This window comes from Ischnura elegans, chromosome 5, assembly GCF_921293095.1.
Source record: "Ischnura elegans chromosome 5, ioIscEleg1.1, whole genome shotgun sequence".
Taxonomy (NCBI): domain Eukaryota; kingdom Metazoa; phylum Arthropoda; class Insecta; order Odonata; family Coenagrionidae; genus Ischnura; species Ischnura elegans.
The window spans coordinates 43,435,201-43,964,479 of NC_060250.1; the positions used below are offsets into that span (position 1 = coordinate 43,435,201).

At 37.6% G+C, this 529,279-nt stretch overlaps 14 protein-coding genes across 28 annotated transcripts; 8 read left to right on the forward strand and 6 right to left on the reverse strand.

Moving 5' to 3' along the window:
- Positions 1-111,878: 111,878 nt before the first annotated feature.
- LOC124158767 (corepressor interacting with RBPJ 1) lies at positions 111,879-116,230 on the forward strand. The gene is made up of 7 exons (XM_046534071.1): positions 111,879-112,105; positions 112,188-112,282; positions 112,364-112,513; positions 112,727-112,827; positions 113,165-113,373; positions 114,111-114,208; positions 115,445-116,230. The coding sequence occupies exons 1-7, from the start codon at positions 112,034-112,036 to the stop codon at positions 116,046-116,048; spliced, it is 1,329 nt and encodes a 442-aa protein (XP_046390027.1). The 5' UTR covers positions 111,879-112,033; the 3' UTR covers positions 116,049-116,230.
- On the reverse strand, positions 116,220-140,974 carry LOC124158766 (splicing factor 3B subunit 1). Of its 3 annotated transcripts, XM_046534068.1 has the most exons (13): positions 140,884-140,974; positions 140,492-140,673; positions 140,153-140,239; positions 136,790-136,916; positions 134,285-134,364; positions 132,798-132,977; positions 132,159-132,375; positions 128,698-129,003; positions 125,491-127,466; positions 124,242-124,417; positions 123,043-123,315; positions 118,961-119,177; positions 116,220-116,559 (listed from the first exon to the last, which is right to left on the reverse strand). In XM_046534068.1, the coding sequence occupies exons 1-13, from the start codon at positions 140,909-140,911 to the stop codon at positions 116,401-116,403; spliced, it is 4,008 nt and encodes a 1,335-aa protein (XP_046390024.1). In that variant the 5' UTR covers positions 140,912-140,974; the 3' UTR covers positions 116,220-116,400. The 3 variants fall into 3 exon arrangements, with proteins under 3 accessions (XP_046390024.1, XP_046390026.1, XP_046390025.1); XM_046534070.1 differs by lacking the exons at positions 136,790-136,916; positions 140,153-140,239; positions 140,492-140,673; positions 140,884-140,974 and adding exons at positions 134,831-134,898; positions 135,331-136,783; XM_046534069.1 differs by lacking the exons at positions 136,790-136,916; positions 140,153-140,239; positions 140,492-140,673; positions 140,884-140,974 and adding an exon at positions 134,831-136,783.
- Positions 140,975-141,068: 94 nt separating this feature from the next.
- Positions 141,069-151,403, forward strand: LOC124158769 (tRNA wybutosine-synthesizing protein 4-like). The gene is made up of 8 exons (XM_046534072.1): positions 141,069-141,221; positions 141,309-141,512; positions 141,626-141,794; positions 141,866-142,028; positions 142,299-142,488; positions 145,232-145,939; positions 148,540-148,938; positions 150,755-151,403. The coding sequence occupies exons 1-8, from the start codon at positions 141,201-141,203 to the stop codon at positions 150,929-150,931; spliced, it is 2,031 nt and encodes a 676-aa protein (XP_046390028.1). The 5' UTR covers positions 141,069-141,200; the 3' UTR covers positions 150,932-151,403.
- A 4,297-nt stretch (positions 151,404-155,700) lies between these two features.
- LOC124158770 (4-trimethylaminobutyraldehyde dehydrogenase-like) lies at positions 155,701-176,483 on the reverse strand. Of its 2 annotated transcripts, XM_046534073.1 has the most exons (9): positions 176,026-176,483; positions 175,722-175,905; positions 168,684-168,796; positions 166,499-166,630; positions 166,041-166,140; positions 160,665-160,792; positions 160,287-160,475; positions 157,892-158,118; positions 155,701-156,280 (listed from the first exon to the last, which is right to left on the reverse strand). In XM_046534073.1, the coding sequence occupies exons 1-9, from the start codon at positions 176,251-176,253 to the stop codon at positions 156,061-156,063; spliced, it is 1,521 nt and encodes a 506-aa protein (XP_046390029.1). In that variant the 5' UTR covers positions 176,254-176,483; the 3' UTR covers positions 155,701-156,060. The 2 variants fall into 2 exon arrangements, with proteins under 2 accessions (XP_046390029.1, XP_046390030.1); XM_046534074.1 differs by lacking the exon at positions 157,892-158,118.
- A 104-nt stretch (positions 176,484-176,587) lies between these two features.
- LOC124158772 (ADP-ribosylation factor 1) lies at positions 176,588-179,181 on the reverse strand. The gene is made up of 5 exons (XM_046534077.1): positions 179,057-179,181; positions 178,416-178,580; positions 178,144-178,253; positions 177,935-178,060; positions 176,588-177,755 (listed from the first exon to the last, which is right to left on the reverse strand). Exons 2-5 carry the CDS (start codon positions 178,561-178,563, stop codon positions 177,591-177,593), a joined length of 549 nt encoding a protein of 182 aa, XP_046390033.1. The 5' UTR covers positions 178,564-178,580; positions 179,057-179,181; the 3' UTR covers positions 176,588-177,590.
- Positions 179,182-179,707: 526 nt separating this feature from the next.
- LOC124158771 (DNA damage-binding protein 2-like) lies at positions 179,708-213,060 on the forward strand. Its single transcript, XM_046534076.1, has 8 exons — positions 179,708-180,250; positions 180,336-180,762; positions 180,864-181,009; positions 181,132-181,293; positions 186,442-186,567; positions 201,090-201,222; positions 205,537-205,747; positions 212,374-213,060. Exons 1-8 carry the CDS (start codon positions 180,216-180,218, stop codon positions 212,517-212,519), a joined length of 1,386 nt encoding a protein of 461 aa, XP_046390032.1. The 5' UTR covers positions 179,708-180,215; the 3' UTR covers positions 212,520-213,060.
- Positions 213,061-217,322: 4,262 nt separating this feature from the next.
- Positions 217,323-220,801, forward strand: LOC124158774 (mRNA-decapping enzyme 1A). Its single transcript, XM_046534084.1, has one exon. It carries the CDS (start codon positions 217,542-217,544, stop codon positions 218,928-218,930), a length of 1,389 nt encoding a protein of 462 aa, XP_046390040.1. The 5' UTR covers positions 217,323-217,541; the 3' UTR covers positions 218,931-220,801.
- Positions 220,802-224,917: 4,116 nt separating this feature from the next.
- LOC124158773 (kinase D-interacting substrate of 220 kDa B) lies at positions 224,918-348,387 on the forward strand. Of its 6 annotated transcripts, XM_046534083.1 has the most exons (32): positions 224,918-225,123; positions 225,296-225,367; positions 232,692-232,772; positions 304,904-305,035; positions 305,829-305,927; positions 307,713-307,811; positions 308,744-308,941; positions 309,878-309,976; positions 310,974-311,165; positions 311,268-311,372; positions 311,574-311,672; positions 312,043-312,186; positions 312,849-312,981; positions 313,288-313,452; positions 313,969-314,176; positions 315,113-315,250; positions 315,700-315,848; positions 323,176-323,317; positions 324,011-324,260; positions 324,825-324,938; positions 325,949-326,095; positions 326,515-326,775; positions 326,947-327,113; positions 328,575-328,696; positions 329,127-329,289; positions 330,580-330,758; positions 331,010-331,167; positions 333,221-333,400; positions 334,225-334,398; positions 336,600-337,361; positions 338,217-338,370; positions 345,399-348,387. In XM_046534083.1, exons 4-32 carry the CDS (start codon positions 304,925-304,927, stop codon positions 346,694-346,696), a joined length of 6,210 nt encoding a protein of 2,069 aa, XP_046390039.1. In that variant the 5' UTR covers positions 224,918-225,123; positions 225,296-225,367; positions 232,692-232,772; positions 304,904-304,924; the 3' UTR covers positions 346,697-348,387. The 6 variants fall into 6 exon arrangements, with proteins under 6 accessions (XP_046390039.1, XP_046390037.1, XP_046390035.1 ...); XM_046534081.1 differs by lacking the exons at positions 224,918-225,123; positions 225,296-225,367; positions 232,692-232,772 and adding exons at positions 257,402-257,823; positions 257,944-257,988; XM_046534078.1 differs by lacking the exons at positions 224,918-225,123; positions 225,296-225,367; positions 232,692-232,772 and adding exons at positions 298,931-301,454; positions 303,505-303,582.
- Positions 348,388-350,818: 2,431 nt separating this feature from the next.
- Positions 350,819-367,061, forward strand: LOC124158776 (ATP-binding cassette sub-family F member 3). The gene is made up of 13 exons (XM_046534085.1): positions 350,819-350,974; positions 351,171-351,279; positions 351,368-351,542; positions 351,614-351,834; positions 352,096-352,200; positions 352,425-352,583; positions 353,272-353,472; positions 354,969-355,151; positions 356,936-357,109; positions 358,988-359,162; positions 359,259-359,439; positions 360,246-360,466; positions 366,694-367,061. Exons 1-13 carry the CDS (start codon positions 350,902-350,904, stop codon positions 366,847-366,849), a joined length of 2,133 nt encoding a protein of 710 aa, XP_046390041.1. The 5' UTR covers positions 350,819-350,901; the 3' UTR covers positions 366,850-367,061.
- Positions 367,062-370,913: 3,852 nt separating this feature from the next.
- Positions 370,914-484,247, forward strand: LOC124158777 (E3 ubiquitin-protein ligase Ubr3). Of its 4 annotated transcripts, XM_046534089.1 has the most exons (32): positions 370,914-371,527; positions 371,690-371,903; positions 372,273-372,401; positions 380,344-380,476; positions 380,775-380,904; positions 381,477-381,610; positions 385,115-385,343; positions 386,669-386,848; positions 387,093-387,319; positions 392,127-392,282; positions 441,471-441,652; positions 447,358-447,491; positions 448,143-448,285; positions 450,323-450,489; positions 451,803-452,055; positions 452,169-452,325; positions 453,053-453,247; positions 455,957-456,064; positions 456,224-456,447; positions 461,836-462,265; positions 466,550-466,692; positions 467,686-467,835; positions 469,826-469,971; positions 470,359-470,521; positions 471,153-471,435; positions 473,452-473,844; positions 474,780-475,059; positions 476,139-476,412; positions 477,119-477,427; positions 478,360-478,491; positions 479,102-479,241; positions 482,591-484,247. In XM_046534089.1, exons 1-32 carry the CDS (start codon positions 371,308-371,310, stop codon positions 482,706-482,708), a joined length of 6,276 nt encoding a protein of 2,091 aa, XP_046390045.1. In that variant the 5' UTR covers positions 370,914-371,307; the 3' UTR covers positions 482,709-484,247. The 4 variants fall into 4 exon arrangements, with proteins under 4 accessions (XP_046390045.1, XP_046390042.1, XP_046390043.1 ...); XM_046534086.1 differs by having other exon boundaries at positions 455,957-456,447; XM_046534087.1 differs by having other exon boundaries at positions 455,957-456,447; positions 466,553-466,692.
- Positions 394,424-406,942, reverse strand: LOC124158778. Its single transcript, XM_046534091.1, has 4 exons — positions 406,106-406,942; positions 399,001-399,142; positions 396,510-396,718; positions 394,424-395,960 (listed from the first exon to the last, which is right to left on the reverse strand). The coding sequence occupies exons 1-4, from the start codon at positions 406,925-406,927 to the stop codon at positions 394,890-394,892; spliced, it is 2,244 nt and encodes a 747-aa protein (XP_046390047.1). The 5' UTR covers positions 406,928-406,942; the 3' UTR covers positions 394,424-394,889.
- LOC124158779 lies at positions 410,148-439,540 on the reverse strand. Of its 3 annotated transcripts, none has more exons than XM_046534093.1 (4): positions 438,834-439,540; positions 412,493-412,634; positions 412,105-412,313; positions 410,148-411,591 (listed from the first exon to the last, which is right to left on the reverse strand). In XM_046534093.1, the coding sequence occupies exons 1-4, from the start codon at positions 439,443-439,445 to the stop codon at positions 410,530-410,532; spliced, it is 2,025 nt and encodes a 674-aa protein (XP_046390049.1). In that variant the 5' UTR covers positions 439,446-439,540; the 3' UTR covers positions 410,148-410,529. The 3 variants fall into 3 exon arrangements, with proteins under 3 accessions (XP_046390049.1, XP_046390048.1, XP_046390050.1); XM_046534092.1 differs by lacking the exon at positions 438,834-439,540 and adding an exon at positions 431,778-432,548; XM_046534094.1 differs by lacking the exon at positions 438,834-439,540 and adding an exon at positions 421,938-422,699.
- Positions 484,248-488,026: 3,779 nt separating the features above from the next.
- On the reverse strand, positions 488,027-489,959 carry LOC124158781 (small ubiquitin-related modifier-like). The gene is made up of 5 exons (XM_046534098.1): positions 489,825-489,959; positions 489,640-489,708; positions 489,381-489,458; positions 489,058-489,129; positions 488,027-488,982 (listed from the first exon to the last, which is right to left on the reverse strand). The coding sequence occupies exons 1-5, from the start codon at positions 489,846-489,848 to the stop codon at positions 488,920-488,922; spliced, it is 306 nt and encodes a 101-aa protein (XP_046390054.1). The 5' UTR covers positions 489,849-489,959; the 3' UTR covers positions 488,027-488,919.
- Positions 489,960-490,929: 970 nt separating this feature from the next.
- Positions 490,930-505,830, forward strand: LOC124158780 (forkhead box protein J3-like). 2 transcript variants are annotated; one of them, XM_046534095.1, is made up of 6 exons: positions 490,930-491,211; positions 491,511-491,727; positions 491,974-492,097; positions 492,188-492,343; positions 497,141-497,336; positions 500,960-505,830. In XM_046534095.1, the coding sequence occupies exons 2-6, from the start codon at positions 491,570-491,572 to the stop codon at positions 501,994-501,996; spliced, it is 1,671 nt and encodes a 556-aa protein (XP_046390051.1). In that variant the 5' UTR covers positions 490,930-491,211; positions 491,511-491,569; the 3' UTR covers positions 501,997-505,830. The 2 variants fall into 2 exon arrangements, with proteins under 2 accessions (XP_046390051.1, XP_046390052.1); XM_046534096.1 differs by having other exon boundaries at positions 490,930-491,087.
- Positions 505,831-529,279: the final 23,449 nt, after the last annotated feature.

The window sequence follows — 529,279 nt, forward strand, 5'->3', positions numbered from 1 at the left end:
TAAACGGTAGATGCGTTGCTATAGCAACTTTATCATCACATAATCGAAAGTTTTTCATGAGAAGTTTGCCCTGGACTTAGGTGACGCACGTATTATGCGTCTAAGTACACATCAGTAAACCAAAAAGTGGAAAAATGTGTCATTGATTGACCCCACAGATGAAAATATAAACAGTGCGTCGCCTGTGGCCCGAGGTAAATGCTGGGATAAACTCCCCAATTGTAAAATACATGAAGAGCAATGTGAATTCCATCTGATTTGTGCATTATCGAAGGATTAAAAATATGAATATAAGAGAAAATAAGAAAATCGAAAAGATTAATATACTTATGAAATATCGTAAACTTTCCTGGCGAAAGCTTTAGATGAAATCTTTTAGGGTTTGGCACTGACAGTCAGTCTCAGCCCTGGTGACGATGAGGGAGTTTCTCATGGAAATGATTGCCCTAAACATCCTTACCCGGTGCGAAACCCTACAAGATTTCATCAGAGATAGACTTGATGGAATAGATTCCCTATGATTCGCATGAAATTGACACTCTGAAAATGAATATGAGCAATTGTTATAATCACCAAAACTAATGCAATTGTCAGTAAAAGAAAAATGTAACTCGTTTAAGTATTCACCAATGTATGCCGGAGGTTCAAGTAGGTAAGAATTCTACTTTCTTCAAACTAAATTTACCGACGATAATAATCCTCTCTAAGGGTATTTAATATGGCAAATAAATAAATAGAAATTGTGAGTTCAAAGAAATTCATGTATAAAATATTCGTTAAGGGCGTGAAAATTGAAAATAATGAAATCGGCTTGAAAGTATTATAGTATAAGATAAAATTTATGATCATAAAACTGAAAAGTGTGGATAAAACAAATTGGCTATCCGGCACAACAAGAGCAGATAAATGTCACAGGAAAATCTAGACAGAAAATAAAACAATCTGCTATGTTCTGCGGAAGTAAGGCCAGCATTATACAACATGGCGAACTAACAAGTCTTCCCACTTTCCACCTTCAGACGAGGGAATGATAACTTTCGTAACTATGGTCTCCTTGAGTCAACAAATACGGCTGGTGAACCAGGTATCCTGCACTGAACATGAACATCATCGCGAAAACCTACGTTATAATTTCATAGCCTGCTAAATTTTTAAACAAACACGTCAAATGAAGTCAGCTGCCTAAGAAAAATAGTATATAAAATCCTTTGGAGGAATAAGTCTGATAAGGGAAAGGATGGAAAGAAAAGAAATAAATGAAAAAATAATAAATAAGGATGAGGAAACAAAGAAAAAGACTAACCAGCAGCATAAAAATCTCCGTCAAATTAGCCACTGGGTTGTTAACCTTGATTTTGCTATGGAAATCACTTGCAGGACCGCGGAAAAGAGATGCTAACTTGCATCTTAACTTAACTTACATAAACAGTCTTAAACCAAATTTTCTACTGTCAAAAACATTCAAGAGCGTGACGAACGATAATGACGTTTCCATTGCAAAAAAAGGCGAACCAGTCATCACCGAGCATTCAATGTCGCCATGGAGGCCAGATCTAATTCAGAAATTCAGGCTACATAAAAAATGTATGTACACGATTTTCTCCGATCCATTACGCAAGAAATGTTTCTAATATAATTTTTTCTTGATAGATAAAGAAAGGATTCTTAAAATATCCTGAAAGATTCCCCACGCCTATATGACTTCAATTTTGTAACGCAAAAATTGCACGAAAGGAATGAAAAAATGATTTTTTTCACGTAATCTGAGCCTCATTCCAACGGTTGAATAAAAAGAACTCAAACACAGAACTAATTTCAGACTCAGCTGAACTTTTACCGGGTTTCCGAGTGCATTTTTGTGCTGCTTTCAAAGTCATCTTTCTCAATTCTCCTCCATGACCCAATGTCAAGTGTTCTTTTAACAAACTCCGTTTGAAATTCCAGAAAAAAGAGGATCTAATTTTTTAGAAAGAAGGAAAGAAGCTGTGTACCATGCTGAGCAAGTTTGAGATATTTTAGAACTCACAGTGTAGCTGGTCTTATTTGTGCCAAATGTAAATTTTTAGAAAATGTATAGTTTGCATTGGATTTACACAATGGAGAATTTGAAATCGACCCCAATTAGGTGAATATAATTATAGGATATCTATCCGCTATCAATAATTATTGTCAACTGAATGATCGTTACAAGAGAGCATCGTGTACCTATTTTCCTTTCATATTCCATCGATACGGAACGAGAAAAATGATAAACAAAACCTAGAATACAACCGGAAAACAGCAGGGAAATCCAACCAGAAATTTGGGACTCTAAAAGAAAGAAATATCCAAACTCTGGATAGCGACTTTAGCAGTTATTTATCGAATCGTCAATTGAATCAATAATGAGACACAGTGTCAGTATTCAGATCCGCTCAGCCACACGTGCAATCTCAATTAGATACCTATCCCAATGCAACAAATACACGTTTATCCACAAATAATTGAGCAAAGCAAACATTTTCCCCATTTGAGAATTGAAAAGCATTGTCTACCCAGCATGTTTATATCAAATCATATTCAAATTGTTATAAGAAGTATGGTTAAACATTGACAATGTTTTCCTTGCAAGGAAAAATCATTCGAGTGCTTATTTCAAGTAGATAGATATACGTAGTTATAATAATAATAATAGAGAAAAAATATCACCAGCACAACAAACATGAAACTTGCATAAACTATGTGAAATAGGTAGTAACGTGGCAGTCACGAAAGTTATTTAGAGAGTAACGAAGTCTCTAAAATGCTATATTCCCATAACTTGAATCGATACCACAGTTTGATGAAGAAACTTACACTTAAAGTTAACCGATATTATCTTTCCCTATGCTTATGCATATTACAGCGTTAGTCCAGCGTTCAACATCATTGTAACCCCGTATGCAGTACCGAGCATAAAACTTGTCATGAACTCTTTTCATTAGTTAGCAAGTCATTTACTCTAGAAAAGAAAGTGAGCTAAAGATTGATAAAAATTTATATCAAATCAAGATGAATACTAGATGATAACAGTCATACATGAGAGGTCAAGAAAAAATGCAGCAAGACTAAGAATCAAAAATTTTATCACGTTTAAACCATATGGGGAAAAACCTCAGGCGGCCAACACTTCACGCAGAATACTACGGGGAAAATGTTTAAAAATCCGTTGAATGCTTGCAAAAAAGAAGAATGAAATATTCCCTTTGAGTTTGAATAGCAATTTTTCATTAAAAAGAAAGAAGCATGCAACTCGGTTGCAAAAATTCGATCAATAAACAAGGTTACCCGAATCATGAGGGCACGTTTGGTGGTGAAGGTCAGGCCAATTTAGGAAAGAAAATAAACGTGAAGAAAAAAATAGAACTCTTCAAAACAGGGTGATCGTAGTTGAGCGTTTGATTCGGCCAGACGAAATTTTCGCACCTGATCCTTGAATTGATATTCGCCAGGCACGCAAACATGGATCGGAATTCCAATAAATACCTCCATCACTTCTACGCAAAGAATCAGGTTTCACGAGATGAGATGGGATTTCCGTAACCATGCAGCAAAATCTAATGCTCACGCCTAGCCGTTCGAATTGCTACGCCAGTGAATAAGAGAAAGCCAACATGCACCCTCAAATATAATTCGTGTTTAATTCCATTTTGATGGAGCATGTCCCATACAGAGCTTTCCGATCTTGAGCCGTAAATTCGTGAATTTTGCCTTTAAATAATACAAAGATAACCCTTCTGTCGCGTCATGTAATTACAGAACGGCATAATCCGGCAGTGAGTTGACGGCCGGGAATCATCAAAAATACTTGGCAAATGATAGATCATCATATAACATAGGATTTTTCCAGGAAAAGCATTGTACTGTAGTAATAACAAAAATTGAATACCATGACAAAAACCAAGCACGATTTGAAAACTCAAAAACGCTACTTTTCACAGGTGATGCATAAGAATTTATATAAAGATTCCAATAAGCAGATAAATCTGTAAGGTATTTTCATTTTTTCATGCGAATAATTGTAGGAATTAATACGAATTTGCACGCCTTTTAACATTAAAAAAAGTTCTTATCAGTACACCAGATATTTATGCAATTGACAAATAAAGAAAGATAGATACGCTAAATTAAAACATTCGTCATCACGAACCTCAGGAGCAACAAAAAAAACTCAAACCAAACTAAGTTGGAAAAATAAATCCTGTAATTATTAATACCGCTCATGTTAATGGCATGCGAACATATAATAACGCTAATGGACTTCGCCACAAGTGTGTTCGTACAAGTCGACACTCGTCTAAATCCTTTACCAATTAATTGGAAATTCACGACTGTCGTCATCCGCGCCCCAAAGCCCGGGCGAAAACATAGGCTGGAGATTAAATCATTCGAATTTCGGTCAAAGCTGTCGCACCCGGAGAAAGGATATCTCCCCCTCCCCCATCCTTTTAGACCCTGAAATCACCGTGGCTTCATATGCGACCTCCAAACTTTGTTAACCTCAATAAGGAGGGGGTTAAGGGGGGAGGGTCAGATCCGGGGCCGCCCGCAGAGAACGCGCCCGCCTACTGAAACAAAGCGGGCGAACGGGTATGACTCGGAGAAGTGAGCAGAGGACGAGAAATGGATAAATGTGGAAAATGAGAGGGAGTCAAAGAACACAGCGTGACAGTATAGAGTCACACACAGAGGCAGGAAAGTTACGATGGAGTTGATTTCAAAGATAAAATATTGAGCATTGCAACGATATTTTCTCGCTCCAATTAAAGTTCTTACCGCACGAGGCGGAGAATCTATAGCGGGTACACGCACTGATAAATAAACGACGGAAAAAATGAAACCTTTGTCATTAAAGATCGTTAATTTCGCGAATATACGACTCGAAGTATCCCAATTTTTTTCCAAAGCTTAACGACGACAATCTATCTTACTTTTCGCGTAACGAGAAAAATTGTGAGTGTTGTGTTTTTCTTTTTAAGATAAAATGCTTTACGTTCAGTGAGACAGCGTAGAAGGTGACTTCCCGGTGGAAACTAAACGAGTGTCCAGAATTATTTTAATATCTTGCATTTAACTTGATATTTACAGTGGTTTATATGAGTTCAAAACAATTCAAAATCTTGTACAAATTACGAAGCAGCGGTATCATTAAAACGGCATAATTAAAATGACTGTTAATGTACCATTAAAAATTTCGACCAAAATTTGCAGTAAGACGCACGAATCAGTCAACTTCACATGAACTCAAATAATGCCATTGTCTTGAATGGAATTTCCCCAGAGTGTGGAGCGATTTTGTATGCTAAATAAAACTTTTCACTTACTTTACCATTGCTGCAAAAAGGCGTTACAAGGAAGAAGTTACAGGAATCTGAGAATACTATAAGAGGTTTTATACTTATATATAGGGTAGTATCTTGTAACACGGAACACTTTTTCAACTTTTTTATATGAAGCAAAATGTATTTACTGATGTTTCAGTCTAAAAGTAGCAATTCAATCCATCAGAATTACTTCACATGATTTTTTAAGTTTTATACTAGTACCTTTACTATTGATGTATCTAATTAAAACTTTTTGCAATTGTACCTAGGAACATCATGTTCATGTACCTCGGAGCATTGCCTATTGTACCAAGGAACACATGTTATGTTGGTGGAAACAGAAACGAATCACGTAAAAATGGAAATCAATTTGTAATATGTTTATTATATTTGAAATTAAATTAAAATTTTACACAAAGAAAATTAATGTAGCTAAGGCAAAAAAACCCAATTTTAAAATATAACTCCTATCAAGTAAAAATAGACTTGGGTTAAACCCTCCCAGATGAAAAATTTTAAGAGCATTCTATTTATTCCATTTGTGTGATGACTGCAAAACAAAAAAGCGAATGATAGAATATTAAACCACAAACTACGGCTGCCTACAAAAATCACGAACATAAGTTTTACAGGATTTTCTGTCTGATCAAGCGCAAAGTTCACTAATCCAGCGACGGTACGCAATACACCTGATCCACGTTTCTCCCATTTTGTCATTGATTTAGGGCTCATTGCAACAGACGCATTGTTCACCTGAACTGTCATTATCATCGGTAAAGATCAATGGAACAATTTCACCCTCAGAATATCGGAGACAGCCAGAACAGACTTTTTCCGTCTAAGAGGCCGACATATGATGACATAAAGTCGTCGTCTGTGAATACACAACGATCCAGAGGGAAAATTCAAGGAGTCTTAAACAAACTGTTAATGTACTTGACTGCATATTTAACAACACATAAAAATATGTTCCTAGGAACAATATGTGCTTGTGTTCCTTGGTACAATAGTGGCCATTTTAAATGCCAGCTGATTTTTGAGGTTAATATAACATCTAAAATACCGAGTAAGTAGCTAATACTATTCACCATTATATGTCAATTTCACATGCGCCACGTCAATCACTACTGTAGTGATCGATTTTTGGCAAAAGACATATTTTCGATATGCAACTAAAAATATTTACTTTTCATTGTAAAAATCTTCAAACTAACGTCTTCTTTTTAAACATAATCCAAATGAACTCAACTAACCCATGCTACACTCTAGTGCTTCTTTCACGTAATAGCCTACTTTAAAGCCCATAGGTCGTAGCACTTACCGATTGTTTCAAGTGTTCATAGGTACACTATGCCCCAGGTGCACCACCCCCTGAAAATTATTTTTGCCCTATGTAGGTATAAGATGTGACTCATTTTCAGAAACAGCATCTTTTTTATCGCAGTAATGGCTACTGTTGCTGTGTTTCTGTACCAACTGAGGTTATGTAATTTAAAAAAAACACTTAAAAAATATTTACGGTACTAAAAATTATAATAATATTTTACCCAATTAATTATCCTAACTAGCATGTAGAACTTTTGAATGACTAACTCATTACTCAGTCTGATATGTGACCTAATTATTCGTGCGTTGCCTATTATATACCATCTAAGCTTATATTAATGTCCGTTGGCTAAAAAACTACACTGCCCTTCCTATCCCTGGAATCATTGAAATAATATATATTTAAAAGAAATATCTTGACTTAGGGGTTCAAAAATGACATTGATTCAATTTCATGGGAGATCTGCCCTTCTCGATAACACATTTCTGCGGGCATAAACTGAGACGAAGAGAAAAATATTATTCACACAGCATCCACATCACTAATTAAATTTGATTTCAAGATCAATTTGTCACGTAAAGAGAATAAAAGGGATGATTTTTCGGCGGACATCAAATACTGAGAGACAAAAAATACTTGTGCGGATGAATAATATCATTTTTAAGAACGTAAATAAGTCTTGAGATCTTGAGAACTGGAGAAAACTCGAACTCACTAGTAAAGGGATCTGGTTTGAACGAGTGTTTGTATGCTCTGGAGCGATTCTTTGGAAGGAAATACGAAAGGGAGAAGGACAAAAAAGGAGAAGGAGGGTGAGGGAGGGAGGGGTACGTGGAGGGTGGGGAAGAGAGAGACCATTAAAAGCATCGCCGCTTGGAACTCCCTTTTACCTCGTGGGGGTCCTTTTGTATAAAAAAAGGAGCGATTTATGCGCCGAGTTTCCGATCGGATGGTGCGAAATATACGCGTTTAATGACTACGCAAAACTTTAAACCACTACGACCACCTTTATGCGCAGCCGCCCCGCCGCGAGATTTATCGCGAAAGTTGAAGGCGGCGCCGCGCGGCGCACCGGCAACGGAGTCGGTTCGGGGTGTGGATCGTCGCTCGGATAAATGACCTTCCGCCGAGCAGAGGAGAGAGAGGGAGAGGAAACGGGTGGAACATAAGGGGGGGGGCGAACGATATTCGGATGGCACGGGAAACCATGCGGCATCCGAAATGAGAGCTCAAGCAGAAAAAATAACAAAGGAAGACGGCGACAAAAAAAAATACAACTAAAGAGGAAATCCTATGGGGAGAGAGGTGACAGGCTCCATCCGCTTCAATTACGCATTTCATCAAATTTTCCCGACATAAAATGTGTCCATCTACACGGAAAAGTTTCAAAGGGACGCTTAACTCATTCATCACAATTATATTCGACCTCTGCATGCTCTGTGATAAAATCTATTTAAAAAATGCATCAATGCCGATCAGTAATCGCAATTTTTGCAACAATGACACTCGCAGAGCATATCAAATACGTCGAGAAGACCTTATAACAAACAGAGCGATTCACTGTCTACATTTGTAGTTGCGAGTTGAAAGAAGCCGAGAACTAAGAATCGTGAAGAGATCTAATATGGCGTAGCTTATTTACTATAATTAGCGTAGTTGTAATGTTGACTCTTGCAATGAAAGGAACGCCTATAACTATATGCACCGAAATCACTTCTGCTCAACATCTACCAACAAAAATAAGCTGCATTTATTTTGCATATAAACCGTTAAAACCTGCAGGACCACTATTTTTTCCATTAGTAACGACGGGTCTTGATAGTAATGGTGGATCATGTTAGTATTTCAAAAACTTTGGCAACATGTCAAATATTTTTTTGAAAATGTTACCTATCCAAAAAAACTACTTAATATCCAATTACAACTATTTTCAACTCGTCTATCCACAAAACATGTATATAACACTGACAGCTATGTATACTGTGACCCACGACATAAGGATCGCCAAATAAAAAACTTAATGATGATCGCATACTACAAAGTATATTAAGAACAAAAAAACTTAATTTTCCAATATTTTTCATAGCCAATAAATTTGAAGAAGTAGGTAGCACACAAGGTAAAGAGTTTTATTCTGATACACTGCCCAAAGATAGAGATCGAAAAACAAAATCATTGCCTTCGACACCAGGAGCTATGATAAAAATGTATTTGCCAATGTTCTCCTATGAATTTCATTTGAGTGAAGATTTGCTTGAAGAGTTGTTCAATAAAATTACGCGTATTACCCGCTCAATCCCCGTTATAGAAGTAGATAAGGTAATGTAAATAGAGTGTCAAAATGTTTATCTGTCATTATAATAGAACTTTCTTCAGTAATCCACGAGTCTATCACGAGAATTAAACGCGAGTCTAAAAGAAAAGTTCATTTTTACAGTAAAAAGTATTATACCTTCAGTATTTTCCTTACGATGTTCGCAAAATGAAAATGGACCTGGTCAGCTTAAGAAATAATCCGAAATAGAACAAAGAACAACTTCCAAGTCAAGCCAAAAATTAAAATTATTCGCCACTAATTCATTTTAGACAAAAATATTATTTTTCTATTTTCATAAGCATTTAGAAATTAAGAAAAAAATGAATTTCCAAAGTACCTACTTGGCATTGCATTAAATTGCCTTGCATTAAATTCGTTCTCCCAAGTATCTAGAGCAAATTATTTCGAGAGAAAAATGGGAGAGAAAATAGACATTCGACCACAACCTACTGTAGCCATTTTTTACACCCGCATACCTCGACACGCTGTTCACCCTAGGCAAAAGAGACGAGTGGCGCCGACAGCCACCAATATTACCTCCAACGCATTTTTTCTTTTGCTTGTCGGTTTTAGATCAATATGCACTTGACGTGGCGGCCCTGATCCGCGAAGGGTTCTCTCGAAACTAGTTAAAAATTTTCCCCACGTGAAAGTCAAACACAGCGAACAGTTGACTGCTGAAAACAAAAGTGGCGTGATATGGAATCGTGCATGGCTAATTAATTTGCATTAGTTCTCAGAGTATATTGAGGAGGATAAATAACTCAGGCACTATATAATTTTCTTCCACATTAACATATAAAAAGACTGTTTCATTGCAACCGTGAATAATATGGGAATTTATAGAATTATTGTGGTAAATTTAGTCATAATGAAGAGCACCTTGCAATTAACAGCTCAAATAATTTTTTTTAATTGTTTACATTGCATTATTAAGTAATTAAATCGGACTTGGTCCAATTATTATTATTATTTTAATGAGAAGGTACAACGAAATCGAGGTAGACAATAAATTACTTCGTGGAAAAAACTGCTAAGTGCTCTCTACACCATTAGGAAAAAAACAACGCTATATGTCAATAGCGTCCAATTAAAAATTTACGGTGATAAAATAAGATCGAATTAAATGCTATCTTCAGATTGAAATTCTCACAATTGCCATATTTCTCCTTCTTTGTGTGATCCTGATGAATAATAAATTTCAAGTATGGTAACGTGAGTTAAAATAAAATACACGAGATTTATTTGAGAGCTGCGAATAAAATATGGTCTACAATCGTATTGTATTCAATATACGTCCTACCTCATTCGACTCTCAGAGATAGATACAATAAATCTGCGCATGATGCATAAAGCATTCTGTAAAAATAGGTTAACGATTAATTACACATTTTGAAATTGATATGAATGACACATGGAATTACAGAAAATTTACCACGAAGTATTGCTTTACCAAATTCTCGGGAATTTATACAGGAAAGCACCTAATAAATATTGAATGAATGAATGCTTTATTGATGCTCTGGGAAACCCATAAGAGCAAAAAACCTAAATACAATTAAACATTCTGCTCAAGAATACATTAAATATGAAATAGCACAACATAAACAAAATTAATCAACTCAAAGATTTGTACAACTCAGAACAATACATTTACGGTTTTAAATATTCATACAGTTAACTCTTGAAAGATTCTGGGGTGGAGGAGCGTTTTATTAAGGGGGTAATGAATTCCAAAACTTAGAGGCAGTGATCTGGAAGGAATTTAGGTATAGGTTGGTACGGGCTCGGGGTACATGGAGAAGGTTAAGGTCTGACCGGGTTCTTCGGAGGGAAACACTAGTCCTGTAAGTGAATAAGTTATACAGGTATTCAGGCGTTTGAGTACGAAATAGGGAGAACAGAAGAGACCCCAGGAAGTACTTCCTTCGGGAGCCAATAGGCAGCCATTTCAAGGCAACAAAGTGCTCAGAAACATGATCGTCTCTGCGAAGGTCAAATATAAATCTAATGCAGCTGTTAATTAGTCGCTGGACACGTATTTCAAGAACATTTGTTAAATCACAATAAATATTGAGTCTACTAAGCTGAATTCTAAACCAATTTACTGAAGTTTTGTCAAAAAGATAAGCAAGACTTATGAGACATGAGGATCACTTCCAGAAATATCGCATTAGAGGTAATTTTAGAGGCATCTCATTTGGTGGCTTGGAATACCCTGATTCAGTTTACGTGCGTGAATGACAGCACGAGATTACGCCTAAAGCCGCCTTTAGTAAAGCATTCCAGGTGTCACATTGGCTGCTATATCTCATTGGTTCAATTAACTCTCTAAATATCTCCTGCAAATAACTAATTTCCCAGTAATGGGAATTCAACACGGACTTTCAGGGGCAAATGTTGCATTTCCTATCCGAAATCACATCATGTTACATGCTATACAATCTGGTATTAATGTATATCTCCCTCTGCAAGAGTGACAAATAGGATACACTTTGAAGACATAACAAAACTAATTTTAAGGTGCACGGCTCAAAATCACAGCTCTAAAGAAGCAAACACATTTATTGCGCTAAATTTGCGTTCCTTCATAAAAAATGAAGCATGCATATCAGGACCATGGCAAATAGCCTGACAAAAATAATAACTGTAAACAAGTGGGTATTTAAAAATAATACATTGTCGTCTTTGATTGAACAAAGTAAATCTATTACACAGAGCACATTCATTTCAGTACGTCAACATGGACTTGAAAATAAAATCAACGACTTGCATAGAAATGAAATGGTGCACACTCTAGTTCTACTACTGATATGCCCAGATGCAAACGAAGAATGCAAAGCTGCCGTAGCAATTTCACAAGTCCATATGCCATGATGATAATTCAAGTGCCAATACCCGCAACATAAGACTCAAAAAAGTGATACTTAAGTCGCCGAAAAATAAATTTTCCGTTCCCAATATGTGGGCACATCAGAGTATTCATCGAATCATAATTGAGATACATAAAATTGATTTCAGCCACAACGATCTACAAATCATTCAATCTAAATCCATAGCCTTATTATGTGCAGCCTTAAACAACAGCCAAGATTACTATCTGAATCCCAAGTAATGTACACACTGTCTCGCCAAAAAGACTTCTTGTGTTTCCTGAAATCACAACTATAAGTTTAGAATGCCGAGTAGAAGTATTATTTTACGCTAAATTCCTTCCTCGCGCGACCAACTGCAACCCCTTAACAGTCTAAGGCACACGAACTGTGTTTTGACTTGTGAGCGAAAAAATAATTACGGTTTCGACCACAGTAAAAGTTCGCCTTTTTTTTCCCTCTAGCAGAAAGAAAAAAAACTACTGCTAAGCCCTTATCTTCCCTCTCTGAAGTCGCAAACACTCATCATTAAGAGCACGCAATCAGGTAAAGCTTTCCCACCATCACCGCGAAGGGCAGTCGGGAGAGAGGAAAGGAAAGTTAAAGCGATTTAAGCGGGAAAGCGAGAGAATCGCCGAGGCAGCGGTCATCAACAGACCAGACCGTCGCGGACGACTCCCATTTATGAAAAGACGGACGAAGAGAGGAGGCACTTTGAATGGATGGGTCCACAAAGAGGAGTGAAAAGGGGAACAAAAAAAATCACAAAACGCTCTCAAGGAGAAAGCGGTCGAAACAAAGGGATCCGGTCGAGAAGATGAGGAGCATAAGGAGAGGGTGAGAAGTACGCGCAGAGGGGAGGTGTAAGAAGAACGGAAAAACTAAATCGCAGAGAAAAACAGTCGACTGGAGATGTGAAAAGCTTGAAAGCCGAATCACACGTTATCATGGCTTACAGGGCACAAAAATTGTCGAAGCAGAATACATTTATAAGTTAAACACATGAAAAAGTCTTCTGTTAATTAGGAACTTTGGTAAAGATATGGAACTAACGAAATAATGGAAACAAAATCGCAGAGAAACAGAGTTGACTGAAGATCAAAAAAGCTCAAAAGCCGAAACACACGTTCTCATGGCATACGGGGCAGAGTAATGGTCAATACAGAATAAATATACGGCGTCAATACTTCATTGTCCGATATAATATTTCTTGGAGTTTACGTCAATTTTAAAACAAGTTTCAGCCAAAGTTTCGATTTATTTTTAAATCATCATCAGGGCTATGTAAGAAAAAAGTATGAACAATATAAAATACAAAGATTAAAACGATATACAATATTTATACATAAAAAAGGTACAATCGGGTTTTTTATACAATAATATAATTTACAGAACAGAATGGAATGCACAAATAATTTTGACATACCTCTAGAGGTATGTTATAACTCCAATAAATATTATATCGTATATTAAACAAGGTCAAGAAAAGAAAAAAATATATTATAATAATTACTTCATTATCATTTAGTTAATATTTCTAACTTCATTATTTTAAAGTTTATCGAGTTTATAATTTTATAAATAGTCATTTTACAATGTTTATATGCAAAGTATATTGTTCATATAAATAAACATTCATTCCGGCTTGAAGACACGGTTCACATCGCTGTCACATTTTTACTTCAAGTTGGGTGTTCTTATTCCGGGATTATAAATATAATTAAGTTCTAAGAACTCTTAAGTGCATCATTGATTATATGATAGCTCCTGATGTTGATTTGAAACTTAAATAAAAGCTAAACTGTGGAAAACATGGGCAGGAATAATGAATTATTTGGTAAAGCGAGTTTTCATTTCATGTGAAAAATATTAGTATCAATGACGGAAATATTCGAGAAACGTCCAAAAAATCATGATGAAATTATGGCGCTCATCAAAAAAGATGCCAGGAAATAACTTTACTATAACGAGATACACGTCCTAATTAGTCTCTGGTTTGAGACCCTTGAGTAACAGATTTTTTGACTTGTAGTGTAGCCTACTAACCTATGTAAAACTTACTGCATGTTTCTGAATTCCTATTCTATATTCTATTTCTAACAGCATATAGTAGTATAGTTTGTTATTATACGGGACGTTTCTTGGACGGTGTGGTGTGCTTGTGGGAGTCCAAATGCATGCTGCATGCTGGTGATTGATCACCCCCTGCCAAACACCCTAGAGGTGGCTCGCAGGGTATTTTGTAGATGTAGATGTATTCATTGGCCCCATGGCAGAAAAGCTGACTTAATCAGTCCGTCTAGATTTTAATCTCGGCCATGATACTTATAATAGCCAAAAACTAAAAAAATAAAAATACTTTGAGGCCACCAGGCCCAATTACGGAAACTCTAGCGTCATTTTCATTAACCAAAGAGATATTATCAATAAGACGATTCCGCGATAAGTTTTGTGGCTATTCCCGGCACATTCTTATATTACCACAGGGAGATTTAAATTCGTCAGGGAGAAATAAGCCAAGCCCTAATAGTAAGATAATATCGTAATAACAAGACCACAATCTGAGACGAGAAGATAGATTAGTATATTTGGTAAGGAATATTGAGGGCAAGTCCTTTACAGAGATGGTTAGGAGATAAGTAACTACAGAGGTATTACGAAATGCCTTACGTTAATACGGTATTAGGTATATTAATAGTATTTAGTTTATACGAAACTTTATTATGCAATGCTATTTGAGCATTTTGACAAAAAATTCTCAAATTGAGAAATGGCCTAACGTGAAAAAATGTTAGCGGAAATAATGAAAACAGTTACTATTTTTACCAAATAAAATGAAACGAGTTCATTTCTGAGACATCATCGTCAAAAATCGATTATATCCCCAGTACTTATTTGTAACTACACTTTAGTAACCAATTTAAATCAGTTTCCTCTAAAAATCAAAGACAAAATTTCTTAATCTTTTCCCGTAGAGGAGCCTATGAGGAAACACGGTTGTCAAGAGCTTCGAGAATATGGGTGGTTAATTGTATCGTCCCCTTTAAAAACACGTTTAATGAAAATGAGTATCACTTTGCGCTAGTCCTGGAAAAAGTATCGAATGAAAACAGGAAAGAAAAATTAAGTTTCAAAAGAATCTTCAGAGAATTAAAATGGTCTAAAATTCAGGACGAGATGAAGAAAGAAGGTTCTTCACTCAAGGAAACTATAGGTAGTGAAGGCTTAAAATCTGAATGAGTAAAAGCCAATTACTAGCCTAAATATGCTGTAAACCGCGAGCTGTACGCACTCAGAAGACCATTCAGTACATAATAATAGCAACTGAAAAGACTCAGTTATCAGGAGAATGAAATTTACATAAAACTCTAAAACTTTATAAAAATCCATTCGCTCCGAAAGAAATGAGCCTATAAGTAAATACGGCTTCACTCATTTTAGTCTCGTGTCATTAGTTACCTGTTTATTTTACCATTTTATTTTTTAAAGTAAACATTGATTACACCCACGATTCTTGCGTTGACCAAAAAGACCTGGTGACGCTAATACGGGTGCAACCCAGTGCAACAAGGCCTGTAGTGATAAAAAATCGTATTACTTTTTCTAAAAGGAAGAAATCCGCCTTAAATAATGAAAATAATATCTCTATTGATCACAAGTGCCCGCAATTACGATTTTTTCATTATAATTGGACATCAAATTTGAAATCACCCATTCCCAGGTGGGAGACGAACCAGTGAGAATCAGCTCGACAGGCGAGAACTAAACCTCGCCGCTAGCGAGGCTTACTATTTACTTACTTCTTCACAATGAATCACCCAACCTGCTTTTGAACCTGGATGTCCCAATTTAAGAAAGGTATGATACTAGTAGCATCGGGTTCGAATCTCGGTTAACTCGGTTAAACTGATTTTCCACGCAACGAATGTCTTCCTTCAGGGCCGTTTTACATTGGGGTACGTACTTGGGCAATCTGACGTGTGCACGAAAGCGCAGTCAACATTGCGTCGTGTAAAGCGGTGAATTGCCCGAAAACTTGCGAGAATATGTGGACGTGAGATGGCAAATTTTCTAATTTCGTTCATACATTCGCGCAATTCCACCCCATTTTAGAAATTATTTGTAGTTATAACCTGCGACATTCCGTGCCCCGTTTAAAACGGTCTTAAGACCTTTTTTCTTAGCGCTTGCACGCGTTGCTGCGAACAAAATCTTCGGTTCATCATTTGCTTACTTATTGCCTTTTGTTTTCATTTATATCACATTAAGTATTCAAAACAGTGCACCGAAGAAAGTTTCTTAAACACTCAATTTTAGGAAAAAGGCAATTTCGATAGGTTTTCTTAACATTTTTCTGTTTCAAAAGGAATTGGATAGAATGACCACCCAGCAGAAATAGAGATCAAAGGTACCAAACATAGGCGAGTGGTTCTATGAATGAATATGTCTGAGAATACGAAAATAAAATCAGACCACCATTCGTTCGGAGGCAATGCCTAAGTATCCATAGTGGAAGAAGTATATCTAAGCAATATCTTCCCCCCAAGCCGCCTCAATAGGCGTGTATCGGGGTATGTTGGGACATCAGCCGTTACCAAATAAAAAATATATGCTTTAACGAAGTTCTGCCGAACATTTATTAAGTTCTTTTTGGTTCGTGGGAAAAACGAATTCTCATACAATTCCTATCGGAAAATACTAGCGATTTATTGTTTCTGTTGGACCTAAAATATGGTACAGTTCTAATATGGTGTCACACTGAAAGATATCTGTTCTTAATTGCCTAAGACGTTAAAGCCTAGCGCGTGGTCTTCAAGTCTATCGTGGCTTCCAGCCAAATTCATTCAACATCTGTGTAACACTTTCTATACGCCCGAAGTAGTTTTTGACGAATTTCACAGCTTTCTTTTTGTATTGTTGTTAAGTTCGCGGATGAAGTCTTTCTGCACCGGATTCCATATGCTCGCTGCATATTCAAGGTGTGGCCTGATGAGTGCAAAATAGCATCTCTCTTTTACTTATTCATCCGAAAATCTTCCCTCAATACGCTTTGCGAATCCTAAATTCTTCAGGGCTATACCAAAAATAGCCCATATATGTGTTCCTCACAATAAGCTCGAAGTGACCGTAACTCCCAGGTACTATTTCTTTTTATCTGTCGCCTTTATGTTGACACCATCCACATACATATGGGGATAACCGGACGACCTATGCAAGAAGTATACCGCCCTGCATTCCTCGTCAGCAAATAAAAGCATTTTACTGATAATTTTGGAGCTAACTCCGTCAAAAATGACCTTTTGCTTACGATCACTCAGAAAGTCGCGTATTCAGATTACTACTATTTCATTTAATCCTCATGACCTCACGGGTATTCCCTCCAGAACCGGAGAATTATAACTTTTTATCGATTGTAGAAGTTTAGATATCCCATCGCGTTGAACAGTGACTTCTTTCATCAGTTCCTAAGTGAATGGAAAATCTAAATTCGTCGCAGCTGTGTCTGCAGTGTGCAATATTTAGAAGTCTATAAATGTATGAACGCGTAAATGAACACGAAAATGCACCGTGTAACCACCCAACTTATGCAAATACATGTACAAAAAATAGATCCTGTTCTAATTTGGTTTATGCATTCGTACATGTCCCGTTCTGGTGAACAAAAATCGTTCGTGCAAACAGACATTAACTAGTACGTGTAATTGTACCGTGTAAACAGGTCTTAATATATTTTTTCCTCTCGTTGGCTTGTTGACCACTTGGGCAAGAGAGTGATTTGAAAGAACGTAGAGTAAGATCTCGCTGATTTCACTTTTAAAGGATAGGTATAGAGGACAGGGGAACCACCAACAAAAAAGGAGTCCTTTGGCGTCGGAAGGAAAAAGGCTCCGGATAGAAAAAGCAGCGTTCGGACAGCGGAAAAGGGTAGATGGAAATCTTGGTAAGCCAGCGAACCGACTAGCAGCCCTGAAAACACGCTTTCGCTCGGTCCATGCCCAAAGTAGAAAGAAAACGGAGAAAAGTTGAGGGTGGCGGGGGAAAATTCGGATGGAAAGGAAAACCAGGATTATCCTGGGCAAACTCCCGCCTTTTTCGCCAAAGAGGTGATAGGGGTGTGACTTACATCAAAGTTTCACTCGTTTCCAATGACTACATAGAGAAGTAAACGCTGCAGCGCAACAAAGACACGAGACCTCCATACACAATGGAACTAAGAGTTTTTTTAATAAAAATAATAAATAGAATCATATGAGATTGATTGATTCTTTTTGAAGGTACGGTTTATACTCTGATATAATTCACTTTCCTTTCTTCAAAATAAACATTTAAGTGGAAACGGAAATAGGAAATATGCTGAAAACTTTATAAATACTGGACATTTTTACGACGCTAATAATATTTTATTTACATTAGAGTCCAAATTTAATGAACGACTTTTTAAGTACTCATCCCTTGATGGCAATTAAATCATTATCTCTCAAAAGTCATTCTGTCAAGAAGCTCCTGAAGAGTTAGCTTCATTGGATCACTAACTGATGTTAAATACAACTGGCTTTGCTTGCCAAACAGAAAAACAAGTTTAAGAGTCCTGTCATCCTTAGATACAATAATTTACCTAGCCCAAAATTTGGCCGAGGATGGAACAATAATAAAAACTTAAAGAGCAAAATCAAGTAATAATGAGCGAATAAAATCAAATACATTCAAATTTGAGAGAGAATGTTTTTCAAAATAAGAAAGCACATATCACGGTATAAACAGCTGTGCCACGAAGATGAGGATGAAATTCGATGGAACTGCTTCCAGAAAAGTTAGCATACATAATAGAAATATTTTCCCAAAACAATGGAATTTTTCCACCATCTACAGCATGCAATATTCCACTCAAATACGCTCAACCGCGTAACACCTGATTACATAAGCTGTCATCATAAAGGAAAGGATATACAACTGGCTTTAACCACCAAATACAAGAACATGTTTCAACAGTAATCCTATCCTACGGTACAAAAGTGTAATGATTCATATTGGTAGCAATACAGTTCTTCAAAGACTTATTTCTTAGAAATAAAATTACGCACGGATAAAAATCATATTGGGACCGGATGCACTTTAAAAGGAAACCCTGGAGTATTAGTAGTGCCCATCACGTTCTATAAGGAAGTGGAATTTAACTTTCTGTTTTTCTTGTAAGTGCAACCCCGTAGAGTCGAAATACTTTCGATTCGACCTATGAAGGATGTCATTAGAGCCACCTGAGACATATTGTCAGGGAGTTTGAAATATTGGTTTAAAAACGCGTGAATACTTTGGAAGATGGAACTGAAGAGCCTCGATTTAAGGTTCAAATCACATAAAGAGGATAGTGGTTTTGAAACGCCTAAAGTAGTTTAGGGCTCCCTTGATTTTGTAAACGCGTTGGGAAAGATAGCTGAAGCTCATTGTGGATCAGATCAAAATACTTTTGAAAAATCAATACAGAAGGAGAAAAACCAAGTATTAATGTGTGAATAAAAAAGAATAAATATTCTAAAAGAAAGCGCATTTAGTTCTGCGGTATTGACTGATACGGTTAAAGACTAGAAAGAGGAGAGTGATAAGAATCCTAACCACGGAAAGCCAGGAAGGCGGCAGGCAGACAGCGACGAATCACGGTTCGCTCGTGCGCTTCCGAGGAGGGAACTAATAGGGAATAGTAGAGTAGGAAGGAAGGAGGGTTGACAGAGGGAAAGGAAAAAGGTAAGGTTGCCGAGGGGACGGGAGAGATCGTTAAGGGCGGGAAGAAGGAAGGGGTTGGTGCTTCGAGGGAAGAGTAGACGGAACACCTGCTGCCTCTCCCACACCAGCAGAGCACGAAACCAAGAGGGCGCAACACGGGCGGCTGCAAAGGGGGCGTTTTCCTATGAAGTGGAAGACCCTTTGAGCACGACAGACTAGAAGCACCCTCGCCACCAGAAGGGGGGAAGAGTTGTCGTCTCCAAAAGGGACTCCCACGAGCGTGACGCCGGGCACGAAGAAACACTTAAGGGCGAAGATTTCACGAAAACTGAAATCATGGATTAATCCAGTCGAAAATTTTAGCGCACGGTATGTAGTACAAGCAATGGTTAAAAAATTCCTTCGTGTTCACTGCTTTGACCAAGGACGCGCGAAATTAAAAATAAAAACAGCTAATGTTCATGACTTTAATAAACACGATTCTCTGATGCCGATAAACACTTAAGAATCGCTTAAGGGTAAACAATAAGAAAAGCTTAAGGGGAAGATTTTGTGAAAACTGAAATCATGGATCAATCCAGTCGAAAATTTTAGCGTACGGTATGTAGTACAAGCAATGGTTAAAAAATTCCTTCGTGTTCACTTCTTTGACCACAGACGCGCAAAATTAAAAATAAAAACAGCTAATTTCCACGACTTTAATAAACACGACTCTTTGATACCGATAAACACTTAAGAATCACTTAAGGGTAAATAATAAGAAACACTTACGGGGAAGATTTCGTGAAAACTGATATCATGGATCAATCCACTCGAGAATTTTAAATCAATGTATGCAGTGCAAGCAAGGTATGCTGTGCAAGGAAGGGGTTCATAAATTCTTCAAATCCACGAAACACAATGTTAACAGAGACCATAGCTATCCAATCAGCAACGTATGGAAGATAGTACCGACCAATCGGCACTCAGCAGAAGGACGGCCAGTGCAATATAAGGCAGCGAAAATTCAAGATTTCTCACTCAATTCGACCTGAAGAAGAAAGCAGGATGTTTTTTTGGAACTGCTGTCCATCACAAAACGACAAGCGCGGCTGGAGAGCCCGGTATTTGGCATTCATCGAAAATTCTCAATGATCATTTCTCTGACTACGTACGCGAAATTAAATTTTCAATAGATTATATTCATTACTCTGATGAACACGACTGACTGATGAAATCATGGATCAATACACTAGAGAATTTCAGCGCAATGTATGTAGTACAAGCAAAGGTACAAAAATATATTATGTTCACTTCTCTGACCACGCATGCAAAATTAATAATTTCGATAGCTAATACTCATGACTTTGATGAAAACGACTTTCTATTTGATACCGACAACGATAAGACGTGCTGAATCTCTTTAACTTTCCTTAAATGTAGCTCTGTGCTTTTATGGCACTGAGTAGACACCTTACTGAAAATTGAACATGCATACTTGTACCTACTCTTTTTGTAATTTTTCCCCAAAGGGCCTGTACCCTGATCGATTCATAAATTACTTACTGTCAATATTTTCTGTTTCACAACATATCAGCCTAATTTTATCATTTCATTCTCATCCCTGCTAGTAATCTACCTGGAATTAATATTCACCAAATAATAAAAGCGAGCGTGCTGCGCCCACTCCCAGCGGGCTTCCCCCGCTCTTTTCAATGCAGGTCCACAGAGGGATAGGCGCGTTTTTTAATTCTAAAATGTAGAAAAAAATGCAGGGTCTTATGTACAAATTTAATTGGAATGTTCATGTACAAATTGAGGTCAGAGGAACTCTTTAAACACAGCATTGGAAGTAATTACACTATCCTCTGCTAAACGCACATGATGACTCATACTTACGTATCAACAGGAGACTTGAATGTCGAATCAGCCGCATTTTGATAAAAGTTATTTAAAGAATGCGAGATATTGTTGCAAATGAACAAATGTATCAGTTTGTGCGCCATTAACGTCAGGAATATTTACCTGTTTTTGTTTTTTTGTTTTTTTTTGTTATTTAAAAACCAATTTGGGAAACAATAGCAATATTTAGGAAGTAAGATATGCCGTCGCATGTTCTCTGATAAATTCTGTGCATTTTGGTTCCTCATTTGTAGAGTTTGGTTGCGTATAAGTTGAGAAAACATATCTATGCAGTAGAAATAATATAGAAGATTGGCAACTAATTAAGCATTCCTTTTGCAATTTCAATGCTACTTTCTACATTTTAAAAACCTAATTTTGAAGTTAGTGTTTTTCGAATTGGAGAAATCAGGTACACATTAATGTTGTATCAAATCCAGTGTCGTTATTCACTTAGCTGTCTGTGTTATCGAAAGATAATAATCTGCTTATATCCAATCTATAATAATATACCGATTATTACAATAAAAGTTGTTTCTGTAAGAAATGTAAAGGTTTTTTGTGAATAATGGCGTGCTTTTATATTTACAAACCATTTCAGCGAGTCTGTTTGGCATCTTATGAGTTGCTCGCGGTTCTCACTCCGCACGAGTTATTTAGTTTCGGCAGTTGTCGCAGGCGCGACATAATTCAACATTGAATAGACGACGCACAGCAAAATACACCGCAAGAATAGTCCCCCGAAATTACGTGCGCGCTCACACACGCATGAAAAGGGAGCCAACCTTGCGCCCCCTCGCAAAATCTACGACCGCTGCATCCTCCGACAACCCCTTCCATCCCCGACTGATGAGATGGGGTCGAAACCTTAAGGATAAAAGAACAGCGAGGAGAGGGTGTGTCGGGAAAGAAAATGGTACGAGGGATTCTATGGATCCTCTTCAAAACAAAGCTCTCTCTCTCCCTCTCCCTTTCTTTCTCCCATGGAAAAATAACGATTCCCACCCGAACTCATTCCTTTATAAGGTGGGCGGGTCTCCCCCTCCCTATAACGCTGATGGGTAAACAAGTCCCTTCATCCCAAGCGTATGAAGCCGTGGCTTGAGTTTCCTAACTCTCACAGACGTTGCGGAACCTTAAGGAATAGATACCACGAAATCCTGTACCCGAAATTTCAAGAAACTAAGTATTTCATTTTTACTCAAATGGGCCATCAGTATCGAATAGAAATCCAAAAAAAATAAGGTTGAATGAAATCCGCAAAACGAGGACATGACAGTAGAAACGCGTGGAGAAAAAAATTTTTACATATCATAAAGGGATAATTACAAGGAGCACCTTCACCAAAATAGTGCCAATAAGTCAAATAGATGGTGTAAGTCACAGAAATAATTAACCTAATAATGAACAATATCGCACACTTCAGGTAAAGCCACGGTAATAAATGCACATTTCACACATTTATAGTCTCTGGGCTTTAATTTTTTAATCATAATGTAAAAGATTATATTTTCTAATCAAAATAAAAGCGTGAGTACATGTTACACAAGTTTTGACAAGTCCCTTATTCACTGACTAAAAGCAAGTCAAGATAATTTCGTGAATTTTGGACTCTAAATAAAATTTTATAATAATGTGCATACTTTCTACGGCAAAAGATTATACCCGCATCCCATGACATTTCATCGGCTACATTACAAAAATTAACTCCTGATAATATTCTATGCCAATCTAAGGTGATTAAAGGAGTACTTTTTTCGATTTCCCTGCATATATCACGCGGTAATTCGGGAACGGGTGGACTCCTTAAAAATTATTCCGTAGCGGGTTCTTGAGTTTTCCCGACGTGAGACAGTTGAAGAACGCAAGCGAGAGAAAGCGACGCCCAAGAAGAAGGAAGACCAAGCAGAGAGCGGGGAAGAAAAAGAGAAGGAAGAAAACACATTAGCTGGAAAACGGATGGAGGTGGTCGTCGTGCGGAACGGCAAGGAGGAAGACAGACGCGATGATGAGATCGCCATTCCGGCAAGCCATTGCTCCCGCGCGCAGTATCTCATTTGGAGGGGAAAAAAATGAATGAGACAAGGCGCAAAAGGAGCACTCCTTCCCGCTCCCATGATCATCACGGAGCCGCGATACAACCCAGGGGGAGCGGCCTATTAACCGTATATATCCTCTCGTCTTCGGCGAAGCGAAACGGTTCTGAGACGAGGTGCGTATAACAGTGCGGCGTGCGACTGCAGATGAAGAGACTGTCACGGGTACCTATCTTTATAGAAAAAACAATGAATAGAAGACTTATTACAGTATTTTCGCTTGCTTCAAGGAAAAAATAATGAATAGCAAATGTATTGTAGGATAGTTGTAAACTTGTGAGTCCTAAATTCAGATTGCCTAACTTTTCACGTTCGAAAATCTTTATTTCCACCTCTTTCCACCTTCCTTTCGATCATTAAAAAACATTTTTTAAGGTTTACAGCACATAAAATTAATAATAATTAATTTCTTCAGAAAATATATTCAATTCTTTCCGAATTGTGTATCACTTTTATTACACACACGTATTCCTAAGAAAACGATATTGATATATCGAGTGGAACTACTTTGTTGGGTTCCTCAGATATTTCTTTACTTCACAACCTAGGTTTTGACTGCAAGAGTCATTATCATGGTGACAATAAGTCACTGCGAGCCACCTAATGATCAAATGTAGTCCTTTCACCCTGATTTTGTATTTAAGGCGGCTCGCGAGAAATCATTTTCACCATGATCATGACTCTTGAAGTCAAAACCTAGGTTAGTAATTAAGAAATATCGATGGAAAATAGCATGGTGTTTTATTCTATACATCACGATGTGGTTCCACCAATTTAACCCGGATAATGTGATAATAGGTGATTTAAACGGTTCATATCAGATTGTTGAATTTCTAAAGGTGATTTTACCAATTTTTTCTGTGGCAAAGACGTAAGCCCTCAGATAGCCGACAGCGTGGCGTTATTTTTTTATTTGCACATCATAAAATAAATTTATTTACCCTGACGGCATGGATTTTTACCGGATTACCTCGACCCATTTCAAACCCTCTACATTTTCCCTGATTCACCTGATCTGTAACAATCCCGTTAGACACACTTGTGTGCATACGGAAGCATTTTTCTACCTTTAAGATCCATTTTGATAACCTCATTTACATGCAAGCGCGCGCATGAAGGCTCCCCAATAGCATAAATCCGAAAATACACATCAATGACACTTGGCACGTACAATTCATCTACAAAAATACGAAAAAAAATAAAAACATAAATAATTTTTTTGTAGATACCATGCGCTGGCCACAGATAATTTCGTCATCCGTCGCCGCAATTTAAATTTTCCGCGACAATTACTTAGCTATCCTTGATTTTCCCGACGGATTTTTAAATATCTAAATTCCCTGACTCATAGCATCCTTGGGCGTATCTATATCATGGTCTTAATCGCGAATGAAGGCATAACTCGCGAATAGCGCAACTATGCTGAAAAAAGCTAATTCGCGAAAATAAAAAGATTTTCCTGGCATACAATTTGTAATAAATGCACTTAGGCTCATTTCAGCAAATGCTAAGCAGCACACTTTGTGGCACTTTGATAATGACTCTTGCAGTCTAAATCTATGTCGGTAATAAAGATTCATCTGTGGAACATAACAAAGTAATTTAATTCTATATATTTAAATTGTTTCTACGCTTTTACGTTGTACGAATCATATTAATGAGTTTATATTGTAAACGCATTTCAATAGAAATTTTCAACAATTGATAAAAAAAATATTTTTGCATCATGCGTGGCAACAATACTGAAAACCATTGATACCAGAAAATATATTTAGCAACGGTAGACGAATACCGTTTTGAATTCAACAGACACGCACAAGCTAGGATTTTGATATCTTCATAGCGACCTCAGTCTCAGCTCTTAGGGATCAAACCGCAATTTCATAAAGCGCTTGCATTCCAAATCCATACACCTAACTCGCCTGTAAACCAGCCGTCAACCACAGTTATTAATAAACCAAGGCTTCTCCGCCTATATCCTTTGAGCAGCAAACGGGATTCATATGGGGATTTGGATACCAGCACGCCGACCCGGAGATATCTCATAGGGAAAGGGGACTAAATTTACCGTCCTAATTGCAAAGGTGAAAGGAGCGAGAGAAGAATCAGTCCGGAATGGAACGGCTTCAGCGGCTGAAGGACGGAAGATGAAAACCTTTAACGGAATGGTTCAGGGAGAGAGGGAAGCTTAAAACTGCTTGGCGGTCGGGAAACGCCAAGGGTTCGCTAATGACATTCACTTTCACAGGCGGTCAATGGGCAATTCATTCCCACGATACCGACAAAGAAGGGCACGCTACACACTCCTTAGCACGAACGGGCGAGATCCCCAGATTTTTTTGCGTTCACATTTAATAAAAGTTTGTAACGAAAAAAAATGTTCTTGTTTTCACGAAAGTAAATGGTGCTTACTCTCAGTTTCTCACGGCGGATTTTACGTCATCTCCGGTGAAATTTAAGTTTCCACCTCTCCGTCATTAGATCATTTATTTGATATTTCGATTTAATTGCTTTCTTCTCTTCATTTTATGATCATAAATGTAGTCTCAATAATAAATAAATACTTCCAAAAGCCATGAAATCCTCAAAAATGTGGACGAGACAGCTTCATCGGCCACACCATAAGACATGATGGTCCGAGTAACGGAAACGTCCAACTGCAAGTGGACGGCAAGAACGGAAAAGTAAGGCCCAAAGATGAAATGAATGGAGTGAGAACGGGCAGTGGACAAGCTTTGCAAGCTATCTGGAGATAAAAAAGTACCTCACGATAAAATTTCATGTTTAAAGAGAATTCAAGCTTTGCAAACTATCTGAAAATAAAAAAGTACCTCACGATATAATTTCAGGTTTAAAGAGAATTCAAGCTTTCAAAAAATTTATTTTTTCCTTAATCTACGAACCGAGATACCGATTAGACACAGTTGGAGATAAGCTTAGGCGTTAACTAGTTCTAGCGGTGCTACTAAGTTGACTAGTCTCTCAACTTACTCATGACTTGGCTACGTCATTGTGTATGAATCAAATACCGACCTCAGAAGCTGAGATTAAGTGAAGGCTATCGGAAGACTTGTCACATTACGCGCTCTATGTCTATTTATAAGTAATTTGAACAGTTTTTCGATGTTTAATGACGAAGTATAAACACATTACCTTGAATTCAAATTCCTCCAAACCAGGAAAAAAAATTACGGACATTTGGCCTTTCGATCTCTTCTCTGCACAAACATTTATTTACTGGTTAGGAATTCAAAGAAGTATTAGGTACTTCTCACCCTCATACCGGAGTTAAATCCGTGCTACGCTGTACATGCGGCAATCTCTAACCTGACATGTAAATGGCGATAAAAAATATTCTTGAAATAGAATAGAACCATGCACCTAATGTTTCCCATGTCTCAACACAGAGGACTACACAAAACAACAACCAGAAGCATTGACCTCTGCATTAATTGCCGGGAGAATCACCAATTCTGGACAGTTTTTACGGTGGCCCGGAGAGTCAAGTAATCGTTTCTTCAAATTTCATAAGTTATTCATTTCGATTTTCCAAATCAGAAGAAAAGAATATTTTCTACAAATCGTCTTTTTTTTGAATGATTAAACCCAGAAAATTATTTCAACGGGAACAATAATTAATAGTGTATTAATTATACTCAAGCCAATACATTCATAGCATGACCTCGGACCCTGTTCTTTATCAAAGTATGGTTGTCGATTAGGCTTCATTCATACAAAAAGAAACAAATGAAAACTAAGGTCTCACCATCATTATCGAAGATTTGTCCACTAAAATGTGGCAGTTCTTTTAAAACTAAACAGCAATTGTATACGATAGCAGTATATGTATATACTTATTTCGAAACACCCCTTTGTCATGGACCTAAAGTATTGCTTACTGAGGGTTTTTTGTGGTTCTTCATGCATTCTGAAAAAAACGATGATATCAACGGGCGTAATGAGTTATTGGATAAGAAACGTCGTAGTTTTATCAATTGAAAATATATGGATTTTGAAAAATATAAAGCCTTTCGATAGCACCATTATCATAGCCGTATTTCCTTCATGTATATAAGCGGGAAACTTTCCCGTGAGGTTAGCGTTAGAGTTAGATAAAATAAGATAACCAATATTTTGAAAAATATATGTGTGCAGCAGCTCCCAAATATCAGGGGTAACTGCGCTTCCTTTCATCAGCACTAGAGTGACAATTGATTCGTTGATTTTAATGGAGAGCACAAGTATTATTATACAGGGAATGATTATCCGCAAATCACCCGCTAAGAGTGAAGTATGGTATAATTTACAGTGGTGAACGCCTTGCCCAACTTATGCAACTTAGACTAGTCTGCATGCTGAGTGCAAGTTGATATAATGTGCTAGTTTAAATTCCCAAGCAAACTTTTAAAATACACAAAGCGTGTTTCAGCCGCTGAAAGCTTTTAAAACTTCTGGACGGGTACTTGGAAAGGTGTTTTGTGGCCGTTGATAAACTTCGCGACCACTATTCCGTGAACAAGGAAAAGGCGACCAAGAGACTTACGGGATAAGAAGTCACCTCAAGTGTCAACGACCCCTACGGAGGGTGGAAAAAAACGGATGCAGGATTGGGGAAACCCATGTCCTCTGAGTGAGAAATCACTCCTTAAGACTGAGGAGCCTCCTAGAGTCCAACGACACGGAATGTGGAATCTACGACGAACTAGATACGTGAAGATACCCTTTCTAATAGTAGTCAGGGATTTCACTGAAATAAAACCCCAACAACAGCAGAGTGATACATCCTTCTATAATACTAACCTATGCGATATTGAACTGATGTTAACTTGAACTATAATGCTTTTTTAACCAAAATTAATTCTAATACTAGTGTATGAATTCTATATAAGAAGAATGTTCATTTTATTCATGTAAGTTGGAAATATTTCTTGAGATGTATGCGAAGATAAAATAAGAGAACCAATATTACAACCAATGCTACTAAGCTCCCAAAAGTCAAGGGGCATCATTGCTTTATTTCTTCAGGTATTATTTGAAAGGTCATATCAAACTTATGCAACTTAAACTTATATATTGCAGAACTAAATTGCTAACAATGAAATATCCCTTAATCTAACCTGTATTAAACTCATTCGCCTACTAAAATGAAGAAATACCGTTAAATGAACGTGATTGATAAAAAGTGGAAAACAATGATTTGATGACGTATCATTAAAATTTAAACATACTGCATTTGCATGAGGTCCAAATGCAGCAATGTAGTTCAACCAAATGAATCTTATATTTAGCTGGGTATCATTTTAGAAAATTATATGCATGTGAGTCTGATATCACTTTTAATCACGAGGAATTGGGGTTGGTGAGATAGGTCGAGTGTTGTTCGGGCTTGGACTATTATTCCACAGGAGGATATTTTTCAGAGAGTTCCCGATCCCTGCTTTAGAGCTTTATTATTTAAAGTACAGTTCTCCGTCCGTAATACTGGTAATTATACTGCCACTAAAACTTGTAGCAATTAAGTGTATGTTTTCGGCACAGTTCTGTGGCACTAAAGTTAACTTAACATGTTAGACTAACTAATTTCCATAACCTAATTTACGTGAAGACGACGTAAATTAGTGGAACTATTTGCTATATACATACGTTACTAAGGGATGGAAACCCGTATTGAATAAATCCGATTGGCTAATACTAAGGGCCAATCAGAGGGAACCTAACATCCCGGCACGCTATATAAGGCGAACACCTTCCGAGAAATGACACTCAGCCCTGAAGATGGAGTACGACTCGTACCCCGAAACGTCGGCACCCATGGAGGAGATTACCCGGTGGAGAACTCGAATAGCCTTCACTACCAGCATACGCCGGGAAAGCATCCGATCTTTTTCCTCAAAGCGGCTACTAAGCAGAGTTACATGAATTATTTAAGGAACACGGAAGAATATTAAAACTTTCAATCATCACAATGGGGGTCATAATAAAATTGCCTTAATGTCTCCCCCACGCGGCATGGTGGGCCGTCTCACATCTGGATAACCAAACGTGACCCTGACAGGCAAAAACTTAAAGCAACAGATTAGGGCCGATATCTCTAAGAGTGCATAAAATCACCATCAAGCGTTGACATTATGCTATGCCCTTGGTGCTACAATCCCTCTCCACTCTTCTTCAACACTCAGAAACTTCCTCCAACCTTTCGGTCATCAATCACACTCCATACTCTGTTTCCTCTTTCCCGTTTTTCTGCCTCCACTCCCTCAAGCGCAAGCCAGAACAAGCACTCATTCCCCTCATCTCAACTTTTTTTATTCCTCAAATCTCTAAGTTTTTTCACATCTACTTCGTCACCTTCAACTATTTCAAAAGTTTGCTTATCCTGTTATCATAAATTCTTTTCGCTCATAACAATATATGATCGATAATTGTTCCTTTTTAACCATACATTAGAACTACAGTTACATTCTTCGTACTCTTCTTTTACTTTCCTCGTCCATTCCCATATTTTGTAAAAAAAGAACGGCGTTTATAACTTTTAAAAGGTATATACACAACAACTTGCTCTGAAACACATATATATAACTCGCTGCGCGCATGTTTCCGCATTCTTGTGACCAGCAGATTAGTTACTTTTTCTCAGACTAAAAAATCTTTTATCCTTATTCTTTTACGTACTTACATAGAACCGAGTATGAACAACTTTAATACCTATGGGCAAAAAGAACTGGTTAAGCCGTCTCCCATCTCATTTACTACAGTTACACAGAAAAAGTCCAGTTTAAAAAATTAATACAGAAGAGTTGATATTATATACTCAACACATTTTTAATCTTTCTTTACACAGGTCTTACACATCTCATACACATGATGTCCCCTTGTTACTGCTTAAATAAAATTATGAGGAAAACATTTTTTGAAAAAATGAAACACTGTCACCTAACACAGTACAAAGGACAGTGGATACTTTGCATGAGAGAAAGAAAGTAAAAATTAGCAAAGCCCACAAACTTTACACAATGTTTTCAAGAGATCTCTGAAATACTTCAAAAGGTGCTGGAGGATACATTTTTAAGTGATTTTTATCCATGGGGTCGCAACTCCTTAGTTACTGAGCTATGGCAACGCAAACATTTTTTTATGTACTCTGCAGTTACCATGTAAACCGTTTTTCTCAGGTATCTAGCCTTGTCGACATTTTAGTAAATACTCTATTATATTAATGAGACAATCTTAAAGTTTGGACGAGATTGCGCAATTTTATTGTTGACATTCGCTCAAAGTTCTCGTTCAATTAAGCTCAAAGATTAATTGTTGTAGACAATTATAACCGCACATTTTCTTTAAACCTTAATTATTTAAATTTCTTAAAAATCCAGAGTATTTAATAAAATGCCTAAAAGGTTGGATACCAAGAAAACACCGTTTTCATGCTAACTGCAAAAAGTCTTTTCAAAAACCTTTTCCGTTACCATAGCTGAGTAACAAATGAGTCGCGGCCCCATGTTTACAGACAAAAAATGCTTTAACTTTTCTCCCCTACCACCTTCCGAAGTATAGCAGATTCCTCCTCCACCCTGTATCTGAGTATTTTCCGTGAATAGGAAAAATAAGTAGCAGGCCATTATTCTCTACCAGTTTTTCCTCCCCTTCCTTCACTCCCAAGCATCAAAAGTCCACACTAGGTGCAGGAAACCCCATCAAGGCGAAGCAATTAACGGCTCGGGTCCTCGTAACCCCAGTCAAGATCCACTCCGGAGCTACGCATGGAGGGGTATAGGGTGACGGAGGGAACTTCAAGGGTGGAAAGGATGACATTACGAATGCTAACGGAAGGAGGGAGGGGGCGAAGGGGAAGGGAGGGAGGCGCCAGAAGATATGGGCGAAAAAAATTGGGCGCCAGTGGAGAGTAAATATTATGGGAGGGACGGGCGAGTGAAGGAGAGGAATGCCGTAGTCTGATGGACAAAATTTACATCTACACACTGCAACGCAAGCCGCCTCAATAGACGTGTGGTAGGGGGGGTCAGAACACCAACCACTTATCCGTAAAAAAAATTAAGTTGTGCATTTAGAGTGTTTTCTAATAATCATCAACACTGGTCAAATATCCTAAAGCCTGAATCACACGATCATTTTTTTCGTCGCGAAAATCGGTCGCTCTAGTGATCATTTTTCTGAACCATACCGTCCCTCCCGCCGTCGGCTTTCGCATCACTTTCAATATCACAGCTCGTTGTCATAGGACCCGCATAACGAAAATATACCTCATAGTAAGGATGGGGGAGAGTGCGCTTTGGCTACTGCGCATGTAGTCAAGATCCCGCATATACAGCATATACATCCCACACTTCCCACAATTCTTCCCACAAGGGATTCCCGCACTACTTCCCACGATCACGTGGTAACCATGTTGACTACAAGAATCTGCTACTGCGCAGCCTGAAAGCGCCCTCTACCCCAATCCTTACTCTGAGAAATATACAGCGTGTTTGTTTATCTATGTCGTTCCCACGATTGTCAAACGTTGCGCTGCAATCGCTCCATGCGGGAATGCGTTCCGATTGGCTGATATGGGGTTTAAGGGACGGTTTTAGCTGCAGAAAAAGCGACCGGATGAGTGATAAAAAACAGCGATGGGAATCCTCATCGCGATCGCGAAAAACAATTGCCGGCGACGATCATTTGTGAGTGATCACTCTGGTGATCGCGATAGCGATCACTTTTCGCGACGAAAAAAATGATCGTGTGATTCAGGCTTAAGATTGGATGGAAGCAGATCTTCACTAAATTCTCCCATCAGCAGATCTTTCCACGACAGCGCATTTTTTCTTTTTCACATCCTTCTTTGCCTGTTTTAATTATTTTATTCGAGGCCTTTCATTTCCGTCCTTGCCTTGTACTTGTCCTTCGACTATTTTCTTCATCATTCTTCTGTAGCACCACATTCCTGAGGCCTCTACCCTTGATTTCTCCGCGACTTTCATTTTCCATACCTCACTTCTCAAAAAGGTACTCTCCATATGTAATATTGGCGTCACTTGATTATTGGGAAAGTCGGTGGTTTTAATATGGTTATATTATTGTTATCGCTTATCATTGATGACGTGGTAAGCGAATTCCTGTAGTTGTCCATTCAGCAAGGCATCTCTTAAATTTTCTTGTCCCTACCGCACCTGAAAATATGTAGCGGTCCTATCATTAGGCCCTATGTCACTCTAAACTATGGTCTTTCAAACAATCAAAGCCCAAAATCTTGTCCACAATGAGTTGACTTGACTTAACTTGGCGTAAATCATGTAGCTAAAAACTCAAAAAGAGCATTCAACTATTGGTGAACATAAACTTAAGATAACGTAACTCAACGATGCTTAAGCAGAAGTAATTTCGTATTGGTCTCTAAATTAACCAAGAGCAGGGAAGATAGTTTTGCCGAAAGACAAAAAAATACGGAAGTCTTCTAAAATAAACTTCTCGATGAAATTGTTCTGTAACTAAACGAACATAGATAATAATAGTTTTGCCTCCCAATAATTTAGTGGCGCCAATTTAAGTTATCGTGGACGAGGGATAAACTAAGCTTCCAACTTCAACCGTGTACATCCCATATGAGGAGGGAACTTAAAGGACGGAAAGGGAAAAAGGATGACATTACGAATGCTAAAGGAAGCAGAGAGAGAGGAAGAACGCCAGAAAAGATATGGACGAAAAAAATTTGGGCGCCACCGGAGAATAAATATTGCATTTGAGGAGGGCCGGGAGAAGAAGCCAGCAGTCCGGCGGCAGGAATGGGGGGGGAAAGATAAAATACATGACGTCGCACGATGGGGCCGGACCTTAAGGCGACCGGGTATTTTTCTGGTGCCGGCGATAGGCAGAGGAATAGCCGAGGGAGTCACACGACGGCTGGGGACGAGAGAAAATTCAAACTCAAGGGGGGTATTTTAAATAATAAAAGCGATGGGACGAGGAGAGAGAGAAGGGGACAGTCCACCACCCCTCGTGAATGGCTATTCTTAGCATGCTTCCACTCCATCGCTCCCAACTCTCCCTCTCAAAGCCTAACCCTCACTAAAAGAACATTCACGAGACCGTGAAATATTTTATTCATTCAAGTCCTAAAGGTGAACGTAGCACCTGGTGCCAAAAACCCAGAGATTCTTGACCGTACGGATTATATCACGGTCCTGACCGCATACCACCTCTGTCATCATGATACATTCTCGTCCAACGTTTTCCTTGATCTTTAATAAGTCTCATCTTTTCCCTCTTCAACAGGGTTTTATTACCAGATATTATTACCTCCAAAGGATTTTTTCTCATTCTTTGCGACAGCGCGCACACTTGGTAACCTTGAACCAGAAGCACTTTCTTTGAATTGCGTATTATTCCAGTTCGTCTCAGTTAATTTCTTTCGAAAATCGCATCTAGGAAGAATCAAAGTCAGCAATATCCCTCGACTATTTCGCTTTCCTTAAATGCAGACTTTGAGTAAATCACAATTCAACAAATATATTCTGAATCCTTACTTATCAATAAAAGCATGCACTAAGCAATCACAGTGGAAAATTTACTACAAAATCAATCCGTCTCCGAATCACCGTGAATGAATGGTATTTCATTAAGTTATCGTAAATACGAAGGTGAAAATTCCTCAGCAATAAGGTAATTTGATGAGTAGTTTTAACACAACGGGTTTGGACAACGGGTTTGTCCGAGGAGAGGCGCGGATGGCCCAGATATCCTTTCGCATTACATGGCCGTTAGCCAACACAACAAGGCCAAGTTAGAAAATTGTTTTTAAAAATTTGCATCAAATTAATCATTTTTCTCATATCAGAAACAAGTAAGAACCAGGAAAATAAGCTATATAAAATGCTACTCCTTAAAAATCATTACACCCCTAACTACTCCGTAGCCGTCTTTGCACGTGCGCTATGTTGGTTGCATCCAATGATAGGTATTGGCCGCGTGTCTTGTGCGTGTGTTCAAAAGGCACTGAGAAATGACCAGAAGAAAGTATGTGCACAGAAGGTATTCTACGTCAACAAAACCGATTTTCCAGTTGTAAAATTACAGTTTTTATCTATAGCTGGTGAAAATCCTATTTCAGATTAAATCCAAAATTCTGCTGCGTCAAATTGAAATAATTTCCAAGATATGAATGCCCACAATAGAAATATTTGACTGAGTTACCATTTCGTTACTTTTTGCAAATACTGCATTTTGACGTTTACAGTAATAACCCTCCACCTGCATTAGACTCGGCACTCAGATATAATTTTTACAACTGGCCAATAAGATAATGATATGTGGCTATTTAACAATCAATCATATATCACCGAAAAGGTTATAGTCAATTCATCATTAAAGGCGGTTTAAATTTGTCTCATATTTAAAGTAGTGATACGCCCTCAACTACTCAGGTGAACATGAAAACTGGCATACCCTGAAAAAGAAACTTTGCTTTGCACATAACCCACTTCGACGTTATTAGCGCTAATCATATTTTCAACTCTCAATATCCTAATTAAAACGAATTTTCTTTTCATATCGTGAGTTTCCATAAGTGATAAGTTGTAGAAGATAATGAAATTTCTGCTGCCGATAGACAAACAACAATTCTGCAATTGCAACTAGCAATATTTCCATGGCTATATAACTACTGAATTTGTTCATCTTATTCCTTCATACGTTCATCTTACGAATTTTGGTCCGGACATTTACGAAAACACGACACACTAGATCCTGAATCACCAGGGTAACATAAACCACACGAATTGATGGTAAATAATGATAATGATGAACTGAGCTTTAGGATCCATTGGAAATAGAAGCACAATGAATGTCTCTTGATTAAAGCTTTCGCGGCTTATGGAAATTAAAAAGAGACATACGGGTATATGCCGCGTGATGTATCGGAAATTGCTCCGACATTTCGTGACCGACAGCTGGTCACTTTTTCAATGGAACGATGCTGAGATTTGGTTTTTGCTGCCTTTTTATTTCAGGTGGGCGGAGGGGGTGAGGACTGGAGGGGGAAGATGAAGAAATGTTGTGGATGACTGGCTTCCATGCATTGCTAATTCTCAATCCGGTATCTCTGTTATAATTACTTTTGTTTTTCTTTATCTCTCTGGCTTTCTGATGAGTCGGGTATTGAAATGTTTCACCTTCACGATGATTCTAGATCGATTTCGAAAAATTTAGAATCAACATGAAGGTAAAACAATTCAAAACCCGACTCATCCGGGAAGCCTTAGAGATAAAGAAAAACAAAAATTATTATTCACGTCCAGAGAAAACTAAAGATTGTGATTTTTATCGTTTCTCACAGGCTATTAGGATAAAGTACAGCATAGCGGTGAAGGAAAGCGATGAGACATAATTCTGTTAATTATTTATGCTAAAATAAGGGCTAAAGCATACACTGGTTTCCTGTAATATGGTAGCTCCTCAAAAAGAGATTGGATGCTTTCCAGATGAGAATGAACCTTCCTTTTGCAGGATTCCAACTGCAAGCAAAATCAGAAACGTTATTTTCAATGAACGGTTTTATCTGGAAAGAAGATAAACGGATATTTTTATAACTTTTTTCCAGGAAATTTTTCATGGATTGGTGACTTGATTTTTCATATCTGACGACGCTTGTTCCAAAACTCATGTCGTCATGAACACAGATACACTAAGAGGGCATCATTGATTACTTATAAAGGCACTTAGAAAGATCTCATTATTTCAACGTTTCCATTCTCACACCCAACGGTGTATCATCTATGATAAGATGGCTGATGAAGGGATAGACTACTCATGACGATCCACTTACTCCAGCAAATGCGATAATTTGTTCGGGCAGAGATATTTGAAAAAGAATTTTCTCTTCACTATTAACAGCCATATTCACGAAAATTCAAGATGGATCGAACTTTCTTCTTTAAACCTCGTTTTTATCCGATTAAAGAGAAATCTTAGCCTTAAAGGAGGAATGCTTTGCGCTTCTAAGATGAAAGAAGTCATTATCTGAACAAAGATCTGCTTGCAAACGCTTAGTGATTCGTCAAATATTTATATTTCACATATCTTTACCCCTCATTTATTCAAATAATGACACATAATTCAAACGATACTAAGGTTTGGACACCCACGAATACAAAATACGGAGATGAATCACCAATAAGACATAATAAGCAGTTCCCTATAGGCCTCAGAAAAAGCCTGACAAGAGATGTTATTCCCATCTTTCTTCTTTTTCAACTCTCTCCCTCCTGCACCACTCTCCCGAGGAGTCTCGTTGCTTGTACTACCTACAGCACCCAAAGGCTTTAATTAGCAGAATCATAAATACTTATTTTTAAAGTATATTACGAATAAATACTACATATTACTGTCCATGTCTTAATGCGATACATGCATATTATTTATTAAACCAGTTTTCACTCGAAAAATCAACCCCTCAAGACATCCTTACCGTTCATTCTTGATAAAAAATTATTGCGTGCCTATAATCCTCACTGAAGTGTTACGGAAAATATAATAACTGGTGGAAAATGATTTCTTCCCCCGGATATATCATGAGAGCAATAAGATACCTACACAGTGACACACCAGGATATTAATTTACTGAGGGAGGGGCATCATCGGTTCATTGTGGGCCTCATTGTTACCATGTAACAGTGATTAGCAAAATACATACATATTTTGGTTAATTAATCTCAGTGCATTGAGATATACCCCTCCCCCTCATTGGTGGGCCACCGCTTTCACAAATTAATGACAAATATTGCCCCAAGAATCGTAGTCGTTAACATTCCCCACACGCTCAAGGAATAATGACAACAATCTACCACGTATAACCTCTAAAGAGAAAGCGGGGACTGCTCACCCGCATTGTCAAGTACTGTTGACTCCGCCCACCTCTTCGGTGTCCGTCAGATGTCACGTGACTCCAAAGCCGGCCACGCCAAACTTTTAATGGGAGATGCCATCTTCGCGCATAGCCACATGCAGCCACATCGCTATCACAGAGGCAGTTTCCACCTCACTCCACCGCTCTTGGAACGCTAATGCAGAATTGAGTAGCACCTCATGAACATATTTAGGCGAACAAACTTTCTCCACGAGCAAAGTCTTTAAGTACGATCGCTCAAATATTCAACTTTCGTCGCCACACTCAAGTAAGTACCGACCCCTCCTTCCCAAAACATCATCTCCCTTGAAACTTTGATGACGCCACAAGAGAAGGGGCGGCCTCCGCCATATTTTCCCACCTTATGACGGCCGTTGAGGTCGAGTGTACCTGACCCCCATAGCACAATCGACTTGTAAGGCCATATAGTTCCCCGTGAACTGGCAGGAGATTATGAACCTTCAGGTGACTTAATCACTGAAAGGAAAAACGCAAGAGCAAACCCTCAAAAGTGGTGCAGATTCGTGCCCCCCTCCAGGTTGGTCAAAGAAAATGCTGGGAATGTGTTTTTGACCATTAGTATGGTTAATATCTCATATTTAGGGCTTCTTTATTTTCTCGCATGCGAATTCTCGCCTTCTCTTCATTGCTTGCAGTTTAAAAATTAATTTCGGGTTTGCCTTCACTGACTCCTTTTTCAAGGGGCAGACAAAGAATGACTGCTCTTCATTTACCACACCGACTCCGATCCCTAAAATCACCAGCCAATGACAATGCCTTCTCTGATTTTGGACGGTGCAGTCGGTCTCCGATGTAGTAGGCCTTCATCAGATGGAAAAAAAGAGTGTTGACTGCAACTGTCTGAGTTTCAAACGCAGCCTGCACTGAACTTTTCGCTTGGCTCCGAACCGCAGTTGCTGCTGGCACCTTTCCAGGAGCAATTACCATTTCTAACGCCAGTTGACTGAAAACCATGATTTATCTTCAACGCGAGATGGTAAAATTGGTTGGTGAAGGTATAATTTACTCCTTATACCCTTGTCCAACGTTAAGGGGTCGAATTAGCAAATACCTTCATGACTGTTCCTTATGAAAATAAAACTTCTGGAAAAAGAATTAAAACTGGTTTTACGATTAATCCAGAAAATTTGCAAGAACACCATTTCAGGAGAATTCCCGAAATCTATAGAAGGTATTGACAGGAATTTTTCAAATCCAAAGTCAAGAGTTCAACGAAATAATGACATGGTGTTATAGTATTAACACATAAGAAAAATAGAAAATATAAGGAATTTGTCAATATACGCTTCAAAATGATTTCGATTATGACGTGAGAAGAGCTAAATATCCGTTGACTTGATTTCAAAAATTGTATTGCTATAAATAAAATTGTGAAAATACACTAGGAAACGGGCGGAAATAAAAAATACACCAAAGATGAAGCGATGATAACATTGAAATGTACTTTGGTGCCATCTTTCGGCTATGCAGGATTTTAAATGAAAAAAAAATAACTCAAAGAGAGAGACAAAACCAAATTCCTTAGAAAAAAAGGCGATGAAATATGAGCTGCTCGTTCTATTCCCTACATTACATTAACATGCACTTCTGTGTCATTTATCAGCCGCGACGGATTTTAAATGAAATAAGTAATTAAAAATATGAGACAAAACCAAACTTCTTACATAAAAAGCCAATGAATCATGATCTGCTGTTCCTCATCCCTGCGTTTTAACCCATTATAACCCAATGTTGCTTCTAAGTTACATCAAAAATGCATACATTTTACGCTGGTTTCAGGAAAGATTTAAACTGCTTGTTATTTTGTTTTATAAAGTTTAATGGCGCATTATGTAGCTGCCACAATAATTATGATTGAGTAGAAAAATTTTTACACTTTTGAAATGAGAAGTCTTGGTATTTAATTTCTCCCAGTAGTAGCTCTGGTTTAAAAACCCAAACATCAATCAATATTCCAATAACATCCAGACAACATTGCCGACGATAACATATGATATTTCTGCAATATCCATATCAATCCAATTAACATTGCATGGATAACTGTTAAATATCTAAAGATACCGCCAAACAACGTTGCAGAGATGTCCAACCGTGGACATGGAGGTCCATATTACATCTATTTAGATATCTTCACAACATGTAATGAGTAGATACTTGGTGAAGTTCTTATGGTTTTTGGTAATCCCCAGGCATGCAAACAAAATATTTGAGCTCTTCACTTCCATACAGAACTTATGCTACCTATGGATACTGTTTAGGATAACAATTTTTTAATATCACGGATATAATAACTTGGACGTTTATGTAATGTTATTTTCACAACTCGCTATGGATGTTATTGGATTTAGTTCTTCTCTTGCACCATAAGTAAACACAGGATTAGACACAGTATGAACGTAAACAATGATGTAATTAATCTTTAATAATACACGTCGTTATTGTCTTTTTGACTGCTGGTTTTTATCCGGTAACTCATCAACAACTGTTAACCCTTGACAAGCCTTTTGCTTTTTTCTTTTAATTTAAATCATCAATCGATTAATTCATTAACTTCCACAGATATTACAAAAATGATACATATATAACGTCAAAATATCCATCGCGTGATAACAACACGATTTGGATTCATCAACGTTATTAGGATATCCGATGGATATCGTCTGCTGGTGGTAAGTGTTAAAAGCTAGATTTTCGTTAACTGACGCGTCGATAAAACGGGAGGTGTCGAGACGGTTATGGTTCCTGACTGATTCCGAGCTCCTCGAGGGAAATCTTCGGAAGGCCGCGCGGATAATGAATGGGCACGCGAGGCATAAAAATGTGCTCCTCGAATTTGTATCGACCCATAGGACATTACGAAAAGGCGCGCGTGTTGCGTCCCCCGGTGCGATAAGACGTAAACTAGACACCTCCCGAGCCGCTGTAATTACGATCGAGGACCTACGAACCCAACCTCCTCCTACTTCGGCTCTGCCTCCTCCCGGAGGAATGCGTGCCGTAGAATGCAAATACCTTCGCGCGCCTCTCGGCAGCTGCGAAGCAATTTCCACTCGGGCTTGCCCCCAAAAAACCAATTCGCACGGCTTCTCTGCGGAATTAATATTCATCCGCAACGCAAACAAATCCCTACTCCACCCCCACCCCCCCATACACACACACCCGTCCTGTGTTCCCTTCCGCAGAAGTAATTTTCAACGATAAGATGGAGAGTGTAAAATAAATTGTCCATGTTCACCTGAGGACTCTGCAAAGCAATGCAGCTTGGAATGAAAAGAAAACCATCCGAAGAGAAAAATTTATGGGATCGGTAACCTAGCTTGACGAATGCGGAAGCCTACTGAGATGGTTAGCAAATATCCAAGGGGCAATACAAAGATTTGGTTATTAAAATCTCAGATCGACGGATAAAAAATTCAAAATATTCAATGCAGGATTGGATGTCCCAAGTAAAAGCGAGCATCTCAAGTGAACGACTTCACTCCAAAATCAACCTTTGGACGTACGTTGCCTCAAACCATATTTAGTTTGTTATCTCAGCATTTTGTAAGTACTTAATTATTGTACGTACATTTCGTGATGAATGACTTATCCCTAGTAAAACTGAAATATATACTATTTGCCGGGGAAATCCGCCAAACTGGCCTTAATTCAGCAATTGTGCGGTATTATCGAGGACTGGATTAGGAAGTATGTGGACAAAAACGTTCAAAAAGTTTTATAATTTACAATCGAAAGCCCCTGATTTCACTAATATGTTTCCCATACGAGAAAATAATTCAGACCTGTTCAAATGATAAATCAGAGGATGTCTTTCTTTCTAGCCAACGTTCCTCAACGAAAATTTCCTCGACTATTCTTAATCAGTAAAATCAAGACACAGCTCATTACATAGCAACGACATTTATGCTGAGTAAACTCTTCTCGGGATTCCCACCGGGTTAAATTATTCATAGTAGCCAACGTTTCGAGCTCCGACTCGGGGCTCATCCTCAGGACTGCTGAATGTCTTTTTATTTGCTTGTGGTTGCTAAATCTCATTGTTACTAAAAATTTAGTTTATTAAACTATAAAAAATTACTATAATTTATGCTGATTGCTACACTGTGAACAGATCTGTAACTTTTTTCCAATTCAAAAAATTTTTGGGCAGAGCAATTCACTACCTGCTTACCTAATGCAAAATCTTATTCAATAATGTGTCTTGTATCCCGACTCACTATTCATCATATTTGTATGAGTCATTATGAAAGCACTGCTTTGGTACTAGAAGCAATCATAATCAAAAGGTTCTGCGACGACTAAAGTTTTAACGGACCATATAATAAAATCAAAGGCAAACCTATCCATAGGCCTGATAGGGCGAAAAGCCTCACTCACTCCTAAAGTACACGGCCATCGATTCGGATTGCCGAAGGGGAACAATTTTAGGAGTCAGATCAAGAGTTAAGCTCCACAATGACAAAGGGGAGTCAAAGCCTTTTCGAAAGCAGAAACACCGCACGTAGCTTACTTCAACCTCAATTGCGTTATTATCCCGAATCTTGACGAGGACAAAAAGTCAAATGCCGAGATGCCTCAGGACTATATGCTTTGCGGAATTAAGCTCTAGCTGATACTGTAGTAAAATGCATTAGGACCCCTATCTAAAACTTAATTGTACCCGAGGGTAAACCGAACGAAATGAATGTTAGAGGAACACGTCCAGGCGATATCAAACAAGATAATCGTGGCGAGTTGATATTACAAGCAATCCCGGCGCCATGAATAAAAGTTGCACCTCACTCATCCGTACAGAACCATTCAAATACATTCACGCCTGAGGCGAAATCCGAACTTTCTGCCTTCGAGTTCGCACTTGAATGCATTTTCCTCGGCATGGGATATCCATGACGTGGAAATCCCGATGTAGAGGACGTGCTAGTTTGAAAACTTAAATTATAGTCGAGCAACTTTCTGGCATTAAAGATACGTTCGCAGGAATCTCTCCCTCAATAGCAGCAGATATAGCACTTCCTCAACAGAACTTCGATTAGAGAACCGTCACCTCATTTCAGTCAGACCCAAGAGTTTCTTTGAAAAGGGGAAAAACAAAATCCATGCGGAATCAAAGTTTTACTGGATAACTCACTTCATAATATCACAAAAATAAATGACACACCCAGGGGATATTTTCTACACTGTAGCTATATTATAAAATTATATTTTACTGACATATCTGCGCACTAAGCTAAATTATGGACGATTATAAGACCTAAGCAACTGATAGGGTTTCTGGGATAGTTAAAATTTACTTATATCACTACCCTTTTTACATAAAGCGACCCGAATTTCATTGAGTTATCATCATCTTTAGGCGTAAATTATCATGTATTTCTCCTAAAATTGTAGCCTTGTTACCAAACGGAGGGAGAGATGAATGTTGAAACGGACGCTAGAATAGGGTAAAAGGATGGGTAAAGATATTCGCTTATCAGAGTGTTGTGCTGGTTTTCAATAATTTTTTAAAATTTCCGACTGCTCTCTAATATCTGATTCGCGGCGGTCGTTGTATAATTTTAAAATAATGATTTTAAAATCACTTCTATGGCATTTACATATTAAGTGTTAAGCAAATTGCTTTTATCATCTTTGTTATTTCTGTAAGCACTTAAATGTTCTTCCTTCCTGACATCGAAGTTACTTCCTGCCTGCCCCACGTAGACGCCATTGCAATCGCCGCATTTCAACGATTACACTCCGCATCTGTATAATTGATCTATTGGATCCTTAAATTATAAAAGCAGTCTTCTCGGAGTGACATTAGGTTTAAAAGCCATGCGGAATTAGTCTGTAGGTAAATTATGAGCTATTTTCAGAGAAACTCCATCGAGGTAGGTTACTGTGCACCACTGTTTCTATTTATTCTCGTCTGCCGGAAACATTTGGTTGATAGCCAATCTTCCCTGTGTTTTAAATATCAATTTGTCTATTAGATTTTGGGAATAACCGTTGGCTGAAGCAATTTGTTTGATAGTGATGATTTCTTTCCTAAAGTCTTCTTATGATAGTGGTACGTTTAAAATGCGATGAATCATGGAATGAAAAGCCATAAGATTGAGTGAGTAATGGTGTCTTGAACTTGCTGGGATGACAACTAGGCAACCTGCTATGAAACTGAATTAACACGGATACATTTACGTTGATATAAATATTTTGCAGCATTATATTTGTGACCGCGAAAACAGCGTTTATTGTTCTCCACGACGAAAATATCTCTTCCCGAATTAAAAATGAAAATTCAGAGAATTAATGGTTGAATTTCCTCCATTAAACGGCAGTTTCAGTTTCTTCACTGCATCCCGTTTCTTCTCTAGTAGGGCCCAAAACTAAATATCAAAAAAAAAAATAATCGCGTAATTCAGGGGATATATTTGAAGTGAACGATAAAGAAATGTTTCTCTGCATAAAATTTGAGAGTTCATTTCATAACAATGGCATAAATATATTAAAATAATAAATTATGACGCTCAACAGTCTTGGGAAGAGAAATATTAGTTGCAAATGAGCATTCAGTCAATGCTTTATGGTCCAAGTCATAGATGATTACTCGGACAATTGCAATGCATTTATAGTTACGGTTTGGATTATGATCTCAGGGTGATTTACGTGAAGCACTCTATCGCGTAAAAATAATACCCTACTACTACAAAATATTAAACAAATGGCAGAATTGTAATAAAAACAAAATATAAATAACGAGTTGGGATCTGTCATTGTTATTTTTTAGCCATAAATACAATCTCCATGCCAGATTTCCCTCAATTCTTTCCCAGGATTCTCGTACAGCCACTGTCCCCGCCTACAAATTCATTTTTTTTTAATATTATTACATAGCTACCTTTCCTATGGAACCGCAGCAAAATTCGTGAAAAACATTATTTCTATTCATAATACCATAGAATACACTCATAATTCCAATATTATTATGATTTCTTACGTAAGCCCTTTTTTACATGCGTATTAGAGCGTCTTTTTTAATTAAGTAATGGATGTTTATTTCACGGATAACAAACACAAATATATAGGTATGAGATTTACGATTAAAAAAATGGCACTTCACCATAAAATCTTTAATAGTAGTCCCAAATTAACACGGTCAATGAAGGCAAGATAATAAAATTATAATACGGCCCCATAGGAGTTCTCAAATAGCTACAAAAATGTTTGATTAATTATGCCGCATTTATTGATCAATCTACATCTTATTTACTCCATTTCGCTTAAAAATATGCCATCTAATTAAGTCTCAATGTTAACAAATATTAAAGACCCTATGGAAGAAAGTATTCACTTTGAAACCTGGTACCATTAAAAATTCCTTAAGTGTAGATACCGTCAATCTGTCATAACGATAACATGACTTTAAATCAGATAGTTTTTCATCAAGTCACAACTAAAGAAGAGAAACTTCAGATGGTTTCCCGCAAAAAGAAAGGGGCCTGGTGGACGAATAAACATGGCAAAAAAACTCAAAATTAATGATTATAATAAATCCCCTTTAAGAAAATTGTAGACTCGATTTGACTGATAAGGAGTTAATGAGATTCGAAATCCATTTGCCAAACACAATCATCCGAAGGCTGCTCACAATTTACTTGATTTACACGAAATGGAAATACAGAATTGGATTATACGGCTGAGTACAATACGATAACTTAGCTTATATCCTTCCAAACTAGATCGTATTTAAGTCGAATCTCGGCAATACGTATTCCCATCTCGCCAAATCCAAACTTGAACCAATTATTTTGAAAACAATCACCTCGAGAGAGAGAGAGAGAAACGATTTCAAATCAAGCTATATTTTTGAACTTAAGACAGTTAATTATGGCACTAGACAAATTCCTCTCGGGGAAGCAGGAGACGTCCAAGTGTGCAATAATAAATCCACTCAAAGCACCCAAAATTTGTGTACTTGTTTGGTATGCATAAATTTTCCTGTCTTTAATATCCATATTTATTCTTGCTCTACTTAAGGAGTAGCCAATTCTAGTTTGTGCTAGGAAACTGAATTAACACGGATGCATTTACGTTGATATAAACATTTTGCAGCATTATACCTGTGACCGCGAAAGCAGCGTTTATTGTTCTCCTCGGCGAAAATATTTCTTCTCAAATCAAAAATGAAAAATCAGAAAATTAATGTATGATCTTAGGTTTTCCCGGCGTATCAGTTGCAGAAAAGTTTCTCGGGTTTTCCACCGGTTGATGTCGTCCATGTCTCCCGACGTTTCGATCCGCGACTTCCTGATCATCCTCAGGGGATCTTCCGGAAGATCCCCTGAGGATGATCAGCAAGTCGCGGATCGAAACGTCGGGAGACATGGACGACATCAACCGGTGGAAAACCCGAGAAACTTTTCTGCAACAGAAAATTAATGGTTGAAATTCCTCAATTAAGCGGCAGTTTCAATTTCTTCATTGCAGAGTCCTCTGGATGGCAGTTCTCTACACTACTCCCTCATAGGGTCTTTGTAGTGTATTATCAACAATCCAGAGGACTCTGCTTCACTGCATCCCGTTTCTTCTCCAGCAGGGCCCAGAACTACATATCAACGTAATTTCCTTCGTTTACTTACATTCTTCTCCCTAATAAATTCACCTTCCTGTATTCCCACGCCTAAAATGGATATTTAATCAAAACGCCAATTTTTTTTAATCAGACATCATTTTCGTGTATTTTCTATGATGTTTAAATATAATTACTAATAATACTAATAAGAAAAATATCCCATTGATTTCGCCTGATCAAAACACGTACTTGATGAAAACATTTTCATTTACATCAAATTCATTATTCTCAGCATAATATATTACAGAGGAAATTAGATTCCTTTCCGCTGAAAATCTGTCATTTCTACACAAAAAGACATGCAACTAGTATGATGACATTTTCTCCCTTTTTGTTTAAATTTAAATTACACTCGATACCGGATTATAGAGCAGTAAATCACATAGTGTTGATGGTCCAGACCAGAACTTTATTTCTTGACCTTCAGAGGGACATAACAGAAAAGTGGGTCACGATAACGCTTATTTAGGAAATTTTTTAAGCATACCCCAACTCATGTGGAAACCATAGAAAGACGAATGCCGCCATTTCAAGAGCTGAAGTGGATGAATAATGCACCAAGATACACTATGGCCCTTTTCTGAGGACTATTCACGAATGTGAAATTAAAGTGGAGTTCACAAGCGATTGGAACCTCTTTACAGCAGCTGCTACACCAGGATCATACAGTTACGTTTACTTTTGCCAATATCCGTAGAATTTTTCCTCATTTTTATAATTCTGACGGTGTATTCCTCTCTTCCCTAGATCAATGCTCACAATTAGTTGAATATATTAACGTCATTGGAAAATTGAAAATAGAAAATGAAAATTGCATTAGTGAACCTTTTCTAAAGGACAACAATGGCCTATTATTTCCCGCGACTTCCACGGTTTTTCTGATTACACGGAGAAAGAGCGATTTGAATTAATTCTATTTGGTTAGAAAAGGAGAGAAAAATGTAATTTCGCTGAAGAGAATCATTGTGTGAAAATAAGCTACGACCTTCATTACTTGATAAGCCTTGCATTTACTAAGGAGGCTCAATATCCATTTATTCACATAGTTTCCGTTTAGACTAATACCACGAGAATATTTTCACCATAATTACCCAAGGTAGCATTTTTCAAACGTTCTAGATTGAGAAAATTCCGTATTTCCCGCATGCCACCTGTGCAATAATTAACAGCGATTTTTTTGTAATATTGAAGCAGGGAGAGTGCTCTTTGAGATTTAATGAGTCTTAAATTCACATTACTAATTTTATACGTCACAAATAAACACATTGTGTGCTCACGTGGAAATATATGTAGAACAAATACAAGTATTTACCTCAATCCTACCTGTTTACATCTAACAAGAGGTCAGTGAGACTAGAAAAAATTTCTAACTCCTTTTCTAAATGAAGAAAAAACTTCATAGGCATGCGACTTTGAATACCAAAATACATAAAAGACGTGAGACAGAACTATAATGGTTTTTGACTGTTAGGCCGCGAGAAAACACAGGAGTCAGAAGAACCTGCAATTCCCGCGGGAAAACATGGTAACGTATCACCATCTTCAACCAACAAATATATATTTCCCACTAGAAAAACCCCAAACTGGAAACCAGCAGTCAATGAGCACAATCAATTTCATTCTCAATCTCTAAAAAAAATTATGACCTGAGCGACAAAAACGTTTGAGTGGAATGGATCACGGGGGAAATAACAAACACGATTCGTGAGAGGAAAGGGGAAAATATCACGCGCAGAGGGGCTTCCATAGTTTTCGGTTTCCCACGAGTAGAAGATAGGGAAAGGCGAAAGGGTAAAGAACGATTGGGGAAGGGGGAGGTCACCGAGTGGATTAGGGGAAAGGGGGATCGATTCCCTGTGCCCCGAAATATCGCCCCCTCCCCTGTTCCCACCCTCCGTTCCCTCGCCATGACGACCAATCCTATCTCTTACATGCTCACTAGGAAGGTACTCCCTTTCCCACCACCAATATAAACGTCGGCCCAGAAGTGGTTCTAAATAGCCCGAGTCAAACGACGCGTTACCATGACAAAATTATATCACGTCGACCGCTTTTTGCCGGCGCGGGGTGATGATCGACAGGTTAACTATTGAGCTCATGTAACCTTACTTTCAGCGAAATTTAATATAATAATATTTATCACTTTCTAACGCTCAGAAACAAATGAGATAGGTAGAATAGAATAGAATTAGGTAGGGAAAATAACAGGTATTTAAAATCGAATCTTCTCCTATGAACAGTCAATAGAGAAATTTTAGACTAATTTATTGAAAAATAAACATTTGCTGAAAAGTAATTCGAAAGGAAAAATTTTCTCGTTGCGAGACCGCATGTTGTCTACCGATATGGTACAGAAGTAAATGTAAAACATACTCAAGTACACACACTAATGAATGAATACTAGGCGAACCTTGCCTCATAATGTGGAAACTTGAATGCCTCCACGAGCGCTATTATCTCATGAAATGAATGGTGCAGGCTAATACTTCGTAGAAATCCATTGTAGGATATGAAGTAAAATTACTTTCGCTTCTCCACATAAATATTCATTTAAAAAGGTATCAACATATTTCACTGCACAGCAACATCATCAAGACTAACCCCAAAGCTCAAACAGTTTCGTTCTGAAAAAACCAAACATGCCGACTCCTTTTTAAATAAATATTTATGTGGAAGCTTTCAAAGTATGTTACTCCATATCCCATTATTACTCGATTAAGCCTGAATCACACGATCATTTTTTTTCGTCGCGAAAGTGATCACTATCGCGAGCACTGCGCAAAATGATCGTCGGCGGCAATTGTTTTTCGCGATGGCGATCGCGATGTGGATTCCCATCGCTATTTTTCATCACTCGTCCGGTCGCTTTTTCCGTCGCTAAAACCGTCACTAAAACCCCCATATTAGCCAATCAGATAGCATGACCGTATGGTGTGATTGCAGCGCCACGTTTGACAAATGTGGGAACGGCATAAATAAACAAACACGCTATATAATTTCGTGATGAGGGTCCTATGACAACGAGCTGTGATATTGGAAATGATGCGAAAAGCGAGGGCGAGAGTGACCGTGTGATTCAGAAAAATGATCACAAGAGCGATTGCTTTTCGCGACGGGAAAAGTGATCTCGATAGTGATTACTTTCGCGACGAAAAAAAATGATCGTGTGATTCAGGCTTTACTTCCAAGAATAAAATACTGAGAGAAGTTGAATACCGTTGCTTGCACATCCATACGTCTCAATATAGTGGGTACTCAGGAGAATATATGGTTGCTAAAGATCTTATCTAGGATTTCGATTACCTATTTTGGTAATCAGTTAATTATATGTTACGTCGGTCATCATTACGGGCACTGTATTACCTTAATTTTTAAAAATATTTGGCTCCTCCAACCCGGTAGTCGGATTTTATTATAACCGGCTTCATGTATCTACAAAATGATTTTCGTGTGTATCTTCCACACTAAACCTTGACAGAAATTAGAGGTTAGAAATAATTTTACGCCCCATTTACTCACCCTATGTTTCAACCCGAAGGTTGATTTCTGACGTAGATTTCATTTCAAAAAGTTTACATCATTTTTATTCCCTTCCCTTGGGGTTTGTCTATCTGTTATATCACAATATTGCAATCGATTTTCCAACCACTTTCCGAATATTAAAGAGTGCAATAATCTTCAGCATGGCTCATAATTAGATGACAATGCAACATTCTTACTTTTTCACCACGATTGAAACAGAATCTCAAATGATATTCATAAGCAAAAATCAAACATGGATATTATTTCCAAATATGGCCACCAAAATCCGATCGAGGCGCTCTAATCATTACAGGTGCAGCAGCTACATTTCAAAACGTAAGGGACCGAGATGCTACTAAATTAAATAGAATTTATTGTAAGACGTAAGTCAACTCAAGAAAGTACTCACAGTATCCGAGCCTGTGAAGATGATTCGAGGTTGAAACCACCCTTTGGCGTCCACTGAGTTCCCAACGAAACTTCAGTTACTACATTTAAGCTTAGTCCCTTCTTTTTCTCCCCGAATGGCCAAACATATTGGCCCATTCCAGTGCGGTAGACCAGGAACGACCCGCCCCATTATTTAGACGGGAACATAGTCGAATGGGGCTGGAAAAGGGGAGGAGGTCTCAACGAGGGCCTATCAAATATGCCGGCAGAAGTAAACTGTCTACATAAAACGCCTTTGACGGCCCCATTTCAACGAGGGAAGCACAGGAGATGAGCTGGTAATTATTAGTGCCAGAGCTCGAGCGCATTTGCATGCGAGATTTTACAGGCGCATTATCGTGGCTTCATCGGATGGGGATAAACTTTTACTCCTTGATGAGGGCATTAATAAAATTATGCATGGCTATAAAGATTTTTCAACAACTTGCATGACTCCAGCTTGAGTAGAGCTTTGAAATTTAAATTACAGAAAAAAAAATTCAGATTAGGAAAACCTCACAGCCGACATATATATCCCGTGCCCCTCACACCTATTTTTCCGATTAATTGAAATAATAAGAAATAAATGTGGCCACAATGACGTCATGTAGTAATGAGGCGCGATTCCTTTTTGAAAAAATTGGAATTATCACTAGATATCTACAATAAATAAGACAAATTATGGAGAAAAGATAAAATCGAGGAATTTCCGTTTTCCAACAATACTAATTTCCAATTCCAATGAGTACTTTCTTGAATTGACTTACCTCTTACACTAAATTCTATTTAATTTTATAGCATTTTGGTCCCCTACGTTTTGAATTTTACAACATTTTTCCTAACGCTATTCAGATTTTGACTGTTAGCTCTTCGGTCATAATTTTGCAATCGATTTTTCGACCACTTTCCGATTAGCCAGAACGATAAATTTTCAGCATAGCTCAGAACTGGATTACAATACATTTTTTCTTAAACTTTTACCATGACCGAAACAACATCTCGAGTAACATTCAGAAATTATAATTAAAAATGGAGATTAGTTCCAGATATGGCCACCAAAATCAAATCGAGGCGCTGCAATCATTACTGGGGTTATGACTACTTTTATATACACTGGTACCAGCCAAGTAATTACATTGGGTGACTCCTGAATCGGGATCGAGGTTTTCAAATTCATGATATTTCCATCGTGTATTTGTTATTTATCTTTAACTTGAGGATTGCTTTTTATAATTCACCAATTACTTTATTTTTCAGTGCAATTTATGAATCCTTTTATGAATTGCCCAGAAAATTCTATTACGCTGCGTGGAATGTTTTGTCTTCGCACATATCTTCCTCCCTCCTACGATCTATACGGACCTCACTCCCCAAATGAGTAGCTTAACTTAGACAATTAGTGAGAAAAGAAAACTTCGCGTGCTTATGTCCTTGGGTGCCGGAATGCAAGTAAGTTTCAATGGTATTATACAGTTTTCACAACAATTATTGCGCAATCTTCAGCCTTGAGAACGCCTAGCTATATAAGTTTTATTTCGAAGGAACGGTCTTCTTCCGTCTGTTTCTTTTTCACTGGTCTTTTTTATTAAATACCAAGGAAATATTTCAAATAATTTTATTTTGTATTTTCCATTTTCTATCCTTTACGGAGAAAAATCCATCCAACATCCAATCTGTTTCCTTCACCGTCGAACAAAAGTTTTTTAGAAGACATTTTCCTTTGGCCCATTCTTTTGCTACTCACGGCTTCTTTCAGTTCCGAAGTCCTATAAATTGGGTGAAGCTCTTTTATGGTATTCAGGTACTATAAATGTGATGCATTAAATAAAATATCGGCTTTCAAACGTGCTTCTTGCAAAATTATTACTCAAAAGAAGGCCTTTTCATGCCCATGACCTACTCACATTGTATAATAAGAAACTACGTAAAACTAGGTCATAAGAAAAATATTGTAAATATCATAAGATAAATATATAAATAAAGTTATTCTTCTAAAAGTAACAAATAAATTCACACATTTCTCTGATAGATATAGAATTATAACGCTAGGAATCGGGCCTGTTTTTAGATAAACGACATTGTTATCTAGTATTTTCTGTAGAAACTAAAAATATGAAATAATTTTTGTTTAATTTTATATTAATGAAATCAACCTAAAAATCATAGTATAAATATAACTTGGTGACAAAAATATTTTTAAGCATAAAACAAAACTTTTTTCAGCAAAGGACTCGACTTTAGAAGCAAACAAAGCTATTTTAACAAACCGTCAAACATCATTCATTTAATTTTCTCAATACCTTCTATTCCTTTGTTAAAACTTGGCCATAAACAAGCTATTGTGCGAGGTACTGCACGTATATCTATACAGACCCGTGCTTCACGTTTTTGATGTAACCTTTCACATAATCCCAATCCTGCGTTTTCATTTCTACTCCAATTACATCTAATTCTAAAAAACTATTTGCGTGGACTAACGCCAAATAATGTTTCGTGTGCATTGAGCAATAATTGGAATGCATTCATCAACTATGCACGTGAGAAGGTGTAAAAACCTAATTACAGAAGGTTTATTGCAATGGCCCATTAGCATCAAATTAGCCAAGGATTATAAATGAAATCATTTCCTTAATATATTTATGGAAACATAGCATACATCAAAAGCCATATTTACCATTAATGTAATATTTACGGGCAACCTACTTAAGTGATTAAATGTAGAAAATAACAGCACGCTTCCCTAATTATAGCATGATGATTGGGTCTTCTGGCCGCTAGTCAATTAAAAGATATATTTTAATTATCTGTGGAAAGTTCGACCACGTACTGACTTCAAAATGCATCACAACCTCAATTTCCTTTACAGACCACTATTGCGTCCGTAGAGCAATACTTACCGCCTATCACATCGAGAAGAGCGAGCTAGTGTAAGACTTTTTTACCCACTCTCATATCTTTCCTACCTTAATACTGGATAAGCATTTCCTTAAATTTAAAAAAAAATTGACCATGCACTCTATTACGTGAGGCACCAATTTGTGCTGGAGACTCTTGAAGTGCCTACTGCTGACGACAAGTTTTTACTTCATTCATTATCCTGTTGTCATACCGCATTATAATAGGTACTGGTTTATTTTATTTTCTAATTTTAGCTATGCGGAGAAATATAGCAACTATATGCTTCCTATATTTCTCCAATTGCTATATGCCTTCGATGTGGCATATTTTAGACATGAAAAACAGTCAAAAATGTCAAACATTTCTCTTATAAGTTCAATTTTAAGGTCAGAGATATCTTTATATTATAATTGGAGCCTATTGATGAAAGGTGAGCTAACTCTTAGAGGAATCAACCTATTAAAAATTACATCTCTAAACACGATTTAAAGAGCCAACGGGGGTGGTAGGTAAATAGGAGTTAAATGATGATTTAGTTTGCAGTTTTCACATTGTATCATAAATAAAACATAAATATTCTGTAATTTTGGTTTAAATAATTTAAAATCCTAGCGCCACAAGAACGGGACTAATATACTCGTTTTGTTTTCTTTTAATCATGGAATAAAATGAAAAAATATAATATTTTGTGTGCAACTATATGTCATGCTTATACTGCGAAAATTCGGTGTTTGGAAAAACGGTGAAAAAGCAATTCCATCGCATTGAGGGAATTTAAAGCACCTTATGGCCGCGACCGCCGTGAAACAGATAAATCAAGCAGTTAAGATATCGTGATATATATGAAGGTTAACATAAATCAATGATGCATTGAAATCCGACTGAAATACGTCAGAGGAAAATGCTACGCTGGGGTACAGAGGACACTTGAAGCAGGGGTTCACTTCAGGAAATCATATCGAGCTTGGCATTTTCAAATGGAAATTCTCGAGTATGTCGCAGAAGTTTGAGGATCCACATTCAGCTATGACAAAACCATTTTATGTAATTATGAGACGCATTATTTCTTTCCAACCCAAATGGCTATTGCCATCCAATGCAAAGATTGAAAATGCTTTAACAACGGATGCCCTATGGCATTTAAAAAGGTTAAAACAACGTTACAGTAGAATATTATTATTTCCTTTTCCTTTTTTCTTATTGCCTCTCTTTTTTCGCCAAAGGCCAAGCCCTCCGAATACATACGACGGAAACACGAAATCGTTGGATCAAAGTAAATATTCTGGTCCCAAAGGCAAAGAAAAGTAATAGATCGCAAGCAAAGTTCAGCATCGTCGCAGCCACTCATCTAAAATATTGTGAAAAGAAATTCCATGAAGAAGGTCACGGGTGCTAAAGCTGGCTTCTAATCCTCTTCGAATCTTAATCTTATTCTATTGCTTCAGTAATATAAGTCGGCCAACTTTTTTGCAGAATACTGCCGAGTCTATTACTTTTCCTGGCTCATTGAAGATTTTCACCATTTTACTATGAATGAAATGCAAATATTTCCGTAGCTAATTCATTTAGTGTCCACATACCTGTTGACCATTTATCCGCCACTAAATATTAATACTTTCGTGCATTTTCTTACAGATTCTTACACTGCCACTTCCTGAACTTCAGGGAGTAGCAATAAATAGTGAAAAGCATACTCGAATTATCAAAGACTATTCCCATTCTATATCGTTGCAAATCAAGTAACACGGCATTACTGAAATAAGGGATTGGTTAAAATTAATAACACGAGTTTCCTCAAAATAAAAATGTCTGGGCAAACACTGATACCTCCAACACCATATACAGGCCTTAACTTACAGCATTTGTCTCCACGTCAGCGGTTAGGCTGTCCCAAAAAAAAAACATTTTTTTTAATTTCAAAATCGTCAATCGGATTTCGATGACCCTCGGGTATACAAGGATAGGCAAAAAAAGGATTTTCGAAAAATTATAAATAATTAGTTAGCGAGAGGCGCCTGAATACCAACACCATACTTCCACATTTTTATTTCGATGATTATTTACATGAGAATTTAACATGCCATCAAATGTTATACAAATAGGAATAATGATAAATAATAACACATGAGTATCCCTTATACATTAAATTCTTGTTTCCAAAAAAAATAAAATTCCTATGCAATTAATTACCTCAGATTACATTGCCTTAAATATCGTGGTATAAAATTATGACGTCGAACTGAGTACGTTATTTAATTCAGTGCAGATATTAGCTGTTTCGTGCTCGAGCAGTCAAAGCATGTATAAATCCCATCGCATTTACCGCGTTCAGGTACAACACAACGCGGCAAAATTTATGACCAATACGAGGTTCTATACCATGACCCTTGTACTGATTTAACAGTCTCGCTCAGGCAGTGAAGGTGAACGGTCGTGTTGTTCGCGGTCGCTCGGTTTTCGCTTGAGACCTATTCTCGCTCGCCTCGTAATGCCCAATTGCGTAATATGTGGCCTTCCTACAAAACGCGGCTCTAGCCTCTCCTGCAGTGCATGCAAGAGTTTGCAACATCCGTCCTGCAATTCTCTAACTGAGGAGGACTTCAGGACAGTCCCAGATCTGCAAAAGCCGTGGACGTGCAGCAAATGTCTTGGGAAACATCGCCTAGACCGCAGAGAGGAAACCCCCGTGAGAGGCATCCGTGCTGCGTCTCCTACTCTTCCGGGCGAGGAGGAAACCACAAAGGAGCTGTTGCAGACCCTTCTGCTGCGCGTCAACTCCATCCACGACGAGCAGATTGCATTTAAGGATACCATCTCTACATGGCAGGTATCTGTGAGTGAGCACGCGAAGTCTATTGAGCTTATTAACGATAACCTCTCAAAATTAAGTAATAAGCTGGATGAGCTCTTGAGTGAAAATAAAGTTCTCACTAGCAAACTGTCCGATTGTGAAGTTCGCTTAAACCAAATTGAGCAGGAGCAATTGCGGAATGTGGTAGAGATAAGAGGTATTCCTACGTCTGACGTTGAAGTTGTTGATTCCCTCGTTATTGCAACGGGATTATCTTTGGGGTTAAAAGTTGACATCAATGATATTGACTATGCATTCCGCGTTGGTAGTCGCTCAGTGGATCACTCAAGCCGTGCAATTTTAGTACGCTTCATGAGGTCCCGTGTTGCAGAGGAATTTGTCCAGCTACGTAAAAGGAAAAGAAATTTATACTTGAAGGACTTAGATGTGCCCCATTTGAAGCCCTATTCACTAAATCCCCTCATCTACGTAAATGAATCATTGACTTCACTTAACAGAAAATTACACAGCATAGCCCGCAGCCTAAGAAAGGAGGGTAAAATCAAGTTTGTCTGGATAAGAAATGGAAAAGTGTATGTAAGAAAAAGTGAAGGTGCCGATCGAGTCCGGGTGAACACCGAAGAAGACCTACAGAGGGTCAAATAGGATACATGTGCACGTTTAAACTCTGAAATCAACACATTACCTTTAAGCACCAAAGCTACTGTTGTACGCGAGCCACAAAACTTAGTGTATGTCATGTTAATGCTCAATCTTTATTTGCGCACATTGATGAATTTAGACATTATTTTTATGCAAAAAGTTATCATTTAATTGGAATATCCGAAACCTGGCTGAAAGAACACAAACAATAATATGGTGAACTTCCAAAATTATCAGTTAATTCGGAATGATCGACTTGATAGAGTTGGTGGTGGTGTGGCTGCGTATATCCATGATCGCTTTAATTGTAAAGTCCTTGAAAAGTCCGATGGTACTCCTCGAAAACCTGAATTTATGTTTATTGATGTCTCTAATGCTAATGGCAAGTTATTGTTTGTAGTCTTGTATATACCACCAAATAGTTGCTATGTATGTGATGATTTTGAAACCTTAATATGTAAGTACATACCTATGTATAAAAATGTCATTATTTGTGGGGATTTCAACATTGATGTGCTTAAAGATACACGTAAGAGTGCTTATCTTAAGAATTTATTGTTTAGTTATAATCTTCATCTGCCTTCTTTTCAAGCCACACATATTCTGGAATCAAGTCAGACTTTGCTTGACCTAATCATTGTTGACGATGCCAGAAAAGTGGATGACTTTGGTCAAGAATCTGTGAACTTTCTATCAGAGCATGACTTAGTGTATGTGAACTATATTTTCAACCCGACACCATATAAACCTCCCGAAATCTGTTTCCGAGATTTGGCTAAACTTGATTACGTTATGTTTGAAATGGACTGGAACGGTCTATCATGGGAGGATTTCTTTTTAACGCGTGATGTCAATGAAAAAGTGGCAATATTCAATTCCCACCTTACTTGTCTTTTAGATAGACACGCTCCCATACAAAAAATAAAATTGAGACGTAACCCATGTCCCTGGCTCTCTCAAGAAATACAAAACGCCATGAGTCACAGAGATTCTTTACGTAGGCACTTTCGAAGAACTCGGTCTGCTCAAAAATACAATGAATATAAAGTCTCCCGAAATAAAGTGAAGCAAATGCAGCATAATGCAAAAGTTAACTACTTCTTTTCTTGCTTATCAGATAAACATGACGCTCGTTCTCTGTGGCAAGAAATTAAAAGATTGGGTCTCGGAAATTCCAGAAATGAACCCACCAATATTAATTTCCCCCTCAATGAGCTTAATACCTATTTTCTAAATAGTTCCACATCGTCTGATTGTATAGACGAGGAAGAGCGTCTCGATGTCAATACTTGCATTGAGCGTGAATTCAGCGATGAAAATCTTTATTTCCCTCATTTTACTCCCGATCTACTATTAAAATACATTTCAATGGTAAATTCAAACTCTTCGGGGGTAGATGAAATCAGTATTAAGGTAATTAAAAAGATTCTTCATCTAGCTCTTCCAATTTTGCTTTCAATTTATAATTGCTCGTTAGATTACTCTAACTTCCCCTTCTTGTGGAAATCTGCTCTTATTCAACCAATTAAAAAGAAGCCAAATCCTGTAGAAATGTCTGACTACCGCCCTATTGCAATACTGTGTGCCTTATCAAAACCTCTTGAAAGATTCGTGTTTAATTGTGTTACTGAACATCTGTCTAAAAATAATTTTTTAAATAATTTTCAATCTGGGTTTCGCAAAGGTTATAGTACTCAAACAGCATTGATTAAAATAACAGATGACATTAGACTTTCAATGGATAAGCAGAAAATAACAATATTGGTACTCTTCGACTTTAGTAAAGCTTTTGATTGTGTTAACCATAGTATACTTTTAAAAAGATTATCTAATTTGAAAATATCTACTTCTGTTTTACAATGGTTCCGTTCTTACTTGAGTCAACGTTTCCAGGCGGTGAATGATCGGAAAAACAATGTACATTCTGAATTACTCCCTGTCGAACATGGGGTCCCCCAAGGGTCAATACTGGGGCCATTGCTCTTTGTCATTTACATTCAGGACCTCCCAAATAAGATACGTCATTGTAAGTACCATTTATACGCTGATGACTTGCAGATCTATATTGACTGCGATCGCAATGCAATCTCTAGCGCCATTGCTCAAGTTAACGAAGATATCTCAATTATATGTGAATGGGCGTCTAAAAATTGTCTGAAACTAAACTCACAGAAAACAAAGAGCATTATAATAGCAAGTGCCAAGGTCTTGTCTTCCATAAACATCGGCTCACTGCCTAAAATTCAAGTTAATGACGTAGAAATAGATTATTCTGTAAAGGTTAAAAATTTAGGCGTTATTCTAAATAAAACACTAACTTGGGACGAACACATAGCATGCATCTCTAATAAGGTAATTAAATCTTTGCACCAGTTAAAATGCTTCCGTAACCTAATGCCAATACCATTGAGACTCAAACTAGCGAATGCTTTGTTGATTCCTCATATTGATTACTGTTCTTTGGTGATGTCGAACATTAACAAATGTCAGATATCTAAATTACAGAAAATACAAAATTGTATCTTGCGTTATGTGTGTAACATTGGATATTATGAGCATGTCACTCCATATTATAAGGAATTAAAAATTTTAAAAATTGAAAAAAGAAGAAAATTTCAAATGGGTCTCTTTATGTATAAACTTTTAAAAACTGAAACTCCTTGTTACATTTTCCAGCCTTACATAGATAACTTAATGAAAAAAACAAGATTTACAAGAAATAAAAATAAATTAATTGTACCTATTCATAAAACAACCATGTACCAAAATTCATTTTATATTAATTCATGCCATGTATGGAATTCGATTCCCCAAGAATTAAAAAATATCTCAGGATTCAATAATTTCAAAAAGTCTTTGTTTTCTTTTTATTTTTATGATAACTGAATTTAAATAAGCGTCTGCAACTTGCAATTTTTGGTTTGTATGTTTTTTGTATGGTTTTTGATTTTGTTTCATGTTATTGGAAATCTGTATAAAGGTGGTTGTTTGAGTTGGTTGGTTTAGTGTTTGATGATTTCTTCTTTTTTTTTAATGTTAACCTTCTCAGTCTGAGTGTTTATTATTATGTATTTATTTAGGCTCCAAAGGAAAGGATTCCTAGAGCCAATAAAGTTTATTTATTTATTTATTTAAAAATTTCAAATGAGGAGGAACAATTAAGCAAATGGGAAATAGATAAAAATAAAGTTGATGAATATTAAAAGAATTGGGAAGTAACTACTAGTTTTGAACATTAGCAGTGAAATGCACCCCTTGATATCCATGCTAATTTAAAAATATCAAATGAGGAGGAACAATTAAGCAAATGGGGAATAGATAAAAATAAATTTGATGAATATTAAACGAATTGGGAAGTAACTACTAGTTTTGAACATTAGCAATGAAATGCACCCCTTGACCTCCTTAAGAGAGTAAATGGAATAAAAACTTTTAACTAAATAATAACATTAACTAAAAAGGTTAGCAGTCCTTCTGAGGCAATGAAGAAGAGTAAACTGAGGTATCCTGAATGTAATCAGACTGGACGTACCTTAATTATCCGAGATGAAATGGCTTTCTAATATTTTATTTAACGTTAATTCAATCGAACGTCAGGCTAATCAACTGGATCATCGTGAACAAGAAACTTTGCAACCGAATTAGAGCTTAATGAAGAACGGTTGTGTATTTTCCACCCACGCTTTCTGCTTGGAAATGTATTTCTAGTGCACCGCCAGAATTGGTTTCTCTCGGCACAAACCATGGGGAAAGTTACACGTTTCTCTTAGTAAGACTTGTGATCAACGGATGTAGGGCAAGTGTCGGTAGCTTGTACATGCGGCCTTTTTATGTATATTGGTTTCGATTAGTTTCTCACATTGCGCGGGCACACCGTTTACATATAAATCGATAAGTCTTCGGAGATAGTGGCATATTATGCACGTCGCATAGAGCTAACACGAGGCAGATTTCACCAATGTTACAACCTTCGGTGGGGGAAGTTAACTCCTTACAAGCCTACGCCAGCGCAACCAAGCTAAAAATCGGATCCTTTGAATAAGAAGAAAGATATTTGATATAATTCCTTATGCTACGAAGCCAAGAATATGACCTTCATGAAAACCTCCAGTGGTAGTTCAAGAAAGTAATGAAGGTCAAGGGGTTATCACTGAGCTCATACACGACAACTTCCTACCACCAGTACCTTGTCAACCAGCCCGTAACGGTTTTCTAGTCATATCTTGCGTTGAAAAATACACAAATATTGTTGCTACAAAGCTACGAACATAGTTACATATCCCGGAATCTTACTGCGGTCAAATAACGAAAGTATTTTTAAAATAAAAAGCCATATAAAAACGAGGAAGATCCAAGCGAGGGGTCTGGGTGCTCAAAAGCCCTGCAGCAACCTGACTGCTATACGTCTAGCCCGATAAGGCCCATCGTATCTCCCATGAGGCAATATAATTCAACCCGCAGATTTATCCTAGGGATTAATGCGGATCCATTCATCGTCCCACGCCCTCACGTGATAAAAAAGGAAAGAACAGAGTGTGTTGTTGAGTGTGCATCCACTTGACGATACAAATACATACTTTTTGAATATTTGTCAAAAAAATTTGTTTTCCAAGATTGATGTCAGAAATTGTAATGATTTTACACAGTAGGTGAGCAATTTGTTACGTCCTTTTTTAAACGTATGCTTTTTTTTAATCTAAGAGGCAGCGGTATTTTTATGAGACAAACGTAACTTAAATTAAAGTGTTCATTTCCAAATACCCAAATAGTGGTATTTGTAAGGCATGTGCCGATGTTTTATTTATACCTTGATCCTAATCATTTTACGGATTTAAAAAACCTTTATCCTTGTGAAAATGGGATTCATATTTTAGTTGCATTATTTAATTAAACATTTCCCCTAGCTTAAACCAGCATCAAGGTAAGGGCTTATGTGAAAATTTCATGTGATATTTCCAGAAAATGTGGAAAGGAAATCCCAATACATTTATTCACCAGCCGATAAAATATGGTACAGTTGTTACATCAAGTGATTCAACCTAGAGAGTTTAAATAGGTGAGGGTAGAACTCTCCTCGGGTTTAGCGTGTGATATTCACTTATTAAACGGAAGGGAGCCCGATTCTTTCCCTAAGCCACCATCCAATTCGAGGTTTTTTTTGGGTATCCGCAAGCTTCACCGAAGATTTGAAACCAGCACCTAATTAACAGCCAAGTGCTCTCACACCTAGATTACCATGCTGCTCCCCTTGTATAACTTTCTAAAAAAACGAGGATAATTCCAGTGCGCCAAGGTTATGACCGACATGAAAACCGACAACGGCAGTTAATGGAAAATTACTCAGTGCCCGGAGTAATTACTTAGCTCATATATAATTCTTAATTTATCACCAGTACCCAGTCTGTAATTCCATGGAATTCATCATGTCTTGGCTTGAAAATGACACACTGCTGTCACTGCAAGGCGTCGAACGCGGTTGGAGAACCCGTAATCATACGATGATCAAATAGCGAATTTTTTTTCAAAGATAGGCAAAAAATAACACCATTTCAAACGAGGACGATCCTAGTTAGTAGATTTATGGGAATTGAGTTTATGTTGTGGCTAATATGTTGGCTTTTAACACCGTAGACTTTGTAGCCCTAAATGCTGTAAACGCTTAGTTTTCCCGATGCCTAAACGAGTGCTATGTGGAGGCGCCTCGGCTGCATTACTCCGTCCGTCGGATGGGACGACAAGAGAACGCTGCACTTCGTCCATTGGTTTCACTTTGTCACTTTACATAACGTACAACTCGCTGAAAACTCATATTATCTAACTGAAATTTTCAGGGTCCATTGAGTTAACTTCACGTTGACCGCCATGATGTTTTTAATAGATATGTCCTTTGGTGTTTTTCATTCCGTTAACTATTCTCGACTCATAACACATTAAATGTGTTTTTTTACTTTACTTTAAAATAAATATTTATATTCTGACGCCACAAAGGTCATGGCCCATACGTTAGCAAGAGATTCCGGACACTCGTTGCGTCAGACTTTGAAACCGTCGCGTCGCTCGGAGGCCGGTCACTATGACCGGCGTGGCGTGACGGGAGCCACTCGACTCCGGTCATTATGACCGGCATGGCGGTCAACGCGTTGAGTAAAATCAAATGCTAATATTTAATATTTTAGAAAATACCGAGGTAAATATTTCAAATTTTAGGCGGAGGAAATTTTCAAATACTCTCCAACTTTTTAAACCCTCGAATTTTCAAAATGATAGCGTAAGTGTTAACCTGGCACTAAGACGCGTAAGAAGAGCGATTGAGGGGGAATTATGCGTACCCTTAAGATACAGTCATATTTGTGCCTTGTTTCTCTTCACCCTTCTTTCCTTCATAGCACAGATGATCGAGCCTGTCGGCCACCTCCACCATGCATCAACTTTTTTTATCTCTCGCTTTCTCGTATGGCCACCCAAAACCAAGTCGATTTTTGCCCTCTCCAACAAGTTGTCTCCAGGCTCCACTATCCTCCGCCATCTCAACCTCTCCCCCAAGTCTTCTCATGTCTTCAACCACTTGGTCATTTCATCTTAGTCTTTGTCTTCCTCGTGGGCGCCATCCTCCTGAGAGATCTCTCCACACTCTTCTTATCACTGCATCCTCCTCCCATCTTCTTACATGACCAGGTCACTAAATTCTCCTAAGGCCTATCACGTCCACAAAATCTGGTCTTCTGTATAGGTTCCTTAGCTCTTTGTATTTCAGTATTCTCCGTACCCCTTCTACAACTGTTGGCCCATGTCTCCTTCTCAATATTTTATTCCCGAATGCTATTAACTTCTTCTAGGTCTGTTTTGTTAGGTTCCTTAACTCCACCCCATATAGGAGAACTGGTTGCATTATGACTTCGTATATTTTATTTTTTTTATTTCTTGATAGGATTTTACTCTTCAATAATTTTTATATGCTCCGATAACATTTATTGGCTTCATTTAACCTCGCCTGTATCTCTTCCTCTATTTTATTTTAGCTGTCTATGGTAACTCACAAGTACTTAGATTCTTCAGTCATTGCAAAGCTGTTTTTTAATATTCTTAATTTATAATCTTTTAATAATCTCACGATTTAACCTGACCCGTTTTGATCCTGGGATCCAAGGAAGCGAAGCCTGTGAATAGCTTTTTCAGGGACCAGCAGAATTTTACACACACCTATATCCTGAGAGTTGAGAAACCCATTCAGGCGGGACTCGAACTCGCAACCCAAGGATTAGCAGTAAAGGACTTTACCCCACCGCCAAAGGGACCTCTGCCAGCCTCGTTTCTCAAACGTCAGGCTTGCAACCCGGTCGCTATGTACTTCAAGCCCTAAAAGGGCCCTCTCCGGATCTCTGTTTAGATAATGCAATTCAACTCGCAGACTCATCTCCGGGATTACCGCGGATCCATTCATCCCATCGTCCGACGCCCTCAAGTGATCGAGGATGATAAAAAAAAAGGTAAGGAGAGGACGGGTTAAGAGAAAGATAGAAAGAAAGAGAAAGGTTGAATGAGAGACGGAGCGGACGGAAAACAAAATTCCGCCCACGTATTCTGCCAAATAAACATATATCTTGGGGAAACAGTCCGAGATAAGTGAAGAGGTAGACGGCCTCTCTTCTCTTTAGGGGGTAGGGAGGGAAAAAAAAGACCCCCCCTCTGCTTTTCCTCTTCTAAAAGTAAAGAGAGCAGATGTTTTTAGCGAAAAAATATATAAATATTCCTCATTTCTCCCTTCCCCGAGTTTTATCTTCTTTGAAACTTTCTTTTTTTTCTCTCTCTCTCCTCGAAATTGACCCGGAGGGCACCAATAACCATTTGTTGAACTCTACTCACTCGCTCCATGGCGACCTTTCGCTCGGGAGAGGATCTTCGGTCTTTGTTGCCGGGAGCACATCCGATGGAAAATGCCACGTTACAAGACGTTGTTTCCGTGGGGCTCCCGTCGCCGAAGAGGCATGAACTGCGTGGAGAGTGTTCCAAACGATAGGATAGGTCGAGGAAAATGTGCGCATCACCTGCATGTAGGCAGAGATCTGAGAGCTCACCTTACTTCCACTTTCCTGAATAATAGGTTCACCTTTGATCGAATGCATGAGAAATGCGGAAGGACAGACGTTGAGATTTGAGTATACTCTTAAGGCGTACACTGGAATTTAATACTTAACCTAAAATTTAACCTTACTCTAGCTAATACTGAAAAGAGAATAAACAATTTACAGACGCTTACATTCAGGGTAAATGTAGAAAAGAGCACTCAAGGTGGATAACCAAACAAGTGTCCTAAACCACTCGTAGTAGCTAAGACATGAGCCCAACTTCGGTATTGTAATGGGAAATAGAAAAAAAAATAGTAATCAAAATGGTTTGAGATGGTTTTTGTTAGAATCCTTACGTTGTTCTACTTCTTCGAGACGAATTGAAATTTATATTCCCAAGCGAAATAAACAACAGACAAACGCAATTGTCGGAATCAGCAAATCAGAACCACAAGGCGCATCACAGCCGATGTTCTAGCAATTGTATGACATGCCAAAAAAGATTTAGAGTCCTACTACACATTCTACATACAAGCAGATGAAAACTCTTGAAAATGTTGTTGTAGGGATGAACTTGATGGGTATAGAACAAGTGTACCCTCAAACTGTTTATTTCTACTTTCGACAACTAATTAGGTCTATCCCGCTTTCCCAAACCCGAATCCCTACGGTGTGCTCGGAATGATGCAGTTAATGGATGCTGACATCCACCTGCACTCACAGTTTCAGTCCTCGCCTATTGTTCAGTGCCATAATCAAGAGGTTTTGGTATTTAATCCTCCCATCCAAAGTTAAACTGGGTTTCCTTCATCGCCTAATTAAATTGAGGTTCTATCTAGGAAAAAACTGTGGTTGCAAGGCATCATAGTTACACATGATACAAAAAATAATTATTGTTAATTTAATTTTGTTAACTGTCGATTTGGACTGCTTGTGGTATCATATGCTCAGCATTCCATACCACTTTGTCAGGTATAGTTGTCAAATTTCCCCAGTAAATAATTATGCCTCGGTTTCTTAACTGGCTAAAGTACTCGACCAGAAATATTTGAATCCGTATTCGAATCCCGGTCAAGGCTAATGATTTTTTATCTGTGGATTTTTCGCACAATTTTTATATTGCGGGTGACTCCGTAAAGATATCACCGTGGCTAGTCCCGGTATACTTAAATGTACTATAACCGATCCAATCGGTCTACAAAAAAGAAAAGGATCGAACAACATTGGATAGTAATCTGTAGCAAGCATGTGAAAATTAACCTTAGGGCGAAGAGAGAAGGGCAAAAAACGGAAAATCGAGATTAAAGCTGAAGGATGCCGGGAAAATTCGAATCTTTTCTGCTAGATGGTCCGATTATTACATTTCAAAATTAATCAAAAAAATTCCAAAACCCTGAGGGAGTAGCCCTTTTCGACTATGAAAAGCATACAGGCTAATGTGTGTTTTAATACACAATATCATCCTAAAGTCCTGATAACAGAGTGTTATCAGGTCCCACCCAAGTATTTTCAAGAACACAAACGCCTTCAATAAAGATTTTTGTAAACAATCCTAATGGTGCGTAAATAGAAACGGAGGATCATAACACAGTTGAATTTTCAATTGCGTATGTCTGCGATGCCATGCATACTTGCTTTTACCAATTAAATGAATCTCTTGGCGAGCTTCAAAAAGTTAAGCAAGCGATTGGAATTAAAGTTTAGTGCCCACTACTTAAACATTGCATAACATATCAACCATTTTATAGCTATTCCAATTATAAGTGACAGTCATCGTATAAACATCACATTAAACTCATTATCGTTCAGTAAAACTCATGGAACGATTACGAAGAGTTTTTTCATAAAAATAATATTTTTTCAATCACGCATAAATTGTGCTAAAATGCTACAGCCTTCTTATTTATCTATTAATTCCTCAAACGACTTAAACTTTTTAGAAACAGCAGACACGATTTACTTTACCATCCAACCCAAAATACATCAAAAGCAACATTTCGTTACTTCTAACGGGCTTTTTCATTAAATACAAATTTTCCCTGGTAGGGAAACCTTATTGTTAAGAGATAAGTTACATTTCAATGACTCCGAGTCATTTTCCGAGGAAAAATAACGTCAATTTACCAAGTCGTAAAGAAATTCTTTCCCACGCGAACTACGGGAGGCCAGGCGTATGAATTAGAGAGCTAGTGCGGAAAATGGTACGTCTGCTTGACGGGAGGATTCATCAAACGCAGTGAGGCTCGCTCTCACGAAAGAATTCGCGACAGAAAAGGGAGTTGAGAGTGGAGACAGCGGAGGGTAAAGAGAGCGGGCCAATGAGAGAGCGGATTACGAAAAAACCAAAATAGGTACTTCCGGGACAAAATATCACAGTGAACAACTAATCCATCGCCATTGCTGAGATGATGATTTGGCCTGCACGCCTTTTTTTCACATTGGACAAAAATAATTATTATTAAACGATTAAGATTAGTCGATTTTTTTATATGACCTCATTTAGCATAAACAAAACGTCGCATTGTGGGCTAGAATCGAAAAAAGCTGGCCAAAACCTCAAAATCGATTTCTTTTTAGCTAGGAAGTTGAAACTTCGCATAAATATTTTCAAATAAATTGTACATAACTTCCCAGATTATTTATTTCCTGTGCTTTCACGTTAACAATATATGTGAGATCAAAGTTGAACAAATTTAGCGAAAAACGACCACCCTCTATTTTTTCTGAAAATTGCCGACTTTATCCTCGTGCAGTGGTTTCATGAATAGTTTTATCGATAAAACTGTTATACCATCTTAATTGGCAAATCTTTTTCTTCAGTGTGAAGGATTTTTAAAGATTTTGTTTCATCAATAACCATAGATTTATAACAAAATGGCGGAGCCAGTTTTCAGCCCATTTTTTTACATAAACGTAGAGAAAAAGTTGATATTATCATCGACTTTCACTATGTAACTTATATCATGTCGTTCTATGAAGCTTCTACATTGTGCATCTAAAGTGAAACCTTGCACCAACTTGCAACCCCGAATTTTAAATCGTTTTTTCGAGCGTGCGGTCGACTCCGGTTCTGGCCGGCGGCGGCGGAGAGTACGGCGACGCGGCAAGCGTGTGGATGCAATATGGTCTCATTCACTTTTATAAGTGGATAATAGATATATTAGTGATAGAAAATAATAACCAGAAAGTAAAATTAATAAATATTGCTACGAATGACTCTTATTATGCAATCGCTGGGCACTGCAAGAGGTGCACTGAAAGGTTTCTTTCTTTGAGTGCATTCCATATACTACTACGAAGAATGGACTTAATCGTGTGCTTAAAGTAGGGAAACGAAAACAGGCTCCGCCATTTTGTTATAAATCTATGGTTATTGATGAAACAAAATCTTTAAAAACCCTTCACATTGAAGAAAAAGATTTGCCAATTAAGATGGTATAACAGTTTTGTCGATAAAACTATTCATGAAACCACTGCACGAGGATAAAGTCGGCAATTTTCAGAAAAAATCGAGGGTGGTCGTTTTTCGCTAAATTTGTTCAACTTTGATCTCACATATATTGTTAACGTGAAAACTCAGGAAATAAATAATCTGGGAAGTTATGCACAATTTATTTGAAAATATTTATGCGAAGTTTCAACTTCCTAGCTCAAAAAAATCGATTTTGAGGTTTTGGCCAGCTTTTTTCGATTCTAGCCCACTGTGCGTCGGCAAGCATTTTTGCATTTCATTTCCCTGAAATATACTCCAAGACTATATCAATTATTAAACGCTTATGATTATTTCAAGTCTTTGAGCATACTTTCATTTCGCATTCGGTTGTCCATTTTAGGGAAGACATTCGATTCCGAGATGAGGAAACGTCCGGCTCATCTCTTTTTTCGCAGAAATAAAAAATTATGATAATCTTTTTCGGCAGATTAAAGAAGTTCCTATCGTATTACAGCATACTGTATCTATTTTCAGCTCTAAATATAATTGATAAACTCATAGAAATTCATTAAATATTTAAATGCGGCAATGTTCAACTCTGCCATGTATTTTCATATTTTTTTAGTTTGCGCCAAAAAAATGCTTATATTAAAACTACGATTGCCGTGAAGCATTTAACGGAGCGTAGTAATTAAAAGAAAGTGTTTTTTTTATTTCTGCACTTGGTTCCCGAAATTAATAAAAGCAAACCTAAAATTCTTTCTGGGAATTTAATACCGAACAATGTAAATGGGCCACCGGTACAAAAATCACACAGCTTCATTTGAATACTGTCCCAATATATAATATTCTTCGAATACGGCTTCTTTTGTACCAGTTAAATGGACGAGTATAAAAAGGATTGAAAAAATAAAAGTTGCGAGAATGAATAGCAGGGGAGCATTTGAATGAATTCCATATAAATTTGACAGCTAATTCCAACCAAAAATTGAAGTTACAGAGAAGTAAAAACAAAGAACGATTCCAATTGAAAGATACAAACTGTCCTGAAGACAATTAGGAAAATAAAGTTCCCTTATTTTTCATATTTTTTTATTTTTTCAATTAGTGGACCCTTTAATTTTCCATACTAAATCATCAGCAGTGTCGATAATTAGCCTTCAGTCATTATAACCCTTTCATACCAGGAATACTGGTTTTCTAGTTAAAAGACAAAAAATGGAGGCATGAATGTCTGTCACAGGTGCTTGAATAGAATGAATGATTTATACCTCCGAGAAGAATGACGAATCAGGGGAAGCACAGAATGAAACAAGTAACTTTGCAAGCAGTCACCCGTACGGGTTCAATGTAAAAAATACCAAAGGATGAAATTCGCCATGAAAAAGTATTTGACTTACAATTAGCAGGGATTCGAACACGGATCTCCTGATTGCCGATCAGGCGCGTTAGCCAGTAACGGCTAAGTTAAATATTTTTTCAATACGAACTTCATCCCTTGGTGGATTTAATCAGGGTAAGTCTAATTCCAAGTTATATCTAAAAATAAAATAAGAAAATTAAGATTTTTAACTAACATGTAATATGCAACTTAAGCGTTTTGTCATGTTTCGCCGAACATAAAAATAAACGAAATCCAATGATTAATATCTTCCTCGAATTTTCTTAGATAAAAATGGAGTGGGACATGAGAAAAATTAACGAATTCCAAGAAGCACAAGTGCTCTTTAACATTCATCGAAGTTGTTTATGTCAGCCAAAAATGTTTTATCGAGGTAATATCAACCATTATGAATAGTACCTTGGAAAACGCCAGTATGTCAACGTACATTTTCGTTCGCTGAGCCAAAATAGCATAACCGAAAAATCTTCGATGAAATACAATTCTGCTGACGGTATATGGCAATTCTTTGAGAGTCTAAAATATAGTGCACACAGTCTTCGGTCTTCTAGTTTCTATGGTTACGTATGTTCTATCCTGGAAATTTCTTCGTTGAAGGCTCAGAGTAAGGTTGAAGGAATCAATTGTACGGCATTGAAATATCGACTTGGATGCATAAAGAAAGCCAGAAAGTACAAGAAACCGCAAAGTAGGTTATGGTATAGATGAAAGCATAGAGTTCGTGGAAACATCTTTTACTGAACAATGCGTTGCGATAGGCTAGGGCTAATTATTTCGGGAGAAAATACACCAATGCTGTCCTCTTATTTCATCCTCAGCTATCCTTCTTATTTCCCTGAATCGTAGTTCAAAGTCTTACCAAAATAAATTTTCGATGCAAGACATAATTTCCTTTGATTTTATTACATTAGAGAGCACAATGCTAAGTTTTTTCTGAATATAACATGCAAAAAGCAAGGCTTAATTGGTGAAAATTTTCATGTTCCCCTTAGCATCTGCTTTTTGCCCTGTCAATAAACGACGATAAAAATGTATACCAAGTGCCAAGTAGAGAAAAAAGTAAGAATTAAGAGTAACAAGAAAAGATAGCAAAATGAAAAAAATCATTTTAGAATTCTACCGAATTCATTCGCTGACTTTGGTGATAATCAAGCTTTGGTAATAACCACATAAATTTTAGTTGGCACTTAATTTTAGTCATAAAAGAAAAAATTATATGCCACAAGCGCGATATGATAATTTGTTGCATTTTTCGCAAAACTAACAACAAAATGTATGAAAATAAGAGTAAATAAAACTTAATCCAAACATTTGCTGCAAGGAAAAGGGTATAGGAATCATCAATGCTGATTCAACTGAATCATAACGGTCCTTTGTGGACTGAAAAGGAATCAACACCTTACATTCCTTTCCTCAACTGTTCCAAAGTTACACTATTATCTGGGTGTTACGAGATTGTAGCACCTTAAAACAGAGTAATTGAGTTGCAAGCTCTCAACAGGTCAAAAAGAATTAATGCTCGCATTAGAGGGTTTGACTTCCCGTTATCAATGAGCATTTTATTTCTAAGGATGTAAAATGTAAAAATTATTCGCGAAATAACTTTCAAATGTTGACATTAATGATTAGCTGATAGGGGATCTGAGCGGAGAGCTGCGTCAAATCAATCCACCAATAGATGACTGTTAAAGATAGTGGAGCCAATAGATATTGGGCTAATAATTACTCTATTAAGAGACCTGCGGCTGAACAATGCTTGCAATTCACGACATTCCAGCATGAGTAAATAAATATGTACGAGAAAGACCTCGATCTATATGTACAGAATCTAAAGTGAAATATATTCAACTGGTGAAATAACAAAGAATTGCGGGAGTTGCATCATAATAGCGATTCTCAAGAGAAAAAGAGCGAATAACTGAGAACATTTTAGGCCTGGCAACACAGGCGTTTGAGATACTGACAAGGATTATCTACGGAAGAATAGAACAAATATCAGCAGAGTACCTGGATGAGTGCCAATGTGGATTCAGAAAAAGCATAGGCACATTAGAAGCAATACGGGCTCTTATGCTTCTCATACTGAAGAGAGTGAAAAAGAACAAACTCACGTTCGTTGCGTTCGTGGGCTTAGAGAAGGCATTTTGCAACGTGGATAGGAACTCAATGCTTAGAATTCTGAAAGTAATAGGAGTGCTGACAATGACAGGAAAATCATCCACAGTTTATACAAAAACCCAGGAGCAGCGATAAAATCAGAAGCAAGAATTAGGATGCGTGTGAGACAAGGTTGTGCTTTTTCACTAGTAAATTTCAACGTTTACATTATGAAAGTCATTAATTAAATCAAAGGAAATGCACCAGGAGTGGCTATCCATGGATAAAAAATTAGCACGTTACGATTTTCCGACGACATAGCCGTCATAGCAGTATCAGAGAAATAGCTGAAGGATCTGGTAAATATGAGTACGATAATGGGTAGGAATATATAAGCTGAAAAAATGCTCAAAGAAAACTAAGATATTATTATACAGTAGAAAAGAAGAAGTCAAGACTAACATCACCATTGTGAAACATAAATCGGTAGAGTTTTATGAATTCTGTTATTTGGGAAGCAGAATAGCAATCGATGAAAGAAGAAAGAAAGAATACATCAATTATAAATCTCCTTACGGTAATCTTATGATTGCTTTCGCTTACCAATGAAGACGACGGAGTTGTAATAAATCCCTTGGATGCCCCGGATTTGCCGGATAATCTTTCACCGGGCAAAATTGTTCCCCTTTACGGCTTCAAGTACCCTTCCTTGCGTCCACCCTCATGATGATATAATCGCCTCCTCTCACTTCCAGGGTGCAATAAGTCTGTCCAGTGCACCAATCCGTCCCAGTCGTTGAAAACGAGAAAACGATCATTTATTTCCTCTGTTAAAAAGTAACGCAGTCAACTATCACCCACCCGCCTATCATGTAATATAGTTGTCCACTTGTTTCATTTTATTGTCGACTGCGATGATTTGCAAAATAAAGAGACCCGAATTTTTTTTCGTTTTTTTCTACCCCTTGTCTATTTCTCGAGCTACTCAAAACAAAAATTTACAGCCTATACCCTTTTGCAGATAAGTTGACCACGCACAGTTTTCGAAAATTCCAAGTTGTAAAAACTCGTAAATTTTCTTTTGAATATAATGGAATTCTAACATCTGGGTTCGAAAGGATATTAGTCTACCTTCCGAATTCCCAAAGCAACATCCTTTAAATTCGTTTTTAAAGCACGTCATTCCTACCTCCATAGTAGAATGAAAATGTAATCTTTTCGCGGCTATAAGAGAAATTGATTGTAGAACAGACACATTCAGAATGTCATTTTTTCCACGATCAATAAGAGATTATAACGGCAGCGATAGAACTCATAAATAGATTGCATGACTTGTGGTGTAGCCAACTAACCTCTGTAAAACTTGATGCATGTTTCTTAATTTTATTGTTATTTCTAACAGCATATAGTAGTATAATTTGTTAGTATGCGTGACGTTTTTTGTACTGTGTGGTGTGCATGTTGGAGGCCAATTGCATGCTGCATGCTGGTGATTGATCACCCCCTGCCAAACACCCTAGAGGTGGCTCGCAGGGTATTATGTAGATGTAGATATCTTGCATAGGCTATTTCTTCGCGGTGGTACGCACATGTATGGCAAATTTCGGATTGTTATTCCTAACAAGCGTACTCCTCTTTCATACTATGCTGGATAAATTTGGTGGTATTGTCTCATGTACGAAAACTTCAGGATTTTCGTAACGATTTTAGAGTATATAGCAGCGCCACATTAAAAAGTCTTGACATTTCATGCAAATTGGTTAGGAGCAAGCAGCAGCCCAAAAGCCGAACTCCGACCTTAAAAAATATCAGCTGCCACCACCTGCCGCGGCGACCGCAGCGCGCTAGCAAAAATAGCCCACGACGCGACGCCACGAACACAATTGGGCAGTCAACCGGCTGACGGCGGAGGCAGGGCAGTTCACCAAGTGATGGCGGCAAGGATTACAATGTTTAGCAGCAAGTATTTTAGTTGCTGCATATTCAGTATTATCAATTAGCGACGTAAGCGTATTCGATCAGTGATTTACGATCCGGGGGTCCATGTCTAAATAATATGCATCCCGGGACTTCTTCCCAAAACTTTCGTGCCAAAAACTCTAAATGCGTTCTCCTACGTTAAAAAATACGGCTTCGTGAGTTTTTTTTCCGGTTTCACGGCATTTTCGACCACTGTGCGACGCCGCAGGCCCCTGCCCTTGTCCCTTTTCTCGTACTCCACGGTCTTGGGCATAGGACGATGCGTTGCTATTTACACTCTAGTGAGCGACTTCTTACATCAGTGAAAGGTTCTCTCTGAACGAATAAATTACCTATAGCCCTAATTACGACATCAATTGATGAATGATGGTCGTAAACTCCTGCATTTCCTTATTTTACACATACGTGCGAAGGGAATGGAAAATATTTTAATTATCGCAACTTATTTTTCCTTTCCACATACTGTATTCTTTTAATAAATCGCATTTTTGGGACTACGTTAACGACGCTATTTGAATATTGAACCAAAACCCAATTCTCATTGCCATCAGTGTTTGTTGAAGCTTATAAAATGATTGACTAGAACTTAAAAGCCGCAGGGAAAATTTTACATCAGTTGGACTTATCACTATGGAAGTCGAGAGAATTTCAAGGGTTTATATATAAAAATAATACATATCAGAAATCATAACGCATTATTCTGGAGACAAATTTATAAAAGAGAAAAATTTTATTTACGATACTGATAATAATATACGACGGTTCCAGTAGCTAGTTGGTTTTGTAAATCAGACCTCTGCGGTGATTACTTTACAATATGATTATCACTTATTTTCTTCATTTTTGAAAATATTTGTGGAAATTTTAATATACCAATAATTACAAATGTACAAAATAAATAATACAAGATAAGAAAAATCCATCAATTACTCTTCGTGATGTGCTTTTCATACATTGTGTGATTTCACTCATTATGGTCATTACGAGGAAGATTTTTATATACCTAGCTGTTTTTTAACTGTTTCCTTCTTAACTTCGTAATATTTTTCCACCGATTACTTTCAATTATTCATGCTAAATATATCTTATCTGGTCCATTATCCTTATTGGAAGCTGTATACCGACGTCCTCGCAGAAAACAAGGAAAATTTTCTCTCGTTTCTTTCTATAATTCCATATTAATTATCTATTTCGTTATTTCGCCCCCATGCACTAAAGTAGCAAATAAGTTATAAAATTATGCACGCGTAAAAGACTGAGGAAACAAAATTGAAGAAGGAAAAAGAAAAGCTTCCCCAGCATTTATGATCGTAGACGGAATGGGATAGGAATAAATTAAATGCTAAAGGTCATGAAACATGTCAATCAGAGTCAAAATTATATTTTTCTCGTGTAGGCGTCCGGAAAACTTTTCATTACTAGCATTCTCTGCTAAGGTCCTTTCATGCTGTTCCGAGCAGAATCTACCCCTCAAGATTTTTCACCAACATTTAATGAATTTCAGATATTCCTTGGCGTTTTGCTATGCGTGTATTTCATTGAAGTAGGAGTGGTAATAATGACGAAAATAAGCATCCGACATGACATCTCCGACATTATGAAACTATTCCTGCATTTTTCTCGATAAGCGGGCCAGCCTGAATCTTCAAGGGTTACATCTTTTCATTTTAAATTGTTATGACACTATTTAAGAAGTTTGTCCCCTTTATCTACGATAATTAAGAAATGCTTTTTCGTGGTATTTCAATAATTACTTAAAATCTAATGTATAAACCAGAGTTAATGTTCAAAAATGTGTGTCCCAAATGAAGAAACACATGTACTGAAGTGGAAACTTGGCAAAAACAGAACCATATCGCTGTTATATTATTCAGTATAGCGAGCATAGGTCCATTTATGAAGCTAATATTCTTGGCCAACGATTCGGACTTAGATAAATGCCATCCTCAGGGCTACATTAAGAATAGTAACGTCATTAAAGGCCTAATACGCGCTATCCGGAATAATACCGGGTGATTCGAAATGAATAGCGGAGTTTTAACGCTTTATAATTTTTATTACGCTTCAATTACAGATTCAAATGATACATCAAATGAAAGAGCAACTGAAACCGTTTTTTTTTTTTTTTTGTGGCAATGATGCACATGTGCACCTAATGTTTACGCCGCCATCCGTTAGAAAGCGCTAGTAGCAAATATGGCGACTAGTAAACGGAAAGCTTATTGTGTTTTACAGTTTGCAAAGACGGAATCTGTAGTTAATGTGTAACGTGCGTTCCGTAATAAGTTCGGTCTTGATCCTCCTGGTGATAATAGCATCCGGGCCTCCACTACCAGATGTCCTTTCCGTATTAATAAACAGGATTGAATCAGCTGTTGCAGCAATTACTCGATAGACAGTAATCAACGTTTGGGCAGAACTCGATTATCGTCTAATTGTTTGCCGTGTGAAGAATGGTGCGCTCATTGAACACTTTTAGGCTTTAATGTAAAAATATTTGAGTTTGTCTCTCATTTGATGAATGATTTATAGCTGTGAGTTAAGTGTAATAAGTATAATAAAGCGTCAAAACCATCCTATCCATCTTGAACTACTAGTTATATTAAATAAGAGGAAAAAAACAGGGCACCAAATAGGTATTCTTTGAAATGAGTCACAAATATTTAGAAGCGCAAGGCCGATACATTTTTGAAGGCCTCCTCAATGACCGAAATGACTACCAGTTTCTTATTATCACTCCGATTGGGCCACCGAGCAGGATCGATAAATCTTTCATACTCGCCGGAAATCATTCAAAGCCATTTCCACTTCAAAGTATATGTACTTTCTAATTTTGTAATACTAAAACTACCACTATTACTAATACTACTAAGACTTAGTGACGAATATTTCACGAAATTCCAAATGGTGGTGCTTGATAATTTCATTTTAGGTACTGAAAACATGCGATTAAGGGCAACAACGCTAATGTAAATACAAACATCTAAATATTTTTCGTCCTCTCCATATCCTTTCGTAAGAATACGCCAAAAAGCCAAGACCTAAATATGTTGTCAGCAGAGAGCATAACCGTTAGGATTAAGACAAGAGCAATTATACCGCTCAAATTTTCAAGTTCAAAAAACCGTTAATTCCTGTAACAGCTTGTTCAATGCTAATGCATACGACTCCTGCTGCGGAGAGCTATTCAAAAGCGGAAGGGCATTAATCCCTTAGTATCACGACGGCATTCATAAGGAAATGAAAGAGAAGCGCATGGCTACTTAAAATTTTGTGTTGCCTCAATTTCCATAAACAGGAACCTATTTTAGCCATTGAAGTTTAACCACCGGTATTAAAGTAGCCTTAAGGAGGGAATCGTGCCATGTAATTACAAAAAAAAACAAGAAACGTGTCGGAGCTAACACCCTTTCGATTTTCTCGAATTCTCACATCCAAGTGACCAAAAAAACTGTCACTTCGAGCAACAAATGCGAAAAATTCCACGAGGAAATCATACGTTAAATACGAACATTTTCATCAAGCCTCCACCCTTTAATTCCTTATCACGTCATAGAAGGAATATAATTCACAACGTAAAAGGAAGACTTATTACACTAAACTTCCTCACGCGATGTAGTTTTATTCTGCGAGGCTCCAATTTCTTTAATCGCACTTAGGAAAATGACAAATAATTTTTCCATTAATATAGTTTTACATAGGTTTTTACATAGGTAATTCCACCTCAATTCAACGAACGATTGGCCCTTAGGGTCTCAGATTTTGATGAAAATTTCCGTATGGGTGTGCACTGTGCATTCACGTATAATTAAAAACCAGGAGACCGTTTTATGAAAAAATGTGATTTTTGTTCGTTTTAATATATTCACATCATCGCCAAAATAAATATTTTGATAATTCCTTTCATTTCTCCATCAAATTACCATAGAGCCATGTCTTATAGCTTATCCTAAATCTAACGCTTTTCTTAAAGCTTTAATTATGAAAAAATACTAATACACTCCGGTTTATTTTTAAATTTAAATGTTTCAAAAAATCTTGCTTAAATTTTCTCAAATTACCCATTTCAGAATCAGTCGAAACCTTCACTTTAAAATCTAAATATATCTGTCTAACTACTCCAAAAAATAAATGATGTGGCTACTAATTATTAGATAATTTATATTTAAGCATATACCTACCTAAATTTTGTCTCGCGCAGCGTTCCGGCGCCCCCATTAGACATATTTACGCAAGACTTATTTTACAAGTCTTTGCGTGTGATAATTTATCCAAACCCTAGTAACATGATCCTTAGCTACAATGACAAACAGTCAACGCCAATGTTTTTACCAAAATGTTTTTTGCGAAATTTATGAGAAAGCCAAACTAAATATTTGGATTAGACTACTAGCTATAAATTTATTTTGAAGTTTACTCATTTTATAATGTTTTCATAAAATGTAAATTATGATGATGCAAATAAAATGTTTCCCAGCCTTCGTCGCCTTTCAGCAACTTCTTATGGCATTTAATATATCTAAAGATACCCGAGCCACTAACGGGAAATCAACATACTGCCCACATAGTCTATCAACGCAAACATAATCAACATAATCCATCAACGAAAAAAATACTACCCCCACGTGAGTCTTTCAGAGGGTCCTTTAATCGGTACTAATCCGACATGAGCAAATGAGACAAAAACTTAATCAGAGTATGATTCTGAGACCAGATGACAAAATTATATTTTTTTCAAATTTTAAAAATAAGAATTCTTGATGATTTCCCATTTTCATAACCAATATTTGAAGCAGATAGCTATCGAATAATTCAGTGTCTGTAAGTAGAACCGTTTAAGGCGGTTATAAAATATATCACATTGCAGGTGCAGAGGTCACAGTGGAACATGAATAAATTTTACTAAATTCACCCCCAGATATAACCCAAAACAAGATCACAAAAATTGATATTTTATAATGTTAGTAATAAGTGGATACTAACATCTCTGTATTCTACAATTATCTGCCCATCCTTACATATGAGGTGGCTATGAGGGAATTACGTAGATGTCAACAGGTCTAAATCGATAATTAACTATCTCTTTGTCCTTGTATGTCCGAAGTTAACTGCAGCACGTGAAGAAATAGAATTATTTAGGAGCCAGATTTGTTTAATAATCAAGACCGCGCAAGACATTATCTCCGAATTTTGACAATAGAAGAATATACATCGATATCCTGCATACCAATTAACTTTGAAGAGGTTTGGAAGTAACCTTTTACATGTAGGTAGAACTGCAGCGAGTAAGCACTATTAATTAAATCTCCTAGTACAGTATGTTACACCAGGTCACCGCAGCAGAGTAATCGGCCATGGAGATTATCCCAAGTGGAATCTCAACTGCCAGGAACAAAGTCTGCAGGGCCTAGAATAACGTCCTTCGGAGGTATTACACGACTCCATCCACTCTTTTCAGCGACGACGGATCAAAATGCGAGTATAAGGCCGCAGATGAGTGCATCGGGCGATCCCCGAATGGGTGCCGGCGGTCCAACCGGCTGGCCCAGCGAACGTGATGGGTGCGGTTTGTGTAATCTGCGCGAATGGCATCGTATGCATGAATGCATGTCGTGCGGTGAACTGCACGCGAAAACATGTGTGTGTGTGTACCCGACGAGAGAAAACGACCTTTTACGGCAGGGAGCGCCAGAGGAAGATCGGGATTACAAAATCGAAAGTCACGAACTACTGGCGACAAGAGAGGTAACAGCTCGTTTTTCTTTCAGGACGATAATCGCTGCCGTTATAGCACCTTGAAATACCTGCACCAAACTTGTAGTGAAGCCGCCCGCGTCCATTTTTCAGAAGATAAACACAGACTTATAAAATTTTTGAAATGTGTTGTAGTTCAAATTTCATAAATTCCACAATGCTTTCGAAGAAAGTATTTTATTAATACGACAAATAATTTAAAACTAACAGATAAATTTCAATATTAATGCTTACTTAGATGCACGAAACTGACGCATTATAAGGCAAGTTTGAAAACGCATGCATTTTTTGGGAAAAAATTGAAGTAGTAAAGATTTGTAACACTACTTTTAACAATATCTAATCCACAAAATACACCAAGGAGAAAAATACCCATGTCCGCCAGAAACGATGAATTAGGAGATATATTTTGCCCGACAGATAAGTATGGGAATTCGTTTTCTCCCGAACAATAAAGGGCTTAAATAAATGGTAGGTTAAGGAATTTCCCTCTTTTTTGCCAACGGCGGGTATCCAAACATCCCCCGCCACATGCCAATTGAGGCGGCTTTCGGGGTAGTATGTATATGTAGGAATTAGTTATTTACCGTCTCATTCAAAAATAAAAAGTAGTTATGAAATAATAAGAAACTCACGATCTCACCAGTAAAACTAATAAGTTTCCCTGCAGCAATAAATGTTCATTTGGCGACATTCCAACCTTTCAAAGAAGCAAAAACAACTCAATCTGTCCCGTCAGTGACAGTTTATCCACGTTAGACACAACTCATCCCTTGCCAAGCTCCCGAGTGGCGGAAGGCAGGGCACCATTTTGGTGTAGAGCTGAAAAGAGAGTACATCATAGCACTAGGGGTTCACCTTCGTGCCTCTTGAAAGGGCATGTATAATAGGGGAAACAGACAGTGGTTTGGTTACACGGCGGCATATTCGGCCGCATGCAAATTGAGGTTATGCTCCAACGAGACACTAACGAGTACTCATGAAAAAGAAATTGAACTTTCAAACAAAATATTTATGTAAGTATTCAATCAACGCTGGCTTAAAAGACATAAAGTAAAAAATAAACGTAATTTTGACGTCGATATTTCGTACTACTTAAGGAATTCGACGGTAGTGAATAATTAATGGCAACCATTAATACTACTGAAACTTATCGTAGATGATTTCCAGACCTATAGCAATATTTTAACATGCTCGAAGATACTCAATGATAGGAAGTCAATGGAACAGTTTTTCAAGGATGAATTTTGGCGGAAAATTTTCGTATTGTTAATTATCAGAAAAATGTCGTTGACCGGATCTTTTGATATAGCCGATATCAATACAAATAAGTTTTCAGGCTTGCAATTCAGCACAATTTACCATTCGCCATGCTTGTTGGGATATCAACCAGCGCATGATTATTACTATTGTCATTACCTCGATATCCAAGGGCAAACTGATGGTAGATAAAGACAAGATAAAATTTTGGGTTGTAACGAGCAAAGTAACTTTAAAATGCGCACTCAATAACTTTAAAAGCTCCTTTGCAAAACCAATAATAAATAACTAATGAATCTTTGGGACTACGGTATTCCGCAAAAGCCTAAGCACAGAACCCCTAAAAGTAGTGGCTTATATATGGGGTAGATAGAAAGATAGATGCCCCTCAAATCCTCTGACAAATTAAAAATTATTAAAAACTATTGTATAGTTTTGACATATAATAATTTCATCTGCTTGAAGTTAAAATTTAAGTGCCAAAATTATGTAAAATGTACTTCCAGGTGTCGTTTTTCAAATATTTTTCCGGAACCCCCGTTGCCTGGGGTGGTGCCCCTTAATTCACCCCCCCCCCCCCCCAAGCATATGCCTAGTTACGCCACTGCCCAAAAGTGCCCTAATCCCTTTCCATATTCTCTCTCCCAATTTACCGATGCAATGCCATGACACTAAATACTTGTGAAAAAGATGGAAATATAGAATATAAAACCAAGAAAAAAAAACAGCAACTTCCAGGCGGCTGGGAACCCTGGGAACTGTGGCAAATATAAATAAGCGAAAATCTGCTAGGTCTTGGCTGTACGGAGCACATTACACGATCGTCAGCATATATATAATCGCAGACCGGCACTCATGAGATCACCGCTACCAGTCGTTACTTCACTCCTACCACTCACTCCCGTTTAGCACCCAACGATAGATAACTATAATATCAAATCCTGACTCCCATACACCGCTCCCGGGAGCACGGCACTGGATCGCGATAACGTCAGAAATGCCCTCCGACGGGATTTTCGAGAACCTCCAACGCGGTCCCCGAGACGGGTGAAATATTACGTCATCGATTCGGGGGCGGGAGCGAGCGATTCCAAAGCCGCGCTCTGCGACCGCAGGAAAGACGTGGAATGCTCTCCGCCGCCATGATTTTCACGGGAGTCGCGAAAATGTGAACGACGTTTTCGGGGGGGAGGGTTAGAGAGTGATACAATGCAGAAAAAAAAGCAAATGGATGTATAACTCTTCCTTCGTCGGTTCATCGGATTCACCAGCTCGACGGCAACAGATGGCGTCCGTCCCACCCTGGGCGGGAACCGGCCGTTTCAGCCGAGGACCCTTTTTTTCTCGTATGCGAAAGATTGACGCGACTTCGGTCCGTACATGTGTGTTGAACGAAGAGGCCCAAAAATGACCAGCGAACGATTTAAAGGTTATTTATAATGTGAGCAGCGATACATGATGCTCAAGGAAAATTTATTATATTTTTGTGCAAAGCACCCAAAATTAATATTATATGGAAAAATGCCATAGTACAAATGGTATACCTTATACATGGTACATATTTATACAACAGAACATATCGATTATTTGGGACGACTATTTCTTGGGACAAATCTACAAAAAAACGAATCCAAGTGAGGAATTAGTTTCTCTCCAAGTACTTGGGAAAAAAGCCTTTGAAACAGGCCACGCAATAGTTGACGAATACTTAAATGAATATCTACATTTTTTAACTAGAAACCGATATCGTGTGTGCTCCGTTTGGTCAAAAAGCCGTTGAAACGGGCCACGCAAACTTAATTTGCCGAGTACTTCCCCGATGAAATGCATTTTTTACACTACAAACCGATTTCGTTCGCTCCACTAAACTAATTTCAAGCACGTACTCTGCCATCGTCTCTTTAACCGCTGCTTAAGTTAACGAGGCTTCCAAAGTTTAAGTTTACAGTTAAGTAAACGAGGAATCACATTGAGAATGGAGATAGGAAATATGTGGACACTGAAAGAAATATCTCTCATTAAAAAACTTATTCCACAAATTTAATTAAGAGTAGCTCGATAATTTTGTGTTATCACGAAGGGTTTTGGAATGAACTGACCAATGGAATACCACAATTTTATGGCCAAGACAACAATTTTTTAAATTTTGATTAGAGTTCAAATAATAGATATCAGTAAAATTATGCATTTTAAAACATAAAGAGCCTTCTTTAGTCGAATTCCAATCCAAGTATACATTGTACTGACTTAAGCACATTTTCGAGGCGTACCAGCAAACTGGAATATACCCCATTCCGCCGAAGGGCTCATGCAAGGATGCGACCGTCTACTGCATATAAACCAAAACAAATCCCTTATTGCTGCGATTTGCTAAAGGATAAGCAAATATTTTAATGTATTAAACTGGTGATTTGTGTAAAGTCCACCGTCTTATAGTATTTGAGTGTTGCTAAGATAATCATTGCGTCAATGCGTTGCGTTGGAGGATTAAAGTTGGTAGCGAGATTGAGAATGAAATGTGTCGACAAGGAGTTTCAGTTTTGATGTAATAGTCATGTATTGTTAAAGCATTAAAAACAGAAATAATAATACAAAAGAGGCAATCCCCACTTTCATTTTAAACACAATTTTAAATTATCACTTAGGCGTGATCATGAACAAATTTATAAAATTCAACCAAAATATCATATATCTTGGCAAACATTTTGGAAGCTCAAGCACTCACCAAGTAAACATTCGACTCCAAAATAAGGTGATAAGTTTCCTACGTGAAGCTTTTAAACATAAGTGCATTATGTTTCAAAACCATTTTCAACCTAAAAGTGTGGCTAAGTTGGATAAAATTATGATTTAAAAATAAATAATATGCTAAATAGTAAGGCCGGTACTGCTCCGCTCGTAGGCACTCCGAGCTCCGAAGTACGCCCTCAGCCGTACTACATCTTGTTTTGGTCATCAAGTTTTTCCCAAATCTAAAAGACGTGACGTCACATGCGGGAAAACCAGGGAAATCTGAGTGAGCAACGTACAACCCAAATCAGATCGGAACTCGGACTTTGCTAAATTCAAATGTCCACATAAGCACGTGCCATTCAAACGGGATGCTTCGGATAATTGGGGCTGTCGCTTGAATTGGGTCACATGCTACTGTTTCCAATTCACCCCAAATCAATCGGAATGTATTGTATTTCCCCGTCATCAATTCTTTAATATCCTTCCACACAATGTCAGAAGGGGTTTTCACAGTTGATCGGGAACATATGGTTTTTCCACATTTTATTAAAATAAATATAACTGAACTAAATTTTGTCTTTTTATAAATTATTTGTAAAAATTTAGCGTTCCTGCCATGAGGAATTTATTACTAAATTACTGTCAAAGAGATTTAAATAGGAGCTGGATAAATGATTTGGGAGATAATATCTGAAAGCGGAGAGAAGGAAAAATCCTGGGTGGAGAGAAAACACAAATACGGAAGGCGAACGAAACAGCGTGCACTGCGGGAGTGAAAGGATCGTTCATATGACACTCACAAAGCCTCGGGCGACCGTTGCCAAGCCCATCGTTGGCGAATTCCTTCGAATATAAAAAAGTACAATCATAGATGCATCACGATATATAAAATATTTTATTTCCCTTAAAGCCTGCAAAATACTGAGAGACCGTGACGGAGATTTCTGAGGACATAAAACAGTCATATTTTTATGCATGCAATACTTTGCGTCTTCAGCCTTTCCAGATCTATTCGGCATTGATAGCAATTTCACGACACGATTGCGGACACTAGATAAAAATACGGCATTGCCAACTCAAATAAAAACTAATGTAAGCTATTTCTATGTAACATAATGATAATGGAATAAAATCACAACCGAAAACACTAAAACTGAATATTTTTATGTCAATTAAACTTTTAACTTTTTATAATGGAAATACTTGGTTCATGATTTTGAACTCGACTATATGCCTATTATGGATAGCGAGCTTGTAAATCCTCTAGAATAATTCATCTGCAGTTTCGTCAGTTTTATTCATTATTAATAGACATGTTCAACGATCCCCTCATTACATAGCTGAGGAGCTGTGAACTAGTGCTTCGATGCTTCCTTCACTCTTTATTGCACGGGATATCCATCCCACATGACGGCAATGGTATGACCATGCTGTATATGCTAACACAATTCTATATCCCAGTATACAGTCATTAATTAAAACCTTAATATCAGATAAAATTCCAATTATTCTCACATAAATAAGATCAGTTCAAATCATAAATTTTCATTTTGTTCTCCCCTCTTGAAGGTAAAAAATTGATAAGATGCCCATTAGAACCTGAAAGACAATGTCAACTCCTTGACTGACAATTTGAGCGTTTTCCCCCGATATATTCGGACATTGACGCTTTATCCCCGAAAACATGTCGCGGACAATAATTTTCAAAGATCCTTAGATTGCCACGCGAATCCCGTGTTCCCGAACTCCGAGCTCCAACCCCTCGGTGCGGTGCAATGGGAAAGATGAGGGAACGATTACGCCCCGAGACTGATGTGAGAGAATGACGGTTATGAGATACGACGAGTAAAGTAAGGGCCCGTAAGAGGTTGACGCTTTTAGGACCCGTTGTCAAGTGGACCACAAAAAACGAAGCACTATCTTGGCGTGGAACTCGAATGCTTTCCGAGACACCCACGCGACGCTGGAATGGTATTCCGGGCCGCTCGAGAGATCAAATCACTGCGTGGACATGAAATATTCCAGAAGAATGACCGTTCGTTTTGAAGAAACCACCTATATTATCATGCCTAAACTTTCATATGTGCATTAAATGGATAAGGCAGCGCCGAGACATTCGAATTGGGCAGTCTCTTAACCCTTTCTAACCCAGAGCTTATTCTGTAAGAAATCAATTTTCAAGATTTTTCATTTTGAAAACTTGAAAATTTTACACTCAATTATAATTATCGTGACAGCTAAATATTTCGCCATTAAAATTTACACAATAAAATAATGGGCAGTATAGATATTTCCTAAATAGAGCTGAAAGTTTGAACATTTTTGATGATGCTTAGAAGCAACATTGGGTTATAAAGGGTTGATGTTCAAGGGGTTCATATTATCAGGGGCGCACCTAGGAATTAATGCTGAGGTGGTTTAGGTGCAACTAATACCGGTGTGTGCGGGGGTATGGAATACCCACCAGGATAAGCGGTAGGTGAGAGATTAATAAATTTCGGAATTTTAGATAAATAAATAAATAAACTTATTGTCTCTAGGAATCCTTTCCTAGAATAAAGACACTTAGACATTTAGACGACACGTCCATCGAAACGTCGGCCGAGATGGAGAGCCTCACCCGGTGGGAAACCCGAAACAACTTCAGCATCATCATACGCCGGGAAAGCCTCAGATCTAATAAAAAAAACATTTTTAACAGTGCCCTGATTGAAGATTTTAGGGGCTAGGAAGTAGTGCTTCGTTTTCTTCACCCATTGTCGAAATGGATATTCCTTCCCTCATGAAGTCAGATGCCGGGTTAACCATTAGGGGACGTTCAAGTATAACCTAAGCAATCCTGAGGGAGTGGAAGTTACGACTTTGCTTATTTTTGGGGTTTGGCTAAAGTTTACATTGGCTTAGGTGAGGAGAGGGGACAAAAATGGCAAAAAAAAAGCGCTTGTGCAATACTTGAACGCTCCCTTACTCCATGGAAGGAGAGATGACCGTACCCCAGTGAGGCAACATCACACCATTACCAAACAAAAATAAAAATTTTACTTTCTGGGCCTGATAGTTCATCAAGAAATTTTGCGCCGAGAGCAAGGCGTGTAAAATGCAGCCAATTCTAAAAATTTAATATTACGGCGGGTGGACTGCAAAGGTCCTACTTCATCTACGCAAGTCATTCGAGTTCACCCACACAAGTGGTTGTTCCGTTGCGCAGTGGTTCAAATACTGGAATAAAAGTCTTAGTTACTTACTTGCTTAAAAATGTAAAATTTCATCCTCGGAATAACTAGGAAAACCTCTACCAGCATCTCAATAAAAATTAAAATATCTCGATCCATCTGCACCATTGGAGTAACTAGGAATATGCTTTGGGGGAATGAGGATGTTGGCTGGCGCTACCCCTCAGGAAACGAGGAGTTTAGGAATTTTTTTTTATAACATACCTGAAAATGCATTTTACATCGTTTTGGCACTTAAATTAAACTTTAAGCAGATGCTGTTATTATAAATCAAATCCAAACAAGATTTTTAAATAATATTTTTATTTCTTTAAGGCTTTGGGGAGGGATACATCCCCTAATCCCCCCCAATAGTTCCGCCACGGAGCTGCACTATGTATACTTTTAACGTCTTAACAATAATGCACTTAATGAAACACTGACTTGCAATTTTCCACAAAAATAAAATTTAATTCGACTCGAGTTTCGATGTTACTATAATATTTTTCATGATGAATTTTCATTATGAATCAATTCCACTCCATCTCGCTTGATTCTTCGAATTTTATAATAATGCACTTATCACATCGACGAGCAGCAAAAATTTTCATACAAAACGTGAAGATAAATTCCTTTTGGTTTTGTACGTATCGTGGAACGTAGTAGGCTCGTGACAATAGGTTGGCGCAAACTGATTGAAGTTTCCGGATTCTAATTCGGTTAAAGCCATTGAATGAAGAAAACCATTCAGCGCGAGCGTGAGTCGGCCCAGGGCAAATACCCTTTGAATGAAAGATATCCACATTGCCAGTGGCTTAGTCTGGGATCATTCACTCACCCCTTCTAGGTTGAAGGGGTGAGTGAATGACATTTGTCATCACATAATGCAAGACGTTTCATTCATATAAATGGATGTCTCATGATTAGAAATGGGTTTTCAATGACTCATATTCCTGTTATTCATGCGTAGCAATTTGATCTCATGTATTTTCGTCAAATAGAAGCCAATGACCAAAAACGAGTGAATGAAGATAGCGACCACCCGATGAGACCACTCGGGCTATCAAAAATGTCGGGGCAGAGAGTGAGAGAGAGGAATGGTGCGTGGCCAGCAGAGGACGGGAGGTCAGGGGCCTGGGGTCATCCACTCCCTAATCGTAGTGACGCGGGCCAAGGGGTCCATTAAATTAGCAACCCATAGCATGGTCAGGTTAATGAACTTACGCAGGTTTCTCTCTGAAAAGAGCAAAAGGAGGGATCGCCATTCTGCTGATTCTTCCCCCCCTTTTTAGGCTTCAAACGCTTGCCCTCAGTATGAAAAGATAACACAAAGGGTTCGTCCAAGAATCACGTAAGGACTCTTCAAGTAGGGTTGGGGTATCGAGAATGCTTACCTACTTTTGGGGTTCGGCTATTGCTAATTTCCACTGATGTTGGAGGGAGGGGTCAAAAATGACCAAAAATGTACTTAAGCATTAATTGAACATTCCCTACATCATAATTTCCAAAGATGTACTGTTAAAAGTATCAAGAGAATATTTGAATCATCAAATGTAGTGATTCATGCCGAGAGAAAATACGTGCGGTACTAAAAAGAAGGCATAGTTGACCCATGACTTGGAAGTACTAAGGGTAGCGATTCAAAACTTGGACTTTTTTAAGAAATGATAGGCCATTTTTCCGGAATTCGTGAACTGGTTTTGCTCGAGGAGATAAATGAAAGTGAGTAGCTATTCAAATCAATAATTATTCGAAGAATTTAGACGAATGTACACTCACATCTAAAGCAACATAATTAAATGAACGCAAATAAAACTGCCGATGAATGAGTCGTATAATAGCAGGCATGAAAAGATAAGAATAGTCTCCTTATAAAGATAGAAGATACTTAAACTATACTGCGATGAAAATCTCAGTAGAAACTGCAGAAAGAAATAATGAACAAAGATAAATAACAGAAGAGAATAGAGGACGCTATAAACGAGAAAAACATGGCACTTCATAACGAACACTGATGAAGAGGAAAAGGGGCTATCACAAGAACACGTGGATTAGTGAGGCGCTATTACCCAACTTTCTAACTGACGATGATGGTATATAATAATGATGAAGCTACTACGTAAACGTTACATTATAGCGGGAAAAAATGAAATAGCATAAATGTCAATGACGAAAATGATAGGACGAAAAATAGGAACACGAACTTTGGGTAAAACAACGAGAGGAAGACGCTATTATTTATCATAACCGCAAATAATGAAGAGAAAGAGACGCTATTCAATGAAATATGAGGTAAATAGCCTGAGTTCTTTTAAAAAGACAAAATTTACTCCACAATCTCAACACCCACATAACAGGCAAATCCATGCTTCATAGAAGTTAGCAGTCACCTTATATTAATTTACGAGTATTTTTACGCCAAGTTGTCACAGGCGATGAAAAATAGGTATCCCACAATACATCTGAATCAAAACAGGCGAAAATCTATAGAATGGCGGCATTCGACAATGCCCAAGTGAGTGAAGTTGAAACAGACAATCTTGAGAATCATGTTTACCGTGTTTTGGGACAGGAGTGGGGTGTTGCTTGCGTAACTTCTCAAGGGCGTACCCAGGATGAAAACTAGAGGGGGCAAGCCGTAGTCATTCAAGTTGTAACACAGAAAAGGTTAATGAAACCAAAATTGCAAGAAAATAATGACTGCGCTTAATTAGTTTTTAAAATTATTATCTGCTCAAACATAAAATATTTATATTTAAATTACATGTTTTATAATTATATCACTTTTCTTGCATTAGAAGAAAATTTGTGCAAAACTTTCGTTTTTAACTAAATTTACGTTTGCTTCTAGGAGGGGGGACTGCCCCCTCTTGCCACCCCTCTCCCCCCCGCTGGGTACGCCCATGTAACCTCTATCGCCTTGTGGTGACACAATAAATGCTGTGAGATATTGTGAGAACTTAAATTGCGCGCTACAATTCAGAACAAAAGAAGAGGAATACTGAGTAAAGGGACCGTATTGCTGCATGACAATCCCCTTCCACATACAGCCAATGGAACCCAATATATCATTGCATCATTTGGTTTGGAGCAATTGGATCATCTTCCACACACCTCTAGACCACACCTCCCGAAAAAACTGCCCTTAGTATAATAATAATAATAATAACACCTCCCGACCTAGGGCCAAGCGACTACTTCGTATTTTTTCATCTGAAGAAACACCTAGGAGGTTAGCACCATGACGATGAAAGCGCAAAAAACAGTTTTGCGCTGGCTGTCTACTCATACAGAAATTTTCTATGGATACACAAACATTGGTTCACAAAAGACTGTGGTTCAGTATGAAAAGTTCCTTAGTATTAACGGAAAAATATGTGGAAGAGTAGTTTTAAATATGGACTTTAATGTATAAATAAAATTGTTACAAGAAGTTAACTAGTTTTTTTACATTTCAAAACGGTACTTACTTAAACACTCCTTGTAAGAGATCTTAATATAGATGGGAAATTAAATTTAAAACATAGAACAAGGCGACAAATATAAATGTACATCGTCTCCGGTTTGGGTGATACTACGTAATATCACCCTTTTTATGCGTTATTATGAATGCAAATCGATTCACGGTAGAGAAAAATCCGCAGAACACTTTGACGGGCAATGTGCCCCGCATGAAGGCATCGGGGGTTTTACGAAGCCATTTATAAAACCCAAGCTGATTAGTCAGGGTTATTAGCAGGGTTATTATCAAGAGACCAGAGAAATTCTAAATGATAACAGCATACATGATTCAAATTACAGCTCCCAATTAACGGAGGTGTTATCCTTCTGACTCCATACTTGATATCCCCACGCAAGCACACACGCATATGTACGCAAACAAACACGGTATATCCGTGAATCCTTTTCCCTGTCTCGCTCCCCGTGAACCATTCAAGCGGTCTTCAAGAGCACTGTGCGTTATTTATAATCATCATCGCCTCCCCAACCCTACCTTTCAGCATCCTCACAAAACATGCGTGTGTCCCTTTTCCACGTCGTCCCATTCAATCTAACAGTTTGCTGCTCTCCCTTCAGCGAGAAGCCCATTCGGAGAGAGGAGGTCTGCCCACCGCGCGTATTCCGCATTGAGCGAGGGACCGTTCCCCCATTGAGTTGACCCGTGAAGAGCGGAGATATGGACCCATTCACTCGGCGAGCATTATATCATCACCCCACGCACGCACCTGTAATGCGAGAAGAGCAATTACCGCATGATGTTTGAGAATATTATGTGGGCTTATTGCGAACGGGCAGGTTCCACGAAAACTCAGAGCCAAATTCCAAACTAGAGAGGGGGAGGGATTATAAAACTCAAGTTTTAATTATGATGACCATGAGATTAATTTACTTAATTAAGGAGAGCCGTGGAAATACAGCGGGACGAGCGAGTGTTTCTTGCCCTTTAAAGGACGCATCATTTCCCCTCACTTGAGTGGTCAGATTTACTGATAATAAATGATTAAAACTTAGGCTACAATGTTGAAATTTTCTGAGCAGAGAGTGTATTCCCCAGTCAAAAGTTTCCAGCGAATAAGAAAATTTTGCTCCACTACCATCCCAGAAGATAAATTTTCTTAACCTCCCCGGCCCTGGCGTATTTTATACAATACATTGAACATTGAATTTCTTTCACCGCTTGGCTAAGTGAAATGCCTTAATAGCAATTAGTTCAGTGAGTCCTGACAGATGACAGTAATCTAGCGATTTGATCGATGGATTTTTCTTCCTCATAGACTAATCCTCCAAAATCGCTAGAATAGAAATGGCTTTGCCTGGTTTCACTATTTAGTTGGGCCCTCTTCGCTTCTATAGCGTTGAGATGTTTTCCCGGTCCCATCCCTTCCGAACCTATCTCACCCCAGAGGCGTCGACGGGCTCCTATCGCGGCGGCGCCTCTTTCCTTTTTCCTTCCTCTCCTCCCCCTCCCCGGGTGATCGGGCGTATAAGCCACGGGCTTGGTTCCCGGCCCCGGTGTGTTGTATCCCTGAAGGACTCCCCTTGAGCCCTTAATGCATTTGACAGATAACAGTATCATAAAGAAGCGTGATTCACAGAAATCGCTAATGCTGTTTGTGAACATGTAATTAATCCGAAATTTGTAGATATGTCCTGAAACTGATGAGGATAATTGAGACACGGGTACATTTCCATAGGGTCTACTCCAAGTACCATGAAAAATTGAAGATGATAGCGTAAGTTCTAAATAATTTTTTTCTTGGGACGTCAAACCGGTCGATGGCAAGCGCTGCATCCTAAAAGCTACCAAAACCCTAGGATTACATACACATTCTTCACGATGTATTGATAATCATCTTTATTGAGTTTAGCAAGGAGAGCAGCGATGGAAAAGTCTATTTCGATTAAAATCGAAAATCGAGGTTTAACCGTCAAGGATCAAGGAAATGGAGATCGAGTCGTGATCTTCGACTGTTGATCCAAACTCAATTTTTCAACTTCGTTCTTGACCATTTCGTTTAACCACAGCAGCGTCATTACCGGCCTATGACAACGTCATCCCTCCCATGTGAAAGACTTTTCTCTAAGGCCGGTAAAATTAGAAAGGCACGCCCTCAATCGTCAAGAAAGTATCTCATTCTGTTGATATTTCATTAACAGTTTATGGATACCGAATGGTTCCAACCGGGTGTTCCAAAAATTCAGTGCGTGTGCATTTGAAAATTTTTGCTACTAATAATCAAATAATGTAGTCTACGTAATTTTTTTCCTGCTACTCAATTGTATATTTCGAGTGTTTTTATTATGAATAACAAACTTGTTTTTGTAGAAGTTTGTCGATTAATTTATCTTTTCGTTCAAATTTTGATTGTCGTTGTAAATTCGAGCTTTTCTTTTCGATTAAGAATCGATAACTCGAAAAATCTATTTCGACCGGCATTTTTCCATCACTAGAGGTGAGTACTTCCACCCTACATGCATAGGTCCACACATTTAAATGTAAGATGTTACAACAATGACACGTACAGACACCAAAAACTGTACATGTGTGGCAGGGGTTCTCAACAAGCACGAAATCAATACCCTGCAGCGGAAACTATACCCGAGGCCAGGAAAATTATGAACTAAGGGTATGCAAATGAAACTGCGAACACATCGACCTGTTAGTGAAACTGGGTATTCATTTCGCGAATATTAAGTACCAAAGCAATTACTTACAGAAATACCTCGCTGAAGAACAGTGTTTTTAACACAGTGAATTTCTGCTTTTACATTCTACGCAGAAAAAATTACTTTTAAAACTTCTCCAAATATGAAATTATGGCTTTTATTGCGTGCTTTTATATATAGACTAATTCATAATGAAAGCATTTCTACCAAAATGTTATGGCAATTCTTGTAACTAGATTTATAATAATCATCATAATTTTAACAATATAGCCATAATTTTGAAAATCAGAAATACTGTTGCATTTAATCACGTGGTATGCGGAGGTAAAACAATATTTCCTCCAGAAAGGGCTCGAAAGGGCGTTACAAGACTTCTTTCTCGCGAACATAAGGTGACCACGGTATCAGATATTTGAGTGACAGCCAAAAAGATCTGTTCAGCGCCAGAGGATATTTTGCCATCAAGATATGGATAAAAGTTGATTAAAACACATAACAAAAAAGCATTCAATATCACATGGAATGTTGGAGCACAAAATAGCAAATTTATCGCCATAAAATAAAAATGGAAACTGATAGAGATAAGGTATGATTTGACGTAATTTGCTGATTATTTGAAATGAAACCCGAGTTCGTGCTTCGATCAAAGGAAAAAATTCTTAAACAAAAACGAGTTGCACATAATTAAGAACGACGGTGAGGAGAGAAGATAACAAAACCCTAAGCTAGTGTGATAAAAAATCAATATATATTTCTCCAGGGCGAACAAAATTATCAGGAGGTAAAGATAAATGGCAAAAAGGATAGCAATTCAGCCATACAAGTACTGTCCACGCTCGAAGAGAATAAGCGTGAGAATATTCGTGAACGATTTAAAACTCAAAACTTAAACACAATAAATGTTGGGTCTGTGAAAATACAAATGCGATACTTTCTAGTTGTTTCCATTCCTTTCCTCGCGAAATCATTTACGAACGAAGGCGTGCATTTGTATGAATCGCCCGATAAATAACGATTTCGCATCAAACTAAAGCGTTCGCATTAATATTGAATACACATATTAACAGCATAAGTATGTACCTTAAACATATCGCTAACGCAACCGAATATTATCGGAAGCAATTTCAATCCTCTACAAAAAGCCATGTAATGTTATCTTTCACTTAAGATTGAACAATATTGTTTACGCATAAAAATAAGGTGACCAGGAAGTTATAAATGAGGTATCTATACAAACGCATGTGAAACAAAGTTCTATATGTTAAAAGTAATAACAATTCTTATGCCATGGCTATGCTACGCTATTTCAGCTTTAAAAAATGCCATGACATTATTTCAGCGAAATTCTGAAATATACTGCCTAAAAAGTCCCGAAATACCTTTGAAATAATCCCTACAAAAACATTAAATCAATTTATAAAACATGAGTAGCCAATGAAGAAATTTTTAAAAAATCTCGAAAACTAGCATTAAACCTTCATTTAAGGCACAATATTTATGTATGTTCCCAACCAACAATAACTTATGAGGGTATTTTGCCCCCAAAATGTTTTAAAACAGCGTCACTATGGCTACAAGAGACACCAATGGGTCCTCGAGTCTTCGGAAACCATAAATTCCCGATGAATACCCATATTGATGATCCGTAATAGATTCCGTCCCTTTTACAAATTTCACGAGGCATCCTCCGCGTTTAAACAGCTCCACTAATGAATCACGCTATCAGTTTCCGAATAACTCCCGTCGCGATTAATCGCTGCTTTCACTAGTTATCTCCTACGTGTTTACTGCGGTATTCAGCACAGCTTTTGTCGAATTTTGAGATAATAAGGCCATTGATGCGAAAATACGTGAGCGCTGCCATAGCTCCACAAGTTTTCTACATCGGATGATCAGGCGAACAGCATAGCTGATTTAAATGCCCCGAGAGAACATATTTTGAGGAATAATGACGAATTCTCAGACGAGACGCACTTGATGGATGAAATGAACACAGGGGCAATGAAAAATGAGTGTTTATGTCCGTGGCAAATAAGGAATATTCAACAGGAGCGATGAATTTCAAATAATGAATTATGAACGGGAAAGTCGTAATTTATCTGAGAATGCTAGCGTGAATAATTTCTCCGTGGATGTTTGATACCTTTTAAGTCAATAAACACTTCATTGGTTTAGCTTACATTATCCCTGTAACAGTCGACAAAGCGCTAAAAATTATGTAAAATCCATCCGCTATACCCAAATAAAAGTTTGAATTACTCCACATAATGTTTGTGAAATAAAGGTTATTGACACTGTTTTTTAAAATGTGTCATTATTTAGACCAATTAACAAAAAGTTATAAGAGTAAGACCATCGAATCAAACCACCGAGCGTACTCTAATGGGAATGGCATCTTTTTTCCCTTTCACTGTGACAAATATTCTGCTTGGTATGCTCAAAGGTATACCCATATTTTCCAGATATTTTGACTATTTAAGGAGAATCAATCCTTTATACTCTCTCAAATCGGATCTTAATATTTTCACTGTTTCTAAATTTGGACCTGAGTTTTAGAAAATCCTAAATTCTATAATCAATTCTAGCCAGCAATATTTCTGGCCAACAAGGAAATGGCTGAGCACATAACGAGGTTAATAATTTAAAAAGCCGTTTGAGTATTTACGTGAACATAAATTTACGAAACACCTGGAATGTAATAGGCCTTCAGACTTCGATGATGCATGAAAACAAAATATTTAGAGCAAGATCACATCGTCTTAACTTGCATCATCATAAGAGTGATATAATAATAGTAAAGTAATAGTTATCATTTTCTGTAATGTATTAAGTGATCATATTATGTCTTAAATATGCAAAACTCAAAAATTCGACACGATTAGGGGACTGATGAATGAAATACCATAATTTTCCTTGGCTACGACCAATGCTTTACTACAAGTTAAAATCTACGACAGAAGACACTGAACAGTTCGTTAAATACCAAAGCATTCATGGCCGAAAAGAATATTCTCAAGCATTTTATAACCACCATACACATGTTATAAAATATACAATCAATGGAAAGAATCTCAGCCACGAGGAAAAGAACGAGCTGGGAAGAAAAGTTTTTTTTTCGAGTCGTGATCGTGTAATGAAATGAAATGATGCAGAAAAAGATGGGAGCTCGGAAATGAGACGAGCAGGATACGGTCGAAAAGAGACAAGAGAAAAATACTGGGAAAGAGAGATAAAGCAAATCCCTAGCTTGAGTCGTGGGCGTGGATACAAAATGGATTGAAATGTTATCTCCTTGAATACACAAGTAGGTATGTCAGCGGGGGACGAGGAAAGAGTGGTAGATTTTGGATAGGTTTAGAGTCTTTATAACTGATTCGCTAATGATAGCAATTTCTTGGGAATCCAATTTATGCTGTCAAGCGATAAAATTTTGGGTTAACCCGCGTCTTGTGGCTCAAAATTCGTCAACGTTTCTTCTCCTATACTGGGGACCTCTTCAGGACTAAAGTGCTTGGGAAAGGTTGTACCTACATCTGTTTATACATCTTCACGGTGAGGGAAGGGGAGGAGGAGAAGGGAGTTGCATTGGAACATTCTGGTATTATCTTCCTTTATTCCTAGATATTACTAGGAGCCGTGCATAGCTAATATCAATTGATAGCATATGGACCTCTAAAGTTTGAATAACTTCCATCCAATTCATACAGAAAAGGGGAAAATAGAGAAATAATCGATGCAAATCCAGTATGCAGTAATTTGGGTAGTAAACTTGTATTCAATCTATATCATCACCGGACCTAATGGTCAACTTGTAACTTTAATAAGAAAAATGATAATAACAACTTCCGACGGTAATTTATATGAACAAACTAGATTCCTTACGGGAAGTATTTCCATAGATGATGTTTTAATAGCAGAATACCTCCACCCAATGAGACTTCTTAGCGGCAATGGCCCAGGATTCAGAGATGATGTAAGCAACTCCCAGGAACTAAAAAAAAAACTTTTCATTCAAAAGGAATGAGAAGGGATCACATAAACATTTGATAAAAATAACAAAGAGATTAAAATAATACTTTGAAGACAACTGGTACCAAACACTTAAATCAGTAAAATTATCAGACACTCCTACGCATAACCAACATATTACTTAATCTACGAAATTAACAAAAGAGAGATATTTAGTCGAATAGATACATGTGGGAATTCGTTTTTCCCCGAACCATAAAAGACTTAGATAAATGCAAATGGCAATGTCGCATTTCCTTTTTATGTGTAAACGGCTGGTACCCTAACACCCCCTGCCACACGCCTTTGAGGTAGCCTGCGGGGTGGTGTGTAGATGTCGATGACATCTGGAGAGAATGAAGGGAATACATCACTATCTAATTTAATCCCTTTTTTATTCCTTTCGCATGAGAAGTTGTCCTATTACCTGAAAGCATTTGAAAAATGAAAGCATCTCTGAAAACTACATCGTTTCAGTCTTTGAAAACAGAGAACTTGAAGCATGTTATCTGCTGACGATAATGATTAATTATGATTGAGATAATGAACAGTATTTGGTGGTGAAAATTTCAGCAAATACGAGTACCAATGAAACTTCAAATAAAGGCAATATTTATGACAATGTGAAAAAAACCTCCCTGATAGAAAAAGAAAGTCAACAAGGCCGATATTTTTCCTTTTAAGTCTAACACAAGGCACCAAGAAGATAAAATTACACCTTTCATTAACTTCAAACATTTTTCATTATTTGAGGGAGGAGAAAAAGAGCTTTGGTGGATAAGGAGGATGAAAATCAAAGGAAATACACGCAAAAGCCTTGAATATTTTTTTAAAGCCCGAAGAAAAGGAAGGGATTTTCCAAAGGCCACAGGACAATCGATAAAAAAATCCTCTAGCAGATATAAATATAATTGATAAATCAAGGACCATGTTCGCAAAAGCCGATGAGCCGGAAAAACTGAGCTGCAAAATTATGTCAAGAGGAAGAAATTTTCTGTGGGACGTAAAAGGGAGCCGTTCGGCAGGAGGAAGATTAAAATTAAAATTCTTTTGGGCTCGTAACCATCAGAGGGAGCTGCCTTGAAATTAATGTATTAGCCAGTCATAAGACAGCGATAAGCATTAATTGTAATTATAAGGCTCTTCAAAGTTAGAAACTTAAAAAAAGAAGCTTACCTACAAGAAATCTCCAATTTGAAGAAAAGCGATCGAGCTTACAAATATCTTATGTGATATTTGTCAAAGAGGTATTTCTCCGAGCGCCGCCATTATATTAAACTAAAATAATACTCTCAAGCCTCGGTAATTGAGTGGAAACTATGTTTCACTTTTTAATTCATGTTGGAAACACGAGAATCGTTCTCTTACCTTGACATTCCGCATGCAATGGGAATGTAGCACAGTGATGGATTTAGGCTACATGATATGTGCCAAAATTTGAAGGGGGAAAATCGTGTGCTTTCACTTGTGTAATTTTTTACACTCGCGGGTAGTTCAGTAAAGGTTATCCATTGGATATTCCGGAGTTATTTCGCAAAAAATGCATGTCATATTGAAAAATATTAAACTTGCGTTTTTCACTAAGCAGGAAAGAGGTTTTCAAGACAAAGAATACTTAATACTTCATTTATATACCTTTAAAAAAATTACATGAATTTAATGTCACATTTCCAATAATTTGTCTGTTACACATTTTTATAACGCATATCTACGAAAGAAGCCGAGGAACTGGTGTAATAAATATTATGATACACATTAAATATCAAATAATCAAGATCCTAAAATGCTCGTCATTATGGCTCTATTGTCAGAGCGAAAGAAGAATACTAGGTATAATTTTTCAGCGTCACCATAGATTAGTTGTTTCTGGATCTAAGTTTAGTGGTATTTAAAAAGCATGTATATTTTTATTAAACATAATGATATATACTGGAAGAGATGCAAATATTTACATTTTACAATTTAGGTTATAGTATTTGATATGCCATGCGATTTTTATAGGCATATTTAAGTGAAATATTAAAATAATATTTATCTGCTCCATTTGATTCACTTTGGATTCATGCATTTGAAAAAAGGCTAATCTAAACAAATATGAAACTGTAAAACTTCAATTCAACGTGAAAAAAAATTCGGTGATAATCAACACTAACTTTTGTCTCGGTATGCCTAGATAACATATTAATTAGTATAAAGTGGTTAAAATCTTAAGCTCCAGAAGTTAAAAAAGCACATAAAATATCATGATCGCGTGCATAAAAACCTAGATATTCGGAGACATGAGGTGAGGAGAAGCAGGAGAGTAATATTTAATAACTCTCCGCTGTTAAAATAACAAAGGGAGAAATGAGAATAAGGTAAATTCGAACATACCTTATCCAATTTATTTCAAGCCAGAAAAAGAAACCACTGCAACGTTATCGAGCTTTTTTCGAATGTAAACGCACGTGAATATCTTACCGGGGAAGATAATTTGCTCCTTGGAAAAGCATTACAAGGAGTAAGACGCATCAGTTTTCATCCACGACCGAGACTATTCTCAAAAAAATCATGAAAACCTCAAAACGCAAGCTCCGGTAGTCTAGAGCCTCAGGGTTAAAATTCTGGCAAGGCTAATTTTAACAAAGATGAAACAGAAACGCTTCAATGTGATTAAAATCCGCATATTTAAGCGTGATAGAGATGAATTCTTCCATATTTAAATAAATACTTAGTATTTTCCACGATTATCATTTTCTTTAAGGAAACTTCAACATAACGTGATAACTTTTAGTAACAACCAAAGTCATTTTTTGTCTCGGTATGCCTGAATAAAATATTAATCGCAATAATAACATTAATACCAATCAGTAATAAAAATAAATATTATAACAATAGCTGATCCCAACGTTGTCCATACGTACTGTAATTGAGTTTGCTTTTGCGTGAAAAAAGAAGAACGAAAAAAATTAATGCGTCCTCATGGAGACGAGGGCACACCACCAACCCCTTCTTCCATTTGCGTCACACAATTTCCATTCTTGCTCATCCCATTGTTTTTTTCCTCCACCCCATTCTCTCTACGGGGGATATTTAAATGAGCGCCTCGGGTGTTACGAGGCCGACAAGGGCGTACGACGGGTAAGTACCCACATCAGCTTCCTTCGAAGGGTCTGGGAGGAGTTTATAAAGGAGGTGAGGAAGGAGAAAAAAAGGGAAAAATCGTGGATAAAGAGGAGATAGGTCCTTTCTATCTGCGGCGGTCTGATGGTAAGGGATTTAGCACTGGCGACGATGGGAGAAAATGAGAACGAACGCATATTGCACATGGCCCGGTTCAGTGAGAGGAAGGGACGACAACGAAGTGAGGGAGGGACTAGATGGGGAATGGGGTGGTAATCCCTTAGAGCCTATAGGGCCGCGAGATGATAATAGGAATCGGAGAGGAGGCGGTGAACTAGTACCGAGCACCGCAGAGAACTGGTAAGGATATCTTCCAGAAATTATAAGCCGCAGCATTTTTTTCTTTACCCAAGCGTGACTCAGTACCCAATCCATCCATGCTGGAATTGAGGCTTAAGGGTATGCAAAATTGATATCAATCGAACCAGCGACTGACAGTACCCATTACGCGCAATTATAAGCACAAAAAAGTACATCGCTCTTTCAATTCAGTCCTATTTCTTGATGGCCTTCAACGGAAAAAATCATTTTCGGAATAATTTAAACGCTTACAAAACTTCAGAGGAGAAATTCAAGCAACGAAAACGAGGAAATAAGTTAGTTCTAACGGAACCTGGCAGCACACAATGAGTGAGTTTCAAAGGCAAATTGCGGTAGCCGGTAGCCATTAGCCAAAAATGAGATTCACAGAATTTTTAGCACGCCATTTTTTTCAGTACCCAATCTCGACTCGGTAACCAATCCATCCATGCTGGAATTGAAACTTAACACTAGAATGCCCGGCTGGGTCAATTTGACCCAAGAGAGAATATTTACGTTGATTATTTTGAAACGAAGAAAAGTTTTATACTCATATTATATGACTTTTAATTATTTATTTTGGTTCTCCTCTGCGCAAAATTTAGGCCCGATATTAATATTTTTTTCTATTTTTTCTCATCACTTATACCTGCCATGCCCGGATGGCTCATTTTGACCCAGACTATCATATCCATTTGAAGCCTTTCTACTTTTCCTTTGTATTCAATCTACCGGTGTGTTTTATACTGCTTTTTGTCAAAATGCTACTGTATTTTTTTAAATCTGATACCATTGCAATTCATTATGCCTCCCAAACCCATCAGAAGAAAAGTGATAGGTATTCACAAATGTGTGGAGGCTAGTTTCTCATAACACCATAGAAATTGTTAAACAACTACAATTTTAATATTTTTCGTCTAATTAAATTTTCTACTGCCCTCCAAAATGCCTTATAAACATTATTAATAAATAAACTGGGAAGGAATTAAGTATTTTGAGTAAAATATGCAAAAAGGGTCATATTGGGTCAAATTGACCCACTCGGTCATAATAGGATGTAAGGATTGGCCGGGCCGAGTATTCAAAATTGAGAGCATCAGAACCAGAAGATGAAAGTACCCATTACGCGTGATCATATGCTTGAAAAAGACATCGCTCTTTCAAGGGAATCCCATTTCATAATGACCTTCAACGGAAAAAAACGCAAAGAATAATTTTGACGCTTGAAAAACTTCAGGGAAGAGGAAGTCAAGCCGTGAAAACGAGGAAACATGTTAGTTCTGACGGAATTAGCCAGTACACAGAAGGTGAGACCCATAGTCAACCTGCAGTAACCATTAGCTAAAAATTAAAGATGCAAAATTTTTAGCACTGAAGAAACTTCCCATGAAAACATGCTGCGTCTATGTTAACTTGAAATCGTTAAATGATTTCATATGCCAAATAAAAATACTGATTCAAATTTACGATGTTTAACGTAAAGGATCACGTAAATTAACCACCATTAACTAAATGTTAATTATTAAAATTTTATCAACATTTACTAAATGGTTTTTAATTAGTATTACAAAAATCCCAGCATCTTTCAAACTGTTTTTTTTTTTTATTTTAAAATACAAATCGTTTTAGAAAAAAAATTATGGCAAAAGCTTTCAGGTCATCTATAAAAAAAACAATAATTGAAAAAAATTAAGGGTTATTAATTCTTTACCGTAAATTTTAAGCACAAAATACGGTAAAAAATTAGCAGTATCAGACGAGAAATAATTTTTTTTTGTAGGAATATTACGAAGTAAAGAACGATAAGCGGCGAAGAAAAAATAGAGTAAAAATTGTGCCCAAGAATGGTACTACATTCATGCACTAACACTTCACCTAAATCGCACGAACTATCGCCTGAATACAGCATATGATAGGGATAGCGGTGATTATTTTAAGCAGCAAGCTTTTCTAAACTAAAAAGACATGATTATCGCGGTCTAATAACAAAAATTGACCGATTTACTTAGTTTTTAGATATATAATCCGTAAATGCGCGGCTTTATAGCAAGAGAGAGTGGAGTATGGAGTAATTTCACTCCGACAAATCATTAAAATACTCTCAACGATCATAAGTGTTTGGCGACGTATGTTTTAGCCACACGAGCTAAATGGTTTTAAAGTTAAATGCAAGACTCGAAGCCATGGGGTGTAAGTGACAGTGATGAGTTATGCAAAAATAAATCGGCCCAGATAAATAGGAAACCACCGCTTCAAAAATGGGTGATGAAGTCATGTTATGAAGCAGGTTGGTTTCCGTCAATTGGTAGAGTAGGTTCTGGCGATCAATGCCATGATCCCACTCGGGAAATGAAAAAGCATAACCACCATCAAGTTTCCTTTTATTAGTAGGGCACTCCGGGATGCACCCGTTTCCGAGCCGGCAGCACTGAAGATAAGGGCTCTCATAACCTGCGGAATCCAGATGCACTTGTGGGAGGAAAAAACTCGTTTCTGCTACGAGCCAGCATTCATCACATTCGAATTAAAATTACAGCCTATCCATGCAACCAGCCAGGCCATTGCAAGAACCGTGGCTATAATTGCTGGAGATGATTGAGACACGGCCGAGAAGAGTGGTAGAGGAAAAATGAAGTTTCACGTAGGGAAAATAAGGGAAAAAACCTATCTTGACTTTCTCCTCTTGTTCTGACCGCAATTTTACCTACTTGTGTACCAAGCTCAAGTGCCTCCAATATCAGCCTCAATGGTTTCTTGAATTGCCCGCGCTGGAGATGAGGATATAGATAATATTCTAGATGTGAAAAGACGACATTCGTGTTCATGCCATGCTCCATAAAGAACAAGTGGTCAATTATATGTACATTGTCTCCTATCGCAATATAGGTTATCGCAACCTTATAAATGATTATGTAATTCAGATCATTCCATCATTACTATCAGAACCCTCCCTTTAAAAAAATACCAACTCAATGAGTATAAAATTGGCTATTTTTCAACAAATCATAGGATACTTTCTTAATGTTTAATGAAAATATGTCTGCCAAAGCCTAGCTTTAAAAAAAAGTGTTCCCCCTTTAAGTGTCACTGAATATAGATAACGCATTTAGGATAGGTATAATAATTCGTTTTCCCTCAAACGAAAAGGAGTTTGATAAATGCTAGGCCAAACAAGACAGTGAAATCTTACAGGATGCCTGCCATAATTTTTTTTATTCTCTTAAAAATTAACAGCTGATGTCCTAACACCTCCAGCCACGAGCCTATTGAGGTAGTATGTAGATGTTAATATATGAATTTAAACCGAAGAATAGTATTTTTTCATTTGACAAATAGTCCACCAAAGCACCAGACACACATGAATCTGAACAATTCACAGATTTTCAGACACCTCCACTGTTAAATAACGGGTCAATCACGAGTGATCTGCAGTCTTAATAGCAAGAAATTCTTTCGCTAAGACAAGAAATCGAGTTCAAAGAGGAAAGCCATATCCAATGTGAAAAATAAAGTAACGAGGCACGTTAGGGAGTTTTAAAGAAACCAGGCGGTTATGCATTCCATTACTTTAAAATCAAAGCTTGAATGGACCGGAAAAAAAACTGAAGGAAGAGGCGGCAAATTTATCATCTCCATGACTGAGACGACGGAAAAAATCCTGAGCATAAAAATGGTATTTCAGAAACACGAATTCAAGGTTTTCCGTGGATCTTCAAACAGTTCCGATCACCAACCTTGCCCTGTCTAAACCTTTAATGAAAGTAATCCGTTATAATCATGCAACTGAAGATTATAGAATATTTTCATTTTTAATCAGTATTTCCAATATATTTAAAATAAATAAGAATATAAATGGGATATAAAAGCCTAATAATATTAATGTAATCGTTTGCCCATATCTATACTTTCGATTAAAATGGATATCAATAGCAAAAAACCCATATCGCAAATTCCGTCTCCTTCATTTCGACTTGAGATGACCCTTCAGTCCCACATGACTAGTCATATTCGCCCCAGTACCTGTGCTGAGGTAAAATTTATGTATGGTATGGTATTTGGAGGAAGATACCGTAGGCTGAGGTCATTTGCGCCGTTAGGGAAGGGTGGAGTGAACCCAGCGCCGGAATCAGCCTGCTCGCGAGGGGACCACGGCTTTACGACCCATCCAACGGACGGAGTGGTGCACTTGAAGCGCCCTCAACAAGGCAGTCAAGCAGGGATCGGGCAGCCTCTCGAACAGACTGGGTGAAATTGAACTCGAGCAGACTGGTTGGGATGCCAGCACTCTATCTATCACACCAACCCGCTTCCAAGAAAACAATTATGTCCCTAAACATCATATATCTACCCTGAAAATTTCAGGATGATAGCTTTAATTTTAAACAAGTGATGCGTCATGAATTCGAGACTAAATACGACCGGTATAGAGGACACGTATCGTATATATCGTATATGTAGTCAGTGGCGTAGCCAGGAAATTTTTCCGGGAGGTGGGGTTCAAAATCAGGGGGGAAATGTTTTGAAAAACAGGGTACAAAGTAGAGGGTTTTAAACTAATTTTAACGCTTTTCATAATCGAAAAAAACTCGACTTTTCAAATAAATCTTCTGCAAATTTATTATATCTTAATATTTGGTTTTCTTTTGTGATGCAAAGTCAGTGAGCTTTTATATTTCGGGTGGTGGGTCCGAAGCCACCGGATCCTCCCCTCGCAACGCCACTGCGACGAGTCCTATTAAACACAGACAATCCGCCATGCCCTTTAACGTGATTTTTTTATATTAACGTGGCTGTTGCGTATCCCGGGATGAATTTCGCTCGAACCTATCCAAACCAATCATCACGATGAACCACAAAAAGGGTGAACGCATGAAATGGATACATATAACTCACACCTAAATATGACTAAAGCGCGTGGAAGTTGGTAGTTTCGAATGAAAGCCTAACAAAATGATGCATTGTTTATTTTTATCTCACGGGGCATTCATCGTTCTTAAAGGGCATAAAAAATGGCTAACGGAGAAGACGCGGGATAGCCCTGGGCACAGGGCGGAGGACACACGAGTGATGGGAGAGAGGCCATAGGACGATAGGGGAGGACAGGACCCGATAGCCCACGCTCCAACCATTAGTTATTGCGCGTCCACCCTAAATCTCCAAAAATGTCCTTGGAAGGAAATTATTACGGGTGAGGCAGCACGGGAATACGATATCCGCCAGGTCTTCCGCACACTTTAAAGTTTTACCCCTCGATGTAACACCAAGTCATAACACATAATCATCGTTATGTAATGTTAAGGCCTGTTTACACGGTACATTACCTCGTACGAGTCAATGTCAAAATGCACGAACGCGTGAATGAATGTAAAAATTCATCTTGTAAAGGCCGTTTTACACGGGGAACGTACTTGCACAATCTGACGTGTGTACTTAGGCGCAGTCAAAATTGCGTCGTGTAAAGCGGTGAATTGCTAGAACACATGCGAGAATGCGTGGACGTAAGACCACGCCATTTTAGAAATTAATGTAGCTCTACCCTACGCAATTCCATGCCCCGTGTAAAACGGCCTTAACAACCCAAGTTGTGCGAATGCATGTCACATAAAATAGAGCTTGTTCTAATTTCTTTCATGCATTCGTACATGTTCCGTTCCGGTCCGCCAAAATCGTTCACGCAAACACGCATTAACTCGTTCGTGTGAAATTTATCGAGTAAACAGGCCTTTAGAATCAAAAATAAACTTTGATATATTTCGCAGATTATTCATTTAAAAAAATTGCTGTTACCCCTTGACAATGATCTAAAAAGGTCGGCACCGGTATAGTTAGATAAAATACTATGTGTAATATGACAAGGATTATTTTTAATCCCATCATGTCACCATCCCACGAAGTGAAATCGCGAACCGTTGATTTGATACATCGTGACGTAGCTGTACTAATATCCATGATAGATCAAGCTTGAAACGATTTTATAAGCTGTACTAATAGTTTTACATGTGAAAAGAAATCCTGCCACATTACGAACTTCCTTTTCTAATAATAATAATAATTTTTATTCACTTTAGGCAAGAACATTTGCATAGTTTCGTCAAATTGAATCAAATTAAATTTACAGAATTACAGCATATCAAAAAGAAGAAAAGAAAAAAAAATTTTGTTTACAATAAAGGGCCTCTGCCCTTATCATACAATACAATCATATCACATTATATATACATAAAATAGTACAGTTGTATTATACAGACCTTGCCTTACAGAGGACCCTCCTTGCAAAGCAAAAAAAACTCTTCCGATGCATAAATTGGTTTTTGGAGCATAAAATTCCTCAGTTCAGCTTTGAATTTATTCAGAGAGTCTATACCCTTAATACTGTGAGGGAGTACGTTATGCAGCTCCATTTTCCATTTTTCTCCATTTTCATAGCTTCCAAGGAATGATTTCTACTGCAAACAAACAAAACAAATCGACTCAAACTATTCTTCAGCTTTCGGAACTCAATTCCCACTTAAAGCAGAGGAATGTATTTGACCGTTACTTCGCTAACATGAGGCTAAATTCAGTAGCTCGACGCTATTCCCTTTACCTTGACAACAAACAATCTAGAGTAACCCAAAATAATTCATCAGGATGTCTTCATCGGCTGATGATTCCCACATTAACTTCTAAAATGATATTACATTCGAAATAAGCACGAAGAAAACCAAGATCTTAGTATGCAGCAGAAGAGAAGAAGTCAAGACCAACGTTAAAATAGGGAGGCAAAAACTGATAGAGGTGGATGAATTCTGTTATTTGGGAAGCAAGATAACTAGTGACGGGAGAAGCAAGAAAGAAATTATCGGCAGAATAGCCCAGGCGAAGAGAGTATTCCACCAAAAGAGAGACCTGCTTACAGCGGGAAACTTAAATATGGAAGTAAAGAAACAATTTATAAGAACCTACATCTGGAGTATGGTCCTATACGGAAGTGAGGCATGGACAATGACCGCAGCGGAGAAAGCAAGGATAGAGGCCTTTGAAATGTGGTGCTACAGAAGAATGATGAAAATCAAATGGATCGATCGAGTTAGTAACGAGGAAGTCCTAAGAAGGGTAGGAGAGAAGAGAAGCCTCATGAAAACCTTAATAAGAAGACGGAACAACCTTATAGGCCACATCTTGAGACATGATGGCCTGATGAAGACAATCGTCGAAGGACAAGTGGAAGGCAAGAATGGAAAAGGAAGACCTCGAACAAAATATATGGAACAAGTAAAGAGAGATGTGAAAGAGAAGAAATACGTAGGTGTGAAAAGATTAGCTGATAGGAGAACTGAGTGGAGAGCTGCGTCAAACCATTCCTAGGATTGTTGACCAGTGATGATGATGATGATGATACGAAATAAAATGAACTATTGTCAATTAATTTGAAATTAAACAACTGCTATAGTACTTATAACTCCACCATAGTTTGGCCCTCTGATAGCACTCGCAACACACAATTTCTTACGCCTTTTCCTCAATCAAAGCTACTATGTTGATTAGAAGCAATTGAATGAATTTAATAGACACGGTCTTTGTATTCATTACCTACATTAATTGCGTAAATCGACATGCGTACTTTTGCCATTTCCGACGCGCGTAAATTACGATAGCGTGTTATTTCGCAAGATAACCGTCATAGAGATCCAGATACAGAGGCAGGGACGGATTAGGCTAGTTTCTTGGGGTTTTTTTTATTACTTATCGCGGCTCCTTGATGGTCTGCAATACCTTGCAGCGAAAATGGGTCTAAAGTACAAGCGGCATTTGGATATTCATAAATTATTTCTAAACATCGTTTGTTGAGCTGGTGAAATAAAAACTTACATCGGTGAGCCACCTTAAAAGCTGTAATCTTATTATTTTTCCATAAATTACTACGAGCGGCTGCCCCCACCCCTTAATCCAATCCCTTATTATAACAATGGATGGGGTCGTTTTTAAAACTTTTCACTACGTAAAGCCCTTGCATTGGAATGAATAGAAATAAACTAAAATCATTGCCATTGGTTGAAATAAAATTACTGTTTTTCGGGTTAACGATACCAAAATATATGATTCGCATGGATTTCGAATACTCTGAACTCAGGGTACTATCACAATCATTTCATCGAATATTCTGCTCATCCAGATATCTAACAAAATCAGAGTTTCAAACACATAATATCTTCCTGGAATTTCTCAGAGCGGCTTAGAGGCCAAATGAAATTTCAAAACAATTTTAAAAATTTCACGAGCTTTCCATAGATATTTCGCATAAAACGAAGCACTTATATCATACACGATTTCCGAATAGTATGCAAGAATACCCTGGTTTTAATAGACGTCTTGCGCTCGAATGAAGTATCACCGATTTCTTTCAGCTAAACAAAACCGCTCTCTCAACAAGTAATAGCAATACTACCTCACATGTTTCACTACTATTTCGTATGCCCTCAGTTATCAGCTATATTTTTTAATCGGTATCCCTATAACAAAAGGTGAAACGTGAGAATATGCCCAGGGATTGCGATGGCGTTTAAAAGGTAGAAAAATAATCGATTGAAAAACAAACATAATTTATTAACAAAAAAGAACGGTCGATAATGATGAATGCCTCCCAATTGTGACCGGCTTAAGGGAGACAACAAGACTCGAGAGATAAGGGTAGATAGGGAGTTTGGGATAGTTAATGCCAGCGTTGGTAAAAGTATTGAGAAGAAGTAACTGGACTCAATTACAGTTACTTCGTAAAAAAAAGTAATCAACTACGAGTACAAATTACTGATTTTAGAAATAAATCAGTAAAATTACCGTTACAATTACTTCTTGCAAGATTGTCCACTCTAGAGACCACCTAGTAACTGTCGAAAAGTGCAGTAAAATGTGGAATAATTGAGTCACAAAAATAGCTAAAGGTGCATTTTCACTTGAGATAAACGTAATTACAAGTGGTGTAACAACGCAAGGGGTGTCATATATTGTGCCCATCATAAGTAGGCTACAACATACGGGTGGCTGAACCAAAACAAGCGAATTATGATATTCAGGGATTTGAAGTTATCTGTAGGCCTAGCCGCAGTGGCGCCGACTCCATGGGGCTTTAGGGGGTCCGAACCCCCCCCCCCCCCCCCCCCCCCCAAATTTCGTTACAGATGTGAGGAAAAATGTGTCAGGCTTGTCGATTTTCCCCGCAGTGTCCACATATCGAGATTCTAGTAATCAGGGCTCTAATGTTGATCATATGGCTCTTCAAAATTCTTAAAAAACTTAAAACTCACTACTTATAATATTTCCCGGGGCAAGATCCCCGGTTTGGGCCCCCTCAATATTTTTGTAAGTCGGCACCCCTAGGCCTAGGTAAATCAGTGAAATCACCAAAGTAATCGTGGATTACGAACAAGTAACGATGACCAATGAAAGGAAGGATTTCTTTTGTCACCCTACGTAGTAAATTTCAAATAAAAATTACATTACGTAAAAAGTAATCGTCACTAGTAAAAATTATTGCAAAATTGATCGTTGCAAGTGATACGATTATTTTTATTCGATTAATTACCAACAATGGTTATTACCTTGGCTGCAGAGGTAGCGGTGGTCTTCAACAAGGTGCCGTACGTGGGTCCGTCCCTCGGGAGCAGTTCTTCTAGCATCGAACACCCGACCAGAGCCTTACCAAAACGAAAATGCCCGGAGCTCGCGGGACAACACCGCTTTTTATATATTGGCCCCATTTCCCCTCAGATATCACAGGCCCCCATTAACCGGTGTACTGTGGCAGAGGATTAAACCACCCGTCAAGCTGCTCTAAGGACACCCACAGAGTGAGGGAGGGCTCAAAGGTACGACTGATTACAGACAGCCAGCAACGTGGATGATGTCTGTTGAACGGGGACCGCCTTAGCGCACCCCATTTCATTGTGGCACCAGGTGCATATCCAACCCGGGGCTCGGGGGTCACCCCTTCTCCTTTAACTCTCCTCCCTACGGTCATACTCATACTTCTGGGATCCCCAAATTCCCCCATCCACGAAATTTTTATTTGGATCCTATAATCGGGAAGGAATTTAGGAACTAGTTGACACAGGCTTGGGGTATGAGGAGAAAGTTTTGGTCTGCCTGGGTTCTTATGACGGAAACAGTAGTTCTGAAGGTAAACAGGTAAGGAATGGTATTGGGAGGAGGCGACCGAAATGGTCATTCGCGCCACGTAGGATAGGCAGAGATGAAAAGGTAGAGAAAACCCCAAGGGCGGCTGGCATTAGCCTGCTCTAACCGAAAGGCGACTAGGGGACCTCGGCTCAACGTCCTATCCGACGGACGGAGTGTTGCGCTTGAATTGTCCTCCACACAACACTCAGGCAGGAATCGGATGACCTCTGAAAATCCTCCGCCACCGCCGGGATGGGAACCCGGGCCCACGGAGTATGATGCCAACACACCAACCCGATTCCCCTCCTTCGCAACAGCTCTCGCACCCACTCAATAAAAACTAGATCCATTTTTAATTGTAAGTTCCGAGCGCCAGGGTCGAACCACCCCTTCGCCCTGCCTTGTTATACCTAACACTGACAATGGGTGGTTCGATAGTTTTCCGCTTTTGCGATTCCCTTGCATTGGAATCTTCATTAATAAATTCGAATTGTCGTCATACGAAGGAATAACTAACAAAATCCAGTTTTTAAGTAATTGTAGCACCTAAAATTATAATTTTCGTGGATTTCAAATATATTAAAAATATTATCCCAAGCATTTCATCTAAAATTCTGTTAAGAATAATTCTTTTGCAAAATTAAAACATTAAAATTACTTCGAATTCGAACCCTCCCAAAATTTCAGTGCAGCATAAGCGCGTGAAACAAATCTACCCAGCTACGAAGCCACATCTGTGCAACACGTAAACGGCCAGTCCAAATATGAATCTAAAGAAAGAAAAAAACCTCGCCACGGTGTCCGAAGGCCCAACCTGTGTGTGGACGTGGGTTGCCTAAATGCATTCCATTCCCTGAGGATTTTGCGCCTAGTTTAACTCCAGTCTCGCTAGCCCGATCGTCCCTGCGTCCCTCCTCGTCGGCTCTTGGTGGCGTACGGATGAAGGCTGCAGGTTACCTCGAATGTCAACCTTCCAAAGACCACATCGGTAAAGTGGGGCTCGTGGATGTCTACATATTATTGAAAATGATAGTACGTGCGATAGCGCATTTCAAGTTGCATCTTGTAAAGCGGTGATGTGCATACAAGGATGCATAAACCTGTACTAGCAAAATAATCTCTGTTCTAATTACGCCTTTGCATATGGGCAATTGCACTCCAGACTGACTAAAATAAATAGTTCTTAATTGTGCGATTAAATTCCCCGTGTAAAAACAGCCTTTACAGTAGTAATTACATACTTACCTAGATACAACGCCGGATATTAACTATAGAAAAAAATTTCCAAAATTTGCATGAATCAGCTTCGGATGAAATTGACTTACGACTCTGCTGAAATTGAAACACTCATATTTTTGTATTATTCCGACGAAAATTTTCTGCGATGAGCGAAGACGCTGAAAACTATGGAATTATTTTTTATTACCACCGTATTCATGATTAATCACATAGATATATATCCATATTTCATTCATATAAATTATAAATACTACAACAACGTTTACTAATACGATTCGTGAGACTCGCCACGCTCGATTCCCCAGGCTTGTGATCTTGGCATTACATTGCATAAACTTAACAATCACTAATATGTTGTAAGGAGTGTAACAAAGGAGAGTAATTTTAAATTCTTCCGCTCAAACTTGCCTGAGTTTTTCCTGAAAGCCATGCACAATTTTTTTCTTACGGGTTAACAAATTTTGAATTGCCATGTTGCGATAGATACTTGCAACTATCGATAGTTGCAGCGGTTGCAGCTATCGATTGAAAGTCGACTTGAGCGGCTGCGATTGACAAGAATGACGATACTGGATACATGGACATTGGAGAGATTTCTGCTTACCGTGCGGGATAGTTTGACATTTCAAGAGTAATTTGTTTTTGATTGGCTCCTTTGTGGAATATCTGTCAACATGGGAAAAGGTTTCAATAATTATATGTGTAAAAAGTTTTTTCATCCGGCATCAAGAGATAACTTGAAGCGAGTAAGTAATTTTTCAATGCCAACTCTTTTAGTCATTGATATTGTTGTTGATTTCATTTATGTATTTCTATCTTGTTGCGAAGGTATGGATGGCGGAACAGAAAGCTGATGCTTACAAGAAAAAGCAAGAAGAGTTGAGGGTGCAGTATGAAAAGGAACAAGATCTCTACAATAACAAGTATGTAAACAATTCTTGGTTGACACTCAGTTTTCCTCATCTGTATTTGATATATGCTCTTAACCCAAACTATACTTCTAGGGCGTTGCTGAGCAAGGAGAGCAAGGATAAATTAAGCGTCAACTTTATGTATGAGCCACCTCCTGGAGCAAAGAAAGAACGTCAAAAAGAAGATGATGAACCAGAGTATAAGTTTGAATGGCAAAGGAAATATAATGCTCCTAGAGAAGAGTGAGTTTTGTCGCAGAAATTTTTCCTAAAGTTACTGATATATGCATGATAATTTAATATCCATGCCTTCAAACATTAATTAATTAATCTCCTTGATAACCTAAGCATTTGTCTCTAATCATTATTATAGTAGTTTTGTTGAACTTTTGATATTTCAGGGTATTAGACATTTCTAGTTCTCAAATTTTTTTCTCTCGATTTTTTTCATGCCAGCTATTGTAAGGACAACGCCGAAATTCGTGACCAACCGTTTGGGATTCAAGTGAGGAATGTCCGATGCATCAAATGCCACAAATGGGGGCATATCAACACTGGTGCGTCCGCCTTTTATTTTTCATATCGAGAGAGCGATTTCATGTAACGCCTGAAATATTATTTTGGCTGCACACGTATTATGCTAATAGCATTCATCTTGGATGCTTTGAAAATAAGTATGCCTCTCAATCGAATACTCAATTCTTTCCTTCAACAATATGTACCTAAACACTGTGCTAATTTATTAATGTAGATCGTCTCTCTACCATTATTCATGAAAGCGCACGCTTACCTACTGTTATAGGTGTCATGACATCTTAAGCTTGTTAATGCTAGTAAGGTGCTTGTAAAAGAGAGGTAAATAATGATTTGTTTTCCATCATTTTCTGTTTCTAGACAAGGAGTGCCCGCTTTTCAATCAGTCAGCTGGAATGGGATATGGGTCAACAACCAAAGCATCAGGAAGTGGAAAAAACTCAAGTGAAAATTCAACTCCAGCTCCTCTTGATGCTGTCACATTGGTGCAGCAGATGCGTGAGGATGGCCTGGCTTTGAAACGGAGTGCCATGGGACTTCAACAGCATATGGAATTCCCTCCATCACAAGTAAGTTCATAAGAATTCTTATTAAAATATTTCTAGATGTCGATGACAACTTCAAACCTGTTTGTGAAATTAATGAGTAATATGTACTTGTATGTTGTGAAGGCAGTTGTTCAACATTATATGTTGCAATTATAATTAAAAGTGCGTAATTAGTAGGATGTTACCGAAAACCTTTTCATTTTTTTGTGCATCAAAAGATAGTTTCCCATTATTTGATTATGTGTTACCTGGAGATCCCTCATGAATCCCCAGGAAAGAAAAACTTACTTCCATCAGATTTGAAATGTATTTCCAACGGGTTTGACGAACTGATTTCCTCTTCCTTTGACTCTGTTTTGAAAATCGAAACAGCTGGGAAGCAGTTGGAAAATTGTTGGAAATTTTTAGAGTGGTTTTCAAAGAAGTTAACATAGTGCAATTGGTAGTTGTAATGGTCTGGTTACAAATTGCATTAAGCTTAATTGCATTAAAATTAATTGCTTAACCCGTACGAGTTAATGTCTAAATGCATGAACAATTTTGGTGGACCAGAAAGGAAAAGGTACAAATTATTGCTGGTTCTATTTTGTGTCCATGACTTTTTACAAGTTGAGTGAATACACTTTCCATTTTCACATTCATGCATTTCTCTATTAGCTCATTAATGTTAATGTAGCTCATAAGTAGGCCTTAACGAAAGACCATTCCCGTATAGCAACATAGATGTCAGCATTAATCTCCTTTTCTGTGCATTGCAGCAACTGATACCGAGTGACGATGAAGATGACAAGGTGAAAGACTCAGACATGAAGTTCTTGAAGTCTCTGTCCACAGCCCAGAAGAGAAAACTTTTAAAGTAAGTTCAAAATATGTTCATTTCATTGCAATATAATCATCAATAAAGTTTGATCATTTAATTCAAAATAGTTTGTTAATATGGTTGCTAGAGGTAGGATGGGCATTTTTACTGCTGATAGTGATAGAAAATTTGATGCCTTTGAAAATATCATAGCCTGTTTCTAGTCATTTATTTTTTTATGCTTTATATTTGTTTCCTGTCAGATGCATGTCACATCCAAGTTACACATGTTGGATTAAGGTCGTTGTTTCAGGGGGGGGGGCAGTTCATCAGCTTGCAGTAGCTTTGTGGTAACCTATCAGCTGTAATGCATCTGAGGTCTGCTATGCATAGTCAAGTGGCTTACATATATTAATCAATTATTTTTAAGCCAGTGAAAAAGAAGCTTTCATTGGTGTCACCTTAAATATTACCATCTTTTCAATTTCCAGAAATAACTAGGGGGGCAGCTGTCCCTCTCCTCAATCCGCCACTGGTGACACTGTTGTGATGACTTTTTGCAAAATAACTCATATTTTCTACATGCGTAACTCGAATAGGAATCACATCCATTAATATGCAGCACAGAGACATTACTGTATCTTATTTTTTTGTTATACATACATAGCACATATCAGTCCATTCCTGTTCCCTCTTGGCTATCATGAGTTTTGACCACACTGGGTTTCTATACCATCCCTCAGAGAAACTTGTAATCATACTCCCACGTACTGGGGATGAAAATATTCTTAAGATTCCAAACATCGTCCTTGTAGAGAGCCTATTTGGGATGAGGTGGTTTGAAGTTCAGGAGCCAGCAAATGAAGGAAAACACATGATTACCTATAGATGCTCAAGCATTCCAATTCTTTTATGCTTATACTCTTGAAGTGTTTTAGATTGAATTTGATTCTTGAGCTGATTCTTGATTACAAATAACTAAACAATACGCTCATAGTAAATACCAATAAATGTTCGTACTCCTACAAGCAGCTGAATTTGGTGCCCGAGTGTTTGAGAGAAGTCCCATGGAAGGATTTTTTTAGCCTATGGCATAGATAGATTTTTGGATCTGAAACCTCTAACTCCATGGTCTATGCTTTTCAGGCCAATTTTACTTTTTCAGTGAAATATTTTTCATTCAAAGTATTATAAAATTCAAATTAGATAATTTTTAGAAAAATGCATTGGTATCTATTGATTTTACCTGATGTTGTATGCAATTGCTTTTCATTATTGGCTCTTTCCTTGCAGGAAACTTGAAAAACTGGAGAAAAAGGCCAGTGGCAAGTCAAAAAAGAAATCAAAGAAAAGGAAAAAGCAAGACAGTAGTGATAGCGAAACATCTGTGAAAGAAAAATCAAAGAGAAGTAAGAAGAGATCTGATTGCAGCAAAAAGAGCAAGCACTCAAGAGACAAGAAACACAAGGAGAGCAAAAAGAGCAAGCATGTAGAGGAATCCTCATCATCATCTTCGTCATCGTCTTCCTCCAGCTCTTCTGAATCAGAAGAAGATGTTAAGCCCCCTAAGATCAAGACTGAAAGTAATGGAAGTCGTGAAACTGAGAGGCAGAGGCAACATAAAAGTGATGTTACTTTCAAAGACTCTCATCACAAGAAGCCCTCAAGCAGCTCCAAAATAAGGGATAGCAGCCCATCTAAAAATTCCAGTAAATCCAGAAAGAATGGGAGCTACCCCCACGAGGGCTACATTAAAAAAGAGCCTGAGTATGAGAGCAGCTGTCAAGAAGAATTCAAGAGGTATACCGATCATAATTCAGAGAAAATGAAGAGGAAGTCAAATTCCAAGGAAGATGATGACCATAGAGGTAGTGATAGGAAGAAAAAACGTTCATGAAATGTGCATGTATCAAAAAGTATTATGTAATTTATAAGTATGTACTCCTGGTATGCATTATGAAGGTACAGATTTTTCTTTTTTTTTTTTATAAGTCCCAAGAAAATTATGGAGAGATATTAATAAATGCATAGCTAAATTATACAATTATTTTAAATAAACTTTAATACATTTACAATGGACAATTTAATTTTATTTTCATACTTGTACTGTGCTACATATTCCCTACAAACTTTTTAAGCAGATACAAGGTAAAATGTTCAAAAATGATCACAAGGATTACCCTCTTAAGGTCACTCGAAATAATATATACACGTGAACAATAATGATGAAACCACACACAAAATCTTCCTTAAAGAATGTAGTCCAGTTCATATCGAATGTACTGATTTTTGGGATCATTGGCAATACGTGGATATCCAGCCACTAATGCATCTTGGCCCCCAATGTACAGGGTATTGTAAATCTTCCAATACACATCACGTACTTTTCTTGCTGGATGGAAAAGCCCCTGTAAAGATGAGAATTCTTTTAAGCATACACTTCTCTTTCCTTCAATACTAACAAGGAGATATGGCGAGAGTGATGTTCAGGATCTGAACGCTGATGTTATTTTCTGTAACTATACAGGTTTGTAGAAAAAGTATCACAGCTTTCCTCCCCACAGGCCCCAGTTCCAGAGATTAATCATAAGTTAAGATTTAGTGTGCCATCACTCCCCTCAAGTAAGCACTCATATCCAAATACTGGCATAGAGGAGTGCATTTAGGGGTACAGCCTCATATCTTTAGTGCAGGCACCATGAAATCTAGTCACAGTGCAGCCTTTGTACCATTTCCTGCTGATATCATGATCACTATTTAATGAAAAATTTTATTCACAGACCTTCGAAATACAAACCTATTGCATCGGGTGGCATTTGAGCCTGCAACGGGAAAATAAAATCCCCTAATTCGCATCGCAAGTCCTCATTCGGATGCATATTGCAAATCCATAAAATAAGATGAAAATAGAAAAAATACAAACTTAAATGAATGGGGTTGGGCTTTACCAATGATACCATAAATTATAACAAAGAAAAAAAATTTAATGCACTGCGACTCAATACCATGGTGCCATGTCAATGGACTCCACTGCATCAGTTGTTGGAGACAAGTGCTTACTCGAGGTGAGTTATGCCGCACCAAATCTTTACTTGCATTCTTCTCTCAAAGCTGGACCCATACGGAAGAAAGCTATGAAACATCTGCATTCAGATCCCAAAAATTGCACCTGTGATGTTTCCTTGTAAGAACTACATTATAAGAAATCATTCTCAATTCTCCATTCATACTTTTTTGCAGACTACTTTGTCTTAAAGACATTTGCAAGCACCAAAAAACTTCTGGCACCTAACCTCATATTACATTGAGAAAATTTAACTAAACCAAACAACTGAAGGACTCCTTTGCATTAACACACCTGAAATGCATCTGAAAATAGGACATGCTCATACAATACTATAATATATTGATTAGAAACCATTTTTTCATAGATATGGTCAACACCCTCCTTTTATAAATCCCCCCAATTTTTGAAGCTTCACTCAAAAATTTCTTACATGGAAAGATACGTTAGATGATTTTGGTGCTCAAAGTATTAACATGGTTCCCACCCAAACTGAAATATAAAATTCACGGTTTTTTCCAGGTTTTCACGGTCTAGATGTCGCCAAATTCACGGTTTTTAGATAAACAATTTTAGGCAGAAATATTGATCGCGTGACGATCAAAGGCCGTAGGTCAACTAAAAATTTTACAAACATGACAAACGCCTTGAATGCAAACGCAGCAATGAAAGTGCTATCTCTCCTGACGTCGCTAGCAAAATTCAGCTCCGGCTTAAGTTTGTGAGCGGAAAAATGGAGGGACCAGGGAAATTAAGAAGTGTTTGAATTTTCGCCAGGGTTAATGAACAATTTGGTTCCCAATCTTCCGGCTTTGGTACAGGCTTAAGGTCAATGAGTCATCATGGCACACGGACCAACAACAGCGCTTAGAATATGTATTTGCAGATAAATACGTGGACATTGTCTGCACATGACTGACCTTGAAACATGATCCACATTTTCAATTTTTCTTTTGCTCTTACAATCGTAGTTCTAAAATCAAGTTTGAGAGATTTTTAAGGTTAAATGACGAAATTCACGGCTTTTTCCAGGTTTTTTCACGGTAGAATAAATTCACGGTTTTAAGGTTTTCACGGTTGAGTGGGAACCCTGATTAAGTGCTAGAGGTACAAATTGAATAAATTTAATTTCAGAATACTAACTTCAATAGCCAGTGATTTTCAAGAATGGTATTTTTCTGAATTTTGCTTTGCATTGAGCTTTTATGATAAATCGTTTTTAGTCCATTTCAAAGGTATTATTTGAAGCTAGATGAGAAAAAGTACCAGCTTTCATCAGCACATTCTGTCTCACCACTTATACAAGAGCCACACAAAGGAAAATCTTCCAAACCATGGAATCCTTTGCACAATTTTTTTTTTATCTTTAAAGATTTAACTGCCACAGTAAAAAAACAACTTGAAATGGATTCTCTAGTTTAAAATGTTAATAATCCTCATTACTGCTAACGATTTGTAAAATATGATGATTTTTTTAATGCATTAACAGTTGAAGGCCTTAAAAAATCATGTGCCCTGAGGGCATTTAAATGTTCAGCAGTACGACACACCGTACGTTATGTTCCATAGAGTGAATCTTACATTTGAAGTATAGGTGTATCCCCTTAACCAAAAAGTAAAATATTTGACCTAAACAAATAATAGCAATAAAAATAACACCATTAGTGCATTAAATTTACCTGAGTATTGTGAGTGTACCCAAGCTATAACATGCACCTAAAATATCATACATGAAAATAATTTACCTGCAAAGCATACTGAAGAATTTTAATCGGCCCAAGAGCAACTCTCAGACCTTCAATGGAATCCATGAATGCTTGAACAAGATGAGGTGATGTCTCAAATATATTGGGCCACACATGATTGAGTAGATGAACCAAAGCATCCTCACAGCCAAACCCATATACACCTAATGCCATATGCTTGATGGCTGCACATGCAGTCTGCCTATGAACCAAGTCCCTGCAATGATACAAAAGAAAAATTACTCTTGTGATGTACTAGCCCAAAATTTTATTTTCTCATCTGGGCACCACATCCAACATATGCTAGCCAATGCATTCAAAGCCAAAAGTGATTTTTTGCCAATTACTGGAATACCATTAAACATTTCATAGCTCTTTAAGCATTTTATTTATCTCCATCTCACAAAAACAGCACAGTCACCTTGAATGTGGGGTTAATAACAAACAATGGACAGTCAAAAAAACCTATGCTTTGGACAGGTGTGACCTCCCCAGGCGTGACTTGAACCCATGGCCCTAGATTTGGCAGGGAAGGACTTAGCCCCACTGCCACAGACAACAGCGAATATTTTTGAACATTTCTATTTATTTACTCACACATCTGAATGGAAAATATGCACTGCATAAAAGACAAAATTCAAAAAGAGTGAAAATGATCCACTTTGTAATCGCCATAAAAAAGGAAAATACTACCACAAAATCTGAAATATTTTCATTTACTTAAAAAGAACTGAAGCTAAAGAGATAAAAAATATCAAAGATGAGGACTGCATTACATAATATTATTGCACAAAAGCACAATGCCATATTAAAAGTCAGGCTATTTTATCATAAAATTAATTAATTTAACGACACAAAACACGAGTAATGAAAAAAGGGGAAATAGGTAAAGCTGTATCATAAGGAGTTACAAATGAGAAAAAATAAATACCTTTTACTTAACAAACCATCTTTTAATACTTTTCCCCTTCCAAGAGATCATTATCTCACATGGTAAAACTACCACCGAACCCATTGATAAGGCACCATTATCTTAATGCCTCACCTACAAGGAATAGCTACTCCCAATAAACTGACCCAGTATCCACCCCTTCTTGCCAGCCACACCAGGCTTTTCCAAATTACTAACCCAGCCAACATCCATTAACTCCCTTACATCCCTTAATCCTTTCACACCTGAGCCTCATGGAGGGAAATTCTTCCACGCTACGAGTACATTGAAAATTTTTTGCACTCCCCTCCACAAAGTTCTACTGCATCAACAGAAAGCTACTGTCCAAGCCTTTAGTGGGATCAAGAGACTCCTTCACAGCGTGAGTCTATGGTAAACTGAATGAAATAGCAGAGTTTTACACTACAAATATTTGTTGTTCCCATCGATTTTGATTAAATAAAATGAATTCCATGTTTTTCTGAGCATGTAGAAATTTTAAACAAAGTTCTAACGTTCTTATTGACAGATGCATAAAATTTTTATGCCATATCAACTGTCTTGGAATTGAACTTAACTCTGTGGATATTAACACTACAACTCTGTTTGAAATTTCCATTTGATAGGCAAAAAAAGAAGAATTCATTTCTGACTTTAGATTTATAAGTAGGGATGGTCGGATCAGATACCTCCGATCCAACTATACACGGATATTGCCTTTCATCGGATACATCGGATCCAAAGTCACGGAAGACATTGGATCTGGATCCGAAATTTTAAATAATAGCTTCAGTGAATGCAACACCCCATAAGGGTGGAAAGTGTTCCAATTCTCTCTTCGAATGTACCATCAAATTCAATTCTTGTCCTCCTCATGAACCATTTTGTTTGAAAGCTCTCGCAGATGTTACATAGCAGAATTTCAGCTGTGGAAAATAAAAAAGGCAAAATACGACAGGCACGTAGTGTGACTCTTCCCAAGAGATTGAACAATCATCGGGGGAATCTAAGCGTTGTAGGATAACATAGGATAATAACCACGTCAAAAGTAACTACGTCGCACATTTCAGAAAACCACCCTCAGCTGTCCATCAGCCCATGCCTCTGTTGTTTTTTTTTGTTTCCGAAATCACACAGACCATTAATCATTGTCTTTTAAGGAAAATATCAAATTACACAAGAACAATTGAAGCATGTTTCATATCTACCCCGTCTCACCAACTGACCTTTTTTGGCCTACCTGCTTCAATTCTCCGTTTCTAGACAACAAATATGCGTGAGATTTAAAAAAGAATGAGACCAAACGAGATTCATTTCTGACAATATTTCTGGTTTTTTTTCAGTTCTACATGATTGTCGCTAAGTTTTCTATTTACCATTAGACTATACTAATATGCAACATTGTCCAAAGAGCACAATTTTCAAAGAAACATTAACCCCTCAAACAAGCAGAGATGGATTGGATACGCCAACTGCATATATCACATAGCTTGCCCTGCTTCGCTTTGAAGGTAAAGACGTCACTGAAGCAAGATCTGACTTATTCGTCCTTGACTCCCTCATTTGTAGCCTTGTTGCTTGAAATACGGAGGGAGCGTGCTCTTTCCCCTCCACCTCTCCTATTCGCGCTTCTGCTGCCCACCCCTTCCTCATGCTGAGCGGTCGAGCACCTCGTCGCACGTGACGTTAATGCTGTTTAAAATACTATTAATTGTGCTGCTGATTGCGTAGTTGCAATTTAATTTAATGATATACTGATAAAAATGTCTTTCATTGTGTAGAAAAATTTCTTTAGAGATAAGGAGAACCTATGTATGCCATGTGCGTGCACTATGGCGTGAAATTATAGCAAGGAAGTGCTAAATCCACCTTACTATACTTAAGCATTTTCAGGTGAAACACAAGTCACTATGCGAAGAGAAAGTGACAAAATTTGGGTGAAACGTACGTGAGGAAAATTTGAATACAGTTGATGGCAGGAATTTTGTTACGGGGTGCCCAAAAACAGAGGGGAAAATTTTTAAACAACAGGGTACAACGTAGACGGTTTCAAACTAATTTTAACACCCTTCATAAATGAAAAAAAACTTCATTTTTCAAAGAAATCTACTGCAAATTCATGATTTTTCAATATTTTGTTTCCTTTTATGAAGGAAAGTAATTGTTTTTTTTTTTATATTTTGGGGGATCTGGTCCCCCCTGACTTCCCCCTCTCGCTCCACCACTGGTTTGTGGTTTATCCAAAGATTTTTCCTATTACCATTTCCAAACCCCAGCGTAACAGTTTAGGTCCTGAGCATGTAAACATGTTTAAAAAAAAAAAACTTAAAATCCTATAAAAATGATTTTTAATTTTTTTTAATATTAAAATATGTACGAAAATCTAAAAATCATTCCTTTGATTGTATGTACCAAGAATAAACTTGAATAATTACTTCGTTAAATAGCAGGAATTTGAAAATGCATTCGGTCCAAAAATATCCAATCCGAAAGATCCAGCTCCAAAAATCAAGGATATGATCCGAATCCGGATCTGAAAAAATTCCTGGATCCATCCATCCCTACTTACAAGATAAGCTACAAATATAATTTCGGAAAAAACACTGCAAATAGCAGTAGTTGACTGCGTGTATGGGTTAGGAAAGGCCGAGGAAGGTCCTGGGCTCGCACTAAGTTGGGTCTCAAGGGACATACACGTCGCTGGGTCTAATGTGTCTGCGGCAGTCGCTTTCCTCCACCCCACACCGCTAATATGGGGCTGTCGTTCGTTTACATTACAAAATTGATCCTGCACTTGTGCGGCTTTCGTTCTTTGGCATAGAAAATCCTCACAACATGTGTGTGGTATTCGGAGAGGGTTACAAATATTAGGCTTGGAGTTGCTAAGGACTCAAGATGCTACTCGCTAGGGGGTTTAGTAGTAATATAGTATATAGTATAGTAGGGTAATAGTTTGAACAATGAAGAACAGATGACTTTAACAGTGGTACAAAGAACATCTTAGAACTGCATTAGATTTCCAGGTCTAACAGAAAGAGTAAAATTAGAGGGATACTTATCCTAACAGATAGGTAAAGGAATTAATTTTTTCCTGTTCAATAAAGGATTTTAATAAGCATCAGGCTAAAGTCAATTCCTAAACATTACCCACCTATCCATAAGAGCATCTTCCAAAAGTGGTGTTACCGCATATATGTAGTCCTTCCCCATCTCTCCGATGTACTCAAACAAAAACGACAATGACTTCAAAACTCCATTTTGTACATTTAACTCAGGGACCCTGTACTCATTCATGAGTGCAGGTAAAACAGTGAATGGGGAACATGTCTCAGCCACAATGGCAATTGCAACAGTTGTGCACACCCTGTTTTGCCGTTCCTGAACTTTTAAGTTGTTTAGAAGAGTTGCAAGGACATCATGTGGCCTGAAAAAATAAAATTTCTAGTATTAGTGTCAATCATTTAAAAAATGCTCTGTTAAAATGATCAATATCATGTGAAACATTTTCACTGATTCTAGATTAACTGAAGAACAACTGATGATAGCAACATAGGGTCAATTCCTAACAGGTAGAGCAAGTAATTTCATCTAAGCATTATCATTCACAAAATACAGGACAGGCTATTCACAACCAGTACCATAAGTAATATAAAAAAACTTTAAATAATCCATCTCAATGAAATCAATCACGGACAAAAGCAAACCACCATTTATAATAAATTTCATTCAAAGCTATAAAGATTTGAGTTCTATGCTTTACCAACCAAAAATTACAAGTAAAATACGAATGCCCTGCATGAATCCATAAAAGAAATGAGAAACATAAGAAATCTAACCAGTGAAGTTTTCACAATCAAATTATCAAGTACTGTGAAACCTCAGTTAGCGAACGCCTCTGATAACGAACAATTCGGATAACGACCAAACATTTCACTAAAAATTTGCCTCGGGTAGTGAACAAAATTTCAGCTAGCAAACAGATGTGTAGCGGCCATGTTTGTGTTTGGTGCTGTGCGATCCCAAATGGATACAAAGTAATACAATGTCTACAATAGTAAGCCTACGAGTAATACAATGTAATACAATACGTATATAGCCTATAACTTTCATATGATAGCGAGTAAATAGGAGCTAGGAACCAATTATTCCTATTTCCTTTATTTCTTATGGGGAAAATTGTTTCTGATAGCGAACACTTCGGATAACAACCAGCTTTCTGGAACGGATTGTGGTCATTATCCGAGGTTCTACTGTACTCCATTACTATCTTGTATTAGAAGGTCAAAAAATTTTATTTAATTAATTTTATATGAGTAACAATGAAATTGCAAATAAGATCATTAAACTCACCCAATTGCCTTGGCAATGTAACCAAAGGTATTGACAGTAGCTCGCCTAATGGCCTTCTTGTGAGCTTTAAGCAACTCCAGAAGTTCAAAACATATCCTCATCCACTCCCTGGCTGAAACATACTCAGGACCTCGATCTGCTATCCTTCCGACTAAGTCAATACAGTTCTCTTGGACCTGAAATGGAGAAGGGAGTGAAACATTGCAAAAGAGACATGTTGAAATAATACACCTGAGACAAAAATAGCCCATTAATGGCCCAGAAATATTACTTATAAAAGAATTTTCTACCAGTAAAGGAAGATTTTTCGGGCACTGTGTCCAAAAGTCACAAAATTAGCAATTTAATGACCATTCCTTAACTTCTTGCAGAAGAGCAGGTTAAATTTTGTAAGCAGTGGATTGCAAACATGTGATTTAAAAAAACACCCCACTCACACATGATGGACAGTATTAGATAGAAAATGAGACGAAATTCTAATCATGTTAACATAATAATGAATATTTCTGACAAAACTGAAAATGTCCAAATCTAGGATTGAATTTTTAAGTATTGTTCTGAGCATTAACCAAGGCCATAAAAATTAAGGTGATTCAAATTCAGTGCAGCTATAAACTATGTGGTCATAAAGCAGCTGACCATAATATTATTTAATGCAATACCCCAGCCCTTCCCTAGCAATACCAAGTCATCCCTTCCCCAGTTGTAACTGTGGTCAACAGCTTTGGTATTTCCCTGCTGAAAAGCTTCACCTAGACGACACTTCCTAAGCGGAAAATAATACCCCTATGATAAGCCTGTCTCCTTGCAAAACCCTGACTTAATTGGCTCCCTCACTTTGTTTGTGAGAGGCAAGTTCCAGTCAGGAAAACAATGGATTCGAAACTTGCTACTATTAGTTAAAAAAAGGGAGTTAACCACTTTACAGTCCTCAAAAAATGGGTCACAGGGAGTCTAAATCTGTATTATTTATGTGATCTGCTCATAGAATTTCAGAAATTGCAATTTTAAGCAAGCTATTAAATTATAACCTTTTAACATTTTTAAAAAAGGACTTCATAAAAAGCCAGATTATTTAAAACGAACATGGAGTGTGTAACTAATGAGGGGATAATAATGACATACAATTTACTATAACAAATCTAAATATAATTATGTATGTCAATAGAAAATTTAAGTTCACATATTGGGTTCCATTATCCGAATTAAATAGGCAAAAATGTTAAAATGTGAAGCTCTTTACACATACCTTTTCATGCCTGTTTTTCAAAATTGGTGTTAGCCTTGGTAACAAGTCCTTGATGGGAGGTGTCATTTTTGTCATACCTATCACATTCACAATAGCTTTGAGAGCCCCAAGAATACTACCAAGAACTTCAGGGTATTCTTCACCAAGATATTCATACAACACCACTCCCAAATGTCCCATAAGCTTCTCTTCTTGACAAGTTTTCATCACTACAGCAATCCTTGATATGAGATCTGCCGCTTGCTGTCGAACTTTGGCTGACTTATTGTTCAAACGCCACAAGATGGTACCACAAATCTGTGGCAAGTATGGTTTCACTCGCTTTCCTAACTGGTTAACGATAGTACCAAAACCATTCAACATTACAACGTCTTCCGTGGTCTGTTCTTGGAATGCATACAAAATACCATCAATCAACTGTTCTTCCAACCTTGAGTCAACATCTGCAGCACCAAGGTTGCCCATTATTTTCTCTATCGTTTCCATAACCATTTTACGATACTGTTCATTTTCATCTTTAAGATCGTCCACCACGCGATTGATGATCTCTGAGGCACCAACCTTGTTGGCAATTTCAACTGTGGTATCAACAAGCTGCCGATAATTTCTACGGTCCAAAGCCATCCTGTGATTCCAGAAATGCTTGAAGAAGTGAGGCAAGATTTCATCTTTGATGTACTGTGACTCCACACCATCAGTGGCACAACACTGCTTCACCACCTTCAACACAATCTTTTTCATTTCTTCATCTGGAGACTGAAACTCTCGGATCAAAATAAGCATCACTTCCCTAGTATAATAGTTGGCATACTCAGCATCCATAAGAGGTATCAAGTAACCAATGGCTTTCAAGAAAGCAGCTAAACCTTTTCCACGATGTGTACGGATACCTTTCCACAAAGGTTTCAATACAGAGTCAAAGCTTTCAATACCATATGGAGTGGCTGCTTCAGCCAAAGCTGCGATGGCCAGGGCAGTGATAGTACGGACCTTCTGCTGTTCATCCACCAAGCCATGCTCAATAATCTCGACCAGATTCTTGAGATGGGGAAGGATTGCACAGCCCATAAGGATGGCAATTTGCTGGACTATCTTTATACCAGTATGTCTAGCCTGCCAGGATTTCTTACTCCGACACACGGCTTTTAAGAAAGGCAACAAGGATGGTATACCAAGAGCAGATGCAACAACAGCAAACGCACGAGCAGTGGTGTTACGCACATACTCATCAATGTTGTCAATGTCGGGCCTCATTGTGGATATCATGGTGGCCAAACCAGCAGCCTTCGCCAAGTTGGAAATGATTTCTCGGCCTTCCACACGTGCATAGTAATCTTCATCAATAAGCAAGGGCTCAATAACGACCAAAATCTTGTGAACGTACGGTCTGACCAAATCATCAAGCTTATAGAGAATGCGATCAATGACTTTCACCAACAAATGTCGCTCCTGGTCCTCTAAAGTTGGGGACATAAGCAAGGGGAGAATCTGATTGAAAAGTGGCCCAGCTCCAAACTCCCTAGCTTTGTCCGTGATCTGACGCAAGGCAGCTTTTCGCATGGGTGGTGTCCCATTCTTTATTTTCAACAGCAACTTCATGATTTTCCTCTCCTTTTGCTCATCTGGACTAAGACTCTCTTCATCAACTTCCACCAGCAATTTGTCAAAATATTGTGCGTCTTCTGGCTTCATGAATGGTAAGTTTCCCTTTGGCTGGTTATCCATGTACTTAGCTGACTTATCTTCCTGTTGAATGAAAAACCCAGTAGGAGTACCCGCAATTGGGGTTGGTGTTGCTGTCAACTTTCGTGCAGGAGTCCTGATGGGCACATAGCCTGCAGGAGGCTGTAGAACTTTATAACCAGCAGGAAACATGGTGTCCAATTCATCATCAGAGAGTGGTCGATTTCGCTCGTCTATCTCACGTTCCCAGCGATAAGCTTGTAGTTGCTCAGGGGTCATTGTCATTAAGTGGCCTGGAAACAGAAGCATTTGAATCAGTGAATTAATATCTCCATAAATGACAAGCTGCAAAGGTATGATTAATTCACCACAATTAAATATGTACTTTCAAATGAACCATCAACAAAAAAATTAGCAGGTAAAACAATAATTATGTTTGTAAAAATTAGGAAGTACAGCCCTCTTCTTTACATTATCTTCAGAGCAGGAAGACTAAGCATTAAAAGACAAAATTTAATTGAAATTTACATATTTACGCTAAATCTTAATGATTGGGCCAAACATATCATTATAGATGTCATGACTGTTTCTGAAGGAATGTTGGAATGCATTAAAACACATGATATAACTGTAATGACCAGCAACTGTGCCACTAATAAGCATTATACTGATGCATTTATAGAGTGGCAAACATTAGATACTTAAGTAAACAAGAGACATCAAAAGAGATTCCCCAAAACTGAAGTAGGAAAAATACTAAGAAAATCAGTTTTTACGCATAAGAAAATGAATGCAAGTAAGTGATGCGCTGAATAATTCTTCTTCATGGAGGTCGTATATTTAATCTTGCCTTAATTTCCTGTGCTATGACTTGATAAGTTTTCTCAATAAGTGCATTTTGGGGATATCATTTGAAGGCGTACATTCAAGACCATATCTTCAAAACTTTTCACAAGCTATGAAGCCCATGACCCCCTCTCTTAGGCTTTGGACACAAGACAAATAACTTAGCAAGATTACAATGAATCAAGTTTTATGAATATTACATTACTTGGTTACCATTTGCCAAGGTGGCGGCAGGGTCACATCCTCTCTTGCCAACCTAGAGATCAAGGGTTCAAATTCTCTCAAAGTTCCCACAATCCAGAACAGGTATGCGTGAGGTATTCCAAATTGTAACTTGTAAATGCTGTTTTACAGGGGGTACATCACTGTGCAATCTATACATGAAGGCACAATCAAAATTGTGCCGTACAAAGCTGTGTATTGCTAGAACACATGCGAGAATGCATTGATGCGATACGGCAAAATAGCCCCTGATCTAATTCCACGCTCACATTCTTGCAATTTCAACATGTTTTCAGCACTAATCAGCCCAATGACGTGCCCTGTGTAAAACGGCCTTAAGAGAGGGCTGTTTAGTCCTAATTTTGTGAGTTAAAAGTTCTATTATTACTTTTTCTAAAGACAAGAGTATTCAGCAGTTGTCTGTGTGTCACTCTTGATTTATAAAAAAACACAAACCTGGAGTGGGGGTGGCCATGGCCATAGCCTTGGGTCCCGTGGGTGTCACACCACTGGGAGTCATCATTGTTGGCGTGGCGGGGGTATGTGGCGTGTGAGGGGTGTGCGGTGTGCCTGGCGTCTGCGGGGTCATGCCTCCAGGGGTCATCTGGCTCGAGGGTGTCTCGTCCCATCGGCTCCTTCTCTTGCTCGCTGACGGAGTCGGGGTCTCTTGGATCAAGTCACCCCCACCTCCGACACCAGCTGGACCTCCAGTTCGATCCGTGCGAGGCGTTTCAGCCCAACCACTGCTGTGACCAGGGGTTTCTGCAAAATTGAGATAATAATTATCACTGCATCATATCCACCCATCAAAGCCCTTTGATATTGTTCAATAACTACTATCCGTCATCTCTCCCCTCAACAAGATCATCCTGGACAATGGGTCACTGCATTCTTCATTATTATCTTAAGCCAGTTGATAATAAAATATAATAAATTAGACCCATTGCATGAAATACAAGCTTTAATATTGCATGACAATAATTAACCTGATTTGTAAGAAATCCAGCCACCAAAAATATGTACTATTCTGTCACATAAAATATACATACAATTCACAATGGGGAATTCCACTGAAAATGGATGATTACGGGATAAAAAAATATCCTTCGTGCTGAAAATTACAGTGAAAGCAGTTCTTCTCTAACCTGCGTATTATTCATAACATTCCAATTTGAAAATTGGCTTTTGAATATTGCGCTCCAAACGACCCATCGCCATGTTGGCTGATCGTGACGTCAGAGTCCAGTAAACAATATGTTTACGTGGTGCCAGTAGAGAGTAGACTATTTGTCCCAGTTTTAGAAAAACCTATGTATCTCTCTGTACAATTATTTGTTATATGTTAATTTCATCATCAGTCATGTGAAATATTTATCCTGAATAATTGGCAGGTTTAAAGAATGTATGCATGCAGGAAGATGCAGCACAGTCTTGACAAATAGCGCTTATTACTTTTTCATCATCCTTATCTACGGAGATTTCCACAGTATAAGAAAATTACCAAATTAATCTACCTTAAGAATGTTCCCAGAATGCGTCTTTTCGAAGTGGGAGTCAACCATTGCGCAATACACACACCGTAAAACTATTAAACTATTCACAACTGTTTTCACACAGCCATCAAGTTATAAATCAGTATCATCGTAGATGTTTGTTATCGTCGTTACTGTTTTGTTATTACCACGGAGCGAGTTTGCTTACTAGCATTCTGACATCACAGGGCGTTCTTGTAGCGCAAAAGAATTTAGTAATTTTTGCAAACTTAGAAGCTCTCTAGCAACAAGAATATTGAGAATTATGAAGTCATATTTCGCATATGTTTATAAATTTAACTTACTTATCTAGACATGTAAAAAAATTACCTTTTTAATTTTATGAGAGCACCCCATTGTAGGAAGAGATAATGAACCACTTGAAAATGTTAGCATAGCTTATATTACAGCTTATTCACTTAAAGCATATTTACGATTTAATCACAAAATGTATGCAAAACATAAATAAGTTTTTGATTATTCATCACACTTAAAAGTAATAAATAAGTTTGCCAAGTTCTTATTGATACTGAGACAGAAAAGAAATAAGATAGAAGTTAGACCTACAGTGTATTGATAAAAGAACCAAAACACATTTGAATAACATTTACACTCAGACCATTCTAATTGATAATTTGGTCATTAATAAGTCAGCCAATCGGTGTAGACATTAAATGCCAGTATAGTGACATGATATGAAGCACTACAGGGACTTCACGTAGCAAATATGGCAGCTTTTGTTTACACCAAGTGTTTAAGTAAATGTTAAGTTTTCTTTGACTAATTCTTCAAACAAGATTTTAACAATAATTAGTTGTCACAGGTGTTTGAAAAGAACTTAAAATCCTCCATTACATGACCGATTACACATTATGAACAGGCACTATAGACGATGGCCATATGATAAGGATATATGATTGTTTCCAAATATTTCCCCATGGGTGCATAATAATGAGGAACAACAAAAATAATGAATATATTCTTTATATAAAAACACATGATTTTTTGTACAGAACACTCCCAAATATCCTGACTAATGATGGGGAGAGATGGCAAAAACAATCCGAAAACACGGATAACCCAAACTTTCACTTAACTGTCTTGCAATGTTCTTAATTTACCTATAACGAACAATACATTTTTATTTATGCAGGTATTTGTTATTTTAGAGTGCTTCCCGGACTCAATGAGAGCTTCCTTCGCCAGTTCACGAGCTTTTTAGCGGCGATAACATGGTTGTACTCGTATTATCAATGCTTCATGTAAGGCCTGGTATAGAAATCTGTGGCTGTGTGATCACGGTTACAGAACAGCGGTTTGCACGAATGCTTCAAAAACCACTACTCGACATCGGAAACTACACTGTCAGGCACCATGCCACGTAGTCGCGTCTCACACAAGTTGCCAGGGTTGCAACTGCTGCGGGACGCGTATCCGTAATCACGGAGCACGGTCGCACACTGCGAGGCTTGGAAAACAGGAACATGGTGCTCCTGTGAATGCAGCTAGCACACGATCGCTTCCATTTTACGAAGGGGATTCTAACGGAAATAATAAGCCTAGTGTATCCACGCATTGATGCAGTAATTCCGATGATTTTATGCCTGATTTTATTTTTTTAAAGATCGCGGAAAAAATTGAGCGAGAGTGAAAATCTTGCACAGATTATCCGCAACCCCAGTAATCGGGAGTCTGCTGAATATATTTTAATAGGACAAGTTTAGCTAGGTCATTTCTTCTTTCTCAGAGATTACTCATAGAAAATGACGATAACCCTGAGTATATAAATTGGTTGTTTCAAAAAAATCATAAAAATTGTGCTAATTTTCTTTACCACTAATCCTGGCAACAGCAGTACACATTCATGCTTGGAATGAACCCATATTGATGAATATATTGATTGATATATCGATATTGATACGATGAATAATAAGACAATGAAAAATTATTATGAGCAGATTTTTATATTCTACAGTTGAAATTCTCTAAAAAAAAATTGTTCAATGTAGTCTGCTTTCTATTTCTTGTACCGAGATTGAGTATTCTTGCGTGAAGTTTCACATGGCGATCAAAAGCATCGTCTGCTCCCGCAATATGTACTTGTCAAGTAATCACAAACGTATTCTTCGCATTGAGAAATTCATTTGGATTCATCACGGTCGTAGAAAGAGAGATGTGGGATGAATGTAAAAAGGTAAATGGCTGATAATAATTAAGTAAGTAATGAATTCGGAGGTTTACAAACTCAGAAAATACTTGGAAACGACTTGCAGGTTGCTTCATGGCAAATAATAGAGCATACTACCCAGGATAGTGCCACTATTTCAAGCGTACTAACCTAAAAAGTTCCACGGTACATAACTATAGAAGCTTTAAGCCACCTACCTCGTTCTGTTTTTGGAGTTTCATCCCAGCGATTACGACGAGAAGACGCACCACCTGATATTCCTTTATCATGGCCAGGAGTTGAGTGACCAGGGGTGGCATGTCCTGGAGTGGCGTGACCAGGGGTAGCCTCCCACATTCGAGTGCTCGCCCCTGGTGTCTCTTCACCACCCTTACCATGACCTGGAGTCTCATCCCACCGAGAATGGGCTGGTGTCTGAAGCGAAAATTAAAGTTGCGATAGAGAATAGCCAAGAGCAAATTACAACAAAACTACCAATAATAGCAGTACCCTGCACAACGAGCTTATCAAAAGAGGAAATGCTTATGTACATCTCTTTGAGAGTAAAATGAGATCAGAAACACCATGAGCTCAATATTAGAAAACATATTTATGTGACTAAGATAATTCAATATGATACTTGGACACGTACAATTTGCACCTTTTTCCACAAGATCCCTAAAAAAAAGAGAGTAAACACATTTCATAGCAAAATGTAAGTTATACACATGACTATTTATATTTGTTCAGCAACTGCTCAATGCATTGAAACAAATTCACATACGAAACTTTGTAATTCATTAGCAAGTGGATCGCAGCCAACACTAACTCAACTAGGTTATCTAGGTTATTTTTACCTCATTAGCCTCAGGAGCATCCCAAAGAGATGCTGCCTTCTTCTTTGATGGCTGTGTAGGAGTCTCCTCAGCTGTCTGATCCCACCTTCCTCTTTTCTTCGGAGCAGCTTTTGGGGCATCACCATTTGAAACTGGTTTAAGGGTCCCATCCTTCGCTTTCTCCGCTAGTTTCTTGCGTAACTGTAAGTAGGAGAAACTTGTACTTTAGGATTTTTTTAAAAGATATATGGATGAACCATAAACAACCAATCCATTTGAAATAGAAAGTAACTTTATACAAAAACTGAAGCTTCCTCACATCAAAAATCTCAAATCTTACATATTCTAATGAGTAACTAGTTGCAACATGAAAACAAGCTAAAGAGTAACCTAAAGGTGTGACTCAACTGCCACTTACTTAGTTAAATTCACATCCATTGTACTATGAACAAAGAGAATAACAGGTAAAAAAAGACGGACATGATTTCATCAATTAAAAATGATGACACTAATGTCTCAATAAATTAATCCGTAGCAAAAGTACCTCTTTAAGTTAAAATAACTGACCTTGTTAACTAAAGCTAAATGATGTTAAGTATATTTTATAATTGCATGCAAGTGTTAGCTAGAGTAGCCTTATTTTAAGTTTCACAGTTGACTTTGTAAGGCACACACAAAAAATAATCATGAAAATTGTCTGCTACAAGGGTTCGAAGGTGAATCTGCAAAAATATAAAGATGCACAAGACATTTGTACCTAACATAAGGTAGGATAGCATAAAAGATGGCAACCATGCCATAATTTTGTTTTATATACGCCCATTTTACAAACTTGCTGATATTTAACGAGTGGTAACTCATTGGAAGGTACGCATTATAAGACTTATTCAAAAATACTGCAGGTAAGCACACACTATTAAGATGCAAATCTCACAAGCCATTGATGATACTCAGTAAATTCACAGAACAGGGGATTCTAGCCATCAGCTACAATTGTTCACCTACTCACACAGGGTTCATATCAACTCTCCATTTAAATTTCTCTGCCTTTTCACAGCTTTTCAGAAAAATAATTAATATTTCCCAGAATTTAAATCAATCAACCAAAAGCAGCAGTATTATTAACATTTAAGGAAAATATACAGCTAGATATATAGTGAATTGTGAAATGAAGTTGAGTAGTAGAAATGAAGTCAATTTATAGTTTTTTAACCCTGACATTTCCAAGTATTTGGCATCTAATTTTTATTTCCCTGACTTCCAGACTAGAATGATACCTGTTACAAAGAGCATGGGCCAGAAATTAATTTTCCCCATCTATGCATCAAAACTGTCATTCATCAATAAATAAAATGGAATTAAAACCCACACCCTAATGTAATTTCAAAATTCACAGAATTAAAACATAAATATCACCTTGAACATTTCATTGATGAAATAAGTGACTAAAATTTCAAATACATGAGGGTGTTAAGTGTAGAAATGATAATTTATTCATCACTGCTCACCTCAGTTTCCTCGCCACGAAGTAACTGTTCTCGCATGATCTCTGTGAAAGTTCTGGACCCTATATCGGGTGTTTTTCCACCTGAAAAGAATAAAATAATGTCACGCAATGCGTGCCAGTTAGTTAGCCTTCTGATTAAAATATTTGTGACCTTAGGACAAAAAGGAGTTTCTTCCAACTCCACAAAGAAAAAAAGGCAAAAGTAAATTAAAGAGATATTCAAAAAGATCATTCAAAATTCTTTCAGAAAGAGTGAACAAGAAGCAACCAAGCAGTTTTAGAAATATTATTACAGGTAAATAGTTATATCTATTGAGCTCAAATTAAATTATGCACTAGCTTGATTTTTTGGAAACAAGGGGCAAAAGGAAATTTCCAGAAGTTGTTTCAAGAAAATGTTAGGATCAATCCAATCATGTTAGACGAACAATCCATCCACAAAAATAATAGAAATGCGACAAGAATCACTTTCATTCAGAAATAATTTCACATTTCTTGAAACAAAGGCTTTGCTTCTGAAATTTCCTGAAATTTACTCAATACATACGTGATACCCTCCTCAAGTCACTTCATCAAGGTTTGGGCATAATTCTCCCAGCAGCCTGTGATATGGACCTAGAAGTAACCTTAACGATTAATAATATTTCTGAATTTCTCACACAATCACACACTCCTAAGGACTTACAGGGGAATACAGCTACTTAAGCTTCAACCAGTTTTGATGATTTTATAAGTATATCCAAAACCTTTACGTAAATCTTCGGTCAAGCAGAAATGTTATGAAACTCATCCAAAACTTAAGAAAACAGTTTTCTTACATGGATTCCAAATGTTATTCTTGAAGCCACACAGAGTACCCATATACTTTCATCTACACAAAATAATAATGATAAAATGAGCTGTTAAAAATTGTCTGTTTCACTTTCACTGTTTTCAATTCATTGATAGAAATGTATTTACAATTAAATTTCTTAAAAGCCATTTGGTGTCAGGTAGTGTGAAGCACTCAACCACACACTTATCAACTTGAATTTCTTTTAGCCATACTTCAAAATCCTGTTTTCAGCAGATGAACTCGTGGCGTTGAAGGAATTCCTCGGAGGGGGAGAGAAAATTGGATATTAGTAGGCGTCACTATTTACGGCAGCCCCAAGACCCCCAAGACAAACACCCTTTTCAGCTAAGCCACTTCACTCTCAATCGTACCCATCTAATCATTTACTCCTACCATTCATTTTTTGTTATCTACAGCGGCACTAACCATACCAAGAGCATTGATTACAATCAAATGGATTTCTAATGAGACAAAATCCATTCTCAAAAACAATTTAGTAAAGATAGATATCTTAACAACAAAAATGGAAGGTATACTTAAGCTTCATTCATTTTATTTAATTTTAATGGCAAAGGAGTTACCCTTAGTGCAAATGGTATGGGAAAAATCTACCAAATAGGTCTCCAAACAAAGCTAAATTGATGTATCTGCGAGTGTGAGAAATTAATATGTAACTCTAACATCAATGGTCTTTAATTTATTTGCCTGAGCTTTTGTATTCACAATAAGCACCACCTAAATCATCCCACTCGTATGTTCCTTTGTAAAAAATATAATGATACGTTCACCAACAATGACCACACTAAGAAAAGCAAGCTGTCTTTGTACAACAGGATTACTTTCATTAATTTCTTTACTATGACATGAGCAACAGGATACTCAGATTTTTAAGCTTTGTCAGTTGTGAGAGTCATATCAATAATATACTTCCCAATAATTCAGAGTATAAATTATCTATTTCCAGCCACAAATGAAAGATCATCCCTTAACATTTTATTCCAGGAAAAATACCCCAGAGCATGACAATTGCTGAAGACAATTCATCTATCCGACACCTAACATTCAGCCACTAATTTCAAAACAATGACAAGTATAATCCCTCCAGATGATGTGTTAGGAATAAGAATACCAGGGCATAGACAGTATATCCTTTCTACAACTCAAAACAACTAGCCTTTAAATACAAATGAAATATTTACAAAAGAGACTTAAGTTAGCTCTTAGTTTTACATATTCAAATTAAAACTCAATAAAACATTATCATAGCAAAAAACAAAGTTCCAACGCACCGAAAAGACAGCTTGCCTTACGTGCAAATCGAAAGTCATTACTACATATGGAAGATTTAGTTATCTTAATTTCCCTAAACCATTCACTCACACATTCACTCATTACGACTCAGTCAATGAGACTATCAAACAATTCAGTGACATCTGAGCCATGGAAAAGTGTAAAAAATACTAAACTTATTTTAAAGAAATCAGAGAACAGTCGTTTTTAGCACAGTTGCATCTTATCTGCAAAATAAATAATTTCCAAAATACACATGTACACAATGCCATGGACAGAAATTATGTCACAAAATCAAGCATATATTCTAACCAAGTTGGGACCATTTGAGAAAGAGAGAGAAGGGAGCTAAAATTCATAAATAAATGGAAAGTTACAAACCTTCAGCGAAAGGATCCACTCGCTCCGGAGAGATTATCATCCGACGCCTTTTTTGCCTGTACTCATCCTCTTTCTCTCCCACTGTGGGTCGCCGTCTCTCAGCAAATGGGTCATAATCTTTCTCACTCTAAAAATAGAGAAAAATTCTTTTTCAAACCCTTTGTTCACTTCATTAATTTTTAAACATATATTTCAAGAAATATTTTTTTAGTGATGGGCTGAGTTAATTCCCTGATTCTATGCCAGGAATCAGAATCAAAAATGAGTATTTAGCTAGATGAAAAATCGATTCTCATTCCAATAGTACTTCAAGCCACAAATTTATAAACGACTGTGCTTCCAACAGTCATTTGAATTATGGCACCACATAATCGTAAAAACAAAACACATTCAAATCAGCGTATTGACTGTATCTTTCATGCCATAGTCCCGTAGTGACGTTAAAGATACAATAGTTTTCTAGGTGCAACGTACAACGTTGTCATCGACTTCTAGTGAGTGTTGTAATGTCGATAGCGTGGAATCATTTCCATATTGATCCTAAAAATAATCAAATTTTCATGTGTATCCACTGCCACACAACAATTTCCCATGGTGGTAATGACATCAGAATTGATGGAATCAGTATTGGTAGAATTGAAATTGAAATTTCAGAATCGGAATCAGGATCCGAATCGCTACGATTTTGGAATCGACCCATCAATCATTTTTATCTAATCACTTTCAAAAAAGTAGATGTAGGAACTGGAGATTTCCAGGTATAAACTATTGCCATGCATATAACTTTACCACAAGTTAAGTAGAAGGATGTATGTGAATGAAGTGCATCAACACAATGACTAACTTTCCTCCATAGGTCATTCCTGCTAGTGAGATAATGACCAATGATTAGGTATATTTTGTACAAGCTCGGAATCTCCTAGGTTTCCCTACATGCATGAAAATTTTAGCCCAAGACTCACTACAAACAGTATTTCTTTCTCAAATTTCAATGAACTTAACCCTTTCAACATTACAATGGTAAATTTTACAATTTTTCTAACCAAAGCAACATAGGAAGCCTCAAGTAAAGAGCCATTGTTTACAGTGATGAGTCAAAATAATCGTTAAAACTATATCAGCAACTATCGAAATTCCCTAGGACACCTCTAAAGTAAGCATGAGAATGGCTTGTGCTTACATAGTGAAAAACACGAGTGGGCTAAATAATTCCTTTTATGACAGTAAGACAGTACGACATGAGTCAAGGAATATGAACTTGTGGACACGCCCACTAACAAATAAGGGGTCAGAAATTATAGATTTCCATATAGCAAAGTCAAAACTATATAGCACACCCAATACAAAAGGTCTTTTATCATTACTTGCTTTAACAGCAAGTAACCAATTACATCGGGCATATGCTGATCAAACAAAGACATTCACCCAACAAGCATGTCATCAATTAGTTTCAATTTTGAGGAAATCCATGTTCATTTAATATTTTAACTGTGAATTCTTCAATATTTGTACAGATAGACATTAACATATGAATTAATTTGGTTAGATTAGATATCACTTTTATTACATAATGGAAGTAAATATAGACCTTCCTTTAAACAAATCAAGTAACTACAGATATTAAACTAAGTGATAAATAGAGTTCTCATCTTTAGGCAATTAGCTGTGGTCTACTATAACTAACAGAGAGGACCCCTATCAGTGTAAACCAGGTTAAACCAGGGATGTGATATGGTAAAAAAAAACTGAAATTCTGGATTCCATTCACTCATTCAAGGAACAAAACCAAAAAATAATTAGACCGAAATGGCATGGACTACATCTGATTCTAAAAGGCACCATACAAAAAGCTGCACATCCAAAATGGCACAATGCTTTCAGATCGATAGTGAATAAAACTTTAAGCCTTAAAGGAAATATTATGGAGAAAGGATTATGGGTGAGGGTGCAGTTTGGGGATTAGAACCTCGCATGAACTCAGGGGCACATGTGAGGTAATGGATGCCACGGGTCCATTTTGCTGAAGCAAGGCATGGAAGTTAAGAAATAAGGGGAGGGTAAAGAAAGTGGATGCTGTGACCCAATATTGGAAACAGACTGAAAGTGTACGTGGTTGGTTTACTCAGACTCACATTCAAAGGGTTTGAATGCAAATCCTAGCAGTTTGTCGCCACAACCTTACACATTCCATTTCTGGAGTTATGACGGGATTCTAATTGAGAAAACTGTGTGAATTTCTCATACCAAGTAGCAATGAAAGAAAGCATTTTTGTCCTACGTATAAATTTTGAGCCACCAATTGTGGGAGGTTAGTCCCACTCCTCTATCCTGAAATATGCCCCATAAATATAATCACTCCTCTGTGTATATGCCTCATTTTGATTCATGCCCCAAGCCATGCAGTAAGAACATACTAACAACCTCAATGTATGAGAACACCAAGGCTCCATATAGAGAGCTGCTTGATGCTCTCACTCCCTCCGATTTCCTAAATGGATAATTTCATGCCTCTCAGTGCCAAACTGTACAAAATGGCAAATGAAGAGAAGCATCTATAACCTGAAGGAAATGGCTAGTCAATGCCAAATAAAGAGATGATATTGATTAACAAGATGCCTATTCATATGTATGAATTACTTGTGCGCAGACAAGAGTTTTGACGCAGCAAAAAAATCGCTTTTCATTTACAGAGAGAATTCATAAGTTGTGCCATTCCCCAATTGGAAATTCATTTCTCAGCACACACTCTTTTGTATGCATCAAATGCTATGGATTTTATTCTCATTGAATAAAATTAATTAGGGAAGAGGACTTACTCCATGAATGAATCAATCTGTTATAACAACCTAATAGTATCTTCCATTAGTGCAAAAGTAAAAATTAATCTGGAAGAATAAATGACAGCCGCAGAATAAAAGAGCATTAGTTTTCAATTAAAATAGTTGGTACAAATGTAAAAGATATGCAGAATACAAAATTCGAAACTTTTCACCCATCAACACTACCAAAGCTGTTCCCTCACATAGAAACAGTTAAAACATGCGAAGCAACGATTCTAAATTTTATTATTTTGCAATAGGCAATGAAAAGAATAAATATCCTTTGCTTCCTCAGGGTCCAACTAACAGCTTAATAAGAGAATAAGTTTGAGGTGAATAATACAAACGTCCTGAGCTAAGCTTAGGAAAATTTCACTCGCATTTCCATATGAATAGAATTTGTTTTAAATAGTTTACATTTAGATTTGACGAAAAAATTGGTTAGAAAAATCACGAAATATCTACCGGAATAACGAATCGCAATGAGCTTCTTAAATAGATTTACAGCTAGAAGCACATATTAATTCATGAATCTTTAACATACCTGAGCTATATCATTTAGAAGAGCTGCCGGTGCTGTAAATCCAGGCCTCTTATTCTGACCAAAAGATACAGTGTCATACTCCTCGTCCTGGAAAATTAAGCCAATCGAAATTTAGGTAAACAAATACTTTAAATGAAGAAAAATATATTACATACAAATGTGACAAGACGTCAAATAAGAAATTCGGGTATCGATTAGGAATGAGAAAAACAAAAATAATTTTAACCATTTGAACATAAAATACATGGCATTAAATTCTCGTTAGCAAAGAATTCAAACGTCACTTACAAGTGTAACGTAGATGAAAGAGTAAATTTGCCAAAATATCATAAATCTTACCTCAACTTCATCGTTTGCTGCAATAGACGTTACATATCCTTCAAACTTACTCCCCCCACCATCGTAGATTTCTCGATCATAATATCCACTTTCCCCTAGACCGACTCTGTCTTTTTCAATTACTTCCTCTTCAGGAACAGTTTTCTTTCTGGCTTGTATTTCTCTAATTTGTGCTTCGATATCTGAAAGAGAATATGTTTTAATGCATTGCGATCTGATGTGTAAGAACGACACACGTAGGCAACATTAGCGTGTGAGGCTAATGAATACATTACTGCACTAAAGACATTCTGGATAATATTAAATGATGAAAATTCAATTCCTCGGCAGAAATTTTACCTATTTCTAACACTAACTACGGCATATGCCGAAATATCCTATTAAAAACTCACCTTCATGCGTTCTTGGAACGGTCTCCATTTTGTTTCAGCAATCTCTGCAAAATAATCGTAGGAAAGACGGGAAATTTGGGTGGAAGCAAAGGAACTTACCTCAAGAGAGGAAGTTTTTCGATACTAGCGCAGGTACGGTGGTAAATGAAGCTTCTACTAGAAAGAGTAAAAACGGAATGCGCAATCTCACGTTAGCTGCCACGGTTTCCAAGCGGGAATTTTGTGTTGTCATGTGGTCTCACTGTGGTCTTCTGAAAGTCAATTGAGATCTCTCAAAGTGAAGAATCCTTTGCGGCCTTTGCTCACTTCATAACACCATGAGTCGTTCTGCAACACAAGTAAATAATTTTGCTATGATGGTTGCATACATTTAATCATAGGCCAATGTTAATCAATAATATACATGTATTTATTTTCCTTCATAGATTCAAGGAACATCAGATTCCTGTACTTTATCTAAGACTTCCATTGCTCAAAGAGGGTACACTACAGATCCATTTGTTTCATGTTTTGTTAATAAATTCCCGCGAAGAGCTCCGTTGATTAATATGGGGTATTTCGTTAGAGCTCGTGTAGTCAATGACGCCATAGAGTCTTTCTTGAAGTTTATGGGAGGGACTTCGGCTCAGGTAATCAGAATTATGGATTACAGTATGCTCTTAAATACTTTTTATTTAGGCTCGCGCATAGGTTTAAGTAATTTCCTCTTAACCTTTTGTGTCTCCGGTTATTTAATTTGCAGATTGTATCTTGCGGCGCTGGATTTGATTCTAACTATTTTGCCCTGTCGGCATCCAAAAAGATTGGCTCGGATTTTACGTATGTAGAAATTGACTATCCAGAAGTTGTTGAGAGAAAAATGAATTCCATAAATAATTCTCCTTCCCTCAAGACGTTAGTCGGCCCTTTGGGTTAGTATTTTAATTAGTGACGTTTCCTAAATTCCTTAAAAATTACTTATAATTAATTTATCCTTCTTTAGGTTCTTCCTGCCAAGGTATAAATGGAAGAAACTACAAGCTAATAGCCTGTGACATGGAGAAAGAATCTGATCTCTTCAAGCGTTTTTCTGACTATGGAATAAATTTCTTACTCCCTACAATGTTCATTTCAGAGTGTGCTATAACTTACATGAAAGAAGAGGGGTAAGTTGTTACATCTTACGTTGATCATGCCCTCATACTCATTCAGCTGACTCTAATCGATGCGCAATTTATGCAGAATGCTCAATGGAACCGGTTCAATGTCAGTATTAGGCCCAATTTTTAGCAATTTATTGGATTAATTAAATGTAATTTTGGTGGAATATGAAAGTTAAATTATGTAAGTTATCGTGGGTTTTTAGAAAACTTGTTAACTGCCCATCATGCGCCAATTGCCATATCACCTAGTGATATTTTTTACGTTTCTTTCAGTTCATCGAATCTTATTGAATGGGCCTCCAGAAACTTTAAGGATGCTGCATTTGTAACATATGAGCAGATTCTTCCCTACGATGGCTTTGGTTTGGTTATGGTGAACCATTTTCAGAAACTACACAGCCCTCTTCAGTCAATTGAAAAATTCCCTACCCTGAGATGTCAAAAGGAGCGTTATCTGAATTTGGTGAGGTGTCATTCTCTATTTGTCTGGATCTATTCCAGGCCCATGCTGGGCTGCCGGAACACCGGGTCATATCCCAGTACGCCCTCCAGCCTGGAAATCTTTGGCACCCTCCTGCTCCAAAACTGACAAATTTTAGTCTCGGAATACCAAAATTGAGCTGTTAAATTGATTTCAATAATGTCTCATTTAACAGCATAATTAACCCTGTCTTGAGTAAAGAAAATAATTATTAAAATTAATATAATTCAATCTCAAGAGGATAAGGATTAAAATTTCAAAATTTATTTGATATATTCCACACCTCCAGAACACACCTGGTAGTCCTCCCTGTACATAGTGCTGGCATATGGCCGTTCGCCCTAAGAATTAGGGGTCCAGCATGGCCATGATCCAGAGGCAGATCCAGGATTTCTTTCTGGGGGGGGGGCACAAGCAAGGCCGTATCCAGGATTTTGTTCTGTGGGGGCACAAGGATACCTCATAATATGAAATGAACACAATGACAATGGGACCTTATTAAAAATCTTGCATATTTTTTACGGGTACGGGGCACGTGCCCCCCCTCCCACTCCCCCATAGATCTGCCTATGGCCTGATCTATTCATGTTTACACAATCATTACAGTACTCTTACTTTGTTTTTAACATGCTCAAAAGAGTGATGTGAGTGATTTTGCTCATTTAAAATTTGCTTTAATTACTTGTAAATTTTATATTAAAATAATTGTGGAATTAGCAAAAAAATTGAAGAAGTGTGATAGAACTTATCAATGAAACATAACTACTGTGATAGCTATTTGCAGTGGGTGGTATACTAACAGATGAAGAGTTCGACCCACGTGGTCAGCAAGTTAGGGATACATGAATGTTACTAGTGAGTTGGTTCGCCCTCTGAATCTTAGACTCTTAATGATCTCTTCAGTCCTGCATTCCTCTGTCACTGTGGAGTCCAACAAACTTACTGGATGGATTTGTGTTTGATACCAATAAATTTGAATAATAATCATAATAATTTTTTATTGGCCCGGCGATCAAATACATGATATAGGACAAGTCAAAAAATTACAATAACAATTTACACATTGCACATTACAACCGCAAAACATTTTAACATTGTTCAATTCTGTTATTAATGAAATAAGCTACAATATAGTACATTTTAAGAATTAAAAATTCCTTGATTTTGCACTTCAATACAGTAAAACTATTGACACTCTTCAATTCCTTGGGTAATGCATTGAACAGTTTTAAACCCATTGAGTTTGCACCACACAACGCAGTATTTTTACGTATATATGGATCATGTAGGTCATTTGAACTTCTAGAAAAGTGGTTGCGCGAATCCCTGCTAAATCTGTAATAAGACACCCTCTGATACTTATAGTTCTTTGTACACCTCTGTTGTATGGTTTGCAGAGGTAAAAAAGTTGACAACATTGCTATGTGGACTATACCAGTGACTTAGGAACCTTCAAAAAGTACACATCGTCACCCCTTTGACCTCACTGTAATAACAGTTGAATTTTTTTAAATTAACAGTTGCATAAAAACTAACCATTTTTTCTTGTGCCCCAAAAACCTGTGAATAATCATTTTCATCAAGGATATATGTATGTATACTTTTTAATATCTTGAAATTTTCAGCACTATAATCCCTTAAATTATGAATACCTAATAAAATGTAAAAAATAAAACATCAAAATATTAATAAATTAAGTAAAGGCTTAAAATTGAAAATCAGTTGGTGGAAGTTAAAATTTGGGGTTAGACCCACTTAGTGGGTTTTATTTATTATAGTATTCTACTGATTAAGGTAGGTTTCCATGGAGTACTAAGGAAGTGATCTGGGAGCCTCCCTTTCATTCAAGTACTGCCCCCTTCAACTCACTGTCAGGCCTACTCCCTTTCAAGCTATCTAAAAATCCTATTCTTTTCCTTCCCTTCTCTCGTTTACTTATTGAGTTATTAGGTAAAAATTATGCAGTTTAAGCTCTCAACAGTAGCACTCAACTAAATATGTATGCAACAATCTCCAAATTTGTATGTATGTATTTCATCCAAATCACTGTGGCAGAAGTATTTGAATCTTGAATCACATGATCACTTTCTCTATCGCTTTTGAGGGTTCACTAAGGTTCATTAAGTGACTGTTTAAGGTAAATTTTTTCAGTCATCACTTCTGCCATTGGGATACCCATTGCCTTTTCAGGTTTCATACCAGTTGGGGAAATAAAAATTGTGATTAGAATTTTTGGAAATGCCAAAGGAATTACGTTATATCAGGGAAAAACTCTAGAGATGCTGCAAAAGTAAGAAAATTGTAGATTTTAGCTGCATTCATGTGACGAGCTGGTCATTTTTTCTGTTCTGGCTGGGTAGCTCTAGGTGGAGTTGACATAGTGCTACTTGACTTTATTTCACTGTATGCCTAGCTAGATTTTTTCTTTGAAATCCCTCTTTTGAAGGTGTTCCCATTGATATAATGTCTGAGAACTTTAAAATGATGAGGCTGGATAACTCTTTTTCTGTCATTGACAATGATAATTAGCAACTCTAAGAAAGAATATCACCAAGAGCGACTGCAACTCTACCATTAGATTTCAGTAGAATGAGGGATGAAAATATTGAGGGGATGGTGACAATGAAGGAAAAAGAAAGTTAACCATTGTATCATTTTTTATTACATAAATGTCATGTGTATTTTTTGGTATCATCTGGTAATATTTTTTTGTGTTTCCAATTAGGGCTGGTCATCATGCTGTGCAGCATCAGTGTTGGACATATACCTTCAAAATGCCTCCAAGGAGGAGCAAAGCAGAGTTTTGAGCTTGGAACCTTTTGACGAGTATGAAGAATGGCATGCTAAGTGTTGCCATTATTCATTATCTGTTGCAACCAAAGGTGTGTTAGTGCAGTGGAATCATTTGAGCAATGTAACTCCGCCTATATCATCAACTCCTCCATTTGAGTGTGGTTGGTCTCTGGTAAAGAGCAATTTCAGGAGGTATAACCATGCATCTTGCCAAATTGGTGATAATGAATTTTTAGTTATTGGCGGTTTTGGACCTCTTGAAAATGGAGGAAATACAAGACTTCCTACCATCTCTCATGTTATCATAAAAGACTCACAAGAAGTATTGTTCTCTCAGTTACCTCTGGAAGCTCCCCCAGGAATTAAGTTTTCAAGAGTTCACCACTTTTGTGAAGTGTTGACTTGTGGGAAAGTGTTGGTTTTTGGTGGTCGGACGTCTCCTCTCAATCCTTTATCAGACTGCGTAATGCTATCAATCAACAGGGACAATTCTGGCAACATAAAATGTGTGGCAGTTGACCAGCTGCATTTCCCAGCCCAAGTGACTCCTCCCCCTCGTTGGAGATTCAGTGGTGTTATTGTACCAGATGGTAATGATGAAGCACTGATGGTGTTTGGAGGTCGAGGAAGCTGTTTAGAGGTATGATGCTTATTATTCATCCTTTAAAAAGAACTTGCTTTAAATTGTGTGGTGCATTTGCTGTGGAGCCGGGTTGGCATTCCTTGGTTCAGCCTGTAAAATGACCTACCAATGGGTCACACCAATCTTCTACCTGCTGCATAGTGGTGGGACTGTACTTGTCAGACTCCGGCAACTGGGAGTGAGAGGAGAGTAAGTGGAATAAAGTTGGGACAGCCTCCACTCACACCCTCTGCAGTGGAGATTCCTCATTCATTCATAGTGAAACTGCTGTCCTAAGATTGGTATACTGTAGCCCTCCACGTCTCCCTTTCAAAAGCTAGTTCTTTTAGTTCACTGATACATTTCTTCTTCCTTGTCCCTCTTTACCAGCCCCGAGTACTATTTTTTCGTAGACTTCCTCACAGGAACTTTTCCCTTTATATTTTTCTCTCATTTACTCACCTATGTTTCTGTCAATTATTATATATGCCAGCCTCAGTGCTGGTGTTGTAAAGTCCTTGCCTGCTAACAGACATCGCAGATTTAAATCCTGTCTGAGTGGGTTTTTCTCCTCCTAGGGCTTGAATGTATCTGAATTATAAAAAGGTTAATTGTAAGAGAGGATTTTAGTGGGGGTTAGTCCCCTTTTTTCCTGATGAATGAAGACAAGATCATTTTATATTTTTTCTCGCGTAATCACTCTTTCTAATGATGTGGCATATGATGCTCCACTGATGCTTTCTTCTCGGATTTGGTACACCATCTCGATTCACATCTCAACCATTCATTTGATCTTCAGCACCCACTGCCAGCAAGCTCTCTAAAGCTTCTATTTTTTTCTGATCAGCTATTCCAATGGTACGTATTTCTGATCTGTTGCATGCCACTGCCTGTGCGATTGTTTTCACGTACTGTTTCCTTGCCTTCAGTCTTATGCTGTTTTAGCAGTCTTTTTATCATGGATGTATTCTTAGCTTGGGCCATATGTACGATGCTTGATGTCTGTTTTGCTTCTTCCATCCCAGGTAATAGTACCCCTTAGGTAGGTGAATATCCATATGCTCCAATCATTTTCCTTCCAGGTGGTACTATCTCTCTCTCCCTCCCATCTATGAGTGTCTTGGTTTTCTGCTTATTGATATTCATTTTGTATTCCTTAAACTTTTATTTGATTACATTCAATTCTTATGCCAATAATCCAAGTAAGGATTTTGCCGGCATGTGACTTTAAACTGGAAGGTTCATTGCCTGTAATATATCTCAGCCCTTGCTTTCATTGATATTGTAACCATTGTGCTCTTCTCGAAGTCCCCTGGTAGTTTCCCTGATTTTTAGCGGTCTTGCATTGTTCCATGCAGAGCATCTTGTGCTTTTCATTCAGTGCTTTACTTACTTATTCATTGATTTTATCTTCTGCGGATGCCTTGCCATTCCTTCCTTTTCTGCACTCAGATTTGCTCCATCGTGTCCATTTTTCACCATTGTCTTCCTAAATTTTGTTCTGGTCATCTTTGAATGCTTAGCTCTTAATAGTAGCAGGCCTTTTTTTCTTCAATATACTTTGACCATTTATTATTAATACCTCGCTCTTTGAGTTGAAGGTTACGGGAATACCAAGAAGCCCTATATGAGGCAGAGTTCTGGCCCAGGGGCAAATGCCCTTGTTGCTGAGGATTCAGATGATAAGATGAGGGTGGAAGTGTTGAGCACCATTGGTGATGGAGAACCCCTGTCCCTACATTGTGAATGCTCTTGAGCAACAGTTAGCAGTTGTGAGAGATCCTGCACCATCTCTAATGGGATATGAATGGGATTTACCCCACCTCTCTTAATGTCATTGTTTGACCTCATTTGTAGCTGAAGCATCACAAGAACTGGCTTATTTCAAGGTTCTCTAATACATAAATAATTCTTAGTTGGAAAATTTAATGCTTAGACTTGTTCAGACCATGCATTCTTCACCATAACCAGCTGGAGTGCTTGTTCATCATTGCCCTTCTGTGTTTTTGTAGTATGTTACTTCATAATTCTGCCTATTTGCCTAGTGCAGCATATATATCTTAACTGTATTTTTTCTTTTAGACATCCGTTGTTTGTCTGGAATGGACTATGGTCCTTCACCGACTGTGGTTCAGTCCTTCACTTCACAGAAAAATTGTCTTCCTTATTACCCACCCTCACATTTTGTGAGAGTAGCAAGAGTGTTAATATTTTTCAATCTTTTGAAATGAGGATTGAGTATGTAAATTTATTGATGCATTGTAATTTGAAATTAAAAAAGGAAGAGATAATGGAAATTCCTTGGCATATAACAAGTTGCTCTGCAAGGAGTTAGCTTTTGAATAAATGCGATGGTGGTTGGCGTAACATGGTGAAACTCCTTCATGATGCACAAAGGTTAAGAAAACACTTAGCTGTTTCACAAAATAAAATATATTGCGACCGGTTTCGATACAGCGTATCATCATCTGGCCAGATGATGATACGCTGTATCGAAACCGGTCGCAATATATTTTATTTTGTGAAACAGCTAAGTGTTTTCTTAACCTTTGTGCATCATCGAGTTAGCTTTTGTGAAAAGATCAATTTCATTTTTTATTATGTTTTCTTTTATTTAGACGCTTGGGGACTTATGGTGTCTAAGTTTAAAAAGTTTCACTTGGAAGAAGGAAGACACATCAAATGGACCAGGACCTCGATTTAGCCACAGTGCTGCACTGTGGGAGAAGGGGCAGCAGGTGATCATCAGTGGTGGTTTAGTGGAAAATGGCTATGGCTATCCACTAAATGAAATATGGAGTTTGCATCATGTTTCCAAGAAATGGACTCAGTTGAAATGTTGCGAGTCCTCTCCCCATATCCCATTGGATCGTTACGGTCATGGGTCAGCCGTTGTGGACATTGGTGGTCATGATTGCCTCATCATGGTGGGTGGGATCAGTGGCTTCTCTGGACTACAACCAGGCATTGGAGTTTTCAACCTCAGGGACATGAAAGCCATGGAGTACTCATTACCAGTTAGTAATTTCTCTCATATCCTGTTTTAAGTCTTGGGATTGTAAATAGGGTGGTTTCCTATTATTTTTTTATTGCCTAAATCGAAAGATTATTACTCCTGGAGTACGTATTTCACGCTTTTAGATTTTTAAATGACGATATCTATTTTTCGCGATTAAATGAAAAGTGAAAATTTTCAAGCGCGCGAAAACGCGACGCTTAAGTATGAATGTCGGGAAGTCTCTCCGCGTGACGTATTTCTGGTTCCCCCTCCCGCCCTGTGAGGTGACCTTGAGGCGAGGCTTAGCTCTGATACGACGCAGGCTGCTAGCGGCTAGCCTAGTACCCTGCTATCAGGTAGCGCTTGGCTTAAATAAGGATTACTAATAACTTATCAAACGAGGAAAACTTTCCGACCTTAGCCAGTTTTAATAAGTGATTGTTAAGACATGTTTCCCTGAGCTCTGCGCCTCATGCATGCAATGGTAACCTCAGACGACGTATAACTCCTATCTCCTCGTATAGAAACTAGGTCCCTGTGACGTCACGCGGAGTGGCATCGCATGGGCGCCAATCTGGCCCTTTTCAAATGAGGATAAAAATGGACCATTGCCATTCGTCTAACCCGGTATTTCTAAAACAAAATAATTTGTATATAATGAATACACTAATGGTAGGTAACGAATCGCAATCAATGCCTTTCGTTTTCTTTGATGAAGGAAACCACCCTATTGTGAGTCAAAACTTGCCTCACTATCACTCAGTTATTCAACCCAAAGATTGCTGAGGATAGAAAAGGATGGAACTCATCCCAAACTTGTGAATATCATACATTTGGTAGGATTGCCAGCCACTTTCCCTGCTCACTCTTCAAGGATTTTATTTGGGGGTGTCGGAAAGCTTCACCCAGGATTCGGACTCAGGACCTTCCGATCAGTAGTCAAATGCTCTACCCACAAAACTATCTTCCTCACCCCAAAACTTGCCTACAGTTGTTAGTTTTTATATTATTAAGAAGTGATGAAATTAAGATAAAATGTTACATCATTTAACAAAATTAAGTAATGGCTCAATTCTCTCTGGCTTAATTGTGTGGAATACCATCATGGTACATAATGAAGTAATATCAACCAAGTAATTTATTGCACAATGGCCATTTAACCCAACCAGTTTCAGCTCTTAGGTACTGTGTTATTCACAGAAAATTTTGCCTCAAGTATCAGAGTCAAATAGCAAATTAATTAATGCCATGTAGCATCTCAAAATACTTGATGAAAACATTTTCCCCATTTTTCTAGGTGTTACATATGTATTTCATTTCGTACTATCTTTGCAATGGCATTGATGGAGTAGTGGGTGGCTACTCAATTGGCTGAAATAAAGTGAAACTATTCACTTCACAGGGTTCAGTATATTTTCTGTAACCTTGTAAAGTGTGACAAGTTTAAATAACTCAAGCTTATGAAATGATGAGAGTATTTTTTTTATATTCAAAAATAGTATCCTCAATTTGGCAAAGGAAGGACATACCACCAAAATTCCATAACCACACATTTGAGGCAATATTTAACCTTTAAATATCTACTGTGATCATACAGGCATGGGATAAAAGTTTCACTTCACCATATAAGCATGTGAATACCATAGAGTTGTAATTAAACCAGGCAGTGCAATGCGATGACTGGGTATTTATATCCAGTTTCTTGAGGTTAAATATGTATATTCTTCAATTCCTCATCTAATATCTCAAGTAATATTTCATTATTCTAGATACATATTTGAGTTACTTATGCCTAATGATGATTCTATTGTAATTTTAGTTTCTTTTTTTTGCAGTTTCCAAGTCCAGAATCTCCGCTGATGACATTCAACCACTCCATTCACATATCACCCGATCGAAATGAAATAATAATTCTTGGTGGGGGAGGAACTTGCTTCTCATTTGGTACTTCTTTCAATAATCAAATAATTAGGATTGATATACAACAGTTATTAAAATCCTTTGATGAATGAACATTGACTCAAATGGCGACATTATCAATTTCCCAAGCAAACAATGCTCAATTGCTCTTGCTGCAATCCCTGGTGCACTCAATTTGAATCCTCTCTGGATCCTTCCTCCTTCGATAGTGACACCATTTTTTGGGTGTGAACCCCTGTATCACAAATTCTGGAATTTTTGGATAGGTGGGCTCTTGAGCACCTAAGCCCTGCATGAAACAAGCGACTTTGTACGCAGTCATGTGCACAGGTGCTAAGTTACATACACCAGGTATGAAGTTCTCCATGAAAAAATATTTGGCTTAACCAGGATTTGAACTCAGGTCTTCTGATTGCTGGTCAGACATGTTTCCCAGTGAACCTGATATCTTTAATACCTGCCAATGAAAACAGGTGAAACAGATCAGGGGTGTAGCTAGGAATTAAGGCTAGGGGGGTTTAGGTGCAACTAATACCGGGGTGTAATGGGGTATGGAATACCCACCAGGATAAGCCGTAGGTGCGAGACTAATAAATTGCGGAATTTTAAGATAAATGGTTCAAAATTGTGAGTTTTACGGCTTTATGAGGGATATTTTTATTTATCCTTACACTATTCTATTAGTAATATCAATCCAATTCAGTAAAATGGATTAAACTTAGCTCTTAATTCTGAGCTCTGGGGGGGGTTTCATCCCCCGAAAACCCCCTTGCTGCACCACTGAAACAGACATCTTTAATACCTGCCTATTCACGTACATTATTATAGGCTTGTTCATAATATAAGCCTTGTTGTGTCTCCCTCATCAAACCATGTCCCTGGATAAACATAAAGACACCAACCCAAAATTCTATCAGAATATTATAAATTTATTAAATTATCTATATGTATTATATTCTTCAAGATGGTGCATGAGGCTAAAACAGACCAGAGGTGGGATATCCCCACTGTGTCTCCGCACATTATATCTCTCCAAAAGTATGCATTGTATTGTATTTCAGTAATATTGGTGGCCTTCAGGTTGTCAGTACAATTGTGTTGTTGTACAATTTTAAATTAAAATGGTGATTAATTAAGGTTTAAGTCCACAGTTTGAGTCTTACAATGATATTTATAGTTTTCTGATACATTTATAACAATAAAAGAGAAAAAGAATAATTTTTTGATGTAGGGGCTTTACGCTTTTGTTATTTTTGTTATTATTTAACCAATTAGTGCAATAAAAGTTTATTTAAAGCGTGAATTGTTAATCTTCTGGTTTATTTCAACCCTATGAGTAAGTCTGTTATGCTATAAATTGACATGTAATGGAATACAAATTCATTGATAAGGTGCTATTAAAGCATCACTATGTGTACAAGGATGGTAGAAATTGCGGAAATGCTGTGAGGAGGAACACTTTGAGACATCTTTGAGACAGCCCTTATTCATTTTCTAGCTAGAAGACATTTTGTAGTGGCAACAGCTGGCTTACAAAAGACATGGTGACAGCCCCGGTGGAAGAATTTATAAATTTTTATGTAAACAATCATATATCATATATGCTAATGAACACTGTGCTCACTCGGCATGAAATTTGGTCATCTATATAAACAGAAGAGGATGTCTGTTTTTCTGTCCGCTGTGCACTTCCATATGGCTACACAGATTACAAGCCATGTTCATACATAGGAGCATCTCATGTTTCCAATGCCAGTCTTGTTACTTCCAGTTGTCCAACACGTCCTTTACATCATTTTCTCATAACCATTTATTATGTCAGTGGTGTAACTAGGAATGTACTTGATCGGTGGGGAGGGGTGTGATGGCCGGGGTTGGCGATGGGGGGAGGGGTCAACAGCAAATTTTTGAAAAATGACATGCCTGGAAATACATATGACATATTTTGGCAAAAAAGATTTAACTTTAAGCAGATGGAGTTATTGCATGCCAAAACTTGACTATAACTACGAATATTTTTTTATCTCTGAGGCCTATCCCCCCCATAGTTACGCCACTGTATTTCGTCAAATCATGCATCTTCTGAGGTTGGACATCCTGCTAGGTAGGCACACCCTTGGCACACTCAAGGGGAAAACAACTCTACTCTTAAAAAGGATTCTACCACGAATATTGCAAATGAGGACCCTAAAGTCGGCCTCTAAATGTGTTGTCACCCACCGCACATTTAAATGGGTTTCAAAAGTCATCACTCACGTCGCTGACAGACAAAATGATCCTAGTATCACGGGAAAGTAAGGTAAAATTAGGGGTTTTAAACAGAAATTTATACACATGATGATGTGATCTATCAAATCCCTTAAAGCTTATTTCTATTCCTCGTAATTGCAAACATTATGCAGCAAAATATTGGAAAAAAGTGGGTCGCATTGCACTCATCACAGAGCTGCGGACATTTGTGAAAACTGATTAAAATGCGACCGAAGTGGCACCGGAAATCAGCCTTCCATTGGATGGAATTGAGTCTTCAATATGCAGTTCCCAGGAATTCTACACTTAAAAATTAATGCTCTTGGTGCAAACCTTTTCACTGGGGTTTGCATTCACACAACATTTTTGGCCGACGCATGTATGGACACATATAATGATCAATTTTGTGGAGCAGGATATAAGCTAATCCCTTGCACAGTTTGAGGAAGTCCTTTTTCCACTGTTTGCTGCTACATATGCATACGGTCATCATACCTGCTTTATTTGTTTCTTTGCCAAAATTTTTTTATTCCTTTACCTAAAAATCCAGCCAAGTGGCCATGAATTTCAATTTCTAAGTTTTCCACTTCTCTGGGTACTATCTTTCCTGAGCAATGCCAGGTAACCTTCTAGTACACAATATTTTGTGTTTTTTGAAAAGTTTTTGGAAAACCTTAAGAAAGGTTGAGGGATGATGAAGCCCGTTTAGCTCTCACAATGGCCATGTACGTTCTCCGATCCATTCCTTCCACTACATCCGACTTTATTGGTAGTTAGGTACCTTATTTTCAAAGATTTTGATGTGATAATGGCCAATGTTGGTGTGCCATTCCTCAAGATGTAAGCCTCTTGTTTTTTTTCCCTAATTATACGTCAATTTTTCAAGTCCAAAAAACTACGCCTCATTTGTTTATTCATCTCTTCCATTTCATCCTGATTTTGTATATGCATTTAGCCCTATTTCTGGTGACCCATTCCTCAGTTAAGGAAAAGGTTCTCATTTCCCCCCCCACTCCTACTCTTGTGCTGCAGTACAGAGGTCATTTTCCTTCTCTGTTCCACATGTAGCAAAAATCTCTTTTCTTCAATAATTTAAACTCATGTAAATGTATATTCCTAATACATATGTAGCAGCAATAGCTTCCTAGCGACTGTTAGTAACTGCAGTGATATGGCTGGACAAAGCCCTCAAAGCTCAGTCACTGGATAATGATGCAGTTGAGTTGAGGAAGAGCACCCCCTCCCATCTTTTCATTGGTTCTTCCTCAACTCTTCACCTGAGCCTGTGCTTTCTCTCACCACACTCTTTCTGGGAGAAGATAACACTCGCTCAAGATGCAAAAGTTCAGCTCATTATTTTCCAAAGTCAAAATAATTAACTTAATTAATAATTATTGCCTTACCACCAAAAGAACTTAAATTTAGCACTTAGCATTACCCTTTAACTCAGTGGTTCCCAAAGTGGGCGCTACCACCCCTTGGGGGGGCGTTGCTGTAGTCTATGGGGGCGAAAAGTGCCAAGGGGGCGGCAGGGGGGCACCGGAGGGTCCTGAAAATGTGACAAATGCGAATGTTCCGTAACCTTCCTTTTGTCTTCATTTTCAAGCTTCGCTTCTAAAGTTCACTTTGTTCCCGCATCTGGAAGTAATTTAAACCATGTGTTTTCTTACATTTTAAAGTAAGAACGGTTGACAAATATTTCCAAGCCTTTCTTGCACAAGGGAAACGTTGGAAGGGTTTTAGTTTCATTTGGTCTATCTTTGGTACAACTTCACGACACAGAGAACTTAATTATTTAGGTTCGAAGATTTTTGCGTATAACTTCACGACACAGAGAACTTAATTATATATGTTCGAAGATTTTCACGGTGTTGATTAGATGATCTCTGCATTCTATTCGGGTTTTCACCGCGTCCGTTGTGTTTTGACGACAACAGTTTCCTTCGACCTGAAGATGCTGAGTGCAATGTCAGCGAAACTGTTGTCGCCATAACACAACGCACGCGGTGAAAACCCGAATAGAATGCAGAGATGAACTTAATTATTTATTAGTCATTTAATAAGTCATTGTTTTTAATTTAATTATTACAATGTTCCTGATTTGGTTAAATAGTATGCATATGATTCTCATTATTATTTTAAAGATACCAATTAGGGAGGTGTTGAGTACATATAGGTTTATGGATCCAAGGGGGCGGTGGCTCGAAAGTTTGGGAAACACTGCTTTAACTCAACTTCATCTAATTTAGCCCATCAGCATGGACCAAGCAATAGGTCAACATTTACAACTTCTTCTATATTGAGGGGGTAGTAGTTGCCCGGCACATTTGGTGTGAGTTTTGGTAAACTCACGGCAGAGGTGGGTGTTGATGTGTTCTTCTGGTTTGAAAAGAGGAATTCTGGTGCTAATGGTAGATTTCTCCTCAGGCATATGTGTGTGAAATCCAATTTTTTTCATCTGGATTTTAAACGCAGGACCTTTCTATCGGTGCCCACGCTTCCTACAAAGCTACTGAGTATTTAATTCACTACATCCATACTTTACAAAAATACTGGAAAAATGGGATATTTCAGTGATTCCAGAAATGTCATTATGGAATATTATCCTTAGTAAGCTGTATACGTACACTTTATTTCACTATTCAACATATGATTGGAAAAAATAATCATTTCACAGCCCAGAATCTTGAGGTACACAGTTACTGCCATTAATATGCATACAGTTTTAAAGTTAAACCTGTAAATATGTATTACATAAATGCTTTTCCAGTGATTAGGTACATATTTGAAAGTTAGCATAATCATAAAATACTCCAATTCATAATCTAGATCAATGCTCATGATATGTATGTAGAACAAATATTTATGTACCTAAAGATAAAATAAAAGTCAGCATCTATTATCATCTTCCATGCATGATTTTTTTGGATGCTCCAAATTCAGATCAACAAATTTCTTTGTCACCAACATCTCATTCCTGGTACAGAGGCCCACAGTCGACATCACCACCTTCAACATACACAGTCTTTGTCTGAGTATACTGCTCTAAAACAGCCGTGCCATTTTCTCGTCCCAAGCCACTCTGCTTGTAGCCTCCAAATGGCAGAGAAGGAGGGTAAAGGTTGTACGTGTTGATCCACAGAGTCCCAGCCTGTACCCGTTTCACAACACGAAAAGCTCTTTGGATGTCTCTACAAATATAAGAGAGGATTGTTAAAAATTGTTATTTCACAGACAAATTAATTAAATCTCCTTCCAGATTAGTAAATACTATCAAAATAAAACAGTGAAGTCTATGTAGATATTGCCTCATTAAATGGTTACAAATATTTTGCGGGGACAATTTATAATGAAAAATGTGTAAATCTTAACTACGATTTTAACCCCCAAATGCATAATTTAATGATAAGTAATTAGACTATGGTGCTATGTACACGATATGCATATGTAGATAGTTTATATCTTTAGTGCCAAAAATGAATTAAGCAACTGAGTTTAATATGTTTGAGGCAAGAGAATCTTGCAATTTAGGGGAATACTGGGAGGTTATTTTCTAGATAACCCCATGTTTCCAAGGAAAAAATAATTATCAAGAAGTTTAATCCAAAATTTCACAAAAGGTGATCCAAATTCAGAGCTTATGGACATAAAAAGGATGACCTAGTCAGAATGTTTATTCCTATCATGAGTGAAGAGATTATGAACTAGAGACTATTACTGACCAAAATCAAAGAGTACAGGTCCAGCAACATTAAACAGTTGTTAGAATGAAAGTTGCAAAATTAACTTTAAAGAGGAAGAATGGAATCTGTTTCCAACCCACGTTCACCATGGCACTGAGTCCTGCTCTTATCAGTGGCGGATACATATAGGGGGCGCACGCCCCCCCTTGCAGGACTGCCCGCATTGCTGAACCACAGATGTAACTTTTTTACTTCATAAAATGGCATTGTCTTGAATAACCGTACTCAAAGTTGAAGTAAAACTTTCATAAACTTTGCATGCCTTAATTATTTTGTCATTACGACAAAATTAAAGTTAGCTCAAGATATCTTTTGAGCCCCCTCTTGAGTTTTTTCTGTACCCTCCGCTACTGGTTCTTATTGAAATTCATTAAGTAATCTTTGTCTCAGCATTAGCAGTTCCCAACAGCTCTGAGCAAGGTGGAGGGACTGACAAGAGGAAAAAGGGAAGGGGCTTGATGATTAGTGGCATCTGAAGCCTTGGATGGTCTGCTTCATAACCACTGTCTATTTTATCCCCGACACATTTGCTGAACACTTGCCAGTAATTGAGCTCCACTTCAAAAATGTTTATGGGTATGGCCTGATTATAATCTGATTGCATTATCATGAGAACATAGAGTTTTAAAGAACTGCTCACTGAAAGGCCTTCTCATTTTAGTGAAATATTTATTTTGATTGTTTAGTTCTCTTTGACCTGTACTAGAGGTTATGCCATGCCTGAAGAATAATATCCAGGCTTAAAGAAAGTACTTACTGAAGTTAGCTACAGGATCCTAACCTTGCATAAATCCCAGGAGAGCTCAAAAGCACCATCTCCCTTGCAACCTTTTTTGAGCAAATAACATATCTGAAGGCCTAAATTTCATGTGTTTTTCTTTGAATCCAAGAAAAGGTAAAGAATTTTGTTTCATCTGAATATCAAGGGTACATGTGTCATCCACTTGGTTCATCCAGTTTTTCAAATATTGCTAGATTTATTTTATGGGAGACATTTTGGATTAACTTTGGACATAATTAACTCAAAATATCACAAGCATTTTCTATGTAGGTACTTACTTGGTAAACACACCTCCAGCCAATCCAAAATGAGTGGCATTAGCTCTGTCAATGACCTCATCCTCCTCACTGAAAGTCAAAACTGACAGAATGGATCCAAACACCTCCTCCTTGACTACTTTCATGTCATCAGTGCAGGAGGTTAATACACATGGGGAGAGGTAATATCCACCATCTAGTGGAGGCGGAAGTACACACCGCTCACCTCCACACTCAACGACAGCTCCCTAAAATAACAAACATTAGGCTCTTTTACCAACTAAAGTATGAATTCAGAAATAACATCAAAATCACAGGTACTCCTTGGCTAATAAACAGGATATATGTACTTCAAATTCCCTGTAAGTTGGATTGGTGGCAAGTCAGAAATTACACATGAAGGTATTTACTAGAGATGTGCGAATAGTATCCGCGAATACTCGAATACTAGAAAGTATTCAATATTCGATGTCTCGAATAGTTATGCGAAAAGTACTGCCTCGAATACTTTGAATTTCGCGTCATACACTGTCGCACGCACGTCGTTGGTAGTTGACTCGGAAAAATGTAGAGAACTGTAGTCATTTAGTGCTCGCAGCGCCGTTTTACGTAAGTTGACGAATTACATCAAATTCGTGGATTTGAGCGGTGAAAAGAGTTCGACGAGGGGAACCGAAAATGGTTGGGTGAAAAAATCCGAAAATCCCGGATTCCCCCCACCAGGAGAACCTCAGTGCCGTGGGATAGCAACCTTAGGGCATTTCCCACGATCCGCTATCCCCCTCCATTAAGCACTCGCTTCACCCACTCTGACGCTTTCCTCTTCTCCTAAATCAAACAAAAGGTCCCAGCTCGCGCAGGGATCGCATTACGAAGACTTAAGCTTCGAAAAAAATATCGAGTTACGAGAACAATAAAAACGTGTTTCACGCCCTCCCCCTTTTCTCACCCACTGACCTTTTTCTGGCTACCTACTATTTTAAATTCCCCCATTATACATTTTCCCTGATTTTACACAGTTTTTATCAGGTCCCAAACAATACCGCCTTTAGAAAATGATACTCTATTTTACAATATCCTCAATTTTGCACTTTTTGTAAGTGGTCCATTCAAAAGTGTAAAATAGAGGTTTCACTGTACATCAAGTTACAATTTATGAGTTATGCTATAAATCTCTATTGTCACAGTCGAAGGGATATTTTCTCAGGATATTTGGTTTCTCCCCGCTAGCAATTCGAATTCATCTGCTTATCTCGTGTGAACTTCCAAAGATGGACTGAAAATAATTGAAGAAATCCGGTGGAGAAGCGTGTGTATTTTGCAAAATGCCCCGGATTGTCCGCTAGCACTTGACAGTAGGAGTGAGGGTAAAGCGAGCTACCTGTTGAAAATAAGAAGTTGGATGAAGCAGAGTATCAGATCGGCGTGCCGCAGAAATGGAGTTTGGTAGATAAGAATATATACATCAGACAGAAATCCATCGTAGCAGTGTAAAAGCCGAGATGGCATGCAATCATTTTTTTGCGAGGTGGTGTGCCCCCTTAGGATATTTGTAAGAGATGTACGAGATTTGAATCAACTATAAGCCCAAATTGTTTCCATAAAATTAAAATATTCCATTAATCAGCTAAATTCCGGTTTGAATCCTTTAAAGGAAATCTTAATTACTCGCCAAAATCCTGGGTTTCCTGCTGCATAGGCAACCTAGTCAAACATTCCCGCATTTATCGTTTTTCTCGTCCCCCCTGAAAAACGATAGATCGAAGTTCCACTATATAACTTTTTATTTATACATTCATCAAGGGAAATAGAAACTTAGTAAGAAATAAGAAGCTTAAAGAAATAATATGCTTTGTGCAATTCTAGTATTCGAGGTATTTGAAATTCGAGGTATGTATTCGAATATTCGAGCAATGATTTAATATTCGAATTCGATATTCGAGTTTGAGAAATCTGCTATTCGACCCATCTCTAGTATTTACAAAATCATCCTAAAGCCTAAAATCTAGTCCAAAATGTTGCTTTGCCAACTGGCGTAGTTTCACTCTGTGAAGTACCTACATGTATTTCTGAAGGTTGATTAATTAAAATAGATATTGCTAATAACTAAGAAAAAATGTGTAAAACTGCTGCTGAGAATAATATCCTGACAGGAACATATTTCTACAATGTGCATTTGATTATCACAGCATTTTCAAGTATAAATTTCAGGAGTATTTCAAGACTTATTTTTCAACATTATTTTGCTTGTTACTTCGAATGGTCGTAAGTTGTGGGAGCACCTGAATTCAAATAGCATCACACAATGAAAAATTTAACGTCCTACCAACGAATGAAAAATTCATGGCAGAATGTTCAATAACGAATGAGTATTATTCATTCAAAGGAGTAATCTTTCAATATCACTGTGACATACCTCAGACTTAGCACTTTCCACATATCTTAGGACTTTTTCAGCATGTTCTTTGGAAATGGTTGCACCTACAGTGGTATCTTCTTCAAATGGATCCCCAATTTTTAATTTCTTTGTAGCTTCAATTAGGTTTTTCATGAAGTCTTTATAGATACCCTTTTGAACAAATACTCTGGTACCATTTGAGCAAACCTAAAACAAAATATTGCACAACATTGAAAACCTGATCCGGATCAGAGTTGGACTCTTATATTAAAATAATATGCAAGAGAAATCAAAATGAATATACATTCATAACTAACAAATAAATAACATTAATTAATTTTTCATCACTTGACTTGAGACAATCATGACATGTACAACAACAAAAACATCATTTACCTCTCCCTGAGTTAAAAAGTTTGCCATTAGTGCTGCTTTCACTGCATTCTTCATGTCTGCATCATCAAATATAATCAATGGAGACTTTCCACCGAGTTCCAATGTCACCTTCTTTATTCCAGCTGCAGCTAAATAAACCAATAACAACGAAGTAAGGCCAATGTTAATCAATCCATCTTGATATAGTACTGTCCGAGGGTGCATGTGTGCAAAAATGTGCAAATATATACCACAAGCCAAAATTTAGAATTAACACTTTCACTGCGGAGAACGTCTATCGACGTGGTCGCGATCTTCTGCCAGCGGCGGAACACGTCGATCGACGTGCTAACACACTTGCGTATGAAATGGCTTCTGATTGGATTAATTCTATATATACCAACTTGTGCTTAATTATTCTTCTTTTGTATGACCCAGACATCATATATTCGGATCCGTTTCAAGATGCTTTTCTTACATTGAAAGTTATGTTTATCATTACCTCGAGTAACTTTTATCATTTTCTTATGCTCTCTTTTGAGATTTAATATAATCATTTTGCGAGATAATTTGTGTTTCACATAATTTATTAGTAAAAAAATCCGTATTTAACTTTAGAAATGAAATATTATGAAATTTAATTTATATTTACGAATAGTTCATATCGCGTGGTAAGCTGATACATATATAATAAATATTGATCATCTTAGAGACAACGACACATTGCTCCTTTTTTCGCCATCTTTAGTATATTTCTTAACGTGTGAAGACTAATATCACAGCTTTCAAAATGATTACTTCTACGACGGTGCTGTGGTAGATGAAAAAAAAAATATATATATAAATATATTTTCCCCCCCATCTACCACAGTTACAACTGTGTGTGTATACATATATACAGTTGTAACTGTTGGTTGAATCGCGCTTTACCCGTCGATTTTGTTAACGGAGGTTTTCTCTCAGATTATGTTGAGAAAGCTATGTTATGAGTACTAAAGAACACATTGGTACACAATGAATACAAAGTGGAAACTTCGTTACAAAAAATTCTACCGTGATGAAGAAGCAATGCTACCGAAAATATTTTCAGACCCGAAACGGTAAGATGAGAATACACAGAATGGACGTCGGTATAAATTCGCTGTAATTTATATTTCTGGAACAGGATACCATTACGTCCTAAAGGAAACTTTTGCTGGTGTCACATTCTGTGTTGTAATCAGTAAAATACACGACAGATTCAACATTTTGTTACAATAGCTGTGCTTCTGACCTACTAGTCGGTGAGCAACAATTCAGAAGCAATGTAATACAAAGTGACGGCACGGTTGAAAATTAGCCTGAAGTTTTAGATTCAAGAACGCAGAACAGACGTGAACGTGGAGGAGAGACGTTCTGACATCGGGCAGTGCAATTTTAGCTCCAGTACATAAGGTCAGTGGTATCCATAATGGGGAAAAGAAGACGCCAAGTAGAAATATCTCCCCAATATCTAGGTAAGGTTTTACCTAATTTAATAGTTTGTGTAAAGTGCTAATTCTCAAGTTTTCATTTTCTATAAGCTAAAAAACGAATTTTCTATTTAGGGGAATCATCGAAACAAAAATTTAAAAAAATAGGGATTTCCAAAAATAAATTATCATCTTCTCCTGAAGTACAGTCAACTCTAGGTAATTATTGCTTTATTACTTCATCTGTTTAATTGAGATTGCTAGGACACACTCGGACTAACTATTAGCTCTTTAACTCTTTGCATTAACGTTTTAGATTCTGATTCGTCGTTGGATCCAGTTTCTATACCCAAAGAGTCTTCAGCTGGTCCTTCAAATGCCTCTTCATCAATACTTGGTAAGAAAAGCAAACATTTTTCAAAAATTGATGACAAAATATCTGCCTGTTAAAATTAGCACCTCCTATGTGTTTTTTATTTATATAATTTATTTTATTCTGTCGACGAATGTAGGAATGCCTTCACCCAACGCAATTTCGGGATACAGAGATAGAAATTTACCAGAGAAAGAAATTGAAGCGATCCTGGAAGATGATATTTCCGGTTCAGGGGACAGTGATGACAGCTTTCTTCTAAGTAGCGACGATATGGAGGATGATGGAAGCACCGAATCCGAAGACTGCGCATATCCAGAGGATGATGACGCTTTCGAAGATTCATCCATAGGTATGTGTGATAGCTCCTCAAGTTCCCTAAGCCATGGCTCAACTGTGACTCCGGGTTTGTCTATCCACGCGCGTCGCACTGACCGCACTTGGTCTATGGAAACACCCGCATTGCCAGAAATGACTTTCACTAGACAGAGGAATTTGAAAGTGAAAGCAAATGGAGACACTCCATGGGATTTTTTTCGTCTGGTTTTCACAGACCAAATAGTAGAAAAAATTATTCAAGAAACAAATAATAACGCGGACTGTTTCTTGAAAGAGAGGCTATCTCCTCGCGCACGCATAGGATGTTGGAAACCTGTCACAAAGAGTGAGTTTTTCGTGTTTATGGGGCTACTACTGCACATGGGACTGATCCAAATATCTCAGATTCAGGATAAATGGCGGAAAGACAAGTTTTATAACATCCCTTTCTTTCCCTCACATATGTCTCGGGACAGGTTTCAAATAATTTTACGAGTATTACATTTTGCACCTGCCGAAGGGACACAAAAACCACGTTCATCTGACCGCCTTCAGAAAATAAGGCCACTGTTAAATCATTTTGATGACATAATGGATGAAATATATTACCCTTCCCGAGAATTGAGTATTGACGAGTCCATGATTTTATGGAGGGGGCGATTGTCTTTCAGGCAGTACATCAAAGGAAAAAAACATAAGTTTGGTGTAAAGCTATACATGCTGGCTGAACCCACTGGCCTTGTCACAAAAATTTTAGTTTACATAGGAGCCGGGGAAAACTCTGAGGGAGGACTTGGGCACGCGGGCTGTGTTGTTCATAAACTTTTGCAGGCATATGGAGGAGTAGGACACTGTGTATTTATGGACAACTACTTCACCAGTGTGGACATTGTTGCAAGTTTAGCAGCAAATAAAATTTTGTGCACTGGCACGTTGAGGAGTAATCGAAAAGGTAATCCCGCGGAAGTTACTCCGAAAAAAAATAAAAAAAGGAGATGTTGTGGAAATATGGTCCGACGACGGGGTTTGTGTGCTAAAATGGAAGGACAAAAGGGAGGTGACAATGATTAGCACACAGCACTCGGGAAAGTTGGTGAATAGCGTGAGCAAAAGGAAAATTGAAAGGAGGGTTCCTGAAGCTGTGAGGGAATACAATAAATTCATGGGTGGTGTTGATAGGTTAGATCAACTTTTGTCCTACCACATAACCTCAAGAAAGACCTTGCGTTGGTATAAAAAGGTTGCTCTCCATATTGTGCAAATAATGCTATTAAAAAGCTTTCAACTGTATAAAATGTATTCAAAGGGAGAGAAAATGAGTCTACAGAGTTTTAGACTCAGTATTATAGGAAAACTCGTCAGTTTTGGCCGGACTCAGGAAAACGTCATCGTTTCCCAAACCCAACCACTGGAGATGCAATTTCCCAAGTTCAACCCCATGACAGCTAAAGGGGATAGAAGGAAACAAAAAAAACTGCCGTGTATGTACAAAAAAAGGAAAACGCCAGCAAACTATATACCACTGCCCTGATTGCGCAGAAAATCCTCCTCTTTGCCTGGAAAAGTGCTTCAAAGAGTTTCACGGTATGATTGATTAAATTACGTGCATCATGTTTTGAGAATATGTTTTAGATATATTTGTTTATGTGTGTGTTTTTATCATATTCTTGTATATTTACTGACGTTTTATTTTTTAATGGTCATAAAACCTGATAAAACATTTGTAAAAGTCATTCTATTTTTATTATTTTACTTGCTAAGAATGCAAATTGTTAATCTTAATTCGAGATAAATACATATTATCCTACAAATTAAACTTTTACCAATTTATTAGTGTATTTTCAACATAGAGGAGTGCATGAATTGTAATATACCTCTAATCTTTTCCACCACTCTTCAAGAACCATCGAGTATATAACCATTCAAGCGGGGAGTATAAAAGATAGTGGTCTAAGATAGGTTTCCAAGGTAAGTATAATGAGGCTAGGCATAAAAATTACCTAATTCCGGTATTTACCTCAAATATGTGCAGAAGATCAACATCAAAATTTATATTCTCCCCATCTAAGGTGAACGTCCAAAAATGTTTTGTGCACAAAATGTACGATAAAAAAAGAGCATCAGGTGGGATTCCGAGTTCAAATATTCAGTTAATGGTACGAGGGTAGTAATTAAATACGGATTAACTATCTACTCGTTTTAATCATCGATATTTAGCGACTAAAGAAGATGTATTTATGCATTAGAAAATTTACAACCTTCTGTAATACGGGTTGCATAACCACGGGCCATTGTCAACGGCGGACCACGTCGATCGACGTGGAAAATAAATTATCCAATTATACCGAAAAAAAAATTGAAAATTTTAGTTTGGTGATACTGGATGTTCATTACATCCAATTTCAAACCTATTGGCGAGAAAAAAAAATTCCGCATTTTTGGATCATAGGGCACCTGAACAGTCGCAGTCAAAGTGTTAAACACATGATTTAGAGTTTGATTGTCAACATACACAATGGCACCTAAATACTATCACCAAATCTTTGTTTTATTAATTTTAGTCTTCATTATTTGTCATCTAATTAACAAACTTTGGATTATTTGCTCTTTCCTCTCCCTAGCCCTCTACTCTACTCCAAACACCCAACTATGCCTATCATACACTCAGTTCTACTCCATTTCCTGCCCCTTCCAACTTCAAATGAAGTTTTTCAATGGAATTTGTGCAACAGATTAAGGAAGACGTGATGTAGAAACATAGTAAAATTTTGCTTGAAAATGGTCATGATTAGATTGCATGTCTCTTTCGATCAAATTTTAGGGCTATTCCCCCCATTAGGATGGAAATATGCTGCCTCCAACATCTTTTTTTTCGCTTTGCGTATAAAAATATAGGTAATCCATGAAATTATTTTTTTTTTCGATTGGGTAAATGTAGCAAGTTTCAAATTTCAGTTAAGTTAATCACAGATATCAAAACTAATATTTGATATTAAACTAATATGAAAATTTGACTCATGAGGGGATGCTTAAATAAATATATAACCGATTTTCATAAAACTGGTCCAAAAATGCTTGCGACCACCCAACAGAATTATGAGGCAAAATGCCTTACAAGTACTTATTTATTGATAACTCAACATTTAAGGAAAGGTAATTAGTCATAACAACTTCTACCTGATATAACAACATATTGTGTTTTTGCTTGCCCCCCTAATTAAACTTTAAATCAATTCAATATTATGAAGCTCATACCAGCAGCCATGACCTTGGAACCGGTTAAAACAGATCCAGTAAATGATACTTTAGCAACATCTGGATGGTGGCAAAGCAAGGACCCAGTCTCTCCATCTCCCTGAAATTTAAACATTTATGTTAAGTCTTGACAGGAATTCAATAGCCTATAAGGTGAAACCATAGGGGGCAATAACTTTGCATGTTTCGCCTGGATAATACCGTATATATCTGAACGTAGTCCCCCCTTTTTTCCAAAAATGCCTGTCGTAAAAGTAAAAGGGGGGACTATATTCAAACACATTTTTTAAACTTTTCCCGAAACTGAAGCCTCAAAATTAGGGGGGGGGGCTATATTCGGAGAAATTCGGTAATTTAACTGGAACAATTGAGAATACTGTTATTAGATTAGGCCGCTTGAGTAGGGATACATGGGGGATTTAAACAAAATCTTCCCCAAACCTTCGCACCAGACTTACCTGTATAACATTATAAGATCCCTTAGGAACCCCAACTTCAATCAAAATGTCTGCAAGTGCAAGGGCAGTCATCGGCGTCAAAGGGGATGGCTTGTACACAAACGTGTTACCACATGCCAGAGCTGGAGCTACCTGAAAGTATGTGCAGGAGGTTAGCTGAAAACCTTTACAAAAGGAAAGGTAGGTAATAGGTGAGCTGGGAGTATAACAGATAGAAGAATAATAATAATAATATAATAATAATAATAATACGTCTTTATTGGGCGAGATTGGGACTAGAAAGTCCCATCTTCCATCTAACCCCTAGAATGGGTATAACAGATAGAATGAAGAGATAGGTCTTGTGTCACAATGTGATACAACATGATAAATGAGACAGGTGGGGATGAATAAATAAGCTATGCAAAATAAAATGCTTGAATGATGAGATGACTCGAGAAAAGAAACTGGACCCTCCAGTGGTGCAGCAAGGGGGGATTTTGGGGGATAAACCCCCCTCCAGAGCTAAGAGAAATTTTTAAAAACCTTTTTAATGTGACAAACTTTGTAATTAATATTAGAGGGACGAATGACTCACAAACAAAACATCAAACTATTTACACTGCTGTAAAACTCGACATGTTGAACCATTTATCTTAAATTTTTTTCTGGAAGAGGGCACAGCTGTATCTCCCCTTTTACCATGGTAGGTATTCCATACCCCCCAGACCCTTCAGTATTAGTTGCTCCTAAAACCCCACCTAGACTCAACTCCAAGATACGCCTCTAAAGGTCAATTTACACGGTACACAGAATTGCGCAATCTGACGTACGTGCAAAGGCGCAATCAAAATTGCGTCGTCTAAAGCGGTGAATTGCTAGAACACATGTGAGAATGCGTGGATCCGAGACGGCAAAATAGCCCCTGTTCTAATTTTCTTCATGCATTCGCGCAATTCCACGCCATATTAGAAATAAATGCAGCTCTAACCCGTGCAATTCTGTGCCCCGTGTAAAACGGCCTTTAATTCCTAAAATGGCATGGAATTGCGTGAATGCATGACGAAATTAGAACAGGGGCTATTTTGCCGTCTTGCATCCACGCATTCTCGCATGTGTTCTAGCAATTCACAGCTTTACACGACACAATTTTGATTGCACCTTTGCAAGTATGTCAGATTGCGCAAGTCCGTGTACCGTGTATAACGGCCTTAAGACCCCCAACCCTGAATGTGTGACACACATCCTTACACAGGTGGCAAACTCTACGCTAACCTATCCAAACCAAACTTCCATTTTAATCATTGGGTGAGTGAGTAGGGATGAAAATAATATTTGTTTGTCATACTCCATGAACCTACTTTAGCAAATACAAACCACGTAAAAATGATTAGGAAGAAAATAAAATGTGAATGATCATTCAAACACCTTGTGATATTTTGCAAGAAAATCGGTTGAGGAGAAGACAGCTAAAGAGAATTCTTTGCAGAAAAATGCTTTCACAGTAGGGAATTAGCCACTTGGAAAGTAAAAAACAGCAATGTAGAGCACATTGTACATCAGAATCAGTCTTTGTTCAAAAGTGACAGGTGGTAGGATATTTTTCAGAGGAGTGTTAAGAAAATGTGAATTGCAGTAATTAGGGTAAGGAAGATGAAAAAAATCAAAACCAGAAATAGAAATATAAACAATTTTTTGCAGAAACAAGAGGTAGAAGAATAAGTTTTTCAAAATTATATTAAGGATAAAAGAGTACGCATGTGTGATAGCTGAAAATGAAGGAAGGACCTGTAGAGATTTCATGTAAAAATTAGGAGTACACTAAACTTATAGTTAAATATGATAAAATGTTATTTACGATGAGGAAATGATTCAAAATGCATTATGACGACATTAATATGTTGAAAGTAGAGAATGTCTATCAACAAGGTCTCAGTAGCTCACCAGCTGTAAAGCACATCAATCAAAGTGCTGAGTCAGTTTCATTATTCCAATTGAAATATAGATTCAAAAAAATTATTTAAAATCAAAACGGAGTGATAATTTCTGCACTTAATGAGCCATTTCAAATAAATTAGAAAAAATTCTCCATTTTTTAGATGAACAGCATGAAACATTCTACAATCAGCATCATTGGTGAATATCCTGCAAACTTTTCATTTCAATAATGCTTTGAATGGATTATTTAATTAAAAAAGTAACATACTTTCCATGTACAGGTTTGCATAGGGAAATTCCAGGCACCAATTCCAGCTACAACACCTAATGGTTCACGTGACACAATAGCAAAACTATCGCCTCCAACTGGGATATGCTGGCCTATAAAAATATTTTAAAACAGCACTATTCAAATTAGTACATAAGCTGGCTGTAATCAGTAATAAAAATTATTTTTAAACATCTATTACGTAAATATTGGCACACAGAATTACCCTCTTCGTCTCTCCCACAAAAATGTATGTACAAGTGGCTTATAGTGGAATTTCTAAACCTGCTTCCATTAGTAGAGAGTCAATATTACCCCGACCTTAGCTCTTAGTTCAAGTACGACTGAGGAACTTATGTAGAAGCAATGAGGAAGAATAATGGCAGCAGTTAGAGAAGACTAATGAGTAGGGACATGCAAAAGGTGGGGTTATTTTATAGCCAAAAGTGGTGTTATTTTTCTACAAAAGCGATATTATTTTGCCCTGAAATCGGTGTTATTTTAACAGCAAAATAATTGATGTTGATTGAGAGCCATCCTTCCAATGGTGCACCCATAGCCCTAAATCTAGGATATTATTTACCGGGAATAATTTAAGCAATAATATACGTGGAGTATTGACTGAATTCACCTATTTTACATATTTATCCTTCGCGTATACATATATCTAGCTTACATAGAGAAAAATTACTTTTAAATGTCTGTAATTTCAAATGAAATATTGCTATTGTGATCAAGTTATCATCTTTTACATTTGTTCTCTTATCTGTTAACACAGTGTTATAGCAGGAAAGAAATCTTTCTCAGTCCATGTTTGCAGAAGGGATCCAAATTGCTTAAAGGCACTTAGATGCAAACAATGTCTCTGACATTTGAGCTCCTGGATTGCTTTGATTACATCCACTGAACCCAGGGAATTTTGCTTTTGTAGTACATAATTTCTGTAATTCTCCCAACCCCAACTTCTCTGTCTCCATTGATTCCAGGCCATGAATTTTTTGTTTTTAAGTCAGGGTTCATGTCTGTAGACGGAACTTCTTGGGGATCAAAAACTGAGATCTTTTCAAATACCTATTTTTCCGCTGAGGTCTTCTACCATAAGAGAACTAAATTTGGTTGATGCTTTTTCCGCCATCTGCATAAGTATTGACTTTACAGCAGCTGCTATAGAGGTTTTCATGCTTTGCAGATGTAATAAGTAGTTTTATCTAAAAAAAAGTACTCTTATGAATTTTCTCGAGGGTCATTTTTAACTTCCTTAACTCTTTCAAAATGGTGGAGTTCTCTCCTTAACATGAATGCGGGACTGCGCTCCATGAGACTTTTCAGTCCCCTCTGTATGGGGCATTTATGTTGGACATGTTATGAAAGGTCCTGCAGATAATCAAACACTCTCAACGCCAACCTTTTCTGATCCTTCCTAGTGGGCAGCATTTTGCATTATCTTGGACTCTGAGGGTAGTTGGTCTCCCTCCTTTCGTGGTTTATAACCCTACCAGCGGCATTGGTTCGCTGTCAACTCATGCTTTGTTCATCTGAATTAGCTATATGGATGATTGTTGCTTGCACGAAAATTGCTGACTTCCAATTGAATTCCTCGATTTATTCTGAGAATTTTAAAATTTTGACGAATTTTGACGAATGAAAAAATTTTGAAATCAGCATTAACGAATTTAATGCATTAACAATTTCCATATTGATTTTATACTGAAATCAAGATATGAGTTAATATTTATGGTAGAATTTCGTTTAAAAATTGTAAACGCTGCCAAAAGACAAAGAATTCAATTCTTAATTTATATTTTTTGAGAAAGAACCATATATGTATTTATTTCGCAAACTAACTGAATGAACAATTGTATGACTGCGGTCCCTTGCCACAAAGAGGGGTAATAAGAGACGAGGGTCCAGTAAAACAGAGCATATGAAAATTCCACAACGGAAAAATTATCCATCATCACCTACTTCAAGTATGTCCAGAAAATATTTAGCATAGCATTCCAGAAGCCTGTACACTATAAGTATTGATCAGTCAGAGGGATCTTAGCAGGCACTTGATACAAAATGGATTAGGGAAAACAGTTTCAAGGAAATAATGCTGAAGTAATTGGTACAAGTATGAGATAACAAGATGATAGCATGAGTAGGCGTCATATTGAAGAAATGGTAGCAAAAGTGGGTGACATTTTCTATTTCTGCTGAATGCTGAGAGAAAATATAATTCTCAAGCAATTAGGAAAGAGCTAAATTCTATCTTATAGAGGAACATACTTATTACTGGAATGATCAAATGAAAGAGAGCTTCCACCTTTTAGAGGGACAACAAAAAAGTAGATGCACTAGGCTGGCATTAAGAAAGGAAGACAATGAGAAACTATTATGTAACGACGAGCAACTAGATTCGGTAGGTGAGGGCTGATGGTATTGTTAAGGATGACTTATCAGTATAGAAATTATAGGTAGCTATACCCTTTTTCCGAACTGATGGCGGCTGGGTGGAAAATAGCAAATAGCCAATCAGAAGCGCTGCCCCTTCCACCTCTCCGTTCTCCTCCATCCCCTTCCATTTTCCCCTCCATTCAGCCGACCGACATTGCCAGCCTTGGGAATAACAGTACTTTCGGGGGCGGCGGAAGATTCTCGGACAAACGCTGAGCTATTCGGTTTGGCAACACTGCTAGCTGGAGAGCGATCTGCATTCGACGGAGAGAGACTGTGGGCTCATACACATTTTCTTCTGTCGCTCTTCTGCGATTGGCTAGAAGAGTGGGTGGGTTTTAAGCAAGCTCAAGGTCAGCCGCCGTCAGTTTGGAAAAAGGGTATAACAATTTCTGACTACCATTTGATAACCTCTGCATTGCAACTTCATTATTATTGGCATTACCACCAATCTAGCGATTTAAAAATTCTTTCAACCCCTTCCCTTGTATCCACCAAGAAAAATATACCCACAATTCAAATTATAGTCTTCTAATCATGTCACTTCCCACTCCTCAATTCTATCTCCTTCACAAGCTCCCTTCTCAAGGGGTTCCAATCCATTGGCCTTTCCCTGTCATTGTTGCATTTTATTTATGCCCATCTAGACCTATTAAATTGTGAGGCATTTTTTTCCTTTTTGAAGAAATTAAGCTCAAGTTTATAAGAAAGCCCAATAAAATACTTGGTTTAAATAATAGTTGCTCATGATCCTCCATCGGTGTGTCATGCAGTTTTTCTGGACTAGGGAACCAATCGCTCCATTAATATCCAGTGATTCCCAAATGCTCAAGGTATTTATTCAGTTATTTCCCATCTGTATGCTTAACCCATTCATTGCTTTAATGTTGACTTAAAGACCAGGCACACATCCAGGGGGCATAGGGGATTTAGCCCCAGCCTTCTCCCCTCAAAAGTTTTACTTTGTAGTGACTGCTCGCCATACATCCCTTAGAGGACAACTAGCTCAGGAGCACCTACCTCTGACTTCTAGCTAGTTCATCAAGTGGATAATGCAAAAGTTTAATATTAAGCAAGAATTCATTTTCTTAGAGAAATTGATCAATCTGAAACATGTATGTACTTCATTGGAAAATAATATCTAGCAACTTTTGATTAAGCAAAAGGTGAACTGTGGCCAAGTTAATATTTTAGCACTCTTTTCCACAAATTATCACAGACAACATAATACAGCTGCTTTTCCAGCTTCAACCAGACATATAATTGACAAATAACGCAGAGCTAAAACTCAGCAAGGAATATGGTCAAATGCTGACGTGCATTCTGGGTCTCCTTTTCCTGTTGAGCATATCAATATTGCCCTCTCATTTTCTTGGATGATGACAAAGATTGCTCTGGTGAAAGTCCTAATCAGCAAGATGTGTTGACCGTCATTGGGAATTGTATTACAGTAAAAAATAGTAAAGTGATTCATGAGTTGATCGATAAATGAAACTTGTGCCTTTTCTGAAAGAACAACATCCTGAAATAAATATTGGACTGACCAAGTTCTACTAACTAAGTTAGGCGAGGATGGGTCAAAATTCAACCAGAGCATGATGTTTTTGCGAATATTCATTGCTCCAATTTGAAACTTATATATCACTGTTTAAGAAATTTGACCGACTCAGTCATTGAAAATGATTATGTATTTCTCCGAATATAGTCCCCCCACTGAATGTAGCCCCCACCCCTAATTTTGAGGCTTCAGTTTCAGGAAAAATTTTATAAAATGTGTTTGAATATAGTCCCCCCTTTACTTTTACCATGGGCATTTTTGGAAAAAAATGGGGACTAATTCAGATAAGTACCATATTTATACAAGTTGTTTTTTTTTTGTGAAAGTCCTAGAGAAGAGTCCTGGTTCCAAGAATGTGGCATACGGCCAGGCATTCAGGGGCTAACAATAGCCACCTGGATACCAAGGAAGATGAAGAAGTGACTTATGGTTTTTGGGAGAGAGGTGATTTGTTAAAGAAGACTGTTTTGATGGAAGCATTGTTTGTTGAAGTTGGGATTGCACCAAGAAAGGTGTGTCTCACCAATATATATTTGGAAAATGCAGAGGAAAGCTATTTACTAACAGAAGTTGGTTACACAAAGTGGTGCTTCATTTCCACTTTGCAGAGAATAGGGTGGTTTCCTATTATTTTTTTATTGTCTAAATCGAAAGATTATTACTCCTGGAGTACATACTTTACGCTTTTAGATTTTTAAATGACCATATCTGTTTTTCGCGATTAAATGAAAAGTGAAAATTTTCAAGCGTGCGAAAACACGACGGCTGAGTATGAATGCCGGGAAATCACTGTGTGATGTCGTTCTGGTTCCCGCTGCCGCAAGTGAGGTGACCTTGGGGCGAGGCTTTGAGCGCTGATACGACGCAGGATGCTAGCAGGTAGCTGAGTGCTCTGCTAGCTGGTAGTGCTTGGCTTAAATAAGGATTATTAATACCTTATCAAACGAAGAAAACTTTCCGACCTTAGCCAGTTTTAATAAGTGATTATTAAGACATGTTTCCCTTAGCTCTGTGCCTCATGCATGCATTGGTAATCTCAGCCGATGTAAAACTCCTTTCTACTCGTATAGAAACTAGGTCCCTGTGACGTCACGTGGAGTGGCATCACATGGGCGCCTATCTGGCCTATTTCAAATGAGGATAAAAATTGACCAATGCCATTCATCTAAACCGGTATTTCTAAAACCAAATACTTAATATATTATGAATACACTAATGGTGGGTAACGAATCGCAATCAATGCCTTTCGTTTTCTTTGATGAAGGAGACTACCCTATTGAAGAGCGATTCTTCCAGATGAAGTACAACCCCCTACCATTGTCAAAAGGTGCAGAAATCAATATTGACCTGTGTGGCATAAAATGACAAAGGCATGCATCTACTGCAGACGATTTATCACATGTAATGCACACCCTTAGCCTGGGATAAATAAGATAAAGGAACACTAGTCTAAGATGAATAATCAATGGAGAAATAAAATATATATGTATATATTTAAAGGAGGCAGCAGAACATTTTTAAAAACAATTTCAGCTATTTGAATTAGGGATAGGTCTTCAGATGGCAGATGCAATAGCTCCTTCCTGAAGGACAGATAAGTTGTACTTCCTATCCATGATTTTTCCAAAATAATTAATTTCTTTAACTTGATAATTAATAAAAATCGTCCTAGCAATAGGATTAAAATTGGCTACAGTTCCTAAATCCATTACTAAGAGACAGGCTATGAAGAAGCTGCCAGGAAAGAGTCATGAAGATATAACATAACCTTACTACCTATTCTGACTCTTTCCACTGAAAAGAATGGGCTGCACTGAGTATTTTCCTCACACAGAGGAAGAGAAATGATTTAGATGCCATGATTAGAATGTTAACTCAAATAAGTTGGTCAATTTTACTTGCAAGGGCATCCTAAATAACTCAACTCATCGATACAACTGTCAAAACAATTGACATGAAGTGTGGAATGTGCTAGAGAGATTTTTTTTCTTCTTTCCTATCCACCCAATTACAAGTGATAAGCCTGATACTTTTAACTCTAGGTGTAGCATTCATGATTATTTGCATTTTCCACAAAATTTTGCAAAAACAAGCATGTTATAATTAACTTTTGCATGTTCATAAGTGTGTATTTTCCATAGTGTCCACAGAATATATAATAAGTTGCAACTCATCAGGCAATTTAAAGTTTGCGGAAAATTCATCATCAGTTTTAGTATGTATATTAGATCCTTACTCACAATTTTCCACCTCATTGATTTTCATATGTCCATGGCTTCTGGGTTTCCTACACGGTTAAACCCAGATGCCTGGAAGACATGTATATTAGATGTTTGAATGAAGGAGAACCTTAATGTGAATGTATGAATTCCAGGCATATTAGCATAGGTAAAATCAGATAAAAGCTAATGGAAATACTAAGACAAAGTCCTATAGGCAAAGATCCATAAACATTGTCGTGATTGAAATAAGTTACCATCCCTTTTCCAGCTGGATAAAGGACAGCCACCTGCAAATGCAGTCAGATTCCCTCTTAGAGGGGAGGAGAGTAGATTGGTGCCACATTCTCAGTATTTTTAAAGATGAAGAGGAGAATTGGAAAATGCCCTAGACCGGTTGAAGTCCCTTAGCTGCCCAGGCACTACAGCCTGGCCCTGGAGTGTTTGTGATCAATATGAGTTATGACATTTCATCCACAGTGGGCATTTAATTTTATATTTAGTTGCTTGCATAATATATTTACTTTACACAGGAAGTGAATTACCACCAAACCTATTTACCAGCGGATAACAATATTCAAAATTCTATTCTCCGCCTTTGTCACAGCAGTACAGCTAAATTGGGGTAGTGATGAAGAAACGAAAGAAAAATCACTGATACTTTCCTCATAAATGATCAACAATGTGTATGACATCATAGTTAAGTTTCACCAATGAGTGTTAATGACCTTCGACTGATATGTTGCCCTTGCATGCCGATATCTACTGACTTTACAATCCCCATAGCAAAAGCTTCGGTTAGTTTTAAAAAACATATTGAACCTGCGACCGATGGAACCACTCCTCCGAAGTACTCGAAGGCGTCGGCGCACGACAATATATCCACCCGAGCCTCCCAAATTGGCTTTCCATTATCCTTAACTTCCAGGTGAGCGAGAAATTCGAGATTCTCCCGAATTTTACTGCCGGCATTTATCAGTATACGCCCTCTTTCTGTACATGCCATCTGCAAAGCACGATCATTAAGAATTGAATTAATAGTGTCCGCAGCAACTAAAAACCTAATTTAAAAATAGGATTGATCATTATCAAGGTGTGCACAGGAATACTTAACAGCACTCCATACCTGACTCCATTGAGCAAATGCTGCCTTAGCACTTGCCACGGCATCCGCCACATCTCGTTCGCCGGATGAACCAAAAGAACACAGAGGTAAACCAGTAGCTGGCTCAGTGACTTTTATTTGCCCTGTCGAATCAGTCGGTTCGCATCGCCTGCCGTCCACAAAATTAAATCCCTGTCGGCCACAACAGGCGTTCACCGCTTTACGAATTAATGCTCGTCGCGCCTCCATTACGGGTAGATGCTACGTGGAGATACCCTGATCCCGAGAACCCATTCGATATTCTACAAAATAATAAGCAAACACATGCAAAGGAATGAAATGCGGGCAACGGATGCGAACGAACTCTTTCGCAATCCTTTTATGATACTGATTTGACTACGTCGCTCAAGTTTTTAACTGCTTCGGAACGCCATGACGGTGTCAAGCACAGCGAATTGAACGACGTGGCCCTGAAACGAGATATCAACCCCAACGCAGACTACGTCTGATCGATGCAATACAGCTCATAATCATCACAATTTACCAAATTAATGAAAGGATCAGGGTAATTGAAAAATTACAATTCAAGCACAAATACAATATATTTCACAAGTTTGGCATGTTACATAATTTCAGAAGGTCTCCAAAAGAGATGCAAGGAACATTTAAACAAACTTTAGATTTGAACCAATCCGAATACATTGCTAATTAATGTGGAAATGTTCCAATACAACTTGCTAGTGGTGGCCCAACTCGTTTCCCGTTAAGTGTAAAATTTATGCATAGATTTAAATGAGAAGGAATAGGAAAAATATCGCGCTTATTCAAAATTGAACCCACCAACATTTAAATGAACAATTTACATTACTCTCCTGCAAACCCACTTCAAGCAATGATAACTTACAGCACAAGGGAAACCGGAATGTCAACAATGTCCAGACGTATGTATAACAATGCCAGCTTCGATTAAAGATTCCAAATTTATACAAAAATCATAAAAGAGGGAACCAAAGTTAATGTTGCCTACAGTTTCCTTTGCCACTTTGCATTTGGTTTTCGATAACACAGGAACCCAGTCTCCAAAATAATAACAGCAGCCATGAGAAAGAAACTGCACGCTGCACGTAAGCTGGCATGTACACAAACAGAACTTGAAATAAATCCCTACTGAGAAGAGTAATTGCAGACCATACATACTGATGAAGTGTTACGTGCCATTACCTCAGTTACTGAGCACAGCCTCACAATGATGAGGCACACATTCTTCTCTCTTCGAAGTACCACTGATACTTGCACAAATCTCAGACCCAATTTACTCAGGTAAACATTGCAGCTGTGGCACACTTCTTACGCTGTGTCATTCATATCCAACCATACCAAGACGATAGTCCTCTTGAAAGCTTACACATGTCACAAGCACCCCAACTCCCACCTTCATCTAGTCCCACTGGTTGAATGTAGCCTGAGCCTGAACGGCTATTTCAAGGAGAATGCGCACAAGACAAGGACACATGTTTTGGGAGCACACTCCACATGACTACAATTCAACGCAGGGCTACAACGAGTGGAAAAAGTTAACGAATAATTTAACGGTTTGCATTTTTCAACTGGTTAGACAGCCAATCCAACCCCTCGTACAATCCATCTCCACTGGTTGCACATGTAGCTTGAATGTACCAGTTGCGATTCCTCAGTGAATGAAGTCCCAGCTTATCAGTTATTTCGGCAGCATTCATAGCATTGGGCAAATCCTACAAGAGAAGTAATGAAAATGAATGGGGACCGGGAAAATTATAAACAAATATTATTAATTTCAACAAATCGGTAAACAGATGTAGGAAACAAAAATGAGGAGCGAGAAGGTAGACAGATATACAGCTCCCACTATCATTACAAATGTGAATATGTATATCATAAGGTAATTACATACCTGCTTGTTAGCAAAGATAAGCAGGACTGCATCTCTTAGTTCATCCTCGGCGAGCATTCGCATTAATTCCTCACGAGCTTCACCAATTCTTTCACGATCATTGCTGTCTACCACGAATATAAGTCCCTAGAAAGAAATGTTTAATTATTGCCATTGCAATCAAATTAAAATATTACAGGTAAGTACTAGATCAACTCCACCCTCCTTACCTGCGTGTTCTGAAAGTAATGTCTCCATAGAGGGCGAATTTTATCTTGACCACCCACATCCCAGACGGTGAAACTAATGTTTTTATACTCAACAGTTTCAACATTAAATCCTAGAATTAAACAAATAAAATAAAAAAATACTAGATTAGGAAAAATCTGACAACCCTCCACGTCACGACTTATGAGTCATTCACCTTATTGTACGCTCAAAGAAATTTGACAGCTAGAATACTGAAACGACAATTTCATAAATAACTATGAATTTCTCATACCGATAGTAGGAATTGTTGTGACGATCTCTCCTAATTTAAGTTTGTACAAAATTGTAGTCTTTCCTGCGGCATCCAAACCGACCATAAGAATCCTCATTTCCTTCTTGCCAAAAAGGCCTTTGAATAGGTTTGCGAACATATTACCCATGGTGGTAGTTGTTTAGCCTAAAAGAAAAACAAAATATGTAACAAAAAATGACAATCCTTAACATAGCGAAACATTGACAACAGCTAAGTGCAGGCACAACATTCACCAAATTCTTGAAAGCTATGATCTCAATGCGTCATAAAACCTTAAACACTGAACCACTAATGACGGACCGACAAAATATAAGGCACAAAAAGTGTTCAGCGACTTTTAAGTATTCCGGTATAATGCCAGCGTATGCTGAGTAAATAGTAATACGTCAAATCATATATTCACCTACACTGAAACAACACGCTACAATTTCACATAACACATACGACACACTACAAACCGTCCAGATGGGCGTATAAAACACAGAAGAGCTTTAACAACCGGAACAAATGTAGCAACGCAAGGCTATGTACAGCCGAATGGAATTCATAGATATATAAAACAATCTTCACGTATTAATATCAACTTATAAATTTAAAAAATACACTGATGGTATTCTTACGTTTTCACTGGTAAGAAAAAGGTCCTCTTAAGTTGTACGAACTGAATTTCTCAGACCGATGACTCCTGTAAAAACGTCAAAATGGCGGACGTGGAAGAGAATTTGTGCACTTTGCCACGTACAGGGGTCTCTCAATTGACGTAATTGGACAGACAAAAGTCACGTGGTTAGGAGCACAAAATTTTCCGCTAGGTAGCGCTCAGGTTCGTGAGCGCAGGTTTTGGGGCGAGCTTTGAGAATGCGAGATGGCCTAGCATAGCTAAATTATTACGTATTATTTATGAAGAATTATTCCTGATTATGTATTTCTTCAGTTTTACTTATAATTCTTTTATTTTTACAAATTTCGCTATTGTTAGCATTTCCTCATCGATTGATTAGTCTTTACGGTGGCTGCCGGAAAATGTTATCGATGTGTGACCTCAACTAAGTGATTTTAAATTTCAAAGGCATTATTTTTCTCTCAGTTGCTCGTTTTTCAAAATATGAATCTCTTTTTTTTATTTTATTCTATTCTAAATATTTAGACCTATTGAAGAAATCGCCAATATTTCTTCACCTACGCGACGATAATTCTTCAAGATCAGCTTCACGAAAATCCTTTTGATAATGACTCAGTACTACTTTCCTTTGCCGTTTTTAAATAAATAATAAGTCGAATAAGTCCAATGGATTTAATGAACTAATTAATTATCGCTATGACGCCCCGATCGAGTAGCGCTAATTACGTTCATCGCGGAACGTATTAATTTATCAACCAAACGACTTGTAGTGTACGGAAATTGTCACCTGCAGCCGTTACTACTAACTTAAGGAATTCTGTCTAGATTATGAATTCCGCTGACTTCATAATAAACGAAGTATTTCGATTCAAGATTTAATTTTGAATTATTTTATTCTTCGTGTTCCCGAAAAGTGCGCGACATGTGCGCCAGAGCGCTATATCGCATAATGATTTTCATTTATTAATGTTTTCATTCTTGTGGAGGAAATTTCGCGCTACGAGAAGTAAACCATCTTCACATGCTGTCCCTCGTAACCTGATTATTAATTAATGTAGTGTCAAATTGTTTGTCGATCTTTTGTGCGATTTTTACTTCGCATTATCGCTCTGCGTTCGTGAACTTCTTATGAATGAGCTCGCTTGTTCGGTTGGACAATGCCCTCGAAGAAAAATCTGAGGACTGAGGCGAGGTAAGGCTTCCATAGTTGTTATATAATTTGCCACAAGAAAATTGATCATCAATGACAATAATTATTATTTTCATTACTCTCTCAGGAGGACTAACGATGATGAGGAGAGTGATTCAGATTTCGACATTCCTCCGAAGACGAGCAAGCGCAAAAAGCCCATCCCTGTCAAAGAAGAAAAATCCCCTTATTTTTCTAAGGGGGGAAATGGTTTAGACACAAAAGGGCAGAAATGTAACTATGTTCCCAGCAACTTGCCACCAAAAAATATAATTCATTATCTGTGTAATGCAAAGAAAAATGTGCTGCTAAACCAATACAGGGAAACGTTTCGTAGTTTAGTGATAAAAGATATTCGTAATTTCTTTGTCTACCAGTGTAATTCACCATTTTCGAGGAAGGTCAGTTGTTTAAGGTGGCATCCACAATACTCCAACGTCCTTGCCGTTGGTTCAAAAAGCGGAGATTTGTTTCTATGGAATATTGGTGACGAAGACAATAAGTTCATCCCTGGTGTGAGTTTTCAGTGTTTAACTTTGTATGTATTCTATTTGATTACCGCAGCCTATCGTAACGCCGAATAAGTAATTAAATCGTTTTCTCTAATTGGCTACAGAGTGGACCTGATGGCACGATTAAAGCAATGAAATTTGATGAGCTCAACCCTACAAGGGTATACACTGCTTCAGTCAATGGGACTGTTTGCGTCCAAGATTTTTCAGGGAGAGACTCTCAAGTTTATCTTCGGATGGACTCCTCCAGGTGATGAATTGACTGTCTTGGTTTCTCTCAAAGCATTCTATATTCAAATTAATGAGAACCATATGGTTTTTAGATTTGTCAATAATTGTAATGTGCTTTGTTAACAAGTTTCAATAATTCAGGTATCAAGATTATTATTCTGCATTGGATGTTTGTACGTCAAATCGAACTGTTGTAGTTGGTGATACAAAAGGATATGTCACAATGATGACTCTTGAGGGTCAAGAGATATGGACATCTCGATTGCATAATAAGAAAGTAGCCCACACGGAATTCAGCCCCAGGTAAAGTATTTGTCAAATTTCATTGCTTTATACTAAATGTTACAAAATTCAGGAAATAGCCGTACCATATTCCAACTGTCATGTCCTATTTTTTATTACTGTACTGTTTATGTTTAATCAATACCTAAGTCCAGTGGCTTAACTATGGGGAATGAGGGGATATATCCGAGGGGGTGGGGGGGAATTTGAGGGAGGATCTGGGATCTACAGTTCCCACCCCCTTTAAAGCCTCTTAGATATAAAAAAAGTTATTTAAAACTATTGTCTATTTTTGAACTTTAATAACAGAATCTGCTTAAAGTTAAATTTTTAGTGCCAAAATAACGAAAAATGTATATCCTGGCATGTCATTTTTCAATAATCCTGAAAAAGTAGCCTTGTGGGGGGAGTCGCCACCCCAGGCCATATCCCATTCCCCCCCAAAGCATATTCCTAGTTACGCCACTGCCTAAGCCTGGCAACATTGAAGCTGGGGTCTCTCCCCCAGAAAAAAATTTAAGATAAATGATTCAAAATATTGAGTTTTACGATCTTCTGAGGGATATTTTATTTATCCTTGCATTATTCTATAAGTTATATTAATCCAATTAAGTAAAATGGATTAAATTTAAACATTTCTCCGGGCTCTTGGGGGGGGCTATATCCCCCAATCCCCTCTCTTGATTCGCCTCTGTTCACAGCATGCATAAAGGGTGACAGTCACCTTCACTTGCATGGTCTGAGCCTATTTTTTTTCAAATGAGTAGTCAGTTTCTCCTAAGTAACTTAATTTCTCATGATTGTCCTGAAGCCTATGGTACTCCATTTATAAGTCATTGTTTTTTAATACAGTATACTCCCGATTATCTGTGCTATTGATTGTTAAAAATCTCAAAGGTAATTCCAGTGTATAAAAACAAAGGAGATAAGAACTCAATCAATAATTATAGACCCATATCTCTTCTTTCACAATTTTTCAAAATAATGGAATATGTTTACTGTACTAGGTTGGTGGAGTTTTTGGAGAAGCATCATGTAATATCCCTCTCACAGTTTGGATTTTGTAGAGGGAAGTCAACCACTCAAGCTCTCTTTTCTGCAGTTGACTTTATTGTTGATCAACTGAACAATAGTCATGTTGCCTTGGGAATTTCCTTTGACCTAACTAATGCTTTTAATTCTGTTGACCATGATTTACTTCTTAGAAAATATCACAGTATAGGTATAAGAGGTGTAGCACTCAGCTGGTTAAAATCCTATCTGTCCAACCGCCAGCAAGAAGTAGAAATATGCAAAGATGGAAAAAAATTTATCTCTGAGGTGCATAGTGTATTTACTGGAGTTCCCCAAGGTTCAATCTTGGGTCCTGTCCTCTTCCTAATTTTTGTAAATGATCTCCCTGTTACCCTGCTCAACAATGATAGTAATAAGGTAGTTTTATATGCTGATGATGTAAATTTCCTAAGTGGCCAACGAGGCTATAATAACCTAGTCGAGGTCAGCAATGAGATCATGGTAAGGATATCTCATTGGTGCTGGGACCACAAACTTAGCTTGAACAAGAATAAAACTCAGACTCTGTTCTTTTCCTCTTCATCACGAGGTCTTCACAAATTGCATTCTTGCATTAATACAGTCCTTTTCGTAATCTTCAACTGGGAGAGTGTATTAAATTTCTCGGTGTCCATATTGACCCACTTTTGAATTGGTCCTATCACATTGAGAACCTATGTAAAAAACTAAACTCTGCGTACAATTTATTGTCTATTATTGAACACACACTTAGTGTTGAAGTGCTCAAAAGTGTATATTATGCTTATTTTTATTCTTATATATCATATGGTATAATTATTTGGGGTTCATCATCCTTGTTAGATAAAATTTTTATAATCCAAAAGAAGATAGTAAGATCCATGTGTAATGCCCTATTCAGGAGCCATTGCCGACCTCTCTTTATAAAATTAGATTTGCTTAATGTGCCATCAATCTATATTTATTATACTTTGGTTTTTACTTGGGAAAATTTATCTTTGTTTAGTAAAAATGAGTCTTATCATAAACACAATACTAGACAGACATCCGATCTACATGTTGTACAGCAAAATTTTAAGGTTTCTTCTTTAGGTCCAAGAGTGATGTGCATCAAAATGTACAATGCCCTTCCTAGGCATTTAAAAAACATTGAAAAATTGTCGGCTTTCAAATATCAGCTGAGGAAGTTTCTTATGACAAAGTGTTGTTATACTGTCGATGAGTGCTTTTCGTAATGTTGAACTGCTGTGCCTATGTGTGTGATTTTTTTTCTTATCTTGACCTGTCCTATGCATTCATGTAATGTCTCCAGGAATAAAAGAAAATTAATGGAGAGAGGCGGCGCAAATAATCGGAAAACATAGATAATCCAAACTTTACTCTTATTTCCTGTAATTTTCATAATTTACTTAAATCAAACAATCCATTGTTACTTATGTACAATGTCTATTATTTTAGATTGCTTTCCGGAATCTTCAAAAGCTTTCTTTTCCCAACCACGATCTTGTTCGCGGTGATAACATGATTGTATGTACTCATATTCCTACTGCTACATGTGATACCTAGTTTCTGAAAAACCACGCACCCATGGCTGCGTGGTCTCAGATTCAGAAAAGTGGTTTGCACAAATGCTTCAAAACCATCGCGCGATGTCGGAAACTACTCTGACAGGCACCATGCCGAGTAGTCGGGTCTTGCACAAGTTGTCCGGGATTCAACTGCCGTGGGACGTGGATCCGTAACCACTGAGCTCGATCCCACACTGCGATGTTTGGAAAAAAGGAGCGTGGAACTCCCTTGTTGGCAACGGGCACGCAATAGGGTAGTTTCCTTCATCAAAGAAAACGAAAGGCATTGATGGCGATTCGTTACCCACCATTAGTGTATTCATAATACACAAATTATTTTGTTTTTGAAATACCGGTTTAGACGAATGGCAAGGGTCAAATTTTATTCTCATTTGAAAAAGGCCAGATTGGCGCCCATGCGATTCTACTCCACGTGACGTCACAGGGACCTAGTTTCTACACGAGATGATAGGAGTTATACATCGTCTGAGGTTACCAATGCATGCATGAGGCACAGAGCTCAGGGAAACATGTCTTAATAATCACCTATTAAAACTGGCTAAGGTCGGAAAGTTTTCTTCGTTTGATAAGGTATTAATAAACCTTTTTTAAGCCAAGAGCTACCAGCCAGCAAGGTACTCAGCTACCCTCTAGCATCCTGCGTCCTATCAGCGCTCAGAGCCTCGATCAAGGTCACCTCACAAGGTGGGAGGGGGAACCAGAAATGCGTCGCACGGACTTTTTCCCATCATTCCTACTTACGCGTCGCGTTTTCGCACGCTTGAAATTTTTCACTTTTCATTTAATCGCGTAAAATAGATGTCGTCATTTAAAAATCTAAAAGCGTGAAATACGTACTCCAGGAATAATAATCTTTCGATTTAGGCAATAAAAAAATAATAGGAAACCACCCTTTTATGCCATTGCGCAGTAGCTGTTATAAGAAACCAGGACTTAAGGCAAATTGTATATGCAGGCAAGTGCCTGGTTATGACTCATGCTATCTCTACTTCCACCTCCTCCACTGCTTTCACTTCCACTATTCCCTTCCTCTCCAGTTTGGCCTTGACTGGTAATGGCATAAATATGCCCGAATGTGACAAAATCTCCGGTTCCCTTGGGCCATATTTAACCGCATGTGAGGGCATGGCAATCATTGCACATTTGCTATATAAAATATACAATTGAAGATTGTAGGTAACATTTCTTTGAATTCACAAAAGATTAACCATTGAAGAATCTTCTAAAATTAATGAAGAGTTTTTTTTCCACCTCTGATCGTTGTCTACAATGCTAGAGCAGATGTCCAAGTAAACTTGTAAAATTCCTTATCAGCAAGTAGATAAAATAATTCCACTTTAAGAAGGGAATTCTAATGGAAATAATTAGCCCGGTGTAGTATTCTATTTTTTTTAAATGCAAATATCTTGGCGCTTTTGCATCCGATTTTATTTTATTTTTTTTTTTAAATGAAGATCGCAGATAACTTTGAAGGACCATGAACTCATTCACGGGTAATCCAAAACCTGGATAAACTGCCTCCAGATAATCGGGAGTCTGCTGTATCTACAAAACATAAATAATGCCACCATGATATTTCTAGGATCCTCTTTTTCACTTTTACTACTTGGCTTGAGTTTTACCTCATGAAATTTAAATGATCATCACCCAAGTAGTCTTTTGCCTTCTAATTGTATGTCTACGTATTAAAAATCATTGCACCTGTTCACTGCATGTCAGTATGTTTACCAACAGAGCTGATATCAGTGTGGCTGACTCAGTCCTGATTGGTGAATGAAGCCACCCTACCAGACCGCTCTGAGCTCAAGTGAGCTCTCTTACAAAACCAGTCTGAAATCTTGGTTCGGACTAACTGCAGCCCATCTAAGTGGTAAACGTACTTAGCTGACGTACAGTGCAGTTGCATATGGTGATACTTTTTTTTTCATCCTATGGCATATTTCTCTCTCGGTGATACTAATGATGGTTGTGCTGAATCAACAGTGACTTGCAGTTATGGCTCATTTGACATGTAGGCTTTTCTCATTTGAAAGTTATTGACCAAATAATTTTTATTACTTGGCACACCTCTTGACACACTCAAAGAGAAAACGTAACTCAAAGGATTCTACAGTTAACAGTTAATCCTCAAAATTAACAGTTGTGCAATGTATTCTTATTATCGATTAAGATGTATACACATAGGTATGACACCATTGATAAGGTATCTGTTGATGATCTTCAAGAAAATATTCAGGGTAATGAAGATTATGAACAAAGTGTGGACATAGCTGCATTCAATAAAGTTTAAGTTTTATTATCACTAAGGTTTAATATGCATATGTCAGATTTCCCTGTAAGGTTCATCACTTTGGGTTATGTTTCTGAATGCCATAAAACTGTTACCTTATTTTAAGGCAAAAATAAAAACTATGTTTTTGAAAATAAAAAAAAAAATAGAGGAAGTGGCTGATGACGTTGGGAAATTTCAATTTGAGTGGCCACCCTGTTTATTTCATGCTATTCTGTTTCTACTAATGGTTTATGTTTTTTTTTACTCTAATTTCAGAGAAAACTGGTTGCTGACAACAGCATCACTAGACCGGACAGTGAGGATGTGGGATATTCGTAACATGAAAAATTCATACCTTGAGCTGCTTCCCCATGAAAAAGCAGTCAACTCTGCCTATTTTAGGTGAACTAGTATATCTAGATTAATTTTTTCTCTCTTAGCTGTTTTAAATGGATTGCCAAATTTATTGATGCTATGTGGCTTTAAGTCAATGAAATGAATTTATTGTTTCTTATTTTATTGGTCATTAGTCTTCAATAATTTTTTATAGACTGTTAGCCTTATGGATTTCCACTGTTGGTTCCACCTAATGCAAACTGCTTTTTTGGTGCCACCTCAAAGGTGATATGAATACATTCAACTCGATATAATGCAAAGATATGTGCTGGTAACTACTTAATGTGCTACCAATGTACTACTGAAAAATGTTGATCCAGAGTAGGTGTGATGATTAGTGATTGACAATATTGATTAAGCTCTGTATCTACCTCTATTCACTGATGAGTATCTCCTCCATTCTATCAACCAAACACTATTATTGAAATACTTACTTATGACAGAAAGACTGTTAGGGACACGAAGATTCTTTTTCTCAGGTTACAATCCTAGGGTTGGTCTGCAACAGCCTTCTACTTCTCTGATCTTGGCCCCATCTTTCCCCTTCTCTCTACAATTGCATCCAAGGTCCTTTGCTTGTCCTTCAATTGTCTATTCTAGGTCTTCCTTTGTGTTTTTTATTCTTTGTACTATACCTTTAAGGACAGTTTTCACCAAGCTTTCATGCCAGAGTTTATGGCCAATTAGGTCTTCCCTCTCTTATTTAGTGTTCTAATGAGACCCCGTATTTCATCTATCCATGAGGGTGTTTCAGTCTCTCCGTTTCCTAGCTGATCGGGAGACTTGACGATGATTCTACGTCACTTACTATCGACAAAAAATCTGTGCATTTCAGACTACTTCCTATCGACTCAAGGAAGGCTTACCATTAGGATAGAAGTCGATTGGGCTAGAGGCACCGGAAAGTCATTCTGGTTGCGAATGGTGATCTGTTATGATGCTGTTTTTATTATTTTTTGGCTCCAATAAAATAATACCACTTTATTTCATGAGTGCTGATACATGTGGATGTTCTGCTAGAGTAATATAGGTGTAAGTGAATTTAATTCTCATGTAAATTAGGCAATAAATACTCAGACTCTATCACTCTCGGCGCAAGTTTGTTTGTATGTTATTTGGACGAGTAATTTGGCGAAAAGAACGTGAAACAAGTTGGAATACATGGCATAATGACTTACAAATATGTAGGTAGCATAATGCATTGGAAACATGTCTGTTGGTTTGGGAGTATAACAATTTGTCTAGTTTGATATGATTGTGTGCGTGAGTTGGCATCGTAGTTACATCAAAATTAGACATGGTTACATACCTAATTCAGTTGATTCCATAGTGTACATTAGGGCGGATCGCAAAAATCGATTTTTTTCAAATCCATCTGGCCCAATGAAAAAAAGTTGTGGGACCGATCAAAAATAAGGCCTGAAAAATTTGAGACCTGTACGTGAACCCCTGACCCTCGCTCAAATGCAATTTAGGGGGGGAGGGTCAAAATTTGAAAAATACAATATTTTATGGTCAATCCCTATAGATTTTGCCGAGTTACTGCCCTTCTAGGGCAAAAATTTCGTGCATTTTGACGTATCTGCCACCGTTTAGCCACAAAATGCCTAATTTGAGTCCGCGTCCGCTAAGAAAATATTCCAACGCCCACGCAGCGTCGCGGATACCAGTGCCGCAGGCCGATCCCTTCCCCTCCACGCTCGCTTCTCCCCCTCCCACGCCTCTAATACAGCAAAATTCATCCCGCGCATGCTGCTAGGAGGTCGTTTATCTTTGATAATATAAATCAGAAGATGGTAGAAGGTAAAAAGCGATGCGTAGTGAGACGACTTGTCTCTTATTTGGCGCCTCGGCGGCGTTAAACAAATCGATGTTACCAACTTTTAGAGAAGTTATGAAATAATTTTAGACCTGCGCACGCAGGAAAGGAGACTACGGTCTTGAAGACGCCTCTCAAGTGGCTATGAAGGTTTGGGAACTTAGGTTATGCATTTCTATTCCGGTATTGTCCGACAGCTGTGACTAAATTGATGAATAAGGGTGAAGGCCGCCGGCTTACCCTCCCCGCTCCCCTCTCGAACGCCCCAGATGCAACAAAATTCACACCAAGTGCGTCTTTCTTCGTTAGTCTTACTAATATTTGATGTATCAGCATCGTCCAGTGAGGAACAATCGCGAAGGAATTACTCAATTACCTGCTTTCCAGTCTGTATTTCTTATGTTGGTGTCATTCCTCGTCTTTTGCTGCTGTCAACAAAGTTTTGGTAAATTCTTTCGCGAATCTCTCGTCCGTATGTATAGTAAAAGGAATATTGAAATTTAAATTTGAACTTTCATCAATAGATTTTTAAATTCCACAGCGCTAAGCTCAGATATAGCCGAAGGAACCGGAGTCTCTCTCCAATATATCATCAGCCTTTATGTCGATATTGAAATCCAGCAATTAAAAATATCTCGGATTGGTCGCCAAACGCATCCTTGCAGAAACGCAAATTGGGTCTCTAGATTACCCTCCCAACGTTTATGTCGCAAATCCAAGTCAACATAGTGCAATTAGCAAAAAGACCACTGTAAGGGATGAAATACGATTTGATGCTTTCCCGGCGAATGATGTGGGTAAACTCTTTTCGGGGTTCAACAAAATTTATCCCTTAGGATGAGCCCCCAGTCGGAGCTTGAAATGTTGGCCATTAAGGAAAAGTTAACCCGGTGGGAATCCCGAGAAGAATTTACCCACACTGCAAGGGATGCTGGAATTATGCTTATAGCAAAGGGATGATGCCTCCTTTTTGGGCAGTATTCGCTTGGTACCATCATAATCAAATCCTTTTTAATTCTGTGTATCTAATTTTCACTCGGAAAGGAATCGATAATCACAGATTTTATAACTTTTGCTAATCCTCCGGAGGCTTAGCTAGAACTTCCAAAAGTGGGACCCTGTTTCTTCAACTAACACCACACATTCCCCTCTAAACTTGTATTGATAAGTCCTCTTGCCTTTTTTCATCAGACAAGAGTATAGTCTTTCATTCCAATAAAATGGAACCCTTTGATTACACCCCTCTTTTCTTATTTACAGGAATTAGCATCTTTTTCTGTATACGTAACTAATTCTGGTACACTAGCTTTGATATAGCTTACGAAGTTATGACTTTTGCGTTAGCTAAAGTTGCGGGAACGAGCATTGCTGTTGCTTGGTTCTTGCATATACCTCTATCACAGTTGGCAGACGCATTTTCCCCGAAGAAGTTCCAATTTGAGGTTATAATCCTTAATGTTTATCTCATGAGGAAAGTAGAGATACAAATCGGCTAATTTCTCGCCAGTTTAATTCTCTTCGGATGAATTGATGAAGAAAATTTTTGATACTATTTTCCCGTACAAGAATTGACGATGTCGACTCAACTTTCTCCTTTGATTCCCTTTTTCCCTCAGTTGTCGAGTTTCTTTAGGGTTCAATCCAGCAGCCATCATCTTTCTTTTCGTCAGATTGTCTCTCAAAATACTTTTCATTGGGGGAACCTTATGCTCCTCCATGCACTTACACGCAAAAATATCGCATAATTTAAAATGTTCCTTTAAAATTGTTTGAGTCTTATACTTCAATAAAACCCACTTTTGGCCTATTACGATTTTCCGTAAGTTTTAGTACTTCCTGTGGTACCGCTAAATCCAGTTAGTCACATTCATAATGGAAGAGAAGCGCGTCACCATAGTTCGCACACCTTCATAGCCACTCGAGAGGCGTCTTAATAGACCGTAGTCTCCTTTCCTGCGTGCGCAGGTCTAAAATTATTTCATCACATGTCTAAAAGTTGGTAACATCGATTTTTTTAACGCCGACGAGGCGCCAAATAAGGGACAAGTCGTCTCACTACGCATCCCTTTTTACCTTCTAGAGCGGGGAGGGTACGCCGGCGGCCTTCACCCTTATTCATCAATTTAGTCACAGCTGTCGGACAATACCGGAATAGAAATGCATAACCTAAGTTCCCAAACCTTCATAGCCACTTGAGAGGCGTCTTCAAGACCGTAGTCTCCTTTCCTGCGTGCGCAGGTCTAAAATTATTTCATAACTTCTCTAAAAGTTGGTAACATCGATTTGTTTAACGCCGCCGAGGCGCCAAATAAGAGACAAGTCGTCTCACTACGCATCGCTTTTTACCTTCTACCATCTTCTGATTTATATTATCAAAGATAAACGACCTCCTAGCAGCATGCGCGGGATGAATTTTGCTGTATTAGAGGCGTGGGAGGGGGAGAAGCGAGCGTGGAGGGGAAGGGATCGGCCTGCGGCACTGGTATCCGCGACGCTGCGTGGGCGTTGGAATATTTTCTTCGCGGACGCGGACTCAAATTAGGCATTTTGTGGCTAAACGGTGGCAGATACGTCAAAATGCACGAAATTTTTGCCCTAGAAGGGCAGTAACTCGGCAAAATCTATAGGGATTGACCATAAAATATTGTATTTTTCGAATTTTGACCCTCCCCCCCTAAATTGCATTTGAGCGAGGGTCAGGGGTTCACGTACAGGTCTCAAATTTTTCAGGCCTTATTTTTGATCGGTCCCACAACTTTTTTTCATTGGGCCAGATGGATTTGAAAAAAATCGATTTTTGCGATCCGCCCTAGTGTACATCCTACATATTCTTTTTAATGTGAAATATTAGTTCAAGCATAACGGGAACAGCTATGGTAAAAACCTATATGGAGTCATCCTCACACCATCTTGTCAGCTATAGCAGGGTTCCCACTCAACCGTAAAAACCTTAAAACTGTGAATAAGCCGTGAATTTCGTCTACCCTGAAAAAAACCTTGAAAAAGCCGTGAATTTCGCCATGAAACCTTATCTAATGTCATGGTTACATGGACTACGCTCACCTTGTTTGAATTTATGTGAATAATAAAGTAATTGTGAAAATAACGTGTTCAGCAGGTATTTGTTTTGTCTTTATATATTTATAACAAGTGCATTATACAGTGGAGCCCCGATCTATCGTTCCCGCATTCATCGTTCGCCGTTCATGGTCCCAAATAAAGTTCCATGAAGACAATGTAATTTTTTCCCGCATCCATCGTTCTCCGAAGTATCGTTTTCCCACATTGATCGTTTGAAGATCGAGGTCCCGTTGTATAATTTTCCCGCATCCATCGTTTGACGAAAATGAGACGAAATGTTTACAACGTGTTGTTTGTGGCTAATAACAACAGACACCCCCAGGAGATTGAATTACTGTAGGGAGAAGGTGAGTGCCGTGGGATAGTTACATTAGTGCATTTCCCAAGATCCTCTATCCCCCTCCTCTCAGTACTTGCCTTCCCCCTCTGAAGCTTTCCCCCTCTGAACCTCTTTCTGGAGGTCAACTGCTGCATGAATCACCTATTAGCCCAAAAGGTGTCTAGCAATGAATTTCGGCAATTGGCATTATACTTTTATTAGATTGAAATATTTGTAAAATGCACGTAATTCAAAAAAGAATGAGACCAAACAAGACGTATTTCTAATGTTATTTAAGCATTTAAAACAAGAAAATAGTTGGAAAAATACAATGTTGATTTCTGGCAAAACTCGATATCATCGTAGCTGAGCTTCTCGGCAGTTAATGTGGCATTTTTCTGAAAACAGGATATCAGGTTATCATCAGTTATAAATTTACGAGTTATACTATTAAGTCTCAGTTGTAAGAGTTACTGAGGAAGGGATATCTTCTCAAGATATTTTGTTTCTCCCTACGAGCAATCCGAATTCATCTACTCATCTGGCGCTACGATAATTAGAAAAGAATGTGAAAGTTGCCTTCTCTTTGGAACAGAAAAATTCATGGCGCAGTAATATGTTTATGCTTCACCCTCTGCAGTATGTTCTGCGTAAGACGTATGCGATAGCATCAGTTCCGAACTTCACCTCGCACGAGTGGTTCCGTACCTTCCAGGGTGGGTTGACTTCAAACTAGTGAGTATTTTTCGTGTTGGTTTATTAAAGTAAGGTTTCATTTTTTGTTTTATTTTTATCCGTCTTCAGACCATCGCCCTTCAAAAAAAAAACAAGTGAGTACTTTAAAAGATGGACTGAAAATAATTGAATATGAAGAAAAGCATCTGGGATAGAAGCGCGTGAATATTGGAGAATGCCTCGGGCTGTCCGCTAGCACATGGCGGTAGGGGTGGGGGTAGAGCAAGCTACCAGGTGAAAACAAGAAGTGGAATGAAGCCGAAGCTCAGGCGGGCATGCCGCTGACGATTAACGCAACATTGTTCACGCTTTACACATGGCCTAAATTACATGGAAAATATATTTATTAGACAGGAACATTACAAATAATTGATTAATTTTGGCCTATATGATCCATCTCACAACCAATCACTGCGCCGGCGGAAGCGGTTGTTTTAGGCATAACATGCACATTGCTCTCGTGAATACGTGTACTGGAAATGGCGTTTCATGGATTTTTACATCAGAGAGAAATCCATAATAGCAGGGTAAATGCCGAGTGGAGAGCAAACATTTTTAGTGAGGTGGCGTGTTCCTTTAGGATATTTGAAAGAGATATTATTCAAATAAACAATATGACCTAAGTGTCTTGATAAAGCACTGGTATTCCTGTAATTGGCTAAAATCTTCTATGAATCTTTTAACAAATATCATAATTACGCGCTAAAATCCTGTGTTTCCTGGGACATAGGCAACCTATCCGAACATTCCCGCATCGATCGTTTTCCCGCATTCATCGTTTTTTTCGTCCATCCATCTGAAAAACGATAGATCGAGGTTCCACTGTAATTATATGAAATCGATTTTTTGATTTATTACATTCTATAAACAATTTTAATAAATATTTTCTGCGATCTCAGAAAGATTGGGTAAGAGAAATTTGGTTACTGTGTGGTAATATCAACGTGCTCAAAAAACAATCTCTCAGCAAGGTATTAAAAAAGGACTTCCGGTGTTCAGACGGAAGAAGGTCCTAAGGGCATTCGCATATTAAAGGAGGCCATGGTATTCGGCGTCCAGGCAAGAGCGCGGTTGGGTTGGGCTTTTAGTTGGCCCTGAATTTTCCAAACTTTGACGTCATAATAGATATCACTTTTCATTGTTGCATTTACATTCACAGCGTATGTCGCGTACGTTAATTTTTAGTTAATACACGGCCAGTGATTGTCCTATTGTTGAATTATAAACGGACCATGAATTTGACGACATTGAGACCGTGAAAACCTGAAAAAAAAACGTGAAAACCTGGAAAAAAACGTAAATTTCATTATTTAGGTAGAGTGGGAACCCTGTATAGTCCATGAATTTCTTCAACCATGAGAGAAGTGTCAGTGATGCAATTGGTTAAAGCACACAATCGTGAACTGATGGTTACGTGTTGGAATCCCAAGTGAGGCAATTATTTTTTTCTCTGTTGAATTTTTGCTTGATGAAATATAATTTAGAAGGTATATTAAAAGGTGCAACAGCAGTAACTGTTTGCATTTTCATGACAAATAAAATGGTGTTATAGAAATAACCGAGTACAGTGAGTACTCGTTCTACGTCACCCCATTTAACGTCATTTTGCGATAACGTCACGAAAATTTTGAGACCGTCATTCGTTTATCGCACCTTCGCTTCGCGATAATGTCAAGGCTTTATAATTTTGCGCGAGAAGAAAACGCGAAGCGGCGGTGTTGAAGGTTGTTCGTTTTGTGGGGGGTAATACAGTCAGTCTAAACGAAGTGTAAAACGGTGTGTTTATTGTTAATTGCGATTACGGTTTTAGCAAATTTTCGGCAAAATGAATTCTTAGGTAAAAGGATTGATTTCGCGAAAAAAGTGATTTCACGGAATTTTTCCGTGTAGAACTCGGAGTTTTTGTCGTCCCTTTTTTCGCCGTGTTCACAATAATTTTGGTTCCTGTAACTGCAATGATGTTTCAGCGATGATGATGCCCAGGCGACGCTCGCCCGGGCGACCACCATAGCGAAGCTGAAAAGCAAATGCGGGAAGATACAAAAATGGAGAAGGATTTACGTCACCGCTGCTATGGTCGTCGATGAAGACAGGAACTCATATTTATGCCATAGCTTGGCATTCTCATCGTATAAAAATGCCCCAGATATGATAAGCTAAAATTTTTTCGCGTAGGAATTGTGAGGTCTAGGAGCCGATATTCACTTTTAACATTGTTTCTTATGGGATATTATGTTTCGATTAACGTCATTTCGTTTATCGTCACATTTTTCAGGAACGGCAAGTGACGTTATACGAGGACTCACTGTACGTGCAAAACAGATAACAATTTAACCACAATATTTTTGTTATTTCAACCTACATAACAAGAGCCATTGATAATAATGGACACCATTCAACCTAATTTAATCACTGTATTTCCTTCCAGCATAACTCCACTTTTGCGGGAAATTTGTAAGATGTTTACGGCATATCATGAAGGCCATAAAATTATTAAAGAATATCAATATTCATATTGAAATGAGATACACAATGAAAATATGACAATTTGGTTAAATCAATCAGTAAATAAACCATATGTTGTTGGAAAAAAGGATTGATTTCGCAACTACCTATATTTTTTTATACTGCGACTACCTATATTAGTTCTTATGATACTTGACCTTAACAATCAACCATGCTCTCAGGAGAATGAAAGAAACAAAGTCATTTAAAATTTACCTTCATTCCGTAATTTGCACGAAACGGCAGGTGATTTCATTAAAAAACGGACAATTCTAAAATAATGTTACCCCGCAATAAAGTCAATTATTTGACAATGTACCAATTAGCACTTATGTATGCCCGTATATACCGTATATCTCCGAATATAGTCCCCCCCCGAATATAGTCCCCCCCCCCAATTTTGAGACCTCAGTTTTGGGAAAAATTTTAAAATGTAAAGGAAGGCAATTTTTCTGTGGTTAGCAAGTTAAGATTCTAGATTCGATAAAAACTATTATTTTCTGTGAAGATTAAGAACAAATCTGTTCACATATTTTCCATCACAACAAAATAACTATTCCTAAAACATGTTGTGATCCATTGCATGTATCAGTAATTTATAGTTCCTTAACCAGATGTAATGAAGAAATGAGACATTTTTTTAAGTATCCAAGGCTATTGTATTTTTTAAACCTTCACAAATTATTAATATTTTTGATTTCCAAATGACTACAGACAATGTCAATATATAAGCTTTAACTTAAAGCCCATAAACAGTATTGCATTTGGCCCTGAAACTTCCTTAGATCCAGTGTAACACACCCATCAAGTCATCACAAATCCAAGTGACCTGAAGAATTTAGGAAATCTAAATAAAATTGTGTTAAATAAATTATAAATATTATAAAAATATTGCTATCAAATGCCTGCTAAGCAAAACAATTAAACTACAGGACTTACAAATATCAAAGTAATAAAATTAAGAAATAAACTTTTTCCAACAAACATTAAAACTGAAAAAAAATTATATCAATTTTCAATGCCTCGTCGCGAATCATTGCATAAGTTACACAAAGAGCTTCTGCTCTGCATTTGCGCACAAATTCGACGATATTTTCCTCTAATTCTTTGAATCTGCCGCATCGAGACCCCCGAAATGACTTCCGCGATGTATTAGCGCTTTGCTAGCGCTGTAAATACTATGATTTATGGCGTATTCTGCAACGGCTTTTTTTAATTGGCATCGAAACTCCGTCTTTGAAGGCCTCTAATCTGCGGCAGGATTGATCCTCATCTTTCTACTTGATCCATCACCTCACTGTTGAACGTAAAATTATTTTTAATAAAGAAAATATCGCGGAAATAATTGCGAAACGTTATGCGACGTAATTTATCGATCCTATTTACCCTGACGAATTGAAGATATTCCTCAATAAATTGATTACACTTTCGATGCTGAGTCGCTGTATTTCGATCAAATGCAGTAGTGCCGGCGCTTCTGGTTTAAAGTCGTCGATTATTGCGCCTTTTCAGAAACAAATGCATCACCTATTGCGCATTCCTGTTCTGTGAAGGCGGTAAAGGCAGTGGTTGTAAACACGAACCGCACGGACGTATAGTAGCTACGTGGTAGCTACGGACGCAATGGAATGCTAAATCGTCACGAAAGGTTCACTTTATCTGTTTATTTTTCGCAATTATTTAAATCGTGTAGTTATTAAATGAGCGACGGGTACATATACTATTGATTCAATTCTAGTGTTCGATTAATGTAATGATAGTGTGTGTTTAGTTTTCATTTTAATTATTTACTGTTTTGCGTCATTAAGTGATCAGTGTCGATTGAATTATTCTAACAATACTTTTCCAAGAAAAATTAGCGGCTACCCGATGGATTCCGTGAAAACGTATATTCGATATGCTATTTGAATCGGAATAATCGTATCTGTACAACATTTGTGGTAAAAATTGTCTTAATTTCCGGTAAAACGTGGCAGTATTTACTAATATCTCCGATTATAATCCTCATAAATATACTCAAATAGAAAGACTACGAGAACATTAGCCATTATGCCGTTATTTATTACTTTATGGTCACCTTTAGTATGCTAAATTGGATTACACTCGATTATAGTCCCCCCCCCCTTACTTTTCCGCGGCCATTTTTGGAAAAAAAGGGGGGACTATATTCGGAGATATACGGTACCTTTCGCCTCCATTGAGAAGTGTCAAACCTAGCTGGAGATTGTTTTCGCTGCTCAGTTGTCTCTTGAAAATTGTGATGTTTTATCATTTCCCATTTAGGATGATTATTGACGTCATACCAAAAGAGGAATGCTTTCCGATAGCATTCGTGAAACGCATGGAATACGAGCGTAGGATAGGTTCTCGATCGAATCTGACTGAATCCGTTTCCGATGCCTCCAATCCTATGAGACTCTGAAACACCCTCCATCAACACCTTCTTCCTCATGCCACTGAGCCCTTGCCACTGTTATTATTATTTTCTATTATTATTTTCCTGTGACCCTCAATTCTATAACCACTCTTAAAATTTCTCTATCCTTTCTTTATCTCTTTCAAGCCTGATAGTTTTTCAGGGACCAAAATAGTGATCGCTCAACCCATCATTTTCTGAATCACAAAGTCATTCTCACCATCCCTTTTCCATCGCTTCTTCCATCACTTTCTGTGCTTACAACAGTCATTCAATTAAAAGCTTAAAAGTGACATTACAATAGGGTGGTTTCCTATTATTTTTTTATTGCCTAAATCGAAAGATTATTACTCCTGGAGTACGTATTTCATGCTTTTAGATTTTTAAATGACGATATCTATTTTTCCCGATTAAATGAAAAGTGAAAAATTTCAAGCGCGCGAAAATGCGACGCGTAAGTACGAATGCCGGGAAATCTCTCCGCGTGACGTATTTCTGGTTCCCGTTGCCGCCCTGCGAGGTGACCTTGAGGCGAGGCTTAGCGCTGATACGACGCAGGCTGCTAGCGGGTAGCCTAGTACCCTGCTGGCTGGTAGCGCTTGGCTTAAATAAGGATTATTAATAACTTATCAAACGAGGAAAACTTTCCGACCTTAGCCAGTTTTAATAAGTGATTGTTAAGACATGTTTCCCTGAGCTCTGTGCCTCGTGCATGCATTGGTAACCTCAGACGATGTATAACTCCTATCTTCTCCTATAGAAACTATGTCCCTGTGACGTCACGTGGAGTGGCATCGCATGGGCGCCAATCTGGCCCTTTTCAAATGAGGATAAAAATGGACCATTGCCATTCGTCTAACCCGGTATTTCTAAAACAAAATAATTTGTATATTATGAATACACTAATGGTGGGTAACGAATCGCAATCAATGCCTTTCGTTTTCTTTGATGAAGGAAACCACCCTATTGCTGTTAGCAGCTGTATGTTCTGATTGGCCGAAGGACAGTGTCAGCAGTGGAAAAAGGGATGAGATTTCCATCCCTCGACCGATTGTGGAAAATGTTCGAGTGATACAGTAATTTTTCCACTAACATTGGAGCGAATGCTGAAGCTGTCTGTCAGAGGGATGGAAAAAATTATTATGTTATTCAGGTTTTTCCAAGTGTCCAGGTCTTATTAACATCGAGCTGAATACTCGATACCAAAGTCCTCACTAGCAATTTCCTTACCCTTAAATTAATCCTGTGTTGATACAATGTTTCTCATGAAGATTATTAGCTCAAAAAAATTAATTACCTGCGGTGAAAGCAAAGCCCCCAAAAGTACAGAGAATTTAGTATGAATTAGTGAGCACATATTATCAGATATTGATTTTCCTATAATCATAGTGCATACAGGCGGTGGTTATTGCCTTAGGTAAACTGCACAAAAATGTAGTACATATTAAGATTTTTCACAGAAGGCCAAGTCATGCGGATTGGCATGGGCAGTTTGTGGCACAGCCTGGAACCATGTAAGATGTTTTATTGTAACGGGTATTTCATTGTGCCAGATGGAAATAGGCTTGGTTAATATAACAGGGCAGTTAAATGCATCTGAAGGCACCTGTAAAGGTCCATGGATTTGTAAGTCATGGCAGAATGCGGTTCACAAAACACAGAAAAATCAGAACATCTGAAAGCAGCCTCAGACTTGGGGTTACCTTGAGGCAAGAGGTTTTGGACTCTGTCCCGTGCCACAACTCAGTTATGTAATTATTGGGAGTGCACATTGCTTTCGTATCCATTCATACCTTAACCCATTCCCATCCACAAAAGTAGTGGTACATGGCCTGAAGCTGGCCACAAACACCACAATCGTATCAGTACGCAGAATGCATAGTGATATCTATCAGTTGATCCTGCTGCTATCTTACGAGTTTATTTTTGTAAGTTTTTGGCCAAATAGTGTATCTAATAGTAGCTGCCATCTGGTTGCTATTTGGAGATTTTTTCCATTGTAAATCGCCCTTGAAATATTTATACTTTCACCAAATGTAAGAGAAGCTAACTCTTAGCAACATATCAAAATTTGGCGGAAATCAGTCAACAAAAACTCTATTAAATGTCTTATTTAAACCAACACTACAAATGTGTTCAAATTCTTTAAAAGTCAGCGGAGTTTGGGATTGATTTAAATCCCAGGGGATGGATACGAATGGGTTAATGTATGAGGAATCAGATGATAGACTGATTAGATGATAGATTTAATGGTGTAATGACACAACTGATAACGAAGGATATGAAAGAGAAGAAATATTTAAGTACGAAAAGATTAGCTGATGGGAGAATTGTGTGGAGAGCTGCTTTAAACCAATCTTAGGATTATTGAGGAGTGATGATGCTTTTGATGATGAATAACATAAGATTTCCCATATTAATATATTTTTTAACTTCATAATGCAGTTAATAATTCTTTAAATAATTCCTTGCAAATGTAATTTTACTGAAGAAAAGTGAGATAGTGGAGCAATTGCAGTTAGCAATGCCTCTCAAACTGGCTTCACACAGACTCACTCTAACTTTTAAGTCTTACAGAAAGGCATCTGTAACCCTGATATGCCTTATCTCTATCGTCGCGGGCTCAATTTTGTGTAAGTTCATTTGGGCGTTAATAAAGTGAAAAACTTTTTTGTGTTCCACCAATTTAATTTAAGGCACGACTAATTTCCATGCAGCAGTGTCCGTGGTACCATCTAGTTACCTGAAGATGATGCTGCTGCATCAAAACTAGTTGTACCTTATAATAAATTGTTAGAATACAACAAATTTTTTTCATTTCATTAACTGATACGCCTTATTGAGGACCCTACCTTTGTTACTATGCAAGTGCCAATGCCTTGAATCTGAAAAGGACTAGCTGGTGATTAATGGACTTCGTGCCCCTTATATTGGCCAAACTATGGAATTATTTACTTATGCACAGAAAATTTTGTCAAATAAAAATGCCTCATTCGGTTAATCTATCAGAGTTTAATGTCTAAGCCCAAATTCTTATTGTCAAATTACATTTTAGGCTGAAACCATTGTCAGGGAAATAATAATAATAATAATTTTTATTCACTTTAGGCAAGAACATTTGCATAGTTTCGTCAAATTGAATGAAATAGATTATTTAGGATTAAGTTAAGTCCACATAGTCAAGAATGTTTAAAATTTTGAGTGCATATTTTAAAATCAATCCCTATGCATGGAATTCTAAATCAGGAAAAAATTCGAGTGGAATTTGATTTTCTCCCCAAGCATTTTGTGGTGAGATAGTGGAACGTATTGCTCAAACTACAAAATTCCTTTGAGTGCATGAGCAAGTTCATCTTGAGAGAGCCATGAATGCTAATTTTTTCTTTGAATTATAGCTGTAGAAGCACTACATAGAGCAAGTAACTTTGTTTGCAGTCACGTGCATGGGTGCAAAGTTAAATGCACTGGATGATATTTCCCATTAAAAGACAGATTAGTGTCAATTTCAATGGTAAATGTCACCTATAGAGCACATATCGTATTTGGGTGAAAAACTTCTTTGATGGCTAATATTTGGGAAGAAATCATGGGGATTATCATTTATGAGATGTGATTAAGAGTCAGGCTTTAAAACTTATTTTGATCAATTACAGTTACACTGATGGCTGTCGACTCCTAACTACTGATCAGCATAGTCAGCTGCGCGTCTACAGGGGCCCATTGTGGACCCTTGAAAATGTTATTATTCACCCTCATCGTCAATTCCAACATTTAACCTCCATTAAGGTTTGAATTTTTTATGCTTTTAATGCTAAAACTTACTATTAGTGTGGTACTACATAGAGCAAGTAACTGGTGCTGCTCTATCATACTAAAGCATGAGTTTTTCATTCAAAAATATGTCCACTGAAATGGACTCCAGTCGTAAAAAAATGTTTGGCTCATGAAGTATTTGTATTCAGGTTTGAATCCTGGTCAAGCCAGATGATTTTTTTTCCTTGCAACTTTCATCTTTGGTTCAATTTCTATTTCCATGATCTCCATTTTTTGACAGGTTGAGATATTGGAAAGAAAAAATGTAAATCTTGAGATTTTTATTTTGTTTTTCAATCTTGAAATTTTCATGTTAAATCCAATTTTTCCTGAGCTTTAGTACAAGTCCCCAATTTTTTTACTCTAAGCTGCATTTTAAACGTGGGGGTTAGGATCATCTTCAAGCATTATCTATAGAATTCCAAGAAATTTAATGCAAACGTCAATAATTTTTAGGCTATGGTAATTATGGTTTTCTTCATATTAGGCTAAAAGATAAAATTCAGATCATGGCAAATTACAAACATTTGCTTAGGGTATGAAGAAAATGATGATATTTTAAATAAAATATTGCATTAGATATTTCATATGTATGGTTCAGTTTGCACGAGGAATGTGTTAGATTATTAATATTGGCTTTTAATCATTAGTCTATCTGATGGTTACATGTTGTTATCATATTATTATTTTATTTACTTTGCATTGTAAACCTTTTATTTCCTTTCTTGTGATACCTTTTAACACCATCTAGGCCAATGGTATAAGCCAACAGTCAATGCTCCAAAAAAAAAATTTAAATAGAATTTCATTTTCTTTCCTACCCTGGGAAAAATTCTTCTCTTGTAAGGTCTTTCACTGTGCATTAATTAAGTGTGCATATGCTAAGAAGCTGATACATATCATTGGCTAAGTTCTTACAACATGTATCTCAAATTCAGCCGGTTTGAGACATGTATCTTAAACAAAGTGTGATGACATAAAAAAATTAAATAAGAGCAAATAACGACTCTCTGTTTGTAAATGATGGCTTCTTTATTAGTATTATGAACTTTTGGTTTTTAATTTCAATGTACAATTAAAAATATTAATCGTTTTTTGCTCTCCTAAAAAGTTGCTATTTTGGAGATAAGTGTTTTTATAACTTAGCCATTGATATGTACTTTTGATACTCTGCTTTGACTGTTAAGCTAAAAAAATTGTAAGGGACAATTTCATCTGCTACTAAGTTCTTCTGGGCATCTGTGGTTTATTTCCATTACCAATCTTGCTGCTTCCCAATTGTATTTATAAGTTTCATTGGGGTATTTAAAAACAGAGCATCACTGGTGCCTCTTCTTATGAGTTGCTCACCATAGACATTAAATTAGGAAGTTACCAATGACTAGCCATGTGTAGAGATCCGTGAAAGTGGTTTTATTTTTTTCTAAAATTCATTTTAAAACTATGCGATTTTGGTGTTATAGAAAATCTTGGCAGTGTTATTATAATGTTAAAATTTTTGCATATTTCTAGGTGTTTAATGAGTTTTTGGTGCACATTTCACGATTGCTTATACTTTTGCATTTGCATTTTAAATAACATTAAATACAATTTCCAGAGTACAAAATTTCTGATAAAACTAAATGAAGGAAATGGTTCAAGGCACACATATAATGCAGGGTTCCCACTCAACCGTGAAAACCTTAAAACCGTGAATTCAGTCTTCCGTGAAAACACCTGGATATAGCCATGGAATTCATTGTAAAACCTTAAAAAACCTCTCAAACTTGATTGTAGATCTACGATTGACGGATTAAAAGAAAAATCGATATGTCGATCATATTCAAGGTCAGTCAATCCCAGACACTGCCATGGCGACACACAGACCTTAAGGCTGTGATTGAAAGACCGTTAGCCAAAATGATCATTAACCCTGGCAGGAAATCAGACACGTCTTCACTTCCCTGTCACACTCCATTTTCCCACTCACAACCTTTAGCCGGCCGTAAATTTAGCTAACAATAGGCGACATCATTGCTGCGTTTGTATTCCAGGCATTTATCGCGTTTGCTATATTTTTAGTTAACGTGCGGCCAGTGATTGTTATGTAATCAATATTTCTTCCTAAAATGGCTTATCAACAGACCGTGAATTTGAGACAATTTAGACCGTGAAAACCTGGAAAAAACCGTGAATTTTATAATTTAGTTAGAGTGGGAACCCACTAATGGTTCAAGCATTAATATTATAGAGTGAGCAAGAAAAGGTGCACCATGAACTCTTCACTTGATTGTCTTTGTGAGGAAGACTAGAGTAAAAATTGACCAAATAGTACTGAAATTTGTTTTCGGTTTCATTGTATTAATTTAGACCTATAACACAATATTTAAGCTCTTCCTGCTTCTTTTTCCCTATAATCAGAATGTATTGTTGGCGAATGTGATTGGCAGACGGCAAATCCCCTCTACCCTTCATATACATATATACTTCCAGAGCCTTTCCCAAATTTTTGGATTATCAAGTTTCTTTACACTAATTCCAGCATTTATAAATGCTTCTGTAATAGGGACAACAAACTCCTCTTTCGCCTCCTTCACTTTCTTTGACTGAGTAACTGTCTGTTCAAATGATAGCTGTCATTTTGCAGGTCCCCTTTCTTTTGCACGTTTATGTGTATCGCAATTCATGCGCTTTAACAGGGTGACAAGGTCTTTCAGATTCAAGTCTTTTATCCCAAAATTTACACAGTAATACTTTGTCTTTCACATAAAATCCTTCTGAGCCGAATCACTTGTCCTGGTATGAACGGTAACTCTAGGTTTTTCGGAATTTAAAAATTCATTTCCCTCATTTGATATGTAAAGCTGTAGCTGTTATTAAAAACAGCCCAAGCACGAATGACGACCAATCATGTCAGTGTTTTGGAACTGAGTGCTGGGTAGCTGTGTCATAACCGTAAATAATGTATAACTTACATTTTGACCAAAATTTTTCATGTCGTGGGCTTCCTTTTGTTAGCCCTCACCTAGGTGCCGAGAGAAGGTTGTTTCAACAAAATCGTTTAGTATTGATTACAGCTGTTGCCAATTTGTCAAGAAAGGCCATGAAAGAAGCATGCATAACTAAACACAATTGGATACAAAAAAAAGTGAACCAGGGGTTTGTTGAAATGATTTTTTTTCCATTGAGGCTCAGTAGAGCGTTGAATATCCGAAGATCTCTCCGCTAATACTAAGCACCCCCTCTCCTCCTATCCTTTCTGTTCCATCCTCCCCTTCCCCAAACTGCTAGCGCTGCGTGCTTTCCACTAACAATAGGTCTTTATGGATGTCTTCAAACAAGATGAATCGCGGTGCTGTCAATGGCCACCGTGGTCACCAGCACCTGTGCTGTCTACGACATGAAATGCAGGCAGTGCTACATTAAGGCTACTTTCTGACAATACGACTTTTTGCCAGCCACCGTTCACAGTATGACAGCGTGAAATTCAGGCTGCTTTCAGACAAGACGACTCGCATGCTATGCTGTGTGCCGTGCCGTGAACGGCGGCCGGCAGAAAGTCATCTCGTCAGAAAGTGGCCTTCTGTTTCCAGCCAGCAGCCGTGTTTTAGTCGGCAAAATTGTTAAGTTAGACCCACACTTGAGTTTTTCTTGCAACAAGTTATCCAATAACACTGTTTACTGTGTCACGGTGAGTCACCGGAATTACTGCTCGGCATTGATGCATGCCGGGCACATGAGCTTATATTTACGCTCTTTCGCGGTCACGTTAAATTTCTTACAGCACTTTATTAATTCAGGTTATCTATTTCTTCAGGAGAGAAAGAACATCATTCTATACATTTCCAAGAATTTCAGGGTTGATAAATGTGAAGCGAAGATAGAGGCCATGATTAGTTTAACGGCAAATTCCGGGGGAGACATCACTACAGTGCGCAATATTACACAAATTCAATATGCGCGAGACAAAATACACCAATTGACCTTGGAATTCCAATGAGATGGATCAAATGAACGTCATCAGTGTTAAACAATGAAGGTTCAGGCTTTATTAAATTATGACTCATTGGGTTTGATTTTTTCACTAATTCAACTAAAATAGCAAAAAAAAGTGAAATTTCATTTTTATTTAGTGATTTCACATTATTTTGTGTTATTTTGCGATATCGCATCTTGTGAATTTCACGAGTCTCTAGCCATGTGGTATATCCTTAAGAAGTCTGGTGCAACAACCCTTCAGGCATTTGAAGGGTTAATCAATTAGTGTAGTTTGTGTGATCTCAAAGAGTATTTATGTTGTATTTTTAGGCTCAATGGCATCCTTTGGAGGATATAATTGTTGTGGGACGATATCCTGATCCTTCCATGAATGACTGCGTCGGAGATGACTTGAGAGCTATCGACTTCTTTGATGCTGAAAGTGGGAGCTTACTCTATCAGCTTTTTCGCATAGGTGTCAGTGGAATAGTGTCACTGAATGCATTCAATCATTTGGGAGAATACCTTGCTTCTGGAATGGGTGAGTAACAGGATCTTTTTATTTTTGTTTCTCCAATTTTTTTTCTCCTTGCAGATAGGTGTACAGTGAAACTACCATTTAACAAATTGGACAGGACTGGGAAAATGTTAACTTCGTTTTCAGGGGTTTGGTATACTTTTATTGCCCTCCTTATTACACATCAGTTTATTTCCCTTGATGGAAGAAGTAACAGTGAATTAATTTTACCTACTAGACTTCTTGGGAGCAGCCTTTTACAGATGGTGTTAGTGATCTCTGGCTGAAAAAATGGTCGATTGCCCCCAACTCCTGTGAGAGAAACATCTCCCTCCCTGGATTCCCCCTCTAGATTTTGACGGACCTATTCCAAAAACATTTTATGACCCTTTTTGCCCTAGCACATGGGTTGCAAGGGTACGACAGTTTTGTTTCACTGCTGTCTTTTGAATCATTGTGCATGTTTGAGTTTTCAGTGCCACTAGGTCTTCACTAGTCATATATCTGCCAGTTGTTGTATTCATTTACACTTTCTCAAGTAACTATTGCATTCATATTCAGTTTAATAAAATTTAAGGTATCTCTTGTTTGTTATTATTATCAAGCATAAATACCTGTTCTCAAGCTTTAAGAGTGAGTTTGGATAACTTCGATGGAACCATTTCCTGGAATCTCTTGGTATGGGAGTGACACTCCACAGATTTAAGATGCTGATTAAAAGCCAACTCCATACTCTCCTGCCTTTTATCATTGTGCAGCTCTTTTGCATGAAGGTAGACATGTCTATCGATTCTGATTTGCAGAACATAATGCTCCCCGGTTATGTTTACCTTTCTTCCTCTGAGGAGTGCTGAAATTCCAATTTGTGAAGCAATCCAATTTCTAAATTAGACTTGAATCATAAGAATGTGTATGTAGTAAATAATATCATATTGCAACAAAAAGGATACCAAGTACATAAATAATTTAAAATACTGTATAAGCACGTGTAAGAGGTGCACCTTTTTTCCCAGAAATTGCAGCCGAAAATGGGGGTGCGTCTCTTACACGAATTTCGCTCCACGCGAAGGCTCGCTTAATATACAGCCACAAGTGGGCATCCCGCAGCATATATACTGCAAATAGTAATCGCATATCAAACGTAGAGAAACGCGTGTAGTTTTGAAGGACAATACCTGGTTAATAATCAACATCTGTCTTGTCGAGTCATTTCCATTACGTTAAGGACCTGATTTTTCAAAAATCATCTTCAGATGCTACTGAGGATTATTGCAACTGAAAATTATATTGGTGTCAAAACCTGTGGTTTAAAAATTTCAAACAAGTGTGTACATTGCTGGACTATAAAGCGGATAGAAGAAATCGAAAATGCTTGTAAGTGAAGAGTGCTGAAGGAAAGGTCTAGGGGAAGGAACGCAACGAGCAACTTTTAATTTCTTTAAAATTCTTTCCAATCAAAGGGCAATTCTTTTAATCAACAAGGCTATGAGCAAAGGAGCAAGGAACACACATGTGACCCTGCATGTGACATAGTAGCCTTCAAAGCGAAGGGGCAAAGGTGCAGCAATGTGATGTATGCAGTTTGCATTGCCTGAAGTTTCCAGTCTGTCTCTTCTTTTTGAATGCGCTCATGCTACGCTTGTTTCTTCCAAAATCATCCTGTTTGGACTATGTTGAATATTAGTGCCCTTGTTGTGACTATAAAGCTCTGGGTTAATAAATTATAACTTAAAAAACTTAAATGCTGTCAGGTATGCGTCGCATTAGGTCTCATTCTTTTTTAAACCTCGTGCGTGTCATGCAATCATACAATTGCCAAAAGCTATTGAGATATCTTTGAGCTCAGTAGGTGACTCGCCTAGCATTTGGCCTCCAGAAACTGGGAGAATTGAAGCTGGTGGACTGAAAAAGGTCAGTTGGTGAGACAGGGTAGGGATGAAACACGTTTACATTGTTCGTGTGTAACTTGATATTTTCCTTTAAGGCAAGTGATTTATAGTTTGTGGGGTCTCGGAAAGGAAAAAAAAGGCAGAGGCATTGGCTGATGGAGGGCTGAGTGTGGTTCTGTGAAATCTATGACGTGGTTATTATCCTACGGCACTGAGATTCCCCCGCTTGTTGTCCAATCTCTTGGGAAGATTCATGCTATGTGCCTGTGGTGTTTTGCCGTAAAATTTTCCATGGCTGCAATTCTATTGCATTACTCCTACAAGAGCATTTAAACAAAATCTTTTGTGAGTAGGACAAGCATCATAGAGCAATGGCATATGCGATGAGATGATCGGAACTCTTTCTACTCATTCTGATGGGACGTTGCATTCATGAAAGCATTGATTTAAAATTTTGGATTCAGATTCAATTTCTTCACGGAATTTGGATCTGATTAGTAAGGTGAAGGGCATTATCTGAGGATAATCGGATCCAAGGTATCCAATCTACCATACCTAGTAATCATCATAAGGCTAAGACTGCAAGTGAATACCTTCTTATTTCCGAGCGCCGTACATATCGTGTAAATTTAGCTGAAAAAAGCCTTGTAAATTTTTAGTGTTGAAAGAGGAAAATTTGATAACTGTCAAAAGTCCAGGCATACGTCTGCAACTCCACGTGATAGGATTAAAAAAAATGCCGGAAAATTTTTTTTCTTTAGCTCTGATGCTCAAAATAAGGGCGTGTCTCTTAACACTTTCAGTGCGGATGACATATATATATGCCATGAAGGCTTTTCCACTCTGGCGGATGACATAAATGTATGTCTTCAGGAGTTCGTTTTTCCGCTGGTCACTAGGGTGCTCCGAGCGTGCCTAGCATTACTTTTTCACCGTCCCGCAGTTTGGGAGTGACCTTACACCATTGCGGAAGTGTCAGTTTCTAGTTCTACGTATTCCTTAATTTTTAGTGTTTTTTTGTTTACTTTAGTGCTATTTTTGGAACAATTTGGCAGGTTGAGATTTTTCATTTCTTTCACCTCTTTTTCATTATTCTTATCGTAAATATCATCATCATGTCTTACATATGGATTATCTTTTTTAATTTGTTTTTTTACCTTCATTTTTAATTTATTCTTATTTTATATGCTATCACAAAAATTATGATTAGACTAACTTTTTTTATCAAAGATATTTATTCCCGTTTCATACTCACTACATTATAAAAAAATGATCTTAGTGCGGTGCTTCAGGTAATTATGTTATATTTGATTTTCTTTTTCTAGAAACTTTTTTTATTGTTGCAAATTACGTTTATCCTGGGTGATTGTTTTTGGGCCTTTTTCCTACTTTTACGGCATATTTTCTCATTCGTTTTTCTAGGTCAATTACCAATCCTCTATTCATTTCGATTTTATTTCATTTTCTGAGTTATTCATACGTGTTGGGGTTAGTTGCAGATTTTCTTCTTTTTCATAAAAAATAACATATTAATCGCGTATGCAACACTGCATTACATTATTTACAGTATTGGTCTGTATTTTTTTACTCGTTTATTTGTTTCCTTAGCTTTGTAAACGAAATTGCGGAAATGAATAGATAAACTCAGTGGCATTTTAAGCATTACGGCATTTAACCATTATTTATTCCCTTTAAATAGTATTTTTATCTTATTTTTTTATTTATTCATATCTTATATGCAACCACAAAAATTATGATCAGACTTAGTTTTTGTTAAAAACGTGTATTCCCATCTCAAAACTTACTATTTTATTCCAAAATTTTTCCATGTGGTCCATTGGGTCGTATTTTATACTTTATTAATAATTTTTAAAATCATTATTGCAAATTACATTTTTTTTTACATATTTTGGGTTTTTTTCCTAATTTTACGACATATTTTCTCAGTCATTGCTCCGCATCAATTACTTGTCCTCTGTTCATTATGGTGTTTTCATTTTGTAATTCATTAATACGTTCTAGTGTTAGGTACAGATACAGTCTTAATTTTCATAAAAACTAACATATTAATCACATATGCAACACTCTAATACACAAATTGTACTATTTTGCTGGATAATTTTTAAGGCTCAAGGTTGGAGTCCCTCCCTAAAATGTGACGTGATAGGTTTTTAGGAATGATGCAGGCTCTTCATTTCTCCGCTAACTGTGAAGGCATCCATAGGATAGTGACTACGATTTGCCCAGAATATGAAGGTCAACCAGGGCTCTGTCTAAGGCCTTGCTTTCAAATATATCATAAAAATTGCGAGAATTTTTATTATAATGTTTCAATTTTGCAATAACTCTGAGGCAACATAGATTTGCTTGGATTAAAAAAAATTTTTATTCCATAAATTTATATTTTTCTTACCGTTCATTGTGTGTTCTACTTCTGTGACTTGAAAAAATTAAATCTACGGCCGCTGAAACAAAAAAAATACACGTAAAGACGAATTGCAAGATATTTTCGTCATTTACCTAAGGAATCAACGGTAGAAGAAGTATTATAAAGGGAAATATGAAAAGTTCACTCCTTCATACAAGGAAAATTGCATGTGTGTAATGCGGGTTGCGTGAATTATCAATTACTGGTGACGGGTGGCATACATGTATGTCATTAAGGTTTTTTACAAATTGCGTGAAATAGAAACAAAATAAATTGCAAATTCTGTTGTATTACTTCCAAGACCACCGTTATGAAGGAAAATCACCCATCCGTCACTGGAGGTTTCGGCGAAAATATCATCCGCATTGAATGTGTTAAACATGTGCGCTTCTTATACGTGCTTATATGGTATGTCATGTAATGACATGGAGATACAAAAGTTTAAAGGCTGCTGCTGCTCAGGGTGAAGATAATGAGAAAACATCAACACAGTATGTTTAAAGGAGAAAAAATTCCACTCTTAAAAATAAAATTTTCAGGGCAGACCATAATAGGAATGGTGGATCGCAGTCTTCTAGAAAAGAAAAAACAGAAAAATATAGTGAAAATGCGTGCTTAATGGGAGGGTCAATCCAGAGCTTCCTAGTGTAGCAAATAGGCTAGGGCGAATATGGGATGTTGCGTGGTTAGGAAGAGAATTCATTAATACTATAAATATATAAATGCGTTTATTGGTTATATGACCCCATGTGTGGGGGGTTATTTGAGGACAGCGTCTAATGGATTACAATCAAGTCTGATGGAATTAAAAGATCTGGATTTCAGACACTGCATTTGTAAGAATCTTGTGATATAAGCCTACAGTTAAATTTATGTTGTTTGCACTTGCCTGCCAGCTCAGAATTTAATTCCTCGTGAGATGAAGAGAAAACTCAATGCTATAAGTAGTTGAAGAATAAAAATTTTTACTAACTTGTTTTAGAATTTGGAAATTGGGAATTCCCAAATAATCAATTGAAGTATGGGATGTACTGAGAAGTAATTGAGCTCAAAAATTTTCTTTAATTGAATAGGCTTTCACATAGGCATTTTTTTCAAAATACTATCCTTTTATTTTGAAGTCTGGTATCTTGAGGATGCCTGAACTTTTTTAGAGGGCAATGTTGCCTAAATAAGCATAATTAATTTATCACTCTGCAATTGGTCGCATACATGATTATGGTTTCAGTGGAGCGTTATCTTCAGCAAATTTTATAAGTACCTCTGTATTTGAATATTTATTGAAAGGGTCTTAAAAAGGTTTAAAAACTAGGAAATTCTGTACCTACTCTTATTCATTTATTTTTATGATGATAAAGAGGTATTAAGGAAGAAGTCTATTTTAATTAAAATTCCCATGTACTTACATCGATGAAAAAAAATAATATTAATATTTCACAGAAATTCAAAAATTTTTGACTCGTTATGATAATTTTAAGTCTGGTCTTTGTTGTTGGATCCATTTTTTTCATCAGACAGTTAAAATATAGTATAATTAGATGTTGTTCAAAACAATGGATTGCTACCGATTTTTAAAGGTAATTAAAAATATACTTTTTTTCATTTTCACTAAACTTTACACTCTTTTTGTGAACAGAAGATTAATCGTAAGATATTTCCATTATTTAATTGTTATCAGTATCGAAAGACGAATATTTTTAGTGCAATTAGATTTTATTTGTGAAAAAATAAATTTTTAATATTATCCCTGTATTAGCCCTACCCTTGATGATTGCATCGTAATTTCTCTATTTACCTGTATACTGCTTAGGAATCCGTGACCTTAATTTGAATAATAATAATAATTTTTATTCACTTTAGGCAAGAACATTTGCATAGTATTTTGTGAATAGAATGAAATGTCATAATGGTACTCCAGTTATCAATATATTATAATTATTTTTATTATAATTTTTAATTATTTTAATAATAATTAATTTAATAATTTAATAATTTTTTATTATAATTTTAATTATTTTATTATAATTATTATATAATAATTATTTTAATATTATCCCTGTATTAGCCCTACCCTTAATGATTGCATCGTAATTTCTCTATTTACCTGTATACTGCTTAGGAATCCGTGACCTTAATTTGAATAATAATAATAATAATTTTTATTCACTTTAGGCAAGAACATTTGCATAATATTTTGTGAATAGAATGAAATGTCATAATGGTACTCCAGTTATCAAAGTGATGGAATAATTCAGCATTTCAGGTTATCATAAGTTATTCTTTGCTGTCTTCTTAGATTTCTCAGTATCATTCATGAGCATTTTTCATTCCAGGGATGACCATTCTTATTTGGCGCACCAATCATGGAGGTTTGGAGGAGAAAATGAACACTCGGGTGCTGCGGCCGAAACTTGATGACAATGCGTCACAGGATTCAAGAAGTAAAAGGTTACCCAGGAATTGTAAGAAATTAGTTTGAATTTTTTTCCATAAACATATGGTACAAATTTACTTTTTTATATCATATCTGAACTTTTTGATAGTATTTTTATTTTGCTTATTCAACTTTGATATTTTAAACTCTGTTTAGGCTATTAATTTTGGATGTACATTGTTTTATGAAAATACCTGGCCAGTATATTTAATGAAGCTATGTCTGGTCACTAGTTTTTTCTTATTAATTGCAGCTTTAGAAAACCCGATTACATGTGTTTTATGAGAATTTTACTTATAAATGACTGTTTAAGTGCCATGGTGTTTTTATATATAATGATTTTTGTTATAATTGTTTTGACTATACATAGTCCGTTTGAAAGAAAAGAGTACAAAGTCAGGTTTTAACTTGACATAAAATAACTTATATGGCTACCAATGAAAGTCTTCTAAAGATTGGCATGGTGGTTGTACTTGTTTCCATTCCTAAACAGTATTTTACCCAATGTGATTAATGTACAAAGATAAGAATACTCATTTTTGTTGAATTTAATTTCATGGAATAAAATCTTTTGACATAAAATTTTTATTTGCTCTTAAATCTAATTCATTATTGATGGTAATTTTAACCCTTTCACTGCTGTGAACCTACCTAGTACGTTCGCTCGGTAGACTGCTGTGAATGCACTTTTTCTTCCTCCTTGCCATCCGGTCAGCAGTTTTGCCAAAGCACTCTGAAAGGTTGCTTATCTGGGACCCTATCCTCGATGAGCTCACCCGCGCAGGACTTTCTCATTGACCCTACCTAAAGGGAGGTTCGGGGGGTCTGCCTCCCGAAAAGTGACCGCTCTGACTGCAATTTGAAAATCAATCAATCAATCTGATCATCAAGAAATGTTAGTTTTCATCGCACTCCTGCCAATCAAGCTATCGAGTACGTCTTTGAACCGTGTTTCTGCGATGAAAAATAACGATTTTGTTAACTTTGCTAAAATGGCCGTTATTTGGTGGTCCACAGCCACGTTTTTAGCAAAGTTTACAAAATCATTATTTTTCATCGCAGAAACACGGTTCAAAGACGTACTTGATGCTTGATTGGCAGTAGTGCTATACAAATGCTAGGAGGGTCGATGAGACGGTCCTGCGAGAGTGAGCTCTTCGACCATAGGGTCCCAGATTAGCGACCATTTGGAGGGTGTACCTCACCCATTATTGAAGTACCTGCTCAAGGGCCCACGAAATGCATTTTAACCTTATCGCATGTCAGGAGAAGGTTTTCGGAGATTGAACGGCAGTGAAAGGGTTAAACCTAATTGTTATGAAACGAAATCTCATTTTAATGAGTGCTCATAATGCCCAGATATCGTTTGCCATATAGGGTGTTACAAGAATCTGCAATACTCCAGTAGGTGATTGGGGAGGCAATTTGAAGCATTTTTGTTGCATAATCATGGGGTCGCAACTCCTTAGATTCTGAGCAATGGTAATGCAAACATTTTAATGGATGCACTTTGCAGTGACCATGAAAAGGATTTTTTTGGGTATCCAGTTTTTTTTTTCCTTTTTATTTTTTGCTCTGGATTTCAAGGTAATTAATTAAGGTTGGACGAAAATGTGTAGTTATAATTGTCTGAAAAAATTAATGTTTGAGTTTAATTAAACGAAAGCTTTGAGTAAGTATCACCAACAAGATTGCTCAATCTCACCCATTTTTAGATTTATAGTTTCAAGATGTTTACGCAATGTAGTTACCCGCATGGGTGGATGCGTAAACCAGGGTGTCCAGCGAGTGGGAAAATCCAAAATAATGCATGAATTCACAAAGTTTTGCTCTGACCGGTAATTTCAAAATCTTTTTTGTTTCAAATTCACTTAGGATAAAATTTTGCCATTTCAACACCCATTTTCAGGCCTAAAATGTGTTTTTCTTAATTTTAAGTGCAGTATCTTAGAATATTACTTATATTATAACTTAATGTTAGCAGAATTTTTAAAGCCAAATTGAAACGTGGACTGTCAGGAAAGACAACAGAGTCGAAATGACTAGCTCTCTTGACTCAAGTAAGATTTAAAAACACAACGAAAAGAATGCCAGGTGATGTTAGCACCCTTTTGGTCAAAGCAACAGCGTCTTGGCTTGCATTGAATAAATTTAAATTTTAAGTAAAATGTGTGCTTATGAATCTATTCCTTGTTCTTTTAAGTAAATCATTACTATATTTTGTAAAAGTATTGAAGTAATTTTGGATGTTTAAAAAACCCTTATCTATCACAATAATCACATAAGATTAACCTGGAATTTTGAAAAATTTCCCTGAAAAACGGGGTATTATGCATGAATTTTTCTGCTTTGATTGGCTAGACACCCGTTCCACACATTTCATACCATAATTTGCCTAAGAAATGACGAGGGCATATTTTTTTATCACTAATAGGAATGTATTCTTGCACATTGCTTGATCGTCAATCATATATACAAACCCTAAATTATTAATTTTCACTTATTGTACACTTGTATTTATGATTTGATAATATCATAAGATAATAAATTTTCTGTAAAAACTGAATTGTTTGATGGAAAATAACAAAAAATAAATGATTTACCAATATGCCTGTAAAGAAACGTACAAAGCTTGTCAATATTATCCTCCAATCGTACCCTGGTAGCAATGAGTCTCTACCGTAGCACTAAGTTGTGGCCAGAGTCGACATCTGCTCATGGGAACCTGTGCGAGTTTCTAATTTGTAGTTACAAGTAAGATTTTAATATGTTCAATGTTATCAGGCTCAACTATGTAGAAGTTGATATTCACAAATGAAAAGGCGTATTCTAAAGATGTATTATTAAAATCACTTCACTTGTGAAACAATTTTAATGATACATCATTAGAACCTTTTCGCCTTTGGATATGAAATCGGAGGGCCACCATCCTTAGGAATTTATTTTGGAATCTCTTGATAGCCTCAGCATACTTAACATGATATGGATTCCATATTACAGAGCAGTACTCAAAAAACCCTTGCTGAAGTTGCACGTAATATATGGGACAAAAAATTCATTAAAACCTTTGCAATTTTTGAAAATGAAACCAAGAATTTATAGGCCTTAGAAACCACATTACCATTACATACCGTATTTCTCCTAACATAGTCCCCCCCTCTAATTTTGCTGCTTCAGTTATGGGAAAAATTTAAAAAATGCATTTCAATAGAGTCCCCTCTTTACATTTACCATGGGTAGTTTTAAGAAAGAAAAAGGGGGACTATATTCAGATAAATACGGTAGTTTAACTTTTTATTGTGGTGTTAATATTACATAGAAGTCTTGTGTATAATTTACTCCATTACGAATTTTCATGAAAAAAATATAATTGTCTGTAAATGAGAATTTCCCTCTACACAATGTGAATGTGCTAAATTTTACTATGTTTAACGGTATTAAGTTTTCGTCAAACCAGGTTGAAAGAGAACCTAAACAGTCTAAGGCTAAACAACCTTCAACAGAATCAACTGCAGGAAAAAATTGTAATTCATCAGCTTAATTTAAATGTTTTATGGGATATATGTTGCCTCCAATATAATTTACGAAGATTAGAAATAAAAGAGGTCCCATATGGGAGCCTCATGGAACTCCATACACTGCTTTGAATGAATTTGAAACTGTACCATGGATTTTAACCATAAGATTCCTTTTGGATGGGTAGTTCTTTAAGCCAAGATATCATGATCCCAAATACTCCAAGTTTTGCTGTTAATATTAAATGATTAAATTTGTATAAAGCTGTGGCAAAATCACAATAAACTGTGTCTTCTAAAAAATGGCCATGTAAGGAAGAGGTAACATTATGTCGGAAGAATAATAAGGTGGTGGAGGTAGACTGCCACTCCTGAACCTATTCTGTTCCTCAGAAAGAGCATTTTCAACTGCTTGCTTGAATGTATGATTGACCAATCTCTCCTAAACCAGCTAATACAAACTGAGTGACTACTACTCAATAATTATTATAACGAGACAATTTAGCCAGATTTTCAGTGACAGACAATGTAAAGCTAGAAATTTTAATACTGCTACCAAAAATATAGGTGGATTTCTATCAACATGGTTAGAGGAATTGGCTGAGAAGAATATTTGACGAAATATCTTGTAATTATCCCTCTACAATATCATAATTCACACCGTTCCAATGCACATTAGGAGGGATATTATTATTATTATTTTTTCTTATATAGGAAATGAGAGGCCAAAAAAATTTTGGAGTAGTAAAATTATTTATTTAATGGTGTTGTTATAGTTTTGAGTTGAAACTATTCCTAGAGGTTCCATATTTTGCAGTTATCCACAAAATTCACGTTATCAGCTTGATCTCCTATAGTCTTCAAAGGTTTATGGTAAATCTTGTTGTCAATAAATGAGGTTTTAGTGTGGAAAAGAACTATTTGGGATATTTACTATTAACAACATTATAAACATGGATTAATTCCTTAACAGCTTGATATTATAAATACAATCCACCATTTCATTACAGTCTTAGCTACATAAAATCTTCAATATTAACAGATCTGGAAACTAGTTATCTCTTAGAACCTTTATATAGCAAGATCATAAACATTTTGTGGAGGTCTGTAGCATAATTATTTACATGGATAAGCAGTCATGTATGATCGTTTTTATCACGAATATCTGGGAATTTATGTCAACGGAGAAAATATTAATACAGAATTATATCGCATTTGCTATAAAAACTCCATCGCTATTTTTTAAGAAATTTTCAAATATCTTTCGGAAATTAGGACATTCAAATATGAGCATTGATGACGATATAACAAATGAATAACGAATTGCGTCTTCCTTAGATTTTATTTATGTGAGATTTCTTCAAGGATTTGGATTGTGACTATTTGCTTCGAATAGTGAATGGAAATAGCTCGGCTATTTCTTGTCTTCAGTTGTGACACTATTCTACTGTGTGGGACTGGGAGAAGAAGCTCAACATTTTCTTTCTCGAAGTTAGAGTAATGTTCTGTGTCGGTGGTGGCTGTTACGGTAAATGCTAAATTTTGGAGGAATATGGCGGACAATACTGAACTACGTATGAATGTGGCGGCCCTTAAAAGGGTTGATCCATATGTGAAAGATATATTAGACTCAGCAACTCATGTTGCTTTGTATACTTTCAACTCAGAAACGAACGCATGGGAAAAAACGGACGTCGAAGGTGCGTTGTTCGTTTACGGTCGCAATGGCGAACCGTACCATGGCATAGTCATTATGAACAGACTGAATACCAACAATTTAGTGGAACCAGTGAGCAATGGACTAGATTTCCAGTTGCAGGAACCTTTCTTGCTCTACAGGAATGCGAAATCCCGGATATACGGGGTATGGTTTTACGACAAAGACGAGTGTATTAGGATTGCATCTGTTCTTGACAAATTAGTGAAGGAGTTGGACAAGAAGCATGATAAATCACCCAAAGTGAAAAAAGGTAACCCTATTGATATATATAGTATGCTGAGCAAAGCTCAGGAAGACTTCAACGTCAGTAAAGTCAAACTGAAAAATAACTTCTCTGAGATGGGTGCTAATAAGTCAGCTCCCCCAAAAGGTGTGAATGCTGAGCATTCAAAACCAGACTCCACGCCTCAAAGCGTGATGGAGTTCTTCGCGAAGGCTAGCACATCTCAATATTCCGTTGACAATGACGAGTGTAAAGGATTGAAGCAAGTGCGTTCTGGATTATTTCTTAATCAGGCGCCTGCAATAGGCCTGCCCACTCCTGTGGCTTGCCCAAATGTTGTTGATAGTAATGGTGTACCTTTAAAGCCTCTCATTCAACGGCTTATGTCAAATCCTGCCCACAGTGTTGAACACATTGAAAAACAACAACGGTCAGTCACCCCTGAATCCAAAAAGAAAGAGAGGCATCCAGTTAAGAACGGCACCAAGGTCCTTTCCTCTTCCTTGAATTGTAACACAGTTCCTACAAAATTAATCGAAAAGGTGGATGAAGGTGTTAGTTTTCTACGTGTAGCATCACCTTCCCCTCCCGATGGAATGATTGCTGCTCCCAACGTCGGAAATGCAGCTGCTACTGTTGGTGAGCTTACGGGAATAGATCGGCCACTTTCTGCCCCACTTTGCAGTGATTCAACAGGGAAGCCCGCCCTAATGCCTCCTGTTATGTTTACCTCTGCTCGTGTTACATCAAAAGCAGCGGTTGGTGACACCAGTTGCATTTCTCAGGTTCAGAGCTCGCCAAATTTGATTAAACCCAGTATATTGGGAGGTACTGTTCATCCGTTACAGGAAAATTCCGATGGTCTTGTCACAGATCTCTCTCCATTGACAAGAAATCAACTTCTCCAAGCATTCACGTATCTCATTAGACATGATCCGGAGTTTGTTAACAAATTGCATGAAGCCTATGTTAAATCTTTTTCTGAAATGATATCTTAATCTTTGTATTTTCAAAACTACCTACATATACGTCTTATGTAGATGTTTGTCAATGTAAGTTTACCTCTCAGCATGCCCATAATCTTATTTAGTTTTTCTCTCCTCGTGCAGTGGAGAGAATACCTTCTCTTAGTTCTTTCAAATGGTATTTTACAATCAAGACCTAAAATTAGGTATGTGTAAATGCATTTCAGGGGTGTTGAACAAAAGCAACTGCAAGCTTTATTGCTTGTGAATTAGTAGCTGTAGATGGTTGCTATTATGACAATTAGATTCCTTAGATATAAATACAGTTTTTCCTACTGTATTAAATGGAATAAGGCAGTCTATTCAAGTTTTTCTTTCGGATATCATCATGAAGTATATTATTGTAAAGTGTATGGGTGCAAAGCGGGGAATTGTAAAATTCTTGGTTTGTTGGAAACTGTAATTATCATGTAGAATGAGCTTAATGGTTACACGCAAAAATGGGTTTACTAAGCTTACGGCTGAATAATTCCATTTTGTGAGTCTCTCTTGTAAGGTTGAATAGGTTTCTATTGTTAGTACATTCTATTTTTAATTTCCATCCGGCTGTCACTTGCATTGCAAGTGACTTCATTAAATTTATTTTATACCGGATATAAGATTCGAATATATTGATATGGATTGCCAAAACTTGTGATACACTGATATTTTTGTGATCTAGAGAGTTGTATTATTCTCCGCTAAAGAAATGTGTATATTAATGTATGCCCACTTATTGTTTCCACTTATGTATATAGCATTCATGCATTGGTTTTTTTTAAATGGCCCCCTCATTGAACAGATGGAGCCTATCACCCTTCCCAACATCTATTGTATTATAAAGTTTCATGAGGTATATGTGCTTTATTGTTGGAAGATCTGAGTTACTGGTTGACCATTTCATGCCAACTAAAATGCAGACCATAGATGTATAGAGCCATCAAGTGATAGTCATTTGAAGTATAAGTGGACTTTAGTTCATGGCCATGTTTTACCTTGGATTTTATTGGCTCAAATGTTTTGAGTAAATTTGTAATGCCACAGATTAGCCTTGATTTCAAAGTTCTGTTTTATATTGATCTATTTTTTAATATCTTCATTTATTGTTAAATTTGTACCTGTGATAGCATATAAGATCTGATGTAATTTAATTGAATGTTTGCAAGTCAGTACTTTTTCTGTGCATTTCAGAGTAATGATTACTCTTCCGTGGAATTTTGATGAAGTCTTGCTTTGGTTGACAGATTAAATTCTTATAATGTGCATTCATCTTGTGGTTACATAATTGAATTTTACTTTTGAGTTTTTTCAAGATCACAAATACGATGATGAGGAGAATGTTTTGTTTTATGTTATCATTGAAATGACAGGAATAGTAAATGAGCAAATGCTCCAATAATATTCAAATTGCATAGTATTTCTTATATTTTCTTCTTCACATTTATTATTTAATTGATATTGCATAGAATTTTGGGCATTAAATGACTGTAAGCCCTTACATCAATAGTATTCTGTATGGTTTCCTATACTTATGCCCCTCAGATTGCACCTTCTATAAAATAATCTGTAGTCACTCCTGATTATTGCAAATTATTTTTACTACTGAAGTGTACGCAAAGGTTTTTAATTATCACTTTACTGCTGTTAAGAAATGTGCTTGTTGAAGTCATTGGAAATACCTTTTGCTTAAACAGATGCCATTCTGGGTATACTGATGGTTTCTTTGTCTATTAATTTTATGTTAAATTTCTGTACAAGTATTATTTGCAATCTGAAATTTTCATGGGCCCCAAGCTGGAATATGTTGTGCCTCAGACTGGAATGAGTAAATTTTGAGAAATAAATAAGTGATTACAGCTGTCAAATGTGGTTTTTAAAGTTGTTAAACCAGTCCATCAAGTTCATAAATTAGCTTTGACTTTAAATCAATAATGGTAGCTGACTTTATTCTGGCCGGCCGGCTAAGTCAAATATTTTTTCATGGCGAACTTCATCCTTTGGTGTATTTAACTTTGCACCCGTGGGCGTGACTGAGTACAAAGTCACTTGTTCCTGCAATGCTTTGACTTTATTCACTATTCAAAGCTTTGATTTAATTTGTGGAGGCATTCAGTTCTCTTGTTAAGAAAGTTTTACAGACCGAGTTATGGCCAAACCCAGGGGTTGGAAGAAGTGTTTGATAGTGTACATACAAAATCAATAGGAGAGGTTCAAGGATTTCACTAAGGTTCAACATTTTAATTTGCTGACCTCCTTATTTCTTGTCCTGTCTAATTTTATATGAGACTGACTCATACAAAATTAGACAGGATTCAATATGAAGCTTAGGTAAGGACTTATGGGTCATAAGATTGAAAATCTCCGTGTAATTGATTATTGAAGAAAGCCAGGTTAGTGATGAGTAAAACATTTTCCGGCATTAATCCACTTTCAGGCTTGAAGTTTTCTCCTCCTTCCTCTTTGGCTAGAGTTTTCAAGTAATTAAATATTAAATTTTTGATTGTTCTTATCATGATGAACAATTATATTTTAGAATTTATTAAGGCAAGGTTGAGTATAAATTATAATCAGTTATATTTGGCCAAAACTGTGACACATGATTTCAAGTTGAAGGGGAGGAGAGACACAGGGTTCATGGATATAATGAAAAATAATGGGGCTGATGTTTTGCTGGAAGAAATTTGGTGTGGGATTGAGTTCAGGCGGGGATGTTAATGATATTTGTTTGTCTAATATTTAAACAAACCTTGACTGGTAAATTACCGGGTACAATTGTGGTGATATTGCTTTGAATAGTGATCTGTGGTAGCTGTAATATCGCTGCTAATTTTTATCCCTGGAAAACCGTATGTTCCTTCAAAATTTTGTTCTTCATATCTTCATTTCATCTTTCTTCACTGTTATACTCAGATGGCATAAAAATTGACCCTCTGCTACTGAATTCAGTACATATCTCCAGCCTCTCATTGTCTTCAGCCATGCTATGTGAGGAAGTTTCCTCCATTCGCCACCAAAGCACCTCAACATTTTCCTCTGATCCAGTTAACATACTTCTCAACACCTGCATTTCAAATCCTTACAGCCAGCTCACATCCTCATTTAGCGAAGCCTTCATTAATGCACCATTCTTAGCCACTTTTTCCATGGCACTTGTCATTGATTCTCTTTCTTAAGTCCAATGAAATTCTTCCCGTTTCAATGTTGCAAAACTTAAAAAAAAAAATAAAAGTTTGGCCCCCCCACAAGTCTATATTTATTAATTTTCTTTAGAAAATCAAAGCATATAACTGTAATTGTACAATGAGACTTACCTCTGAAGTTATATTATAGAAACCCTGATCTACTTAACCCTTTAAAGGCCTAACTAACTTACCAACTAATTTTCATTATTTTTTTTGCATATCCTATATGTTTTACCGCTAATTAAGAGATTGTGAAAGAAACCCAAACAAAAATTTTTAATGCGTTTCCAAGCATGTTCCCAAATGGGAACACACCACTACGTTTTGCCATGATTGAAAAATAAATGTACACTTGACCGAAAAAAAACTAAGTTCAACAGTGTAATATATATTAATCTTTTGAATAAACGAGTATTTGTTACTGAAAAACGAGTGTTGGGGAAAATATCGAATAATCCACATACAACAGAGGTGATGTATATAACCAATTTTGAAAAGATATAATTAACCACCAAGGTATGCACAAATCATGCGATTCACTTTGAAAATAAATACTTCCATACTTTATTTAAATAAAAAAAGCTACAAAAGTAATCGCAGATACGAAATATAATTTTTATAAATGTGTTCCCAGATGGGAACATTGGACTAAAAACGGTTAAATCTGAGGGAGTTTTCCATTGGTGTGTTCTACCTGGTATGTTTTTATCATTTTTGTAATATTCCCTTGATTTTTGTCCTTTAAAATATTACTTTTGACTTCTTATGATTGGTTATGAGGTAAATATTAGAGATCCCATTTTTGGACTTAATTTCATACTTCAGAGTTACAGTTTGTCTCACAAAATTTCTCTTTTATTATTACTCTTATGTCAATTCCGAACTGAAAAGGTTTTTGTATTGTATTGGCCACTTTGTATTTTTTAAGGACAGAGGTCTTATTCTGGTATTAGCTGAATTAGCTCTGTGTATATATGCGTAGCAAAATAGGCCCATGTAAAATCATCCATCTAAAATGAGCCCTTAGTCTTATCATCAGTTAGATTAAATGTGAGGCATTATTAATTAGTTTTACGGAAGCACTTAACCCAGTTTCATTTAGGAGGTTGAGTTGGTGTTGAATTTTCTGAATTCGCGAAGATGTAGTGGTGGTCATACCCTAATGACCCTGGGTTCATTTTTGTACATGCCAGAATTTTAATGGCATCATAATTTCTACTTTGTATATACATTGACGACTCATGAATTGAAGTCTTCTATTCTTCGAATGGGATGGGTGACATATGTCAGGGGTAGATAGCATTGACTGGAGTGAAGAGAGGCATTTGGCAGCCTAGCAAAGCCTCTTATCTTTTACCTCTCCTCTTCCCTCCTAGGGTGTCCAGATGTTCAGATTTTGCAGTACATGCCCTGTTTTGACAAGACCATATCTCCTCTTTTCCTTCCTTGCGTAAGTATAAGGCACCAAAACTTGAAAACTAGCATAAAAAATAAGATGTAAAGTTAGCAGTACAATTATTTTGTTGATAAAAAAATTGTAATTTTTAAGGGAACTTAAATTTTTGACAAAGATGAGTTTTGGTCCTGCTTCCTGCTATGAAGATTGGAAGTCTGGGTGGTCAGGAATTAGTTTCTACTTCCTGCTCTAGTGTGTACATTACAACTGCTCATTGAGTGGGATTGAGTGCTCATGAGTCTCACGCAGCATAGAAACAGACCACTAGTAGCATAATCTCAGCCTCCCTGGATGGGAAATTTGTAGGTGCTTTGTAGAGACTTGTGAATTATCTATATAGCAATGCACCATTGGCCATCCAGAACAAATATATGAGCTCCTGCCAATTAGCGACAATTGCTCGGGCAAATAACAGCCAAAGAGACTCCAAGAAATGACTGGGTGCTCACATTGAGCTACTACTCAAGGGTAAATTTCACAGCTGTTGTGGTATTGCTCCGAGTGCACATTCCCCCTGAATTCACCCATTCCTCCAACCTGTGACATTATGTACTGACTTAAACGAAAGCGTTGTGTTTGCATCTCCAAAGCTACGGAAGGAACTTCATTGCAATAGAGTAAATGATGGAAAACAAAATTAATTACAAAATATGAATTAAGTTTTTTATTTACTTAACCCATAGACTACGGGGATGTTTGTAAAAATTTTGTACTCATGAGACTCATCTGCAGATTGCAATAAAAACGTTGTTCAACGTTTGACCAATGCTCCACTACTTTTTCAGTTTCTCAAAATTTTTATGGTACAATATATATTAGTGTCATGCTCATAAATCACCACGAAAACTTCTACAATAATAATATATACAGCTTTAAATATTTTTTTCCACGTAAAACAACGATAGTCAACAAAATGAATGCTAATGACTTAACTAAAGCACTTCGAGAAAAATGGTCACTCTGAGATACAGCTCTAAAACAGTTCGTGCACAAATAATTCAAGGAATTCCTAAGAAGGTGTATCACTTCACTGAAGCATGCATCAACTCTCAATACTGTAGACTTAATATTTTATTTTTGAGATTGATAAATAATTTTACACGCGCAAGAGAAAAGCTGTGCGAGATTAACGGGCCTGAATAAGGTTAAGGAAAACATTATTTTCATCGTACATTGCGAATTGGTATCTTTCCAGGAGGAATTTAAGGGGAACTTAATGTTCTTCCCGTTAAGTGCTTTTTTATGGCGAGTAATGTGAGTAAATATTAACCTCTCAATCACCTTAATTAATTGAATTCACTTTAGTCAACGATTCAAGGTAACTGTTGTCGAATTTCGTTCTTCGTTTGTTTTCTCAACTGAATTTGTTAGTTTTCTGCTACATAAAATTTAAGTTGACTTTTAAATGGCATTCAGTTTCATGTCTATTTGAAATAGTCTATAATCACTTTATGGTCCTGAAGTGCCTTGGATTATTAGAGAATGTCTGTTAGGGGAACATGACCACGTTATTGGGACTTCAAGAGCACTTATTAGTTGTTTCAACAAGGTAATTTTTATTGACACAATTTTTGATGATGAAAGGTTCGTTAAACTGCTATTGTTCTCTCTAATAAGTAGTTCTTGATGTGCATTTCAAGAAGCTGTTTATGTTGATAAATCTTGTTGTACCAGAGATTATATTCATGAGCAAATCGTGCAACTATAAATGTTATTTGTAGGAACAACCCCTACTGCCTGACAATGTTTCCGCAGCTCGAAGCTACGTTCTACGCAAGAGAGATAAAAATGTGGTGAGTTTGTGTTTGAAATAATTTATTTAAATACTTGTATCTGCCGAAATCACATCGGCGCGAGAATTTCCCCAAATTTCACTATCATTCTGGAAATCCAACCCATTGTGCCGTTTGTGTTATTCAGGCAGGCCTCTTCTGTCGTGAAACAGTGATGTTATTGACTGCTCTTCTTTGACAATCACCCTACTTAAGCATGAGGATAAAGATGGTCAGCTATGGCTCATGATATCATTTGGTTTCAACAACTATTTTTCTTGCTCGGATAATTGCTTATCTTGATATCCTTAATTTTTGTAATCATATTTATGATCTTTATCACCAAGTAAAATGAAAGTGCTTTAATAATATTGGATGATGAACTTGCCATTGTTATCAAAGGTTGATTAATGTTATTAATATCGTCTTAACTCATTGAAAGTAGTGCGCACACATGGGTGTGAATGCAAATATAAACAAATAAAATTACTTCAATTATTGTAAAATATATGGAACTGTAACTTTTGGCTGAGTAGTTCTTGACAGAAATGCGGGATGCACATTTACCTTATCTCTGAAATACCATTCATTAAGTACCCAATTGACAACCTCTACAGAATCTCCTTGAAACTAGTGAGGGTCCTAGTTTGAGTCTAGTTCAAGATTTTTTTCTCTGAGCAATTTTCTCTCTTAAATTGCAGTTCACTATGAACATAATTTATGATGATGTATGACTAGTGATGCACATCCTTCGCAAATCTTAAGAGTACTCCAGAAAAGCTCTAACGTTACTGATAACATGAGGAGATTATGTAGTTGGGGAGGCATTTGATAACCAATTGCCAGTGAAAAACAAGGAAATTTATCAAGCTTGAAAACTTATGAAATAAAAACTGTTGGTTGCTCATAATATAAAATCCCTTGTTAGATAAACTGAAAATGTTACCAATCAAGTAGAGGCTTGAAGAAGAATTGATGATAATAGGTGTAGCGGCAGAACATGTGGAATTTAATTAATGTGTGCTACCGTCAAAAGGCAGCACTGCCGGGAGGAAGACAAGCGGAGGGCCCATGGCACCTTATAATAATGGGACCAAGGATTTGGGATCTTTAGCCAGAGAGAGCCAGTATCAGTTGAAGAAGAACCCTTAGAGCTTGTGCTCGACGACAACCAAAATACATGGCCATTGTGGAGTTAATTCAGTTGTACAATTCTACTTTTACTGTAGTTCAGCTTGAATCAAACTTGGTATTTCATTATTAGGGTTCAGTGTATTTGCTTAACACGATCATGCATAAACTGTAACTTTAAAATAGGAAAAGGCTCATCCCTGAAAATTTTGTCAATACAAGTAATTCTCTTCTGCTGGCATATTATGCTTATTCTTCATCAGCATATTTCATTCCAAGGTTCTTAATTATTTAAACGTACAGCAAATCATTCTAGGAATCAAGTGATGTTAACCCTTGAACAGGTCCACACTGGGTGTGTCAATGGATAAATTATTCTTTGAAGCCAATCTATTCATGCTCAAAACCTTCCAGCATTCCTCAAGTTGTCTTATAAGTATGTTGTCTATTTGTGAGTTTCATGTGCATTGGATTCTAATTAGTACTACATTCTGGTTATTTTTTTAATCCTTAGTCACCGGCTCACTCCATGCACCATTGCGACTTTTTGGAAATTTTTATCTTTTAGTTCCCAGGTTTTTCAACCATTTAATAACATTTTCAAACTACCTACATATCAAGGTTTATATTCCTATGATTCAAATCACTACAACAATTATGACTTTTTGAAACCTCAGGCATGATTCTCTTAGATTGTGCTGGTACGACTTCCGTGTGAGGAAATTTGAATATTTTTCACCCCGATTTTTTAAACATTTAATGATTGGGATAATGCCGCATAATGAGATGCCCACAAACTAGGAAAGACAGGGAAATCAAATGTTGTAGCATTAAATAGGCAAAAGACAGGAAAACTTCAACGCTCTCGGAATCTTTTGGGGAATTAATAACTAGTTTGGGCCATAATCGTAATAATAATTTTATTTGTCCTAGAGATCACATGGGTACATACAGGTGACAATGGAAGTAAAAAATAAAAATATATAATAATATGCAGTTACAATAAATGAGGAAAAGGAATAGTTACAAAATTGTAGCCTCAGTTGGTGGACATAAATTACTCAAGAGCACAACATAAAATCCTTCAGGCTATAGTAGTTATTGCTCAATAATACTTCTTCAGAGGATTCTTAAATGGCAGAGGTGGAAAATATTGGATCTTATATGGTAAATTGTTAAAGATTTTGGTTAGGTAAAATAAGGGTCCAAAAAAGCTCACTGACTGCATTTTGGGTAGAAGAATTGAATGATTAATTCAATCAAAGGCTTTGCTTAGATCAAATAAAACACCAGCTGCTAATTTATGCTCCTGAAAAGCTGTGCATTGCTGGTCTAATAGCTGATAGATGGCAGTACTTGTGGATCTGAAAAAATTAAAATTTTTACGATAATTCATTACACCATGGTGAAAGAGTTTTTCAAATATCTTAGAGAAAGCAGTCAGTACAGATTCATATACTGTGCACCATAGTGTGCTGTTGTTGTACCCTCTTGCTCCGCCACAATGGTTTGACATATGGTTGATTAGTGAGGTGAAGGAGTGCTTGGCTGGCTCTATTCTGCTGGTGAAATGGTGAAACTTCCTTTCTTTGCGACAATAGTGTCATATTACTACCCAATAAGTGTTTCAGATTCTGAAACCAGTCTTTCCATTTCTTCATGGTGAAGTTGAGGATCTTCGTGAGAGGTGTATGGGTGGTTTGTAAAGTCAAAAGTCCTAAAACAAGAAAATGCAGGCTACCACCAGATCAACATTGATGTCAATGATGTTGTTAATAGTTCGAAACTGTCCCAAGTCAATATTGGTGAGGGTGAATCTCTTCATCTCTGTGACAAGATAAATTTAGGGTGAAATGTAAGAATTGTTGAATTCCATTGTCAAGAAAAAGTTGAGAGAAGCCCTATAAAGTGCAAATTTACCAAAGCAGCATCATGTCTGTATCCTAATAAAAATCTTAGAGAACCTGAGCTTTGTGAAACAGTCATGGTTACTTGTCTTGCGGTTTTCCTGTCTGGAATCCTATGACTGCTCTGCAGGCAGACCACACTGGTATCCAGTCAAAAGGTTTGCATCCCAGGTGGTTAAATTACAGCTCATAGGCTTTAACATGGATATGGATAGATGGTGCTTATTCTTTCCGAGTCAATTTAACTCAGAAGAGGACTTTAAGTATGTATTCCAGAATCCAGACAAGTGAGACGCCAACTATCAGTCGAAATCAGAAGTCGAGCTCAGAGGATACAAAGGAGTTAACCTTAGGAAACCATATTGACAAATCATTGGCATTGTTGGGTATTTTCTGATTTTTCTTGTTATTTTGTTGGTATTAAGCTATGATAGGTAAGTAGTATATTTTATGCAATCACATTTATGTATAATGTCTTTCAGTTGCCATTCATTGCTACAATTCATCACTTACTGTGACAGTGGTTTGTAGATTTAAAGCATTCAAGGTAACCAATGTATCACACATTTTCTTTTCTTCCCTACTAAGAATAGCGTTTTTCTATCTGAGTCGGGTATTAATGGTCATTAGGAGCCCTTTGAGTAATTTCCATGAGCTAAAAGCGGATATTTCAGCCATAATTTATTACTTTCTGAATCTTTATTGCTGTTTTTTGCTGCCCCTAGGTATAGAAATACCTCCTGAAAACCAAGGAAAATCATCCTTTGCATTCACTACTTTATTTTTAACAGTTGGTGATCTTGAATAAGCTGCTGTTAAAAATCATCCTGAACATCTTTTTAGAGAGTAGGCTCTGTGTGAACACTTCAGAAGAGGCAAGATACTGAAATGGAAATAGCAAACATGAGAAGATTATGGATAAAAGGAAGAAAAATGACTTTAAAGCTGAGAATCATTCTCTGAAAGAAAAACGGGAAGAGGTGGAGAAAACAATTGAGAAGATTAAGAAATGATAATCTTTGCCTTATTTATGACAATTGTCCGGTGACAACTGAAATATTTATTTATAGTCATTTAATGTAAGATAGCAATATTTTCACACCAAGTGCCTCTGTTGCATTAAAAATTGCATAAGTTGCAGCCCAGTTATCTTGAGTTCAGGACATCATCTCTGTTTCCATACATGTACTCAATCAAAGAGAACCTTGCTTAGTAGGAGAGAATCACTCATAAGATTGTAAACAACAACAAACCATGCAAGGCTGATTCGAGGAGTTTGCTAGTAATTGAGGAGTTACCCCCTCAGCAGGAGCCCATGGCATAATACATTTCTCTTTGTAAAGTTAAGGCTGTTATTTGCTGAGAATAGCTATAGAAGCAAAAGACAGATTGTAAATCAGAAAAATGTGTGTCTCTTTTTTTACAAGCCCAGAACCTCTCGAATACCGGTCAAATGCTCTACCAGTTGCATTACCATGACACTTAGATTTCCCATGATTTTGGCTGGGATTTATGCTCAGAAAACCCACAAGTTAAGCAATGGATGGCACTGGGGCAGCTCGCAACTCACCAACAGTTGAAATGGATGAGGACTCAAGAATGAAAGTAAAGATACTAACTCACATGATAGCTGGAAAGAGACAGGAACATTCATTTCTGGGCTTGCTGAGTAAAAGTGAAGCTTGCCAATATAGCCGATGCTCTCCTTCATACATTCACATGACACGATAATTGCAAGCATACAAATAGTGTCATAGATGAAGAAAGAAAGAGATTAGAACACATTACAGGAAAAGGATTTGGACAATGGTGCTGAGGCAGATGGAAAAAGCCAGAAATGAGAGGGTAGAAATGTGACTGGGACTCAAACCCTGAACCTCTTGACTACAGCTTCAGTGCTCTGCTAGTTGCACTACCAGGATGCTTAGAATTACCATGATTTCGGCTGGGAATTATGCATAGAAAACTCAAATATTTTTTTCATATATTAAAAATTCTATTATGATGATAAGTGTGTTTATTCTTATCAGAAAATTTTTTCGTATCTTAAGATGAGATGTGTGTTGATTTCTGCCCTCATTTACCCAACTTTATTTAGGTGCACTTTTGAGTCATATTGAAAACCTCTAGTGAACAATTTCTTAGAATAATATGGAGGAAACTGCCTGGGAAAATACAGGGAAATGATGTAGAAGAAAGTACTCTGACCGTTTATGTGTGAATTACTTTCTCATGCCTGGGATTCGAATTATTTGGACAAAGTTTACTTTATGAATCCTCAGATGTGATATCACATTGAGTGCTATCGACAACATACGGGTGCAGCTGCGTATTGTGCGTTTTCATGTGCAATACGCAGCTGCACCTGAAAGTCTTCAACATCAATGAATCTCGCTGCGAAAGCCTACGTTCCAAGTCACATTGAGTGCACTGAGAATAGTCTAAAATGGTGTTGTAAAAATGCTAAACCTGATAGTAATGATGAATTATGTTTTAACTTGGTTTTTAATTGTGTTTCAATGTCTAAAATGGAAAGAAAAATACATATGTAACATTATGTATGCTTAGGCATCTAGTTAGCTTCAGAAATAGTTTTCAAATGTTTAAAACTGACTTTTTCCTTTCTAATTAAAGTATGACTGCTCATGCTTAGTCCCATTACACACTCTTGCTCCCTGTTTTTTTTTTACTTTTCCCCTTTCCTAGTTTTCCTTAACGCCCAACCTCACCTTTCCTCTCCTCCACTCTGCCTCGGCTCGTAGAGGTGGATTAGTGAACGTGTGTGTGAGGGAGTGTTAAAGTGTCAAATCATTGAAAGTGATGGAAGAATCTAATGTTAGTGAAGTTATATCCTATAGATTTAAAGCAAACTTCCCTTTAGTGCTCCTTCCTCCTCAAAGTCCCCCCTATCGTCAGCAAAGGTTATAAAGGCCATGGCGGCGAGGAGCAAGGAAGAGGATTGACTATGAAAGAAGTAACCCATGGGCGAAGGCTCTGCCTGACAAACCAGCAACAACCAATTTGTGTGGAGGAGACAAAAGGAAAGCAGAAGTGAACATTAGGGGAGTTGCTGGCAGCGAGTTTATTCACACACAGATTTGGCCCACTGTTACCTGAAGAAGGACTATTCGTCCCCCCATTTCTGCTATATCAACAGCCTGGCGGAGAATATGGAGCACCACAACCTGATGCCACTCCCATCCCAAGAGAGGAGGAGTAGAACGTCAGAAGATTTTAGTGCAGAGATATGTGCAGGCTGTCACTGTCTTAGGAGTGGGCACATAGGGTCATTGCCCAACGGGAATTATCCCTTAAAATTCCCCCCACCCCCTCAAAGAAAAAGAATGCTTCAGCTGCAGTGCTAACTTCTTATTGAAATCATCCCCTGCCCTGTGAAAGTGCAAATTGAATAATTATTGTCGTTATTGAGGATGAGTGTGCAAAACAAACAGGAAGGATTAGTCAATACCCCCCTGGAATCATTAAGAATATTTAAAATTGTTCAGCGGTGTTCATTTCTTTTTTTGTGATATCGTCTGTTATGCGTTTTTATAGCTATTTTCTTGATCATTTATGTTTCATTGCCCATCTATCCAGCCCGTATTTAGCTAGTGAGAGGGTTCTTATTTCATGTAATACTTATGCCAAGACTTAACAGTAATGATCTGTGGTTGAATGGACGAAACGGTGTGAGTGTGTCATTCGCCTTATAACTTGAGGAGTTCTTCTAAGAGGCTCCCAATCACCCTTGGTCATACCTTTCCCCGATGTCTATGTGCACTTCTCCGGCGGTAAAGCCCAGGAGTATGAAGGATTGGAGTCACTCAAGGATCCCCCACTTGCATATCTTCTCCTCTGAGATTCTTTTTTTTTTGCTGTGTATTTGGTGGTTCGGGTTTGTTCTGTAGTCTCGTGTGCGAGGAATTCATCTTATTTTTATTTTACACGTTTCTGTCTGCCCAAATACAATCTGGGCGGGCCGTGGACCATTACAGTATATATTGAGTAAATTCACTGGGGCAGATCACATGTCATATGTCATGCATTGTATGCACACCATATCATGAATATGACATTTGAGAGTAAATTATGGAGATTTTTTTTACCTTTTTTGAGCTCTTTATCTTTGTTCTTCTAAATTTGAAAATAGAACTTAATTTGAATATTTTGTTGAGTACTCCATTCAAAATCAATTCTTATTCAGTATATTATTAACTGTATAGTAATAATTTAGTTCAGTGAAATATTTTTTAGGAAACTTGGAAGTTCTGCCTTTGTCATGCTTGAGCTTAACACTTATATTCCAGAATCCCATTCCAAACATGCCCAGTATATTGGACAGTTGACTGGTGAACACTATCTTCCCTATACGAGAATAATCTTCCAAGGTAGGCTTCAGATATAATTTTATATTTTGAGCATCTACTTCTCAATTCCCTTTTGCTGATCAAAGTGAAATCTTATGCTGCACATGTGGATCATCCCCTTATGCATCATAATTGTTTTCTTTTCTTGAATTACATCCCTGAGTCATAATTTATTTTGTGGTAATTATCTGATCCCTCCCATTGTGAGTAAAAACATTATGCCTCTCTTCCCATAGTAATTATGCTTTGCATTTCAAGAATTATTATTTTTACTGTAGTATTGCATGCATCCATATTCAAACTCTATGATGGTATTTCCTTAAGGTGCATGCCCAAAATCATTTGGGAATCCCTTACATTCATGAATAATTTTTGCTTTAAGAGTGCTTAAAAGCAGCAAATAACTAGGAAGTGTCATTTATCCAGTCTACAATCAGAAAATGTCACTTTTTGTAAATATTTATTGGTATTATAGAAATAATGCATTTGGAGACAGGAATGTATATCTTTTAGTCCATTGAATGACTATGAACTTTTTTTAATGTTATAATGCTGTTTTTATTTCTAGAAATTTTTATAAGTATACTATTCTTCTTGTTCTAATAGATTCTATTTAAAGCATTCTTCCTTTTCTGTTGAGTGTATGAATTTTGAATTGAGATTTATTTTTTTATGATTCATTTGACCTCTCTATAATGCGTTAGGCAAATTAGCTTTACATATGCAATTAGAAGATATCTGCAGATGTGAAACGTTGTGTGAAAAAATTATTCGAGTAAGCCTCTTCTGTGTGTTTATTCATTTGATGATTTGTACAAGATCAGTGTTTGTGGATGCAGAACCTTCCAATTGAGAAGAAATTTTGAATATTCAGGTAATTATAATTAGTACATATCGAATCACCTTTGTATCATGAATTGATCATGAATTTAAATGGACAAAAATAGTTTTACATATCTTAGATGTTAAAATACTTAGTATTAAATATTGATGAAGTTTTTTATAGTGTCATTGATTCTTTGTCAAACTATCATCAGTGTTGAAGCCAGTACAATCAAAATTTTTTGCTTGCAGGTTTACATTCAGTCAATGATTCATCCCAAAGGTTGGTTTTGATGGGTGGGGGTAGATCTCACAAAACTAAGTCACAAGCATATCTTCATATAATCTGGGTCGGTAGGCCTGTTCCTTTTTTTGGGGGGGCCTCGTACTTAGAGGATTTATTTTGGAGATGTCCAAAGGGTTCACTTGGGATTTCAACCGATGATCCTTTGGTCGTTAGCCAAGCATTCTACCCACTGGAATATCACTCTCCCCAGGTTTATATTAGCTAATTTTAATTTAGCTACTCAGGAGTGATATGAAATATAGCACTTGCTTCTCAATTGAGAGTAAGGGTAACATGAAATTGAAGAAAAGAAAGAAGGTAAAGGATCATGTTGCCTGATATCCCAAGTATCAGTTTTAGGTTTGGAGGAGAGAATATTTTGGAAGAATAAGGAAGTTAAGGCATAGATTATATTTTTAGGCTTCCATCTTGATATGTTCGGAAGAGCTTGTTCTCTTATGTCTGCTTGATCTCAGTTGGTGGTTATATTAATAGTTTTTAATTACCTGTGAAATAGAAATCTCACCACCCGCGTGAACATAGTCAAGGAATGTGAAGCTGGTGAAAGGTACTTTATGCTGTGATTATGTATGGAAAATAAGTTGAATCAGTTAAACTAGCACAACTGCAAAATCATATGCTTCATATTATGTGGAAGTCAAATACTTTTAAAGCTTTTGAGACTGCCTAACCCTCTTGTGGTGTTTTGAAAAATACGCTAAAGAATCATAGGCATTCTCTTGAATTTTAAGTATCACATCTTGCCAAACTTTTCTCAAGGTTTGGTATTTAATGGCCAATAGGTTGTACAACCTATAGAAGATTAGCATCTGCTCAATTTCCTTGGTTTTTACTATTTGGTAGATGAGTGACTTCATAGCCCCTTGAATTATCATCCATTGAAATTTTTAACGCCATATGAAAATTGATAAGATGTATTTATATTGATATACAGTGAGTCCTCGTTTAACGTTGTTGATTCGTTCCTGACAAAGTCGACGTTAAGCGAAACAACGTTAAACGATGCAGTGTTTCCCATAAGAAACAATGTAAAAAATTTAAATTGGTTCCTAGCCATGTTCCTAACAATCCATTTCTTCGTGAAGAATCCAGAATTTCCCGGGCGAGAATCCAAGGAGGCCAATTATCGGAGCCGTAACTTTAAGCAGACTTCGTGACCAATCGGGAGACACCAGAATCGGGCCAAAATGAAAAAAATCTGAATCTGACACTCGGAAGCACGAGGATGAATGGCGAGTCAATTTTCGTGATGATATGAATTCTTTAACCCGGCGGAAATCGCGAGAAACATTCATTACCGATTATTCACTTCAGCATGATAACGATTCATTCGAAACGAAACGAATTTTCATAACGAAAAGGTTGGGAAGAAGGCATTATTAAATGAAATATAAAAACTAAAAAGAAAGTAATTTAATGGCGAAACATCGATATTTTCAGTAACAGAAGAAATTTTAATTGTAAAAACTCGACCGATCTCTCCAGCAGTTGCACCTTCTTCAATTCTTTTAATAATACCAAGTTTTTGTTCTAATATCGCCGTTTTTTCTTCACGTCTGAAGAACCACCAGGATAGCCACTCACTCTTCTTCGTGGACATTTTTTTCGGTTGGCATCAGAAAAATATACGGATAATGGGTAAATGAGGCGATAATTATTCGCTCAGATGCATATTTAACATACGCTACCCACGCCAACCTTTTCTGTCGAACGAAAATTACCAATCGCATTAATATAGTAATATTTACTATACATCAGATGCGCTTGCGCCCTATTTGCCATTCATTTTTTTTCGCCGCGCATAATTTGAACAACGTTATCGCGAAGCAATAACGACGTTAAATGATCAAGGGTTTCAATTTTTGGACAACGTTATCGTGAAACAACGTTAAACGGGACGACGTTAAACGAGGACACACTGTATGTATTTTCCTTAATACATGCTACACTTAAAAAAATATTCAACTTATCGGTTTAACTCTCAGGGAAGTACTCCATTGTAAAAGAGTTATAGAAATTTTGTTGGAGTCTTTAGTTTGTTGAAAGATTACTTTATAAGTTATTTCATTTTAACATATATTATACTTTGTGGAGAGTTGGTAAATTATGTTGGGATTGGAGGTTATCATTTTAGAAGTTTTTCTTGTTTTTTTTTAATCATAGGATCCATTTCTTTCTTCAAACTGTGGTATGTAGCAATGTTAAATGAAATAAATAATTTGAACACATCTTTTATTGCTGTAATTCTTGATGCTTATTATCAGCATTGATATTTCAGTACATGTAGTCCCGTTACCACTACAAAATTTTCATTCACCTGTTGTTGGGTCATTTTCCTTCCCTTGTCTGCTCCTGTAAGGAGTGTCGCCCTTCTCAAGGATTCCCAAGTCAGCCCTTCTCGGCCGGCCCCTTTCTCCCATGGCCATTCTGATAATTCATTAATAAAGTGCTCAATGTGGCTGTGCTATAGCCAAAGGCTGAGGACAGCATAGGAAACCTCATATTAAATTTCATTGTGTAAAGGGAAATAATTGAAATTAACACTTACAAATGGATTTAATAAAATCATGGTTCTCCTCCTTCGTGTTAGACTTATTAAATTAATAAATAAGTAAATAAATTTTTTATTGATATAAATAACATATGAGCAAAGTAACCATGGTAGGTGAAGGAGTACCATTATCATAATCAACCAATAAATGATATTCTCAGGCATGGAAAAGTCTGAGGGGGAAGGAGATATCTGGGGGTTTCCCATTTTAATTATGGCCCTATGTGCACTGCACAGGAGCCCAAAATTGCACTTCATTTTACACTCGTTCTAAGGGTCATAGCTGTATCATGTGCAGGAATTATATGCCCTGGACAATTTCTGCACAATGTATAGCAGGATTTAGAAGAATCACAGAAAACCATGGAATATGGAATAGTGCGGATTTTTTTTCTGGGGAGTCAAATTTTGAAGACTAAATGGAAGCTTAGCAGTGGAGAAGTCCTTTTAAAATTTCCCCACCATTCAGGTCCACAGCCAGAAAAATAATCACTAGAAGGGAGATGGAGATGGGTTTTTCAGGGAGAAGGAGGGGGGTCTTTTGGAGGGAGTACGGTTGGGACTATCTTGTAAACATTTTTGGGGAAATTAACCCTCTTGATCTCCTTCTGCCACTCTCAAGGCAATTCCATTTATATGGGGAAAATATTTTAATTACGGGTATGAATAAATTGGATGGATAGTGCTGTAAAAGCATAATGTATTAATGTATCTTCAGTTGCCATATTTTTTCAGAATTTTTCTTCATTGAAGAAGTCCGTGTGTACCCAAAGGTATTAATATACTGAGTGCTAAGAAGGAGAAGTAATAGCTAGTTAACTTTTTGGTCGACACGAAAGATTTCAGACCGATATTTATGTGTTTTTTATAGCGTGATATTCTTGTATGTAATGGAAACATGCCGATTTCAGATTTGAATAGTTTTTTTTTCCAGTTTTGAATAAATTTATTTTACTTGAGATTCTTATTTGTTCATATGAAGCTTGAGAAACTTAGGTGGTTATATAGATGATGGAGACGAATCCACCACTATGTGCACCACAGTCAAGGTCGTATGAATTGTCAGCACTTGTTCATTTTATCATGCCTCATTTTTCATTTGTTTTGGTCCCTTTTTTCGTTCTCGGTAGGGGTACTTAATTCATTATTTGCATTGCCTATCTGCAGTTTTGTTTTGATTTTCCTTTAGTTCATTCTACGCCTGAATCGGTATGATGCACAATACATAGAGTTCCATTCTTTTTTGTGGAGAATCTATGTAAGACCTTGTTAACTAAACGTTGCAAAAAATTTTGGTATAGAAATATAATTTGACATATTCGTGTAACTCTGAAGTCTGTTAAAAACTAATTCCATAGCTTAATTAAGTCACCGTTAATATTTGTCGCCGTATTAATTGTGATGAGGTTTTTGGATACTTATCTAAACACAGTGTTGTTCACCGAGACCCTAAATCGCATTTCATTGAGAGAATTCGGTAGATGCAGGGGAAAAATAAAGTCACGATGAAAAAAATTCTCATTCGGCAATTGGATCGTCAGTTTTAGATTAAAAAAAAAAAAACGCGACAATTGCCGCCCACTTTTCAAGAGTTGGTGACGTCATTTGAGTTATGGCTCATTTAGGGGGGATGCTTTCACAGAATCGCTTTCAAGAGTGTAGACACAAACGATCCACCCGCGGCCCGTGTACTATGCCGAGGTGTAGCAGAGAAGGAACGGCACGCTCGGAATGAGTCCGTGGTGTCATCAACTTATCTGGGAAGGGGTATTCAGGGAGGTGATTTTTCGTTCCAAACAGCTCGAGAAGTAGTTGACGGATCGACAAGCGGAAAAATACGGGTCTCTTTATTTGTTTCAAATTCTATAAAAATTAGCAATCAAAAACAAAAAAGATGAACGAGCACATTTTTATCCCCGGGAAAACCTGCCAAATGCAAAACTTGTCGAATGCCTCGAAAAGTAGGTGACGGATCGAAAAACGGAAAAATACGGATCTCTTTATTTTTAAATTCCATAAAAATCGGCAATTAAAAAAGATGAACGAGCATATTTTCATTCCCGGGAACACTTGTCAAATGCCTCGGTAAGTAGACGACGGATCATTAGATTTCTGGTTCATTCACTCGGTTAGAATCATAGAGTTATTAAAGGACTATATACTACTGAACTATATACTCTAAGGTTAGAATCACTCGTTCATTTACTCTGGTAGAATCACTCGTCGATGGAAGGAGTCGCTCCAGTAAGTATCGACACAATGAACCGCGCGAAGGCGAGGAGAAGCGCTGCCTACGGTGACCCGCTTGGCAGAAGGTGGTCAATTATGTGCAAAAAGGTTAAGATAGTTGATTTTTCGCCCTAAATAGTTCGAGAAATGAAGAGTGGATCGAGAAACGGAAAAGTATGGGTGTTTTTACTGTTAGAAATCAACCATTATCGGAAATAAAAATCTACGATCCCAACTGGCACTTCTTTTTCCTTCACTGCCATTATTTAAAAAAAATCGTAACGATGTCATTTTCTCTCAATGGTCGATCAAATACTATTTGTGTTATCTAGGTTTGAATTAGCTATAGAAATCAATTTATTTCTGATAGATCTTATCTGATCGAGGGAAGTATTTATTTTTTTATTCCGACAGGTATTCAATTTGAGCCTGTATCTTATCTTATGGTTTCATAAGGTCAAGACACTGCGCGAATGAAGTTTCGAAATTTTAATAAAAAAATTAGAGAATTTTTGTTGAAAAATTGGCGGGGGTGGGGTAGCATTGTGCATAGTATATATTCAGTTATCTCTTTAAAATCAATTATTAACTATTATAAAAGTAGTGATGGGTTGCTCGAATGTTGGAAATGTTAATAAACGAATGTGATGAGGAAACTGACCGAAGTACGCAATTAGGTAAATGTAATCAACGAGAAATTATCAATGAGGTCGTTCTATTTTTATTTATCCTTGATATTTCCAATAAGATTTGTTGGTCTTCTCGTCGCTTTTGCTTCAGGGCATTTAAAGGCCTGAATGCAATGAACGAAAGATAATGGTACTTTATTCACTATTCTATTACGCATTTTTTGTTCTGATGTAAACAGTTATTTCGGAATACATTTATGCGCTACGATTCGGAAAGAAACTTAAAAATTCTATTTACGTATGTCATTCTTGAATGTCTTTTTCCAAAGCTACGGGGGAAATCATCCACTTCGGCACATTCGTTTACCTCAAAAATGCAGGAAAAAGTGAAAAAATTGGCTAATTATTTAAGAGTATACAGAAATATTTTTTCGCTGAAACGTTTTCCGTCTCTTTATTGCTACTTTCGACTGGCGGCATAGTACCGCTAAAGCGCATGAGACTTTGGGTGTAAAATTAGAGGTGATTACCTTTTCTGAAGGTACTCCTCATCTCAACTCCTTTTTCACCTACAGGATTGATAACCGGACTTGCGTAAATATCCAGTACAGAGCAGTGGCGCAGCGAGGGGGGGTTTTGTGGGATATACCCCCGAGCTCAAAGAGATTTTAAGTTAAATCTATTTTACTTAATTGGATTAATATTGCTTATAGAATAGTGTGAGGATTAACAAAATATCCCTCAGAAGGCCGTAAATCTCAACATTTTGAACCATTTATCTTAATAACTGTTTTTCTTGCGGAGGGCCCCCGCACCTAGCGCTTACCCTGGAGGGTATACCACACCCCCAGGCACCCCAGTATTAATATCTGTTCATTTTATCTCTGCTGGTGTGGTCATAGCAAGTAGAGATGAGGGGAGGGAAAGTTTCTCGACATGTGACTTTGCCTTTGCCAATCAGCAAACAGTAGGCGTGGCCTCAATGAGTCGCTCTCAGATCTCCAATGAGTGAGCATCGTGAATCTGCTCGTCGAGCAGTGTTGCCAAACCTCACGCGTTCATTCAGCGCGGTGGCTGACAATGTCATGGGCTTCTGTGAAAGGATTATCCCCAATGCCTTCCAATTGAGGAGGTATATTGTCTCGGCGCCGGGGCCAAAATACCTGTGGCCACCTATGACTCACACGATTTCAATGACAAAGTAAGGCGGCTATGTACATTTGGCAACGTTATGTTCGCTCCTCCTCTCTCTCTCTCGGTACTACCCCTCCCCTATCAGCGAAACCATCCGAGAGTGTTCGGACTCTCACGAAAGCTCACCCGCAGACATAAAGTGAATAGACTATAGTTGCGCCTGAAACCCCCCCTAGCCTCAATTTCTAGCTGCGCCCCTGGTACAGTGTACTTTCCTTCAATAGAAGTATAGATCGAGCGTGTACTAAGATGGAAAGCTGTATGCCATTATGCCTAGTGATCGGAATAAAGGAGGCGTATAACAATGTTTATGGATGGAATGAAGATGAATGCCTCACGCGGTGCTAAAAAATTAATTCATTGTTGATGCGGGCTCAGGCTTGGCGATTATTAAAATGGGTCACGACGTTTTCGAGGTATTCTTACTGGCTAGGGTGCATTACTTGTAGTAATAAAGATTAATTTGTAATTCATTTTACACTCACTACAGTTTTGAATTTATTTGTATGCACTAAATTCCTTTCAATGCTTTTCTTTGGGCAATGAGTATTTTTTGTTTTATTTTTTTTCATTTCCGCATTTAAGAATTTTGAAGTTAGCCTAATTACAGGATACCTTACTTCCCCGATTGGAAATAATTGCTGTAAGTACGTAAGTATGGAAGAGTAAATATTATTATTATATTATTAGGAGCCACTTTTTCGTAGCCTCTGAAGTATTAGTGATTTTAACACAATTTATATTGCCGGCTGCTGAACTTGTTTAACTGCTCCACTTTTACTCTTGCTCTCCTTGTTATGGTAATAGTAAAACCAAAGTTATGCCATTCTTTAGAACGTCTCGAGCTGAGAGGTGGAGCGGTTCGACTTTTAGGCCACAGCAGACGCGGCATTGATGATATGATGAAGAGAATTGCTTCAGGAAACAAGACATTTATGAATAGGAATGAGCAGATGAGAGGATTATGTTGTGTAATAGGGTCAAGAAAATGTTGATGATGAGTATGATATGGTGTGTAGTGGATGACGGTGCGGCAATGTGGACGCTGATGAAAGAGGACGAGAAAAGGAACGGCGATGAGCAAGAAATGGTGGGCGAAGAGAGGAAATTTCTAAATGAGATCCTGGATGGCGCGAGTATTAAGTGGGGAGGGGATGTTAAATGTCATGTTAGAGGGAAGAATATTCGATGAGCGAGGAAGGAGAAGGAAAATAAAAGGATTCTAAGTTAGCTGAAAGGGATCAGACCTTATTCTGAGTTGAAAAGGAAAGCCCAATATGGTAGGGTAGACAAGCCGGGTTGAATCGTAAAATTACTCGTACGAATCTACCTTACCGAACTTTTCTTAAAAGCATTAAGGTTCAACTGTAGGTAACTGTTCGATGATCAAAACAGAAGATCCACCGGCGATGTAACATCGCTATTTTGTCGTTGGCTCCCCACATTCCAATTTGCGACACTCAATACGACCCTTAAAGTGCCCATTGATTGCGAATCTTGAAGAAATCTTCCTCAGATTGCGATCGCTCACGATTTTTTAATTATTTTTTTATTCCCTCGTTCGCACCTCCGAATGCATCCTCACGTGTGGCGCGGCTGTTTTGCTGGCCTTGGGTCACACGATGTCAATTTATTAAGACTTCGTTAAGTGGTGCGAAATGGTTGCGTTGACTCGAAGCGAGGAGGCGGATGAGTGATCATCAGGTTGGTGGGCCTCCAGGGACGAATCACCATCCTCATCTCACCATTTGAGGACCGCGCGGGCCCTCGTAATGTTCTTCGATGCTCGGCTTTCACTTGAATCGGTTCGTTCATGCGAGTCTTATTTCTTTTTCCGGAAACCCGTCCACCTATCGCGTGTACCTTACGTTATTGCGTTCAGGATAGCTACAACATCTTCCCGGAGGTCTCCTCATTCAAGAGAGACACTTCAATTTGTCGCTATAATCTTCATATGTAATTCGTGGATATGAAATTGGCTTAGTCAGTGTAGATCATGTAATTTTAAAGAACTTCTCTGTAGGTGATTTCACGGTAATTTTCTGAAAATATTCCATCGATGGATTTTATTTTTTCGCGCATGTCGATCGGACAACTTTTCATCGCATGACCTCTCGTATTTTTTTCGCTGTTTTTCCTTTAATTTACGAGTCAATTGGATTCTTTGTTGAAGAGTAATGTGAAAAACATAGCTAGTGGATATTAACATTGGAAAATAAAATGATCGTGCTTCCCCGTCTTTTCTTTTGTAGTTCAACACATCTTCTTGAATTTCCTCCTTGCGTCCATATATTAGAAAAGAAAATCTCAATCTGTGCGTGCTTGAAGAAGTTCTTTTTTTAATTTCCATCTACCCTAGAGGTGATTTCTAGAGTATTCATCAGGTCACTACGATAATACCCATGATCTCGTAAAGATAATTATTCGTAATTTTTCTGGATTATTTTTCACTGTTTGTGTAATGTTAAATATTTTACCTACAACACTTATGTGAATAATCTAAATTGATGTTGGCTTTAATATTTATCGATTTATCGTGATAAAAATATAACCATTTGAGTTGCTTTATTAATTTATGGGTGTCAGTTAATGCAGTAAATCACCTTCCCTTCTTGACAGCGATTGTAAAAATTTTCTAAAATTTGAGGACTGAGGCACACAAACAGGAGACATATGGGAGGAATAAATCGCAATTTTTTCCTACTTGAAGTTGTTAATGATACGCTAATTAGCCCACGGATTGCATCGCCCTCTCCGCGGTTCGTTCATTCATATGTATCACATCTTTTAGCGCTGTTCCGTTCATCGTACCCAACAGTCCTCCTCCTCGCGTTATGGAAAGTTACGCTTCCTTGAGAAGGCCTCCCCCGCTCAACTCACCGCGGTCCTCCCACGACTTCTATTTCTTCGAATCCATCCCCGGAATAGGTTTCGCGACACCTGTCTTGCCTCTCCCCGATTTCGGTCCCCCGTGATATTTTTTAGTAGAGCATAGCATCACCAATCCGACGTCTTGGCCAGGCTTACACATCCGTTTGACATTTCCTGTTCTTGTTTACCGTCGCTTATCTCGTTGATTGTATAATTTGTAATTCAATAGAATAATTATACACGGTCGATCAGGACGCATTTATGGACTACTGAACACCGTTGTATACTACCTTCGTATTATAAGTAAGCTGCGGAATCATTCTTATTCCATTACACCTCATTGTGCTTATGAGTGGATATAGATCAAGGGACAACTGCGGAATTGTGTTGTCTATTCCGATAGTAATTCGTAGTACTTCGCACACTTCAATGATATTTGTAGAATAATAAATATTTATATTATTTGGAGCGTATTTTCTGTCCCTTTCCGTTATAAATATCTTCGCAACCCTTTATGAGTGTGAAAACGCGACTGTTTGGACCCATGAACGAGCCTTGCAGAGTTTTTTATACCCGCTCGCTCGCGACGTACACATAACTAATTCGCTAATTGCTCTTCAACGAGTGGGCGCACGCCTTTCGGTGGACATTCGTCGTCCGTCGTGCCGTGTGATAAGGAATCGGAGCTGGAGCGTTAAAGGTTTCTAAGCGTGTGATCTCCTCGGGTTCGCCGAACATGAAGGTCGGGGGTGCGGAGAGTCCGCCTAATGGGCCGTCGAGCATCGAGGTGTTCGACTTGAGAGGGTCGTCCTCGTACGACGTGAGCAGCGTGCAGGACACCGTCGTCTCTAGGGGATCTGGTCCCAGGTCGAGGATCGGCAGCGGCATCGCGTGGTGGCATCACGATGACACGATTCACAAGCACAGCAAGGTGAGTCGACGGGAGAGGTTGGCGCGGCGTAATCGTAAACACATGTGTTGGGATAAAATTGGCTTGAATAAGTCCTGTAGGGAATCGGGTTGGTGTGGTGGCTAGTGTTGGCTTCACACCTCGTGGGCTCGGGTTCAAATCCCGGTGATGGCAGAGAAGTGTCAGAGACTGCCCGATTCTTTCTTGAAGGATGTGTGGAGGACATTTCAAGCGCAACACTCCGTCCGCCGGATGGGACGTTACGCCGTGGTACCCGTGGCGCCTTTCGCAAAGAGTAGGCTAATGCCGACGCTGGGTCTTCCTCCTACCCTTTCCTCATGGCGAAAATGACCCCAGCTGTCGGTCGCCCCCTCCAAATACCATACCATAAGTCCTGTATCCATTTGTAAGAATAATATAATAAACGATTCCCCAGTCGACCTGTGGATGTGTTGTCACTCACCGCGCTTTTAAATGGGTTGCCAAAAGTCGCCACTCGCGTCATAGCGATGCGAATTTCCCGAAGAAATTAACTATAATTTGGCCTGTTAATCGAAATTTAGGACAATAACGAGAAGAAGTACGTAAATGTGAAAATATTAGCTGACAGAAGAATTGAGTGGAGAGCTGCGTCAAACCAGCCATACATTATACTGCAAACATTGACATAGCATTTTATAGTGTAAATCATATTTGTCGTGATGTCAATTACGGTTGATTACTACGAACAGTGACCCTTTAATAATAAAGTAAGTTGGTTGAGAAATAGACATTAAATTGTAAATCTAATTACGAGGATTTACCCCTCTCTTACTAGGTTTAAAAACCAGTCTAAGGGTTGTTGACCGCTGATGATGAACCGTAATTTACCGTATTTTCCGGCGTATAAGACGACTTTCTAGCACCTAAAATCTTTTTTAAAAAGTCGGGGTCGTCTTATACGCCGGGAATGTGGCAGCAAGGAGGAGGGGTGGCCGCACTGAACAAACACTTCACACATTTGCAGAACCCTAACCCTAACCCAGTGCTGAGATCTAATATACCAGGCTTTGTGAACTTCCATGTTAAAAGGAGGCCAAGGGAGAACCAAGCAAGACAATTAAACCAACGGTCGGAGGCACTTCAACACAATCAGCAGAGGACAGTTGTGAATGCAATGCATTAACAGGCGCGTGAGCACGGAATATAAATCAGACAACTGGCTTTAACACTGACATACGAAGCAAAAGGCAGTATCAATATTTCTCTCAGATGGCGTTGGTGCAAGCTACCCGGAAGCCCCATAAGAGATCGCACTGGTTGTAATATACCGTATAAATGCCAAACAGTCAAGGCCCCAACATGGCTCCACTAACAAGAAGAAAGAAATATGAAGCCAGTTTCAAACTAAAAGTTGTAAACTTTGCCATGGAACATAATAACTGCGCTGCTGCAAGACATTATGGAGTAACAGAAAAGATGGTTCGTGACTGGAAAGCAAACGAAAAAGCACTGAAGAATATGCCAAGGGGTAAGTGTGCATTAAGAAGAGGCACCCCACATTGGCCAGAACTCGAAAAACATGTAGCAGACATGGTGAATGAGCATCGCCAAAATGGTTATGTTGTAACACGCAATAAAATACGCTTGTTTGCACTTCAGTGGGCAAAATCTAATCCAGATCACAGCAACAGATTTAAGGCCACTGTATCCTGGTGTACTAGATTCTTAGAAAGGCACAATTTGGTACTGAGGCAAAAGACAAAAATTGCACAGAAATTACCTGCAGATCTTGATGCCAAATTAAATAACTTCCATCGATACGTAATAAAACAGCGCAATAAACATGGCTATGCGTTAAATAGTATCGGAAATATGGATGAAACCTCAATGAATTTTGATATGGTTGGAAATAAGACTGTCCATCTAAAAGGTGAAAAAACTATTTTTATTAAAACAACAGGACATGAGAAGTCCAGTTTTACAGTGGTACTAGCTTGCACAGCTGATGGCGCCAAACTGAGACCAATGGTTATTTTTAAAAGAAAAACAATGCCGAAACTCAAGTTCCCTGTTGGTTGTTTTGTACATGTGAATGAAAAAGGCTGGATGGATGAAGAAGGGGTAAAGCTATGGCTTGATAACGTATGGAGCAGGCGACCAGGTGGACTTATTAAAAAACGTAGCCTACTGGTGTGGGATATGTTCAGGGCTCATTTAACTCCCAGCACCAAGGAAAGGCTTGCGAGACTAAATACAGATTCAGCAGTTATTCCTGCAGGATTGACATCATTGGTACAGCCACTGGATGTGTGCCTAAACAAGCCGTTTAAAGATCGCATTCGAGAACAGTGGAATGAGTGGATGGTTAGCGGTGAGAAGTCATTCACAAAAGGAGGAAACATGCGTGCTCCACAGTTGGATGTTTTGTGCAAATTTGTTATAAAAGCCTGGAATGACATTGATGCAAAAACAGTAATCAAGTCTTTCAAAAAGTGTGGCATATCAAATTCGTTAGATGGTATGGAGGACGACTACTTGTGGCAAAATGAAGAGGAAGTCGAAGCTGAGACCACACCATCTGATACGGAATTTGATCCATATGATGATTGCCTTACAAATGTAGAACAAGACGTTATTGATGTACTGATGATATCAAATGACGAACAGGAGGATTTTAAAGGTTTTTAAATGGAAACTGCGTTGCTGACTCGCAGTGACTTGCGAGCTCTCTCTATCGTTTGTTAACTTCCTTGTATCAGACTGCTTTAGGAAAAGTTTAATCCACTTGCACTGTTTTAGTTTTATATGTTTTATGAGGAACTGACTTATGTTTATTAGTGACCGTTTTCATGCTATCATGTCATGCCATGATGTCATAAGCATATTAATTAAAAATTTCTATATTGAAATCAAATCTGATGTTTTTTATTTACCGGTAGTGTGCGTTGGAAAAGGGGTAGTCTTATACGGAGAGTATAGCACGAATTATATATTTTAACAAAAAAGTTGGGGGTCGTCTTATACGCCCAGTCGTCTTATACGCCGGAAAATACGGTATATTTTTTATGATATGGCATATCGAATTAATTACTTTCCAATGTGTTAACTGCGATTATTGATAATTCATGGATCGTTCTTCACTCATCGCTGAGCTACGGAGAGTTTTGATAACCGATCAAAATTCGCGCTTTAAGATAAGAAAACAAGTCCCTACGGAGCGAAAGGTGGCTTACTTTATGTAGTCCCCTCGTCCCTTGGACTCATTATCCAGACACTGCATGGACCTTTAACAGTATTCGCTCTGACGAATCACTCCCGCTCAACATACCTTTTTTCTCAAGGAATAACTCGTTAAAAATTTACCTTTAAAACCAGCGTCCAAAAATTGGAAAATCTGATAGGAATGTATTGCAGTAAACAAATACTCTTAGAGTACTAAAAAAATAGTTTTGCCTTCCTTCATGGCTTTCATTTATTTCAAATTGAGGAAATAACGGTACACACAATGAGGGGCATTCAAAGAAGCTGCTGATGTTTACTCAAGCCTTGTGAGGCGGACCTGTTGAATTTTTCGTGTAACTAACATGATTTGATATTTACGAATTATTTTGTAAATACCTTATTACGCAGTGTGGGGAAATTCCTAAGTTTAATTTCATCATGATTTTTCTGGAATGAGCAACCTTATTTCAACTTTAATATCTGAGTCGTGTAAGTTCTAATAGTAATAATCGCTTTTCTTGTACTTAGAAAAGTATTTCCTTAAGATAAAATGTTAAAATTATGCTTTCCAAATGTAACAGCAAGAAAATTTAGCAAAGAAAACCCAATTTTTTGTATGTCGTTTGCAGAAGTACTTGTAGAAAAGCATGTTTTCGAATTTTCTTGAACATGACATTTCCTTATTTTCTCGGTGGGATTCATGAGGAATCTGAATCTATCTGCTCCCTTTTCTGGGTATAAAATATAAAATTTTAACCCCAGAATTGATATCCTACAGACCTATCTCTTCAAAATTCCTCTTATCTCATGTAATGTCTTTTAAATCCTTGTGCCTGAACTTCCCCTTATCCTTCCATATTGCAAAAATGAAAGAAGGCCTTTATTGAAAAGTATTAGTATAAAATAATGGCATGTTCGACTGAAAATAATTCTTTACCTGTGATTATTTGAAGTTCTTCGAGTTTTAAGTCATTTTTTGGACCAGACGCGTATCACGATCAAGCTTACGCTGCGATTAAATGAGAAGCCATTGGAATTATTATGGGGTCATTGTTTGGTTAGAGTGATGTCTAGCAGTCGGTGTTTTCTGATATTTCTCACAAGTATATGTGAGCATGAAATCCTAAGATTAAAATTGTGCAAGAAGAGAAAATGGAAGAGGATACGTAACTCTGCCGTAAATGTTTTCCTCAAATTACTCGAAATATTATCTATTATGACAAGATATTAGAACTAAATTTCAACAAATGGTATTTATTTTGTGCTTATCATTAAAGTATGGCCCTTTACTTTTTCTTCTTCCTCGGGCCTATCCCTCTTTTGCTTTGGCGACGAAACAGACCTTTCTGATGTCTATTTTCACCATAATAATTACCCAAATTAACAAAGGGATCCTATGATACTGTCATCGGTCATGTTTAATTTTGTTGCAAGTTTAAAAATAACAGATTCTAAGATATCTAACTATTTATTTTTTTCTAAGCTTTAAAATTCTCCATTGTCGGGCCTCCTCATTATTAACCTCAGATGAGGATATTTAGGCTACACCAGACTTCACACTACCAGCTCAGGGAAAAATTTCTGTTGTGTAACGCATTTGGAACTGTCATCTATCTGCTTTGTAACTTCTGATTTGTATGTGCTTTCGAACTGCTTTGGAATTGAAACACGGTACACAGCAGTTCATGACATCATAGCGTCCTACCATGTCATCAGTTCATTTTTACACCTTTCTAACTCATATGCAGCACATTTTGGACTGCTTTGGATTTCCGTTGGAAACTGCTATGGAACACATTTTTAACCTTTGGAACTCATTTAGAATTAGCAGTGGAACTGATTTGTACCACTCATTCATCCGTTTTGGAACTCATTTGTACCAGTCGGTGATCCGTTTTGGAACTCATTTGTACACCATGCGAACTGCTTTGTAGCAGTGTAAGATGGCCTCTAGAGTTTCCTTGAAATTAATGGTTAAGTATATAGTAAATTTAGTCCAGATGATGGCGTTTGGAAGTGCGGCAGTAACTTCATCCCAAATAGTATATTGTCATCAGTGTCAGTCACTGCTCTATGAGTAGTCCCATTGTCTTTTCAAAATTAGGCACAAGCGAAGGTCCTTCCAGTTGGGCAGACTTGGCACGGGTTAGGTACTACTGATAAGTTAGAGTGGGGGGTAAGTGGCTTTGGTGGTCAAGAAAGTCCACATCGAGAGCTTAACTCCGGTCATACGTGGTTGACGTGTCCTTTTCTTAGTGAAATTCCTTCGTTTCTGGATGTTTTTCCTTGAAAACCGTCGTATTCAAAATCCGAAAATTCGACGCAAAATGCGAAAAAAGGCCTTTCCGGATACCTTGTCGCAATGCCGCGACATTGAAACAGATTTTCGAAGGAGAGATTCATTTCTGGCGAAAAAAGTCATAAAATATATTCCGTATACGGAACAAAAGATGGAGATAAACCATTGCCCGTGGATTGGGAAGACAATACATCGACCGGTATGTTTTATGTATATAAATCGATGCAAAATAATGCTTTTCCGAAAATATTAAAGAACGAAAGTATCGAAAAAAATGCAAAAAATACCGTAAAATTCAACATTTATGTGCGAAATATACTCTGAAAGCATAGACATTGATGTTTTTACAATAATAATCTACTTATAGATTCCAAAAAACGCCATTATTAACGACGTTTGCCTTGAAGTTGCTATTGAATACCTTATTTTACGCAACCAAGATTCTCGGTATGCAGTGAAGATAACCTTATCGCATTCCAAAACGGCCCCAAAAATAAAATCAACAGATTTAGGCGTTACTTGGTGGAACGATGAGATATTCATGGTTAAATAAAAACACAGTACTATTCCACAACCTTATATTTTTGCAGTCTACTAGTTTCAACGTTACAACGTCTTGATAATGACGTTGTAACGTTGAAACTAGTAGACTGCAAAAATATAAGGTTGTGGAATAGTACTGTGTTTTTATTTAACCATGAATGGCCCCAAAAATACTTTAAGCAACAAGGAAAATAGAATAATTATTATTTAAACTCATTCGAGTGAACATTTTGGAGTTCCGTTTCCATTAACTGACTTACGAATATTTCTTAAACCGTTCTTTCGTATTCCGTTCATATGTGCATTTCTATTGCATATATTAGATAATTTTCGAGAAAACGAATCAGACTGAACTTGGCCGTGGTATGCCGGCGCGTAGAAGACAGTTCCAAAACAAATGACGACGTCTATAAATCGCATTGAGTCGTTCGACAGGAATTGCAAACGTATGAAAAGCAGTTACTCATGAATCTTCTCAGTACACGGCAGTTACAATACGAATGATGACGTCTGGAAATCCTGTCGAATCGTTCAAAAGAAGTTCCAAATGTGTAGAAAGCAGTTCCACACGAACACACACTGTATAAAGGAGTGCGAAGGGAGATTACAAATTTCTTCATTGTTCCAATTTTTGGTACAAATTAGTGGAAATGAGTTCCACAGTAGTTCCATAACAGATTTTGGTGTTTCAAAACAGTTTCAAAGGGTTCCCAAGCAGTTGGAAAGCAAAACTTTTCCCTGAGAGCCCATGTTCTTCAATTATTTTTTTACAGTTAGTTGACTATATTCTTACCCTTTTGTCGATTTATGTATACTAGACCAAAGAATAGAATAGTTCATGACTAATATACGATCAAAATAAATTATTTACGTAACTTAACATTTCCCTTGAGCTACAACCTTGTCGCGGGGGAAGGCTTCTGCGTTCCTATGACCCATAGAACTGCACTGGCGGGGATAATTTTCAGTGGTACACTATTATCTCCCGGCAGGGGAACCCATACAGGATGGGAGCCAGACTAATGATAGTCCGCATGATAGTGTCCTGTAAAAATCAATAGTGGTATGGGCTTATGGTAACTTAATTATATAATTATTCGTTTTGCCGTAAATTGGTGATGCCAAAAATATTTTATAGCTTTTTTCAAAATTTAGCCCCGCATTTTCTCGGGTTTAACTTTTCCTTGAATCGTTTAGGTAGATAGATTATTCAACGAATTGAGTAGTTTACCTTGGGTTCATACAGCTAAAAGTGCCGATGTACCGAATGCCAGCGGGAAGGGGGATAACATAATTATGGAACGTACCTGAATTTAATATTTTCTTATTATTCCTTTTGCATTTGCGTTCAAAAGTTGATCCTAGCTTGCTCGGTAATTTTTTAAATATTTTTTAATAATATGCCAATTCTTGTTGGCCCCTATTCAGATGCTTCTATAAAATTTAGATTATACATTGAATTAAAATGCTGATCATACAAAAGAATAATGTATGGTGTGCCGTATCGTAAAAATTATACAAGGTGCATATTGGAACCTCTTGGTCATTCCAATTTTTTATAACAAGGGGCATTGTGCTATAGCAGAAGTACCGTATCTTAAGCTAGGTTTACACGGTTTACACCTGCGAGAAAAGTTGCGACATAAGTTGCGCGAGTGGTGTCGCATAGTGTAAACTCACAGATGCAATTTTTCCCGAGAGTTGGACGCGAGTTATTTTGCGAGCTCTCGCGCGAACCGGGTGCATCCAGGGGGAGCTCCGCTCACTGAGCGGAAGGTGAGCGAACCACCGCTCTCCCCCTGGATGCGACCGCTCACCACCCGATCACTAGTGAGCGGCCGCCATATTTGTGAGCGTACTCCGGGACCGATCACCTCGCTCACCGACCAGTGAGCGGCGGCGCGAGTTCAAAATGGTGCCGAAGAACTGTCAGGTCGAGCAGCCGTATTAATTATACATTGTAACGTATCTAGCGCTGGATGACTTATACGTAATGTAGGCATATTAAATGCGATTGGCAGAAGGCCTTTTGTTACGTATTTATTTACTAAATTAGGTAGCCAAAATATTATTCTGCGGTGGAATTTTGTCGTAAGCCAGGTAAAGTTCAGATGTAGCCTTCGCTGAAAAATGGATTTTCGAGTTGAAATGTGTTTTTAATTCTTTATTAATATTTCATAGGCTTCAGATAAATGCAAATATAGCTATATACGTAAATCGCGGGGTATTACTTGTCCGCTTAGTCAAAAAATAAGGCGTGAGTAATTTTTCTCCCGGGTTAACTAAGTAATTGCTTCAACATTGCCTTCTGGCCGTTTTACACGGGGGACGTCATTGCGCAATAGCTGAAGTATGTAAGAAGTTAAAATCAAAATTGCATCGTGTAAAGCGGTGAATTTCTATAACACACGCGAGAATGATCGTACATAAGGTACCTTTATAAATATTGGTCTTCTGGTAGAGAAACATATTACAGTGATATATCAGGGTTAAGAGTAAAACCTTTCATGTGACCTTTGACAAAGTGAGTTGCATACATAAAGTTGACAGAACTAGAAATGTTGAAGGTTAGAGGCTAAATCTATTATGTCAATAAAAGGTTGGCATCAAGCAAGTTGTTCAGCGATTTTAAAAACCCTTAAAACTACTCGCTGGCGAACGACAAGAAGATATAACAAAAATTTGTTTGTCATCAGCAGGAACATGAACATTAACCCGAGCACATTCAAAGTCCATTCCTCAGAAGCTCATGTGGCACATAGCTCACTTCAAAAGTAATGTCAGATTTGGTTTGTACGATAACACCAGCACTTTTTTAATTTGACCGGTTTACCAGCACTTCCTCAAAACATCCGCCACACTACGTCCCGTAATGCTGAGATATAACTTCATCATTAGTCACCCGATGTTCACAAACAGTTTGTTGTGATAGTAATGTCTACTGCTGTCCTTGATCAATTATTAAATCTCATTCAAGAAACTATAAGACGAAGCGGATTTCATGGAATTAGCAAATGTGAAACTATTGCTTTCTAAACATGGGAAAGACGTCCATTTTAGTGCAAAGACCTCTTTTTTCAAGACTTCAATGTCAGGCGCCAGATTCCCAACGAAATATTTGGACGATTGACACAATAGGCATTTCCAATAAATATCACGGGACTCGTAAAGAGCTGTTAGCGATAAATCCTTTAGGCCCGTACATTAAGAGTGATATATATTCGGGACAGAGTCACAAGGTATGAACTTATCACAGGAATTAAAGGATATTTCGCAGCCACTACACAAAAGTATGCACAAGCGCTGGGCGCCATATTGAATGTTTTGCATTTCAAGTTCCCCACCAAAGCGCTCACTGAGCATTCATCATCCAGGGGGGAATGTGATCTGGGGTGCGGTCCAATGAATGCTACTTTCGCTACCAGACGCTACAGACGGAAGTGCTCCGGAGCACCGGTCCATAGGCGCTACGTTCGCTACGAGAATTTCTTTTCGGACCGGTCAGGAGCGAAGTCAAGATGGCGGAAATGAACGAGGGTGGGCAAACTGGGATTATGAAATCGAAGATGTGGTTTTAATTGCGAATTGAGGTGACTATGATCATTGAATATTAATAAATATGTTTGAATATCATTAAAATGAATTTTATTTTTCAATACCGGGCTCCACATAGTAAAGGAAGAAACTTTGGACTGTATTTCTCACACCAACCCTCGCCTACCCTTCTCAATGAAACTCATTACCCTAGTAAAGGAAAAAGTAGGTACTCTACCGTTTTCCCAGTTGAAACATATTAACTTATAATGGCTAACGACTATTAAAAAACATTAATCTATTTCATGTATATCCTATTTTTCTTCAGATTTTAATTTATGGCATGAGTAAATTTGTCGATATATGTTCTTACAATCCTTTCTTTATATTACATGCCCCTTTTAATAATTTTTGTTGCCTTTTGTATGTAAAGGCTGCTTCCAAAGACATTTGAGTTCATTTTGGGGGAGATACGAGAATGTTTGTCGATATTTAGTTCTTGCTACATATTTATTTAAATCACAATTAAATTTACATCTATTTACTAAGTGCGTCTACTCCGTTACTTCGTAGTCACTTATATAGGAGAAAGGCGTCCACATTCAGCGTCCATCATCTGCAACGTGAGTAAACTCTCCATTGCCTCAGTGCATTCCCTTCGAATTTCCGCCAAAAATTGACTCGCTCCTCCGCTGACCCAAGTTTTCAGGGGAGCGTCTGGAGCTGGTCCGGAGCGAGGCGGGAAACGGGTGTATGACGTTTGCCGTGACGTCACAGCCTAACCTGTAGCGCTCCGTAGCGAATAACGGACCGCTTGGTGGCGCTCCGAAGCATTGGTAGCGTTCAACGGACCGCACCCCTGTTTGCTCTACTGCTGAAAGTTGCTGCCGATTTGCATCTGTTTATTCACTTTTATTTTTTCGAAAATGGGCTTTCATTTGTGTTAGAGGTACACATAGGTGAGTCACATTAAAACTGAAATCGTTGAAAGCGGTGAAAGGCCCAGAAATTGAAGGATTTTTTTTTTAATCCTTAAAAATTCGAAACCTTGATTTATTCCTTCCTCGCGTTTGATGTTTATTCATCTATTTTATACGTGCTGTGTTTCAAATTGTCCCAGCATGCTGGTAAGCCATATTTTGAAAACAATTTCTTCTCTGTAAACGATTATTTGGATAGTAATTCTTAGGATACCGCGTTTTCTTTCCTCAGTAATAATCGCGGTCATCGTCTTCCTGAAGTTAGAAGATTATTCAGCCCCTTGCAGTGCTTTTAAAAATAGGATAGAAAGAAAACGAAAGGCATTTATTTCGATTCGTTACCCACCATTAGTGTATTCATAATATACAAATTATTTGTTTTAGAAATCCCAGTTTAGACGAATGTTAATGGTGAATTTAAACTCATTTGAAAAAGGCAAGATTAGCAGTCATGCGATGCCACTCCACGTGACGTCACAGGGACCCAGATGCTATACGAGTTGTCAGGAGTTTTACATCGTCTGAGATTACCAATGCGTGCATGAGGCACAGAGCTCAGGGAAACATCTCTTTATAATCACCTATTAAAATTGAATAAGGTCGGAAAGTTTCCTTCGTTTGATAAGGTATCAATAATCCTTATTTAAGCCAAGCGCTACCTGCTAGCAGCCTGCATCACAGCGGCGCTCATAGTCTCGTACCAAGGTGGCCTCACACGGCGGCAGCCGGAGCCAGAATGACGTGACACGGGCTTTTCCAAGCATTAATACTTAGCCGTCGCGTTTTCGCACGTTGAAATTTTTCCCTTTTCATTTAATCGCGAAAAATTGATATCGTCATATAAACATCTAAAAGCGTGAAATACGTACTCCAGGAGTAATAATCTTTCGATTTAGGCAATAAAAAAGTAATACGAAATCACCCTATTCTTCGCACTACCCCTATGCGTGACTATTCTTTTCACCCTCATTTCGTCAATGATACGCCATTATTACACGTGGAGAATGTAATGACTTTAGCCTGCAGGGAAACTTAAAGATTCCACTCATCACTTGAATGCCTGGAATTAAGGAGTGGACGATTTTTTCGTGCCGAAAATAACTGTTGCGAACGATGAGGAAAAATTGAAGCGATCCTTAATATTTTATGTCAATGATGGTGGTCTTTCATCTGCTAATGAGACTCCAACAATAGTAACTCCAACAGCAGATAATAAATTCGTAGGTGTAAGACATAAAACGCAGTGATTCAATATTGGTGAGATTTTTTGTCCCAATCGTTATTGATTTTCAATCCTAATTTGTAGGATTTGACCTGCCTGTAACAGTCCCTATTGATTATTACATTGAAGTTAAAGAATTCGCAGACAGACGGAATGTATGAGATTTAAAAGTCTCTTTTAGTATGCATCGCGTTAGCTCTGAGATATAGTATGGAGGTTCTTTAAATGCGACCGGTTCAAACTGGAGTACATAAATTCTTAATCCTTACGTGGAACGGCTAATCATCGAGGTAGATAACATACTGTTGAGGTCAGCATGGACGTTACAAATAATTAAATTAGTATCAGCTTTGTATTGTGAAAACCAAGCCTAAGCCATTATAACAGTTTAAAATTATTTATTTTTTCTGCCGACGCCAAAAATATTTTACCGGGCTCTTTTTAGTAGACTAGCTTCTACGTATAACATTGGAATTAGGAAAATAGACTCTAAATACAGTTTTTAACTTTAATTTTACCTGTGAACTACGAAAGAACTTGGTAGGTATTATACAGGCAACGTTGTTTGTGATGTTTTGCAGCTATTTAGGCGGCCCATTTTTCTCGATCCTGTGATTTTATACCATGACAGCTTCACAGATGCTTGATTGATGCTTGTAAAAGAACTCGTTGCATATCGAATATATCATTCAAATGTTACATTTAATATGGATATAACACATTTTCAGGCCTCTTTGTTTATGGAACCACATTGCAATGTTTGGGAATAACATCTTTTTCTGTAATTTTCCTCAGGAATTTATTCCGAATGCGCATAATATATTTCTGTGGAATATTACGTATTAAAATTATTTCCAAATATTGCGCAGTCCAAATTATTTTTGAATGACTGTCTATCTTTGAGATAATCCTTCACGATTTATGGGTGTAGAAGTCATATGTTACGGGAAACAAAACGGAATCACTCATAGGGTCGTTGGCCTATGAACTCTGGGCGCTTAGAAAACAATATAGTGTTACGTGCCATGGATACGTAGCTGTGGAATGCGCATGAATGCTCGTTCAACTCTCCCTCTGCCTTGTCGTGTCGCTACTTACGAAATAAGTGCTTGCGAGCCTGCTTCTTGGCGTCGTAATAGAAGCCGCAGATCTAGGAGAGGAAAACATCCGACCGAGTGATGTTGTGATCGTGACTCGTCCACGGGACGACTGAGACGCATGTGCGGCATTATCAAGTCTCGGGGAGAACTTCATAACCGGAATTCAAAGGAAGTGCACCGCGAAACCTCGGCTTTGCGCATGCGCATTGTCGAGGGAGAGATTTCGTCTTCTTTTATCGCGAAACCCAGTTTCTCATGTGCGTGCGTCAAGCATGCCGATGGAAGTGTTCTTTTTTTATTTCTACCCAATGGACGAAGTGCTGCTGCCTGTGGATTTGTCACCGCAATGAATCCGTTCGGAAACGATTTCCCGTCCATGCGCGGACTTGCCGGCGTTAGGTGAAAGAGTAGTGCCGGCAGAATCTCTTCGTGGCAGTCCGATAATTGTATCGTGGCAGTTTAAAATGTTTGGTCAGTAGTTTTTATTTTAAGCTATCGCTAGCGTGCACCTGTGCCATGAAGGCCTCCGGAGTGAATGGAAGTAAACGCGTAGCTTGACGTCCCAATGCTCAACGAAAATGTGTTTTCGGTTCCGTAGAGGGCCTAGCGGTCGCCCCGGCGACAAGGATTATCTGCATCAACATGAGCTGCGTCCACTTCGTCGTTCGAGCGAAACTGTAGGTAACTCGATTTTAAATTATCATATGTTTGAGTTTCGTGCGTACACGTATGGAATTGTAGTGCATCCAATTCACTCGATTTTTTTAGCTATAAATTTATTGTTTCTCTTTTTTTAGGAAGAAAACATCGGAAATGAGACGGTCGAGTTGCGATTTCGTGAGGTAAAGACGAATCGAATTATTTTAAAAGAGTATCAAAGCTGGGTTATATTTTATTATGAGTGAGAGGAGGCAGTGTTAATATTTTTATGCTCGTCATTTCCCAATGTCATCATTGCAGAGGTGTCGAATGTGTCTAATCATCACATTTATTTTCTGAAGACAGAGCTGTAATCCGTCCTTTTGACAAATATTTTTTAATGCTTTCTATGTTTTGCGCCATTTTTTGAAAGCTGAAAGTTCATTGAAATTTACACTTTTTAGGCATTCTTGGTGAAGCCTGTAGGCTTACAATTGATTTTACAATTTCAATTTTGTATTGGATTAATCTGAGTTATTATGGGAACTTAGCATCGGAGTCAGCGAAGGAACAACTTTGTTAAACTGTCAAATATCGCCACGAATTTAGATTGCACTCGTGTCTTTATACTTAGGACGAGATATTTCTGGCTTTCATAATTGGCGTTCTGTTTACCCACACCGGTGTGGCACTGATAACAAGATAGCCTACTCCTTTCTCAGACGATCGATTGCGTTAATGATAATCTTCCAATATTTTTCAGGGTTGTCCCAAGTGAGGGAAGTGTTGACTGCACATAACTGCTCGATAAAACATCCAAGGTCATGCTTGAATTTTAACCTTTTCGTTTTTTATGATTTAATAGAAAATATAATTAAATACATACTGCAGGGTTCATTTCAAACTTTGAGCGACTATTGTTGTAAAATTTTATGCGTAAAACGTATAAAGCTGTCTAAATAAGTGAAAAAATTTTGCCTTTGTTATTATTAAGTCACTTTTTCAGTCAATTCTTAGTAAAAACTTTGAGAGAACGCTGTAAAAGCGGTAGCTAACTTTCAAATTTAGAAATTCTAAAATAATCATATTTTTCCAGTATTAGGCGAGCAGCCTCTAATTACCTTAAAATGCATAGTGTCCTATGACCATCGAAGATAAAATTTGTATTTGTAAACTTAGTTTTTGATATAGCAATGAATTATCTTTGCAATCGTATGTAATTATGCTGTTTTTTGTTTTATTTGTGTCAACTGTGTGCATGTACTACTTTTACCAACTCAAAGCCCTGAGTCAAAGATACAATACCCACTCGTGATATTTCGAAGAATCTATTTTGGTTGCAAACGCTCATTCTTGACTTCTCCAAATTTCAAAATTCTTATTAATGCTTTTAGACTGTTTCAGAGAAATTCCCCTATGCAAGATATACTATCGTGTCCGTTATCGCATGATATCTTCGCAGTATAAATAACCCATTTCCTGTCAGTGACGATTGAGCAAATATTCATGTCGTCAGTGATTCTGCATTCAAGATAATTGATTTTGTTGCATTATTTTTCGTTCACTCATCAATCTCGGCTCTTAAAATAAATTAGCCTTATTTTTAGGTTAAGGTTATAAGAGAATCGTGTACTTTGGCCAGATATCTTGAGATATTAATGAAGGAATGCAACAATTATAATAATATCGTCTAAATTACGAGCGAATTTTGGACTAGAAGTCCTTTCTTATTATTTACTTTGCTGACAATTACATTTATCCATTCCCTGGATGGTGGTAAATCTACCCGAGCAAGATTCGATCCCTCGATCCTCAGGTTGGTATACGGGGACATTACCCCGGCGCCACTGAGGCCGGCAATGAAAAAAAAACGGAAAAAATAGCCCCGGAATACTAGGTTTTTCACGAATACCATTTATTCTTAGCCAAATTTTTACCGTCCATTTCTTGCAGTCATTATGACAGAAGCATGCGTAATATAAAAAAAATATTTAAATCTATTTTAAGACATGTAGTTGTGTATTCTACGCGGTGGAACTGTGGACAATTTCATAATCCAATCTCAATTTTTGATCGTTTTTAAATTAAACATTTGTAAAATTACAATTTTCCAATACGTGACAGTGAAAGAAATGAACATGTGAAACGTTAGCATTTAAGGGTTGTTATTTCTTTGAAAATGAATATAACCGTTCTAATAAGCAAAATGGGTAATTACTTGTTATTGTGATCGACTTGTCAAGAAAGAAAACATCACGTGGCGAAAGTTTCCCTTCATTTTTAAATTTAGTTATGTTAGCAGAGATTCGACGGAAAACGATATGAGGTCAGTACTAAAAATTACAACTGTAATTACTACTAGAATCTAACGATTTGATCGTTGGATTATTCTTCCTCATAGAATAATCCTCCAAGGTCGTTAGTATATTAATTGCGTATGCTTGGTTTCGCTTATAGTAGGGCCCGCCCGCCTTTGTGACGGTGCGGAAATCCTCGTCCCTTCCCTTCCTTTCCTATCCTTCCCCTGGAGGCGTCGTCGGGCTCTCACCGCGGCGGCGCCTCCTTCCTTGTTCCTTCCCGTCCTTCCCCTTCTGGGCGCAGAGGAGAAAAGCTCGCGCTTACCGTCCCTGCCCCAGGAGTGTATCCCCGCAAACCCGCCCTAGGGTTTCGTTCCCATTGTAATTACTACTAGAGCAGCGAGCGATGTAAATAATTTTTCGCGTTCTTTTAATGCGAAAGTAGGAAATTCTTATTTTCTTATTCTATATTCACATCACGGAGGAGCGCCAGAGTGGAAAGTGCGACTTCTTGTTTATAGTTAGGAAAAATTGGAAAAAATAACTTGTTGATAACATTTCGAGGCATATCACCCACATCACTTGCTTGTCATCTTCTTGCTGAATTAATTTTGGATATCTCATGATTACTAGATGATTATGGTATGAGGTAACGTAGTACTCGTACTATTAAGGTTCTATTAAATCTACAAAGAAGCCCTCTCGCCGCCTCATGTGCGTTTGACGTTGCTATTTGGACACCTGCCTTTTATGTGAAAAATGGAATGGAAATAATGAATAAAATGGAATGGAAAATGTTTGTATGATGTTAATGCGAGCGCGTCCCAATTTTAATAGGGTGGTTTCCTATTGTTTTTTTATTGCCTAAATCGAAATATTTGGATTTAAAGATTTGGACACCTGTCTTTTATGTGAAAAATGGAACTGTTTGTATGATGTTAATGCGAGCGCGTCCCAATTTTAATATTGGTGGTTTCCTATTGGTTTTTTATTGCCTAAATCGAAAGATTATTACTCCTGGAGTACGTATTTCACGCTTTTAGATTTTTAAATTAAGATATCTATTTGTAGCGATTAAATGAAAAGTGAAAATTTTCAAGCTCGCGAAAACGCGACGGCTAAGTAGGAATGATGGGAAATCTCCGTGTGACGTCGTTCTGGTTCCCGCTGCCGCAAGTGAGGTGACCTCGGGGCGAGGCTTTGAGCGCTGATACGACGCAGGATGCTAGCAGGTAGCAGAGTACCCTGCTAGCTGGTAGCGCTTGGCTTAAATAAGGATTATTAATACCTTATCAAACGAAGAAAACTTTCCGACCTTAGCCAGTTTTGATAGGTGATTATTGAGACATGTTTCCCTGAGCTCTATGCCTCATGCATGCATTGGTAATCTCAGACGATGTAAAACTCCTATCTACTCGTATAGAAACTAGGTCTCTGTGACGTCACATGGAGTGGCATCGCATGGGCGCCAATCTGGCCTTTTTCAAATGAGGATAAAATTGACCCTTGCCATTCGTCTAAACCGGTATTTCTAAAACCAAATAATTTGTATATTATGAATAATCTACTGGTGGGTAACGGATCGCAATCAATGCTTTTCCATTTCTTTGATGAAGGAAACTACCGTATTGTCCATTTATTGTGCTATGATAAAAATTTTTTTCTTGGTCGAAGCTCTCACGGGTCATTGTAGATGATGCTTTTTCTGAATTTGCCCCGCGTACGTAATCGGTTTTTTGGCCGACCTTTCGTGGCCGTTGCTGGTCACTTTTTCTTAGGAAATCTTTCCCTATCCATCCCCGAATGAAACACCGGGTAAAAAACCGAATGAGTACGCAGGGCACACCCGAAAAAAACATCACCAACGGTAACGATTTTTTTGTCCTATCTCATCAGCAAGGTATTAAAATTCCTTCATCGTTTTTTATCTGACGTGAAAATTTTCTACGACGAAAACAGTATATTCCTCTTGTAACCCCGAGAGCCATAGATTGTGAGTTATTTAAGCATTGTGGGTTGTTTCATACCGTCTTGTTTTCATCAATTTGCAATGAATAACGCTGCTTTTATAAGTATTTTCCCATTTATCTTAGAATAAATCTTTCCTATTGCCGCCTTTAGTGGTATTTGCGAGGAAATGGGTGACGAAAAACCTGTTGCCAAAATTCGTGTGTTCACGCATGGTACACCGACAGGAAACCCATACGTTTCCCTTTTACGGGGTATGGTCACCAGGTGCTCTAAATAATACGTACGACATGATTAATAATATTGTAAAATTTTATATCCTAGTACTTTGTGTAAACATATATTCATTCTCCCTGAATCTTAAGCACGAAGTAGAAAATTATTAGGACAGGTAGTGGTAATTTGCTAAACTGTCCATGGATAAAAGCGATCGAAATCATATGATAATTCTAGCACATATTCGTCTTTACTTTATGAACAATCATTTGCCAAATATCTACTGAAGCTTTTTCGGAAATTCAGTCGTCAATATTGGTGGTATTTGAGATTTTTAAAATTTATTTAGCAGATACGCTGCTAAAGTTTTCGAAGTTGAAGTGATGATCACTTCAACCTTTTCTTGTTGTGAAGATACTATTTCGCGATGAAAAGGGCCTCCTGGAGGCCGAAATAGCGGTAATCGCATCTTGACCTGCTCTTCTTGAGCTTATTCTCCTGACATTTTTATCCTATGTGTCTTTGTGTGTACGTGTGTGTGAGTGAGTGATTGTCTAGGCTTGCCGGTTGAGAGGTTGTGTTTGGTCCATGCGATATTTAGTTCATCCCCGCAAACTAATACAGTAATACCCGGTTTGGTGTAAAATGGATAAGTAGAATACGTTACGGCTGTTGGAGCTATTCTTTTCTCAATTACTTCTTATGGTACGCTTGTATTCAGTATTGATACTCCACATTGGCTGTTGAGCATCTTCTTAGAGCAATGACATGTGAAGGAAATACCAGATCCTGCCAAATACCTACGATTCTTTGGGATATATTTTTCATGTCCATGTACGGAATCTTTTCACGGAATATCTATGCGTTATAAACTAGTTCTTATTTTGGAAATGCAAATTCTTAGGGGTCATTTACCTGATTGCTTTATTGTTGACTTGTTGGAAACATTGTATTGGTTAATTTTTCGGTGGAAAATATGCATAATATTTTGATAACGGAAATTATTAATTCTGTTAACCTTTCAGTTCAGATGATAAATCTGATTTTTCTACAGTTCAGCTAAGTTAGTTAAGGTGTCAAAAATTCAGAAACATATTAGTATGATAATGACCTTAATAACTTATTTCAATTAGTATTACTGTTGGTTTATGAGTAGATACCGGGGGAAAAGACGGAATGGACAGAAAATTTGGGCGATTTTCGCCATGACTTGTTCCACTCGCCAGTTCCATTAATTCGAGTCCCGTTATGGCTTCCTTTATCGACTGCTGTATTTCCGAGAAAATGTGAGCTCCCCCCCTCCCTAAAAGCTTGATTGTATAATGTTGTTTGGATCGATGTTTGGCTGGAACAAATGCCTAGGAAAACAAAAAACCCCGACTCACTGTGAAGAAATCTCGGACAGGAGACGGGAGGAAGATCCGTTATCACTCCGAGCCTCTCAGATTGTTCGCAAGTTGGTGCTCCATCCTCGCCACCGCGTTACAGTCAGTCGTGGAGCGATTTCTTGCTTACTGTTTCGGAAAATCGGACTCTCTTGATTCGACCTCAGCGGAAAATCTGGCCACCATCAGCTCGCACCGTCCGGCATCGAGTGCTGTCGCTGTCCGTCGTGACCGGGGCTCTTATCTTCCGACTGAGTGTGGACTGTAGTCCCCAAATCGCTGGGAAATCTTCCGTCTCTCCCCTCACACCCCCTGGTCGTCTTTCCCCTCCTCAGCATGCGTGGACCTCTTCCTCTACCTTCTTGACACCCATTTCATTCATTTTTCACGATTGTTTCTCTTCCTTGTGGCCATACCAGTCTTCCCAGAATTCTTATCAATTATACATGCCGCTTCCATCGGCATACGCCCCCCGGCCCCCCTTCACCTGTTCCGAGCTTTCCTCCAGGTTTATCCCGTTTCGTGTGCGTTCTGCGTCACTATCGTTAGCTTTCTGGGCCTGGTCCGTTTATTTTTCGAAATTTTTCGGTGCACTCCCTCTTTGAGATTCGATTTTTTTGGTTTTTGACTCTTTTGTCTTCCAAGGAACCTCGGGTGGAGTTGTGACATTCCGTCTTCCTATTCAGTGAAGCAATGCTCATTCCTCTTTATAATCTGGTATGTCTCAACTTTTGCCATAGGTATATTTGATGTGTTTGATTTTTTCGGTTTTCTCTTCTTGTTCTTTATGGAGTAGTGAATGCTAGAAGCTCTTGTTGATTTGTCCTGAAACTTTCTGAGATTTACCACGAATTGTTTCGTTTCCCGATGTTATTCTCTTGTCGTATCATTTCGTCTCTCATGTGAGGTAATTTTACCCAATTTTCTTGTTATGCAAGTTGTACGCATTTTATCAATAGTGTGAGATGCTGGAATTGTTTTCAATTCTTTGATACATTTTTCAGTTACTATCATATGTTAGAAGTTTTCCTGTTTTCATACAAAATCCCAAAACTTGTCGAGTCCCTAGTGTCTTCTTTTTTATTATTCATTATTTTTCCCGTTCCTACGTTGTAAATCGTTGGTATGAACGAAAAATATTATTCTTTCATATTTATTCTTTGACATATCTCGGTTTACCAATCGGTATTTTTTAACAGATCGGTGATAGTATTAATTTAGATTACTTATTTTTCCTCACTTTATCTTTTGTAAAAGGTGGAAATTCATTTGAAGTTTTCTCTTGAAGTGAGTTCATTATTTAGTTATGTGAAATTTCCTGGTTTAAAATTTTTCTGTTAGTAAATACTTCTGAATATTTAACGGAATTTCCAAAACTATCGTCAAATATTTTCCATTATCTATGCCCATGATGTCATACGTGTTGTATTTCGCATAGTGCATGTACTTCGCATGTACATATTGTACTTCCAACTTCGGTGCAAATCCTTATTCTGAACCATATCGAAATTTGCTTCGGAGTAAGACCTTACAAAATTTCGAACCGTGATTTTCATTGGCGCTCTTCTTTCATCATTCATTTTTTTCCATTTCGTCCTTAAGTAGTTGCATATATCTTATCTAAAACCTTTCTAACGTCCCAGCAATGACTTCTTAGGTTTGAAACGAATGCGCGCGGGACGTGGATGTTGTAATCTATTTTTTTCACCTTTTTAATTCACATAATCGTAAATCTCTCCGAAGTCGAGAGATAGTGGATCATCTGGAACTTAATTGTCTGGATCTCGACGTTTGCTCAAGTTACGCTTTGAATACCGCAAATGGAGGTCGACAGTAGTTCTAACCCTTCATACGTCCTCCGCAACCGCCTAGGTACTTCCTCACGTGCCATCAGCAAAAGCGAGGAGTGCATCACAGCTTCTTCCTCGAAGAACTCAGAATCCCGACGACCGAGTGTATCGAGTTCGTCAAAGTCGAGCCGAGTCTACGGGAGTTTGTTGTCCATTCTCAGTTTCGTGAGTCGCCATTCAAAGTCAAAGGTACGTAGACTTGTTTGAATGCAATATTTTTTGTGGTACAGTGCAAAGTATCATATGTAAATGAAAGAAAATATCTCCATAGGTGCGTAATATATACCAGAGCAAAAGTACATAAAAACATATATCCTATCCTGCATAGGTTTGTAAACCTGAATGTATTTTTTGTAACTCTGAGGAAGGAACAAATATATTCCTAAATTTTGTCGAGGGACAACAAATTGTTTATTTTGTGTGCCCTGTAATCGATGTTTTCATATCCGTCTTAGGTAATTAGGCGTCCATTTATGCAATATTGATATTTCTGTCCGTCTCTAAAGTAATTTCAGTTGATTTTTACGCTTTATTTTATGGAGTTTTATATTTTTATATGCTTTGGTTTAAATTTTTTTTTCTGTTGCAGTTTTTAATCTCTTAATTACGTAATGTATTACTGTTGCAAGTTTCATTGCAATATAGAGAATAATCCGTGCGTCAATCTTCAGGAAAATGTTTTTATATTTGGATGGTCTATTTTTTCCTTAATGAATTTCACAGTAAATTCTAGGTTTCGCAAGTGATAGCTCACGCTGCGTCAATGACTGCGCAAGTATCTAACTTTCCGAACCTATCGTAACCTTAATATTTCCCTTAATTCATCGACAGTTTTTCAAATGGGGGATTCGTTTCAGCTGTCACTTTAAGGCTCGTATTCCCGAATTCCTTCCCAAATTTGCTCCTTCCTAAGACCCAGGGTAAAGAAGTCCCTTGGCATGTAGACCTGGCTCCTGAAGCTTAATTCTGCGAGGTCCATACGGCTATCTAATCATTGTGAACTGTTACTTCGTACATACACGTTGAAGCCTTCTCCGTGGGTTTTGGTGTATTTCCGTTGTGACGGCCGATTTGGTTTGGTAATATTTTAAGTAATTAGACTTGTGTTGTTGGTCATGCCTATGCCGTTCATCCATTCCAATCTTTGTTTGGTGCCTCTCCCTCCTTTTTTAGTCTAACGGTGATGGCCCTTAATTTTTTTGAAGCCTATACGCGATGATTGGTATACGGCAGTACAGAAGTTTCTCCAAACCATGTGTTAATCATGATTGATCAAAAAATATTTTTTTTTTAATTTCATTTTAAAAATCAACCTCCTATCTCTCATTAGATGTTAACCTACGTTTGTACATTAACTGTAATACTTTCTCAACTTAAAGAATCTTTTTTGGCAGTCATGTCAAACCGAATGAAATCCATAAAATCCTACATCAATACTACTACATCAATCCTACTACATCAATACATTTCACATGCGAGGGGAAGAGAGCATACATTTAAGGGTGAAAACAAATTCTATCTTGCAATTTTAAGCCGAAGAAGAATGCAAACTTTACACGTACGAGGTAGCGTGCAAACCACAACCAGGGTGTGTGGCACGATGTGTAGATATGTGTAGCGTATGAATAAATAAATGCTCTGAAAATGTAAACGTATCATTCCACTTTTTGGGCAGTTGTGTAAAAATGGAGTGTATTTTCCGTATTTTCCAAAAATGAAGTGTATTAAGGCCGTTTTACACGGTACACGGAATTGCGCAGGTTAGAGCTGCATTAATTTCTAAAATGGCGTGGAATTGCGCGAATGCATGAACGAAATTAGAACAGGGGCTATTTTGCCGTCTCGCATCCACGCATTCTCGCATGTGTTCTAGCAATTCACTGCTTTATACGACGCAATTTCGATTGCGCCTTCACACGTACGTCAGACTGCGCAATTCCGTGTACCGTGTAAAACGGCCTTTAAACTTCATTCCTTTTCGGTCAATAAGTCATTTTCTTTCCTTCCCCTACTGTAGCTCCATGCTAAAATCGATTGTAACTACCAGGAAATTATTTCACTTTATAATTCCTTCGTCAAATTTCGTTTTCGACCTAAAAATTTTCAGGTCACAATGAAGAATTTTACTGTGTCAAAAAATGAGGTGTTGCGGGACGACAAATGCGTAAAATGTCATGTGCCGTGATTCGTTTCATATTGATTGGTATCTTTGAATTCATATCGCCATCCTTCCTCCCCATGGTATGATAAGCATGTGATTCAAGCATGGCCTTCTTAGTGAACCTCATGGTCACTGTTAATTTTGGATTAAAAAATCAGAAAAATATGCTACTCACTATTGATAAAAAATATTTGTTTCGGTAACCAGTGGACGAAATCTTCGTGCCACTATAAAAGCTTCGACAGTTAGTCCGGAGAAAAAACAGGATCCACTATCTACTTCAAGTTTTATTCTTCAACCATTTTTAAAGAGACTCAACAAAGTAGCACAAACAAACCCTTGACTACAAAAAAGTACATAGATACTTTTTTCTGTTGATAAAAAATGGCATTGTCCGCGAATATACGAAATATACATTTCATGGAAATCTTAACACTCCCCCTCGGACAATACCTGTTTTGAAAATGCAATAATCATTTCACCTTCAATCTCTGAATGAGTACCAAACAACACAAGACATTATAATTATAAAATATTCAAACATCTTAAATTCTATTGTACAGATCCTTAAGTCCTATCATCTTTGATAACACTTTGATTCTTGTCCCTGGCAGTCTTTTAGTAAATATACCCGCAGTATTCTTGTCTGATGGTGTTAAGATTTCCAGGAAATCTTAACAACTATTCCGTAATAAACACTCGTGTGTTGATATTATTTTGAAATTGATATTATTTACAGCGCAAGATTGACGGCGTGCACGACTAAATTAACTCATTTATGCATATTTTCTTATGCTGTCGATTTTCACGAAATAAATATTGCCATAAAAGCCATTGTGCACATCCCTCCCTCAGCAAGCATTCCACCGTTATTTTCCTGCTGGTGAAAAATTATTCGCTAATTGTAAGAGTAGAGAGCAAGTAAAAGATGATGGGAATCAAAAAATCTTGTACTTGAAATTCTCACATTCTAACGTTTAGATGGAGAATTTTTGTAATGTCTCCAGTAATTAGTCTTTCATGGATATTGAAAATTTATTTTTATTATTATGCTCATATACTCCAGTAATCTTTTACTTTATCATTATCATTACTTTTCGTGGAAAAATGTCCTAATAATCATCGGATATAATCAATTCGATGGTATTCTTATTAATACAATCAGTGGCGAGCGTTTAAATATATAACGTCGTAATTACGAGTACTTTATCTCATTGTATGCCAATGAAATTTCCCTTATAATTAACGATTACACTGATATTCAAAGTTATTTATTCAATCTGCTGTCCATTTCTTTTGCCTCAAATTTATTCAACATTTAAATTTCTTAACTGCCAATAAATTGGTTCGATCGATTTTTATGCATCACTGAAAAATTTACTCAGCTCCATTTACGACTTTAGGAGGGAATTTTCGATTATTTACCAAAGAAAATCACTTCTGACCATTGTTTCACCATTCATCGATAGGTTTGCATTCATTTGTATGAATACCTTGAATCTCGCTGATTTAGTTTTGATTCCGGTTGCATCTTCGAAAATAAAATTAGATATAACGAATTATTATAATTGAGAAATGCTTGAAATATGTAAGTTAATTGCATTAATTCGATGGACTGATTGGATTTTTAAAATATAAATTACGATAGTTTTGTACAAACTATTCTGTCAGAATTTTGTGTCGGTGAAATGCGGAGGAAACATATTTTATCTTTTCTTCTGAAGATGTTATTCTCGTGGAATAATATCCAGGGATGTGCTATAAAAAGGACGCATGACCATCTCCAGATCGGTTGTATTTTGCGTTTTTTGCTTGCTATTCCTTTGGAACTTGAGCTATGATTTTACAATTGTTAGGTACATTTAGGGCTCCCTTGTAAACATTCGGCTATATCTAAAATGAGAAATATCGCGTATAATAAAATAATGAAGAAATAATTTCATTTTAAAAATACAGTAAGTGGTGAGCAGGGTCAGGTATTCTGTATCTTTCAAGATAATGGCATAAGTTTTGAAGGAGTATTTCGTAAGGAAACAAGATCACTCGAGCGGCAATAATGCCTCCTCCTAAAAAGGAATTGGGTATGTATTATGGTTAGATTCCCATCCCGATGGTACCTGTTCGAATTCGGGGGGGTGGCATAAATTTTGAGTAGGAATTCCTATCGATATTTTTTACGAATAGGCACTTCAAACTCACCACTCCGTCCTTCGGATAGTGGGTCGCGACCGATTAGAACAAGCCAACAACGCCAGCATAGAGTTTCTCTCCTCCATTTCTTTGTTTTCTTCCTTTGAGAGAACTCATCATTCCCGCTCCACCCGTCTTTTTTGGTGATATATTACTCGTTCTAAAGGCTATCATCTTCAAATTTTCTGGGAGAGAACGGAGATTTCCACAGTGTTCGATTAAATTCTTCATTTTCGGTTACTACCGCGTGGGTTGCTTTGATGAAGACAACAGTTTCGCTGGCTGGTCGAAGATGCTGGTAGTAGTGCCTGTACTGCCAGCATTTTCAGTATGAATCTCCAGGATATCTTCGACCTGAAGTTGTCGGCAGTAGTGCCAGGAAAGTGTTGCCTTCGCCACAACAAGCGACGCGGTATTAACCGAAAATTAAGAATTTTATATAAAGTTGACCCTTTTCTACATTTTCTGTATCTCATATTTGAAAATCTTACCCTCGTATTTTTCATGTCTACTTTTTCGTATTAGAGATACAGTCAAATGTTAACAAAGATCCACTCGGTATACCCTGCTAAAAATATCAATGTAGTGAAGCCAGTTTAAACCTCGCAATGCTTGAGGAGAGTAAGATATTTGCTATAAGTTGGTCTTACGATGGCAGGGTAATCTTTTTTGCCAATGAAATGGAAGTAAATTATATGATAACATCTACTTAGATACTCTTTAGTAGCTTTTCTGAGATCCGGGACACCGACCACAAAATCCCTAAGTGTCAACCGATTTCCATCGGATAACTTTTAAAATGTTTGTTTTTAAGTGGAGCACCATGCTGCATAATTTCATTGAATTGCAAGACATACTTTGGATATTATAATCAATCAGCGTCCATGACCCAGTGGAAATCCCACACATGAAGACAAAATACGATCGGTGAGTGATGCATCCACACAATGGCGTAAGTAGCCATAGCCATCATTCGCCTCCTTCAAATTCCATGTAATTTTTCGGGAGGAAAATGTTCGTTTGGAGATTGACTGGTGTATGTTTTTAGGAAATTGAAAGACATAGCGTCGAACGAGATGCCCCTCAGCGCTCGTTGGTCTAGAACTCGTACCATAGGCACGCATTTTTCGTTTCGAAATGTGGCGGCATTAGTCGCCTAAGAAGAAGCGGACCTTGGAACGATAAGATTTCTTTCTGTTTTGGTCATTAGAACCGCCATGTACGTGACACCTCTGTTTAAGTTCCTTTGGAAATATCGATGTACCTCTGACATATGCTGTGTGTTTTGTGCTGAGAAAATACAGGAACTGTGGCGTTTTGTTTTCGCTGAGATTTACTGCATTGGTTCAATGATTATTGAGAATAGTTTTAAGGTACGGGTACTATTTAAGAGCTTTTTCTGTTGACATAGATTTCTCTATTATAGTTATCACACATATGATTTTGAATTAATCATACCGCATTGAGTCTTTACTTCGTTGATTCAAAGTTCTTTATTTTTTCCAATTTTGTACCCCGTCACCTAACCGAGGGGCTTTAATCGTAGATTTTCCTGATTACTGGACTCTCGCGCTGATGTCCCGAGTTCGAATGCGGGAGGAAGTTGAAATTATTTGGTTGTGGTGTGCAAATAAATTAAAATGTATCTGTTCCAAAATTTAATGTCACTGACGGCGTTTCCTTCAATCATTTCCTTTCGGATTTTATCAATCTAATGATGACGAAGCAATGATCACAATGGTGTACACATGCCTTTTGAAACGCAAGGGCATTATAATCTAGTCATTCTTGTTGAGAGGTCGGAAATTTTCCGAGCAAACTTACTGAAGTGATTCGCATTTGGATGATTTTAAGGGCTTCATTCTTTGGTATTTAAGTTCGACTTTTTACCCCCGTGGTATCCCTCGTAAAAAAAAGTTTACGTCCGATTTCTCTTCTGCAGTTTAAAAAAAATTGTAAATTTAGCGTATAATTCCTCTTTTATACTGCTGTATGTCACATAAACAGCATTATATGGCCCACATTGTTTATTAGTTATAATTATTTTGTTGATTTTTTTTAATTAGGGACATAGCGCTTGTTTTCATTTTCTGTTTGGTGCTTTATCTGCGATGAAAGATTCTTTCTCTGCCTGAATTATTTTCTGTCCATTTGCATTATATTTCCACGTGGTTGGTACCGAATATCCCTTTGCGTTTTCTTATCCAAAGTGAAACTACATGCTCGCATAAGTTGATAAATATATGGATTTTTTATATATGGATTGTTTGTTATGAAGGGTTAAGACTGCAAAAATCATAATTTTTAATCGAATTGAAAATGTGCAATACCATAAAGCAAAATTGAGGACCCTGAAATTCCTCACGCCGAGTTCTTGCTTGTTACATTGCTATTAGTTTGTATTGACGATAACTTTGTTAGGCTAGCTTTTGAAACTTTGCCTGCTTCGTTAAAAAAAAATTAAAGTATTATTCCGGAGCAAAACGATGGCGATAGCGTGAGAAAAATGGAATCAGAGGCACATAAATGACTCATAACATTTTTATATAAATAATGATTGCACTTATGTCGAAACCTGAGTCGTTGATATAGTGTGCAGCAGGCCGATTTACATCTCTTCCTCACATTTTTATTTTGGTAATTCCTCAGAGTGGGGAGCGCATGAAACGTTTTTATAATCACGGAACTTTACTGAAATCCGATATAATGTCATGGAACGTAAGTTAAACCTGAAAAAACATTCATAGCATCATTAGTGCAAGTTACAAGTTATATTATAGAAGGTCTGAATTATGATTCTTGCTGAGTTTGCTTAATAGTGTAAGTATTCATTTAATTTATAATAAACGCATTTTGATGCTCGAATTTCATGACAGTGTTTGCAGGCGGCGTGTGGTAGAACTTCATGATCGTCATAAATAACTTGAATCTCAATAATACTTGTCATCCCAATTTTTAAGGAATGCATCATGCGTTTTAAAGTAAACTGGTCATCTTCAAGTACCAACAGTCCTGTAAATATGTTTAGTAGTGCGGCGGAAAATAAATATTGAGACTATTATTTGCGGTTAATGAAGAGAATCAGCGAATTGCGGAACGTAATGCTCTCATGATTTGTAATTTATGTCACGCTTAATGATGATCTCGAACAGCGGTTCCTAACCGGTGGTATACCTTGGAAGTACGCGACGAACCAGTCAGGAAATATGTATCCCTTAACCAGGACGTATGTATACATAATATATGGGTATTAAAAACAAAGTTTATATTTATGAAATTATTTATAGCTAATAGTGTCACCTATCCGTAATGAAATTATGTAATAAAATGTGCTCGTTACATTTTTGGGGATACAATATTAGTTATCAAGATGTAGAGGGGTGCTGGAGGAAAAAATGTTATGAACCGCTTATCCAGAACGATCGGTCATTAAGGGAATGAGGGTATAAACATCTCTTGCCTATCGTAAAAGTGGGATTTCTTTGAAGAGCTATCGTTTTCACTTTTTAAGTGGAAATTATGAATTTTAAATATCTATACCTAAACTTTTGAATGCGAAGTTATTTGTAACCAGACCTTGGTAATTAGCATTGCCACATTAAAAATACCAGCGTAAAAGTACTTCGAGTTGTACTCAAAGTAAACGTCGTAGGGATTCATACATTGGCTTTCACGGACGTATTATTAAGTGGCGCCTGGAGTCGTTTGACGTTACTTAAATCTTTGTGGCGTCCGTAATAATTGAATGACGCTGGCCACCACGTACATTCTCTTAATTTTCTATCTTCTGTGTGTTCTTGCACAATGTACAAAACGCAAAATTGTGTTTACTTTTCCAGTCAATGACCTATAGTGAATTTTAAACTGGTTTTCAATAATGAGAGGACATTAGAATAAAAGATACAGTGTCCGGCGTGATACGTTGGAAATCTTTGATATTCAGCTTAGTACAACCACTTGTCTGTTTCCACACACTTTTATTTAAACCGACCATGGTTTCGGCAACTGGTGCCATTATCAAGGTCGGTCGGTTTAAATAAAAGTGTGTGGAAACAGACAAGTGGTTTTACTAAGCTGAAGAGGACATTAGTCTTAATAATTGGACTTGTTGCCAGTTTTGAGTTTATGTATTTCTCTTCAAAATATTAAGTTTTATAGTAATTTTTTAAAATGAGTTTTTAAAAATTATTTTGTCGGTGCCGGACTATTCGCTTGATTAATTTCATACTTACTTGCTGTAGATAATATTTCGAAGGTACAGGGACCAATCTATTGTTAGGTAATCATAATAAATAAGGACGGCCAGTAATGTTTTCTATTTAGAATAAATGAGAAAAAAAATAAGGACTTGCTATAGCAAGAGTAGATGGTAGTAATTGCTATGATATCCCTGAACGGCGGGCGATGGGTGGCTTTTAATATTTTACGAGAAATGGCACGGGCCTTAAATATTTCGGGAGGGGCCGCGCTCCCTGGCCCCTCTCTTTCGTCGTGGCTTATGTGAGGCTTTCACCCGAAAAATCTAGTTTTTTTTCTCTGGAACATATCTTGAATGAAACTGATTCGTCTCGCGGTTGAAGGATTGAACTTGACCTGAGCGGGTTTGTCTTTCCTCGTAGCGTAAATAAAAATGTCTCCTTGCTGTCGATAAGATCACTTGTGTAGAGTTTGTCTTCCTTCCAACACCCCCGAAATTGAATCATATCGTCTTCGCGTTGAATCATCTGTCAAAACACAACCTCCCCTACATCCAGTGCGCCTGAAATCACTCACATGGTTGCATCTACCGATTTCCAAGAGGATGACTTATCCTTGACCGTCTCAGGGAGTTTCCGCACCTTATCTGCTTCCCTACCCACCCTTCCCGTGACCCACCCTCGACAGTGGACAACCGGCGCCACTATTTTTAATAATCTCCAGTCTTTGGACGTCGAATGTGCCAGCGTCCCGGAGAGGTTGTTTTCGATGGAGCTGTCCCGCGCGATGTCGACTGCTTTTTTTGACGGTGCAGCCCGTGACACCCGTTCCCTCCCGTCTATTCCCGCATGAAACCTCTGCCGTATGCAGGGATGTGTGTTTTGGAACACTCAGTGTGGATTTTAAGCTCCATGAGCGCGCTCGGTCTTAGTGCTTGTCCATCTGTACGCAGGGAATCTTGGATTACCGTGAATGTGGTGCCAAAGTATATCGCTTACCGAGTGATTTACGAGGAATTTGTGTCTTTTTGGTGAAGAAGTCTGTGACTATGATATCTGTGATGATATTTTTTGGGGCATCTTTGAATTTTAGGTGGTGAAAAAAAATTACCGGGTGACGAAGTCTTAAGTGAAAGTGTCCATGTGATAAGTGTTGTCCTGTGTGAGTTAGTATTCTATTAGATTTAAACATTTTCGTGCGAAGATAATTTTTAATTGGTGAAATGTGTCTTGATTTAATTTTGTCTCTGTAGGTCTTTAGTTCATTTTTTCATTAAGTTCCGAAGTGAGAACTGTAAACTGGGATTTTCCTGTAGTGTTTTTAACCCTTGACAATTTCCAGTGGAGATTTTTAATATGAAGACGCCAGTGATGACAGGACTTTGAAGTGCCGGGATGGATGTGGTGTTCAATTATTATTTTGATTTTTTCAATGAGGAAAGAAGATATGTGCTCGATTAGTCTTTGTCTGAGTTAGGCCGTGAGTATTGTTAATTTTGCACCCCTTAATCTCTGTACCTATTTTTCTATATCAACTATTCATTTCTCTAAAAATATCTTAACGTTTGAGTGACCAAATCGATAGTGCGATTGACAATTGGATTGGGATTGCCCTGGTTGATTTTAAACATTTGACGCTTTGTTAGTCGTCGTAAAGTCGACAGTATGTACGTGTGCCGTGCCTTCATTTGATCATTGGAAGAGTCCATTGCAAATTCGGATCGATTACACGAGGATAATAGAAGAAAATTTTCCCCGACAATTTGCCTATCCTATAATAACATCTGGTTTCCCAAGTGCTTCAAACCATCTGCCCATCTTCTAGACGAGTTCCCATCCTCGGATGACTCGTCCCCAGGGGTGCGAGGACTGGCTGCTGTGTTGATGTGAAGGATCTTTAACCGCGCCGTTCGGAAGCTGTGCTTTTGCGAAATCGAGTTGAATAGTGCCATTCCGTGGCGATGGAGGGTGATAAGATGCGATTTCATCTAGTTCCCGGATACCCCGGCGGTGTCGCTCCCGTAATAAGCAGAAGCGAGGGATGCATACGGTCGGGCCCCGCTAGAGATTCGGAGGATACACCGCTCCTGTCTAGAAGTCGACCCTCTAGCGGTGTCTATGGAAGCCTCCTGTCTATTTACCATTTCATAGGCGGTGGAAATAAGCAAAAGGTATGTGAATCTGTCGGCCCCATCCGTATTCTTTCAATTACTGAGTATTAATAGTTGAACCACTCCCTCCTCCTCCTACCCATCTTCCTGTTTGACGCAAGAGCCAGCCTTTTTCGAAAGTCAGGAAGCGGGGCTTAAAGGATGACAAACGTATGACGAATTGTCGTTTTAAAATGCTCTGATCACCATCGGTCTTGTACTGGAAGTGGAGCATCTCACCCAGTGGCCTCTGGTTAGGCTATAGGTCATTTGTACGACTTATCAGCCAGCCTATTCGTCAGCCTTGGGTGATGTTTGCCTCCAGATTGGAGATTTTAAGAGTTCAGACGCGGGAAGGAAAGGGAGATAGCATGTGAGTGACGTATTGTCCTTAGGTCAGGATGAGTATGTTCGGGAAACGGAGTTTTAATGGGGCGTGGCGAAAGATAAATTTTAAATGGGGTATTGCGGGAACTCTTCGGATGGATATAGCCGATAAATTTGTAAACAGACATGAGCTTATTTGTTGATGAAGTATGCCCTGTAAGTGGTCCTTAAGCGGGTGCTATTAAACAAAGCGGATATGGCAGTTTTATTGGAGTTTTTGTTGTGTTACTGAAATCTGTGGTCGGATAATATTTAACCCAAAGAAACTTTTAAAAAATTAGCTATAATTTTATAATTTTGTTTTATTATTTTCATTCCTTTGAGCTGAATAGAATTCTTTATTGTATTGTTGTTAAATAAATGGCAATTACATTTATCTTCTTAATTTTCACTTATCTATGAAAAAGTAGCGTTGTCTGACTGCTTCGTATTTTAATTACTGTCACGTGTTTAACGTAAGACGTTTAAAAAATGCATCTAGGTATTCGTTAACTTAGGAAATTGTATTGCGCTTTTTTGCTACGCGGTAATATATTAACCCCTCAACGCCGTCATGCGTACCCAGTACGCGCCCTTTAAATTTCGTATGCCGCCGTCATGCGTACCCAGTACGCTTCCTGACCTACTGTTTATAATATTTTTTCTCCGCCAGATATTGTATGTTAAATTAAAACTTATTACTCTATCTTTTGAAGAAATGTTTTTCCTTTCCAATAAAATATTCATAGCGGTTTTATGCCTTCAAGATTAAAAAAAAATGCTTCAATAAAATTCCGTTTTAAACCAGCGCCTTGACGACTTCGGTCCAAAAACTCATCGCCTTCTTTCAGCTGTTCTATCATGAAAACTTCCGCCTATTCTGCTTGAGAGACGTCTAGAAGGGTCAGCTATTTTAGCTTGAGATACGGTATCTTCTAAGCTCAATGCCATCTCTCCGTCTTCTCCTTGTTTGTCGTCACCTCGAGCCCCAAATGTGTTTGGTCCGCCTCGTTAGTCCTAAGCGTCCTAAGCGAAGGGGCCATGTGCTTCGCTCTGCATTTATTTTTTTATTTTTTTTTCTGGACACTAATCAACGAAGATAAGATTCCATCTAAACAGTCAGCGTATACCAGGGCCCCTTCGAGATATTTTCTCGTCTCTTGAGGGAGCTTCTAAACCACGAGCTTCAGTCCACCCAGTCCACCAGAGTCATTCATGCTGTGTGGTGTTCGTTCAGGCAGTGTGCTGAAATTCTCATCGAGTGTACTTCCTGTGTGTGGTATTTTTTATCATTGGGGATCCTACGAAATGGGAATAGTATTGAAAGGCAAAAAAGAGACTCGGAAGTCTGTTTGTGTGTTAGGCTATAGTAAAATCATTGGTGGGGTGAATTTCAAGGACCTGTTATTGCATTCGTACGTAATGGAAAGAAAACGCCATTACAAGTGATGTATGAAGTTATTTAGGAGACTATTGAATGAGGCAGTCCTAAATTCATATGTTGTTCACAGGAAAAACACGTATAAAAATTTGACTTATCATTTCGCGTGCCATTGGGCGAGATAATATTTTTGAAATATCCAACGTCATACGAACTGTTTGGACTTGGCCGTCACTCATTACACAATTTAGTACCAAGACTCACAAAAATTGATTTCCTAAAGACAATTCCTGCAGCTGGGAAGAAATCAAAGTCTCAAAGGAGGTGTGCAGTTTGTGCGTAACATGGGGAATGAAGAGTTTGCGTGTACTGTTGTGAAAAATGTGCAGTGGGATTATGTTTGGATTGCTTCAAATCATGTCAGAGCAGATTTTCTAAGGTAAATCATTTGAATATTTGGATATTGACGTTTGAAACATTAGCATGTGATTACCTGTATGAAATAATACGGTAATAATGGAACAATGTCAGAGAAGTGGGCGGAGTGGTAAATTTTCAAGTAGGCGAAACGGGTAATCCTATCGAAAGTATCCAATCTGTTATGAAATTTTCAAACCCAAATAACTAAATTACATCATGTAATTGTATTTTTTAAATGCATGGAATGTTAGAGATCTCGTAGCTTATTCGAAACCAAATAAAAATATTTCAAAATTGAAATTTAATTCATTAGTTCATAAAAAGAGATACATAAAACAATAAATATTTTTTTCCAATCGCTCGAAAAATTATTATATAGTAGCGCATTATAATACGCAAGTTTACAAAAATTTTCAACGATACTGATCGTATATTAAGAAAGATATAAATTATTGAATGATAGTATACCAAAAAGGCGAAGATTTTTAAATCTCATCCGGCCGCTGAGATGGGATTTAATTAAATGCCTGCCGCGCTTGAGGGGTTAAGGAATAAGCTTCGGATCAACCAGTAACATTTTAAAACTCTCTGAATCTCCTTCATGTACTAATTGCATTACTTAATTGACTGTCACCTATAAAGTCTTCGGAATCTATACAAGTCCGACAAATTAAATTGTTCAATGGAATAGTCTTGTTTTCGAGACTTCGTTCACGCACAATGCCCTTGTAAGTAGTCGGAACAGAACGGGCGTTTTGAAAAATATAAGGGGCCGGGGAATCAGAGGACGAATTCTGCCTCCAAGATCACTGTGCTGATTACTAAATTAATGCTTCATGATTCTTTTACGTATGGGAGAATTCATGATGACAGTTGTAGTCTGTAGATGCCATGGTAAACATGGCCATACCATCGATTTTAAATGCTCGGGTCCGAAAAGCATACGACTCATATTTTTTATTTCTGCGCTTGCAATCATTTGAAAGTGAAAACTTTTACGAGGGGACATTCCCTTGCGCGCAGATTGTGTGGACTGAGATCTGCGGCATGCATGGAGGAGTCTTTGGTTTGAGGAGGTATTTTGAATAGGATTTCAGTTTACTCCTGCAGGAGAAAACAATGTTTAAATGTCCTACGAGGAAAAACCTGTAAGGAAAATTTTATTTTTTACTGTGATGGATGATAATATTCCCGAGAAAGTTCTTATTACTATCGTGGATTTAATATCATCACTGTGTAATCGGATCCCATTTTACGCTTCAAATTATAAGAATACCTGATACAAAATTGCTTAGGCCGTAGGATTTACAAAATACCTTAAAGATTGAGTAGTTTGAATTGAAATCAACCATGGAGTATAATTTTATTTTTATGATCAATGGTTTTGCGTTTTACAAGCATCATCAGGTCTTGCGGCTGTAGTCAAGCGTGAGGAAATACACTAAAAAATCGACGTAAACATCAATGTTGAAACGTCTTGTACCCCTTCTAAAATTAGGCTCCTTTTCTATTTTCTCTGGCTCGTAGCCATAGAAAATAAGTAATGCCATCTCTATTTACCAAAAAGGCTTGTTTTAGCTATTGAAATCTTGCTCTATGCTATAATAAACCGATATTTGGATATTCAGGGGAAATTAATTGCCGTTTGTCGAAAGTTTTGATATCTTTCAGAATTCGGCAGTTGGATATTTATTTTATTGGCAGTTGGATATATTCGGCAGTTGGATTATATTTTTTATGGTTTTCGTTTTTTGTTTTATGCGTAAGAATAACATATCCTCAACCTTGAGTTTTTTTTTCTTTACAACATGCCATGAAGATATAAAGGAAAGGGCTACACTACTGCGATGAATTCCATGTTTTAGGATACTTCATTTAATAATGTAAGTGGTAATCTTTAAAACGAAGTCATTTTAGATACGTGCATTATTTATGTATTCAGGCTTTATTTGGCTGTACAGTACTTAAATTAAGGGTATGATATTTGGTAACAATAAATGATTTATATTAAATACATGCATAGTTAATGACAAATTACTAGTCATTAATTAGGATTTTTATCTTGGTTGTTAGTTTTCACCAAAGAGAAAGTTGGTATATTTGACGAAAACTGTTTAGTATTGTCTACAATACACCTGCGGAAGACTGCGGTGGGGTGAGTGGACGGAGTAAATGTTAAGAAATAGGGCCATACCAATAGACCAATAAGCTCTTATAAAAAAATTTTTTTAAAAACCAGCCTTTATATTTAGATTACAGGGGATGAGCAACGTTTATATATGACACAAAGCAAAAAAACTCAGTGACCCCGAAAAACCAAAAGTGACGTATTAAAAAAGTCACTATATTTATTAAATTTTCAGTGAATGGTAAGCCCCCTATGTTTCAAAATGCCACCCCTATGCTTTTAAATGCCTACCCCTATGTTAAAAATGCCACGAAACACGAAAATCGACCATTTGGAACTTCTTAGATCAAAAACATGTTTTGGGGGGGGGTTGACTGGGGGGTGGTTAAAGGGGGGTTGGCGAGAAAAAGTTATATTTTCATGTATTGTCATCGGAAATGAAGAAGTGTGCAAAATTTCAGCGTTTTTGCTTCACAGGAAGTGAGTCAAATTTGAGTTACAAGATTTGTACCAGACAAACAAACAGACAGGTTGGTGAGTTGATATAAAGACTGTAATAATAAAAACTGAAGACAAGTCAAGAATAAAAGCCAAAAGGGAAATAAAGTTATTACCGTGGATTTATGTTGGTGTGGATGACAAGTTGTAAACCAGTGTAATTGATAGTTTGAAAGTTAATGACGCTTTGAAAGCTTGAATTGCATATCTGGTAGGGGTGAAATTTTATTTTGATCCAGTAACTTTTAATTGGTCAGGTCCATGATGTGAACGACGGGCTACAAATCGCCAATATGAAAGTGTATTCCGACTTCGGGACTAAATGCGTACAAAATAAATTATAAGGAGACACTCCTTAAAATAATTAATAACCTTATTATACCTTAGTTGGTGGAAATTAAATTTCAGTTGACTGTAATTCAGTTATTTTTTTCTACAAATCCATTTTGATACAAATACTAGTTAAACACTTCATTTATTACAACATCTACCTGGGTCTCGGTGACTCAGTGCCTTTTTCTGGGTCTTACGTACTATGAGCCTATAAAATGAGCTATAAAAAGTTGCTTCAACTCGGGTTGCTTTTAATAAATTACTGTTGACCTTTATTTGTGGTTGTTTCAAAATTAGTGGTGAAACCTTTAACAGAGTAAATTTTGTTCCTATTTCCTATTAGGTACATATTTTTTTGTCTAGACAGTTAACTCGGCGCCAACGCCGTGTCATCTTAAAATAAGATCGTGATCTCCCATAATATGCGTAGTTGGTTATAGGATGCATTACCAATAATTGATCTTCGTTTTGAACCTCTCAATTCTTGAAACTCAATTTTTATTCATTAGTGACCAATTCGCGCCTTAGAGACCATTTTGTTGGATGCCGTGGTGCGTCGTAATATTATACGCCCGGACGCCGCCGACTTCGAAATTTTGCTGTCTTCGGTCACGTCTCTTTCCTTCACGTACACAAATATATATCCGTTTTATACAAGGATGAATTCGCCATGAAAAATGCATTTTGCTTAACCAGGATTAGAACCCAGATCTTCGATCTGCAGTCAGTTATGCTAACTTTTACACCACCAAGCCATCTTATTCCAAGGCGAATCTCATATCCAGCAATCGGGAGATACGGTTTCGAATCCCGGCCAACCCAAATGATTTGTTCATGGCGAATCTCATCCATGGTGTACATAAATTTGCACCTGTGTGCCTCATTGCGTACAAATTCACTGGTTTTATGCCTATCTTTCCTTTATTCCTATTTCCAAATTATGTAAATGTGATACTATCTATTAATTGTAGCTGAATTGCCGTGAGAAAATATTCCATTGTATCGGGAATTGAATAACGGACATTTGGCTATCCGGGCCACAGCACAAGCACTACGCTATCCGTTCCTATATTCCCTCGGAAATATTAGTTATTTTTCGTGGAAATCAAGGAACCTAGATAGTGAAGTGGTCTGCGCAGTGGCCCGGAAAGCCAAAGGCCTGTGGATCGATTTCCGTTCCAGGGGATTTTTCCCGATTGTAATTCAAATGAATTCCACCACCGTTCATAATAATAATGTCGTCTTTATTACAAGCGACTTTAATAGTAGATTGTCTTCTCTTACAATTAACTTGTTTGACAATAATATACATCCATGCTCTGGATGGAGATAAATCCAGCCAGGCGGGATTCGAACCCGCGACCTCTTGGTGGCCATTCGGGGACGTTACCCCAGCGCCACTGAGGCCGGCAGAGTTGATATATTTCCCGCCAAGTAGAGCCGGAGAATGATATACATATATAGTCATAAAGGAATTGATGACTGAATCATTTGAACTCTTTGTGTTTTAAACACCCACACGCACGCAAATGTGGCGGTTCTCATGGCTATATGTAGATATGAGGCGTCCCTATTCACTCCCATTGAACGTCACCCATACCGCCGCGCGTCCCCCCAATCAGAGCCTTGCCGGAGCGGCCCTTCTCCTTCCTGGAGGTGTGGGCACCTACCCTCTGCGCAGATTAGCCCCCGAGCGACCATTGGAGCCGGCCACGGGAGTGTCATCGCTTTCCCTCGTGAGCCGTGCAGCATCTGAGGGAGTGTGAGCGCGGCCGACCCGTCTTCGGCGGCGGGCGTTTGTCCTCGCGGAAGCCCACGAAGGTATCACGTGGGTAGCGGAGGAGCGATACGGGAGGGGGAAGCAGCTGGAAGATCTTCTTAAAGCAGGTCGAGAGCGAGCGATAGGTTTCCCTGTGTGTGCGGGGCGGACTGATGACATCCAAGACTTGTAGAAACGTCTCTGATCGACTGTAATTTTCCCAATGGATATGATTGGTTATGAGTTCTCGTCACTCCCGCTCGACTGGTCTTTTTTGTTTACGTATCACTTATTTGTAACGTACGCTACCACCTTGAAATATTCAGGGTTGGTAGAGTTGATCCTTCAAAAAAATTGCCAAATCTCAAATTTGATTTTATCTCAGTTCTTTCTCCTATTAAAAATTTTTGTATTTGAGAAAGAGACATTTAGAAAGGAATACATACCATAAAAATTTCGTGCGTAAATGCGTGCGTTTTCAGCGATTATTAGCTATCTACGACACGAAAAAATCACAGCATGCATCTGGTTGAGTGGGAATTATCCTATTAAGGGTATTGGATGAAATTTGTGGCAAAATTACGGGCTCTCGTTCTTGGGGATTGAGATTTCCTGAAGTTTTAATGAATTTCTGCATGAAATAATAAATTAGTCTTTGTGAATTTCATTGCTTGCTAAAATTTTCTGTCTAATCATTCATTACGTATTTAAAGAAATCAAGGCTACCATTGGATGAATAATAAGATATAGTGCTCACCCGTTCGCAACCCCAGGAAAATTTTCTTCTACTCTACGAGATATTGTTGTCTAGCGTAGGCATCTCTCTGAAACATTCAACGAAATATTGAAAAGTTTTTGTGAATTTTTTCCTCAGTTTCCCTGTTATACTTTGACCTTTTTCCTTTATCTCCTGTCACCATATTCCAGGTTTCTGTCGCTTTCAAAATATTTTATTATATTCGTAACGTATATTACTGATTACATTATAATAATTAATATTCTAATATACCAAAGCCGGAATAATGCAAATATTGTGTTACAAATATCTAATTTGAGACTATAATAGGTTGTATTGAGTTAAGTTTGCGGGAACACGAAATAACGCAGTGAGCACATGTTATTCGGTTTGAATTAAGGCATCAGATAATAAACATATGCAAATGCATTTGATGCAGGTCATATGTGCTACCCTCATCGTCGTCGCTGTGGCGTATATTAAGTCTATTTTATCTACCACGGACGGTTCTAACAGTGATTCATCAAGGTTTTGCTGGTGTACGTAATTGTGGATTTTAATTGAGTTTAGTAAATAAGACGTGTTTGAAAGAATTGGAAAGCGGGGTGGTGTACATCTGCCCGTCCGTCAGAGAAGAAAGGTAAAAGAATCGAAAATATTGGGTAAGAGGTACTGCATAAAGACAGCTCTTTGATGGGATGCTCCCTTGTTTTCACTTTTTGATTTTTTTACTCCCTGCTGTTCAAAGTGTCTGTTTAGAGTTTTTTGGTCAGTTATGTCGCTATACTGTTGTACAATATGTATTGGAAACTTAAGAAAAAAAGCTACACCTTAACCGGAATAGAGAGACAGTTATTAAACTAGCCTACCCGATCGTTTAGATTGCGATATGTTGTTGTGGTTGGGGAACTCTGTTTTTTGCCGGGGCTCATTATCCTGTCAATAATGTGGAGGATCTCGGCATAGCATCCCGGCAACGTCTCCGGACATAACCTTTCCTCGAGGTAGAATTTTCTTAGCGTCAAAATTTCATAAGAAATCAGTGTTGACCCTATGGCATAATGACTCCAGAACTGTCATTGCTTCATGTGCAAGCATCGTAGTGTCTAATAGTTAGGCTTACTATGTCAATCATCGGATACAAACCCTACGTTTTGAGCCCTAAATGTTTCTATGTGCCACTTACCTCAGGAGGCTGCATTCTAACCAATATAAAATGCTTCCACTTTGATACAGTTTACCACATTCCATCTAAAAACTTTTATCAATTATGCTAAATCCCATAGTATTATAATTCCTCCTAATTTTGTGGAATGGGTGTTCTCCAAGGACCTGTTTGATCCTGAACTATCCTGGACCCCATGTCCCTCATCTTTTTAGTCCTGTTTTTTGGCATGAATAAGGGTTTGCTGGCTCCCTGCGAAAGTATCAAGTGGCGCCAACCTATAATCAAGTCCCGGGGTGCCAATTACGTGCCGCTGAAAATAATTTTGCATCTGATGAGTTGCGATAATGCGTAATCTTTAGTCGGCCTATCGTCGTCCCTTTGCCTCCTTCCTTATCGCAGTTGGCTACCTACCGGACATCAACTCGGTGCACGTTAATCCGAGCTGTGTTCCTTTTGCACCGTGACCCGCCAATCGTCGATCTCATGCCTTCCTCGCGGTAGGACCTCGGTTCTCGACCCGGATCTTCGTGACTTCTCGGCGGTTGCCATGGATTCCACCCGCACGATCAGCATTCCCCGAAGAGGGATTAGCGCGGGAAAAGTGTTCGAAAGAATTGTCGTCCACGGAATGCCTGCAGTAAGTGTCCGCTTTTACCTGTCAGGCTCGTCTTCATCCGTGAATTTGAACCAATTGTGCTCATATTTAATGTAAAATGAGGAACGTGACGCAAAATATTTTCCCCAACTTGGGATCAACTTTGGGTTGATTCGGATGAATAGTAATGAAGGGATCGTGTGTTTAACCGTGGTGTGTAAATTAAGATTGGGATGTATAAGATGGCGTTCCTCTTTCTACTTGTCTTTTTCTACAATATGAAACTTGATAATGATTCTTGAACTCACATACAATTTTATCCGGTAAATTAAACACCATTTAATGACAAGAACTGCTGTATTTATGATGGATACCGTTATTCTATAATAATGAATTGACTTTGAATAATCAGTGAATTATTCTACAAGATTCCACTGTTGTTTCCTTGGCAATTGATGGAATTAGAACCCTTCTCGAATCCTCCCGTATTAAGTTATCAACGTTTCCATAGTAACCAAGACTACTCGAGGTATACCAAGTCCAAGAAACTGTCCCAGCAACCAACGCGGTATCCAACCTATGAGGGCATTACAATATCTGTAATAACTTCACAATCGTAGTACCTGGCGTGATAAAATGGTCCAAATATTTCGATGTCTTATGCGTAATTTTGGGGGATATTGGGCTAAATTTTCATGCCACTCCAAATGGCGAGATTCAGGTGATTGGCAATTACTTTTGTGTATTTGCTATATTTTAAATTAAAGAAAGTTTCGAGGGTGAGATAGGGAAAACGAAACTTTGACTTATCCCAAAATAAAATGTTCACATTCATCTTTAAAATAAAATTTTCATCGAACTAAGGTATCACATTTCGCATGATTAAGGAATTGGACAATAACTCCGTTTGAAAAAAAACTAAAAGGCCCTATATATTAGAGGTGAAGTAAAAAATAATTATGATTATGCATTTCCCTGCTAAAATGTTTGTTTTAGGTGACCAATTATGCAACTTTTGCACCGCTTTGCAGTAAATGAACGCTACTTATCTCATGTTAATCACTTCGTGGTTGCCTTATTTTCACTGAAAATGGCGGTCTTAACCTGAAAAGGGGGCATGACTTATCATGAATGAGAGTCATGTTGTGCATATGGCGAAATGTTGATAATATTTTTGCATTATTAAGAATGTGGACGTAACGTGTAATAGAGATTCTCAAGACCGCAATAGCTTGCAGCTAGATATTTCTGATGTTGTTTTCTGACTGATGTTTGACATAACTTGCAATTTTACGGTTTACAATGGAGTGTAATTGAAAACGTTTTATCAGAGATTTAGCTTTAATAAATAAATATGTGGCGTATCTGGACCCAATATAGATACATGTTTAAGCACAGAGCTCAAATTTACAATGTGGTGACAAAACCTGTAGGCGAGGCATCTCCAAAATGTTTTACTTTTTTTGCAATAGCCCACATGTGTGGATATTCGTTATTGACTTTATTATTCTAGATTTTCTCAAATTTTATACAATGTATTTCTACAAATATTATCACCAGCTCTATCGCTTTATAGCTTTGATGCTTGAAATATAAGTGATAAATTTCATAGATGTATCGGAAAAATTTCGTGTTTATATCCAGATAAATTCCTAAATCTTACCGGTTGAATTTCACCGGACCTTTTGTTTAAATAAATTATCATTTTGAATTGTAAGCATCTCAAATAATTATTATCAATTTTTATAATATCAAATTGGTTGCCAGTGCTGGTAAATCTATTCTGGAAAGGATGTCAATATGTTAAAAATTTTATACTTGGAGCAAGCTATTCGTTGGACACTTCCTTACCTTTCATTGGTATTAATGCCTAATGGAAGGATAGGCATCTTAGCAAAAAATAGTAAATACGTCTAGGTATTAAATCTTATCTTAAAATCCACTCGACCGTTTCTGTTGGAAATCAAATTGATTGGAGATATGTCAACGACTTGAAGCATGTGATATGCGATATCGTTTGAGAGGAAGAGTTGTATAGGAAAAACGTCACTTTTATACATTGGTAGTTTGGTTACTCTTAGTAGAAATTTTTTTCATTAAAAAAACAGTAAAATGGAACATACGAAGAAGGGTTCTTCACATTCACGAACTATTTTAGTTAAATTATGTTTATTACAGCTCTCTCGATACCGCGGTACCGTGGTGCTGCTCAAGTGGTCAATTATTGGTTAGTGGTCACCTAGGCACAAAATGTGATAATTGTTAGATCGTCAATTTGTTAAAATTTATCTGAAGTTTAGTTTCCGTACAAGAGTACGTTGACATACTTATGGAAAATTATCCGTATCTACTATAATCCAGGCCGGTGAATTACATTGGATTCGTTTAGAATATGAAAAATCAATGCACCCAATCCACCAGTCTGTATAAGGTTTAATCTCCCCGCCTTTAATTTGTCCAAATTAAATAGAACCCCCTATGTACGTCGGTTATAAACATCCTAGCTCCCTTTTATCGTCCCGTCATCTTGGTATCCAGCATTGCGTATTTCATGGTAATGTAGAGTGAATACGAATTAATTATTGCCAGAGATAATGAGAAATAAGTGTATTTTGCACCGATAATGGTATTTCAGGGTTTTATTGTCGGAAAAATGGATGCCGGGAAATTTCTACCATCATTAATAATGCATCATCGCTGCTTTTTTGCGACGTCTCATCCTGAAAGGGTGACCGCACCTGATTTTACATCTCGTTGTCAATAAGGAATCTAAACATTTTTTCTCAGCAGCTGTTAACGATGGAATCAATTTATTTAATGAATATGGAGTTATGCGCTTTAAATATCCTTAAAATATATGTTAAATAACTGTGATCAATAAATATACGGCTACGTTTTAATTCGCTTAATGGATATTTTGATGCACCCTTATATCCTGGATTGCACTCAACCCAACATACGCCTAGGGGTGGCGGTCACCTTCCGTAGGGGCACTCTTGCCTTTCACGGGCGTGAGATTTTTTAAAGCTCATTTCAGGGCAATTCCATGAAAGAGGTAATCTGTGACATAAAATTTTGTTTCATCAAATCGCTTTATAAATTATATATTATGACAAGGTATTGCTAGAATTCCGTGTATGGTATTTTTTTTCTTTCAACTTGACAAGAGCATGGACCTTTAATTTTTGCATACTCGGATAGCTATTCACTTAAGCTTTTTCAACGAAAGACACTTTTTTCGGCTAGGCAGGCGTGTGGTTTTAGTAGTCCAAGGCAGGCTCTGTATGACTCCTCGTGAAAACGTTTTAATTTTGGGACCAGTTTATGCCCTGGCTGCCCATCTCATGTTTACGTGATCTAAGTCCGTGACCGTCAACCTTAATATCAAGCATTAATGCCTTAACTTCTAATTTTTACTATTTCTCACAAGTATATTGTCTTCTGAAATGATTGGGAAGTGACTTGGAGAAGTGTAGACCTTTTTCTTGGGCATTCTTACTCTCTGGATCAAGATTGGAATTCATCTCGAATTCCATCGCCGTCGTCCGCATCAACGTGTTTTTTTTTTAATCCCATACTTTGATTTTTTTTGTGATAACGGCACTGCCGCCGTAATCCACGAGGGATTACGATCGCATCAAAGTTTTTAGTTTGAAAATATTTATGCGATAATTGCGGTAATTATGGGAACTAAGTCTGAAGTGTTGCTGCGAGTGAAAGATGTTTGTAATTTTCAATTCTGCCGTAGTAACCTTTGTAACTGACACTAAGCCTTAAGTTGGCTGTTTTCTCTACTCCACAAATCGTATTTTTTGCGTTACTCTTAAAACAAAATGGCTGTCATTTGCTCTTGAAGCTTATCTTCTATTAATGATTTGTGTTCGCTTTCTCTTTTAGTGAGGTACAAGTCCTAAAAACGCCTATAATAATGACCTCGTTTGTATTCCTAAGGATAAATTAAAAGGAATTTGTTCCTAAATACCCATCAAAATATTATGGAAAATTTGTCTTCATAATCCTTGTTATTTACCTTATTTTCATTTTACCCTCTACCTTTGAGCTTATTATTTCCAATTTTTCTCATTTTTACCCTTACCTGCATTAACATCTCACATAGTACGCTGAAGTACCCAGCGTGTTGTTGTGTCCTTACCAGTAGACAAAGACTCGAGAGCATTTTGTGATTTTGCCTGTAGTTACTTGCAGCTGTTGTATTAATATTTAGGGCATTAGCCATGGCATACCTTATCGGTTGAAAGTCCTCAGATAGGAATTTTTTAATGAAGATCCAGGATTATTCTTGGCTTTCGTGTTGATTTCGATCGTAGCGAAGATACGGGAGCATTTGGAGGTTATGTAATCCGTCTCAAGATTAGACAGCATCTCTGCAAAATTAGCCGTAACATTAGATACATACTTAAGGAATTAATATGACAGTTTCTTTATGATCTCTCATCGTATCATCTAATTCTACTAATGTATTTACTTGTATGTCTAAGTATTTTAACTTTCTGCTAATATTTGGTCAAGACTTGAAAATCCCCCTTGCAAACGTGAAATTTTCATTTGGAAAATGTGTTGTAATTCATTTTTAAGGTAACTTCTTATATAATTATGCAATAAGCGATCTGTCCCTAAATAAAGCTGAATTCTACTAAATAAGGTTCATTGGAGTTGAAGGTACGGATAATTAAAATTCTTCAAAGTAGTTTTCAGTCGCTAAATGCATCCTGGAAGCTGTCGAGGAGGTCTTACTTCAAGCAACTCGTCCGTGACCACGATTGCATTTCCTATTTAACCATTGCCGTATATTATCAGTGCATTAAAAAATCCACACGTACCCATCCGGGAGGAGGGACAAGTATAATCTACTACCGGAAAAAAAGTTAGTAACCGTTTGCTGTTGGGAGTAATATAACGGATGCGAAGAGTCGATTGGAAGATAAAGGACGGAATGGAATTCTATGAAGTGGGGTTATTGAGGCAAAGATATAGAAAATCCTGTATCAATGGGTGGAACGTTGTGAAATTAAGACATAAGAGTTAGCAAGAAATCTCAGGAATTCTTGTAGATGATAATGTAATGTAATTGTTGCTGGGGAAGGGACAGGAAAAACCTATCGGCAACGGAGGCAGAACAATGATCTTCTTATTTCCTAAGCTGTGACATGCAACTACGGGAGTAGACTGTTTATGTTATTAATTATCATGTTACTTTTGATCGATAGCTTTTCCTGTCTTAATTTGATGGAAAAGGGAGTACAATACTTTCTCTCTGGGAAAATAACTTGGATTTCTTGCTATACATGAGCCTACCTACCGAAAAAAATTGATTTTTGAAAACTTGATTGAAGAATTGATTAATTCCGAATAGGAAGATTAAGATTTTAATCAGTTGTTTTTCCTAATCTTCCCCTTCGCGTGATGAGAGAGAGAGAGATTTAATTTCAGAGTATCGTGTTCTGTGTGTGTATCAATGAATAGAATGCAAACATCGATTCTGTCTGTCAGCTGGAGTGATATTTCAGATCTTTTTTATCCGATGAGAGATACGCACCGACTTCTTCTGTTGAAAGTTCGGCGACCTGTCCTTGGGGATACTCACTTTTTGCTCAGTTATTTCACGTTAGTAATTCCTGACGATGATTCCTGAACGTAACTGCGTCGAAGTTACGATTCAGTGTTTTTTTTTTTTACTTTTTTGGCATCCGGCCTACCTCCTCACTATTGATGTGTCTCCTAGCAGTCTCTTGTAAAGAAGCCTGCCACGTTGTTTTACATTCACCAGTTAAGTTGTTAATTCAGATTTTTCCGAAAGGAAAATTTTCTTTGACGAAAATGCTATTTCGACTTGACCGGTATTTGAACTCGGAATTCCCAACAGTTGTTATGGTAACCAGTAGAATACCATACAGGCAGTTCGGTGATGTAGGTTCGAATTCCCGGTCGAGTAATATTATTGTTTCCTCAGCAAATTTCTTCTTACGATGCTTCAATATAAATTCAGAAGTGCTAAAAAGGTATTTTAGGTATTAAATCAACGAATCTAGAGGAAGTTTCTATGTTTTTATTGCAGTACGAATCCAAATTCGTATTTTCAGTCGATGGTAGCTTTTCAACGCTTGAGGTAATATATGCATTCATGAATTTTTCGGGTTTAAAAGAAAATATAATGGCTTTTGTCCTAAACAGTGTTCGCTATAACCTTGAAAATCATCTTTTGTGGCACATTTTTTATTTTAATATCTAATCGATGGGCTTTAATGTCATAATTACGTAGATAGTAAAATTCAATGAAATGATAAAATATTTTTCCTGGTATAATGGTGGCACTTGTATGGTGCATTATGTACGATCAATATCTTCTTAGATAACACAAATTTCGTTTAAAAAGTCGACATACCCTATGTAGTTACAAAATATCTTTATTTTTTGTGCTTTTCAATCATCTTTCATATGGTAGAGACCGGAATCGTCTCCCATGGTACATTATGCTTTAAAACCCTTGTCAGTACCATGTTAGATGTGACCTTCTTCATCCGCTCGTGAAATAAATATTATTGTTGGTGGGTTTCCTGCTGCAGTGATCGGGGCTTTTAATAGTATTTCGTCGTTAGCCAGAAAAAGATTCGTCATCAACTTATTTCAAATATAAATTTAAATCTAATATTGAACTGAGTTTCACCGTGATGTTAAACGAAATTTTCACTATTAATAAAATAAATAAATTTACAATTTAATTTTCTGCATAATTTCAAAGTAGAGAAGAAATTACTGGTAATTCATGAGTGAAACGGAGCTCCCTAATGTGCGGATAGTAATCCGTTTCTTATTAAATTAAAGTTGATAGCTTTAATTTTTATTATTACTCACGGTACTCTAGCTCAAATGTCCCACTGTTTTAGTAAAGCATGACTTTACTCTCAAGTATTGACGGTGGCTATAATCCACTTCATATGTTCGTTTTTTTAAAAAGCGAGGAAATTTCTTTAGCTTTTCGAATCCGCAAGTAAAGTGTCACGTGAGGCCCGCTGTAACCTCATCACGAGTTACTATGCCACTGAAGAAATCTGAGCTGAGGGATCCTCTTTTCTTTATTTCTTTCACGTTTTTTGTCTCGTTCTGGGTAAGTACGATTTTTTCGTATTGTCCCAAAAAATGACGCTTTTGATGCCACGACGACTCGCATGAACTCGGCAGTCTCTCCGACTTTAACTGAACTTACGTATAATGTCAAGGAAAGCGTTCGCCTGTTCAGGACGCGTGGTGCGGACGCACCTATTCAGTGTGCGTACATAATTAGAACCTTGGAGGATAGAACGCCAGATGAGACGGCCGCATTTCTGTTGACACTTTGATTCATTGGATCATTATGCAATTCGCACGGTACGGAGGGATTAACCTACGTGAGAAGAGCCTTCGGAAAAAGAACTCATTGCGACATATCCCACATTCGATTTCACTATGAAAATTTTAGCTCTTTTTTCCTCATTCATAACATTTTAAATAACCTTAGTATAAAATTTTCTTTTTCATAGTAAACCAAAATACAAGGCGTAAATATAATTTAAATTGTCATGAACGGTGATTGGCTTGGTTCTATTCTAAATTGTGAGCGCACAGTTCACCCACACTGTCTATAGTGTCCCAAGGCTTGTAATAAGGGTAACATAAGTATCGGAAATTTATATTAATTTTGTCACAGTGTAGCTAATGCTACGTAGGAAAGTATATTCCATGAAATTCATTCATGCTGAGCTCCATCGTTGGGAATGCGGTAAATAACCTTTAAATCGTAAGTTCTCCGTAAAGTCAACTTGGGATTTATTGTATAGGATTTTACGTCTATTATTAGCATTATAGAGTTTAAAGAAGCGCGGGTGTTTTTCAATTGGGTGCTTATTTCTACTTATTCGATTAGATCTGCTCCTGTATCCTATTCACTCATTCAGTGATTCAATCCGAAGGTTGGTTTGGATAGGTGAGGATAGAGCTCACCCCCTAACTAAGCCACAGGCGTGTGAATTTCACACATCCAGGGTTGGGGGCAAGTTCCATTTCCACATTTGGGAGAATCCGAAGGGTTCACAGGCATTGGGATAGCATGCCCATAGCCGTCACAGTTACCGCCACATAAGCTTGAGATGGTCACAGAGATGGGTTGGTCTTAAAATCTCAAGGAACATTCAAATAGGTAATAATTGACAGTCAGCAATTCCTTTATTTAGAAATTCTCTTCCGAAAAAGAGAAAAAAGGATTGTTAAGGGTTACATGCTGCCTTCAAATAGGTCTTCGGAGAATACCGTATACTTCAATAAATCAATTAAAGATGAGTAAATAACAGCATATTGAGTTTGTAGTGCAAATATTCATCATAATGAGTATCTCTTTACTGTGGACACTCCCACAAAAAGTAATGCATGAAATCCAAATTTCTAAAATTTTGTGGGAGAAAATCTGCTGGAAGATTTTAACCGATTTAATTGGTTGAAACCATCTGCCGGGTATTATCTTTCGATCCTAGAGAAAGATTGACTAAAGGAGGTAAACTTACTTTACATCAGTTTGGACGTCAATGTTTTTTTTAATGAAATGAACTATGTTCTCTTGATCATCCTATCATTGATCCAGTTTAAAGGCATTCTATTTATATGTTGTAAATATGTAGTGCTTTCAAAAAAATTTGTACATACTCAGGCGTACTAAGTGCGTACGAAAATTGTGGAAGACTTTTTCCATTTGATCGTCACTAATGATAGTTTAGCTTAGGAATAATTTTTATTTGATATTTTTTGTTGGAAAGATAGACCACCTCCCATTTTGCATAGAATAATTGGCTGAAATTGATAATTGTCTCTAAAATTTTATTTTTCTTTCCGGAAGCGATCTCATTCGCACATTAACTATGCATGCATCAACATGCACGAATAAAATCGAACCGGGTAAAAAGATTTAAATTGATGGAAAAATTGTTAATCGTATTTATTCGTTTTCGAATATGCATTTTTAATGTTATTTCCATTGCCATTTTACTGCGAAGAAACTACTAATGGGTCTGCGCTAAATAAATCATCTCGGGTTTTATTTATGCTACATTTGTTTTGTTGTTTGCTTTTTTCTTACTACTGCTGTGAAAGTTCTTGGCCCGGTTGATTGGATGAATTGGAGTTTGGACACTGTCCACAATAGAAAATATATTTAGGACACCATTTACTGTAAATGATTCGGCCGACAATAAATAGATTTGGCGTGTAGTTGTGATGTAGGCAGGTAATCAAGATGAAAAATTATATATGCTGAAATATTCTTCAATAAAATATTTGTTTAATGTAAATTCATATTCGTGCAACAAAGATAATTCGTGAATAGAAGTTCCTTATGACAGTGTAATGTTTTCGCATTTCTATTTTTCAAACTTTTGCTTGACTTCGACAACTTTTTATGTCTTGTAGTTTTTTCTTTGGCTATCGGTGTTTTGATTTTCTTTTAATCAATTACGATACACTCCGTGAATCATAAACCGTGCCTATTACCTCATATTTAAATGTAATTCTACTTGAATCTTGTACTAATTTACTAGTCTTTACATCATTTTACGATTAAGAAAGATTTTTTTCGGGTCGGAGCTTGGTTTCGTCCACGGAACGTTGTTTTTGTTGTGGAGTTAATTATTTTACTGCAACGATTTAAAGTGCATTTGTCTATGACCAACGAATTTTCACCATCAGAAAAATGTATCTTATTAAATTTACAATTTTATGCCCAATTCTCGTGTCATTATATAGCTACTTCAAATAATATTGCATTGAATATCGCATATCATATCATTTGGTTCGTATTATTTATTGTAAAAATAGGCCTTTATTCATCAGCATTGCAAGGTGATCTCCGTTTCGGTTCGCATTTCTAGAGTCCATTGTTTTTTCCGAAATCACCTTAAACTCTATGAAATGTAATTGGTTTTGCTCTTATTCCTATCCGAATATGAACGGAAACCGGTGTGGGGTGTGATTTCATTTATTAATTTACGAAGCGTTTTCAAATAGCCGATAAAAAAAGATGGCGTGGAAAAATAGCAATGACATGGATGTCGCGTTGTGATATTTTCTTTACACGGATTTCGAACTCGGAATTTTCTGATACCAATGGAGACATTAGGCAGAATATTGCCACAGAGCCGGCGGGAGTCGACCGTGATCCGGGGCAAAGCACTATTTTATTTATTTTTTATTGTTTTTTTATTTATTTTATTTATTGGCCTTAGGTTGCGTTTCCAATGGAAAACCACGGGGTTTGATGCCTTTTCTTACCATATAATACCTAATAGGTGGACATTTTTCACACTTTCATGCTTTCCCACATTCCACCCGTTTGTATTACTCTGTCATTTGCATTATTTTCTTAATCACCATTTTCTATGTAATGCAGAAGTAATCGGTTGATAAAAATAACTTTATCACAATAACGTAGTCAAATGGAGCTTGTAATACTTCTAAGTTATGACATAATCTTGGAATGGCGCGTGGATGTTGGGTGATAGCTGTCTTTCACCGAAATAACCTCGGAAAAGGAACATCGCTTGACCGCGAACTGATATTCAGAGCTCGAAAAAACTCTTTCCGGCTCACTCAGCGGAAGCCGACGTTAGCGTCACGTGCGAGAAACTCTTTGGCGTCAATGAGGTGTGTTCGCATCTGAGAGTCTGATGGGATAGGAGGACTGCAGATGGTCGTACGAAGGAGGAGGGGGGTGAGCGAACTGATCACCTTGATGATTTGGTCGCATTGAGTAGGTAACTGAATCTCCATTCACAATAACTTTATTTGACGTAACTTAGCGTGACTTTCGAGTTGATAACATGGAAAAGAACGCACCGGCTATTTCACAGCATGTTGATGTGTCGTAACTCTACTTGACCCAGCCATCGATAAAAATTTTTAAATTTCTGTTGATTCTCTCCAATAAAGGAGGATATTAATGCCTATTCGTATTCATGCAAATAACAAATAATATTTCATGATTGATTTTGATGAATAATTTATTTAATAATACATCTTTGATGCGTACTCTTAGATTTGATTCACTTGTTGGTCTGGGTCATAATTAGCAAACCCCAAGTTAAGTTGCTGTAAATGAAGTTTCAGTTTACTTGCCTTTGCGAGGAGGCATGTCCTTTGAAATGGGAGATTTCTATTTAAATAATGTCACAGACCCATAGGTTTGAGAATATCTTGATGTGGACTTCGTAAGTTTATATATCTGCTTTATGATGGAAATAATTATTCGGCGTAGCTATACAGCCACTTGCATTAATCATTATTTTACCCCCATATTCGCTTCATCATACAAACTTGATGCTAATACGAAAGAGCAGTCGCACCGTCAATGTATAGGATGCGGTATATTTTAGAGATCCTCTAGGATATACGTTGGAGTGAAAAGTACTAGTGAAATTATTTGTTTGTTGGCGGAACATGATGAAAGTTGAAAGGGAGACCGTTTTTCTTTATTTTCAGCCCATTGACCTTCGCTTAGTGGAGTCAGACGATCCACACACTTAGTCACTAGAATCCACTTTAGTTGCCAACTCAAGAAAAAACTCGCTTTGTTCTTTACAGTGACCATTTCATTCACTTATTTTCTCTATCTATTCAGGTGGACGGTTCCGATCCACTGCGCGCAGTGACGCCTTATTTCTAAGGCATTTTATCAATCTATTCTTAAAACTTTTTCGTTAAGCTCTGCTTATCTTTCCTTCTTTTACTTTAGACAGTTATGTTGGCGAAGCCTTCTTCATCCCTCTCCTCTCTATGCATTTACGATTTCTTAGCAAGCCTTCACATAATAAAGAAACGTTCCCATCTGCGACATGCATTGAAACTTTCTGGGATGATTTGCTCTACGGTAAGAGGGAAAATTGCCCTCATCGGGTCATTTACTGGGGAAATAAAGAAAAAGGTAAGCATGCATTGTGTTACCTAATCGAAGAGAAACAGGCATCAAAATGACATTGAGGTCTTTACGTCAATTTTTAATTCTGATTGATTTATTGCCATCTGAAAATATACTCAGGCTGGTCGAAAAAAAAATTGCTCCAATTTTTTTCATTTTCGAGGCAAAAATACAGACCGATTGGTAGCAACGTCACATTTGCAATGTCGAGGTGAGTTTGTAAATTTTGCCGTGCATTAAATTCCCTTCAAGGAAATAGTGGAAAACGAGGCATCGTAATAACCATTCACCCTCGTGCTTAAATTGCTACACAACCACGCGCGTGAAAAAGGTAATAGATGGAAAAAGTTCCTTATTCTTGCTTTCCAAAATTATTTTTACCCGCAATATTTTTCTCCATCCCTCTTTTGTGACCTTTTACAAATATTTATCGACATCCTATTCTCGAGCTTCTCTATTCTGGCAGGAAAACGACCGATTCGCGAAAAAATCACATCTGTAGTATATACTTGAGTTTTTAATGTTTGCCAAGTATAAATTCGCGTCGAGAAACGAGGCATATTGATAAACATTCACACTCGCTCTAAAATTGCTACTCAATCCTTTAAACTCGTATGCTTATGGTAATAGATGGAAATTATCTTTATTTTTGCCTTCTAAAATGATTTTCATCCAAAATTTTCGCCTCAATTTGTGATTTCCCACCAATTCCCCCAGGGGCGTGGAAATTTTTTTTTACGTATATTTACTAAAATTACTTACTTGAAAATTTTCTAATTTACTTAAATTTTTTACCTCTATTTACTGCAAACATTTATTAAATTTTTACATATATTTTTCGACACAGGAGATGGAAAGGTATCTTTATTTTTGCTTTTAAAAATTATTTTCAGCCAAGGTTGCTTGTTATGTTCAGCCAAGCCCTCAAATTGTGATTTCCCACCAAATCCCCCTACGGGTGTGGAAAAATATTTTTACGAATATTTACTACAGTTACTTACTTGAAATTTTTAAAACCTACTTTTTTGCAACTATTTACTGCAAACATTTATAAATTTTTTTACAAATATTTTTCGACACCGTATTACCTAGCTTCTATCGCGGTAGATTTCGTTCTCAGAGGTGATCATTGAGTCATGCCCGTGGTGTTGTGGGATGAGTATTGCCTCCCTTCTTCTCTCATCTGCCCGCCAAAACCTACTTCCTTTCCCACCTCGCATTTCTCGAATCATTCGCGTCGATTTGGCTGGTTGCCCACCACCCCACCACGTGGTGTCCGGACACACGGCGGGGGAAGATGAGCCAAGTTCGCGGTCGCCGCGACAGAAGCGAAGTGTCGTGCTGTGGCGCCTGGAATATTTCGCGTCCTCTCGTAGTACTCGAATTTCCGCCGTTGCTAGAATTACTTGGCTGGGATTATCAGTTCGTCGGAAAGCGGAAATAGTGTAACATTCGATCTCTTTAGTAATTTCGAAGTTCAGCCTTTTCTGGCGGGCTGCTGTATCTTTTTGTTTCTGGCAGGCCGCTATGTTGAATTGCTGTACCTGTCAAATAATTATTCTGCGAGTCCTTTGAGGTATTTACTTTTTTCATCCAGTTCACATGGTGGCTTAGAACTCTTGAAATATGGACATGGTGGACCTCTAGTTTTATTTTCCTTTCTCATTTTCCCTTATGCTGATTTTATTTGTAATGACTGTTTGTATTTATTTTTAATTTTTTATTCCGTTTTTTGTGTTGTTTTCGGGAACGGCGCCGAAGAAGATAAGGATCCTGTCCTCGTAAGAATGCGACCTACTGGTATCCTAGCGTATAACTTGATCACTCTTTAGGAGGAAAATGAACTTTGTGAATGGGAAGAATTCGGTTTTCCTCTGTTCTCCATGTTCATATTAGTTTTTAACTGAAGCGCATTAACGAAGAAATATCTGGCGGTAACTTAATTTTATATCATAGCTATTTAATCGTACTGTTAATTGTTTTTCAACCACTGAAGACTTTATCCTGTGCTTCGTGAAGAACGAGAAAAAGAAGTTCGCTTCCCTCATTGCCCCTATGTTCATCACGTATGGGTTTCTACTGTCATCAAAACAGAGATTCGATGCGAAGGAGATTTTTGGTGTCCCTCATCCCCTAAATTTCTCACCTCTGACTACTAGAAAGATAATTTTTACACCCTTAACAGTGACGAAATTATAGAATCAGTGCGTTTTCTCCCAGAAATTGGACCAAGGAAGACTTCAACCTGTGCTTCGAGAATAACTGGAGATAAAGCATTGCTAACATCCTTGTGCTTGTGTTTCTCACTCATGAATTTCCCCATTAGAGCATTGAGGCGAAGGAAATTTGTCGTGTTCTTCATCCGCTATTTCTCCCACTGCTTGCTGCGGGCGTGATGTTATAATAATATCCTTTACAGAGACGAAACCCTAGTGTCGCCACGTTTTTTCCGAAATTTCGTCGTCGGTGAGGAGCGAGGATGAAGGCTTGGTGGCGCAAGAGAGAAGTGAACACGAGGGTAGGCAGTCGCAGGGCCATCCACTGTCCCCGGGTCCTCGTGACCCTGGCCTCTACGGACGACGGAGATTCCTTCGCACCACGTGGCAGCGTAAGTGATTTTACTGCCGTCACGATCGAAAATCCGGACTCCTCCGAGGAAGACGATGAGGGAGAAGACGAGGCTGAAGATGAAGCGGACTGCGCGGGTGGTCCCGAGAAGACCCCGCCGTGTAACCACGACGACGCCAACGGCTCCGTCGTGACTCACGGGGATACCGACTTTGTTGGCAACGCGCGGGATGCAGCGGGCAGTGTTCGCGTCGGTGGAGGCGGTTGTCGGCCCCTGGAACACCTCCAAGGTTCGGAAGACAGTGGAGGACGTCACCAGAATGGCAGTCCTGGCTCCATCGAAACAAATTCCAAAAAAACTGACAGAAAGTTCCGTCTGGATTCGTTTGGCAAGTCACTATCCCGATGCGCTTTCTATATCGGTGACAATAGTCCGGATTTGGAGAACCTCGTCGGCGTGGGAGACCTTCAGTCGGAGAACTGCACTGCTGATTCGCCTCCCTCGGAGATTCGGCCCAATCCTCCTTTCCCCGAGGATTCGAACCCTGCGGCTGGGACGGAAAAATCGGTCGGAGAAGTTTCTATCCAATTGGAACAATCTGGTGACGAAAGAAGCCGGAGTTCTGTGGAATGGTCGAAGAGTATCTCCCGCCACGGAGGCTCCGTCTCCCTGGAAGAGGCAAGAGCAGCCTTCCGCAGTAGCTTCTCTAAATTAACGTCCCCAAGTGTATATGAAGATGGTTTAGAACCTCTTGAAGAGGTATCTATTAGTAAAACTGCTGGTACTGCCAAGCAATGTGTTCCAACTTCACATTTTGAAAATGGGGAATTGAATACCCTCTCAGATTGTCCAGTATTCCCTTCTGAGCCAAGTGAAAGTAAAGTTGTACCTTCCGAACCTCCTGTCAGTAGTCAGACCAGAGTTATCGGGGAAAAAGAAGTATCAAAGCAAGTAGAAGAAATCCAGACAAGCATGCCTGTCGGGAAGAGTACACTAAAGCCCAAATCACGCAGAAAATCCATGGAGTCTGGTTCACACCAGAGTGGTCATAGCGGTAAAGCAGAACATGGTGACTCTCCTTCCTTTCATCATAAATCCACTCGACGCTCCCTTAAATTGGACATTCCTTCAGTCCAAAACAAACAAAGGGCATCATTATTAAAAGCATCACCTCCCTCTCTTGACCTCCTAAGTATACCTGAGCCGCAGACTGCTCCGCCTTCTTCAGCAAGGCATTCATTTCTTCAGAGCCTTCTGTCACCGCCAGCATCCACTCCACAGGAGCAGGGTGGTTCGAACCATGAAGGCCGGAAGTTCAGCTTCCCTCTCCATAGGAGGCATTCGCACACGGTTAAGATACACATCTGGATTTTTGAGTAGAACTAACACACTCTAACCAATGCACTTCAGGTCTTCTAATGGAGGTGTGTGGCATCTTCCTTGACAATTTACTTGACTTGAGTTTTATAGTCCGTAGGCACTGTGACCAACTCTTACCAGGCTGTGAATCAGATGCTCATTGCCCAATTCGCTTCTGCCATTTTCTCAGGCCACAGCATGTTTTGACTCATGCTAGTACGAGGTGTTGCGTGGAAGGAAAGTGAATGGGAGAAGTGAAGTGTGCTTGGTTGTATCACTATCTGGTGACAGGGGTCATCCGTTTGCTTAACTGCTCTTTACTTTAAACAGCTGCTGAGAATTTAGATGAATTGGCTTCAGAGTGTGTGTGTATGTGTTGTGGCTGCAAATCTCATGATATTGATAAATAGAAACAGTGTTATAGCTTGCATGTTTTGAAATTTAGTGAATTATTTGCAGTGCTTTCTTCAGCATAAATTCAGACATTTTAGTAGCTTTAGTATGTTTTTAATATATTCAACCCTAGTTTAAAATGCTTAATTTGGCATGATGATTTTTTTGGTAGTGGAGCGGATCGTTTTTTATGGCAATGTAACTTTTTTTCTCTAGTTTTTTACCAAAATTCCAATTTTTACTCAAATCTCAAAATCCCTATTTTCATTAGTTGTAGTTTACGTATAGATGTATTTTTATATTCCTATCTGCATTGGATGGAATTTTATTGTTTTGTTTTTAACCAAACTTCCGTTAAAATTTTTGGTCAAATGATATCATCAACTGTATTTGCTATTATTCAATTTATTTGTTTTTCTTGGGGATAATATTTTCTCCAAGTTGATATGGACTACAAGGGTGTATTAGTTTTCCCATTATCAGTGACTTTGGAGTTTATAACTTAGTGTTATGGGAAAGTCCAAATCATATCAACTAAAATATTATTGATACATATTACCATGCAATGTTTTCTCATTATGTGTGCAAATTTTTCACTTTCAAGAAGAAATTTATCCTTCTGTAGAGAATAGATTGAAGTAGCTTATATCTGTTCTTCTTGATAAGTATCTTTTGGTTTCGTTGTACTTTTCTAACAGCAAGGACAAATAATTGAATTTTGGGCTTTTTTCTGTTTAAAGTATCCAGTAAGCATACCAGAATGCTGTTTTGTTTAAATGCATTTTTACGCCAAGAATTTCCATTTTATATCTATAATTAAAGGAAAAAAATCTATGCCTTATTGTGTAGTTTGGTGGTTAAAGGTGCTCTCATGGGGACTATCATTGGTCAATCCCCAAAGGAGGTGAGTTGGGGGCTCTCCTATTGTTATGATAATAAGGGATTGACATGGTAAAATAGATGGGCTCTCCACCACCCCTCTTGACAGTAGTCCCTGCGAAAATACCTTTATCCTATCTGAGTGGCAAAAAGTGCATCAGATATTACTGATCTTTGACTTAAGTAGCCGTAGAATAGTAATTCAGTATGAATTTCTTCCTCTAGTGTCTTTTTTGTAGGAAATGGTGCTAATTATTTTACTTCGTGTCTTTGCCGAAATGATTGAATGTGTTTTCAGCTGTGTGTGCTGTGAGTTATAATATGCATCGAGTTAGATAATATTGAATATACTTAGTAAAGTAAAAATTTTAAATTATTTTGCAGTTCAATATGTTACTCCTAATCAGTGGGTATTTGCCAATCTGGGAGAATCAAATTACTATATTCAGTTTGAAATGCCAAAATAATTATTTAATTTTGATGGTTTTCCATTACTTGGTGTCTCTGATTACAATCAATCTGAATGTTTGAAATGTATTTGTAAGCTTTGGTAGCTTTGAAAATTTTAAAAGCCACTTTAAACTACTCTGAATTTGAAGAAATGAGCTTAATTGTTAAGGCTATATAGAAATGGGTTACTAAGGAGTTCCATAGGGTGCTTTCTCTTTGGGTGAAATATAAAATAGATATGTGGCTATGCAAAGAATCCTCTACATTGCATTGGTTGCATTCCAGAATGCACTATTCTTCTTCTCCTGCCCCTGCACAGGAGGAGAGCTTTGGAGCTGGGATTGGAACAAGAGCGAGGAAATTCAGCTTTTCCCTCATGTGGAGGGGGTCGCAAACAGTTAATGTCAAAAATGCCAAATTCTCTGCATCTGTTTTGTTCGTGTGTCAATTACCATTGTTAATGTTGCATTTTGGTGTGTTCTAAGGATGTTTTCATGCTCTTTTGTGAGCTACTTAACATTGTTTGCATGATGGAGTGTTTCCATCTGAATAGAGCCTTGAAACATGTTTTCTGGTGCATGAAGCCACAAAATTCGGGCTGGTATTATTTGATTCTTCTACATTTTCACTTGTCTTTTCTGAAGCTGTCGTATTTTTGTTCTCATTCAAGAAATTCTAATTCCTTCCTTCTTTCAAGGCCTTCATATTGTGATCGTGGAAAGCTCTGTAGGATATATAAATCTCCTCTCTCACTATATTGATAGACTTTCATGATATTTACCAATTTTCTGCTAGAAGACTTTACAATATGGACCTTATTGTCTAAAAAGTTTCATTGGCTATTTGTCCAAAGACCATGCGATCAAGTTACCAGTTCCAACTAACATTCAAGAACTTTTCCTCTGAAAAAATTGGTGAATGCTTGGGAGAACATGCTCCTAAGTGCACATTTCCATGCTGAGGAATATGGAAAATCTATGGAGAAACCATTGTAGTTTTTTTTTTTGCAGAAATTTTAACCATGTCAAAATTTATATTTTTTGAGTAAGCTTGGTATTTTAAGGTTGGAAAGTTTACCATTCCAGTGGGTGAATGAGAACCTTGTTCTCTGAACTATTTCTTGTATCACTGGCATTGAAGTTGCATTTGTGTTTTTTTATTTTTGTAAATCTTTTGAGTTGCAGCTTTTTTTATTCATTATTAACCCTTACACTGACAATCAAGTTTTAAAAATTGAATAGAATTACATGCTACCATTGATAGAACATCACACTTCCTTTTATATGCAGATGGACTTTTGATTTTTATAATTATTTTTACTTTCCTAATACTTAGTTCTTATATATTTTCTTGTGCATTACACGTTAAATGGTCCAGTGGTATTTAGGCATCAATAATTGAAAAGATGGGCAGAGTAAGGGTTAACAGTTTAAAGAGTTCATTCTGTTGTTTGCATTGATTCTAATTACTTACTAATATGTAGCTTCGTTATTTTAATTTGGCACAGTCTTGCGGAGAGCATGCTCTGATTATATGTTGTTAAGCTCAATTTTTTCTTTATTTACTGATATTTTTTGTAACTGTGTTTGATGAATTTTAGAGTTTTATTTCTTTTTTTCCATGTATTGTTTGTTTTCTTAACTACTCATCAATGCTTGCACTTGCATGAATTAGTATGAGTATCATGGTTATACTTCAGTCTTTAATTATTTTTCCAGACCCTTCACAACAGTGAATCCATGGCCTCCATCACCTTCCGGTCCATTGTTGGATTCATACAGGAAGACAATTTGCAAGGGCTGCAGAATTTTTTGGATAACAAGAGAGTACTTGTCGATGATCGAGATGAGGTGAGTTGTGTTGTTCTTTTTTTTCTTATTTTTTCCAATTAGTATGTCTTAATCAGCTCTGTCATTCATATTAATGTTGACTCCTTTGCTTTTAATTGTATTTGTTTGTTACATTTTCAATGTATTTTTTGTTTCGCCATACAATTTTTACATGCTAATTACGTGACTGCACACAAAAGAAGGAAGTATTGTTGTTAAGCACCTGGATATATGTGCGTGTTTGTATGAATTAATCTTCTATCATATCCATAAACAAATTCACTCCTTTAAAGGCGCAAATAATCGTTTGAATTCTTAAGGTAGTTGGGCTGTCATTGGCAGTATTTCAGTTTATCATCACTTGTAGTTCATATAGGGAAGTGGCATGTTACAGCTTAATTTCTGCTCCGCTATTACTGAGCAAACTGACATTTGAATTGTGTCTCTAGGAATGGTATTTAAGCCATTTGTTAGTAAAAATATCTCTTCAAATCATAAATCACATAAGTGAGGCTTTTTTTAGTATTTACTTCATCGATTTTTAAAGATTTTCTGTAATTTGGCTTTGTATGATTTGTGAAGTTTGTATGTTAATTTACAGAAATATGACCCCTAATCCATAATGATAGTAGCACATAGCAACTCAATCACAGCAAGGCTGTAGCAATTTTTTATACTTTAAGGTCTACATGTATAACTAATTTTACCTCTCCTATCCTATGGCTTGCCTCTACTAAGCTTTTTATTTTAATTTTTATTAAATCTGATGACATTTTTTAGGTGTTTTATTCATTTTTGTCTGTTTCTTTTGCAGAATAACACCACACCACTTATGGTGGCTGTCACCAAAGGAAAGCTGACATTTGTGAGAGAGCTCCTAAATCATGGAGCTGATGTTAATGCTGAAGATGGGGTGAGTGAAAAAAGAAGTTATTTGATCGCACATCTTGTTTCTGCTCCACTGCCTCTCTTATGCTGGAACAACTTCTCCTTAAGTTATTAATTCAATTCTATAATCACCCCAAAGTCTAATTGTAAGTCATATCCATAATTAATTAAGGTTAGCTACTACAAGGGTTATAAAAGTAAGGTTCCCAACGAGCTAAAATGTTGAGGGAAGGTGCTAGGCTAAGTACCACAATAGTGCCATGTGCAGTGGTTCCCTTACTCTTGAGCCCACCCATCCGCGATTCACTACTTCACTTCGTGTTGGCTTCGCAACCGTCAACAATGGAAGTGTTGATCCGTGTTCCTGCCATGTGTGGGGTTCGAGCAGTAATCCGATTTCTTCATGCAAGGAAGTTACCGCCCATGGAGATTCATCGGCAACTGACTGAGGTTTATGGTGAAGAGTGCATTTCTGTTCAGCATGTCCACAAATGGTGCACCTCTTTTGCTGAGGGTCACACGGAAGTTCACAATTAAGAATGGAGTGGAAGACCGATGGTTTCGGATGCGATTGTCCTGAAGATCATCAGTGAGCTACTCAAATATTGGAGGGTTGCTGTCCATGAACTTGTTGAATGCATCCCTGAAGCTTCCCACTACATAATTGAAAGAACTTTTACGGAGAAGTTGGGTTATTGCAAGGTGTGTTTTCGCTGGGTCCCCCGGATGCTGACTGACGGACACAAGGAGCAACGCCTTGACTGTGCTTGCAAATTTCTTTAACAATGTGAGGGGAGAGGCAACAAGGAGAAGTTTTTGAACTCTATCGTCACGGGAGATGAAACGTGGGTGTTTCATTACTCCCCCAGAACAAAACAGCAATGTAGTCAATGGCATCTCTTGGGATCACCACCACTGAAGAAATTCAAACTAAAGGTTATGGCAACTGTGTTTTGGGATCGGAAGGGGGTACTCCTCATAGATTTCATGCAACCTGGGACAACAATAAACTCAGGAAGATACTGTGAAATATTGACTAAACTCTGGCGAGAAATCCGGAATCGCCATAGAGGACGACTGATGGAGGGGGTAGTGCTTCTTCACAACAATGCTTCTTGAGTTTGACGACCACATGCCGCTTGTCAAACTCAGGAGCTATTTAAGAAATTTGGGTACTCTTTTATGCCCCATCCCCCCCATACAGCCCAGGCTTTGCCCCAAGCAATCATCGCCTCTTCCCCAAGTTGAAGGAATGCTTAAGTAGCAAATGCTTCAAGAGGGACGATGAAGTCCGAGCAGAGGTCACACGCTTCCTCAACAGGTTGGCGGGAGACTTCTTCAACTTAGGGGTACAAAAGCTGGAGCACCATCTTCAAAAATGTCTCTAAAAAAATGGAGACTATGTTGAAAAATAGGTAAAGGTGTAAGCTTTTCAAATATGTGTAAATTAATAGCAATTAACAATGTTTTCTATTTATAAAAAATGTGGGAACCATACTTTTGGTATAACCCTCGTAATGGGCTTCAAGTTGTTTATTCTAAACAAGAGAATAACTGTAAGCCCAGGCCTGGTCTGGTAAACTCCCTATTCCCCTTCATGCAGATGATTGCTATGGTCTTCAAAAATATTGGTTCGTTTCCTTCTCTTTTTTGTTATAGATTTTGTGTTTCAAAATTATGTGATTGAAACATAGTTTCTGAATATCTCTTCGTCATTGTTTTTTCATGTACCCATATTTAAAGTGAGTGTCTCAAAAGGTTTGGGAAAATGAATTCAATGCATTTGAATATGATTTTTCTCTTTTTTAAGGATAACTGGTCAGCCCTCATATGTGCTGCAAAGGAAGGCCACACTGACATTGTTGCTATGCTGCTGGATCAAGGTGCTACTTTGGAACATAGAGACATGGTAAGCTTGGCTTGTTTCATTTGGTCTTTAACAGAAGTTTTTTTAGTTCTTTTTCATTGTTGTGGAGATGGTTTTTTATGCCTCAAATGAAGCACATTTAAAAGGTTATGAATTCAGTTCACTGAGCCCTTCCATCAAAAACGGTTGATTCATTGAAAAAAGATAGATATTCATTAATTATCCTGTATAGTAAAAAAAAACAAGAGAATTTAAACCTTATGGGCATTGTATGTGGCCAGTGGGGCACATGAGGGTTGTTTCTTAGTTGGGTATCAAAACTGGCTTCAATATGTTCTTTTATTCATTGTTGATGAATTTTTTACTCTTGATATGTTACAACAGACTTTCTAGTTGAGACCATTTCTAGTTGACCATTTTTGCTTCTTGTAAATGTATATGGACTTTTAACATAAATTGTATGCCTATACTTTAACTGTATTGATGAGATTGATTCCTTAATATTAGCTGAAAGATCAATGAATATTATTGTTACTGTTCCTTATCTAAAGTCATCTGCATCATATTTGTGTCATTACAGCTATCTACATGTATCTGTTATCTATTTATGTTTCACCCAATGTAGTTCTATGGATATTTCTCATAGCCCTCATCCATGTCAGAAATGTTCATTCTTCATTTCCCCCTTCATTAACTACTCAGCATTATTCCCTTTATCTCTTTCCGAAAACCCTTTGAACCCCCTTTCCCTCGCTCTGTTTATTTCTTTCAAAGTATTCCCCCCTTGTTGATCATATCAGATAGATTTTCTTTTTGTCTATCTTAGTCAAATATTAGCTTAATTTTACTTTTTCATCAGACAATTAAGCCCAGCCAGACTCTCCTGAATCCTCGCCGCTTTTAATTCATAAAATAAGTATTTAGCTACTAAATGATGCATTCGATTAATTCAGTGTATTATGTTGATGCTTTAGGGTGGTTGGACTGCTCTCATGTGGGCCTGCTACAAAGGGAGGACGGAAACTGCCCATCTATTGCTGGAAAAAGGTGCTGATGTTGCAGCCCATGGCAATTACCATATTCCATCCCTTTTGTGGGCTGCTGGCCGTGGCCACACGCAAATTGTCTGTGATCTCTTATCACATGGTGCCAAGCCAAATATTGCAGACAAGGTAATTGTGTCACTGTTCTCATTAATTAGTTATTTTTCTGATTGTATAAATTTTCACATTTATAGTTGTGAATGCTCTGGTGTGAGAGAGTGGTACATTTTAGCCATCCTAAGCTGTTTGAAGTATCATCAGGTACTAGATATATATGCTTGTACCTTATTTTATGATGGAAAGAATTTTTTTTTTCAACTTTAAATTAATTTTTGGTGTAATTAATGAATTGTTTGATTTTAAATAGTAATGGGCCGTAGGTTTTTTGCTGTTTCATTACAGGTAAGTTTGCTTTCTATCAATGAATAGGTGATGGTACCTGGATTTGGCATAAAGGAAGACAAGGAATTCTTTTCTAGCTAAAGTATATTAGTACTAAACACATGGAGAGTTACAGAATAGTTACAGAATATAGGTGCAAATTCCTGTAGAAGATTTCACTTGCATTGACCCGGATTGGAACTCTGATAGATACTCTGTATTTGCAACAGGTGCTCCACCACTGATGCCACCAATACATCTTTTTCTCTCCTGCAGAATTTGTGTTGGCTTGTGAGGACAAGGTGGTTTGTGCCACCAGAAATTGAATGCTTCTTTGTGCACATCATGTTGTCTTGTGGAAGTGTATGGTTTGGTTGCACGAGCCACCTTGTCCTCTAAAGCCAACAAAAATCTGTGGATAAAAAAGATGCTATAGTATCTTATGTGATGCAGAACCTGACATGAATTTAGGGGATCTGGGTTTGAATCCAGTTCAATGTAAATGATTTTTGCTAGTTTAATTTCCCAACCTTGTGTGCTCTTGGTGACTGCTGCATGCTAATCCATGATGTTTTTTCTAGAATTGCATTGTCGAATTCTGAATTTTTTTCCTATATACTCATGCATTTTCAGTCCAATCTACCCGTTGCCTTTATTTTGATCTTAATGTGCTTTCAATTACAGTATGGTACATCTGCTCTTGTCTGGGCTTGCCGTAAAGGTCACCTGGAAATTGTGGAGGCCCTTCTAAAAGCTGGTGCAAATGTGGATGCTGCTGGCATGGTAAGTTATCTTCTCTTTTTCATGAGAAATCTAGCTATGATACTGATTATTACTCTGTCACTATTCACCTTGATGATGACTCAAGTAAACATTTCTCTTTTGAAAATCACAAGTTACTCTAAGCATGAAATTAAAGGTCTCAAAACTTACCTGAGTCTATAGCAATTGACTTAGTGCAGATAACATGTAGAATTCTTACAAATGTTGTACATTTTAATAAATTTTATGCATAAAGTGAAAAATTAAAGATGAATTTTGATGGAGCACTGTGATGAACGAGTGATGAATTCTATCTTCATAATATCACTGCACAGCATTATCACAAGGAAGCTTTGGATGACACTGCGATCATCAATTAAACATATTGAATTTATACTAAATAGATAATTTTATTCGATTGTGCCATACATTATAAGTCAACTGTCAACTAAATTTATTTTAATCTGTGGAACCTTTCAGAGTTATCTCTTAAAATTATCAGTGGAGAGTCTCTTAACCTAGCTACAGCTCAAAATTTCACCTTAATGTATAAATAATAGAATTAAATTGACATAAAAGTATGTAATTTGAATAAGTTATCTTATAAAATCAACTGATTTGGGCGTTACTTGGTGGAACGATGAAATATTCATGGTGAAACAAAACTCAGTACTATTCCACAAACTTTTATTTTAATAGTCTGACTGACTGTTAAAATAAAAACTGTTGACTGTTTAAATAAAAGTTATCTTTTGTTTAAAGAAAACATCACACTGTTTCTTGTGTTCACCTTACCCCAATGACTACCCATTTGAATTGATATTTTTAATGTGTGCTCTTACAAAGTGAATGCTTTCATTGAAATCATAATGATGTAGTCAAATTTCTCTTGACAATGCAGTCAAGAAGTAAGTAATGACATTATGTATGTGCTGAAATTCGCCCGATCAATTAATGGTTATCTTATTTCTATTTTACTGATGGTTGTATAGGTATTTTACTGTTACATTCTTTGCAGTACTCATGGACTCCATTGCTGGTGGCAACAATTGGTGGCTTTTCAGATGTTGTTCATAGATTACTTGAACACAGGCCAAATACAAACGCTGTAGATACTGATGGATGTACAGCATTGACACATGCATGCAAAGATGGCCACATGCCCATAGTCATAGCTTTACTGAATGCTGGTGCCTATATTAACATACAGGTGAGAGCTGAAATCATGTTGGAGCTAATTAGTGAATAATGCATATATCTGATTAATGCTGTCAACATTTATTAATCTGTATTTGGTTTGTTGTTTTAACAGGACAGGGCTGGTGATACGAATCTAATCCATGCAGTTAAGGGAGGTCATAGAGGTGTGGTAGAATCCCTACTTAAGAAGTATGCTGATGTAGATATTCCTGGGAAGGTGAGTGAGTTTGCGTTTTTTTGTTTATGAGTACCATGGTACAAGCCTGTTTGGAATCCTTTAATTATAAAGTATTTTTCATCTAGACAATGTCTGGGAGGCTAAAAATGTCTCATGAAAATTTTAAGAGTTTAGTGCCCCTGCATACATTTACATAAAAATATTTTTGTTTACTCATCCTAGTGAATCTTTACCTTTCAGGACCATAAAACGGCAGCATATTGGGCAGTAGAGAAAAACAATGCCCCTATGCTACGCATCCTTCTTACTGCCAACCCAGACCTTGAGATAGCCACCAAGGTAATAATAATAATAAGTTTATTAGTCCAGCGATCAAGTACATGATATAGGACAGGTCAGATGTATGTGATGTCATGGATGGATTAAGGAAAGGGCACCTGCCCTCCCCTCAGATTCTAAAGAAATAGACAAGATTTTTTATACAGTTATCATTTCGTTCATTTTGTTTTATGTAATACAGAGCCTCAATCAATTAATTTCATATTAATGCCTTTCATATTAAAATAAAGATAATATTTTCTACAGTAATTGTCGTATGTTTTTTTTTAATCTCAAGAAGAATATGAGAAGACCGTTTGCCTGTCAGACCCTTGTCTCTCCCTGATTAGAACTATAATTTACATATATTAATGATTGTTTTTTTTTCAAGGATGGAGACACTGCATTGCTGAGAGCTGTTCGTGTTAGAAGCATTGAGTTAGTGCAGTTGCTTTTGGACAAGAAGGCAAAAGTTACTGCTGCTGACAAAAAGGGTGATACTGCTCTACACATTGCCATGCGAGCAAGATCTAAGGTGTGTGTCTATCATAAATTGTCCTAATTTGTGTGATATATTTAGAAAAATTTTAACTCGGCTTGTGTTAATGTTCATGGTTAAATAGCCATGCAGTGACATACCGCGGAAGCTTATTGATTCAGTATGAATTTTTGCTAGATGTTGGGAGTGGGCAACTTGCAATTGTCAATTATTATAAATTATTTTTTATCATAACAAAGTTTTTATCTATCATTGACTCTCGGTGGAGTGAAATTTTTGAGGTATTGTGGGTTGCTTGTTGTTAAGGATAATTCACAGTCGTGCGAAAGCGTCTCCTCCAAATTATCTGCTCACATTCCTTCCAAAAATTTTCATTCAAAGCACTCTTGCCATATACTATTATTTCTTTTGCAGGTATATAGTGTGTATTATGCTATTTTTTCATAGAACTTCAAATTGTTCATTCTACATGGTGCTATAACATCTTAATCAAATTATAAAATATTTTATTTGTATGTAATTTAGCAATTAAAATTATTATGTTGCTACTATATTGTCTCTTCTGTTGTTGTTAAAAGTATTGATTCAGAGAGATGATGTAGAAGAGACTACTTCATGAAAACTATTTCTGCCTGGAAATTTTGCATATATGCTCAAGCAAAATTCACCATGTACTACATAAAAACAAATCATTTCAGGGTATTGTGGAGGTGCTTTTGCGCAACCCAAAGAACAGCCAGCTTCTTTACAGACCAAACAGAGCTTCTGAAACACCATACAATATTGACATGAGCCATCAGAAAACAATCTTGAGCCAAATATATGGTGCACGTAAGTTCTATCCTTGATTTTTTTTAATTAAATAAAATTAACTGTCACTGTGTATTTATTCTCAAGGTGGCTTAGATTTGCATGTATTGCCAAGTGTCAGTGCTGAAACACTATTTATGCAATGCTGTAACACACAGAATGTAATGGTAGGATATTGTGTAGTTGTCTTCCCAATGAACTGTTTTCATTTTTACAATTACTGTTTGTGATATCTGTTAAATGTACTTTAACTGTATTCTGGCGGCTGCAATTACTAATATATGGTTTGAAATATATCATGGATGATTTTTTTTAATGTCCACATAGGTCGATTAAATACGAGTGAGGATTCCGAGGCAATGCTGGGATATGACCTGTACAGTAGTGCATTGGCGGATATTTTGAGTGAACCCTCTCTTTCGCTTCCAATCACTGTTGGATTGTATGCAAGATGGGGAAGTGGAAAGTCCTTCCTGTTAAGCAAGCTGAGAGGTAAGCATTCACATAAATTTTGCCCTATAGTGAACAGTACAACGTTTCTTAGTTAAATATCTTCATCATCGGGAGCTGTACACGGTTAACATTTTATTTGGCATGGAAAGGATTTCATAGTTTCAAATTTTAAATAATATAAGTTATTGCAAAATTTGCTGATTGTGTTCCTTCATTTACTTCCCTAAAGTCACCATTCAAAACTAACTCTATGATAAATTTGATACTGATGAGGCACTATAGCACACATACTGTGAATGTGTTGCATGTGATACTAATGGAGGAACTGGGAAAGCTTAAGTACTTTAACATTATAGAGTCTCGATTTGGGATTATTTTACAATGGCTATCAAAAGGGCATGTGATTCACACACTTCAAGGTACTCATTCAAATAAATCTGATATGGTTTTTTTTACTTTTTTTAATGCATTAATACCTGATAATTTTTCCCATGTTCTTCATTAGACAATATCTCCAATTGAGAGTTAATTTTTTTTTTTGCCTCCCCATCTCAGAGGAAATGAACAACTTTGCCAGGCAGTGGGTGGATCCAGTCTTTCAATTTTCTTCCATGCTTTTCTTGGCGGTATGCAACATTGCTATGATTGGGGGTGCCATCACTGGCTTGGCATCTCGTTCATGGGTTGCTGGTGTCTCCACTGGAGCAGGCATTGTTGCTGTCACTTATGGATTACTGTTAGTCGTGTGGTATGGAAGTCAGAGGTAGGTTTTCACCTTCGTTTAATTCATGAGTCTTTTTAAATCAAGAATGCTCTCTAACTTTTTCATTTGTGTTGCATTATGAATTACTTAAAGAGAAGTAATGAATGACCTTACATGTTGCCCCATAGACCCAGAATTTCTTTCAGAAAGTAATGGAATGCCATTCCAATGTTCGTGAAGAAAACATATCTTACATCAAATCGTTGGTAACTCAAGATAGTAATGTATATCAATACCAATATCTTGATGAGCACTTTTGGAAACCGAAGAACTCAGTCTACCTTGTTAGGAAAAGTTGAGAATTCTCAGGATAAAAGCAAAATTTTGTGAGGGTACTACTTCATGCCAGTATTTCAACATGTTGTTTTAACATATTATGTAAGAATCGGTCTGAAACTACCATTTTTGAGTCTTTAAAATCCCAAATTACATTGGCCCTTCTTTGACTTAGAGTATTCCTGAATACCTCCTGATTTTCTGTTATTCTGTATACTCCTGATTTGGCCTTACAATTAGTCCAAACATAAGTGTGCCATTGCTTAGGCTTTTCTAATTTTTATAATGGCAATAGGGTAAAATAACACTTTGTATTAGGCACTCAGGCCAGCAGAAAAAGCTACTTTATTCATTTATAAATATGGTTTTGTGGCATCATGAGGGGGAAAAATTTTTAAAATGATGCATGTAATGATTTGAAGCTAGTTTTCGTGTATACTTATTTTAATTTTTCATACCCTTGTTTAAATTTGAATCCATAATATTTCAATGGCACTTTACACATTGTTACTGAAGATATTTCTTATTTTTTATGATAAGTTATTTCCTCTGTGTTTGCAGCAACATATTTCTTTAAAAAAATGAATTTTCTTTTTATTGTACTATCTAATAAACCCTTCAGTTAACTTAGCTTCTGTTAAACCTTGTTTTTCCTTACAGATATGACTGGTATTGGCCTTACAACTTGAATTCCTCATTAACTCGCAAGCTAAACAGCCTAAAACTCATATTGCAAGTGATGTTTTGCTATCCTCCGGGAGACAATTGGTCTGAAAGTCTTCAAGCTCAGCCAATTAGGTGAGGAAAATTTTATTTTTGTAGTTTGCTCTTGAGATACTCTAATGATTAAATTTGAGTCTGTAATTTGAAGATTCCATTTTTAAATCTGTGGAGCACAGTCTCTTGTCATCTTTTGATGATGATCTGACCATGGAAAGTACCATCCATAGGTTACATTTGTATTCAAAGTGTCATTTATTGTGTTATGAAATCGTGTGTAAATCTTGCTTATGGCCAAATAATTATGTGATGACAGTGCAATTCTGCCTTTTAAAGTCTTAGTATGGCCTTAGGTTTGATGTGCAAATGGGCCTTGCGTATTAATTTTCATTTAATTTCGAAAATTTTTTTGACCTTACCTTTAAATTCATGTCTATTTAATGTATATTTTGCAATCCTCTTCATTATTGATTTGTATTATATTTGCTGGCAGTATGCTTTTAACTAAGCCACACATGCATTTACAGGTTTTATTTCTCAGAAAACACGCGTGTGAGCAATACCACAGGGGGTGAAAGCTCTGTGGTTCAGATGGTAGCCTCCCTGTATGATGCCATAGAAGCCGATTATGGTGCCATTCCTACACGCCTATATAGAGCATTTAGACCAAGGCCCTGTAAGTATTCATGGTAGTTATATTTTTTTAAGCATATATAATGGGTCTTATACTTAATCTGAAAAGTTTTTAATTCTATTTATTATTGTTTTTTTTTGTCAATAATTTCAAGAAATCCAGAAGTTTGATTAGTTAGTGAAGCATGTACATTTGAGCTTTCTCTAAATCATGAGGTACAACAAGCCCATTCTTCTACATAGGGACATAGGATTTGGCCTCATCTATTTATCTTGTATGACTGATGAATTTGTAACTTATTTTCCTCTCTTTTGAAAACACAAACCTATTTTTTCCTTTATATTATTATTTATATATAAGTATTCTGTACAGACCCTAATTCTGTTCAGAAACATAACAAGTTGCTAAATTTACTTTCCTGATATATGAACTACATATTTCTTTGCCATGGCATCAGCTTATTAAATTCACAAAAAAAAATTTTAGACGATAAAGCCTTCAGCAGAAATAAATGTTAGTCATTAATAATACCTAGTTTGCATATCATACATTTAGGATGACATTTAACCATGCATGATAACCATAGCAATTGCTTCTAAATAATTTATAAAAATGATTCAATTTTTTTCTAGGGAGTTTAAGTTTTATTCATAAAATAGATTGTGTTATCACTATGCAGTCATGCTTCGTTTGGCACAATTTCGATATAGCGCAAATTCGTTCCTCGGGGAAATACCCCAAGGCTGCTTAGTTTAATCAAAAAACCTTAACTCCCTCTTGAAATTACATGAACTTGCACTAACTACAAACAAAATTACTCTCATTTTATGCATATTAACAGTATTCCTTGCCTCAAATCTCATTCTTTGTTTATATATTGGTCAAAATCCATTGCTGTTCAATGGCCAAAAACTAGAGATGTGCGAATAGTATCCGCGAATACTCGAATACCTCGAATATTAGAAAGTATTCGATATTCGAGGTTTCGAATAGTTATGCGAAAAGTACCGCCTCGAATACCTCGAATACTTTGAATTTCGCGTCATACACTGTCGCACGCACGTCGTTGGTAGTTGACTCGGAAAAATGTAGAGAACTGTAGTCATTTAGTGCTCGCAGCACCGTTTTACGCAAGTTGACGAATTACATCAAATTCGTGGATTTTAGCGGTGAAAAGAGTTCGACGAGGGGAACCGAAAATGGTCGGGTGAAAAAATCCGAAAATCCCCGATTCCCCCCACCAGGAGAACCTCAGTGCCGTGGGATAGCAACCTTAGGGCATTTCCCATGATCCGCTATCCCCCTCCATTCAGCACTCGCCTCACCCACTCTGACGCTTTCCTCTTCTCCGAAATCAAACAAAAGGTCCCAGCTCGCGCAGGGATCGCATTACGAAGACACCTGCTTCGAAAAAAATATCGAGTTACGAGAACAATAAAAACGTGTTTCACGCCCTCCCCCTTTTTCTCACCCACTGACCTTTTTCTGGCTACCTGCTTCGAAGTTCCCCATTTCTGGAGGTCAACTGCTGTGTGAGTACCGTGGGATACTTACATTAGCGCATTTCCCAAGATCCGGTATCCCTCTCCATTCAGCACTAGCCCACCCCTCTGAGGATTTCCTCTTCTTCGAAATAAAAAAAAGGTCACAGCTCGCGCAGGGATCATATTACGAAGACCTTAGCTTCGAAAAAATACCGGGTTGCACGAGAACAATAGAAACGTGTTTCCGGCCCTCCCTTTTCTCCCCCACTGACCTTTTTTTTCCTACCAGCTTCGAAGTTCTCCATTTCTGTGGAGGTCAACCGCTGAATGAGTCATCTATTAGCACAAAAGGTGTCTAAGAATGACTTTCGTCAATTGATGTTACACCTTTATTGAATTGAAATATTAGTAATGTGCGCGTAATTTCAAAAAGAATAAGACCAAACACGACGTATTTCTGAGTTTATTTAAGCATTTTACGCAAAGAAATATATGTGAAAATACGACGGAGACTTAGCATTCTGGCGAAACTCGATATGAGCAGCAGAGCTTCTCGGAAGTTGATGCGGTATTTTTTTCCGAAAGTATATATCAAGTTACAATTAATGAGTGGTGCTATAAATCTGTATTGTTACAGTCCCAGACAAAGGGACATTTTCACAGAATATTTGGTTTCTCCCTGATAGCAATTCCAATTCATCTTCTTATCTCGTGAGAACTCCCAAAGATGGACTGAAAATAATTGAAGAAAATCCGGTGGAAAAGAGCTTGTATTTTGCAAAATGCCTCACATTGTCAGCTAGCACTTGGCAGCAGAAGTGGGGGTAAAGCGATGTTAGTTGAATTAATTATATGCCCAATTGTTTCCATAAAATTAAAATATTCATTAATCAGCTAAATTCCTGTTCGAATCATTTAAAGTAAATCAAAATTACTCCCCAAAATCTTGTGTTGCCTGCTGCATAGGCAACCAAGTCAAACATTCCGGCATTCATCATTTAGTATTCGAGGTATTCGAAATTCGAGGTATTCGAATATTCGAGCAATGATTTAATATTCGAATTCGATATTCGAATTCGAGAAATCTGCTATTCGACCCATCTCTACCAAAAACATTACGAGTCATGCGGTCCGGATAGCCGACCTACCAAAGTAATTTATCTCTTTTCCTTAACTGAACGAAATTACATGGTTAATTTATATCATTTATTAAGTTTGGAGCTGGTGGAAGTGAGTTTTTTTCTAAAGCAATATGGTTTGAGGTGTAATTTTTGCTGTTCTAGGTTATCGGACGAATTGACTTCCACATAAAAGGTCCACCCTAAAGCCTTCAAGGTCATAAAAAATTGCAAATTATTATTGTGAATAAAGACAAGGGTATATGCAGGGGAGAAATGGAGCAGTGGCCGAGTTGTACATAAATAGCATTAACGCAAAAAAGGGTCCGAGAGAGAGTGTCAAATTCATTGGCTTCATTCCCTCACAGCAGTCGTAGGCCCTCTGCATCTTAGGAATACAGTGCGGCAGTTAATCAGCCATGGAAGGTGATTTTGATAGAGCCATGCGGAGTAAAAACCGAAGTGAGCCATGGCAAAAAATAGGGATGCAGAGAGAAAAATGAAGGTGTTATCAAGAAAAAGTATAAACCTAGAAGAGAAATTAGAAGTGATCAATTGCTTTAAAATGGAGAGCTACAAAGCGATATTGCAAGTAAGTTTAAGCTCACTACGTTGATAGTCCACACTGTTATTGTGAATAAAGACGATCATGCATTTTTTGCTGGATGCAAATAAATCATGCTTTTTTCGCTGGATGTTAGCCCACCCACACATAAGTAGGGAATTTCAAAATCATGTACGAATTTTTTAAAATGTGAAAAAACGTCTTTGAATGCGTGCCAACTATCTTTAAAGCTATTTTAAACTGTAAATGTTTTTATAAATGAGGTTTTCTGAGGCTGTTAATAGGAATAAATGTAGTTAAGGAAATTTGGCATCCAACACCTATACTACCGGGAACGCATCCCTATCTTGCCAATCTTAAAATGGTCTCAAATGATGCATCTTCGATTGGCGCAAAGACCCCAAGGAAAGACCCCTTGCGCCAAGCTAATGGTTGTATAATGCAGGAAACTAATTATATTTTTACATTTATCTATTTATGGTATAACCATTTATGTTGGAAGTTAATAAGAATGGATTATCTCCATTTCATTGGTTTGGTATTGAACTTGTACTTTCAAAGTGCCATAATGAGCCGTGAACTTAAAATTTATACTAGCCAGTTTAAAATAGCATGCATCTCCTGGAGGTGTAATTCAGTCTAGTTTCATGCGGTACAAAAATACCAGTGGCTGTTTTTTTATTTCAGGGACATAAATTGAATGGTTTCTTATTTATTTTTATCATTTCATTTTTTGTCCTTTATTTTTTGATAAGGGCTAGAGTATTTGGATTTTGGATTTTCATTTTTTTTATTTTCACATAGTTTAATAATTTTATTTCATTTTATTTTTTACTTTTGGTGTTAGGGATTTTGTTTGGGTTTATTTAGTGTTGAAATTTTAAACTGCTACACTTAAATTTCAGTTCAATGAGTCTAAGCCAATTGCTGCGTTGAAGCATGTGAGTGACTGAGTGAGGCTTGAAATTTTTTAAGGATTTTTCCAGGTGTTTATTTTTTTGCAAGAAATACATCTCAATATATGGCACTCGCTACTATCTTTTTAAATGCATGATAGTTAATCAAGTACTTTACTACCTTTCATAATATAGGCTTGTCTTTTGAGAGTTTCCTGAGCATGAGTTTTAATTTCATTCAGGTAGCACTTTAATCTTAAATCCCTATTAATTTTGTTAAAAATTATGATTGCTTTTATCTGACTGCTTTATTGACTAGAACATGGTATATAATATCAGTATTTAGATTGGTTGAATAATTTGAATTTTTCCCTTTAATTATGCTACCTTTACAAATTTGAGATCTTGATGCCCTATTTCATTGGAAATACCTATACTAATCATTATCCAATCAAAATAAAATAATGAAAATTGCAAAGTATTAACTCCTCTGTTCATTTCTTACGGCTGAACAGGTCTTACGACCTTTGGAAAGGGTGAGGAATTATTTAGGTGTTATTTCTGTTTTAGCAGTAAAAGCTTGTTCATTTAATTGTTTTTCAGTGAGCTATTTGTGGCCGGTGAAAAAAAAACTTAAGCATGAACTTTGATGTGATCATGACTCACTTAAATGAAAAAATTAGTATGTAGTTCCAAATTAGATTGTGGAAAAATCATTTCAGCGTTAGCTTCATAAAATTATGTGCTGTAATTTATAATCATGAAAACAATGGGGGCTTTTAGTATTTGATGATGGAAGTTGGAATAATTGTAAATTGAGGCTCTTTTTGTTTGAATATTGGTAAGATATAATCATCACGTGTGCATTGATTGGATGAAGAGGAAAGAATTGGAATGGAAAGAAGCATATTGAGAAACCTTGTATGTATTGCCATTTGCCACCTTGTTACTTAAGGGCCTCAGAGATCCACCCTTATGTTACCATTTGGATTTATTACTATGTATAGCCACACATGAAATGGTCTCCAAATTATGACCATGATGAGATTGCAATGAAGTTTTAAAAATCATAAAAAAGCTTGGAGTAAATAGAGTATTTGCGGGAGCTAGTACTTTCCATATAATTTATTGTAGTGACCGGTATGTGGTTTCCTTAGGTCTCCATGAAACATATAGATCATTTTTAAACTAGTTAATACTTATTAAAAATTAAATTAGCTTTTTTTACATCATTGATATACATATTTATACGTTAACACCCGGGTCTTGGCTCTTCATATCATTACATCAATTTGCACTCTCTGCACTCACCAGCGTGGTCATTGTTAGACAGATATTTTCTAAATATATAACTTACTGCAATTAAATTGAAATAACCTTCACAGTAGCGCAAATATGATGATGGAGGTGGCTTTGTCTTCAAATCCTTTCAAGCAACAATCACCTACTTCTTTCTCAGCACAGGATTGATGGACACACTTATGAAAACATTTCTGAGGGTAGAAATACACATGCTGGAAGACTGAAGAACATAAAAGTATTCATTTCAGGGCTTATTATGAGGAATTTCAAAGCAATTATTTATAACTGCATCATTTTTCTCTTTAACTATGGAAGGACACCTATGAGCTCAACTTGTGATTATCTCTCTCACTAGGATTGCATAATAATGATCTGCTTTTCTTGGCAAATATTACTATTATAAATTCCATAAGATTGTTGTAGTATATGACTATTAAATTGTGAAATGCTTATGTGGTTACCTCTGGTCTATATTGTGCTATACCAAATGATGAGCAGTATTTTTGAACTCTAACCCATTGACTTCCCTCAAACGTATTACCATTTAAACCCTTAGTAATTGCATTTGGCATTTCTGGTACCAAGGAAATGACATTTCTGTGTAGTCTATAGTCGCTCTACCTAAGTACCTTGAATTAGGTCCTTCATGGTTAGGGGATTACAAGCTGTTGCTCTTTCACTTTTTACTCATAGTAATGAGATTTTCCATTTCATAAAAATTGCACCATAAAGCTGGCATATGGCATGTGTAGTGATAATTGTAATTTTTTAGATCCTGTTACTCTTCATTATGAAGCCTTTGATGTTAACCTATAGAGGTATCAATGTAATATTCCAACAGAGATGCAAGGCCTATGCATTCATTCCATAAGTATGCATTGTGCATGTGATATTAATGCATCTATTATTCTTGGAAAGCTTTTGTTTGAATGATTCAGTTGCTCTCTAATGTATCCATCAAAAATAAAAATTAGCATGTAAGTGATCCTTTGTTGTAATTTAAATTTTTTTAGCATATGACATTTAGTTTTATTTTTTAAATCGGTTTCTCAGTTCAACTTATATGAATGTTTTAGTCTTTGTTGTCTTGAAATAATGCCTCTCTTTCTCCTTAGGAACAAAGGTAATTTTTGCCTTTTACGTGGAATTGATGTGTACAAACTTGCAAAGTCCTCAGTAGTAGCCTATATTATTGTCTTGTGTATTTACTAGAATGATTTCTTCTCGTTGTTTTCATTTTTATATTGTGTCCATCCTCTAAATGCTCATTGAATCAACATGTATTGGCTTGTAAGGTAGTGATGTGTGATGTTTTGCACGATGTCCAAGTATTAATCTCCACCTATCATAGGCTGATGACAACCTGATCATTGTAAGCTCCCTACCCCATTTAATGTACACAAATGGCATGTGTGATTAAAAATTGGTACATTAACTGCAAGCTTAAACAAAACCAAATCAGCACTAAATTCAATGCTCAAATAAGGGTTGCGTCATAACATTTTGTGATTGTTTTAAATGCTAACTAAGTTCCTCAGTTATGATAAATATCAAGACTTGCGTATGAAACAGGAGCTATATTGCTTCTTTCCTCATAAATAAGTAGTGTGCATGACTATGGTCTCATGCTCCAGAATTGTATACCTCAGGTTCCTTAAGTGATAAGTTTTTTAACATTTTTGGACTATTTCGAGAATAAGTAAACGTTGAGGTATATAAGTCAGTCATTTACCAAATGAATTTTCAAAGTTCTCTATATAAAATCCTATTCCTGGACTTTACGTTGAGCTATGCAGAAATTATTTTCGTGAATTTTTGCATTCATGTTAATGCTGAGAAACATCCAGTGATGTTGGAGAAGTGGTTTGAAGCTCAAAAACCTTGGAATCCACCTTTAAAAATATGTTTCTCAGATGCTGAGATCAAGTTCAAGTCAGCCCATTTTTCTGTCTTAGCTCTGTATTTTCATTGCACTCACAACTTATGTATTTTTTGCCTTTTTAGTGCGAGCAACTTCATCTTGGAGGTGGAGGCGTGTATGCTGCCTACCATATGTTGTCATCGTTGTTTTCACCATGATGTGCTTTGTTGCTTTGGCACTTTGCCTTTCCATATATCTGAGAGATATTGATTCATTAACGGATCCGTAAGTATATCTACTCTCTTATGCCTTTTCATTGTCATACTATTATTCATCACTTCAGAAGAAAAAGTGTCTTCCTTCTCTAAATAATAATCATGATACTTAAGACGCTTGTGATGAACAATATGTCTCTACAGATAGCGTTTGCTAAAATTTGAAATCATGGCATTCAATTCATTATTTTGTTTTGTGTCTCATGTGGTAGAGCTATAGTTTGTATCTAACAATCAGGAATATCTTTGTGACTGATGGTATTTTCTCAATGGACCTACCTAAAAATTCTAATGTTTGGCTCATCCTAACCAAAAATTTCTCTGTTTAGGAAGATAGTTTTTTTTTATTCTATTTTTCTTTTGTTTTTGGTCAAACAGAACCATTTTTTGGTTGGAAATTAAATGGTATTTGGTTGCGTCATACATTCAATTTTGCTTGAAAGAGTTGATTTCAGTGAAAGAAAAACTTCTCTAGGCCATACAACTAGGCAGCTAATCCAAGGCAATGCAGCGTGTCTCTTTTCTATGCTGACAGCTCCCATCCTTGTTCCCCCATGGCATTTATTTAGTAGGCTGGATCCAAAAATAGAAAACTAGAGCCATCATCTTCATTCTGATTACTTGCTTAATTGCTAATTTTTGCCTCCCAAGCTGCAGCTCAATGAGAATGTGCTTTTCAACGATTCACTACCATCCATTCCAGATCATCTACTGAGCGAGTTTCTTTGGTGTCAACAATGTCAGCCCTAGGAGCTGTCATTTTGGTTTCGATATTGGTCAACTTGAGGACTTGGGGGCGCATGGCAAAGGCTCTGATTTTTCCTCATCGGACGCACTTGCAGAGGGCGTTGCGAGCAGCTACTTCCAATTCTTCATCAGGCGATTCTCCTTCCTTAAGAACGGGTGGTTTCCTCCATGCCTTACGAGCTGAAGTTGCCACAATGACAGAAATGGTAATCATATAATTCAGTAATATTGCCTTGTTGCATTAACTCAGTTTTCTGTCTGGAAGAATTTTCTATTGCTTAAAAATCCATGAATTCATTTTTATACGTGACAATTTTTTGATTGATTGAATGCTAATTGCAGTCACGATTCATGTAAATGGATATTTTGTAGATAAAACATTCCATGATCCTTAGTGAGGAGAAAGTACTGCAATGCATATGAACTTTGGGAGAAAGTGGGCTACTATTGCTTGTAGTTTTTAGTTCTCCTTGTGTATTTTTTAATTGGGCCATTAGCTAATGCATTGGGTTAGTGGGTGGAGATGAAGGCTTGGGAATATTATCGAACTGTTGGAAGCCTTCACCCCCTCTTAGAATTCATGATGCATCATGACCATATATGTGTACGGTACCAGTGATACTTAGCTATATCAGTCATTTGTGTTTTGGAATGCATTTTAATGTTTTTAAAGTTGTCTAACAAAATTATTTTAGCCTTGACTTAAAGTTATTGTTCTATCAGCTACACATCGCATCAGTCTTAAACATATTGTCCTCATCCAACTACAGGTCAGGTGCTTGGATGGGTTCTGTGCTCAGCAACAAAGCAGACTTGTAGCTATTGTTGATGGCCTTGATGCATGTGAGCAAGAAAAGGTTCTTTTGGTCATGGATGCTGTGCAGGTATGTCAATCTCCATGAACATGAGTCAGTGAAACATAATTTGATTACTTGATAGTTGTAGCCATCAATTTATGTAACAATTTGACATTATATTTATTTATCTTACCTCATGTATGTTCAGATTGAGGTCACCACAAAACACCACTCATTTGAAAATACATTTAAGCGAGGAATACTTTTCTAAGTAATGGATCAATATGCTTAACCTTTGATTCACTTATGCTGAGAGATGAGTCTGGTTGTTTCAAACCTTGAGACTCAATCTCTCCGTACTTATCTCTATGGTCTCTAAGGTATTGAAGAAGGGGAGATTCAGAAGTGGGCGAAAGGAAGTCAGTGGTGTATTGTTGAGAACAAAAGCCTCAATTAACAGCCTTTTCTTGGTGGATAAATTATTTTGCATTTTGAGTCTGAAGCAATGGATTAGGTATTGGCTTTATCCCAATGTCTTGAAAAATTTAAGCTTCTTCCATCTTCACTTGGTTGTACTCTTGTAACTTCCTGTTTTAATCACCAAATTCTGTGACCATAGTATTGTCTTACCACAGTATTATTCATTGTTTTGCATACACTCTTCTGAATATCTAATTGAAAAGCTGACCATAAAATTTCAATTTTTTCATTAAATCAAATAATGCAACAGTACAAGTACTTGTTCATTCAGCCAGTGTTGCTCTCAGTTTTTAATATTAATATAGATACAATTATTCCCTGTCTACATTTTCCTACCTTTGCAAATGAAAGAAAAATTTTGTATGGTTTAAGGTTTTTTATGTGTAAAAATTAGTTCTTTCTTCAGTTTCTCGTTTTCGGAGTTTTTTAATCATTTTGAGAAACATAGAAGTACGCAGCATTTTTTTCAGGTTTATTTTTAGATTTTGAGTCTTGCATTTTGAATTTTAGCTTTATTATGCATATGGTGGAGAATACATATAATCATTTGAAACTTTGTGATCATAATTTTTCCATGTATTAATTCATTTTATAAATGTCAATGTGTATTTCTTTAGGTTCTGATTTCGCAAGCTGAAGCCCGGCAAGCTGCATCTCCATCAGCTGTAGCCTCATCTTCTGGTGGTGGAAATCAGTCTGTCTCATCTTCTACTGCAGTTCCTTTCATCATCATATTGGCTATTGATCCACATGTCATATCAAGGGTAGGTTAATAGGGTAGTGGATTAATAATAGGGTTTTTCCTGCTTTCTGTTGGTTTCTATGTAAGTTTTCAAGCCATTTGTATGCTTTTAAATTGAAAAAAATGGCTTTCATCTGGTACTACAAAATCCATAGTTTCAGCGGCAGAGAAAAAAAGGCAAAGTAAACAGCTCTCAAATAGTTAGTGGGAATAAGTGTTTTCAATTTTGTAAACATGATTATGACTTTTGACTACTTGCCACTAGTTGAGGCTATATGAGTATCCCAAAGCAGCTTATGGTGAAGCTCAAAGCCAAGTAGCTTAAAATTTTTAGTGTGTTCTACAGCAAGGCTTACGGAGAGTACCACATGATGTATTTTTTTCTCTTAAATTTTGTGTATGACTTTCTTTATTTTTTATGTGTTCCTGCATTCATTAAAGGCCCTAGAAGCTAATCTCCGTCGTTATGGCAATGAGTGGGGACCTGGAGGTGGGCTGAGTGGAATGATCACTGGAGGAACAGCCACTGCTACTAGTGGTCCTGGAAATGTTGGTCTGGTTGGAGGAATGGCTTACCTGCGCAACATTGTGCACCTACCATTTTTCCTGCAATCATCTGGTCCGAGGAGACTTAGAGCTGCTGCTGCACTCAGGCAACATGGAAACAGACGCAGGAATCTCAGCGAGTGCTTGCAGGATGAAGTGAGTGGTCTAAAAACCTAACTACATAATATGTTGCAATAATTTGCATGATGTGATTTTAAAATTCCTCATAACCCCTCATGACCATTTTTTGTTATCTCTTCTAAGGCATGTTAATTTCAATGTATTTGGGCCAACTTAATAAACTGTTGAATTCCCTCCTTTTTTCAGCATTCTTTGAGACGATTGTCAACAGAATCAGGTTTGAGTCACACAGACAGACAAAGATTGTCAGAACGATCCAGTATAACTGGTGAGAGACTCAGGAGGAAGGGGACTGCTGGCCGATTGCTACCCAGTGAAAGCATATGCAGTAGTTTGGGCAGCAATCTTAATAGGTGGGCATTAAATTTTTTATCCTAAGTTTTGTCAAGTTGCCATTTTAATGAATGATTCATTTTGCAGTAGTTTGGGCAGCAATCTTAATAGGTGGGCATTAAATTTGTTTTAAGTTTTGTCAAGTTGCCATTTTAATGAATGATTCATTTTCAGTGGTTACTATATTCTAACTTATGGTTATCCTTAAGCAGGGGCACAGCTAGGAATTAAGGCTGGGGGGGGGGGTTTAGGTGCAACTAATACTGAGGTGTGTGGGGGTATGGAATACCCACCAGGATAAGCGGTAGGTGCAAGATTAATAAATTGTGGAATTTTAAGATAAATGGTTGAAAATGGTGAGTTCTACGGCTTTGTGAGGGATATTTTATTAATCCTTACACTATTCTATTATTAATATCAATACAATTAAGTAAAATGGATTAAAATTAAAAATTTCTCTGAGCTCTGGGGAGGGGAGGGGGTTATCCCCCAAAACCCCCCCACTTGCTGCGCCACTGTCCTTAAGAGTGGGTATTATTTGTCAAACTGTGCTACTGTATATGAAATATGTAACCTCATATTATTGCTCTATCTCTAGTTATTTTGGTATAGTTTTATCAGGACTCTTTTTGGGAATAATCTTATCACGAACTGATAGTGAGTTTTATTCAACCCTCATTTCAATAGGGCGCCGCAACTTTTCTAACTTTATCTGTAAATGCACCAAAAGGCTGAGAAACATTTAGAAATACCTATCAAAGTGTTAGGTACAGATTTTTCTGTTTTAACTTAGACTGAAATGATAATCAAAAGTACCTGTGAAAATCAAAGATAAAAAATACATCATCAAGCTCATCAGAAACCTATAGGGCACCAAAGTTTGAATATTTTATTAAATTTGTGCAAGTCTTTCTAAAATTAAACAACAAGATAGTTTTTGAACACATTTTTAAAAAGGAAATTACCAGTGCTTTGACTTGACATGCCTAGCCTATTTAGGTAGCCTATTTATATAGGTAAATATTCAAAGGAAAGGTTATTTGACTTGTAACTTCGAATATGTAATAACTGTATCTATGCTTAAAAGATATTGCTATTTTATTTAAAAATCCCAGGAGGCTCTATCAGTGGCATGATCCTCAAAAATTTTCACAACTACATGGCTATACCAAAATTCTGCTAGCATCACCACGCACCCACTAGGGCTAGCCAATAAATGAAGTGATTTCAACTGAATCAAGTGTGTTATGTAGATGACCTGAAAATCATGGAGGGAAAGAATGGGTCTCAACAAAATTTAATCTACTCAAAGTATAATTTTTGTCCTATAAGCATCGTACAAATGGAAATGAAATATGTTTATTTAAAAATATTATCTGATACTGCCTCACTAATGTAAGACTACATAATCTAATAGAAATTACATATTCTCTTGCAGTGTTGAAAATTGCTCATTCATATTTTCATTTGTGAAATTATAGGGCTGGAGGCACTGGTGGAGGTGGTCCTTTTGACCTGTCCAAGGTGCTTCTTGCAGATGACTACTTCAGTGATGTCAATCCTCGTAGTATGAGACGGCTAATGAATATTGTCCATGTCACAGGTATGGCTTCTTGCTTCAGTGAAAGCTCTTTATTAAATCTTTTATATTTCTTGGATTTTGCTTTGCTTTCTCCTATTTTTTTCTGTATTATTTATCCTGTAAACTTTGAAAATGTGGCTACTGTTGTCAGTAATGTCATAATATGTAGCTATAAAAATTCAGCAGGTTGCATGAATTTTTTAGGTCTTTTTAAGGCTATTATTCTTGACTCAAAAATATTCATTGAATTTTGTCATCAGTGGTTAGCAAAAATGCTATGGCTACTTAGGTAGTATTAATAATTATATTTCAGTATTTAAATTTTGTTCCAATTTTACTGTTTGTTTAATGGAAATATTGGAAAACTTAAACATGATAGACTAGTAACTAGAGAAGTTTATAATTTTCCAATTACTTTTGAGGGGCACTTATCTTTTTTTTTTAATTTCAGGTCGTTTATTGAAAGCATTCCAGGTGGATTTTAGTTGGTATCACCTTGCGAATTGGGTCAATGTAACTGAGCAGTGGCCTTTCAGGATTTCTTTCCTTGGACTTCACTGTGAAACTCATCCCAACTATGAAGCTGATACCCCACTCAAGGATATATATGACTCGTAAGTTAATTTTTACTCTGAAATAGGATCTGTTGCTTTCCTAGTGTACCTGCTTCAAGAAGTTTTCTCTGGTCGTTCAACAGGTCAGGGCAACTATTTGGACTGACATTTCAATACTTGACACAAGAACCATTGTCAAGGTGGAAATGAATTCATCTCTCCTTGAAAATGATCCTTATGTCTAGGATCAAAATGTCAGACCAAATGGATGCCCAGACCAGCTGGATGACCCAAGAAAACTTCTTAATTATTACGAAATATATTTTCCCCAAAATATTTTCCTCTCAATTAATTAGTTCATAAGGGAGTAGGCTTTATTGTGAATTGAAGAGGAGAGTCCATGAACGGAGTGGAAATAGCCAGAATACTTCTTAAATACTCTATGGAAACCTACCTTAATCGGTAGAATGCTATAAAAATTAGTTCATGTATTTTATATTACTCATTCTGTCATTTTCTGATAAATATTCTAACTTATAATAGTTTTTAGTAAAAATATTGCACTTGGCTCATTCGGTGATGAAATGAATAACTAATTGTCTGCTGAACTCTATGTAGCCTTGGATGCTTGTGAATGACCATTGGCATTGCTTACAATCTTTTCGCTCATTCAGTGCTAGATGCAGTTTTAAATGTCTCACAAAACTGAGCCAAGTATTAATTTCAAGTCAGAAATAACTCCAAAATCATGTCAGAAATCTGGTCCAAAATGGGGTGCACATAATGGAAGAAAGAATCTGTCACAGTCATGGATAATTTAGAAGAAAACTAGAGCAAGAAGAGCAATTGTGAAAGTTACCTCTCTGGTCAGGGATTGTTTTACCTATTCAAAAAATAATTTGTGGAAGACTTTTAAGGTTTTCCTCTGTGTAAATTATGACATGTATACTGATATTTCAAAAACAGAGTTGGTTTCCATCCTAAGGGCTGAGGATAGAATTTGCCCTAAGGATGAAAACCAATTCTGCCTTCAAAATTTCAGTAGCCATGTCATTGTTGACCTAAAGGGGAACCTAAACATGCTTTTACAATGCTATAAGCCTGGAAAACACTAGAGAGTACTTCGAATTACTATTTGGAATCTGAATTTCATGTCACAGTGAAAAAGTGATTGATATCCAAGTGCATATTTCAGTTCCTTCCAGAAGTTTTAATGCATTAATTTTACATGTATTATAATTCATATTCAATTTTCATTGAAACATCACCTTTTTTAGCCATTTTAATTGACTTGAACAATAAAGTGATAAGCTGTACATATTTGTCAACAATTTTTTTTCTTTAAATTAGAATCAAGGATCAAATTCCAGCCTGGAGAGAGGTATGTCCTCTGGTTGACTTGGACAGGGAAGAACGCAAGTTTGACGTCTTTCTGACCTACCATAAAGCCTCCCTACATTATGCAGACCTGCAGCTGTTCCTTCCTTTCACTATCAATTTGGATCCCTACATAAAGAAGGTCATTCGAGGTAAGATTTTGATAACTTCAGTTTCAATTAGAATGCATTGATACAAATACTTCTGAGTGGTGTCATTTTCAAATAAATTTGAAAGACTATGCCATTAAAACTATGTTGCCTATCAGCCTTACACCTGGATAGAAATCTGTGGTAACTTCTTAATTAGTCTGGGAAAGTCTGAGAATCCTTGTTAGATATTTGGGTGGCCATTCTGTTTTGAGTTTTTTGCTCTTCAAATTCGATTTATTCATTTTTTGCAGAGGAGCAGCAGAATATGGAAGATATGAGTATGCCAATGATGCCGCCGCAACACCCAATGATTAGTGGGCAGTGGCCAGTTGCAGTGCCAAACCAACAGCAATCGCTATCCTCAACACCTCTTCCTTGGAGCAGCAAGTCATCACTCATTCGCAGAAATGTATGTATATATTTTATTTTCATTAAGTCAACAATTTTATTCTTTTTATCAAACTGCCCGGTGAAGTATGTTTTAGTTCAGTGTGTGGACAAGCATATTTGTTTATTTCAGCACAAAAGTTGATTAGCTTAACAAAAGTAATGCACTGGCTTTGGTTTATATTTTTGTGTTACCATGAGTTTTGTTGTTTATGTGTATGCAATTGAAACTGAAAAACTCCTTGGTTTCCATAAAAATGGAGTGGTTGTTTATTATTATTTGCGTTGCAGCAGCCAGTCAGTACGTACCACTAATTGCTTTCATCCTTAGAGGTATACTGCTTTCAACTCACATATGAAATGCGTGGTTGTTGAATACAAGGGGTTCAAGGATACCCCTTGTGCGTAGTTCTACAAATTTTAATGAGAGACCAATCTCAATCCTCTGCCAGTGCCCACGAGAGGGAAACGTTTTCCTTGCTATGATTAGTACAATGATATTTTAAACCTCTCTGTACGGAGCTCTTTTTTGGGGAGGAGTTGCTCTGGTATTCTTGACCCTCAGATGCATCCGGTTTTTACCGTGGTCACTGGACTATACCTTCTAACCCTATCTTAGCATGACTCCATGGTCAAAGTATTGTGTTACCAATGTTTTTTAAACCAAATATTGCTTTTGATTTTTAATAATTTACCCTTCTATAAGGATAACTAACATTTTTAAGTATTGTGAAATTTTAAAAGGATTTCTAGCATTGATAATAACGAAGTTAGTGACTTCAAGCTTCTAAGATTCTAAATCAAGAAATCTGTTATTAGTGATACTAAAATTTTGTTTAAAAATTACTTACGCTCAGAACAAAACAAAGAATTCATTTCAAAGCATTAAAAAGTTGGAGGATGCAACAAAATATATATTTATTTGCGAAAATCTTTGACAATGTAACCACTTCACAACAGATTCCTGTGGCGAGGAAGATCATAAATGAGTGGGAGGGTCGAGCTTAATTGCCGAGGAGTGGCCCTAAGGTCTCGCCAAGCTGGGTCTCAGGCAGGGCCTGAATGCATCCTACCATTGCTACCCCAGCAGTCACTTCCCTTCCCAAGTGCCTGCTATAGCCAATATCCAGTTGTTTGCATTGAAAAATCCATGCCAGCTATACCCCATGTTAGGTCTATTGCATATGAAAATGCTCGTCTATTAGCTAAGCTTACTTTTTAAATACGTACTTGAATTCCAAATACACTGTCGTTACGTTATCGATGCAGTGTTCAGGTTTGATAAAATTCAGTTTATTAAACAGGCAATTAATTTATGGCTGATTCCACCTTATATTTATCAACAACTTGAAAAATTGTGCGAAAAAGTGTTGATGGTTAACTTTGGTTTAAATAAATTTTATCCTTAATCTTGATTTTTATGGAGACTGTAATTTAATGCTTTGCTTAGACAATGCTTGAGAGTATTCATAGAGATTTTGACTAAGTCATCCGACAATTGAAGATTTATTTTTTTAAATGAAGATGCTTGGGAAATTATTGGAAGATGATGGCTTTGAGCTATAGTTCTATTTTGTTTATTATAATATTCAAGCGATAGGAATTCTTATCTTAATTCAGTGATGGATTTGATTGCAAATTTTTTATGCATACATTTACAGAGGCATTGGTTCAGCTTCATTGATAAAGCCTTTAAAATTTCTGAGTCATTTTAGAACACATTTACTTTTTTGTCAGTGAAATGGAGTCATTGACAAGTTTCAAAATTAAAAAAAAAATATGAATCAAAATTTCCCGAAACGGGGGAAGATGTGATCTTATGGGTTTTCTGTCATGTTACACCCTGTGATCTACAAGTCATCCTTTTTTTGTTTTATTATGAACTTGAAAGTCTACCTGTACTGATTTATTATCTTCCATCATTGATTTTAATTAACTATGATTCTTATTGTTGCTAGTGATGACCATGATGTTCCTTCTTTGATGAAGAGGAGGTTGGATATCATGTAGATTTTATGATAGGAGAATACCAAGTTGATCCGTTTCATAACTACATATTCATCTTTAACATATAGAGAGCAGCTGTGACACCGAAAGTTCCCCCTCCTGGAATGAATATGGTTGGTCATCCAAGCCCAATGTTGTACCCAGGAGGAAATCAGTGGCCACCGAGTCAGATGGGATGGAATTACATGCTACCTCCCCAGGAAACTTTCCTTCCTTCACCAAGGCCTGCTCCAATCACTGTGTTCCCTGTGAGTATTTTCTTATTATGCCTGTGAAATCAACAAATTTCATTTGACGTTGAATAGTATTTTTTTAATGGCTACCTCTAACTGGTCTATAGTAATGCTGGAAAATAAAAATTGCAATTTGTGAATAGGTTTTTTAAAAGAAAGTTGGATGGATGAATATTCATTGCGTGCCTTTTAATATTCATCTGCCTCTTGAGTTTCTATGATTTTTTATGTGTGTTATAAGATATGAGCTTTAAAAATAAAATTTATGAGAATAGTTATTAAGATTGGGAGCTTAAAAAAAGTTTCTGAACCAGTATTATCAAAAAATGTATGCATGTCGTTAAAGATTTCTCATTTCCTTGAGAATTGTATAAATAAATTTTCCTTGTATTTTTCACCTTGAAAGTGGTTTCTTTGGTCTGAATGAAAGCTTTCACTGGATAAAAGGCTCATGTAAATCTAATCAGGGAAACCATTTATTGATGAAGATAGTCCAACGCAGAAGAAAAAAATATGTCCAGGACAATCTTATGTATTTAAACATAGTTTTAATTTTGTAAATGAAACAGTAGGATTGAGGGGATGGAAATGTGTGCCATTTTCTTAACTGAGTCCTGTAAACTTGAATTTTTAATTATATCTACGGAAAGACTACTTGCTGTGTTGGAGTGGGTATACTGCTGACAAATGGGCTTTCACAATTTCATAGAATTAAGTACATATAGTCCTTCTGCATTACAGCTCAATGCTTATTTTTGTATGATAAAGATTTTGGCAGTCTTTTATTAAATATATCCTACCCAATTAGCAATTACAAATATTTTTTCTTTTCTTTTTAGCCTGAGTTAATTGAAAATAGGCTAAGCACAATGTCTGTCTCTGGTGTGTGTGATCTACTTGGTCGTTTGCCTGATATAATGCCATCCTTGGTTCCTGTTTACCAGGAAACAATAAAAGAAAATAATCTCAGTGGTCGTGTTATAATGCACTGTGATTTGGATGAGCTGAAGAAAGTAAGTACTCTTATCTTGTTCTAGTATAATTAATATAAAACTCATCTTAGGATTACATATACCATTTAATTAGGTGAATTCTTCACTTCTATCATAGAGATTAGAGTTTACTCCTTTATTCACGCTTTTATTTAACTCACTCTGTCTGTTTGTTTGTATGTTTAGTTCAAATCTTGCAATCGAAAATTCGACCACTTTCCGACTTCCAATCGATCTGAAACTTTACAGGAAGTCGTATTTCCGGTGACAATACAATATTTTACCACTTTTGAACATCTAAAGTGTGTATTTTGATCATTATAAACATATTAATTTTAAATATGGAATTTTCAACATGGCGGATTTTTTTCGAAAAAAATGTAGCATTATTGCTTTAATTTGAAGAAGTAGCATTATCGCTATAATTTGAAGAAATTATAGCAATAATGCTACATTTGGGTCTAAAAAAATGTTGATGCGTCATATAAGCAGCATTGCTGCTCAAAGCCTCTCACACCACATGCCTAACCTCACCTTCTCGCTGGTGGACCTGTTAACTGATAAATCAGTAACTAACGAGGTGGGCTTTTAGAGTTAAACAAAACTTATGAAAGTGGTCAAGTATACGATTGCAAGATGTGAAGATTAAAAAGTAGAAAATAAATACTTCTTTTAAAAAAACTTTTTAAAAAACACGCTTTTATTTTGCTTGGAACAAGTAAAAAAGAAAATATTTCAAAAAATGGACTAAAAAGTAAAAAATTAATTTTTATATGAATAATTCAAAGAACCTGGGTAATATATAATGTTTTACACTAAAAATAAAAGCGTGGGGGCCTCACCATAACATATTACTCAACCCCCATGCTTTTATTTTTAGTGAAAACATTATAGATTACCCTGGTTCTTTGAATTATCATTTCAAAAATTTATTAGTGAAAATATTATGGATTACCCAGGTTCTTTGAACTATTCATATAAAAATTTATTTTTTACTTTTTAGTCCATTTTTTGAAATATTTTTTTTATTACTTGTTCCAAGCAAAATAAAAAGAGTGTTTTTTTGAAAAAAATTTTAAAGAAGTATTTTTTGTTGCTGATAAAAAAGTGGAAACTTTCTGTTGTGAGTCTTATCTGCTGTAGTTATAGCCTAGAATTTGGTTGCAATTCTGCTAGGGAGCTCTGAAAGCATATCAATATTAATTTCATCAGTGATGAGTCAAATATTATATTTTGGAATTTCATTGACCATTATTTATTCAAATATTAATTACATAATAAGAGCATGCTAATAGGAAAATGGGTAGTTAAGTTTAGGGTCACCTTCATAAATCTTCATTTTTTAAGATTCCTCCAAAAGTGGGATTATCTATTACACTTTTTTATTTTAAATGTAGTCGATGAAATATGTTTCGATTAGCTGATAGAGAAGCACATAGTTCTCTTTTCTCTGCTAAAGATGATCATTTACTTTCATACCTCTTTTCATTTAACTGAAATCTCAATAATTTTTGCCCTTTTCCATTTCAAAGTTGCTCACGCTGTCTCCCATAAAATGAGGGCAATAGTGTAAAAAAATGGAGACCTGAGATGACTCCATTTATCTGTACTGCCATGGTGTAATCAAATTCCCTTTTATTACTTATCATCCACCAAAAAGAAACTCCTTGGCATTTATGGAAGTAAAAAAGGATAATTAAGTGTGGAATTTTTTAATATACCATTTTGAAATATTTTAAATCAAATTTAGAACTGACATTAAAGACTTTTATACAAAACGGAGGATGTGTTGCAATCCTTTTGGAGCATACTGTGAGATAATCAGTTCATGATATTGTCGGCCTCGGTGGCGGTGGGGTAACGTTTTCGCCTGCCAAACAAGAGGTCGCGGGTTCGAGTCCCGCCTGGGTAGGTTTACCCGGTCCAGGGCATAATAATAATAATAATAATAAAAATAATAATTTTATTGGTCCCAGGACTTTACATTGTAAAATATAGGACATGTCATACACAAAAAATGGTCATGGTCGTTTGTTTACTTGTTACATTTGTTGAACACCCCGGTGTAAAATGGCCAATAAGAGCTGTATCCGGTGGTTTGAGAATAAAATAAAAAATAAAAATTGTCTGAATTCAAGAGATCTGTGTCCTGTATTATAATTAGTGCATCACATCTGATAATCTTATACTCTAAGGAATTGCATAAAACACTTTTTTTCTAGGTTTTGAAGATGAACTTTGGTGATTGGGAACTTTTTAGAATGCTTGTGATTGCTCTTCGCGAGCAAGAATGTGTGTCAGTGACTCAGACGGATGAGGTTGGACTCGGAGGCAAATATGTGAGATTTGCTTCATCGGGTAAGTCGCACCCAGTGCAAGAAGGGGTGCAGTCTTCTTCGTCCCCTAGACCCTACACATCTGGTGGGTCTAGCCACTCAGCTCACCAGCTGCAACACTCGTCTTCAAGGGCATCCACCTCAGCTGCATCGGACAACGTGCCAACCGTTCACAATGTCCCCAGTGTGTCTGTGACCTCGCCATCTTCGGAACAGTTGCAATACAACAACCTTAGTATGACATCTCCGAATGTTGATCCCGCCCTCATAGCGTCACAAGGTGCTGCAAGTGGTAGTGGTAAAGCGATTGAAATTCCGTCAATAGGAGGCAGTCCAGTCGGAAAGACATTGTCTGGAGAGGTTACACGATTTCCGACTGTGATGGAAACGACTCTAAATCAAGAGGCTGGTTTGGAATCACAAGCCAAAGACTCTCAGGCATTATTTGTGCCGAGTGCAAAAGGGAGTGCGTCAACCAAAAGTGTGGATATCGAGTCTGAAGGGAGGAATCCAAAGTTGACAGCTGAGCAGCGGTCACAGGGAGGCAGCTTGTCTCACTCATCCTCATCTCCCCCCGTTTCCATTTCTGGGATCTCATCCCCTCCTCAAATGTGGTTGTCCAAGCAGCACAGTCAGATAGAGAAGCAGGTTAGTCCCCGAGTGAAAATATTCCTACCTTAATTGTAAGACCGTAAGCCAGAATGAATCAATTTTTTAGGAGTACCATCCATGATTGAAACTCAGAAATATGAACTAAAATGGAAAGAATTTATATGTAATTTGGGTTATCTAACCTGGTTTTTTTGATTTCCATGTACATGTTATCATTTTTTTCCATTTTGTGGCCCCATGAAAATTTGAGCCCACTTATTTCCATTTTTAATATAGATTGGGTTATATGTATCATGTGATTAAAATCTTTATGACATGTGGAGGTCATGCTTAACCACAAATTACCTTTATTTTTTGTTAACAGCTAAATTTCAACTCTCTTGAAATTTATATTTAATAAACAGCAGAATGATATTTTTCCATATTTTAATCTATATTTAGAGTGGCTATTTGGGAAAACAGAAAACTTTGGTTCTAGATAGGTGAATTTGGATGCATTTACAACCAGAATTAGAGAGAATTAGAAAAAAAATAGAATTTGGAAAACTTAAATTCATCTTCCATCATCTTAAAAATCTATTTTAGTGGGAAATACTACATTAAGTAAAAAAAATTGACTATTGCTGCATAGAATTAAGTAAGAACTTCCATACGTGTGATTTATCATGCCACTTTCGTCATTGGTCATCCACCTTGTTTGCTTACAATTGGCTCACCTATGTTGCCTCCTCCTCATGAGAAGACAACCTGGACCAACCTCCATTGATGGAGCGAGATACTTTTCCCCCCTATAGTGGACTTTTATCTTCCCTCAAAGCTATGGTATAATTTCAAAAAACTATGAAAATCTTCCATTTGCTACCTTTTTCACATGACCCCATGTCTTTATAGGTGATGATGGAAGAGGAAATGATCTGCGAGGCCCTGCAGGCACTCGACCGCGACACCATGGCTGATGTATTGGATGAGGAGGGTGACTCAGAGGGAGAAGAAGAGGAGGTGGAAGTCTCGGTCATCGAGGAGGAGGGCATGGGAAGGGCGACAGGTAGGGGTGGGAGGGGAGAGCTGATAAGGGAGGAGCACGTCTCCGAGAGGGGGGATGTGGAGGAGGGGGAGGGAGGACTCAGGGATGAGGAAAGTGCAAGGAGTGTGCCTGTGTTGAAGGGACAGGGGTCAAAACTGCACGATGGCGACATATCAGAGTCGGAAAGTTAACATCTAATGCCCCCAACTGCCCACAAGTTTGTATGGATTCGATATAAGCTGTCTGTGAGAGTGTGCTCGATTACGCACTGGAGATTCTTCAAGATCTTCAAATTAAGGTCGATCAGGCAGTGATTTAGTTAGTCATGTTGCCTTTTGGTTGTAGTCATGGCAGCTTTTTTAAAAATAAGTTGGGTCAGTGTTGCCGAAAAAATACTGCTGCATTGGTGCTCAAAAGGAATGCGGATGATTCTATATGCGTTTGACGTTTATAAAAACAAAGGAAAGCAAAGAGCATATCATTTTAATCGTCCATTAAAAAATAATTTGAACTTTGATATGCTCATCCTCAGTAGATAAAATTTTAGTGTAATTGTTTTGAAGGTTTAATTATGTTAGTCATCTTCCCAGGGTGACAAATGCAAGAATAGATATTTGTGGGTGGATTGAATGGGATTAGTCTCATTCACCCCTGAAAGATCTGGATTAATGAATATTTAGAGAAAGCTTTGTTTTGTAAGCAAGATGACAGGAGCCTGTATCTTAATTCTATGTCATAATGTCTACATGGTCTTTTTTATTTATACTTAAACCCAACTCATGGAAATATGGATTTTTTCATGCAATGGGCATTTAATGACTCAGTGGTATTTTAAAATTTCTAAATTAATGATTAATTTTAGCATTGTAATCCTACCACTTAATTGGTGGGTAGTTTGCCTTATTTCACCAATCATTAATGGGAAGAAATGAAAATTTTCTTGCTTTTTTTTCAAATTTATTTTCAATTTCTTAGTATCTATCCTCTTTGAAAGTTGATTGAAGTTTAGCATTAGTTTATCACTCGGAATACTTTCCATAGGTATCTCAAATTTGTTTTCATGCTTCCTGTGTGCTTGCTTTTCATGTCTCTCACGATGATCCTCAAATGAGATCAAATTTTCTCTTTCTGAGAATTCAGTGATATTCTAAAATCAAGTTCCTCCTGAAATTTGGGTTAGATTAAATCCCGAACTGTGGTGACATTAGGTTTACTATGTGAAATTTGCCTCAAAAAATCAATTGGACCCCATTGCTGGTCATGTATGCGTGGCTGCGTCTTTTTTATGCGTAGTGCTTTGAAAGATCGTATTTATTTTAATCTTTGGAAAGAACAGAGAAGAAATTTTCAAAGGTATCTTTTTTTAGATGTGCCATGTCTTTAGGTATTAATGAGTAGTTTTATTATAGGTTCTCTTATGTATGAGTTTAAGGAAAGCTTGATTTTTTGACCAAAAGTACCTTTGGCAATGGCATTAGAAGGTTTTGCATTGGATATTTCTGGTATAGTTGAGTATCAAATTATATTCACTATATTTTTTCTTGATATTACTTACATATTTTGTAATCTGTGGTTTATTAACTGCATACAATATTATCAGACTTGAATGATGAGTCATTGGATTGGTTTTATTATGACTCTTCTCATTATCATGCTTTTGAAATTCTTTGTGGTAATGCCAAGTTCCATTGTCATCCTTTATTCTGAGAAATTGGAATGGTTTTACGGTGCATTTCACTAATTTTAGTGATTCCCAACATTATGTTGTTTTCATAATTTTATTAGTTATAATCTTATATCTATTACAAAAGTTTGGAGCTGGCATTTTTCCTATTTCTAATAACATTGTTTAGGAATGTTTCTTGGCTGACAACATATACCTACTGTTTCTTGGTGATTGATTGGTAATGGTATTGCTGCTAAAAAAATTTTCCTGCCAATTAGTTAGGATTTTTTCTCTAATTCTTCATTATTTCCAGTGGTTTAATTGGCCCCCCACCTTATGGCTCACGTTGCAGTGAAGAAAATAAGGTGAAACTAAATGTAACTTTAAGTTTTTTTTAAGGATTTTTACATGAGGCCTTTTCTTTCCAACAGTAATGATTTTATTCTCTATTAGCAATTACCAGAGTACCAATAACAATGCAAATATTCATTTACAGCATAACGTAGTTTTCTTTTAGGTGCTTTCAAATATGGTGACGGAATATCTAATCCAATGTAGAAGTTCATGTACTTGAAAGTGCCCAATTATATTGTCTTTAGATGTAATATTCATTCAGATCAAGTTTAGGTATAACTTCTTGGGAAAGCCTCATGGAAATAAATATTTTCTGAGAATTTTTAAGGTTTCTCTTCGTCCCCATGCATAGTTAATAATGGAAAAAAGCTTTAATTGACAGCAATGTATTTTTCTGGGCTACCTAACACACGTTAGCATTATTTGAGTCAAAATCATGGAAGCTGTCTCTTTAGAATTTGGGTGTTAGACATCTAAATATGTCTCGTGTGATTTGAATACTATTAAAAAATGCCTCAGAAATATCCATATGCAAAATGGTATACATTTAATTTTTTTAAGTTGTGGTGCTTTTATTGTGTGGCATAAAAATTTGAATGTTTAAAAAATATAAATGTTGCCACTAGGTGCTGTTAATATTGTGGATTTTATTTAATACATGGATTGAGTTGTAGTGCTGCCAATGCTTCAAATTTTTCTGAAATTTTATTTTGTTGGAATGCCTGGCTGCTCATTAATTTTATTCCATGTTAGCATTTATTGTGTTTGCATCCTCTTTAAATTGACAGAGATATGCTTTTCTTCCCATACATTGCGTATTTTAAGAAGTTATTTCATTGCATGCATATGTAAAGAGAGTTTAACATTCCATTGTTTTGTCAGCCTCGGATGGTAACCATCAATCATGGCATTAAAATGAATTATTTCATGTTGATTTGTTACAGCTACTATGCCATTTTGTATTATCTTATGATTATGATAGAATTGAACATTCCTTGTTTTTGTTATGTCATTACAGAGCTGTTAGTGATATGTATCAAGAAAAATTATATCTGTCGCTGTCTACTATGTATTCATTAAATTTGGTATATTCAATGATACGCTCATTTAGTGGTCTTGGAAATACATTATTTATATTTTAATGGTAACTCTGTGTTAATGTCTTGCTTCTTATCAGTATTGTTGAAAGTGCCTGACTGTTATCATGTGTTCATTTTATCATTGCTGCAGAACTTCGGGGCACTATTATTCATTCTATCAGTGATGTCACTTGCAGCCAGGAGTACATGCTAATTCTTTTGGACCACTTTAAATGCCATGCATTTCTTGTTTATATTTTTATATGTATTTAATTCATTGGGTAATGCTTGCTCTATTATAGTTGTTTGTTTTCTTTCTTTGGTGCTTTCTTTTCATTGAATTTAATTTTTTTTCACAATGGTTCAGAAATATTTGGTGCAAGCTACATAAAAAGTGTCATAAATGTGTTGCAACATGGAAATGTTTCTTTCATTCAAACTCTTTTTCTGTACCATGACTTTTGATTGATTTTCTTATGTGCCTCCTGTCATTCGACAGTTTTACATATTTATTTTTATATTGAGGCATTGTCTTTTCATTTAAGTATTGTACTCTTTGTGTAGCAAACTGAAATTTGTTAAGTGATCCCTGATGAACCTCATTTTTTGTTTTAACAAACTGGCGAAGTAAATATTTACGTGCTGAATAAAGTTATTGTGCTTGCATGCATTCTTTTATTTTTTTAAAGAAGGTCATTTTTATATAATATATTTTCATTTTTAAGCAGTGGATCTTACATCTAGCATTGCTTTTTAGCTTAGTGCTTCATTTAGTATGCATTGAAAATTCAGTTATTTTGTATTTCTTTAATAAAAACAAAAGTATTAGTTATCAGAGTTTCATTGACATTGATTTCTCCTGTGATGTGGACCAGTAGAAGACAATTGGTTATTTAGTTTAAGATGAATTTGGGATGATATAGAGGTATTGAAAGATGATCTTGGGAGAAACTCAAGTCTTGGGACATCTTGTTTCTGGGGCATCCATCAAATTTTCCATGCTTTTGTTGTATTATTTTGCTAAATGCATTTTTAAGTCACATAGTACCCCATTTTTTAGGGTGATTTAGTGGCATGTGACTGAATAGACTATAAAACTCAATACAAGACCCTCATGGAGTGAGCAAGAACATTTTTTATTCATCCTTTATGTAAATAATCGTAAAAAGGAATATGAGAGTGAAAGATAGTAGCTTTGAAGCAGCTGATTGGTAGCTTTTGTGTAGAATCAAGCAAAATGATATTGCTTGAGTGAGTGTGGAGCACTGTCTAAAATGCAGGATTATATAGTAACTCAATACATATCCCTTTCCGACTAATCTAATTGTAAGTATCATTAGTGTCATGCTGCCTAAAATTTGCATGTAAGCTCAAAACCCGGAAAAGGTAAATTTAGAGTCCCTGGCAAAATTTTCTGTGCATGATCTGATCACAAGTGTGTACTGTGCCATGATAGTACACATTTTTCGCCACATTTACTCAAAGTTTTGGACTGTACACGGAGTGTACTTGAAATTTACCTAATCTTTACTGAGAAAGTGGTCTATTGCTCACAGTTTGTACACAAATATTTTCCAGGCATATAAAGCAAAAGCTGGTAAGAATGTAAAAGTAGTTAGGAAAACAAGCATACATTTATTTCTTGGCCAATGAGGTGGAAAAACTAGTAACTGGGTAGCATATTTTCCTGAAAAATGAAGAACAAGATTTTATTACAATACAATCTATGAGAAAACTACCTGCCATCTTGGCTAGTGCACAAAAGTAATGTGAACAAAATGGTTTCTGCATGATTAAAATACATGTGGATCCCCTTATGAAATGCTTTAGGCATGGAGATCTTGGAGAGAAGGATTTTAGATTTGAAACAGAAAAGACTGATGGTTTGGATTAAGGGAGTAGTGACCAGGGAGGGGATATTAAAAACCATGCTAGAGGTAAGAACGCTAGGTAGGTGAGGGAGGAAGAGAATAGAATTCATAGATAGAGGGGAGTAGGCTGTACATATTATGTTTTGGAGAGATTAGTCCAAGATGGGAGTGAAGACAGGCGGAGTGATTCTCAAATGCTCCATGCAAACTAACCTTAACCAGCAGAATACTTCAATAAACCCTTGTAACTTTTCTTCTTTCTCAACCCACAGCAGTTTTTTTTCAACATGGAGGTAGCCTGATGTCTTCTCAACTGAGAATGGCACTAGGGTTTTTGGTGATTATCATTTAGTGATTTCTAAGGTTTCCTTGAGAAAATACTCCTTCTGTTGCGCCAGTATCTCAACTTCATCTGTGTATTCCATTGGTCCCCTGCATCCAAAAATAAGCAACTCGTGCATTCAGGGGGAGTGAGTGCCCTGAGCTCTTTCTCACCATGGGAGCAAGACACTATGTTGCTTATTCCGTCTCCCTGAAGAGAAAAATTGTATGGGCACTACATGTGAGCTTTGGAATCATCTAAAAGACACCATTAGCCGATTAGACCAAATATTTAGGCTCCAACCACTTAGCACTGAGTGCTCAGGCAATTAGCGGCCAAAAAGATCACTCCGAGAGATGACTGAGTGCTCTCACTGAAATGCTATATTGCAGTTGCATTTATAAGGAAATTCCACAGCTGTTGTGGTAGCTCTCTGAATACTCACCCTGAATGTAATGTGGGAGTGGAATTGCTTCTTTTTCATTCTTCTCTGATTTTCCGTCTGTCTGCATGTTTTCATCCTCCCCATTTGGCCAAAATATGCACTGCTAAAATTTTATTTGATCTGAATTAATTTTTCTCGGGTTTCCGCAAGATTGAGAAAATCTAAGGCAGCCAACGTTTCGGGTTCCATCTCGTCACCCATTCTTAAGGCTACTTATAAAAAATTTGAAGTGATTGTTGAAGCTTGGGATGAAGGGGGTGGGATTGGTCGAGTTCCGATTATTGTGGTGGAGGACTGTGGACCAGCGAAGACTTAGCTCTGGTGATCATAATTCTTTTCAGAGTTTGACTCCAAGAGCTGCTGATCGAATAACCGGTATCTCTGGGGACATTTTTCTTTTCAAGTCTTATCTCTGAAGCCTCTTTAGTTAATGGATCCCAAATTGGTTGGATTGCCATAAAACTATAGAGTCTTTGCACCTTATTTTATAGTCTTGACTCTGGTTTTGTTCGACTATTGCTGATTTTTCCAGTTGACAAAGTCGGAATGGATATTCCCATCAAAGGATCCTCAGTGGCTATTTGTGGGATGACAAAGAAGAATAAGAATGATAGTTCTGCCTAGATCTATGGATGGAGAACTCCTAATTTTCTTAATTTGAATTTCCTTATGAAATGTCTTTTGTGAAAGGTCCTATTTAGATCATCAAAGTAATTCCGTTGATATTGAACTATAATCATTGTACATTTATATTATATTAGTAATTATTGATTAACCATAAGTTCTTTAAGTGGTATCACTCAATCTCTAGTTCTTGACATATTTTTTCCAGTTAAAATATTTTAATTATAATGATTGTTTAAGTAGCTTTGGGCTTGGGGAATGGTTAGCATCAACACCACCTTGTACAAATTCAACATATTTAAGAAATCTAATGCACCTCTTAATAAGGTTTCCTAAGTAAAAGACAGTTGTAAAAGATCTGGTAGAAGTATGTCAAGATCTAATAAGATGAGAATATTTTTTTATAATCAAATTCTATCTTTAAAAAACTGGTTGAATTTTCTAAGATACATCACCATCGCATTGTGAATTCTTTGATTCTATTTAATCTGTACATTTTTTGACAGGAAATTAGAGCTGAGAATGAGCAGTTTTTTATGGATGGTCTGATTTTTTATTATTATAAATATGTAGTATTTTATATTTCAAAGACATTTATATTGGAGGCATTTCTTCTAAGGAAATATTTTTCTTGAAGTCTCTGTAAAATTGGAAACGTAAGTGCTCCTAATTATGCTCCCTCCCTCAGGTTTCTCAAGCTTGGAAAAAAAATTATTACCTGACCAGGGAAAAGTTAGCAGTGTTTCCGGAGAGGGAATTCGTCCCAGTGTGCCAAGTAATGGTTATGAAAAAATTGCCGTATTCGAAGAAAATTCATCTAGTTCTTCATGTGGCTCAATCAAAAACATCGAAGATGGTGCTGAAAAAGCAGTATCAGTGAAACGTGGAATACTGAAGACAGATACTAAACAACCATTTATCAAGGCTAAGTCAGAGGAAAATGATTCTTTGAGTGGAAAAATGCCTTGTGACAATAACTCTTGTCTCAGGCTGTCCAGAACCACCCTTTCATCACCAATTAAGATCATATCTGTGCAGGCCTCACCATCAAACAGTGGTAGTTTTGTGGGATATGAGTTGGGAAGTGGGTCTCCGAAAGCTCGTCTAAGTGTTAAGCATGATTGTGCCCATGAAAAGACTAGTGACAGCACCTCTCAAGAAGGTTTGCAACTTCAGCACTCCCTGGAAGATGATGTATTTGCCATTGGCTATGAAGGGGAAGGTGATGATTGGGGGAATGAAAGCACCCCATTGGTATCTGAAACCTCAACACCATCAGAATGGAGTGTGGATGGTGATGGCAACACTGGTGAGATGAACCATGCTTTCTCTCTCAACATACTGGACAAGGACTGTGGATCAAAGTCAGAAGCAAGAGATGTCCACTCATGGGCTGGGGATGAAAAGGAAAATTGTTTCAAAAAATGCCCTCCATCCTGTGTCCCCCATGTCTTCCCTCCCTTGAATTATGCATGTGATGTTTCCAAGGATCCATGTACGTTTTATGATTCGAGAAAGCGGAACAGTGGCAACAAAACTCCTACACCACAGTCTGCATTGAATGGAGTGGGTAAAAATATGCACGGTTTGACTGGGAAATGTAAAAGGAAGATCTATAAGGAAAAGGGGGAGAGTAATTCTTTCCCACGAGCCTCTATTCTGACTGATTTCAAGAATCGAAGGAGAGGCATGAAAAATAAAAAGCGTTTCTCTGAAGACCAGGACCGTTCATGTCGCAATGAAGATAGGCAAAGGCATCTACACACGGTCGGGCATTCTAGTGATGAAGGTGATTCTACCTGCCAACCATTTGAAGCACCAATTGATGTTTTAGGGCCAGCAGGCCCATCAAAATCAGAAGTGAAAGATGTCTTCCATGTTTCATCCACTGGAGAGATCAGTGGTGAAGACAGGGAAGTTGATCATCAGGATACAGGAGGAACAGACAAATTAAAATCAGAGAGTAACCCCGAAACATCTGTTTGAAAAAAAATTATGCATTAAGCTTAGTGGATTTGGATGGTAGAGCTAGTACTAATGCTGAGAAGGAACAAGAATACTTAACACTCATGTATTCAGATTATGGAATTTTTCTTTGCTTATGGAATAATTCTTTGCTTTGCCTGAAGTTTATAAAGAATATTTAGAATATGTACAGGTGCATAACAGTGGATTCATTTTTGCTGCATATCTACAAAAGTTTTTTTTATTTGTAGGAGTACTTCCAAAGTTTATCTCCAACTTGAACATAACCTCAGCTTCAGATAGTAGGGCTCAAAAATTTCCATTATCTTGATTAATAAAAGGCTAATGAGAATGTGCGAGAACCACATCTCCCATCCATTTTCTGAGAATGGTTACATTGGCGAGGTTTCAATTGAGGTCAAACTGATATCCTAATAAGTTTACAAAAGATCTATTGGGTGAATTCAGAACAATTTTAAAGTGAGAATATGACCAATATACAGGGTCTTTCCCTAAAGTTCTGGTAATTTTTTTCATGAATTTAAAAAATATTTATTGATCATAAGCCTACAATGCTTATTATCTCTTAACACCTTTTCAATGCATGTCCTCCTCTACTAGTTCCAAATATATTTTCAAAAGCCATACTCTCACTTTATAGGCATCCTGGAAAGTCTTCTCTAGGGACCTGGAACTCTCATTTACACGCTGACACAGCAGGCTGTCTTAAGTGCTCATTATTGTCAACAGTCTCCTGACACTCCCAAGACCTTTTGTGCCTATTTAAGGTTTTGTTCTGTGACATTGTATTATCCCCTACGGATTTCCTGAGTATTTTTAGTGGATCTGCACAATTTTACCCTGTAAAATATCAATTTCAACTGAATGATGCAGGTCCAAAATCTTCGACTTTGTTTTTATGACAAAGGTGCTTAGTATGATCTTCAGATAAGCACTGCCTGCAGACTGTGCCAATTTATAGTCAAGACTCTACACTACTTTTTCGACCATGAGAGGCTGCTTCATGCAAGCATAAATTACTCACTATGGGAAATTCATTGCTGGAACTTGGGACAGTCCGTGCATGTAATGAAATACATATTTGTCACCAATTGGAAATTCTGAAAAATATTTAACCTAAGGGAAGAGCCCGAGCCCTAAAACCTGAACAATGGATCTGTAGCTGGACATGAGTGATTGATCAAGCGGAATTTTCCATGTATGAATTGCTTCAATTAATAGAAAATTAATCCCAAAGCTAATTAACTAATATAGTATAATAAATAATCACTTTTGTGTTGATTACCAGTAACTACACAGATAGAATTCCTCCTGGAAAACAAATGCTCTACCTATTTATGTCTAATATGCAAGTGAATATTCTGACTGCAAACATTACTTTAAACGCATGGCTACAGCCAATATAACATATTTGTGCTCTATGTTAAATAATAAAGTTGCCAGGAAATAGTTTTTCCTGTAAAAATGGCCTCATCACATGTAAATTGTGAGAATAAAACAGGGTCTAGACATTGTGTTTTCATGTGGGGTATATGCCTTTGTAGATAAATTAATAATTGTCAATTCAAAAGGCAAACAACAATAATTGTATAATTTTATTTTGAAATACAATTGTATTATTGTTTTATTTTCCCTTAGATAAATCAAAAACTAATGTGATAATAAAGCTGTTATTCCCCTGCATAATCTCTTATTTTGAAATATACATTTTTTTATTGATGGATAATTTGAAAGGCAAAAAGATTTGATAAAATGCTTTCACCAAAATTACTCCCCTTCATTTTTAGAATGAGGCAATGCATTCAGACCTTATATTGTGATTTTTAAAAGAATTTGATTGACTGAAGAAAAATGGATCTGTGTTATGGTGAAAGAAAGAATCTTCCTCGTTCAGCCATGTTCTCTATTTTTTACAATGAAATATGCAAACATGGCAATCCACTTTTCATTATTTGGTTACATAATTAGAGATTTGGTTCATTCACTTCTTCAGGTGTACCATTTGTACCTTCTTTCCTCTTCTTGCATCTCAAAATGACTGATTTTCTAACTGATGTATTACAAAATCATTCAGAGCACATGAACTAACCATGAAGGTGTGCATGCCTACTAAAGATTAAATACTCAAGATACCTCTCTTCAGTGCTTCAACCAAAAGGTTCATGGTTTAGATAAAAGTAAGGTCAGCCTGGACCAGGGCTGGATTAAGGTCATTGTTCATTACTTTCAGCAATGCCTTTCTGGTGGTATGCAATACCTATTAGCACTAAATGCCGGAGGCCTGTTATGAATATACAATGGCTTTTAGGTAAAAATTGATTATTTTTAAACTTTTTTAAGCTGGTTTAATAAAGCCTTCTATTGGATTTCCACTATTATTTTCCTTTCATTTGTACTGTAAATTACACGGGGGAAGTGGCCACTCCTCCTTTCCCATTATAATTTTTCATTTAATGAGGGGGAATGGAGTAAGAATGATTTCTTTTAGCAATAAATATGTTTCTTACCATTTAACTAGTATGGCAAATCAGGAAATACTGGCAACAGGGAATCTATATTAAGGACAATTGTCTTCCATCCAAAGAGATGCCTCAAGAAGTATAATATGTAGACCTTAAAGTCTTGTACAATGCATGCAATTATTATTTTATGATGCATTCTACCTATTATCCTGTTATTTATTTTTCTTGATAATAGGGTGGTTTCCTATAATTTTTTTATTACCTAAATCTAAAGATTATTACTCCTGGAGTACGTATTTCACGTTTTTAGATTTTTTAATGACAACATCTATTTTTCGTGATTAAATGAAAAGTGAACATTTTCAAGCGCGCAAAAACGTGACGGCTAAGTATGAATGCTGGAAAAACACCGTGTGGCGTCATTCTGCTTCCCGCTGTCGCCGAGTGAGGTGACCTTGGGGCGAGGCTTTGAGCACTGATACGATGCAGGATGCTAGCAGGTAGCTGAGTACCCTGCTAGCAGGTAGCGCTTGGCTTAATTATGGATTATTAATACCTTATCAAACGAAGTAAACTTTCCAACCATGGCCAGTTTTAATAGGTGATTATTAAGACATGTTTCCCTGAGCTCTGTGCCTCATGCATGCATTGGTAATCTCAGACGATATAAAACTCCTATCTACTCGTATAGAAACTAGGTCCCTGTGACGTCATGCGGAGTGGCATCGCATGGGTGCCAATCTGGCCTTTTTCAAAAGAGGTTAAAATTGACCACTGCCATTCGCCTAAACTGGGATTTATAAAACCAAGTAATTTCTATATTATGAATACACTAATGGTGGGTAAGGAATCGCAATCAATGCCTTTCGTATTCTTTGATGAAGGAAACTACCCTATTGTTCTAACTATTTTGCACATCAAGTTGCTTATTGTGGCTGAATTTTTATAGCTTTGGCCTGCAGACCTGAAGGTTCTCCAGGTGTAAAATTTGAGGAGAAATCCCTCCCACCACAGAAAAAGGACCCATGACACAGTCTAAACATGTTTAGACTGTGCCCATGAGTTAGATTTTCCATCTCCCCATTAGACTTTACCCTGGATCTGTCACTTTCCTTCAACCCTTATAGATTTTATTGGATTTCATATTGTGACACCTTAGTTAGTAAAATGGTTTATTACCAATTATTAGGACGCAGTAATTTTAACTATTGAAAACTTATGGATGGAGTTTAAATTCATAGTGATAAAATTCTAAGGAAAAGTTAAAAAAGAAAAATACCAAAAAACAGTAATTACCAACAACTTTGGAAAACATTTAAATCCAAGGTTAAGCCATTCATAAACTAAATAAAACTTTAATTTAAATCTTTCTTACGGAGTTTTCAACATGAATATTAAGAAGAGAGGGGGGGGGTATTATGCACATTAAAAAATGGCTATTGGAATTCAAAGGCACATTTAAAGAGGTTTTATTGCATATTGAAAATTTTTACTAATTCCGTAAATTGAAAATTTTTAGTTTTTATCCCACTATCATAAGCTTAAAATATAAACATATACCGTCGCCTGGAATCACCGTCTCAATCTCGCGCCTCGCAGAAAATCGAAAGCGGAAATGACGGTTTGTTGCGCACAAAGCTAGCTTTTGTTTATGTGAAAATCTTGAAGGACAGCTTCCGGGTGTAAGTTCAATCTGACATCCGGTAAATAGCAATTAATAGTCATCACCGCTGGGAGCTGACGATGGCAGCCTGTGGTGATCTTTTGCGGTCCGAATTTCCTACAATCGACGATGATATGTATCACTACGTTGAAAGTGCGTATAATTTTCTGTGTATTTTTCTAAGTTCAAATCAAACACCGTTTCCAAGTTCAAGTTCACAATGTTCAAGTTTTTGGATGTCCATTTTTACTTTAGAGTTTGTTTATCCTTCCTTAGATCCCTTTTCGATTCTATTTTATTGATTATACGTGATTTATCTTCATAGCCTTTCGTTTCAAACCCTCGGCAGGTATTTTATCAGGTGGAGCTGAGGACTTTGAGGATAGCAATGAATTGTATGAAGCTATTGGTGAATTCCTCCACCAAGTTGCAGAGGAGAAAACAGAAGTAGACATAAGGTATGAACTGTCAGGTATCCTATTTGGTAACCATTTGCCTATTGAATCTAATGCGTTTGTTTATCAATGTTATTTTCATTTATTAAAGGAATATATGTGACAGGCTCCTAGATATTATGAAACCTGGTTCCAAAAGCATAATGAACAATGGGAGTGCAAAAGTTTTAAATGCACCAGTGCACTTAGCCAGTATGGCTGCAAATTTGGAAAACAACGTTGATGATATTAAGAGTATTTGGGTGATGCAGAGGGATGATACACTTGTAAGTTTACTTGGAATAGGATTTTTTGTGTTAAGCCTTTCCATGTGCGTTGAGAACTATTTTTCTTGCAGAAAGTGGATCCAAGAAAGCTTGAGAAAGCCGAAGCTAAGCTTCAGCAGAAACAAGAAAAACGTAGTCAAGATTCTGGGAAAGCCGTTCCTGTAGTTCCCAAGCTGGAAAGTGCCACTGCCTCTCAAGTATTAAATAAAAAGGAAACCAAAATGGAAGCGAAAGGAACAAATCGTTCGCAAGATATCAGGATAGAAAACTTTGATGTTGCATATGGTGATAGGTAAAAATACTAATAAAGCATGATGGTTTTAGTAACGCGTCAACGTAGTGTGCGAATTGCATGAATACAGACAGTAGTACTTCACTGTCTAAGTTATTGGATGGACGATCTTTCACTTCCATCGATCCTACGGTTGCAAATACCTCTGGTGCTCTTCCACCAGATTATGTGGAATTTGAAGGGATAAGTCCCTTATTTAGATCGACTTCAATTGCATGTTATCAGTTAAGTTTTACTATTAATTTTGAAATTTCTCTTCAGGGTTTTATTGCAAGGTGCTGATATAATTCTTGCATTTGGAAGAAGATATGGTTTAGTTGGAAGAAATGGTCTGGGGAAGACAACGTTGTTAAGAATGATTTCCAAGTAAGATGTTAATATTTTCTTAATATTTGCAGCTTTTTCTTGAATCTAATTTTATGTGGAATACTAAGAAATAGTGTTTATCTTTGTTACCTGTATCATGGTTGGCGACTTCTGAATATGGTTGACTGTTTGTTAATTTTTAGGGAGGTCTGGTATGGAATAATATTTCTCGAGTTAGCATTTATTGAATATGCTTTAATCATAACATTCTGTGTTTCTTCCAGTGGACAGTTAAGAATTCCATCTCATATCTCAGTGCTTCATGTGGAACAAGAAGTCATTGGAGATGAGACTCCGGCTTTGGAGAGTGTCCTTCAGTGTGATAGTGTTCGTGAAAATCTTCTTGCCAAGGAGAAAGAAATAAGTGCCAAAATAAATTCTGGGCAAGTATTTTGGTAAATCAGAATGTGCAGCGTATATTACAATAATTTTCATTGAATGCGTGAAAAAATTTGCATTGTTTTGGGTCAGTGAGATTTTAAGGTTCATGTCTAAAGATGTGCCATAGTGGATGTTATTATTGGTCGAGGTCCTGAAATTTTGCAAATAGCTATTTTAAGTACAGTTTATTTCAACTAAATTCGTAATACTATTCGTTCGTATATTATATATTATTAGGTATATTGTAACCTGAGGGGACACAGTTTTGAATCCTGAGCAAAGCTAATGATTATTCCTCTGTGGAATTTTGGCTCATTCTATGCATTTGTGGTGGATTCCTGAAGGTATGCCTGTGGCTAGGCTGTGATTATTTCTTTGAATAATATTCTGCATTCTGACGTACTCCGAAACACTTCCCTCTTATGTCCCTCAGAAGAAATTTCTCATAAAAATTAATAATTGATACATAAAGCTGCTATTTCTATTGAGGCAGTAATTGATATTTGCTAAAACCCCTTGCCTTAAAAGGTAATTGTTTTGAAGTCACATCATGCATTACTGTGGATGGGACAAGCCAGCTTGTAATAGCATTTAGTACTTCATTGGTGAGAGTTTGTCTACTTACCTTATTCTGTAAAAAATCTGCTCGATTTTTTCCGTGAATTCTTACATTCTTTTTACATTTTACAGTTCTAATGATCCAGATTTAAATACTCAGCTAGCTGAAGTGTATGCTGAGCTCCAGCACATTGAAGCAGATAAGGCACCTGCTCGTGCAAGTATTATTCTAGCTGGTTTGGGTTTCTCTGCTGAGCGGCAACTTCGACCAACTAAAGAATTCTCTGGAGGGTGGCGGATGAGGCTAGCTCTTGCCAGAGCTTTATTTTCAAGGTATGTGAAATTTAAATTTGTCATAAATTATGTACTGCTTTTGTGAAAAAAATGGTACAGTATTATGTTGTGTTTAAAATTTGTTTTTGCATTCTTAGGATTCTTTTTAGGGTTGTTTTAAGATTTATTTATTGCTATGATATCCTTCAAAATTGGGCTCAGGAGATATGTTTACTTCCTTTTAGCTCTATGCATAGGCCCAGTTTTAGATTATGTAACTGTCATCCATTTTTAGTTCAACTTCTCTCTGTTAGTCATTTAAGCTTTTCTCTTGGGCATCATTAGAGGGTTTCCTCTAAATCCTCTTTTTTTATGGCTTCTGAGATTACTTTGTATGGAAATATAATGTATATAGGAACCCATATAAGTATTTTAGCTAGCGTCAAGCTTGATTTAGCAAATACCAGCTTCGTGTAAATGATGGTGTAAAACAGGGGCATCATGTTGTATAATAGGAGAATATTTTTGTTGGAATTTATGAAGAATGGGTTTGTGAGTAAGCATGTACAGATACAAAATTTTAGAAGAGGACAAATAATTTTAAATACTGTCATTTTTCCTGAACTATATTACAGTGTAGTTGCAGTCTAGTTGGCGGTGTGTGAAATGGTTGGGGCAAAATGTATATGCATGGTTGTTGGTGTCACATAGCCGTGTGTATTCGTAATTGGTATAATACTATTTATTGGGAAACATTTTGCCTTTTTTTCCCGTTCTAGTCAAGTAAAACTTGGTCCAAAACAGAACTTTAAAAGTTGGGATTGGGAGACATTCAAGTTTAACTGAAGGTAACTATGGTTCTTGGATGATGAAATTTAAGTATCACTTGTTTACCTATTGTTCACAACTTGGCCAACATCATTAACTACTATTGCAAGTTGGTTATGATTGGTTGAAATGTCGTGCACCGCCATTAATATCGAATTCATGTTTTTCCCTGGATCCCAAAATTTTCCTCATTTGGAATTGATTTGTTGCAGTAATATGGAAAGTGATATAGCCTAACTTGCAAAAATATTTGTAAGCTGAGTTTCCTTTTTTTGAATAGAGTATTGGAGAAAATATATTTGTTGTTTGTTGTATAGTATGCACTTAGGAAAGAATGTTTTTTCTCCTTGACTAACATTTTCATGTAACTATGTAATACGAGTCTTGTTTCTTGGAATCTCTGCATGCTATTACAGTGGGGTGGGGTAAAAGTGAACCTTACACTAGTCATGTAGGCACACGGAAAAAACCCGAAATCGGGAAGTGGGAGAAATCGTGGAAGAAAGGGGGGAGAACACTTTACACTGGAGTCCATTCACGCTTCACTATTCACTCAAACACATTTACACGCAATGTTGCTTCTGCCTTCCTTCCCTCGTGAACACCAATTTAAAGCTACCCATGAAACGTGCCAAACGGCATCGGTTACAGTATGTACTATTATTTTGTGGTGTTGACTTGATTTTTTAGTATACAATAATAATGCAGCATTTTATTTTCTATTTCAGACCGGATTTGTTACTATTGGATGAGCCGACGAACATGTTGGACATTAAAGCTATTATATGGTTAGAAAATTATCTTCAGAACTGGCCAACAACTCTCTTAGTAGTTTCCCATGACCGTAACTTCTTAGATACTGTGCCTACGGATATCTTGCATCTGCATTCCCAAAGGATAGATCCTTACAAGTGAGTATTCTATTTTTTCCCATCAATGTTGTTTATCTTAAAAACTTTCGTTAAAATAAAACTGTTTGTCACCTAAATTAACAGAGAAATTTATTTTTGGGGCTTTTCTTTTGTAAATGGGTATGCGTTCTTGTGCTCTCAGGGTAATGTTTTGAATAAGAAAAGTGGCTATAATTAAAATGTTTTATAGGAGGGTGGCTTGGGCCAAGAGATATATATAGAAAAATTTTATTTTGTTTTTTTTATATGTAGTGGAGAATTTCTAAACCATAGGTCAGCAAGAGTTCTGATTATTGTCCAAAGGAAATATGATATGGCTGCCTATAAATGGGGATCTTGAATGAGATGGAGAATATAAGTCTTCTTTTAAGTCTTATCTCTGTTATTGGTCTCTTATTTGAATATTACCTAGTGTTCTAAAAACTGTTGTACTTAGAAACCTCTGAATAATGGTATGAGCAAGGCACAAGGAAATATTACTAACGATGTGTGATATCATGTAGAATAGGAATGTTTTGTATTTGACTTACTTCTGGCTGAATATGGTATACTTAAATGGATTGGGAAAATTGGGATGTGTACAGGAAAGCGGTCCCATCTCAATAAAATGTAGTCTGGTCTTCATCCTCTCAAAGTCTCTGAGTTTTGGATTTATAATTAATATTGATAATTGGATATTTAAAGGGTAAAAGTGATTTTAGGAATAATAAAATGCATTAAAATCAAGCCATTTTGTAAAAATGTTCTTTTTTGATGTGCCAATGTCAGAAATGTTACTGTGAATGATTTTTCATTCTCTCTTCTAATTTCATTACCTCCTCTACCCCAAGTACTCCTTAACCCTTTCACTGCTGTGGACGTACCTAGTACGTCCGCATGGCAGACTGCGGTGGACGTACTTTTTCTTCCTCCCTGCCATGCAGTCAGCACTTTTGCCGAAGCACTTCGAAGGGACCCACTAATCCGCGACCCTATCCTCGACGAACTCACCCTCGCAGGACCGTCTCATCAGCCCTACCAGCGGGGGCCCTACCTCCGGAAAAGTGATCGCTCTGACTGAAATTTGAAAATCAATCAATCAATCCGATCATCACAAAATGATTGTTTTCATCGCACTCCTGCCAATCAAGCAATCAAGTACGTCTTTGAACCGTATTTCTGCGATGAAAAATAACGATTTTATTAACTTTGATATAATGGCCGTTTTCCGGTGGTCCGCAGCCACATTTTGTTGCAAAGTTAACAAAAACATTATTTTTTATCGCAGAGACACGGTTCAAAGACGTACTTGATTGCTTGATTGGCAGGAAAGCGATGAGAACAATCATATTGTGATGATCGAATTTATTGATTGATTTTCAAATTGCAGTCAGAGCGGTCACTTTTCCGGAGGTAGGGCCCCCGCTGGTAGGGCCGATGAGACGGTCCTGCGAGGGTGAGTTCGTCGAGGATAGGGTCGCGGATTAGTGACCCTTCGGAGGGTGTACCACACCCATCCTGGAAGTACCTGCTCCATGGGCCCAGGAAACGCATTTTAACATTTTCGCCGCATGTGTAGAGAAGATTTTCGGAGATTGAACAGCAGCGAAAGGGTTAAACTTCTAGTAGTCCATTTATATTTTGTTTGAAATATGGTTTGATAGAAATTTCGTTGCTGTAAATACCAGAGTTTTCTTTGGTGAAACTCTTTTAAAGTCTCTTAGTGTAAGAATGATTGTTTTTGGTCTCGAATGTAATAGTTATCATAATGTTAGTTAAATCTTTTTGTTAATTTCTCTTTTCAGGGGTAACTATGAGAACTTCGAGAAGATAAAAACTGAAAAGTTGAAGAACCAACAAAGAGAATATGAAGCTCAACAGCAACATCGTGCCCATGTTCAAGAATTTATCGACAGGTTCCGTTATAATGCCAACAGAGCCTCCAGCGTGCAAAGCAAAATTAAGATGCTGGAAAAGCTGTGAGTTGACCTTATTTTTGACATCTGGTGATTGGTGGAGTTATGAAAAACGATTTCTTGATTAATTATGAAGTACCACTAACACGGTGCTAAGTCCTGAAAATCTTACAAGTCCCATAGATATCCCCTTTTGGTTTTTTGAGTATTTTATGATTTCCATTTTTTACTATTGGAAAGTAACTCATTTCAGATCAAATAAGGCATCATTTCAATTCAGCCTCTGTGGACTTCCTGGTGTCTCACTTGAAGGCTATTATACTATGGTATTTAATGTATTGTCGTCTTCCATTTTCTCTAATTATTTTAAGCAAATTTATTGAATAATTTAATCATCTGGAAAGTAATGTAAAAAATAGTATGTAGCTAGTTCCAAACATCTTCCTTTAGTTAAACAGTAATTTTTAACTTCTTTATGTGACGGTTCCCATAATTGGAGGATAATCAGAATCATAACTTTTCAAAATGTCCATTTGACTTTATAATCAAGAAAAGTGGTGGTGATATCAAAACCTTACAATGTTTTGAGTGCCTTACTTTTATGTTCGTCGAAAATTCTCATCTAATCATTTTGCAACCTGGGTAAAACTTCAACTTTTAGCACCTTAATTTTATGAACCCATGCCCGACTAGGAAGCATAGGGAATTGCTATGGTGGATCTTTGTTTTATCTCTTTTCTTATTTTTATGTGGTTTTCTGATTTTACAGAGCACAGGTTAACCACACTTTCCAAGAAAAAAAATAACTTGATATAATATTTCATCAAGTTTATCAAAGAATTATGCATGTAATTAATAGGATTTAATAAACTAAATTAAAGCATAGGGATCACTTGGCAATGAGTAATTCAAATCTAGGTAGTTTGATACAGATGTTGATGATTTTCATTTACAACCACAACTGAGTTATCAAATGAACTCATCAAAAGTGGCTTTAAAAACTTGTAAGGGACATTTTGTTGAAATTCATCATTGCAATAAATAATTTGACTCATGAAAGAGCATAGCCTTTCACTGTGATTGTTAAACGAAGAAATGGGCGTATCAAAACAAATTTTGCTAAATTGAGTCAATCAATTCGATTTTTTTATCATTTGCATGTGTTTGTTTTGGGACAAGAGTTATATTCCTGCTGTCGTGATCGCCACGATCAAGGAGGGAGACTCGAGTGGCTGCGTCTCCCGGAATCGGGTTTAGGGCACCAAAGAATTGAAATTCACGCGAATCAATCACAGAGAGTTTAATGACTTAGGTTGGTTATGAGTTTACAATTATCTGCGACGGGTAGCACACCCTGTCGCTCTCGTGTCTTCCCACAGACTGCCCCGAATTCCCGCGCTCGTGTCGTCAGGGCACAGGTCAACGCCTCCAAGACCAGGGGAAGGGTGGCTTCACTCCACCCACCCCGGGAAATGAGCAACCCATCCCCGTCAGCAAGACAATAACCTTATGTCCAGAAAATCCAGACGTTTATGACTGGTCGAGGAGACGCTGGCCCCAAAGGCCTCGACGACCGACGACCCAAATTTATGAACCCTTGCCCTCGACAATCCGGTGACGAGACAACAGCACCGCGCTCAAAGGATCGTCACGCTACCCTGGGACAAGACACACAATGCACACCGGATACATCCGACCCTTAGTCGTACACACTACAAAAAAACAAACACACAATATGACACACATTCATTACACTGCTTTCAATCAAAGAATCAGTTTTTAATATCAGTTTCTTATTTCATAGTTTGGTCCTTTTGTGTAAAATTTTTGCTTAATTCTGGAGCTTTCTTGAGGCCTATTCTATTTAGCATAAAGAAATTTTTCTGATAATGCGTGACTTCACGTTATTTTCTAACACTTTATGTATACCTTTTTTTTTAGCCCTGAGCTGAAATCCGTGGAGAAGGAAGTGGAAGTTGTGCTGAAATTTCCTGAAGCTGAAAACTTATCTCCTCCTATAATCCAGTTAAATGAAGTAACATTTGGATATTCTCCGGATAATCATATATTTTCTAATGTTAACTTAGGTGCTACACTTGACTCTAGAATTTGTATTGTAAGTGTTTCAATCTATATTTCTATTACAATCTATGCTAGTAAGTTTCTTTGTGAAATAAAATCACTCAAAATCATTATATTGATTTTGTTTTAGGTTGGTGACAATGGTGCAGGAAAAACAACACTCCTCAAAATTATAATGGGTATCTTAAATCCAACCTCTGGCATGCGTCATGTTCATCGTAATTTAAGGTTTGGTTATTTCAGTCAGCACCATGTTGACCAACTTGATATGGGTGTTTCCTCAGTGGAGCTTCTCCAATCGAGCTATCCTGGTATGTTTACATCATTATTTGTTTTCGTTGTTAGTTCTTGAAACACTTTTTGTCATGTTGCTCAATATGCCCTAAGACTGTTGTAATTGCTCAGGCATACTCCTTGTTTATTAACCTCTTTTTTTCCCTGAATATGGCTGTAATTTTTAGTAAAGGCTTACATATATTACTGATACGTGATACAATTTTTAATCAAATACTGAAAACGTCAACGAAGCCATGTAATCTTATTCTTGGGAGGAAGTTCTTTGTACCAAAGTGCAAGAGGCAAATAGAGAAGATTAAGTATGGGAAAGTGACTTTAAAATCTCTTTGTTACTGAAAATGGCATTTAATGTATTTAGATCCTGAGCAAGAAAGTAACTTTCCTCAATGCATTGTACTGGGCTGTAAATTTCAAAAATTATTTTCATTATTTAAAAGTGGAAGTTCTAACTGAGGAAGAAAATAGCTGTTGAAACATCATTTGCATGAGAATAATATGCATGTTGTATATCTTCTATGCTAAACCAATTGGTAATAATCTAAAAAGTTTCATCAAATTTTTATTTACCTCTGTGCATGACTTTTTCATAAAAGAGGTCATGGAAAGATAAGGGTTTTTTTTCAAGCTTCTTCTCACCTGTGCTTCTGATGACCCTAATTGTATTAGATAGCCTGTAAAGCTGGATTAGGCATAGAATTATAATATGGCTCCTAAGTTTACTAGAACTTCAGCGTTAAAATTAAATGCCATATTTGTCAACCCATACTCTTCGCAAGTTTAAAATCTTGTTTTCACTTTTTAACTTTTTTTCTTATTCCAGGGAAGTCTGTGGAAGAATACAGAAGGCAGCTAGGTAGCTTTGGAATATCTGGTGATATGGCATTGCAGACTGTTGACAGCTTATCGGGGGGGCAGAAATCTCGGGTGGCTTTTGCCAGGATGTGCATGGGAAATCCTAACTTCCTTATTCTTGATGAACCTACAAATCATTTGGACATAGAAACTATTGAAGCCCTAGGAAAAGCAATTACCAAATATACCGTAAGTTTTTGATTTTTCACGTGCTTGATCATTACCCAGATAGCACAAAGTAAGTGAGTTAACCGTTTCTTATGGTTTTCTTACGGAAAAAATTGATAAGCAGCTTATCGTAAGCTAAGGGACTTATATAAGGCAAGGGTAAGACGTTAGGGACGTTTAGGTAAGGAATGCCGTCAAATATCCTCAGGCAATGTAAGTCACTTCTGTTGGAGCGCCAAAGGCGGCTGAACAGCGTACTACACATGCTACGCGGCTCATCTTGACATGAATTTAAAGGCTATTGGGGAAATTTAGCGAGTTTTTATAAGGGCTGAACAACTGATAACAGATTTTCCCGTAAATAGAAAAAAATTAATAACTGCAAGCAACCAGCTAGTGAAGATATAAAGCATAGTTCAAGTACTCTATCCATGCGGCGGAAAGAAAAAAAAATAACATCAGGGTGGATCCGAACGTGCGACCCTCGGAACCGAAATACTACACCCTAACCACTACACCACGGCAGTTGTTGAGAAGCGATGGCGTAGTTACTAATTAAATATCCAATTATGTAAAAAAAACTTGTTTGGCATGTGCATGAAAAACTGAATTTATTCAAGATCCATACATTTTAACATTTATGAATTTTAAATTATGGTTTGATAACCCGATGACTACAATATGTATATTAGATGTTCCTTCCGGCATTTTTATATTATTCTACGTTGGTATTCTTGTGAAATTGTGTTTTTCTTACGACCTTCGTTAAGCTATCAGTTCATAAATGTGAATGATTTTCAAATTATGGCGGTATGATGTTATTTCTCCTCATAATATAGAAGCGCCAATAATAAAAACATTGTTTTAATGCATAAAGGCCTTAATTAACACTCTGTAACGATGGGATAATAACAGCATCTACGGAAGTGCTGAAAGTTTGGCATCCATTTTGCCATTACTCTGGATGTTTGTCGCCCTGGCTGTAAGAAACCCATAACAAGCTTACTTGAGAAGCGACTTCCTTATTTCTTCCTTTCACCTTATCTCAATGACTTATAATGTGCTAGCTGGGTAATTGATGTTATCAACTCAAATGCTCTTCAAAACTATATTTAAATACTCAATTTTACCATTTTTGCTAATTGTTTGAATGTGTACCATTTTTCAGTTTATAGACTTCGTCAGTGTCTTTGATCAAGATGCACTGCAACTCAATATAAAAAGTTTATTTTCACATAAGCCTTAAATTGTTAAGTCCCCTATCAGCCTCACAAATGATTTTTTGCTATGCTATTTTATCAAATTGACTTGCATATTTTTTGCGAGTCATAAGATTGATTTTAATCAGTGAAAGTATTATAATGCAAAAAAATTAGTAGTAAGGTGGCTGACAAAATTCTCAAGGCATTGGTACAGTTACTAGGTTAACCCTTTCCTGCCGGTGCCTACAATGGGAAAAATTTTTCCGTGCTACAAGTAGCATGAGAATAATTTAAAATTTGCTCCTCTCTGTACTGAGCTCTTTTTTGGGAAGAATTTACCCTGGTATTTTCATCCCTCTGATTTGGGACCCAGCTCAACCCATCCCTTACCCCAGCCCCTTTCAACACCCTCTAACCTTATCATAGCACAAATCCACGGACAACTTATTGCATTACCAGTGTTTTTTTCAACCAAACATTGTATTTGATTTTCAATAATTTACATTTCTGAAAGAATTACAAACATTTTTTTAAGCATAGTCAAATTTTCAACAAATTTCTAGCTTTAATAAAAACTTTATTAACAAATTAAAAAAATAAGAAGTGGTTCCACTTACAACGGATTCCTGTGGTGAGGATCAGTGGCGCAGTGAGGGGGGGGGGTTTTGGGGGTTAAAACCCCCCCCAGAGCTCAGAGAAATATTTAAGTTTAATCCATTTTACTTAATTGGATTGATATTGCTAATAGAACAGCGTAAGGATTAATAAAATATCCCTCAGAAAGCCGTAAAACTCACCATTTTGAACTGTTTATCTTAAAATTCCGCTGTTTAATAATCTCGCACCTACCGCTTCTCCTGGTGGGTATTCCATACCACCACACACCCTGGTATTACTTGCACCTAAACCCCCCCCCCCCAAGTCTTAACTCCTGGCTGCGCCCCTGGTGAGGATGATCATAAATGAGTGGGAGGGTTGGGCTTTATTGCTTGGGGAGAGGACTCACTAAGCTGGGTCTCAGGCCGGCCCTGAATGCATCAGAAAATTGCTACCTCAGCGGTCACTTCCTTCCCCTCACATCAGCCAGAGCCAACGTGCAGTCGTTTGCATTGAAAAATCCGAGACACGGATCCAACGTCAGGTCTTCTGCGCATGAAAATGCCTGTTGGCTCCACCCGACGTCGGGCACAAAAGGGTTAAAGTAGAAGTTTTGGGTTTAAGAATCTTTCTTAGCTATAACAGTCTGACATAGCTCTTAAAACCTCTACAGTAGTACGATACAGTGTAATATTGTGACAATACGACCTCGGGTTCACCACGGGTCATTCCCTGTCATAGCCCTTTCAATGCTAAGATTGAACCCCTCATTACCTTGCCTTCCGAAATGTTGTGCAGGCAAAATATCCCATTGGGGATCGGTCTTGAGAAATAAAATGAAAGGAAATGTGATTTTTAGTCACATTGTAATCAAGGGCGCCACTTTCAGGTGGGCGCATGGCTCAGGTGGGTGGTCCTCGAACAATGGGCGGGTGGTGTAAAAACAATACCGGGCTGCAATGATAAATGGCAAAAGGAGAAGCGTTGGGAAGCTTACAAATGATCGGTTGACCATCTATTGAAAAAGATTGGCATTTATTACTCTTAACACGTTGCGTACGGATGGCGAGAATTCTCGTCATTTTTTTCCCGAACGTTCTGGATGGATGACGAAGATTCTCGTCATTTAGACACGTTAACCTAAAAAAATTTTAAAGCGTACAATATGTATTCGCTTGCGATACGCTTTAAAATTGTTTAGGTTGACGCGCCTAAGTGACGAGAATCTTCATCATCCGTCCGGAACGCTCGGGAAAAAAATGGCGAGAATTCTCGCCTTCTGTACGCAATGTGTTAAGACACATTGAACACATAAAAAATGCAATGATACACCGTTAGGATGATTGCGACACAAAACACAAACAAAAACAATAGATAGCCCAGAAAAATACTTAAACTATGGGAATTAGGAAGTAATGCGGATGAATGACCATGTATTTTAAGAAACAGAAAGAAAAATAAAAAAGAGCATGAGATGAATCTGCAAAAATCACGTAATCAAAGGTAATTGCACACAGTAGTTACAGGTTCCACATCCACTCTTAACTGCCATTATATTGGACGGGAAATTATGATATTTGAGTTAAATAGGCGTCCGATGCGAGACGTGATTGATGGCTGCACTTTAACTAGTCCAAGTTTTTCTCTATTAGAATGTATGCATTTGATTAGCGGAATGAATTAACTTAACTGTACTCAAAGTGTGAATAACTTAAGTTCATTGGAAACTTAAACAATCACTTTTGGGAAAGGCAGAATGAGATTATATTGACGGAATCTTTAAGATTTCCATGATGCACTGAGGAAATGCTGCTTTTTGTGAGGAAATGATTGGAAAATGATACAGTGCAACCTCGATATAACGACACCCCACGGTGCACTAATAAACACTCGCTATAGCGAATTGTCGCTTTACCGGAGGTGGAGCAAATAATAGCCAATATGTATACCTGTTGCGAACAGATATACAGGAACAGGAGTGGTGCGGCGACAGATAAACATCTATCCGATAAACGTAAGCATAAATCCAGACGAAAGGCGATGTTTTTTTGCATCACTAAATTTCCTTACTCAAATACTATTCAAACAATTTATAAGCGCCGCACTGAATAAAAATCATGCAAAGCATTGTTTCGTCAATCATTATATTTATCGAACGACAGTTTACCACATAAATTTGAGACTGAGCACTCCATTAACTTCATTTCTAACAGATCGCTAGCAATTACAGAGGTTGAGGAGTCTTGATGAAAGTCTTCCGGCGGTGAAACCCTCGCTATGGCGAGAGCCAACACCGAAAGGGTCTCGTAAAAACGAATTTTTTAACACGCTTATTATAGGGTCAATTGATGGTGCATTGGCTATCTCTCGTAATAGCGGGGGTGTCGCTATAGCCCGTACTCGCTTTAACGAGGTTCCACTGTACTTAGTGTAGCAATGCAGGCTAGGTGAATACAATGAATGTCTCATCGTCAGCGAACCGGGGATGATGACGCCATCCTATTGAAAAGTCAATCAATGTGGCAAATGCCGATTCCTGGCATGTAAGTCACCCAACAACGTCGACACTACATCGGCTCCCTGCGGGCAGGATCAGGGTTGACAGTCTTCCCGACTGCAATTCTCACGGTAGCCACCATACTTCTCTTCCAAGCCTTCTGCTTAAAATTCCCATCTCTCCACAGTTGTTGGCTAAAAGGTGACCGTCTCTTCTGCGCACAAGTTACAAGCGTTCGCCTGGGACTGATAGTCCCCGAGTCCCCAGCGATGACTGCCCTCTTTCCCTAGAGTCTACCATCTTTCCACCTCCATCTCTCCAGAGTATCTCTCCACCAATCGCTGCTAAACTTACATCACACGTATAACCAATCTTATAACATAATACAAGTGGCTTGATGCCCCTGTCACAGTGGCGTGATGTTCACTCGTTACAATGTGACGTAAAACTATGTTAGTGCTATTTCACCCAGTGATTCCATTGAAGGTCACCGTACACTCGCTTGCCTCACGAACAACCACTCCCGACATGAATACCAGGCAAGACGCCCTTCTTCTGGAAAAGAAATAAATAGGGGAAAAGGCCAATTCGTTACAATATATATTGTCACTTACATTGTAACAAGTTTTCATCCCTTCCATAAACCATCAATGTGGTTCTATTCAATGGAATAAAATTACACCAACCAAGTCCATTCCATTTTTACTTTAATAAACTGTGAAAACAGTTTCATCACTTGTGCCATCATCGAGGAATACTTGGAGCATTGTATTGCATAATTACTGTATTTATCTGAATATAGTCCCCCCCTTTTTTTAAATGCCCATGGTAAAAGTAAAGGAGAGACTATATTCGAGTGCATTTTTTCCGTAACTGAAGCCTCAAAATTAGGGGGGGGGGGGGGACTGCATTCAGAAGGGAACTATATTCAGAGAAATATGGTATATATGGAAATGGTAATAATTGTATAGCATTGATAGCTATTGTAAAGAATATTCAAGAATCCGAATGTTTTTATTTAATACACTGATATGAAACCAAGGTTCCGTATGCTGGATTTCCAAGTCCTTCAGAGTAATGTTATCCATTTGGCAGGTTGGGTGATCAAAAAGGGAATGGACATGAGTTTACAGAAGTGCAAATTTGTTACCTTTAGCAGGAAAATAAGTACAGCTGGGAGAGATTATTCATTTTCAAATATGATCATTCCTAAAAGTGAGAGGAGTGAATACTTAGAGATATATTTAACAAAATATTCAAGAAAGGAGGCAAACATGAAACAAGTAACAAAAAATATTAGATTGGTTGACGAGAAACCTGAAGGGAAGCGGTCCAGCTACAAAGGATAAGGCATGTAAGACTGAGACCGATTTTAGAATCTGCATCACTAGTGTGTGACCTATTTGAAAAGCGGTAGTTAATATCAATTGAGAAGGTAGAACAAAAGGCAGTGAGGTATGTAAATGGGAAACTTGAAGAGAGTGATGGTGTCACTAAAATGCTACAAATACTGGGATGGACCTCAGTAGGACAAGCAAGAAAAACTAATGGGCTGAGCAACTGTTCAATGCACTTGAGGGGGAAAAGCATGGGGGGAACTGCAAAAGAAGATAAAAAGCCACACGTATTCATAGGTAGGAATAATCACCAATTCAAGATGAAATGTCATGTAAAAAAGTTTTCATTCCTTAGCGGATTGGAATGGACTTCCTGCATAACTGTTTCAGCCCTTTCCTAGTAATTTTAATATGTATGTTCAAGAATAGCAGAAAAATTTTATATCAGAAAATTATTGCAATGTTTATTTTAAATTTTGGATTTGATGATTGATTTCTTTTTATTTTGGTATTTGTCTTACCTTCATGTCGCTGTTACCACTTGGCTATTAACTAAATTGTAGCACTTTTTGCAAAATGATATATAATAATAATTTATTTTTCTTTTTCTCCTAGGGTGGTGTTGTCCTGGTTTCACACGACGAGAGGTTGATTCGTATGGTTTGCAAGGAACTTTGGGTGTGTGGTGGTGGCAAAGTCCAGAGTATTGAAGGTGGATTTGATGAGTATAGGCAAATTGTAGAGAAGGAATTAGAAGCTCAAGTGAAGTAGTGCCCACATGTTAAGGGGAAATGAAGCATTTTTGAGAATCGGAAACCAAACCATGAAAAGTAAACAAAAAGTGTTCATATATTTATTGCAAACTGTTTGAAATTTGCTAACTATAGGTATTTATGATATAAAGTTTGTTTAATGCTATGTTTTATATATTGAAAGCAAAGACTGTACATAACCTATACAAAATATAAGAATACTGGCTTTTACTATTTTCCATTTTCTTACTAGTATTGTTATCCCAAACAACTTGTTATTTCTGGTTCATTCATTCAATTTATTTTTGGGCGTGAGGCATTTATGCTGTCTTGTGATGACCTCATCAGTGAAAACTAGTGGACCACGATGAAACAACGATTTACTCCAAAGACCATGATGAGCCAGTGTCCGGGGCACCCGTCTGGCACATCCACCTGTATCAGTTAGGATCTCAAGAATCCTTAGAAGACATCGAATTGACACCATTCACCTATCGCATTTCAAATTGCGAAGCGGCTTGATTAGGACCAAAGACAATTGTATTGAAGATGGAAGGAGTCTACAGCATTCCCTGCCAATGTAGTGAGATATACGTCTGTGAAACAGGAAGAACCATCAAGACAAGACTCAAAGAACAAAAACATGGACAAAACAAAGCTTCTTTGACTGCCCACGGGTTACTGGGATCACATAATGATATAAGCCATTGCTATGGTTGGAGCAGAATGGAATGGACTGTGATAGTTGTTTTCAACTAAGCCATACTTAGACAACAGTCATGCAACACTTGAATAGGACCAATATAAGATCATCAAATTTGTCAAGGCACTCATTCCTTGAGGATAATAGCTGAGCAAGATATTGAAATGTCGGCATAGAGCCAAATATGACCAGGTTGAAAGTCTGAGAGTATTCCTTCTTTCTCATATTATTTCGTTCCTTCTAATGTGTGAGAGGAGAGCTAATATGTATGGCAGAGAACACTTTTAAGTTTCATCTTTCTATTTTGGTAGTTCTCACATTTTTGTGATTATGAAAGAGAGATTGCACAATCATAACTATCATGCTGCTATTTTTCTACCAGTAAATCTATTCAATGTGTATTTTTACATTTGCTACCAAATAATGTTGAATGGCTGTACATACTTCCCTTTCGACTAACTAACTGCAACAGTGGGTGTTCGAGGACCAAATCTCATTTAATGTACAATTTTCTTAGGGACTTGACGCATCTGGATTATGTCTAATGTGTGTAATTTCTTTCTTGGAGACAGGGAGTTTATCTTCAAATCCCCTCAATACATCAGTGCTGTAACATCTGAGTATTAAAATGTTCCCGGTTGGTAACCATGCATTATAGGGTTATTTTTGGAATTTCCATGCATAAAAATTTTTAAGTCCAATAACTCTTTGACCATGCTTGAGAACTCATTAAGACCTAAAACTGCATGTAATTTGCATGCCAAATATATCATTTGATTATGGAAAGCGGGTGAGGTTTGACCTGGAATATTCTTTTTGATGTTCTTCATTGATGGTCTATTCTAAATGTATTTTTCTACTACCAGTTATTTCCTGTATTATTTTTGTGTTTCTTAGTCGAGATCAATAGCCTTGGTAAGGTCTTCAGATGAGAAGAAACTTAGTCTGCTTTTATATTTTGACATGGAAATTCGACGAATAATTCTTTTAACTTCAATATCGTAAGCATTTTACTAACTCTAAGGACTTATACTACTGTGGAGTTTTGACCAGTTTTCCCAATAATTTTTAAAAGTACCAGTATAAATTGTTGTTAAAATATAGCCCTTATTGTAATTTAATTCCATGTTTATGAAAATCTCCCTCAAGATTATCTTGTTTCAACATGGGGGTATGAAAATTTTTTAGAAGTTGTTTTTCAACAGTAATAATATAAATACAATAGCAAATACTTTTTTAAGACCACACACTGTTAGGGCTCAAAAAGTTGCATGCCCAGGATCAAGTCCCTGGGAAAATCTATCTCAGCAGGGTAGAGTATTTTTGACCACCCTTTCACCCTCCCCTGGATCTAGTCCTTGGATGCCATCAAAATGAAGCCGTGGAAGAGACATTTTGATTTCCCCTTGATACCAGGGCATAACCCTGATAAAAGTAAACTCCTCCATGATAGGTATGCGAACCCTCTATTGAGGGCAAGGGAAGGGTAGGACTACTCTTCAATAAGGGTAGATGGAGCATATTTTAGAACATCAGAGGGTAGGCCCTACCCTTCCAAGAGGGTAGGGCTACCCTCAATGAAGGGTAAAGGAAGGGCTTCCCTTCAGCAAGGGTAGACAGAGCGTATTTTAGAACATCGGAGGGTACTGAAGGGTAGAGGAAAGGTAGGGCTACCCATAACGGGGGGGTAGCACTACCCTCTGTTGTGGCTACTGTATTTAATGTACTGTGTTAAATATCCAACACAAGTTTAACACTTTCACTGACTGGTGGTGGACACAAGCTTTCAATCCCTCACGCAGGTCTCTTATGCTTTTTTATATGAGAAGCAACACAAATTTTAATAATATGACAAATAGTGGAATAATGACTGCCAAATTCATGGGCCAGAACCTGCAGGGAATTATTGAGATGAAATAATACAGCTGAAATGTGATAACATCCCTAATGAAAATATTCAATTCCGTTCAATTGAAAAGTGACAAGTTCCAATTGAATGTATGGAAGTTCAACTGAATTTCCCAATATTCAATTGATATTTAACACTTATCAATTGAATATTTCCAATAGGGATGGAATGAAATTCGATGTTTTGTATTCTGAAAGAAATTGGAGTGCTCTACAGAGATGATACAATTGTGCACATCTTCTATAAAAACCAAATAGCGGCGATAAAATGTGGACCCAACTGTGCAGAAGCAAGAATAAGAAAAGGAGCGATGCAAGGTGACTGTATCCCCCACAATATTTAATGTTTAATCAGGACTGTGAAGCTCTTAAGATGTTTGAGTCAGGAAATGTGGTACTTTGAGTGTTAAAGCACAAATTGGAGATAATGGGAGAAAATTAAATCAGAAGAAAGAATTCGTACATGGAAAGAATCAGAATGACCTAATTGACAAATGAGGGAAAACCAATCTTGTCAGGTATAAATCTCCTAATTAACCTTTGATATCTCTAGCTTATAAGTGGGGCATAAAATGTCTATGTCACAGCGAGAGATCGTCAGAAGCTAGGCTATTATAGCCACAAGGGGAGGAGAAAGTGCTCCTCCAAACTTAACCCTCACCCTACATGTATCCTCTCCCCTCAGTGCGGCCCTCGTCGGGTAATGGCCTCATCAATTTTCAAGTAATTACTTCATATATATGGCCACAATATATCTAGATATTACATATTTAAATTTGAGAATTAACATTTAAGTCAACTCCATTTTTACTGATTTCACGACGGTGAGAATATCTACAGCCCACGGGCTCTTGACATACCAACGAGCACCGATACATCACAATCGTACATCATTAGAACCCATTGCGATTAAACTTTGAACGGAAAAAAAGCACCTTACTATATGCATTTTAGTACTTTCTCCACGGATAATGCAGGGAGGCATGCTCTCCGCCAACTACAGAAGTTCTTTTGGCTTTGGAGATTTCAATGCAATACCTGTTTCCGAGGGCTGAGAAAAGGTATTCGATTAAAAGCTCAAAATAATTTCTGAGGGTAAGCATTCTGGAACTACAACCACTTGACCAAAGAGTCACTCAAAAGAACCTATAAAAGGATTAGTCACACGTAGGGTGTGTCGAAACGTTATGCCATAAAGATCATTTCCATTTTGGTAATATTTCAGTTTAATTATAGATTCCTAAATTAGAATTAACAAGCCTGACATTCGTTGAATGAAGGTGTTAGAGGAATTAAAGGGAAAATACTATTTTCTGGTCCAGATTGCGCCGCAAATAACCATGAATCACAGTGAATCATGGCAAATAACCACCGACGGCATAAAATCTTGGAGGCCGGCTGACGTCGCCATCTGAATGTGAAGGCCGCAGGGTGACGTTCGTTTATTTACGCTTACGTACTACAGAGCCATCTTTCCTCGACAGTTCATTAGTCCTTGATTTGGTGATTGTGTGGATTTTGTGCTAGTGATGTTATTTTTGACGTCGTTATTTGGCCTAATATTATTTACTGACGGATGCAAGCATAAGAAATAACATGAAGAGTATTTCCTTCGTATGTTGCAAATATGATAAGACCCGAAGATGTGATAAATCTTGTGCAAAAGTGCGATAAAAGAACATAGTGTCGCTAGCATTAAACGTATTCATTTCATCAGAAGAACTGTCAGGAAGAATTTTAACGTTATTACTTTCTCCGACCCTCAATGTGCAACGCAACACGAAACACACTAATTTATTTACCTAAGTGATGAGTTTTAGGTACATCATTGTTTATTACGCTCAAATCTAGGAGTATACCAAAACCATGGCTTTCGTGGGTGCCCATGTGCTGATGAAAAAAGGCAAACGTGGTGCAGCTGCCTATGTGAAAGCTGAGTGTCATAATACTGCCTCACCTGTGCACTTAAATGAATTGTTAGACTTATTACTTAATCCTGAGAAAGCCATCGATGAATGGGAGACTATTGATTGGTTTAAATGGTTGATGGCAGGAGGTGATACACCCGACGAATTCTCTACCAATGGTAAGTATGTAAACATGCGTATTAAGTTAAATGTTATGTAGATTTATTTCTTTTTTGTGCTAAATCATTTCGTTTCCTAATTTAGTTACGTAAAAATTGTACTTTGTGCGGAAGTTTCTGGTAATCAAGCATCTGGAATTACTGTTGTACCCTTTGTTTTAGTTCGTCGTTACGACAATGCAACAACATGTGGATTAGTGTGGACAGCAAATTTTGTTGCCTATCGTTGTCGAACTTGTGGAATTTCACCGTGTATATCCCTGTGTGCTAAGTGTTTTCAAAAAGGCAATCATGATGGACATGATTTCAACATGTTTCGTAGCCAGGCGGGTGGTGTTTGTGATTGTGGTGATACCTCAGTTATGAAAGAATCAGGGTAAGTGCGATGGATTTCAGTAATTTTAACTCAGAAGTGTCTTTGTGAATCCTATAATTCGCATGTGATGCGTTTAGTAATCTTGTGTGATGCTGTGTCATGCTTGTGCATCATTTTATTATTAATGCGATAGCTTGTCACTTAATTGTTATTAAATATTAGAATGATCGTTTGGATGTGCATGCAATCACCGAATTGCTCTAGTATGAGATGCGTATTTTTCATCTTGTATTAATTGTATCCTAAGTTTGTCAGCTACAAGTATACGAGTGTTTTATTTTAACTATACTTTTTGGAATCTCAATGTTACGGAATATTTTTGTTTGCGAATAGTTTTGCAGTACTTAAACGTTTGCAATCGTATTTCAGGTTCTGTCAACAACATGGCCCTCAAGCTCAAGTCAACAAGCCATCAGCACCTTCAAACCTGATGTGCGTGGCTGAAGCCATGATGCCTCGTATCATTTTAAGACTTATTCAACATTTAAGAGAAAATAGGTGAGTAACATCTCATGCCACCTTATGACATCTTCAACCTTTGATATAACGAACGTTTTTGTGAATACTTAATTCTCACAAGCAAGGTCATTGTTAGGAATTTTTGGGGAGTTGCGTGGGTTGTTGATTTGGAATGTATGTGTATTTCTGGGGTTGTTTTTTGCGAGTTCTTTAAAGATTGCAGCCTCTGGAAATACCTGGAGAGTTGGATTCCCTTGACCCCCCCATCACCCTGTTGGTCATGACCTTGCTCTTGAGGAATCGAATACAGCTAATACTAGTTGAAAGGAAGTGAAATACTCCTCGTTTAAAAACGTAGATTAAGAATGGGAATATATATGTATTAATAATGTCGATGGATGTTTATTTCACCATTGCGTAATAGATGTGCTCCATGGAGTTAATTGAGAAAATATTTTGTTTATTTCCACTTTGTGTGCCAAACAGTCATAATTTGTGTGACTAGCCTTTAAGTTCATCATTATAACTTATATGCTAACATCTGCAATAACTCCGAAAAATATTATTAATATTATATTCGCATCATTAAAGTTAGATAAAATATGCTGTTAATTAGATTAGATGAATTTCAAATGACTTGCCTATGGAAACTTAAGTAAAAAATGCTGTTAAAATTGTGGAAGAAACCAATATAAATGCAATGTTAAATCATGTTTTTTTGTAAAAATAGGGTTTAGATCTGTTAGTCTCATCTTAAATTGATTCAGTTGTTCAGTTAAACATGCTGGTTTAGAGGTTTTCACGGGGCTGATGTTGGTTTCTTCTCTCTTTGTGGGTTCTCGCCCTTTATTTGGGATGTAATTGATTACACTTTAGCCAGTATTCCAACTTACTCTGTTGGTTACTTACTCTGCTGCAGAATTTTGGCCCTCATGTATGACTGTGACAGAGAAATGAATTTGATTGACAGCATAGCAATGAAATTGGATTAAGGATAATATTCAATGAAATTGCGAACCCAGCTTTCTTTTGAAAATCATCTGGAAGTGTACCCAATCTCGCAAAAGGAACAATTACATAATAAGTTAAAATGTGGTGTATTTCTATGTAGTTAGCCAGCAATTTCTACCACCCTAATAACTTCAGGATTCATACCTGTCAGGGAAATAAAAATAGAGGAAAATTAGATTAGTGCCTGGGGAAAACTGCAGATGTTCAGCAAAAATCATGGTTGAATGCACACAGCATTGTTGAGTTAGAGTAGCAAGGTGGGTATTTGCAGTCATGGCTGGGTGGCATAAATTAGCCCAAAATTGGTGCTACTTCATCTCACAGATAACTTTTTCTCTGCGACTCAGATTGTCTTATATGTGAACATAATATAGTTCAAAGGAAAGCCACGCAAGCTGTCAGAAGCTGTTGGGAAATCAGAATTAAATCTGGTAGCTGCTAGAGACTCGGGGACTATGTACTAGGCTTTGATTGCCTGTGTTATTAAAAACAGATATCTTTCAGAGCTGCGGAAAGAACATCATTGTGGAACCTCATTATGTTTCTTAGTTCAGTTTAAACAATAAGTGGGATATATTCCAAATGGGCAAGCTTAGTAATTTGTTTCACCCCGAACAATAAATTACTAATAATAAAGGTTAGGTGGATCTTAGTGGTCAAATTACTCCAACACACATCTCCTTTCTTTTATTTACTTTGTAAAGGACTGGAATCCTAACATCCCAGTCACACACCTATTGAGTAGGCTTGCAGAGCACTACAGAGATGTATATTGTTGCAGTTTTCCTTAAATCTATTCATGTGACTACTTGGCCATTAAAGTCAGGGAAATAAAAAAAATGGACTGGAAATCGGGAAATCGAACTGTTATCAAGTTGATAATAACCCTGAAATTGAGTTTGCATTCATTGGTTTAAGAAAAAGTGCCAATAATGTGTGCATCATTGTCTGAAAGCCTTGTGTTATTCATGGACATAAAGAACATGATTTTTTATTACATTTACATACTTTGTCTCCACGCATCATTTATCTCTTGTCCATCAAGCCAAAGCCCAAACACTGTCTTGTGCACACCATATGTGGGTGGAAGGAACCATGATATACTTGAATGCTTACAAGCCAAATCTGCAATTTTTGGTTTAATCTTTGATTATGTAATAGGGTGGATCAGAAAAATCAATTTTTTTCAAATCCACCTGGCCCAATGAAAAAAGTTGAGGGACTGATCAAGAATAAGGCCTGAAAAATTTGAGACCTCTAGGTGAACTCCTGACCATCGCTCAAAGGCCATTTATGGGGGGAGGGTCAAAAATTGAAAAATGTATTATTTTATGGTAATTCTCTATAGATTTAGATGAGTTATTGATCTCCAGGACAAAAATTTTGTGCATATTGATGTATATGCCACTGTTAAGACACCAAATGCCAAATTTGAGTGTGCGTCCGCAAAGAAAATATTTCTAATGCCCACGCAGCATTGCGGATAGAAGAGCGGCAGGCCACTCCTGTCCCATCCCTGTTCATCTCTCCCTGTCCCACGTCCCGAAAACAGTAAAATTCATCCTGTGTGTGCTGCTAGGAGGGCCCTCACCTTTGAAAATATAAATCGGCAGATGGTAGATGGTAAAAAAGAATGCATAGTGTGACGACATGTCCCTTTTTTGGCGTCACATCGGTGTTAAACAAATCAATGTTACCAACTTTTAGAGAAGTGATGAAATATTTTTGTATATTATGCGATTTTTTAGATCTAAGAATGTTTACAAGGAGCCTATTGTCGTGCGAAAGTTCCACAGAAAAAAATCATTCGCCTTGACCGGGATTCGAAACCGGATCCCCCGATTTCCGGTCGAGTGCTTTAGCCAGTTAAGCTACCGAGGCGTCATTCTTCCCTGTGGTTATATATCCACTGGGAAGAATGACGCCTCGGTAGCTTAACTGGCTAAAGCACTCGACCGGAAATCGGGGGATCCGGGTTCGAATCCCGGTCAAGGCGAATGATTATTTCTCTGTGGATCTTTCGCACGATTGTGCATTGCAGGTGACTCCCGTAAAAGTTATCACCGCGGCTAGTCCCGGTATACTTTAAAACGGCCTATTGTCTATGAAGAGGCATCTCCATCAATCAACATTATCAATTTTTCTAGTGGAAAATAGAAAAAAAAATGTCTTCGTCAATTGGGTAGTTTCCTTCGTCAAAGAAAACGAAAGGCATTGATTGCGATTCGTTACCCACTATTAGTGTGTTAATAATATACAAATTATTTGGTTTTAGAAATCCCAGTTTAGACGAATGGCAAGGTCAATTTTAACCGCGTTTGAAAAAGGCCAGACTGGTACCCATGCGATGCCACTCCGTGTGACGTCACAGGGACTCTATACGAGGGATCACAGGGAGTTTCTATACGAATAGATAGGATTTTTACATCGTCTGAGATTACCAATGCATGCATGATACACAGAGCTCTGGGAAACATCTCCTAATAATCACCTATTAAAACTGCCTATGGTCGGAAGTTTCCTTCGTTTGATAGGACATTAACTATCCCTCACCTCCCACGGTGGCAGTGGGAACCAGAATGACGTCACACAGGCTTTTCCCAGCATTCATACTTTAAGTGAAAATTTTCACTTTTCATTTAATCGCGAAAAATAGATATCGTCATTTAAAAATCTAAAAACGTGAAATACGTACTCCGGGAGTACCTAATAATCTTTCGATTTAGACAATAAAAAAATAATAGGAAACCACCCTATTCTTTTGAAGAAAATTAAGCAGACGAGAAATCAGCCGATTTGTATCTCTATGTCTTTCATGAAATGAAAATTAAGGACTAAAATCAACCTGGACCTTGTGCAGGGAAAATGCATTAGCCAACCGTGGTAGAGGTATATGCCAGAACTGGCGTGTTTCTCCGAGTAGCAGCAATGATCGTCTTCACAACTTTAGCTGATGCAAACATCATAACTTCGTTTGACACACCCTTGGTAGTGAACCGGAATTATTTACATAGAAAAAGGTGCTAATTACTGTGAAAACAAAAAAAGAGAATTCAAAGGGTGCCATCATGGGGCTCCTATTTGATGGAATGAAAGACTGTACTCTTACACTGATGGAAAAAAGCAAGAGGAATTATCAATCCAAGGTTAGAGAGGACCATGTGGTGTTAGTTGAAGAACAGGGGTCCCACTTTTTGGGGTTTGCCTCCCCCCTCGCAGGATTAGCAAAAGTTATAAAATCTGTGATTCTCAACTTCTATGCGAAAGAAAAATTAGAAACGGCAAATTCAAAAGGAATTGGATATGATTATACCAAGTGAATACTGCCCGGAAAGGAGGCATCATCCATCTGCTACAAGCACAATTCCAACGTCCCTTGCAGTGGTATATTTGCTAATTGCACTCATTTCACTTAGCATAATGACAAAATTTAGAAGGGCGATCTGAGGGCCTAAACTTATATACCAATATGCTCATAGCTTCAAAAATTACATAACCATGATGTTGTAGGGTTTCAACCTATGCCATCAAAATTGTCTCACAAAATTGACTTTAATACTCTGAGCACTGATCAGCAGTATCTTGCGGAAAATTTCTATTCTGTGCTTTATAGGAGTTTACACCAAAAATTTGGCAAAAAAAAAACTCTGGAAAAAGTGGCCCATTCCCGCAAGATTACAACGGCCAATGGGGCTCAACGCGTCTACCAGAAATCCAAACACCAATTAAATACGTATTATAACTTTCATTTGAAATGTTTATTCACACTTCTGGTTTTTAGTAAAGCAGGATCACTTTATGTGCGATGGTGCTGTAAATTTGTGGAGGCTCATCAACTGGTTAAGAACCCTTCTGAAAGAGCTGCAAGCAGTCATATCTCTAATAATTCAACGGAATGGATTTTTCAGTCTCCCTGACAATGTACTGCTTGCTATGTAAGGTCTGTTCACTTTATCTTTGCGGGTGAGCTGGTGTGGCTTAACCGAGTTGGGGTGAGAGGAGGGAAAGTTTATCTACACGTGACTTTCCCTCTGCCAATCAGCAGACAGTAGGCGTGGTCTAGCACTTCGGAACGTCAGTCGCTCTCAGACCTCCGTCGTGTCAACTTCGTGAATCTGCTAGCTGTGATGCCAAATCCTTTTCCCTTGCACTCTCCGTTTATAAGAATGTTACGCCTATGTATGCCTTTCACCAGCGGTCTCGCATTTAGCGGACAATATCCTGGCTTCTGAGATGGGATTATCCTCAATACATTGTATGCATTGTTTCGCCGCCGGGCCCAAAATATCTGTGGCCACGTGTGAGTCACTCCTTTTCGGTGAGACACAAGGGCGGCTATGTACATTGGGCAATGTTAAGGTCGCTCCTGCTCTCTCTCTCTCGGTACTACCCCTTCCCCTTCAGCGGGGCCACTTCCCCTTCAGCGGGGCCCCTCCCCCTTCAGCGAGGCCCTCCGAGAGTGTCCGGGATCTCACGAAAGTTGACCCGCAGAGATAAAATGAACAGATGATAGTAGCTGATGAGCCTGAGGAGATGAGACGGGATTTGGGGAAAAAATTATTAGAGGCACTCAAGAACACGAGTGTGGCGACCAACAAGAGATTTTTAATTGCTTGATTTTAATATCGACGTAAAGGACTACCCACTGATGATAAATTGGGGAGAGACCATGTTAACTCCAGTTGTATCTGACCTTACCACTTTGGAAATTCAAGAATCGTTTGAGCAACGTTCAACTTTGAAGTTAAATATTCCTTGCAATACCAATGCAGTCAATAGATTTGTGAAAGAGGTCACCCAAACTTTGTTGACAGCAGCGAAAGACAAGGAATGACACTAACATAAGAAATACAGAAAAAACTGGAAAGCAGATAATTGAGTAATTCTTTCATCATTGTTCCTCCATAGACAAGGCTGAAACATCAAATATTAGACTTTATACTAATGTAGAAAGACTCACTTGGTGTGAATTTTGGTGTATTTGGGGCATCGGTGGGGGGAGAGGTGAGCATGTAGGGAATGCAAGCGGCTTCCATCCAAAATCCATTAGTCAAAACTCTCGGACAGAATGGAAGAGAATTACATCTCCAAAGTTTGCATACCTTTCTAGCCACTTGATACACCTCTTCATAGACCGTAGGCTCCTTATCTGCATTTTTGGATCTAAAAATATCGAGAATAAGGACATTAACTCGGCAAAATCAATAGAGAATGACCATAAAATATTACATTTTTGGATTTTTGCCCTCTCCCTCCCCCGGCAAATGGCATTTGAGCGAGGGACAGGGGTTCACGTAGAGGTCTCAAATTTTCAGGCCTTATTTTTGATCACAACTTCTTTTCATTGGGCCAGATGGATTTGAAAAAAATCGATTTTCCCAATCTGCCCTCATATGTAATTGATGGCTTTTTGACATCAGACCAAGTAGTACAATAAGCATTGATTTATTTGACTGCAGATGAATTGTTAATCTAGCCAGCAACTTTAACATCACCTCGATGTACACAGTATGTCTACATCTACATAATACCCTGCGAACTACCTCTAGGGTGTTTGGAAGGGGGGTGATCAATTACCAACATGTGGAAATATGTATTGAGGACAAAAAAAAAACAAAATCGATTTATAAGATACAGTGTCCGGCGTTATACAGTGGAAATCTTTGATATTCAGCTTAGTAAAACCGCTTGTCTGTTTCCACACACTTTTATTTAAACCGACCATATAATTGATAATGGCACTAGTGGCCGAAATAAAGGTCGGTTAAAAAAAAGTTTGTGGAAACAGACAAGTGGTTTTACTAAGCTGAAAAGCGATTGCATTTTACATTGTGGTACACCTATGAAGTGTGGGATAATGGTGTGGAAACAGGTTCTTATTTCAATATAACTTTGTGTTCTTCAACGATTCCTAGAAAATATGCTAGGATGTTGGTTCCACATTCGGTGGTCACCTGGAAGAGGATGGGTTCTTGATGGGGAAGGTTTAAGGGCAGGAGGAGGGAAGATGGGAAATGGTTGAGAGGGAATTAAAGGTGGAATGAATGCTGATGTGAAGGCAAGGCCTTCTGTCTTGGAGTTCAAGGGAACTGAAACTCAAAATTAAGACCTATGGGTGTGTGTGTTTGCTAATTACAGAATTACAAAGTTGATGCATTTTTGGTGCAAGTGAGGCTTAGGCCAGGGGCATGCCTGCGTTGTCTCCATGTTTCTGCCGTCACTGTGAAAACCCTGGGTCAGGGTCTGCAGTTATGTCACAGAGGAGGTGCAGCCAATTTGCGAGTGTTTTGGATGCTCATTCTTGTCATTATATAGGTTCAAAGATTTATGATTGAAGTCCTTTCTCCATTGTGTTGACATCCTTGGTGAATAGCAGGGCTTAATATCTGGTACCGTGAGCCTCGGTACAGTTGCTATGGGAGTCCAGGAACCCAGATAGCGTAGGGGTATGCGCAGTGGCCCTGAAAGCCAAAGGTCTGTAGTTCAATTCCCAGTCTCGTGGAATCTTTTCAGTCTTTCACGCAGCAGACTTCGGAATATTGCCCGCAAGCTCATGCTGAGCAGTGCAAGCAGCATGCCACTACAGGGCCTAATGCATGGCCCTCAGGTGGTGTGTTGCTGTTTACATTCCTTCTCTCAATAATAGGTCCTCCCTGATTGAGTTAATGAAATGGAACTTGCACAATAATAACGTCATCAACTTGTGTGAAGTGGGCGGAAATTTTTGTATTTCTTATTTTATACTTTTGAGGGAATGACTGAATAGAGAAATTTTATTACATAGTGCATGGGAGAATGACCATGATCCACATTTTTTCTGATTTTAAATTAATGCATTCAAGTGGTAGGAGAATATTTATCAATTGTTTAAGCTTGTGTATACAATCCTTAAACACTATCAATCGTTATCTTCTTTGGTAACTTTCTTTAAGTAACAGCTATTTATTTTTTATTTTCCTTCTACTTATAGTCAATCTGGACTTCCTGATGCATACTTAATTGCGATTCAAGATGCAGACAGGTTTTTGACAATGCTTCATGACTTCAGTGCATTGGGAGCTGCCATGAGAAGAGTGATGACTGGTGCTCTTACCAATCCTCAGGTATTATTATTTTTATTAATTTGTTTTCTTCAATCTTTTGGCAATTCCTGTTTACCATGCATGTTAGTAAATACTCTTTTGTGTAATAATTGCCCATGACAATCTATGGTTAAAATTCATGACACCTAGTACCACCATAATGGGTTCATAATCGTTTCATTCAATTAGGTTTATATTTATCTGCTAATTGTTCTTCAACTGTTACTAGTGGGATCCTTCAGTTCCCTGATTTTCTTGTGTTCTTGTTTATCTGTCAGAGTATCTTGAGAATCCTTAGTCAATCTTTCTTTCTTTTCAGATTTACAAAAATTTGACTGACGTTGGCAATGGAGATGGTGATTACTCAAGGTACATGCGTCAAAGTAAGAGGATCTATGAAGATGCAGTGAAGTCCTTGCCAAATCCAGAGCCCCCTGATGAGTATAAAGGTAATTTCTTTCCTTTTTAATGTTTTACGTTCTCAAAATAATTCTAAATTAATGTTATTTCAGAGGGATCATAGTAGAATCAAGAAGGGAGGGATAGTCCAGTAATCCCATGATATGCTGAAGGGAGTTGGTTGAAAGCATTGCACAATAGAATGGGAAATGTTCTGGAGGATCTCATGTATTTTTATTTTCTAGATAATTTTCTAAGTATTTTAATTTAGTGTTAATTCCTTAGAAGTTTTCTAGTAATTGTTGCATGGCATCCCGTCTGATTCTAATATCTACTCCTTTTTAATTCTTTGTGACAATTGAAAATCTTTTACTGCACTCTATTAATGAAATGCCCTTAAAAACGGTGAGGGGGAGGTAGGGAAGATATTTCAAGTATTCTTGGTGGAAGCAGTGTAGGTCATAAAATTCAAATTTTTATATGATGTATTTTTCTGAATGCTCAAACTCCTTTATTAAAACATTCTGTACTGGTTAAAATGATTTTTAAAAATATCTTTCCTGATTGTTGTTCTTTTCCTATGAATTAGGAAGTTCCATGTTTTAATGAATTTTTTTTTCAGACTGTCCTTCACTTCAAGAGCAATTGGTTCACCGGACCTTCCTTGAGGAGTTGGTTTTCTGGACTGTGAAATTTGAGTTCCCTCAAAAAATAGTGTGCTTGTTGTTAAACATGCTGCCTGATCCTGATTATAAGGTGTGTTGTTAATGTTATACAGTATAATTCAGCTCAACTATTTTTGTAATGTGAGGTGTTAGCCATTTTTCTGTTAGGCATGTTTGTATATTCTGAGCTTAAAAGTGTGAAACTACTGTCAGTACAGACTTTAATTGCTCCTTAGTTTATGTAACGTAACTAAAATAACTAAATAGAAAAAAGGAGCTTAGAATCATTGATTGAACGATAAATGTCATTACTCAATTATGCCTTATTTTAGCATAAACTTCCTTAGAAAGAATATTTCAATAGTTTTTATCCCAGTTGATTGCCCAACATATTTGGCCTAAAGGATATATGCTCGTGCTATTACCATTTATGTTGAAAAATACAATTTTTGATCAAATACAATGGTGCAGAGAGATCAAATAATAGTAGGCTGGTCATTTATATATTCAAATTAGCCTCAAGGAAAGAAAACTATGCAATTGAGAAACCTTAACCCATAAATTGTTACAATAATCTCTTAATAGTGCAAATTTTAAGGGACGGCAAAATGGCACCTCATAATATTGAATTTCGTCCAGAATATTTGTTAAAAGAATATGCAGGTAGAATATGCAGTTAAATGTCTAATAATAATTGAAAGTTTAGAACTCATGGTCATGTTTGAAAAAGTAACGAATATTGGGATAGCAATTGTGGAGCACTGAACTTTCTTTTTTACTGGTATGAAATTCCAGCAGAACTCCATGAAATCTAGTGTTAAGAAAACTTAGTCAAACAACGAAATGTCCGTATCTCACAGTGACCAAAATATTTTATTGACTATTTTTTTCTGGTAGTAAAAACATACCAATTCGTGAAGTTGATAATGGTGAAAGTTGGGCCACATGATTATTATGCCTCAGTGTTTATGGCAACGCTGAGATTTTCTTCTAGAGGTTTGTCTACTGTTGGAGAAGGAATGTCATCATTTTTCTCTCTTGAATTTCTGCATCTTTTAAATGGGGTAGTTACCTCATGCCCAAAATCGAAATTCTGTTGAAGAATTTGGTATGCCAAAAGGAATGGTAAGTCACTTCAAAAATGAAATCTTCCTCTTTCAGTCTTTGTATTGTAAGTTTACGTTAAGAGAATGAAAAAGTTTAACTGCTATCTTTTTTGAGTCGGTGAGGTCATTAGAGTTCTGGTTCATTTACTCATTCAGGGAGAACTGCTCATTGAGGGAAGAAGCTGGTGAGGCTGATTTCTGGGAAAGAGGAGTAGCTTAGAAGTGGTAATTCAAGTGGGAGGAGGAGCATAATCTATCTGAAAAAGGGTTAAGGCTTTGGATTTTCATTCCAAATAACTCGAGAAGTGGGAAAAATTGAAAGAAAGAAAGAAATAGAGGTCTCTTTACCGTATAAGCGCGTGTAAGAGGCGCACCTTTTTTCCCAGATATTGCAGCCGAAAATGGGGGTGCGCCTCTTACACAAACTTCCTATCTTCCCCCCCTCCCCTTCACCGGTTGCAAGTTCAAGGGGAACTGAGTGGCCTTGGTTTTCAGCGTGAGTCAGTCATCTGAAACTCCTGGGTCAAAATCAAGCGGCAGGCAGGGGAGTTTCTCCCTTAGTGACGTATTTTTAAAATGCTCCTGTTTGAATTTCTTGCAAGCATCGCGCCGTCACGTCGGTACACCAGAGGTGAACATTGAAAAGATCGCGCGGGGTGATTCGCTCCGGAGCGCGCGCTAAATTTATTGCCACGAGTGGGCATCCCGCGGCATTTACACCGCATATAGTAATATTGGTGTCAAAACCTGCGGTTGAAAAAATTCGAACGAGTGTGCTCATTGTTGGACTTAATGCTGGATAGAAGAAATCGGAAAAGCTTATAAGTGAAGAGCGCTGAAGGAGAGGTCGAGGGGAAGAGGGCTCCCTCCCCTCCGTATTTAAAGCTACGAGCGGAGGAGCAAGGGAAGAACACGTCCGATCTTGCATGTGACGTCGTTGCCTTTAAAGCGAAGGGGCGAAGGCGCAGCAATGTGATATACGCAGTTTGCGTTGCCTGAGTTTCCAGTCCGTCTCGTCTCGTTTGAATGCGCTTATGCTACGCTTGTTTCTTCCGAAATTGTGCTGTTTGGACTATGTTGAATATTAGTAGCCTTATTTTAGCTATAAATCTTTGTGTCAAACAATTAGAGCTCAAAAAACTTAAATGCTGTAAGATATACGTCGCGTTAGGTCTAACTCTTTTTAGAACCTCGTGCGTGACATACAATTGCTGAAAGATATCGAGATATCTTCGAGCTCAGAAGGTGACTTACGTAGCATTTGACCTCCAGAAACTCGGGGAATTGAACCTGGTAAACCGAAAAAGGTCAGTTGGCGGAATGGGGTAGGGATGAAACACGTTTCCATTGTTCCCCTGCAACTTGATATTTTCCTGTGGAGTCTCGGAAAGGAAAAAAACGGCAGAGGCATTAGCTGATGGAGAGCAAAGTGTAGTTTCGTTAGGCCCCTCGCACACACACCGATTTTGGACGGCCGGTAAAATATTGGCCGATATTTTACCGGCGAAGCGATGCTTGCACACACGCCGAATTTTTACCGGTCAAACGATACGTTGCTAAGTTTTTGAGCCGGCGTCGGCGATCCACAGTGACAATAGCCGGCAGCTAACCGGCATGTGGTCGGTACATGTGCAAGCTCCAATGCTCTCCCATTGTTCACTATTGGAATGTGGACGGCCGATATTTTACCGGCCGTCCAAAATCGGTGCGTGTGCAAGGGGCCTTAAATCTACGACGTGGTTATTATCCTACGGCGCTGAGATTGCCCCGATTGTTGTTCAATCTCTTGGGAAAGCTCATGCCATTTGCCTGTCGTGTTTTGCCTTAAAATTTTCCACGGCTGCAATTCTATTGCAATACCCCTGCGAGAGCATTTAAACAAAATTGTTCGTGAATAGGACAAGCATTGTAGAGCAACGGTATATACGAAGGGAGGATCGGAACTCTTTCTACTCCCTCTTATACCGCCGCAGTTATCAAAATTTCCTCTTTCAAATAGTACTGAAAGAGGACATTTCGATAACTGTCGAAATTCCAGGCATACGTCTGCAACACCGCACGATAGAATAAAAAAAATGTCGCAATTTTTTTTTCTTTATAGCTTCGATCCTCAAAATAGGGGTGCGCCTCTTACACGTGTGCGCCTCTTACACAAGCTTATACGGTATTTTTGAAACTCTACAACTGTCATTTGTAAATTAAAATTGGTGAAGGCCCCATTGGTAATTGAAGATCCCATATGTTTCACCTCAAGCACTTGAGATTCCCTCTGAGTCGGTTGGGTTTAATACTTATTATATTTAGGATAGGATAGAGGAGAATTTTTGTGGGATAGTAGCAAAAGTATTTGCATCTTGAAATGATTAGCCTCCATTATTCTCCAAATATCAGCCCCTTTTAACATCATTTCACCAAAATTCAAAGAGAATTTTCCTGATTTTATGTATATGTTTTAATATTAAATTTCTCTTTTCTTTGTTAATTTTCAGGAAGCTCTTACTCGAGCATTTGTGTTGCACTATAGCCGCATTTCGATGATGTTGGAGCGATCATTAGATCCTGACACACTTTCAAATCGTGTCGTTCATGTCAGTGTGCAGCTATTTTCAAATGAAGGCCTTGCATCTAGAATGGCTGACAATCTAAATCTTCTTCATGTTATGGTCATCTCACTGAAGTTCATGATGGGAAAGATTCTTATGCAGAACACCCTCCATGGTGAGTTATTTAATCATATTTGGTGTTTTATGTCAATACAGTGATTTTTTTGTTTTTAATCAAGTGACTTCTGGCCATTTTTTTTTAAAGTCTGAAAGGGCTAAAGAATGAGGAATACTGTTGTACCGAAAACCATCCATATGTTTGGAAGCCAGTCTATGTTATTATTGTTGTGAAATTACTGTGTTGTCTCTACCTTAAATTGTTAGGGGTATCTACTCATCCGTTTGTAATCATATCAATCATTTTGGGAGGGACTTTACTTTTTACTTTTTGGGCCTGGTTGAAAAATGCTTTGCAGGATAAATTGACAAGTACCAGTTGTTTTATGTAAATATGCATTAGGGATATTTGGATAAAACCGACAAGCATTGCTGAAACCATCTTCATCACTATTTTCTAAGTGAATTCTGTATTTAATAGTGAGTATGGTTCAATATTTTGTTAGAGGTCTGGCTATTGTCCTGGGCTATCATTTGACATTCAGGGTAATTGTTAAACACTTGTGTTCAGATTTTAAGGAGGTTGGTGTTAGGAAAGTTATCTTTGAAGTTCAGTATAATGCTGGCGTAATTTTTTTCAACATTAATCCATGTCCTGTACGGAAACACAAACAGGACTTCTGATTATCAGTTTGGCAGGGGAGAGGTTTACCCTGCTGCCACTTAGGCTTGCCCAGAATTCAGAAAAGCTAAATAACATTCTACAATTTTTTGTATGAAACACTTTTGTGCTGTCAGGGAATAAGTGAACGGCAAATTGGCCATCTTAACAATATTATTCTAGTGCTTTGAAAAATATGCAAAAATTATTGATGACATTAAGGAGAGGCAACTTAACAAACATATAAAATGTTTATCTCTCCTTTCCCTTTTGGTCATGCAGATTGATTTTAGTATTACAATTGATATTTTCTGAATACTTACTTCAAGTTTTTTTTGTAATAGAGCAGTGAACTTTCATTGGGTGCTAGTTGCTCTATTTTGGCGTGAAGGAATCGTGTGGTAGGAAGCTACAGCAGTGTCATACATATACCTTCAGAAGGACAAAATGTTGAACCCTTCTCATGTTTATAACAAAATGTTGTAACATAAATAGGTATATCCTTATAAGGTCATTGATCTGACCCTGCTTGTCAAACGGATACATAAACAAACTCTTGAAGTAAATTATGAAACTAAAGTGTGAAGTGGCACTTCTGGTAGAGGAACTAAATGTTATATTTTATATGCTCTAGTAATGTGTATGATGCAATGCCAGAATTATATGTACAATGTTGGGTATGTTCTACAATATAGTTAATCGACTTTTATTTGTCCTTTCAGATATTGATAAAAATTTCCACTATGTGGTAGATTGTGGTCGGCAAGTGATGAAGGAGCACTGCTACTGGCCTCTAGTGTCTGACCTGAACAATGTTTTGTCGCACAAGTCTGTTGCTATAAAATTTATGTCAGACAATAATTTGCTGGAGATGTGGTTCACATTTCTCTCCATGTTTCAAGGTAAGGTTATTACTGGATGTAATTTCATTCTTGCTTGCATATTTCTCAGAAAAATTTCTCTTATTAATGCTTTTGTGCCCTGTTATTATTTTTATCATGAAATAATATATCTTTAATGATTCTCGATCAATAGATGCAATATTTAGGGTTTGGTCATTCATTCATCAATGTTGATGTGTCATGTGGTGTGTTGTGTATTCTAGCTAATTATGAAAATCATAATTTTATCCTTGTTTTTCTTCAGGAATGAATGTCAACCAAAGGGAGTTAACTCAGCATGTAGAGTTCGAGCCAAGCACATATTACGCTGCATTCTCGGCAGAGTTGGAAGCCAGTGCATATCCAATGTGGGCTATGGTTTCTCACCTGAGTGATGCCTCCACTGTTGGTCTTACACGCCATGTACTTACAGCTTGTTTAGCTGCCATGCAAGACTGGTTGGATGCTGTGAACTTCACTGATGCAGACATGGTTGGTGTATTTGTGATTTGTCTCCTCATCTTCCTTTTTATCCACTGTTTCAGTAATGCTTTACATTTCATATTTCATTACTTACTGATATTAAGCTGTTAATTTTCAATGGAATGAGTATTCATGGGTCTGGTAGACCTGTAGTTGAAGCTTTTTTTGTAACCATCCTATTTAACTGTTTGACTTTGGTCCTGTTTTAGCCAATAAAATTTAGTATCATTCCTGTGATTTTGTGACATAATTAATTAAAGTAGTCTACTGATTGAGGTAGGTTTCCATGGAGTACTTGTGGAACATTCTGGGAGGCTCTCTTTCCTTCAAGCACTTCCCTCTTCAATTCACTGTAAGGCCTTCTCCCTTTCGTTCTATCTAATCCTATCCTATTCTCTTCCTTCCTCTCCCTCTTTTACCTAACATTCTACCCTCTAACACTGTCTTTAACATCCCCTTCCCACTAAGTACCCCCTACATCCATACCTCCTGTCTCCTCCTTATCTCATCTAAAACCTGCCTTTCCTCACCCGCCAGCACTTCGTCGTTCCTCTTCTTTTCCGTCCACTTCACCTTCTCCGTTCTTCGCCACACCCACATCTCGAATGCCTATAGTCTTCTCTCCTTCTCCTTCCTAAGTGTCCACGTTTCCCCACCATAAAGAACTACACTCCAGATCAGACTCTTCTCTAACCTTTTCTTTAAACTTTTACATAAATATCCTCTCAGAAGCTCCTTCCTGTTCATGTATGCCTCCTTTGCTAATGGTCTTCTTGATATCCTTACCACTGTATCCATTTTCCTCTAATGTGCTGCCTAAATAGTTGAATTGCTCTACCTGCTCAAGTTTTTCCCTACCCAGCTTCATCTTTTGTCTCACGTTTCTCGCTTGCAATGCTTAACAAAACTGCATGACCTTGGTCTTCTTGTGATTAATCCTCATCCCATACTCCTCGCACAGATCCTCTTGAGAAGCTCTAACAGGATATTGTCCATGCTCACTGCTTTTTTAGCCTTCATATCATGAAGGGCTCTCTTGATTTCTGCATCGAAGATCCCCGGCCCAAGATAATCCTCCTCCACTTAACTCTCCTCGCCCAAGGTCAATCTCTGTGGCCTGTTCCTTCTGTCATATTCATCCACGTATTCCCTCCATCTACTCTGCACCACTTCTCGCTCTGTTAGCATCTTTCCACCCGTAGCCTTAATTTTGGACATGGTTTGTTCTCTTTTTCCACCTGATAGCGACTTAACTTTGGCGTACAACAGGCCTACCTATCCTTCCTTGTGGAATTTTTCAATTTTCTCATACTGCCTTTTCCACCAAGCCTCCCTTGCCCTCTTAGTTTCACGTTGTAATCGATTATTAAGTTCCATAAACTTTCTTTTGCCCTACTCTGTGTCCACGTTCTTCCACTTCCTTCTCTCCTCCATTTCTTTTACCATTGCCTCCGTAATCCACGCCTTCTTTATCGGCCCACTGTCAACGTAGCCAATTGACTTCTCCGCCGCTTTGTCTATTCCCGTTTTACTATTATCCCGCTCTTATTCTAGTCTGTGTATTATCAATCTCCTGGATACTACTCTCCACTAGTTTATGATATTCTCTTCTCATAATCCCCTTCAGAGCTTCTGTATTCCATTGCCTCGCTTTCCAAACTTTCGTAAATCTTTTGGATCTTACATTACATTTCATGAGGACTAGGTTGTGTTCTGAATACACATCCTCTGCAGGGAAGCTGCGCGAGTTTTTCACACTATTCCTAAACCTATGTCTTATTGTATGTCTTACCATGATGTAGTCTATTTGATATCTCCCCATGTCCCCTGGACTTTTCCATGTGTACTATCATTTGCAAAAGTCTTGCAACAAATCGAGCGGCGCCACTTTCGCTCCACAAAGATTTTGCCCGGAAATTGAATGGTTTTCGGGTGTATGCAACAATCCAAACTTCATGGTTCAATGCATGGAGAACAGGTCATTGGGTGGGTGAGGTATTTTGTCATCCTTTTCAGTCTCGGGATTTGACCGCTTCCATTTAAGTGAAATTAATGTTCATGATATTCCCCCAAACACATTGTAGCATTTAATGCAGTTGGAAAGATCGAAGGTAATTCCTCGGAGAGATTTTAAAAAGTTGGTAGCTTGGCTCTTTTTGAGTGATCTCAGCTCTTTTCAGAGAGCTGGAAATCGCGAGTCGTTCACTGTGAACATGGACTTTTGTTTACATCTATCGATTCGGGTTGATGTTTTAATACAATATCTACGACATATGATACGAGGCAGCTTTGAAATTCCCAGTGTTTCATCATATTAATATCTGAGCAAACACGTAAAATATGAATTAGTTAAGCTGATCGGCATTAATCGTTGCGTAAGTAATAACAGAGTTCTCCGACGTCCGTCAATCGGTAAAGATGTATTCCTTTCCACTTATTCAAAGTATGACGAGGAAAACTTAATTCCAGGTAAAAGTCCCATTTTTAATGATTGTCGGATTTCAACAGGTATTGTTTGATAATATGTTCTACTGCTGAATTAGTGTGAATGCGAATAATAACTCTAAGCTGCTATGTCGTTGATGATTAAGTCATCTTATTTAGATGCAATCATTTACATATACACTGATGAATTCGGGGTAATGTAGGATACTTACTTAGCATTATTAATTGAATTATCTTTTTGCATTGAGTAGATTACATTGTATTAGGAAATATGTTTTTTGGCAATACGTTTTATGTTTAAGGCATCAGCGGAACTGCAGCTCATTTCATAAAACCTTTCAAGTCGAGTAAGAAGGACGTAAGCAAATCCTAACAGAATTTCTGTTTGTAATAAATGTATACGCTTGCTTCATTAGAAATACAAATACCGAGTTTGAAACATAATAACAAATAATAATAACTTAAAAAGACGATACCATACCGAAGTCACAGGCGACAACATCATTATATTCCTATTGTATATACTAACCAGCCGAAACATGGAGTATGCGAAAGCCTCCATGCTCAAGTTATAATCATATAAACGAATAAAAGACTAATATACCGAGAAAGTGATTATTTTGATCAAATTCGTTCAAGTGAGAAGCCGTCGGAGAAGCACATGAAGGAGCTCAGTGTTACAATAACAGTAAATAATCAAAATTACCGCATAATGACCTTGAGCTAGAAATAGCTCAGTGGATAAACATTCAGGCTGGTAATAGGAGGGGCCCGCGTTCAAGTCCTTCCCGTGGCCGAAAATTTTTTATCCTCCGCACAGCCGTACTTTATTTTTAAGTTTTTTTATTTTTGAAATTTATGTTAAGAGGGTACCAGCTGTTTAATTTGAGCATTTTTTGCAACAATTTATAATTTGAATGACCGTGCGACGGGAATCGTGCGTAGTTAGCGCGGTAGGACGAATCAATTGCGTTTTCTTGAAGGAACTCCAATCAGAATCATTGGTGAATGTAATTCCTAGTGCTATATGGTTTCCTTTACAGGTCCGTAACTGCTCAACATTATTAACCTTTGGAATGAGAACTATCGTAATAATCTAAGGTTCCATATACGTAATTTCTTTAATAGATCAATTTTATCTGATTAAAAAGAAAATTATGAATGATATTTTGCAGCGATTATGCTGTCCGTCTATGTAGTATGCTGCCTATTTGTCATCAACTTATGAAGCTATGTTGAAGAAAGCTTATGGAGCTATCTTTATCTGCTTCAACCTACGTAAAGAACTATTTAATGCCAATCAATTAAATATGATGGAGACGACAGAGTCGTGTTTTTTTTTTCGGAAAATTTCCAGTTAATTTTTTTAAATTTATTAATTCTTCTATATCGAACAAATATTTCAATAACTTAATATAAAGTCTCCTGAACGACGTTGAATCCCTAAAAAAAGGGTTACGAGCGAGTTGATTTCCGTGTTCCTAATGGCGAAATCGTGCCCCCAGCCGGCCTTATGGGATTTACCATTGGAAGCCAGGCGTCATAGGTACCCACTCTTTTAACGGGTAAATATTTTCAATTATCTACTCCAGTCAACTACGGGTACAAAAATAATCTCAAACGCCGCGACGACTTAACAACATCTACACTCGTTTACTCAACTGAACATCGTAATGATTTCCTACGTCTCACTCCCGTGTCACAATGACCCGTTAGTGAGTCGTTCCCGAGCTACCATGAAGATTCATACCTAGATAGTGATCATTCAAACTTAATGGTGGCCAGAAATCGACAATGGAGCAAAAGTAGCGCCGCTCGATTTGTTGCAAGACTTTTGCAAATGATAGTACCTTCACCCTTTATGATGATTGAACCATGTGTTTGTGATGAATAACTTGTTTCTCCTGCAAAATTCTGCTGCTTTATCTCCCCTGTTTTTCCACCTCTCTAATCCAATTTCTCCCATTTCGTTCTCATCCCTCCCTTCCCCAACTATAGGCAATCAATTCCCCTTCACTACTAGATTTTTCTTACCCAGAGTTTCTCTAATTATTTCCTCAAGGTGTTCATACACGTCATCCATTTCTTCCTCCGTATGACTACTACTAGGGGGCATATAAACTTGAACCACCACAAGGTTGGTTGGTTGCACTTCAACTTCTACCACCAGAATCCTATCGCCCACCTGGTCTATACATACCATACGCATACCCATCCTCCTGTTTAATGCTAAAGATAGCCCTTGCTGACTTTCCTCCCCACCTCTATGTATAACCGTATACCCATCACATAATATGCATGATGAATTGGATATGCATTATTCAGTTTGGTGTCTACAATCACTATGTAATGCTTGCTCTTTTCTTTTCAGAGCGACTCCTTCCAGGTGTCTTTTCATCTTCCCCTGCATCGCTATTTCTCCGTGTTCATGTGCCAGGCAATCAAACAGCAAGGTCTCACCTTGAAAGATGTACTTCCAGGGACGGACATGCTCCACCTAATGATGATGCATCCGTTGCGGGTTCAAGTGAGTACCTCTCTGAAATTTTTCTTTCAGTCGTATTATTTTCATTGCTGCTAAAACTTGAATATTACTGGGAAATTTTTTTCAAAATTTGGCGTAGGAAGCATAAACCTTTGCCCTGGAATTAAGGATGTTCTGAATTCGTGTCACAGTGTATAATTTTATGGGGAATCGAAGTTAAGATATTTGAGGTAGTCAAACATTAAGTTTGTTCATAGATTGATATCCGTGGATTATCCATTATTTGACCACCCCTCAGTTGGATCACTTAGTCCCCTCACTCCTTCTCCTACTTCTCCTACTTCCCCTTTCTTACCATCCTCTTTCCTCCATTTTACTCCCATCCCCTGAAAGTGATGAGTGTTTCAATGTGATAGATGCAAAAGATGGAGTGGAAAAATGCTCACACTGGTAGAAATGCTTAGAAGACCGTTCATAAATTGATCACCCATTTTTGCCCTGCACATTTTTTTCTATTACCTGTGATTCTAGATCCTTCGTAATGTGCCCATTCCCTGAATAATGATGTGCCAATATGTGCTGCTGTTTGCTTTTCAATGACAATGAAATTACAGTAGAAGATCGATAATCTGGAAATCTATAAACAGAATGATCTAAAAAACGGAAGAATTCCGGAAGTTTTCATTTTTTTTTTTTTTTTTTTTTAATAATTTGCAATGCTGAGAATGTGACTATCGAAAGGCTGTCTCAGAGCCTGACAATCTTCATGCTAATCCCACCAGATCTAGGTGTCTAATTTACTATTTTCTTCTGCAAAATATTTCATTACGTTACCTACAATACCCAGATGTGATTTCGAGCTACAGATTTCACAGCATCATCAGATGTCTGTTTCTCAAAATTTCCAAAACTACTTAGGAGAGCAATGGAAATGGGTTGAATTTTTATATTGTGCATGCCGTACGCCCAAAATATCTTAAAATTGATATGAGGAGACCTGCAATTCAAGAAAAATGTGTGAATCATAAATGATGATTGTTTATTTTCCTCTCTGAAATACGATCGCTTACTTTTTCATTCATTCAGCTCCAAACGTCATGAACAGGAATTCTACTGGCATATTTTATCTAAATCCTCTCATTTACCAGCCGTGAGAATCAATATTTTGTTTAAAACAAGTTTCTTCAGATGCCATTTTCCAAAGTGAAAGCACTCGTTTCTGATCAGAAGTTCATCTATTTTTGAAAATCCACGTGTGAAATAGGCAGTTGCTTCAAGTACCAAAGCCTTGTATTAGTATTTATATCAGATATGTCAATCCCTTCTCAGAATTAGACATTATCATTACATTATTTACTGCCCATACTTGAAACCTGGAATTCAGGCAAGCAGTTCCACAAGAGGAGAGAAAGGCCACCCTGGATTACACTCTTAAGTTGGTCGTTAGGCAGGCGACCCTTGCTACAAACCCACAGCCTAAAAGGCCACTCTTATAATGCATCATGCCAACTCATTGAAGATTGTTTATGAAGCTAATGACAGGTAGCTTTCTAAAATACTCATGTTTTCAGCACTTATGAGATTAGTTTAAAGTATACCGGGACTAGCCGCGGTGATAACTTTTACTGAAGTCACCCGCAATGCACAATCGTGCGAAAGATCCACAGAGAAAAAATCATTCGCCTTGACCGGCATTCGAACCCGAATCCCCCAATTTCCGGTCGAGTGCTTTAGCCAGTTAAGCTACCGAGGCATCATTCTTCCCTGTGGATATTTTTCGGACACCACCGGACAAGGTGTTACTGGACTGCTGAGCATATGATGCCACAAGCAGGTCAAAATTGCTTACCAAGCTCTTACTCTGTTAGCTTTTGAATTGAAGTCAAATTTGGGTTTTTTTTATCAAACATGAAAATTTCCCTTGTTGTGTTCCTCTAAATCCTGGCACTGTTGTTATGAGATATACTATACCTTGCATTGTGTGTCTTGATTGGCAATAGAATGGAAATTACTTGATTAGTCCTGTGGATATGAGAGATATCATAAGTAATGGTATACTGTTAAATCGGTTTGTTTTAATAGAGCTTTATTACCTGTACCTACCTATAGAAGTCTTTGCATTAGCCTGTCTCATCATGAATAGGTTTTTTCATGCATTTCAAAAAATATCTACCAGGTTCATGAAGTGTTGAAAAGTTTAATCAGTGGTATAATTTCATATAAATTTTAAATCATTGTTAAAAATGTTCAATGGATAAAATTTACATGTTATTGAAGATGTGGGAAGGGTTTTAGGTTTTTTAAATTAATTATTGTTGGTACATAGTGTGCTAATTGCTGGATAGTTTTTATAGCTCATAAAATAAAATTTCTGTTGGTTATCTAGAAATGTAGGAGATCTTTTTCAGTCCTTCATGAAGTAACTAGTATATGCTATGTAATGATATCAGCTGAATTCTATGCCACTTGCACCATTTCTTCCAAATATTATTACCTGCTTATCCTGTCTTATTCAGACAAAATTCTCCAGTTGTTGCATCATGGCGGCATATAGAATTGTAGTTGTATTCGTACAAGGCTAACAAATGGATCAATGAGTAAAATAACTAGAGGCACTTGCTTTGTTCTCTAATTTGGTGGAATATGTCTTTATCTAATATTCTCTGTGTTAGATTGACTGTAGTCATATGTTAAAACTTTGGGAGCCACAAATCCTCCACAGCCTACAGAGCCCTTGTAAAATAGCCCAGCACCAGCAAGGAGGGTCGGGGGGTCAGGCGTCACAGGTTGAGAATCTATAAAAGGCACTGTCGTCTGCGCCACATCTTTGTCTAGGTCAGAATGCGTGAATTTGATGAACTGTCCACTGCGTGAAGTAACGTGAGAAGGTCTTGGGCAGGATGTTGGTACGCCCGGATTGATGATTTTCACCTCTGTGCGATGGTTTTGCTCTGCAGCTGGAGTGTTGTCATTGCTCATCCAACCGGAATCATCCATCCCTCCCAGTTTCCCGGTCTTAGAATCGTATGGAGTAGTAAGAATTTCCAGGTTTAGGTGTACACCAAGTAGACGAAGTCGTACTCCTGTCAAAACTTGTCCAGGTGGGCCAGCAAGATCATCAAGGTCAATTGCCCTCTTTTCCCAAGACATGACGTGGTAGTCCACCCCTTTAGTTATATTTGGGTCGTCAATTTTAAAGGGTGTGATAGGTTGCCATTGCACTGTGGATGAATTTACCAATCCTCCAGGAAGGGCTATGCCATCTTGAATCTGTAGATGTATCACCCTGTTCACCTTAACAAAACGAAGGCCTGTCACAACACGGTTTGAGCCTAGGTGGTTGCTGTCGACACCTCGAGCTAGAACTGTCCGAAGGCTGAAATATCGGTCAGACATAGGACCAGGTTGGTCACAAAGGCAAAAACAATAAGAACAGTGCCACACTACCCATGACCACCAACTGTCCACTGCAGCTACTTCTGTGGGGCAAGAACGTCTTTTGCCCAAGGTCCGTCCATTTTCGTATGCTATCCAGTCATATTTTCGGTTAGTTACGTTAGGACCTGAAAGGCACACTTGTGAGTCAGAGTCTATGAAACGGCAACCAATAAGGCGGCCTGTACATTTCGGCTGTACATCGCAGAACAATCCTTGATAGCAGCTTGTGACCTCAGCAAAGGTGTCTCCAGAATAGTGAGAACACTCCTCCCGGCAGTTGTGCTGAAGTAATGAAAAAGAAGGAATGCATAATGTTTTATTGTTAGCTGGGATTTATAGAGAAAAAATTACATTGGAAGTAACAAGGAAAAATTTCTTTGAAGAGATTTTTGGTGTGCTAATTTAATAGTCATGAAAATAAAAAAGGAAGTGGTCTGTTTTCAATGCTCAAGTTTTCTCTGTACATATATCCTCTTATAGTGATTCAGTTTTACTTCTATTATGATTAGGCTGTGTTTTGAGGTTAATTTATTTTATAAATGAAATGAATGTAGTAAAAATTAGTACACAACTCATGATATAGAAAAACAAGATACGAGAATTTTTTTATATTGAATGAACTGAGAAATTCTAGGAAAACTGCTATTTTTAAAAATGTTTTTGCAAAGGTGTTACATGAACCGTTAGTGTCCTTTTCACATTATTGTTGTGCTGTTTAATGCTATTTTTGTCGGGTAACTAAATGGGTATAAAATATATGCCATATCTCCAATTTAATTGCCATGTTTTGAACCTAAACAATGCAAGCCATTAGATGCAATATGTACTTACCGTTGGATTGATGTCTATTTCATTTTGAATATGACCTTGTATGAGGTTGGTCAATTGAACGTAAGTTACGTTCTCTTGATGTTTATGAGGATCACAATTCCAGTATTCTTGGCTTGCCAAAGATATAGCCTGTTTAGCTGTCTCAGTTTTTTCCAGAAGTATTTGTTCTATTCTATTGTCCATCCCTTTTGCAGCTCTGGTAAAATTTCCTTGAAAGTAAATAACATTTTGTACATTTGGTAAAAATATTGCTCATTATGTTTCCCTAGTATGAAGATGTAAACGGTTATAAGGATTCAGGAAAAGATTTTAATGTGTGACAAATGCTGAAATATCGATTAAAAATACATTCAATCCTGAAATATGATTCATCCACTACTTAATAATTCATTAGTCATTTTCGATACCACGAAAAATAAATTTGAGCCACTTCCACTATCAAAAGATGAAGTAGCATCAACCTGAGCAACTAAATGATTTTTGGCTTCTCTAATTATGGAATGAGAAAAAGGATGAAAAGTTATATGGGTAATGTGAACCTTTATCGCATGTTGATTTGAGTTTGACATGATTTAGGAAGAAGAGTGTTTGAAGGTCAATGAAAGTTTCGTTGTTTAAAGGTAGTGTTTCCTCTTTGGGTGCTCTAAATCCATATGAGTGTACGAAATTCCGTTTATTGTTTTTTTGCTGTTGAAATTTTCATTACTTTTCCCAATAATTTTAATTTCAAACACTATATTAGGGCTAATCAAGTGGTCTCATCTTTTCTTTGGCTTATTAGGACCACTGCCAATGTGATGAGCACATATTTGTCCGGAAAAAAATCATATCAAGAGGGAGAAATATCTCAGAGGTCGATTGTGTTATGGGTTGCAACGTCTCTTCAAATGTGACCTCGTTGCTACTCTACGTTCTATGCTAAATTTTGTGAAATGTTGAATGTTGTATGTTTGCCATAGTGTTAGGATGTTTGTCAAAATTGTTATTGTATGTTAACTTTCCTAAAGAATCCAACGTCTCTGTAGAACTATCTGGGAGTAAGGGTGCATGGTGTCTACATCTACATAATACCCCGCAAGCCACCTAAAAGGCGTGTGGCAGGAGGTGTTAGGACACCAGCCGTTTACAACTTAGAAAAAAATGTAGTGCTCTAAAGAGGTTGGGACAAGCGTTTATTAAAGTCCTTTTTGGTTCGGGGGAAAAAATGAATTCCCATATCTATCCGTTTGGCAAAACATCTCTCTTAATTTATCGCTTCTATCAGACCTGGAAATATAGTGTGGCTTTAATATTATGTTCTCTGTGTCGCTCTTAAAGATATCCATTCTCTATTGTTCAAGCAATCTAAGCCTAGCATGCAGCCTCCGAGTCTCCAACGACTCCCAGCCTAATTCCCTTAACATCTGGGTAACACTGTCTGTACGCCCGTAGCAGTTTTTGACGAAACGCACAGCCTTCCTTTGTATTTTATTCAGTTCGCAGATTAAGTCTTTCTGCACCGGATCCCATGCGCTCGGTGCATATTCAAGGTGCAGTCGGACGAGAGCGAAATAGCACCTTTCTTTTACTTTCTCATCCGAAAAACTTCCCACAATACGCTTGACGAATTCTAATTTCTTCAGGGCTATGCCGCTAATATTCTTTATGTGTGTTCCCCACGTGAGGTTCGAGGATATCGTAACTTCCAGGTACTTCACTTTGTCTGTTGCCTTTATTTTAGTACCATCCACTGCATAAACATGGTTAGAGTCGGACGAATTCCGCAAGAAATGTACCGCCATGCATTTGCTCAGATTAAGTTCGAGTCCCCACTCTTGGCTCCACAAATGAACATTGTTTACGTCAGATGAGAGAATTTCATAGTCAGAGTGATCACTAATTTCGCTATAGATGACAGCATCGTCAGCAAATAAACGTATTTTACTGCTAATGCGGGAGGATGTACATACATGAGAAATCACTGTCTCTTTTTAGGAACTTTTGGATAAAACAACAGATGATAGTCAGAATTTGCAAAAAAATACTTTCATTTTGCATTACTTTTTCATTTAAACTCATGGATAATTATTAAATTTCCTCTCAATTTTGTAATCCCCCATCATTCTAACTACATATGTAAAGTGGGTATCACTAAATAAATCATTTTCTGATATAATCAATGCTGAAAACCCCTCTTTGTCTCACCCACCTTAAAAAACTATGGTCATTTTTAGTGAGTTTTTTTACTCATCCAAACTATCACATTTTTCCTTTAAGGTAATTGTGTCAAAAGAAAAAATGTTTGAGATTGCTTATGTCAAAGAAAAATGCTGTAGTGGAACCAGTAGTTTCATTTACCTGGTAAACATTCTATAGGAAGGAGAAAGACATGAATCAGTGGATTTTAAGATCAGGGAAAAGTTTTGGTAAATGGTAATGGTTCATGGATGCGTACCGTAGATCACTATATAATGAAGACAGTTGTTTGAAATCAATAGTTCACTAGTCTTACCATGGTCGTATAAACTTAGGATCATCCAAGAAAACTGCATCATTGCATAGCCTTTGATGTCTGTCAGCAAGGCAATATTGTAAACATTTTGAATCAGTTGTTGAGGTGATTCTCTTGTTGCACATAGTCCTTGGCCATCTCCCTGAAAAAGTTCATTGCATTATAATTTTTTAATGTTTGGAAGGAAATTTCTTAGCTTTTCTACAAAAAACACACACTTTATTGCCGACTAGTTTCGGTTACACTGTACCATTTTCAAGACTAGTGATACACATCAGAATTTGCCGGTATATATACTCTGTGGTCGGGTGATTGGAGGGGAAGGGGAGAGGTAAGTGACGGGAATGGTGAAGGAGGGAAGGGATAGGGGAAAAACCAGAGGTAGTTACAAAGAAGAGCGTGGGTTGGCGTCACAAGGATTTTTTGGGGTGTAATAGTGGAATGTCTAGGAGGGGGGAGTGGAAAGGGAAAAGGTGGTCATTAGCAATGGGTTCTTTCCTCTTTACAATTTTTAAAATTTCCAACTGTTCTCTGATGTCCAGCTGTGTTCCTTTTTTGACTCGGTGCAGCAATTCCGGGGTAAAATCCGCTTGGTGGCCTTCCTCCCGAAGATGGGTAGCGAATTGGGACATCCCAGTGTTGTTGTAGTAATCGCGCCGGTGTTCCTCCGCTCGTACGGTCAGACTTCTTCCTGTTTGTCCTATGTATTTGGAGTCACAATCACCACACCTTAATTGGTAGACCCCGCTCTTGAGGGCTGAGTCAGTGGGGTCCGTGACTGAAGGTAGCATGCTCTTCAGGTTAGAATTATTGTAAAAGGCCGGTTTTATGTTGATTACTTTGAGTAATTTTTCCAATTTAATAGAAGGTTGGCCTAAATATTTTATGCGTCGCCATGACTGTTGATCCGTGGGGGTGGTAGAGTAAATACATACCTCTGAGTAAGAATTTTCTCTTTTTGCTTTCAAACAAATCATTGATCAATTTTTCGGTGTAACCATTGGCTATCGCGATTTTTTTGATGGTGGTAATTTCTGAAAGGAGATCTGAGGGCTCTAAAGGGATCGACAAAGCTCTATGCAGCATGCAATGAAAGGCTGACAATTTTTGGGTTATGGCATGCTTGGAAGTTGCGTGGATGACTTGGTCTGTATAAGTTGACTTTCGGTAAATGGAGAACTTATGCTCGCCGTCTTTAATGGAAATATTTAGATCTAAATAATTTAGAGTGCTGCCCTCTTGTAACTCCATAGTGAACTTGATATTTGAATTTAAAGCATTGATAAGGTGTAAAAAATTTCTTAGTTGCCTCTTCGTTCCCGTCCATAAACAAAGTATGTCATCTACATAGCGGAACCAATAATGAACATTCTTTAGGATAATTTATAATTTTTTATACAGTATACATAATTATGTATCCACTTAAGCATAAGCCTGATTAGAATCTTTAATGAACAATATGAGCCCGCACTGGAGAACCTGGCCAAATCAAATCTGACTAAAGCTCATACTAATACATCTTACTAATACTACATTATCTTTCATGAGAGTCCAACATCAATCCATAGTCATTGATTAATTATGTCAAGTTTAGTTAATAAAATTCTTCTCTCCTTTTTTCATCTAAACATGCTCTTATTATGCTGTAAACAAGTCTCTTTTAATAGCTATCAGCAATCATTTTATAGGGGTACCTCATTCTGTCTGTGGTATTCTTTGAATATTCCCTTCAATGTATGTTCCCTGTATTCATTGGTAGATTAGCATGCTAAGGGGCCTATAGTAAGCTGTGGTGAGGATAAAGGAAGCTAAGGGGGTACTGTGACCAATCAGTCCCTTAAAATAATCAGTAAGCTTGACAAAGACCTCTGGAAAAAATAATGGTATTGATACATTTGCGTGCTATTTTCACTCTTTACTCCATTCATCATCAGCAATGCTTTTTCGTAAATCTAGACTCAATCTCATTTATCTTCTGCACTCCAACCTGGACCATTTGTTAAGACTCAAATTCATGAGGCTCTTGGTGCTCATGAATTATGTTTACTTGGATTTAAGTGTGCAGCGGCAGATGGTCACTGTGCATCGGTAATTTGTATTCAGACTTCCTATCTTCTGAGCACTTCAATGCAACACATATATTGTGTGGAAAGTGAGCTTTTAAGTTGTTCTGACATGATTTCTCAGAAGCATAATTGAATGATCAACCTATCATGTATAGTAAATGTAACTCTGATATCATTTTAAGTATTTTCAGTCTCTCAGTTTACTCTTCAGCTTCGCCTCTGATGGGCATTACTAGCAATGGGACCTTTTTGGGGGATGAAGAGGAGGAAGTCGGAGGAAAAAAGTCAGTGCCTTTAGATAGCTGCGTATATTGCCTTGTTGATCTTCCGGTAATGCGACCATTATTGTTTTTTTAGAGCTTTTATATCACTGAATGTGATCATTAACTTTCACTTTTATTTTACTTTTTTTGTCAAGAATCTCTTGTTCTTTGCTCTTCTCCAAACTTCATTGATAATGCTTATTTCTCAGATCTCAACCGTCATTCTCCATCATTCCTTGAGTTAATCTGGAGCACATTATTTCACAATGGAATTGGTCATTACATAATTTATTCAGTGACCTAGTTTTGCTCAGATACTTGTTTCCCAATAATGGCAAAGTCAGTTCTGAATGAATTGCTGGTGTGACCTTACAGCGTGGTGGACAGTTTGTGTATGACTGATTTGTTTTCTCAGTATAACAATGATGAAATTCCATACCTCCATAGTGGAAATAAGGAATATTAATATAATATACAGCTACATACTACTTGGAGTTTTTTCTATTGTTTGGAGGAAAAATGAATTCCCATCTCTATCTGTTAAGCAAATTATCTCTCTTGCCTCACTGTTTCTAACTGAGAAATATATCCTCCTGAAGCTACTTTGACAGGGTTCCCACTCAACCGTGAAAACCTTAAAACAGTGAATCAACCGTGAATTTCGTGTACCGTGAAAAAAACCCTGGAAAAAGCCGTGAATTTCGTCGTAAAACCTTAAAAATCTCTCAAACTTAATTTTAGAACAATGATTGACAAATAAAGAGAAAAATCGATGTGTCGATCATATTTTAGGCCAATCACACATAGACACTGTCCACGCATTTGTCTGCACTCCAATATTCGAAGTGCAATTATTGGTCCGTGGGCCATGACGACGCATTACCTTAAGCCTGTACCAAATCCGGAAGACTGGTAACCAAAGTGTTCATTAACCCTGGCGAAAAATCAGACACTTCTTAACTTCCCTGGCACCCTTGTCCCACCATTTTTCCACTCACAACCTTTAGCCGGAGCTGAATTTTACAAACGATATGTGATGTCAGGAGAGATTGCACTTTCATTGTTGCGTTTGCATTCACAGCGTCTGTTGCGTTTGTTAAATGTTTGGGTGACGTGCGACCGATGATTGTTACGTGGCAAATTTTTCTGCCTAAAATGGTTTATCTACAAACCGTGAATTTGACAACATTTAGACCGTGAAAACCTGGAAAAAACCGTGAATTTTATAATTTAGTTTGAGTGGGAACCCCGTTTGAGGCTCTTGGGGTCCCTGTTGAAATTGAAGTAAAAGTTAGTTGCACTTTCCACAATTATTTTGAAATAATTGTGGACAAGTGTACCTACCTTTTATTTCAACATGTCAAACTTCCACTCTATCATGCCTGAATACGTTGAATTTATCCCTGAACAAAGGTATCAGTGCCCACTCATGCAACCATCCCTTCCCGTCAGGGACGCTGAGGATATTTCTTTTGGGGTTCCCTTGCAATGGGTTGAGTTCAGAGCTCTCTCTAGGTTGCCTTGCCATGAAACAATTCTTCACCCTGTGCGCTTTGGATACTTTCGCTGCGCTGCGTACTTTAGATTAGTGTCTTTATAGTCGATGAAAATCCCTGTAATCGGAGGGCTTCATTTGTAATTGGAAAGTGTGAAAAATTAAAGCCCAGATATTGCAGTTGTTATTTTTAATTGTAAGTATTTTCGCATGGGGATTGTAGATTAGTAATTCTTCATAAAAATCAACTTTGCAATCGTCCCAAGCTCTCGATATATTGCGTTTTCCATGTTCTACAAATAATTTCTTCTTCGATGCAATTGATCAAATCGTTTTCCCTCGATTGTTTATGAAATGGAGACAAAAATTATGTATAAATCAAGATGTCAGCACCTTGTCAATGCCCCAGTACGTGCACTTTGCTTTATCTTATTATGGCATTAAATGTCTACTGGGTCTTGTGTTCGCTATGTATCGTGCCCTCCCTCTACCAGATAACTTCAGTGAGAAAGATTACGAACGCCGATTACGAGTCATTAAAGGCACAAAGGCTCATTTTCAGCCGCGCCAGGGTCATTCATCTTCTTCTAGGGTCACATAGCATTTCTTGTTTTCCTCCAATTCGGACTGCTATTGATTTAAAAAAAATATCCTTTGTTATGGCTTGGAGTTTCATTCAACTTCAGGGTTAAATATTTGCTTCAATTCTCGAGGAATAGGTTCATGTGTTGGCTGAGCCGCTGAAAAAATATTTTTTGTGTGAATTCTTTCACATTTATGACATTTCCCGATATCCGTTGAAAGTTCAGTGATAGTTGCCCCTTTATTGTTCTTAAGTCAGTGTAATGAAATGTGAGAACAATACATACGATTTAATAATGAATGAAAAGGAATGCCCTATGTTTTCGGGTGTTACACCATGTCCCTATTTTTAAGGAATGAGGATTCACCTTCGTTCTAGTGGGCGTAATTTGTCTCTGCAAATCACGGCGCAGTGAAATATCCAAATAAAATCTTTTTGCGGAACATATCGATACCTCCACTGCACAAACGCTCAACAATCACCCACCGAATCAAATCCGGTCATGTAGTAGCTCTAGTAATACCGCGTTGCGTACGGATGGCGAGAATTCTAGTCATTTTTTTCCCGAACGTTCCGGACTGATGACGAAGATTCTCGTCATTTAGGCGCGTCAACCTAAACAATTTTAAAGCGTACAATACGTATTCATTAGTACGTTTTCAGTTGTTGTTCGTTATTCATAATAAATTGATGCATCATAACGTGGGATTGGGTAAGGTTATATTCTAATCATTAGCCTTTTAACCATGTTTAAACCAAAGGCATTACCCCGTAATAGGCACATATTTCCAATCTCAACACCTCCACCCAGAATCGGGGTTCCTAGGAATTTAAATACCCCGGTACGCAACGTGATACTACATTAGCGGATTTGATTCGGTGGGCGATTGTTGAGCGTTTGTGCTGTGGAGGTATCGATATGCTCTGGTGTCATGTTCTTCCCAACTCAACAATTTTTTTGTGATAGCGTCGTTAGACACGAGGTAGAAGATCCTCCCGCGTGAGGGACCAAATTCTAGTCCCCACAGCTCTCCAATCAGTTGGCCTCTGACCTTCCCCAATATTTTATATTTGAGAGTGACGTAGCGTTACGGCTGTCAAATGCTTACCGGAAGGCGGTATACTTTGACTTTTGTGAGCGAGATTCTTCTTACAGATAGTATCACTCACACTCCTGCTTTTGTGATTCGGAGCCGCTAGTGTCTACGTGATGGTATTCAATGAATCGTGGGTTGCGTGCTTCTATACCTTTCACTCAGATTTATTTTTCCGAGTACTGTCGCAAATCAGTGACTGCATATGCTCTCTACGTATGCCTATCCCCCAGATTTTGAGCTGTTTATTACCGGAGTACGCCCTATCAGTCTAATAGTACTATAGTACTTATATACGCTTAGCTGTAAACACGCTTCCGCTTTTATTTGAAAATTTGATAGTGGTATTAATGCTTTTTAAAAATAATGCGTTAATGGCACTTCCATGGCATCGAATATGAATGAATCGAGTAGAATTGTGTTTGAAAATCAGTCGGATATGTAGATCCATCCAAGTTAAGCAACCGTTTGCTGAATTTTCGGGATAAAGATTTAAATCTCAGCCTCTCTTAATTGTTGCCGGGGTCTTGGATGTCGTTGGGGTCTGAGGTAGCAACTTAACTGTCTTTCGTTGATAACAGCTTTTATTTATATCACCGCCGCTGAAATGATTAGCTATTCCCATATGTCTCATTTAATTTATTTGATGCGTAGACCCCGTGACGCAGGCAATCCAAGTTTACCTACATGTAGGGCAAGGACAGAGTTCTGGGGTTGCCAGGGGGAGCATAAATGGTAATTTGTCCGAAAAAAAGTAGGAAAACTGTACATTTAAGTACAATGACAGCAATAACAGCAAAATTTTAAATAAATCTTAGTCTAAGATAGTACTTAAAACTCTACTTTCAGAGATTAATCTAATCAAATTTTCCAAGAACACCTTGGGGCTATTGAAAACTCCCCGTTTCACTGGGGGTGATCCTTAAGGCCGCTACACACGGTGAATGATCATGCGAATGATTATGCGAATTATCATGTTGAATGATCATGCGAATTGAATCATTTGTTGTGTATAACGGAAAAAATCGCGAACGAACCGTCAGGCGCATGATCATTCAGTGAAAATTAGAAAATGTTCTATTTTGCTCGCATGATCATGTTGATGATCCCGTGAACATTCAGCATGATCATTTTCATGCATAGTGGCCTTTATTCTTCAAACCTCCGGCAGGAATGCGCACCCCCGCTCCCCCAACGTAAAACTTCGCCCATGCTTAGGGGTGTAGAGGTATCTATCTGTCCCTCTTTTTATTGAAAGCACGAAACATTTTGGCAATAGGCCGATTTTCCCAAACGAGAAATAAACTTTGAGTAACCCTAACCTTACGTTACTACCGGTGAGCCAGTTTTATTGCAGTTTTCCTGTACTATCATTAATATCCTGTTTATGGCGAACTAGTGCCATTTTGAATGGGCCCCCAATTCCAGGGTAGGTGGGAGTTCGGCCGTTTTCCCTTAAGATATAGATAAGAAGATGATAGATAAGAAGATTCCCTTTAGATAAGAAGTTTTTTCTTGCTTACACCTCAAGTATTTTCTTCAGTTCCCTTTTGTATTCCGTTATCCTATGTCTTTGGCGCAGTGATTATAAGTTAGTGACTTACGTGCGTTAATTCGGCGGGCAAATTCCGGAACAAGGCGTCTGAGCCCTCTGTCAGCAGCTCGTGAAGTTTAAACAGTGAACTCTGGATGGAGTCGTCTCGCTCCTCCTGCAGGATCGTCTGCGCCAGATCCGTGAACGCGAGTCGCGAGGTGTCGGAACCGAACCTCAGGGGGAACCTCTCCTGGAAAATGCGGAAACCCAAGTAGACCGCGTCCACGAAGCCGACGTTGGCGTCCGCGTTGGCCCAAGAATCCATGCTGCCTAGGGTCCCCGTGAGCAGCCTCTGACGCAGGCGTCTCAGGTTCGAGTCGAGCCCGTTTCGCTCGAGGGCTTCGCTGAATCGGGCAAAGTAGCGCAGGATCTTCTCGTCGGCCGGCACGGGGTTCCTCCCGAAGGCCAAGTTGGCGTGCCAGCGGGCGTCGTTGATGTTGTACCAGAGCTCCGACGTCATCGTCCTCAACTCGGAGTAGAGTTGTCGGAGGGTGTGCTTTCCGGCGAACCTGTCTTGTTGGGCCCGTGTCCCTGAGCCCAGCGCCGCTATGACCGCCAGGATGGGGATCAACCTCCAAGGCAGCTCCATTGCTGCGACTGATCTCGCGTTCGCGTTACTCTCTAGGATGAGCGTTCGACGTGGACGACGTCGTATCTGTCTTCCGCGGCTTCTGACCTTATCTCTCGCGGCGCTTGATGGTTTTGTTTCTCGGAATTTCTCCTCCTTTCCTTCGTCGCCGACTTTCTTGACCTTTGGTACCATCTCGGGCCCCGTCGCGTTTGCCCCGGTGCCCTCCGTTGTCTCTATTGCGTTCACATGCCCTAGTCTCATTACTCGGATTATCCTTCACCCAAAGGCTGTAAAATGTAGTGGTGCATCATTTTTCTGGAGAAATGTCCTCAGATAATACCCATAAATAGCCTGAATGGAATGCTGAATCTTGGAAATTGTTATGGTTTATATAGATATTTTACTTGTTCACATGCAATAGTCTCATTTCTTAGATTATCCTTCTCCTAAATGCTGTAAAATGTAGTGGTGCATAATTTTTCTGGAGAAATCTCTTCAGGCATTATGAAGACGGATGAAATTTGTTCCTCATTGAGCATGGAGCCATGTGTAGATCTGGGGAGTCACTAATATACTGTGCAAAGGAAAATATTTTTTACTCCATAGTGAAAGGGTACTCATCGTTAATTTTTTCTGCTCAGAGTTTTTTTTACTCAAAAAGTGACACAGTAAGTCATGACTCCATTTTGATCATGTTGGAGTCATATTGCTCAAAAATGATGTTAAGATAGTTTGAGACTTGATTCACAGTCTGAGCATACTCTGCTAAGGCCTTGAAGCTACATGGTAGCAGACAATGAGGTAGAAGAGATTGCTCATCTTCTATCTTGGCCAGGACAACAGTTTAAGCTTTTAACTGGCGCTATCTAAAAAGCAATTTTGTCAGAAAGCATCGCGTTTGTTCTTTACTTTATAAATTGGATTGAAGTCTTGGTTGTGGCTGACAATTTTAGGTCATTCCCAGCTCATTTGATATGCTTACAGCAAAAACATCAGCTAGTTAAATCACAGGAAAATATTTCTTTTTAGAGGATACCTTCGGAGAAAGTTCAATGAGAATTTTAAATTTGCCTGAGCAGTTTCTTATTCTTAAGCCAGGGTATTAATTGCAATTACATATTTAATATCATCATGTACAGTCATCAATCCTGAGGTAGATTTGACACAGCTCTCCACTCAATTATCCTATTGGCTAATCTTTTAACACCTACATAATTCTTCTGCTTTACATCCTTCCTCACCTGGTCATTGTATCTCATCCATCGCCTGCTTCTGCTGTTCATCCCTTCCAACATTCCTTCAGCAATAGTGGTCATTATTCCAACATGTCTCATAATGTGTGCGATTAAATTGTCCAGTCTTCTGCTCAAACTTTTTAAAATACTTCTCTCCTACTTTTCGTAGAACTTCCCGCGTTATTCACATGTAACAGTCAAAATTTCCTCCCGATAAGTCACTGGAAGATGTTTTTTAGATGACACCTTTGTAGAAAGTTCAATGTGAATTTGTAATTGTTGAGCAGTTCCTTTTCCTGAAGTCATAGTATTCATTGGAATTATTTAATATAAATGTGTTAAAAGAGGGAGTGACGATGTTTGCTATTTTTGAGGGTGGCCTTCATGAGGTGCAGTCATGCATCATAGAGGTTACACCTAAATAACACGCCAAAGTCTGGATTAAAGGTATCACAGGATGTTGTTTTGCTTAGTAATGTCAACTATTGTGTTGGAAAGCATTGTAATTAGGACTTCAATTTAACTGAGTCATCTTGATGTTCAAAGGCACCTTTTTTATTGAATCTACAGGAAACCTTTTTGTTAGATAGCATTACATTCTGTATGGGTTAATGAATTTTAATTTTTTAGGGCATCTGTATTTGAAAAATCCTATCCCTCTTCTCTGCATCCTTAACTTTTTTGTGCAGGTTCTTGTAATGAATTTAACTTCTACCCACAGTTTTATTTCATAATGGGATCCTATAGTATGAATTTGGTAGTACAATTACGATATCGCATGGCGTTCACCTATTGCCTAAGCTTATGAGCAGGTTAATGTTATTATTCATTAAATTTTAATTAATGAGATAAAATTACAAACAATTCTTTGGAAATTAAGCCATCTATGAGAAGCTGTCATTGCATAACACCCTTAATGATGTATTTTCTTTTAGTTTTTTGCCAATTTACTTTTTTATTTTCTTTTTTTTTGTTTTCAAAATGTTGTTAATAATATGAATTCTTTTATAATAGGGTAGTTCCCTTCATCAAAGAAAACGAAAGGCATTGATTGCGATTCGTTACCCACCATTAGTGTATTCATAATATACAAATTATTTGGTTTTAGAAATACCGGTTTAGACGAATGGCAACGGTCAATTTTATCCTCATTTGAAAAAAGCCAGATTAGCGCCCATGCGATGCCACTCCACGTGATGTCACAGGGACCTAGTTTATATACGAATAGATAGGAGTTTTACATCGTCTGAGATTACCAATGCATGTATGAGGCACAGAGCTCAGGGAAATATGTCTTAATAATCACCTATTAAAACTGGCTAAGGTCGGAAAGTTTTCTTCGTTTGATAAGATATTAATAATCCTTATTTAAGCCAAGCATTACCAGCTAGCAGGGTACTCAGCTACCTGCTAGCATCCTGTGTCGTATCAGCGCTCAAAGCCTCTCCCCAAGGTCACCTCACTTGCGGCAGCTGGAACCAGAATGACATCACATGCTTTTCCCATCATTCATACTTAGCCGTCGTGTTTTCGCACGCTTGAAAATTTTCACTTTTCGTTTAATCGCAAAAAATAGATATCGTCATTTAAAAATCTAAAAGCGTGAAATACGTGCTCCAGGAGAAAAAATCTTTCGATTGAGGCAATAAAAAATAATAGGAAACCAACCTATTATTGGTTTCTTTGAAGTCTCGATCGGAATATGATGTCTGTGTTGATGGTCATAGCATAAAATTGACTCTAGTGCTTTAAATAAGTCTTTTTCACTGTTTGAGAAATAATCAATTAGGAAAGTTAAGTTGCCCTAAAAAGTATGAAATTTTGGAGACTAGTTATTAATTCTGTTACTATAACGGCATTCTTTTATTGACATTATTGTAGTTATTCATTGGCGATGTTTGCATGGACAATAGAGCCTCAATTCTCCATTGTTATATTAATCAGATGTTGGGTTACTTCCTTGGCCAGGCCCCCTGAGCACTCTCCTCCTCACTTTTCTTTTCTACCTTCCTCTATCTTCCCTTGCCTACCCTCATATATTTTCTATTTCCTAACCCCCCTGTCTTTAGAACCACTGGATGTGCAATGGAATGGCTGAAATATATACAAGTGAAGTTTGACAAAAAAAACCAAAGTAAAAATTTCATAGAAAATTAGGTATCCCAAATGACTTATCCATTTAGGCTTTCCTCCTATTGGAATGTCTTATCAAATATGTACTGTAATTGATTATATGCTGTGATGAATATTTTGTATAAAGTTCTTTATTAGGACTCATTTGGATATTTATATCTGAATTTACAGATGGAAATTATTCAGATCTTTCTTCTAATTTTTAACTTTGTAAACTCTTAGAAAAAAAGTCTCAAGGCTACAGGTAGTGTCCCAGTGTGTTTCGTTAAACATCACCACCATTTACATACTCGGATGCACTATTGCCTTTTGTTTCTTTGGCTTCAAATTGAAATAAAAATGTAAATGCTACATTATTTAAACATATCAATTCACAATGATGAGATTGGCACTTAAAAACAGGGCCTTCGAATGAGAAAGTGCTTGCCTTTTCTCTGGCTCTATTGTCATTATTAACATCATTACATCAGTTCATCTGCCGCAGTAAAAACACGACTACAAATCTCTCATATGTAGGTGCTTGCTATAATCGTAAGTCATCACTTTAAGAGAGATGAATCCTCCACAGTTTCTTTTGCCCTTATAGAATAATCCAGCTCCAGTCAGGAGGGAGTGGGGATCAGGTACAACAGGTTGAGCATCTATGAAAGGAACTGTTGTTTGTGCTACATCGCGATCAATATCTGAATGGGTGAAACGAATGTACTGATCATGATTTGAAACTACTGAGGACCTAGTAGGGCATTTGGTTGGGACATCTGGGGAGTACATCCTGATCTCTTTCCTTGGCTCGGTGACTGCAGCCGGCGTGTTGTCGTTGCTGATCCACTCAGAGGTAGCCCTGTGAGCAAGTTTCCCGGTAGTGAAGTTGAATGGTGTCGTCAGGATTTCAAGATTCAGGTGTGCGCCAATGCGTCGAAGCTGAACTCCAGTCAAAATGCTGCCTTCTGGAGCCTTTAAGTCATCTAGATCCACTGCCCTCTGTTCCCACGTAATGATGTGGTAGTCGACGTCCCTTCGAATGTTGTTATCGGTGACTTTGAAAGGCTTGATTGGTCTCCACTCCACCGTGCTGGAGTTGATCAGACCTCCAGGGAGAATTTCACCATCTTGTACTTGCAGGTGAATGACTCTGTTCACTTTAACAAATCTGAGGCCTGTGACGGCTCTGTTGGAATTGGGGAAGCTCTCTTCAACACCTCTTGCCAAAGAGGGGTGTAAGCTGAAGTACCGATCTGATTTGAGTCCCACTTCATCACAAAGGCAGAGACAGTATGAGCAGTGCCAGAAAAGCCATCGCCACCAACTGTCCACCTTAGTGGATCCACGTTCGCATGTACCCTTGCGTCCCAGTGTGCGTCCATTCTCGTACTCGATCCAGTCGTATTTACGGTGGGTTGATCCTCCTTTTGACAAGCACACTGATGCATCTGAGTCGATGAAGCGACAGTCAAAAATGCGGCCATTGCACTTGGGTTGTTTCTTGCAGAACTGATCCTTGTAACAATCGTGCACCCTTGCGTATTGGTAATATCCGCAGCTTTCTCGGCAGGTACCCTGAAAGAGATTTAGCCAGGGTTAAAATTACACCAAAGCAAATTTCCTGTTGGAAACAATCTTGTCCCTTCAGTTCGATTTATAATTGTTGTCGCATTAATTTACAAGCTTTAGTTTTACTAATAGCAGATTTCATGCATGGAATTCTATTATGGAGAACAAGGTAGGGCTTTGTTGGCAAATGTTTTGCATTTCAATTTGTTTAATTCAACTCAAATTTATTTTAAATTATTAAATGATATGGTTGTATCGGTATTATTACATCAGAAATTTTATCTTCTGTTTTTAGGAAATAATTTAATGTTCTTGTTTCAAATGCAAATTATTTAAATTATGAGTTTTCCTTAAACTTTTTGAAATTTAGAGATAAAAATATTTTTGTATAGTTATACTAACAATAAGCAACTTTTGCAGGGAAAGGTTTTGAATACATGCTGATTGAATGAAGACTCAGCTTATTGCAAATTTCCCTTCAGCTTTTTCGATATTGTTATAGTGAAATGTTATTAGCACCTTTGGGTTGAGGTCAACTTCGTTTTCAATGTGACCTTGTAGGACATTGGTCAGTTGAACAAACGTTTCATTTTCTTCGTGGTGAGATGGGTCGCAGACCCAAAGTTCCTGACTTGCTCTCCCCATGGCAGTGCGTGCTGCTTGAATTTTTTCGTCCATTCTTGCCTCTACTCTCTCTCTCATTAGTTCAGCTTCCAATGTGAAATTGCCTGGAATAAGAAAAAATTGCCTTTAGTATACTATTTCATGGGTGTAAGCCTAGATCCTTGGAAAATATGAGAATAGTTATATTGTTTATCCTATCTGTTTTTTTGTGGTTTGTTAGGCTTCATGCCTCGAGGTTAATCGTTTGCTAGGGTGAAAAACGTTTTATTATCTAGTTAATTACCTTTATTGTAAAGCTTCAACAGCATCCATGAAAACTGCATCATAGCATATCCCTTGATCTCCGTCAAGGTCACTAAGTTGTACAGATTAAATATGAGTTGTTGAGGTGACTGGTGAATACTGCACAGGCCGTTTCCTCCATCCTGTTAAAGAGTATAAAAAGATAGTGTTGTTAGAATTTTTCCATTTTTTGTTAGAAAGTTTTTCCATGTTTTGTTAGTTTTCCATTGTTGTTAGAATTTTTCAATTTTTATTTCAATTTCTACAATTCTTTTGCTTTGAAGGAAAAATAAATTTAAATTCCGCAAAGTTTCTGTTTCAGTGAAGTTCTTGTCAAAATGTTGTGGAACACTTTATAATTATTATTCACTTTGATTAGAAGATGTTATCATTTAGGTTAGCCCGACACGTAACTGGAATGTCTTGATCGAATCAACATTAAAGATGACAATCTGTACTGTGCAGTACATACTTCCATGAAGGTATTAGAGTCAGAGAATATAATATATCTTTGGGATAGTGACTTTCTCAACTCTTGAAGATTTATATCTGTAAGAGAATTTTTCATTTATCAGGAAAAATGCCCGTAGTTAGCAGCAATTTTGCTCGTGATGAACTTTTAAATGCCTTGAACTCAAATTCCTAGCATTTTTTCGCGAGAATTTATTATTTTCTCACAGAAATAATCTTTTTTTTATTAATTCTTTATCCCTGATGATTGGGGTGGGTTTTAGTACCCAATACTACTTGTTCTGAACCCGTGTCTGCATTTTTTATCCCCTAATTTGCTGATTGATCCAACTGCTTCCATTGATATCTGTTTGCTAGCTACCTTATTTAATCAGCGATTTTTTTTCTTTTCGTATTGATAATCGTCAACTGGAAAACGAAAGTCAATCAATTTAATTTTTAAAAACCATTTTATGAGGCCTTCATAATAAGTCAATGTGCTCCACAATGCTCCTCCCGTATGTCTTAATGCTTTGAGTCACATTTCCTTAGTTTGCTGTAAACTTGGCTAAAATGCTATTGCCCATTGTCAATGTCGCGACCTCAAACTCTCGTTCGATTGAACGACACTTGATTTTCCATCTCGAGTGAAGCGAATATGGAATCAAAAGTCCAGGTATGACTTTCTCCTCTCTGCCTCGAGATGAAAGTGCTCATGGTTGAGTTTTTGCCATTCCATTTAGTCACCGACTCGCGGAATTTTCCCGAGCGATCGCCACTGCCTCCTCGTCAATGTCGTTTACGTTTCGCAGCTCTGCTTGGCAACCCTGCCGCCAATTCATCGATTCTAAGGTCGTGCTCGAATACTCGACTTTTCCATTTCCACTAAGTGGGAAGTTTAGTTCACTTCCCGCAAGCTGTGTTTTGTGTCATTTTTCGGCTGATTGAAATCCTGTGAACTGCGTCCTGATTGTGGTTTTCTTTTACATTACCTTGTTTACTAGAGGTAGTTGATGGGTTGGCATCCCTCTCTTGTGCAATTCGTTTTCTGGTAGCTCTTTGCCGTTCTTGGAAACCCAGGCGCTTATCCGATGTGTATAAGGAAACTGGAAACAAACATCTCTCTGTCTGGTGTGATCTTGAGAGGAAGGGTCAAAGAGCCGTTTTAAAATTGAGGGATATCGAGAAGTTTAATTTTGGCTTCGTTAGCGTATCGGTACTAGTTATTTTTTTGTATGTCCTTTTAGTCTTTGAACTCGTCTTCTTTATCTGTAAATCACTAGCGAATGACAGTGAGTTCGTTTTAGTGTGATGGGGAAAATACATGTATATTGAAGGAACGGTCAAATACCATGTTAATGTTCATAGAAATGTTAGTGGCCGTTGAATGGTGCGCCGAAGTATTAAATAAATTGTAATATGTAATTTTGATTACGGTACAGTGATTATTAAATCGTGGGGAAATAATCATGAACTGTTGTACTGGAAAGTAAACGGGTGAAATAGAATGAAACAGGGAATTTGGGTACTTTCGTTTTGACTAACCAATCTCCTGCTACATTTATCATTTCCTAATTATTTCGGTATACTATTTGGGGTGATATTTTTTTGGGATAGGTACAGGTGTTTTATGAACCGTCAACACAATTACTTCCGGCCAAGCTATAGTTACCTACCACTCCGGAGTTTGAGGATTGCGGTCTTCGGACTTAGTATTCAAGTGTTGAAGCTTTGTGTTATTCTTCTACCGATACTCCATTCGTTGGGAATTTCTCTAAGTCTGAACTTTGAAAGGAGACGAGTGATGTAGGAAGATTCCATACGCCGGTTCTAAACTTCTCTGCCAGTGTAATGAGTTCATTGAACTAGAATTCAATCCCATCAATCGGCCGTCGTCGTATGTATTAGCCTTCTACTTCCTGTAGGGAGAGAAATGAATGACGACTCCGACGTGTCCAAACTATCCTATTAGCCACCACTTGGTATGGAGTGTTGTTGGGGGCGCACGGTGTGATTAATGTAAGGGCAGCATTACGTTAAGGATTAGGAAAAGTAATTTTGTTCTTTCGTTGGCCGTTATTTCCCCGTAATTGTATAATTTTTCTTAAGTACTGCTGTGGTCGGGTTGGTGAATGTCCGCATCTCACATGCCTTTATTTTAGGGAGAGAGGGAAGAAAATATTTTCTCTGTGATGGGTTGTTTATTTACCTATGCTAAGTTAATTACGTTTTCTTCTGATTACATTCAGGGTCTCATGTGTGAAAGCATGGATGAATTGCCAATTTGGCTGAGTGAACTGCACTCATCAGTTATGGAGCAAATAGAAAAGTTAATAATGGTTGGGGGAAAAACGAGAAGAATGACAACGTCTCGGCCTGTGTTAGTTTTATTATGCTGTGGAGTCATTACATTGAAGGTCAGACTGGTTGTCTCCCAATGCTATCCTCACTGCGGCATGTGCAAATTGAAATTCTCTTCCTCGCCTACGTCGTGTGAGGTGAGAATCTTAGGGACATTGTCATTACTTCGGTTCGTCGTGGTTGAGGATCACTTGTGATGCTACTCTGCAGACCTCGGTCGCACAGGGTAACAAATCTTTTGGTCGACCTAGTGTTATCTGTGGTTCCCGTGGTGAAGGCCGGAAAAGGAAATGTTTGTGGTCTAGTACCAAGTACCGGCAGATTTTCCGGGATTCCCCCATGCGGAATCTGCGCGCAATTCCTTTGACCTCCTATCACTTTTAGTTATTCTTTGATGACGCGGTTTCTTTTCCAGCTGGAGAATCGAAACTGATTCTGTTGAGTTAACGGTATGGAGCTTATTCACTCCATAGTTATGGACTCCCGTCACGCAACCAGCTTTCTAGCGCCTGCTCTCAATCTGCCTCGTGTCTGAGTCACGTGGTCTCGTCGCGTGTTTTTCCAACAAGTCGATCAGTTCTCCGGCATCGTCATCAGCCGATTCGTTGCGTCGCAGATGCGATAAATAATATAGAATTTGAGATTTTTAATATCACCTGATAAAAAAATTCGACGTGTCCCGTATATTACAGCATCCTCCCCATCCCCTGAAAGTATGGCTTCCCGTAACACTTTCGAATTGCATTGCTCTGAGGCACTTTGGGTAATTTTTAATTTGGAAGATATTAAATTAAGGCTTCATGGATAGTTACCCTTTTTTCGCGTTTTGTTCTCCAGAATTTTTTATCTGTGAAAGCTCATGACATTATACCCATGATGGTGAATATAATTGTTTATTTGTCGTTAGTTTATTTTTTCCTGGAATGTATTTCCTATCAATATTTAATCTGTGTAGCTTAATGATTCTCTAGCCATTGTTGCGTCTTTTAATTTTCGTAGTGAAGGAATCTTCTCTGAGATCTGGCTGACTCAGGCAGATTTTTATTTAAATCAGGCTCAAAATATGCTGTGAGTGATGGAAACGAATCTTTTAAGATAATGTTGTCATCAGGGTCAACGATATTCCACTCAAAATACGGTTTCTGGAACAGTACTGTAGCATTGATGTTCAAAGGGAACATGGCCATTTTTTAGCAAACTCAATTAAAGAGAAGTCATGGCTGCACTAAATATTTAAAGTACCCAATTTGCCGAAATAGCCTGAAAATTATGGGTCAATGCTTTTACTAAGTCAGGGTGAGCACCTAACGAGACTCCGATTTTACATGCATGAGTATTTTATCCAAATTTCCGTCGAAATAAATTTCCTATGAGGTGAGGATCCTACGAGTGAGGATAAATTTCCAATATAAGTGTTGGGCTCATCTTGGGTAAAGCATGCGAAAAGAAACACCTATGAAAGAACATTAGACCGAACTGAACTCTCGACGACCCCGCCACCTGCACCGGAAGTTGGAATAATAGTCATTTTTCATTCAAATTCTATTCTCAATCAAATGTATTCAAATATGATTAGTGCTGAAATTCAAATTTTAATCAGTGTTGAAAAAATGTTTTGCTCTCTTTGATGTCAGTCCATTCGACCGTGATTTAAGGTGTATATCTGTTTTGAGCTACTGCATGGATGTTCTCTCGCACGAATATTTGTTTTTTTTTACCCGAAACCGAATAAAACCCAAATATACCAGCGTGATGGAGTGGAATTTTTCCAAATTGAAATGCATGCTTGCAATTTTCCACGATTATAAAATTTATTACGACCTAGGTTTCAATATTTCTACTTCATAATCTTTATGGTGCCTTAAAGATTTAATAATTACGTTGAAACCCAAGTTGAATGAAATTTTATGATGGTGGAAAATTACAAATATTTATTTCAACGTATCTGTGTTTTTCCTCGAATAAACAGTAGGCATGTTTTAATGCCTCGTGAGGCAGTTGTCCTCTGTTTAGCTGTCCTCTGGATCGCTTTGAAATACTTCCATGCGAATCGAGAGATGGGAGGAAATTCAGGAAGTGGCTGTCTTTTTATTCCGGAATTTTTGGAAAGGGAACTGTCGTTGCATATATGAGATAGTTGAGAGGTTTGAAGAATCCAAACTTAATCACTTCTCTGCAGTATTCCATTTATATTGGCCGTGAGGATATTCAAAGGAATTTGATGACCAGAAAGCGGAATATTTCTCCGGAAGCCGTTTTACTATTGCGGAATCAAGATATCTTGACCGGGTGGTTGCGCCATAGTGCATTCAGCGGTTTTCATTCATCCAATGACGCCTTCTCGAGCTCTATTTACTGTCCCTTGTTTTGATGCGAGATAAATAAGTTCAAGTACGAGTCTTTCGTAAACTCTGGCGGTAAAATGTTCTGATGTCATTTTTGCACCCTACATATTTATTATAAGGCACGGTCTCAGGCGTTACTTTGTGGAACTGCTTCATCATAAAATAAAATAAATTACTAGGTTCTATTCTACACTTTATTTTAAATAGCACGACCCGGTTTTCAGCATCTCATGCTGACCAGCGACCTGATGATAGCATGAGATGCTGAAACCCGGGTCCTGCTATTTAAAATAAAGTGTTGAATAGAACCAAGTAATTTATTTTATTTTATGACTACATATTTATGTCTCTGGCCAAATGCGGGCCATTAGTTTAGCGTCCTTTCACACATTAATATTAAAATTCAGAGACGTAGCGGGTCAATCCATTCGCCCCAAATGGTTTTTAGATGTAAATGAAAGATAATAATTGCTTATAATGATTGGTACTATAAATTCTTCGCTATAAATATTTTCGACTCAAAAAAGTTATCGCTATGGATGGTAGATCGTAGTTTGTCTGAAAATGGGTTATTTCGCTATAAATTATTATAGCGCAATCAGTTCTCTTGCACTACAGTTAGTTTTTGACGCACAGAAAGTTCTTGGATAAGTTATTCATTTGGCGAGCACCTCCGTTTTTTAAACAACATTGATAGGTTAAAAGTGCCTAATTTTTCTGTCGGTTGTTCTTATTTTAAATCTGATTTTTAGGAAAATTATTAAGAAAATTTCTATTCTAACTTGGTGTAAAGGTCATTTTCTTGTAAGTGCATTGGTTTGATTGTGTTGCGGTGCCGAATTATTTGTGTATCAAGAAAACACCCCGATTTTTAAAGTATTCAATGGTCAATTGTCTCCGCAATATTTCAACAAGGGTGTGTGACCTCTGTATTTGGCGATAGATTTGCGTTAGTTGCCTGAAATAGAAATCGTGAGCAAAGATTGTCTTTGGAATTTAACATTATCGAGATTGGCCTAGTTACAGTTTCGCACTAACGGGTGTATTCTTCTCGGGATGACTTCGGTGACGTGTTATGGGGTTTTCACCCCATCTTCAACGGGCAGCCGGGCCTCGGGGGAGTTTTATAGCCCCTAAACTGCTCTTCCGAGCGTGTATGTAGTCGATGGTGACCGAATGCTCTTCCGTGTCCTCCCCCTCGGCCCACATAATGTGCCGCCAGGTTAACGGTAGACTGGTGAGAGTGACTGGGGGATGAGGCCAGTCAGGTGGCAGGCTAGGTGTGTGTGCGGCGGGAACAAAGAAACGGTCGCTTGCGGTAGCCAAGGTGAAGTCATCCCTCGGCTCTCTGTTTATACGCCATTGCGGCCAAATTGTTGGCAATAGTGTGAAAAGCTCATAGAAATCTCTATTATGATTGGCTTAAGAAGTGGGCAAAATGTGTTACTAGTAAGCATAGCAAACTATGCTTGAATCCTCTGTACAGCTACTTTCAACACACGCATCGTTATCCTCAAGACGCCAAAGCTCTGAAACTATTTATACCAATAGAAAACTAGTGATTTCTTACTTACAATTAGTTCGTTTTACTCGTTCATCGTGAATTTTCACACAGTTGAGCCGAAACTATATAATTTTATTGTGTTATTGTTCATTATGTCAGTCCCTAGAATTCAACTGAAATGAGAAGATGTATTGAATTTACGCAGAAAATTTTCCCACCGTAATTCGGTTCGTAAGCCGAAATATTTGGTGAGGAATAGCTGTTCTGTCTGTGCTGTTAACGCTGTTTTTATTGCTTCGCACCAGGGGAAAATATCTAAAATTCTGAAATTAAATTGCAGTAATATAATAAAGAGGATCAATAAAGTACGTTAATTTGAATGAAAGTAGCTTTGATTTTTTTTTTCAAAATTCTACCGTGGTATCAAATAAAAAACTAAAATTAAGAATATGTTGCGGATTTACAAATAAAAATGTCGCGTTAAATTTTCGTTGCTTCACGGAAATGGAAAGGAATAATAAAATGATTTTTTTTCATCATTGAAGATCTGCATTGAGGTCAAATCGAAAACAAGACTTGATATGTAAAATAATTTTAAGGAAAAAAGATCCTTACTATTTACTTGTGTGTCTGAGATATTTTAACATCATGCCTGTTAATTAATATCTATTTATTTTACAATGTTGTCAGGTGTTAACTATTAAAATATTTCGTGTAGTTAGTAAATCTCCTTTTGTCTAAGTGATAATTATGATCTTCGCCGAGTGCAAAATTGAAGAAATACCTGCTATATTGTCGAAAATGAGTGAAAGTATGATCGCAAAGTGGCGCCTCAACCATTTTTAGATTCTATTTTGTAGTCCATGATCCCAAGTCTTGCGGAAAATTAGATCTTTTATGGCATACACTGAAGCACAACGTAGCAGCGTGATGCAGTTTTGAAATGGTTTAGGTGACTTACAGGTTTCGCGCTTCGCTGATCCATTGTCGCCATGAGCTGGCGCACTGATGCGAAAGCTCTTCACGTGTTGCTAGCACTTTTTAGAACTATTTTAATTTATTTGCGAATTACTCTTTACATCATCGTCTGATATTGTGAATCTCGTAAAATGGCGAAGATCATAATATTTAAACCTATCATTAATTTTACAAGTTTGCTTGCGGTGTTTTAATTACGCTGTTCACATATTTTGTGTAAAGCTACGCTTGCATTTTTTATTGCTCCTTTAATCACGTGGTAATATTAACGTTAGCCTAATGCGTGAAAGGTGGATATGACTATGGCGGCTCGACGTTATCATTCACCTATTCTCATTGAAACGGTGGTCTTTCTGAACGTGAACTCAATTCGGATCATTTAACACGGTTGGCTGCGTATTTGCTCGTTTTTTATATGCCGTTCACCTTGATATTTGTGGGGATTGTAGTTTAGGTCCTCCGGTAAAAATTAAGTTGTAATTGAAATTCATCTCATTACTCCAAATTAATTAGGCATTCATTCTAAAGTAGATCTAATTATTGGGAAGTAGTTATCTGTTCGCTTTCGTTAAAACTGGGACCGGAAATGTGGTATTTTATGGGATAACTGCGTTTTTTCCCGCCTGCGTTTGAGAAATAATTCTTTGTACGTGAAAAGCACTTATTTATATGTGCTAACGCAATTTAGCATCGTGGAACAACCAGAGGTGCAAGGCTGGCGTTCTTTCTCCTCTTGCCCAACCGTATTCTATTGTTCGCTTTGATGATTGAAGGAAACTGGTAATCTGAACAGCGCCTTTGAAATTTGCTCTGAAAGGGGTTTGCTTCGAAAAATAAAACCATAGTTTAAAATTTATGTGCTAGAGTGCGAGCCTGTTAGGTTAAGGTTCCAAAAAAGGGTCTTAGTTTTTTTTAGTTTAAATAAGGGCCTGGTTTGTCGTGCGTGAATATAGGTAGGGATCGTGTACATTTTAGAATTTTTTTTATAGGTTCGCTCTGCCATATTGAATAAGATGAGAATATGATGGCCTCACGTGAAAATAGCTAATATATTTTAGATTTATTTCGCACTTTCACTCTCCGCATTTCGTTGCCATTAGTGAATTGAAAGGTACTCATTCAAAGAAGTTCAACGGAAGAGTTTTCAATGGCCTGCTGCTGCCTCTAATAAGATTTTCTGTGACCTATTTAGAACATTGCTTAGAGAATTCGTTCTGTCGGAACCTGAACTATGTTTTCATTAGTGTCTTTCGGTTTTTGATAAATGCGCCAAATTATTATCGAAATTCATTCAATTGACCCATCTGAAATCCAAATTACTTCATGTCTTGTTAGGGAGTGATTGTCCCTCCTGCGATTGCGTTATAGTGAAGTTTCGAAGTTTACTGGTGTGAAAAATCCCGCAGGAAGTCGTGTCCGGCGTAAATTAATGGAAGCTTATACTCGTCACTAATATAAACATACTTGGGTTGCTTGGAAATGGCAATGAGCTGTCGAAGGCGGGTTAGTTTTTATTTAAAGAGTGTGTGGAATTACTCGTGTCATTTTCAATATCAATGCTTAATGTACTGTTTGTTTTCTTTTATATAATTAATCTTCTCCATCGTGTGACGTTATTAACTCGAAATTGGTCTAACTTTGTACATGAAGCCTGAGGTTACCACACCGTAGTCGTCGTTTATTGACCCCCGCACATTTCTCTCGATAGACTTTTAAAAGAACTCGAGCTTCGTAACTGAGCATAGTCGGCACTTGTGATCCCACCGTTGTATTTTTTTCCGTCAACACAAAACATTAGAGTGAAATACCAGAAGCAGCACGCTCGGCAAATTCCCGAAGACACCTCCCCCGTCGACGCTGGTTGCAAGTTCGTGGAGCCTGTCGAGGGCCGCTGGCACGGAGGGCGGCGACTTCTGCAGCACCGTCTCCGCCAGGTCTGACATGGCCTTGCGCGAGGCCTCTGTCGCCGTGGTCGCCGCTGGCCTCGTCTGGAACCTGCGGAACGTCTGGTAGAGCGCGTCAACCGCGCCCATCTGCACGTCGGCGCTGGCCCACGAGAAGAGGTTGCCAAGGGGACCGGAGAGGATCTTTGCCCTCTCCTCGACCGTCGTCCTCTGCGGCGCCGTCGCCTCTAGGAGGTCCCCGAACTGGGCGAACGTGCGGAGGATTACCTCGTCGGGAGAGGCCAGGTTGTTACTCCCAGTGAAAGCGCCGAGCGCGTGCCAGCGAGGGTCGTTGATGTCATCCCAGTCGTCTTCTACGAGCGATTTGAGCTCTCCGTACAGCTGGAGCAGTCTCGTCGATTTCGGGCCCCGAGAGCCTTCGGTCGACCCGCCGAGGATCAGCAGTGCAAGGACTAAGCTGACCACGCTCCGCGACATGTTGAGGCACTGCAGCCTCGCTGGAGGCGCGAACTGTGGGGAGGGGTTGTCGTTGCAGGTAGTCCCAGTCGAGTCTCTCGCGCACAATCACGGCTATTCGGATCAATCCTCTCGCGAGCTGTGTTTGCGTGCGGGGTTGCAGGTCCTAAGCCTTGGGTCTCCGCTCACCAACTGCGCACTCTACGAGCAGACGGTGTTCTCTCCCTTCCCCTCTCGTCGCTGAACCTCTCGACCCCCTCTCCCCTCTTCAACAGTCCGTCAAAGGCGAGCGTTGAGGTTTCCCTCGTGATCTACTCCCCTCCTCCCTTTCTCCCCCCCACACTTTCCAAGAGTGCTCCTCCCCCACTTTCCACTTATCCGAACCCCTCCCTTTCCTGCATCACGCTTCCCCCATCGGCTGCGCCCGAAGCCGGAGGCCCACAGATTTTCCGTGCCTCCCGTTTCCATGATTCCCAATCCTCGCGTTTAGTCACGTAATGGACAGCAAGGTGTCATTAGGCTTTCATTCGCCACTGTGGATATTCACCAGCGTTACTGGTTGTGTATTGGTCTATGTATGGTGTCATAATCTGGTGTTTTCCCAGTATGCCTACGCAATTTTGTTTTCCAATTCGCCTCTTCGCGATCATTACTTTCATCAATTTTTATAATTTTCCGTTTGATGAAGATCATCGTTATCGTTTCGGCAAAGAGAGGATTAATTATTAATAATGACGAATTGAAACTTCCAATAGTTTACACCAAATAAAATAGTAAAATTATGAGATGTCAATTTATCTAACATAATTTAAAATTATCCCATCCATATTTGGAAGAAGAAAACAACATCGACCTTTTTTCTTACCATAATTTTACTTATCATTACTGTCTTATCACCTGATCGTTTCTGACACGACGTCATCGCAATAGTTTAATGAAGCCACATGTTTTGAATTATTTCTTAATATTTCCAAGAATCGGTGAACGTTTAAGTGATTTATTTATTCATGGTTCCTCTTGACGTATTTTTAATCTTTCTGAACATTCTCAAACTTTATTGAACGCGGGGTCCGAGGTTGAATAAATTGAAGGGTTCGTGGGCGTGGCGGGGTGAGAAGTGCTCAGAACAAACATTTCCTTCCTACTCCATATCCTGGCTCTAATATCTTGATGGGCGTTTTCAGGCTTTTTTCGTGGACGTTTAGTGAGTTGTGTTTATCTATAGGAGGAGATAAGGAGGGCCTTACCCGGTCTAAAACCCGATAAATCTTCACTGCCATTGTTCGCCGGGAAAAATTAAACATTACATTATTGGATCTTGGTATATTTATTTTACTTTTGATTCCGACGCGACGGTGCTGCTGTGTATTTGAATTACGTACGTTATCACTGTTATTATTCAAAAACGTTTGAGGAGTAGTGTTTTATTTTTACAAGTTCCCAGAAACCCTGAGCAGTGCAGTGCTCAACCTGAGAGAACAAAGGGTCTTGGTTCAATTTTGTATTCTGGAAATATATTTGAGAAGTCCAGGCCATCTCTTTTCTAAAATTTTTGTTGATTTTGTAATCATGCCCCTCTGCCTTAATGAGTATTAGCCTGACGTGATGAAAGCTGTGGTCGGGCTTTTGTATGTCCGTCATTATAGTTTGATAATTTTTGGCGTAGGGTGTTTCAGTGAAGTGTTCAGATATTTTTATTTTTCGGATTAAGCTAAAGAATGATGAAATTACCCCTCACACCAGTCGGAGAAGAAAGTTAGGATATGACGACCTCGTATTTTCGCATTGAACGTGGGTATGAGTCACATTTCATGATTGTTATTGGTGGCGTTTCCTTTGATAAAATTTATTTATCCGTTCGTCCAACTAGCTCTATGAATGATGTGTTATTAATTTAATATCTGAGTCATTCCATCCTCCTACACTACCTCACGCACCAATAGGAGACGGAGGTAAGGATATGACGACCTTGCATTTTCGTATTGTTTAATGCTGCTGGAACGTGGGTATGAATCGCATTTCATGATTATTATTGGTGGCGTTTCCTTTGATAACGTTTAAATGTCCGAAAAAAGACAGAATTCAATGACCACGTTTTGCGCATTAATTTTCCAGATTAAATGCGGCAGTATGCGTTTTAGACAGGATGTTGTTAGGAAATATGATTCTTTATTTACAGTGTGCCTATTGAGATATAAATACAGGGTTCATAATATTAGTTTTTGGTCTTTCTTTTTGGCCAGTGTGCCCTAATAGCCTATTTCTATCCGCTATTATGGAAACAGATGTAGTCAGCCGTGGTGATAATACGGTGTAGTCACCCTTCTCAAGCGTGGTTCGGACACGGGCTCTATGAAATTACATTCTCTATCCGCTGCACGACCTCTGTCCTCGGGATAGGGGTTCGTTTCGCCCGGCAACTAATTCGCCTCCAGTGAAAAACATTTCTCAATGAGGAAGCATTTATATAGAAAGGAAATCGGATTCAACTCTTTGCTCACTTGCTAACCAGCATGATTTCAGTTGAGAGCTCCATGTGAGCTGCACTCGTCGATTCGGAAGCTTAAATTGGGTGCTCATTTGGACTTAGATGTCTGCTCTTTGCTGATATTTTATTGAGTTCAAAGTCGGTATAATTGAGGCATTGCAGTGATCTTTTCGTGAAGATTATCGTTGGTAGTTTTCAATCAGTAATTTTCTTTGTAAATTTATCATGATACTTGTCTTTAAAACCACTCGGCCTATTGGGTACTCAATCGCAGTGGTCTCCTAGATATCAAGTTTTTGGAGTGCCTAATGTTCCATGAGAAAGCCTTAAAGTATCAGAATTGTGATAATTACAGGAGGCTCTTTGGTAAGATTCAGGATAGTTTTATGGTTGCATCCTATTTTTTTATTGAAATCGCGTATAATAATGTACCTAATCACTTTAAGTGATGAGATTTTTAGTGAGAGTTATATCTTCAGCTTTTGTTCTTACGTGCTATTTCTTTATTTTTTGCGCAAAACTGACTTTCATTTTTCGAATGCGCGTACAACGGTTGCTATAAATATTGAAATTCTTAAGTATTTTTGTGGACCATGAGCTATCGTTCCTAAGCTACTGATAATAAAATGGACAATTGTGGCCTAGTTCGGAATTCCTTAGCAGCAGGTGCGAATATTATGTTAAAATGTTGAGTGAAGTACTTTTTCTTCGGGTTGTAATTTTATTTGTATCAATTTCAAGAGACTGATATTTTAAATCACTCGACAAATGCAGTGAGTGATCTCCACGGTGCCCCGTCGTTTGTCAACCGCCTCCAAAGAAGAAAATATCTCGCAGGTACTAAATGGCATTCCTCATAACATGGAGTTTATCAGTCGTGAGTGCTGCCTATCCTATGGTCGATTATTTTCGGAGGAGCATCTGTTTTACTCCGCTCACGATTCGCGTCGACTTGTGCATGCATTGCTTCTGGGAAATACATGCTGTGTTTGCTGGCGATGGCAAGCGTTGCTGCGTCCTCCAACCAGCAGTGCAGTGGTCTCTGTTTGTGTTGAGCCCCGGAAACCCTACATCAGCTGTTCGCCTTCCCCAAAGCAAGCGATTCTTTCGTCACGCCACAACCGCGACCGTTAATGCCCGCCAAGTGCCGGGGTTTTCGAGGTGAACGATTCCGCGCCCCGAATCCATTTAGTATGCACTCGTTTCCAAATGTGTCACGGTAGTCTATTTCTTCTTCACGGCGTCTTAACTATCCCCACCTATATGTTTTAGATAGACAGTGGCATAGCCAGGGGGGCATAGGGGTCACGTTCCCCCCCGAACCAATTTTATCCGAACAATATTAACAAATAGCAATAAAATAAATTTGTTTGACTCCATCAGTATGTTTTAGCAAAACAGCTTCTCGACGGCTTATTTATTGTGTAATTTAAAGTGGTAAAAGAGCATAAATTGCTATTTCTAGGCATAAAAATGGTCACATTTTCCCCAGAGGAGGGTTCCACCACCATGACCTCCTAGGACGTGCCCTCCCCCCCTCCTAACACACATCGCCCTGGCTACACCCATGTGGATAGAGTTAACATAAAGGCGACAGATGAAGTCAAATATATGGGATATTATTTAAAACTTATGGTGGGTAGCGCAGAAGAAATATTAGTAAAGGTACCCTGAAGTAGCTAGGATTCGTTAAGTGTGTTTCGGAAGGTTTTCGGATGAAAAGGTGAAAGATAGTTGGTACCTCCCACTCGTTAACCCGCTCCTCTATCACGCGGCAAACATATAGGATCCGGCGCAGAAAGATTCATTCTGTTAATTGTGTAAATGTAAAGTACTAGCTGCGCTATTCGTCTATCAATCCTACGAGCGAGAGCGGTTCACAGCTTTTACATTGCTTGGTCTGGGTGACTCAAGAGACTCGGAGACTACGTGCAAGGATAAGATTGCTGGAGCAATTATGGACAAATATCTCACAGAGCGACACGGAGATCATCATCTAAGTGACTGTATATTTTCAGGTTAGACGAAAGCGATAGAATAAGAATTTATTTTGCCGAACGGATGTAGGAATTCGTTTTTCTCCCGAAAATTAAACGACTATAATAAATGCTACGTCTAGCCGAACTCAGGCGGGCAAGTCACTAACTACGCGTATATGAATTGTTGTCTTTTTTTCGTATTCTGTAACAGGTAAACTGCTCATGACCTAACACCTCCCGCCACTCGCCTATTGAGGCGGCTTTCGGATAGTATGTAGATTGTCGATATAGATGATTCTCTGATGATGTGGCGAAGGCTTCTTAATTTTTATGCTTTGAGGGACACCGCTTTATCCTCGCAGTCTGTTTAGTTTTGCTTGGTTAATGAAGGAAAAAAATTGCTGTATGTTTCGAATTAGAGTGTAAAAATTAGGTTTGGATTTGTAACCGCTGAATTTTGGCTTCAAAAACATTAAATGTGTCGATATTGGCCTCGGTGATTACTTAATATCAGTTGAAATACACGTTTATTTGATGTAAGTTAGAGCGTATTAGAGGCGAGTAATGTCTTAAATAATATGGTGCATGAAAGTGTCCCAATGTACGTGAGAGAATTGCAGATTTATCTAGCTCTTTTCTGTATCTGCATCATGGTATGAATTACGTTTGCGTCGTTTTACATTAGAATCTCTTAAAAGAACATTTTTCGTGAAAGAACTAATTTCCATCTTGAACCAACAGAAATCCTTGAAAAGCATCGCTTGTGTTACAAACTGTATTTTCTAGTTGCCTTGCGTGATAAATTGTCTCCAATTACTTCAACCCTAGGGTTGGATAGGATTGGTGAAGTTAAAGCTCGTCTTAGTTTTGAGGATGGATGAAATGTACCTTTCACCGGGACGCCTTGTATCGCGAGGATTGTAGTGGGGGGTGTTCAACGACTTCTTTTAGGATTTGAACCCAGGACCATTCGTCCAGTTGTCCAGCGCTTTACCCACTTGGTCACCTCGTTCCGTCTTCCGTTTTATGGATGATTCCTTACTGTCAATCTAACGTAATGTGAATTGTAAGCGTGGGCATGTAGGATTGGCGTCGTGGACTCAATCGCATCGCAGACCTTGAGCTTATCCGTGGCTTTTCTCCAGCCAGCGGCTCATCGTCGTCATAACATTGAGTCGCCCGAGATACGGGTGCTTCCGCATCTCTTCATAGGACTTGCCTTTGTCCTTTATCTCAGCCATTCTGGAACGTGCTGACGCCATCCTAATATTTTGCGCGGCTTGCCGTTTTAACTGACATTGCTCTCTTCATTGCGCGCAGAGGCGTAGGTCTTAATGAAATGAAAAATTTCATAGCGAATTTTTTTAGGCAGGAGATTATTATCCGTCGGCTGAATTATTCTGAAAAATTGAATTATGAGTTGACTAGGAACATTGAGCTGTAAGTGCTTATGATATTGATTTTGATGGAATTTTACAACCTAATTAAACAGAAACTTTTAGCAATTCTTTAGGGAAAAATATTAAGGCGTGGCTGTTGGAAAATATTAAGTTATTGACTAATTCAGGTGGAAAATAGAAATGTTTATTTTAATTGGGAGTCTCAGCCGTGAGTGGTGGGATTGGTTTCATTTTCATAATAAAATTATTTTCATTATACATTTCTCAATCAAAATAAACTATTTTCTTTTGTTAAAAACAAGTTGCAAGCAATGCGAGGGGAAATAGGTGAACTGCTGACTTATCCTCTGACCAGGAGATGTTTTTATTGGATGATTGTGTGTTATTTAAAATATTTCTGTATCTAGTAGCAACTATAAATTAATGATCTTTCGATGCCAAGCTCGAAAAAGTTTATGGAGATAGTGGTTTTTCATGAAAATAAAAACAAGTGTAGTAAACAAATGAGTTGTGTCTTCATCGTTTGGCGATATTCCAACAATGAAGGTAATTAAGTCATGCAGGCTTTTTCGTGGTTACAGTCTCGAAATTTTAGCGTGGTACTTTGCGACCAGAAACTTGGTTATTAACTTATTAGCCGCCACATAGAAACTCTTATTGTGACTTTGACCGCCTTACGTATATTGAAAAAATTAAATAAATGTCGGTTTCATCAAAACCGTCCGTTTTGTTCATTACATATTATAATTCACTATCTTAGGGTCGTGTACTCTTCTGCTCGTCACACTACGTTGTGTCGTCAGTAGTGCTCAACTTCTTATAATGCGAAATAAATCAAAGCGCCTCCAGTATCGAATATTACAAAAGAGGATCCGTAATTCGCCTCTAAATGTGTTGTCAACCACCGCGCATGTAAATTTGTTTACAGAAGTCACCACATGCGTCGCTGACGGACAAATTGATTTGAGTTTCACGGGGAAATAAGGTGTATGTCAGCACGTGTATAATTATTCGGTATTAACCGAAATGTACACACATGCTGATTTGATCTATCAAATTCATAACTTTTCAATACCTCTACTCGTAATGATAAACATTATACTGTAAAATTGTAGAAAAAATTGATCACATTTCACCCATCACCGCGCCGCGGACATTTTTGAAAGCCGATTAAAATATGACCGAAGTGGCAACAGAAATCAGTCCTCTGTGGGATGGAATTGGGCCTCCTCTATGCAGTCCCCTTGGCAGCAAGCTTAAATTCTCGTATGCCCTGCGCATTCGGATCCTGAGCACTTCTCCGAAATTTTTGTTTTGCTTAGCTCGTCGATGTTGTGGGGTGCCTCACGTGTCTGCCTCGTATCTCCACGAACCCGCCTGTGTCTCACCTTTGAAAGCTCTCTTCCACGCCTCCCATATCTCGTCATTTTACTCTACGGTTGCGGGTCTCATCCTGTCGAGAACGCTTACCTACAACCCCTCCCCCCCTTCTCTTGTTAGATTACTCCCACGTCCAAGTTCGTGGGTGGTTTTCGACGACAAGCAGCTGCCAATGATTTGTCCACTATCCTCCTCCATCGTCATGAGCAATGTGCTCCGTACGGAAAACAGGAAATTTGTTTCACGTATTTAATTTTTGTAAACTGCGACAATTATAAAGAAGTTTCGTTGCCATTTTTCACGATTTTTAGGGTCGGTGTTTGACACGGCTCTTTTTTTCGTTCTCTTTCGAATTAATTCTGTGTTTCCCATTCAGAATTCTTTTTTAAAGTTCTGACAGGAGATATAAAAAGACCGGAAAATATAATAACAAATGTAGGGTCTTTCAAGGTCTCCAAAATTGTTAGTGACACTTTTATGGATGATTTACCTCGTGATGTGCCTACGGAATGCTTCATGAAGTATGAGAACGTGATAAACATGAAAGTATTCAACTTTATCTTTTCTTTCAGTCGAGAATTGCACCCTTCTTAGAGCAGTCAACAAGCTAAAGATGGTTCCACGCTCCGGTTGGAAATTTATTTTTTTAATTACGCAAGTCGAAGCTGATAATTGACTATTTTACATGTCAAATCATTGAGCAACGAACTCCGGAATCTATGAATGGAATTGAGATGAGTTAGAGAGAATTTTGGCGTTTCCCTACTCTTTTATTAAGCCGCTGTTGATTCATTTTTGTGGTAGACCTTGGGTACAAATCGGATCCGACAATGAAAATTATTTGCTACTAGATTCGGTGGCTCGACCTTACGAACAGATTCAAATCGTGAGTGGAACACACTATTTTATTCCACTTCCTATTTCCATCAGGGATTTCGAGTAATGATCAATTTGATATGTTTATATAACGATCGAGATTTGATGTGCAAATTAAAATTATTGGTAATTTATTTGCGGTACGCATATTTTATTTGTCCCATCATGTTTTGTAATTTCGGAATGTCAACTTTTTCAACAAAATAAGTAACATGTCAAATCATTCAAAAGTATATATGACTACCATTGGTATTCCATCCACACGATGGATTTTTTCCTGAAATTAAATGAAGATATTAAAGTAATTCGCCATTTCAATTCATTTCCTTTTTGTGCTGTTCTCTATTTCACGTCACAGGTAGATTTTCCTTCCAGCAATCTATGCTCCATTAATCATAATCAATTTAAATACTGTACTATCATTAATTGTAATCCCTAGGAAAAATCAGGTAAGGAAGTCACTGCAAAACGGATGTAATACAATTAATTCATGTTATCATAGTTTCGGGCGTGATTTTCAATTATTATACAGGGTGGAGAAAAATTGTCACAACTTTTAACCTTGGATAGGAACTGATAGCCTGGATAGGAACCAAAATTACTCATGATGTGTAGGTCGAAAACGTGTCATTTTTAAACTACAGAAACTACAACAAAGCCAAGCGCTCCGATTGGCCGCGAGTTTGCCCTGTTGCCAGATGCTCTGGACAAAGGCAAATCATTCGAAGTCATGAGTTGCCAAGATCATCCGGCAACAGGGCAAACTCGCGGCCAATCGCATCGCTTGGCTCTAAGTTTCTGTAGTTTAAAATGGTGCGTTTTCGACCTGAACGTAATAATAACTTTGGTTCCTACTGGCAACAGCTATGACATGAAAATTTCGACATAATTTTTCTTCACCCTCTATACGCCAAGTAGTTCCTGCCGAACTAAAATTGGAGGCGTTGAAAATGTAAACAGGTTACGAACAAGATGCTCGCTGCGATTGGAGCCGTAAGAATTCAAGTATTTCATTACACCGCGTGGAATTTCTCGGTCACCTCATTCTCTGGAGAGAGTGTTAGCTGAGGCCATCATTTTATGCTCATCCGGCGCACACATTTGCGAGATACATGGGCCACACCACGTGACTTAAATCTATAACATTTGAACACTGACTCCTCACCTTCATAGTATCCAGTAACAGCCTGAAGATACCACCGTGTCCTAGATTGTTGTGCTTCGGAACCACCATCGAATGGATGTCCTCAAGCATCGACCTTATCGAATGAGAAGCGTGCGATACAGTGGAGGTGGCAAAATCCTCCAATGTGGCCACTTCCAGCTCGACTCCGTTCCCTGCCCTGGAAGCCATTGCTTGGCTATAGGTAGCCATGGATGTCTCGGCGGTCATCACCTGCCGAATCGCCGTGGCCAGCGTGTCCAGCCGCAATTCCCAACGGAGCTGGGCCGGGATTTCCATCACCAGCCTCCCGATGTCGTTCAGAGAAGTCTTCACGGAGTTTTCCAGCGACTCCGTCCTTCGGGAGATGTCTGCCATTTTGCTGAGCACCAAGTTCTGGGATTGAAAAAATTTTCCTCGGAGGAACGAATTTGGGGTTATTTCCTCATCCCTGTGCATGGAGTCGACCTTAATCCAGGAATCCGAGATCAACTCGAATATCTCCTTTCCTATGTCGTAAATACTCGCGATGTCGGATATGTCGTTGAATTGGGCGTTCGCGCCGAAGATTATCGCGGGGAAAACGAGGAAGATGAATGATAAGTGTGGTTTAGGACCCATTGTTGTTCTGATTAATCCTAAACGGTCTTAATTAAAATATGAAACGATAGAATTATGGGTCGGTACGAAATAAATCCTGTCAACTGTGGTGGTCATTTGGTGTCCCGCCTCATCTGCTACCTCATGACTTCGTCACCGCCCTACAGCAACTGAATTCGAATGATGATGGCGTGAGGCTCGGCAATACTCGTTCACGATCGTCGTTTTCCGTCTGGTCTGCGGGTGAAGGGGTGGGAGACGTAGAGTAAAGGGAGGGAGGATGGAGCAGATGCGATGCCTCTGGCCTGCGAGGGCTTCGACCTTGGCGGTGAATTCTGTTTTGTTAATTTTTAGTTGAAACTTGCTCGCACATTACTGATTGTCAAGCGTTTAGATGTCAAAAATTTTTTGTATGGTCTCTAAGCATTAATTTGTGCATATTTGAAAATGAAAATGTAATTATTCACTGAATGGATGAGTTTTGACATAGTAGAATCCCGTTGTGAGGAAGGAAAAGAATTTTAATAAGCAAAGATTTTATTTCCTTTTATTATGATATGATGAAGCTTGAGGTTTTAATGTGACAATTTTAATCCTCTTTCCCGCGTATTTCGTTGACCTAACCATAAATGCGTGAAGGGAATTACATCTTATCATGTAACAATTTTTTTTATCTGTTAGCAAATGATTGTTTTCATTAGCAGAGGGAAATTAGCATAAAAGCATCAATCATAGATTGAATCCCGGAAAAAAAGCCGGAAAATAATACTAATATGGGTAATAATTTTGAATTAAATTCTTTTCTGGTTTCCGTCCGGTTTAGGTACTCGTCAAAACTTGAGCAGAGGGGAAAAATGCCTTCTCGAACCAAAACTAGAGAGGACTTTAATTCAATCATTTTGCGGTAGAAAATTCCATCCTTCTTATCAATTTGATTGTTAATAAGATACCTCCTCTTTTGTTTTAAATAAGTGACTCAAAAATAAAATTATTTTTTCTTTCAAAATAGTGAAGTATTATTTTCACATTTGTTTTAATATGAACCACTACAAAAGGGATGATTTGCTAAAATCATTATATTTCTCATGTTCTAGTTACTAATGTAGTCATTTTTACGTTTGGCTGAAATTTAAAAAGTTGGCTGGCCGTTATTTAATAAATTGGTTCCCTTACTTTTGTCTCAACCTGGAGGTACTAGAACTCATCCATCTGAAATTTTCATTACTAGGCGTGACGACACGTTCACGACGACGATTACACGTTCCGACACGATCACCATACACAACCGAACTCCCCGACCATCCCTGTCAGGGCCAGCTCTACTAGTGGTGCAGCGAGGGGGAGGGATTTTAGGGGATAACCCCACCCCCCAGAGCGCAGAATTTTTAAAAAATTTAATCCACTTATATAATACTTAATTGGATTGATATTACTGTAAGAATACTGTAAATATTGATGAAATATCCCTCAAAAAGCCGTTAAACTCACCATTTCAAACCATTTATCTCTGAAAAAATTCTGGGGGAGCACCTCTCGCTTACCCTAATGGGTATTCCACACCACCTACACCCCAGTATTAGTTGCATCTAAAATCCCCCCTAGCTATAATTCCTATCTGCGCCCCTGAGCTCTACAGACGTCCAAACCAATCCACCCGACCCGACCAACTTACCAAATATTCCGCGTGGAGTGAAGTTGGTTTCGGCTTGTGTTGGCAATGGCTCCGAATTTGTCCTAAAATCAAAAAAATGGCATTTGCTTTGGTCAATTAGGTTCTCATTGATGACATAAAAAAGAGAAGAGTATGGGCGAAGAAGTGGCTGCTTGAAGTTTCACCCACATGAATTTATTTCGACAATTGGATGGAAATGAATTCCGAAATTATTTGAGGATGGACCAAGTGTGTTTCATGGAGTCGCTTGACAAGATCAAACCTCAAATTGATAGAAATAATAACCGATAGAGACGTTGCACAGTGGGATGGAATCGAAAAAAGCCGGGCAAAAATCGCTGTAGGTTTAAATATTGCTAAATTAATGAAACTTTTTGCAAATTGCGTATTTTAAGAATACAATGAAATTTATTTAGGACGATCTACTCCATCATATTTTTTATAAAGGTAATCAAAATTAAAAGTAGGTAAGAGTGATGCGGGAAACCTAGTTACCAGGGTCAACTCAAAATTTTTTGTGCGGGAGTATCAAGGGATAGATAGAATTTCCTCTATTGTTAACCGCGATTTAAGTATCTAATAGCTTTCCATTAAGTATGCGATGAGATTCAATATGCCAATGCGATATGCAAAGCGATGATATGCCAATTTATATCCTATTCTGGGTCAGAAAATGAAGATTCTCATATTCTAAAATATTTTCGCTATTAATTAGAAAATTTTTCTTCTCCTCTAGTATTTTTTTAACTTTACCGGGAACCCCCACAGAGCAAGAAATAAAAGGATCTCATGTAATCAGAAGCGTAAGGAAAAGGTCATGGTTCGTGGAAATCCTAGAAACTTTCCTGGTCTGTTTTTCACGTTATCTTCTTATATCCTTGTGGCGGGCTTCCAACGCCTCTTCGGAAAGCTGCACAATAGGAAGAATGGCATTTTTCATAATTTCTGCTCCATGTATTATAACTTTGTGGCGGCATGTGATACCATGGATAATGTTTTACATACAGTTAAGTAGTTTTAAGGCAATAAGCTGAGGAAACGTTATCATTTAATCGAAGTCAAATCGATACAGCTCTCAAAATTACTGAGAAGCGGGTAATTAGATCCTCCGACATTCCTTGATGAGGATTGAATATGGCACTGTATTAGGATTGTCGTTAACTAAGTTTACCAAATCACGCAATAATAACGTCCAAACTAATGATTAAGAAAATCCACTGAGTTGACAAGTTTTCAGGAATATACTATTCATTCTGAAGCACTCATCCCACTTTCGAAAATATTGACGAAAAAACATTTTTTGAATGAACGCCGCAAGTAACGTTTTTAATGACTCATATCCTTCCAAAATAAGTTTTTTTCGTAAAAACTCCAATACGAATGATTTCCTGTGCTTCATGGACCCCGTCTATTTGCCAAGATCACCCTATCCAGTCCAGAGGAGGAGGGGGCCGGATTGTGGCCTCATCTGGGCCAGGTAAAAGAAATAAAAAAATCAAATCAAAACTTTGTCAATCTTGGTGGGTCACTTTCGTTGTATTCATAACTTGGCAACTTCTCTGTGAACGTCCTTCGGCACACACTTCAACAAGGAATATGTACTAGATAAATGTTGTGCTCTCGGTTACAAATGAGCGAGCCAATCGCATATATGGCATATATTGGGAAGACACAATTTGTAGAATGGAAACATTTTCACCTGTTCATAGTAAAAGAACATATCTGGGTGTATAAAGGGGTAGCCGCCTAGAACAAAGGGCTTGGGAGCGCGTGTACCGTTTACGGGTAGGTTTATTGCCGTACGCACGCAGCTGGCGCACAAAGACTCTGGGATAAAACCATTATAAGAGGGTACATACCATACATACACCGCAAATAATAAGTAGTTGAATGCAATGCACTCAAGATTTTGGGAAAATTCATTCTCTCTAATGGACTGCTATGCATGTTCCCGAGTGCCTACGCCGTGTATTGCGGGTCACCAGGCGCGACAACCGCCCGACATCATTTTGCTTTACCATGAAAAATCGAAGGGGAGCAAGTTGGAGCAAGATTTTTCTTTTCCGTCCAATAGTATAGACTTCAGTCTAACTCCTAGTGTAAATATCTTAGAATCAGCAAGCGGCGATAACTACTTTCATCCTATCTTTAGGTAAAAAATTTACGAAAAACGGTGGTATTTTAAACAAATCATAAAGGTAATAAACAACAATTAATTGAATCTAACCAAAGTTCGCTTTTAATGAATTAAAAGAATAGTATACGAATATCCTCAAAAATTCCGAATTATTAACTGTATTTCATAGCTTAGGGGAACAAACATAATGAATTGAAATTTTTCGTAAAAATCGCGCACTCAAGATTTCGTAGGTTTTTATTGATTTTTGGCCAGCTATATAACAAATTATTTTGAAAAGTTTCACAAATTAATTTGAAAAAATATTAACTTCAGTTTTACATGCCCTGGACATTCTAAAATGATGATGATATACTACTCCCGGTGCGAAATGAAAAAGTCGATATTTTGATTTTTGGCCAGCTTTTTTCGATTTCAGCCCACTGTGCGTTGCGACGCCACAGAAATCGGGGGAGGGCGGTTGGCGATTGGATGGTATGTTTGGTATGTTATGACCAACCGCGTCAGGTCCGACTGTTTTCGACGGGCGACAACCCCTCCCCCCCCCCCCCCCCCAACCGTCTGTATCAACGTAGTTGGTCCCGACAGTAGGGTGGTTTGGTCGGAACATGTGCACCGTCTGAGGTCCACTATTGTATTGTTTTAAATCGAAGGAAGTGGAAAATGGTATCAAGCATCCAGATATGAATCAGGGAATTTTTGTGTGGTAGACTTATGCTCTTATCTAAAGGCACCCACGCCAACTCTAAGTTTCACGAGTATATAAATATGAAATGCATTTGTCTTTTTCGTTTCCAAATAAGTACGCAGACACTAATTATCCATCAATCCAAAGTGAGAGTGGAGAACGAAGTAAGTGACGAGTGGAATCGAATAGGTTTCAAAACGAGGGCATTAGGTGTTTAATTACCGGATGGAGAATAATTTTACGAGCACTGCACTTGATGTATTGTAAACGGATTGAAAATATCACTATATCAATAATTTGAATGCACGTGATTAAATTAACTCTATCGTTTTTTTGAAATCATTATTTTTACAGGTTTTTTATTTGCATATTCCTGACGTGGAGGTCCTGTCCCCCTTAAAACTGCCAAATTGACCTCAGTGCGACGACATAATTTGATGGAGTAAATTCTGAATTTTGAAGGAATGTAAATTAGTTTCAAGCATGATAAATATCAGAGGGTGGAATATATGTTTGATTGATAAGGTTTGGAGAAGGCATGAAGAAATATATTAGTGATTTTAACTCGGATAAGAATCATCAGTCAAAGAGTAGATTTACGTGAGGAATGTAAAGAGTATTCAAACAGGGTCAAGAGTAGAACGTTTTTCTTAATCGAAAGAGAAGTATTCGTGGATGTGATTAAGGTCGTGGATTTTATGGCTCTTCCGCGGAACCGTTGATATACTTAAGTTTAAAATCGCTGTATTTTTTTATCCAAAAAAGTTTCTTCTAACAAGATGATCTTATCTCGGGTCTCTTTATAGTTGGTCTCTTTTGATCATTTCGAGACTCGTCCCTCGTCAGTACTTTTTAGTAAACTTACTTTGGTTGAACTTGAGAAATCATTCGTTTTTTTTTTGTTTTTGAATCCAGTGAGAAATACTGTGTTAGTATAAATTATTCCACTTTCAAAAAGTTAAATTGGCGTACAAACAATGAATCAAAAGCCTAAATTATATACTATTCATACAGTATTTCAGCACGTATTCGATGCCTTTGCTTCCATGGATGTTACTTATAACTGAACTGTTAAATTAACTGAAACTGTTATTAAATGAAAATGTCAAATATGCAGTCGGAGAGTGTTTTCCACGTGTAAGTCTAAGGTTCCAGGTTTGTGATTATGTTTTACAGATTTGCCACCATGACCGCGTCTACACGATGTTTTTTTTTTACGATTTTATCGTAAGGTTATCAATTTTGACACGCAGCTGCACTCGGCGACCCTGGCAGCTGCTGCATGGGATATGTAATTAGTTATTCTCCCCCATAAAAGTTCATTCGCACTCTTATTTTCGATGTTTATGATGTCTAATATCCTTTCTACTTTATTTAGTATTTTCACGATTATATCTGTTACCTATTATTCTAGTTTTATTTGATGCGTAAATTCTAGTGCTGTAAATTTATATCTTGGCGTCATCAACTAGAACGTGAACGTTCACTTCGAACTTTTGCATGCTTTGTTCGCAACGTATTAAGGCCTGGTTACACGGTGCATTTACATGCACGAGTTAATGTCTGTTTTCACGAATGACTTTTTTGGACAGGAACGGAACATGTACGAAAGCATGAACCAAATTAGAACAGGTTCTATTTTCCGTTCATGCGTTCGCACAAGTAGGGCGGTTACATAGGGCATTTTCGTGATCGTGTTCGTACATTTATACATAAACTTGTTCGTGTTAATGTATCGTGTAACCAGGCTTTTTAAAATGCATAAGAATACGATGCGGACATGAGTGACCATATGACTACAATATTAGGCAGCAATAGTAAAATATGCGTAGTGTAATAATAAGTAGTATTGTGAAAATGTATATCTCTTGGAATAAATTTGCTGGGGTCCAGGGTTATGTTCTTTTGCAAGTTGCAAATGAAGGAAAACTTTACTTAAAGCGGGGGAGGAGGTAGTCATACCTTCTTTGCAGCGTCCAGCAAAAGTTTGAAGATTCCTCCGTCTCCAAAATTTTTATGCCTTGGGATCACCAAAGAATGAATTTTCGCTAGTTGTGACCGTATCGAATCTGACCCGTGCGACACAACGGTGCTCGCGAAATCGACCAAGGTTTCCGCTTCCAGTTGGACACCGCCCTCCGCCGCACTCGAGTCCATCGCTTTGCTGTAGGTGGACATGGATTCCATGGCGGCCATCACCTGGTGTATGGCCGCATTCAGAGCGTCCAGCTTCGATTGCCACCGTAGTCTGTCGGGCAGTTCCATCGAGAGTCTCCCGATGTCGCTCAGGGATGGTTTCAGCGAGTTCTCCAAAGACTCGGTCCTTCGCGAGATCTCCTCCATACGACTGAGAACCATTTGAGTCTCGTAGGAGGAACCCTGGATGAAGGATTGGGGTGTTGTGTACTGCTTTCCATGCTTCGTTTCAATCCTTACCCAGGAAGCCGTGACGACCCGGAATATCTCTTGGCCGATGTCGTACACTTTCGTGATTTCGGTGATGTCTTTTAGTCCGGCATTTGATTCACAAAACATCGCGGCGAGAATCAGGAATACCACTGATGAGGAGCACATTTTAGGTTCTATGTTTGCTGCCCGTTTTATCGTGGCTATTGTGTTAAAGATTGATATGTGTGTGAGATACTTTCTATGATTTTGAGTGGTCTCTTAGGACGGTGACGCTCGAGGAACGCGTGGTTCATGACTTACTTGATACTACCGGGTTCCTTCATCGTCGCTCTTCTATAATTGAATTCTTATTTTTAGGGCGAGTGCCTCGTCTTCGATAGAAGGCAATCGCCAGTTCTCCCTCCGTTTCGGATTAGAGGAGAGATGGCGCCAACGTGGAATGGGATGGAACTAAAGAACAATCTCTCTCGCGCGGTCTTCGGAATTATGTGATAGGTCGTAGTATCTAAAGGCCGTTTTACACGGGGCACGGAATTGCGCAGATTAGAGCTGCATTAATTTCTAAAATGGCGTGGAAATTAGAACAGGGGCTATTTTGCCGTCTCGCATCCACGCATTCTCGCATGTGTTCTAGCAATTCACCGCTTTAAGGCCGTTTTACACGGAATTGCGCAATCTGACGTACGTGCGAAGGCGCAATCAAAATTACGTCGTGTAAAGCGGCGAATTGCTAGAACACATGCGAGAATGCGTGGATGCGAGACGGCAAAATAGCCCCTGTTCTAATTTCGTTCATGCATTCGCGCAATTCCGCGCCATTTTAGAAATAAATGCAGCTCTAACCTGCGCAATTCCGAGTACCGTGTAAAACGGCCTTTACACGATGCAATTTTGATTGCGCCTTCGCACATACGTCAGATTGCGCAATTCCGTGTACCGTGTAAAACGGCCTTACCATTAGGCGGCGACCGTAAAAATTCGATGTCGACGGCATCCGGACGCATTTTTTTTGCGGCGCTCGCCGATAGTGGTCTCTACGGCGCGAACTGGTCACCTAAGGTTAAAAATTGAGTTTCATGGATGAAGAAGTTAACAGCTAAGATCAAATAAATGTCGTGTAATTTTTGTACTACCGAGTATATTATGGAACGAACGTCCTATAAGCCTGAATCACACGATCATTTTTTCCGTCCCTCAGAGTGATAGCTCCAGCGTTAGGTTTTCAAAAAGAGTGATTGCTTTTTTTATTAAAACGTCGCCTGTTTCCCACAATTTCGGGTCGAAAATTATTTTTATCCCGCTTTGATTTTCAATCTGTTCTCCCAGGATTTTTTTTCCATTTAGGGTACAGAAAATTAAGAAAATAGTGTCCGAGCCGAGTGCTATCTTTCTGTTAGTTAATCCATTTGCATGCTCTGTGAAAGCAGCAGCAGATCTACTGATCAGCAGATCAAAAGTGTTGATGTTGATATATGTAAACATGAGTATACCAGTGACGGATCCAGAGGGCTATTACCTCCCACCCCCTTAGCTATCCAATTTACACTAGATAAAATGGTAATTTTGTTCAGTTGTGAACATACAGGATAGGAGAGTCCTGAGACAACCTCAAAGTGTTGTTATAAGCATCAAAATTTTCATTACCTCCTGGACCCCCACTTCTGCTGGGAGATTACACCCCCAGGCCCATGAATATTAAAATCGTGGAAAATCGGCCAAAGTTAAACCACTATCCCTTATATATCATACATAAAGGTCCTTTTAAAAAGAGTGATGTACTTGTTTTAATAAAATAACCACTTACCCCTTCATTACCAAGCAAGCTTCATTCTGGCCACAGCTACTGAGACCAAAAAATCCCTAATACTGAATTGTCGACCCCTGGGTTGGGCTCATACCTTAATTTAAAATCAATAATGAAATTATCTCGGCAGTGTAAGGGTTCAAAGGAATTTTTATTTCGAATGGTTTGTGACGTCAGTGGTTGGTACTCACTGAATATCAATTTTATGACCATTGGATTCTTAAAACTGACTTCATTTGTTTAGGTTGGAGTCATTGCTAATTCTTATTATTCATTAGTTACTTGTTTTTTTCCTTTGTGTAAAATCATTGCTTACCTTTTTTGAGGTTTTTGTTTATTGATGATGCTATTCATATTTTACTAAAATTAATTATTTGTCATTCTAGGTGGCTTTCTATGAGATACTCTGTGGGATGTGGGTGAGAAATGGCCTCCAGATCAAAGGTCAAGCCATGACTTACATTCAGTGTAACTTTTGCAACTCTATGGTGGATGCCGACCTCTACTTGTTGCAAGTTTGTGCCACGGAGCTACCATCGGAGACGTTCTTGAATACTGTGCTAGAAAAGTGAGTTCTTTAGGTTCAACACTATTTCAATTTTTATTTTAATGGTGGAAGTTTTTAATTACATAGTCCATTATAAATTAATTTCTAATAAATTTATTTGAGAAGGTGGGTTATGTTTATTGTACATACATAGATATGAATTTACATTCCCCAGTCATCTACCTAAAGATAACCTTATTAGATATTTCATTTTTGTTGGTTGCTCCTCTGTATTAATAAGTAGAAACTTGATATTATATCATTTATTCTTTTTAATTTTTCTCAACAATATTTAACACTAGAAGGACGGCAGGGGTCATTTGACCCATTTTCAGAATTCAAATTTATTTTTCTCTTATTAAAATATTTTTTTTAATTTTGAAACTTCTTGACTTTGTTCATTTTGGTCTATATTTTGATAAATTAGTGAAAATTCAACAATAATGTTTTGTTTTAAATTTTTATGACGTGTTATACCTAGAAGGACGGCTAGGGGTCATTTGACCCACAACTGGTTTTCGCGCTATTTTCTTGCCTGTGGGCACTTTAGTGCCATGTATATAATATAATCAGCAAGAGGCTAGTGTGGTAGATGATTTACTTCATTTTGAATATGGAAGTACCCGGTTCAATGCCAGTTTCGTCCCGAGGGCTCCTATCTGTATTCGAAAACTTAGGCATAGCGACTTATTGTGCACAATCTTCCGATATTTTTTGGGCAGCAAAGGGAAATAAAACCTTTTCAATCCTTGATTTGCATAAATTCATGTAATTATGATATTTTAATTTTGTTTTATTTATTGTTCAATGATTATTGTATTACCCACACTGGAAAATCGTCACGTATCCCAAGAATTTTTTTTCCGTCGTCCAAGATTCAGAGCTCTTAGAGACATAATTTTCAATATCGACTCATCAGGTTTACGCATAACTTTCATTTTTCTGGCCTGACGGCACTGTCACTTGACCTAGCCCCTTTGCCGTGTGTCCAGCATTAGTGCCGCCTGACCCCGTCGGGGTTTGGGGCGGGTCGACCGCACGCTGTGTCTTGGGGAAAAATCCTGTCTCTTTCTGAGAGAGCGGAGGAATTGGGTGGACTAAAATTCTACTGTAAATTCTACCCTTGCAATCCGCACGTAGGTCGAAAAAGAAGCATTACTGCAATTTCCTGGAAGATACGAATCAGGAAACGGTTGGCGGTTGAGTCCCTGCCTTTCGAATGGCAATTAGCGTTACTTCTGAAAAATAGCTACTAAAGTGACCGTAACATACAAGAATTCAGGAATAAATGTAACTTGTAACAATTATTTTCCATCCATCCAGCAGGCAGAAAGTGATAAAAAAATGGAAAACTTCTCTTGCATGGACGATCTGAAAAAAACAGCCGTGATGCGAAAATATCCATGACCCCTAAAATAGCCATGTAATCCATTCAACGCGAGTGTTCAATATTACCTTAGGCCATACTCTTAGGTAGAATCAGGCAAACTAGAACAATAATGCACTTTCACTCAGCAGCATGATCTTAGACGACACTATTTCCGAAACGAATAAAAGAATACCAGAGACCATCCTATTTCATAATAAAAACAAAGTGGGAGTAGATATGATGGATAGTACGTATCAATTTATTTACACGTCTCCAAATCCAACAGCCATAATTCCACGGGCACAAAAAAGAAAAAGGTGCCAAATACCATCAAATTGAATCATTGCACCAATTTCCTTTCCATTTTCCAAATTCCTTTTCAAGTGCAAATGCCTGGTGTGGTAACACCCTCTGCCACACGCTTTTAAGCGGCTTGTGGGTTAGTGTGTAGATTTATAAATCGTCCAATGAACGCATTCAGCGCAAAAATATATTTTGTGGAAATAGCGCTGAAAAAATACTGTCTGTCTGAGATTTACAACAAAGTAATGTTTTAAAAATTTTTATGCAAATTTTGTAAACCCAGTACCCCTATTGTTCAAACACGTAACACAACTTTTGTATTGAGTGTATATATTTTCATTATTAGATTTGCAATCCACTACTAGATTACGATTTAATTCATGATTCTTTAAAATAATTGTTATTAACTTTTGACGATGGAAATAATATTTAATAATGTTAAATAGTGTTTTTAATGAACTGATTCAACAATTAATATGATTAAACTGAATATTGGTTGAAAATTAGGCGTTTTATTCCAAAATACATTTTAGGGGTCAAATGACCCCTAGCCGTCCTTCTAGGTAGCGCGAAACTCCCGTCCTCCTAGTGTTAAAGGACCATACATATTTGATGTTACATAGAGAGAACTTACAGGTAGTAACTGTAACGTCATGTTTTTTTTCTGTCACTCCATTTTAATAATTTACCAGAAATGTACCTCAGAAGTTTTTTAATCATATTTATAATCATACTATTTAATTGATTATTATTCATTGGTCACTTATTTTCTATGCACATAAAGAATTTATTGTAAATTAATGAACATAATTCACAGTGTCCGGCGATATATGGTGGAAATGTTTAATGTTCATGATGATAAAATAAAATAAAATGGTTAATTTCCACACACTTTTTTTTATTAACGAACTACCGACCCGGTTTCGACACGTAGTGTCATTATCAAGGTACCCATTTTGGCTTCCCAAGGTCTATATATACCGTCCAGCGGGGGAAAGGTGGGGTGGAAAGGCTAGCAAGGGAGGGGGGGGGGGACAGTTTGACTAAAGGAGCGCAATCAGGAAGGTCTTTGGAGGAGGGGTTGGGAATAGGGATTACGTAAATTAGTGAATCGGTGAGGAAGGAAGAGAAGTCATGACAACCAGGAGAGGAGCGGGTGTTGGCGAAGGTCAGAAATTAAAAACATCTAAGAGCGGGCAGGAATTTTCAGGGATAAAAGAGGCGATTGGGTAAAATACACTTCGTCGTTACAAAGATTATGCGGGCTATTAACAATTTCATATTTCTCGTAAAAGTCCAGCTTTTGCCCTTTGTCTATGTAATGTAAAATATCAAAATCAAAGTTACTAAAATGTTTACAATGATTCAAATGTTTAGCAAAACATGATTTTTCGTCATTATTAATAAAACTATTCCTGTGTTCAATCACACGATCTTTAAATCTTCTCCCAGTTTGTCCTACATAACAAATATCACAGTTATTACACTTCAACAAATATACACCACTTTTGTTTTCTTGGTTGTACATGTCCTTAGAGTTACACAATCGTTTCTCCAATGTTGCCGGGGTATAGAAGGCGACTCTAGCTTTGTCTTTGGGAATTATTTTCTTTAGATTGTATGACAATTTGCCTACAAATGGCAGTTTTACCCAACGGGAAGGTGAATTGCTCTGAAATGACAGAGATGTTAGTGACTGTGTGGCTTTCTTGGATCTTGAGCGCTCCAGCAGCTTGTCAATACATGAAGAGTTGAAGCCATTACGGATAGCTATAGTTTTGATAGTCTGCAACTCCTTTTCAAATTTGGGAATAGACAGGGGAATTTTGAGTATCCTATTTGTCATGCACCTCAAAGCAGCAAATTTATGAGAAATGTGGTGACAAGAGTCATTAGGGATAATGGTGTCGGTAAAAGTCTTTTTTCTAAAAATACAAAAATCATGATGGTCATTAACAATTGATATATTTAAATCTAAAAAGTCAATATTATCGCCCCCATATTCCATCTTAAAATCGATATTGTCATGTAATGAATTTAAAAACTTTTTAAAATTGTCTAACTGTCTTTTAAATAAGGCCGATTACATTGCTAAATGTGACGATTTCTTGAAAGGACATGATTTTGCTAAGTTAAAGTCAGACCCCACGACCAAATTTCAAAGGCAACTCAAAATTAACCTAAGTAATTGCACTAAATTATTTACCGCGTTAGAGAAATGGCGACTAATCAACATGAATCCGCTGCCACCGAGGTTTTACGGTCTTCCGAAAACCCACAAAGATAATATTCCAATTAGACCTGTTGTCTCTCATGTCACGGCTCCCTCATATAAGCTAGCGGTTAAGTTGAACTTATTAATTAGACAGTACTCTAATTTCAAACCAAAATATAGCATAAAAAACTCTGTTGAACTAGCCGAGAAACTTTCTAATATAATTCTTCCTGCTAATGGCAAACTAATATCCTTTGATGTCACGAATTTGTTCACTTCTGTCCCTGCCTCAGAAGCCTCTAACTTGACTCTGGAGCTAATTAAAAATTCTAACTGTGACCCGATGGTTCAGGAAGAGATTAAAAATCTTTTAACGTTATGCACCTCACAGAATTATTTTCTGTACAACGGTAATTACTATATTCAGACGTCTGGCCTCGCCATGGGTTCACCTTTATCCCCTATTTTAGCTGAAGTATTTATGAATCATCTAGAGATAAAATTATTTAAATCCAATCACCCCCTTCTTTCTAACCTCGTCTACTGGTTTAGATACGTAGACGACATTTTATGTTTATGGACGGGCACTAAAAGACAGTTAGACAATTTTAAAAAGTTTTTAAATTCATTACATGACAATATCGATTTTAAGATGGAATATGGGGGCGATAATATTGACTTTTTAGATTTAAATATATCAATTGTTAATGACCATCATGATTTTTGTATTTTTAGAAAAAAGACTTTTACCGACACCATTATCCCTAATGACTCTTGTCACCACATTTCTCATAAATTTGCTGCTTTGAGGTGCATGACAAATAGGATACTCAAAATTCCCCTGTCTATTCCCAAATTTGAAAAGGAGTTGCAGACTATCAAAACTATAGCTATCCGTAATGGCTTCAACTCTTCATGTATTGACAAGCTGCTGGAGCGCTCAAGATCCAAGAAAGCCACACAGTCACTAACATCTCTGTCATTTCAGAGCAATTCACCTTCCCGTTGGGTAAAACTGCCATTTGTAGGCAAATTGTCATACAATCTAAAGAAAATAATTCCCAAAGACAAAGCTAGAGTCGCCTTCTATACCCCGGCAACATTGGAGAAACGATTGTGTAACTCTAAGGACATGTACAACCAAGAAAACAAAAGTGGTGTATATTTGTTGAAGTGTAATAACTGTGATATTTGTTATGTAGGACAAACTGGGAGAAGATTTAAAGATCGTGTGATTGAACACAGGAATAGTTTTATTAATAATGACGAAAAATCATGTTTTGCTAAACATTTGAATCATTGTAAACATTTTAGTAACTTTGATTTTGATATTTTACATTACATAGACAAAGGGCAAAAGCTGGACTTTTACGAGAAATATGAAATTGTTAATAGCCCGCATAATCTTTGTAACGACGAAGTGTATTTTACCCAATCGCCTCTTTTATCCCTGAAAATTCCTGCCCGCTCTTAGATGTTTTTAATTTCTGACCTTCGCCAACACCCGCTCCTCTCCTGGTTGTCATGACTTCTCTTCCTTCCTCACCGATTCACTAATTTACGTAATCCCTATTCCCAACCCCTCCTCCAAAGACCTTCCTGATTGCGCTCCTTTAGTCAAACTGTCCCCCCCCCCCTCCCTTGCTAGCCTTTCCACCCCACCTTTCCCCCGCTGGACGGTATATATAGACCTTGGGAAGCCAAAATGGGTACCTTGATAATGACACTACGTGTCGAAACCGGGTCGGTAGTTCGTTAATAAAAAAAGTGTGTGGAAATTAACCATTTTATTTTATTTTATCATCATGTAAATTAATGACACTTTCCATTCTCTTAAAGGTTCCATGTGATGGATCTGATGAGTTTAGCTCCATATGCAGCCAACTCATTCCTGGAGAGTGAACATGACATGCCCATGCTTGAAAGCTGCCTTACCTTCTTGGCTTCTCTCATGGACATCCGCACCAACTTGGGTAAGTTTGAGTGATTTTGATGTAAAGGTGATTCTCAATCCATGTGTATTATCCCTTTAACCATTTTCTTTTATAGCCAGTGGAATCATATATATTAGAATATTTTTGATAAGTTTTACCCATTGATTGTGGTAAGCTAGTGATCACCTCAGCTATGCCAGGATCTTTTATGCTGTTAGATGTGATATCTGATGATCCCATTCTACCTTGATGTACCCTTAATCTGTGTACCTCCTCTAAAGCCAAACCAGCTAGAGTTGACCCATGGCAGTAGATAGTGGGTAGGAGAAACCGGATGATTGGATGTATTGTTCAACCAGCTGCTGTCGCCAGTTTGCAATCCACTCCCTTGCAGTTCTATGCATTGTTGCCACTTGGACGTAAATTGTCATAAATGCCTGGTTTACTCTTTACTCTTTTATTTTTTTGTTTCGCTATATCAATTGAGGGTGTACCAAACCATTTTTTTATCTGTGGCCGTGGGTATTTCATTTCTGATCTTTCATCATTGCCCCCCCCCCCCCCCCACTCCTCACTGAACCCATTTTTCTGTCATGGGACAACTATGGCCAACTCAAATGTACATCGATATATTAAAATTATGGATCAATTTAAGCTATTTACTTATACAAATTTTATTTTGTTATCCAGGAATGTCTGATGCATCACTCTCTCAACTGGAAATGGTTACATTGCTGTGCATGGGAGACAAAACCCACAGTCAGCTCATTGAACTAATGCCTGAGAGATGTGGGACTGCGCAGAGTCGAGATTTTGAATCTGTCCTGTCTGAGGTATGCAGTAAAAGTGTTTATAATTAAAAACTAGTCGTGCTGATGGACCACATCATTATGTCATGCACAGCAATATACATTATTAACTGAAAAGAGTGCTGCCATGCATCTGATAAAAGAAAAATGAAGCCAACATTGTATTGTCATCAGCATAATTTACATATGAAGGCAATAGTTTGACTGCCTTTTCACCTTGTTTGTGAATATTCCTTGTGCTAGGTGAGGTGTAAATATCTGACAATTAATTTGAAAACTGTCGTATGTTTCACCATTTGACCATTATTTTATATTTTGATAATTTAGAATTGCTTAGCACTTATTATGATATATTATTATTGTACATTATTTTATATTTTGATAATTTAGAATTGCTCAGCACTTATTATGATATATTATTATTGTATTGTAGAGGAATATGCAATTTACATATGGTGGCTAGTAGAAACATTTTGTTTACCTAGCGAAGAGTGCTCTGTACAGTTTTTATATACACATCGATGGTCATTCATCATACTGTAAAAATTGAGTGCTGATTTGGTCCATGCAGTGATAATAGTGATGGAGTTAAATTTCAAATGGTTACTCCTTGCTAACCTAGAGCAGCCTCTGGGTGAAATTAAATTTCAAGACTTCTCATTTTATTAATATGAAAATTTTCTACTCAGTCATAATTATTGTGGAAGTCACGTATTTCGCCATTAAACTTCACAAAACAAAATAACACATACTTTAACTCTTTCCTGAATAGAGCTTAGTATGTATACATTTTTGATGTTACTTAGAACAATGTAGGGTAAATGGGCTGAAGTTTTTCAAGCTCTATCAGGTGTGGTATTTAATTTCTTTATCAGAATAATTCTTTTTTGGTATGGCAGTTAAATACCCAGGTAGAAAACCCGTGAATTAGGAAAAATATGATTCTTAAAGTGACTATTTGAAGGTGAATTGAGCCTTGAAATTCCCGAAGTAATTCCATTTTTTGAATTAAACTTTTTAAATGTTTCAACTTTTTTTATCAGTAGGGTTTACACCCTCTCCCAAGTAAACTTATGAGTGAGTGTCATAAATCATTAAAACGAGTTAAATTTAGTACAGGTGGGTCCCCGGCTTTTGCACACAATACATTCCTGAAAACATGTATGAAAGTCAAACCATTGAGTTCCGTACTAATCTGGGGTTACTTTCCAAATGAGCGAAAAATATGTACATACTAAAGCCTTATTTTTATTAACTAATGTTAAATAATAAATTAATAAAATTCCCACATTACATAATGTCTTTCGAAAATATGCAAATAATGTAAATAAAAGTTAAAGAAAAAACAAGAATTCTGTTGAGGGCACCTAGTGAAACTTCCTCTCAGTGTTTAAGTTGACATTCCTCTTATAATATCCATTATGAATAAAAAGACATATCAAGAAGCATAACAAAATGCAATTGTTTAACCCTACTCTCGATACCTTTAAATTTTTACACTCTGTTTTCCTCGGCGGTTGACATCTCGTTACAGCGTAACTCTGGATCGTGTATATTTCGCATGTTTTTCAAAAAAGACAAAAGACTTATGCAATTCGGAAAATATTTCGTGCAATATCGTTGCTGAAGGTGTAATGTCGGACATGAATTAAACAGCACTCAAATGGAAAAATGCTTGTAGAAAGAAGAATTTTTATTTTATTTATTTTATTGAAAGCTGCGTGATGGCGTCTAGTCAACTTTTTTGAAAAATCTCTCCAATGGGAGCTGATCTACAGCTTTCTTCTACTCTTGATATAGGAGCTTATAGCAAGCAGCGTCTCTCTAAAAAAATCACCTTGATTAAATTCAACACTGCCCTCGATCGTGTACGTTCATATTGTCCACATGTACTGCCATATGAAACAGTTGAATGTTGGGATGCACAGTAAATATGGCGGGAATTTCAAAAAATAACAGACAATTGCTTGAAAGTTTGGATTTAGCAAAGTCGAGGACTGCCAGTATGTATCCTCTGAATGAATTGAAATTGTTTTTCAAGAATTCTTACCTCTATTATAGGTTGCTGACTACAGAGCACCTAATCTTGAGGCAAGTGGGAATATGCAGCAGGGAATGTACGTTCCAAAGCCAAAAGTATGGGAAGAAATGTATGATCCCATCCATGTTTTGCTCAGGGCTGTACATCGTCGAGACTTCCAAACATCAATGGATAGGTTTACAGAATTGTAAGTGACAGTTGCTTCATTTCTTATTTTAAAAATTTTTTCAAAAGCATGTTTGTAACTTCTTGAATGACCTTTTGTTTTTTTTTTATTTGTATTTTTGTTCATGATGTGAAAGCTCATATTCATGGCATATTAACATTGAAGTTTTACTTAAATTACTTGATATTAATCTCTTATCTGTTATAGCTTTGTTAAGATTTTACGTGTAATTTTATTTACTTTGACTTTTTTCTTGCATAATTGTTTCTATAACAGCAAATAGTCTGTGATAATTAATGCAAAAAATATTTTGATTTTAGTACAGTGGAACATTTCATTTACAGTCGAAGGGACCATTTCAAAACTTCCAATTATCAAAAAATTCAAATTAAAGAAGTCCTTAATAAATAGATTCAATACCATTAAAATTCATATTTCCAATCAAACCATAAAAGTCGATAAGGTGTTCGGCGGAATCCCAAAGTCCTTCGCGATTTCTGATTTTTTCTTAACGCCTTCTTCCACTTCTTTATTCACCGCTACTTTTTCAGCTAAAGTCAAAGTTTTATGGGTCCGGGTTATTGTTGACGAGATTGATGACATGATCGCTACTTTCACTAAACTTTACTCTTCACTGTACTTTACACTATAATGAGTCATCAAACACCATGCTTGGAGGCATTTTGTCTAAAACAAACCTTTTGACAATAGCGTTAGCAAAGCATATTTTCCGATGGATTCACTATAATTTCAAGTCGCAAATTATAATTTATACCTAAATTTGATGCACCAAACATTCGAATTATCCAAAATAAAATCAAATTATCCACAATTTTTTAGCATTATTTGAATACAAAATGCTGGGTACCAAGAGAAATATTTGAATTAAAGAATATTTCGAATTGCAGAAATTCGAAATATCCCGGTTCCAATGAATTAAATTTCTATTCCTAGATTTTGCTCAATATTGTCAGAATAGCCATTGCAAGAAAACACTTCTTGGTGCTATTTTGGAGAGAGGAGTTCACTTTGATTCTGTATTGATTGCAGTGGCGGATACAGATGGGGGGCGCAGGGGGCGCGCGCCCCCCCCTTGCGGGTCCACTTGTATTGCCGAACATTGCAAAACCACAATTGTAACTTTTTTATATCATAAGATGACATTGTCTTTTACATGTTTATAATCACTTTAAGTAAAATTTTCATATACTTTGCCTGCGACTTGATCATCTTTTATTACGATAAAAGTAAAGACAACTCAAGATATGTTGCGCCCCCCCCTTGAGTTTTTTCTGTATCCGCCACTGATTGATTGGGGTTTACTTTCTCCTTAGTGTTCGCTCAACTGGGCAGTTTAGAGGGAATGGTATTCCATGGCCTCCGTTCCGCATACCAGGCCCTGTCAATCCAGCCTATAAAGATCCCAGGCGACTGCTATGCTCACGGTTCTTCCATGCGATTGCATTTGTCATCTTGTATAAGGCTGTGCACGTGCAGTCAGTGTCGGAACATGTCATCTCTCTTACCCTCTACCTCCTTGAAATGGCTGTGTGCTTCACTGAGCCTGCAGAGAATAGTGAAAGCCAGGTGAGTGACTCCTTTGCATTTGATCTTTCTTCATTGATCTCAATCTGCCAATCAAAGAGTATAAATATGTAGTTTTTGTTAATTTAATAATGCTATTTATCCTCCAAATCAAGGTCTGCCAGGCTGCGGCTAGCCAAGAACCAGAGGACCGTGGTGATCTTGACTTCTCCAATTGGTTTGAGTCTGATTGGCTCTCTTCCAACCTTCGCACAGTGATCAATCGGGTAACATTGAATCCAGAGCCAAGGCTAAGTTTTAACAGCTCAGAAGGTAAGATTTTTAAATGGAGAAATGAATTTATAATTTCCATTGAAACATGCACTTAGCATGGTTCAGTTATCAACTCATATAAGTAATTTTGTCTTTAGTGTGGATTTTTTAATTGTAATTTTTTTGTGTTATCAAATTGCTAGAAATTAGATTAAAAAGCATTTAGTCAGCCACCAAAATTTATGTATTGTGTTTGGATCTGATGTTCAATTTGTAAATACATGTGAACATGTGTATTGAGTCCTTGACACGTTTGTCTGTGATGTAACTTATCTGTTATCACCTATTAATCACTCTAGCACAGCACCATTGCTTTATGTTTGTTTTTTAATTAATCATTGTGGACACCTAACTTACATTCCCTTCTCACATCAATTTAATGAAGTGAAGAGAAAGGTTGATGATGATTTGACCCACTTTAGTCTGCACTCTGGTAGTTTCCTGAGTGGTAGAGAATCAAAACTCAGGTATCCTCTCCATCCAGTCAAAGCATTCAGTATTCTCTCACGTTGTAGTTTTGAATCCTAAAAATATGTAAGTTATTTGTATTTCAGACACAAGAGCCTTTCCAAACCCCATATGACCACATCACATTTTAGTTACAAGTTCAGTTTTTCTTCTTGTTTTGAATCTGTTTCTGTGGTGAAATATGCTGGCACATGAGTTCTAGGAGTGCATTTGTCTTCATCATTTGATATCTCTCTCCGCATTGGGTAACCTTGACCAGGAGAGTTAGAGTGGGAATCGTCAGAACTGGATGGTGAGATGTCAGAGAGCGCTGAAGAAGAATTGGCATCAGTGTTGATGTTGGAGGCAGGTGGCAATTCGGGCTCAGGGTCGTCGTCATTCTCCCTCACCACTTATGACGGCAGTTCCAGTGCCTTGGTTCCTACTGGAGGTGACATGGCTGTCATTCCGTCTGGTATGCTCCTTAGTAATGATTTCATATCTTTTTTTATGATTTCATTTCTCAATTGATGGGGATTTGGATTTCATCGGTAGATTGGTTCCCTCTCATATGTTTTTTATGTTGATACAAGATCCTTTTCAAATACCCTTATTAAATCTTTATGCTTTTTAATTTCATTTTTAACTAGAGTCGTTTAACTTGACAAACACATCACTTTAGTAAGACATCGTCTTCATTTTTGTACACCTTCGTGTGTTGTGAAAATAAGATCTAACTAATTGTGTTTCAAATTTGCAAAGCAAGTGTACTAATAAAGTTAGCTTTTCGTGTTTGTGATTGTCTGCATATGGATGTGTGCTGATTTTTATTTTGGTTGAACATATTTCAAGCAAGTTCTCTTAGAACCATTTGTAGAAACCTATAGGTAATAGGTATTTTTTAGGGATGGGTCGAATAGTAGATTTCTCGAATTCGAATATCGAATTCGAATATTAAATCATTGCTCGAATATTCGAATACCTCGAATTTCGAATACCTCGAATACTAAACGATGAATGTGAAAATGTTTGACTAGGTCGCCTATGCAGCAGGAAACCCAAGATTTTGGCGAGTAATTGTGATTGCCTTTAAAGGATTCAAACAGGAATTTAGCTGATTAATGGAATATTTTAATTTTATGTAAACAATAGGGTAGTTTCCTTCATTTAAGAAAACGAAAGGTATTGATTGTGATTCGTTACCCACCATTAGTGTATTCATAATATACAAATTATTTCGTTCTAGAAATACCGGTTTAGACCAATGGCAATGTTCAATTTTACCTCATTTGAAAAAGGCCAGATTGGCGCCTATGCGATGCCACTCCACGTGACATCACAGGGACCTAGTTTCTACACGAGAGGATCGGAGTTTTACATCGTCTGAGGTTACCAATGCATGCATGAGGCACAGAGCTCAGGGAAACATGTCTTAATAATCACACAGTCTGTTTGATAAGGTATTAATAATCCTTATTTAAGCCAAGCGCTACCAGCTAGCATGGTACTCGGCTACCTGCTAGCATCCTGCGTCGTAATAGCGCTCAGAGCCTCGCCCCAAGGTCACCTCACTTGCGGCAGCGGGAACCAGAACGACGTCACGCGGAGTTTTTCCCGGCATTCATACTTACCCGTCGCGTATTCGCGCGCTTGAAAATTTTCACTTTTAATTTAATCGCGAAAAATAGATATCGTCTTATAAAACTCTAAAAGCGTTAAATACGTACTTCAGGAGTATTAATATTTCGATTTAGGCAATAAAAAATAATAGGAAACCACCCTATTTGAGCATTACGCCTCCGTCGTATTTCTTCTTCTTCCCGGTATTTATTTTCTTGCGCAAAATGCTTAAATAAAGTCAGAAATATGTCGTGTTTGGTCTTATTCTTTTTTAAATTACGCGCACATTACTAATATTTCAATCCAATAAAGGTGTAATAACAATTGCCGAAAGTCATTGTTAGACACCTTTCGGGCTAGTAGATGACTCATGCAGCAGTTGACCTCGAGAAAGGGGGAAATTCGAAGCAGGTAGGTAGAAAAAGGTCAGTGGGTGAGAAAAGGGGGTGGGTGCGAGACACGTTTCTATTTTTCTCGCGTAACTTGATATTTTTTGAAGCTAAGGTTTTTGTAATACAATCCCTGCGCGAGCTGGAATCTTTTGTTTGATTTCGGAGAAGAGGAAATCGTCAAGAGTGGGTGAGGCGAATGCTGAATGGAGGGGGATAGCAGATCGTGGGAAATGCGCCAATGTCACTATCCCACGGCACTGAGTTCCTCCCTATGGTAGTTTCATCTCCTAGGGAAGATTCAAAATAAGTGCTTGTCATTATTAGCCACAAAGGACAAACGGCAAACACCTCCTCTCATTTTATCATAAGATGGATGCGGGAAAATGGTCAGTGGGGAGAAAGAGGGAAGGGTGAAACACGATTCTATTATTTTCCTGTAACTTGATATTTTTTTCAAAGCTGAGGTCTTCGTAATATGATCCCTGCACGAGCCGGGACCTTTTTTTTGTTTTCGGGGAAGAGGAAATCGTCTGAGAGGGGGGGGGGGGGGGGGCGAACCCGGAATGGATGGGGATAGCGGATCGTGGGAAATGCGCCAATGTCGCTATCCCACGGAACTGAGGTTCTCCTGATAGGGGACACCTGGGATTTTCGGATTTTTTTCATCCGATCAATTTCGGTTCCCCACGTCGAACTCTTTTCACCGCTCAAACCCGTGAATTTGATGTATTTCGTCAGCTTGCCTAAAACGGCGCTGCATGCACTAGACCAGTTCTCATTTTTCCGAGTCAACTACCAACGACGTGCGAGCGACAGTGTATGACGCGAAATTCAAAGTATTCGAGGTATTCGAGACGGTACCTTTGGCATAACTATTCGAGATCTCGAATATCGAATACTTTCTATTATTCGAGGTATTCGAGTATTCGCGGATACTATTCGCACATCTCTAGTATTTTTAGTTTGCTTTACTAAATGGCTAATTTTATTTTTTCTTGCTGCCTGCTTAGAAATTTTAATTTGCCAAGTTAATGTAAAAAAATTCTAGCACGCTATACCATTATTGTTTTGGTTGCCATTGCAGTATGCACTTCAATTTGTATAGTGTATGATGATTTTAATTGCTTTGAATTACAAGTTTTCTTTATTTTACTTTCTTCTACCAATCTAAGGTGGACCAAGTCATCCTCCGTTACAACCATCTCTCCTGTCTACGATGCAGCACCCCGCAGTTTTGGCAGGAAACGAAATCGTATCATTGTCAACGGCCAGTGTATCAGGTACTCATTCTGGAACTTCTACCGGATCAGCAATGGTCCCAATTTTAGGGTCAACCAACCATCCCTCAAGTTCAGGAAGTGTTGGTTCCCATATCCAAGCACAGAATCACCAGCGTCAAATAGCCTCATCTTCACTCTACCATCATCCAATCCTTATAGCTGTTCACGGCGGGGAGGTTAGTGTTGGTGCAGGCGCCATTGCAGGAGCCGTAGGCAGTGCCGGCATGCCAGCCTCCACGTCTCACTCCCCAGCTGTGCCTGCTCTTGGTGCTCCCAGTCACATCTATCCAGCACTGCCTCAGGGGAACGAGATGGTACCGTCATCGTTCAATGCAAGGAAAGGACTGATGAAGAAGCGAAGACAGGATATTGTTATGCCTGGGGTATGTTGTTGTATTTTTCTTGGTATTCTAGGATGATAAAAGTATATTCGCAAATGATGAGTTTATTTTTCTATAATTGGTTGAGACTTATATGTGAATAATTTCTGCTGGAGGCTTTCAGATTGCTGTGGATTGCAGTTATCTCCTTAGTGTCTGGGTTAGCTGGGTTGAAGTTGATTTCTGATGATGTTTCATGGCTTATGCTGGCCATATCTTCAGATCAGGTCTGAGGCCACGAAATGTCATCAGAAGTCAACTTCGAAGCAGCTAACCAGGCAACTATTACATGAATAATATTTGACAATTCAAAATGACTTTGGGTCTTATATCTGCATATTTGTTCATGTACGCTTATTTTGATAGTCATTTGCTATGGGCTTAAATGGAGCTTCAAATTTTTGTTTTTAAAATAGATGTTTGTTTGTGTTTGGACCTGTGTGTGTGTAGGCTGGGCACATGTATTCTTCCTAGATTGTCTGGTCATTGGAGGACCCTAAGAACACAATTATTTTATTCTGAGAGAATAAAACTGACTAAGGCGGTTAGAAAACTGTGGGAATTTGTTGTGGATCGATATTTGTATACTTGAATGGTAAAATGACTGCAACAAAGCATTATTTGTAGTAATTGATATTCAAGGAATAATTTGAGCTTTTGCCGGGGACACCCCATTTAATTTGACCAGAATTATTTTTCAATTTCGTGGCAACTAGACGCTGTTCTTTGTGGATTAAATCACCATTTTTGATCATTTTTTTGTGGATGGAATTGAATGCTCATTATTTTTATTGTAATATTTGACACTAAATTAGATAATCAAAATGGTGGACAAATGCATTTTACCTACTGGAGATATGTATAGAAATAAAACAATTTGAGTTAAAGATCGAGGAATGAACCTCAGCTAAGCTAGGAAACTAATATATCCAAAACTGTATCTCTGAACGTGTTGGTCCATGCTTTACACCTATAGGCGTGAAAATAAATGTCTTGCAATGCCTCTTGATCGTAGGAACAAAAGTTATCTTAGAAGAATTCAGAAGTCAGCCCTAAGGCTTACCTTGAAAAGACATACTAATTTGAAGTATCAAAACATATATTCCCTATTAAATGATACTAGTACATTTTTGGCCAGTCCATTAATATATTTTGTATTAATTGAAAGACTAAGAGGATACATTTCTATACAACACCAATTACCAATGCCAATCACCAGTTACCAATGCATGCATGAGGTGCAGAGCTCAGGGAAACATGTCTTAACAATCACTTATTAAAACTGGCTAAGGTCGGAAAGTTTTCCTCGTTTGATAAGTTATTAATAATCCTTATTTAAGCCAAGCACTACCAGCCAGCAGGGTACTAGGCTACCTGCTAGCAGCCTGCGTCGTATCATCGCTATGCCTCGCCTCAAGGTCACCTCGCAGGGCGGCAACGGGAACCAGAAATACGTCACGCGGAGAGACTTCCCTGCATTCATACTTAAGCGTCGCGTTTTCGCGCGCTTGAAAGTTTTTACTTTTCATTTTATCGCGAAAAATAGATATCGTCATTTAAAAATCTAAAAGCGTGAAATACGTACTCTAGGTGTAATGATCTTTCGATTTAGGCAATAAAAAAATAATAGGAAACCACCCTATTGTTGCTGCATTTATTGCATTGATATTGACGGCAGAGCTTCGTTCAAAATTTCAAAATTCTTAGAATAAAACAAGGAATTCAATTCGAAGTCTGTATTTTACGTTACAGAAACAATTATCCATATCTCTAATTCATGTTAACAAAGCATGATTGACTGCGAACCAATTCCGCTGGTGGGGTTATAAACCCCGAAAGGAGGGTGCCCAACTACCCTCGGAGTCCAAGATAATGCGGGGTCCCCGCTAGGAAGGGTCAAATAAGGTTGGTGCTGAGAGTGTGTGATTATCTGCAGGACCTTTCTTAATGCAAAATTGCTCTGTACAGAGGGGACGGAAGAATCTCTTAGGGTTCAGTCCAGCAGTCATGCTAAGGGGAGAACTTCACCGTCTCGAAAGGGTTTAGAGTGCATTTACTTTTTAATTGGTCCCAACTAGATAATCAAACAGTTAGTCTAGATGCACAAAGGTTAAGAAAACACTTAGCTGTTTCACAAAATAAAATATATTGCGACCGGTTTCGATACAGCGTATCATCATCTGGCCAGATGATGATACGCTGTATCGAAACCGGTCGCAATATATTTTATTTTGTGAAACAGCTAAGTGTTTTCTTAACCTTTGTGCATCATGAAGGAGTTTCACCATGTTACGCCAACCACCATCGCAGTTAGTCTAGGATAGGGATGTGCTGTGAATTATTTTTTTTCTGTCCTGGGTGTTTTCCTATTTTGATCATTTAAGAAAATTGTGAGTGTGCATTTTGCTTCATATTGATTTTCGCTGCTAGTAAGTGCATAGCTTTTACTAAGAGTCAGTCACATGATTTTGTATTGCTGGTATACAGTTGACGTATAATTTTAATATGTGGAAACAGGGTGTTATAGATTTAAAATGCTGTTTTCCTGAAAAAGTATATTCATGTGAAACTCCAGAATACTGAGGTTTTAAAGATATGAATGTGATGCATGATTCATTGAGCAATTTTTTATGTATTTGGCTATGGTATGACCACAAAAACTGATGGATTTGTGGAATTTTGTGTCAGTCAATCCATGGTATCAGTTTTCTTATCAAGTATCAAATTTCTTCTCTAAAAGCCATTGTTAAAATTTGATAAATCTTGAAATTGTCATAATGCTTTTTCCTAAGCATGCTAATTATTTATTTCTAATGTATACTAATATTTAATATGCCACGTTTTGTTTTCCTCAGAAGTATGTTCAAAATTGTTTCTCACGGTATGTTTGGGGCTTTTTTCATGCTTTGATATCTTTATATGAGTTGCCTTTCAGTGAGTGAATATTTATCCTGGAGTTGAATTCATGTATTGCAGACCTCAAAGAGAGGATTTATCAGGATGCCACTTCTGTTGGATGGATGTCTCAAACCTTTTTTTCTTGGTGTGCTATCCAGTGATATATTCAGCCAGCTTTGTGTGCAAACATTCTAAGGGCTTATATGTTAGGCATGCATGCAGCATGATAAACTTAATATAAGTTTCTCCATTTCCTTTGTAATTCTTGTCGCAAAAGGTGTTCTTGAATGAGAAGTAGCCCAGTGAAAGTTGGTAAATGCAAAACTAGTTTGATATTCTGAGTCTATTTGAAGGTCTACTCGTGCCTCATTTAGCACCATTTCGATTTGTACAATTTTTTCTTTGGGAAAACATACTGAATGCTCTATAGACAAGTCACTTATGCTATCCCCTATCTTAACGAAATGTGGACCAGCCATAGCTACCCATAATATCTTACACACTTGATTTCTCTCTTGTTCCACGTCTTAGCATTATTGTTCGCCTCTGCTTCTTTATAAAATCATTGAAAGCCATCTGTTAATTGCTTTATATAGTCATACCGTCAGGGTGGGTGACCTTAGGGAGTTATATTATCTTCTGGACTGAATGAGAGGCTGTAAAGGTAGACCAGTAATTAAGGCTTGAGGTTGTGACGTAAATAAATAATTACTAGAATCTTTCTGTTATGTACAATGCTTGAAAATTAGCAGAAATCTTGTTCTTAGTTTTATCTGGTTGCTGTTATCAGTCAGCCCACATTCTTTGAGTGGACATTTAAAATAGATTTAATATTATGAGTAAATTTAAGTTGGAAGGATTTTTTTTAACAGGAGAAAATGGTCTAAACTAAATGCATACTGGCATAAATTATCTTTATAAAAAAAATGAGTGTATCAAAGATTATTTCCAAAACTTTCAATCGGAATAAAATTATTTTGTTACCAGGAAATTTGCTTCTCAATTTCTATGCGAATTCAGTTAACTCAAAGAACCCTAGAAATGCTTCCCTTTTGCAAAACGAGGCATGAGAGTTGGTAATTTTTGAGGGATCGACAGGAAATTCTGAGAATAAAAAAAGGTAGCACTGAGAGATTTAAAATAAGCCAATGACAAGTATTAATTTTAAGTTAAATTACATTCATAGCCATGAATTAAATTATCTGTTGTTATGCATTTGTATATATTATGTGCCATTGGAATTCATTTTCTTTGCTTATACATTTTTATTTGTATTTATAATGTATCTTTATATAGATTTGGTCAATGATTGAATTTTAATTTTGTAGTGTAGCCTATCATAAATAAATTTCAGTGTCGAAATTGAAACATCATGTCCATGGAAACAATCTGGAAATGGAGTGTCACTCTGTATCTCCTAGTGAAAATAACCACATGCAGAGAGTTTTTGGATCTTTGATTGTATCGTTCAATGAGTCATTCATTGCTTGATGCAACAGTTATCACACAAGGAAAATGAATTATTCCCATAGAAGTGAGCCCATTGAGTGAGCCGTTGCTCACATGTCATGGGCAGTTGCATACTGAACTTCCAAACAATGCCAGTACATATTTAGCTTTTTGACAGAGTAGCCAGTGTTTGGGTAAATTTATTTTTTCTCCATTCTCAGAGCTTACTCATTTATTAATCTTATCACCAATTTATTCAGTTATGGTGTGTAAGGATTTGCTTAGTGAAAAGGAAGTATGAAACGTGAAAAATTCTTTGTCAAATTGTTTTCATGTCAAATGGTTCTTTAAGCTGATCTATATTTACCATTATGTATTAAATGAATGATAGAGCAAGCCCCTACTATGGTAAATAAAATGACCTTATTATTTTTTAAAAATTCAATCATTGACCAAACCTTCATTAAGATGCATAATAAATATGTATTGAGGTGGTTGAGAAGTAAGTTATTACTGTTATTAGTATTGCTTATCTGCATCGTGTTTGTATAATGTCCATTTTTTTATGCAAAGTACTGCTTTAAAATGAAAAATCACAATTGATGCACCATATTGAAACACTATATTCAAGCAGTCGCATTTTAGTTGATGGCAAAATAAGTATTAGAGGACGGTAATAACTATTTATGATTTTGTTCACACAAAGGCTATGCTTGTTAACTTTATTATTTTTGTCTGCATGGATTGTCTTAAATTTTTAAGACGGGCATAATAGTCATACTAAGCATGCATTCAGTACTGATGTTACATCAGCAAAAGAATTTCCAAATCCTCAAGTTGTGGATTGTGCAGTTTTTTTGTGCAATCGATTATTATGCCTTGGAAAAACATCTCACAGGAAACTTCCTCTATAATCAAGTTAACCTAGCTAGTGAGTGTATTTCCTAGCTATATAATTCACATTGTTTTGTGGTAAATCAATCTTGAAATCTAGTATTCCTGTCACCAGACATAATGTAACAATTTTTCATTTTTTCTCTTCAGGGAAGTGGCTTTGGACCAAAGTATAGCCATAACTATAATTCAGCACCGAGTGCAGTTGTGGTGAATGAGAGCATCATTTCCCTGTTGCTCAAGCTGCACTCCCACCTCTCTGGAGTGCCCGATTCATATTGCCCCGAAGGAGCGCAGTCAAGGGTCACCGAGACCGGCCGAATTGGAGATGGTCCTTTCTTTGTTGGGAGACTCCTGGACAGGATCTGTGTGCTGGATCCCCTCTGCTTGGAGAATGTCAAGAGTACGCGGGATAAGCTGTGGCCACGGAAGAAGGAAGAGGGGGAGGATGAGAAGAAGGAAAGGGAAGAGAAAGAACGGGAAGACAGGAGGCGTAGGGCCAAGGAGAGGCAGCAGAAGCTGATGGCAGAGATAGCATCCCAGCAGCGTCAATTCATGGAGAGTGCCATGGAAACTCATGGTGATTAGACCCTTGATATTCTTATTTTCTCTCTCTATTGAGTAATCTGTGGAAAATCATAGAAATTTTCTTCCTCATAAGGAATTTTTTCCATACTGTAGAAACGTTCAATCATGGTTTCGCTATTGGAGGGCCCTGGTCGCTCTCATAGCGGCGAGGGTATTCCCTATCCATCCCTTCCTTGGAGGTGTCTTCGGGCTCTCATCGCAGCTATGCCTGCTATCCTTTTTCCTTCCTCTATCCTTCCCCTTTTGAGATGGCGCGGGCGTAAAAGTCTCTGACGTGATTCCCGGTCCACGAGAGTGTACCCCTTGCTGCCTGCCCTGGGCTTCCGATTCCACTGTCTATTGCAGGGGTGTCAAACTCATTCACCTTGGCGGGCCACATTAAGCAATTCAAACAGCTTGAGGACCGCTTATGGATTTCAGGGCCAATAACAGGAGAATTATGTAGATTAGGAGGCCAAGATGATAAAATGTGGACAATTTGTGAAAGAGAGCATTTTCGGAGTAGAAGAAATGCATGTGGGTAATATGGATGAAGTGCCAGTAAGTTTTGATCTTCCAACTGCAAGAGCTGAAAATCTTAAAGGAGGAAAGGAAGTGTTGATTGCGATTGTAGAAACCATGGTGCCGCGGGCCGCGATTTTTCTTTCTCATAGGGAAACCTTACCTTTCTGTAGGAACAGCAAATCATGGTTTTGTTAGTAGTGGGCCCTGTCGCCCTAATGACGGCTTAGGTTTTTCCCTATCCCCTCCCTTCCATCCCTATCCTCTCTGTGGAGGCATCGTCAGGCTCTCATCATGGAGTGGCCTCCTATCCATATTTCCTTCCCTGTCCTCCCCCTTCCGAGGTGTGCAGGTGAAAAACAATGGCATTTAGACCCAGCCCTCGGGAGAGTAACCCTGCGAGCCCATCCAAGGGCCCGTATTTTTAGTCGACCCTGTAGGGCCAACCGACCCTGGATACATCATCAGCCCCTCATAAACCGATATCCCGATCTCGCCCTACGTACACCACATCAAGCCCTAAATATGGTTGTTTTTGGAACTAAACGGGCCCTACTTGATGTAGGGTACCTGAACCAGCCCTACACCCTACAAAAACATGGCGCCCAATTATCGTCTACTGATAACTTTGATTAAAGAATCTACATTACAATGGATATTAAGGGAGACGAGCTCACACAAACCGTTTTAAAATGTACAGTAACACAGCGGAAAGGTAGTTATACAACCACTTTATAGCCACCAAATTAAATAAGTTATAAAATTGACTGAACTAATAAGAACAATGTAGCGGTATACATGCACCTTGTTTCTACAAATATATAATAATATTTTTCACGCTTGGCACTTGGTATACTTTTGGGAAACCAATACTTCATTTATGGTTTAACCATAGAAAACGTATTTTCATGCCACCATTTGCCACATAGTAAACTTAACTACAGCAGGTGAAAGTGAATGACGAACCTTGATGATGCGACGCAAGTTCACTCATCAATGATCATGTTTGCTCCATACTTATTACTATCTTGTACAGACCGCTTTTGAAGTAATTAAAAGACAGTAAGGTTCTACTTTTGGCTCAATATGAGAGTATTTGTAGCGATAATTAAGGTACCGACACGACCTGGCGGACGACTTTGATTGTTAATTTACCTTGAGCCGTTGCCCTAACAATACACCCGAAAATTATCGGATGTCTTTTCTTAGTTCCATAGTTATTTCCCATTATGCCACCAGAGTGGAAAATTGGTGCTGCGCCATCATCTACGTCATCTCAGAGAACTTGACGACGGAATCACCACCCACCACTTATGTAGGGTCGACTAAGAAACGCATGTAGGGGTCTTTTGTTATGTAGGGAAGGATATGTATGGTCGACAAAGGATATGGCCCTAGGTCCTCGTTCCATCTCTCTTTTGGAGTATGAAAAGGAAAATAGGAAAATCTTTCACTTCTGTGGATGCATAAAATTATGGTTTCGCCAATGGTAGCCTTTGTCACCCTTATGACGGCAAAGGATTCTTCCACCCTGATCCTTCTGTCCCTATCCTTACCCTTGGGGCATTGTTGGGCTGCTAATTGCTGAGTTGCTTCCTTCCCTTTTTCCTTCCTCTCTTCCCCCCTCCCGAGGTGACTGGGCGAATAAGTTGAACTACTTAGTTCCCGGCTATTATGGTTGTACCATCTAGAGACCCAACCTTGGTCTCCATCAGCTGTCTATTGAGTAGATGGTAGCCTTCATCACTCTAATGATGGCATCGAAATTCTCCATCCTGTCCCTTCCGTTCCTATCTCTACCCCTGTAGGTGATAGCAGGCTCTTTACCGTGGCAGTGCCTCCTTCCTTCCTTTTTTCCCTTCCTGTCTTCCTCTATCAGTCAAATTTATTCATACCATTCATTACCAGAAATTCTAATGGTAACACTTTTACAGCCCCTACATTAGGGAGTTTTTTATTTTGACGTAAATGGTCATTTGAGTTGTGCTAATTCGAATCCAGCGTTTACTTCAGAGAAAAGCTTACTAGAATAAAGAGGGGATCATAAACACAAGCAGCGCTTTATGAAATGAAAAACATAAAAAAAAATGAATCAAAATCAGTCTGTAAACAAATAGATTCAGTAGGAAAATAGAATGGGACAAAATAAAATATGAAAGTAAAATTTATCTCATCTGAAAAATATTATTATAATGCGTAAATTTATTAGACTTCCAGAGCCATGATATTTCACCATATATCCAACGGTATCTATTGCTGATTCAGTGGATAATAATGGGAAGGCTTAGTTGAAAAATGGTTTTTTATTTACAGAGAAGCATATGTGCAATGAGTAGTTGCATACTCCAAGGGGCCATTAAGCAATTGTTAATAACTCTAGATAGAGCTGCAATTGTTGAAATATAATCAAATAAACTCATAGAATATTTTTTTGCTGATAAATAAATTATTTGGACACTCTTCATTTTTCCAAAAATTGCTGCCCTGGAAGAAAAACAAAGGAAAGCTAGCAGAAGCCATGGCTGAAAGCTACCTCTCTATTAATGCCCACTTGCTTGTATTAAATTGGTGATTATAATGAAAAAATTGGGTTGTCTTCTTGGCTATTGTGTTAATAAGTAAACATTTTCTCCATTGCCCATTATAAATTTGTGAAAAAGAGCTAAGAAACACCTAAAAGACATTAATTTCGACGACTTTCGGGTGCAGCTGCATATTGTACGATGTCATGCAAGCTTTCGCGGCCATTGCAGGTCGCATCGTCTGGCGATTAATGCAGATTTTTTCCCTTTCTTTATTGATCTCTCTCCTTCATCGCCTGATGATGGGACCTGCAATGGCCGCAACAGCTTGCATGACAACACGCAATATGCAGCTGCACCCAACAGTTGTCGACATTAATGAATGTCGCCGCGAAACCCTATGTTCCTAGCTATCCTAAAAGACAGTAAAATATTAGCTCTTATTAAACGTGAATGCAAAACATAAAACTGCACAATCTGTTAATGCACTTATGGTATAATTAATTTCTGTGACAATTGCAAGTAGCAGCTTAATGTGAAATCCAACTTCCCATGGCTAAAGTAACTCAAAGGCAGTACGTATAGGTTGTTATAAATCATTGTTTCCCATCTCAGAAGTAGATTACTTGAACTTTGGAATTGGAAAGTTCATGTGTCAATTCAGCTGTGCTATGGCAATTATTTTTTCCAAAAATTCAATTGAGCTATCTTTTGAAATATGCCTATCTCAGGTATTGTCTTTACTGTTAGAGTGAAGAAATGTAAAAGGGTCCCTTTTAATCCTTAGCTTGCATTGAATTGGATGGCTAAGTCATTGGGCTGGTTCATTTGGCCCAGGTCATTGATACATGGATGGATTTGTTCATTAGTAAAATTGCAATATCCAGGTCCCATTATTATTGGCAGTTATTTCCCAATTCTAAATTGTGCGAAAAATCCACAGAGGAAAAAAAAAACATTTCTGGTAGATAACGTGGAATAATAACGTATCTAATGATTTTTCCATTGGAAATGTTTGGATATTATGTACATATAGAAATTACTTTTTTTTCTCTGTGGATTTTTCGCACAATTTGTGCATTGCGGGTGACTCCCGTAAAGTTATCACCGTGGCTAGTCCCGGTATACTTAAATTCCCCAATTCTAAACATAACTGTATATTTATTGTCGCATTTACTTCGTGTGATTCAGTGCTATGTTGATTTCATAGCCTCATTTTATTACACTTTGTTATTATTCACTTTTCTACATAGAAGATGAAGAAATGGGTGGCATGGATTGGATGGAAGAAGAGAGCACCTTGTTGGCCAGTAAGAAAGAGTATGACTGTGTTATATGTAATCAAACATCTCCTAGCACTGAAGAGAAGCCTATGGGGCTTGTAGTTCTAGTCCAGGTAAGATATTCTGTTGTTTTTTTTTAATTTGTTTAAGTTAATAATTATTATCTGGTGAATTTATTCATGTAAATAAGATTTAATCAAATTAAACTTTGATCATCAAAATGGTATGAAAAATTGTGCTCAAACTATCCGTCTTTATTGATTGTACCTCTCAAGTTTTATAAGAACCAATTTATCTTCCAGCTACATAAATATCTTACCCCTTGGTAAGATTGAATTGGTTTTGATTATAAGTTTTATCTTTGTTTTAATGCCATGATATCCTGACATTTTTTATTTAATTTTGGGTCATTATTATTTTGTACTGGCCGTAAAGCCTGTAAATGTTCAAAGAAAGAGTAAAGACTAGTAAATGATTATGTACATCTTAAGAATCCTATACCAAGGATGAATGCAGTCGCTGAAATCCATTTAATATGTAATTGGAAAATTTTGTGCAAATCAATATTGAACGAAAGAGAAATTTTTTTTTAAGGTAAGTGTGGAAATAGCTCATGAAAATCTCATCAATAAGCATAGTAAAAGATCAAAGACTGAAAGAGCATTAAAAAAAATACCTTCTTTGATTCCTGTTCCTTTTTTCGATCTTTTCAACAAAATTATAAATGGTACATTTTTTTTGTTCCACCTTGAAATTTAATGAATTCATTTTTTTTAATATTCCAATGTCTAAAAATTGCATGAAAACTTTTTTGTGCCAATTTATATTTTTGTTTCACTAATTACTAATTATAATGAATAAATTATTAAAGCCTGAGGTAGGAATGTAGCTCATAGTAATAGAAACTTGAACTTCTCTTCACTTTTTTTAACATTGTCACTTACTCATGTCATTGACATGGAAAAAGATATTTGAAATTGTAGTTATAAAATTTGGAAAAGCATATTGTTCTAATTCATCATTTAAACATGGGTCTCTGTATAAATTTATGATGTATTTAGGCATGCCATTGATTTAAGTTATGGATTGTTTATTGCATATTTCAGGCGACGAGTGTTGCTGGTCACAAGCGGAGGACGATGGAAGCTCCAATACTACCAACAAATGAGGAGGAGAAACATAATTTGAGGCAACATGATGGTTTAGCATGTGAATTTGACAGGAGAATATCTGAATTGTCAAGGCATTTTGACACTGTGAGTATGAATTTGTCATTTATAATAATATAATGTGGACCATGAAGGGTTATATTCATTTCGTTTAGTATGCTGATTTTTTAGGAATGATTCATCAACGTTTGGGTTTAAAAAATTCTATTCTATATAGAATGGAATCTCAAAGGGCATTTTTTTCAAGCATCTAAATTGCTCACATAAATCTCAGCAACAAGTATAGGCCCTCAACTTTCGTATAATTCACACTTTGGTACGTTCCAAATTGACACCTTTTACTTGACTTTCGTACGCTAAATCCGTACTTTTAAACGTTTGTTCGAGAGTATTATATTGAAATTCCTGCGATGTGTACTGCGCATCCCAACATTCAATTGTTCCATATGGCTGTTATGCAGACAATATGAACTAATATGATCAAGGGCAGTGTTGACTTCAATGAAGATGATTTTTTGAGAGAGACACTGCTTGCTACAGGCTCCTATATCAAGAGAAGAAGAAAGCTGTAGTTCAGCCTTCATTGGAGAGATTTTTCAAAAAAGTCAACTTGACGCCATAAAAGAGCTTTCAATGAAATTAATAAATAACAGTGCTTCTTTCTAATTGTGTTTTTCCGTTTGAGTGCTGTTTAATTCATGTACGACATTTACACCTTCAGAATCAATACGGCTGGAAATTTGAAACTGATTGTGAAAAGTTGTTGTGTAAAGTCCTACTATAAACTCTTGCTTTACAAAGCAGGATAATATGAAGTGAAGCTGTTGGTCCTCATGAAAAGCTTATGCTAAATGCTTGGCACTTTTGAAATTGCGAAATATTTTAAAATTTCAAACCGCGACCTCCATCTCCCGGAAGAAGTGGTGTTAGTTCTTACGTACAGAGACAAAAACTCAACTAAGAAACAATCAATTCATAACAATGTATTTCTTAATGCCAGTTTGTTTTGTTTATTAATTTTTTAACCTTACCTTTTATGGGATGGAAAGACTGAAGGATTGAAATTACATGGCTTCTCTTGAAAAAAGTTCATTTAAGTTTAAACGTCCCTCGTGGGCACTTTCTTGGATAGGGCCTAAGTTAGGCAGTGGAAATGCAAACCCTGGGATGGTGGTGGGGCTCAGTTGCGTAGTCACCTCGACATCTACTCTGGACTTAAAATAATTAAATTTTAGTCTCTGGGGTATTTTTTTCAGGAGTGAAGTGAAAAGTGAGTATGATTTTACACTTTCCCAGCAAATATAATGAATAAATTTCTTTCAGGTTTGCGTGTGGGTAAGAAAATTACAGCAGCCAAATTACATGGCTTTTGAAATTCCAAACCTTGACCTCAGTATCCCAGAAGTAGAAGTATTAGTTCTTAAGAGCAAGGATGAAAAACTCAATTAAAAAACTATATATACATGACAATGTATTTATTATGTCAGTTTTTTATTAAATATGCAATATTAATAGTATGGATGATTTCTGAGGCTGCCTTAGATTTTCCTATCTGCATGCAAACACAAGAGAAGTTTATTCAGAAGTGAACATATTTAGCATTGATATAAGTTTTGTATCTGACCTTTGGTTTTGAAATTTTATTCATTATATAATTTAGGAATGTCTGTTTAAATTTCCAAATTATGTAGGAATTTCGACTGTGTGAAGATCATTAATTACTTGGTATAAGGTAAAATTGGTTAAAGATATTTCACGTTAATTAATGTCTTTCAATCTACTGCAAAAGCATTAATTGAAGAATATTCTCACAGATAGTATCCAATAATATGTTAAATTTAAGGCAATGACAATATAAAAACCATGAGTAACGTTTTGTGAGATTTATTAAAAAATCCTTGAAATTACATATTATAGTATTACAAAGTGCTGATTTTTTGGTCCTGATGACTCCCTACCATGAAGAGTTTACTGTAAATGTTAATTTTTTGGGTTATCACATTGATATTATGTAGAACCCTTGTTTTTGCTATTTACTAACCTTAGATCTTATGACTTTTCTCAATCCACTTTTCAGAGTTCGTGGCTCTTGTCTGTGAACATGGGATGGGAAGGTGGAGTTCATGTGCAAACGTGTGGTCATCACCTTCACCTTGATTGTCTCAAGTCATATTTACATTCTCTTCGGTCGCAGCAACGTCAACAAAATCTTGCGGTAGATAGGTAAGTGCTGAGTTTTTTCCTTTCCATGAGGTCAGTGTTTGATGTATCTAAATTAACACATTGCGTACCGGGGTAAGCTAATGTTTAGAATATAACTTTACCCAATCAAACGTTATGATGCATCAATTCATTATGAATAACGAACAACAACTGAAAACGTACTAATGAATACGTATTGTACGCTTTAAAATTGTTTAGGTTGACGCGTCTAAATGACGAGAATCTTCATCATCCGTCCGGAATGTTGGTGTAAAAAATGACGAGAATTCTCGCCATCCATACGCAATGTGTTAATACAAGTTCATTTTAAATTTGGCTTTATTTTCAAATTTTTATGTTTTCTCCTGTGTTACCAGTTGGTTTAATGTTTATTGTCATTTCCTGCAGGGGAGAGTATTCTTGTCCTCTCTGCCGACAACTGGCCAACTCTGTGCTCCCCCTCTCACCCCAACTTGGGGAGTGTGCAGCAATGGTCCGGTCCTGGCCCTCATCCATGTCTTCTGTTATTGCTGAGCTCACGCGCCTCCTCCAGGAAAACCCCTCATCCCTAGTGAGTACTCCTGATTCTATTCATTATCATGCCTAATCTGGTTGCAGGGTTAATGATTACAGCAATTGAAGTATTTTCGTTTCATCATTCATGATCACTGCATAGTGCTGTCATTTAAAATCTGAAAATGTACCCCTATGATGTTTATCAGATACTTTTAATTTCATTTTATGTTTTGATATTTATTTGGATCACTAATTCGCTGCTTCACACTTAATGAGTATTAACTTTTTTTACGTTTTGGCATTTTACACAGCTGGAATTTGGTTGTTCCACAATTGGCTTGGTTGGTTGATATTGTAGCTCTGAATTATGATAGTTAATCTAAAATGTTGGTAGTAAGAAATAGCTGAAAGCATATTAAATTAAGGTTGCATTTTGAAAGTCATAAAAGCTTATTTTTTAAATAGTACTTAACGGGTGTTTCATTGTGTGATTGTGTCAGTAAATGGGAGTCATTTTGTGATAGGACGCTGAAATCCAGCACATCATCTATTAAGAGTAGGAGGATTGAAATGGTTGTAGCTCAGTTGTTTCTGTGAAAGCTAATTCTTGATTACATTTTTGACTAACCAGTACTCACGATTTTGGTCTCATCTGATCTTAACTAATTGAGTGTGTTTAATTCTAGCTATCAAATTTCAAAAATCAATCTTCAAATTTGGGCGAGGCAATGGCAAAGTCAATGGAAGATATGACCAACATCACTTACATGAAGTATCCGCAGAGTGGGCTCCAGCAACCTAGTCCACAGTGTTTATTCCTCTTTGTGAGCTCAATCGCTCGGACAAATCTTGAGGTTGAGATCATTCAGAGGGGTGGAACCCTATGTATGCAGCCTTCTGGTTCCTCGTCATCTGGATCTGGAGGTGCAACATCATCTGCTTTGCTTATTCCAAAGAGATCGTGTCTTGGTATGTTTGAAGACATTATACTATCATTATGCATGATATTGTTTCATATAAATAGATTGCCCATATTCTTTTTATGTTTTTCGTGATACATTGTGATACTTCATCATCTTGAAGGCCATGATTTTTTAATTATCATTTTCTATATCCTCATGCTATCATATTCTATCAAAAGAAGCGAGGCCAGACACCTTTGAAACACTTTTACTCTTGCAGAACTGTCACAATTACGTGTCTTATAGTTATTTAATTTTCCATTCATGTTTCCATGATTTAGTAATTTATTATAACATCATGATATTTAGCGTCAAATATATTGCAGATTTTTGGAATCAAGTGCATTTGAATTGCATTTAATATGGCTAATTTATCAATATATTTAATTTCCTTTAATGTTATCCCTTTTGCACCGGGCTCCTTCACGGAAAGTTGGTTTTGGCTGTATGAAGGCTTTGAGCATTTCTTTTTCACCCTGTACGGAGTTGTTTCTCGACAAGGAATTGTCCAGGTAGTCGCTTCCTCCACTTAATGACCTTGCCTAGCAAGGTGCCAGACCCTTTCCTCTGCAACTGGGCAAATATAATCCTCGACCCTTTTCCCAAAGGCAGCCCACCCAGCAGTACTTTTGTGGTCAGTTTATTGTTAGTAGTGCGATTTTAATTTTAATTGTTACTATTGCAGCAAATGTCAGTTCATCAATGTATACCTTTCATTTTGCAATCCCTCTAGAACTTTTGAACGAAGTTCTATGGTTATTTTTAGGGTTTTCAGCAAAAGGGCATTATATCATAGACCAACAAATACTTTCAAGGGAATGAAATCTTTCAGTGTACCTAGCATACTTCTAGGTATTTATGATTTATGATATTAACATATTTTAGATCCATGATGCCCAAATCCACACTCTCCCCATTCGCGTCTGCTTTCCACGAGCGTTCTGAAAACATGAGAATGAAACATTTCGAATTTTTTTCAAGAATATTTTCCCAAAAAATTCTCATAAAACTACTTGAATCTTACAAATTTGTTGTTTGAAATTGCTAAGTTATATTTATAAAGCAATTTTACTTAGATAAATATAAATCCATATTACGCACGAAATAAGAAAAAATACAAAACACTGTTTCTAGAATAAATTTCCCATCCACCGTCTATTTCACCAAATTTCACAGCAATTTGTGCACTTAGAATGTGGCTAACAGAGTAACTTACATCTTTAGATGTAAATCATAACAAATCGTTCCTATAAATTTGATAGTAAGGTTTAAAAATAACAATGAAACATTAACCTTAGCATCTCCAAAATTTGTTTTAGGTGATGATGAACTCCGCTAATATGAACGCTACAGTTCCGTTTAAAATTTGGAACCGATCAGCAGAACATTAAGAATGTAATTCTTGGCATTGATTTTCAATAAATGCAATATGTAGGTTTTTAATTATTCTAATTTATAAACAAATAAGTGACCATGAGCACCTTCCTTGAGTGGGACATAAAGTACCACAATGGGCCGAGATAATCCCCACACGGACAATAAGGAAGGGTCGGACCTCTCGCGCCTACGGACCCTAATGGCGCTTGGGACCCAATTGGCATGCTTGACCGCAAAGCTGTGAAAACGCAGCCTTCGGCCTTTAGCGTCGAAAAATTCTAGCCATGGAAACACGGCCTTCGTAGGGAAAGGGTTAATTTAAAAGTAAAGTAATTATGACCTGCCTCGCGGTACTTTTTTACATGTAGTGAACATTAAGGATATGAAATAATATTTGCAAATCTAGAACAGAGTGAACCTAACAAAGTTAAGTTGATAGTGAACATTTTAAGCAACTTTTTGAGATGTAAAGTTACAAATAATTTCCACTTTTTTGTAAAATGGAATATTTTTTGCACATTTTACCCATTTTGTATAAAATCATATAGTACTATTAGCTGTAAGCAATAAAAATTGCCAGAATGAATCCTGCCTAACACATTGAATTTTTAATATTTCTAATCGTGTAATTTCTTTTTATTTTTAGTACCACTTCTCCACGTATTGGCAGTGCATGCAAGACTACTGGCGAGGTGGCCAACGTGGCAGACGCTCACGCGTGTTGCCGGGCTCTCCTCCACATCGTCGTCCTCCCCCATCCCTCCTTCGCCGTCCCATCACCATCACAGGCCTTCCTCGTCCACGTCGGCCAGCTCTCGTAGTAGTGAGGAGGAGGGGGCATGTGCGGTGGCCCCGTCGCTGTCACTACGCATGCCCCTGCCCGAGGAAGGGCCCTCTTCCCTACTCGCCACCCGTCCACTGCCCCTCGAAGAATCTCTGGCGCTAGCTCCTCAGGAGCGTGAGGTTCCTCTACTATTGCGGGATCCCACTGCCCTCCTGACACAGTTCATCCTTCTGCTGCCCCTGCAACTGGAGTTACGTAAGTGCCTATCCTTCAAAGTGTGGGGACACACAACAAGCTCTTGTGTGATGGATTGTTTCTGGGTTTTTTTTCTATTTTAAGAAATTTATTTTCAGATATCTTGTAACATTAGTGTATTTTGTCCAGACAGTATTTTTAAAATGCGTCCCATTTCATGTGATAAAATTGGTTGTTTTGAAACTATTTCTGCAACTGATACGCCGGGAAAACCTGAGATCATACATTTCTGTTAGGTAGTTTCAGTTGGAACCAAACACTTAGTCACCTTTCATTGTTATTTGTCAATTATTTGTTAAGATAATAAGGTAATACATGTACCACGTATATCAGTATTTCTTGATTAAAGCTTTCATGGTGATTAAAGAGAAACATATGGGTGTATGCTGCGTGATGTATTGGAAATTGCCCCAATGTTTTGTGACCGACTGCTGGTCACAAATCGTCGGGTAGTTTCCGATACGTCACGTGGCATACACCTGTATGTATCTTTTTAATAGCTTATATCAGATATGCTTGTATCACATGACAAGAATATTCAACTACCTTTCATATTTGTTTCTACCCTTGTTATATCATATTTTGAAATTTATTAAGGCCGTTTTACACGAGGCACGGAATTGCGCAGGTTAGAGCTGCATTAATTTTTTAAAATGGCGTAGAATTGCGCGAATGCATGAACGAAATTAGAACAGTGGTTATTTTGCCGTCTTGCATCCACGCATTCTCGCATGTGTTCTTGCAATTCACCGCTTTACACGACGCAATTTTGATTGCGCCTTCGCACGTACGTCAGATTGCGCAATTCCGTGTACCGTGTAAAACGGCCTTTATACACTATTATAACATATATTATGAGATTTTTTAGTCCTAAGATTTACGGAGTTGTAGTGTGATACTGTACTTTTTCTGATAGTCTTTTTTTCTTGTTTCAGGGTACTTCTCTTGCATTGTGAAAGTCCTATACAACCTACTGTACTTTCAAGTTTTAGCCCAATTAAGTTGCAAGATGCCAGAACGCAAACGAAGCTACTGGCGTGAGGCACTGAATCGCGGGGCTAGTATGGACACACTAGAAGGAGCTCTTGGAATTGTGGTCACCATGTTGGAAGAAGGACAGCTTTACCTTGAAGAATACTCAGATTTTGGTACACCAGAGGATGAAGGAGAAACAAGTACTAGTATGGATCGTGCTTCAGCCTCCAGTACTGCTGGGTATGTTAACAAAAATGATGCAAAAAGCTGGAAAACATTACTTCCCAGAATACAAAAATTGAATTCTACTCTATCCCTAACTTCATGCGATTGGTGTTTTTTTATCCTATGTAATTATGAAACACAAATAGCAATATCAACAAATGGTTGTAAATTTATAAATGAGTTATGATAAAATTTATGTGTCCCTAGGTTGGAAATTCAACTTATTGGTCTTAATTTTTTAACAACGAACATGGGTGATACAAATATCAGAATCTGGTTTTCAAATAATGAAGACCATGATTCAATACATCAGGATATGATTAATGATGTATTGGGTCCCTAAGGCAGTGGTGTAGCTAGGATTTTGAAATGGGGGGGTTTACCGAAGATTTCAGGGCCTTCCAGGGTGTATGGAAAATGCCCCAGGGCACAGGGGGTCTGGGGTCCTCCCACAGAAAATTTTAGGGTTATTAATGTTGAAAACCTGATTTTTAGGACCTAAAAACAGTAATTTTGTTTGAGTATTCCACTGCTCTAAGGGACTTAATTTCATGACTAAAAATGATGACTGGTTTCATTTTAAGACTAGGACTTTGCAAGAATGATAGATATAACCCGACAGCATGCAATCGTTGGGCCAACCTAAAGGGTCAAGGAGTAAATCTAATTCTTGGTTTTAATTGTCATTTTTAATGGTTATTGATGGCTAATAGCTGCGCTTTCTGAATCATGGTTGAGGTCCTGTTAACCAAGGTCAACAAATTATTGTTCCATAAAAGATTATGGTGGGAAATCGAACGATGGTATCAGAAAATTCTCCTTCCATTAATGTAATCTTTGGTGTTTTGTGGTTTACATGGATTAAATTTATGTTTTTGTTATTATTCGTGTGGAATTAAATTCACCTGCTTGAGTTATATATGTTTTCGTACTTATGAGCCAGAATATGGTTTATGTATATTTTTTCTAGTACTTCCAGTGCTAAAATTCACTCAAGTTGAAAAAATTTGCAATGTATTAATTCCATGTAATCTTTTAGATATTTAAATTAATTTTCCTAATTTCAACTAATTTTCTTTGACCAAATATTTCAGTGTTGAATCGGGGGTTAGTAGTGCTCCAACCCCAGTCACATCAACCACCACTGTACCAGGGACGAGGTTTCGCCCACGGCCTGCTCGAGCATCATCCTCTGGTGCCTCTCCTGGCTCACAGCAGGATGAATGTGGCAGTTATTCTGGCCCTGGCAGCTCGGGAGAAGGTTGGGGTCGCCGTGAGACTGAAATGGAGGTTCAGAGGCGGTGCCTGCCCTTTCTGCGTGTGGCAGCTCTTCTGAGGCATCATCTGTATGGGGAATCTTTACCAGAGGTGTGTGCATGTTAAGCTTATGTCCACATTTGTGCAGTGCAAACTTAAGTGTGACTTCTTACTTTCTTTGCCATCTTTGGTTGAACTTCCTAAAGCCTGAATCACACGATCATTTTTTTCGTCGCGGAAGTGATCGCTATCGCGATCACTAGGCAAGATGATTGTCGCCAGCAATTGTTTTCTCGATCGCGATGAGGATTCCCATCGCTATTTTTCATCACTCGTCCGGTCGCTTTTTCCGTCGCTAAAACCGTCACTAAAACCCCACATCAGCCAATCGGAACGCATGCCCGTATGGAGTGATTGTAGCGCAACGTTTGACAATTGTGGGAACGACATAAATAAACATACACGCTATATAATTTCGTAATGTGGGTCCTATGACAACGAGCTGTGATATTGGAAATGATGCGAAAAGCGACGGCGGGAGTGACCGTGTGATTCAGAAAAATGATCTCAAGAGCGATTGCTTTTCGCGGCGGGAAAAGTGATCTCGATAGTGATTACTTTCGCGACGAAAAAAAATGATCGTGTGACTCAGGCTTAAGTTAAATATGCTTTTCCAAGGTTTGCATGCCAGAGTTTACGTTTCAGTTTCAATTATAATAATAATGACAATTATAATTCCTGCTCAAACGAGAAGAATATTGTAAGTTGATGCCCTGTAAATTATGAGTACTAATATTTCATGATTCACTTTGCTAAGGTACGAGGGGATCAGAGGCAGAGTGAATTTGTGAGGCTTGTCTACTTCCTGGAGCTGGTCACGGAAGGGATGGAGTGGACACGGTTTAATGCTGCTGTGGCCCTTAACTGGGCATGCAGTGAAGACAGTGATCACAATCGGTTGCCTTCCGGCTATCCTGAGACTATTATTCGAACTTGGTGCTCTGAACTTTCATCCTTTGCTGGTCGAGGACGTGTCACTGCTGCACGTAGTCTTCTGGAGCAGCACATTAGGTGGCAGCAGCCTAGGTTACTAAGGTTGCCAGATCTTTACGATAAGATCTTCCAGGTTAGTGCTGTCAATCAGTTTAGGTGGAATGCTTTCTGGTGTTAGTCTCCTCAAGGATTAAATATATGCTTCTTTACAAGCATTTTTTTATATTTTATTTCCTCTAATTTCCATGAATAAAACTTGTCTCCAAGTAAGAAGCATCCTGTGGATCAAACTGCTTAAAAGTTACAGAAACTTTTGATGTAAACTACAGTTAAAGTTGCTTTCAATTGTGAAGTACAGTGCTGTGCCAATTATTTATTGTTTGATTATCCATTTTTTTGTATCAGTTCCTTATCAAATTGTCAATCCCTCATCTTCTCCTTTTTACTGCCTTCTCTATTCTCTATTTCCTTTTTCCCTCTGAATGGTACAAGCATTACCACTAACTAAGGCCTGGTTACACGATACATTAACACGTACGGGTTAATGTCTAAATGTATGAACGCGAGAATGAACACCAAAATGCACCGTGTAACCACCCAACTTGTGCGAATGCATGAACGGAAAATAGAACCTGTTCTAATTTGGTTCATGCATTCGTACATGTTCCGTTCCGGTCCACCAAAATCATTCACGCAAACGTACATTAACTTGTACGTGTTAATGTACCGTGTAACCAGGCCTTTAGAGACAAAATATGTAGATAAAGTACTGCATGGAAGTCATGATGAAAACCAATAGGTAAATTGTCATGAATGGAATATCCACCTTTTCAGATTATCCATTTCCTCTCTCCTCTCTGTCTTTGCAAATTATTTGTGCTCTACTTTGTCAAAATAAATATTTGTTATCAAATATTTTAATTTTGAACTCCATAAATTAATGTAAATGACCCCTCCCACTCTAAAGTGTAAAATCATATTAGTCCTACATCAGTGAAGTCACTGTCTATTTAGAAACCTGTTTTCATGTTGTAAATATTTTTTTTATCTTTTCCTTTAATGTAGTATTATCATCGTAAGCAATGTGGTCAGTGTCACTCGGTGCCTAGGGAAGCAAGTATATGCCTCTTATGTGGAACACTTGTGTGTCTCAAGGAAAATTGTTGCAAGGAGCAGAATGTATGTGAAGCTGTACAGGTATGTCTTACTGAGGAACAAGAAGTTCATTATAAATATCAATTATTAATTATTGCTTTCATAAATTAAGTTTAGTTTTTAGAAATGATATTTAACTTTTGAAAAGATCAGAGAATGTATTTACAAATTATTGAAAAAATGTTTTTCCAAATACTTTCCATTAGAAACAATCTTGAGAAATAATATCTTCAGGAAACTTTCTACCTATATGCAATTTAAGCAGGGAGTAAAATTTATTGCCTGTGTGATTTATTTATTCTTGCAGAATTTTCTCTATTTTATGGAATCTCCTCGTTTTAATTACTAACTAGTTCTTTCCGCATGTTCATGAGATGTAAAATGCTTGAAATGACTTCCTCAACCTACCTAAGTGTCAAAAAGCAGTTATTAGTCACTATATGTGTTAGTTAAAATTTGTAACTTCTACAAAATAAATGAATGTGCAATTTACATTTCAAACACCAAGCATATGTTTCAGTTATGTTAAAGCATTATCTGTGCTCTTAAGTAATGATCAATTGGAATTTATTTCTAGAATCTAACCTATGGCATTAATTAATTCATTGAATAAAATATTCAAAGGTTATATACTTATTCTCTCTTCTTTCAGCACTCAATTGACTGTGGAGCAGGCACTGCCATGTACTTGGTGGTGACATCATCTTACATTATAGTGATTAGGGGCAAGCGTGCATGCCTCTGGGGATCAGTGTATCTCGACAGTTTTGGAGAAGAGGATCGGGAGTTGAAGTAAGTTACTTTAGCTTATCATTCTTAAGCTTAAAATCATGCATCCACATAGCGTTTTGAATTAAAAATCATCCACCAGAAGGTAAAGCATGCTACAATCAATCGACTTATATTTTTTTAACGACTCGAGAAACATTTTTAAACAAAAAAGGTTAACTATGACATAAAATGAAATTCTGTACTACCAAAATATTTAACCCCATATTTATCACAGATATCATCTGTTATCTAGTACTTGTTCTAGAAAATTATGCAATGAAAATAAATGCTTTACTTATTAATTGTAAAGTATAAACTTACAAGGGGAATACACGACCTTCGCATCGCCGATCGAGCTCAAATTTTGCGAATCGGTAGTTTATGGGTACTAATGTAATATGCCGAAGCGAGACGACGCACTTCTCGTAAAATTCCGAGAAAAAAGCAATTAAAAATCGTTAAAAATGAAGGTACGCTATATAAGCTGTTTTGAACGCCTTTGTTAAACAATTGGGTGACAGCCCAGTAGATACGGAGTCCGATTGTGGAGGTGAAGGTAGCGAGATCGATGCTCGCTCAGGGAACTCTTTTTTGTGTTAATTTTTAAGAATTTTTTTGTTTAAATTTTTAAAGTTCGTTTTCTTATCTTCGTTACTACTATGGAATATATTTTTAAAAGAGTTTTTTAAAATACTTAAATCAGGAATGGATCAGCTTGGGATTAGGAACTGAGGATGAAGGGTGGATAGAAACCCGGCGTCGGCATTAGCCTGCTCTTAACGAAAGGCGCCAAGGGGACCACGGCTTAACGTCCCATCCGACGGACGGTGTACTGCACAACTAGTGTAATCCACATTACACGCAGGGATTGAATTTAGGAATGCCCCTTAATTCTTTACCGAGATTTGGATGTGGAAGGCCAGTACACTGCCTCACCACTCCAGTTAATCCTTTATTTGCAATTTTCAGGATGGAACTCATCATAAAGACATGCAAAGCAAAGTGATTTGCGGCACCACGAACAAGCAGAAAAGGCTGATCTATCGGAATGTTGAACGCGTGGTTCGCAGCTAATATAATTTTTATCGATGAGCAGATCCCAGCAATAGTGCCACGCACACGTTAACTCATCCGTAGGAATATCCAAGGATAGAGTCTCTATGTTCAAAAGAAGTGTGTACCCCTAACGTATCAAAGCGATTAAACCAAAGGAAAATATCACTTGACACACTGTATCTTATGTACATTCACTCCAAGATGGCTCTCTGCCTAACAATCTACTATTTATCTCTCCTCACCATAGCATCAAATCAGCAAAAAAAAATCAAAACAAAAACAAACATGCTCACAGACAAATAAAACACAACAAATAAACTCAAAAACAGAAAACAAACCAAACACATACAAAAGTGATTCCGGTCATAAATACACATACATCACCCCTTTCCGCTCATGCTCGTCGGCCGCGAAAAAGGGAAAAAATTTGCAAAACTTTCCCCAATTATTCGATTCTTCTATTACAGGTTAATGAAGTACTCACATAACATTATATGTTTCCAGGAAAATTATTGAACATGCATGTTTGTTTCGAAGCTCGCTAGCGCGAGACAATTTTTCGTAAATGTAAATGACGTGTGTTTTCCTTCAAAAATTATGGACAGTCGTTGCAGTTGTGGAAAAAACGCCTTTTCTACTTGTTCGTGGTGCCAAAAATCACTTTGCTTTACATGTCTTTATGATGAGTTCCATCCTGAAAATTGCAAATAAAGGATTAACTGGAGTGGTGAGGCAGTGTACTGGCCTTCCACATCCAAATCTCGGTAAAGAATTAAGGGGCATTCCTAAATTCAATCCCTGCGTGTAATGTGGATTACACTAGTTGTGCAGTACACCGTCCGTCGGATGGGACGTTAAGCCGTGGTCCCCTTGGCACCTTTCGTTAAGAGCAGGCTAATGCCGACGCCGGGTTTCTATCCACCCTTCATCCTCAGTTCCTAATCCCAAACTGATCCATTCCTGATTTAAGTATTTTAAAAAACTCTTTTAAAAATATATTCCATAGTAGTAACGAAGATAAGAAAACGAACTTTAAAAATTTAAACAAAAAAATTCTTAAAAATTAACACAAAAAAGAGTTCCCTGAGCGAGCATCGATCTCGCTACCTTCACCTCCACAATCGGACTCCGTATCTACTGGGCTACCACCCAATTGTTTAACAAAGGCGTTCAAAACAGCTTATATAGCGTACCTTCATTTTTAACGATTTTTAATTGCTTTTTTCTCGGAATTTTACGAGAAGTGCGTCGTCTCGCTTCGGCATATTACATTAGTACCCATAAACTACCGATTCGCAAAATTTGAGCTCGATCGGCGATGCGAAGGTCGTGTATTCCCCTTGTTAGATTTAAGCATAAAGATTTATGGTATTTTTTTAGTTTAATCCCATTTATGTTCTCTTATCCTTGAGAAAACTTTAAACCAAACCAAGCTTGTTCATAAAATTTAAGGGTGTGAAACCCAGAAAATAGCCAAACCAAGAATTTTAATGTAAATTTTTTTAAACTATTAATTTGAAACAAATTGGAAAAACAAAAAAATATGTGCTCAACCATAAGGAACATTAAATGCAAAACAATAAATTTTGGAGTCAACTTATATCAAATGTATCCAGAAAAACTGAGAAAAATCTGTTGAATCCTTAATATAAATGGATAATGTTGAATTCACTAGTTCATACCGGTTTGGGAAGTCAAGGAAATGTAAGGGAAATTACCATGGCCAGGGAAAATTCCAAGAGGTGCAGCAAAAGTATGTAAACTGTGGTTAAAAGTGTAGCTAGTTCATGATGCACCTTGCTGCATTATTCCTTAGAAGCTCTCTGTATTAACACATCGCGTACGGATGGCGAGAATTCTCGTCATTTTTTTCCCGAACGTTCCGGACGGATGACGAAGATTCTCGTCATTTAGGCGCGTCAACCTAAACAATTTTAAAGTGTACAATACGTATTCGTTAGTACGTTTACAGTTGTTGTTTGTTATTCATAATGAATTGATGCATCATAACATGCGATTGGGTAAAGTTATATTCTAAACAGTAGCTTTGTAACCATGTTTAAACCAAAGGCATTACGCCCTAATAGGCACATATTTCCAAATCGGCGTTCCTAGGAATTTAAATACCCCTGTATGCAACGTGTTAAAATATTTAGACTGTAAATCTGGTAAAAGTGATGGATATTGGAAAGTTGGATAAAACGTGAAGCAAGTGGAAAAATTCATGGAGTTTTTTTCTATTGAGACCTTCCATGTGATGTTTTATTTCGCATAGGATTTGTGTGTGTGGTTTCTCACCATTTTCCCTTTGCAGGAGAGGAAAGCCCCTGTACCTGAGTCCAGGGCGCTATCAGCTGTTGGAGCAACAGTGGCTGGCCCACCGCTTTGACCACACCAACAAGAAGTGGGTTTGGCATCGCGATGCTCTGTGATTTGCGTTTTTGGCAGAATGCTGGCTGTGCTGCTGGGAGTGTGGATCCAATTTGTATGCGTTAAAAGATGAGACTGTGTACGATTGATGGAAACACTAATGATATGAGCTCATAGGAATCTATAATTTCTTGATTTTCCCCAGCCTGTTGTGCTCTCAGATATTTATCCAAAACTCCTCACCTCATTTTCTCTTACCAGTAACTGTCCCTCATTGCCTTTTGTTTTAATTGCGTGGTCGATAAATGTTTATTTGTTGTTTTTTGTTGTAAATCCAAGTTAAACCAAAATGTCAAGTTCTAATTATATGAAAACAGTAACTGTTTCTTGTTTGTCGTAGTTTTTTGCAGTTTACTGCGATGATAATAAAATTCAAGTATTGACTGGTATATTGCAAATCATGCGACTCTGACACCTATTGGATAATATGTTGCTGTTGAAAGAAAGCTGGGCTTTAGTCTTTGCCTTCACACTTAATGCCTTTTCTTGATTTGACAAAATCAGCTTCCTTTACAAATCATTTGGAGGAAATGTATGTAAACGCACATGTCATATAATTGGATATGCTTTAAGGCTGATGTAAGTAAATTTTTGGGAATTTTGGATTTGTTAATGTTGGTGTGTGTGAGTGTATGTGTGTGTAAATGTGTGTCTACGAGCTTCTTAGTTATCTGAAGACTTTTGAGTTATGTGTTGGGTGACAGAACTGCTGAGCAAGGTGTGACTCTTCTTCGAATTTCACTTTGCTTGTGAAACTATCATGGTATAGTATTTTATGTATTTTTTTAAGGATTCAAGTCCGCCAAAATTTAATCGTGAAGGCAGGTGGGAGGTTTATTTTGTGAAATTTGGGGTCTAAAATGCTTCCAGCTTGTAAGATGCTGGATGAATACTCTAAACACCTTTATATTTTAAATTGGTCGAAGATTGTCTAAACTTGTTTAAAGTGAAAAAGTTTATATTATTACTTGCGAAGTTTACATATTCACTGCTGTCTTAGTGGGCTGCTCATTTCTCTCTAACCTGCATTCAGAGGTAACAATGATTGCGTAATATATTTAATTTAAAGGCACTGTGATATGCACACTACTCAAAGTCCTGGAACCTTTTGCCTCATGAATGGGGTGACACATGCAAACAGTGGGTGTATCACTAATGCTATTGTGAATGGTGGTGATAGACTTGATTGACAACGGTAATCATGGTATTGATGTTTTAATTTTTAATGTGATTTTGAATGCATCTCTACCAAAGTTCATCAATGGTGTAAAATCCGTAAATGGTGTAAACTTGATTCTCATGTAGTGTAACTAATGTTGAAAGTCCTGTGATTAAAAAAGCGTCTGTTTCATCTAAGGAAAAGGGTTATGCTCCAGCTTAACAAGACAGATTTAATGCATGCCATGAGAAGAAATAAGTATTGTTGCCACGGTCCTTCACCTCCCAGCTGTTAAGCCCTGTAACTATGTAAGTCTATCTACATTATGTACAGATAAAGTTGTATGGAAAGTTGTACATTCACAGTAAAGGAACTAATTGAACATGTATTGTACCATAATTTATTGATAGCTTTACCTTATGCTCTGGTAACATTTATTTTCTTGTAGGTCTGACTCTTCCACTCACCTGTGTCTCAAAATGGACCATGTAAATAGTAAGACTGCATGTGTCGATTTAGATAAAATTATCACCCCTCTAAATGTTATGTTTTGAATCTTTGGAAAGAAGCTCCAAGGTGTAACACTCTAAGAAAAAAGTGTCATTGTTATTCACATTGGTGGGGTAGCTAGATTTGGTTCATGTTCTTCAGATGAAGGGGTCAGCAATACTTATTAATTCCTTTGAAAGTAAGTGTCATGGTTATCTTTTTAATTACGCTTATGAATTGAAATGTTTGATGACATGAATATTAAACTTAAAAAAGAAAGCTATGTGTAGCAATATTTTCATAAGATTCCATGTCAATTCATTGCTACTTTATAGCAGTCTTTTTGCTGGACTATGGAAAATTAACCCCTCTTTTTTTTTTCTTCTCAACTCCCCACTCTTAAGTGAAATGTTGGATACTCCATATAGTTTCTCCATGTCACTGCATGTGAGTAGCCTAACTTTGTTGAGTGCTGATATCAAGGGCGAAGAAGTGTATGTGATGTTGTATTCTTTCTGTGTCAGATTTGTGTAGTTCTCCTATTGGTATATTAAATCCCAAGGGCATGACTGCAGGTGGTTACGTTGAGAAATAGGATGGAGTGGATTGGTAGGTCATCAGGTACTTTCATTCATACTGTGGTTCTGACGGAGCAAGGAACTTGGTAGTGTGCTTAAATTGTCATAAATTCAGTGGTATAAACAATGTATGAAATATTTAGCATTCCTGAAATGATTTTCACAAACTTTGGAATAATGGAATGTGCTGGAGACTTCTTAAGGCTCCTCACTATTGGCTGTCTACAGGGATTGTTTGCCTTCAGTGAGTTCTTAGGTGGCCATGAGGAATTTTTCCTGTTGACAGTGATTCAGTAGATGCATAACTGATGGTTTTTTTCTAAATACTTTTTCTTCTTTTTAGGGTTCTAGCGCACAATTTTAAGTTTGCTAAATTTTTCTATCTGCCTCTTCTAGTTACTAAGTTCATCAATTCAAGCCCTTATTTTTCACGGTCTTCAAATATTGGACATTTTTTCGATCTGTGGGCTCTTCAATTTTTAGTATTCCTTAAGGCACGCATAAGAAATATCATATTTATCTGAATATAATCTCCCCTTTCTTTCCAAAAATGCCCATGGTAGAAGTAAAGGGGGAACTATATTAACATTCATTTTTTTGTATTTTTCATAAAACTGAAGTCTCAAAATTAAGGGGGGGGGGGACTATATTCAGAGAAATATGGTACACAATTCACCAGATGTTATAACTTGTGCATGTTTCTTTGCGACTGTAAGGTATGGGCATTGGCAGCAGTGGAGAAGTCGAAGAGTGGAAGGATTTGGAAAGGATGGAGCAAGTGGGCAATGAAAATGCTCTAAAATGAGTTCGGGAAAGGAGAAGCACCCTAAGAAGAATACGGGACAACCGAATTTACTGCATCATGAGGCATGACAGCCTGATGAAGACAATCAAAGTCTTATCGTGGAAGCACGTTTGGATTGATAAGTGCAACAAAGGAAGGTTTGGAATGTTGCATAGTGCATAATATCAAGGATTTAAAAATTAATACACATTTAAAAAAGAAATTAAAAGGTCAGCTGGTAGGAGAACTATCTTAAAACCAATCTCAAGATGTGTAGCCTATGATGATGATAACCCAAAATATTCTTACAATAGTGGCCATGTTAGGCATCATCAATGCCAGTCACTCCTTTGATCCAGAATATTTTATCAGCCAGTATCCCACTAATGTGTCAGCCTGGGGATCTACATTTTACTCATACAGCTGCCAACCTGAGAATCTTCGGGAAAAATTGGTTCCCAATGTTCAACTCTTATTTCCCATCAAATGTCGCCTCTCCTGCCAACTTTTTCAATCTTATGGATAAAAGAAACCCACACCCTGTCTTACGACAACAAAGGTTATCTGCGTTGAAGTGTAAGGCCATATATTGACTTGTGTGCATCTGAGTATGAAGGAATGCATTTACTGTTTGGGAGTAGATATTCCTGGATTGCTTCTGGGGGCAAACCTGGGGAACATGAACTGCCTCCGCTCACTGAAGACATCTCACTCATTGCTTCAAGCTGTGAGAAAAATCAGCCTATCCATGATGGCCATGAATTAGATACCTCTGTGATTCAGGCTAGGGGAACTAGGCTGGTTCATGAGGTATACCATGTAAGACTAGTCGAGCTCTGGCACAAAGGCATTTCTATTAAGTTGCAGTAATTCACGTCAATGTGTATTTCATAGTCGTAGTTAATGGTTATGTGGTTAATATTCTTTAAGACCCTTAATTCACCAGATAATGCCGACAGGTATTTTTTACTACATACATATTTCTATGCATTTTCGCTTTTGGTACACATTTTACCTTTTACTATTTTCAATATTAGGTAGGCATAATTTTTTGCAATTTTCCAAAGAAATAGGTAGTAGATATTATTTATTTTGTAATTTGAGGATTGACAGGTAGGCCTGGAGGTACTTGTGTTCAGGCAGCATGCACACCTAACAATCCCTCAAGGCTGAAGACTCAGCAATACAACCTTGATTTCCAGTAAGTACTTTAATAATGTTCAGGCTCCCTGATGCAGATTTGCCTTGAATGTAATAAGTTATTCTAATATTACTGCCACAAACAATTTATCATCATTTGCCGTATTTTTTCTTGACCTCCAACTTACCAAACTTCGGGAGTGAGAAGGTTAGCATACCTCTTTACCCTAATTCATTGGCTGTCATCCACTTACTTGGAGGAATAATATTGAACTAAGCTATAAAGATGATAGTGGTGTTGTAGGCCAGACGTACTTCACTCAGTCCTGTTATTTGACATCATGTACCTCAAACCAGTCATATGAACCTAATATTCACACATTGCCATTGGAAAAAGATTAAAAATTTCTTGATTCCCTTTGACTGGGAATCGAACCGGTGATCTTTACAGGCCACCTCAATATCAGGCTTCTAGATTCCCATTGCTATCTGTATTTAAGCCTCAAGGTTGCAATATGAGAGTAAACAGCACCAAATAGCCTGAGCAAATATGGCATTCAAGTAGAAAATGTAACTACTCTGTCCTTAGGGCATAAGACTGAATACATACATAGAAATGAGAAAATCTTCATGTGGACTGAGGTAGACCACGGATCAAATGCATGTACCGCAAGAAAAACTGGTCTAGGCCAGAGCCTTTAAGACCTAGCGACAGAAGACAAGGTTGGAATTAGAAATAATGGATAGGGCGAGAAACGAGGTATTCAGAAGAATAAGAAAATACAACATTGGATTAACCTGTCATGAGGGAGAACAACTGGTAACATAGCAAAAAAAATTCATTGCAAGTCCCCTGAGGAAGAGCATTTGAGGCAACACCAAAGGTAACAGATTACCTGCCAGATTCCTAAAAAAAGGGATACATAGCCCTGTAAGTTTCCTATTTCTTATTATTAAGTATGAATTAGTTTTAACAGGGGCAAAAAACAATATGTAATACCTTAAATGTATTGACCTCCACTTCAAATCTGATGTACTCATATTATGAAATCACATTCGGCCTTTCCCATGAAATAGATCCTTGAAAACCTTTTCCATTATCTTTTTTAGCCCTCCCTTGAACTTAGAGGATTCCACACTATTCTGGAGATCAATGAAACTACATACGGATACAATCAGCATTCATATAATTTCAAAACAGAAAGAAATTACATAGATTTTTATAATGCGATATTGCAGAACCATTACGCAAAACACAGTAACTACAAGTGAGTGTACTTAATTAAAAAATGTGCCTCACATGAAGAGATGGAAATAATGGGCTAATCTGCAATGCAAATTTGAAAACTGTCCACACACATTTCCAGGAAGTCGACAAAAACACATTCATCACTTTATCTTCAAGTTGTTTCCCGATAGCTGGATCATTTCCCACACAAACGGCTCTATCATGAACAACTGCACCTCTACCACCTAGAAACTAGGTTATGCAAGAAATATCGTTGCTACAATGCGACAAACAACTCGAGAGGGAACGAATTAGTTCCTGCAACATGGTTGCAACGGACTTCTCGAAACACTTCACCATTACTCTGGCACTGCATGCATACATAATGTAAAATAATAACTAAAACGTCTACATAGCAAAAATCAGAAATACTGCATAAATTTAAATAAGTTTTATTTAAATGCAAGACGCCTCTTACATGGACACACCATCCTGATGTCCTCCATAATACGATATTGGTTGAATATAGTTTAAACACTGAATACAAAAAATGTATATCCTGACACTCTTAGATGTCGACTTATCTAAATAAATGTCCTTAAAATGAATCATAATGTGCAGCCTTAAACCAGATAACAGAGGCAAGGTGAAAAAATCCTGCAAAATCCTCGACACGCGATAACAGGAATGTTATTTAATGTAAGCGACTTCCTAACTCAAAACACTATTTCGAACGGTGAATTCAAAGTTCGATAATTGTTTCTGAAGTCATTACTACAACACTCAAGATCATGAAAATTCAGGCTGCATTTCTCAGGGCTGTTGATAAAAACTTTCAATCTCGACCTCCGGTCTGTTCCTGGTACACTTCGATGACATCGTCATTTTCCATTTCGAGCTGAAAAATGTCAAAACATGGCATTAGCCAATATTCATCAAATATCAAACACGGTGAAAAAATATGGTAACATACCTGTTTGGGAGTTTCATCGTCGTTAATTCGCCGACCATCGAACAAAAACCTTAATGAAGTAACCGGGACTCCCTGAAAACAAAATATGCGGTGAAAGATATTTTCAATTTGACATCGGCACGTGAGGCACTAAAATGCAGTAACATTGCACAAAAATTTTTTAACAACCCGTTGCGATTGCCAAAAGACAGTGATTTCAGGCAAAAATTCCGGCAATTCGATAGAATGAAATCACACAGGTTAAGATGTAAAATGAGTTACTACATAGCTAATCCAAGGACACGCCGCGGTATAACGTGAAAATATTTTGTACAGATACTTACAACGCGCTCACTGTAGGACTTTTTTAATTTCCCCATTTGGGTTGTCATTTTAACTCTGAAGTGAATTTCGTTGGAATCCTGGAATAAAGTAGGAAATAAACAGTGAATTCGTAATCACAACATCAAACATGTCCTCTGTCAAAGGCACGCCAGACCACATGCCAACAGAAGAATTATAGAATAACAAATAATTATATTATCCAATGGCAACTGAAGTTTCAAACGACACTGTAATAATATATTAAAGGCGTAAACTTACGTTTCCAACAACTTTTAGCTTGATATACTCAGACCCAGCGTCTCCTGGACCGGCGTCTGGTTTCTGCTCCTACACAAAGGTGAAAACATTACTCCTTTAAATAACCTTTGATACCACGTCGGTTTACTTATTTTCAACCATAAAATGCTGACAAGTAAAATCAAAGCCTCGGTACAATGAATTACCTGATTTTCCGACATCTTAACCATCTACCATAAAAAAACTGGCTGTGAAAATTTCGGACCTGCTATCCGCTTCTCCTTGAACGCGCCAGAAATCTACCACTAATTCACATCCGGGGATGAAAATCCAAAATGGCCGACTCTTGTAAAAAGAGCGCCAAGAACACAATAGAGGGAACTGAAATAGCATAACATTTTATGTCCTTCATTTAATGAGTTTTTAGAGATTATTATACTTTTCACACTTATTAAATTTACGAAAACACATTATTGATATTCCATGGCTATTAAATCTCTTTTTGCATGTCATAAAGTCATTGTACCCTCCGTATTTAGTGTATTTCTAAAGTTTCTCCAAACAGTTGCGAATCGTAAGAATGCGAAATTGTACATTGTAATTGGTTACAATGTAATTTGATGTAACGGTAAAAATCTTAAGCAATGGATTTTTCTTCACTTTGGTGGTCAGCGTCTTAAAAATTGATTCATTTGTCTTTACGTATGAGGCGAGCATGAAGCAAATCACCAGTTGGCAAACTATTACGCATTGTAATCCTGGTGTTTATGATTAGCGTTTGAAAAAAGTGCATATTCATATCACTTTTTTTACTTGTCGTGACTCATATGTTGCGTCATATCGAGCAAAATATTTTCATACTAACACCATTGCCTGCGATTGAATATGGATACACATTGTAGCCTTTTTTGGTATTTTACTCCAAAAGAGGCGTTCCTACAAATTCCTTTTCCCGTAAAATTTCTGGGGTCATAACGAGAAATTATTTATCGAAGTTTAAAATGTATTTTGATGACTTCTTTCGATTTCATTTGATGTAGGCACTAATTCGTTTAGTTAATTCGCGCACTTCGTTTTTCTATCGAGTTTACATCACCCACTTAAACACCATAAATAGGATGATTATGATAATTTTATCATTATTCAATTGAGATTAACACGTTTCCAAGTAACTTAAGAGTTTTTCTGGCGGTTTATCCGAATAGATAATACTAAATGCGACAGGATATTAATGAATATTCGAAACATGAACCCTACCAGTTTACACGGTTCATGATTCAAACAATTCCGCCGACGCGAAGGCGCCGGCATTTCTTCAATGTTGTGTTCTCTGCTACCAGATGTCTCCAACTACCTTACGTGGCTGCATTACTTGTGCCTGAATTATCAGCTGTTGTTAATTTCATCAATGTAAACATTTTAGTGACCTTAAACATGCATTTTATGAGTCGAGAAGTGAAAGAAATTAGGTAAATGATTTCCTCATTCAGTTATAATTCGTATAGCGTGTAAAGTGATTTACGATTGGAATATATCACTTAAGTATTCACCATGGTGGTCTGCAAAGTAGTAAACATGACAGCTTTATTTCAGGTTTGTATTGTTTCTCGCTTGAATTATGCCATTTTTCCAGTTTAAACATTACTTTGGCGTTTGTAATTTTATGCTATTGTGATAGTTGAAGGGGAGAAATGACTAACAGCCATGTATGCTATCTAGTAGTTGTTAGTAACTTTGATTTAAGATGTTGATGTTACTCTTTCGAATGTCAATGTTGTATTACATCCGCGAATTTACTCCTTTGGAAATACTATTTGTTGAGGTGTTTTCTTCTGTTATACCTAATTTTTATTTGGACTCAATGAATAAAGTATTGCAAACTTCCTCCTCAGATTTTATGCTGATTTGAAAAGTTTGCTGTCGGCGAACAAGTCAGGAAATGTGACATATTATGGCAGATTTAGACTGTAGTCTCATAGCAATAGACTGGATTCCTTGCTTTGGAACGCCGAGTTCCCACGACTCTGATAGTGTTAAGGATAATGGAAGAACAATGATTAAGGATACCGCTTTAACTGCAAGGTCCAAGGATGGAAAGCCGCCTTACAGGTAAAGATATTTATAATGGGCATCTTGAGTTTTGTTATTTCTTTTTTGGTTTCATGGTAGCCTAAATGGAACAATTTAAATAAATAAATTTGCTATGCAATTATTTTAGTAAATTGAATTAAAGGTTATAGAATGGATGTGTGACGATTTGTCCCTAAGATTTTGTTGAGAGTAATTTTGATGTAATCGATAACTTTCCCGTTTTGATGGAACAACCAAATAAATTATGCATAAAATTTATTTCAGCTATGCCAGTTTAATTCGTTTGGCAATTAGTAATGCTCCAAAGCAAAAAATGACTTTATCCGAAATTTATCAGTTCATTATTGACCATTTTCCTTATTATCGTGAGGCCGGAACTGGATGGAAGGTAAATATTGTTTTTGTGAGTTAGAGCTAGAAACGTTGGTATTACTAAACCGATATTTTTCTGGCAATCACTTTTCATTTCTCATTACAGAATTCAATTCGGCATAATCTGTCCCTCAATAAATGTTTCACGAAAATTCCGAGGTCTAAAGATGATCCTGGTAAAGGGAGTTATTGGGAAATAGATTACAGCTACAGTCAAGATGATGGTTTTTCAAAGAAAAAGAAAAATATCCAGATGATTCGGGTGAGTACTAGCCGTTCATATTACTGTATCTTGAAGGGGTGGCTTGTCTGTTGAGTTGTTAGTTTGCACAATCCTAAGACCAGTTAGGATCTAAGTTTCTTCTTGGCATTGTTTTTTACTCGATTCAATCGTGTAAATTTGTCTTTATTGCTCATATTTCCTAGTTCCTGGTTTTCTATTAGTCAATTTCAGTGTATCTACCTTCCACTACCTGACCTTTCTGCTCTTCAAAGCCCACGAAACCATTTGTTTAATTTCATAATACCTAGGCTGTGCTTTGAATCAGTGCATGCTGCTGGGAAGCTACACTAGTGTGTCAAATTGTTCAAGCTTTGGAAGTTTCAAACTTCAGATTCTAAATGATATAAGCAATGTGATGTCTTCAAACCCTGTGAGCTTTTCATAAATACCTTATGGTTGGGGCCATAATGGTTGAACCATGTGTTTCTGGTAAATGGCGTTTTCCTCCTGCAAATCATACTCATGTAGTTGGTTCTCATCCTTAATCCATATTCCTCAATCCGATTCTCATTCTTTCTCCCCCTAATACAAAATTCCAGTCCCCCATTAGTACTTGATTCTTCCCACCTCTGTGTTTGGTATACCTTCTGCACATTGACTATCAATACTTCAAAGTTATTGGAATGTGCTAAAGCTGCCACCACCACAATTCTCTCCCTAACCTCATCTATGTGTTCTACTATCTTACCACAACTGTTTCATATTTAAAACCAATGCTAACCCTCATTGAATTTTGTTCCCACCACTATCACCCTGTAACTATCAATCAAGTGAACTCTGCTTTCCCATTACCTTGCCCTAGTTGGGTCAAACTTACCTAATTCTCTCAATGTCTCCATTTCCTGTGTAGTATTTTCCAGCTTCTTTGGCCTCACTTTTCCAACATTCTATGCTTGTGCATTCATAGGAATTCCTCTTTCTCCACCTTATTGGTCTTTTCTTCATTCCTGGATGCCACTGCTGAGATTCTACTTGGAGTTCATGAGTGAGAGACCTCACGGACCCTGCCTTCATTTATCTGCTTTTGAGGGCTGTGTTGATTTTGGCTGCTGCCATTTTCCTTATACTACACTGCATTTATATTTAAATGGACAAGACAAATTCATATGAGTGCATAGCATTTTGCCCCATTGTATGAGTTTCTTCTGTTTTTTTTTGTTCCATGACTTCAGGGAATTGATATTTGGTTGGTTTTCCCACTTCCATTCCATCACTGACTTAATCATGACATATCATATTAAGTGCCATATCAATACCTCCACTGCACAAGCACTCAGCAATTGCCCACCATTCAAATCCGGTCATCTAGTAGCCTTAGTAGTACTAGATGAGCGAGTTTGATTCGGTGGGCGATTATTGAGCGTTTGTGCAGTGGAGATATCTATATGTCCTGGTCCTATTCTTCAACCTGTCTAGCATGTATGGCCAAAATAGGAGTAGGAAGTTGAGCCTCAAATAATGTCTAGGGTTGTCTGTTTGTTAGACCCCTGACTTGTTCTCTGAAACACTCCTCTTATTTCCATTTCCTAGTATCCTCTTGTCCCCCTTATCAACTCTCCCCATTTCTTTATTTCCTGCCCAGCCCCATCCAAAGCTAATCTTTCTATGGAATGAGTTCATAAGATGCAGAGAGTCGGTCATAGGTTAAGAAATGTGAATACTATGAATGATGATTATAATTTTCATTGTTATGCCTACAAAATTGAAAGATTGTGTTATGAAATCTAAGGTTTTACGATGCATGCAAATTTATGCAAGTATTTATTTACTGAAGACAATCCGCACAGCACCCAATTTTTCTGTTAACACATGGCATAACTTAAAATTTTTCATTTTGGCAGCCAAGTTAATGGGAAATTAAATATTTTTGATGAAGCCATTCTATTCTAAATGTCTCATTGATCCAGTGGAAGAAAATTATCCCAAAAATGGAACCTTGATACATAATTGTTAATTTTGGTGCATAATTGTAAACATGACATTGTATTTTGATTTTAGGAAAATATTAAGCTTGAGGTAGCATATGAGCATAGTTTTAACCTCACTAGTGCGTGTAACTATCTCTTCCCTCGTTTTGTGGTGAAACTTATCAGAACTCAGTACAAAGATGTGGTCATATGTCTATCAGAGCAACTTGTCGTTTGCCCTTAATTTCTTCCTCCAATGTTAAATGGGGCTTTTCAATGTGTTTTCCTTTCATCCCATTTTGAATTACCTTTTTACATGATTCTATTCAAAATTGTCATTGATTTTCACGTATCATAAATTTGTCCATGAACGTCATTTTTCAAACCACCGTAATGGAGAACTCCTGATTATGAATTTTAGCTGTTCAAATTCAATCATTTACATAAATTGAGTGTCCATTTGCTCCTTAACATCTGAAAATCCCGAAATTATTCTTAAATTTCTGTTAGAGATCAGTGAAAGTTCAAATTGTGATTTCAAGGCAAACTGATAATTTAATTGCAATCGTCTATATTAAGGCAAAAATTCATGATATGGTTTCCTTGGGTAGCTGTTATATTTGTAAGTAGGCAGATTTTTGTTTTTATAAATGCAGTTTTTAACTGAAGTTCGTTCTTTTACTGCAAATTAACTATATAACTTTATTTTTAGTTAGCTAATGTCATCAAATTTGTATGATTATGTTTATAGTAATAATTTTTCACGATAAGCGCTCATTTCATGAGATCATGCATAGTGTAAACATCTCTTGCACTCTTAATGTATATCATAGCCATTATTTAGCAGGGATATTTTTCATTTATTTTAGTGTTGGCTTTATTAATTGCTTTCATCAATGTGACCTTTCACTTATTTGATTGGATACCTTTACGTCTTTTGTACTTTCAAATTATCTTGAATGTGATGTTTATTATTATTTCATCAATAATGGATTTATTGACTAAACTGAATCACGGCGATCAGAGGTTAACACAAATCATGATTTTTTTTTAATCATAGTCATGATTGTAATTCGACAATTCAATGATTGGTTAGAAGCAGCTGTCCATTCCACTCTCATCTCAGCTAACCTATTCAAAATTTCTTCCCATGTACATACATCATAATAATTTGTCTACTGTAGCTCATTCCCAGCCTTCCTTTGCAACTCTTTTGATCCCCATGTCTTTTGATGATTGTCTGTATCAGGTCATCATGCCTCATGATGTGGCCAATTATGTTGTCCCATCTTCCTATTAGTATTTTGAATAGACTTACCTCCCATTCTTTTGAGGATTAAATCATCACTCACTCAGACAGCCCACTTAATCTTCATCACCCCTCTGTATCATCACATTTTGAATATTTCCACTCTTGACTACCCTGCTGCTGTCATCATCCATGCCTCTCCATTTAAAAAAATATTTTCCAGGTGTACGATGTGATAAATAGTTTCCTTTCTTCTATTTTTGTATTTTCAGTGCTAAGTACATAGATTCTATTGTGTGTAGAATGTCCTCTTTGCCTGTGACTGCTGACAATTTTTTCCTTGCTTCATTTGTCTTTGTTATTAGTCTTCCTAGGTGGAAAAAATCTTTCACCTTGTAAAGCTTTAATTTCCTAGTTGAATGTTGCTCTTTTTTTCTGCTGCATACCATTTTCTTAGTTTTCATTCAATTTATTGATTTTCAGCTGTGTATTATTTTAGTCTTTTTCAAGTTTTATTCTCTTCTTGTCAATACCTTCGGAGAATTTGTTGTCACGCTATGGTTCAAAAGTCGTCACACTTGTCCGCTCTCTTTTACTTCATGCTAGTGATTACTGTATTTTTCTCTCAGTCACGCAGTTTATCTCCTGTCAAGTAAATTTCATAGATGGCTCTTTTAGAGCTTGATTACAGTCTTCTCTCCAGCATTTTCTTTAGCTCTGAAGGAATATCATCTATTCCCGAAGCTTTATTCATCATTGCTGCATCAAATTCTGTTCTTAAGATGCATGCTTTCATCTCCTTTCTACTTCTATTATTTTAGTGTTGAAAATATTCCTATTGTTTAACTCTTTCAGGTATGCTTTCCATCCCTTCACTTTGTCTTAGTGGCAATCAGATGATATCCATTCTTGTTCTGGATAGTTATTGATCTTGCTTCCTCACAATTCTATGTGCCACTTTCAATGTTTCAGTTATGTTATTATTTTTTTCCTCTTTTCATAGGTCTTCATTCAAATTTCTTCAGCTTTCCTTGCTTTGTGACAAATCTTGTTCCTTATTTTCTTGCGGCACGTCTGTCCTTCTTCAGTGTTTGCATTCTTGTACTTCATTCTTTCTCCAAATGGTTTAACACTTTATTCTTGATACATGTTTTTTTCTTGTTCTTATCCCCTGTTTCCTCTTCTTTTTCACATGTGATTCTTAAACAGTGTGCTGGTACAACTTGTGTTCTCTGTAGAATTCTAAGCCTTTCTCCTCTTTCATTGTGGTTTCATAATTCATACTCTCCTGTTATTCTTCCATCCTGGCCTTACCCTCAACAGGTTTCAATCTCCCAGAATATCTAGGTTTCCTTCACCTCTTATCTGTTCCATTACTTCCATGGTATCTTTGCAAACGTCTTCATCTCATCTTGATTCCAGTTTTAAGCTTAAGAACTGTTGAAACAGAAGAGCCAAACCAGCCTATACCTAATATTATGTGATGAAATCAAGTGTATTTAATGGTAGTCAAGGCCCCTGCTCATACTCCTGCATCCTCCTCAGCTTGATTCTCAATCAGGTTGCAATGATACCCTTTATTTTTTGATTCATAATGACCATTTCCATAATCTATTGCAGGCCTCTCCATACAGTCCAGATTGCAGCAGTAACAGCAGTGACTGTAACCCATTTTCTCAGCATGGGGCTAGCCTTCCTGTCAGTCAAGCACGAATTGCAGATCAGCAAGCTATGAGTATAAAACCAGAGTGGGGAATGACTCTGAATTCTATTCCTGAGCATTCTGCTAAGAAGCGCAACGTTGATCAAATTAATGGTAAGTTCCTCTGCTTTGTGTTGTAAGTTTTTGCTGTATATTAAACCATTGTAACAACAATAATTTGGTGTGTTGAAGTATAAAAATTTACTGGTGTCATCATGGTATTGAGATAGCCTAGGGAAAGGAAATAGCCCTTACTTATGTATGTATTTGTTTATGACTTAGTCAGGGATGTCTACGCTCTTAACTCAAAAGAACTGTCCTAGTTAAAAGTGTATGGATTTACCAAACGGGTGTAAAATGTTGAAAAAGCATGTAGAATGTGACCATTCTTCAAGGCTATGGAAGTTCCTATTCAGAAATTGCAGCAGCTTCTCCTCTTTCTCCAATTATTTCTATACGTATCAAGCAATGGCATTACTCGGAATATATGGGGGGGGATGAGATGGCCTGGGGTGGCGACACCCCCCTCCCAGTAGGGGATTTCTCTAACTCGTTAACGAATTGTTGCTAACGGGTTGTTAACGAAAGTCCTCTCTTGCAACGACACCCTCTTATCGAAAGTGAGTTTCTGTAACTCACCTTAATGACAGCTCGTCTTTGCAAAACAAGACCACGGCTCGTCGATAGCAAACAATAAATCATCGGCCCCTTCGAGTGAGGCTAGAATTTTCAACCAATCACTATGCCTAGATTTATTCGTTCGGTAGCATCAAGAAGCAGTGTCTAACTACGGTAACTAATAAACGATAAATAGTCAACATAAATAAACAAGAAGCTGCTGAAGAACGCACCGGTCGATTTAGAAAAGAATAATAAATGATGGAGGAAACGGATGAGATTTATTTTAGTAGTGGATTTATATACTGTTTTTATGATGTGTCGTAATATATTTCCATGAAGAACAAAATAAAATAAGGGGGAAATAAGTGTGTATATTCAAAGATTCAACAGTCGTCGATGGAAGAATATCGGCAACTTTTGGTGCATCATGTATCGTAATTTTCAAGTATAATTATCTTGAAGAGGACTTTGTCAGCTACTTACTCGTTCACCTACGCCTATAATAATTTTACTCTTGTGATTATAGTAGTGACAAAATTATTTTTAATAGTATTGTAACAATGTAAATTTCAGAGTGATTCTTCAGCCACGGCTTGTTTACATCGTTTGCCTTATTTCCGTTATAAGTCCACAACTTCCACAGTGGTAGTTATTCAATTAGAAAAACTTATTGACGCTTTCATAATATTTTGGGATGTTTGAAATCAATTCGTTGATAAAAAATACCGAGATTACACGGATGTCATGGAAGGAATCATCGCGAGTGTTGTGATTGTGAACTCGTGTCACATACTAAACGCTTTTTAGTGTCAATTTCTTGAGTAAAGATTACGGAAGTGATAATGTTGTTGGTGTTGTTTTTACTTATAATTATATTCTACGCAAAGCGAAGATAAGTACAATAAAGTAAACAGAAAAAAATGTGCATTTAAGGAAATAATATAAATATTTTCATAGTCACCCACCATGTTGAGGCATCGAATTACTGATTAAACTCACACAAAAGCAAAACGTAGCATAGGTTAATCGTTGGTAGCCACAATTAGGCATAGAAAATCACTGCAATCAGCAACTGCAAATGATACTAAAATAAGTGTATGCATGTACCCATCAAAACACAGGCATATTTTTCGTTGGGACTTAGTTTAACAGCATTGCAAAAGGTAAAAGTGACGACTATGAGTTCTGAGTAAAAGAGGGAAACCGTTATTTTTTTCGTGAACGGTGGCTTTAGCCAGCCAAAAAAAGGCGTCAAAGATCCGTCGGTGTTAGGGCCATATTGGGGGTTATTCAAAAGGTTGTTCCGAATCAAAAATACTTCGAAAATTAGGATTCTGAGTATTTTTAAGTCGTCTTCTCTGCACTAGATGCTTGATTACATTTGCTCTTTCCTAAAGAGTGATTAGCTCCCTACCTAAAAAGTGAAGTTCCATCAATCGAGCCGAAAGAAACTACTGACTAAAAATAATCGAAGCACCATAATTGGAATGTGTAAATATTATTTTCACACCAATTTTCACAAGGTAAATAACTTTCTTAAATCTACATAAAGCAGCATGTTTACTCCCCCGAAAAACTAATGTCTTTGTTGCCACTTTTTATACTCATTGATTACTGCAAAACGTTTTAATGCTTTCCACCTCCTTCGCAAAAGTGTTCCTACAATTTTTCAAGTAAATATACCTTTATCGCTTTGTTGTAACAGAATTAAAACTTTAAAACCGATACCGAGAAACGTTATGGCGGGCGTCGATAAGCTTAAGACGTGCTCTCAAGCGCTCGGATAAGCTATAGACATTTTTCGTTAGTGCTACCGAGAAAATATCGTTAAGCAAGCGTATAGAAAACCAATGGTCGTTAGTTAAGATTTTCGATGTTAAGCTAACGACGTAGCAACGTCGATAAGACTTGCTATCGAGTTAGAGAAAGCCCCTACAGGCAACACGGTTCAGGAAAATATTAGAAAAAATTTGGAAATATGTTTTACATCATTTTGGCACTAAAAATTTAATGCCAAGCAGATGCAGTTACTATGTGGGAAAATTAGACCACAGTTTTAAATATATTTTTTTTTCTCTGAGGCTTTTGGGGGGAATCTAATCCATAGTTACACCACTTATATGTAGTAGTGAACCAAGTGTAATTATCGATTTTCCCAAGAGCTATGAAAATGGAAATGGGTATTTCAATAGCCATTTTTAAAAAATAAAGATTATTCTTGCTTTCAGTTCTAATGCTAAGCTAGAAGATTGTAATCTAATACCTGTTTAGAAGTAGAAACCCTACAGTTTTATTGTGGTCATTTTGTTACTTTGATTTGAAGACTCGTTACTGATCTATTTCTTTTTGTTGGGATTGCCATGATTTTTCTGTTGCATTGCCAGGATATACTTGACACTTCCTAAAATTGGAGCAATAATTCTGCATTTATGTGCAGTGGAGTACTCATGTCTGAAGCATGGACTATTGCATAACTAATCGAATTCTTACTTTACGTCATATGAGATACAAGAATTTGATATTATTTAAAGTTTGCGTTATTGTGGGTCAATGAAATCTTCAAAAATATATTTTTAAGTAATTACTCTCCCATCACAAAATTTTTGCCCTTCATAGAAGTTTGGTGTGAGAATGGTTGATGGGGAGCTTAGTCAAACCTATCTCAGGATTGATTCTCACGAAAGGCTGCAGCTTTGTTCGCATCTTTGGTAATTAGCTGTTGGGGATTTCAATGAAATTTTTACCCTATTAATTATTTTTTTAAGATCTCAGCTGATGCGTTTTATGTCATTTTAGATTAGAGCTGTAATTTTTATCTAGATTAATGTTTTAGAGTCCAGAACCTCACAGTTTGTCAAAAACCAGGTTTATCGTGCTACTATTTGTTGTGTTAAGCAAATTCATGTAATTGAATTCTGAAATGCTCTCAGTTATTTATTTTTACTGTAATATTTTGTGAAGCCTTGTGATTTTATCATGCAAATGGAACGTACACTGGAATTAATGTTTTCCTCTCTTTGAGTGCTGAAATTTTTTATTATTAATTTTCACAATAATATAGTCTCAGCATTTTTTCTAGATCATTGTGATAAGACATTCATTCTTTACCTCAACAGGGGACCAATATCCAAGCTTTCAGGCTGCCAACTCTACCAATGACACTAGCTTTGACCAATTCAGTGGCTCCACGTGCAAAATGCACATGTACAACCCAGTTGGGAAGGAAGAGCATGGGAGTCCACAGGCAGTCTGCAGTGGATCGCGGGACGAGGGCGTCAACCTTGACCCAGAAGCGATAGATCCGTCAGAACTGTCGGAGATATTGACCAGTCTCCTCTCGCAGTTTGAGATGGATTTGGGTGGCTGCCCGGATTCCGGGGCACAGGGAGGGTCGTCTGCATCACCAAATGCATCATCCCTCCTCCCCACGCCTTCTCAAAGACCGAATTATCCCACGCCCCTCTCGTCCCCCTCCCAAGCCGGAATGGGTCATAACCCCAACAACCCCCATCAACAACAGCAGCAAAACCATCACCAACACCCTGCATCCCTCGGGCCTTCTAGTCCACTGCCCGCCCTGCACCCCCAGCACCAGCACCCACACCATCAAATACAGCACCAGCATCACCACCAGCACCATCACAGCCACCAAAGCCCCCAGCTTCACCAAAGCCACGACTACTGCAACAATATCCAGGATGGACTCCAGTCTGGACATGCAAGCCAGCAAGGGGTGTATGCAAGCGGCAGTGCTGCTTACCATCCCCAATGCTTCCCCGTGCCGGGTCACTCTCCCCCAATCGGCCGACTCCCTGGCAGGGATCAGGTGTACCCTGGCTACAAGGAGAACATTGTCAACAGGGACGAGACGCTTGAGTCAATGTTGGGGATGGGGAGTTACAGTGAGGCGGCCGGCATGAGTTCTTGCTCTTCCCTTCCCTCGGGCAGTGGGGATGGCTCTTGCGTGGGGGATCAAGGTGTTGATGAAGGTATGGTACACCCACAGCACCAGCCGTACAATGGGATGGAGCCCTCTGTTCACACTAGTAATGATTTGCAGTGTCACCCGTACCAAGGGTATAGTTTCGATGAAAGTAAAACAAATATGAATAATTCTTTTGGGGATATGATAAATGATTATCACTGGCAATGACTTTTATGAATGTTTTAGTTCACTTTTCAGTTAGGGTAACAATTGTCAGCCATATTGAATTTTTGAGGGTAAATTTTTCTATATTTGTCAGATGAAAAATATTAATTGTTACAGTTTTGACTGAATGAAGTTTTTTTCTCATAGAGGTCTATTGGATGTTCCCTCTGTTGAAGCCAAATGAAATTAGGCATTTCCAGATTTTTTGTCTAAAATGAATTTAAAGAAACCCGTCACCATTACTCTGGCATTTGACATTTAGCTATTGTCTTGTTCCATGAGGCAGAAAGTGCTTGATTACCTAATGCAGAGTGATATTGAAAATAGGTTGTGAATGTACAGGTAGTTATTTTACAAATGTTAATTTTTTGTTAAAAGGAATACATTTCTATCTATAAGATAATATATACCAGTTACTTAACATGAACATTATAAGCTGAAAATTATTAATGAGATAAGTGTTTAGTTAAAAAATGTTTAAGAATGTTAAATTATCAACGTTATGGATGATAGATACTGGGTGATTTTAAATTGCCATTATAATTTAAGTATGTTCTTCGACATAAATTTAAGTATTATGGACAAATGGTTGCGTATGTCACCTTTATGAGAATCCTCCCATACTTTACTCATTCCGGATGTATGTTAATGCCTAATATTTTAGGATGAAATGTGACATGGAGAGGTAATGAAGATAATTTATTCATTTTATAACCATTAGATTTTTTAACCTGTAGAGTTATCTTTTTTTTCTTCCTAATCTAGTGAAATGGGGCTACAGCCAATGCTATGATATCCATGTTCCGTAACCTGTCTTTCCCAAAAAAATGGTTCATTGAGGTTTTTTTTTGCCACATTTTCGCCATGGCTCCAATGTTCTCATCTCATTATGGTCGTACGAAATTCCATTTCCTATGTTTAAGTTACTTTTGTTGCTATGAAGTAGTATTCTCATTTTGTAGAATTACCTTTTTTATATTCACTCATATTTATATTTGCTGATAGTGAGTCATATTTGTTATCCTTGTTGTGTTTTGTTATGAGGGGAACTTTTCCGAAAGGAATTGATCAGTAGTGAAAAGGAGTGGATGGAAGTATCTTTAATGGTCCATATGTATGCCATTTTGTCCATGACACTTAAAATGTCATTTGAATTTAATCATTCCAGTTGCGTACATGGGATGCTGCCCATGTATTTGGATTCTGCTGCAATATTACGCTTGCAGCATACTCATTTTTAGCGTTATCTTTTTCATTTTGTTCAGTATTAAATACCATTAAGATTCTCAAATGAAGTTTGAGATTAGTTTGGCATTTATGTTGTAGTTGAATTTGAATTTAGTTTTTTTGACTGGGCAATATTTTTCAATGCAATTTGGTGTAATTACTCTGGATTTTTTTGTGGCTTTTAAAGCAATGATTATTGCTTTACTTGCACAGATTATAGGCTGTTGTTCACTATATTCCGGACATCATTTGATGGTGAATATGCCGAGCATTACTTATAAGGTCAATTGCTAGTCACTTTCGAAAAGCTCGTATTTATGGTAAAACAAACAGGCTGATGAATGCCTGTGGTTTAATTGCTTGCCTGTTTTCACCGCTCACTTCCTTTTAGGCAGTTATTTTTATTGGTTGTGTAGAGTGAGGAAAGACTGATCTTGTGCAATTGATTTGCAACTTATTGATTCTTGCCTTTTTATTTTTGAAGCTTCATAATTACACATTATTACTCAGCCATTCCGCTGTGTACATAGTTGTTTGATATTTTGTTTTTTTTTTTAATGCAAATGCTCTGGAACGAAGCATCCTTCTCATTCTTTTGGTGGAGTGTTAATTTCCATCTGATGATAAGTGAAAATCATTTTTAATTGATTTTTTAATGCTATCAGTTGCTCAATTTCTTTAATGCCAACAATGGCATGTTGGTAAGACATTACAAGCTTGTAAATGCATATATTTTTTTCCTCGATGTATGAATTTAGTTTTAATTCATGAGTATAATATCTCAGCACATTACCTTTTATGTTAATTTTTTTTATGAGTATCTGTTGTAAATCTCAGCTTTACAGTTAACACGTAGCCATAACTTTATTACTGAGGTATCCCTGTATCAACTAAAAGTTTTATTGATTAGTTGACTGTAGATGATTTGGTTGTGTTTCAAATACCTGATTTAAGACGTTGTCTTTAAGTGACAATGTTTCTCTATCATAATTTTGGTGGTACATATTTATGTTTCTCTAATTGTAAAGGTGTACTTGGAACCTTAAATGTTCTCAAAAAAGTATGTGATGTATGATTGTTGTACATATTTGTGTTTAATTTGTTGTGTTTATTTTTTTGAAGAGCAATCAACATGTGCAATAGCTACTGTTAGTTGTGTGAATGGTTGAAATCATGGAATGAGATCTGAAATACTCAGGCAATTAATATTTTTTTTAAGCGTTAATGATTGCTTTAAGAGAAATGCCTTTTTTAGCCTAATGAAAGGAATGATGAAAGCTAGCTGAAAACAATGTGCCAATTGATCATTCAACACCGTTAACCAGTGAATACTAGTTTGTTTGTAGATTGTTTGAAATTAAAAGTTTAGTAGGAGCTGAATGAGGGATACATCTGTTCTTGCAATTTGCAACTGTGATATAGTTGAGAGGATGCTCTGAAATGTAATGGGAAGGATTGCCTGTGAAATGATATTCTCAGATTTGTTAACTAGCAAATGGTTAAGACATGCCTGCAGAATGAAAATTTATTTAATCATGCACCTTAGGGGCTTATGTTAATTCCAAATAATTCACTTAGGAAAAATTTATTGTTAATACTGGAATTTTATGGGATTAAGCGGCATTTTCTATAATTCTATTGAAAATAGTGTAGTTTGTACCTTTATGTATGTATTGATTTGTATGTTTAGTGTGTCATTTCATCAAAGCTGGCCTCGTAATGGTGTCTGCATTGTCCCGCACTTGGTAAGTGTGCAGTGATGGCCCACGGCGTCTCACTGCCATCCCTCGTCCCCTCTCCCATTGGTAGGAAGTTATTTCCTGGGAAACGGTTCCCTTCTCTCTCTTTATCTCTCACTCTCTTTCAAATGCTATAAGCAAATCCACTTAGTGTGGGCAGTAACGTTTCAGTTATCCTCGTCCTGTTGCTATGCTCTCAGGATTTGTAGTTCATTTAATTCTGGCCAGTATTATATTGTTAAAAAAAATAAGTTTTGCTGTCATAGGTTAATCAGTACTCTAGTCAGGGAACACAATTTTCAGGTAGAAAAAAAGGAAGTATTATACTTGTGTGCACACAAAGCTCCGTTTTGGTATGGTCTTTATGAGTGATTCATAAAAAAATTGCTATATGCCTTCAATATGTGATTAAAATATATTTTTATGCTCTCATAAAAAAATGGTTGTTGGATGCATTTAATGCATTTGTGGAGGATTAATTGGAGTGGAAAGAATATTTTCTGAACACGAAGAGATTGTATTACATTAAATGAGCAACAAAAATTTATAACATTTTATGTGGACCACCAAGTGGGGCTTTTGTAATTGTTCCATTAGATGTGTTTCATGATTTTTCATTTTTATTTTTTAAATGTTAATGATTGTTCTCAGTTAATTCTTCACCATTTGTTCAGCAGTAGTGCTGGTTGTACAAATACTCTCTTTTAACTACTAATATACAAGTTGAGAAGAGCATATTCACCTAGTTTAATGTTTTGTTACATACAGAAGGAAACTTGAACTTTACCATCCCTGTAAGGTTGCAGTTTTTTCATGGTTGGCAAATTTAACAGACTTGTTTAATTTACAATTTTTAATAAAATATCCTTAATTTTAAAAATGTGATGTTAATTAAATGTATTCGTCTCCCTGGTTGCTGAATGTTGGTGATTCCGTGTATTGATTTTATATATATATAGAGTTAATATATATATTTATTTATATATATTCACTCTATAAACAAATTCACTGCCACTTAGGTCATTTTGACTGAAACACATTGTTCATCTTCATGCCATTTCGGTCATAATGACCGAAGAATGAGTCCCTTTTTTTTGGCTTCCCCTAGCACACCGTTGGTCACATGCTTTGGTGCAGTGTGTATGATGTGACCAACATAGCGCACTTGGCGGAATGCACTAAAAAATCAGATGGAAAGTATCCAAGTATTAAAGGGAAAGGAAAAAGAAAAACACTTTGGTGCAATGGGTGAATTCATCTAAAAATCTGCGGCAGTGAACGCGTAAACACGTTGCGTACCGGGTTATTTAAATTCCTAGGAACGCTGATTCTGGAAATATGTGCCTATTAGGGCGTAATGCCTTTGGTTTAAACATGGTTAAAAAGCTTATGTTTATATAACTTTACTTAATCAAACATTATGATGTATCAATTCATTATGAATAACGAACAACAACTGAAAACGTACTAACAAATACGTATTGTACGCTTTAAAATTGTTTAGGTTGACGCGCCTAAATGACGAGAATCTTCGTCATCTGTCCAGAACGTTCAGGAAAAAAATGACGAGAATTCTCGGCATCCGTACGCAAGGTGTTAAGTAGGGAAAGGGAGAAGGAGAACGGGGTTTGTACTCGAGAGGTATGTGTTTTTAATTCTGAGCTTAAGAAGTTATTGAAGTTTTAAATTAGGACATTTTTTATGGGGACATTCCACTTTACGTTAGTAAGCAATAACCAAATTACTAATCCATCTTACATAACTAGAAGTCCTTTATATTACCCAAAAGTTCATCACCCAATCCCCATTCTTCACTCATCCCCAAAAAAAATAAACATGGCTCAGGTTGCTGTGGTGGCTGGAGTTTTGGCTTCCCACCCAGTGGACTCGGGCTCCAGGGACGCAGCTAAGAATTAAGGATAGGGGGTTTTAGGCACAACTAAAACTGGGAGACTGTGAAGGGTATTGAATACCCACGAGGGTAAGCAGAAGGTGGGGGGGGGCCCTCCCCCGGAAAAATTTTAAGAAAAAATGGTGAGTTTCACGGCTTTCAGAGAGATATTTTATTAATATTTACTCTTCTGTAAGTAATATTAATCCAATTAACCAAAATGGATTAAATTTAAAAATTTCTCTGAGCTCTGGTGGGGTTTCATCCCCTCTCTGCACCACTGTCGGGTTCAAATCCCCGTGGTGGGAGAGAGTTTTCATAGATTTCCCGATGCCTGCTTGAATGCTGTATGGAGGACATTTCAATTGCAATGCTGTCTATCATTTGGGGCTGTGATCCCCTTGGCACCTTTCATGAGGAGCAGGCTAATGCCAAACCAGGTTTCTCTCCACCTTTCCTCCTATACCCCTATGGCAAATTACCTCAGCTGTTGTTCACCTCCTAGTACTGGTGCTGCCTTCTCCCAAAAAATTACCCATCCTATTTCTATCTCTACTCTTATCTATTTTCTTCTTTACTCACATAATGACTTCTTGGGTCTTCCTTTTTTCTTGTGTCTCCCTGTATCTATTCAAGGTCGGCTATTGGTATCCTTTCTTCCCCATCCTTTGGACATGTCTGATGAAACATTGTAATCTGCTAACTTGCAGATTGTCCACCACATACTTCTAAACATCGTTGATTTTTCTTGTATTGTCATCCCTTACTCTTTCTTTTCTTGACTTTTTCATGGATCTTTGCCAAAAGTAGATTTCTGTTGATAGTAATTTATTTTTCTCTCTTTAATTTATGGTTCATCATCAAGAATTATGTTTTATACATTAGGCAAATAAATATTTTTTCCTTCTTGTGAGGATATAATTGCTCCCAAAGTTTTCCTCCTTTCAACATTTCAATAGCCTTCCTGCTCTAGTTTATAATATTCTCAATTTTTAATTTTGAGGTCCTTCGATTTGTAGCACTGGTAATAAATTCTTGAAATGGGAGACCTTTTGAGTGCATTTCCATTAATTACTGCATACATCTCCACTCTTACAGTTTACATTTTCTTACTTTTTTTTTTGGTAGGTCTGTCCTCCCATGGATCCCACGAAGGAATTGGTACACACGGGAGTAATTCATAAAAATTTTGTGTAACCATTGCCATAGTTACTTTTGATTTTTTGTAGCCTACTCATACTGGATAATATGACAAAAAATACCTTACAGGCTTCAGGGTGTATGAGTCTTCACAGGATAAACTCCTCAGCTCTTTCTTGGAAAGGGGATGGAAGGTTAAACTTGTCATTTGCTGATTTTTTCCAATCACCATGGGTGTTATAAATTATTTCACTTTCTCATCTTCTGTAGTTGCTTATGTTTCAGTGGTATGGACATCCATCCTCTTTAAGACTATTGACATTGACCTCGCTTAGTTCCTTAATTCTCTTGGAGGATGTAGGGCTGCATTTAAGGATGTCAACCATACACTGCTCTGGGCCATCTGCTTTATTTCTCTCCAGCAATTGCCTTTTACCTTCATTTAGTGTTTGGTGGACCTCCTCCAAGTTATCTTTCGTCTCCCTCTTCCTCTGTTTCTTTGGGGATTCCACTCTGCTGCAGATACTGTTGTTTAGTCTTCTCAGAGTGTGGCTTATTCAAGCAAACTTACCTTTCTTGATGACCTCACCTATAGGAATTTCAGTTTCTCATCTCATAAGCTCTTCATTTGTTATTCTTTGTGGCCATTATACGTTGAAAATTCTGTGTAGGCATTTATTATAACTTATTACTGAAACTGCAACAAATGAAATAAACCAGCCATTGGCAATTAAAGGACAACATGTTGGTAATGCCTTGGAACATCAGCGATGGAGCCGGAGCCAAGTGAATAGCCCCAATAAATTACTTACATTCTCACAGAATATTTTCCTCGCCAAAAATCTTTTCTTCCATCCATTATTAAGATGATTAAATCACATTGAGAATTCTGATCTACATAGTCCGTTCATAACAAACCTTGTCCAGGAGTTTATTTTCTGCAGTAGTCTTGGATTGATTAACAGACAGTTGCAGCAAGAAACTCATTAACGCATTGTGTAAGGAATATTAGTGGTATAATAATATAGCTCATTGACTTTGAGGAAATGGACGGCAAATATTTTCCCAGACCCTGCACAAAGACCGAAAAAGAAGATGTTTGGAATAATTGTGATGCTTCATCAAAGGATTGTCCATCTTAGCTCTTTGGCCTTTCCTCTAAGATGTTGAGTTGAGAGAACTGTTCCTTATTTTGCCCTTGTCCTTGTCAGGACTTGTTTGGTGTTCAGCCTTTTCCAACAAATCAGTTTAGTTCTGCTTCACTTTTCAACTGATGCCAATTATGTATGTAGACAAAGGGACTCAGAGAACATATTTGATAATGATACATGAATTTCTGTCACCATTTTCTGATGACCACTTCTACTACCATGACTACTTCACATATTATAACTATGCTTTTATGAACAAGGAGCTGGAATGGTCATGGGGTCTTCTGTGAGGAATGGATAAAGGTTGTTGTTTTGTAGGGGTTAATTACTTTGCATGGTGCCTTGAAGATGATGTAATAACATTGAAGCCTACGTCGGAATAAAATTTTATTATCGTGGAAAATTGCAAGTGTTTATTTCACTATTTTCATTGCATATATCATTGCATCCGACGGAGTGGTAACAAAGCTATAAACACGAATATCCAGTGGCGTAGACAGGGGAGGTCCAGACCCCTTACCCCCCCCCCCCCCCCCCCGCCGAAATATAAAAGCACAATTATTTTCCTTAATAAAAGAAAACAAGTTTTTGAAAAATCATAAATTTACAAAGTATTTTTTTAACAAATGAAGTTTTTTCGGTTGTGAAAAGTGCTAAAATTAGTTAAAAACCCATTACTTAGTACCCTGTTTTTCAAAAATTTTCCCCTCTGGTTTTGGACCCCCCCCCCCCCCCCGAACGAAATTCCTGGCTACGCCACTGCGAATATCTATCTCTACTTATTGTAAGGACAGGAGTTAATAATTCCAAAATCGTGTTCTGCGCAACGCGCCGTAAACATTTGCAGGGACTACGTAGTTGGTAGAGGCGCATTTGTTCTCTGAAGTCCACCAAGTGAGTACGGCACCTTGTGTTCTGCCTTCCCAACCCTTGATACGAGCGGACTCGCCTAGCTTATCTCCAACAATAATCCCTCACGAACAACTACCCCCACCCCACTCCGTGCCCCGAGAAAACGCTCGCCTTATCGCAGGCCAACCCCTTTAAGTTCTCCTCCCTCGAGCAAACGCACTTCCATATCAACAGCAAATATCGGTGGCGGCGGCGCGTAGGGTGAGGAAAGGACAGGTCGCGGGTTGACAGAGAAGTACGCGTCAGGAAAAGAGGTGGTCGCGAATTTTTTCTTCGTTCGGTCTCAGAGTATGGTTGGGAAAGAGCGATTTTGGCCCCTGCAGATGTCTTTATAATTTTTTTTTTATTTATTCATTTATTTTATTCATTTCGATTACCCCCGAAAACAGCACAATGAGGCCTTTAAATCGGGAGTTTTAAACAATCAAGTACAGACGGTCACACACACCCATGCCCTGGAAGGGGCAACCTATCAAGGTGGGCCTCAAACCCGCGACCTTCGGTATGGAATGCAAGAACTTATCCCCGCCGCCACCGAGATCGACAAAAATATTAAAATTAAAAAAATAAAATTTATTAAAATTTTCTAGTCTAAATACTCGACAATATACCATTAAATTTTATTATATTACAAAAAAACATTCTATTCTAAAAAAAGGATCTGGGAAAGTGGTGGTCGCGATTTTTTTATTCGTTCGTTCCCCGAGTATGGCTGGGAAAGAGGGATTTTGTCCCATGCAAATCAGTAGCGGATTCAGAAAAAACTCAGGTGGGGGGCGCAAAATATATCTTGAGTTTTCTTTACTTTTATCGTAATGAAAAATAATCAAGTCACAGGCAGAGCATAAGAAAATTTTATTGAAAGTGATTATACACATGTAAAAGACAATGCCATCTTATGATATAAAAACGTTTCAATTGTGGTTTTGCAATGTTCGGCAATACGGGCGGACCCGCAAGGAAGGGGGACGCGCCCCCCCCATCTGTATCCGCCACAGTTGCAAATGTCATTATTATTATAAAATATTCTATCGGTTGGGATAGGTTCACTTGGAGCATTTTGGAAATTCGGCATGTCACCCCTCCCAAATTTGACTTTCCTTTTCAATTTAGACCAAGGCCTATTCCCCTGTACTCCATATATAAACCCTGTTCTAGTCCTCCCCCTGCCCCGCTTGTATCATATTCTTACCTCCCCCCTTACCTCTTAGCACGGTTTTTAACATTCCCTCTCCGCGCGGGGCTCGCTCTATCCGAACCTTCTCTCTTCTCCGTTGGTATCTCATCTGGAAGTTTCCTCTGCTTACGCATGTGGCAAAGATAGCAAAGCCGAAACTACGTCACCAACTCCACCCCTCCCCCTTTCCTATTCAGGGAATTTGGGACATCCAATAATTACGTGAGGTAATTTATGCGATTCTTGGACCCCCTCCCCCTTAGTAAGATTTGGCTCAACCCCATCCCCTCCTTTCTCTAATCTCACGTGAGATTGTTCAAAATCGTATTTTCAGTGGAAATACTTTAATCTACGCTTTATTGTGTTGGATTTATTACAGAAAACAATTTGTTTAATTATTTTTATTTACGATTAGTGAAGACTAGTATTTGAGATTGCTAAGATCATAATCTACAATCACGTTTCACACTTTTTCTTGCGGAAAATAAATTACGTGAGTTTTGCCAGGACCCCTCTCCGCCACGTGAGATTAGGTGATAGATGCTTGACCCCCTCGCCTTGCCACCCCTCGCCCCCCTATACGCCTTACGTAGTCAATGGATGCCCCCAAATATCGGTGATTGGTCTTCTGTCGACAGAACTGTCGCAATTGTGATATTTAGCTTCTTTCTTTCGAGTGATAACCATATTCCTATCTAGGACTAAAATTGGAGGAAAAGTATCAGGCTATGATTTGAGATTTTATTTTTGTGGTTTTCCCCACTAATTTACTTAATTGTTGGGTTCATAGCTAATTTTTTAATTTCGATTTTTTCCATAGCTATTTTTTAATAGCCTAGTTCATAGAAATTTTTTTAAATTCCGATTTTCTTCAACCGCCGGCCTCGGTGGCGGCGTGGTAAAGTCCTCGCCTACCAAAAAGGAGGTCGCGGGTTCGAGCCTCTATCCAGGGCATGGTTGTTTGTGTAAGTTAAAACTGTTAATATGTTAATAACCCCGATGTAAAAGGCCGTATACAGCTGTTTTCGGTGGTATGAAAATAAATAAACGAATAAAAAAATTCAAACATAATTTCAGTGGCGTAACCATGGGAGGGATGAAGGGGATAAATCCCCCCCCAAAGCCTCAGGGAAAAAATATTTTAAATTATTGTCTAGTTTTGACACATAATAACTGCATCTGATCAAAGTAAAATTTAAAGAGCCAAAATGATGTAAAATATATTTCCAGGCATGTATTTTTTCTAAAATGTTCGTTGGGGTAGGGGTGTCCATAATATCCCCCCAAAGCACATTCCTAGTTAAGCCACTGCATAATTTAATCATGAAGCAGCGATGATTTCACCGACGGAGAAACGGAAATATCGAGTGAAGGATAAAGGGATGGAATTAAGCATCCCTGGAGCCATCGCGGAAAATGATCGCGTGAAACGGTAATTTTTCCGCCATCATTGGAGCGATCGCTGGAGCTGTCCCTCTGAATGTATGGAACAAATTGATCGTGTGAGTCAGGCTTAAGGGAGTGGGGGCGGTCCGTGGGCATGTGCGTGATTTGATTTCAGTCGGAGTGGTCCGCTACTCCCATGAGTTGCGAACCACTGCCCTTGGAGAAGAGACGATGAGATGTATCGCGGTTTACACGGTTCCGAGGGATGATGGGTAACTGCAACGTTTCAGCAGGGTGGAGAGAAACTCGCTTCGTGGCGTCTCCTTAATCTTTATGGGATCCGCCGAGAGGAAAAAGTTTAACTCACCACCGATTGGGGGTGGGGAGTACGTACTGCACGTGTAAGGCAATCCTCCTTGGAAGATAATCACACATGTACGGGTAGGCCTGAGCTTCCTCGAAGTAAATTAGTCACTGAAGCCACCGCGCCAATATACACAAGTATCAACGAAACAGAGGTCACCCGAGTGAAGACTGGTGAGGCTGTCTTGGAAAATCGTTTTTCCGGAAGGGAAATACAGGATAAGTAATGATTATCCATATAATATAATATTGGAGCCTTTAGGCTCATTTTGGTGGAAATATATCATTTCAATCGAATAGCGTTGTTGCTGTAAGCGTTGTTGAACTGAGTCGCGGGACGTCGCCAGAGAAAAAAAATCTTGCGGGTATTAATTTGGAGAGGAGGCATATTTCGTGGGACATTCATGTAGAGGGCAATCGTACCTGCATAATCAAGACCATATCTCCCATAAATCTACATTTACATAATACCTTGCGAGCCACCTCTAGGGTGTTTGGCAGGAGGTGATCAATCACCAGCATGCAATTGGACTCCCACATGCATACCACACCGTCCAAAAAACGTCAAGTATACTAACAAATTTTACCACTATATGCTGTTAGAAATAATAATAAAATTAAGAAACATGCATTAAGTTTTAGTACATTTCGGGGGAAGAGGTGTTGAACCCATTAACTCACCGAACCCCTAGATATCCCTCAACTCCTAGACTATCTTATAACTCCTATGATGTAGGTATGTAGGGACAACTCCTATGATGTAGGTAATTGAAATATTATGAGGAACATTTAGCGCTTTTCCGCAGTTTAATTTTTTCAGTTCTTTCGGCATTTAATTATTCGCGATATGCAATGTTGGCCTGGTATTATTAAGGCCGCTTTTAGAAAAATTAGCAATAAAATCTTCGTACGGAGCGCTTTGCGTGAGATTTTAGTGGGTACATGTACGTCATTGGCGGCGTTGTGGGAGTAACCACGAATGAATTCACGAATATTTACGGAAAATTTCATGATCATATCTCCAGTGATTTGATTTTCCGGTGAAGTGAATGATAGTGGAGTAAAAGCAAAATATAAAATCTTCCCGCTAAAATCGTTTGTCAATGCAGCCTATAAATAACATTACAAATGTATTCTGAACCAGACGGTTTCCTTTAAATATACATTCAATATAACTTCAGTACGGCAAAAGCAACCCCCAAAAATTTTTTCTCGCAAAAATCCTTCCTCAGTGCCACTATTCATCACACGACGGGTATATCCTGGAAATGTCTTACGATTAGTTTTACCATTCATAGTTTTTATTGCGCTTTAATATGCGAATGAGTAATTAAGTCAGCGCTTATTGCTTTACATAAAAAAAGATGTGTAAAGTTGAGGCTTGCATGCCGTGTGCATGGGTGTATGAGTAATTTTCCGAGATGTGGGAGTGGAGGAAGAGGGAGTGATTATTTCTTCCATAGCACGAATAAATAACTGTCTCGTCAAATGTTATTAACACATTAGTCATCATATGGTGCAATTTATGCACAATGAAGAGTTTATGGCAAATTTCCACTGCTTAATAATTCAGCGGCTTCCGGCAAATGTGTAAAGTGATTTATCAGCGGATCGTCTTTAGATGGGTCCTCTCTATGAGGCTGAAAGAACAAAGCAGTCTCGGAGAATGGGATGGCAGTGACCGTAGGAAGGAGAGAGGTGATGGGCGAAGGGTCGACAGCGATAAATATATATATACATATGTGCACATAGAACGCTGAAGATTAATACACATATATTTGAGTCGCGCACATATGTGTTTGTGTAATGTGTTGAGTAGTGGGCGTGGAGGAAGAGGAGGGCCGCTTTGCTTTCTTCCGAAGCGCGCCTCTGCATAGCGGTCGCGCGGGAGGTGGGGGGTAAGGGGAGGGGTGGGTAAGAGGTAGGGGAAGGAGGGGTGGTCGGCCGAGAGATGCCATCGTAGTGTGGGAACGCGAGCCTACGTACGTTCTCACACGGGCCTTCCTCGAGCCAGCCTTCCCCTCCAATTCCACTCCTCCGCCTCACTCCACGCACACACACGACGACCGCCGCACCGAAGGCATCCCCAAGCGCGCCCGCCTCCCTCCCGCTTTCGGCCCGGCGAGAGAGCGAGCGGCAAGAGTCCCTCAATGCGCTCGCACGACCAACCTCAGCCCAGACCTCATCCCAGCCACTCGCCCTACCCGCGACTATCTTTCTCCCTCCCCTCTTATTTGGACTGCCCCCACTTCAGACGTGCGTCGGAACTTCTCCTCCCCACGCTCATTGCTATTTATCGCACCAAACAGCCTCTCTCTCTCTCTCCCTCCCATGCCCCTATCTCTTCCCTGTGTCTCATTCCATCACCCCATTCCTCCTGCGTACGCGAGTATGGGAAGGGTCTTTGGGTGGAGGGGGGAAGGTCTGGAAGGCTGCAAGAGACCTCCTCGCGGATTATTCGCGTGGCGGTCGACCTCTCGGGAAACGCGTCACCTTGTTATGATTGTCGTAGGTGAATGGAATGGGGATACAGGCAAAGGAAATCTCCGATAAACTATTGTTCTCCCATTATGAGGATAGATCCTATCGCCATATCACGGAATCGACTGCAATTTTGCCGGCCCAGGTGTCGGCGGGGTAAAGTCCTCGCCTGCCAAACAAGAGGTCGCGGGTTCCAGTCCCGCCTGCATAGATTTACCCTGGCCACGGCATGGATGTCGCGCACGTGTAACACGTTCAAAAACTCAATGTAAAAGACAAATATGTACTGTTTTCGGTGGTTTAGGAATAATTTTTTCAATAAAAAATAAAAAGCATTTTCTCACATTTTATACAATGAAATGCGACGAGTTTCGCTTTTCAATTGCATGGCAAGGAGCGAGTATTTGAATCAAAATTGTTACCATATTCTTACGAGAAAATGTTTTAGTCCCTTATTGGATTTTCGAGTGCATAGAAATACACGCGTCACACACTTCACGTCTAATTGTGGACTTTCAGCACAATTAAGAAAATGTTGCAAGTTTCCTTTATAATTCAAAATATTCCAGCATAATGTTAGTTAATTAATGTAATATGTTAACAAACAATGACCACTACACCTTACATGTTCTAATAAAGGATCCTTTAGGAACAAATCAAATTTTTTTCTCATGTACGTAAAAAATAGCATCAAACAATGCGTTAGTACATATGATATTACTTTTTTACCGTTTTATTCGTAGAATAAAATATTTCAATTAAATTATTCTCAATCGAATTTAGTTTAACTAACCTTTAAATAAACGAGTTTCATACTGAGGAAAAGAACAATGTTACACAGCTATACATTGTTGCGACAATTTATATTATTGATAATTAGTATTATTAATACTTTTCCTCTTCTATTCTTGACCTTTTTTAATAACTTTTTATGATGTTTCTTGGAGTTTAGGACGCTGAAATTGATGAAATACGCTTAAGGTTCTTCTCAAAATTATGAGTCAGTTCCTTTAAAATGCACATCCATCTAAAAGCCCATGTGAGCGGAGAGAATCATATATTTCCTAACACAATTGAAAAATAATAATAAATCATTTTTAATAATTCAGAGTGTTTCAGCTAATATAGCATAATTAGGTACGATTCTACCGTCAATTTTATCATCAGCGTGAATGAAAATTTTACTCAATAAATAAAAGAATTTAAAAGTCACGATGATGACTAAGGTTTAGGAGAGAAAGGTGAACACCACATCCCGGCCGTATGCTTAGACTCTCTCTCATTTTTTGTCCTCAAGGAACAATGGTGGATCGTAGTAATAATTTCTGTCTTTTTTGTCGACTCGTTCTGGCCATAACCGATCTGTTTACCGCGATATTCACCATTCTCAAAAAAAAATCAGTCTTTTTGTAAGTCACAGAAACTGGCATTATTTAACGCCAGAAAATGTTCGGCCGGATTAGAATTAGCTCTAAGACGTTATTATTTACAGCTCAAGCCCAATCGGATCTGAATACTTAAAAAATAAATTCTTCGCAAAAATTAATATAATAAAGATATACAAAGGTGTTTTATAAGGCTAGTGAGTAATCTTATTGCTTGAATGCGATATTATACTTTCCTTTAGAGCCGTATTTTCAACACTTCCACGTTTTTTATCGGTACTGTTTTCATAAATTTCAGCAGAACCGAGAAATGTATCTCGGTTCTCGTAAAAATACTGATACACCTTATTGAAATGGAAAATGGCGAAGATATCAGGATGAACGATGACTTTTTTTTTAAATGAAATAGACTAGCATTTTGGGCCACACCTTCTTCCTTAAACAGATGCAATGACTCACATTGAAAGGAGAGGTTTTTCCCAATCTTTTTGTCTTTGAATTGCTATTCTCCTCGAGTAACTGGATGAGCTTTCTTCCCCTGACTCGGAATGGACCATTAAATTTCAGAGAACGCAAAAAAAATATCTGGAAACCATTGAGACCCGGATTTTACAACTATATATCCTTCTCATAAATATTTAGAGAGTACGCTTCGTAGATCAGAAGATGCGGAAACTATTCCGGTATTTTGTTTCACCATGCAATCCTTTTTAAAATATCTGATTTTTACTCGGAGAGGTTAGTTTTCTCCAATGCCTCTTTTACGGCGACTTTTGAAAAATGTCCCAAAATAGTGCTTTATTGCTATTTTGGAAGGAAAATTTGTATTAAACATAGAGACCCCATCGTATCGTTGAAAAAAATTTAATTATGTTCGATTTGAGAATACATTTTCCAAATTTTTAATCGCTTCTTTCAGAAGAGAATGCCGTAAGAAAGCGTGTTATTTCCACTTTTATACTAAATTTTCTGGAATCTTGACTCACAAATGAAAACTTGAGATTGCTTTACAGTCGGAGATTATACAACCAACATAGCAGGTGACATAAAAATTACGAAAAATGTGCTCATGCAATAAATTTTATTTCCTCCATTCCTTGCGAAGTGGAGAAGGTGAGGAGATAAGATAGAAGGAGGAAAAATGAAGTCATTGATTGGCGAGATTGGGAATAGAAAGTCCCATCTTCCATCTAACTCCTAAAGAGAGCAGAAAAGGGAATGTTAAAAACCGATTCAGAAGGAAGAATGTTACGTAATATGGGGCGGGAGAGAAAAATAATACGACTTATAGATAAAGCGAATAGGCATTGCCATGAATTTAAGAGTGAAATTCAATTCCGGAAAGGGGGTGGTGTCAGCGTAATTCACAAAACGCGCTATGCAAACCTACATAAACCGTTTGAATGCTTATGCACGCGTATCAGGCTTGAATTGGTGGAAATAATTCATGCTTATTCAAAATAAAACAGAAATGGTGACATATATGCGTAAAAATTGACGAAGCACTCCATCTCGGTGGCGACGAGGATAAATCCTCGCTTACTATACCGAAGGTCGCGGGTCTAGTCCCGCCTGGATGGGTTGCTCCTTTCAGGACATGGATGCATGTGATCGTCTGTTGTTTATTATTGAAACCCCCCGATGTAAAGACCTCATTGTGCTGTTTTCGGGGGCAATTGAGATAAATAAATAAAACAAGCAAATTTGTACGCAGTGTCGCGCAATTTATGCCAAGAAGTAAATTCGCCAAGATAATAAAGTTTGGCTTTGTCTGAATCCGAACCTGGACCTATGGATTGCGAGGCTTTGTGGTGTAATTGGTGGCATGCCTGACCGATAATCGGGAGATCCGGGCTCGAATCCCCGTAAAACAAATTAATTTTTCATGATGAATTTCATTATTAATGTAATGATGTATATTTGCTTGGTAAAATAGAATATTGAGTGGGAAGTCAATATTACTCTCTTTATGTGAAATGGAATGGTAGAATACCATTAAAATTAATAATTAATTCGATAGCGGTTCGAGTGGTGACAAGTGAAAGCGGTGGTTCTTCCGAAAGTGGCTAGTGTTAGTCTAGGAGTGGACGCAACAGTAGCAATAGCTAGCCATTGACACCCCTATTCCCTATTCATGGACATACTCTTGAACGAATTTCACTCTCTCTTCTCCAGTGGACGTTCCATTTTTTTCTTAAGGGCATTTATTGCATGCACTTAGGCTCCTGGGAAGGAAGTCAGCCCACCCTTTGACTCCGTCCTCACTTGCGGAGTGCACTTGAGAAGGCAGCGGAAATAAAAAAGGAAGAAAGGCAATTCATCCCTTCCCCACACTCAAGGGTTGGATCGGCGCCTATTGGACTCCGAGCCGCTCAACAATGCATTCGACCGTGCGAAGTGACCGCGACAGTGACTTCCCCCTCCCACTACCACCGGGCTTACCATTGCGCACACCCCATTTAAAGTTTTCAGGCGCGCAATTGAATTTTACGATCTTCCCTTTTCGTACCAGTTGTCTTTCTGCCCATCCAATAAAATTCGCCCGCTCTTTCCTCCTTGAGGACCGTCTGAGAGTATTTGGAACGAGAAATAAGCGCGTTAGTGAAACGAAAGGGGACAAGGGTTCGGGAGATTTTTATTGCAGAGCGAAAACAAAGCGGACGTGCTCGGTAAAAGCTGAAATGGGCCAAAGAGGTGTTGTCGGGAACGATTTTTGGCGATGTTTTTCGTTTCGGGATCTCTTTGGTTGCCGAGGAAGCCCTGTGGGAGGTTTTGCTTATAACAACCAATACGTTCCTAACCACTCTCAACTAGGTTGCTGCATCCGGGGTGGGTTAGGCTAAGTGATTTTTGGCACAAGCCGCTTAGGCTGAAAAAATAGAAATTCAGAGTGATGTGTCCTCCCATTGCAATTTTTATGACATTGAGAAAATTGTCGATTCCATCAACATCTATCATGGTTGCTCTCTGGGCATCCCTATTTTTAATATATCATGGCATTTTTCGTCATTCTGGAGGAACTAATTTAAGTCCCGGGACACTTAGGTCTTTACCAACTTGAACGATTTTTGAACGAGCAATTAAGCCCAAAATCTGTCAAAATATTTTCCAGGAGATTTCTCTCGTCTTACTGGAAAGATTCATTTCATGCGTAATGTAGCAATAATATGCCATTCATTTTATTATAACTATATTTTGTAACGCTTATACTCTCATTAGTACAAATTATACCAGTGTTCCGTGCCCAAAACCAATTTATAACATCAAGATAGGGGAGGATGTGATGGCTAGCTTCAATGAGTGGAGATGATACTAGTAATCAACAAGTTAAAAGATAAAAACTTAAGATTTTATACTTTCGGTGAAGGCATCAAAATCTACCGTTTACTATTAGCAAGTTAGTGCATACTTTTTTACATGGAAAACTTGAGTTGTTGCCTACGTAAAAAGCAAAATTATTAAGTAATTTTATTATTTTTAGATTAAAGTTACTATTTCTAATGAGTTAAGACGTCATTGCCAAGAAATATGAAGAATTAACAATTTAAAAAATTCTCGAAATAAAGAATTAAAAATTAAGGAACGAAACAATCGCAAATGGTGGCGCACTTATCGCGCGTGTAATTCTGTCAAATCTTATAGGCATCAAGTTAAAGGCGTAAGATACGTCTGACGCAATCGGGAATATAAATTAAAAACTTCTACCTATGACGTCCCCCGTGGACAGAATAGGGGGGGGGGGGCTGCTATTGGCTTGGACTCGGAGCAGATGACGTTAATACTCCCTGCCACACAATGGAAAAAATAGGAGTAAGAGGGTGAAACTTGAATGCTAGCCCCACAACCTGGTCCTCGGAACACTCCCCCAATTATACACCAGGAGGCTCCCCGGAGCCTGGGAAAATTTCATCGGAGGGCAAAGCGCGGAGGGTGATCGGTAAGCGTGGCAAGGTGAGGAGATTTCAACGCTCGGGGATGGGACGATCCGTTCTGGGGGAAGGGTACGGAGGATTGGCGATAAGCACGCCAGGCGCGTTCCCATTCCCCTACTTCGGCAGCAGGTGACCCTTTTTATAACAGGGAACGAACCCTGTGGGAAAGGGGAGGTGGAAAAAATATGCCGCACTGTTCTGTTACGCGCGAGTGACGTATGTGAGGCCGCTGGACACAATACCGGTGACGGGGATGGCAAGGTAGAACAAGACCGACTGCTCGGCATCTTTGGGGGGACGATTCCGCCAAAACTATCCTGCGCCACCATGAAGTGAAATATTCTGAAGCAATAGGGCAAATATAAAATAAAAACTCCTTCCTATGACACCCACCTGGGTTCTTTCACATACATACACCATTCAAGTAAGGCCTGAGACAATATGTATTCCATTTTCTCCGTTCATTTCTGCGTTCGATGGAAAGCATTTTATTTTCGACGAAGGAATTTCTCGATAAATAATTGAACCACGCGCCACATTCTTAAAAGTTGCATCATTTAAAGTTGATGGTACGATACGTTCCTGATGTATGCATTCGTAAAAATAACCCACGTTCTTTATTTTAACCAAAATTCTCGATGATTTGACAATGACAGTGAAATAATGACGCGTCTGCAATTTCCGTCGCTTCATACGTTACTTATCTCAAATCTTGGTATTATTGTTTGAACTAGGTATTTCACCTTTAGATTCAATAATAAGCATTTTTTTCGATGAATGCATTGTAAATTTTTCCCTTAATACCACGTAACGCTCAAAATGTTTATATGTTGTATAATTTAGCATAATGAAGCATTCCGTATGTACGCCGTATATTCAGTCTATTTAAATTTATGTGTAGATATTAAATATTTAAATAAAATGTGCTGTTCGTTCACGCCAGGATTACAGGAAAATATTTGAGCGTTTTACAACGGATCATGGGTTGAGGAAGCGATCCTGATGGCGGAAAGCCAGCAGAGCTTCACCTGGTCATGCTAATTACGCATGTGGCGTGCAGAGTCCCGCCTGCGGGGGGTGGTTGGCTTAGAGACCATTTGTCGTGTTTTCAGTCCATTTGTGGATTAATCTCGGATTCTTTCCCAGCCCTTCGAAACTCATCAGCCGGTTGACGAAGCCGCAGGATGTCATGTGGCTCCACCTTTGGTAGCTATCGCTGGGATCTCGCAGTCACGTACTCTCACATCCATCTACGAAATCCAGGAATCCACATCTGGAAAGTACGAAAGAACACTCACTCCATCTAAAGTCGAGTCTCTTTCTATCTATATCTAGACTCTTACTGGAGCGAAAAATATCCCCAGCATAAATAGCATCTGTTGTCGATGGGACACAAAATAGTGGAAAACAAGAGAAACGAGGAAATATGCATTTTGAGAATGTGTAGAGAAAGATATGTGCACTTCTGTCATCATTATGATTTCCTATGAGAGTTAGGATAGGGATAGTTTAAATTTGACTGGCTCTTATGATTTGCTTGTAAGTGCTACGTTACTTCGTTGATTCGCAGATCCTTGGGTCCTGTTTGGTACTCAGGTTATTAGTATTTTATTAAAGTACATATATTCGGAAAGCGATATTGCTTTCCCCTTAGTCACAAGACAATTTCATATTTAAGTGAAATAACTTATGCAGTATGCCCCCGAGTCCTTCACCACACATGCATGTGCCTAATCGCATTCCAAAATCGGTAATAAATAAGCAATCTTAGTAGCAATTAATTCGGTGGCCATTTAAAATTTCTGCCTATTCTCATTCCCATTATTTTTATCTGCAATTAAGATAACCCTTGATTTTTGCATCAGTATCCATGATTTTTCGCTCTGAGTTTATTTGATAAGAGGTGCGAGGGGCTTATGCAAAAGACGATCCCCTTTTCACATAATATGCGCTTTCCAAAAAAATATTTATTTATAGAAATTTTTTAATCGGCTATGATGGAGATATTTTGACCAATCCCGAAAATTACTCGAACTCTCTACTAGGATTCACTGTATGCGAATTTCATGGGATAAGACTCATAGTATTTTCTTGATATCGATCCATAACAATAATCACTCTACTAATCCTAGTATCATAAATGATACCACCGGACACAATAATGCATTGCATGCAGCTCGCGAGTTTCTCGTTTCGTCCATGACTTCATTCACTCACTGAGTGATTACAGCGATGTTCATACTTTTTTTGAGTCACGTGAAGAGACAAAAGATCATTAAGGCTCAGGTCAATGAAGTAAAAGAAAATTTTATCATCGCTTTACCAGGGATCCACTGCTTCAATGCACACACTGAAATTATTATGAAAGTCCATGCCCATCTTAAAAAGGCTAGTGCGAGTGGCATTCAAACAACTTGAAATAAATATTTAATGGTAAACATAAGTAAATAGCAAAAATTAGCTAGTAAAATATGATAAATAAAATTACCATAGAAATGGGAGTTTCAGGAGAAATATGGTGGAATCGTTCTATCATGAATGAAAGATGCAGTTTCCACTTAAATACTGTATTTAAGACCCTTGAAAATCATGTAGCAACGTCGAAACGCGTAGCCTCATTTGTACAGTTTATAAGAGGTACCGGCAAAGAACCTTTCATTCACAAAATGCCCCCCTTATAATCGACCAGTATTCATTACTTATTCCATACACCTATCCCTAGATTATACATTGTCCAACTTTCACTCGAATGAAGTAAAAGTAAAATTCTTTGTGGGACAATAACCTTTAAATACTTTTAACTCTCCGCGGGAAAATTACCCCTTTCTTGTCTCCGCAGTCTCTATCATCAAATTTTCAATACATCATTTCCAAGAAAACAAATAAGCATCTGCTAAAATTGTTTCATCTCGTCTTACTTGTTTACTTTTATGTTGCTACCGTGTATTCTTGTTGTGTTTGCATTTTGTTTAATTTCTTTATTCGTTAAATCTTTACTGTGTAGCTGTTAAATGTCAGTATTGCTGTAATTGAACAAATAAATAAACAATCGTCTTCAGCGCGTTAAAATTCGTAGGAAATTCGGAGGCTTCAGTCGTCTGCGCAATAAAATACCTCCTCACTTCGACGTAGCTCCTCTTCCTCGTGATAACCAGTTCCCGCGGATAGCCCCAGCGGCCTGGCCGGCCGTAGACACAGCGGCGCCCGAGCAGAAGGGGAGCATCTTCCCCTCAACCCTTATCTTCCCCCCTTCGTCCTTCGCCTCCGACGCCCGCACATATCTTGGAAGATGGGAATTCGGGCAGTCCGACAAGACAGCGGAAGTGGAACGGGCACCAGCAGCCTCTTCCAATCAACTATTTATACGCCATTATTTCCGTACGCTATATTTACGCGCAAATTTATATATAGTATCACGAGAGCATTTTAATCAAGTTTTATGACCGCAAATCATTCAATTAAAGTCACATATGAAACTCAAGTTAGAAGAAATTTGGAAAGAAGAACATCAAAAGATCTCGTTCAATTCTTGGGTTCCGTTCTCGGTAATTTTATTTAATGAAGTCGGAGTGAGCATTTCTTGTATTTTGTTTGCGTAAAAGAAGGGCAATGAATTTTGTTGACCATTTTAATCGCCTTTTTTATGGTCCAAAAGACGACTTAACTTTTCATTTATCACGATTTTCCCATTTACTATACTAAAATATGGAAAAAAATTATTATACAACGTTTTTTGGCTGACTTTGGGACAAAACTATCCATCAGTAATAAATAATTACTTATATCATGTTTATTAAAGTATTAAGGAGGATAATGAAAATTTACCAACAGAAAATAAGACATATTTTATGCCTTGATCGCTTGACATTCATGCACTCATTTTTTGGTGCCGAAAAATATAGCAAGCAAGCGAGCAGGGAGGTCTCAAGGCTAAAAGCCCCTTCCCACATTGCTTATGATGTACAGTCTTAAGTGTTTCTCCTCTACTTGAATACCACCCAAAATGTACCCTTATTTTTTTTCCTTAATAACTAAGATAAATGGATATTATTGGGAAGATAAGGAAAATTCAAGGAAATCGTAAATATTGGCTTTAATGGACATGAAAGTGGGGGATGACAGTGAAGAAGGTCCTTTCAGTAACAGAGTTTCTCTGCAGAAAAAATAGTGCATAATACACGAAAACGAGAGAAAATAATAAATAAAGATAATATTAGTGAATAAGGAACAATAAATACATTATTACGATATAATTAATGGAAAATAGGGTTAAAAATTAGGAATTGTAAGATAAAAAGAATAGATTAAAAAGAAATAATCGTTATTAAAAATTATATGAGAAGGAGTAAATATTTACCACACACGATACAATATGTGTGCAAGTGAGTGATGCTACTTGTATTATACTAGCTGGTTACCTTTTAATCACATATGACCCCGATGGTAAAAATAAATTAATATTGAATGAATTCCCACAGCCAGTTTCACATCAGACGGAGCCATATAGTTTGTGGCGTCCACCCGCTCACATTCGTAAGAAAACTCCCCAAAAATTAGGCGCCTCCTCCTCCAACAACGAAATTAAGCCGAAAAATGCCGAGCCGACGGCGACGATAATGTATCCATCAGAGTGAATTCCTCGACCAAGTTTCCTTGGGAAATATTCCACGCGAAGACCACCTCGGTTTCCTGCCCAGAGGGCCTACGAGGACCCTCGAGGCAAAGCCATCCGCCCTCCACCGACTCCTCCCGCGCGTTCAAGTTCCCACAGCGGCGGCGGTGACCTTGCGTGCTCCCGGTCGGCGGCGGAAGCGGCCCCCAAAAAAGAAGACGAACGACTCCCGAGTGACTTATTTCCCTCGCTTCGGAAGAATCTTCGGAAGGAAACGAGAGATGCGAGTGGGGCGGACGAGTGGTTCGACCATCCTCTTCGGGAGCTTCTTGTTGGGGGCGTGGTGGGAAAAAGGGAGGGCCACTCTCCTTCATCACGGCTCCAAGCGATGGGAAATTCACCCCGAATCCTTACCCTCCAATTTCTTGAAAATTCCCGGAAGGAATACTTGGGAAACTTACAGAGATGTTTCACTTGTCATTTTATTCGAAAAAGGCAAATCTGATTGAAAATCACTCCATACTTAATTGAAATGCCAGAATTGCAATGTTGCCTCCGGTGTTTATTATTCTATAAATTAATTGTCTTCTATGCATATAACATGATTAAACAGGGGATATATAGTATTTTTCTAAGTGTTTAAAATCGTGGAAAGTGAATAAAAAGGAATTTATCCGCAAGGATACGACTGTAGAAGAAGTCAGGTAGCACTTAAGGTCACTAAATACCTGGCTATAAAAAAACTACGCAAATGATTTTCTTTAATATGAGTATCGTCTTACTGTTGCGACCACGCCGCTGTATTTTTGTTTATGAACACCTTAAGATTTAAGACCAATTTAGATGATGATCCAGAAAAAAACTATCATCATTGCAAATTTATAAAAAAAACGCAAATTTTCCATTTTTAGCGGGCTCTATCAAAGTGATGAGGAGGAATTGAATGCGTTTCTTTTATATTTCGCCCATGAATTCAATCCTTTGTTTGCTCATTAAAGTAATGCAACTTTATGTCACGTTCATAGGCAGATAAAGGAGCTCTACAATGCATGAAATGAAACAAAAATCTATTTACGAATATCCTTTGAATTTTTCGTTAGATCAAGCTCTACACCATCCGTTAATTTACTTTAATTCATAATATCAATAATTTATAAAATAATAGGTAAGTATTTATACCTCATAACATTGTATTTTTATGAGAAAGATATGTGACCGTGAAGAAGCACTCCTTCACTTTTCTTAAATTTTCTAAGTTGTAAAAAGATTCCCGGATAGGAGAATTGAGTGGAGAGCTGCGTCAAATTAATCTTAGGATTGTTGACCAGTGATGATGATGAAAATTCTTAAATTAGATGAAATGAAAAGTCATTTCAACTTCTAAAAATCCTCCGATATGCCTGAAATGCATAGTCCCAAGTGAGCTCTGTCCGCACCAATACAAAACCAATCTGAAAACACAAAGAGTGGGCGAATTTTCCAGCGACAGAATCATAGAGGAACCTCTACGTGCAGAATGCCCTTGTAGTACCGTTTCGAGAAGAGCCGTGCAGGCTGCAATGCCTTCTGGAAACCCTTTCACCCACCGGGACGAACCCAATCGGGTTCCTCCCAAACCACCCACTCCGAGACCCCCGGCAGGGCCAGTGGCCCTACCGGGTCAGCCTGGTCACCCTATGGATCTGCCTTCGCGACGGCCCTTCATCCTTCCACGGTCACTTCAAGGTTCCTCGACTTCCCCTCCCATGAAGACCTCCTCCCTCCCCACACAAGGCCAGAGTTTCGCGCGGAGATCGTGTGTGTGTGTTGTCAGTGTGTGGCTGAATGCCTTGCGCGTGGAGGGGTCGGCCACCGTGGGACCGCAAGCAGGAGCCGGAGGGGTGTGAGGGGAGCGAGTGACTACCCCCACCCTCCCCTCTCCACTCTTGGCTGGAGGGGATGGGTTCGACTGGGGTATGGGAATGCAGGCTGTGGAGGGGTGGAATGTGGAGACGCAGCAGGGTGGGGAGGAGGCGGATTTTTAATATGCAATTCAGTGAGTAATGTGCGTGTGCATTATTAGCGAGATAGCCTGAAAAAACAACTGTGGGTTATGGGAGAAAGTTTGAATGAGTGCTTACTGCCACTGCAACTTACTCTTGCTCTTTAAAGTAGGAACAATGTGATAAGATATGAATAATATTTACACATGTAAGTAATTAGAGAATTTATCAAAATCTTTCAAATTTAGATACAATATACAATTTCGTACATGCACATGCGATAGAGCACAATAGATCCATGTATTTTTCGGAAGTATAAATAATATATAATTATGCATATTTATACAGTATATTCTTTTATAAATTAATAATGTTATGAATTAAATCAAAGAAAATAAACGAATGATCTAGAATTTGATCTCAAGAAAGTTTTGTGGGGTATTCGTGGACAGAATTTCCTTTTATATTAATCTTTTATCTGATAATCATTGTTGTTTACACTGCCGACAAACATTTGGATCCGTTTTCCGATATGGCATGATTTAAATTGTGTGTTTTTGCTCTGAATTAGAAAGATTTTGATAAATACTCTATTCCCAATACGCTATATGGTGGCACATAAGAATAACTGATGTTCCAGGGAGATACAACGATGATCACAATTCATCAACATTTTACAAACGCTGTCAATCGTCACCGGCTAAATACAACATTTGAAAACAATCCCATGACCATATCGGGAGCAGCCATCAATCGAATGATCGTTTTTTCAACCTTTCCATTTTCGTTTCTATTGTAATTAGCAAAAGGTTTCTTCCTTTTCCAATTCCTCATTTGGAACACCTCTTGTATTGTGCTCCATTTACGTCTTCGATTGAAATTGAGGAAACTGGTACTGATTTTCAGCTCCTGTGACTGTACGTCATTATTACTTTTCTATAATTCTGTAAAAAATAATGCTACGTATCTTTAAAAATTAATATTGTGGGTCATATTTAAATTTCTTATGACGCAATAAAAATTGATATAAAAGTATGACTCAATTTTAAAATTCATATCATGTTTTCGTTTTTTCCTCAACCACTTTTCGTTATTCATATAGGATTTGTCCACTTTTTACAGTTTTCGTTCATGACTAAGGTGTGACCGGAGGGCCCCATTTCGGCGTATTTGCTTATGAAGCTAGAGAACTCTGGTGTCAATTGCATCTTAAAGAGTGATACATTTCGTAAAAAATGTCAAAATATGTAAATGAGGTGGGAAAATATTGTTTAATAAGAAAGATGGACTGAATGAATGAATGGTAGCTATCGCCAGTGTTTCCCTCGTTCCTCGTGAAAAAGTGAGGCCTTCAGTGAGGTTCAATGAGCAAGCGCAAACCTGCAACCTATGGCACTTCTCAAGCAGAAAGCTATCTCACATTACAGAGCAGGTAATTGATATCTATCCTCGTCAGTGACGGGTGAAAAAAGTCGGACAATGACTTAAAGAAGCTTAGATTCGATAGCCGTTTAATTATCGTGTCGATCATATGTCAATAGTTGGTTCATTAATCGATGCTTTTTAGCTGACATATATTTTAACATGCACCAATCCCACTCACCTTATTTTCCCACGAATTTATTACGGAATTCTCTGAATCACGAAATCTCCACTCTCTCATTCACAAGTTTCTGCAAGATCAGCATTTCTCTCATGTTACTTTCAACCCCATTCAAATGTCGCCTAACTCCTCAGTAGCCATTTTTAATTTGTGTGATGTTCGGTGCATAGAAACTGCTTATGTCAGTTCTAAAGGCAGGAGCAAACGTTAAATGTAAGCTGTAGAGTCCATCTTCATTTCAGCGTAAAGAGTCACAGTTATCTCGGGAGAAAAGTACTTACAATCCCAATCCGTCAGATAATACG

Bases quoted from the DNA above. Each gene is read 5' to 3' on its own strand.
- LOC124158767 (XM_046534071.1), top strand. From the start codon at position 112,034: ATGGGAAAAGGTTTCAATAATTATATGTGTAAAAAGTTTTTTCATCCG. The intron at 112,514-112,726 runs GTGAGTTTTGTC...TTTTCATGCCAG, and splicing joins TATAATGCTCCTAGAGAAGA to CTATTGTAAGGACAACGCCG. The intron at 114,209-115,444 runs GTAAGTTCAAAA...CTTTCCTTGCAG, and splicing joins CAGAAGAGAAAACTTTTAAA to GAAACTTGAAAAACTGGAGA.
- LOC124158766 (XM_046534068.1), bottom strand. From the start codon at position 140,911: ATGGAGACCGTTCCAAGAACGCATGAAG. The intron at 134,365-136,789 runs GTTTGTAACTTT...TATTCTTTTCAG, and splicing joins AGTGGATCCTTTCGCTGAAG to GTGGAAAAACACCCGATATA. The intron at 132,376-132,797 runs GTAAAAATAACC...TTTTCGCTTCAG, and splicing joins ATGCTCCTGAGGCTAATGAG to ACACCAGCCCATTCTCGGTG.
- LOC124158769 (XM_046534072.1), top strand. From the start codon at position 141,201: ATGAGTCGTTCTGCAACACAA. The intron at 142,029-142,298 runs GTAAGTTGTTAC...CGTTTCTTTCAG, and splicing joins ACTTACATGAAAGAAGAGGG to TTCATCGAATCTTATTGAAT. The intron at 148,939-150,754 runs GTTAGTAATTTC...TTTTTTTTGCAG, and splicing joins CCATGGAGTACTCATTACCA to TTTCCAAGTCCAGAATCTCC.
- LOC124158770 (XM_046534073.1), bottom strand. From the start codon at position 176,253: ATGGAGGCGCGACGAGCATTAATTCGTAAAGCGGTGAACGCCTGTTGT. The intron at 166,141-166,498 runs GTAAGTCTGGTG...TTTAAATTTCAG, and splicing joins GATCTTATAATGTTATACAG to GGAGATGGAGAGACTGGGTC. The intron at 156,281-157,891 runs GTAAGTACCTAC...TTATATTTGTAG, and splicing joins GCTGGAGGTGTGTTTACCAA to AGACATCCAAAGAGCTTTTC.
- LOC124158772 (XM_046534077.1), bottom strand. From the start codon at position 178,563: ATGGGTAATATGTTCGCAAACCTATTCAAAGGCCTTTTTGGCAAGAAG. The intron at 178,254-178,415 runs GTATGAGAAATT...GTTTAATTCTAG, and splicing joins CACAACAATTCCTACTATCG to GATTTAATGTTGAAACTGTT. The intron at 178,061-178,143 runs GTAAGGAGGGTG...ATTTCTTTCTAG, and splicing joins ATTACTTTCAGAACACGCAG to GGACTTATATTCGTGGTAGA.
- LOC124158771 (XM_046534076.1), top strand. From the start codon at position 180,216: ATGCCCTCGAAGAAAAATCTGAGGACTGAGGCGAG. The intron at 180,763-180,863 runs GTGAGTTTTCAG...AATTGGCTACAG, and splicing joins ACAATAAGTTCATCCCTGGT to AGTGGACCTGATGGCACGAT. The intron at 181,010-181,131 runs GTGATGAATTGA...TCAATAATTCAG, and splicing joins CTTCGGATGGACTCCTCCAG to GTATCAAGATTATTATTCTG.
- LOC124158774 (XM_046534084.1), top strand. From the start codon at position 217,542: ATGGCGGACAATACTGAACTACGTATGAATGTGGCGGCCCTTAAAAGG.
- LOC124158773 (XM_046534078.1), top strand. From the start codon at position 300,015: ATGAAGGCTTGGTGGCGCAAGAGAGAAGTGAACACGAGGGTAGGCAGT. The intron at 308,942-309,877 runs GTAATTGTGTCA...TTTCAATTACAG, and splicing joins AGCCAAATATTGCAGACAAG to TATGGTACATCTGCTCTTGT. The intron at 337,362-338,216 runs GTTAGTCCCCGA...ATGTCTTTATAG, and splicing joins ACAGTCAGATAGAGAAGCAG to GTGATGATGGAAGAGGAAAT.
- LOC124158776 (XM_046534085.1), top strand. From the start codon at position 350,902: ATGGCAGCCTGTGGTGATCTTTTGCGGTCCGAATTTCCTACAATCGAC. The intron at 351,835-352,095 runs GTAAAAATACTA...ATTTCTCTTCAG, and splicing joins GATGTTGCATATGGTGATAG to GGTTTTATTGCAAGGTGCTG. The intron at 359,163-359,258 runs GTAAGTGTTTCA...ATTTTGTTTTAG, and splicing joins TTGACTCTAGAATTTGTATT to GTTGGTGACAATGGTGCAGG.
- LOC124158777 (XM_046534086.1), top strand. From the start codon at position 371,308: ATGGCTTTCGTGGGTGCCCATGTGCTGATGAAAAAAGGCAAACGTGGT. The intron at 392,283-441,470 runs GTGAGTACCTCT...TTGTCATTCTAG, and splicing joins TGCATCCGTTGCGGGTTCAA to GTGGCTTTCTATGAGATACT. The intron at 456,448-461,835 runs GTATGTTGTTGT...TTTTCTCTTCAG, and splicing joins AGGATATTGTTATGCCTGGG to GGAAGTGGCTTTGGACCAAA.
- LOC124158778 (XM_046534091.1), bottom strand. From the start codon at position 406,927: ATGAGACTAGGGCATGTGAACGCAATAGAGACAACGGAGGGCACCGGG. The intron at 396,719-399,000 runs GTAAGACTAGTG...TTTACTTTCAAG, and splicing joins CCTAAGTTTATACGACCATG to GAAATTTTACCAGAGCTGCA. The intron at 395,961-396,509 runs GTAAGTACATAT...TCATTACTTCAG, and splicing joins AAATAGACATCAATCCAACG to CACAACTGCCGGGAGGAGTG.
- LOC124158779 (XM_046534092.1), bottom strand. From the start codon at position 432,395: ATGGGTCCTAAACCACACTTATCATTCATCTTCCTCGTTTTCCCCGCG. The intron at 412,635-431,777 runs GTGAGGAGTCAG...ACTCTTTAACAG, and splicing joins TGTTACTGGATACTATGAAG to GATGGAGGAAACGGCCTGTG. The intron at 411,592-412,104 runs GTGCTAATAACA...AATCTCTTTCAG, and splicing joins AAGTTGACCTCAACCCAAAG to GGTACCTGCCGAGAAAGCTG.
- LOC124158781 (XM_046534098.1), bottom strand. From the start codon at position 489,848: ATGGTTAAGATGTCGGAAAATCAG. The intron at 489,709-489,824 runs GTAATTCATTGT...ACCTTTGTGTAG, and splicing joins TTAAGATGTCGGAAAATCAG to GAGCAGAAACCAGACGCCGG. The intron at 488,983-489,057 runs GTATGTTACCAT...GACATTTTTCAG, and splicing joins ACGATGAAACTCCCAAACAG to CTCGAAATGGAAAATGACGA.
- LOC124158780 (XM_046534095.1), top strand. From the start codon at position 491,570: ATGGCAGATTTAGACTGTAGTCTCATAGCAATAGACTGGATTCCTTGC. The intron at 491,728-491,973 runs GTAAAGATATTT...AATTTATTTCAG, and splicing joins GATGGAAAGCCGCCTTACAG to CTATGCCAGTTTAATTCGTT. The intron at 497,337-500,959 runs GTAAGTTCCTCT...TTACCTCAACAG, and splicing joins CAACGTTGATCAAATTAATG to GGGACCAATATCCAAGCTTT.